This window comes from Microtus pennsylvanicus, chromosome 7 (genome assembly GCF_037038515.1).
Source record: "Microtus pennsylvanicus isolate mMicPen1 chromosome 7, mMicPen1.hap1, whole genome shotgun sequence".
Lineage (NCBI taxonomy): Eukaryota > Metazoa > Chordata > Mammalia > Rodentia > Cricetidae > Microtus > Microtus pennsylvanicus.
The window spans coordinates 70,628,947-71,205,662 of NC_134585.1; positions in this window are offsets into that span (position 1 = coordinate 70,628,947).

Consider the following 576,716-nt stretch of genomic DNA (forward strand, 5'->3'; position numbering starts at 1 on the left):
AGGCAAAAGTCCCACTATCAACACATATATGAATTTAAGTCCTATTATTTATGAGTGGTTTTAAATTCACAATAGTTCATTTATTTGCAAAATATTTACTGGAGGAAAGGAAATAACCTTTACCAGGCATGCACTGAGTTCAGTTTTTCTATAAGCACCTAGTTTTCAAAATTGGAAATTGAAGACAGAATACCTTCTGTCTTGTAATTTCCTTTTTCAATATTTATGATCTTTTTAGTTCTCACTGTGAAGACTGTTATTTAAAAGCAACTCCAAAGTCTCCACAGACATTATTAATTTTCATGGTTGAGATGGAAAATAAGAAGGCGAGATAAAAAAAATCATGAAACCATGAAAATCATGACAAGAGTAGTTGGCTCAAAGAAAACAAAAGCAGCAGAATGCGAACTCTTTTTTTTTTTCCAGTGATGTAATAGTAGCAGATAAGGACACAAAAGCACACAGATGAAAATGTACGTGGTTTGGCTCCTTGGGACTTGGATATGATCTTCAGCTGTTTGAATTCTGTTGAGTTCTATTTCACCGCAATCTTGGTTTGCTTTTCAGGGCCCAGTTATGTGAGAAAGTGTAATAGTAACAAACTTACTGAAGCAGTATGCATTTAAGGAAATAAACTATAGTTAAACATTTACTATTCGGGATTTAGTGACCTATAGGGATTTTGTTAAACTAATGGAAAGACAAGTATTACCACGCCAGTGAAAAATAAAAATTTTATAAAAGAGAGTTTACTAGTTAACAAAAATAGACTTCATACTGCTTCTAAAGGAAAAAAGGCAATGGATCTGAAAAAGAGCAAGGATGAATATATAGGCAGACTTGGCAGGAGGAGAAGGAAGGGAGAAATTATGTAATTATATTATAATCTCAAAAATGAAGGAAACAATGGAAGGAAAAGTCTTTAAAGGAAGAAATTTGCACTGGTTTGGTAGTAGAGAAGAATGCTACTCAAAAAGCTCGTGTGAAGGACAGGTGAGCTGACATGGACAAGTTAAAAGTTGAAACATTATCCTGGTGTAGAAACTTAGAAGCAGATAAAAACCCAAGTCATGACTTTTATAAATATCTCTGCTTTCTGATGGTAACAATGAAGAGCCAGTGCCCATCAGACCATTCTGCTGCCCTTCTTCAGCACATTTAGCCTTTACTTTACAAAGCCTGTCAAATATTTTACTCAGGTCTCCATTACAATCCAGCCTTGTTTTTGAACAATTAACAAACAAGATATTAATCTGTAAATTTTGAAAAAAATTTTTTAACATCATAAAATTTGTCATCAAATTATCTAATAGAGTGGTAAGAATTTAGAATGGAGATGATTGATGTCTGGTAGATAAGCATAAATAGAGTGAATTGATATTCCCTGATTTAATATTTTCACTGTTTCCTAGTTTCAAATTTTGCATACATTATAACTGAGACAATAAGTTAGTTTTCAGGTACAATTAATCTATTTTTCTATGTTATACTCTTTAAAATTATAAACTTTTTTATACTTCTTTCAGATTTTCAAAGATGCTTGCAAAGTATTTTGAACATATTCATACCCACTTATGGCTCCAAGCTAGGTTTATGGGCTCGACCACTCATGGAGATTGTGTAGGCTAAAATGGTTGCTTATGAGTTCTCAATGTGGTCAGAAGACATTGTTTTGCTCCTATATGATTAATATTCTTAATCTGATTCCAATAGACAGCTTCTAGGTTCTCTATATATCAGGTAAGGCTTACCAAGGATTGATAACCCACAGAGGCTGAAACCGGCAGTCTAGTATTACATCATCTTTGTCTGAGCTCCAAAAGGCACTGTGACTGAATTACTAAGGGTGTAGCCTGGAAATCTAAATAATAAAAATGTATGTGACCCTGAAGCAGAGAAAAGCAAAAGAACCAGAGTGATGGTGGAACCTAGATGTATTACATTATAAATTCTCTACAGCTCTGCGGGAGAAAAACAGCAACAGTGAGTCTGTTTTCTGACCTTCTCGGTGAATGAGAGCAGAAATATTTGAAATGATTGAAATTAATCTGCACTACTACATGAGGAGTGAGACTAACTAATTTAGAATATCGCTAAATATAAATCACAATAAAAAGACTTACCTTTTAATTAAATCTTTATATACAATCTAAAAACATGCTTAGTGTGTGTGTGTGTGTGTGTGTGTGTGAGAGAGAGAGAGAGAGAGAGAGAGAGAGAGAGAGAGAGAGAGAGAGAGAGGAGAGAGGGAGAAGAGAGAGAGAGGGAGAAATAGAGTGAGAGAGATTAATACTGTGAAAAGCTCTAAAACACAGCACTGTCAAATAGCTTCCCTAAAGTCACCATAAATTTGGATAGTTCATCACTGCCGCATCATTTCTAATCGTGTTCAGGAAACTTCTGTATGGACTCAGAAGAGTGATGCAGGTCTTTGTTATGGAGAATTGCACTCTCATACTCCCAAGACTACCAATAAAGTTTACCTTTAATCAGAGGGCAGAGATAGCCACTAGCTGAACAAAATTAGGCATAGAGGTTTTGGAGGACTCAGGACATATAGCAAGATTCAAGAAGTAGTAAGAAAGCTTAGAAAGACTCTTGACCCTTTTGGATCAAGGAAGGAGAGAGAGAGGGGAGGTCATTGGTCACTTTTCTGCTGCTTCCGGATCAACCAGGTTTTTACCCTGATATCTGACTCCTAAATTTTTACTGACAAAAGAATAATTAGGTAAATGCTTCATCCGGCCTTCAACGCAGGGCATGTGATTAAGAGGCAGCCACTTGCCACCAGCTTTGCAGCCTCCAGAGTTGCTGCGAGAAATCTTTGTCTTACCTTATTTTATTTTGTTTTGTCATGGTTAGTTGCTGTTTCTTGGAAGCAGGCTCTTTTCTAAAGGAAAATGGAGATGGAGTGGATATGGTGGGGAGGTAAGAAGGGGGAAGCTTTGAGGAGTGGTGGGTAGGAAAACTAGTGGGAATTTATTTTCAATAGAAAAGACAAAGACTATTTAACAATAGTTTTATAACCAACTCTACAAATGATATAATCTTACATTGAAATATGTCCTTTCAAAGTAGGGACATTGACTCAGTAGTTGAGAGTGTTTACTGCATACTCATAGCACCCTATCTCAGTTCTCAGAATACACAGAAGGTAGCTCAAAACTGCCTGACACTTCAACTCAAAGGGATCCAACATCATTTTCTTGTATTGACAGGCACCCCACATATTTGGCATATACTCACACAGCCATATATAAATTAGGATAAACACTAATAAAATCTATGGGTGCACATGTACATGCAGACACACACACACACACACACACACACACACAATCTTTTCACTCAAATAAAATTAGAGATTTCTAATTATCCAAGATTATACAGAACATCAACTGAAACAGCAAGATAAGAAAAAATGCAAGTTTAGTTCATGTCAAGTTAGCAGAGGACAGAGCTTTACAGCCTCTCCATAGTGTCTTCAGCTTGACTCCTGTCAGCACAGGTGTGAGGTTATAGAGCCTCTACATGGGCACATCATCTGCAGCTGTGGAGAATGATCAGGCCAGCACTAACGAAAAGTTTTATCTGAAGATGCTGCAGTTTATTCAGAACTCATGAGGTTAAAGCAAAGAAGAGAAGACTGGCTGCTTATATATATAGAAGAAGCTCCAATCATCTCAAGATCACAATGTTCTGTTTTTGACAATTTTAATTAAAATAGGAAACTATGATGTCACAGGACTCACGGGTTTCCGTATTTGCCCTTATAAGTTTTGTATCCAAGAAAACATGTTTACTATGTGTGATGTTGGTTCTCTGTATGTAGTAGTCTGTGGACACATCCCCTAACTTCTGGGAGGCTAGATGCCTGCTGTCTCCTTGTCCACTAGTGAAGTTTTTCTCTTATGTTATCTGACAGCATTGTCTCAGTCCACCACAGAGCAGCTTGTTAGAGTTCTGCTGATTCTTTCTTCCTCACATGACTGCATCAGTGCTCCAATGGCAGAAGGCATTTTTGAATACTGATTAACTGGCTGCAAACCAAAAAGGAGTGGTAAAGATGACAATCATGATACCACTAAAGTATTCATTAGCATGAATGAAAAATCACACCCTGCATAAAAGAAAGTGGACATTATGAAATGACCATTGGTTTAATAGTCAAAAGAAATGCCAACAATTCTTACAAAGTACAATTCCTCAGGAGCTTGCTCTGTGACTCTATAGTCCACTAATAGATTTAATTAAGGGGCAGCTGTTTAAATGCTCAAAATTTATGTCATGAGCAATGCCTGAAAAATCGCATGAGTATATACAAATCATGAAGTAAATTCACTCAGAAACAATATTCTTACGGTCCAGTAGGTGACTTCTCTTTGTTTTTAATATATAACTGATGCCTCATTGTCTAAATTTCTCTCTTTTAATGTGTGAGCACTGAGAAGGTTGGATAATGGTAATAACTCCTGATTAAACTTTTATTCAATTGTTAACATTTTCAGGATTACCTCTAAAATTTTTTCATGTATTATCACGTTATTCTTTAGTATAATGTGAGTTTGAGAGCAGGTATAGGAAAAAGCAAGTTACCATATTCCAATATGTCTGTCCCTTTAAGAACATTCTGGAAATAAGCCCTGGACCAGCTGCTGGAGGGGTCTGAAAAGTAAACAAGGGCAATATATCAAGGAAGAAGACGATGGTTTGAGTCACAGTTAAACTGGGATGAGTTTGTCACATCTTTCTGCCTCTTGTATCTTCCTGGTTTGTCTTAACATAGCGCTAAACCTAGAAGAGATTATTGATTTGAATAAAAAAGTCGTAAGTAGAATCCTACTGTCTTTGTACTATTAAAGAACTTGACATCTTATTTAAAACAACATTCATAACAAATTAACAACAACAACAAAATAGATAGGAACAAATCTTCTGGTTCAATATTTACTGATGAATACCCTCAAACATTGAAAAAATGTAATAGAAAGTAAAATAATCCCACACAGATGATTGAAAAAAAAGATGTCAAATTATTTCATGAAACCAACATTAGTTTTCTCAAAATGAAATACACATATACAACTGTTAACAACTAAAACCTTGGATATAAAAATATTCATCAAATTTTGTGGAAACAACACATTGATATTAAAAACAGAAAAAGATAATGTGATTATTAAAATTTATATGAATTAAATATTAGTGAATTACAGAAATGAAAAATATCACATAGAGCATACCCGTGAAGCCTATAACAAAAACTGATAGAGTGTCTTCAGTGAAATCAATAACTTCTCTTTGTTAAAAGGGCTGTCATGGAAATAAGATTGTCTTGTACTGACTGGGAAAAAATGTATTCGAAGACACATATAATGAAATATTCTAAGGGTTTACTAAGCGCTCTTATAACTCAATAATAGGAAACCAAATAAACTGATTAAAGTGGAAAAAATCCAAAGAGCCCAAAATAAGATGATAGACACCCAATAAGCGTGTACAACATTAAGGAAAGTTCAGAAACTAAAAACGAGTACAGCAGAAAGGCATGACAGCCGTGATAGAAAGGCCAGACTCTAAGTCTTTGGTAGTAAAATGATGGCAAGAAATTACAGCAACAGGGACTCTCTTTCTATTCTAAACTTTGGGGAACAGTTTGGGTCTCTTGCTGGTAAATTACTCTAATACTCACAAGAGCCTGCCCTCAGTTATATCACCCACATGGACTGAAGACTAACCTACACACAAACTCTGAACATGGTATTTTAGCTACATTATTCACAATTGCCTAAAATATAAAATAGGCAAATAATAGAGTGTTGTACACTGGTCAGTTACAGTATACAATTTAAGGAAAAGTAAGTTGTAGAAACATTAAATAATATGGAAAAATCTTAATTGTATATTACTAAATAAAAGAGCCAGTCTACAAAGCTACATATTATATGATTCTAAGCATTTAGCATTCTAGAATACAAAAAACCCACAGATTCAGAAACTGATTATAAGTTCTCAAAAGTTGTTGGAACATGAGAGAAAAATATGAGCCATGCATTTATTTGGGTCATGAAACCTTTGCCAATACTGAATATGCTGTACATGGATTGCCTAAAATTTATGGGTTCCTCAGCACTGGGAGTGAACCCTAATGCACACATCAGACTTTGATAACAACATAGCAGTCAAATTCATGAATAATAAAAATCATAGAATTGTAGCAGGAATGTCCTGGAGAGGATACGTGTACCTGTGCTTTTTTTTTTTTCTGGAACAGGACGGATATGAAAACTCTGCACAAACCCTAAAAACAAAGTTTGTGTATTTAAAAAAGCAACAGAAACAAAGACAATTTAAATGGAGCAGCAGATTTCAACAGACCCTTGCATGTAGGACGTACGGACAATGGTTAACTATATGGAAGGATATTAAAAATCATTAGCCACAAATATGTTGTATGGAAACAAAATTCCACTCTTCTTATGAGAATGGCTTAGAAATACAATGTAAGGAAGGAAGAAGGGGACATACACTACACACCCCATTGCTATGATGCACACTACAGTGGTCTTATTCAGAACCAGTTCCTTGAGCATGCATGTAGTCTGTGATGGTTAATCTTCTAAAATATTTGCCTGGAGAAAAGAAAACTTATTTCCACACAAAGTTGAAGAGGGCACATTCAGCTTATAATCAACAAATGAAATGTCTTTCAGAGAGGTAATGCTTCAAAAAGGCTGAGTACATCTGTATAACAGAATACTATCGATTTACAGTGTGTGTGTGTGGGGGGGAGTGGGTCCACAAGCTCTGCTTCACTAGAAAATATAATGATGAGTGAAAAAGTCATCCTCAAAGGCTCATAAAAAATGCCATTCTATTTAACACCTTCAGTTTTAGAAAATCATACTATTAAAATGCAGATTGCAGTTCTGCTCTGGTTTGCTATATCAGAAATTATAAATACAAAGAAGAAAAGCTAAAAAATTTGGGCACTTCTGTATTTGTTCAAATTCTGGTTTGTTGGTGCTTACCTATATTAAAATTTCTCAAACAAAACAACAAAAAATTTTGTTCATTTTAAAAACATGAAATCACTAATTTGAAAAAGTACTAACCTAACTTTATGAAGAAAAAACCATGATCCATAAAAAAATTAAAATTTTGTTCTCAAGGCCAGAAGAGTGATATCTCAAGAGTTAGGAATTTACCTAAGACTCCACACAGTATGCTCCAACAGTAAAGTGATGGTCATAAATTAGTGGTGAATTAGTGCAAACATGAGTGAAGGCGGAAAATCCCAGTCTGTTTACGTAGAAGACATCTAGCCACATGTTCTTCTGTCTGGCAGCCGTTTTTCCTAGGACTTCAGTTAAATAAGTCAATAGATCTAGGTCAAGAAAGACATATGGTCACTCTTGAAACCTCACATTCTGACATAGCAGTGATAGCGGAACTTGCTAAAGGAGAGAAATTTGGAGATCCTCAAGCTTACTTTGTGCCTCCCACAGGCACCTGAAGGTCCCTCAAGCTCTGCCTGGGGGAATGCAAGAACGTACTGCTACAACTTGCACCTGTCAATCATCTCCAGTGAGTTGTCAATGAGGTGAAACAGCACCCTTAGCTGTGTAAGGCAGTTTTTTTGAGAAGTAGTTTTAAATTAATGTGTATAAGCATGCATAAAAATCATTATGTCATAAACTTTGTTTTCAAAAGGATTTTTTGCTAAAAGAGTTCTGGAATATGGCATCACTTAGATTAAAGTTCTTTAAGATAATTAGAGCTAAATTTCATCTTTCACTATTGTTTTAAGTTATCAATAAAATAATAGAGAACCAATCCTGTAAGTATATCAAATCAAAAATTTAAACATCAAGATATTTAAAATGTATAACAGTGTATTTCTTGATCAACTGGTAGAAACTTGATGTTTTCATGAATGTAAAATGAAAAACTTTCATTTAGCTATTAGTCAGTTAAGGTGCCAGAAGTGCTTTGTAGAAGTATCAAATGGGACCGAAATCCGTAACTCAGTATTTTGACTGGTTGAACTTTTCTGTAGTGGTCTCCATCTGTTGAAAAGAGAAGGCTCCTTCAAGACAGGTGAAGACTACTCTTATCTATAGGTATAAAGACAAATATTTATATGTTATTACAGATGATGCTAGTTTAATGAATTTGTGGTTGTGTATCTTCTACAGTAACCACAACTTTATTAACACTCAGTAGTTAGCTCGTTTTTCTGTACCAGGCTTGGCTTCCCACTTGTTAAGCATGCTGCACTCCTGAAGTCTCACCAACATGACAGTCAAAATATGATCTAAACCAGGACATCAACAATGGACATGCCAAACTGACGGGGAAAGCCCACAATGCCTCAACCCTAGAAATAAAGGAAAGGTGGTAGTTGGGAAATGGTCATGTTATGGGAAGAAAACATCAATTGGATGCCAAACAGTCAACCCTGAAAACATACTTGCAAGTAACATTATATGGACAACAGGTTAAATTTGGAATATGTATGCATGCCCTGCAATAACAATTAGTGGATAAAGAAAACATAAATTTAAAGGGGAACAGCAAGAGTTATGGGAGGGTTAGGAGGGAAGAAAGGGAGAAAAACTGTAATTGTGTAATTTCAAAAATGTAATTTTTGAAAGTACTAAAGCATGAAAAAAATTATAACTATAATAATTGCTCAATGGTCCGTAAAACTCTGTGAAGTTTACAAGGGCTTTAAATTTTTTGACAACTTTTAAGATAAAATTATAATACAATAAAATTGCCCTACAGTAGCATGTTATAAAGTTTTTTCAAAGAAAATTGAGGTTAAACTTCAAATTCATTTCCTTTTGATATCAAAACTTTTGAAAGAGAGTTATGCTATACAGATAATGTCTTTAATTTCAGCTGCTTCAATTAAAAATATTGCACAAATAGAAGGGGGAATGTATCCTGTTATTTCTGAAGATTTAGTTGAGTGTTAAAACTTCATGTCTAATAACTACGCATTTTTGTGGCTGTGATTTTGTAGTGTTTAAAATAAAATTTTCAACAAAAATTAGATGTCTTTTTACATATGAAAGGTACTAAATATGAACAAAATAGCACAATACCTTAAGAGGAGGGTTTTCACTTTAATAATGAAAATATTCATAAAACAATGCTAACATTTATTTTATTTTCCAGGAATTTAAAATAAAATTCCATTCTTTATTATGAATATAATTTTTAATAAGTTTTAAGAGAGTAATATCAAATTTCAGAAGTGAACATTGATAAACATATCTCTCAATACAAACTAAAAGATTACCTTTATTTTTCCTACAGCACTAAAAAAAGTTCTTATATTTTATAATGTCTCTTCTTGATGCTGAAAAAAATCAATTTTTGCAAGCAATCTCAATGCATAAGAAAGCATAACCTTCTAATTTAAGCTCTCAAATAAGTTTCATTTTCCTAGAGATAGCCAAAGTTATTTAAGGCCTTTAAGCTCATCCCAGAAGCCAAAGAGTTTCTCCATGTGAAAGAAAAAACATGAGGACCCATATGTATTTCATGAAAGAAAAGGCAAAAGTAGATGTAGTCTAGAAAGAAAGCCCGTAAGAAATGGCCCGGTGTTAAGTAATAGGATGGGCCCATGGAAGGTTTGGAAGAGAAAAACCTAATTCACCATTGTTTCCTCATCTCATTGACTACTTCTTAGCCTATCTTACTGCTCACTTACATACACTTTTGCCAAGTAATCAAAGTGCAAAATACAAATATATGGGGCTAAAGAAATAGGGTCTTGGCTTCTTTGTCTCTTGCTTTCTCTCTCACATCAGGACCATCTTCATAAACAGGCAATATCTGTAATCACATGGGACACCATGCCTAGGTTTTTACTATTATTTTGCTGATGGTACTTCTTAATATATGAGGAATTAGGGGTGTTAATTTTCATTTTCACATGCTGCACACAGTATATAGTTGCTTCAACTTCCTATCTTTAATATTTTACAGTATCAATGACCTTTCATTCTCTGTGTGTATTGAATACATGTTTGTCCTTGCGTGATTGCATTTGGAGACCAGAAGACCATAATGTATGTCGTGTATCATTGTCCACTTTATTCCTAGAGATGGCATATGACATTGGACCTGGGAATTCCAAATTTTCTAAGTTGGTTGACTGCAGAAAGCATCAGAGACTTACTCTTTCTGTGACCCACCTCCTCAAGGACAGAATCACAAGTGGGCATACCCATGCCCAAGCTTTTGTGTTTTTACTTGAGTCTTTTAAACATTTAGATGTGACTGTTTTGAGAAATTTATACATGAGCACACTACATTTGCATCAAAATCCCCCTCCCAATACACCAGGCAAGTTCTCTTGGGTTACATCCCCAACCTTTTCTAAGATTAATGACCTATTCTATAATTAGAAGAAACTATAAATATTTTCTATAGTAATATAGTTTCTAACTGCCTTCTACATACTAATCTTTACAATCCTAGATACATGTAGCTTCCACCCTCCACTGAAGAAACTTCTTTAAACAGAGACCGTAAGAGATGAGATACATTCTAAAATATTCTTGGTATTCGAGCTCAGGTCCCCATCTCTACATATTAAGTAACTTTGCCCACAGAGCCTAAACCCCAACTCCCTCCCTTTTTCACTTTTTAATTTGTACTCCAGTGAACACAATTAGTTTGTTATGAAATGGACAGTGCGACTATATTATCAGTTTTCTCACTCAGAAAGTCTAAAACAACATTATAAAAATGATCTTATTCTTAGATTTTGATATTCATTTGGCTCTTATAACTTTTCTCTTACTGAAAAAGAAAAAGTAAATTCCTTAGGAAATAAGGTTAAGAAAGAACAAGATGAACTAAGAATACAAATATCAAGTGTGACCCCCAAAATGCAGTCACATTAAAGAAAAAACAATGTCTAAGGGAAACTTTAGAATTGGAAATGCTCACGTCTAGCATTGTAATGCTGCTAACAAAATAATTCTCTGAGCCTCCTGAACCTTGATCTTGTGATAAACTGAACTTGGGGCTTGAGAGCACTGTCACGGATCATTAAATGATTCCTTAATCTTATAGGCAAAAGCTCTGGATTCCTTGATATGAAGAAACTATCAAAAGGCCGTGTTTATGAAGGACAAGGTTTAGTATTTGAATCAGGTTGGCATGCTCAGAGTGGCATCACTCAGTCTAGTTCCCAGTAGAAAGTGTCTGTGGTGCTCTGAGTTTCATTATCCTTTTCACATGTGTCATTAGGGATGACTATCATCAAGGGGCAATACTTTCTGTAGAACTTAATCATTACTTGTAGGAAAAGAGAGAAAATGTACTTCCTGCTGTTATTATTAAGTGAAGCAATGCAGATTTGATTTTGATGCTCACTGTCAATAACACAATAAAATGGAAATAAGAAAAAAATGAAGAACTCACATAACATAGTTTGAACATTTGCTTTGTTTGTGACTGTCTGTCATTAGTTTGTATGTGAATATGATGATGTGTATATAGGTAATTGATTTCCACCTACTGATGTTTCCATTTTTTTCCCGTGTTTTCAGTGAATGGAAGATGCATTACAAGACAGATAATTGCAACTTAAGCACATAAATATGTATTTATTTCCCAATTTATTGGCCCCAAATTTACATTTTGTAAGTATGTATTGTTCTAAAACAAATGTTATGAAGTGTGTGTGTGTGTGTGTGTGTGTGTGTGTGTGTGTGTGTGTGGAGTTTATCTGATTTTTAGAACTAAAAGAATCAGGTTTGTTAAATTTAATATAAAAAATTAGCATTTTTGTAAAGGAATTCTAACAGAGGAATGAGTTGTCAGATTAACAATCTTATCTGACTTTATAGGTGTATATGACAGATACATCTATAAAATCTGACTTTATATGCTAAAGTGACAGAGATCAGTCTATAAAATACATACATTTAATGTCTTTTACCATTGCTGAAGAGTAGTTACTAACTACACTCATTTAGATGACTGTTTTGCTGGACATAAAAACCAGAGTTTCTGTAAGTCTTCACTTCCTAAATTCCCAACAATCAACAGTATCTAAGCTATTAAGACCATAGTTGGTACTGGCTTCCTAAGTCTGAATTTGGATCACTGGCTGTAATCATGGTTCATGTGATGGATACTGTTAAGTTAGGCTTTTCTATATACTTACTATAGAAATTATAGCTTTTTAAAGATGCAAATGTTAAAGTTATCATAATAAGGCAATTTACTGAACACATATGCTATCTTATTACATATATAACTACTTCTTAAAGAATCTCATGCATGAGTAAACTGTATTTATTTATTTCTAATCCTCCCTCTCTCACCTCTAACCTCCCTTCTTAGAGTCATGACTCCTTCTTGTATAATTTTAGTCTTGGAATTATTACACAGCAAACATATATGTACAGGCATTCTATTGAACTCATTTTGTTTTGCTCAGATGTCATTATTCTTGATGATAAAATTTTAGAGATTCTAAAAGGAGTATATGTTCATACTTCAATTCCTAAGAGTAATTCTCTAAATATTGAAACAGTAGGAATGGCTATCTCTGGTTTGGACACTCGGTCTGTCACTCTTTGTTGACGGGAATGAGTCCCTTTAAGACCACTCATTCTATGACTTTGTGAAACTATGGTATTCCTAATGTTACTATCAGGAAATGTAAGTAAGATTTACTTCCCAACTCATGTGGACCCAATACTTTTGTACACTTCTAAGCTAGCTGGTCACATAAATTTAGTTATTCATATAGTAGACATTTTGGAGTTAACATTATTGAGTGGCTAGTAAACAGTGCCAATGCAATAGCCATTTGTAATTATGTGGATGAGCATGAACTCGGGAAAATTTCAAGCTCACTTCAGGGTCTCGGCATTGCCAAAACAGTGGTGAAGAGGACATTTCTTGGAACCAGGCACAGCTCTATCTGTCAGTTCACAGTCGGGGGAAAAACTGGCTTTGTCAGGATATGGTTCCTTCAAAAAAGTAATAAATTTTATACAAATGGCAAGCCCGCAGTGTGTCTAATTTATTCATTATCCACCCTAGGAAAATAATTAAGTCATGCTTTCTTCCCTGGTGCTTCATTACTGCTGAGCACACCCACACCCAGTTTTTTAAGCCATCAGTAAGAATGCTTATTAAAATAAATTAGCTGCAAAACTTTTAACTCTGTCTTGAAGGAAACTAATCTACTTTTCTAGTAGAGGCAGCATTGATTAAATAAACCCGGTTCCATGCAGAGCAGATTAATTCCTTTAGCAACAGTTCCAATCCTAAATGAAGCTGTATTTGTATTAGTTTGAACAGTGCGTAATAAGCTGTAAACTTATAATTGGCATTAACCTCTTCTAACGTGCCCTTCCTTGTTCCTTATGGATGACTGTCCTGAGTTAACAGAGAGAATGCACCCATGCTAGAACTCTACATATTTGATTTTATGTCATATATTAAAACATATTTACTTACCAAATATTTTGTTTACTATGTAATTCATAACATATTTGTATACATATTGAACAATTTTGTGTACTATGATTATTGTTTTTATCATGAAGGAATTCTGATTATTGCTAATATTTTCTGTTGTGGTTCATATATAAATCAAGTTTCTTGAGAAAATGAGTATTACAGAACATGGACAAAAGGTTCAAGTTGACATCTTTGACATGCTTTTAGTTAATATTTCAGATTGGCTATATTAGCATCTTTCCTAAATAGAATTTCCTTTTTAGTGTCATTTTAAAGGAGGTTCTTTTTAGATCATTTGCATGTTTAGTGCTTTCAGTGCCAACATATATATGGTACTTCTCCTGAGTAATGCCAACAACATGTAAGCAAGGTGCATGTAAATGTTTTGGGTTAAGGAAATTTCCACTCTTTTTTTCAGATACTCTTCTTGAAAAGATGTTATTCTAGACGCACATACTGAGAGGGAAAACCCCTATTTTGTTCTCTGACTGTTGTACTCCCACAGTGGAAGAAAAGCCAGTCTGTAAGTAAAGACACGCCACTACCAACAATGGTGTTCTATGGTGCAGTAACTTTTTTTGTGATTGGATAAAATCCAATATAGAATACAGAAGTCTAACCAGGCTCAACCAAGCTGCTGGTGGCAGGCATGGTTCTAAAAGATGGCCTGCGTCTATGTCATTAAATTAGGAATAATTTGTTATGAGATGCTGTGGGATAATGCTCTTGTACACTATAAAGATTTGTCACTTATAATGGTTTAATAAAATGTTTATTGGACAGTAGCCTGGTAGGAAATATAGACGGAGCAACCAGACTAGGAGAATTCTGGGAAGAGGAAAGGCAGTAATTCAGTCATCAGCCAGACAAAGAGGAAGCTGAGAACGCCTTACTGAGAAAAGGTACCAAATTATGTGGCTAAACATAGGCAAGAGTTGTGGGTAAATTTAAATTGTAAAAGCTAATTAGTAATTAACCTAAACATTTGGCTAAACCATTTACAATGAATACAAGTCTCTGTGTATTTATTTGGGTCTGAATGGCTGCCAGACTAGGTGAGACAGAAACTTCAGTCAACAAGAAACAATAATTAACCGATAATGTTTAAAAATGTAAAATTTGTCTGTAAGATAATTCAGCAAGTAAGGGACTCTTCTCACCAACTGTGGTATCTGAGATGAAGTCTTAGCACTTGCATTGCAGAACAAGGTAATCAACTTTCAAACTTCTCTCCTCATCATGCGCAGACACACACACACACACACACACACACACACACACACACACACACACACACACAAGACCTGAGTTTAAAAAAATCCTGAATTTAAGAGCTGTGTTCTTTCATCTCTTTTTGTCTCATTTCCATATTTTTCTCCATTTTTAATTAATTTAATTGAAATATTATGGCATTAAATGATCCTATTTGTAGTATTTGTAGGATATATAAACATTACAGATTGCATCCCAATATTCATTGAATCATTTGTAAAAAAGGATATTTACAGGTGAGGTTAAAGAAAGGAGCACTGACCAGTAGAATGTTGTGAGTATTCATTTGTGAAGACAAGTAAGTGTCTCTCCAAACAATCCCAGCTTCATACTAACTCAGTTGTTGGAATTATAAGGATTATGCCGCTCTGTTTAACTTTCAGTGTAGTTATTTACTATGTATTAACCGCATATATTTCTTGTAGGCTTTTCTTCACCATAGGACATGTATGAGTCTCTTCTGTCAGAGCTTCTCATCTCTCTAGACTTCTTCTCATCTTTTCACTCCCTTTTCTCTATCCACATCCTCAACATATATGTGATCTTCCTTGATTGATGTGTTTATTTCCTTTCTGAAATTTCTCTTTTTTTCATCTTTATATTCCTAATACATATTAATTATGTGGGACTTGGTTCAAATATGGCCATCTCTTTGATCTATCTCTGACACCAGTTTCCCAATATGGTTCTCTGCTTAAGTATTGAAAGCATTGAATTCATGCATCTACCTTCACACTAAAACTACAGATTCACAGCTGGGGAGGATGGTTCAGCATTTAAGAGCACTCACTCCTATTTCAGAAACTCGGAGTTCAGATCCCAGCACCCATATTAGGTCGTTGAAAATTACCTGTAAATCAAACTCCAGGGCTATAATATCTCTGGTCTCTGTGGGCACCTGCATTTACACGCGCAACCCAATCTACCCATGCACATAGTTAAAAATAATAAAAATAAATTCTCTAAAAGAACATAATAAAAGTACAAGATCTCATGATAAGCACAAGAAATATGTGAAAATAGATAATATGGAAATACAGGAGTGAAGGACTGTACAACCATATTGGTTAATTAGAAACTTCATCCTCTGTTGCCCAACCATTAAAAGTGGATGGTCAGAGGTGGTTTAGTTGTCTCAGGAGTGGGGTTCTTTTACAGGGGTAACCTTATCTCCTTCTCTGCCTTTTCTTCAACCTTTGTATTTCTGCCATAAGACAATGCATTTAAAAAGGCCTCACCAAATGTCAGTCCTTCAATACTTGACAGCTTAGACTCTGGAATCACGAGCAAAGTTCTATTTAATACAAAGTCCCTGTGGTGGTTTCAAAGAAAGTGGCCTCTAATATGAGCGGCACTACTAGGAGGTGTGGCCTTGCTGGAGAAAGTTTATCACTGTGCAGGAGGGCTTTGAGGTTTCCTGTTCTCAAACTACTCCCAATGTCACAGTTTACTTGCTGTTTCATTTGGATCAAGATGTTAGGTCTCTCAGCTCCAGCACCATGTTTGTCTGCATGTTGCTTTGCCTCCCTCTATTACAATACTGGACTAATCCTCTGACCTGTAAGCAAGCCATCACAATTAAATGTTTTCCTTTAAGGGTTGCCATGGTCATGGTGACTCCCTTCAGCAATAGATATTCTAAGACAGTCTACAAGCCTGGTGTTTTCTTATATCAACATGGAAAACCTTAAGGGGCCAGCAGACAGTGGGGTTTCATAGCCAAGTAACAGTAGTCAGGGAATTTCCCTTAAAGATTATTCTAGCAAGTATAATTCATTATTTCTCAGAATTTTCTACAACATTGTAAACAACATGGCTACAGTTTTAGTGTTTTAGATAACAAGTTTTTTTCTTTCTTTTTTTTTTTGGCAAGTCACTAAAGCTAATGTTAAATAGCAATTACTGTTAAAACAGCTATTCAGAAAATACTAGAAAGTTTTCCTATTTTTCAAAAAGGCTACAGGAGATGTTGTGTTTGCTTTGTTTTCAAAAATCACTATATAACCAATTATTGAAAATTGTACACTGGGAAATAGAAGCTGTTGATCTAATTTCAGAATCAAATTACTAAGCTCTTACTTCTTTATTTTCCTAAACAATCATGTGTCTGTGGCTTGGCATGATTCCCCACTAAGGGCTTCCCAATAGAAAGCGGGTGGATCTGGTGGGAACCATGAATATCCACTGGCTCAGTTTTAACACAATTATTGCTCACAGTTCACACTTTCCAAACACAGAAATAAGTCTCCCCAGTCATTGTGATCTCATCATTTTCAAACAACTACAAGACATGCAAGTTCCACGTTCTGCCATCCTGACCCTGTGTGATAGAGGCCTTCTACGATTGTGACCCTGCTTTTTCACCTTCAGTCTTGACATATCGCTAAAGTACAAACCGTGGAGTATCTCAGGGGCTCCATCAACGACAGGTTCTCCTTTCTATTTGTTTTGTCCTTGTCCCTTGGTAGTCCATGTCTCTGCTATCCCATGTGCCTTGTGCTCTGAATAAACTGAGAGCTATGCCTAAGACATTTTTGTTTCACAGTTCTGAGATGTAGAGGTGAGTTAGAGATAGTTGATACACAGAAAGTCCTGTGTCCTTCTGGGAATATTTTGCAATAAAAAGGTGATCTTTTTGGACTATGAATAAAAATGCACATTTCTTCAACATTATACATGACATTATAATATAAACTAGAATGTACTTTCATAAATTATTAAAATATTAATGAAAATTAGATTGCTAACAGTGTGATCTGAATTTTATAATAAAAATATAGTAACAAGCCTCTTCCTCATGCTTTTCTCCTTGTCAAGGTGAGCTTGTTTTTAAGAATTCATAGATTTCTGGAACTTTACAAGATTTCCTACAAGAATTCTGAGCATTCCTCAAAGGCTAGCTTGGGAAGGGACTTAAGCAGAACTCTGTGATTCAATATGGCTTGAAGTCATCCTGTGAAAGAACTGAGGTAATTTTTTTTTGTTTTTACCTAGAAATTTCTGTTTTATAAGGTATTCTGCTTATAGAAAGCACAATGAACACAGTTCCTAAGTAAGTACATTTAATCTAGCTGATACTTTAATTTGATCATTCTGACATAACTAAATCTTGGAAGTTCCTCCTTTATATAAAATGATGGTGCTAGAAACCATACTAGGTTTCCATAGCAACACCAATATGGCATTTTAATAACAAGGACTGCCAATTGAAAGTAAGTGGTAAGAAAGACTCCAAGTGGTGACTGACCCATTTAAACTTGCCCTTTCATCAATGGGAGTAAAATTCAGTGATGGGTGATAGGCTACTCGCAACACTTAGTTTTCTTGCCGGATTGCTTTATATCATGTGAGGACACAGGGACCTCTTCCTCTTGAGGATTTAGCAGTAAAAGGCCATCTTAGAAGGAAAGAGTAGCTTTCACCAGATGACTAGCCAAGACAACAAGAACTGTGCCACATAATACTCTGTGGTTTATAAACTTCCAAGTTTGTGCATAAATGTTCCATGGCAGTTTTTAATCAATGAAACACTGCATTTAGTGGTTGTGTCTCTTAAGAACCTTTATGTTGCATCATTTTCTCAGAATATTTCTATCTGGAAAACTTACAGTAAATTTGATATTAGATGTTTTGTAGGTTTACCCTCTATGATAGTTAGTATTGATGGTCCAATTTACAGAATCCATAACCACCTGAGAGATGGATCTCTTGGAATGCCTCTGCAAAATTATTTTGGTCACATTAACTGAAGCAAGAAGGGCAACCCATCACGCATGACAATGTTACTTGGACAGGATGGGATGGGATCCTAGGGTATATAATATGGAGAAAAGTTGCTGAGCAGCAATGAAATCATGGTTTTCACCTTCTAGTTGTGAATATGATGTGACCAGAGAAAAACACAAACTATACACATGGCCCTTTATTCCTTGGGCTGCTTGGTATAGGAGAAGAAGAAAGCTTCGAGGAACAAAATTGTTGAATACTTTAAGTTATGAGATCATTGTTGAAACTCTTCTTACAACCACCAAAATGATGTTCTAGACATATAAAAGCCAAGATACATATTATGGATGCAAGGTAAACATTCTTTTTTAAAAAAAAATGTGCATTGGTGTTTTGCCTACATGGATGTCTGGGTGAGAATGTCAGATCTGAAAGTTACATGCAGAAATGAGCTGTAATGTGGACACTGGAAATGGAACCCAGGTTGACTGCACCTACAGAGGACAATGCTCTTAGCTGCTGTGACATCTCTCCAGATGCCATTTTAGACTACACTGTGAATCATGAATGGTTGAGGACTGTACTGCTAGAGTACTGGTATAAGGCAGGGAAATGTCAGCATTGACAGGGAACGTGTGTTTGTAGACATCTATATCATTACATTACTGGTGCAATTCTAAAAGTATTATGAGTATAATAGTGAATTTTTTTCTTTTTTTATTGATTATTATTGAGCTCTACATTTTTTCTCTGCTCCCTCCCTGCTTCTCTCCTCTCTCCTTCAGCCCTCCCCTAAGGTTTCCATGCTCTCAATTTACTCAGGAGATCTTGTCTTTTTTTACTTTCTACTTCCCATGTCGATTAGATCTATTTAAATCTCTCTTAGTGTCCTCATTGTTGTCTAAATTCTCTGGGATTGTAGTTTGTAGACTATGTTTTCTTTTTTATATAAGCGTATGATGAGTCTGTGGTTCCATAATATTGTTGTGAGGATGTTTTACAGATGTGATTAACATCTGTAGCTAACTAAGTATATTGAAATGCATAATGTCAATGGACCTAGTCAATCAGATAAGGGCGCTAAGCAAAAGAAAATAGACCCTCAGCAGACTGCATCAATTGTTGAGTAAGTTTTCAGCTTGATAGCTTGGCTAGTACTGTTTCAATGCAAGACTGAAACAGCTCTGGCCTGAGCTTCTAATGGACAACAAATCCTATAAAACTCATTAATCCCAGTTGGTTCAGTTGTCTCTTTCGAGTAATTAGGATAGGACAGCACAGACCTATCAAGACTACATAAGCCTCTAGTCTTCTTGAGAAAGTCAGGCTGGGTTCAGCGAGGAGGAGCTAGTCTTTGTAGTCCAACTAAGAGATGTTATCAGCAAATTAATCAGGACAGCTTGACAGTACTCATGCTGAAGAAGCCAGACCAGGTCATTTAGAATGTCAGGGGACTCCTACTGGAGTTCTCATAGTCAGCATTAGAGTCAAAAGAAATTTTACAGAAGGGTTACAGCCCAGGTTTACTGAATTTCCCTTGAGGTTATAGATCTCAGACATCTTTTCCAGCAACATTTCTGAGACATATGTCCTTATGATTGAAAATTGTAGAACCAACGTTCAGGAAAATTTCCACTCTTCATAAAGAAAAAAAAAATCAGTATTGAAGAACTACAACTTTCATTGAATTTTGAGAAAAAGACACTACACAAACAATATCAAACTTTAAATAAAACCTAATTAATGAATACAATGACTTCATTATATTTTTATATCTAGATAGATAGCTTTGTATACATACATAGGTAGATATAGGTGGTTTTATATAGATCTCTTTGCTTTATAAGAAACAAATTTTATTTAAAGTTTCTTTGCATCTTTCATATACTTCTCTTAAATTATGTCTTAAAACAGATTAAAAAAACAGAACAGGCTAGCTGTGAGTATGAGCTCACATTATAAAATTAACCTCAGCTGTTTTTCATTAGCCATGTTACATTTTGGTTAATTTTCATGAGAAAAAAAAACTTTCCATAGATTAACAGCTAATAAAAGGCTAATTAAACATATAGCCACACACACACTATAATATGAAAACAATAGACATATGTCCAAATATTCTAAAAGGTAAATAATTGTAGCAACCAAAGCATCAACAGAAAAGAAGTACACCAAGAATTTTAATAAATGGCAGAATGAAAATAAAAATCTGTGAGGAGATGATCACCCAGGACTTCCCCCGACTCTATATATTTTTCTTCTGTATTATCTACTCAGTACAGTGGAAACAAACATAGGACCTGCTCATCAGCAGATACAGCATTACCAAGGTGATGCCTTGTATCTTGGTGGTTATGTCTCCTAAGATTGTTGATTCTGTCTTGCTAGAGACAGAAGCTGGCAGTCTTCTCAGTATTCTTGGTTCAACTGAGTCAGCAGCAATGGCTCAGTGAAAGACTCACATTGTAAGGAGGTGAAAGTAGCTTGTGACCGCATATGGAGTTGAAATTTCCATCTTACTAGAGAAACTATAGTTTCTTACTACATGGAGAAACTATAGCCCTACTACAAGGAAGGCAAGCATCCAAATGGATCTTTTCAACAAGACACTCATTTTGTTGCCAATGACATTACCAATACACCCAATCAGAGCTTAGTGAGATACTCTGAAGCAGGGGATCCACCTGAGGTGGTATTAGATTACAAAACAATAGGTACTGTTTACGCAGCGTTATGATTTGTCATTTGCTATAAATAGCTAGTAAATACTGAGATATCTGCAAAGTAGATATCTGTCCATGATAGTGATATATTGTTTTAGAGATGAGCACTGGCATTGGCTAAAATTTAAACAAGTAGAAAGATACTAATGCTGATGAACAGAGCTCTAGGGACTTTCAGGGTTCTGCCAATGGACATCAAAAAGGGGAGGTATCTTTCCCAGAGTTACTCTGAGAGATCTCTCTGTTATGCTGGAGTTATGCTATACTGTGTAATGCTGTGTGTTATTCTGGACTTTGTGAAATCATGATATGCTACAATGAAAATGATCAGTTTGCTCAGTTATTCAAATCTAAAATTTACATGTCTCATCATATAATACCTGCAATTGCACTTTTTATTTAAAAGAACAATATTAACAGAAATGAACAGAAGTGTGAGGTTCTTGGCAATGGATACAAATTCACCCAATTCCAAAATTTTGTTTTAAAAAGCTTTTATAAGAATAAATGTTATCATTTATGTTCTTTCACATACACAATCTTTTTTTTAATTTTATAAGCATTAAGTATGATTAGCTGTATTCTTTGCCTATCATTGTAGAAAAAACAATTGTATTTTGTAGGGGAAAAATGGCTACCTGAACTCACCAAGCACAAACATCTCATTAACTCATTTTACATTGTAAGCCATCACGTTCTGAAATGATTCAAAGCAGTTTCTGGGGCATCATACTTCATCACATGCAGTATTAAAATGTGTCCTAGCCGGTTTCCATCACTATGGAAACACGTCTGGGAAAATCACCTTAAGAAAGATTTATTTGGCTCAGGTTTCAGTAGCTTGAGTCCAAGGTTATTTGGCACATCACTATGCGATTGTGCTGAGCAAGACCGTCATATCAGAGAGAGTCTGGTGAAACAGAACTGACCACTGCAGACAGCCACGAAATCAGAGAGGTTGGTAATTGGTCAGAGATAAGATGTGACCTTCCAATACGTGTCATTCCCTAGTAAATGGTTGGCCTATTTGACTATTTCCTGTTATCCAGTTCAGTGTGAAATCACCAGTGGATCAATTTGTTGATTTCACCAGAGCCAATCACTTCTCTAAAACGCCACTCCTGCATATTGCATTAGAATCAAGTCCTTAACGTGTGATTTTTGGAGATATTGTTTATATCTCAATAATAACATTTAGGAAAAAAGTTCATATAATTAATGCTTTTACTTTTTGAGAGGATATTACTAATTGGAACTTTACTATAATTCACTATAAAGGCATGACAAAAAATACAAATATAGCAATAAAATCTTGTGTTTTTCTTAAGCCTATGTATATTTATTAAATACAGTGTTACACGTTTAGAGATTAATTTTATTTTGAATCTGTATTTATTGTGTACCCGTGTAAGCGAGCATGGCTAGGACCAGAGTGATTGCTTTGCCTGTTGGTTCTGCCCTGTTCAGCTTTACAACATAGCACGTGTTGCAATGAGCATCACAATTAATCCCCTCCCACAATACTGCCACCAGGTAGCATGCAGCCCACCCATAAACTTCTTTTTTGCCTGTAAAAGCTAAATCTGCCATACAGCACACAATTGATTAGCATCTTAGTACGAAGACTTGTGTAAGGCTGTGGAAGCCTTGTGTTGGATGGAGGCTGACTCCATCTTGAAAGTTAGAAGATGAGTTTCTGTTCCATGACCAGCATGAGAGACTACAAAACCCAGTGTTGCTCTTTGTTGTGTGTATTTAGAACCCTTTTAAAGCTCTTTTAGATCTTAAGTGGATCCATGCCCCAAGTTGGGCAGCACTTGTAACTGGGAGGCTTCCCAACCCACCTGGTTCCACAACTGCTTTTAAGATCACCACTCAGATGCTTAAAATTAGTTACATATTTTCATACCAGTTGGTCTATTGGCTTAGGCTTATTATTAACAAGCTCTTGAAACTTAAATTAACCCATTTCTAGTTTAGTTTATATTTTATCATGGGGCTCATGGTTTGTTAACTCTTATCTTGTTTTTCCTGTGGCTGCTCGCACCTCCCTCAACGTGGTCTTCATTCTCTCTGTATTCAGTTTAGCTTCCCTGTCTAGCTATATTCTGCTCTGCCATAGCCCAAAGCAGCTTCTTTATTAACCAATAGTAATAAAACATATTCACAGCATCCAGAGGCATCAAACACCATAGAGCTTTTTTTTATTTTAAATCTAGACCATACCATATAAAAATATACACAAAAATTCTGAATCTGTATAGGACTTATTCCCCCAAATTGTAACCAGTTTTTTTTCCTAGGAAAATCAATATATTTATGGCAGGCCATAAAGTACAAGATTCCTGCTATCTGGAAGTTACTTTGAAGAATTAAATATGCAAGGAAAACAAAACATAAAAAAGAAGGAAAACTGATAATATTCATAGTTTTCAAATACTTATATAATGAGGTCCTTTAATATCTTAACTCAACAATTCAAATAAGAAAGCACGAATTGTTATTATGTACCCCAGGTGGCTCTAGAACTCATATTCCTCCTTCCTCAAATTCCCACGTGCCAGTGTACTCCATCCTGTTTGGAAATGAGTTAGTATTTTAATGTTTCTTTACTTCATTGCATTGTTATTAATATATATCTTAAAAACTTTATTGTTCTTATCAAAATAAGATATTAGAAGACAGAGATCTCATTTGGACAAGACAAGAGTCATTTCCCCAAGAAAAGGCAGTAAATTACTTCTTTAAAAATAGATGTTTTTAAACTCACAGAGTTTCTGGTGATTAAAATTAATTGCATAATGTGAATCATAGGAATTAAGAGAATGATAGCTTGCAGCAGATTCAACAATGCACTAATTATAGACAGTAACTATTAACCACCCTGTAACCCTGGTGCATATTTCACCACCTACAATGTCTGATATTGGCTTGTTCTCTCAAAACAAACATGCAATTTTTACAGCATAGGGAAAGGCAAACATTACAGTATAAACATCTATTTGATGTACTTGATTATCTAAGTTCTTTTGATATTTGAGTCAATAGAGTGCTTAATAAAGAGAAATATTGATGCTCCTATGCTGATAATGTGCAGTTAAGGCTTAAACTATATGGTAATTTGGTTGAGAAATGTACTGATGGTCTCCTTCAAAAGCAATATTTAAGTGAACCTCTGTAAGAATATGAGTCAGTATGAGTAAGATCCTGCATCAGTGCAGGCAGCTGAGAGCACTTCAACTTACTCCGCTTGTCCTAAGGTGGGAAAGTAGGGAAAAGTCTCATCATTAGTGTCCTCTTTTTCCAACATACACAAAAGCACAAGGTAGGAAAATGATGACCTGCTGAAGATCAATACCAAATCGTCCAATACAGAAATAATTGTGATTTCACACCAGAAGATAAATGTTAGGGGTCTGCTTTAAAGGTGAAAGTGAATCTGCTGCTGGTTTGGGTATCAAGCATGAGATCTGAAGAGCTGAATATAAAAGTATGACCTCTGAGTATAAAGAAAAGGGCTGTACTCCTTTGACTGAGGGACCCAAAGTATTTTAGAAGTTAAGATTTATAAATATTGCATAAATCAATGACAACAATTAACGAAGTACTAAACACACCCTTCCAATTACAATTATATAAAATTAGTTAAAATTTGTGGGATATGTTTTTCTGAAGCCTCATGTCAAAAGCTAATGTCTATGGGGAAAAAGGAGCAGGGAAATGTTGTATTCATCTAAGGATTCCTTCTGAGGGCATTATTCTGAATCATGTCCTGAGAGATGAAGGTCTTTCTTGGCTAGAAAAGCTGACCCCGTTAAGATTTGAGTTACAGGTGTGAGAAGGTACACAGATGGCGGCCATTGGGATATGAACAGGAGTTCCTGGAGTTCTTTACCTAGGAGAGGAATGCCTATGTGCAGAAAGCTCCTCTTGAAACCAAACAACAAGTGAGCAAACTAACAACAACAAAGTTGCAAGAGGATTGAGATGTGACCAGAGTAGAAGAAATCATGAGATATTAGAACGATGGATTCCGGCCTCTTCCATGAGTGTTAGATTCCGATTGATTCCCTGAACTTGGGTTTCCAAAGTGCTATAGCCTTGATTAAGCACACTGTCCTCAAATAAAGATATGGTACAAAATTTTCAAGAATGAAAACAAATAAATGTTCTCAAAAATCTCAACAAACAAACAAAATATAAAAAAGAGAAAAAAACCCTAAATTTTGCTTTAGAAGACTCTGATAGAACAAGTATTAACAATATTTGAGAGAAGAGACACAATCTAGGCATCCTTCAATGCTCAATCCATAACTTTAACATGGAAAACTTGATATGAATTAAACTCAGAAAATACAACAACCTTTCAGCTTGAAATTTACCTCAAGCTTGAGATGGTGTCTTCTCTTAGCACTGATAAACATGTACTTTCTGTCATTAAAAATAATGGTGGAATTTGAAGAGAAATATTGGAAGTAATGAGGCAAAATCAGTGGAGAGGCCAAGCATGTTTAAAGGGGGCGGAAGAGATGCCCAATAGTTAACAGTGCATACTGTTTTTGTAGAGGTCCCAGTTTGTTTCCCTGCACCAGGTCACGTGATTCACAATTACCTGCTATGACAGCTCCAGATTATTCCTTGTCTTCTTCTGACCCTTGGGAGCATGACATTCATATGTGAAAACATATACACAGACATTTATATATTCACATATTTAGAAAATAAAAACAAAACTTCTAACTTCAAAACACATAACTAGAACATACATCCAACTCCTTCTTTTCTAGGGGCTTGGTGTGCAGTTCAGTGATGTCACAGAAAGGATTCTCTGATCATAGCAGCACAAAAATGTAAATGAAAAAAAGGAAGTAATAGCAAGTGCTAACAGAAAATCAGAATCTATAAATTAAAGGGACAATGAACTCAAAGATATCAGTAATGTAACCATAAATATCATAATAATAAATTTGGAAAATTGCAAAATAATAGTAGAGATTTGTGGGAAATTATTAAATGTACAATTAAAAATATCAGGAAACAGAAAATAGATACTAACATGTTTATTTAAAGCCATCCATGTGTGGATTCTAGGTTAGTGTAACTGAAATTTGATGGAAATGTCTTTATCTTTGGATATAGTCCATCATGAGTCTAGAAAACATGTTTGAAATTGATTTGATAAAATATTCTAGAGTAATATTTCAGAAGTTCATGATAAATTGACAAAACTAAACATTAAACATACACATCTATGTTTACAACTCATTTTCATTTTAATTATGTAAATGCTGGGCGGTGGTGGCGCACGCCTTTAATCCCAGCACTCGGGAGGCAGAGGCAGGCGGATCTCTGTGAGTTCCAGGCCAGCTTGGTCTACAACAGCTAGTTCCAGGACAGGAACCGAAAAAGCTACAGAGAAACCCTGTCTCGAAAAATCAAAAAAATAAAAATAAAATAAAATAAAATTTTGTAAACTCCCACATTGTATTGCGAGAAAGAAGGAAAGAAAGAAAGAAAGAAAGAAAGAAAGAAAGAAAGAAAGAAAGAAAGAAAGAAAGACAGACATGGCACATGGCTCAGGGGAACCACTGGCCATTGTTAGTCTCCTATCCTTCCCTTTTCCCCAAAATGTCTATGCTCAAATACAACTCAATGTGTTCTTATTGTTGCCTCTAACTGACAGGAGACCCTGGCCTCAGAAGACAAAGCAGGCCAGTGTAGGTGTCAAGTGGGTTTCAATTAGCTGAGTGACAAAACTGAACTCAGCTTCCTGGAATTCAGCTATTTACACCTATCTGGATTCAGGAAGAGGCATCTTTGGGAATTTATTCACTGCTGGAATCAAAGAAAAGATTGTTGTTGTTTTTTGTGTCCCCCCCCCCTCCCCGCAAACCTAATGAAATGGCCTTTACTTCAAACCCAAATCCCATGGCTATACTTTAAAGGATTATAGTGTAGCAAATGTAACTTCCTCACCTGACCATCCTCAACCAAAATGTCCCACATCTTGTGCTATTTATCATGCAATTGATGGAGTTTGATTCCTCTGTCCTACTACAGCTGAAGACTGCAAACACTTAGCTAAACGATTTTTTCTGCTGACAAAAGTTTATTTTTAGCTTAGGTAGTTACTTAAAGAAAATGACTTCTTAGAAATAGTCTAAAGCCTGTTTGAATCTACAGTCAAAAACAAATGCACAATGTTTGAATAGATAAAGTGAAATCCGCCTATAATAGCATTTAACAAGACTGTTTTCCAATCTAGTCTTCTATTGCCCAGGAGCCTCTTATCTGTGAAGTGTCCACTGGGAAGCTTTCAGAATGAACAGCCAATAATCATGTAAATGATTGCCATCTAAAACACAAAGGCCGCCATTCTCGACTCCAGGAAATATTTGTGTAAAGTGTGCTGAGTGGGGTCCTTTACTTAGAAGCCATAGATCTCCATTTCAATGCTTTCCAGATTCTCAGTGTTTATTTTTCTAACTCCTATTCAGGAAGGAAGCTATCAAGATCCAGATGAAAGACTCAAAGTAAAAAGAGTAACAACTGCTATTTCATGAAGAGGGAGTTGAATCTTTTAACTAATGTCATATTTGTCCCAGTCTGGTTAGTCGGCCTTTTTACACATCATCAACAGTCAGAGTTTGTCATTCTTTGCCCAGATTTCCCTGTGGGGTTGTCAGCTATTGAAAATTTGTCTTTCTTTTTAAGCATTACATTGATACACGGAGACGGCGCCACCCCCTTTATATTGTTCATAACTGAACGAATCATACTGTTTTGAATCATTCATTTTCAGAATTTTACTTAAAAATGCATAGGATATTGCTAGCTTTCACAACTTAGAATGAGAACTTCCTGTTTCGCCACATCCAAACAGACAATTCCATTCGCATACATCCTTTTCCTCCTGGGTCTGCCCCTTTAGACTCAGGTCCATTCCACCGTCCGCTTTATTTAGCTTTCTGTTGCATGTGGTGGGCACTGTCAACAGACTCCAAAGGAAATATATTTTTGTTGTCAGTTCTTATGAGGTTGGCATTGACTTAGAAAGTATGTTTGGCCTAATGCATTATTTTGAAGTCCCTGCTTTTGAACGTGTAGTTTTTGTCTTCCTTTAGTTCTATTATAAAAGAGTTGAGACTTTCATTTATTTTTCTTGTTTTGAATTTGAGAAAAAGAAGGATAGATTCACTCTAGCTCTGTTACATTCACCAAGCAACTTAGGAACATTGTGGGAGCTATAATTTTTTATTTCTGAAGATTTAACTCAGGCCCTCAGATGTTCCTCCAGTCCTTGAAACTAAAACTTTAGGGAGACTACAGCAGGTGGAAAACCACTACTCAACATTATGGAGTATATTTATGTCTTACAATGAAAATTTTAAATAAACATAATTGCATAGACATGCCCATTGTCTTCAGGCATGATAATGGCACATGCTCTTAGTATCTGCTGCTTAGTAACGTGATATTTGGCTAGCACATACTTCTTTTCATGTTTACTCACATGACTGCTCGGCATACTTGGAATAGATTATCCTATATAAAGATACTTTATTTGTAGTAGTTTGCATCAGTACATTGCTTTGTCAAATTATTTTAGTTCATTTCTTATTGAAACATAGCTTGTCTTTTCTAATATGGAAGAAGGACAGGACAGAGAGATTGAGACAGGAGAATTAGAATCCATAATCTCCAATGTTCTGCTTGGGTCAGATTGCACATTTGGTTGGTTGGTGAGAATATAATGTGGGACTCGGTATTATTGGGACAACTAAATGGGTAAATGCATCTAAAATTGCCTCCACAGGTGTCGACGGTGGAAGTGAAGCCGCCAAGATATAAACACATTCCTTCCTGATGGGAACCTTTCTCAAGTCTCACCTTCTTCCGGTGGTATGTCACATGTCCACAGCAACAAGCCAGAGGATGTAAAATCCACTTCTTTTGTTTCAAATACTGTAGTCTGAAGCTAAGAACAATGCTTGGGTTTTTTTGTTTTGTTTTTGTTTTTAATGTTGAATTGCTCATAAAGTGTTTTTGTGGATTTTGTATCACCCATTTTCCTCAACTGATGTAAACATTACTTTCCTTTGAAAAACAGAAGGAGGATTAATAATTGCATAACTCCGTCCTTCCTCGAAACATGTTTAAAAACATTTTAGAGCATTAAATGCATGTGAAGTTACTATGACGACTTTCTTTCTAAAAGAAGACAAAATGTAAGCAATGCAGAACTATGTAATAATGAGTCACATGGTTTGTAGGCTAAGTAAAAATATTATTTAAAAAGCAGATTAAATAGGTTATTCAGGAGTATACAATACAGTGAAGAGAGACATAAAATATCCAGTACAAATTAAATACAAAAATAAAAAATGATTGCATGAATAAAACAAAACTCTGCATTTTTATATCAGGCATCTTTTAGTTAATTCTGTTCATCTGATACCTGATGGAACTTTGTCCCAAACAGCATATTCAGCAGATTGCTAATGTGATCAAACAGATCAGAGAGGGACTGTGTGGGCTGAGGTGCAAGCACAGAATCTTAATGTTCAATTCTGCCCTTCTCCAACTAGTAGCAAACTGAAGGAGTCCCCACAGAATACTAGAGATTCGGGAAATAACTCCTGTATCAATGGTACACACACAAAGAAAAACTGGAATTTAATGAACTTTACACAAGTTAAAGTAATTTTAAACTCATTAAACTTGCACGGCAATCTTTTATTGTTTCTCCTAAAAAATCCTTAGGAATAAGAAGTGGCATTTCAATATTCTCTCGGGGGGTCGGCATTCTATATAAATATGCACATCTCAGTAAAACATGTAACAATGGTAGAAAACTGTTGGAACACGTAGATTTAAACTGATATGTAGATGAGAGGAAGTAACAAAATCTACAAATTTAATTATTCCACAAAATTCATGAAACTGACTCTTCAAAGTCAAATATGTGAACAAACTTCCCAGAAATGTTTAAATCATATACTGGAATTACTCACTCCTCCTTTGTCAGGTTACAGAGTTAGAACACAGACATTGAATACTAGTACTGGTATTTCTGCTTGATACTCTTCCTGTACTAGGTGAAAAGTTGATTAAATATTATCTTTATTTAAGTATATTTTGATATTTCTGAGTAATACTTGGTAAATAATCATTGATTTTTATATTAATTTGGTTGTTAAAATTAAGCTCAAATGAAGTAACCTTAAACACAAATTTTAAGCCTTACAAACCATAATTATGATATTAGCTTTCAAAGCAAATGAACATGTTAGAAAGGTAAGAGGTAATTCATTGTTGGTTTGCAATCCTTTACAACATAAATACTCTATCACCAGTGAGAACTTTATTGTGTGTGTTAAGTTGAAATGGTATATTTTTAATTTTTGAAATAAAAAGATGTATTGTGCTATTTCTGACACCAATAAAGAAAGAGCCAGGTCTTGCTATTAGTTGTAGTTCACACAAGGATGGTGGTCTAACAGCCAAGGAGATTCTAAGAGACTTTTCTTCAGCTGAAGTTGGGTTCTGGCCTTATACTCAAAGAAGAGATTATTAGAGTGAGCCAGCATGAAGCAATGGGGGTGTTTAATAAGAAAAATCGCATGATGAAGTTAAACACTGGCAGAGAGAGATATACTGAGACACAGATAAAGACAGAAAGAGGGAGACACAGAGAAAGATAAAGAGAAGAAGGGGAGAACAAGGTGGAGCAGGGGAGAAAGAGGAGGAAGGAGTAAGAAGGAGGAAGGAGAAAGAAGGAAGAATAAATATATATCCAATAAGGGTTAGTGCAGCATTCCAAATAAATAATCTCCCAGCTGACATTAACTATATGTTTAAATACATAAATCCTAATGGTTATTGATTTTTTTCAGTATTAACATGGAAAAATTTCATCTAGGAATATTATTAAGAATTTTTGAAACTTCTTTTATACTTACAAAATCATCCTGTTAATTTATTTCTCTGGCAGTACACTAGGACTTATCACTGCAGTACTAAATACAAACAGTCTCTATTTTAAATATTCATATTCTAAACATCATCTGCTACTCTTTTGTTTTTCTCTCGCCCAGATGTCAGACTATAAAGGTGTGACCAGTGCCCACACAAATATTAGCATTTTTGCACCCAGACTAATTTTTTTGTGTGTTTTGATATTCTACATTATATGCACTAAAATTTATGGGCAATCACTATTTTTTTTACCTGATTTTTGATATTTTACTCTTCCTCTTCATGTCTGTTTGTATCTACTTGATCAAGAACATTGATTTAAAAAAAAAGCTTTCTGATCTCACTCAGTGTTGCAGACCCATAGATGTTTGTGGGATATTTGATCTCACAGTATGAAGATGAGTCTCTATTTACCTTGCCTGCCTAAGGCATTTTCTGATAGGTGAAGAGGTGAACAGTCAATAGCGAGACAGGAATGATAGGCTGGACTTCCAGGAGACAGAGGAACTTGGGTGGGGGGAGAATCTGAGAAGTGGAGAGGTGTTGAGTCACGTGGCAGAACATAGATTAATATAAATGGGCCAATTTAAGTTTTAAGAGCTCTTGGGAAGAAGCCTAAACTAAGGCCGAGCTCTCATACTTAATAAGAAGTCTCTGTGTTATTATTTGAGCTTTGGAGTTCCAAAGAAAGTCCAACTATACATAGGTGATAGGTTCTTGTTTCTGGCATTGCAGAAACCATCTTGTTTACTGTTTCCTATCTTTTATAATCTAAACAAAGAATGTATTTAACCACATTTCCCTTTATGTATATATGAGTGTATCTTTTTTTTATTAAAAATTTCTGCCTCCTCCCTGCCTCCCTTTTCCCTCCCCCTCCCCCTACTCCCCTTTCCCTCCCTCTCCAGTAGCAGTCAGGGTTCCCTGCTCTGTGGGCAGTCCAAGGTCCTCCCCGCTCCATCCATGTCTAGGGAGGTGAGAATCCAAACAGGCTAGGCTCCCACAAAGCCAGTACATGCAGTAGGATCAAAACCCAGTGCCATTGTCCTTGGCTTCTCAGCAGCCCTCATTGTCCACCATATTCAGAGAGTCCAGTTTTATCCCATGCTTTTTCAGTACCAGTCCAGCTGGCCTTGGTGAGCTCCCAATAGATCAGCCCCATCGTATCAGTGGGTGCGTACCCCTTTTGCAGTCTTGACTTCCTTACTCATGTTCTCCCTCCTTCTGTTCCTCATTTGGACCTTGGGAGCTCAGTCCATTGCTCCAATGTGGGTCTTTGTCTCTATCTCCATCCATCGCCAGATGAAGGTTCTATGGTGATATGTGTCTTATATACATATTTCAATACTATTTGCAGATGATCAGGATCAATAAAGATTTTTTATGTAAACATGTTATCAAAATATAGCATGTAACACAAATCTTTAAAGTAGAGATTTCAGTAGTTTTGGAAAATGACCATAGTAAACCAAAACTGAGTTTTAAACTAAGAATGAGCTCTGTGATTTAAAAAAAAAAAAATTCTCAAAGTACTCTTTAACTCCTTATCTGCCAATGGTGTATCAACCATTTTTATGTCTTCCATTGTTATTCCCTTTTTACATAAATAGAAAAGAACAGTAATTTTGAGTCTGTCTTTAGTTAAACAATATTTGTGTGTATGATATATCCATGCTACTCCTACATATACCCACTGTGGATGCATATAGTTGATTTATTTTAATTGTTGTGTAATTGTTCACTTTATGTTTCTGTTGCTGTGGTGAACACCATGACTAAAATCAAGCTGGCAGGGAAAGGTTTCCTAATCTTCTTCTTATAAGTAAGAGGCTATCAGTTATTGAAGGAGGTAAAGGTGGGAACTCAACTCAAGACGGAGCAGAGGTAGAGTCCAGTAAAGCTGCTTATTGGCTTGCTTTCTTATATATCTCAAGCTTACCTGTCTAGAGATGCCACTGCCTACTTTGGGCTAGATTTTCCCACGTTGATTAACAATGTAGAAAATCACTACAAACACAAACCGAGAGGTCAAGCTGATGAGAAAAATTTCTCAATTACATTCCTTCTACACAGGTGTGTTAAGTTGACAACCAAAATCAGCCATCACAATCATATCCTACTATATAGATTAGATTCAGTGATCCCTTCTGACTGGGACAGGCATGGGAGTTCTTTTTACCTGAATAATAAGGAAGTGTAGTTATGAGCAGTCTTGGATGTAGAAAAAAATTGTGACGTCTATTTGATACATAACCCTGAATGAAATGAAATACCAGCATGCTTAATTGCAAAAGCAAAACATTGATTATGTAATATACTATAGGATGCAAATGTGTCATGAATTAAATTCTGTAAACATGCTACAATATCACACAAATATTTGTGTGATACCTGCAGCATGGAACAGTTCTATATATTCAGACAACTGTGTTCAATGACTAACTCATCATTTCTATTTTGTATTTCTCAACTTAACTTATTAAAAAATATACTTTAGTTCTTAGATAAAACTGTTTCTTCCTCACATAGCTCATCTCAGATATTAGCAATTCTAGATTTAAGATTGTTTTAGGATATCTTCAATTCCTTCATAATTTAATTTCTAACATTTATGAAATCTCTTCTGATTTACTTTAAATGTCAAGAACCTAAATTACAGCCGCTCTGCTCTCAATTGAAGACTCAGTTAAATCTGCCAGCAATTCTGAACCTGTCACTATCAACTCAGTTCTTGTCAACCACCTCCACACTTCGTGCTTGCTTTCCCACATACTTTGAGCAAACGAGTCACAATAACACATTGTGGGTGATTTTCCGAGAAGAGCACCCTGCAGTGTCTTTCTGTCTTGCTCCAAGCACTAGCTAAGGCTATGCTAGTATATAAGGATCAATGAACCTTCTCTCCAGTTCCTCTGTCATTTTCCTTGGTTTCCGACTCTTCTCTCTGCCTCCTTGCTCTTCACTTTCTCGTTCAGCACGCTTGCAGCATCTCTGAATTATCGTTTCAACTTCTCAAAACATTCTTTTATAAAATTATTTACAAGTTCATATATCATTTCACTACCTCCCAAACTCCAGTCAAAGAGGGAGGAGCAATAATACAAACAAAGGGATCAAGACTATGAAGGAGATAGCCACAGAAACAGCTGACGTGAGCTAATGGGAGCTCACTGACTCCACACTGACAGTGGGGGAGCCTTCTTAGGACCGAACTAGGTCCTCTGAATGTGGGTGTCACTTGTATAGCTAGGGCAATCTGTGGGGCCATTGGCAGTAGGACCAGGTTTTAAACCTAGTGCTTGAACTGTTTTTTTGGAACCCATTCTTTGTGGAGGGATACCTTGCTCAGCCTGCAGTTCTAAGTCAACAAGTTCTTCTTTCTTCTTAACCTAAATTATGTTAAATACCAATCTGCTTTGGGATCTGTGAGAAAGTCCTAAGAGAGTAAATCCCCTAGGGAGTATCAGCTCTAATACTCATAGACACTGTAAGTGAAGCCAACTCAAGCACAAACAATCAAGACACCAAAACAAATAACGAATATGCCATGATTGTATAATATTAGTGACTAAACGCATTTGTTTTCTTTACTGCACAAGACTGCTAAATAATCTATTTTATATCAAAATATGTGCATATTTTAAATTTTTCTACAAGCTCATGACAGTCATGAAGCCATCAGGGAGATTTAGAGGTTTCATTTGAGGAAGCCAGTTATTTACTGTGTGAAATAATTAGCCAGACTTGCCGCCTTGAGTCATCAATGTAACATTTATGAACAGAAGTTCTTCATTTGAAAACCTACAATAAGATGTGTTCGTGTATTTCATTTTAAGCAGCATACCTTGAGTTTCCACAGCATAGCAGGCACCTTTTCTAGGGAAGGTGTGGTGCTAAAAGACACAGGAGGTTGCTACATGAGCCGTGGTATAAACTAAATCCGTTAGTATAAATGATGACTCCCAGAGCCAAGCGCATGCTGTCTGCTACCGCTCTCCCTCTACCTCTGTTTTGAAGTTTTGCTTTAGGCCTCTTTCCTGGAGTCCACTTTTCTGCTGGACATCGTGATCCAAGCCTGTACTTCTAACTACCTGAGGCTGGGGAATGAGGATCACACACATACTTGAGCTGGAGAGCAAGCACAGTGCTACACCACGCAGTTTACTGAGACACATTCTCAAAATAAAATAAAGTATTAACAACGATTGGCTTACACAATTCACTCACTGTTATTGTGCTTGCCCACATTAGGAAACTTTTCTAGAGCATTCAACATCTGGGTTAAATCCCTAATCCATACATAAAGATGTTCAAGGAATATAGAAAGTCAAAGTTAGTAGGAGGTTAAATGACTAAGTAGATACTTCAAATGTTTATAGGGGATAAACGCGAGGGTATGAGTGACTTATCTATTTATTTTAGTTAATTAATGCAATTGGAAGCTATGAGAAGTGAACACGTTATTAACAAGAAAATACGAAAGGAAAGAAAGCTAAATTATGTGGAGGCGACTATAATTGATTAGCAAATGCAGAGATAAGTGCTAAAAACATGCTGTCTGTTGTTATCCTCTCAACAGGGCATTAAGGTTTCTGCTAGTTCAGGATGGCTGACAAAGATTCTGAAGGGAGAAATTTCTGGTGTCTCAGACCTGCCATGGGGCAAGGTATTAGCTATGCAAATGTGAGTATTCTCATTAACATGCATATACTTCATCCATAAGTTCAGAGAGGTATCACACCTCAGGTCTTATGACTGGGACAATAGAAGCAAAGTAATTTGCATGCTTATTTTTACACTATTAAATAAATGTTTCATAATTAAAAACGGAATTAGGACACACTACTTACTGTAGGGTACACATTATTAGCACCATTTTAATTATATTATCAATTTTATTATTATTTCTTATTACTACATATATATATGCGTAATATATCTGTGTGGTGTGTTGTGTTGTGAGCATGCAGGCGTGCACCACAAGCAGGCAAGCAGGGTCTGAGAACAATTTGCAGGAGTCTCTTTCCTTCCAAAATGTGGATCTGGTGATAGAACTCAAGTTTCCCATGTTTGGGAGCAAGTACCTTTACCTGCTAAGCCATCTTGCTACATGAAGCTCTATTATGTGGAAATAATAACTGAGTTTCCTAGAAATCAAATAATGCAATATGTTCCATAGCTGGTAAGGAAGAAAGCAGAAATTTGATTTTTGACTTACTTGACCCCAATGCTTGTTATTCTCTCTTTTGGCATTATTTTAGGTTATGGTTTTATGCTTTTTATCTGCTTGGTAAAAGCATGTTTTGGTCAACACACACTAACATGAGAAAGATTCTTTCTCTGATGATTTGAGCAAAACACAAAAATGATACAACAAATCAATCACATAAATAGATTCTATGTCTGGAAAGGATAGACATTACAGCTGCTTTAACAAATTTAGGGATAACAACCTTTTACCCTCGTTTCTTCTTGTTCAGTTCACAGATACTGTCACCTGAAAGATCACCCACAACACACGCAAGAAGACAAAATGTACAAATGCAAAATGTGCATTGGAGAAGACAGAAACTAAAGCCCTTTCCAACCATAAGATGCAGATTTGCTTGGGAATCAGATAAAATAGAAAGTGGTAAAGAAAAAAGCAGCTTAAGATGACACTCAACATTTGATTCAGAGAGCCAGAAGAATGGTGTCAATTATATAAAGCAGTCATGTTGTTAAGAAGACAGAATGCCAGGAGCCATCCTCAGTGTCTATATTCAATAGTAGATAACTATAGCGTTAACTAAAAGTTAACTGTGAGGTTTAGAAACAGCAAACATTAAAGGTAACACATACAGAATAAATGTTTACAGACCCTGTAGCAGTTTCAGACTTTCAGGCTAGAATATCCGGACTTATTGACTTTTAGGACAAAAATTAATTTTCATTTAGGAATTGGTAATGAACTTCTCTTTGTTAAAATTTTTCCTAAAGTTGCTTGGCTTCTTATCACCTTATTGTTCCTAAAACATGTGCTGTCTCATTTTTTGTCAATGTCACATCAATTTTACCTTTAATGAGCACAGCTTAACAGAGGAAGAGATAAAGTACTTTCTCTGAATATTTTAGGATTCTGATGATCGACTTCTAACATAAGAAGTCACTGTACGTGTATCCTGTTAATTTCTTGCACAGAAAAAGCCAAGTGCTTTGTCCTCAAGGTTTATGATTAACACCTGTGGGCTTCCTCTGGACCTCCAAGTTCTTCCTTTCCCAGGAGACATCAGAATTCCATTGTATTTTACTGTTTGGTTTTTCTTCTGGTAACATGTACGTTCTACTTTTCTAAGGATTATTTAAATAGATAACAATGATCACATAGCTCACCCAACAGAAAATTATTCGTTTAAATTTCTGGGGACTGAAAGTCTATCGTCAAGGTGTGAGCAGGCTTTGTCTTTTGGGGTCAGTTTTCCTTGGCTTACGGATGTCAACCCTCTTTTATAAATTGAGATAACCCTGTGTGTAGAAAACCCTTTGTGTGTCATTGCCTTCTCGTAACAATCTAGTCATGCTGGAAAGAACACAACATATGTGCTCTCACTTAATATCAATTACCTCCAGTGACACTGAGGGTTAGAATTTCAGTATATGAGATTTTAGGTAGACAAGTCTGTGTAACATTTTAATGAGCTCATAGAATGAGACAGATATTTCGTTTGAGTTTATCCCATGGTTCCGTCTAGATTTGTATGTGGTATACATTTGGGGGGTTTGTTGAAATCAGTCAAATATCCGCTCAATTTGTTCTCTTGTCATTACTGATGGTTTACCTGCTCAGGCAGCTCTCCCATTGTTCTCACTGTCCTGCTACTCTTAGAATTCCCCAGCATCCCATAAGTCACGTAAGCTTGTTTATACCTTCTATATGTGTACTTGAAAACTGATTTTGAACATGACTTACAAACCCATCAGTAGTCTGAATTGAAACACAGTGATTTTGTATTTTTGTTGATGAACACCTGGATATCGCCCTCATTTTTCCTCTTTCCTTCTTTTTATGAACAGTTAATATCAAGCATCTAGGAAAACACATAATTTTCCTAGTTCATTTAACCAGTGAACCAATAAACTCACCTGTTTTAGATAAAGCTGCCAGGGTTTATGGAATATTTTTCCTTCATTCTGTTTTTTTTTTCTTTAATGAGGACATATTTTCTAACCTATAAATGTTTTTTGATTTTTGGTTTTTTTTCCGTTGTAGTTTCTACCTGCTTGTTATCCGCTGGATTCTGATTCAACACCATGAAGCCAGTATACTACTCATAACCCATAATTCCTAAAACATAGGCTTGGAAAACATAAGGAGGTCTTACCACCTCATCTCATTCTCAAAAATATCTCTGGAACCCGTAAATAGACTTGCCAGTTTCATGGTAGAATCTTTCTCAGTGTCCAAATGGGGGAGTAGATAAAAAACTAATCGTCTCTATTTACTTTACAGTCCACGCCAAACGGGAAATACAAAAGGTCACTCTTCTCTTCTCTTCTCTTCTCTTCTCTTCTCTTCTCTTCTCTTCTCTTCTCTTCTCTTCTCTTCTCTTCTCTTCTCTTCTCTTCTCTTCTCTCCTCTCCTCTCCTCTCCTCTCCTCTCCTCTCCTCTCCTCTCCTCTCCTCTCCTCTCCTCTCCTCTCCTCTCCTCTCCTCTCTTCTCCTCTCCTCTCTCCTCTTCACTCCTCCCTTCCATTCCCTTCTTTCTCCTCCCTTTACTTTCTCTCCCGTTCTTTCCCCTCCCCTCCCTTACTTTCCCTTCTTTTCTTTTTCCTTTAACATATATCATTTTCTCTGCTATCACAGTGTCATTTATCTGGAGAAGGACATAAGACTCATTTTCCATTATCACTGAGCGAATTGTACACTGGGAATGAACTTCACCTCTGTACATCACTTACAAAATTATGCTTGATAGCAAACTAGTTCCTTCAAGGTTGTTTTATTGTCAGGATCACAATTTTATGTTCCAGACACTGACTTTCCTTGATATCACTTTTATTTCCTCTGTGATAAATTTTATCACTGAATATTGAGAACTGTATACCCAACATTTCTTAATCAGATGCATGTCTTATCTGGTAAAGATGGAGGCTCTAGACACATCCCCAAAATTAATGAATACACTGAGAAGGTTTTAATTTTAATGAATATATTTATACTATATAAATGTGGATCTAAAAATTATACCCCGAATAAACATATATGTACATGAGTTGCTCAAAGAACTGAAATAAAGCACATGATTAATTTAAGACCACTGATGTTTAAAAATGAGTATTTTAAAAGCATGCATTCCATTGGGTTGTATTATAATTAGCATTCTTACAAAGATAATTAATTATATTCACTAAATAATTTGTGAATATAAAATATACAATATAATATTCAATTTATTCATCTTTAAGATTAAATAGATTTTCTTCCAGATCTAATGCCAAATATATTAATAATTATTTAACATACATTTTTCTTTGGCTTTCTGAAAAACAACCACATGTTTTTCTTGGTTATTTTTGTAGTGTCTATTGAAATGTTGGAAAGGAGTTTCAAAAACTAAACCGAAATTAAATTGACAACAGCTGAAATTCTAAAGTAATGTGTATTACAATTTTATTTTTTGGCCATGTTTTGTTTGTTCAAAATAAATCTGAAAATAATTTTTTAAATTTATGTAAGAGTATAAGTCCCATTTGGCTCACTATACTTAAAATAAGAAGAAAATTAATTATCATTGAATAAGTTATATCATCCCAAAATATCACAGTTTGTTTTCTATAATACAGGAATAAAAGTTTTATTAGTAAAATAAACCAAAACGCAATATTTTGACAACCTCTACATAATTAATTCACAATTGTATCAAACACAAAAATTGTTGCAATCATTACTAAAATTTGGTGTAAATATTGACAAAAATCTCACTAAAGTGTTTGCTTTATACCACTGTGTACTTTGAAAAGGCTCAGTGCTGAATAGGAAAATATAACTTCAGACTGGTAATTGTGAAAAATCATAGATTGAATCTAAAACTTCGGATGAACTACATCATGATACAAAACAACATACAATAAAATATCATTGTTCTTTGATAGATTTTATAAAATAAAATACATATTTGTTAAACACAGATACTTGCTGAATCACTCTTCATTGGATGGTAAGTAGAAACTGATCACTAATTATGGTTTTAAGGACCGCGAGGGGTGCATTCGCCCTCTGAGACGGTGAGACTGAACTAATGCGAGCTCACCAAGGCCAGCTGGACTGGGACTGAATGAGCATGTGATCAAACTGGACTCTCTGAATGTGGCTGACAATGGGGGCTGACTGAGAAGCCAATGATAAAGGCACTGGGTTTTGATTCTACTGCATGTACTGGCTTTTGGGGAGCCTCTTCTGTTTGGCTGCTCACCTTCCTAAACCTGGATGGAGGGGGAAGGGCCTTGGACTTCCCACAGGGCAGGGTACCCTGACTTCTCTTAGGACTGGAGAGGGAGGAGAGAGAGGAATGCTGGAGTGGGAGGGAAATGGGAGGAGGTGGAAATTTTTAATAAAAAAAATAAATTAACAGAGAGAAAAAATAACTGTATGAAAAAAAAGAAGTTGTAAATGCTTTTTAAGAACTGGAAATGTTTTCAGTTAAACTTTTGTGTCTACTAAAAATCCTTTACTCTTGTGAATCTGAAGATTCCCAGTGCTATTTAATTGTGATAAAAATTTTGAAACATTTCTGAAATTTGAAGGTAACTTGGGGTTTTAAAAAGCTTTTGAATAATCTCCAAATGGCATTTTGTTGGTGGGAGATGGTTCTTAAGTAGTAAAGAGTAAATAATTTGAGAACTTGATCAAATATTCATAGAATTTTTTCATTTTCAGGTATATATTGTCAGTATATTAAAATTGTGACATCTTTACCTGTTTTATATTATCTGTGAGGATGATATTTTTATAATAGTGTTTTCTCACTTAAAATGGGATGGGGTCATAGCCAGAACTGGCCATCTCCTGTGACCAGGCAAGATATCCAGTGGAGGGATTAGGACACCAATCCAGCCACATAATTTTCAATTTACAGTCCGCCATACCTAATGAATGTTCTGGGGGTAAAGTGACCGTCTCAGAACCATGCCACAAGAGTGAGCCCATAAATGACACTGTCTGGAGTACCAGGACCCAGAGGCTGATGTCCCATAGACCTAGGAGGCTGATGTCCCATAGACCTAGGATATAGGTAGAGGCTGTACTTTTATTTTCTGCTACGCAAATAATCACACAAAAACTATATTAATTACAACAGTATTTGGCTTAGGCATATCTCTAGCTAGCTCTTACATATTGAATTAACCCATTTCTATTATTTTATATTTTACAGTGAAGCTCATAGCTTGTTATCTCTTGCTTTTTAGGTGGCTACATCATGTTTGCCTCCTTTAGCAGCTACATGACATCTCTTTGACTCCACATACTGTTAAATGGTATATATATTTCATTAGTTTAAAATTGTTTGTAATCTTTGACCAGAGGATCTTACAGACACCTTGTCCACTGTAAACTGGTACTGTTCCATATATTCTCTGAGTTAATCTTTTCAAAATTTTTATGGTATATAATTCTTTAATTTTCTATCTATATTTTGAAGGCATTCTTACTAATCTGTCTCATGAACATCTAGAATTTTGAATGTAATTTTATTTTTTATTGGTTTTAAAGATATAGAATAATAGAACTAATTTTTCTTCATTAATATTCTCACTAACCTATTACCAGTACTAATTCTAATAATTCAACTGTCAAAGTTTTGAATATTTTCTGCATTTGAAATGTATGAAAATATTACATGGGAATAATCAAAAATCCCTTCATGGGTTTATAAGAACAAGCCTTGATTGCTTTTTTTTTTTTTTTTGCTTAATTGCATTGACAATTTTTCCAGTTGTAGGTGGAACAAAAGGAGTGGGACAATTCATTCAGAGGGACACAGAAGGAAAGTCTCAACATTTCATGATCAACATATTCTTTTTCGGGTACTCACCATCATTTTAAATGAGTGTACAAAAGAAGTGTTCATCGAGTTCTGGTTTGATAATTTTCAGTGAAAGTGTTATATGACAAAATAATCATTTTTGGATAAATTTTAATGAATCATGCTTTACCTTGTTTTCATGTACTTATTTTAATTATTTTAAAAATTTTGTGGTGATTAAGTATGTGGATAAAGACAGGTGCATGACTGTGTTTGTGGAAATGATATAGAAAGCAAACTTCAGGTACTTCTCCAGTCACCAGACTTTATTAGTTATTTGTTTATTTGTTTGTGAGACAGGATTTCTTTGTGTAGCTCTGACTGTCTTAGAACTAGCTCTGTAGAACCAGGCTGGCCTTAAACTCACAGAGATCCACCTACCACTGCCTCCTGAATGCTGGGATTAAGACATGTAACACCACTGCCCAGTTTATTTATTTTCAATTAATTAATATTTTTAAAATATTTTCATAAACTGTATTTTGATGATCCATACACTATATACTTGAATTTTTTTCTTCTAGATCTTTCCCAATTCACTATCCATCTAGCATCTAACTTATGCTCTCTCTCAAAGAAAAAAATATAAAACAAGAAAAACCCACAAAAATTAAAATCAAAACGAACTAAAACACCCCACAAAAATACAAAGCAAAACATACAAAGATGTGTGTCCACATGTATGTACACACACACACATACACACAAAGTCATAAAGTTTGTTTTCTACTACTAGAAATGCCATATTACTATTTCCTGCCTGTTGAGCATTCTCTCTCTCTCTCTCTGTCTCTCTGTCTCTCTGTCTCTCTCTCTCTCTCTCTCTCTCTCTTTCTGAATCTCTCTCAAAAGGCAAAATTCTATATCCAAAAGGTATTCACGTTACAATTCATAACAGTAGCAAAATTTCAGTTATGTTGTAGCAACAAAAATAATTTTATGGTTGGAGGGTCACCACAACATGAACTGTATTAAGTGTCACAGCATTTGGAAGGTTGAGAATAAATCATCAAAGTATATATTTAAACAGATAAATATATTATATATGTGTGTTGTAGTGTGTATGTATACATATATATCCATGTGCATGTATAGATATAATGAACATATAGAAATAACGAGCATATATCAGATTAACCATACATTTTCTCCATATACATCCAAATGTATAAATATATACAGGTAGAAACATGCAAAAATTATTTCTATGAGTTAATTACAGTGTCACATTTGTAAAATGAAAAATGATGGTTAAATGGTTTTTAAGACATTTTAAACTTTTGTGGAGATAACAGGTGTGTTTCCCCTTGAGATAATGAGACAGTATGCATTGGTTTCTAAATAAACAGCCATTTCAGCCCTCTTTGAGGGAATATGTACATGCCAATCTATCAATTAATTTTTTATTTTAATTTATTGAAGAGTATCCTACCTTATTAAGATGTGGTAGTTTTATTTTAAAATCATTATTAAAGTTCATGGAAATTATTTAAAATATATTGTTTATATCTTGTTATTAAAAAGTTTATCATAACTTTGAGATTCTACAGTTTTATTTTCATCCTTTCATTGAGAAATTAGTCAGAAGGCAATTTTTATAGGTTCCATGAACAATAAACTTTTATGTCTGGATTATTTTTATTAACTTCAGGTTTTTTATAAATGATCAAAGTATCTTGTTTTCAATACTACATTTTGAAATTTAAATGTTTCTTTGGACTCTGACATATATCGTGTGAGAAAGGATTATTACTTATGCCTAAGAAAGTGCATTATTTAATACTGAGCATGAAGTTAATGTATGTAAATCCATTCTAAGGGTCTGATTTGATTCCATACTTCATGTCCTGATCTGGATTCACGTCATTTATCTTAAATATGGTAATCCATGTGCATCTTTCTATGATAAATGTAAAATCTATTTTGTATAACTCAACATACATAACCTATTTTTATTTTTCTAGCAGGTGATTAAATTTTAATTTTCAGCCAGTTCATTTCTGCTTCTTGCTTTATACTTCATAACATATGCACTCTCTGTAAAGAAGAGAACAGTGCTGTTGATGTGCTGCAGGGGAAGCTACTCTTTCCTGGAGACTGACTTTAGCATCCCATGGGAGGGGAAATCAGCGCCTTTAAACAGAGATGCAATTCTAACTAAACATTGAACTTTGTTCATGCTGTATGTATAGCTCTCGTGCCTAGCCAGAGTGTTGAACTGGAGTTCTGGTAGAAAGCTTGAGGTGTTTGGGTTCTTGTTTTGCTCTCAGCTCCCATTTAAAGTTGTGGAGCCTTGAAAGACTTCTAAGGCTTTGGGAAAGTTTTTCCTGGATTCTTGTAATCTCATCTTTGGGTTGACAAATACCTTACAAGAAACAATAAGAGAGTCATTTTCAGGGTTTTCATTTTCTATTTTCCTCAGATTGATAATCCATCCCATCTTGGGGAACATTAACAATAGACATATGAAATCAAATAAATACAGTAAGCACTTTGCTTAGTAATTTTGTTGATGCTATTTGATAGTTAGTAAAATAAATTACCTGTGTGGTGGTTTGAATGGAAATGCTCCCCAAAAGTTTTGCACCGTTAGGAGGTGTGGCCTAGGAATAGGTGTGGTCTTGTTGGAGATAACGTGGAGGAAGGCTTTGTGGTTTTATATATGTTCAAGCCATGTCCAGTTCCTGTTGCTTGTGAAAAATGTATACCTCTCCAGCCCCATGTTTGCCTGCAAGCTGACATGTCCCACCATGATGATACTGCACTAAACCTCTGACTTGTAAACTACCTAAATTAAATGTTTTCCTTTAGATGAATTGCCATGGCCAGCTGGGTAGTGGTGGTTCATGCTTTTAATTCTAGCACTTAGGAGGCAGAGACAGGTGGATCTCAGTGAATTTGAGGCTAACCTGTTCTACAAAGCAAGTTGAAGGACAACCATGACTGTTACACAGAGAAACCCTGTCTCAAAAATGAAAAAGAGAAAGAAAAAAAAAAAGAGTTGCCGAAGAGTTGTCATGGTAATGGTGTCTCTTCATAGCAACAAAAACCTTATCAAAGACCAAAGTTAATATCTTAATATCAGGAAATGGGGTGTTGCCGTGATAGGTCAGAGCATGTTTCTGTTTGGAGTAGTGGACTTTGGGACTTTTAGTTAGGAAAGCAGCAACTGACGGAAACAGAGGCAGAGACCCGCATCGGAGCACTGGACTGAACTCCCAAAGTCTAGTTGAAGAGTGGGAGGAATGAGAATATGAGCAAAGAGCTCAAGACCATGATGGGTTCACCCACTGAAACAGTCTACCTGAGCTAAAGGGAGCTCACCAAGTCCAGATGGACAGGAAAGGAACCAGAATAGGAACAAACTTCTCTCTCTGAATGTGGGTGAAAGTTGTATGGCTGGGGCAGACTATGGGGCCACTGGCAGCACCAGGATTTATCCCTACTGCTTATACTGGCTTGTTGGGAACCTATTCTCTTTGGATGGATACCTTGCTCAGCCTAGATATAGTAGGGAGGGCCTTGGGCCTTCCCCAAAGCATTGTGCCTTACCATCTCTGAGGAGTGCATCAGGGTTGTGAGGGGATAGGTGGAGAGAATGGGAGGAAGGGAGTGACTGGTAACTGAGATTGGTATGTAAAATGAAAAAAGATGAGCCGGGCAATGGTGGCACACACCTTTAATCCCAGTACTCAGGAGGCAGAGGCAGGCGGATCTCTGTGAGTTCGAGACCAGCCTGGTCTACAGAGCTAGTTCCAGGACAGGCTCCAAAGCCACAGAGAAACCCTGTCTTGGAAAAAAAAGGAAAAAGGTGGTTTGTTTTCTTTTAAAAAAATGTAAATTAAAAGAAAATATTAAAAATAAAATTACAGAGAAGACATGTTTGAATAACATTTTTTCTAGGTTTTCTATACATTCAATCTGTGTGAACAAATTAAAGAATGTCATATGTAGCATAGATTATTAAATTTATTTTTCTAGACTATCTTTTATCTAATCTTAAGGATTCTTGCTTGTAATTGATAAATATTTTCTCAGTCCTTCAAACTGCAGTCTTAGTCTCTGTACTATGGGGCGCAATAACTGTTGTATTTCAAATCATATCTTCATAAAATGAGTGTTATAACTAACTCCAGAATAATAAACAGAAGCCATTGCTAATAAATAGGCAAGAAAAAGGACTTCAGTTGGACAACATTTATAGGTTAGAAGGTACAATAATTATGCAGGACTTCCTGCAGTTTATAATAGCCAAGGTAAAATTGCTATTATTTATAATTGCAAAGAGTGATTATACCCTGAGGATAAGTTCACTCTTAAGATAATGGGTGCAGTTATAATTCAATAGAAATGTTTATAGCCCTGAAAAATTGCCCATTTCTCAGTTCAAGTGTGAGAAAGAATTGGATGCTTAAGAAATCATTAATAATGATGGTATAAAATTAGACCAATTATAACAAAGAAAACATTTATCCAGACTCTGCTTACAATAACTATATTTTAGATGCTTCATTATAGAGTTTTATATAATACATAAAGGCTTAATATATTGCAGAGGAAACTTCATTATCAGCTAAGTACCTATTATGCATATGGAAGGACCAATCCTCATAAAACCTGGCTTAAAATTTATCTACATTTATTTATGCTTGATAGAATTAATTTTTAAAAATGTACTCTCTAGTTCAATGCCAGAATCTCATTTCAAACTAGATGTGGATGTGGTCAAACTACACACAGTGAAAATGCAACATGGAATCCTTTATATTTATGTACATTGTTGTTACACTTCCTGTGAGTGCCCATTCTCAATAAAACATCTTAGGGAAAGCAAGGATCAATTGTTGACTTCTCCTCCTTATAAAATACCAACAAAGACAAACAAGTGGTCAATAGGCTAGATAACTCAGGTGGAAAGACTTTGCTTTGTAACTCCACATACCTGTAGGTGATCCTCAGAAACCCACACCTGTGTTAAAATTTACACTTGTAATGCCAGAGACGGGAAATTGAGATAAACAGATCCCTGGGACATGCTGTTTAACCCAGCTCATCTTAGTGGTAATCATCAGCCCAAGGAGAGATCCTGTCTCCAAACACAAGGGAGAATAATGCAGGAGGTTGTCCTCTGACGACAAGAGCTGTGCAAAACCATCTGTCTAGACATGTGTATCCCCCACATGAATAAAAATAACCAAATGAAAGCTCCAACATGCTTGAAAATTGCTAGTTGTTTGATGATCTGTATTCTTTTGTTTTAGTTTGAGATTTATTCAACGGCCAAAATTTTCCTCCTAATGCCTAGTATTCCCCTAGATAAAGCATTTTACTTCTGGCTCCTTGTTCATGTCATTGTACATTGTATCAACATGTCTCTAAGAATTCTAGACTTTTGGAAGTTGCTTACAATGTACTTCCTGTTTACTTAGGTAATATTATATCCTTCTAGAGTCTTTGAAGGAGTTTAAGAATTTATAGTTATAGTTGTCCTTAGTTATGATAAAAGATATAGTAGATATAAATACTACTGTAATTACTGATTGATGCCTGTTTTGTTGTATGTAATTTTACTCTGTTAAAGTAAAAACCTTCCTTTTTTATTTAAACATAAAAGGGAAGTGATGTGGACTGTCTCTCTGTATGCTATAAATATAATTGGTTGATAAAGGAACTGTTAGCAGAGCTATAGGAGAACAGAACTAGGCAGAGAAAACTAAACTGAATGAAAGGAGGCTGAGTCAGAGAGAAGCTATGGAGCTGCCAGAGACAGACATGCTGAAACTTTGCTGATAGGCCATGACCATGTGATGATACACAGATATTAGAAATGGGTTAAATTAAGATGTAAGAGTTAGCCAATAACTAATGCTAATAACTAAGCTAGAGCTAATGGGACAACCAGTGATTTAAATAATAGTTTCTATGTAATTATTTTGGGCCTGAGGAGCCGGGAACCAACAAGCAGTCTCCCAACAACAAATCTTAGTATGTTAGCTACCACAGTACAACCTTGATCTCCATTGCATAGTGGAAATTGTCCCTTTGATATCAAGCACTGGGTTGGAATTACAGGTGAAGCTATTTTTGACCTTAGGAATTTTCAAAATACTGGAAAGTGCCTATGTTATGGTAGTAGACTGATTCAGGCAGATTCTGTGACAGACCTGACACTGTTCATGACTTTTAGCAAATTACTTACATTTCCAAGATTCATTTTTCTACACCTGAAAAAGCGAAATTTTTAGGGGAGTATGAGGGTGCAAACCTTTTCTGATAGCCTTCAGGAGGCAGAAGCAGGCATATCTTCTGTGAGTTCTAGGACATCCTGGTCTATATATCAAATTTTAGGTCAGCCAGGGTACATAGGGAGACTCCGTCTAAAAATAAAATTTTAATAGCTCAGATTTGTTTAGAAGAGTAAATAAAAATCATATTAATCCTTATTAGTGCTTCAAAATGGCAATATATCAATGTTGAGATAGTGTTTCAAATTTTACAGGGAGTAATGTAGACAATAGAGAGGAGAGTAGGTGATACAGGGATTCTGTGTAAAGCACTGATGGTGACAGTGGCTGGAGGAAGTTTAGCAGACAGCAAATGTAATGTTGTAAAGTAGAGAAGGAGGAGAGATTAGAGCAGGGTCATTTGGGGCTAATGCAGATGTTAGTGAAGGTAAGCATCCTGAGACATCTACAGGCACACAGGCTGTTGGGGGACTCACCATCATTCAATATGCTGCAAATTTCAATTTAAGAAAAAAGTGGTTGCCCGGTGGTGGTGGCACACTCCTTTAATCCCAGCACTTGGGAGGCAGAGGAAGGCGGATCTCTGTGAGTTCGAGGCCAGCCTGGTCTACAAGAGCTAGTTTCAGGACAGGAAACAAAAAGCTACAGAGAAACCCTGTCTAGAAAAATCAAAAAAAAAAAAAAAAAAGAAGTGGTTGAAATGAGAATTGCAAAATGAATGCCAACTACATGATTTTCTTCTGTTAGCCTTGTTAAGTAGATACTCAACTAATTATATGTATTTCCTGAGGTATTGTACACATTCAATTATTTCACTAGATTATACAATGAAGAATTAATATAATTTCTATGCTTCATGTATTCATTTTCCTTTATGTGCAAAAATATGTCAACTATACTAAATGGACAACTACAAAAAGGCAACTATCATGTAATCTACTCTGCATGTATATGAATATTTTGTTTATAAATTTATATCACTAGGTTAAGAAACATATTCTTTAATTTTATAAGCAAAAAAGCTGCATAGCAAATAATTTAAATAAATTTTACTAAGCACTTTTACTTGTAGAAGTTATATTTAATTTTTAAATTACTTGTTTCATTCTTTAATGTCATTATATAACATTATTATATCATTTTCCCCTTCCTCTTTCATCCTCAAAACTCTTCCATATACCACTCCCTGTTATCTTTCAGATTCATAGTCTCTTTTCCAATTTATTGTTACATACAAATAAGTGCAACCTGCTCAGTTTGATTAGTGCTATTCATGTGTATGTTTCCAGGGCTGTTCATCTGGTATTGGCAAACCTATTGTTTTGCTCTTCCTTGGTGAAAATCATCTCTCCAAACCTATAAAGTCTTCTTTTATATGCCACCACAATCCCTAACTACATTCTAAAAATTTGTACTTACATCCACAGATCACTATAGTCCTCATACTTTATTGAAAGACTGCTTTTTGCAAGAGAACATTTCGGGAAAACACAACCAATCAAAATGCTGATAGTGAACACTGATGAGGAAGGGGGTAAACATTAGAGAGAAACAGAGAAGCTTGTGTGAGATTGTGTCTCCTCAAAAAATCAGAAACTCCCTCCACCATTTCTCAGCAGCAGTACTGCCGGAACCCAGGTGAACAAGGACAACAATAGTATATAGTGTTCTTTTTGTTACCCACTTCAGGATTCTAGGTGAAATATATGGGCCTCATTTTATATTATTTTATTCTTCTACTTGTAATCCTTAAGCATCGTAAATCAGATTAACAGGTACTAAAACTGTATGTATAATCTGAAATGTACTTCCCTCATCACCTGCCTGCAGTTGTGCATTTTGGGGAGAGATTCACCATTTGAAGACTTTGTTTCACGTGAATTTTATCTCCTATGGCTCTCTTAAATATTAGAAACTGTCAACCACTTCTGGTGAAATTGTTTTTCCTGGGGAAAAATGTTGGGGAATATTATTTTAAGGTGTGTGTTTTTTATTTATGCTGCAATTGTTTGAATCTGTGATGCTGTGATTCTTTTCCTGTCTAAAATCCCTGATAGTCTGAAAAGGGACTGAAGAGTCAATAGTAAGCAGGACCCAGGAGATGTAGGACTGGCAGGCAGAGAGTATAAATCAAAGGAGAACAAGGAAGAAGAAGAACAAGAGACCAAGAAGAGGAGGATAACAAGGGCCAGTCACTCAGCTACACAGCAAGCCTTGGAGAAAGAAATAAAGAAAGGTATACAGAAATAGAGAAAGATCAAAGAGAAAGAAAGGCAAAGGGTAGTAGGAATAATTTAAGAAAAGCTGGCAAGAAACAAGCCATGCTAAGGCTAGGCATTCATAACTAAGAATAAGCTTTCTGTATGTGATTTATTTGGAAGCTGGATAGTGGGCCGTTCACAGAACCAAGAGTCTGAACTATGCTTTTTGTAAGATTGCTATTTTTACTATGTTATTTCTACTTACCCACTAGCATGGTATATCTTTCCACTTTCTGGTGTCTTTTTAAATTTCTTTCTTCAAAGGCTTAAAGTTCTTGTCATATAGGTCTTCCACTAGTTTGATTAGAGTTTCTCCAAGGTGTTTTATGTTATTTTTGACTATTGTGAAGGGTGATGTTTCTCTGATTTCTTTCTCAGTCTGCTTTTCATCTGTATAAAGGAGGGCTACTGATTTTTTTAAATTAAACTTGTATCATGCTACATTGCTAAAGGTGTTTATGTGTTGTAAGGAGTTCCTTGGTGGGATTTTTTGAGTCACTTATGTAAACTATCATATAATCAGCAAATAGTGAGAGTTTGACTTTTTCTTTTCCAATTTGTATCACCTTGATTTCCTTTTGTTGTCTTATGCTCTGGCTAGAACCTCAAGTACTTACATCTTAATTTAACCCATTTCTATTAATCTGTGTCTCGCCACATGACAGTGCCTTACTAACAAAATTTTGGAGTCTGTCTCTGGAGGCGCTAAGTGGCTTCTCTCTGACTCCACCCTTTTTTCTCCCATCATTAGCCAACTTTTCACGCCTAAGTACATTCTGTTCTGCTATAGGTCCAAAGCAGTTCTTTTTTCATTAATGGTAATCACAGCTTACAGAGGAAAATACCACATCATTTGTCAGTATTAATCAGAGATCCTCTTTATCATGTACTGGTTTTGGTTTTTTGTTTTTTTTTTTTTTTTGATCTTTTAGCTGACTTTTCAACTTTTTTTTTTATTTTTTTGGTTTTCTCTTGAATTCCTCAGCCTCTTGTATTCAAGGATATTGTTTCAATGGGGCAGCATCGGGTTTTCTGTCACATTATTCTCTTTGCAAAACTTAACATTCAATTTTAATTTATTTAAATTCTATAACTGTATGCAGCATGAGTATTATTGCAAATACTATTTATTTATTTATTTATTTATTTGGCTTTTTGAGACAGGGTTTCTCCATAGCTTTTGGCTTCTGTCCTGGAACTATCTCTTGTATAAGAGGCTGACCTCAACTCACAGAGATCCACCTGCCTCTGCCTCTTGAGTGCTGGGATTAAAGGCATGTGCCACCACACCCAATTTCTTTCTCTCCTTTTTTTTTTAAATGACTTCATTTTTTTTTTCTTTTCTCTCCCAAGCCTACAAATATTTCTAAACACACTGTAAACCATTTAGAGGTGTTGTTTTTGGTCTGACTCTATCTTTACTATATATCTTTATTTTTCTGACCATATGAGTCTTTAATTTGCTAAGCAATATGACTAGGATTAAAGCCCTGGCTTTGACAGCTAGATCCACCCATTCCTTAGCTTTCTGAGAGTCTAGCTTCATGGCAAAGGCACGGGCAGGAGCCATGTATATTGCCACAACTCTATGAAGTTTCAAGGTTCTGCCGTCACCAAGAAACATGCTGTCAGCAACTTAAAGACACTATTTAAGTGTTTGCTGGCAGGTAAATAGCTGCAAGGTTTTTGCAGCTAAAGCTGAGTCAGGAAGCCTCTCTTAAATGGGACGTGCTTGCCTCTAGCAAACAGAGTTCACCTGAGAAAATGCTGCTACCACAAAGCCATGATTAGCGCTGTTCTTTTGTGTCTAGAATTACTTCCTATGCTATGAGGGATGAAGGAAGGATATGGAGGAACATAGAGTTTAGCAGAACTAGGGTGCATAATATGAAAATTCCCAAGATTCAATAAAGAAATTAGGCTAAATAAAAAATTTAAAAAAGAATCCAATGTTCAATATACATGTTTAGTTCAGGGAAATCGTATTATGAATCAGGAGTAATGAATACAAAACCAAAAGAAAACGTTGTTATCCATAGGAGCAGGACGTTCTCATTTATAAAGACAAAACAAAACAAACCTCTCTAATAATCTGTGGGCACCGGTCTTACCGGGAAGATTCTAGCCTACGTCCATCCTGGGTCGGAGCTTCATCGCGTGCGTCTGCCCGGGAGCGGGGCATGGCGTCTCTCTGCTCCAGAGAGCAGAGCTGTTGAGTCTCTGAGCTCACTTCCTCTTCCTCTCAGCATTCTGTTCTGTTTACTCCACCCATCTATGTTCTAAGCTATGAGCCAAGCAGTTTGTTTATTACTTAATCAATGAAATCAACAGATTGATATATGACACTCCCACATCACTTCCCCTTTTTCTGTTTAAACAAAAAAGGAAGGCTTTAACTTTAACATAGCAAAATTACATATATCAAAGCAGTTATCAAGCAAGAATTACAGTTATAATATTTATATCTATTTTATCTTTTATCATAACTAAGGAAAACTATAACTATCCATTCTTCAACTCCATCAAAGACTCCAGAAGGATATAATAATACCTAAGTAAACAAGAAGTCCAAAACTCTAGAAATGACAGAGACATCTCGCTGCCTGGACAGTCACCCAAAGTTCCTCTGTACCATTGGGGCATCCATCTTCAGCTTTCAGGCCCATAGTATCCAGAAGACATTTTCATCAAGCAGGAAATTCCAAAGACAGTTCAGTCACTATCTGCTGTGTCCTGCAGAATGTCTTGCAGACTCTTTCATGAGTCAGGAACCCCAAAAGATCATCTCACCTTTAGGCAAGTTCAGCAGTCCTCTCTCTCTGGGTTCTCTTTGTCCAGTTTATGCAGCAGTCCAGGCAAGAGCAGTTTCTTGCCCAAATGGCTATCAGACTCCATAAGGATCCTCTTTGATGCCCATCTTCTTCTTGAAGTAGATTGGTGCTGCCAGGAGCTGAGTGTCTCATTGTCATGAAAAACCCTAAATTATTAAAACATTTAAAATGCCATATTCTATAATCTTTGAAAAATATGAAGAATGCCTATCTAAAATATATCTATGTACATCTAGAAAATCTTAACTAACATGACTACAAACTTGACTATTATGATTATCTATTAACAATCTATATTTCTAATTATACATTACATTTTAAAATGAACTACACAATCACAACACCTTATTCAAGATCAGAAATACATATACATATAACAAAATTGACCTTAAAATCCATACCAATGCAAATTATCATACCTATATCATTTCCCCCTTTAAATGTAAAAGAACATTTATAAACAATATTTTGGGAACATGGGTGCAGTTTTTTCTCTCCAAACTGCTTCCTGCTGAATGGGGGCGCTGTTAATCAGATCATTTAGGGTGTAACCTGTGTGCCAGGTTTATCTCAGTTGGCAGTTGAGTGAAGTAATTTTTTGAGGGTGTTCACAGGAACTTTTTGGGAGGTCGTGGTCTATCATACCATATCGGGATAGATGCAATCCACAGGGTCTGGTCCTCTGTGAAAACAAGAGAAGACCCTCTCCAAAGCATCATATCCTTAGACCCAAATTTTGAAATTGTAATACCCTTATATCCATTCTGGTTTAGCTTGGCAGCCCATGTAATGAAATGTCTCTCTGTACTTAGCTCCTTCACAGTCAAAAATTTTAAAGAAAACACAATGTACATAATCCAGACTCTCTGTGAATTTTCCATTTTTACGTGGCTTATTTTTCTTTATTTCTTTTAATCTCTTAACTCTCTTTACTCTGTCTCTTTAAAGACTTTGCCCCTTTTTTAAAAGACATTTACTTTATTCTCTACATTCTTTTTCTTCTCTCTCTCAAGCCTACGTACATTCATCCAACAGTGTGGTCTTTTATGTCTGAATCTGTTTTATTGTGAATCTGTAACTTTTTTTTTTTTTTTTTTACTATCCAGGAGCATTTCTTAAAATGTTAAGCAGTTCTTAAAAACTTAAGTTGCACCATGTAGAGGTAATACGGTAATAAGGTACAGCCTGTTTCCTGCCCAGTCTAAACCCTAACTGCGCTGTTTTTATGGTAATTATGGTAGTTCCTGCCTGAGACCAGCACAGTTCGTCATGGTGGAGCCGAGCAGCTCCTGCCTCAGAGCCATTTGGTGCCCCTGAGCCACACACAGTTCCAGGCACACAGCAGTCCACATTGCCATCAAGCAAGCCGTAGCACTTCACTCCAAACGCTCCATTCAAAAGCTCTGTCTCCCGCCAGAGCCAGACAGAGATTGCAATGGCGGCACAGCCCAGAAAGTCGGCATTTTAAAACAGTTTTTTCCTGCTGCTGAGTCAGGAAAATTTCAAAATGGAGGATGTACCATTTTGTGGTAGCTCTGGGGCTGCCAGGTAGGAGCAGCACTCAGCACTTTAATTCTGAGACTGAGCGTGCAGCACAGAAATTCTTTTCATCCAAGTTACAGCCAAATCTGACACGCAGAGCACTGCACAGTCTGAAAACACATGATGCCCTTCCGCCTGCCTAAGCCTGATTCTGCCCTCTGCCCAGGTGCAGTTGGGGAGTGCTGAGCCATCAGCACGGTCTCAGAGCACTCTCCTTCAGATCCCAAGCGGGAACACAAACATCCAGTCCCATAAAATCCTTTGAAATGCATTAAAGCCACAGTTTGCACTGGCGGCACAGTCCTAGGAAGCCGCAATTTAAAATGACGCAGCTTTTTTTCTGCTGCTGTTGCTGAATCAGGAAATCTCTCTATGGCACGCCACCAACAAACAGCAAAAATCTGTGTTAAACTCTGTTTTTTCTCTGTTTAAATTAAGCTCTCTCAGGTTTTTAAGTGGATTTAGTCCATCACGTCTGGGCGCCACTCTGTTGAAATAGGAGCACCCACATCAGTAAAAGAAAAGACCATGAGTTAAAAAGATGGTGTGGAGTGGAATCAGGAAGTGGTTGAATCTAAAAATTAAATAGAATAACTAAATACCAGAAATCTGTTCATTCAAATCCTATAGCTCACCAAGCAAAACAATTGTTTCTCCTTAATAACACTGTAAACCTCAACAAAGGAAGACAGACTATGTTAGATAATTATTAGATTTTTTTTTAATCTGGAAAATTACAGAAATAATAAAACAAAACAGACTTCATGAAGTAAGCAAGGAAATCAGAATTGCAGAATAAAATACAAAAGAGTGATATGTTAACTTCAGTTAGAATTTAGTTAAAAATTACAGACAAGATGCAGACTTAGTGTTTGCTGTGAAACACATACAATGAGTTGACTACTATTATCAGTTAGTCAAATTACTAAAGATAATAGGTGAATTTTCATTTTATTAATTTGACTCATTCACTCACAAAGTACATTTCCTACATTCAAACTACATTGAGCCACAGTTTTCACAAGTATATTTTCTACGTCATTGTCATTGTTGCTTTTAAAATGGGTCAAAAAATAGTGATACTTCAAAGTTATGAGCATGAACATAAGATAAGTTTTTATGCAAAACTTGAACGATTATTTTACAGCTTCAGTGGAGTTGTGAAATGTGCCATCTGCTCCGTCTGCAGTCCATGCTGAAATGCATCTATAAGATATCTCAACATATAATATATATTAATATTCTCCTGCTTGCCTGAGGAAAGAGAGGGAGAAATCACCTGAACTATGATGCAATGAAAGGATTCATAAAAGAATTTCTCACAGTGTGCATATATGCCAGATGACTTTTCCAAAGTACACTGGGAAAACATCATGTGCGTATAGTGAAGATCCTGTATCCAAAAAACTAGATCTAAATGTGTTATTGGCATGTAAAGATATGAATGTTCTCTTCAGGATAAAGTGTTGTCAGTGCTCAAGCTGGAGCTAGACACTTAAAATTTTTACATTCCCATAGGTAAATATCAGATTCACTTCACTTGAAAACTCCAGCTTCAAGTTTTTATAAAATATTCTATATTTTATCTCATTAAGTGTTTATATAGAAGAAGCAGTTTACTCTTAAACTAGATTGACACCTTTTCAAGCAGATTTTTTGATAGAACACTCCTCCATTGCTGGTGGGAGTGCAAACTGGTACATCCACTTTTGATATCAGTATGGTAATTTCTTAGAAAATTTGGAAACAACCTACCTCATGATCCAGCAATATGACTTTTGGGTATATAACCAAAGGATGCTTAATCGTAGTACAAGGACATATGCTCAACAATTTTCATAGCAGCATTATTTGTCATATCCAAAACCTGGAAACAACCTAAATCCCACTTGACCAAAGAATAAATAAGGAAAACGTGGTACATTTACACAGTGGGGTACTACACGGGAAAAAAAAGGCATCTTGAAATTTTGGGGCAAATGGATGGTTCTAGAAAACATCATATTGAGTACTTCCCGCTTTCTCTTCTATCAGGTTCAATGTGTTCTGACTGATAGTGAGGTCTTTAATCCATTTGGACTTGAGTTTTGTGCATGGTGATAGATATGGGTCTATTTTCATTCTTCTACAGGTTGACATCCAGTTATGCCAGCACAATTTGTTGAAGATGCTTTCTTTCTTCCATTGTATACTTTTGGCTCCTTTATCAAAAATGAGGTGTTCATAGGTTTGTGGGTTAAAATTCAGGTCTTCTATACGATTCCATTGGTCGACTTCTCTGTTTTTATGCCAGTACCACACTGTTTTCATCACTGTAGCTCTGTAATAGAGTTTGAAGTCAGGGATGGTAATGCCTCCAGACAATCCTTTATTGTATAGGATTGTTTTGGCTATCCTGGGTTTTTTGTTTTTCCATATAAAGTTGATTATTGTCCTCTCCAGATCTGTGAAGAATTTTGATGGGACCTTGATGGGGATTGCATTGAATCTATAAATTGCCTTTGGTAGAATTGCCATTTTTACTATGTTGATCCTCCCAATCCAAGAGCAAGGGAGGTCCTTCCATTTTCTGGTATACTCCTCAGTTTCTTTCTTCAATGCCTTAAAGTTCTTGTCAAATAGATCTTTCACTTCCTTGATTAGAGTTACCCCAAGATATTTTATGCTGTTTGTGGCTATCGTGAAAGGTGAAGCTTCTCTGATTTCCCTCTCTGCTTCCATATTTTTTGTGTATAAGAGGGTGACTGATTTTTTTGGAGTTGATCTTGTATCCTGCCACATTACTAAAGGTGTTTATCAGCTGTAAAAGTTCATTGGTGGAGTTTTGGGGGTCGCTTATGTACACTATCATATCATCTGCAAATAACGAAAGTTTCACTTCTTCCTTTCCAATTCGAATCCCCTTGATCCCCTTATGTTGTCTCATTGCTATTGCTAGAACTTCAAGCAGTATATTGAAGAGGTATGGCTAGAGTGGACATCCTTGTCGTATTCCTGAGTTTAGTGGGATGGCTTTGAGTTTCTCTCCATTTAATTTGATGTTAGCTGTCGGCATGCTGTATATAGCTTTTATTTTTTTTAATTAATTTATTTATTTTTTCATTGAGAAAAGAAAAAAAAACAAGTTTCCACCTCCTCCCAGCCTCCCATTTCCCTACCCCTCCTCCCACCCTTCTCCCCCTCCTCCCACCCTTCTCCCCCTCCTCCCACCCTTCTCCCCCTTCCCCCACTCCTTTCCCCCTCCCTCTCCAGTCCAAAGAGCAGTCAGGGTTCCCTGCCCTGTGGTAAGTCCTAGGTCCTCCCCCCTCTGTCCATATCTAGGAAGATGAACATCCAAACTGGCTAGGCTCCCACAAAGCCAGCACATTGCTTAGGATCAAAACCCCGTGCCATTGTCCTTGGCTTCTCATCAGCCCTCATTGTTCGCCATGTTCAGAGAGTCCAGTTTTAACCCATGCTTTTTCAGTCACAGTCCAGCTGGCCTTGGTGAGCTCCCAGTAGATCAGCTCCACTGTCTCAGTGGGTGGGTGCACCCCTCGTGGTCTCGACTTCTTTGCTCATGTTCTCCCTCCTTCTGCTCCTCATTGGGACCTTGGGAGCTCAGTCCAGTGCTCCAGTGTGGGTCTCTGTCTCTATCTCCATCAATCACCAGATGAAGGTTCTAGGATGATAAGCAAGATATTTGTCAGTATTGCTATAGGCTAGGGTCATTTCAGGTTCCCTATCCTCAGCTGCCCAAGGAACTAACTGGGGACCTCGGCTTGGGCTCCTGGGAGCCACTCTAGGTTCAAGTCTCTTGCCAACCCTAAGGTGGCTGCCTTAACTAAGAATTGTGCTTCTGTGCTCCCCTATCCAACCTTTTTTTATCCCAATCCTCCTTTTCCCCCAAGTTCCCCCCATGCTCCCCTTCTCCCTTTTCTCTCCCCATCTCCCCTTACCGCCATCCCACTCCACCCTGAAGATCTCAATTTTCTCCCCATTAACTTTGTCTACTTCCCATAGCCAAGAGGATAGCTATATGTTTTTCCTTTGGTTCATCTTCTTACTTAGATTCTTTAGGATCACCAATTGTAGACTGTGTGTCCCTTATTTATGGCTAGAAACCAATTATGAGTGAGTACATCCCATATTCATCTTTTTGGGTCTGGCTTACCTCACTCAGGATAGTGTTTTCTATTTCCGTCCATTTGCATGCAAAATTCGAGAAGTCATTGTTTTTTACTGCAGCTTAGTACTCTAATGTGTAGTGTAGATATTCCATTCTTTCGTCATCCATTCTTCCTTTGAAGGGCATCTAGGTTATTTCCAGGTTCTGACTATTACAAATAATACTGCTATGAACATAGTTGAACAAATGCTCTTGTCATATGATAGGGCATCTCTTGGGTATATTCCCAGGAGTGGTATTGCTGGGTCCAGGGGTAGGTTGATCCCGAATTTCCTGAGAAACCGAAACACTGACTTCCACAGTGGTTGCACAAGATTGCATTCCCACCAGCAATGGATGAGGGTACCCCTTACTCCACAGCCTCTCCAGCAAAGGCTATCATTGGTGTTTTTTATTTCAGCCATTCTGACAGGTGTAAGATGATATCTCAGAGTTGTTTTGATTTGCATTTCCCTGATCGCTAAGGAGGTTGAGCATGATCTTAAGTGTCTTTTGGCCATTTGAACTTCCTCTGCTGAGAATTCTCTGTTGAGTTCAGTGCCCCAGTTTTTAATTGGGTTAATTAGCATTTTAAAGTCTAGTTTCCTGAGTTCTCTATATATTTTGGAGATCAGACCTTTGTCTGTTGCGGGGTTGGTGAAGATCTTCTCCCAGTCAGTAGGTTGCCTTTTTGTCTTGGTGACAGTGTCCTTTGCTTTACAGAAGCTTCTCAGTTTTAGTAGGTCCCATTTATTCAATGTTGCCCTTAATGTCTGTGCTGTTGGGGTTACACATAGGAAGCGATCTCCTGTGCTGAAAAAGCATTTGACAAAATTCAACATCCCTTTATGATAAAAATATTAAAGAAATTAGGGATACAAGGGTCATACCTAAATATAATAAAGCTTGGCAAGAGACTTGAACCTAGAGTGGCTCCCAGGAGCCCAAGCCGAGGTCCCCAGTTAGTTCCTTGGGCAGCTGAGGATAGGGAACCTGAAATGACCCTAGCCTATAACAATACTGACAAATATCTTGCTTATCATCCTAGAACCTTCATCTGGTGATTGATGGAGATAGAGACAGAGACCCACACTGGAGCACTGGACTGAGCTCCCAAGGTCCCAATGAGGAGCAGAAGGAGGGCGAACATGAGCAAAGAAGTCGGGACCACGAGGGGTGCACCCACCCACTGAGACAGTGGAGCTGATCTACTGGGAGCTCACCAAGGCCAGCTGGACTGTGACTGAAAAAGCATGGGTTAAAACTGGACTCTCTGAACATGGCGAACAATGAGGGCTGATGAGAAGCCAAGGACAATGGCACGGGGTTTTGATCCTAAGCAATGTGCTGGCTTTGTGGGAGCCTAGCCAGTTTGGATGTTCACCTTCCTAGATATGGACAGAGGGGGGAGGACCTAGGACTTACCACAGGGCAGGGAACCCTGACTGCTCTTTGGACTGGAGAGGGAGGGGGAAAGGAGTGGGGGGAGGGGGAGAAGGGTGGGAGGAGGGGGAGAAGGGTGGGAGGAGGGGGAGAAGGGTGGGAGGAGGGGGAGGGAAATGGGAGGCTGGGAGGAGGTGGAAACTTGTTTTTTTTTTTCTCCTTTTCTCAATAAAAAAAAAGAAAAAAAAAGAAAACATCATATTGAGTGAGATAACCCACACAAGAAAGACAAATATAATATGTACTCACTCATAAGTGGCTTTTAGACATAAACAAAGAAAACCAGCCTACAATTCACAATCCCAGAGAACCTAAACAAAGAGGACCCTAAGAGAGACATACCTGGTTCTAATCTACATGGGAAGTAGAAAAAGACAAGATCCCCTGATCTTGTGATTGAAGCATGAGAATCATAGGAGAGGGTAGGATGGTAGGGTTGAGGAAGGGAGAGAAGCAGAGAAAAATATATTGCTAAATAACAACAATTTAAAAGAAACAAATGAACAAACAAAAGAATATGAAGAAAATAATGTCTTTCAGCTGACACAATAAATTACTCATTCATTCCTACACTAAATACTAATTTATCTAACATGAGAGAGCTATTCTGAAACATAGGGCAAAGATGTAATTATAGAAAAAGTTCCTTTTCACTAAATTTAAATTATTCCATAATGAGGGAAAAGAAAAAAATTATTATCAAATACCATCTATGCCAAAGACTTGACTCAAACTGTGAGCCAACCAAAACAGAGATAGAAAACAGTGGGTCAGAAAGTACAACTTCATTAGATTTTTAGAGTATATTATTTCATCTATCTCTCTGTCTCTCATCTATCTACTTATTTGAGACAATGTGCCACTGTGTAGCGTGAGCTACCTAGCTTCTAACTTATAGGACCCTGCTTCGGCTGTGCCAGTGCTCAGAGGTCAGGGTGACAACTCCCATGCTTTACCTGGATAGTGCTAGTGAATTTTTACTCTCATAGGGAAAAATGAACGCTTGGAAAAACATCATTCTGTTCTAGAAGTATGTCCATCTAGTTTGTCCATTAGAGCTAGCTAATAATGAGCCTGAACCGTCGGCCAAGCATTTATAATTACTAGTAAGCCTCTGAGTGGTTATTTGGGAACTGGAAGGTGGGGTAGAAACTTTCGATTACAGCACACCTAGAGAATACAGAGGTCTGTTCCATCACAGTTGTTAGGGAACTTCCTGAACATAGGAGGCATCATCCTGTGAAGTTCTAGGATATGTGTTCTACAAAGATCATGGCAAGCTAAAGCTGCCTATAGTCTCAAAGGAGCTTTGTTGAAAACATGAATAGATGAATATTAGAACAAAATCGTGTCTTTATGGATGACAACATTGCATTCCATGATGAGGAACACGTAAGTGAGTCCTGGTAGGAGAACACCACCAAAGTGATGGGAGACAGCTGCACACAGGAGGGAAAGTGGCCTCGTGTATGTGCAGAGAAATGGTGCAAGGTTTGTTTTGTCTTTCAATGACATATGACTTTATCCTCAAAAGTAATAGTAATTAGGGAACACAAGAAAGGTTAAAGAAAATATATCTGATTTGAGTGGAATGTTTATAAAATTAAAAATGTGTTAAAGGATTCTATGAGGATATTCCGATTTTAACATCAGAGTAATGACAATGAACCACAACTTCAAATGCTCATTTTGCAATTTTATTCATGCTTCACTATTTGCATATCCTTTTTAATTTGATTTTAAATTGAAAAATGGGCACTGGAAAGATGATAAATTTGTATAATTGAATATTATTCAACTGTTAAGAAAACAAAATTACAATTAGAAAATTTTAGGTAAATGGATATAGCTAGAAACAATCATTCTGAGTGAGGTAACTCAGGCCTAGAAAGACAAGCATTGCATATTTTTCCTTCTATGTAGATATAAACTTTTATGCTTTAGGTACATTGTCTTATTAGAAATACTGACAGAGGTGTGTTAGCCAGTAAGAGACCACGGGGAAGTGAGGATTTATCAAGGAAGGGGTTATAGAATAACGTGTTAAAAGAGGATAATGGGAAATCAGAACAGTAGTATGTAATTGAGAAGAGGACAGAAAAGCAGGAAAAGGAAAGAATTTTATGAGGGACAACTAACATTAAAGTCCTTTGTAAAGCTATGGAAACCTACAACATTAGATGCTCCCTAAAGTACATACATTTAAAAAAGGAGTTTAAATTGAGCCATGTTGGATTTCAGAGTTTTGAGTTGTTGACCAAAGAGATTCTGTAGATTCCCCCACATCTTACAGAATATTGAAAATATACCGAGTAACCTGTAAAAAACATGACCAATAAGGACTTTTTGCTGAAGACACCAAATACTTAGAGCATAGGACATGGGTAAATCCAGCTGTCACTCAACTGGAAGCCTCGTCTTTACTGACTGGCATTCAGAGTGCTGCCGGATGTTACCCAAGCTAAAGAAGCAGAAACATAATCATCGTTCTCACTCATCTAATAACCGTGAAGGCTGTCATAATGACCCGCTTGCGAGACACGTCTGCTGGTACAATACTGACATTAATGTGATGAGAGTAAGCAACCACTTATGGTACTGGATTTCGGGCCTACTCTTTGAGATGAAACCCATGCCTGATATTGTTAAAAAGGACTAGAATCTTCAATTAGATCTTTCTGGGGTTCAGGAAAAAGAACATTGTTATTCTATTAAATGAGCATAGCATTGAAGCAATACGTAATGAAATAATGCTATACCCAAAGGAAAGCCCTCATCTGAGAAGCTTCTCTTTGCAGTACCAGGTGAAATTATTGACAATGTGCAGTGATTCAGTGACAGACTTTGAAGTGCTCAGCCCTAAATGGAATGTCTTTATCTCTACTGTCACAGCTCAGGGATCTATGTAGAAGAGAGAAAGTGGGAAGATTTGAAGAGGCAGAGATGATTGATGGCTTGAAGAAATCAGCATTTTCCAAACAAAACAGAGCCACGGCAGATTCACATTTGAACTCAGTGAGATTGTGACAACACACACAAGTTCTGCAGGAGAACCAAGCTAGACAATATTCCCACATGAAAAGGGGGAATGAACACAAACTATCACCCCATCAAAGAAATGGCTTTGCAAATAAATAGCTGCTGGAAGAGGAAAAGCCAGTTTTCCTCAAAGAGAGGTACACTGGTTAAACCAGCATTACTCAAATGCAGACTCCAAGCTCAGGAAAAACAGCACACCTGATATCATGGGCTTTTTATGACTTCTTTACTTTGTCTGCTTTTTTTTTTCTTTTGATGGAGAAGTGAGAGAAATAGAGGAACAGTAAAAATTATTTTTAAAATGTACAGAATGAAATTTTCAAAGAGTAAATTCTAAACACACGTAAATGGAAAAGAAAGAAAAAAAAAAGAAAAGAATTCAATGAAATCACATCCATAGCACAGATTCTGATTGCTCTTAATAATAAAAACTCAGAGTTAGTTATCACGGGGTGAAAGCTGAAAGATAAGGGAAGCAGAGTAGCCAGCTACTAGAGTTCTTACCGCTACCAAGGCTCAGACAAAAGGGGCGATCCTCTCCTCACACTGCATCCTTAGACTGCATCTCCAAACTGCATCTGAGCTCTTGTTGGCTTCCTCCTTACATCCAGCCATATCACTTTCCATCTCCACCTCCCTGGTGCTGGGATTAAAGGTGTGAGATACCACCACCTGGCTGTGTTTCTCTTTGAGGTTGGATCAATCTAGTGTAGGCAAAGCCTGGAACTCACAGAGATCCACCTACCTCTGTGTCCTGAGTGCTGGGATTAAAGATGTGTGCCACTACTGCCTGGTCTCTATGGCTATCTAGTGGTTTAGTTCACTACTTTGATCTTCACTCAAGCTTTGTTTGCTAGATTACAAACAAAACATCACTACACACATCAACTTGGGAACACTGTAATGCTCCTGAAAACAATTGGATTACATATTTCAATTCGTTATATGTTAACAACAGTTTCTGCTCTCTATAATATGCGTTTTGAGCATAGATTCTTTTTCTCAAACGTTAAATTTACCTTTCACTGAGGTTTATTATTTGATGATTTGGCTTAAATTAACTAAGCATCATTATATGTATTTTGAGTAAAAACTGGTGATTACAAATACATTTAGGAGTTGTTTGATCAATGTTATGTTTAACACAATTTTTAATGTTCAGTTCTCTCTGGAGACAGCAACTAGAATATCTGAAATTATCTGATTATAACATAATGGCAAAGTAGCAAGATATTAACATCCTTATTTGTTCTGAGACAGAATATATTTAATAAGCCCAATGTTGTTACATTATTTTAAGCTAAATTTCTTAACTACAAATGAAAGTAACACCAAAATGAAGTGAGAAATATGCAGAATATTTCCTTGATTATATTTAGAAATTCATCTGGTTCTGTGTGAGGATGATAGTGCAGTGAGCTTGGTTGGATTGACACTGTGGGTCAGTCCATGCTTGTGAATGTCTCTGGTCACTGTGGTGGAGTTGAAGAGTTAAGTGTCTCCATGGTTCCCATTCTGCCTGCTACACAATTATGCAGCTGGGATTCCCACTACTGATAATATTTAGAGGAATTTCAAGGACACAATACATTTTAACAGACAACAGGAGACAAGAACCTTCGACAAAATATCTTGCTATTTTGGATGTATTTGTTGTTCCAATCATAGATAAGACAAGCTAAATATGGGGTTAAGATATCTAGAAGCATGTAAAGATTGTCATCTTTCTCTCCATGCTATAAATCACATTATGGTTTTATATACATTCTGGATTTTATTAACACTAACTGAACATCATAGGAGCAATACTGTTTTGTGCTAAACATTCTCAGTCCTTAAGATCTGTTTATATACATGGATATTCAGGCAAATTTCACATTTTCCTTTAGTGTAAAATCATTTTGCAATTGATTTGATAAGTATAAATTTATAGTCAGTCCGGTCAATTTTGTGTGAGACATGATATCTTAGAAATATGCTAGTCAAATTATATACATTATAGGTTCCTAAAATCTGCTCAACTTTACTCAAGAGGAACAATCTAGAAAACCATATTCCAAATGAAAACAAGGAAAAACAACTACATATGATATATGTATATATATATGCATTGATATTCAGAAGTTCATTATTTGAGTTGTATTCAAATCAACATATATGAATACATATTTTTTCATGAAAAATGTTAAAAACAAGTTGAATGACTTTCTAAACTCACACTAAAAATGTGACAAAAGATGGGCGAGATAATCACTCTTGACACAGTTGAAACTCTGATTAGAAAGCTTTTCGGTAAACCACACTGTGAGCTTGCTTTCAATGCACATGTGCACCCTGAACCTAAGTTCCAATCCTGGACATTGACAAGTGCACCCCAGACCTGGGAAGTCTCACCCTTTAAGTTGTCACCACTCACATAAAAAAGTCATCAGCTAGGATAACATTCAATGAGAATGTGGAAGAATTTTCTGTATCTTTGAACTAGGATTTAAAAATCTACTAAAAATTCTCATATTTTATTTGAACAAAAAGACACTGCCAAAAATAATAGCCAAGTCTGAATATAATTGAAACAAGGTATTATTTTCTTTGAGTGTATTGAATTATGTCATTATATTTCTTTTATTGAATATAAAAGAGAATGATTGAGGAATAATATATAAATTCCTGTGATCAGAGAGAAAATGTCAAAATGTCATAGACATGGAGAAGGTAATGACAGAGGGTGGAAAATGGATCAAATCTCAGCCTTGCTGCTTTACTTTGCTTGAGATTCTGGAAGTTTTTATTGAACACGAATCTGCCTCTCATGGTTTTGAAAGCACTTGACATTTCCTGTGACTTGAAGCCATCAACACTTCAGAAGTATTATTCCTCAAAGAAATTGCCTGTATATTTCTTCCATATAAAATAACAAAGATTTCTGGTGATCACACATTATTACATAAATGTGGTATTTGTAACATATAAAAACAATTCCTATGATTAATAGTATAGAAATAGAATAGAAAGTATAAAAAAGTAATGTGCAAAGCCACTATTACAGTTTAAAGAAGTCTAAATATATTATTATTCTAGCAAAGAGAAACATTCAATCATTGAACTCCAAGATACCAAATGTATTATACATTATGCCAGATGTTAGAGTTTAATTTAAATATTGTATCATGAGCATTGTATCATGGCTCATTTACCTTGGGAAACAATTTGGTGATAGCACATCTAATTTCTAGTAGTAATTTATGATACTAAGCTAAAAACTAAAACTAAAAAAATAATAATGAAAACAAAACAATTCTTATATTTTCACCAAATATCTTTTTTATGGAACTGATTTTGTAATATATGTCAGCCAAAGCCTTTTTATGTGTAGGATTTGAAAGACTGACTTTGGTAGTGTTGTTTTTGGTAAAATTATAAACATTTTAAAATTATGGAATGTTTTAATATTTTAACAAAGTTGTATCTTTCTATCACTTTACTGAGTTGTAAAAATTATAATGAAAAGCATAATTACGCTCAATTTAAGTATTTTATTGGTACTGGGTGGTGGTAAGCCCACGCCATTAATGGCAGCACAAAAGAGGCAGAGGCAGGCATACGTCAGTGAGTTGGAGGTCAACCTGTCCTACAAAGGGAATTCCAAGACTATCAAAGCTACAAAAAAAAATGTCTCAAAAAAGCAATAAATAAATAAACAAATTTATTGACAAACAAACAAACAAATAAATAAAAAGAAACATATAAAATTATTGGCATAAGAACTATACCCATATAAGCTTATTTTTCAATCCAGGTATTGAAAGAAAGAGTTTGTCCTGTGTAACTAAAATCCAGTACCAAAAAGCTAGATGCTTGTCTGGTGTGTAATTACACTCCTTCAGTACGTTGTCAATTATTCAAAACATAGTCTCTGCATATCTGCCTCACTGATCAGACCACATTCTGTCTTATTGAAATAAATAATGTGAAATTTTGATGCTCAAAGCATTATCTAAGCACAGATTTAAAAAGAAGTTGCTATGAATCTATGTAAATTATAATAAAGACAGGCTGGTCTGGAGATAATTAAGTTTATAATCAAGTGATTGACCACTTCTACAGAACTAACTCAGTTTCTATTTTTTGGGATAGCCCTCCTTAAATTAAAATTTTCAATTTGAGAAAATAATAGGTTAAATGTTATTAAGAGACATAGAATGACCACATTTCATTGAGGCTTTATGGCATGAAAATTTTTCACCTGGGAACTTTCTAACTCTGTGAGTTGAGATCCGTTAGGGCAGCTTTTTCCATAGCTTGTGAAAAATAGTGGAGGGACAGTTTTGTGTTCTGACCTCAGCAACACAGACACTAAGGAGTAAGGTCTAAACTGGAATGCAAACCCAAGCAAAAGATACAGAATTCATGTAGTAATCAATAAATAAGCAAAGTATCACTGACCTTTCTATAGAGAGATGTCACAGTTAGGATAACCAGACCCGTTCTGCATAAGTTAAAGGTAGAAGCTCCTTGGTCGGAATTGACAAAGGCGTCTGTCATTACCTCTCAGAGAGAGAGACTTAATCCATTAACACACCTGTATGGAGCCCCCGCTATTTACCAGGCACTGTTTAGATTCCCAGGACATATTAAAAAGCACAAACATATATGTTCTCTTCCTTACCCATAATTTAATGTTACAGGATGTTTGTGTTTCTGTTATAAATAAAAGAAAATGATTAACAAAGTTCAAAATGTTGTCTTTACTTTCTATTATGAAAATAAAAAATGCGTGAGAACTTTGCAGCTTCAAGAAGGTTAGCATAGAATATCTCTTAGTTCCTATCATGGATATATTCCAATAGTCCTCCTTAGGATTGGAGTAAAAATTCAGTAATGTGAACTCTGTTGCCACATCTGAAATTTCACTCAAATGAAATATATATTAATGAGTTGAAACTTTAAGTACCCAGATGTTATCTCACAAATGCTGGCCCTGAATCTATCTAAAACCATTGTTCATTGGTAACCAGCAACTAATCAGTCACTGGGTCATTGATGCATTTTCATGTATATGACTTGGGTCAATTCTTCACATCCCTGTGTCATTACCCTAAGTAAACTCAGCTGTACATTCTCAAATTAAATGTATCTACTCTGAGTAAGCTGGGCAAGATGCTGTTTGAAATTATTCCTGTGCTTACAAATCTAAGTAGGCATAATCAAATTGTGAAAACTGGCCATTGGTGGTCTGTTCAGACAGTGACCTGGAGATGTACATGAAACTATACTTAGTAGATATATTTTATCATTGTTATTTTCTGCTGTACTTTAATAATTAGAGACTTAAATAAATGAGTTCTGTGTCTTTCCTTCAGGCCATTAAACTAAAGCACCCTTCAAGAGTGATGCTTATCACTACACACCCATAAAAATAGCTATTACTCTACAAAGCTCCAAGGTGAAGATTAACTGCTTTTTAAATTATACTTTTTGTTTATTCTTTGGAAATTTCACACATGTGTGAAATGTATTCTAATGGCATCCACCCCAGTCCCTCTTTTTAACTCTCAAGGTCCCCATAGCACAGCTCACTCACAACTTCAAGTCTTCTATTTTTTAATTTGTTTATTTATTGACTTGCTGAGTTTTATTAACATTGTACATTGGCATGTTAACAGGAAATTTTCTAATGGTGTGATAAAGAGAGAAAAGTTATTTCTATGCATGGTCTGGTTGCCTGGAGACCTCCTAAAAACACATCATCACCATCCCACTCTTGGGTGCTATGTCTAAACATTTTTAGTAACTCTCATTTTATATTTCACTTTTCATTTTGATGTTAAGTAACTTTGTTCTACAATAGTTTAGACTGTCTTTATAATTGGCCAACAAATAGTCTTGATTGGTTGTAAAAAAGTGAAGATAATCTTATACTTGATTATTTGATGAAAACAAAATCTCTTTGATGACTTAAAATAAAATTCTCTTCTATCTTTTCAAATACAATAGTTAAGTCTGGAGTAAAAGGAGCACATATTTCATGATCAGTCTATAATTGCTTCTATCACAATGAAAAGTACCAGAGTTATCTCCTGATGCTACTACCCTCTGCTTTTAAATTCCTTTCTCATATATTACATCCCGCTCACAGTTGCTTCTCTCTCCACTCCTAGTTCCTCAAGAGCTGGGTGGCCATGTCAGAGGAACAGCAAGTGGAAATTGACTTCAGGGTGTCAGGCCGCCAGGAAGAAAATCCCTGCTGGGTAAATCTCAGATAGGAAAAACTCTGAGACCATGGACACATGGTTGCCTTTGCTTCTTCGATGCCTTTCTATGATGTTTGCCCTGCCATCTTCTTCTGGTATCTGGCATTGTGTGAACGGGTGTGGGGAGATCCCCACTGTCTATAATGTCATGTGTTTATCTCATAGAAACATCCCATTCTATTGGTCATTTTTACCTATGCATTATTATGAAGATGATTTTTTTCTGAAACTGTACTGTCTAATTGATAATAATAATGTTAGTTACTATAGGGTTTTGATGAATGAAAATGAATACACGGAAATGTCCCACAGCTAGGGACTATCAGTTTCACCTAAAGAGTTGCATAGACCACAGTTCAGATTAATGTTTAAGGAATACAATTGAGTCCTAGGAGCCAGGGTAACATGAAATCGTTTAATCTTAATGTGGAAAGATGCATTCACAGGTGTCAGTGTGCATTATTAGCTAAAACAAAGTCTTAAAATAACTTCAGGTTCGATCAGCAGTTTTGATAATAGCTTTGAGAAGAAAAACACCAGAAAACAATGTAAAGTTCACAAGGACACATAGCTGAGTTATAGATTCACTAGGTTAGGGTAAAAAATACAGCACAGCCCAATTGTTGCTAGCTGAGGCACTTTCCTTGCTACGTTTGGTTGGTGATCAAAGATCAAAGGTGATGACTAATTCTTTGTGCCCACTTTTGCCCTCAATCTCCTGGATATAAGAAACTATTGATGAGTGGGTATGCATTGAAAAGACTGAAAGTAGAGCTGACTGAATGTTTTTCATGTATAAAAGTTTAGGTTTGTGATTCCTTAAGGATTCCTTATAAGATTGCTTGTCAAATTAAATTGAATAGCTTGCATATTATACTTTTAATTTTATGTGCAGTTCTAACAATCAATTGTACAGCCTAGGTCATGCTTATTATCTTCTGCAAGGTAAGAAATATCATGCTGATGATGTTTTTTATTGCCAAAATCATATAGCTCTTAATTTATACCTAAGTTAAGTTAGTATTTGTAAGTTAACCACCCCATCCTTATCATCTTACTGGGAATATTTTTCGATAATTCTATCCATTATCATCATTGTAAAAATGACACTTAAAAAATTTGAAAAATTTGATCTCTTATTTTGATATTGTTTCTCACTAACTGTTTCCTTTTTTATTTATTAAAAACAAAATAAAACAAAAAGACACATTTTCTTACCTTATTCACAGTAGAGGAAGAATTTTTAAGGCATTCACATTCTATGAAGGAAGCTCATGGTGATGTGCCAATAGTAAACATGGTCTATAGTTAGATTGCAGTGACTTCCAATGACATTACATACTATATTCATGTTGAAGTCACGTGAGTTCACTGTGATTAGCAGAATTACAGTGAAGGACAAAAATACTAGTACAATTTCACACTCATTGTCAAGGTAGCTGATAATTATTGCTATCACCCACATAAGAAGTTACCTTCGACGCAACTGTCAAGCAGGCATACATTTACCTCTGTGACAGTCCTAACGAAGGCAAATCATATGGCCAACAGAGAATCATACCAAATAAATCTGCCAAGAGTCTTGTCTCTTGATTGAGCAAAGAACAATTCCAAAGGAAGAAAAGATGGTATGATGCTCTCAGAGAGCAGCTGAGTTTGGTTCCCAGAACCACATCAGTAGCTCCTAGTCACCTGTAACCCTAGTTCTTGCAGATCTGAAAAAACCTCTTTGGGGACCTGAATGCACATGATACACAATACAGTTACACATAATAAATGTAGAATACTCTCTTTAAAAAAAAGAACAATTTGATAGTTGTTTTTTTAAATCCTGTTAACTATTCATTAACATGATTTTACTTCTTGAAAGCTTTATTGCCATTTGGCCACAAATGATATACTTTTTGTCTTTGTAGCACAGAAATTTTTATATTGATATTTTAAGACTGAAATATTTAATATAAAATATAAGACATTTGAATGATGACTTTCCATCACAGTCCTTTATAACTGTACAGCCACAGTTAGATTCTGGCCCCTAGAAAACGAGAAAAATTAGTATGTCTATCACATATAACAAAATTATTTTCTTAAACACATTGAAAGGAAAGCGTGTGTTTAAGATGAATTCTCTTTGCTGTGTCTCGATGGCAATATTGAGGTGGGTGGGTATAGAAGTCTCATATCTATAGTGTCCCCGAATGATTCAGTCTTTATATTCAGAATTCTAACTAACTGGAATTTTATAGCACTAAATTCTCGAAATCACAACTAGTAATGTCTACATTATCTGTAATCCAGAAGAATATGATCAAAATGTGGTGCCTTCCCACTCTGGGCTCTCCAGAATATTAACACGCCATGTATCTGGAGCATCAGTTATCCTTTACTAGCTAGATGTTTGTAGTATACTGAGGGGCACATATGTGTCATAACATCGCATGCTTGTGGTCAGGTAACCTTGACACAGTAAATTCATGTTAGATTTAAAATATCTGTGTCCATAACCCACAGGAAGTAAATCATGTCACATGAACAAAGAAAGAAAATGATGGAAAACCTATGTTGGTAATATAGTTGAGAGCACAATGACCTTTAATAAATAGATTGTTTCAGTTGTTTGTCTTATTTACAAATTAAACTTTATCAAAGTTTAGAAAAATAAGAGACATTATAGTATGTGCTATTTGAAATTTAGTACTTTTGTGGTTTAGGTAGATGTTGGAATGTAACGCTTACAGAACATATGGAGACATCTGTGTAACCATGACCTCTTTTCACTGAGGTAAATCTAATTGAAAACACAGAACATAAAATCTACCCTCAAGAAGGATTAAAAGTGTTGTTAATTCTCTGTATACCTGCATAACAGATCTCTAGACTTTAATTAGATGACTTGAAATCCTAAAATATTTTCTATGATTTTTGTTGCCTAACACACTGACTTCCTAGTGGAATGCTCATGGTAGAAATCCACAGGTTTTAATTAATTCAACCCTTTATGAACCATGACAGGCGAAGAAGCAAAGCAAGGGCATCATTTAAAAGAGAACACCCCTGTAAAACCTGAGGTTTACAGGACTCAACATGCATTGCAAAATGACTTGCTGTGAGTCTCCTTCTCCAGGGGAAATGATCCAGCCTCACTTTGCTTTAAGTTATTAGTGACAAGGAAACCAGCAGCGCTACACATCTCTGTTTGCTTAGTAAGCAACATAACTGTCCCAGAAAGTGATTTTCTAACAGTGACGTCAGCTTCACTACCTCTATCTAAAAGCTTCTCCCTTTTTATCCAAGATAAAACCAAAAATTCTGTACTCAATGAACTATTTTACTCTGCTTCATTTTAAATGATGAATCTGTTGGTTTTTCAGGAAAAAAAAGATAGTAGCTACATTATTCTATTCTCTTAAAAACAATATTAATAGGTAAAAATGTTCAAAGAAATGAAAATGTTATTTTCTTAAGTATTGGGACAGTTAGAGAATTTCATGGAAATTATTATATGTAGAAGCATCAAGGGATTGGGTTGGGTGTTGGCCCACAGAGACGTTGAAAAGTTAAATTTGTCACCACCAATGGGAATATTAACTGCATTTCAAAACAGATAATTAATTTTATTTTTAATAAAAATGGGAATATATGGTAATCGCTTCTGCATCCATAAAAGGTAAGTGAATAAATACCCAAAAATTTATTTGGGAATACTGCTGGAACACTTGCTCTGGACAGGTTCAATGACCTGGGACGAATGTGTGAAGTTGGCGCTAAGACGAGGCTGAGACCAACAAACAAGTTGGTCCAGATAACCTGGGCTGCTTTATTTATACTGTTTCAATGGTTTTCATGAACAGTTTTCACTTCCTATGTTTTTAAGAATAGTAGTTTATACCTTGCCCCTTTCCTTTTCAGTCTCCTAACTCTTCCACGAGTAGCTATCACCTTTTTGATCTATAACTCTACTTTTAGAGGCATAAGCAATTTTGCAAGCTACAAAAGAGCTTTGTTAACAACACACACTTATAGGTAGAACAGTGTACCCAGTTGGCAGCATAAGCTGCCACAGTGTCACTCAGAGTGAGAGATTGAGAGATAGTTTTGTTTCTTGAAGCTGATATTTATAACTGGTAGCGTCTTGGTTCTCATGATCAGCTCACCAGCCAAAGCTGGATCAGTCTGCTCTACATTCTTTCCTACTCTATCTTCTCTGTGAATAAGCCAGCTATTTCCATTTATCCTACAGGAAACATGACGTGGAAACTTACTCTTAATAGCTGTCACTGTTTATTCCTTCTCTCTCTCTCTCTCTCTCTCTCTCTCTCTCTCTCTCTCTCTCTCTCTCTCTCTCTCCATCTTAGGGGATTGGTTCAGTTGCTAGAAATAAGGAAACTGTGGGTTTCTGTAGTTCTGCTTCATTCTCTGTTCCTAGACTGCTCCCATTAACTACTGATCTCACCCACTTAATAACATATCTCAGACTCTTGTAGTTAAAATCATTCTTTCCAGAACAGTTTTGAAATTATGTATGTTGAAATTTCATGAGCTACTGTGATTCATTCAGGCCAGCAATATGGCTAGCATAGTGAATGCAAGGACAGCATGTAGCACATACACTCCCAGGGTCATGGTGGAATCATGCAGCAAACTGTTCACTGATCCTTGCCAAGTGGGTCAGGGCCTTCAGACACTTGACACAGGAGAGCCATTTGTGCTATTCTCAGCCCTCTTTCCCAAAGAAATCACATGGCTCCTGCCAGGATACAGAACTCAAGAAGAATCAAGGGCAAGTAGGAACTTCATGAGATATGAATGTATTCTAGCTGTCAGTTTAAGAGCTGAAAAGCCAGCATTGCTAGGGCCCAAGAGGAAACCCAGAAAAGCAGGCAGTACTGAGAAGGCACTTGAATGTATGGACCTGGGGTTTACTTTGACGCGGAGGGAGTGTTTGAACTTGTTTATAGCTGTTTCTTATAGAACAGAGAAGACCTTGGCTCTTTTTCTTTTATTGCTAGTGTCAGCAGGCAGACTCACTTTTTCACATAGTTCTCCAGTGTATGTTGCTTTAGGTCACTTGGTGTCTCAGGCTCTTCCCAGCCATTAATAGCCTGCTAAAAAAATTCCTGCTTGCATGTCTGACATTTACCTATTTGTCCCCACAGAATGACTGTTGATTTTATATTATTACATTTATTTTCTAGATTTGATGTGCATATGGATTCATGACAAACTTTAAATAGTCTGACACATACTACTTGTACATGTCTGTTTGATTGATGGGTTCAGTTTTGTGAAAATCATCAATTATTCTGATGAACATTCATTATGAAGAGGTCTACATGAATACCGTAGACATCAACTCATTGAGGAAGTTTATTGCATTCATGAAGAAAGTGATGTATACGTCACTGGTTTATGAAAGAGACCCAAAACATAGAACGTTTCTCTTAACTATGTGATGGTAATTTTAAATGCTTTTCTCCAGCATATCTCTATTGCTCTTGTATTATTTTCTTGATATCTTACATAATGCTAGGTTCTTTATATGGACCTTATTATTATGGAGTTTTTAAGATACCACAAAGCATTTCTTCCTTCATTGTTCCACCCTTTATTTTATTTCCCATCTAATGACCAAAGTAGAAGCAGAAAATATTATGAAACTTTGTTCTTTCTAAATACATGATATATTGAAAATTATCAGAACTATTTTGTCTTTATTTTTATATATCTTAGCATTAACTGGCCATGTATGAGTTCAATATATTAAACATACTTATGTCAACTATTCAGTAAACATTAAAAGCTATTTAAAATATTAATGATGAATTCATAACAATTGATAAATGATCTAAAACATTAGCAACAAAACCTAATAAAACTTCATAAACATAAATAATAGATCAAATAAGAAAAATAAAGTTTTAACAGAGCATCTGCATCAAATTGGATTCAGTATTAACAATGGATTGGCTAGCCTGCTATAAGAGACAATACTTAATTCATCATGTAGAGCATGACACTACTCCCAGCCAACTGGAATACCCTCAGTTACTTTTGAATGTGAAGACAGTTATAATCAGAGCATAATGAGTGAAAAGGGAAATTATTTTGAATGGAAATAGATATCGTACTTACAGACTGACATTTTTGTTCATGTCCTTTAAAGCAACTTTGATACGGATTTACAACTTCTTAATCTATGTCCTAAGGGTGATTCTAATAACTTTATAGGGAGCTGCCAAAAATTAGTTATTGTTCTGTTAATCATGGCTAATAAGAACAGAGAATTTTTGCAGCTGTCCCAGGAAAATTATTCTAATTAGGAATGTCTGAATTTGTGCATCTCCTTAGAGATTAATTTATTCATCATAATCAGTTAATCACTTTTCTTTAGATAATTAGATACCTTCTGGTGGAGACACAGGCTCTTTACTTCTCTTAGAATATAGAAGACTCTTTCAGCTGACAGAAGTGGAACTGGGCCGTGAGCTGAAGACCTCCTTCTCACGCAGCATTCCTAATTGCATGCTGATTAGCGGTGGTCCTATCATTGTCCAAGTAAGATCAGGTTTCAAGAAAAACTTAGAAATATTTCTAGAATTGATTTTGAATAAGCTCAGTAGACTTTGGGGTAGAAATATTTTTTATTTTATGAATTATTCAATAACTCAGATTGTAGAGATACATTTTATAATAGGATCAGCCTTTTTCTACTTTCCACATGTAAACTAATAAGCTAGATTCTTTCCAATTACTGTGTAAGAGATATCAACATACTGCACACTTCAAGTTCCTAAATAGACAGAGAATGTAAGGAGAGCATCATACCAATAAAAGGTAGATGAATTCCCACAGTAGAGCAATGCATAGCTAAGGAATGAGAATAAGTGGTAATGATAGAACTCACTTAGGAAAAAATGCACACACACACACACACACACACACACACACACACAATCATGTGGAGCTGGAGTCAGTGCCATGTAACTCCAATATCTTTTCCACAAATTGCACCACTAAAAAAAAAAATCCACATTCACTGTAATCATAATACTATTAAAATATGTACATCAGGGAACAACAATAAGTTAATCAACCCCAAAAATAAAGGCTGAAAAAAGGAAATAATTTCAATACTATTAATAGGCATTGAGCATATATAAGTTTCTGTTATTCAAACATAATAATACTGATAATTTCCATCAATATAGGACTTCCAGAAGTACACCATCAAAATATTGAAATACTTTATAAGTTTTGAAAGGAAACAGGACCAATTTTTCACAGCATTTTCAGATAATATATTAGTCTTAGAGTAGAGTAAAATCGCAGGATAAAATAGATTACATTTTAAAATCTCTCTCTCTCTCTCTCTGTATATATATATATATATATACAATGCTAGGGCCATCAGTAATCAGTATGCAATCAGAATTGCTGCAGGTGAAGGGGATCTTCACAACCTGGTTTCACTTCTGTCAACTAAAAGACCCTTCTGTAGTATAAAAAAGAAAAGGTTCTTTGTCTCTTTCTCCACTGGAAAGTACACATACACACATATATTAGGGACTTCCAAAATTAGGTCTGTTGTGTTAATTATTAATAATAATTATTATTAATAATAGCATTCCTGATATTTTCCCATGATTCCCTGTTAAACAAACTATTAATAAAGATCACGAGTCAAAATTATATTCCAAGTGAGTCTGTTGCTGTTCAAACAGGGTCATACCAGCTTAATTAATCTGGGCTCCAAGCTCTAATTATTTAAAAAGAAAAACAAAAAAAAATAAAGAAATAAACAATAAAATCTCTCAGGGGCTGAGGAGACAGTGCTTAGTTTTTAAGAGAACTGGTTGGTCTTACAAAGAACCCGGGTTTGGTTCCCAGCACTCACATGACACCTTCAAACTGTCCATAGCTCCAATTCCAGAAATCCAGTGTTCTCTGGAGTCTGCAGGTGCCATGTTCATACATGGTGCACATACATACATATAAACAAAATTCTTATACATATAAATATAAATTTTAAAATGATAGGTAATGAATACATATTTTGAGATTCTTGAGAAAAGTAAGTGACATTGAGCTCAAATCATAAATCCCTTGGCTCCAAATGCGCTGATCTACTAATAGCGAAGAAATAACGCTGATGGCTGTGCTAGTGGCATTTACTCTACAGTGATCATTGAGCTTTATGTGTAGTTTATGTACTGTATTTGGTCTTTACAACAACTCATTGAAATTACTTAATTTTATAGATCAGGGAACTGAATCTAACAGCATTTAATTAGGGTTGGATCCTGGACAGGAAATCATCCTCCCTCCTTCCTAGGCCTGCCCTGTTAGATACTAGCTGAGAATGTCCTAGGCCTGTCCTGTTAGCTATTAGCTGAGATTGCTTTCCACACAGGGACAGGAAGAGATTAGTTTTTCTAATAAGAAAAGCCTGAGGCATATCCCTAGAAATTTTATAGAACACCTAGAATTACAATTGTACAACTAAATCAAAGACAAAACCAAATGAGAAGCACACTGCTGGACATTAGAGCAGTAAGGAAAAACGTTTTTGTCTTTTTTTTTTTTTTAATTTATTTATTTATTAAGGATTTCTGCCTCCTCCCCGCAACCGCCTCCCATTTCCCTCCCCCTTCCCCGATCAAGTCCCCCTCCCTCTTCTGCTCCAAGAGCAATCAGGGTTCCCTGACCTGTGGGAAGCCCAAGGACCGCCCACCTCTATCCAGGTCTCAGAATGGCTAAAATAAAAAACACCAATGATAGCCTTTGCTGGAGAGGTTGTGGAGAAAGGGGTACACTCACCCATTGCTGGTGGGAATGCAAACTTGTGCAACCACTCTGGAAAGCAATGTTTCGGTTTCTCAGGAAATTCGGGATCAACCTACCCCTGGAAAAACGTTTTTGGATTTTCTCCCTCATACACTGATAAGAAGAGCTAAGACAGACCACATGTCTTTACACTACGACTCGTTACCCCTATGACTCCTGACTACCAAAAAGTCTTTATTTTTTGAAAGAAATCAACAGTAGTCTTAACTAGGAGTGTAGGTCAGCAAACTTATGAATGGGACATTTGAATGAACAAAGTTGGTTGATCCTGGCTCAGAGAAAATGCAATAGAAATCCTGCCTGTCATAAAACTGATGGCATGCAGATGGCATCTTACTCAGAAGATGGAATAACCTCAAACTAAGGATCTAATACTCATCTAAAGTGACATATGATCAACTTAACCAGAACTCAATCTCAATATAGCAGCACAACACAGTTCATTGCTTCAGTGACCCTTTGCTGTTTGTCCCTCAACATGTATTTCCTCTTCTGGACCGGGACACTGACTGATGTTAGTGAGAAGAGAATCGAGACGGTTAACCTATTTTCACATTGGACTATGGTCTTGAAAAATTACAATTTAAGATAAGTCTCAGAGTATGAGAGTGTTAACTGGGACCATGAGTTGAAATATTACCTCCAGAAGCCATAGTCAGTCCTGATGTTTGTAAAAACTATTGGGAAAATTATTATTGCTTTTCCATAGAATCTAAGCAGCAACTATGTAATTTCTAGAGCTACTGGCAACCATTCAGGAACCAGGGGAAGGCATGAGCTGTCAAAGAGGAAACCATCTGTCCTCAGAATCCCTAACTGCACCTAGGGCTTTCTCCTTAAGAATTTTCCATGGGGTCAGCCAACTCTCTCTCTCTCTCTCTCTCTCTCTCTCTCTCTCTCTCTCTCTCTCTCTCTCTCTCTCTGTGTGTGTGTGTGTGTGTGTGTGTGTGTGTTATTTTACACTTGGCTATATGTTAATGTTAACATCTAATACAGAGCTGTACATAAAGCATAACATTTTCAATGATTGTTTATCTTGTTTTCAGACACTTTTACTTGTGAGCCATTATTTAGGATTACTACTCCTCTCCCTTCATCTTCATCTCTCTTCCCCTCTCCTCTCCTCCCTTCTTCCATTTCCTCCTCTCTTTTACTTACATTTATCTATAAATCATTTCAGCTGTTAATTTCTCATAGCTACTTTGTACCGAGTTATATTGTGGCTTTATCTTTTTTTTTTTTTTTTTTTTTTTTTTGGTTTTTTCGAGACAGGGTTTCTCTGTGGTTTTTGGAGCCTGTCCTGGAACTAGTTCTTGTAGACCAGGCTGGTCTTGAACTCACAGAGATCCACCTGCCTCTGCCTCCCGAGTGCTGGGATTAAAGGCATGCACCACCACCGCCCGGTGTGGCTTTATCTTGTGTGATGTAGAGGTCACAAAAATTTCTAGGGCTTCAGTTATGGTCATGAATGAGATAAACATGCCCATTATGTGATCTTACTGGCACAAGAAGTCCAGGGGGAAAACCAAGGGAGAATTAATAAATAGAAGCGGGAATAATCTCATATTACTGTTATTGTTATGGACTTTAAGAATCATAGTTAAATTTTAATGATGTAGGAAAAATTGTTAAGGCAAAGAAAGTGGCAGGAAACAATGGCATGTAACATAAATTGTGATCTGTTGGAAGGAAAACAAAGATTACACTTTGGCTACCCTCTTTGGTTAGAATATTATGTCAAGCTAAAACATTTGCATTTTAAACCACCCAGTAACAGCCTGATTTACTCTCCCCATATCTGGCAGCTGTCCATGAAGAAAATTCAAGGTAAAAAAAAAAAGAAGGGAAGAAAAAAAAGAAAGGAAGCATGCTTATGCTTACTGCTTCGAAGTCTTTTGCCTTGGCAACAATTTTGCAATGTGGGCAGATTTTCATTCCTTTATCCCACAAATAACAAATTTTGGAGGAGCCCAACTTTGAACTCTCAAAATAGTGGTTGCCTGACTTTTTGGCAAGAATTTCTGCTTTGTGCATTCAACTAATAAGAAAAGACAGCAGGAACCACTGAGTCATCATGATGGCCATGGGAAAAGTTAGGAGGTTTGGAAGTAGTTTAAGGTTAACCTATAAGAAGAAAACTAGCATGAAATGTCACAAAGCAGTATTATTAAAATTGCATTTTTGCTTCCTAGTCACAAAGAGAGAACATGTGTAGTATTGAGCCAGGGGAGATTCTTAGGTTAGGAGGAATGGAGATAGAGCAAAAGGTCCACAAGGAGCCTTTGGCTAGATGCCTAGATGTCAGAGAGGCTGAGTTTGGTGTGAGATAGAATCTAGTTAGTATGTGTATGTGTCTGTGTGCATATTGGTAGGTGTGTGAGTTTAAGTGCACATATGTAGAATCTGAGACCAACTTCAAATGTCATCTTTAGAAATACTGTTTAGCTTTTTGTCAAGACGGGACCACATGAAAATTTCCAACTTCTTTGGTAATAATTCTATTGAGATTGTTTGTGTCATATCTTGATTATATAACTATTTCTGGGTAAGACTGACTGCTTCACCAGTCTTCTTGGTATTCTCACTCTTACGGTCTTTCTGTTTCCTCTTTCTTAATTTTCCTTGGGCCATAGATGCTGGAGCTGTGGTATAGATGTTTCGACAGTGGATGGGCTCCCCAAGACATTGATTTATGCATTTTGTATATACTTGAGAGTCATGGATATGAGAGGGATAGAAGAGAGAAAAACACAGGCAAAGAAATGTAATTATAATTCAATAGAAACATTTTAAAACAAAAAAGACAGAGTTTGTGTTTGTTTTATGAAAAGTCTCTCAATGGGTTAGAGCCTACTGATCAGTCTTGCCTGACTTTCCAGTAGGCATCCTCTCTCAGTCCTCAGAATACTAAAGTTACAGATGGGGTCTGTGCTTCCGGATCTTTTCATAGGATCCTGAGATTCTTATGTTTGGAAGAAATAAATTTATCTGTTGAGCTTACCTCCAACTGGTGAGGTAGAATCGAAAGGCTGTCTGGGCTTATGCTTGCCTTATGATTGAATACACTCATTACTGCTATGGCCCTCATAATTGCTAACTGTCAGAAAGTAAAATGAAATTCCTATGAATAGTACTTAAAAGTTCATTTCTTTCTTAAATCACAAAGCTTTGTCCATACAGATAGTCTTTTATGATAGCATTATTCCATTAGAGTACCAAAAAATACTTTGAAAAATCACAAAACTCATTTTGGTGGAGATAACTATGTTTTAGATATATCTCTAGTCTTGGTGTTTATAACCTCCCAGTACTATTGGGTTCTCTCTCTCTCTCTCTCTCTCTCTCTCTCTCTCTCTCTCTCTCTCTCTCTCTCTCTCTCTCTCTCTCTCTCGTGTTCTTGTGTATATGTTCCCTCTATGTAAGGGCTGAAATAGTTTAATTTGTCATCCTTTTTTAAGAACAGATGTGAAGTACTTTTAGATTTTTAGCATCTCATTTCCACCAATTCAAATTTCCTTAGACATAAGAAGCAAACGGACAGCATAAATAAGCCATTCCTGGAAATTTCAGAATGGAAGTCTAATAGAAACACAGCAATCATTATCATCATTTCAGCCCCATAAATTATACATAGGTGACAACGACCACTTTTAAACTTGTTTCTTTTTAAAAAAATGATAGATTGCAGCTATAAAAATAATGGGCTGTATAATATTGAAATATGATTATTATTGCTTAAACAAATTTAAAACATTGATAGCTAGTACAAATTTTGTTATAAGTGCTTGACATAATGACAGCCTATAATGGACACTCAACAAATGTTGAATGAATTGAATTAACATGGTAATAAAGTGAAATAAATGGTTGAATGATTATCATTTTGTCTGCACTTGGCATGCCTGACAATCAAGCCTTAAAGTTCAAATTCCTATTCCAATTGCAGCTAGAGGTATCCAGGAAGATGACATCTTGGGTGGGTTTGAAATCATATTAAGGGAGGTACTTTGAGACAGAAACTTCATCAATCAAATTAAAAAATAATGTTGTTTAAGTATGTCAGCCACATACATTTAAATCTCATGTGGCATGCATCTACTTTATATATTTTCTTAATTCAAAATTCTTAATTTAAACTGAGTTTGAAAATATGTTTTATAAGGAGCAATTTTTCACTTGGACTTCTTTTCAGCTATTTACAAAAGAAATGAAATAAAGTGCTTGTATTAGTTAGGAATAAATTAAGAAGTAAGATATAACTTTAGAATGACAAATTTTATACTGTTATAGTAAAAATTTTATTCAACATATTTTATTTCAACTCATTTATAACATTTACCCTAGAAATCTAATATCTGTGATCAAAAAAGCATATATAATTCACACTCAAATATGGACAAATACTTTAAAATTAATTGAAAAAATTTATAACTGTTCTATTCTGCAGTTTTAATGCACCTATAAAGAACAAAGCTTTTTATATTTTTCTTACTCATTTGCACCATGTGAGATGGCCTATCTAACTGCCTTTGATAGTCTATATGTAGAAATTTTAGACATCAGGATGAGTCCAAGTCTTGTAGGTAAATACCCTCATTTCACTTCAGCCATCATGATATACTATGCTTTTGATATGATACAGAAACCAAATCAGTAATACAACAAAAGACAGAGATACACTGGTCAAACTCACAGTGTCTGCAGATAGAAAATGCTTTTATTAATTTTTTTATTTTTCGAGACTGGATTTCTCTGTGGCTTTGGAGCCTGTTTTGGAACTAGCTCTTGTAGACAAGGGTAGCCTCTAACTAGAAAACTCTTGATAAAATAAAATAACACTGCTGGAAGAAGGGAAAAAGAAATTTTAAAAATCATATGTCTGAGAAGAGGTTGATTTCCAAAATATGTAACCGACTGCTATATCTCATTAACAGGAACCTAATCTTAGCAAAATGCAGAAAGACTTGCATTGGTATTTCTCATAGAAGACAAATCAGTGACTTGCAGTTAAATTAGAAACTCTTTGTAGTAAATTGCAGGGGAATATACATCATAATGAAATAAGACATAACCTTAGAGTTTGTGTGGCTTGTGGCTATAAGGACGAGGCAGAGGGATGCAGAATTTTTAGTTACATAATGAGACAACATCTCAAAACATACCTTAAATAAATAACATCACTTTACACATACACAAGGACTATTATAAATAACAAGAGATAAGAACCAGAGAATATATGAGATATTAGAAGAATTAATTCTCTTGCTTGTGGTTGTAAAATGATGCAGGTGTTATAAGAAAATAACACAGGAATTTTTAAAAATGATAAAATTACAAAAAATATAAAACTCATCTGCTTTTGTATTAATATTCACAAAAATATAGAAATACTTAGAGCTACCATATGCATGGGAATATGGATTACAGTAAGTGAGACATAAAAGATTATTAATTATGTATGTATCTGTCTTGTGGTATGTGCCCACAATGGAGTATTATTCAGCAGTTGAGTTGAAGGAATGTCTTCTAGTTGTAACCATCTGAATCAATCAGGAAAAACTTATACAATGTGAAAAGAGTCGGTCAAAACAAGACCTATGAATGCTACCTTCTTCCACTTGGATGAGGTATTTACCTCTTTTATGGTACCTTCCAGGGACTTTCGATGAGGGAAATAAAAATTTCAGTCATGCTATGTAAATGAGATCTGCGATGCGCCATACATAGTAATGCTTATAGTAAAATACAAAGTTATGAATTTTGTATAATAAATCTTCTTATCAAAAAAGAGATGGTAGATGTAGAGGTGTGAGAGAAAAAAAGTAGGGGAGGAGAGAATAGGAGAGAAGAGGTGAAGATGGAGAGAAAGAAAAAAGAAAAAAGAGGGGGAGGATAGAAAGAAGAAAAGGAACCAGAGAAACAGAGACAGAGAAGAATTAAATAGAAGGAATGAGAGAAAGGAGGGAGAGAAAAAGGAGAATGGAGAGGGAAGGCAGGAGATAGGTAGGGAAGGAGGAACAGACAGAGAGAAGAGGTGGGAAACAGAGAAAACAGGAGATAAGAAGATGAAAGAGCAAAGACGATGTGTTGGAGGGAAGCTGCTTATTCGCTCTGCTGCTTGGCTCAGAAATAATACCACACAGAAACCATATTATTTAAATCACTGCTTGGCCCATTAGTTCTAGCTTCTTATTGGCTAACTCTCATATCTTAATTTAATACATTCCTAGTAATCTGTGTATCGCTACATGGCTGTGGCTTACCTGCTAAAGTTGCGGTGTCTGTTTCTAGTGGGCTATATGGCTTCTCCTTTACTCTGTCCTTCTTTCTCCCAGCATGGTGGGGAATGGAAAAGAAGAAGAAGGGATGGGAATGAAAAAGGCAGGGTATGAGAGGAGGAAAAAACAGTCGTTCTTTTAGCTATTGTATGTTTGGCTAAGTAGATTGGAAGAATGGTATCACACTATGTATATACACACATGTCCAAACTGATACAAGTGCACACTTTAAGCACATTAGAGTACTTTGCATAACACTTAAACTTCAAAAGTGTCATTTAAGAAAATGAACATGTCCTGGTTATTTGAACAAAGCGTAGGCTAAAGGTTTTCTTTTTTTTTTTCTCCTTGAATGGTGCTCAGAAACAAGGCCACTTTAGAATTTCATGAGATAATTCCACAAATGAATATCTGTGATGTCACATGCACTATTTCTTATTTCAACAAGAGGTTTAGCTCTTTTGTTTAAAATGTTATAGAATTTTAATCTCTTTGCACGAATTTGCATCCATTAGCACAAACATGGTCCTTTAGAGTAGAAGAATTTCATTGGCTTTACATTTACAAATTCTCACTCGGTTTTAGGTAGATCTCTAATAAGATTTAGATAACGAATAGTACACAAATATTTTGCTATTAGAAGTTCAGATATTTGATAAATATTTCCTGAACTGAAAAAATAGTTACAATTTCTAAGACATATTTTCTGATAACAAGCTTGTCATACAAAAAGATGTTATGGAGTTACTCATGCTAAAAGCATATGTATTTTCATATCTGTACTTGTATAAAAAAGCATGTCTTGTAAGTACATTTACTTCATCTAAACCTATGTTGCCATTAAAACATTTTAATAGATCAATTTAGCTGAATATTAATATATTAATTCTGTGGATTTTTATTAACATCTATCATTACTATGAGTCATTCAGACATCAAGACAAAAATCAATTTCCAAGGTTACTTTTATGAAAAAATACAGTTCAGAGACTATTGTTTCATTATGTTAATAGATTTTACTTTCATTAGAATGTGATCTGCTTTTGACAATGAAATGGTGACAACATAGACTTGACTTCATTTTTAACTAATGAAGTTCAGCAAACTACTCTTTTTTTATTACAGAAGTTTATTTGAATTGACTTCTATTGAATCAAAGTTTCTGGTGAATCATGAACTTTATTTACTTGGAGATGGAGTTTAGGCACTGGGACCCTGCCTAGCATGCACAATGCCTTAACTAAGAACTCCAAAAATAGTCTGTGACAAATGGCAGTTAGAAACAGTCAATTTTCAGCCATCTCTACACTGAAACAGATCATGCTGTTTTGGTCTTTACCGAGCTAGAACTATACATGTGACAATGCTCCCAAGCATCCTACTGTTTAATAGAAAATGACTTTTCCAAGAGTGATAGGAGTCTAATTAAGATCAAAGAATGGCATATATATATATATATATATATATATATATATATATATATATATATGATTATTAATCAGTAATTTTGTTGATAGCAGGGAGAAAAAATATTGTTTTTCAAAATAATAAAATAATCATGAAGCCGTAAAAGAAATGTACCCTTAAGGCAGGCAACAGAAATGATTTCATTTGTATGTTACTAGACTTTAGAGCCACATTATAGTTTGGATGCTACAGAGAAAACATGAAGCCAACTATGCTTCTAAATTCAATAAGCAATTAAAGAAACCTAGAAAAGTTTCTATCAGACCAGTTTTTTAAAAACTCGAATAATGGTCTCTCTCTCCTCCCTCCCTCCCTCTCTCTCTCTCTCTCTCTCTCTCTCTCTCTCTCACTCTCTCTCTCACAGACACACACACATACACATTCACACCACACACACACACACACACACACACATTTCTATTGCCATTGGAAGCAATACACAATTGCTGAGATAAGTATCAGGATAGGAGAATGGCATTATTTCTCAAGCACTATCTAAAGAGTTTACATGTGACATTTATTTTGGGTCAGATTTTGAGGTTTATGAAGACGTATATCCTTTCAGAATTAATATATGTCCAGTCATGTACAAATAAGAATAGACAGGGAAGACGAATCGATGATACAAATGTTGTGTAGCTCTCAACTTCAAAGCTGGGATGGCCTTCAAGATTATTCTAATATTGAGGTCAACTGGACGTTATATAGCTAATGTCTGGACTTAGAAAATGATACGTCTTTGGTGAGGTGCTTTGGGCCAATTCTCAGGAGTTATCAAGCATGGAGGATTCAGTATTCATAAATTCTACCTTGTTTCTCCACAGCTTGATATGAGAGCTTCAGTCCTATCAGGAGGATAGAGGTTGAATAGTAGTAGTGCATCTGCTAGACTGCTGCTTTGAATCAGCTTCCTGTGAGACTGAACATGTTTGAGTCAAAATGTAAATCATTCAAAAGAGTTTCTGGTAGTCCCTGTACCTTGCCAAATTCAGAATGTTGCTCCCTTCCAAGAGTAGATAATAAACACTTCTAAGAGTCACATTCAGAGAAGCCAAGCATCAAAAAAGACTCTAAGACCAACCCAGCTGCCTGGAAGAGGATTGGACCACCTGAGACACCTGGAAAGGACCTCACCAACCTGCTAGCTACCTGCAGTCTGTGCAGTGTGCTCCAGGTACCCAGCTTTTTGATTTGGGAGAGATTTTGGTGATGTAATTGTCTTGGAGTAATTTTTGCTTCTGTAAGTAACATTTCACCTATATTCCTATAAGTAACCCCAATAAAACTTATTGGTTCACCAACTGGACTTTGGGGGTGTCTGTACTTTGATCTATAATGGGTTTATTATCTGGGTTGAGAACATATATGTGTTGTGTTTCCCCCAAAACATACATTGTCACACAACAACAACCAATGACAGAAAGTGACTGTAAGTTTTGTCAAGCTATTGCTCTCAAGCACATTGCACACACACACATCCACACACACAATCAATGGTGACAAGAAAGGAAAGAAGAAAGACAGTTCACTTCATGGGAATTGCTTTCTCTTTTATTTATGTTTATATTGCATTTTTGAAAGAGGAAAATAAAAATAAAGGTCACTATGGCTGCATTAGTATGGATTGATATGGCTCAGTGAATTGAATCCCCCAAATGAGAATTTCTAGAGTAGTTAAAATAGAGATAACTTTTTAACAGAGACTTTGATTGATTACTGTAACCTATACAAGCTCTGCCTTAGTGATGTGGTGAGGATGAAATGCTACAGCTTGTTTGAGATGAGGAATGGTGTTTATAAGGGACATTTTCTTCTATTTGTCAGATGGCAAGAAGACGTCTGAGGCCCTGCAGGGTCTTATTCTCTGTGCGTAGAATTTTTTGATTCCTGCTAATGTGAGAATCCAGTTCTCAGACCAGGCACAGCATAGCTAAATCTTCGTACTTTCCGCTGGTTACCAAGCACACATACAAATAAAACTATTTTTCAATTATAAGGGGCATTGAGTAAATGCTACAGATGCTTTTGTTTCCATATTCTCCTTATATTGAAATTATTAAAACAGATCATTCTATTTCCCACTCATGAACAGGTTTGAATTCAAGACATATTTGCATGTCATAAGATAGATATAAACACAAACATTTACATATGATAAGTCATCAAAGTCAATTAAGAGCTATTGTTTGTTATAATTTTTCTTTTATTTATTAAAGGTGAAAACCAAACCTGCATATTCATGAGATGGGTGTCTGTTTATTTTTCCATAGAGTATTAAAGCTTGTCAACATTTGCAACTTCAGGATACAAACCATCTTTAATAATATTCAAACCTGAGTGACATTTTTTGTCTGTCATGACTCCAGTCTGCATAAATACCTAGGAAAACTGATACATAAATATAGCTAAATCAGAAACTATTGTAGATTCTGCCTTAATACCAAACCAAAGTGTATTTAATTTTTAAGTAAATGATACTGTTAAAAATTCTAATAGTGACAAGGCATGGTAGCAAGTGCTTTTAATTACAGCACTTGAGAAAAGAGGCAGGTGAATCTCAGTGAGTTCAAGGTCAGCATAGTTTACTGAGTGATTTCCGGGACAGCCAGAGCTGTTACAGAGAGAAATCCTGTCTCAAAAACAGAAACAAACAACCAAAAACCAAAAAATCAAATCACAATTTTTTTTTAAATCAAGCATTCTAATATAGCACAATTTAAGAATAAGCCTAAATTGATACATGACTACAAGTCTCCAACCTAATCCCAGGTGTTCCAGGAAGAGTTCTTGATGTTCAGTGAGGGACAACGTGTATTATGCAAAGTGTGCACAGTTTAGATCCAAGGCTGCAATGATGTCGGAGTATGCGATACATGTTACTATTGCAGCAAGGATCTCTGATGGACAAACATGGAACTGTGAATAAATGTTTACTGTTTGTTCTCAGAATGCTTTGAGAGTTCCCAGCATTTTCATGACTTGCACATTTGTTAACGTGATGCAAAATTTAAGATTTTGGCTTTCAGGTACTATGTTAATATTCTTAAATAATATGTTTCCATCCCTTAGGTGAGATATTAGGCAAACATTTGAATCTATAGCAAAAGTCATATGAAGAAAATAATGTAAATATTTTGTAACTTATTTAAGAATTTTAGAAATCTGAAAATGGCAGTTTTAGTAGGAAAGAAATGACTGAAAATAAATGCATGTTTGTGAGACAGTTGGCAGAAAAATATCTATAGACTACCTCCCTCCTGTAAACATGCATAAAGAACAATGCATGGATTTTCATATTATCTGGAATTCAAGGTTTCCTCTGAGAAGAACCTCAGAATGACTGTGGGAAAAGTAATCTACAGTTTCACTCATGGCAAAGGATTTAAGAAAGGACAGGAGAAAGTCATAGAGAATTAGCAGCTGGTTACATGTTGCTGAACTTCTAAGGAAATAATGCCATTGCTCACTTGACAAATGAAGATCTTGAGGTCAAAATAAAGAAGGTGTTGATCTAGAAAATATACATAGTCTTTCATTCTTGCCTCTCCTTTCTTTTGAACCTATGAGAGGACAAGGATGTAACTTTGGTCCCTAGTTAAAAACTTCCACCAAGTTTCTACGGCATTTAACGATACGTTGGGAGTTCTGAGAAACTGAATAGCATTTCTTTCATTTGAGGATTTATTTCCCATCGCATGTGATGTTATATACACCATGGAATCACTGATTCATTCACTAGTGAAACTGTGCACTTTAAGTTATGTAGAGTGTCTGGTTAGCCCCATTTAAAGATGTGATGAAGGTATGTCTGTCTTGTAGAGGTTTGTTGTCTTAAAATGAGGCCTCAACAAAAAGACTTATATACAACTATGGAATGATGAAAGTAGGAGAAATCATATTCTGTAGGTAGGAGCACACCAACTATTATCCAATACCAAATGGTCAGTCAGAAGACATAAATATGGGTGACATTTATCAAAAAAGTATAACAACCTGTCTCTGGCACAAAATTTACTAGGTTCTAACCAATCAAAGATATAACAAAAAATTGACCTGATTAGCCAGAACCTAGCATAAACTAATTTTACAGTTACTAAAATTATGGCACAATGAGTCATATAATGTGGAATTTTATTTGTCTTTCTTCAGTTATACAGAAAAAGAAAGATTTACATCCTAATTAATCTTTCTGCATCTTTCTTCAAATGTTGGTACTATTCAAGGCTATTAGTTGCAAATTTATTCATTAGATCCAATCAAAGAAATCACAGGGTTAAACTCCTGAAGCTTCCACTATGTGGGTCACAAAGCAGAGTTCAGAATTTTGAGCACACAGAGTACGCACAAGCACCATGTTCAGCCAATAAAGCCATCCCTGGCATCCCTGCTTCAGGTTTGTCTATCTCCCTCTTGATCTTGACCACAACCTAAGGAACTGCTGAATATTCCGCTGCCAATATTCTATTGCGTACTATCTCATACTTTATTTACTGTGATTACCATGAGAATGGTGTCCAGCAGTCTCCTAAACAATATGCAATTCTGTTCTGTAGGCACAGCCTATCATACTTGCTATTTTGCAATTGAAAATAACGAGTCTTTAAGACAGATAGGGTAGCTTGACCGGGAACAACAGCTCAGTTTCAGAGGAGAAATGAACCTTAGAAAATACATCTAATCCCTTTGCTCCATTTTCAAGGAGGTTTCATATTGCTCACTAGATAAGATTTATCATTGTTGTACACACTAAAAATTATTGCTCTTCTTATGGTCTATTTTAGAACCTTTCAAATGCTTTAAAATGCAAAATTTATTCTTTGAGAGGTTATCTTCTTAAAAAACCTTGTTTACACATGAATATATATTAAAAATTAACTACATAATAAAAGAGCAGTCGCTGAATAATAAAAGAATATTTGGTAATGAGATATTCTCCACCATTCTTTTATTTTTTTTCACCAAGTTACACTATATTCTGTCTCCTAACAAGAAGGGGAGCTATCTCTGCATTAACGCAAACTTGGCTGCAAATAATCCTGGAAGGTTGCTGTGCCTCATAACCTTGCCATAATCCACTAAATTCTCAAAGACTCCAACATCTCAAATGTCAGAGAAAAAACTATATCTTGCTTTTATTAATCACATCTGCCAATGATAATATCAGATTACTACGGATATATTTATAACACTTCAAATTTGATAAAAATAAGCTAATGGTATTAAAATCCATGAAATTTTACCATGGAAAAAGCACAGGACTGCGGAATCAGATTCACAAGGTTTAAGAATGCCCCCATTTCCATAATTCTGTGCAGCACACTGGGTACAATGAAAAAAATGTAGATATTTTCAAAATACTTTTCATAAAAAGACAGCTGTAGATTTCTCATTTAAGGAGAAAAAAATACATATCTTTAAAACTTTTGTCCATTTCTTATTTCTTTTCTCCTTTCTCCAATTTCTCTCCTGCACTTCTTTCTCCTCTTTTTAACTTCTTCTTTTGCTTCCTGCTCATCCCTCTTCCTATTCCTCCTCCCCTCACTTCATCACCCCTTTCTCCCCAAATTACACCTGCTCATTTTTCTCTTCTACTGATACAATCTAGGTTATACAATGTGACCCTAGCTAACTCATCTTCTAATAACTGAAACTATTAAAATTGCATTGCCCCTAATAACCAAACACATAGGGAATACTTTTTTAATTTGAAAGACTTGAAGATAAACTATTCTAACAGAAAAAGATAGATAAAATTAGCGTGAATAATTTATTTATTTCAAAATTTACAAAGTAGAAAATGTCTTCTAATTTTCTCTTTCAAAAGACTATGTGTAAAGAAGACAAGGGCCTGGAGAGATGGCTCAGAAATTAAAAGCTATGAAGCGATATGGCTGCAACAAGTAACAAAGTGTTTAAGTTCTTCCTATGAAGCTTATTGCTCTATTGCTAATGTTGATTTATTTTGGTCAAAGTTTGCAGAAATGGCAGTGGCTTCTTATGGCTTTGGGCTTCAACTCATTTAAACATATATTGAGGAAAAAATTAAGGAATTTTCACAAGAATGATTTGTTTTCTTCACAGTTATTTGATTATTATTTTGATCAAAAAATTTCCTAAATATATGTCATCCCATTTAATCTAGTAGCAAAGTATCTTTGCATAATTTTAACCATAAATTTCCATTTGAGGAAAATGAAGTCATTAATGCTAAAAGTTATAGAAAGGTGTATGTGGATTGCTGGCATTTTGATCTGTGTTTGATAATTCATATTGTCTGTGTTCTCTGTGCTATTTTGTGTTTCAGTAATTGTGTTATTTTGTTTTATTTACAGTCTTCTAGATATGGTTATTCCTTTCTTCATTCCAAAGTACTGCTTCTAATATGCTTCGTAGGCCTAGTTTTACATATGTGAATTATTTCATGATAATCCGGCCATGAGGAATTACTGTGTTCCCTTCCTTGGGAAAGATATGGGCCATGAAATATGCAGCTGAAATTGGATTTAGCACTTCTCAAAGTTAGGAATGTCCCAAAATTGCCAAGGTTCTGTGGTTGAGATGAATGTAATACCAACAGCTTAGCATTATCATATATTTGTGAAAATGTGAAAGAAGTGGATCTATCCCCAAGTGAAAAGGACATCAAAATGCAAAGTTGTGTGGAGTTTTTATTCTAAAATATTCAAGAGCTCAAATAATTTCACAAGTGTGATCTCCTTATGGAAGTTGACTATGGATGGGAGCTGGGAAATACAGGGATGTTGTTTAGAAAGTAGATTTTTCTTTTCTACATTAATCATCTGCAATATCTGGTGAATTAATGTTTACTCTCAATGATATTTTAAAGTTACAACTAATGAAATGAAATTAGTACTTTATATTTTCTGTTTATATCTTTTCTGTGATTTGGAGACTAGCATAGGAGTGGTTCTTGCCTGATTCCTTATGCTTACTAAAATTTCCTTTTGTTTTTTATTTTGTATATTCTTGTAAGTGCTAATCTAACATGACTTGCTGCTGTGTTTTGCAGTCAAACTTCATTTCTAAATTTGCTGTAACACTGAATGTTTGTTTTGGCAAAAGAAGATAAATAGGCTACTCATTTAGAAGGACTAATCATGTATACATATATATTATATGTATATATATATTATATATATATATAATATGTGTGCATGTGTGTATATGCACATTTATCATATAGGTTATGTATTTTTGTATAGAGAGAAAGCATTTCAAAAAAATTCTTAAAAATATGGAATAAGTTATTTTTCTGATATTTTTGATGTGTTCCTTTTTTTGGTTAAAATTAGATTCTACTCTCACACAATCCCACATAGTTTCCCCTTCCTTCATGACTTATAAATCCCCAATACCTCACCATTTCCCAGATTTATTACCCTCCATTCCCTCTTCAGAAAAGAGCAACTTCCAAGAGAAAGTACCCAAACAGGATAAAACGGGATAGAGTAAGATAAGACAAAAAACTCATGTTCTAGTCTCTTTGCCATGAGAAGGTACTCTATAGGCTATGGAGAGAGAAATCTGGACACCAATGCAGCCACGAAACCCTTGACCTACAATCTGTCCTGCCTTCAAGATGTGCTGGGGCAGAGGTGGTGCAGAACTGATGTGAGAATCCCCTCTGTATGCTGTGAATACCATTGGTTAATAAAGAAACTGTCTTAGGCCTGTGATAGGGTAGAGTAGAGCTAGGCAAGGAAAATAACACTGAATGCTGGCAGAAAGGAGGTGGAGTCAAGCAGAAGTCATGCAGCCTCTGCCCCAGACAGACACTCTGAAACCTTGCTGGTAGGTCACAACCTCGTGGTGATGGACAGATTAATGGAGATTGGTTAAATTAAGATGTAAGTGTTAGATAGAAATATGCTTAAGTAAGTGGCCAAGCAGTGATTTAAATAATATGGTTTCTGTGTGACTATTTCGGTGTTGAGCAGCTGGGAACTAACAAGCAGCCTCCACTAACACAGAACTTGTGGAATTAGCCAACCAATAGTCCTTTTACGTATAGTTTCAAGGACTGAGTGTTCAAAAAGATTTTAAGAGCCAGTTGATTAGAGACTTTGATATGAGACTCTCTTCTAGAAATTTCAGAGGTTACATTCATAATGTATCCTCTGCTTTTCTTAACATCAAAATTCATGCATGTTTTCATCGCAAGTCAGCAAAAACTTATGAATTTTATGCAAATGGTTGTTTAACCTGTATGTATGTTTATGTCTATACAACAAATGTGTGTCTGGTGTCCATGGAAACCAGCAGAGGCTGTCAGATGCCTGGAAGTCGAGTTATAGACAGTTGTGAGCTGAGATTCAGTGTTGGAATGCAAGCCTGGGTTCTGGAAGAGAGTAGCCAAGGCTCTTAATCTTTGAGCCATCTCCAGCCACAATCATCACCAATTAAAAAGGGGTCATGGAATTGGAAGAAACAAAAAGGGGAGTGGTGAAAAGACATATTTGAGTTGTGTATAAGATTATCTTTTACCTAGGAAAACTCACAGAGAGATTATCACCTGACTGTTGCAAAGAGTGATTCCACCCTCTGTCCATTCTGTGTGGTCTATTATTGGCAATAATGCTTTCTTATTGTGAAGCACAACACCCGTCATCATTATTTTCCCTGGAGTTTGTCTCGGCTGGTGAAAGGCTAAGGAATACGCAGGGAGCATATTTGTTTTTCTTAAGAGTTTTACATGGTAGACCCTGAAAATACACAAAAGAGAAAGTAAACTAATAGATGAATGGCCCACAACTCAAAAATTACATCTTTCAGTCTTTTTCTCAGGGTGTGAGTTTTCTGAAATCACACCAGCTTCTTGTTTTACATTAGAAGAAGAACCCTTGCTATCCTTCATGTGGTTAGAGACATAAACACTGCCAAAGACACATCTCTCATTTCACACTTCAGAAATGATGCAAACTATCATTTTATCCCCCCGCCCCAGGGATTGAAATACTGGATCAGCCTTGAATGTTCTCTTCTTGGAAAAGATTTCAGATTTTCTACCAATTCTTCTAAGCATACCCATTTTTACACTGAGACATCAGCTTTAAATGCCTCATTTTCAGCAGGAAGGGATAAAAAATAGAAGAGAAAAAATATATGATAATTGTTCATTATATTTTAATTGACTATCTGAGGTGGCATTCAGGATCTCATGCAACAACTAAGGTCTTGATTGTGTTCTCCAAGGCCAGCTACCTGCAGACACAAGGATTCTGAGTGTTTTTTCTTCCAAGCAATGAAATATGTAAAGTTTTAAACAAGCTATTCAGAAAAACAGAATAGTCAAAATCAAGCATATAAATAAAAATATTTATAATAATGATCCAGATCAATTCTTTTTAACCCTACCTATTTAGGTTGTTTCCTAACTTACATTGATTCTCTCTCACATACTTTATTAACACTGATGAAATCTAAGATATTTCTTCAGCTCCAAAAGAAGGGATTTTCTTAGTAATAACATCACTTACCTGGAAACATCACAATAGGTGAATAGCTGTTGTGACGCTGAATGAGCAGTTCTTAGCAGTTCTTTGTTACATGGAAATGCAAGGGGTTGCATCAAATCAGTCTTTGTGTTGGAAACCATTTGCTTGCCTTGGAGACCTTGGGCTGAATTCTTCTATTTTCTAAGCTGTCAGGTTGTCACATATAAAATTCTACCATACAGAGGTGTTCCAAGGATGTTATTGCATTTTTAAACACACTGTAGAGTCGTCAAGTCTCTTTAATTTTGAGTATATATGCAAACTGATATGAACTTCATAAATTCCATCAAACTTGAAGTCTGTTTTTATAGGAGTTCAAGTATATTTTCAGTTCACTTCATTTTTAATGATTTTGTTTTGTTATAAATTCAACAGGAAATTCTATGTGGGAAAAATATCATAGGGCCTCAATGTTAATGCTGCGATTTATGACTTAATACACTTAGTGTTAAAAAGGAAGGTCCAGGGTTTTTCATTTTTCCATATAAAGTTGATTATTGTCTTCTCAAGATCTGTGAAGAATTTTGATGTGACCTTGATGTGGGAGCCTAACTAGTCTGGATGCTCACCTTCTTAGACATGGATGGAGAGGGGAGGACCTTGGACTTCCCACAGGGCAGGGAACCCTGACAGGTCTTTGGACTGGAGAGGGAGGGGGAGAGGAGTGGGGGGAGGGGGAGGGAAATGGGAGGCTGGGAGGAGGAGGAAATTTTTTTCAATAAAAAAAAAGACTGCAAGAAAAAGGAAGGTCCATCATACCACAAAGACCCTTGCTCAAATATGTTTATAGTGGCTCTGTTAATATTAGACAGAAACTGAAATGTCCTAGATGTCCTTCAGCCAAAGAATGGATAGAGAAAATGTGGTACATTTACAAAAGGGAGTATTATTCAGCTATTTAAAAAATGACATCTTGAAATTTTTAAGAAATGAGATGAAACTATAAAAATATTATCCCAAGTGAGGTAATTAAGACCCAGAAAGACAAACATGGTTTAAACCCACTTATAATTGGATCCTAGCTGTTAAGTAAATAAGAGTCATACTACAAAAGTTGCTAAGGTACAATGAGGGCTAAAAGGGGATATGTAAATCTCCCTGAGATGGGGAAATTGAATATATTTTGTGGGTGAACTGGGGGTACATGGGAATTGGAACAGGAGGAACCAGGTGGGTGGGGAGAGATGGAGGGAGAGAATATGGGAAGAGAAAACTAGAATTGGGGAAAAATGAAGGGGAGGTTGTTGTGGAAACTTAGTGTGTTAGAATCTCCCAGCATATGAGGACAACTCTGGCAAGGACTAGGAATGGAGAAAACACAGCCTGAAGTGATCATCTTCTGTAACTAGGCAAAGCTTCTAGTAGTGGGACAGGGACACCAACACAGCCACAAAACCTTGGAGCTACACAACCTATAATCCCTGCAAGATTTCCTGGGGCAATGGAGGTACATAAATGGGAGTGGCCAACCAATGACTGATCTAACTTGAGACCCATTCATCAAATGGGAGCACTCCTCAAGAGGAAGACCGTGCTGGACACTGCCTGGATGACCAGGTAGTAGAGGCCGGTTATCCCAGAGACCTAGGGTAGAAAATAAAAGTCATCAAATGATTCCAAATGATATTCTGCTATAATCACAGAATGTCGACTACTTGGGTCAGGGTCAGAGAGGCTTCTGCTGGCAGTTGATGGGAGCAGGTAGAGAGAAAGATGCACAAACATCAGTCAGAGAGAGAGAGAGAGAGAGAGAGAGAGAGAGAGAGAGAGCCCAAATTGGAGATCTCCATTCGTTCCCTCCCCTTGGTGCTCAGGCAACCTCGTGGAAGAAGGCGAGGAAGAAATGCAGGAGCAGAGAGGTCAAAGACATGAGGAAGGCTCATTAGGGCTCACAGAAACCGAAGATGCAATCATGAATATTGCATGGGTTTGTATTAGGTCCTTTACATAGAGTGTGACTGCTAACTTAGTGTTCTTGTGAAACTCATAACAGCATGAGTGATAGTATCTCTGACTCTTTTCCCCCATCTTATCATTCTTTCCGCTACTGAGTTACCTTGCCCAATATTGATATGAGGATTTATGCCAAATCTTCTTATATTTTCTTAAGCCATGGTTGGTAGATACTCACAATAGACCTGCTGTTTTCTGAAAGGAAGCAGGGGGAGAGTGAATCTGGGCTAGAGGGCAAGTGGGTGTGGCGGGGTTTGGGAAAGGTGGAACGAGGGGGAATGGTGATCCGGATGTATTGAAAACAAAAAAATAAATAGTAAAAATAAAAATATTATTGATATCCTAGTATTATTATAGCATGCAAGTTGGTAGTGCCTCTCTATATCTTAGCTGTTAAGCCTTCACTCAGAATTTTCTAGTTGATGTCTGACTCCACTGGGCCTGTAACGGGAAGATACATCCTCATAGTAATTCACTAATATCTACTGACTTTCTGCCAAATCAGAGTGGTAGATGAGACAAATCTGTGCCTAATACACTGCTGATGGTGATACCCAAGAGTACTGTGTATGGGAGTTGGGATAGAAACTGAGCTAATTTTATTCATTCATTCATTCATTCATTCATGTATTCACTTACCCACATATACTTTTGTTTTCTTTTAAAAAAATCCTTGCTTTCAAGAACAATCATATATGCATTTAAAATTCTCAAAAGAACCTAAAAAAGGAAAACTATTCATTTTCCCATGTTTTAACCTGAACCACAAATGGTCTCACGCTCTTGCAAAGAATTATTACTCTTGCTTCTTTCTTCTCTGAAATTAATCTTAAACAGAAGAAGACATTCTCTGTAGTCCTGCCTCGTTCATCCCCAAATTCTCTTACTCTTGCATGGCAGGGACTTTTTCACTTGTCTATTACCCAGGGGGAATAAGGTGTCATCTGCATACTGTATATTTTAAAGAAAGACTATGTCAAATCCCCCATATTAGTGTTGTGATATCATTTCTTCTCCTCCCAGTATCACACTTCTGATGGACTGTCTATAAAAAGAAACTTTCTGAGCCAGCAAGATGGTTTATTGGATAAGTACAGTGCTATCATCGCCAAAACTTGAGTTCACTTCTTGGGACCCACATGGAAAAGACTCTGCTACTGCAATTTTTCACAGACACACACACACACACACACACACCACAGACTTCCTTGACTCTACTGTCTTCTTTTTTTAAGGCTCCTATCACAAATAAAACTTATTAAGTAAATTTATGTGCGTTTTCTTGCTAATCTATCTTTTGCTCTAAGGGTCTCAACCATGAACCTTGTGATAGGCATGAAAACACATAATTCATTTTCTAGTCCACAGAACAAAAATATAGTAGAACCCTGAATGCAAACAGCCTTGTTCCTATTGAATTAAATGGACCATCTACAAAAGGAACAGGTTATACAATGCATCTCACTATAGTTGCCAATGATCTGGGGGTATCTTTGCTCGAATTGAAATGAAGTTTACTCTCAATTCCAACCAACATGATTAGCATTCTGTGGTCATAATGTTTTTCAACTTTGGTATACTAACATTCCTAAATAGCATCTGTTCAGTCAGATAGACTAGGGTTTTAAAAACCAACTAAAAGTATTCAAGAGTTTAGACTTGTATTAACCTAATGAGTTTTATTGCTGTTACCTTTGAATTTTTAGCTTCCTCTCATCTAATATGTGGACTGCAACTGTTTTTTTGGAAGAGCCCTTTTGGCACAAATCCCATTTGTAATTCAGACAATCAAAGCAACTTGTCAAGTTACTGACAGGAAACTGTCAGAAAGGCCACTACATGACACATTTGAACTTAATTCAGAATGCTAGTGAGATTTCTACACGCAAGAGTTTATTGACTCAAGTTACCCATTGAAGTTGCATGGAGACGAGATGCCCAGAAAATATACCAGGGAATAGAATTGTATACAACAAACTCTCATACTGAATGGAGACCTATATCTGCTTTTGAAAAGCCCCTTTCATAAAACATTTACTTATTTATATGAACATGTGGACAAAATTTTTTGTACCTGATTTTTCTTGAGAGAGACTGAAGCTTGGGCCAACCGATTAAGCAAACCAAGCTACTGCTGCTGACTGTTTTAGCAAATGGATCTGTGGAGCTGCCACAGTGGCAAATGGCACTGAAAAGCACAAAAAAGTGGGACAGGAAAAGTGCTGGGCAAGACAGAGAATGATTGATGGCATCCCTCTTTTGCTGGGTGCCATCTGGAGAAGTCTACAAGGAGATAAGGGAATAGAATGTAACGTTTAAAGAGTTCGCTAGTTTTATGGAATCAATCAATGTACTAGAACTTAAAAGTGACTTGTCAACTCGCCCTCTCAGATTCCAAGCCTTTCCCTCTCCTGTCAAAAATAGTTTTGGTAAGTAAAAAGAGGTCCTACGCCATATGTGTTTTAATGTGATAATCTTTAGAGCTTTTCCTTCCCCACTTGAGGAAAAAGAAAAAAATTATACTGCATAAAATGTTCCAAAAATCACTTGGGAAAAATATTCAGGACAAACGGGTTTCCATTTTGCAGTTATCTATTTTATTATTTGTGTTCAAAGCTATAATTATAATTTAGAATGAAGAATTAATATTCCATATGTAGTAATACTGATATGTATTGAAAATTTGTATTGTACCTCTCATTGATATGCCATTAAATTGAGTCAAATGACTTAATAACTTGAACATTTTTTAAATCCTTCTTTAATTCATAACCCTTGAAAAACTCCCTACCTTGTCTCCTCCACTTTCATAGAATAAGTAGGAATATTTTATGTCTAGACCTAACTGTACTCTGTAAAATTCCTAAGTCATTTGAAGCGTTAAATTAACACCAGGATTTGTTCTATGAAATGTCATCAAAGTGGTTTGCAAAATGACTACCCTAGAGAGGCAATATATACTTGACAATGCGGTCCAGCCTGCATTTCTCATGAAATATGAATCATTACAGATGAAGGGAAAGTTGTGTCTACATTTCCATAGGAGTTTGCATACATTTTCACAGTAATAAGACTTTAAAATATTCTATGATGTTTTTCTTGTAAGTCAAGTTGCAACAATGAATTTAAATAAACTTAAGTTAGTCGGTGCAACAAATAAAAATTCATATGTGCATGAGTCAGAAAAAGTTTTAAAAAAATCTACCGTACTTAACCCATTTCTTGAAGCTTTTATATTACTATCAATTGTTACAAAGTTAATAGATAAATTAAGGCAGCATCTTAAATGAGTTTATTCTAAAGGTCAAACATACTACCAAAAGAAACTGAAAACTTATGAGACTATGTTCAACAATTTATAAAAATTACAGATTTTTGTTGAAAAGCTAAATTTTATTTGCTAAATAATTATCCTCAGAGTGAAAACTTAATGACTCTAATAAAACTCTACTGGTCTTTCTTTGTTACTATTAACAGAATGCTATTGTCTTCTGGTGTTATATTTAAGAAGTGGTCTCCTGTGACAATGTGTTCAAGTGTACTTCTCACTTTCTATTCTATGAGGCTTAGTGTGGTTGGTTTTATGATGAGGTCTTTGATCTATTCGGACTTGAGATTTTTGCATGGTGATAGATACAGATCTATTTTCATTCTTTTACATGTTGATATTCAGTTATGCCAAGCACATTTTTAAAATATGCTTTCTTTTTTCCTTTTTATATTTTTTGCTTTGTCAGAAATTAGGTGTTCATAATGTGTGGATGGCCAAGGTTAGAAACACTGATAGCTTACACGGTATGAGTAAGAGGAACTCTCCTTTATTGCCGTTAGAGTATAAACTGGTACAGCTGCTTTGGAAATCAGTAAGGTGATTTCTCAAAAAATTAGGAAACACTCTACCTCGAGACCCAGCACCACCACTTTTGCGGTTATAGCCAAAGATGCTCAGTCATACCACAAGGACATGTGCTCAACTATGTTGATAGCAGCATTATTTTTAATAACGAGAACACACAATCAACCCAAATGTCCCTTGACCAAAGAATGGATAAAGGAAATGTGATACATTTGGACAGTGGAGTACTACACAGTTTAAAAATGGCATCTTGAAATTCTCAGGAAAACAAATGGAGCTAGAAGACATCATAATGTGTAAGGTAATACAGATCCAGAAAGAAAAACATAATATTACCCACTCATAAGTGGCTTTTAGACATAAATCAAAGAAAAATAAGGTTATAATTCACAATCCCTGAAAAACTAGACAAAGAATACTCTAAGAGAGAAATACATGGTCAAATCTACATGGGAACTAGAAAAAGACAAATTTCCCAAGTGAATTAGGAGAGTGGGTACTATATGAGAAGGGAGAAGAGAGAGAAAGGGAGGGTAATGAAAAAATATATAGCTCCATAAAACATAAAAACAACATTACACATGCTGTATAGTGTAGAGGTCTGTGACCAAAATTTTAGGGAATATTATTATCAAAGTGAACCTATGTAGAGGGAGACTGCTCATTCATTTTCTGACTGACCAGACCCAAAATAATCACACAAGAAACTATATTAATCACAACAGTGCTTCACCAATAGCTTAGGTTTGGAATTCTCACTTTTCTCTATTCTGCCCTTTTGTAGGCCAAAGCATAGTTATTCATTAACCAACGAAAGCAACATATATACAGAAGGACTTCCCACACCAAGCTAGAGTAAAAAAAAATTATAAAACTGATGGTGAATGCATCGTGTGTGTGTGTGTGTGTGTGTGTGTGTGTGTGTGTGTGTGTGTGTGTGTGTGTCAGACAACAGTGGTAGAAGTGAGAAGCAGAGGAGGGCTTTCTGTGTTAATATTGTTTTGTTCTTTGTATTGCATTTGACGAGACTGTACATGAAGACTTACAACTCCCCTGAACTCAAACTACGACCAGAACCTGTGGTTTTCTACCTTCCCCTCTTTGCTCTCTTTACTACCCCCATAGCCTCTGCTCCCTCCCTTTTTTGTCATTGGAGTGCTCTAAAATTCCTTGCTGGAATCCAGTTGCTTTAAATGCTTCCCTCTGTTATTGAGTCATGAATCAGACTCTCCATGTAGCTAAATTTCTTCTTATACTAGAGTGCAGTGACATATTTATACTGTGGTTTTGTAACTTTATATTGACACACCAGGGAAGAGTACAAGAAGGTATATACCAGCTGGATCTCAAGTCAGGACCAAGAGGGGTGCACCCACCCACGGAGACGGTGGGGCTGATCTATTGGGAGCTCACCAAGGCCAGCTGGACTGAGACTGAAAAAGCAGGGGATAAAACCGGACTCTCTGAATATGGTGGACAATGAGGGCTGCTGAGAAGCCAAGGACAAATGGCACTGGGTTTTGATCCTACTTCATGTTCTGGCTGTGTGGGAGCCTAGCCAGTTTGGATGTTCACCCTCCTAGACCAGGATGGAGGGGGGAGGACTTTGGACTTTCCACAGGGCAGGGAACCCTGACTGCTCTTCAGACTTGAGAGGGAGGGGGAGAGGAGTGGGGGGAGAGGGAGAAGAGTGGGGGAACGGGGAGAGGAGTGGGGGGGGGAGTGGGAGGCTGGGAGGAGGCGGAAATTGTTTTTTTCTCAAAAAAAAGAAAGTTAAAAAAAAACTAAATAGCAAGATTCTTTAATCTGAAAAGGATTGTGGCAATATCTTTGCATCAGTTTTGATAGATTTTTCATGCAAAAAATGCATTCTGGTTACTACTAAGCTGACTCAGCTATTGTCAAGGAAGCTAATACTTGTCCAAAAGTTCTAATTTGAGCATGATGAAAAATGCTTATGAATTTCATATATTTTATGAAAAAAAGCATTAGTTCTGGTATATTCTAAATCATGTGATTACAGTTGTCTGTTGCCAAAGTAAAAATATGAATGCTGCAATATTGTTAACAGGAATACTTACAAAGTAGAAAGATGGGGTCATTTTATGTAGAGTTTCAGCCTCAATGAGTCCAAGGTAGAGATGTATAGATTAGAAATGTTGGGCTTAAGAAAACAGAGACACAGAAGAAACAGACAGAGACACAGAAAAGGGTTGGGAAGGCAATTCAGTGTATATTGAATCTGCCCATGCTTATTTCTCATGAGGTTTTAGTACTCCAATCCAAAGAGGAGGGAGAAGATACCTTTGCCAAGGTACAAGGCACTAAAAAGTAATCATCTCTTCAAATACCCAAATCATCAAGTAACCACACCCTAGGTAAAACATCCTGTTAGTAGCCACACCTTGGTTCAAACCTCCTATCAATACCTTAAAGGTGCAAGACTAGGCCTGAACTCACTGACCTTTGGTCAAGGTGGAACAAATTCACTTCTGTGAGCTCTGGCAATTTTACCTGTTTTTCATTTTTTACCAATGTGAAGATTGCAGTGTTCCATGGGAGTTAATAGTTGAATCAAATTACAAAATTAATAAGTGGTAAATTGCAAATATTAATTAAATTGTTGAATAAAATATTTAATTAAATTATTTTACTTTGAAATGTATTACTTAGAAATTACATTCCATGAGTACAGGCAAAATATGTATAATCAGAAGTTAAAGTCTTAAGAAATCTACAGTTTCATATACTGATTATTGTAAATTCTGTAATGATGAATTCCAACAAATGGATAAAACAAGAATAAGTCTACCAGAAGTGCACAATTGCATAAGTCTCAGAAATCATCATTGGTACAGATGGAGGAAATGTTTGTCCGTGTTTGAGCAATAACCCAGAATTGTGATCTACAACTGAGAATAATGCAGACTTTGCCATATGGAAGAAACTTGAGAAATAAAGTACTTGACTCTATCACAGGTCTCTAGAGACCTATCCTTAAAACACTGGGGAAAACTAGCTATCAAAGTCAGACGAGAGGATGTGGGAAAATGGTGAGAGCTGGGAGGGGGTAATAGAGTAAGTATAAGCAAAGTCTTTTATATGTATATATAACATAAAAATAATTTTTAAAAATTGGAATAAGTATTTCCTTTTCATACCAGGAGTGAATCATGTTATTTAAACATATATATATATATATATATATATATATATGACCCTAATGAGGTCAGCCTATTTTGTTGATACATCTTGTTCTACTTCTAACTAAACCATATCTGTTTTAATTTTTAATGAAAGTGCTTCTGGAAAAGAAGCTCTGGAGCTACTGATGTTGCTTTTATTTTTATTCATTTCATCACTTATCTATCTATCCCTTTACTTACTTTAGGCTTTAGTTGAATAACATGTCAAAACACTATGGCATATATATTTGCAATTGGATCTCAGTAGATACAGATGTAGGCCTAAGGAATTGGACAAGATTCTCAGCATTTTGTTATGCAGCTAAAGCTAAGATGTAAGACTTTATTTTAATTTAAATAAAATGCAAACGTAGAACTATGTGACACTGGCTTGAATTGTCTGGCATTCCACCTCAAAGAGAATCTTTGACAGTGTTCCTCTTTAGACTATATTCGCTTCTACAGTTTTTCTTAGTTAACATTAAAATTTTAATTCTTCGTGCAGCATAATTCACCAGGACTGTGCAGCTGTTTCATCTGCTTCTCTTTTTCCAGCATTTTGTGAAATGTTCATTCATATAAAGAACCTTGAATTCACAAAGTGAATGGTCTACATTTTGCTGTCATTTTTCTGAATATAATATGATATTGTCATTCAAAATATGAAAGTGCCATTTAATTATATGCTTCTGTCGAGAACTGAACTTAGGGTAGTAAATATTGCTGAGACCAAAGGAGAATATTTTAAATATATGCTTCTTAACTTACATTTTCATCTACATTTTATGGGGCTGTATGCTATCTGTCCAAGTGAAAGATGGATTAAGAAGCACTTATAGGTTTGAATAACAATCCAAATTTCAAGTGAAATAACTTAAGTCCTGTGTCAACAAATAGCAGGATCCTATGGAAGGAGGGTGGAGCAGTGTAAGATAGGGTAGGGCCTCTTATATCATAGGCTTGCCTCGAACATTCTGGGGTAACAAGTGCAGTTTTGAACTTCCAGCTTTCCTCTTTCTGTCTTTCAAGTGTTGGGATTACAGGCATGTGTCACCACAGCCTACAAAATATAGGTTGTTTTATAGTTTATATTCTTTGTACATGGTACTGCATGATAAGAACATTGTCTTTTCCAGGCCATCCTGGTCTGAAAGAGCTAGTTCCAAGACATTCTCCAAAGCTACAGAAAAACACTGTATCAAAAACTAAACTAAAATAAAAAGACCATTGTCCTATGACTTATGAGTATGCATTGTATATTGAGCCCACAATTCCACTTCTCCTGCTACTCATCTCATTTGTCTCCTCCCAAACCCATAATGTTCTTCCTTCCTCTTTTCTGATTCTACTCTTTAAAAATAAATCCTTTGAGTTTTTTATTTCACTTATTCCCTCCCAAACTACTCCCAGATCCAATATCCAATGTCTCACTGACACTCTTCCACCCAATTTTCTCTCTCTCTCTCTCTCTCTCTCTCTCTCTCTCTCTCTTTCTCTCTCTCTGCATGTATACAGATGCACACACACATTTTATTTACCAATTTCTCCACGGATAGGCACCTAGATTGGTTCTATAACTTAGCCATTATGAATAATGATGCAGCAAACATTGATGTACAAATGTTGCTGTGATATCTTTACTTGGAGTAGAGAAGCAAGGTCTTGAGTTAATATTCCAGTGTTGGAAGTTGGAAGAAATATTAAGGTTACTATTAAAAAAAAGTCAGAATATCGAGAGAGTAAGACTATAATATTGATATGAAGAATACCTACTTATTTCCAATATTCAATATACTTCAAAATTTTAATTGTTAATTACATTAAATATCTCTTTAACTTTTATGAAACTTTAATGGATGTCACATGAGTTAACCAAGTTCTTGTTTTAAGGATGACCATTTGACACTGCTTGTGGGGAAAAGAGCTTTGTTTAACTCAGAGTCTTGAGTTCCAAAGCACAGTACAATCATCTACTTAGACGTGATGATGGCTCCAGATGGATGACATCACCACATGGTGGTCAACACTAAGAGCACACATGGAACAGATCACATTTTGAGACCAGAAACCAGAGAAATCATGTTTGCTTCTTCATAAACACCATCATGGGGATTAACTGGTACCTCTGCAGAACTACATTAATCCCGTCTGAAGGATGGGATTCCAGGGGGTAAACAGTCACTCCCATTTCCTTGCCTTCCTAATCTCCTACTATTTACTGCTATGTAAGGAGGGCAGAATTCTAACATGTGAACCTTGGAATACAAATTCAAATCATAGATAAACCATAGCATAATTAAAATAAGAAATAGTTGACTATAATGTTAATAAAATGACTGTGTATAATTGCCAAACAAATAAAATATAAATAAAGTATTCTGTATTGGTGGAAGAATAAATTTTTAAAAATATTATTAAATCATAATTTTTCTATTTAGTGTTTGACTAAAACTTTTCCCTAACATTATCTTTTAATTTGAATAATAAGTTATTAGATAATGTAATTCAGTGTATTAAGTACCACTTGCTAAATGTTATAACTTATGGGAACAAATATTTTATCAACACAGTCACTTTTTATTCATTGCCTAAATTTGAAATTTCTTTATGTACAAATTTTAGAATTGGACTTCAATATTTTGTAAAGATACAATTAGATAAATAGAATTGTATGTGAACTGTTCCATGGTATTCTCTCACCAGTAAAATATCTTTTTATTCATGAATGGAAGTTACTTTATAAATCACACAAATACACACACACACACACACACCATTGTTTAAAATCTCTAGACATTATATTCAGGCATACAGAGCAAGTGCTTTATTTAAGAAAATCTATGACATCTGATCAAGTATAAACTGTCTGCAGTGTACACAAACCCTTCACTCTAACAGGCAGAAACTCTGTGAGTAGCTACAGTGTGACAATTAATTCTAAGCCCAGTGTCACTCTACCGCAGAAATACTGGTCTGTAATAGCAGTTTAGTTCTCACTCCAAGACCCACTTCTAGACTCTAAATGAAACAGAGGCTGATAGCCATCACATTGTGGTAGGGCATGTGTATTACTCACAGGAAGGGAAAGGCTACACAGATTCAGTTCTGCACAGTACATACTAAGGGGGACAGGCTTTATTAGGTACAGAGTGTGGGTGAGTCCGTCCCTATGTGTATTGTTGAAAATCATACAGATGTTAATGGTGAGGAAACCATCAGCAACATGAGATTCACAGTCAGAATCCAAAGGCGGGCCAGAAGGTATCTCTCATTAGAACTCCAAATAGTTGTTAAGTGTCCAAACCACCTCAGCGAGTAAAACCCTGTATTTGCAAAGGTGTATACAACTCCAGGTTGTCCAGTATTTCAGGTCTCATGTTATTAGTAGTAAAGAATTTAGCAATCACCTTGGAAGTTTTGCAATCTAATAGCCAGTCATGTGACCAAAAGCAGCATATCAAAAACAAGAGAGGCCCTATCATACAACAAAAGTATATGCTCAACTATGTTCATAGCAGCATTGTTTGTAATAGCCAGAACCTGGAAACAACCTAGATGCCCTTCAATGGAAGAATGGATGAAGAAAGTATGGAATATATACATATTAGAGTATTACTCAGCAGTAAAAAACAAGGACTTCTTGAATTTTGCATACAAATGGATGGAAATAGAAAACACTATCCTGAGTGAGGTATGCCAGACCCAAAAAGAGGAACATGGGATGTACTCACTCATATTTGGTTTCTAGCCATAAATAAAGGACATTGGGCTTATAATGCATGTTCCTAGAGAAGCTAAGTAAGAAGGTGAACCCAAAGACAAACACATAGGCATCCTCATGAATATTAACCTTCATCAGGCGATGAAAGGAGACAGAGACAGAGGAGCACGGGACAGAAATCTCAAGGTCCAAATCAGGAGCAGAAGGAGACGGAGCACGAGCAAGGAACTCAGGACCGCGAGGGGTGCACCCACACACTGAGAAAATGGGGATGTTCTATCGGGAACTCACCAAGGCCAGCTGGCCTGGGTCTGGAAAAGCATGGGACAAATCCGGACTAGCTGAACATAGAGGACAATGAGGAATACTGAGAACTCAAGAACAATCGCAGTGGGTTTTTGATCCTACTGCACGTACTGGCTTTGTGGGAGCCTAGGCAGTTTGGATGCTCACCTTAGGAGACCTGGATAGAGGTGGGCGGTCCTTGGGCTTCCCACAGGTCAGGGAACCCTGATTGCTCTTGGAGCAGATGAGGGAGGGTGACTTGATCGGGGGAGGGGGAGGGAAATGGGAGGCGGTTGCGGGGAGGAGGCAGAAATCCTTAATAAATAAATAAATTAAAAAAAACATCAGATTGGCAGTTTATATGAGGATAGAAAGGAAAAGAGGGAGAGAAAGAGAATGCACAACAGTTATCAAACTATTGTTCAAGAAGATATTTCAAAAACAGACATGGGTAGAAATCAAAATTAAAAATTCTGAGGATCACATCCTTTAAACAATATTTCAAACCCACACTAAAAAGGACACAAAAGTAAGAATCTAGAAAATCCATTGTTTTCGAATATTCACAGAATCTTCAAATATATTAAACCAATAACTATATTAATAACATTATGTATGAGTAGATTGAATGGTTAATCAAGATACAGATGTTATTAGATGTTTCAATTGTTAAGTTACTCATTCTGTGTATAGGATACATAGAACAGTCAGTAGAAATAAAGATACAACTAAGTTGGAAGTAGAAGGATAAACCAAATTAGAAAATGCAAACCACAACCAATAACGTGATAAGAAAAATGATTTAATTACTGTTAAAGAAAATGATCATAAACAAAAAGTAATTTATATACAGCGAGGGGCATTTTAAAAAGCTATGTTTTCTGTTAGGGCCTACAATATTTATAAAGGATTATACACTTACACAGGAGCCCAACATATTGGAACACTTTTTAAAAGGCATAGGAAACTGTTATTATGAATAGTGTTGCACTTTCAACAATTGATAGTAAATGAATTTTTTATATGAAACGCTTGATCAGAGCTGGAGGGGTGACACAGGAATTGATACCACACAATGATCTTGCAAAGTAACCAAATTCCAGTCCCTAGCATTCCCAGTAGGCAGCTCACACCCACTGCATCTAGTACTGCAGAATATTTGATGGCTTCCTCTGTAGATACCAACACAAAAGGATAGACACATGGAGAAACATACACATAAATAAAACAAAATTAACAAAATCAAAAGAAATCCTTGAGCAAAGAAATAAACTCACTAGACTAACAGACACCTACAGAAGATTGCACAGAACGATGGCAAGTAGCAACACATCATACTGCTGTTGGGAAGTCTTGCTTAATTCACACAGGAAGAAGAATTAATATGAAATGAGCAATTTGATCCATTTGGAAATCATTTAAGGATCAACAGTTTGCAAGTATTTACAAATTAAATAATACACTCAGGCATACCAAGGGCTCAAAGTAAGTCTGGAATGAAATAAAAATATTTCAAATAATTAGCCACATAAACACAGTGTATCCAAATCTTTGGTTCATAGTTAAAACAGCACTCAGAGGAAAATTAGCCAGTGAAAGACATTTATATTGATAGGGAAAAGCAGTCTCAATTTAACAGTGTTATATTTCATCATAAGAGATCTTAAAAAATATGTTATGAATCTCAATGAAATCAAAATGAAATAGGTACCACTAGAGTGAAAATGTCATAAAATGAAGAAAAAGGAACTTGGAAAAGTTGACACAGGGAAGATGTAGCTATTTCAAAAGCAAACATCATGACAATAATACACGGCGCAGAAATATACTGTTCCATCAGTAATACAATTCTGGGAATCCCAATTTCATTATTACATTAGCAGTAACATAAAGTTGTTATATGTATCACCCACATTAGTGACATCGTTCACTATAGCATGGTTTATTCTAATTTTCAATATCATGGAGAATTTCATTAATTTATTCAAGAAAGCATCCTTGTATTGACCTCACACATCCTTCCTCCCACTCATTTCACATTACCCTCAACAGGCTTCCTTGTAAATTCATGTCTGTCTTCGTTTTTTGTAACAACCCACTAAATGAAGCCAGTGCTGTGTATCTGTGTGTGATTGTGGAGCTTTCCTCTGGAGCAGGGGAGGACTACTAGTGAGTGGTCAGAGCTTAGGGCGCAGGGAAGTCTCTCCTGACTCTAATTTCTGCTTAGAGATCCTAAGAACTTTGCGGTTTCCTAGGAAATCAGATAGGTCCTGCCCAATGAGATAAACCTTTTTGCTTGGTCATGCTACTGGATTAACTGGTAACTGCAGAGACCAATGATGATGAATCATACTGCTTTCTATAATAATGTGCATTCTCCAAACAGGAATGGCCCAGGATTGAGTAAAACAGAACATCAAGCATGCCTGTGATGAAGCCCCAGACTATAAGCCTTGGGTTGAGTTGCGAAGAGTTCCTTAACCATCAACACACAGCAGAAAGAGAGCAAACCCATATTCACAGTGACAGAATCTCCTGTACCCAGTACTCATCTTGTCAACCCTTATTCATCCATGGATACATCTATACTTCTTCTTCTACTTGTAGTGTAGTAAGATAGTGGGCTTAATTAAGCATTTCTAGAGTGCTGGGACTAGTCCTAACAAACTAGTTGAACTGGAAGGGAGCTATGAGAGCCCAAAGCTGTTGCAGTTGTGGTCGGAATTCGAGGTGAAAAGTTAGCGTAATTTCTATGTGAAGTGAGCATGCCTATGGGCATGTCTGTGGAACTCATTCTACATAGATAATTCCATTTTTGTGATGTAATATGGAAAACACTGTTGGTGTCTGCTGGAAAATTGCTCTAGGTTAATTGTCGCTGAGAGAGGGAAAGATCTTATTTCTTTTGTATATATCATAAACCAAAGTTATTAAATGGATTACTGAAGTAAATATAAGAGCAAAAATTGCAAAATGAAAGGCAATTATTTTTTGAAGAAACTGAAAAACATAGACTTACCAAATAGTTTATTTTCTGTTTTGTACTTCATCATGAACATGAAAGTAGAAGTTGAAAACATAAAATATTAAATAAATGAATAAACATATTTACAAATACTATTTCTGATAGAGCACTTTTATACTGAACGCACACATAAATCCTACAATTCAATAATGAAAAGATAAAGATAACTTATTAAAAATTAAATAATACATTTCCAAAGACTAGGTACAAAGGGTCAGCAAACATGTAAAATATCACTAATGATTTGCTATACATAACAAGTCAGAAATATCAATGACCAACAATTGCATCGGAATTAGGTCTTGACAACATTGTGGAAATACATGATAAAAAACTCACACATGACTGCTGAGAAAAGTTACTGTAGAAAAGATTGGGTAGGTCTTCCAAATGTACAGCACAAAATAAACATGTGACCCAGAAACTGAACATGCAGCATTACATACTAAAGGTCAGAGAAACCATAAATGTTGAGAGAACATATGCACAGATATTAATAGAGCCAATCAAAAGCAAGAAATTGCAACAACTGCTTTCTGTCAACTTAGTAAGTGTGGGATTTGAATTGATAAATTGTAGTTTTCCTAAACAACAACAACAAAAAATAATCTTAAACAATGGACATAAGAAGATTTACAAATGCCTGAACAATCCCGCTTAAGAAATAAAAAAACGGTATTTGGGCCTGGATGCAAATTGATGAATTCAGAATCTTAACCATGCCTGCACTGTGAGGGTTAAGATGAGACAAATGGGTATTGATCTCTGTTTCTTTTCTAACTGACTTTCAGAAAGACAATATTCAAAAGTGCAATGTTACACAGTATACCCTCAACATTTGGGAGTAGAACACAGACAAATGTGCTCATTATCTTCTTTATCCATATCTCCCCTTGATGCCTTTAGTGTTTCACTCTACTGGGATCTTTTTTTTTTAATTTTTTTTTATTGATAAAAGGAGAATAAAGAAAAGAAAGAAAAAAAAAACAAATTTCCACCTCCTCCCAGCCTCCCATTTCCCTCCCCCTCCTCCCATTCTTCTCCCCCTCCTCCCACCCCTCTCCCCTTCCCCCCACTTTTCTCCCCCTCCCTCTCCAGTCCAAAGAGCAGTCAGGGTTCCCTGCCCTGTGGTAAGTCCTAGGTCCTCCCCCCTCCGTCCATATCTAGGAAGGTGAACATCCAAACTGGCTAGGCTCCCACCAAGCCAGCACATTGCGTAGGATCAAAACCGCGTGCCATTGTCCTTGGCGTCTCATCAGCCCTTATTGTTCGTCATGTTCAGAGTCCAGTTTTATCCCATGCTTTTTTTGGTAACAGTCCAGCTGGCCTTGGTGAGCTCCCAGTAGATCAGCTCCACTGTCTCAGTGGGTGGGTGCACCCCTCGTGGTCCCGACTTCTTTGCTCATGTTCTCCCTCCTTCTGCTCCTCCTTGGGACCTTGGGAGCTCTATCCAGTGTTCCAGTGTGGGTCTCTGTCTCTATCTCCATCCATCGCCAGATGAAAGTTCTAGGATGATATGCATGATATTCGTCAGTATTGCTCTAGGATAGGGTCATTTCAGGTTCCCTATCCTCAGCTGCCCAAGGAACTAACTGGGGGCCTCAGCTTGGGCACCTGGGAGCCCCTCTAGGGTCAAGTCTCCTGCCCATCCTAAAGTGGGTCCTTTAACTAAGAAATGGGGTTCCGTGCTCCCCTATCCAACCTTCCTTTATCCCGATCTCCTGTTTCCCCAAGTCCCCCCTCCTTTCCTTCTACCTTTTCTCTCCCCATCTCCCCTTACCCCCATCCCACCCCACCCCCAACATCCCACTTTTCTCCCCGGCAATTTTGTATACTTCCCTTATCCAAGAGGATAACTATATGTTTTTCCTTGGGTTCACCTTCTTGCTTAGCTTCTTTAGATTCGCCTATTGTAGACTCCGTGACCCCTATTTATGGCTAGAAACCAATTATGAGTGAGTACATCCCATGTTCATCTTTTTGGGTCTGGGATACCTCACTCAGGATAGTGTTTTCTATTTCCATCCATTTGCATGCAAAATTCGAGAAGTCATTGTTTTTTACCGCAGCGTAGTACTCTAATGTGTATATATTCCATACTTTCTTCATCCATTCTTCCATTGAAGGGCATCTAGGTTGTTTCCAGGTTCTGGCTATTACAAATAATACTGCTATGAACATAGTTGAACAAATGCTTTTGACATATGATAGAGCATCTCTTGGGTAAATTCCCAAGAGTGGTATTGCTGGGTCCAGGGGTAGGTTGATCCCGAATTTCCTGAGAAACCGAAACACTGACTTCCACAGTGGTTGCACAAGATTGCATTCCCACCAGCAATGGATGAGTGTACCCCTTCCTCCACAGCCTCTCCAGCAAAGGCTATCCTTGGTGTTTTTGACTTTAGCCATTCTGACAGGTGTAAGATGATATCTCAAAGTTGTTTTGATTTGCATTTCCCTGATTGCTAAGGAGATTGAGCACGACCTTAAGTGTCTTTTGGCCATTTGAACTTCTTCTGTTGAGAATTCTCTGTTCAGTTCAGTGCCCCATTTTTTAATTGGGTTAATTAGCCTTTTAAAGTCTAGTTTCTTGAGTTCTCTATATATTTTGGAGATCAGACCTTTGTCTGTTGTGGGGTTGGTGAAGATCTTCTCCCAGTCAGTAGGTTGCCTTTTTGTCTTAGTGACAGTGTCCTTTGCTTTACAGAAGCTTCTCAGTTTTAGTAGGTCCCATTTATTAAATGTTGCCCTTAATGTCTGTGCTTCTGGGGTTATACCTAAGAAGCGATCACCTGTGCCCATCTGTTGTAGGGTATTTCCCACTTTCTCTTCTATCAGGTTCAGTGTTTCTGGGCTGATATTGAGGTCTTTAATCCATTTGGACTTGAGTTTTGTGCACGGTGATAGATATGGGTCTAATTTCATTCTTCTACAGGTTGACATCCAGTTGTGCCAGCACCATTTGTTGAAGATGCTTTCTTTCTTCCATTGTATACTTTTAGCACCTTTATCGAAAATGAGGTGTTCATAGGTTAGTGGGATTAAATCCGGGTCTTCTATATAATTCCATTGGTCGACTTCTCTGTTTTTATGCCAGTACCACCCTGTTTTCATTACTGTAGCTCTGTAATAGAGTTTGAAGTCAGGGATGGTAATGCCTCCAGACAATCCTTTATTGTATAGGATTGTTTTGGCTATCCTGGGTTTTTTGTTTTTCCATATAAAGTTGATTATTGTCCTCTCCAGATCTGTGAAGAATTTTGATGGGATCTTGATGGGGATTGCATTGAATCTATAAATTGCCTTTGGTAGAATTGCCATTTTTACTATGTTGATCCTCCCAATCCAAGAGCAAGGGATGTCCATCCATTTTTTGGTATCCTCTTCAATTTCTTTCTTCAATGCCTTAAAGTTCTTGTAAATAGATCTTTCACTTCCTTGGTTAGATTTACCCCAAGGTTTTTTATGCTGTTTGTGGCTATTGTGAATGGAGAAGCTTCTCTGATTTCCCTTTCTGCTTCCATATCCTTTGTGTATAAGAGGGCGACTGATTTTTTGGAGTTGATCTTGTATCCTGCCACATTACTAAAGCTGTTTATCAGCTGTAAAAGTTCTTTGGTGGAGTTTTGGGGGTCGCTTATGTACACTATCATATCATCTGCGAATAACGAAAGTTTAACTTCTTCCTTTCCAATTCGAATCCCCTTGATCCCATTGTGTTGTCTTATTGCTATTGCTAGAACTTCCAGCACTATATTGAAGAGGTATGGCGAAAGTGGACAGCCTTGTCGTGTTCCTGAGTTAAGCGGGATGGCTTTGAGTTTCACTCCATTTAATTTGATGTTAGCTGTCGGTTTGCTGTATATAGCTTTTATTATATTTAGGTATGACCCTTGTATCCCTAATCTCTCCAAGACTTTTAACATAAATGGATGTTGAATTTTGTCAAATGCTTTTTCAGCATCTAATGAAATGATCATATGGTTTTTTTCTTTCAGTTTATTTATATGCTGGATTACATTGATAGATTTTCGTATGTTGAACCAGCCCTGCATCTCAGGAATGAAGCCTACTTGATCATAATGTATAATTTTTCGGATGTGTTCTTGGATTTGGTTTGCCAGTATTTTGTTGAGGATTTTTGCGTCGATATTCATGAGTGAGATCGGCCTGTAATTCTCTTTCCTGGTTGAGTCTTTGTGTGGTTTTGGTATCAGAGTAACTGTAGCTTCATAAAAGGAATTTGGTAATGACCCTTCTGTTTCTATATTGTGGAATACATTGAGGAGAATAGGAATTAGGTCTTCTTGGAAGTTCTGGTAGAATTCTGCATTGAACCCATCTGGCCCTGGGCTTTTTTTGGTAGGGAGGTTTTTGATAACAGCTTCTAATTCTTCGCGACTTACAGGTCTGTTTAGATTGTTCACCTGGTCCTGGTTTAATTTTGGTAAATGGTATTTATCTAAAAAAGTGTCCATTTCTTTTACATTTTCCAGTTTAGTGGCATACAGGCTTTTGTAGTAAGATCTAATGACTCTCTGAATTTCCTCTATATTTGTGGTTATGTCCCCCTTTTCATTCCTGATCTTATTAATTTGCGTGTTCTCTCTCTGCCGTTTGATTAGTTTGGATAGGGGTTTATCAATCTTGTTGATTTTCTCCAGGAACCAGCTTTTTGTTTCATTGATTCTTTGTATTGTTTTTTGTGTTTCTATTTTGTTGATTTCAGCCCTCATTTTGATTATTTCCAATCTTCTACTCCTCCTAGGTGAGTCTGCTTCTTTTTTTTTCTAGAGCTTTCAGGTGGGCTGTTAAGCTTCAATATGTGCTTTCTCTGTTTTCTTTAAGTGGGCACTTAGTGCGATGAACTTTCCTCTTAGCACTGCTTTCATAGTGTCCCATAAGTTTGAGTATGTTGTTTCTTTATTTTCATTGAATTCAAGGAAGACTTTAATTTCTTTCTTTATTTCTTCCTTAATCCAGGTATGGTTCAGTAGTTGACTGTTCAGTTTCCATGAGTTTGTAGGCTTTCTGGGGGTAGCATTGTTGTTGAATTCTAACTTTAATCCATGGTGATCTGATAAGACACAGGTGGTTACTAATATTTTTTTGTAACTGTTTAAGTTAGCTTTGCTACCTAGTATGTGGTCAATTTTCGAGAAGGTTCCATGAGCTGCAGAGAAGAAGGTATATTCTTTCCTGTTTGGGTGGAATAATCTATAGATGTCTGTTAAGTCCATTTGCTTCATTACCTCCATTAATTCTCTAATTTCTCTGTTAGGTTTCTGTTTGATTGACCTGTCCATTGGTGAGAGAGGAGTGTTGAAGTCTCCTACTATTAGTGTGTGTGGTTTGATGGCTGCCTTGAGTTTTAGTAATGTTTCTTTTACATACATGGGTGCTTTTATATTAGGGGCATAGATATTCAGAATTGAGACTTCATCCTGATGAATTGTTCCTGTTATGAGTTTAAAATGTCCCTCTCCATTTCTTCTGATTGATTTAAGTTTGAAGTTAACTTTGTTAGAAATTAGTATGGCCACACCTGCTTGTTTCTTAGGTCCATTTGCTTGATAGGCCTTTTCCCAGCCCTTTACTCTGAGTAGGTGCCTGTCTTTGTGGTTGAGGTGTGTTTCTTGTAGACAGCAGAATGTTGGATCCTGTTTTAGTATCCAATCCCTTAGTCTGTGCCTTTTTATAGGTGAGTTGAGCCCATTGACATTAAGTGATATTAATGACCAGTGGTTGTTAACTCCGGTCACTTTTTTAGTAGTAGGGTTTGTGTGTTTCCCTTCTTTGAGATGCACTGGTGAAAGGTCTCTAGATGACTGAGTTATTGTGGGCATTGTTGGACTCCTTGGTTAGTGATTTTCCTTCTATAATTTTCTGTAAGGCTGGATTTGTGGCTACGTATTGTTTAAATTTGTTTTTATCCTGGAAAATTTTGTTTTCTCCATTTATAGTGAACGAAAGCTTGGCTGGATATAGTAGTCTGGGCTTGCATCCATGATCTCTTAGTTTTTGCAGTACATCTATCCAGGACCTTCTGGCTTTCATGGTTTCCATAGAGAAGTCAGGTGTAAGTCTGATAGGTTTACCTTTATAAGTAACTTGGCCTTTTTCCTTTGCGGCTCTTAATATTCTTTCTTTATTCTGTATATTTTGTGTTTTGATTATTATATGGCGAGGGGATGTTTTCTTTTGATCCAGCCTATTTGGTGTTCTGTATGCTTCTTGAACCTTCATAGGTACCTCTTTCTTCAGGTTGGGAAAGTTTTCTTCTATAATTTTATTAAGTATATTTTCTGTACCGTTGAGCTGCACTTCTTCTCCTTCTTCTACTCCAATTATTCTTAGGTTTGGTCTTTTTATTGTGTCCCAAATTTCCTGAATGTTTTGTGATGAGAATTTGTTGGTTTTGCTGTTTTCTTTGATCAGTGTGTTTATTTTCTCTATGGTATCTTCAGTGTCTGATATTCTCTCTTCTATGTCTTGTAATCTGTTGTTAGTACCTGTCTCTGTCATTCCTGTTCGTTTACCTAGATTTTCCATCTCCATTCTTCCCTCGGTTTGTGCTTTCTTCATTGCTTCCATTTCATTCTTCATGTCTTGAACCGCTTCCCTAACCTGTTTGATTGCTTTTTCTTGTTTCTCTTGGTTTTCTTGCGTGTCTTTGAGCGATTTATTCATTTCCTCTACCTTTTTGTTTGTAATCTCTAATTGTTTATGGCAGTTTTTCACCTCCTGTTTAAGGTCCTCTATTATTTTCATATAGTTAACTTTTGAGTAGATTTCTTCTATTTCTTCAGGAGTAGGGTGTACAATTCTTCTTATTTCGGGATCCCTGGTTTCTGGTGATGTCATGTTGCCTTTCAGGTTGTTGGAGGAATTCTTGTATTGGCGCCTTCCCATCTCTTCCTTCAAATGGAGCCAGGAGAGGCCTGGTCTCTTGGTCCAGTCTTTGCTATGATTGACTCTCTGGGTATATCTCTTCAGTGTAGAAGTAGGAACCGTTCCCGACCCGATGTGATTACTCAGCAACTAAACAGGGCCGCCAGTAGCCCAATGATCCAGGGCCAACAGGATGAATGGAGCAAGGGAGGGGGGGTGGTAACCAGGAGCTCGCAGGAAGCCTGGCGCCAGAGCTGAAGGTGCCCGGCTCCCTTACAGGGGACCCTGAGGCCTGCCCGGTAGGCAGGCACTCACCGCTCTGGGTGGGTCGCCTTAGTTTAGGAGCCTAAAACTGTACTTGAGCACTGGTCCTAGCATACAGCAGGGCAGGGTTGGGGAGGGGTGCTGGGGGGGCTGGGTCGTGCAAAAGAAAGACAGCCCTGCAGAAGGAGCTGGGGGAGGGGGTTTGTTCTCTCTTCCTGGACAGTCTGCCCCTGGATAGCACACACTCACCCGTCCTGATGGGATTCCTCAGCAACTAAACAGGGCCGCCAGTAGCCCAATGATCCTGGGCCAACAGGATGAATGGAGAAACGGGGGGTAGGGGGTGGGGTGGTATCCAGGAACGCGCAGGAAGCCTGGCACCTGAGCTGAAGGTGCCTGGCTCCCTTACAGGGGACCCTGAGGCCTGCCCGGTAGGCAGGCACTCACCACTCTGGGTGGGTCGCCTTAGTTTAGGAGCTTAAAACTGTACTTGAGCACTCGTCCTAGCATACAGCAGGGCAGGGTTGGGGAGGGGTGCTGGGGGGTGCTGGGTTGTGCAAAAGAAAGACAGCCCTGCAGAAGGAGCTGGGGGAGGTGGTTTGTGCACTCTTCCTGGACAGTCTGCCCCTGGATAGCACACACTCACCCGTCCTGATGGGATTCCTCAGCAACTAAACAGGGCCGCCAGTAGCCCAATGATCCAGGGCCAACAGGATGAATGGAGCAAGGGGGGGATGGTATCCAGGAGCGCGCAGGAAGCCTGGTGCCAGAGCTGAAGGTGCCCGGCTCCCTTACAGGGGACCCTTAGGCCTGCCCGGTAGGCAGGCACTCACCACTCTGGGTGGGTCACCTTAGTTTAGGAGCTTAAAACTGTACTTGAGCACTGGTCCTAGCATACAACAGGGCAGGGTTGGGGAGGGGTGCTGGGGGGGCTGGGTCGTGCAAAAGAAAGACAGCCCTGCAGAAGGAGCTGGGGGAGGGGGTTTGTGCTCTCTTCCTGGACAGTCTGCCCCTGAATAGCACACACTCACCCGTCCTGATGGGATTCCTCAGCAACTAAACAGGGCCGCCAGTAGCCCCATGATCCAGGGCCAACAGGATCTCTACTGGGATCTTGAGGAAATAATTTCATTAATCATCTGTTGATTATCAGAGATGCAATTTTTCCTTTTCATTAAGAACCGTTAACAAGTCTGCCACACGTCATATAAAATGAACCATAAAATGTGGGTGAATCTGACATTCTGGTACATTCTCAAAAATATGTTTCTGGAAAACATCATGAATATGGTGTATTCTGTAAACTGAGGCTTAAATTTCAAAGTTGAGTCCTTGTGAATACTATCCAGAACCTGTGACTGTCTAATATGGATATAACCTGAAACCTAGTGTCTAAGACATACTCTGTGAACGTACAAGAAAGAAAAGATAAAAACAAAAACAAAACCATCATATATAAAGACTGTTTTCTTAACCATTACTTAAAATTATTTCCCAATATATGTCAATGTACTACTGAATAAATACCTTATACGAACAAGGAGACTCCCATCTAACACCTAATTTTTTTTTAAAGGTGGTCATCTCTGCGTGAAGGGAAAGACAACTTTTGTACCCAATTTTCTCTATCCATCTGTGTCTCTCTGAATCAGTCTCCTTCACTTTATCTCTCCTTTTCTGTGTCTGTATATGTTGTATGTAGTGTGTGCATGTGTGTGCTTTTTATGTGCCTTTATATGTTTTATGTATATAGTGTTGCGTGCATGTATGTACTTTTTGCCAGCATGTGCACTAGTTAAGGTTGGAGGAATGCAGTTTATACCTTACTTTCTCACTCCCCACCGTGTTGTTAATGATGAATTCTTTTTTTTTTTCAGCACATCCGAAGCTTCATTTTTGACAAGTTTGGCTCGTGAGTCTCCCAGCAATCCTCTGTCTCCACGCTGTGAGCGTTCCATGCACTTCAGTCACACCTGACTTTTGCATGTGTTCTAGGAATTTGAGAAATTCAATTCCTCTGCTTATCATAGCAAGTGCTCTCACAGACTGAGTCATCTCTGCAGCCCCAATTTCCCTTTGTAGATGTTTGATCTTTTGCAAACAGAAAACTAGATTGCTTATATAATTAAATAAAAAACATGCATTACGACTGAAATGATAAACACATGCTTGCTAAGATGAAGTTGTTAAAAATATTTCAAGCTACATAGTGAAATCTAACCAAATGTGATAATTAACACACCTGGTTTCCTGAGTTTACTCTTTCTTCAGTTTACTACAAAACATGATGCTCAGTAGAATTCTTGTTTCCAGTCTGGAAAGGGGTTGGATTATTCTGTAATATTACCTCCTGACCATGTATGGAAAGTGACAATTCTTAACCAATACATTGTGGTGCCAAAACAGATTACATGTGAACAGGCTTATGGGGATATTATTTATTTCTACTTGCTCACTCCATAGCAGAGATCTATCTCTGATTATAAAGAGCATGGAGGCTGGAGAATGGCCAGAGGGTGGTGATGACTGACCTGGGGGCACTTCACACACAGGACATACATATAGAAAAAAAAAAAAAGGTACAATGTCTAGGGTGGGCTGGCTGCTGAATACAGATTTGATTTTAAGTACTGGAATATTAGTCACACCAGGAGATAAATCATTATAATATCCTCTATACAGGTCATAGGGAAGAAACAGCTTTCACCAAATCTTCCTCAGGCTCACAGGTCAAGTTTCTCTAAAGCAGTGGACGGAGTGGATCTTATCAGTGCTTATCTTTTAGCCCCATCACTGCACAAGTGCTTCTGGGAAAAGCCTTCACTTGACCATGATGCTGGAAGACACGAGGGAGGGGACTTCTTATTGAAACTGTATTAATTTGACCTTGAATTTGGAAATATGTACACTAGTGTCCTGCTATGACATTTAAAACGTCAGTGACATCCAATAATTTGTTTTATGTCTCAATGTCGGCTTTTCCTTCTTCTATGTAATGGTATTATTTCTTCTACCCAGAGAATGTGATTACAGTTTAAGAAAGCAAAATGAGATGTGTGAACCCGAGGGATACTAGATAGCATTATTTCATATTCACAGTTACTGACTTTCTGAAGTTGATGGAATGTGACCCCCCTGGGAACCTAAATGAAAGAATGTTTGGTTATAGAATGTTATCAAACCTTGAATAGTCAAAGAGTAGAAGACTGAAATAGAGACCTACTAAATAATACATTAAAATTTATGTGACTTTAAGGCCTATAAAAATTTAGTAATCATGATCTTAATTATGTCAATAAATCTGAGAGGCCATAGCAAGTCCATGTTCAAATAAGAAACATGGTACACTTAGAATCCTGAGAGCTGGACGGTAACACATACCTTTGATTTCAGAACTCAAAAAAGAAAAAGAGAAAGAATGAAAGAAAGAAAGAAAGAAAGAAAGAAAGAAAGAAAGAAAGAAAAAACTAAAAGTTCAAGGTCATTTTTAGCTAAGTATCCAGTGTGAGATCTCCTGAGACCCTGTTAATTAATAATAGCACCTTTAAAATAAATTAAAAATATTACCATGTTTTTTTTTAAAAAAAATACCATTCTTTGATGGGAAAGCTTTGTTAACCAATTACCTTTAAGAGTGGGACCAAGTTAGGGTGTGACTTTCTGGGATCTGGAGAAAAACGGGCCCAGGGCCCAGGTGCTCTCTCTCTCTCTGTGGTTCCCTTGCAGCACAGCTGAGCTTGGACTTCTCATTCCTGTTTCATGAGTTGTACTTAACATTTAATTATTTTCCAAGAAGATGTTAACAATCTTTTGTACAAGAAGTCTTAACAAATGTCAAGATAAGGACTTAAAGTAGTTTCAAATGTTTGATATGAAATGCATCTAAATATGAGAATACGATGATATTAATTTAGGAATAAAGAAATGTAGGGAATCTTGTTGGAAGCAATTTTTATATATCATTTGAGCAATGTTCCACTTAAAATTCTGCTTTACCAACTTGGTTGATTTAAACCTGTTTTATATTCAGATAAACTAGCTAATATTTATTGCCTGCTTGCCACAACTCCCAGAAACAAGCAAGACACTTTCTTGCTTTTTTTTTTCTTCTTGGCTATCCTATGTCTAATAAAAAGCCAGAAACGTAACAATTTCATTGATAATAATATAAATTCAACCAAAGTTTGCAAGTCCTTTAATAAACTAATGAACAAAGTATTCTGCATAGAAAGTACCTGTTCTTCATTCAAGGGTGTTCAAACTGCTCATGTCTTTCCTTGTTCTTGCTGTATTTACTCCCCAGTGCTGCAAGACAACAGGGAACAAAGATGTCATTAGCTTTCAGAATAAAGGCAATGCAAATGAAAATATTGGTTTTTCAAGAAAGATATTAGTGATTTTTCATGTGTAAACTATTAAAAGAAATAAAAGCCCAGAATTTTCTGATTGAATTTTCAATAAACATAGGGGATTCGTAGCAGATGGCACTTTCTATCTGAGAAGGCTGGTCCAAGATGCAGCTAAAACTGTAAAACAAATAACACTCTTCTTTTTTATTTTGTGAGATTATGGATATCTTTCTCTATTGAAAGAGTTAAGTGAGAACAGAGACAAAAAAATGTAAATCACGTGAGCTTCCTTCTATCATTTCCTATACGTGGGCTTTAATTCTTTTGATTACTATCTACAAGTCTTCCTTAAACCTACTTTCTGATTAATGCTACTGTAAGAATAAAAAAGAAACCTGACATTAATCTTGATATTTCTGATTTAAAAAAAAAACACAAACACAAGCGCTGTCTTCTTTCCTAAATACAAGCCTACAAGCCAAGCAACTGATGTCTGCAAGATGCTGCAGCCAGAATGCCACTTCTGCAAAGGAGGATCCATGAGTGTCTAATGTGGTGAGACTGATAACATTAACACAGAGCACATTAGCACTATGTACTGAAACCTTCCCACTTAACGGTACATAGAAGACACAAAAGATTTAGAACATCCTTGAAACATGCAAGAGTTAGGAGTTCCATGAAAGTTACAGGACTCATACTGTTCTGAATTTACAAGACTCATATACCTACTCTTCAAAGTTACATGAGCAGTGACAGTTGGTGAAGGAGAGAAATGTCTTTAGTAGCAGTGTATCCAAGTTGTACCACAATAATCCAGATAGAAGTTTTGTGAGCTTCCATCATCAGAGGATCTGAAGTGTAGAGTTCAGTTATGTAGCTACCATTGACTCACTTCTGATCCTGGCAGAAGCCCATTATCCTTAATCCTATATGCAGTCCCAAATACAGTGTGGCTCTTCAAGGTAGTTGTGAATACAATCATTTATTGTGTTGTTACTACCTATGTCTATGGTATGTGTTCATATATTCTAGAATATATTACGTACCAAACTTTCTTTTTCAAATACGCATTTACTTGAGCTTGATAACTTTTGTTTAGATATCATGAATTCTGCAGTGTATTATAAAGATGACATGATAATAGTAACTTATTAACAATTAGTACCAATCTTACTAGATCAGGAGTATAAGCCAAATCCAATGACATGTTCCTATGCATAGAGGGTTTCAAAGCTATGAGAAGAGAATTGAAACAAAACTTTCACAAACTAAGAAATGCAAAGAGTTTCAGGGAGTCAACAGAAGTACAGAAAAGAAAGGGAAGACATTTTCCCCCACCTTCAAATATCAACAAGCAACGTGACACTACTGGTACTTTGGCATTGAACTAACTAAGGGGAATGGATGAGTTTGTTTTGTATAAAACGATGTCAATTTGTTATAGATTCTCAAGCATCTAGACTTTTTGACTACTATAGGAAAGGGATGAGTTTGTTTTATACAAAGCCACAGTTAATTTATTATAGCTTCCCAAGCAAACCAAGCATAGTGTCATGTCATGTTTTTAAAGAAGTGTTCTCTGACCCTGTGTGAGCTCTCTGACTCTGTGTGAGCTCCAGATCTGGCTGAGATATTCCTTTCATATCACACCATAGTCTAAGTGCCACAGAATTTCAAATTTCCTCTCCTCTCTTGCCATGAAGCAAGAAGATATTTGCTGCTGATTACTTCTGACTAATTTAATTTATCGTTATATTCATAGAAGGTCTATTTATAGTGTGAATAATATGTCTTTAACTGAACCTTTAACCACATTATTGTCAATGTGTTTTTCATGAAGATTAGTGTTCTTTATTTAATTTATAATAGATGACATCTACATTAATTTATAGCAATAGGAACTTACTGAGTATTTTACTCCTATGAAATTCCATGCTGTGAACACTATCTTCTAAACTTGTCTTGACTTACAGATTTCTCAAGAATTGGGAATTAGAAAAAATGAAAAAGGAAACATCAGAGTTTGAAGACCAGAAGCCACTTAGCCTTAGGAGTCTAGAGAAGGCCACAAGGAGCCTAAGTATTTTGTCTCTCACCAAGAACAGAGTGATCAATTTTAAATGTTCCTCTATGTTCAAAATGAGCAGTAATTACAATATGCTGACAGAGGAGTCCCTGATGTTTCATACATGATAACCAAGCAGCTTTGGGGATCCACTTCCAAAGAGCTTCAGATTAAATCCACTATGGTTTCATTAAGTACCTTACCCAAGGACAGTTTTTCCTGTCTTTGAGAAACACTGATTCTGGTGTTTTAGAAACGTTTCTTTTTTTTTTTTCTAAAAGTTGTATGATGTGTAGTTCAACAGAATGCATCTTTGTTTACAATTTACCACTCTATAAAATAAACTGCCAATTGTCCCTACCAGCACTAAAAGATGTTCTTCAAATCCATGCTCCTGTCTTGCAAACTTTCTTAATAATTTCACTCTATGTGGGTCAACTTTACTTTGAAAAGTACTTCTAATGAAACTGCCCTTATTAATGCTGGAAGAGTTTTATTTCTGTTCAAGTTACCAAGTGAAGCATGTAGTTGAAAAAAAAACCTTATTTTAAATAAATTTATATTCAAGTTATATTAAAGATTGCAGGTAAATAAGTTCAGCTAGCTACATATACCTCTGCAATCTACTGTTCTAGTGATATTTTCTTTTGTATGTGCACAAATTGTTTTATAGATATTGTTATAATGAAAAATATAGAAATAAGAATTGTAAAACATTATAATTAGTACTATGCCCATTTCAATTTTTCCTGGAAAATGTAATATTCAAACACATTGTTTTGCTTGAGGAAATTATTAAGGCCAGGTAATATAACTGCAAGTGTTAAGACTCCAGTTGCATATACATATCAAGAACACAACAAGAAAGGCTTTTCTACTTCATACAGAAGCTGTAGGTAAAGAACATGTAGAGAAATCATAAAGAGACAGTCTCCTTGTAGGTAAAGAACATATGTAGAAAAATCATGAAGAGACAGACTCCATCATAAACATTCTAAAATGTAGTCCATTTTGAAATTGGTAAATAAATTGGTAGTTGTAAAAATATGAATGGATTTTACACCAGAAATGTGACTCTAGGCAGGGGATAAGGCCCAGTGGGCAATATGCCTGCCATGCAAGTTTAAGAATCTAAATTTGGATCCCCAAAATAAAGCAAGCATGGCTACACATTTCTCTGACCATACTAATGGTTGGAATAGAGCTGGTTGGAGCCAAAGAAGTTGGTGTCCAGACAATCTAGCCAGTAGATCAACTATGTACTAAGTAAGAGATCCTGTCACAAAAATAATGTCTAAAGTGATAATGGAAGAATTCTGATGTCAACCTCTGTTCTCCATATGTACATACACTGCACAGACAAATAGACATTGCACGTACATGTGCACGCACACACAGACATACACACACAGAAATAAAACTTCTTGTGTTGCCCAAAAGCCCTAAGCACAAGAAAAAGAAGGAAATATGGAGTCCACAGAAATGAGGCATTGGCTATAAGGTCATAAGATTTTATGATTCTCAGAATTATTCTCTTTTCTGTCTCTCTATTCATTATCTGTCAATCTTCTGGAAACTTAGTTAAAAAAAACAAATAAACCCAATTTTGTCTTTTTACTTTTAAATATAAACAATGGTACCCTCCAGTCTTTCAATTGCAGCTGAGATTCCACCCCGAGTGCTGGGTTGATTTGTTGGATGTGAGTACATGGTGCTGCCTTTTCCCTTCCTTTTAGCCCTGCAGAGGCAGTCCTGGACCCACACCAGCAGAAGTAACTTCTATTTAAAACTCTACTGAGACTGAGTCTCCCTGGTTGAAAATAAATGGCTGCTTATTTTGGTCAAGCTCAGTTGCTTTTCTAGGACAGGGCTGTGCCTGATGGTGATGTCACAGCAACTCAGTTCTTGGTGGAAGAAATTGATGGATTGATCTTGCTCAGAATGTCAGAGGAGTACAGCAGTGGTTCCTGGGCTGTATTTGTGGTGAGGATTTAAGTCCCTGGCAAAGAAGAAAAGAGGACAGTTGTGATGATAAGTGTCTTTGTAGGGTGGCTGGCTTCTTCAATCACAACAGGTCATTTTACAAAAACACTCAAAATCACATGTATCTAGTAAATAATTGCTGCTAGGTCACTTATAGAAAATTCTAAAGAAAGTTCTTCAAGAAACTTGTAAGCCTATCATATTCCTTGAACACAATACTTTCTTCTACTATAAGAGCCATCTGTATAGCTTTCTGAATTTTTCTCACATTACTTATTTAACATTTGCAAATGAGACCACCTTAAAACAAATGGCTTACAAAAAACAGACATATTATCCAAATAATGCTAAGTGTTGAAATAACTACAAAATGTAAAAAGAGCATGAAAATTGAGATGATGGTCTGCTTCTTTCCACACAGAGATGAAAGATATTGGTAGTTGGCTGGAAATCTCTTTGTTTTATTTTACCAGAATAGTCGTCAATCTAATGACAGGAGATTTCCAGTTCAGGCTGTGTATCTACTACTTCCAGGAGTCTTAGCTGAGAGCATCTTTGTAGACTCATGGAAGCTTCTCTTTCAATAACCTAGAAGTCCCTCAATCAAAGTAATCAAGTATTACTCAGCTATTAAAAACAATGACATCAGGAAAATGGTGGGCAAAAGCACAGAACTAAAAAAAAAAATCCTGAGTGAGGTAAAATGTTGTGATCCAGAATCACAAACATGGTAGGTACTCACTCAAAATTGAATATTAACTATAAAGTATTGGATAGCCATGCTAAAATCCACAGACCCAGAGTGTTGACTGAGGTTTCTGTCCCACTGGTGAAATGGTGCACATTTTTACAACATTCTGGCCAGAACTCCAAATAGGAACCTCAGAAAAACCCTACTAAATACTCAGAGACTATTTGAAATTATACCAGACAGTAATCTTGGAACCTATCATTTTACTTTCACAGGCTCCCATAGAAAGAACATCACCCCCATGACAGCTGGAAATAATTCTAGAAGACAACATCCCCTCTCCCAGCTGGTAGGCCATAACCTCGAGGTGATGCACAGATTAATGAAGATAGGTTGACTTAAGATGTAAGAGTTAGCCAATAAGAAGCTAGGGCTAGAGGGCCAAGCAATGATTTAAATAATATAGTTGCTTTGTGGTTATTTTAGGGCTGAGCAGCCAGGAACACTGTAGCAGTCTTATTCCATCAGCCGCTATTCTTGAGAACTGCTTTTCCTTCTCTGTCTCCCTCAGTGCCTCCATCCATGCCGCTGTGGTCTTTCCTCTCCGGCTTTATTCAGATTGTGTTCTCCGAGGGTCAACACCTGTCTCCTCTGAAGAAGGTCAAAATGGTAGAGTGCATGGTAGGGGGTAGGGACGCTGGGGCCAGTGTTAGAGTGGATGGGAGACAGTTTCAGCTGCTGAGGACACTGAGAAATTTAAAACATGTATTGTGGCCATGGCTGTTAACCTTCTATCGACTTCTACATCTTTCTCTACTCCTCGGCCTACCTTTTTACCCTCCCAACTTATTTTCTATTATGTTGTTGTAATCATTGTCTCTTCACATCAATAGAAACCTCAGCTAAGGCACTATCTAATCTTGCAAGCAGGGAGATATTTTCCTTGTCATCTGAGGGTGATTTCTCTATAATCTGCATCCAAACCTAGTGGAATGTTTAGCAGTAGGGTCTCAGCATCTGCCTATAGCAGGTAACCAAGAATGGAGGCACCAGTGTCATTCTGCGTGTTACTGGGTCCTCTCTGAGTAAGAGTTTGAATGAAGTTATCCTATGTCTAGCACTAAGATTTTCATTTAGTAATTCATATTAATTCTTTCAAAACCTACAGAGTAAAAACACATCGTAGAACTTGTATAGTCAGCTGAGGAAGGTGTTGTTTCCTCCCATGAATTGGTAAAGTATAAACTAAGATAGATCAAATACAGCTTAGTGAAGGATGTCAAACACAGGGAAAGGTTGTTCCTGGAATTCATATAAAGAGACCATCAGTATTTCCTTCCCGTGAGTTCAAATTTGTTTAAAAGTCTTTTCAGAGGTGCTAGGAGTATGGTAGGAGGCCAGAGATTTTCTTTTGTAAAGGAAAAATGGTTGTTATACCAATAATTATCTAATTTACTGAAAACAACTATACCTTTGTTGAATTGTTAATTTTAATTTGAGCATCATAATTTTTCTAAGATACTATTTGGGTTTGGTATTAATGTGATGCCTTCTTAAAAATATCACTCTGTTAATGGAAAATAAAACATTAGTTGTTTATATTTTATAATTGGATTAAATCACAGAAAATATTTTATGAGTATGGTTAGTCTTAAAATATTTAATACTTCTCGCAAAACATTTAGGAAAGTACTAAAGAAAGCTAGAGAAATATGAGAAGATAAAGGTTGTAGCCTTTGAATTTTATAGCACAGTAAGAAAGATGAGGTTGTAATGAATGAATAAACATTTTAAACTGAAAGCATATGCTATCCAAGACCTGTAAATGCTGAAAAGACATAGATCATAAAAAAGCAAAATATATTTACAGAGGTTCTCTTAATTGGCAAGTCCTACAATAATGAAATACTGATTGTATTAAATAGCAAAATTGAATTTTCTCATTGGTCTGGAATATCAAAATCAAGGTGTTGACAGGCTTTCCATCTTCTAAGTCATCTGTACTTGACTTGAAATGTCCATATTCACATTGCATCATCACATGTTCTTCTTCGAGGACACAGTCTGGAGTTTTCTGGGTTTTAATCTCTTCAATACAGAAGACTATCAGTAAGAGTGGGCTAGGAACACCCTATTACCCTTATATTAAGCCAATTATTAATTGAAATGCCCTTCTTACAAATTGAGTGCACTTTAAAATGCTACAGAAAAAGAGTCAATGTGTGAATTTTGAGTTGACGTAATTTTCCAAATAAAAAAAACATTCCACCAAAATCTTGGTAATTGACAAATATTATTTTCTTTAAGACAGGTAGCTTGCTGACATTAACAGAACTTTTCCTTGTCATAATTTCCACTATTGACTGTTCTCCAAATCTTACATACATACTTCTCTCTCTGCCTTCTCTGTTTCAAACAAAAAATAAGTCACTTAGTCTCAATTATATCAATATTGTTTTCTCATCCATCTACACACAGGCATTTCTCATTCTTGATGGAACTCTGGCTTCAGATGCATGTTCAACCCTGAACTCAATATTCTTGTTATTTACGTGTGTCATTTGTAGACATCACATGATGATAAATTTTTTTAAGTTATGCAACGAGTGTTTTCCCAGTTGATATCTGCCTGATTGTTTCTGCTCTCATTCCATAACTGTATCTTAAGAGTCTGTTTGGTTCCACATATTTCCCTCAGATATAGTGATTCATGATCTGGTAATTTGTTGTTCATCACAACTCTACAGAACGTAGCAGCTTAAAATAATGCGAGTGTAGTATATGTGTCTTGATTATTCTACTGTCAGCTCCTGAAATATAGTTCTGCACTGTTCAACTTACCACTTCCAGGACTGACTGCAGTGCTTAATACCACAGAAGTTAATTAGAGATATTTATCAAATGCTTACTTAATATAAGAAGGATAAATGTATTATCATAGATCAGAGGATAATAATAATGTAGTACATTTTGAACAATAGTGTCTAAGATTTTCTTTTTTAACTGGATAGTTGAATGAATAAAAATGTTGTTACAGATTTCTTTAGAAACTTAGTAGAGTAAAATTAACAGGGAAACTAATAGAAATGTGAGAAATAATAGGAAGATTACTAATGAAATTTTCTATTAGCTGTACAATGTGTAGATTCCCCAGTTAAATCACATGATGAGAGATAACAGAGCTAAAATCAGCTTTGGCCACATTCTGTACAAAATTTTATGAAGTATGAATATAAAAAGGGTTTCCTTATGGTCAGTATGAGGAATTTTATTTTTAACAAATGAATCCTCAGTTTATAATATGTGGAATATTTGAGGAAAAAAAAGGTTGTTATGGATCCTCATTTCTGAATTCCTAACATATAAAAAAAAAACTTGTTGGTAGTATGGTACTTTTTGTATTCACAGACATCCAAAGGTCAGTTATCCAATCTCTCACTTCCTCTGTCCATCTCTCCCTCTCATGCTTGCCATACTTGTAGCTACACAATGGTTTCTAAATAGAAAAATGATGAGAACATAGGTAATCACATCATTTATAATTATTAAAATTTTGTACATGTGTTCAATGAGCTGTGTTTATATCTACTCCCTATATATCCTCTACTACTTCGATTGCCCCCTTATTTCTCTTGTTAACCTTCTAAGTTGAGCTAGCACTGCCCATAAATGTATGAATTAAGGACTATCCACCTGAGAAAAGGAAACCAAAAGTATTTCCTCTTATGAAATAGTTCTAGACTACAACTGACCGCGAATGACAGAATTTCCTTGAAATCATAATGTTGAACCTAGTAGTTGTTATTTTCACAACAATCAATCAATCTGTCATTGATATATGTGTGATACTATTTTGTTTTCTGTAGTATAGACCACAGGCAGCACATGAAAGAGTGTAAAAAATAGTGTATATATTCTTTGTTTAGTTCAGATAACTTTCTTTGATTTTTGTAAGTTAGTGAATCTACATAAAAAGTTAAGATCTTGTTTCTAATAAAGTTGGTACATGTGTATTTTTGTATAAGTGTTTGTGGGGTATACACTTTATTTGCTTGTGTTTCCCAGAATTGGTACAATAAAGTACTCTGAGCTTTCTGGCTCTAAAACTACGAATTCATTATATGAGAGTTTGTGAAAGCTAGACTCAAGTCAGTGAGACTGTTAAACGGGTATTTCTAACAGTAATGATATACAATCTAATCAATGTTTTTCCTTCACTCAGAATATTTGCCTGGCAATCTTCTTCATTCGTTGACTTACAAAAGCAATACCCAAATCTTGGCTTTCATATTTTCACAATATAATTTCATATTTTCACCTTATATAACTTTATTTATTTTTTATTATCCAATGTAGCTTTTCTTATTACAACCCACATATTAATCAGAGCTCATTTTGAAATGACTCAATTTCTAGTAATATAGCATCCACAGGTACTAACTTCAGGACCTTTGGTTATAGAGATAACTCAATTTATAATACTTCTTTGATGTCCAAAGAGCATGTTTTGAGGACACTTAGTGACTTATTTTCTCAGTATCCTCATTATAATAAATTTGATGTTAACAATAAAATGCATTTAAGATTTTAAAGAATTATAAGCAGTGAATGACTGGAGTTGACCTTCTTCATAACTGTCTTCCATGAATGATTTTCGTCTTATTCTTAGATTTCTGAGCTATTGTTAGGATCTACAGCAACCGGATGACTAATATTAAGATAGTAAGGTACCTCCTCGGAGCATTTTAAGTGAGACTGTGTGATTTCAACTTTAATTAAAATATTTTGTTCTTGACAAGAGAATCTGTGTATTTGATTTCTTTGAGTCACAGAAAGGAGAATAAGAAAGACCTCATGTGTAGGAAAAGATGGAATAAAGCAGTGGCTAGAGACAAAAGCATAGGTGTTCCTGGTACTGCTCACTTTCCAAGAGTGGCTTTTAAAAACTAAACTCCAAAGTTGTATTTTTCCATTTATTACCTGCATATTTTCTTTCAGAAAAATTAGCAAAGTGCAATTTTGACTTATAAGTCTTAAGATATGAATTTTATTTTAAGGATACTAGTACAGAGCTACATTTTTATATTGCAAAGTATCTAAAAGCATATAAAGGACATAATAGATATAACACTGTCAATTAAATTCAAATTATGTGTTCTTCTGCATATAATTTAGACTTATACAAATTATCAAAATGCCAAAATATGTAAAATTAAAGTCCAACATGTATATGTCACATGTAGTTTATGTATTAATACATACTTGAAAAGCCACTGCAAAATCAAGATTGTGGAACTCTATGCTTTTCTTTTATCTCCTTTCTTCTCCCTTGTGCCTTTATTTCTTTCTTTCCTCCTACACACACACACACACACACACACACACACACACACACACACACACACACATACACACACACATACACACACACACGTATATATTATATATATAATAACTATATATAAATGATTTTGGTTATATTTCCTAAACAATTCAAAGCTTGGAATTCAATTTCCATTCTAGATGGCATTGCCACTAATCTAAATATGATTGAAAATAAACAAGAGGGCACAAATAAGTTATGAGTAAATATAATATTATCTATTACAGACTTAATCACCATATGGCTGGATATCTTTTTGGGTATAAGTAGTAGAGGTATTACAACCACAGCCCCCCAGATGATGAAAAACAGCCATACTGTAAACACTCTAAGTGTCCAGAAAAATAGAAATATAAGAAAGAACAACAACCCTAGATCTCAAGGTATTTCTACTTTGCTAGGATTTTAAATTATTTATCGATCGATCGATCGATCGATCCATCCATCCATCCATCCATCCATCCATCCATCCATCTATCTATCTATCTATCTATCTATCTATCTATCTATCTATCTATCTATCTATCTATCTATCCATCTATTTATTTGGGTTTGGGGGACAGGGTTCCTCTGTAGCTTTGGACCCTGTTCTGAGACTAGCTTTTGTAGACCAGGCTGGCCTCAATCTCATCTCAGTTTCATAGATCTGAGTGACTCTGTCTCCCATATGCTAGAATTAAAGTCATAGACCACCACCACCTGGATTCACTTTGATAAAATTTAAGGAGCGTGTTTAAGTTTCTTTAGTAATATCCTTAATAGGGAACAGGAGAGAAAAAGGTTCAGGATAGAATTGCATCTCTGAGAAAGACACAATGAAGTGAAAAAAGAAGGGTAAAGGAATGTAAGGAGCCGGCAAAGAGAGGGTGAAGACAAGGAGGGGAGGGAATGGAAGGAAAGAATGGGAGGGAATGGAGAGGACAGGAAAGGAGAAGTGAACAGAAGAGAGGAGAGGAGAGCAGAGGAAAGGCAAAGAGAGGATATGGAAGGGGAACAGAGTGGAGGAGAGGCAAGGAGAAGAAGGAAATAGTGGCTCATACTCTTGAGAAACTTATAGTAAATATAATCAGCTAATTAAATTATAAAATATTTTTGAAACACCTAGGAGAAAATTTCAAACTCAGTTCAGATCACAAACAAGGATTTATAGGCATATAAAGATCGCTCAATAAATAATATTATAAAAATAAAATGACATTTTTATATAATGTCATTTACATGATATATCTAAGATGTATACATTCATATTGTTCATTTTATCCAGGCATAGCACTGGAAGAAAAAATGCACTTTTATATAATAATAAAAAATAATAATAATAATAATTCAGGTTAAATAACATTAACTTTATTAGAAGTTATAATTATTATAAACTTTCAGATATTCTTAAACATCATATGCAATATATTATAAAAATCAAATACATATGCCTTCTGATTTGACCCTAGATACTGCTCTCTTTATCTTAATGAACTAAGGAAAAAGATATTTTGATGTCTCTGTCTTATGTCCCTCACCAAGTGTGCTGAAAAATTAGTGCCGTTTTTACAAGCAATTCATATTTCTATAGTATATCATGATATCGATAGCAGTCTCCATTTGGTTTCATTCTCCCTATTTCTACAAACAAATTTCTGCTAGTATCATGTATAACTTTACACTGTCAAAACAAAAAACATCCATATTATCATATATATCCATAATCAAGCTTCTACCACTTTGGCCATAGGAGGTCCAAATGCTCAAAATGCATTAAGCTTTATTCACATTATTTTTTTTGTTTAAATTTATTTATTTATTAAAGATTTCTGTCTCTTCCCCGCCACCGCCTCCCATTCCCCTCCCTCAATTAAGCCCCACCCCCTCAGCCCGAAAAGCAATCAGGGTTCCCTGTCTTGTGGGAAGTCCAAGGACCCCCCACCTCCATCCAGGTCTAGCAAGTTGAGCATTCAAACTGCCTAGGCTCCCACAAAGCCAGTGCGTGCAGTAGGATCAGAAACCCATTGCCATTGTTCTTGAGTTCTCAGTAGTCCTCATTGTCCGCTATGTTCAGAGAGTCCGGTTTTATCCCAGGCTTTTTCAGACCCAGGCCAGCTGGCCTTGGTGAGTTCCAAGTAGAACATCCCCATTGTCTCAGTGTGTGGGTGCACCCCTCGTGGCCCTGAGTTCCTTGCTCGTGCTCTCTCTCCTTCTGCTCCTGATTTGGACCTTGAGATTTATGTCCGGTGCTCCAATGTGGGTCTCTGTCTCTGTCTCCTTTCATCGCCTGCTGAAGGTTAATATTCAGGAGGATGCCTATATTTTTTCTTTGGGTTCTCCTTATTTAGCTTCTCTAGGATCACTAATTATAGGCTCAATGTCCTTGGTTTATGGCTAGAAACCAAATATGAGTGAGTACATCCCATGTTCCTCTTTTTGGGTCTGGCTTACCTCACTCAGGATAGTGTTTTCTATTTCCATCCATTTGCATGCAAAATTCAAGAAGCCCTTGTTTTTTACTGCTGAGTAGTACTCTAATATGTATATATTCCATACTTTCTTCATCCATTCTTCTATTGAAGGGCATCTAGGTTGTTTCCAGGTTCTGGCTATTACAAATAATACTGCTATGAACATCGTAGAGCATATACTTTTGTTGTATGATAAGGCCTCTCTTGGGTATATTCCCAAGAGTGGTATTGCTGGGTCCAGGGGTAAGTTGATCCCAACTTTCCTGAGAAACCGCCACACTGCTTTCCAAAGTGGTTGCACAAGTTTGCATTCCCACCAGCAATGGATGAGTGTACCCCTTTCTCCACAACCTCTCCAACAAAGGCTATCATTGGTGTTTTTTATTTTAGCCATTCTGACAGGTGTAAGACGGTATCTTAAAGTTGTCTTGATTTGCATTTCCCTGATCGATAAGGAAGTTGAGCATGACCTTAAGTGTCTTTTGGCCATTTGAACTTCTTCTGTTGAGAATTCTGTATTCAGCTCAATGCCCCATTTTATAATTTTATATATTTTGGAGATCAGACCTTTGTCAGTTGCGAGGTTGGTGAAGATCTTCTCCCAGTCAGTGGGTTGCCTTTGTGTCTTATCGACAGTGACCTTTGCTTTACAGAAGCTTCTCAGTCTCAGGAGGTCCCATTTATTCTATGAGGTCCTTAAAGTCTGTGCTGCTGGGGTTATACGTAGTAAGTGGTCTCCTGTGCCCGTGTGTTGTAGAGTTCTTCCCACTTTCTCTTCTATCAGGTTCAGTGTGTTCGGACTGATATTGAGGTCTTTAATCCATTTGGACTTGAGTTTTGTGCATGGTGATAGATATGGATCTATTTTCATTCTTCTACAGGTTGACAATGGTGTGATTAAGCCGGGCGATGGTGGCACACGCCTTTAATCCCAGCACTCGGGAGGCAGAGGCAGGCGGATCTCTGGGAGTTCCAGACCAGCCTGGTCTATAAGAGCTAGTTCCAGGACAGGCACCAAAACCACAGAGAAACCCTGTCTCGAAAAACAAAAAAACAAAACAAAACAAATACAATGGTGTGGTTATTATTCATTAGGGGCAAATGTTTCAGTATGAATGCATTATATTCTAAGTTTCTAATGCCTCAAGCCCTCTGCTCCACAAATGGTAATATGAAAAGCTATTCTCTACACTTCACTAATTGCTCAAAACCAAGAAAATTTATTTTGCTTCATATTTGGAACATACCACCCCTTCATTATTTTTATACACTTTCACTTTCAAAATTAGACTTTGATATATTGAAGAATAGAGCCAAGCGTTCTGTCTGCTCTTTTCTGAGGTTAACCTACACAATGACAATATAGTTACTAAATTATCATTCTGTCATGGGTACATGACTCTAGAAACTATTTGGATTCCAGTGGTTTCTTAAATCATTTTCTCGTTGCTACTATTCAGTTTCAGACAGGATACTCATTTCATGTATTGCTTGTCCCCTTACTTTCTCCTGGTCTGTGACAGTTCTGGTTTTTGTGGGGTTTTTTATTCTTGTTTTTACTATCCCCTCACATTTTACAAACTTAAAACTATTGAAGAGTGCTGGTCAATTACTTTAAAAGTCTTATTTTAAAGTTGGAAGCTTTGTTATTCAAAGTTGGCAGCTCTGGTTATGCATCTTGAACAAACTATCGTCAGTCTCATTGACGAGAGTCTCTCTATTGACGCTTGGTGCCAGGGCTCTCAATTCCCCATGGTTCAAACTCAGTGACTTTTTGAAGACAGTATATGAGTTCTAGTACTTCAGATTTACAGGTTTCCATTGCAATTTATATATTTTGAGGAGATCATTTGAAGTTGTACCAAAATCTTCTATATCTTATTTTTAACCTCCAATCATAACATTGACCCTTGAATCTCATTGAAATAGTTAATTCCCTATTGGGCTAGTGAAGCAACAATCATGTGAGTGCCGGGGCTGTGTTCACTGCTAGTGAAGAGTCTTCCCTCCACACACCAGGAATGATGCTGCTGATCTACAGGCTACTTCTATTTTTAGTTTGATGAGGGTCATCCATGTTGATTTCCATACTAACTGGTTTGATTGAAATTCACACTATCAGAATATAAGAACAGTTCTTTCTTCAAAGCCTTATCTGCATTTGCTCTCAATTTTAAATACTTGCTTTTTATTAAGAAAACATTTACCCATTGAAGAAAATGTCTTTGGTTTTGGGAAGGTGAAAACGAGGTGTGGAATGATGATTTGGATTGCTTTCAAACATCATAGAAGCAGGTATACTCCAGGCTGATCTGCAATGAGCTTTCTTTTGATTCAGTCCTATCAGCCACAGGCTGAAACACCGTGTTTCTTTTTTCTTTCTTTCTTTGTTTTCTTTTCTTTAATTTGAAATTAATTAAATCAAACATTGCCAGGCAGTACCTTGTAGCCGATGTGAAATGAGAAGGCTAACTTGCCTGGTGGTCTAGGTTTTTGTGCTTTCCTACTATTGATTGGGGCAATGACAGTCTTCCTGGTGGAATTTTAAATGTGGCCCGATGCACTCAGGCATGTGTGGTCATCTAAATACAGCTCTAGACATCTTAGCAATTAGGGAAAAGTAATTGCTCTGAAGCTGGTTAGAAATACAAATTGCTTGTCAGATGAACAAAGTGTGTTCTCTTTGTCAGGGAAAGTATGCTGAGGAATTGTTCGAAAGATGGAAGGAGAATTCAGTAAGCAGTATGGTCAGAGGTTATGTATTAGCCTTTGCGCATTCAAAGCTCTAACAGTTGCTCAATGGTTATTAGAATGGGCTGTTTAACTACCACTTAAATTTGATAAAGGTTAACTTGAGAAATTCATGATTGTCGGTAATGTGCTATGATTGGAAAAACATACACACAGATAAGTGTATATATCTGTATTGCATGTGTGTACTCCTCAAACATAGTATTCATCATAATTAAATATATATTTAAAGTCCTTTCTATTCTTCTCTTTATAAAAGGTTTCCCATACTTCATTGTGTGACTAGAAAACAGGCCATCTGCTTTACACATGCCCTAGTTCCAAACAGCAGGGATGTCTTGTCACTAGAGGGCAGCCATCATCTGTTACAGTCCAAGTAAATGCAGGAGATCCCAGTCCTACTGGGATGTAAAAGTAGGGATGTGAGAGCAGAGAGCTGTTGTCAGTTCCGCTTACTTGAGAAAGAGGACAGTGTCATCCATGCATTGTTATCTCATCAGAAATGGTCTGATGAGAAGCAAGGCAAACAGGCATTTGCAATACAGTTTGAGTAAGTTATGTACAAATGTACCCTAGCTATAGAAAAAAAATCTGAGTTTAATAAAAAACCAAAAAGAAGATACACATGCTTATCATGTACAAGGACTGATCGTTGGCCTGGTTCTCTGTGTTTGCTGTTTTCCTCAGAAGACCAAAGTTTCACACGAACAACAACAAAAAAAAATCATTGAACACCCAGTTGTGGGGTGGCTTACAAATCATTTAGCCCAGATTTAGTTCCCTTCATAATGGTCATTGTTTTACTGGGAGGATTTATGTAGATTTTTTTTTTAGTTTTTTTTGAAACAGGGTTTCTCTGTAGCTTTGGAGCCTATCCTGGCACTAGCTCTTGTAGACCAGGCTGGCCTTGAACTCACAGAGATCCGCCTGCCTCTGCCTCCCGATTGCTGGGATTAAAGGCATGCACCCCCACCGCCCGGCTTATGTAGATATTTTTTAGATTTTAGACGTGAAGCAAACTGAGGTAAATATGTTATAATCCAAACCCGAAATGGGGTAGCTATACAGAAGTTCCTATAGCAGAGCTGTATTTTCTTGCCTTTAAAGAGATCTAGCTCCATGCTCAAGCAAAGTGAATCAAAAATAAACACGAGCTGGCTGTGGTAAATGATGCACACCTTATACACTGACATGCTGGGGACAGAGGCAAGAAGGTCTCTGAGGTAGGAGCCAAGTTGGTCTACAGAACAACTTCCAGGACACCCAAGGCTACACAGTGAAACCCTGTCTCGAAAGAGATAAAACACAAATAAAGAAAAGAGATAAACACCACTTATTGTGGCCCAAGCATATCAAGCTTCTGTCCTTTCCCTCAGAACCAACTGACCAATTCAAAACTCATTTGCAAGACCCACTGGCCCCAGCAGATGTCAGTAATGACCTCTTTCACAGATAGGAAACTATTTTAAAGTTAAAATGCTTATTTAATTTTTAAATATTTTTAAACACTTTTTATATCCCAACTGTCTATGTGATAAAGACAATCCATTCTACCTTCTACAAAGTATGCCAGGGAAATACTGTAACTGATGAGAAGACTACAGTTGACATGCTTTCACTCAGTGTTTTATTTCACAAAAATTTCTAAGGCTGGTGACAGCTCAGTCCATTCAAAGGACTGATATCACATTGAGCATAAAACACATGGCAACACAGGCTCCATTAGTCAGTGCTGTAAAATGGCTATGCAGAGATTCTTTCAAACCATGAAGATTTCTGTCATGTATAGCATGCATTGTAAAGATATACACATACACATATTACCACCTTTATCATTTTCAGATGTTTGTAGATGCATTATAGTTTGAAATGGATACAGAGTTAATCATACAATATATCTAAATTAAATCCGCAAGGAAAAGACATTCGTATGCAGGATGGCAAAGTTTTCAAGAGATTAGGAACAATTGTTCTCATCTATCATAACCTCTCTCAGCAAGGTTTGTACTTTGCCAAAGTGAGAATTTTGGATTTTATAGTCTTTTTTTGAAATATACCCAATCAAGGGCAATGTTATTAGAAAGCTGTAAAGTGATATTTACTCAGTAAGAAATTTAATTCATTCCTTCTATACTTCACTTCTCAGAAGGACTTACAGTTTATATTACATTCTCGCATTAAACATGCTGATGTCTATAATAATCAAAGTTATTTAAGCTCCCCAAATGGGGAAGGGTGCGATTTAAATGTAAAAGAGCCCTTTACTTGATCCTAAAAGACTTGCCTTCCAGGCTTTACGTGTTTTAATAAACTCCATGACCTTAAACTAAGAGTTTACTCTCGAACACATTTCCACATCTGTGAAAGAGGCATATTGGGCTGGCTAACTCTACAGTTTCTTTGGAGGCTCTCTTACTTACTTCTCTTGGGTCCCTACATGCCTCCACCTTTGGCAAGGTTAGTTCGTTGCATGTTCATCGATTTCCTTTCACAGAACACAAGCTTCATTCTGGAATGGAAAAAGTACATTGGTTGACTAACAGCCAATAACAGGAGAGTCAGCATGTGGCAAAAAGCAGACAGTAAATGTTGTCAAATTAAAGTGGCACGCATGGCAAGTCTTCTCTTATTGTCAACACTGCAGCAGAGGTAAAACCTGGTGGTGGCCTGATCTACTTCATTAGGGCTAAAACAAAAATAAAGCCAGTAGAAAACCATGCAATGTTCCATGTACTAGCACAAAACCATGCAGGCAGAACATGATTGAAATTACCTCTTCTAATTTTCAATAATGTAAGTTTCTAAAAGTCTTGCGTTTTCTTTTTTTTTATGTATTTTTTTATTGATAAAAGGAGAATAAAGAAAAGAAAGAAAAAAAAAACAAATGTCCACCTCCTCCCAGCCTCCCATTTCCCTCCCCCTCCTCCCATTCTTCTCCCCCTCCTCCCACCCCTCTCCCCTTCCCCCCACTTTTCTCCCCCTCCCTCTCCAGTCCAAAGAGCAGTCAGGGTTCCCTGCCCTGTGGTAAGTCCTAGGTCCTCCCCCCTCCGTCCATATCTAGGAAGGTGAACATCCAAACTGGCTAGGCTCCCACCAAGCCAGCACATTGCTTAGGATCAAAACCGCGTGCCATTGTCCTTGGCGTCTCATCAGCCCTCATTGTTCGTCATGTTCAGAGAGTCCAGTTTTATCCCATGCTTTTTTTGGTAACAGTCCAGCTGGCCTTGGTGAGCTCCCAGTAGATCAGCTCCCCTGTCTCAGTGGGTGGGTGCACCCCTCGTGGTCCCGACTTCTTTGCTCATGTTCTCCCTCCTTCTGCTCCTCCTTGGGACCTTGGGAGCTCTATCCAGTGTTCCAGTGTGGGTCTCTGTCTCTATCTCCATCCCTCGCCAGATGAAAGTTCTAGGTGATATGCATGATATTCGTCAGTATTGCTCTAGGATAGGGTCATTTCAGGTTCCCTATCCTCAGCTGCCCAAGGAACTAACTGGGGGCCTCAGCTTGGGCACCTGGGATCCCGTCTAGGGTCAAGTCTCCTGCCCATCCTAAAGTGGGTCCTTTAACTAAGAAATGGGGTTCCGTGCTCCCCTATCCAACCTTCCTTTATCCCGATCCTCCTGTTTCCCCAAGTCCCCCCTCCTTTCCTTCTACCTTTTCTCTCCCCATCTCCCCTTACCCCCATCCCACCCCACCCCCAACATCCCACTTTTCTCCCCGGCAATTTTGTATACTTCCCTTATCCAAGAGGATAACTATATGTTTTTCCTTGGGTTCACCTTCTTGCTTAGCTTCTTTAGATTCGCCTATTGTAGACTCCGTGGTCCCTATTTATGGCTAGAAACCAATTATGAGTGAGTACATCCCATGTTCATCTTTTTGGGTCTGGGATACCTCACTCAGGATAGTGTTTTCTATTTCCATCCATTTGCATGCAAAATTCGAGAAGTCATTGTTTTTTACCGCAGCGTAGTACTCTAATGTGTATATATTCCATACTTTCTTCATCCATTCTTCCATTGAAGGGCATCTAGGTTGTTTCCAGGTTCTGGCTATTACAAATAATACTGCTATGAACATAGTTGAACAAATGCTTTTGACATATGATAGAGCATCTCTTGGGTAAATTCCCAAGAGTGGTATTGCTGGGTCGAGGGGTAGGTTGATCCCGAATTTCCTGAGAAACCGAAACACTGACTTCCACAGTGGTTGCACAAGATTGCATTCCCACCAGCAATGGATGAGTGTACCCCTTCCTCCACAGCCTCTCCAGCAAAGGGTATCCTTGGTGTTTTTGACTTTAGCCATTCTGACAGGTGTAAGATGATATCTCAAAGTTGTTTTGATTTGCATTTCCCTGATCGCTAAGGAGGTTGAACATGACCTTAAGTGTCTTTTGGCCATTTGAACTTCTTCTGTTGAGAATTCTCTGTTCAGTTCAGTGCCCCATTTTTTAATTGGGTTAATTAGCCTTTTAAAGTCTAGTTTCTTGAGTTCTCTATATATTTTGGAGATCAGACCTTTGTCTGTTGTGGGGTTGGTGAAGATCTTCTCCCAATCAGTAGGTTGCCTTTGTGTCTTAGTGACAGTGTCCTTTGCTTTACAGAAGCTTCTCAGTTTTAGTAGGTCCCATTTATTCAATGTTGCCCTTAATGTCTGTGCTTCTGGGGTTATACCTAAGAAGCGATCACCTGTGCCCATCTGTTGTAGGGTATTTCCCACTTTCTCTTCTATCAGGTTCAGTGTTATCGGGCTGATATTGAGGTCTTTAATCCATTTGGACTTGAGTTTTGTGCACGGTGATAGATATGGGTCTATTTTCATTCTTCTACAGGTTGACATCCAGTTGTGCCAGCACCATTTGTTGAAGATGCTTTCTTTCTTCCATTGTATACTTTTAGCTCCTTTATCGAATATGAGGTGTTCATAGGTTTGTGGGATTAAATCCGGGTCTTCTATACGATTCCATTGGTCGACTTCTCTGTTTTTATGCCAGTACCACCCTGTTTTCATTACTGTAGCTCTGTAATAGAGTTTGAAGTCAGGGATGGTAATGCCTCCAGACAATCCTTTATTGTATAGGATTGTTTTGGCTATCCTGGGTTTTTTGTTTTTCCATATAAAGTTGATTATTGTCCTCTCCATATCTGTGAAGAATTTTGATGGGATCTTGATGGGGATTGCATTGAATCTATAAATTGCCTTTGGTAGAATTGCCATTTTTACTATGTTGATCCTCCCAATCCAAGAGCAAGGGATGTCCATCCATTTTTTGGTATCCTCCTCAATTTCTTTCTTCAATGCCTTAAAGTTCTTATCAAATAGATCTTTCACTTCCTTGGTTAGATTTACCCCAAGATATTTTATGCTGTTTGTGGCTATCGTGAATGGAGAAGCTTCTCTGATTTCCCTCTCTGCTTCCATATCCTTTGTGTATAAGAGGGCGACTGATTTTTTGGAGTTGATCTTGTATCCTGCCACATTACTAAAGCTGTTTATCAGCTGTAGGAGTTCTTTGGTGGAGTTTTGGGGGTCGCTTATGTACACTATCATATCATCTGCAAATAACGAAAGTTTAACTTCTTCCTTTCCAATTCGAATCCCCTTGATCCCATTATGTTGTCTTATTGCTATTGCTAGAACTTCCAGCACTATATTGAAGAGGTATGGTGAAAGTGGACAGCCTTGTCGTGTTCCTGAGTTTAGCGGGATGGCTTTGAGTTTCTCTCCGTTTAATTTGATGTTAGCTGTCGGTTTGCTGTATATAGCTTTTATTATATTTAGGTATGACCCTTGTATCCCTAATCTCTCCAAGACTTTTAACATAAATGGATGTTGAATTTTGTCAAATGCTTTTTCAGCATCTAATGAAATGATCATATGGTTTTTTTCTTTCAGTTTGTTTATATGCTGGATTACATTGATAGATTTTCGTATGTTGAACTAGCCCTGCATCTCAGGAATGAAGCCTACTTGATCATAATGTATAATTTTTCGGATGTGTTCTTGGATTCGGTTTGCCAGTATTTTGTTGAGGATTTTTGCGTCGATATTCATGAGTGAGATCGGCCTGTAATTCTCTTTCCTTGTTGAGTCTTTGTGTGGTTTTGGTATCAGAGTAACTGTAGCTTCATAAAAGGAATTTGGTAGTGACCCTTCTGTTTCTATATTGTGGAATACATTGAGGAGAATAGGAATTAGGTCTTCTTGGAAGTTCTGGTAGAATTCCGCATTGAACCCATCTGGCCCTGGGCTTTTTTTGGTAGGGAGGTTTTTGATAACAGCTTCTAATTCTTCGCGACTTACAGGTCTGTTTAGATTGTTCACCTGGTCCTGGTTTAATTTTGGTAAATGGTATTTATCTAAAAAAGTGTCCGTTTCTTTTACATTTTCCAGTTTAGTGGCATACAGGCTTTTGTAGTAAGATCTAATGACTCTCTGAATTTCCTCTGTGTTTGTGGTTATGTCCCCCTTTTCATTCCTGATCTTATTAATTTGCGTGTTCTCTCTCTGCCGTTTGATTAGTTTGGATAGAGGTTCATCAATCTTGTTGATTTTCTCCAGGAACCAGCTTTTTGTTTCATTGATTCTTTGGACTGTTTTCTGTGTTTCTATTTTGTTGATTTCAGCCCTCAGTTTGATTATTTCCAATCTTCTACTCCTCCTAGGTGAGTCTGCTTCTTTTTTTTCTAGAGCTTTTAGGTGGGCTGTTAAGTCTTCAATATGTGCTTTCTCTGTTTTCTTTAAGTGGGCACTTAGTGCGATGAACTTTCCTCTTAGCACTGCTTTCATAGTGTCCCATAAGTTTGAGTATGTTGTTTCTTTATTTTCATTGAATTCAAGGAAGACTTTAATTTCTTTCTTTATTTCTTCCTTAATCCAGGTATGGTTCAGTAGTTGACTGTTCAGTTTCCATGAGTTTGTAGGCTTTCTGGGGGTAGCATTGTTGTTGAATTCTAACTTTAATCCATGGTGATCTGATAAGACGCAGGTGGTTACTAATATTTTTTTGTAACTGTGTAAGTTAGCTTTGCTACCGAGTATGTGGTCAATTTTCGAGAAGGTTCCATGAGCTGCAGAGAAGAAGGTATATTCTTTCCTGTTTGGGTGGAATAATCTATAGATGTCTGTTAAGTCCATTTGCTTCATTACCTCCATTAATTCTCTAATTTCTCTGTTAGGTTTCTGTTTGATTGACCTGTCCATTGGTGAGAGAGGAGTGTTGAAGTCTCCTACTATTAGTGTGTGTGGTTTGATGGCTGCCTTGAATTTTAGCAATGTTTCTTTTATGTACGTGGGTGCTTTTATATTAGGGGCGTAGATATTCAGAATTGAGACTTCATCCTGATGAATTGTTCCTGTTATGAGTATAAAATGTCCCTCTCCATCTCTTCTGATTGATTTAAGTTTGAAGTCCACTTTGTTAGAAATTAATATGGCCACACCTGCTTGTTTCTTAGGTCCATTTGCTTGATAGGCCTTTTCCCAGCCCTTTACTCTGAGTAGGTGCCTGTCTTTGTGGTTGAGGTGTGTTTCTTGTAGACAGCAGAATGTTGGATCCTGTTTTCGAATCCAATCCCTTAGTCTGTGCCTTTTTATAGGTGAGTTGAGCCCATTGACATTAAGTGATATTAATGACCAGTGGTTGTTAACTCCGGTCACTTTTTTAGTAGTAGGGTTTGTGTGTTTCCCTTCTTTGAGATGCGCTGGTGAAAGGTCTCTAGATGACTGAGTTATTGTGGGCATTGTTGGACTCCTTGGTTAGTGATTTTCCTTCTATAATTTTCTGTAAGGCTGGATTTGTGGCTACGTATTGTTTAAATTTGTTTTTATCCTGGAAAATTTTGTTTTCTCCATTTATAGTGAACGAAAGCTTGGCTGGATATAGTAGTCTGGGCTTGCATCCATGATCTCTTAGTTTTTGCAGTACATCTATCCAGGACCTTCTGGCTTTCATGGTTTCCATAGAGAAGTCAGGTGTAAGTCTGATAGGTTTACCTTTATAAGTAACTTGGCCTTTTTCCTTTGCGGCTCTTAATATTCTTTCTTTATTCTGTATATTTTGTGTTTTGATTATTATATGGCGAGGGGATGTTTTCTTTTGATCCAGCCTATTTGGTGTTCTGTATGCTTCTTGAACCTTCATAGGTACCTCTTTCTTCAGGTTGGGAAAGTTTTCTTCTATAATTTTATTAAGTATATTTTCTGTACCGTTGAGCTGCACTTCTTCTCCTTCTTCTACTCCAATTATTCTTAGGTTTGGTCTTTTTATTGTGTCCCAAATTTCCTGAATGTTTTGTGATGAGAATTTGTTGGTTTTGCTGTTTTCTTTGATCAGTGTGTTTATTTTCTCTATGGTATCTTCAGTGTCTGATATTCTCTCTTCTATGTCTTGTAATCTGTTGTTAGTACCTGTCTCTGTCATTCCTGTTCGTTTACCCAGATTTTCCATCTCCATTCTTCCCTCGGTTTGTGCTTTCTTCATTGCTTCCATTTCATTCTTCATGTCTTGAACCGCTTCCCTAACCTGTTTGATTGCTTTTTCTTGTTTCTCTTGGTTTTCTTGCGTGTCTTTGAGCGATTTATTCATTTCCTCTACCTTTTTGTTTGTAATCTCTAATTGTTTATGGCAGTTTTTCACCTCCTGTTTAAGGTCCTCTATTATTTTCATATAGTTAACTTTTGAGTCGATTTCTTCTATTTCTTCAGGAGTAGGGTGTACAATTCTTCTTATTTCGGGATCCCTGGTTTCTGGTGGTGTCATGTTGCCTTTCAGGTTGTTGGAGGAATTCTTGTATTGGCGCCTTCCCATCTCTTCCTTCAAATGGAGCCAGGAGAGGCCTGGTCTCTTGGTCCAGTCTTTGCTGTGATTGACTCTCTGGGTATATCTCTTCAGTGTAGAAGTAGGAACCGTTCCCGCCCCTGGATAGCACACACTCACCCGTCCTGATGGGGTTCCTCAGCAACTAAACAGGGCCGCCAGTAGCCCAATGATCCAGGGCCAACAGGATGAATGGAGCAAGGGGGGGATGGTATCCAGGAGCGCGCAGGAAGCCTGGCGCCAGAGCTGAAGGTGCCAGGCTCCCTTACAGGGGACCCTGAGGTCTGCCTGGTAGGCAGGCACTCACCGCTCTGGGTGGGTCGCTTTAGTTTAGGAGCTTAAAACTGTACTTGAGCATTGGTCCTAGCATACAGCAGGGCAGGGTTGGGGAGGGGTGCAGGGGGCTGGATCGTGGGAAAGAGAGACAGCCCTGCAGAAGGAGCTGGGGGAGGGGGTTTGTGCTCTCTTCCTGGACAGTCCGCCCCTGGATAGCACACACTCACCCGTCCTGATGAGATTCCTCAGCAACTAAGCTGGGCCGCCAGTAGCCCAATGATCCAGGGCCAACAGGATGAATGGAGCAAGGGGGGGATGGTATCCAGGAGCGCGCAGGAAGCCTGGCGCCAGAGCTGAAGGTGCCCGGCTCCCTTACAGGGGACCCTGAGGTCTGCCCGGTAGGCAGGCACTCACCGCTCTGAGTGGGTCGCCTTAGTTTAGGAGCTTAAAACTGTACTTGAGCACTGGTCCTAGCATACAGCGGGGCAGGGTTGGGGAGGGGTGCAGGGGGGGCTGGATCGTGGGAAAGAGAGACAGCCCTGCAGAAGGAGCTGGGGGAGGGGGTTTGTGCTCTCTTCCTGGACAGTCCGCCCCTGGATAGCACACACTCACCTGTCCTGATGAGATTCCTCAGCAACTCTTTCTTACTTTTAATGATCAGTACAAGAAAGCTGAATCTCAGTTTTCTTGATTTCCATTTTATTAACTCTCTCATATGCCTGATCTTTTCTGACCTTTCTAACTTCTCTAATAGATTTACCAGCAAAAGAGTTAGCACATGTAAAGTATCTGAATTTTGAGGTTATGAGAAATAATGATGCGTAGAATATTTTATAATTTTCTTTTCATTTTCATCCTAGAGTAGAAAAAATTAGCGTGTAGTATAAACTCATTCTCATTTCCAGATTCCCAGGTGTTTCTTACCATTTATTCTTAACACATACTTTAAAGAACTCATTTCAGAAGTTTACAAAGCCTTGTCTCATAGCTGGTTACACTGCACTTGTGGTTTGCTTTTAATGAATTTATTGAAAAGCATAGTTCAAACAAATGCCAGAACTACTTTGTTTAAATTATTCTAATCCTGTAGAAGCCCAAATAAAATGGTTCATTTTAAAAACTGATTCAAGATGCTAAAAAAACAAATATAAAGAGCAGAGTAATATCTTAAATGCTGAATCTTCTGCTAGTTTTCATTAAACGTTTTGGGTGTTTTGTAAGAGAAAGAGACCTGGGCTTTTGTCTATCTTCCTTGCATACAAACGGACAACAAAATCTCCATGTCCGAAATCCTTGACACTGCCAGGATATATCTGAGAAAACGACCTTTCCAAGGCTATTGTCTTTTCTCTAAATTCTTTGCTGTTCTGGCCAGAAGGTTTAAGAAACCACTCAAGATTCTGACGACCAACCACAGTGGCCCAGCTGTCTGCTAAATCATCCCACACACCCTCCTCCGTGTTATTTTCCACTTATTTATCATGACACTCTGAAGGCCTTTTCATAACTCTAAGTGTTCACTCAGGAGACGTAGGGGACTGGCCCTCACTTGCCCTTTTTTGATGTGGTTGGCTAGCTTGTCCTGGAGGGAGTTTTCTTCCCTGGGGACAACTGCTTGATAAGAGCCTGCTGTGTCTTGTCTCAGAGGAAAGAACAAATCTCTGTAGTCTTAAATTGACTGGACTAGGGCCTAAATGCTGAAGTGCCGAGGACCTAAAGCCACTGAACCCTTGACCTTCAAGCTGCCAGGCCAGTCAGTGACTGCTGTGCAGCTGTGGCCGTCACTAAGAAACTCAGTGAGGATGAGAATTTTTAACAATTCATGGAATAGCACTCAATACTGAGAAAAACACATTTTGGTTACAATACTTTTAAGAAATGATTGCGATGCTAAAATTCTGTTAACTGCACTGCAGAAATGTAAGCACACCGATGTTAGTGTCATGATTTGTGTTGTGCATGAGTGCACATATGCTGGCTGCTTCTTATGTATCCAGAGCATCACATTGGCAGATGTCATCTCCTCTATCATCACAAGAATGGCGAACATTTCTCTAGCATTTCCCATGTCTCATTTACTGCCCTAAGAACCTTCTCTATGTGTTTCCTTGTGGGATCATCACTGCAACTCTGAATTATTTCAACCATGTTATATTTCTAAATGTTGTTACTATTCTTGTATTTCTGTAGGTGAGAAAAATTATACCTAGGTAGATTAAGATCTAGCCCAAGGGCAATGTAGCTTATAATTGACAGAGAATAATTTGAAACCTTCACCTCTTTGTAGCCTGTATTCCTTCTGGAATTTTTCTGAACTACCAATGCATATAGGCTAGACACAGAAAGAATTCAGTTAACATGGGAGATACCCTCTCAGAATGAGACTCTAAGGGTCACAGAAACAGTTATGGTCTCTAACTCAAGAGCACCTGCAGCTGTTATTCTTAGAACACCCAATGATGTGCAGACACTTAATAAACATCCACCAAAAATAGCACTGGTACTCATTAACGGACAAGATGCACTCACTGGCAGCCAGGCATCTAAACTTGTGCAAAGGTGATGTGTTTTTTTTTTTAAATAAAATGTGTGCTCCAGTTATGGACATCATAAAGTTAAAAAAGCAGTGACAAAGAAATAGGTGGCCAGCTTTACTATGACTTGCATGTAAAGTTAGGGATAAGTGTTTGGTACTTCTAAGCTTTAGGGAAAATAAAAATCTGATTCAGCAGACAAGGTTGTTGTTATGATTAAATAAATGTTTCATATCATAGACTTAAGGAGCATATAAAAAGCATATTATGAACTATTCACATTAGTTATTTTAAGGACACTATTTTTACAAAAAAATCATTACTATTATTGACAGTCACTTAGATCAGTTAACAGTCAATACAAGACTCTGAGTACAAAATGTGTTTACTTTTCCAATGTTGTGATCTAACACACAACAAGAGCAACTGACAGAAGGGCTCATTTTAGCTAACAGTTTGAGCATTCCTTTCTTGTGGTGTGGTGGTAAGAGTGCCTGTATTGGAGAAGTAAGGGCATGATGCTTGCACCATGGAGTGCCAGCACTAGGGATTTAGAGAAGGAGAAATACTGGTACATCTTTTGCCTTTTCATTTTTATTCAGTATAGGAAACCAACTGATAGGGATGGTGACACTCAATTCCCAGAGGATCTATCTGCCTTTCTCAGTGAATCCCTGGAAGAACTCTAATAGAAAAACTCAGAGATGCTTCTCCATAATTCTAAGTTTACTCAAGTTGGCAATGAACTATCACTATGGATGATGTGGTCACCTCTTGTAAGATGAAAACTTACTGTTTTACACAATGTCTTTAATTTTTTGTTTCCTTTTCCATTACAGCTGACTTCTGTATTAATGTTCTGTGTAGTGAGCTAAGTTTATGGCTGTAGTTTGCATCCACTAATCCAGACCACCTCAGAGAGCATCACATTTTGCATTAAAGACAGAATTTCAAGTTCAGAGACCTGTGAATTATTTGTACATTTGTCTCTTCCCATCTGAGGAAACATATACCCATTCATTTCTGCTATTTCTCTTTGATCGAGCTTCTGTGATCTTTCAATTTGTAAATGCTCCTGCTCAAATGGGGTGAGTGGAGCAGAGGTCGCCTTCCAGTAGAGTCTACTTCCTGCACAGTGTGAAATCAGTACCACTTGCAGACCAGACAGTAAAGTCAATGTAATTCACAGTGGATCACATGTGGATGACTGGGCAGACCACTCACAGGCTAGACACCAATATCACTGTAATCGACAATGGATCACATGCTGATGACTGGGCAGAAAAGCAGCTGCCAGCATTCCTGAACGCTGCCCTCCTGAGCCGCTTATGAACCTCGATTTCTGTGGTGTTCTTGTTGTTTTCATTTTTACGCCTTGGCAGGATAATTTCAAACGACAGTTCTTTTGGTGTTAGCCTCATCAGCACATGTATCTATTTAATAGATGTTTTTTCAGTAAGTTATTTTTTTATTTTGCTTTGGTTTTTTGCCTGAAAACATATGGAAATGAAAGACAAAAGCACATTTAGAGATACTTCTATTGGTGGATGTTCACTCATTCATATATATATATATATATATATATATATATATATATATATATATAATCACCACAATTAATTTAGTTCTATGGTTTTTTTTCCCACTCAGAATGCAATTTCAGGCATGCCTGAAAAGTCAGGATGCAAATGCAGTCACGAATTGGCAGAAGATTGCTCTCTCTTTAGGAGGTCTTGCATATTGGAATTCCATGCTTCTTCACACTTAGTTCTAAAGTTAGTGGAAAACATATTTAAATGTCCCTGAAATGCTAGAGTCAGTCTCAGCAAAGAAAGAAACTTACATTGTGAAACCTTCAAGAAAGCTGGAACTGGCTAAGAACAGACTGATTTAAGCAGCCCACAGCATCACCTGCTTACAGGTAAGCATCATGATAAATTTGACACAGCAGAATTAGGTTCGCTGTGTGAAGAACAATCTTCCCTTTGCTCATATCCATTCTGTTCCTGTTCTATGCTGTGATCATCTCTAAGAAATAGTTTGTCATTTAAAAAAGAATGAGGCGAATCGCATAAGTTGATAGGTGAACTTAAACACATATACAGAAATATGCATGCACACCGAGAGACATGAGCAGGGTTGATTCCCCCCTGGTTACAGGGACTAGTATACAGGCAAAACAGAGGTAAACAAGAAGATAATTCTTACCTTCTGAAATCTATGCAATATTTATGGTTTTAATTAAAACAAACCTTATTTTTAAAATATTACATATAATCTTACAAATCAAGAATATTAAAAATTTTGTATTTATACTGAGTTGTTTAATAAAAGTTACATTTAACTCAGGAGAATATTTGGCCACACGATTTGAATATACATAAACCATACTCAATTACTTTGAGATTTCTCAAAAAGGAAGATTCATAGTATACGAAATTTTGCTACAAATTTTGATACAAAGAACAAAGTACTCAAGAGAATTACCGCAAACATATTATCAGAAGCGTCCAAGCTCATGAAAGTCAGCAAACATAGAATGCTGCAATGCACAGGAACACAGGGGGCCACTGCACAGAGGAGCAGCTCAGTTAGGTCAGATACTTTATGATATGAAATTAAATGCTAAGAAAAGATGTTAGAGGAGCCGCACTGATGCTGAAATGAAGAGGCCCATTTAAAACATCCAGAGAAACATGTAAGAAGTAGATGGCTATGAATATGGTTTTTCTGGAAAGTTCATCACAAAAGTTGTGTGGAGACTAATCTTAAGGAAAAGAGAGGCAGAGCCAGGAAGGGTGGATAAAAGAAGGGTAGATAAAGGCCTTAAGAATAGTTCTAAAAGGAAAAGATGCGGGCCTGGGCTGGAGAGCCACTGCTGCCACAGAGAAGAATAGACACATTGGCTCAGTGAGTCAGACACTGACATCCAGTGACACACGATGTCAGTCCTGGGGGAGGTAATGCATCTCTGTCTGGTAATGTGAGCTCATTGAGCAGCTAAGTGCTTTCTTACTATCTCTTGCTTGTCAGTGTTGGATTTCCTTGTTTGTCCTACCTTCCCAGTTTGAATATCATTTTTATCCTGATTGAGAAAACAGAAGCAAAATAGTCACTCAGTCCTTCCAATGTCATCTGCTAATGTTACACCATCTGGCCGAGGAAGCAGGCTATCTTTTGCTATGTCTCTCTTTGAAATTATACTTAAATTGCCCTTAGTGCTCTTGGAATGACTTGTCTCATCCTGTGGTAGAGCCATTATGATGCGTTTTTTTACAGGTTCTTGCTAATCTTTCAATTTTGCCCTTGGTGTGATGTTTTTTTTTTTCCTTTTGGCTACTACTTTCTTTCACAGTTCAGAAAAAATAAATTGTCCATGTGCCTTCAGAGTTCTCACTGATAAATATGTCTACCCTCATTGGACATTGTGAAGAATCAGCAATAATTTTTGACACAGTGCAAACCACATTTTGTATATTCAAATTCTCATTCTTGTTTCAATTTAATATGTTTTCCAGCTCTAGTTTTGCTTCTTAATTTAATATTTTATTTATTTAAATTTTGTTTATTCTAGTTTTCTGTGTTCTGTGTAGTTCTCTTCTTTCTAATAACAGTCTTGCTTTTATTATTAAACTTCTACATCCATCTAAAGGTATCTATATTTTCTGGACTTTGCAATTTTTCTTCCCTGGTATTTTCTTCTTTATAACATTGCATATTTCTACTATGCTTATGTAAATACCTGATAGTTCAAGGCCATGCATGTAGGATTAACTATGGATACTAATACTTCAAGAGCTTTAAAACATATTCCTTATTTTAAATGGCTATGAGACATATGTATATGTGTTTCTTTTGACCCAAAAATTTAGAGCTATTTAAATGAACATGTACAATTACTATTCTTAGGAGTGTTACTAATGAGAAGGCATTTAGGATTCATGAAAATAAAACTTATCTAAGAGAAAAAAGAGAAGAGAATATCTTCTTTTTAAAAATTATTCAACTTACTCGCTCAAGCCAAAGTTTTCCAAAGGCCTATATCTTTTCTCGATTATAATAAAAATGCTGAGATTTTCTCCAGCAAAACACTAATTTTGTTGTATTAAACAAACGACATACAATTAGAATTTAGCATATGAATATTTTTTAGATTAACCTCAATGAAAATATTTTTGTTCTTGGATTTTGCACATCATTTCTTGAAGAAGATTGTAGAAACTAAGTTCAAAATTATTTATGAGATGTTCTTTTACTTAATGCTATAAAACCAAGCTTACTAACCTTTTCTGATGATTTTAGCTTCAACTTAGATTTTCTTAATGCTAAAATATTTATTTAATTTAATTTTCTATGTAACATATTACTTCCCCCCGATACAGGCTGATGGATAATCATAAGGGACTTATACAATGAACTGATTTTGCATTTTACCTTCATTCATAAAGTGAGACAGCAACATAAATTACTTTTGAATTGACACTGGGAAAAATAAAAAGCCTATATTAAGTATGATGCTTTCCAGATACAATCTTGAAATTGAAATTTTAAACTTTCTGGGCCAAAACATTTTATGATGATGAATGATGCTGGCAAGTTTCACAGTTTCATAGTTTAGATAAGTAAAATATAGAATCAACTATGTTCTGATGGGATATTTCTGTTTTTCCATGTCCCTTCATTAGCACAAATCATCAGCATATTACATTAAGTAAAAGTAAGGAAGGTTAGGAGTGACTTCATTGTGAGGTGACAGTTGAGAAGAAGTGTCTGAAGCATGAACTGCAGTTTGGTTGGAAAGCCTCAGGTGACTGATGTAGCTTTGCTGGTGATGACCACACACACCCTGAGGTTAAATGTTATGCCCAGATCCACGAAGTCCCCCAAAAACCAGAAAAGAGACCAAGTCTCATACATAAAAACAAAGAGCCTTTATTTTATGCAAGTTTGCAAAGTGTGTCTCTCCACATGTCCAACGTATTGGAGTGATTGGAGAGCTCCAATCTCAGTTAGAGTTGGGTTTTTATAGTAGTAAAGGTGTGGTTGAGGGGTTTCTAAGTTTCAGGACCCGACTGGCTGACATTGGTCTAGGGGCGTCTGTGCTGACAGGTGGTCCTATCTACAGCGGTTGGAACGTCAGGCATTTCCTTTGGATGCTCTGTTCTTGGGTGGTGCTCAGGTAATCTCAGTTTGTGGTTCTTCCTGCAACCAGGTATTGCTTCAGGTTAAACTACTGAGACTCAGGCCTCCATTAAACTTATCTATGTCTGAGTCCTACTCTGGCAGGTGATAATGGTTGGAAGTAAAGAACTTCCTTTGGGTGGTCTGTTTCTATTTAGCTTATCATGGTTGGCTCCTACATTAAACAGATTCAGAATTTCACATCCAGACTTTATGGAAAAGCACAGAAGAGTACCCACTGGGGACTTCATGCATGCTCTGCCTGTAGGAATGATACATATCATCTTCAGTCAGACGAGGTTCCTTTTTGCTTACAATAAAGTTTCAAATGCTACTAGCCTGCTAAAAAGAAAATAACAAAATGCTTCCAGTGACTGAAGGAAAGGCTTGGCAGAGTCTGAATTTCTGATGAGCTCCAGGGCATGGATGTCGGTGAAGGTGAGAGGCAGGTGCAGAGTGTTGGGAGCACCCAATAGCATCTGTATTTCTTCTGCAGAGCAAGTAATAATGACCGTGATGCCTACACCTTGTTCAGTTCTTTGACTTGTCTATATTAAGTAATGCTACAAAAAAATCATCTTCTCTCAGCCACTTAGTATCTTTGATCACTTTTCTTCTCATTTTTTTAAAGCTTTTATCTAATTCAAATGCTCTTCTCTTTATCTAAAGGAAATAGAAAAGACTTGAAAAATCCATACTGAAGTTGTCCCCTCCTAATACACATGAGTAGTTTGAGTTCTACACCGAGCCCTGTCAATTCTAAGAAACTCAAGACTGACTTCATATCTGTGAAATAGAACACACTCTAACAGACATTGGGCCATAGAAAAAAATAGCAATATACTATTATCCTGCAGATTTTTCTTTTTCCTTTTAAAATGGTCAGCCATGTTCCTATACCATTAACGCTCATTACCGAATTAAATGGAGCTCAGTGTTTGTAACTGATTGACAAGATCAATAATTTTAAGTTCAAATAGGAACAGCAGTCTTTTTCTCCCCTTTAATCGAGGCTTCTTTGTTTTATCCATATGCCTAGAGCTAGATCCTGTTTTCCATCTGTAGACAGAGATTCCTGCTGTGCATTGTTGAGGAAATGAGAAGAGAAAATGGAGAATCAATTTGAAGAAAAAAGCTTTCGTTGACAAAGCTTTGTAGAAGATCAATGGAATCTTGCTAGTTAAAATATCTTCAGTAGCTGAGATAAAATTTCACAATCGCTTTAAATACTTCCACATTTTTGCTTTTTTTATTTTAGTAGTTGGAGATAATCCTTATATGCTAGCAAAATTTCTTTTATGAGATTTTAGCACTTTTTTGTGTTACACAGAGACAAATAAAATAATAATCCAGAGATAATAGAAGTGGAAATGTGCGCCACGTGCTTATTTGAAGCCCGTCTCCTTAAAATTAACTTTCTCTAAAACTTAAAAAAAAGTTGAAATATTGTTTCAAGGTGATGATAATTGTTCTATTTCTTTATTACCTAATGATTAAAGAAAATATTGAGGCTTATTCTTTTACCACTTGCTTGTTTACTGAGGTTCTCCCCAAACATGGGATGTGTTCTTTTGACTGCAAAAAGATACAACTGCTCATTCGGCAGTTCCATAGATCTAATGCTTACTGACATATCTTTCTCCAATTTTCATAAACAAAGTCTTTTTTATTTGAAACATAACAGTATTGAGGATTTTATTCCATCTTGCTTATTAAAATATATACAAACTTAATGAACAGTATTCACATAAAATATCCTAGAAATGTTGCTTACTGATGAGCCTGAAAAGTCTATTGTTTAGTAACTACTTTAAGGACTACAGGTAGATTATAATCTCAGCATTATGGTACATAGCACACACCGTATTTTCCCCTAAAAACTCTGCAGGTTGAGAGCTTTGTTTTGGAGATAGGATGATTGCTGCCACATCAACATCATTTTTATATTAAAAATGGTTATTGTACACGAGGCCTACTGTTTCAGTTGCACATCAATTAGCAATCCGACAGAATGAAACTTTGAAACATTCTGATTGTTAATCCCAGAGATGATTCAAACAGAATAGTCTGAACATACTCAAGTACATATAAGTTCCAAATTGAAGTGCCTGCTACATGTAATTTTCACTTAGCAATTCAATATTAAAATGCGGTTTCTGAGCTTAAATATAAACAGAATATATATATACATATATATATGTATATATATACATATATATATATATATATATATATATATATATATATATATATATACACAACATGACTATACACATTTCCTTTAAAAGAGAAAGGTCCTCACCACATTGCCTATGTTGATTACTTAACAATGCTTGAGCATAATAACCATTCTGCTTTTTTATCATTTAGAATAAACTATTTTTAATTTATATTGATTGAAAATATGCTAACATGTAGTAGACTGTGATTGTTGACTGGGAAGAACCTAAACGATATATTTATCAGACACAATGGTTTTTATGATTATATTTTCCCTGAAGACTCTGTAAGTAATAGTCAGGGTTTTTCTGATGGTTATGACACATGTTTATTTAACAATTCATTAGCAACTATCATTTAACACTTAAGGAATATCCAGAAGAAAGAGTTATTTAAAGGAGTGAAAGGGAAAGATAGGAGCACCTAATTAGGGAGGAGAAGGGGTATCCATATAGAAGAAGTGGGGAGCAGGGCAAATCACAGAGACGATGCCTGAAAAATCATAAGAAATCTTATTACGGTCTACGGACTTAATATTATATATAAGTTGCTGTATCCGATGCCTGAAAAATCATAAGAAATCTTATTACTGTCTACGGACTTAATATTATATATAAGTCGCTGTATCCATTTGAACATGTGGGCTCAGGGATATTCTCACCAGGCCTGGCAATGCTCCCAGACACACCCTAATGAAGACCCAAACACCAGGCATGATAAGACTTCTTTTTGAGTTCTTGTTCAGTGTTGTCCAAGTGATACCTGAAATACAGGTTGATGATTATAGATGAAGATTAAGTTCCTGTTGTTGAAGACAACGTGCACAGACAGAACACGGAGGATTTGAGCTGGCTGCTATCTAAAAGCTACTTCTCTAAAGACTAGCATTCTTGGTACCAGAAGGTGCCCTTTAAACTTTCATGGGAAGGAAACAGCAATACTCCTACCACAACAATGGCCATCACGGCAAAATATCCCTAAGGTGGAATAGTGACATACATAGCTTGCTGGTAACCAACAACTCTCTCACTGGTGTAGTAATAAGGGTGGCAGGGCTGCGTTCCCAGCACCCCGGCCGCCTGCTCGGCTAGCTTATGCCCCGAAATAATTACACAGACACTGTATTCTTTTAATCACTGCTTGGCCCTTTAGCTCTAGCCCTTACTGGCTAATTCTGATATCCCGATCAACCCATCTCTAATAATCTGTGAGCACTAGTCTTACCGGGAAGATTCTAGCCTAAGTCCATCCTGGGTTGGAGCTGGGGCATGGCGTCTCTCTGAGGCTTCTGCTCCGGAGAGGAGAGCTGTGGAGTCTGAGCTCACTTCCTCTTCCTCCCAGCACTCTGTTCTGTTTACTCCACCTACCTATGTTCTAACCAATAAAATGGGCCAAGGCAGTTCCTTTATTAACCAATGACCTTCCTCCATCACACTGGACTTAAGGTTACTCAGTAAATGGGAAATCATGCCTGATACTGTACAGTTGAGCAACTGTCTGGGGCTAAAGAAGTTGTGCATTTTGGAGGAGAATCTGCAACAACTACTTTAAGAACTAGCATAATCCCCAACTACCTTCTAAATATTTACCTTTATATCTACAGATAAATATTATTCTTGCCCCTTATCAAATAAAAATCTGTTTGCCACAGACAGAGACCGTTTCAGAACACCAGAAGTGACCAAAATGCAAAGAACAAAAGATTGAATGGTTTCAAACACAATCAATGCAACTATAACATTCTTGCCTCTAAGGTACAGAGAATATAATGGAAGGAATATGCAAAGAATATAAAACTTAGATGAACAATAAGTATGCTGTGAAATTTTGTTTCCTAGAAATATCAGAGAAACTATACCCAGGAGCTCTCATCAACATGGCTGCCTAAACAAGACCTGAACAGCAAGGATATCAGTAGATATGCTAACACGGAAGGGTGTTAGGACGGAGGTCTCAAGCCTACACAAAGAGCTATAAGCAACTAAGCAATACCGAGAGTGGGAAGAATAGTTTTCTCCAGGGAAGAGTCCCACACAGTTTGGTATCTAATAGAATGTGGCCATGTCTTAAATATACATACAAATAGCTTTATAGGAACGGAGCTGACTGTATTTATAAATTTACGTGTGTGTATGTGTGTGTCTGTGTGCATACATGTGCACAGACATACACACATATGTACACAAATATGTATATATATATAATAACATGTGCATATATAATGAATAAAATATGTTTTCAAAAAAACAGTGTCTTATTTGGAGGCTATGTTTTTCTCATTGTCAAAAGGCAGCAGAAAAATATTACAAAACATATGACAATGTGATTAGCAACTTTTTATTTTTTAAAAATTAATTTCAAAAGTGTTCATAAATTTATTAGAATCTTCTTTTTAAAAAAAAAGAACTAAATGAATGTTCCTTGGTGTGACTTCAGAGATGTCATAGTCTTTGGATTGAACTCATATTTATTTTTCTCATTGAAGAGCTGTATGCTCTTTGTATCTTTCAAATGTTTTTTTTTTTTTTTTTTAAATTTATTTATTTATTAAAGATTTCTGTCTCTTCCCCGCCACCGCCTCCCATTTCCCTCCCCCTCCCCCAATTAAGTCTCCCCCACAGCCCGAAAAGCAATCAGGGTTCCCTGTCCTGTGGGAAGTCCAAGGAACCCCCACCTCCATCCAGGTCTAGTAAGTTGAGCATCCAAACTGCCTAGGCTCCCACAAAGCCAGTGCGTGCAGTAGGATCAGAAACCCATTGCCATTGTTCTTGAGTTCTCAGTAGTCCTCATTGTCCACTATGTTCAGAGAGTCCGGTTTTATCCCAGGCTTTTCCAGACCCAGGCCAGCTGGCCTTGGTGAGTTCCCAATAGAACATCCCCATTGTCTCAATGTGTGGGTGCACCCCTCGCGGTCCTGAGTTCCATGCTCGTGCTCTCTCTCTTTCTGCTCCTGATTTGGACCTTGAGATTTCAGTCCTGTGCTCCAATTTAGGTCTCTGTCTCTGTCTCCTTTCGTCGCTTGCTGAAGGTTAATATTCAGGAGGATGCCTATATGTTTTTCTTTGGGTTCTCCTTATTTAGCTTCTCTAGGATCACTAATTATAAGCTCAATGTCCTTGGTTTATGGCTAGAAACCAAATATGAGTGAGTACATCCCATGTTCCTCTTTTTGGGTCTGGCTTACCTCACTCAGGATAGTGTTTTCTATTTCCATCCATTTGTATGCAAAATTCATGAAGTCCTTGTTTTTTATTGCTGAGTAGTACTCTAATATGTATAAATTCCATACTTTCTTCATCCATTCTTCCATTGAAGGGCATCTAGGTTGTTTCCAGGTTCTGGCTATCACAAACAATGCTGCTATGAACATTGTAGAGCATATACTTTTGTTGTATGATAAGGCCTCTCTTGGGTATATTCCCAAGAGTGGTATTGCTGGGTCCAGGGGTAAGTTGATCCCGAATTTCCTGAGAAACCGCCATACTGCCTTCCTGTGCTGGCAAAACTGGATGTCAACCTGTAGAAGAATGAAAATAGATCCATATCTATCACCATGCACAAAACTCAAGTCCAAATGGATTAAAGACCTCAATATCAGTATGAACACAGTAAACCTGATAGAAGAGAAAGTGGGAAGTACTCTACAACACATGGGCACAGGAGACCACTTCTTACGTATAACCCCAGCAGCACAGACATTAAGGACCTCATTGAATAAATGGGACCTCCTGAGACTGAGAAGCTTCTGTAAAGCAAAGGACACTGTCACTAAGACACAAAGGCAACCCACCAACTGGGAGAAGATCTTCACCAACCCCGCAACTGACAAAGGTCTGATCTCCAAAATATATAAAGAACTCAGGAAACTAGACCGTAAAAGGCTAATCAACCCAATTATAAAATGGGGCATTGAGCTGAACAGAGAATTCTCAACAGAAGAACTTCAAATGGCCAAAAGACACTTAAGGTCATGCTCAACTTCCTTAGCGATCAGGGAAATGCAAATCAAGACAACTTTAAGATACCATCTTACACCTGTCAGAATGGCTAAAATCAAAAATACCAATGATAGCCTTTGTTGGAGAGGTTGTGGAGAAAGGGGTACTCTCATCCATTGCTGGTGGGAATGCAAACTTGTGCAACCACTTTGGAAGGCAGTATGGCGGTTTCTCAGGAAATTCGGGATCAAATGTTTTTACTCTGTTTTAAAACACTGAGAGACTTGTTGACTTAGTGTCAGAATGGTCAAACTGAAAATAAGTAAATTGTTTCTAATTAAAAAATGTTGTTTGTAATTATTTAATAATAATAGAGAAAAGCGCTAACAGAGATGAAACTTGCCGCTGATACGGTATCCAAAATTTTCAGGCTTTGTTGTATTTTTAATATTTAATATGCGTAGGAAAAGAAGTTAGTTTTTTTTTTATTTTTCTCAGTTTTCAATTTTTATTCTTTACTACTTAAAATAAAAACTAAGGACCTTTTAAATTATTTATCATGAATACAGAGTTAATAAATCAAAGCATTAAAAATGAAGTTTAACACAATTGTCTCTTGGACCTGTGATGATTCCAGACTGACGCCTATGCAAAGAATGACTTTATATTTCATTTTGAAATATTTTAAATCAAAATTCTCAACTAAATCCATCTTCCAAGACAAATAATTCTTAAGTAAATTATCTAACAATATTTTAAAACAGAAACATTTAAAAATGGCCTTCAGTCTCTCAGGTTTATGAACGAATGTGAATTTACTTTATAGATGATAACTCGCCAGTCTACAGATTGTGCCTAGTACAGTCACTTGTTGATTGTTCAATGATATTGTACGTTAACAACTTTGTGAGATAAAAATGAAGATAAAAATGCCATTTCCTTAGAAGAACATATTCTAAGATAAGATAAAAGAAAAATATGCTCTCTTAGGCAGTACAAACCTAACTCTTCAGTGGCAAAAGCCTTATCTACCTGACACAGAGCATGTTCAGGGCACACAGGAAATCCAGGCAAAGCCTTCTGTTTCCTTTCTTTTCTTCAGCATATACTCCTCAGGTAACAAGTAATAAGGGACTCAGAAAAATGCTTATAGTTCAAAATATGATGATATGTTTATTATTAAAAATTGTTAAACTGCATGTTAAAACATAACATATTCTAAAAAACTATATGCTCTTAATGCAAGGACTATGAATACTCACTGTTTAAATTCGTACAATTTCTTGGTATATATTGGACACTACAAAAATACTACAGCATGTACCCTGTAAAGATATGACATCTATCTCTCTACCTATCATTTCTGAGGTCAGTCTATCCTTCGCTTAATTCTGGACTTAGAACTGCAGGACCTGAGAATTTATTCAACCTTCTGAGATTTAAGGACTTTTCTTTTTGCCTTATATGGAAAAATACTTCTTTGGCTTTTTGTGTTTTGAGGCCTTAGATTTGGATGGATGCAGGCAATTATTACCTGAGGTTCTCAAACTTTTAGATGATCTATATGGAACATAGTAGTATCCCTAAATGCCTGATTTGATTCCCCTAATAAAATCTTCTTCATCTATTTCATTATATAGTCTATTCATCTGTCTCTCCAGAGAACCTCATCTAATACAGAATAGTAAGCAGAAAAAAACAAAAAATATAAAAAACTAAATGATAAATAATTTAGAAGAGTGAGTGGAGAGTAATCAAAGAAACATCATGAGAGTTTATTAGTCTTAAGAATTCCATGATAATTTGGATACTATATGATTGAAAGTTCATGAGTCTCGTGTTCAAGACTTGCTGCCAGTGGATAGACTTTTGGGAAACTAACAGATCCCGAGGGCTCTGATATAATCAACAGATCAAGTTGTCTAATTTCTTGGTTGATTTATAGTATGACAGAATTAGGAGGGAATGGGAAGAAGTGTGACCTCACTGGAGGAAGCAGGTTCCATCTAGAAAGACATGTGTCTTCCCCAGCCTATTGTTCACAGTCTCACGCTCCTTGACTACCAACGAGGTGAGATTCCTACTTCAATAACCTTTCTTCACCACAGAGCTGCAGCATCATCCACAAACATAGATCCAAAACAAAACTTCCCTTCAATTTCCCCATTTTTCTCAAACTGAAAAAACCTTTCTGATAGAAATTGTTACATTTTTTTCAAGAACACCTAAAAATGTTTCTCTACATCTTGTTTTCTTAATTTTAGGTTTTCCTTTCTTCAGGACTCAAATGTTTGTCGGTTTGACAATGCTGGAAATATAACTATTGTTTTTTTTCTGTGACTTTATTCTTAAATATAACATTTTACCATAGTTCTCTTGTTCAAATGAATCCATACCCCAACCCTCTCCTGACAAAATGAAGTTCTATTTGATGTCATTTGTCTTTAAATTTTCTATAAATAGATAGAGCATTCAAACAAAATTTCTGAATTTATGAAACAGTTACTGTTGACTGCAATTTAATAAGATATGGAATCACCTACTAGAAAAACAGAAACAAAAGCAAAAACAACCTCCAGGCATGTCTATGAAAAATTACCTAAGTGAGATAAAGAGAAGTAATCCCTGCCCAGACAGTGAATTGTAGTGTTCTAGGTTACAGTACTAAATAAAATGGGAAAGAGAGGCAAGCCCTGTCACTCATCTCTGTTTCCTGACTGTTGATGTAATGGCAGCAGTTCTCTAAGGCTCCTTCTGTTGCCAAGACTTCCTTGCCATTAATGACTGTACCTCAAACCCTCAATTTGGAGACCCATGTAAATCTGTCTTTCCTTTCTAAAAAAAAAAAAAAAACAAAAACAAAAAGAAAAAACAAACAAACAAACAAACTGCTCTCTAATTGTACTTAACACCTGATCCACAAGAGAAAAATCATCCGTATTAGTGGATACCGAGCAAATCGCCCACCAATTTTCCAAACCAGTGCAACACCAACCACATCCGAAATATTTTCCCTACCACAAACAGATGAGTGTGGTCCTGACCACTCATTAGGAAAACATCTTTTTGCAGCATAAAATCTTTCACCTGTAAGCTCATTTTTGTCATGTGTTGGTTATTTCAATGAGAAAGAAAGCTAATATTCTTACTTCAACTCTACTCTCTGTGTTTTGAGTTGTAGTCCAACTGAGTTCCTGTCTGCCACCCATTTACACACTTTGATACGGTCACACCATAACTCAGCATAGAAAAGCCTTCTCATGATCAGAGGTGACCCATTTGTCCTATGTTTGATTTGTTTTCTTTTTCACTTTTCATAGTCACATTCCTAGAGGGTCGAGACATCCTTCACAAACATGACATTGTACTTCAACATTTTATGGCATGCATTTTATAATGCAATATTGCAATCACGTTCATCGATAATGACCGCCCTGGAATTTTGTGCATTCTTTAAAAATACTGTGTTTATTCCTGTGTCAACATCTCTATTTGCCTCATATTACATTCAATGTCATCTAAGTAATGTTTGGAATATATTTTTACTGTATTGGAACTTTTAAATAAATATTGTGAACTATTTTATAACAGAAAAGCTGAAAGGAGCAATTGCCAGGGAATTCATTGGTGGTTTCACCCAGGAGCCAATTTCCATGCAATTAAAAGAAAACAAAACAACAAATATGGTTCTAACTCACTTGTTATGGAAAATAAGTCCTCCTTCTGCATTCCCTGTATGACAAGTCACAGCATAGAAGACTAATCTGTGGTGACAACATCCCCCAGACTTGGCCAGTCAATGCATAATAGTTAATTTTTTGTTTATAACAAGTCCTCGGTATGTTGAATGACTCTCCAGGGCCGCTGTCAGTCAAGTCAAGATTCAGTAATAATAACTAATTCCAGACTCAGCACCCAAGGAAAAGGAAATCATGAGAAAGACTCACTGAATCCTTCCCTGTCATTTTGCTCATTTTAATTCATTAGAACATACTGGCCAAAAACAAGCAAGTGTTAATACATAAGGAGTAACAAATTAAGCTCAGTCTTCCATGGTCAAGAAAGATCAGAACTAGATATGATGACTATTCTCTCAAAGGGAGACACCAGCTTCCAATATGCTGGATTTATCACTAATATATGATTTTCACTTTTAGGTACCTATCAGACAATGTTTGTTTTTTAATCTTCATGAATGTCAGGTGAAGATAAAATATAAACTTGGACAATAAATCATCTCATAACTGCTCATTCCAAATACTATGGCACCATGCAAAGACACCCTGAGACAATTTAATATTTTTATCATCTTCCTTAATTCTGTGGACTGGAAATCTTGATGGTCACAAAACTTAACTCGTCTTTCACTATTTGAGAATATTTGTGGTATGGTTTGGAAGATTCAAAAGATGAGATAGCGGGTTGATTTCAGTGCAGTGTGTTACTGGTGTTTAAACTGATAGGCACTAAAACACCATTTCAAAAAGGTTTCTTTATTTACATCAAATGGGAAAATTTGAAATCTTTATTCAGCCAACACTGTTACTCTAGAATCTTCCCATGATAACTTGAGTGCCAAAAGTAAACATCCATAGAGTAAAAAGGTTGTTACATCAGATCAGATTCTTTAAGGCTACCTTTGATCAAGACTTAGAATTATATGGCATAAATTATTTTTTAATTTTGGTGTAAATGGGTTACTAAAGACAGCTCAAAGTCTGAGGAAGAGCAATTGGGCTTTATGTTTTTATGGGGGAGTAACAAGACCACATCACAGAGAAAATATGAGAAAAGCATTACATTTGAGGCAGTAGAGGCAGTATAATTTCATCAGAATTTGTCTCATTTACCACCACAGGGTATTCATACTATTAATCTCTTATCATACTATTAATCTCTTCAACTTATAGTGTGGTTTCACTTTTACTTAACACTTCTCAAAACTGCCATTTTGTCCATCCTTAAATCTTAAATATGTTCACCAAAATATTTGGATTTTACAGTGAACTGGAACTGACCAGTTTCCATCAATACACATGGGAGATAATCCTGAATTATGTCATGTTCAGTTGTCTGTGTGTAGCACAATTAATAAAATCCCATAGACAAAAATTGGGGTTCAACCTGAAGGAAGAAAAGCCAAACAGACAACCACTGGCTCTTACCTCTACCTCAGTCCTAAATGGCGATCCTGCCTCCAGGAATCTCAGAATGAGTCTGTGTCTTGAGAACTGTCTCCTCCCATTTTATAGTTCTCTATAGTGCTGGTGTTAAAGGCATGCATCAGTACTGCCTGGTTTCTTTGGCAAACTAGTGTGGCTAGCGGGATTAAAAGTGTGTGTCACCATTGCCTCATCTCTAAGGTTGATCAGGGTGGCTGTTTTATTTTCTGAACTTCAGGCAAGCTTTACTTATTAAAATACAAATGAAAGGTTGCTGCAGCTGTGACTGAACCATGGACAGGACCATATATGTGCATCACATTCAGGAAATGTCAATTGCTCACTTCTCTAGGGATTTCCTCTGTGGTTCCAGCTGCTGGCTCCATTAGAATCCCTGATTCAACACTGTCTAGACTCCTCAGGACAAAAAGAAATGTATAAGGTTTTGTTCTTGTTCTCTATTACCTTATTTTAAACTTTACCTGCAATATAATTCAATATTAAGTATATTTCCTATAATAAATTGCATATTTCCATAATGCTAGAGGCTGTTACCTTATAGATAAAATACCCTTTAAACTTCATCCAGTATTTTATGTATATGAAAACGAAAGTATTGGTTGGGTTAATTAATAAAGGTGTCAAATAATTAGTATGACTGGTTGGGTTAATTAATAAAGGTGTCAAATAATTAGTATGACTTGTTAAAAAAATGAGTCGGGGTAACAAAACATTCACACAAGAATTATTAATTTATTTTAGACTAATGGACAAAAGTTAAGCAACAATGCAATCAAATATTAATTCCACTGGCTGGAATTTGACACAAAAGTAGACATTGTCTGAGAAGAACCTTTATGTAAATGTCTACATAAAATTGTTTTTATTTTATTTTATTTTTTTCTGAGACAGGGTTTCTCTGCAGCTTTGGAGCCTATCCTGGAACTAGCTCTTATAGATCAAGCTGGCCTTGAACTCAAAGAGATCCACCTGCCTCTGCCTCCCCAGTGCTTGGATTAAAGAACAGCTCCACCACTGCCCAGGCATAAAATTGTTTTAAAACATGCTTTTAGAGTGTTTTCTTGATAAATGATCAGTGTTGGAGGGCCCAGGCCACTGTGGGAGGTGCCCCTCCTGGGCAAGTGGCTGTTGGGTATTTAAGATGCAAACTGAACAAGACACAAAAAGCAAATCAGTAAAAGGAGTTCCTCTGTAGTATTTGCTTCAAATCCTGTCTCCAAGTTCCTGTTTTGAGTTCCTATCCTGACTCTGCCTTGAAAGAATGTGACCTAGAGTTTTAACATGAAACAAGCCATTCCATTCCCATCTTATTTTCATTTATTGTTGGTAAGAGTGTTAAATCATAGCCACAGACACCGTAAGTAAGTCACTGATGGATGCCAACCAACTTTTATTCATTACAAATTAGAAAAATTTGGAGTAAAAAAATAATTTAAAAAAATCAGTAACATTAAATTGTGTCCTCCCGAAATAATTTACACAGTGAAACACATCACTTTTTAGATGTCTACTACTATCTGTAATTAAAGAAATCCGATTATCAAAATTCTCCAGAGAAACCCAATGTAGTAACAAGTTCTTTTCAGACAAAACTATAATCATGGGTTCTTTTGAAGTGTCCAGGTTCTAAGTTTGAGGAGGGACAAAACACCTCTAACTGAAAGATGGCAAAAAGGTGGTAAATAAACCAAACAGATAACGGCTTACTGTGTTTGTTTACTATGAAGCTCATTACTGACAAAATTGTGAAGTTTGAGTTAAGTCTAAAAATTTATTGCTAATCAAATGTGATTGTTTCATGTGGGAAGTCCTTCTGTCCATGTGTTGCTTTTATTGGTTAATGAATAGATTCGTTTCAGCCAGTGGCTTAGCAGAATAGGGCAAGGCGGGGATTCCAAGCAGATCAAAGAGGAGAGAGTAGGCAGAGTTAGTGAGAAGCCATGTAACTGCTGCTATTGACAGAAGTTTCTGCTGGAGCTTGGGGAAATTTTGTCGATAGGCTACTACCTCATGGTGATGCACAGATTAATGGAGATGGGTTAATATAGAATAAAAAGAAAGCTGGAAATATGCTTAAGCAATTGGCCAAAGAACACAGCAAATAATATGGTTTCTGTGTAATTATTTTGGGGCTGAGCAGCCAGGAACGAACTAACAGCCTCCCACCTACAATGGTTGTTTTTTTCATTGTTATATTTGAACTATTATTGTATAGGACAGAATGTCTGTTATACAAAATTAATATATTTTGGAGTGGTCTTGTATCAAAACAAATAAGTTCTTAATACATGGGAATATTAATGAATTTAAAGCAAAAGTCCCTTTATTTTTAATTTGTGCATATAACTCATGTATAATATTTCATGCATGTGTGTGAATACAAGAACAGGTGTGTCATGCTACACTTGCAGAGATCAGAGCGGTGTTGAGTACGGTTCCTGTCTTCTGTCTTACTTGTATAGGGCTCTTGTTTAAGCCAGTATGTGTTCCCATCTTCCTGTCCCATGATTTTCTATGAACTCTTCTTGCTTCACCTCCCATCTCTTCACATCCACTATCCAGTCTGTCTATTGTATTGGTTCAGGGAATGCAAAGTAGGTTCCTAATCCATGCATCACAAGATCTTTACTCACTGAGCATTCTTCCCACCTAAATATTCTTTTTAAAGTAATTAAAACAGTAAAGCTATTTGAAAAATATTTCAAGTAGGAGGTTTGACATAAAATTCAGAAGGTGTTAATGACCAGTAACAGTGATTTTTCCCTAGTGAAGCTTCCTGATATATACTAGAATTGAAATACAGGATAAGATATTACCATGCAAGAGCTACAAGTGTGAAATGATACCCAAAGTTCTGAAGCATCATCATTCAGTTTTCCAGGCACGCTGCATTGGGCAGTCTGAGCATACTGTGATAGCCACATTGCTTCCTTATCTAGTGCCTACAGGATTGTTGGGGTGTAACCTCAGTCTTTCCCCACCTCTGGAGTCTCTCATTCATTGATAAGAAAGCTGTGCTTTGGTGATACATAAGGTAAATTTCTATCATGAGAAGTGAGGATGGTGGTCATTATCTTGGAATAAGTCCTTTATTCCTTCTTAGTGCCAGACTGATTAGATTTTGTTGTTTTAACTTAAATTTTGATATTTCACTTGTGAATGTATGAATATGTGCATTCTGATTAGTAATATATGAGTATTATGTAGGGGAGAAGACAACTTGGAGCAGTGGGTTCACGGAAATTCTATTTATTAGATAGGAGAGCCAAGGGTGTATCAAAGAAGGGCTATCAGCACTCTCTTGGTGATAATATGATGAACATTCCAGGGCTTCTTTTCTTAAAGAGAAAGGGAGCAGTTCATGGCAGGGGCATTCTCAGTCGTTTCCAAGGAAGCCATATTGGAGCATTATTGTAGAGCTGCCTTATCTATCAATCTGTTTTACAGAAAAGATGATGTGGAGAAAAATGGTTGTGGCAGAATGCTCAGTGATGGTTGGAAGGTGGTAAGATAAAGAGGAAAATAGTATTCTTAGGGCTGTCTCAAATAGTTCCAATATCCGGGGAGCAATTGCTCAAATATAAGCTCATCAGGAATATCTTACATTTAGAATACAACACTGTATTTAAATTAATCAAAAGACAATGACGAAGTAACCTTTAAGATCATAGTGTATCTTGCATATTGAATGGAATCAACTCATTTGTTGAGTACATTCACATAACTGTAATTCTTCCCTAGGTTTGAACCCAGTGATAAAAATTTACTGGAGTATACAATTTAACCATCTTAAGACACAACTTCATTACTGACAGAGACTGGACATTTCTGTTAATATTTGTAATCATCTAACAGGCCCTCTCTGGATTCTGACATATTCTTTGTATGCATCAACTTTTGGTACTAGGATTAAATCTGTGAAGAAGCAGGCCAGAAATTCATTGATACCCATTTTCCTCATTAATGTTATTGTGCGTTATTAGCATTTGCGTAAGAAGGACCTATTGAATGAAAGACTCCTTCAGAAGTAATTAATAATATTAGATAAGATATAAAAGATCTAAAACCACTAGCTCATGAATTTATACATAAATACATAGTTTATTGGATTCTTATATCGTATCAATCAAGTATGTTACTTCTGATTCTTTATAATTACAAGTAAAAGACTTCTATAGCCCTAAAGAAACTTCAGATATATTTGTTCAGCCATTTAGGGGAAATGATATTTTGAAAATGAGCCAAGAATCATAATATGTGTTCATGACTGTGGTAGAAATATATGTTTCATCAGTTTCTATATATTCCCATGTTCTTCCAGTTTTGGATACAAAATGATGAATGGGTGATTTACAATGACTGGTTGTTTCATATGTAGCTTCAGTTTTGGAAAACTGCTTAACTAATTATATTCTGAGCATTAGAAATTTCTCACTCAGGAAGGTAGACTAGAAAGGGTAAGCAGGGCTAAAAGGATGGCTCATCCAGCAAGACAAGCATGTACTTCTCTTTCAGTGGACAAGCGTTTAGTTCCCAGCACCCAGATCTGGCAGCTCACAACTGCCTGTGATGTCAGAGCCCCACACCTTCTAATGGCCTCTGTGAGTACTTACACAAATACAGCATCCATTCATGCAGAAACACACACTTTCACGGATGCAAAAATAAAGTAAGTAAGTCTTTTTAAAAAGTAAAACAAAACATTGACCTCATGTAGCTTACATTCAACTGGGTTTTTAACTGTTGAAATAATTTTACTGAGCACACCATAATCTCACTGGGAGTTTAGCTACAGGAATTTATGGAATTCTGTGAGTTATACCATATTACTCTTCTTAAGACACTATCTGATCTAATATTTTTTAGGTTGTATAATTATTCCATATAAGACTATCATAGTAAAGGTGGAAATATCCCTGCAGCAGCATGTGATAGAACAATGAGGCCCATCTCATGCCTTTCAGAAAGCGGAAGACAGTAACCCATCTATTAACAGAGAAAAGACCTTCAATGTTCCCTTAACTGTGATTAAGTGTTTTACACTTGAGCTCTGATGGTCATGTTTTAAGACTAAACCACAATAGTTGCTCTCTTACTTGTTCCATTGCTTCTCAGCGGCTGCAGTTGCCACGCTGGACACAAAGTCACATCATGCCCTGCCTTTGCACGAAACACTAATCATATTCCCTTCACAACAGAAGCAAAGCTGGAATTTGACACTGGTCTCTGTAAGAGTCCCCATTGCAATATTATGGTAGCTCTCTGATCATTCCCACTCCATCATTGCTTACAGCTCCTGAAACACTCACCTTGTCATTCTTGCCGTGTTTCATTTCAGAATATTTGCAGTTAATTTTATACATTCTCAGATTGGTAAGCCCTGACTCTCATGACTAAATTTTTCATTTATTTATTTATTAAAATCTTCCATCTCCTCCCATCCTCCCATTTCCCTCTCCCTCCCCTCTCCCCCTTCCTTTTCCAGTCCTAAGAGAAGTCAGGGTACCCTGCCCTCTGGGATGTCCAAGGTCCTCCCCCCTCCATCCAGGTCTAGGAAGGTGTGCACCCAAACAGATTGTGACTAAATTTTTTCATTCTTGAAAATTTTTACTTAAAATTCAAAATCTTGACATAGCGTCTTCAGGTGACAGCTTTCTTCTGCTCCCAAATATATTTAAAAACTTCATATTTGGTTTTGTAAATGATATAGTTCTTTTAATGTCCATCTTTCACTATTAGATTTTTGGTCCTACGGGGTGCATTAGTTACTTTTATCCAATCTTGTATTCATTTTTTCTGCTGCTTTTTTAATATAATTCTTGCAACCACAGAAAACTAAAACTATATTTACTACCTCAATTTTTAAGATAAGAGCTTGTTTACTATTTACTTCTTTTATATGTGTATGGATGTTTTGCTTGCATATATGTCTGTGCATTTATGCACCACAAACATTAAGTGCCAGTAAAGGTCAAAAGCATATCAGATTCACTGGAGCTTGCTCACAGATGGTTGTTAGCTGCCATGTTGGTTCTGTAAGTCACACCTGTGTCCTATGAAAGAACAACCAATACTCCTAAAACACGAGTCATCTTTCTAGCACCGCTCTTAAAGCCTTGCCCAAAACTAGAATCAAAATGTTAGCAATATCTAATTCTTATTTATAGACCCTTTTGGGAAATCTGTTTCCAGGCACAACTAAATTGTTGTTAAGTTCAGATTTCTGCAATATCAATTATGTTTCTTGCTAACTATCAGTAGAGGTCAGTCTCGATACCAGAACCTGCCAACATGATTTGACCTGTGATTCTCTGCATTTTAATGCTAGAAAATGTATACTCTTATGTTTAAAATCTGTCTTCTACTGCTTCCAGATGGATAACACTCACTCCTGTGATTAGCTTATGCCCATACAAAGTAGCATAAATTTATTGCTCTGTAGAGGAATATAGGCCTAAATGTGGTAATTCATGCAATTTCTTGCATTCAATGGAGAAGCGAACTCTATTGGGTAATTCAAGGCAGTTTGGAATTCTGCTGGGTCTAATTTTTTCATCCCAGGTTTCAATGAGTGTTTTAAAAGTTTATTGAATGAATGCAAAATGAAATGAACAAACCACTGCAGTAGAATCGTGTGTATGCATTGAGCATTTTATATGAATCACTCAACATCTGACTAGAATAACCCACTTTTCTCATTTACTTGAACCATATCCCGAAGACAAGCAGAATGACACCTTTTCCTTTGGAAGCCAAATCTTACTGCTGTGTTTAGAGAATGCAATATTCCATCTTCTGCTCTTCTGGATCAGCCCTCAGAAAGAGTAAGATTAGATGTTATCCACAGGGACCTACTACCCTCGGATTTCATCTCTTGCTCCTAAATGCTGCTTTTTACTCTTTAATACATACAATTCTTTTCTAGCTAGATTCTGCCTTTCTTTATTGTGTTTAACCCCCATCTTTTGCCAAATTCTTGGTGCTTTTCCTTCTCATCAGATTGTGTATCCTTGAACCTAAGAATCCAAAAAGAAGCTAGGAAAAAGAATGAGGGAAGGGTTCGCAAGGATGGGAAAAGAAAGGGCTAAAAAAATTGAGAAACAGAGAGGAAAACATAAATTATTATTTCCAACAATTCATTCACTCACTATATTTTTATGTTTTGACTCTACTGTACAATAATTACACAATAACTTGTCTCTCTCTTAGGATGAGAGATGCTTAAGGGCAGAAACAGAGATCACTGATTTATGTCTTTATTTCCATTTCTTGACAGTTTTCAGAGCAGTCATCCAATAAATGCTTCCTGAATAAATGAAAAATGAGTGCATGAATTAAAAACATAAAGTAGAATATATACACAATTTTTATCCCATTTAATATGAAAGTATGCAGCCTAACAAGATATATCCAGATTGCAAATGTCCAGGCAGACAGAGATATTTAGAAGAAAATTACAGATAGTTTTGTCTTATAATAGAATAGAAATCATAAAGAAACATTGATGATAAATGCTATCTTTCTACTAATATAATTCTTAACATAATCAAAATATTTGAGCTACTTTACTATACATTTTCCTGTGCCATTTACAAATATGAATCATATTATTAGATGCAAACATTCTTTCTGGGATGCCAGTAGCATGCAGAATATAGTCCAAAAGTTATAAATCTGCCTAGGTTGGTTTTTGATATCTGCTAGAGGATGCTCACATTAAGATAAATGGATTGTCATGTTTCAAGAACTGTTTAGTTTCACTTTTAGGGGACCATCTGTCCTCTGATAAATGGCTCTGTGTATAAGATTGGGCATGCTGATTTAGCTCTTTTTTAAGATAAATGCCATAGCTAATTAGTTTTTTGAGAGTATGATTCTTAACCTCTAAGACTTCCATAATCTTTTCTGAAGATAACTATATAATAAGGGTTCATGCTCACTTAAAGGTTTCTTTCAGGGTGCAGATGCATTCATCATGAATTACAGGGAAAAAGTGAAAGGTTAGATTTCATGTATTCTGGACTGAATCACGCCCTTCCCCTCTGTGAAACTAACTCTTTAATCGAGTGCACAGTTTGAAGCACGCATACTGGATACTCAGGGATAAAAGAAGGCCAATTCTTTCCCATTACCAGTTTACTCATCATAGAGAAGAGGGATGTCATAGTCCAACCACCTAAACATTTGTTTGGATTGCCACTCAGCATCATGTGGAAGAGAACTACAGTAAAGATTTTTTAAAAAAAAAAAACCCATGAAATTGCATGTAATGATCCTCATGATTGGCTGAATTGGTGAGTACTATTTAATTTGAGGCTGTGGATGAATATATTCAAATCATTCAGATTATAGCCATAATTGTACAATCAATGACACTATTCATTAAACATATCCAATTGTGTTTTACAGTTAGAAATCCTCAAAAGACTTATAGTAGCACACACACAAAATATTCCATTTTAAATTATCAAAATTACCTTCTCAAAACAAATGAATTGATTCCTCATTTTGCCAAGCTGCTCTAGGTCCCTCCTGTGTAAAGTGTCATTCTGTAGCACGTTCCTTGACTTTACAAATTTTTTACATTTTTAAAGTATATCCCCTAAACTGTAGCCAACTACAGTAAATTATTTGATTAGTACATAAAATTCTAACCAATGGAATAGAGCAGTAGAAGTGGAGGCATTAATATTCATGGATTTTAAAGAAATGTTCCAAACTTTATTTTACAGTGCGTTCTTAAATTTGAGGGAATCATGACTGAAATGAAGAGTATAAATAAGCTTAGTTTTATGAGTACTCCTTTTTAACTGAAATCGATTTTATTATTCAGCAGGTGTTTATTGAACAAGTAGTCCTGGCATCACCAGCACTTTGTGTTGGGAATACATCTGTAATTTGCTCCATGTGCTTTCCAAATTTTACTTAATAAGTTTCTTATAAGTGACATACAAGCTGTTCAATCTGCCTTCACTAATTGGAATGGCCAAGTAATGGATACCCTCTCTATTAAATTCCCTAAAAGTTTATCTTGGAAACAACTGATATATGATTGAAAACTTCAGCCTATGGTTTTTCATATGTGTGGAAATTATTCCTAGCACAGAGTAAACAGAAACTTAACACCCTCAGAGATCCTACAAAGGTGTTCAACTTATAGACTTTATTTTTTTGATATTTACAGCTAAAGAATCTGTTCCACAACCAAACTATTAGGAAATACCAGTTCTTTAGCATACTTCTTTGTCAATTATCTGTCTCAAGACAACAACTATAATTATAGTATATTCATCTTTTTGGAGAGTAATGTTTATCCTTACAAATTGATTTTTGGTAGAGTTGGGTAATTAAATCTTACTAAATCTTGAGATAGACGAAATAATAATTCATTGTGTCATCTCTTTCTACATGACCCTGCCCTTCTTTTATTCTGTGTGTCAACAATGAGTCCACTGCTGCCAATAGTAACCTGCATTGTTTGCTTTTTTGTTTGTCTGTTTGTTTTCAAGACAGGATTTTTCTGTATAGTCCTTCTTGTCTTGGAACTCACTCTGTAGATCAGACTGACCTCCAACTTACAGAGATTAACCTGCTTCTGCCTCCCCAGTACTAAGATTAAAGGAGTAGACCATCACTGACTGGTTACAGAAGGCAAAAACCCAGTGTCAGAAGATGAACCCTCACTCATGGAAACACGGCTACAGGTGGGAGATGGGCCTACTATTACTTCCAGTTTTGGCATGTTGGGTGAAGGGCTCCGGGGATTCTGTAATTGGAAGAGGGACTGTGTTGAAGGTTATAGGGTTCTGGCATTCCTCAAACCATCGGCAGGCAGGAGGAATTGCCAGGAGATCCTGATGAGTCTCTCAAAATCAATATCCTAATTTTCCATGAGAGGGTCCTTGGGAGCGGGTGATACTCATGTCAGGTGAGAGCCCACTACAGATGAAAGACATATATGGCATACGGACAGACTTTAAGTAGGGAGTTTTGAGATAAAGGGAGTGGGCAAGAGAAAGGGAGAAAGAGAGAGGGGGAGAAATAGAGAAAGACAGAGACACTCTCTGTACCAAACATACTTCTACAAACACACATTCAAGCAAAAGGAAATATTTTGAAAGCACCAATGCATTAATCCAGGGATGAAGTCAACGATCTCAGGATCCACTTGCCTGCCAGGGTTTGACCACCTGGTAAGGAAGACATTAACACGTGAGTTCCTAGGTTGGTGCTCAGTGTCAAGACATGATAGCTAACCTTCCCAGTCCTGGCCAACAGTATAGGAAGGACTAGTAGTAATCAGCTGATGAGAAAAAGTTGTGGGCAGTTAGCAGCTCTGTGACCAGCAAAGCCATAAAAAAAAATGGATGCTGAGAATAACAGGAAGGTGGGGGACAAATAAACAAACAAAACTAAAAATAAATAACAACTGGAACCTTAGACCCATGCCCAAAGCCTCCTATGGGTTACATGAAGCACAGGATATTCTAAAGATAACTACAGTAACAAAGTCTCAAACCCAGATACCCTTTAACTTCTTAAAGTCAAGCTCCATTCTTGGCAGTCACATAGAAGAAATTAGCCCAAATAAGCCCATCTTCAATCACATCAGCTTTTCTTGTTCCTTTTTTTCTTTTTTGGCTAATACCTGTGGTGTTCACCACCGAGGAAACAATGAATTAAGCAGAAAAAGAGGGGGAAACATGAAAAAATGTAAAGGAGGAAAAAACATGGCTCATTTTTAGGAGAAAGATTTAAATGAATAGTTGATTAACAGGTTTCTGCTTTGTAATCTTTAGTACAAAGTAATTCTTAGTGTCTTCGGTATGTCTGTGCATCTGTGTGTATGCATAGGCCTGTGTATGTATGTGTGCAAGCATGTGTGTATATATGTATGTATGTGTCTGTGCACATGTGTGTATGCATGTCAGTATGTGCGTGTTTGTGTGAATGTGTTTGTGTGTGCATGTTTCTGTGTATGTATGCATGTGTGTGTATGTATGTGTGTATCTGTATGCGTGTGTGTGTATGTGTGTGCCTGTATGCATTTGTTTGTGTGTTTGTATTCTTGTGTCTCATGCACACATGCAAAGATCAGAAGAATGTATATGAAAGTGCTTACTTTCAGCATCTTTTGAGCCATGATCTCACACAGATGCACAGCTAAGTGTGTATAGTCTCAAACTTCCCTCTGAATTAATATCTGTCTACCCCTTATGCCAGGCTAACTGACAAGTAAGCTTCATGACTTTTCCTTTTTCTACCTCAAACTTTGTTACATAAATGGTGGGATTTTGACTAACTTCACAATACTGGGTCTGCATTTATGTAGATTCTGTTGTCTGAAGACAGATATTCACATTTTGTGGACATTCTTGACACATCAAGCCCCTTCTTCATCCCAAGATTACAATTCTTCAACTGTAGTTAATATAGAAACACCATGAGCATTATCTGGGAAATAGAAATACAAATTTTTAGGCCTGTTCCAGGCATAGAGGATCAGAACATCTAAATCCAACTTAGGAAAATCTTAAATTCCCGTCTAGGTTGTAGTTCCAGTTATATTAGTGGGAGGAGTCAATAAGCTGTTGTATATCATTTCCCAAACAAACAAACAAACAAAAGCAAAACAAAACAAAAACTTTCATGACAGAGGAAGGACAGTGCTGCCATATTTCCATCTACACATTTAAGAAAAGTTTTGCATTTTTTGTTTTTGTGTTTTGCTTCTTGAACCTTCAGTGTCCTTTAGTTCATAAGGGACGATGCTGATGCTGGCCACTGAGCCTTTGACCTCCTGTCTCCTAACTTGTCTGATCACTCCCAAATAGCCAATTGGAGAACACTGATCTAAATTTTAATGATGAATATAAAGGAAACTATCAGGTATCTATTTTTTTCATAATGTATTACTCATATAAGAGAGTCTACATTAAATATCAAATGAATTTTAAACAAACCATTGATCAGATATGTATTTCCTCTTTAAAATATACTAGTAGCCTCTTTCGAAGACAATTGTTAGTACAATAAGTTCTGGGAGTAGGCATAATATTTAATCTGTAGCAGGTGCTGGGAGATGAGGAACATTGTAAAGTAATTCATCAATCATGGCATAAAAGGGGTCACTGTTCTACTTCATGAAGTGAACTGTAGTAAATTTGATTTTGATATTTAGTCAGAGACAGAAATAAAATATCCCCAAACAATGGTTTGAGTGCAAAAACTGTCCCTTACATATTTTGCTTTTACTAAGTAACATAGCATCCCACATACCATGTTGATATTTTCACTGAAGACAACATGTAATGCAGAATTATCCCATTCATAGAAGTATCTTAGAATTACATTTGCTTTGCTTTAGTTTTTGAGAAACACATGAAAACTCAGTGTTCTATTTGTTAAATTATGGAAAGCATTAGCTCTTCCAAAAATATATTGTAGAAATGTCTGAGACTTCATATCTAGTTAAAAATTCCACATAAAATTTTAAAGAAACAGATGAGTTTTATTAATGAAAGTATGGAACCTGGTGTGGTTTGAAGCATATCACCTGTCTTTATTCCTAGACACTTCTGCTCATTGTGACATGAACACCTCTGGTTAAGTTTGTCTTTACTACTTCCATTTTTTTTTCCCGTTGGCAAGTTTTTTGAGACCTAAGCAACGTTCAGCCTTAATTAGCCAGCTTTCATTATTCTTAGGAAAAAAAATATCCTTAAAGGCCAATGCTCTTCAGAATCCATACCAGGCTGGAGGTTACACTTATATATTTATTATTCTAACCTACTGTGAACAAAATGTTAAACACTGAGACCACTTCTCATGATCTCTTGTGCTATGATTTTTCTCCAGTCCTTTAGGGCTCATGTCCTACAGATGTCATGATAATGTAAACAGCCACAGTCAGTCTATCCATACTGAGACTCAGTCACTTATAAGAAAACAGCTGCTTTAGCTACAGGAAAGAACTACAAATTGGCCTCGGGTACGAAGACCTTCATTGACAAGGAAGAGCCATGCAAGGTGAGAAGCTGAGAGGAACACAGTGGCAGCTGCCCTGGTGGGAAGGTACCTTAGAATTAAACAAAAGGAAAAGTGAAAACAAACAAGCAAAAATAATTTAATAAAGACCAAGAATGGCAGATTTCTCTTACCCATGAAATCCTAGAGAAAAATATGGGAATGTTTCTACCCTGGAATTTAACTAAATTCTAATGCAGTTGTTATTCCTGATTTCTGTTCCTCTTCTCTGTTTATACTGTGTACTATCTCTTCCTCACATTTTTTTTCTTTTCCAGATTTCCTTCTTGTTATCCTGACTCCCATTCCAAAAGTTTCAAAAGCACCTTCCCAAAGTGACATAATAATACAGGATGTGGTTTCCAGAAGCCCTTGCTATCATCCACCTTGACAGGGAAATACCTCACTAGCTGATTAATTAATTGTAGGATTTACAGATACAGTTGGCTCTAAATACATATTAAAATAGTTCTGTTGGGTGACATAGACAAACACTGTAAACTTCCTGAATCTACACACAATAAAATCAGTAGAATGTATTCAGTATAAGGCTACAATTGACATATTAGCTTGTGATTTGGAAAAAGCACAATTGATAACAAGTGGTAGCTTTTTTATTGCAATATAATAAATAACATAACACAGTGACCTTAGGAAAAAATATTCTGAAAATTCCCAATTTATTGAAATAAAACAATGTCTTTTCAAATGCAAATTAATTTCAACCTCCTTTGTTTCATGTCTAATTATATTTTATTTTTAATTAATATGATCCCATAAGGAAAATAGCATTAATGAAAGTTCAGTTAACATCATATTCAACAGAAACTTACACAAATAATGTTATCATAAATTAAAAAGTTTAATATACAACTTTAGCAGATATTGAAACAAAATTAACATTTTATAGATATTTATTATTGTGCTGAATTTTGTACTTCAGCAATTTTTTCTACTGTCTGATTTAACTTAGCTGTATTGTTAAATTAAGTTAAAATGTGGCTCACTCAAAAGCCCATAAGTTGTTGCCACTAAACTTAAATACATTTTAAAATATGTTTCCATGGTGATTGCTAGAAAGATCATTTCAATAAGATAAGCTGCATTAGAAGTAATTCAAAATAAGAAATAAAAACTTGAGCATATAATAATTTTATCTTCTTGGTTTTTATCTTCCTAGGTTTGTTATAATTACATCTGAATTTCCATTCAGTCTGCAGCACTTGTCTCACACACACTATTAATAAAATACTGAATATTCTACGGGCAATGTAGAACAATTTGGAATAATGTACACATTTGTGTGTCTTTGTGACCCAGCTTCACATTGTGTAAACTCTCTTGAATGGCTATATTCAAAAAACTATCCTTAAAAGTGAAATGCGTGTGACTCAAGGGAAGTTTTCAGGGTTTATGCCTCTCAAAAGGAGTCAAGCACATGTAAATGACGATGCCTTTGAATCAGTCTGCAGTAGCATGGGTTTTCTGATGAGAAAGAACGAATCGGTGAATGGGAGGAGCTCAGTTCTGCCATTACACTACAAATGGTATAAGAATGAACTTCACCAACCCGGCAACAGACAAAGGTCTGATCTCCAAAATATATAGAGAACTCAAGAAACTAGACTTTAAAATGCTAATTAACCCAATTAAAAAATGGGGCACTGAACTGAACAGAGAATTCTCAACAGAAGAAGTTCAAATGGCCAAAAGACACTTAAGGTCGTGCTCAATTTCCTTAGCAATCAGGGAAATGCAAATCAAAACAACTTTGAGATATCATCTTACACCTGTCAGAATGGCTAAAGTCAAAAACACCAAGGATAGCCTTTGCTGGAGAGGCTGTGGAGGAAGGGGTACACTCATCCATTGCTGGTGGGAATGCAATCTTGTGCAACCACTGTGGAAGTCAGTGTTTCGGTTTCTCAGGAAATTCGGGATCAACCTACCCCTGGACCCAGCAATACCACTCTTGGGAATTTACCCAAGAGATGCTCTATCACATGACAAAAGCATTTGTTCAACTATGTTCATAGCAGTATTATTTGTAATAGCCAGAACCTGGAAACAACCTAGATGCCCTTCAATGGAAGAATGGATGAAGAAAGTATGGAATATATACACACTAGAGTACTACGCTGTGGGAAAAACAATGACTTCTCGAATTTGGCATGCAAATGGATGGAAATAGAAAACACTATCCTGAGTGAGGTATCCCAGACCCAAAAAGATGAACATGGGATGTACTCACTCATAATTGGTTTCTAGCCATAAATAGGAGTCACGGAGTCTACAATAGGTGAACCTAAAGAAGCTAAGAAAGAAGGTGAACCCAAGGAAAAACATATAGTTATCCTCTTGGATAAGGGAAGTAGACAAAATTGCCGGGGAGAAAATTGGGATCTTGGGGGTGGGGTGGGATGGGGGTAAGGGAGATGGGGAAAGAAAAGGTAGAAGGGAAGGAGGGGGGACTTGGGGAAACAGGAGGATCGGGATAAAGGAAGGTTGGATAGGGGAGCACGGAACCACAATTCTTAGTTAAGGGACCCACTTTAGGGTGGGCAGGAGACTTGACCCTAGAGGGGCTCCCAGGTGCCCAAGCTGAGGTCCCCAGTTAGTTCCTTGGACAGCTGAGGATAGGGAACCTGAAATGACCCTATCCTTGAGCAATACTGACGAATATCTTGCATATCATCCTAGAACCTTCATCTGGTGATGGATGGAAATAGAGACAGAGACCCACACTGGAGCACTGGACTGAGCTCCCAAGGTCCCAATGAGGAGCAGAAGGAGGGAGAACATGAACAAAGAAGTCGGGACCACAAGGGGTGCACCCACCCACTGAGACAGTGGAGCTGATCTACTGGGAGCTCACCAAGGCCAGCTGGACTATGACTGAAAAAGCATGGGTTAAAACTGGACTCTCTGAACATGGCGAACAATGAGGGCTGATGAGACGCCAAGGACAATGGCACAGGGTTTTGATCCTACTTAATGTGCTGGCTTGGTGGGAGCCTAGCCAGTTTGGATGTTCACCTTCCTAGATATGGACGGAGGGGGGAGGATCTAGGACTTACCACAGGGCAGGGAACCCTGACTGCTCTTTGGACTGGAGAGGGAGGGGGAGAGGAGTGGGGGGAAGGGGAGAGGGGTGGGAGGAGGGGGAGGGAAATGGGAGGCTGGGAGAAGGTGGAAATTTGGTTTTTTTTTAATTCTCCTTTTATCAATAAAAAAAATGAACTTCTGGCTGTGTGCTGCGTAGAAGTGGCATCATATTACTTTCTGTAAATACACTCAGAAGGATAAATAAGCAAATACTATTCACCACCCATCTCCCTAAGTGGTCCTACATATACTCACCCTGTGGGGAAAGTGGTGCCCTTTAGGCCGTCCTGGTAATGATCACACATCTTTGCTATAGTCACTTGAGGGCAAATGTTCTTGAGCATCAGAAATAAACTTTGGCATTCTTAAATAGGAAACATCAGTAAAAGTATGAAAAGGTCACACACAAAGTTTTGTTTCTCAGTGCAGTGAATGTCACAGAGAAGTTTCTTCCCTCCATATTCTGCCAGATGGTGAGTCTAACCAGAGAACAGAGCCCCTCTGCCCGCACATGGCACACTGCAGAACAGAGCCCCTCTGCGCACACAGGGCACACTGCAGAACAGAGCCCCTCTGCCCGCACATGGCACACTGCAGAACAGAGCCCCTCTGCCCGCACATGGCACACTGCAGAACAGAGCCCCCTCTGCGCACACACGGCACACTGCAGAACAGAGCCCCTCTGCCCGCACATGGCACACTGCAGAACAGAGCCCCCTCTGCGCACACACGGCACACTGCAGAACAAAGCCCCTCTGCGCACACACGGCACACTGCAGAACAGAGCCCCTCTGCCCGCACATGGCACACTGCAGAACAGAGCCCCCTCTGCGCACACACGGCACACTGCAGAACAGAGCCCCTCTGCGCACACACGGCACACTGCAGAACAGAGCCCCTCTGCCCACACAGCCACACTGCAGAACTCTTGGATCCCATTCTCACCCTTGAGCTTGCTCTCTGGTTCATTGCAGAGACTTGCTGTTGGCTTCTGAGATGAATCAGTTTCCCCATCAGACAAGTCTCATCCATGTTCAGATAGATGTGCCCAAAGAAGTAAGTTTTCCTTTGATAACCTATGTTACAGATAGTCAAGTTGCAATATAAAAAGACAGATAGTGAGGACACATGGGGTTTGGAGCAAAGAACAAAAGAGATGAGAGGAGGCAGCAAGGTACACCACAATGTGGAGCATTCTTAGGGATGCTAATCTTCAGTGAAATGCAGAACTAATAAATATGTCTGCAAAATAATAGACTTTGCAAACTTTCTCAGGAAATCTGTGAATAAAGCTGCTTAGTGGTAATTTTTATACTTCAGCAGTCTTTTCTGCTGTCTGATTTAACTAGTTTTACTGCAAAATGAAGTTAAATTGTGGCTCACACACAAGCCCATAAGTTATTGCTACCAAACTTAACATTTTAAAAATATGTTTCCATGATGATTGCTAGAAGAAAGAGCATTTCAATATGTCTGAATGAGAAGAAATATGAGATGTATTTTGCTTGACCTTGAGATCTATGAATTATTACTTGATTTTTGAAAAACAACAATATTTCAATAAAATAAAAGACAATATTTAAAAAACTAGTAAGGTTTAGACAAATAGTTTATGTTAAAATATTATGAAGGTCTTTGACCAGATTATTAGGTCATAAAAACAATTGTACTTCACTTCTTAATGGACACATATAGAAGCTTATTAGGTTGAAATTGTTTTTTAAATTACTAATCATTAGTAAAATACGCTGCTGAAGGTTAAAAATAAGTTACCTTAATTTGCATTAAAAATTATTGACACAGTGAAATTATATGCAGGGCAATATGGTACAGACTAAATTAAAGAAAAACATTAGTATATGCTTTTTAACTATAACTTTTTTTTACATTCAAAGAGAAGAAACTGAATTTGAGAATTCAATGGAAAATCAAATGGTTGGAAAAAATGTGCAACTATTCCATCTCTTCAAACAGAAAGTCTAACAACTAAATAGAGAAATCATTTCTTCTACTTCAATCTGAGTGAGTTATTGATACAAATTATTGCCTTTTATCCCTGTTATAGGTCAAAGAAAGATGAAATAAGTCAGTATTGGAATACAAAGTGAGATAGAATTATGCATTTCTTGCACTTTATTATACATCCTATTTTGTAAATTCAGTTAGAATATGAACACTTTGAAAGTATGCATTTAAATATTGTATACACAGGCTTGACAAAAGTATCATAGCATTACATTCTACATAAATAGTTATTGACTAAAGAACTAAAAACTGTCTAGGGAATCTATTGAAATATGTGTAGGCAAAAATTCAAATGTAGATAAAATTAAGGAAGTTTTTCACAGAGGCAAAAGTCCTTAGATATTGGAATTTCTAACCAGACTTTGGAAGCAATTTTTAGAGTTATTGAATTAGATTACAATGTGGATGAATGCAATTTGAGTACAGAAAATATAAAACAAGAAGCTTATTTTTCTCAGAGCCAATAATTCCACCTTTAAGAAATAACACTTGACCTTTTCCAAAGCAAACTTTCAAAATTTATATTCTATATTTGATTTTACTCCTAGATTTCCAGTAGTCTTGCTCCAATTAAAAATGTTTAAAGTTATATTTAAACCAGTACTTGTATTCCAATAAACAAAACCAAAATCCTGAATCAAATTCATTCCAAACTTCTGAAACTAATGTCCTGCATGACTCCCAGGAAATTGAAATCTGTCAAACCCTCCTGGGGTCTCCACCTGGGCCTTGTTGCTTTCTAAAGCAGATGGTAAAGTTGACACAGCAGGATCCTCCTCAGTTCCCAGAGCTCATCTCTCATGGGTTCATCCCTGTGGTTAATCACAAAACTGTGGAATCCACCCTTCTCTATAATCATGCTCCCAAACTCAATTCAGGTCTTTTAAATTCCATTAACAAACAATTACGATCACTTCCTTTGAAGTTCCAATTTTCCAGTTTTTCCTCAGAAAACTTATTTAACAGGATTTTTATACAGTTGGAAATAGATTCTTCTCTCATACAATGCATCCTGACCACAATTTACCCTTTCTTCACTTCTCCGCACTTCACTCCCCACTTCCCCCGTCCCCTCTATGATTAGAGGTACGGACTTGGGATCCCTCTGTGTTCTGTGTCTGAAGTGCATGTCGTCATCAGTGTTAGGGATTCATCCTCCATCTTTGAGAAACAACCGAGGGCAATAGAAATAGCCGACAATGACCTGAGCATCTCTTGGACAATCCTGACCACCAACGGAAAATAGAACCTTTCAGGAAAGGGTGTGTGTTAGATAATGTAAAGATCATGGGGGCGAGTATTGAGTGCAGCAGAGAAATTTTCAATTAAATTTTATATGTATATGTGCACAATGACTTACCTGCTTGTAATTTTAGGTAGACAGATAATAACACATTTACTCATGGCATTTTAGACACTCCTGCCCCCTCCCCACTAAAGTTCTCTCCACTTCCTCCATTTTCCCCTTCAAACATTTGTTTTCTTCTTTTCCCCTTTCTATTGCTCTTCTTCACTCACTCCCTGATCTGTTTTTCCTTTTGTTTTTGTTTGGGTTTTCCTCTCGGGTTTTGCAGTTTCTGTAGGTTATATACACAAATCTGAAGATTTGGAACTAGAAACTTAATATGATACAGAAAAGGCAACATTTGTCCCTTTGGATATGGTTTGTCCCACTCAATAGGATCTTTTCTAGATACATCCGTTTACCTTATAGTTCACGATTTCATTGTCTTTATAGCTACATAATATTCCATAGTTTGTATGTGTAACATTTTCATTGTTTATTCATTAGTTGAAGGGCAGTTAGGTAGTTTCTGTTTCCTTGTTACTGTGACTAGATCAACAATGACCATGCATTAGCAAACAGGATGTCAAGTGTTTTAGGATATTCCAAAGAGTAGTATAGGTAGGTTATGTGGTATACATGCTTGAAGGGCTTTGAGGGTTCCCATACTGACTTCCAGAGTGTCTTCATGAGTATACAATGCACTGACGGAGAATGAGAAACCGCTTTCACACACATGTACTCTTACATTTATTGGTGGTTGATCCTTAGTCTTTGCGATTGTTACTAAGGCAAGATAAATCTCAAAGTTGTTTGCAATCTCCTAATTACTAACAATAATAAACTATTTGCTTTTAAATATATTTCTTAACCATTTCTTTTCTTTTTTTTCAAAAATTTTCTGTTCATATCCCAGGTCTGTTTTATGAATGAATCATTATTTTACTCCATATTTTGAGCTTTTTGCATATCCTACATATTAATTGTGTTCAATGTATAGTTTGCTAAATTCTATCCCATACTGTGGGACTAAGGATGTGTATTCTACATATGGTTATAGTTTTTGTGACTTTACATTATGAGAGTGTCCTGTAAAGATTTTGTAAATATGTAATATTTTTCAGATTTAGTAAATATGATTAGTTGTATCTAGCCAAAAGTATCCTGACTTAGCTAGCCAAGAGCAAAGAAGAGATAATCATATCTAAATATATCATAGTAGATTAAGGACAATTGTTTTAATTTTAGATATGAGACACCAAAAATATTTTAACTGTTTCAAAAAACAGTTATTTACTTTTACTGAATAATAGTGCCATCAATTGTTTCTTTTCTTAAAAACTCTGGGAGATTTTATCTATTTAAAAAAACAGTCTTAGGAACACAATGTGAATTATTACATAACTAGAAAAAAACTAAATATATAAAACATAACTCAGAAAAGCACATAAATTGAGAATACTTTCAAGGGACAGTTAATACTCCAAAGAGAGGGAAAAAAAGAAAAAAATTGAGGAAGTAAACAATATCTCTACTCTGTGGTTATATACGTCAACATGCCTATAAAAGAAGTTACAAATTATAGAGGCACTTCTGGTAGTTGAATGAACATCATTTTTGTTATATGCTATTTCGAACAATACAGTATCTATCTTAGATACTGTTAGCTAAATGTGCAAAAAATATACCAGAACTTTCTCCAAGACTGTAGAACCTTCCGATTTAGAAAGATGTGTGATAAATATCTATCCAGCATCATTATGCCCATAACAGTGTTCTCTCTTAGGTGATATGCAAACACAGATAATAAAGTCTTTACTTATGTAAGGAAGAACAAAGGAAGGGTTAACTGAAGATCCCCTTTAAACCTGGTGAGATATTAATAAAAAGACAGCAAAAAAACCCTGTTCAGTGGTTGAAGGCCACAGGGTTGTCTTTTGATGAGCCATAATGATATAAAATGATATAAAAATGAAGGCAGTGGCAGAGGTTGTACTTTAAAAAAATTAGTCTCCTTCCAGAGTAAACCATTTATTCTCCAATTTTAGAAAGAATTAAGCAACATTGATATAATCAAAATAAAATTATACTTAAAAAATTAGCCTCTGGCCAGAGTAAATCAATTTACTTTCAAATTTTAGAAATCATTAAGCAACATTGATATCATCAAAATATAAAATTAAGAAACATCACAAACAGAAATCAGGATGGATAAAGTGGGAGTGATTAAATCTTGACATCATAAAACTAAGATTGCTTAAAAATCTGAAGTTATTTCCAAGAGAGTCAGAATAAGAAAAGCAGATACATATGTTGAGATGAAACAAATAGTCTTTGATAACTGAATACTGTGGAGAAAGAGACTTTAGATGATTTCTGATTTTCTTAACAGGTTAAACAATTGCTCTGAGAAGTCATTTAAATTAATGATTTTGGTACAGGTGAGAAAGGTTTATAATAGTTTCTTAGTTACTGTGGTTGGGGAATTTGTTTTGCAATTTGCCCTAGTTCTCAATAGAATGTTAAATTTGATAGGATCTGCTTTTGTCTCCATGAATATTAGATGTTGTTTTCCACATGTTGGAGTCCATGATGATACTTCTAATTAAAGCATCAGAAGAGTTTGTTGTTGGGTTGTTGTTGAGAATGTGTAAAATTCACTGTGTTCATGCTTCGTAAAGTGAAATAAAGGAGAACAAAACCAAGAGTTTAAATGTTTTCTAGCTTAAAGACAACTGGTACAGCTCTTTTTTCTGTCTTGAACACCGTTGGCCCTTTGTCTCCAGGCTGACGGTCAAGATCTTCTAGAAATTCTAGGAGCTTTTTTCTTTATCATGTCTTTTTCTTCTTTTGTGTTATATGAATCGAGAGGGCCAGAGAGTTGATTTGGCTTTTGTTTTCTTATAGATAGTGAGAAAAAGAAAGGAAAAGGGATGTTGTTTAGTTGAAGATTATTTTAGCATGTCAAACTAGTATTTTTTGTGAGCATGACATTTTTAATTCAGATTTTTGAAGCCATGTCTGGAATTGTAGACTTCAGATATAAGTGCAAAGTATCAATAAATGAAACCATGGAAATGAAAAGGATGTGCAGGGGAAGAAAGAAAAAGAGAACTGGGACCCAAAAAACCAATATATATCTTTAAAAAAAAGACAACTATGCAGTGATTTGTTTAAAAATTGACTAGAATTCATGAAGAAAAATTGTGACAGAGAAAAAAGAAACAAATAGACTTAAAGACAAAACATAAAATACTAACGTCCTGGTTCAATCTCTCAATCATCTGTGTTCAAATTTTCCTTTAAACTTGTAGTTTAAGCTTTAAACTCCTAGTTCAGATAAGTTGGATAAATCACTAAATACAAAATGAAGAGTTACTACAGTGAAAAAGATTGCAACATTTTAAAACAATTTTGTTATGCTTAATGCTGATACATGGGGTTGTAATAACAGACTTCTCTCGCCCAAAAAGCTATGATTGGTTCAGCGTTAGGGCTTATCAACGAAGAAGCCAGCTAAACTTCCCTAGTATTATTATAATTTATCCTAGGAAGCATAGCATAAGTAAAGCAAACCGTTAACATTCACACATGAATAGAGTTAATTAATGACACCCTACATTTATCAATGTGTCCTATAACTACAATGTAGGACCTCTGTATTAGTCAACTATTCATCTTTATTCTTTGTATTCTTCTTAGATTTAACTACAAAGAAATCAGATGCAATTTTAACACTACAAAACCCCTGGAAACATTTTCCTATGGCAATCAAGGTACATATTCTAGTAAATCAAATTTCCTTCGTTAAGTAAGAGTTTAAATGCTGATTTTTATGACAGGCTCTTTAGGGCACACATCAGGTATGCATGGTTATGGTACAGAATTGATTTACTGGGAAAAAGAGATGGTTGTATTTTAAACAAAAAGAAAAACATATCTTTGTATAAATGCTTTTTGGATGCGAGTCTATTATATTATGAAAATACAAATAATAACAGAGTTTATGGGTTGTCATGAAATATTTATTGGATATAGTCTTTGTACAACATAATAAAATGTTTATTCCAAATTCGGCATGCAAAATTCATGCAGTATGATGGAAGTTCCTTATATATAAATACAGCCTTTTTTGCCATTGTCTTGAGACTTATATATTTCTTAATTTATTTGTTTGTTTTTTAATTTTTTATATTTGAAATAGAGTTATATCATTTCCCCCCCCCACTCCTCCCTACAACCTCTCCTAGCCTTCCTTTCTACAATCCTTTCCTGCCTCCCTCTCAAGTGGATAGCCTCTTTTTCTTTGATTTTTATATACACTTATATGTATATATGCATGTTATGCACAATATATCTATATGTGTATATGCATACAACTTGATTAGTCCTGTTTTTGTTGTGTATATGGCTTCAGGGCCAATCTCTGTGCACTGGACAACCAACAAGTAGGTTGATTTAGTTTTAGAAATTGCTACTTCTCTTTCCCTCGGCAGTCATTTGTTCTGAAGTGGTGGGAAGCCATGAACCTTCCCCACTTAAGCATTAATATGTCCATTAATAATGCTACAGTTCCAATATTTTATGTTGTCATATCTAGGGATTGTTTAACAGCAGGTTTCCTGCTATTCTGAATCCTACAACCTTTCTAAGTCCTATTGATCTTGTCTTATCCATAGGTACAGGGATTTTAATGTAGCTCGATCCATTGGGCCTGGCACCTCACAAGCCACTGATTTCGTTACAGTTTCCAGTAGCCATTTTTTTTTTGTCATGGTTTTTATTTGCTGTAAAGAGAGGCTTCTCTGAGGAGCAGTGGTAGCTGTAGCTACATGTGACTGTAAAGATAAGAGTTAGACTGTAGTAAGAAATTATGCGGGTTTAGGCACATAGTGGGAAAAGATTGATTTCTAAGTTCCATGACCTCACTAGCCCAGAGAAGCTGCAGCGAATTTAAACACTGGGTATGCTTTACTTCCTGTTAGGTATAGGACTTAAGTCCAATTAGAAAACTATTGGTTTTACGTATATGTGAGTGTCACTTCCTTAACCTTTATTTATATCTTGCAATGCTGGAAATTATTACTGTTCATAGGTATTGAGTTGGATAAGGCTATTTAATTGCTTCCCTTCATTGGCACCCTACATTGTATTTTCTGGAACCATGGAAGCTAGAGTGCTGCAAAGAGACTGTCATGCAAAATCCAGCTTACATCATCCAAGTCCTTTGTCCTAAATGTGTGATGTCTTCAGGCATAGGGTCCAACCTACAATGTGTAAGAGGCTACATTGACAATCTATATGAACAATACACAGGAGTCACTTGGACGGCCTGACCAACTATTCAAAGGAGTTTTTGTGCATGGTACTGTTTTTTTTTTCTATCATAGGCTAGTGGTTGTCTCATCATCGTCATCATCATAATAAAACCTTATCACACTACAGAAACCTCTATCATCTTTGTCCTAATGCTATATTCTGAAGTCAAAAGAGCAATCTCTTCTGAAACTAAAATGTGATCCCTTGAGAGAAAGAAAGACTCAGAATGCAAGGACATGGACACCATTCTCATTCTATAACAGTAAATTATGAGCTCAGCCTTTAAAGATGAGACCAAAGCAAGAATGGCAGAACCTGGCACTTACAAAAGCTCATTAAAGATTTCAAATGACATTCATATCCACAAAAACAGACATGATTTTTATTCCTTACTTTTTCATTGATTTTATTGAGCTATATATTTTTCTCTGCTCCCCTCCCTTCCTCTCATCTCTACTCCAACCCTCTTCCATGGTCCCCATGCTCCCAATCTACTCAGGAGATCTTGTCTTTTTCTACTTTCCATGTAGATTAGACACATATATGTCTGTCTTAGGGTCTTCATTGTTGTCTAGGTTCTCTGGGATTGTGATTTGTAGGCTGGTTTTATTTGCTTTATGTCTAAACGCCACTTATGAGTGAGTACATATGATAATTGTCTTTCTGAGTCTGAGTTACCTCACTCAATATTATGTTTTCTAGAACCATCCATTTGCCTGAAAATTTCAAGATGTCATTATTTTTTCTGCTGTGTAGTACTCCATTGTGTAAATGTACCACACTTTTCTTATCTATTCTTTGGTTGAGGGGCATTTAGGTTTATTCAATATTCTGGCTATGACAAACAATACTGTTGTAAACGGAGTTGAGCACATGTCTTGTAGTACGATTGCGCATCCTTTAGGAATATACCCAAAAGTGTTATTGCTGGGTCTTGAGGAAGGTTGTTTCTAATTTTCTGAGAAATTGCCATACTGATATCCAAAAGAGCTGTACCAGTTTTCACTCCCACCAGCAATACAGGAATGTACCCTTTACCCCACAAACTCTCCAGCATAAGTTATCATCAGTGTTTTTGATTGTTGCCATTCTTTCAGGTGTAAGATGGAATCTCAGAGTTGTTTTGATTTGCATTTCTCAGGTGGCTAAGGATGTTGACCATTTCCTTAAGTGTCTTTTAGCCATTTTAGACTCCTCTGTTGAGAGTTCTCTGTTTTGGTCTATACCTTGTTTTTATTGGATTATTTGTTATTTTGATGCCCAATTTCTCGAGTTCTTTGTATATTTTGGAAATAAGCCCTCTGTCTGATGTGGGGTTGATGAAGATCTATTCCTATTATGTAGGCTGTAGTTTTGTCTTGTTGACTGTGTCCTTTGCTTTAAAGAAGCTTTTCAGTTCCTGGAGATCCCATTTATTAATTGTTTCTCTCAGTGTCTGTGCTACTGGGGTATATATTTAGGAAGTGGTCTCCTGTGCCAATGTGTTCAAGTGTACTTCCCACTTTCTCTTCTATGAGGGTGAGTGTGGATGGCTTTGTTGACATCTTTAATTTATTTGGTCTTGAATTTTGTGAATGGCAATAGATATGGATCTATTTTCATTCTTCTACATGTTGATATATTCTCTTACAGATGGAGATCATTGTGGCTTTAAGAAAGGAAATGCAAGCAAAATGAATAATGTTTCCTTCTTATATATTCAAGGTAAGAAATTGGTTACAGTAAGGAACAATGTTCCTGGAAGTACATAATCTCGAAAAAGAATATTAAATCATTATAAATGTAGAATTTTCAATAAACCATAATTCTGCTTTACCATCACCCTTCAGATTCAGAGAAATGTATTATCTCCCCCACCACACACACACAAAAAAAAAACAACCCACAAAAACTTGACATTCTGAGAACTACTTTCATGAATAAGCACCATGACTGAACCATGACTGAAGTGGAAAAGTTGTAGTAAAGATTTATTTCATTTCATAAAAAAAAACCACAAACTGAGATAGCATAAGCATTTACCTTCTGTAATGTATAAAGGGAAGATACCAATAATAGCCTTACTCTGATATGGAAGTCAAGCTAATCAGGGATCAGAATTCTAAAATAGTAAAAAGGATATGTAATCTTGTAGGAATGTATTTCGAATTCTTTAAACAAGATGTGACAGTAGCAAAAATCAGGCAAATAAGCAATCGTGATATCATTGTGGTGCATAAAGAGAGAAGAGATCTCTGTTTCTCTTGTGCAGCTCCAAGTCTAAAGAATGGAAGTTCTGGAGAGCTGAGAGATGGCTCAGCTGGGAAGACATCACATGCTCTTCCAGAGAACCATGATTCAAGTCACAACACCCACATGGCAGTTCAGAGCAGTCCCCATGACTCAGTCCAGAGGATCACTTGTGCTCTTCTAATATCTCCCATCACTGAATACACATGTGTTGCCCAGACATGCATTAAGACAAAACACCATACACTTAAAGGACATATAAATAGAAAAATAAGAAATCATTTATATTTTGTTATTGCACAAATATTTTCTCAAAAATTTTGTTACAAATCAAACCTAGAGTGTAATAGTTACTCGTCAGTAGGGAGGAAAAAAATCTTCCTGCCTTTTAGTCTTTTTGTCAGTAAATAAAAATATTATTTGTATCCCTATGTACATATGGCACTCATTGATACAGCTTTGAAAAACATAAAATAATAAATATATCCTTATTGTTTTGTGTAAAAGATGAGGTGCAGACTGCTAAAGGTAAAGGCACAGGCCTAGTGAAAGTTGAATATATTCCTGCGGCAGGAAAAGAGACAGCTTCCTGGTGTTTATGGAGATATACTACTACTAGGTCTGCATTTGTACTCAGTGGATGGGTATCCCCGAACCTGCATTAACTTTATCATTAATCATTATCTCCATGGCTACTGCCAAATGCTGCCTCCATCACCTGAGGATGCTCTGACTCTACAGAGTGCCTAAGGAGCACACACCTGTGGGAAACATCAAATGGCAGAATTATGACTCAAAAATACTGAGAGAATGCTTAAAGAAAGGGATATAAGTTTATTTTTTAATCTGTGAATAAATTGCATCATCATTTTTTAAAGTCCCTATGGGAAACAGAATGAAAACACTTTGTTCAAGTCTTAAGTATTGTACTTAATCTTGTTAATTAGGATTGACACCCATACTCCCACAACATGCTCAGATAAAGTGTTATAAATATCAGAGCTTCAGTAGAAAACATATACCGTGCTAACACTTACAGATCATGCATTCACCATTACCAAGAAAGTTCATGTCTGGTATTTCACTCTAATGTAGAATCCAGCATTTCACTCGCTCTGACAAGTCCTCTAGCGAGCTGTTAGTCCAGCAGGCCTCTTCTCTTCTTCTCAACATTTCAATTCTCCTATTGTATTATATGATGTGCCTTAAGAAAAATATAAAAATTGAATGTGTTTGTGATCTCATAAAATAGCAGTCACAAAAACAGATAGCAAGCCAAATTTCCCTGACTTCTGTACCAAAGAATTCCGCAGAGCTAGCAGAGTTTATTATAAGGAAGAATGATATTTATAATAAGCCAGGACTAAAAACAGTCAGCATAAAATGGAAATGAATAAAATACTAATTTTATATGTTTATGATGATATACTATTGGTCAGTTTAAATTTTGTGAAATTAAAAATGCAAATTAATACCCATATACAATATGATGCTAATTTTACCATGAGTAGAAATATCCATAGTGCAAATATTTAATGAGAATAGAAAAATATTTACAATAGGTGTTTGCTTCCTTACTGATTTCCCTGTTATATAGAATTGCTTTAATTAGAAAATATTTCTTTGGTAATCAGAAATATATTCTTTATTAATGTTAATTCTGACACAAACCTAACTTAACAAAACATCTAATTAAAATGTTCATTTGGTTGATGACAATTTCTCTATAAATTAGACAGAATAAATGGTTGGGAATTACTACAATATATAACAATAAGTGAGTAGCAGAAACAACTTAAATTACTAAATGAAAATCCAACGTGTAGTAAATTGTAATCTTTCCTAAAGTACATCTGTAAATCCTTATAATATCAATAAAACTGATAGCTACTTTCTTGAATATTTACAGGGAATAAAAGGGGACCAGACAATTTTTAATGAAAATGTTCTTATCTTAAGATACATTTAAAATGATTGAAAAGCTATCATATATACATTTGGAATGCTAATACACGCATGGACTAAGTATAAGAACACACTCAGAATACTGACTGTCGACATAGAAAAATCAAGTTATAACTATCTGTTATCTACAAGACACACACATTAGTCTGGGCTAGGGGCTGAGAATTAAAGGGCAGGAGTGAGAGTAGCAAACACATAGAGACCAAAACAAACCTCCAGAACTATTTGTCCCTGATGAAGGAGACTGCAAGCTCAAGCCACTCAGAAAAGAGAAAGAATGTTGACACAAATTAACAAGAGCGTGAAGTTGGGGAAATCATTAAGAAAAATATCATAATTATAGTTATAAACTAAATATTGGGGTTGCAAATTTCACAGACTAAATGCCAGGAAGCCAGGTAGGTTCTGAAACAATAATCTGGAGAGACTTCAAGGCTCTGCTCTCACTGGTAGATAGGTCTTCTGAACCAATAATCAGCTGGGCAAATTAGGTACTAAATCATACCACAAATAAATTGGATTTATGTTTGGAGAATATTCCAAAGAAAGCATAGGGAACACATATTTTTCTCTCAAAATCACATGGAATCCTCTTTAAAATCAATTACATTGCAAGTCAAAAAAGTCTTAAAAATAAAAACCTTATCATATTTTAACAGCTTATTGCAGATTAACACTAAAACCCAATAATAAGCAAATCACTGAAACTACACACAAATATGTAAAAAGGACAGAAAATACTTTTAATGAATGTTAGGTAAAGAAGAAATCATAGAAAATGAAAACTGAAGTCAAGAATTCATGGAAAATGATAGCCCAATTGAGCAGACCCTAGGCATACAGCTGAAAGAGTTCTAAGACAATTTAGAACTAGATTATCTAATGATTTGTCTTCGATTGTTAGAACACAGTTCAAACCAAAAATAATAGGTAACAGAAAAATAATTAATTGAAGAGATATTAATGAAAGAGACCAATAGATTACATAAAATCAATCAAGGTAGTCTGTAATCCAAAAAAAGGGGAGCCATGACCCCATTATTTACATGACGCTCGTAAGAACTCAGATACTAGACTAGACACACTGGTGATTCTTATTTCTTCTTCTGGCCTCAAACGTGCTGTCTACTTAGATTAATACTGGAAATTATATGAACTGCGTATTTATCAAATGCTTTTCTCAACAAAGATGAAAAAGGAGATGCAGAAAGACAAAAGTGAAGAAGAATGTTTGCACATCATGCATGTTACAGTAAAGGTATATCGACATAGGCAGCCTCAAGTACTACTCGCCATAGGCGAGTTATTCTTGACCAGCAAGTTCTCTTGACACACGAACAAGATAGACTGGCAATCAAGTTAATTATAACAAGTGGGTAAGTTTTCAGAGACATTAGCTCTGATTATTTTTTCTTCAAAAATTCACATGGAATGAAAATGACACCATACTGCCAGAAAGCATAAAAAATAATAGACTCAAGAAAAATGACTCTACAGAGACTATCTATTAAAAATCCATAAACATTTTTATAGAAAATGAACCATTTTAAAATCAGTCTTCATAAAACATTTTTATGAGATTCTCTGTATCATCTTATGGTTTTAAATTAAACTGCCTTTGCAAGAATCAGGGATTATCTCTGAAACATTTGCTTTTTTTTTTTTTTTTTTTTTTTTTTTGTAGAATAGAGGAAAAGAAGATTTCCTGATCTAAAGTGTGATGTTTGGCAGGCTGGCTACATTGAAGAGATAATCCTTGACTAACATCTTTTAACTCCCTTTGCTTCCAGCCCTTCTCAAGTGGGAAAATGAAACATAAAAAAATCAGTGGTCAGATTCAATAAAACATAAGATAAATATAATCAAAAACATTAAGTCACATTTGTTTTACCCAATCAGAGCGATTTTCTCAGAAATACAATTCGTCTTTGAGTATCTGAAGACGGAAACATACCACAGTCCATTTGTTGAATGTAATAGATGTAAAACACACTAGCCATCATTCACTGCTTCATTTAGACGAGTATATGTCCTACTAATTCCTACAACTGAGACAATACAAGGTACAAACAGATTAACTGAAATGTTTCTTTAGTCATTAAAGATAAGTTCTCAAGCTTTCAAATGGTTTTTATTTCAACATACTGGAAACTGATAACTTATAAATGAGGTAGACCATACCAACCTAAACTGGGTAGCGAAATATGAAGGTAATAAAATTTAACCTTAGCTAGTTACTATGTTTCTTATGACAAATGATGTGTGTTTTAATATCTATCTCATTACTTTTCTCCTAATGAAACTTATGTAGTATATTTTATTAATATATAGAGTATGTTTTAGAAATACTGTTTGATTTAAATCTGACTAAATAATTTTTTAAAATATAATTATTAAACAATTACATATTTTTATTATTTTGTTAAGCCTTGTGCATATATACTAAGAATTCTCCGCAAATATTGAAAAGGGCAGCTGATTTTTGATATTATCTGTGCAGGGGACTTACCTCTTAGAGAAGTGGACTTTTATTCAGTTCTACAAATAAACATTAAAAGGGCTGAAAATATTATAGTCTTCTAAATAAAACTTTAAATAACAGTTTTCTATTATTTTCTCAATGTTTTCATAAAATTTATGGAACTTCCCATGTTTTTGTTACTGACTGATAATCTTATAGATTTTATAATTGGTTGTCATCCCAGGTTATGAGACAAAGATGCAGCTTGTCAACTACAACAAAAAGTTATTTAGGATTCCCTGTTTACTTTCTTTAAAATATTATGGAAATGTAGTGTTCCCTTCTTTCACGTATTTTGCCTCTGTCTGCTGCTGAGAAATTTAGCAAAATAGCATGAAACATAATAGAGAGAGGAGGGGCACAAGAATTTCAACCCCTCATCAAAAAGCTGTTGGGAATTGAACGGGGGACGAAGAATCAATTTTCTTCAAGGAGGAAATCCTCTGAAAGGCTACTCATGTCCTTTAGATAGAGGAACAACTATGTGCATTCAGCCATCTGTGATATTAAAAAATGTATGAATGAAAATGGGAGAATGAATATGAATAGACAAGAAACTGACAGAAGGAGATGGAAGATGAATGTGATCAAACTAGGTATTAGGTATAATGTATTGAGTTTGCGTGTGTGTGTGTGTGTGTGTGTGTGTATTGATTTTAAATTAGAAAAAGAAACACAAATGAACAGCTGCTACTACTTACGTTATGCAACCCATTTGTTGAACAAACCTCAGAACTTAGTGCCGACAGAAGGAAAAAAAAATAGAATAACTCAAAATACTGTGCTATTTAAAAATAAAGAAAGAAAAAAAAAGAAAGCAAGAAGGAAAGAAAACAAGCAGACAGGAAAGAATGAAAGAAAGAAAGAAAGAAAGAAAGAAAGAAAGAAAGAAAGAAAGAAAGAAAGAAAGAAAGAAAGAAAGAAGCAGCTGTAAAGGATTAGCCTTTTGGTCCCAATCCAAATTAGCTCCCACCCACATACTCTGGATAAATTATTTCCAGAAAATCAGCAACACCGCATTAAATATGACCAAATATCTAAGACCCAAATGACCTTTCCTTCTTCGGGAGATACAGTTGAGCTGTCATATCAGGTTGAATTCTTTGTTAAATTGTTTTGTGTTGTTGATGCCCATGGTATCCTAGCTACCATCAAACCTTTAACCCACTGCTGATGCATGCATACCAACTGTAAGTCCCTTCATCCTTCTTTGTGTCTTTGCTTTACTCCATTTTAAACTAAAAAATAAGAAAATGGGCCACACTGTTTTCACATTGAGGTGTTCTCATGCCTGGATATCTACGCTATTGGAGATTTCTACTCGCCTGACTCCTAGAGATCAAACATAACCATCATTCTGTCCCATCCCACCTTTGTTGCATCCTGGAATGCTTTGGTGCGCCGAGGGGTGGTGGTCTAGAGTTCCTGTTTTACCATTCACTAGCCACTGACTGGAAACAAATTGCTTATCGACTCTAACTCTCTCTGCCTTCTTTTTAAATCTAAAATGGGATATTAATGAAAATACAATTAAATAATCCATGTAAAGCAATTAACAGAGTCCCTGCTAGAATAAGTGTACTATCTATACTAATTGAAAACAGTAATGGATTTTCTTCCCCGCTTAACCTTCTTAAAAAAATCGTAATAAAATCTGCTGTTTCTCCATATTTAGACAATATAACACAAAATAACTCATATTTTTGACTTTTTTATGCTAGCGTTAAAAACAAACCCGCTACCCTATCTATTGCCATCTCTCATTGCTTGTTTGTGTATGAAATTGGTTAGGCAAATAATTCACACACACACACACACACGTGGATTAACACCATTTTGGTTATTTTGCCCTCTCTTAGGTGTCATCTAATATTTGTGTATTGTTTCATAACAGGAACACACATAAAGACTATATAACCATTTAATTTCCTTTGACTCATTGTTCTAGATGTGTGCATTTGTGTGTGTGTGTGTGTACAGTGTTTAAAAGTTGTTCATTTAATTAAAGATGACTGATAACTTAGACAATACTCTCAAATAAAAAGGAGGAAGATGTTTTTAGGATAGTATTCAGAAGTTGATAATTTTTAACTAAAACATGTTGAGTTTTAGAAAGAAAGAGAGAGAGAGAGCACATGGGTGCTTGCAAGCAGATGGGAAATTAAAGGACAGCCTATATAACCATTTAATTTCCTTTGACTCATTGTTCTAGATGTGTGCATTTGTGTGTGTGTGTGTGTACAGTGTTTAAAAGTTGTTCATTTAATTAAAGATGACTGATAACTTAGACAATACTCTCAAATAAAAAGGAGGAAGATGTTTTTAGGATAGTATTCAGAAGTTGATAATTTTTAACTAAAACATGTTGTTTCAGAAAGAAAGAGAGAGAGAGAGCACCTTATTCCTGCCATTACCTATTTGTTGGTTGTTACTTCATACCTGAGGTAACATGCCTGCAAACTTCAGGGGTTTTTCCTCTGTACATTACTCATGCCCTCCTCAAAACGGTTGGACTCCAGACACACCCCAACACACCAGGCTTTTAATGGGTTGCAGAAATTCAAACTAAGGATCTCATGGCTGCCTGAAAAGCACTCTATACATCAAACCTTCCCCTCATCGGTTGAAGGACTTTCTCTGTCCTGCCAGACAGCTCCCAAATAGCTACACAGAGACTATACATGCTCAGACGATAGCTTATGCTTCTTACTAACTAGCGCTTGCATCTTAAATCAACCTGTACTTCTTATCTACACTCTACTACATGAAAGTGTCTTTACTCAGTATGGAATGTTAGTTGATTCATTTGCATCTGTCTGGTGACTCCCTATGAATCTACCCTCCTTCTTCTCAACATCCTCTCAGTTTGGTCTCCTACCTAACCTTTTCCTGCTTAGCTCTTGGTCAGTCGACTCTTTAACAATAAGAGTAACACATCTTCACAGTGTACAGAAGGATTATTCCACAACACTCATCCTTAAAAGCAATAATTTTTATTGTTTAAAATGAGATTTTGATAAAATATTTGTTGCTTAATATTTGTTTTGTTTTCCTATGGAAAATCTATAGACTTTGAAATTTACCATTTTTAGTTATCACTTTTTGAAATAGTATCTTAATCGAAGGCAAGGTTGGTTTGGAATTCATTCTTTAATCAAACCCGACCTCAAACTCATGATAGCCCATCTGCCTTAGCTTCCTGTGGTCTGGATTATAGGTATGAGCAATCATGCCAAGCCTGAAATATTATTGCTGCTGTTGTAGAAATGAAGTTGGGTATTATAAATGTGAAGTGTTTTACATGAGGGACAAGGAGCTTCTGACAATGCCCATTGCAAGCTCAGGATGCAGAGTCCTGGGAGTCCAGGCCTATAGCCGTTCTCATTTCCCATCCTCCACACAAAACTAATTTTTGCCAATTTCTGGAACAGCTCCCACCAAAACCATATTACCTGATTTCTTCCTTACACCTAGATGTGGAAAGGTCCCCCCTCCAGTTAATGCAAAAATTACTTCACTTACATTCTTGTTGCCAATTCACTCAAGATAAGAGGTAAAATACAACAAAAATCTGTATGAATTTACAGAAAATATCAAAAAAGAACATAAAATCCCAAAGGACACCACCAGATTAGCAGCATCAAACCTTCCCTTGTTGAGCTATTGAAGGAAGTTCATTCATTAAAAACCAGCTGATCTTGCATCGTGCCATAGAAATCAACACAAAAGTGATGTGATGTGACATTGTTGCAAATGCCTGCTCTGCTTCTGATCATACCATATGTTCAAATCAGCAAAACTACAAATGCTTTTCTTCACTTTCCACAAACCCGTTTGTTTCCAACTATTATCTTGCATATTATTTGAGAAATAAACTATTCTATTCTGTTCTCTTAACACTTTATCAATTATGTCATGTTCTTTCCCAGAGAGATGTTTAGGAGAAGCATATGCACACACACGTGTGTACATGCACACACACACACACGCAAGCACTCGCACACATACACAGACACACACACACTTACTTTGGAATAAGGAAATGTAACTCATTTAAGAAACACTGGTGTTTACTTATACCATTTTGTCTTTGTTTTAAGAACTACTTATTTTCTTACTTTAGATTTAATTTTAATATGTAAAGAAAAGTCACAGAACAAGTTAATATTTCTGTCTGCTCAAGTTCACTAATTTGGACCTTTTTATGCCGAGAGGTCTAAAATCTTGCTCATCCATGGATAAATACAAACTGTTTTTAAAAATATTGTTAGCCGGGCGGTGGTGGCGCACGCCTTTAATCCCAGCATTCGGGAGGCAGAGGCAGGCGGATCTCTGTGAGTTTGAGGCCAGCCTGGTCTACAAGAGCTTGTTCCAGGACAGGAACCAAAAGCTATAAAGAAACCCTGCCTCGAAAATCAAATAAAAAACTATTGTTGCATACAATTTATGGGAAAACAGTCAAGTTTGCAAGTTTAAAAACACATACACACACACACCCGCTAGAACATGTTGACTGAGCTGATGACCTGATAGCATTTTAGAGTACACCAGCAGGAGCTGGCTGAGTTTCAGAAATGGACTCAAGATAATTGAAGCAGAATGCAAAAGGAGCTGCCTCTTCGCTGGTGTAAGTGCTTTGTGTAAATCAGAAAGATAATTTTCAAAGCCAAACTTAAACTATCTGTAGCTCATGCCTTGTCAGCACCAGAAGAAAAGGAATCAGCACAACTCAGAACAATGGTATGTGAAGCCATACTCGACACTCTGATTTAGTGACCACCACAGATACCAGGCCTATTGTTCACCAGGCCCTGGAGTACCCCTGGACACCCATTCCAGGGTTTGGTTATTTTGGAATCCCTGGGTGCTTCTTCCACCTTACATACTAATGAATGGGAGGTAAGGGATCATTTCTTTAAAACGAACATCAAAGTAATCCCATGCAAGGATCACAAATTAGATTCTCCAAGAGTCATTTTGAAAGCACAGTTTTGCCTTTTAAGGTCTCTGCATTTTTTTAATGTTTTTCATTTCATTTTAAGGAAATTCAGAGTCCTGAGAAATTCCTGAATGGAATGACTGTGCACATAGTATCTTCAGTTCAACCAGGCAACAAGATGCTCCAGAAATCTTGCAAGATAATCCTTTCCCCCTAGACTTGCTACTTCAATTTTGCAAACACCAGAATTTCCTTAATTTTGATAAAAGTTCAAGTAAGCATCCTCTAAACTTCAGCATGTATCTATCTGGACTGCTATAAATGCTGTACTTTGCTTTTTAATTCACCCAGCACTAATTACCTTAATATTTAGAGATAACAGATAGTGATTTGTTATCTTTCCTGGGGAAAAATCTGAAGTTCCCATAAGAAATAGAATTTTATTAATATCCTTGAGGATCTTGAAACACAGGATACTGTAAAGTCAGCAAGTCTGTACATCGTGTTTGGGCAGAGAAATTAGCTGTCTGGCATCACTGACCTAGCAGGGGAGTTTGTGTGGTTCTCTGATGGGAAAAAAAGTATAGCTGAAATGGAAGTTTAAGGCTTATTACTTATCTCTCTTTTAAGAGTTCACCGCACATTGTTTGTTTGACACTAGTAAAGTGAAATCCATCATGTGAATTTGTCAACAGGTAAATGAAGCCAGCAGGGACCTTAGCATTCGTATGTGTAATCAACTCTAGGCTTTACAAAGCAAATATCTCCTTATGGCTTTTCACTCTTAATTGATAATATCAAAGATTGGAAAAGTGTGTGCTCTTGTTTATTAGCTAAGAATTCTGTTGAAAATGTTCTGTTCCTTTATACTCAGTGGCCACAGAAACTACAATGCCGGAAATGCTACAGCCACTTATCTAGCTGTTTGGCTTTTGCAACATGCAGTTGTATTGCCAAAATGATTACTTGATACCATCAATTAAAATATTTAAGGTCAAATAAAGTCTAAGCTTCTCCATTCAATAAAAAGCCACTCTATACCCTAATATTACTAGTTCTTAAAGGACTATGACTAAGGAATCCTATCAGGGTTCATTATCTTTCTCCAAATGCGTGCTCAGCCATGGGTAAACCCCAGTTAAACTTTCTTTGAAAAACTGTTCAACTTATTTTCAGTATTTTTACTTTTTGATTTTTGCGTATGAGTGCTGTGTCTTCATGTACATCTGTGTACCACATACATGTCTGGCACATGTGGGAATTAGAAGAAGGCATTCGATTCCTTGGGACTGCATTTACGGATGGCTGAGCCGTCACACCGGTGCTGAGAACTGAAGCTGGTTACACTGGAAGGGCAACCAGAGTTCTTAATCAGAGAGCTGGCTGTCTTTACCCTGCAGTGCTCTTCAGAAAACAAACACATATGACTACTTTATGTTTATTTTTGTTTTCATTTTCTTTTTTGAGACAGTCTTTTTGTTTCCATCCTGGCCTGAAAGTCACTGTGTTGCTGATGATGGTGTTGACCTCTTGATCCTTTGCCTTAACTTCTAATTGCTGGAACCTACAGAAGTGTAATACCCCACCTACATCTCTCGTTATATTTATTGCCCAAAGGGAATGACTGTCTTTAAGTTCTTCTTCACGCATTTTTTCTAGTGTTGCCTATTTTGAGGAAAAATTTAACTAAGGTCCTGGTTGCTGGGGTATGCAGAAACAGGGGAGGAGAAATGTTATCTGTCTTTTTTTCCTTTCTAATCCCACAGGACCCCCTCACATCCAGGACACTTTCTTCCCTCAGTTAACATCATCACGGGTTTGCCCAGGGGTGCTTTCCTCATTTCCTAGGCACTTCTCAATCTAATCAATTTGACAGTCAAAATTGACCAAGAAAATCCTCATGTACCCAAATTCTTCTTGGTTATTTCAGTGAATTAAAGGGTATTACTAGCTTACTATAGTTCTTATAACTTTAATATCCAAAATAATCTAAAGCACCATCATCATTATCACCATCATAAAGTGATCTAATAAAGAATGCAGCTATTTGTGTCTTACTGATCACTTGACATGTGGATTCTCATAAATTCCTTGTACCAATCTCATAAAGCAGCCGTCATGATTTACTAAATGAATAAAGCAAAGTTTATAAAATTTTAGCCAATTCAGCACCATGGTTTTGTTAGTGAACAGCAACACCAGATTAAAATCCCACCTCTCAGACTGCACTACTAACTGTCATCAGGATAGTTATAGTTTCTTCCTTATTTATCCACTTCCATCTCCATCGGGACTTGTGAAATGCCTGTACAGAACAAGCATACATTGATGATATGTCTCACACAGCCTAAGCAAGACCAGCAGTGTGACTTTCTTACGTGAATTGGGCCATCATAACCCATCCTTGTACACACAGGCTTCACATCTGTATGGTGTGACTCAGCTATCAAGTTGGTATCAGAACGGCAAAGTTCATATTGGCAACAGTTCATAAAAGTTAGATCTTTAAAAATCATATTTTCATTATTTTCTCATCATTCAACTTAATTTCTAATACTTGTTGGTGGAGGCCACTTATTTATTTCTGGCTGGCCAGACCATAAAATAATCATACAAAAACTATATTATTTGCAATTACATATTAAATTAACCAGTTTCTATTGTTTTATATTTTATCACCAGACTTGTGGCCTACCGGCAAGGTTCAAGCTGGCAACTTGAATCTTTCCCCTCTGGCAGATACATGGCGTCTCCCTGACTCTGCCTTCTTTCTCCTTGCATTCCATTTAGTTTTCCGTGCCTAGCTCTACCTTGACCTAACACAAGCCCAAAACAGCTTCTTTATTAACCAATGCTATTCACACATACAGAGAGGAATCCCACATCAATGGAGGACACTAAAATTATCTGTATACTATTTTTACAATTTTCCACATATATAAAAATATTCTTATAAAATCAAAGTTTCAAAATTGTAATATATATATATATATATATATATATATATATATATATATAATGGATGTACATTAACTGAGATTAAATGAAAAATCACTAGACATACTTTGTCCCACTGTAACACTGGGTGAAACTGGCATTGCTTATATACTCAGAAGAGACAGAGATCTGAACCTGTGCACTCAGGTGTCAGTTGTAGTTTATCATTTGTCAGGATATTACAGGAATTGTAATTTACAAAGGTGAACATAGAGGCAATGCATTTCCTACATTAAAACTCACAGAAGTTTAGTGACGTTATTGTCAAAACAAGTCTTGCATGCTGACAAGAGTTATTCTACTTAGGATAATGTACTTAAAAGAATTTGCATCTTTTCTTTACAAAATAAACATTCCAGAATTCTCACATTTTAATTAGAAGTTATGAAACAGTTGCTTTTGATGAGACTTTGTACTCTAGAGAGAAATACATTCTTTTATATAAATTTATTCCTGAAAAGAATGTCCCTCACAACAATTCTCGTGCCTGTATGCTTTACAACGTATTTCTAATTATATAATTACAGATCTTCCCAATGTAAGCTGTAAGGGCTTTGGAGTATATCATATAAAAGAAACATATGAAAATATGGGGCTAGAGAAGTTACTCAGCAGTAAAGATTTCACGCTACTCTTACTGAGACCCAACATTCAGTGTCCAGTAACTGCTGGATGCTCACAGCTAACTACCTTTAACTAGCCCAGGGAATCCCATACCCTCCTTTGGTCCTAACTGGAATTGCATGCACTTCCAAGAACCAACATTCAGATATGCATAAAGAGGACAATAAAGTTTTTTTAAATATTAAAATAAGTCACTTTTTTGAAAGATTAGTGAATGAAAATGAGATAAACTCAAAACCTCCCAGTCAAAAAACTCTACAAAATATCTACATTATTATTGAATAAGTATGAGATATGAATTTCAAGATTTCACAAATGCAGGCATTTGCACTTCTTTGGTTGGCTCTATGAATTTTTACCACTTGACTTTTACAATAATGACAATCATTAAGCATGTAAACAAAGTCTTAGTAAATATAACGAACAGACTTGGAAATAATTCTGAAGTACCATTTTGAATTAGGATTCTCAAAATGATACTGCACACTAATTATGCAGCAAGCACAAATTTCAATAGAATTTAAAGGTTTTAACACCACTAATATATATAATGGAAAACAGTTTCTTAAAATGATTTTTAAGAAACATTTTTTAAAAAATGATTTTACTCTCATTTCTTAAAATGATTTTCCTGCCATTCATTTTAATTTTATATTTTGTATCTGTTGCTTACAATTCAAACACAGTTAGGATTGTCAATGGATGCCTTTTAAAGATGTTCACAAGCATTTAATTATTTGCATAGGAATGGGTTAATGGTTTTTAATTTAATAGAAATATTGTTACTATGAAAAAAAATGAAAACAATACTTTTGGATATGCAACATGGACCACAACCTATAAAGTTCAGAACAATTCTATTCTCCACGTCTCAAAACAAATCTAAGATGATTTACAAGGCATGGAGAAAACATAATAGTTACAAATGCTGTTTAACCTACTTTTTTTTCTTCTACTCTTCCTCCTGACCCTAATCTCTCTACCCTCCAGCATTTCTCCCTAGTCTCCTTCCTTCTCTGCTTCTTGATAGAAAACATGAAAAATAGGTTTGGCAGTTTGTCAAGAATGTACATACAATGCTGGCATAAACACACATACCTGTAACCCTAGTCTTGCCAGAGGCTAAGACAGAAGGATCAGACTTGCTTACCACCATCTAAACATAATGAGGGACCCTTACCCGGGAAGTAAAACAGAGAGCAAGAGAACAGGGCATCTGCCACCTTCCTCTGGTCCTTGCAAGTGATAAACAAATTGAAGAGGGAAGAAGAGGGCAAACAGGAGAGAGAGAGAGAGAGAGAGAGAGAGAGAGAGAGAGAGAGAGAGAGAGAGAGAGAGAGAGAGAGAGAGAGAGAGGAAATCAGGGAGGAAGATAACAAAAGTCTGAATTTAGTATGTACCACTTCAAATTCCCTGCCTTACACCAACACCTGAGAAGATACCTAAATATCAGATGTAATCATTTACTGTCTTTTCACTCTGTGATTCCCCCCAAAATAAAAGCCACCCACGTATTCAATTTAAATGATGGAGGAATTATGAACAAAAAGAATTTACCCACTAAGGCGAGAGTGTGAATTTTATTGTTTGAACTTATTTCTATTTCAGATGAATAATTAACCACTATAAAATTATTTAAGGAGTAAACTCTGTCATGAGGCAAGCCCACCTGGGCTGAATCACAAAATCTCCTGGTTTTGAATTTACAAGGCTGCTCGAGCTAACCCCAGGGCATGGAGCTGAAGGGCAGCCAGCTCTGGCAAGACAAGCTGGAGAGGGCATGCTTTAAAACAAAAGAAAAAAAATGTGTGAGCAGCACGTGACCATGTGGCACACATTTTAAAGAATGAACCCTCGGGCCTGAAAATAAATTAATGAGTTCTGCCTCTCCTTTCCGTGACCCTTTCGTTCGGCTTTCATGGGAATTTGTTTTCTTTGTTTTAGGCTGAGCTGCTGGGTGAAGTCACAGCGGGAGCATGAATCTGTGGCAGGGCTCCCGTGGCACCGATTTCACAGGCTACCACTGAGCTCTTATCTCTTGAGTAATCCAAGGCCCTGAACTAGGCAAATTCACATAAAAGTCAAATATTGTCTTAAGAACTCCATCCCAGGGTTTCTCTTCCTGGGGGTATACTCCTTTGACAATATGTTGTTCAAAAAAAGCTCATACAACTCATTATCACCACATTTTTTATATATATTTCAAGGTCTGTTTTCATTAAATGATAGGCGATAACACTAAAAATGAAATGAGCTTGTAGAGTAGAAAATGACAAGAGCAGAGATCAAAGATGAACGTTTGACCAGAAAACCCGACACTCATGATGAGGTCAGTGTCTGAATCTCCTCTGAAAGCAGCCTGACACTACCGTCTACTCGGGTGGCCATCAATTGTTTCTGCTCCCTCATCTGCACTGTCATATTACCTGGCGGCTGGCTGAAACTGACCCATTTCCATTTCCAGATGGGTCACTGTGTGTGCTTGGCCTAAGTACATACACTAGTTTCCCTGAGATTGGGTAAAACTGGCTTCTGCGTAGATTATAATCTAGGACTAAGGGAACAAGCCTGATGCTCCACACAGAAGCTTGTCCTGAGGAGCCTTGAAAACTAAGTTTTTTCTACTGTTGTTTAAGCAGCGTTAAAATAGCACAGAGTAGGAAGGAATAGTGGATATTGTTTTTAAATTCCAATACTGGTGAGGGGTATCTTCATGAGTTCATGGCTAGCCTGGTCTACAGAGTGAATTCAATAATAGTCAGAGCTACATAGTGAGACCCTGCCTCAACAAAACAAAAACAAAAACAAAAAAGAGCAGAGATTCTTCAAAACATATGTTGCTATTTGTTGCAGCACAGCTGCATGAAGTCTTATACAGACCAATGAATCTTTGCAACAAAAACTTGCAACTAATGAAATATGAACAAAAGAGCTTACTGCATGATTTACTGCCATACTGCAGATCCACGTCAAAACTTTTCCTTTTGTTCTTTTTTCCTTTTTCCTTTCTTTTCTCTTAAATTTTATTTTGTTTTGGGGATGGCGGTTTGCAAAGTCAGAGAGTGAATATAAAGGAAAGGGGAAATGAATGGGATAGAAGAGCCTGGTGTAAAAGCCACAATGGATAAATAAAAAGGAAGTAAAAAAAAGTTGTAGTAGAAAAACCCCTGAGTTCTTACCTTTTTACACATAGGTGAAGACATATTCTCATCTGCCTCAGAGACGCTTTTTATCTTACTGTATGTTGGTTGATATAGAGATGGATGACTTTTATGGAATCTTCCTTTCACTAGATAAAGATCTGTTACATTTATTTAAGCTGCAGAGTATTTCTTTAACTGTGTAACAGGGTGACACATTTGTCTATGCTGCTTTTGCTTAACGATGTAAGAATTAAGTGTTTAATTATGTAAAGACACGTTGCATTTATTTGACCTTGCCTGTCTAAGGCACCAGAATAGTCTAATACAAAGCTGAATGGCCAATAGAATAGGCAGGAGAGAGATAAGGCAGAGCTGACAAATAGAGAGGATAAGTAGGAGAAATCTAGGTTTGAAAAGAATGAGATAGAGACAGAGACCCTCATCCGAGCAACGGACTGAGCTTCCAAGGTCCAGTTGAAGGGCAGAAGGAGGGAGAAGACGCAAGGAAGTCAGGACTGTGAGGGGTTGGTCCACAAACTGAGGCAGTATGCCTGTTCTAACGGGAGCTCACAAAATCCAACTGGACCGGGTCTGAAAGAGCATCTGATCAAACTGGTCTCTCTGTGGCTGACAATGGGGGCTGACTGAGAAGCCATTGATAAAGGCACTGGGACTTGTTTTTATGGCATATTCTGGCTTTTTGGGACCCTAGTCTATATGGATGCACAGCTTCCTAGGCCTGGATGTAGCAGGGAGGGCCTTGGAATTTCCACAGGGCAGGGTTCCCTGCCCTCTCTCAAGCAGGGAGGGGGAGGGGGGAGGGGCAGTGGGAGAGAGTGAGGGAATTGGCAGGAGGGAAGGAAGTGTAAATATTTGAATGGAAAAATAAAAATAAAAAAAGGAAAAAGAAAGAATGAGAGGAGAGAATGAGGGAGATCATGCCTGGGGCAACAAGCCTGACAAAAGGTAGAAAAGAGAAACAATTTAATTTAAGTTAAAAGAGCAAGACTGAATTAAGTCTAACCTAGACCAAGCATTCCTAATTTATAAGTCCCTGTGTTTTGACTTGGGAGCTGGTTGGTGGACTAAAAGAAAAAGCCTGGTACAAAATTGTGCCCACCAAGGAGCCCAAATTTCCACATAGGGCTTGAGATAGGAAAAAAAAAGCCTGCACATGAAGTAGAAACAAAAGGCTAAGTACAAACCCCTGCCACAAGATGAACACCCTTTCCTAAACCTGGGACTGCTGGATGCAGTTCCTGGGAAACCAACCTTTGGATCAGCCTGCAAACTTAAGGCTCAGCTCTCACAACACAGTTAGGATCAGAGCCACCAAAGCTTAGGTGGAGGCCTGAGCAGTTCCTTAGCAGATTAAGGTTTTGTTATTCAGACATAAAAGGCTAGAAATACACAGTAACTATAGGTCCAGATTGAAAAAACAAAACAAAACCTCTAAACAGGTTCTCGGGTGTTTAAAAATGAACTTATGCTTAAGAAAGAAAAAAAAGTGGGTATAAATGTTCATAGAACATAGTAAATAGTAAAGGATAAGCCACAAAAAAATGGGAATATACATGGAGTCTGAATCTTGAGTGTTGTATTAATTTATAATTTTTTGAATGCTGATGATCAAATGACAGCTGCTGGGAAACATGGCATTGGAAGAGGGACTGCTGAAATAAACCCTGTCAGATACTTTAAAAATGCTACAGCTTTGAAATGGAAGTCAGAAAATGTATTTCTTTGGGAAAGAGGTTAATTTCTATAGGAAATGAAAGACTATAGATTCATCATGTTCAGTCAGGGAAGACATCCTGAAAATATGGCTACAGATATAAAGAAATAAACCAAGAACAAACTTCAAGAGAGTTGATATGTGTTTTACCTGTTTAAACATAAAACAAAAAGAAATCATCTTTGGCTGGCTTGAATACAGTGCACAGTCCATACTTGTGTCAGTGCAGATATGTATGTTACCATTGAAAGTTTGTCTGTTTTAGGAGCAAGAGGACCAGGCATCAATGTATCCCAATCTACTTCAGAAAGGATGATGAACATCAAAAACCTTCCACATGGAGTTGCTATCATTATGGCAAAGGTAGCCATTTGGGCAAGAAAATGCCCTTGTCTTGATTGCTGAGACTATGCTGTACAAACTAGACAAGCATGGCACAAAGAAAAAAGACTATTGAATTATGCCGAGAAAAGACAGGATAGTTCTTCAAAATTCCTGCTTCATAGAAAAGTCTGTCAGATATTCCATGATTATAGGCTGAAGATGGTTGCCCCAACATTGCAGAGAAAACCTGAGTGACTGTCTAAGCAAGCAGATGTCTCTGTCATTCCTATAGTTTTAGAAGTGGCTTGCGCTGCACTTTCTGACTACTCAGCTAATGTTATATCCTTCTTGGGTCTTTGCTGAAGGTGAAGACTGGATAGTTATAGTTACAGTTTGCCTTAGTTATGATAGAAGGTAAATTAGGTACAGTGATTTGGACTCATCAAGACAGGACTGATAATAGTGATTTCTCCAAACTGTTAAATGCAATTCTTATTTGAAAATAATTCTGATTGTATTTAGTCTTACTATGTTAAAATGAAAAACTTTCTTTTTTTATACTCAAGAGGGAACTGTTGTGGAATATAAGTTTCAGTAGTCGAAGATGTGTTACATTTGTATATGCTGCAGAATGTTACTTTAACTCCGTAATGGTGTGACACATTTGTTTCTGCTGCATTTGTTTAATGATGTAAAGATGTGTTGCATTTGTTTGACCTTGCCTTCCTAAGGCACCTGTTCTACTAAAAAGCTGAATGACCAATAGAGAGTCAGGAGAAGGAGAAGGAAGGGCTGACAGGCAGAGAGAATAAAAAGAATTCTAAACTAGAAAAGAGTGAGAGGAGAGAATGAGGGAGATCACACATTGGGTAACAAGCCAGGCAGCTGTGAGCCAGCTCTACATGAGAAGCAGTTAAAGTAAGATATACAGAAGGAATGAAAAGTAAAAAACCCTGAGACAAAAGGTACATAAAGAAAAGCAGGTTAAGATAAAAGAACTATCCGAAAATGAGCCTAAGCTAGGCCAAGCATCATAACTAATAAGAAGTTTCTGTGTCATGATTTGGAAGTTGGTGGGTGGCCTAAAAGAAAAAGCCTGGTACACATGACTGACCAATGAGAAGAAAATGAGAGTCCGTGCTACACTAAGCTTGAGGTGATTACCTATATCAGCCCCCAACCCTAACTCACAGGTCATTTAGGAAGAGGAGACAAAAAGAATGTAAGAACATAAATTAGGAGTAATTTTTTGTCAGATATGTCAGGGCTATTGCACAAATAATTGTAAGATACTCAAAACCCTGTGCAGAACCTTTTTTAGGTAAAATCCCAGAATAGAGGTACGTTGTTCACTAGAAATTCACCGCTTACCGAAAGAGCTATTGGCAATTGATGGCTCCTGACTGAGCAAGACTAACTTTCCCTTTGGGATGTGATCCCAGAGAAGCTACCACACTGCAGTTAGTGGGCCTACAACCACAAACATACAGGCTGAACTAAGTGGACTCATTGGATTAAAAAAAAAGAAAAGTGTTAGGAAAGTCAGGAAGAATTGGAGGGAGAGAATAGATGGGTTGACTTGTTCAAAATGCAAGAATTTTATTCATGAATAAATATTGTTTTAGTGTGGCAAGAACAATAATCATAGTAATATAAATTTTGGGTAAGATTGAGATAAATCATATGTACATATTAAGGATTTTTTTATCTGTAAGTGACAAAAGTACATTTAGTTTATATTAAAATTGAAGCCTTATGGTGTGCACATGTCTTCTTTCATACTATGCTGACAAACATTCTACAACAAATAACCCCTTAGGATCATGTGCCTCACGGGTGCTCACAGTCATTTTATTCAATAGAAGGATTGCAGGTATAGGCTATGCAGATGGTTCCTGACTTTTCATCCATAACTGAGATTTTGCGCAGAAATGGACCTAGAAGGAAAGAAACAGGCCACTCACGGAGCAAAAGGCAAACTGACAGTTAACATAGTTTACTAAACATCTCTCACTGTAGGGAAAGATCCAAGACCCTTACTACCTAGTGTAAAGGATTTTTTCTTCTTGTGCAGATAGTTCTTTTCATGAAAACTGTCCAACGTGTCCAGAGGAAGTCCATTATCTGACTTTCTCTGCACCTCTGCATGTATCTCTGAGAATTGAGTTTCAAGGAATTAGCGGAGACCCAGAAATCTAGCTATGAAACAAGCAAACAAACCAAACTAGGTTGTTTCTCTCACATACAGGAGTCTCAACTCCACTAGCTATGAATAAAAATCCAAGCTAATGATTTTGGTATAAGCATTCTAGACGGTCATTCATCATTCTTGACATAGTTGTAGGAATTTCTTTTTTATTTGTATTTAACAAATTACCACAATTTAATAATTATCAGTACCTATTATCTTAAGTTCACAGGTTCAGATGTATGTGTTTTGGTTTCTATTTAGGTTTATAAAGACAAACTATCAAATGATTTAAAAACTGTTCATTTGGGGAAACTTTGCTCTTCCAAATTTATTTACTGTTCCATCAAATTTAAGGTCTATAGACTATAGTTATAGAACTGAGGCCCCTATTTTTTGTTTTACCTTCTCTCTGCCCTTCCAATATACAGATTCTCTGGACACATGGTCCAACTAATCTAAACCAGAATAGAATACATCTCAAAATGAATTTTTTAAATGTTGTATCTGTGATCCTTGATTTTTCCCTTTATATCCAGGAAGGGTATATATGATTAAGTGATGTCAGACCACACAATCTCACAATTTTAGAATTGACTAATGTAAGACATTTATTGCATGTGAAAATCCCCGTATGCACTGGTTACTGGGGGAAAAAAAGGTAGGGATGAGTATCACACCATTGAATCAGTTGTAGTCATGGTACAATTATGACCGCCACAGAGTCCCAATATTTGTCATCTTGACCCAAATTTTCAGTCAGTGAAAATTGCACAGTTATTTCCTAATATAGTGTTTACTTGATATTAAAACAAGAGCCCATGCCAGGTGGTGGTGGCGCATGCCTTTAATCCCAGCACTCAGGAGGCAGAGTCAAGTGGATCTCTGTGATTTCGAGGCCAGCCTGGTCTACAAGAGCTAGTTCCAGGACAGGAACCAAAAGCTATGGAGAAACCCTGTCTCGAACATCAAAAAAAAAAAAAAAAGAAAGAATGAATGAAAAAAGAAAAAAAAAACAACAACAAAAACAAGAGCCCATTACTTTGAGTAACAACTGAGTTTCTTAATATTTGGAGCAAATATTTGTTTATCACAATGTCTTCAGTAACTCACTAAATCAAGTGAAATTATATCAAGGGCAGGAGAAATGTGCATTGGAGAAGACAATGGGCAGTGGGCCAATTCTGTCACCAGAAAGAACACATCCTACTTTCCCAGTACATCATTTTAGAATTCTTGCTCAACAAACCATGCCTTCAGCCTATACAGAGGGAATGTTTTCTCTAACCTTGAATATATCTCCACATTAATTACATGATCATACACTGTCACCTTATTTGGACTGAGGATGACACTTAAAGTGAATTCAAGGTCATTTGGCATGGTAAATATATGAAGAATAGTTTTATTAACTAAAAGATGGCATGGTAAATATATGAAGAATAGTTATTAACTAAAAGACAGACCATATGGTAAATATATGAAGAATAGTTATGAATTCAAGGTCATTTGGCATGGTAAATATATGAAGAATAGTTATGAATTCAAGGTCATTTGGCATGGTAAATATATGAAGAATAGTTATGAATTCAAGGTCATTTGGCATGGTAAATATATGAAGAATAGTTATTAACTAAGAGACAGACCATATTTAAATGCTGCTGAATGTTTCCAGTTTTGAATTTTTGACATTCATGATGTTTCTATTCAAAATTTGTTCATATTTCTATTGATAAATTCTTCCAAAACTGTTGAAATACTGACAAGAATTCTCTCTTGTGAATCCTGTGGTGTATGCCTAGAAAAATTTATATGCTTCTAAGCAAATTAGTTTAACAATCATTATAAAATTTAAATTTACTTTAGGATTAGTTGTATATTACAGTTCTAAGTTTAAACAGAATATACTTGCTAAATCTAAATAACTTTGGATTTCATGCAAAATCATTTTATGCTAGTGAAACAAAGACATGTGTTAGAATTGTTATGTGTCTTTCAATTCTGTATATTGATATTCCCAATATCTAACTGTCCACTAGAAAAAAAGTTAAATTTATAAACATTATTGAAGAGAATTTACTTGTGTTATTAAACATAGAGAAATTGAGCTGGTGCCCAACTAGAAGGTTAATGTCCAAGGTGCTAAAAGGTGGTTTGCATACTACACAAGTAGAAAAGAGTGAGCATTGGCACCTGGTGATAAACACTGTATAAGAGGGCACTTGCAAGTTTTACTGATACAACAGCAGATGGATGAAATCAATCACATATGAATTGGAATCAAGGCCAGTCCATGAGATGGAACCCACATCTGACAGTGCTAAAGGGTCCAACAACCAAAAACTAGATAGTTCATGGATCCTAAGGGAAAACAAATCTCAGTACAAAGAGAAATTGGGCAGAAAGTCTCACTCTTGACCAAGAAGCTGCTCATTATTCATACCCTCTGGGAAGGAAGGAATTAGTTATTCCCAGTGGAGAGTAACTTGGTAATCCCAACCATGTTCTAGGACTGACACCATGCTCAGGAGGAGTTGAACAACACAAAATGGGCTCCATTTTCTATGTACTTTTTGTTTTGTTTTCCCTCTGGCTGATTTTTGTTTGTTTGTTAGAGATTCTTGATAGGAAGGATATGGAAGATGTGGGAGGAGGGGAAAGAATATGAACAAAATACACATGGGAAAAAATATAAATATCTCAAACTTAATACGGACAAACAAAATGCTGTTTTCCTTCTCTAACCCCTTTGTTATAAGCTTTTCCTAATTCATTAAAAGCCACTTCACTCTGGTTATGGCACTTTGATCCTAACACCCTAGTGGTAGAAGCACGAGGATCATAATGAGCTTAAAGGCAGCCTGTTCTGTTGCCAGTTCCAGGCTAGCCAAGTGAGACCCTGTCACAAACAAATACAGAAACAAGAAATAAACAAAACAAAACAAAATAATCAGGTTTATAAGTGGAAAATTGATAGTTACTGATGATAACACCTTGTCTTATCTCAGCATATCATTATTGCCCATAGAAAATTATAGTCAGTTGATTTCACCTTCAAAGCACAGTTCAATACACTCCACATATATCGGCACTATCATTGTTCAGGGCACAGTAACTTTTCAATCCATGTTCTGAAATCCTGTCTTAGTAGTTCTCCAGTTACTTAAGGCTAGGGTCACTCCCGACACTTAAACTCTCTTTTTCTTTATTCAGATCCATACCAAATGGTCTCCTTGGGCAGTAATCATATAAGTCATTGATGTAATACCCCCAGGGACTTCTTTGTCATACTGAGTACACCAAAACCTTAGGGACAGCCACAGTTTGGGAAATTTTGTGAAATTCTCCAAAATATCTGGCTTAGCAGAATCATACCCTGCATCTCCGCACTACTGATTTTCTTTGCATTTCTCCGTGTGTAATAAACAGTGATTATTCCCTTGGTTGTTCATTCTCTTCCCAATTAGAAATTCAGTAAAGTTTCTTTTTTCAACTTTTATCTTTGCTGGATAGTCCTCTACTGTCCTTAGTATGACAATACTCACTTCTTCAATGCAGAATTTCTATATAATGCATCTTGATAGAAAATCTTGGTTCATTCCATCTAGCATCCACTTACAACAATCATTCTAAAAGATTAATTATAGCACAACCTAAAATCCCTTCCTGATTTTAAACCCCTTAGTTGGCTCAATACTCATCAAATAACTATGTGAATAAACTAAAAAAGTAGTAGATGGGATTTACAATATAAATATATTTACAATATAAGTTGTAAATAAGTAAAATTAGATCTAAGGAAATGTTTTTATATATAAAGAACTTGATAAGCCTGTATTTGTCAAACCTATTTATTAATTAATCTAGTGATATCAAATTAATTATTTACAAATTGAACTTACAGACAAAAAAAATCATATGTTGTGATCCTTTGAAAAAGCCAGAGAACCAATACCTCTTCCAATTCTTATTAGTGCTGCAGACACTGTAGACAAGATACTGAGCATTAAATTTTTTATTATAATTGATGTGAATTTTATGACTTCATTATAACTTTGTATATGGAAACAGTCAAATAATTGTTTTGTTTTGACATTAATTCTGTAACAGGAAAATTTTCAAAGAAGTGGGCAAAGCTCTTTTGAATGTAAAATAAGGGAATGTGTTCACACTGCACTAAGCACCCTGGAGGTGGATAAGGAACAAAGATTAGCCTGTGCCTAATTGGTGTAACTCATAGTTCACATTAACCTTATGAAGGGCACCCATTTTTCATAGGTGTTGAGAACAACGTTGAGAATACCAAAACCTAAACCCTAGCAATCATGAAAGTTAGCATGGATTATTAAGCTAATTAAAACACTGGAACTCTGGAGACCTGAATTTTAATATGCTTTTTTCTACTAACTTATATTGTAACCCTAGGCAAGAGAGCAGGTCTCTTTATTCTTTGCTTTCTTCTTCTGCGAAGTGAACACTTCTTTTCAGAGGGGTCTGTACTGCATAGAAATGAACCTACTAAAAGTGGAAGCTAAGAGAGTCCTCCTTATACTAACAACAAATAAATGTCATTAAAAGAAGTTAACATAGTTAAAGGAACCCCCAGATAGACACCCTGCACTTGACTCTTCAAATGGGTTATTTTATACAGGGCACAAGGATATCTTGATTTTCATTATTTCTCTTATTCTTCCCATTTTTGATGTCATCCCTCACTCCTTTCTAGTAAAATTAAGTTGTTAAGAATATCTTAACAACCTAAAGACTAGAAACAATCTATGGTCAAAAATATGTTAATTAATAACATATCTTCATCAAATTTACCTTCAAATTCAAGGTACACAATATTCCTTCAGCCAGAGCGCTCATATATTTTGCTCTTTAATTAAATCTTTGGTGTCTATTGCACTATTTCTCTTACAAAGCCCCCCAAAGAAGCATAATTGTGAAGTACAATCATGGTACTGGATGATGAATGAGTGTGGCATTGGCTGTATTGAATGCAGCACTGCAATAGAAAATGGATGGATGTCATCTTAGTGTGAAATATTGGCTGGATTGCAAGACAGATTAGCCTACCTGAAGAACACTGCAATTTCTATGCACAATTAATTTATTTTCCCTGCCAAATTACTGTTCCTTTTTTAATTTGTTCAGGTCATGTATTTTGTTATTGAGGAGAATCTTTCTGAATGGTGGGGTCTGTGATTTTTGATTGTGTTTTGTTTGCTCTGAAGCTCAGACTGTACAAGCGAAGTCAGGTTCAGCACTCACTACTTACTCTACGGGGCCATCATTCCTTTTCCAGTATATGCATGCCCAGGTGTACTAAGTTGTTATGGCTGTAGATTATTGTTTTGAGCATGTTCTTTACATAGTATGGGCTTACCTTCATGGCCATGTAGTTAGACAGAAGAAAACCCATAGGAGAATATTTGATTACCAGGGACTGCTTGGCACCTCTACCGCAAAAATGCTTGTGAAATAAAATTGCAAGAGATGTGTTCTTAAATTAAGGAGACCTCCTCCCCTCTACAGACACACATACCACACACCCGCTTATTCTGCTGAAACATCCTTGATTTTTATCCACTGAACATGGGAGCAATTCAGTGAGCAGTAAGGGGTTATGATTTGATCTCATTTATTTTGTAGTAAATTTTGAAAGTGTTAATATTGCCACATCCTCTATAAAGTCTTGATGTAAAACAGCAGTTCTGATATTTTCTGATTTTCATCATGATAATAACTTCTACATTACCCTGTGGCATTAGTTTTATAGTCCAGCAAAGTTATTATAACTATAGGGAACTTGGAATTAAACATAAGTTCATTACATTGTTATTAAGGTGTGCAAAAATTGTTAGTCATTTTCCTTTAATAACATAATTTGTAAGTTAATATCAACTTTATATATTCCTTTATACAAGAAACCACTCAAAGTGCAATGACTGACTCTGTGAAAGTTTTGTTTGAAATATCACCAATAACACTGATTTACAGTGGTGTCTACTCAGGAAACCCTATGAATACAACATTCACAAAGAAGGGGAAATTGATGGCAATACAAATTTAAGACATGGATAATGGTTATCTCTCAAGGCAATTAGTATCAAAGACTGTATTTTGCATTTCAGAACTTCCGAGCATGCAAATACCTGATCCCAACTCCATCATTAAGAGAAACAAAAGAGCAAAGATTTAAACAGAAAAATGATCACCAACTTTTAACCCCAAGTAGCTCTCTCTAGCAGTCATCTTTAGACAGAAAACAAAATGCACCTATCAGATATTAATTACAGTGTAATCAAGTGATTTCCAACACCTCATCAGTTTTTAAAATAAGGACTTTTTTAATGATGGGAAGATTATAGAGGTAATATTCAAGACAAATTCAGAATAAGATAAATGATTTTATTATGTAACTCTCAAAGGAATGTCAGATACATGTTAACAATGGGCACGTGCTTAAGCAAATAAGAGATTTTTGCTAAAATGTCCTAGTTTATTGGTTTCTCGGGAGAATAAAAAAAGAATGCTGAAAATTGATGAAGAGCTCTCTGCAATATGCCTGAAGAGTGGACAGCGAAAATATAGTTCTGATAGAACACAGACAGCCCATGTAAAGTGGTTTGTTAGCTGAACTGAGCGATGGGGAACCTCACATCTAACAGCTCTCTGCTGGCAGGTGTTCCTGTTGTCCTGTTAAAGTGCGGCCTGCTTTTCTCAATAGCGGTGATAATACAATCCAGCTATCCCTGAACTGCTTGTAAAGCTTGAGTAATAAAAGCACATTATGGCTTCATTATAACTCTGATGTTGCTTTAAACTATGTGCCCTGAAACCTGTCTGCTGTTCAAAACATCTTACAAAAGAAAAATAGTGTTCCCAAAATGAAATTTCATACAATCTTCCATGATATTTTCAAGACATTTAGGAATATTTTTCTCCTCAAGGTCATTGCCACCATAAAAATCTATGTATAAATAGATAAATACATTTAAGCAGCATATGCATATGAGAATTCATTTTATTATGTATCAGTGATTACAATGAAAATATACTGCATTTTCCTTTTTAGTTTCAGATAATACAGACTCTCCTCTGGTCACAAAATCAAAACCTTATTGTATTTGCATATTCAAAAAAATGTTAGCCTCAGGGCAAGTCAAAAGAGTCACTGCACTAAAGACGTAGGTTTAGTTAGTTAAGCATGACCATTTCAATAGACCTGCATAAAAAGATATTTCAGTCTGTTGACTTGTTATGATCTGATTTTATGCTGGATCGGGAATAATAAAATGGGAATGTTAAGAGTGCAAACACACAAAGAAAATAGTTTATACTAAGTGAAAAAATGCTATCAGTACTATGAATTACTGACGTTCTCGCCATATTCCCTCCCAGGATTTTGCTTTGGACAGAGGCAAAGGAACAGACCTGTTTTGCAAGCTGCACTCAGTTAGCATTTCTGTCTATCCCATCTCAGTGCTCAGTCATTTGTTCACCATTTGCTCATTTCACAACGAGGGTCCACGCCAGGTACTGCAGCTCTGCAAGCAATGAAAAGACCTGACCTCCAGGACTAGATGTCTTACGGGGAGACAGAAATAATGAGTTAAAAATGTGGTGCGGACAGAACCAGCAAGTGTGATGAAAGAGTTATGAATGAGGTGATAACGGAGCAGGGGGAGGCAGTGGCTACGCTGCTTGTGGTGTGAGGCAGCGCATACTGCACTTGCACAAGCTTAGTAGATCCCAGTACTTTTGGGGACTGAGGGTATGTGTGCCCTTCAGAGAACAAAGGACGGGTCTGTTTAAATCTTTTTTCAGAATTAAGCGTGTAGTACAATGTCTTTTTTTCATTACATTGTAGTTACAACTTGGTCTTTACAGGTCTCCTATTATTTTATCACATGATTTGAGGTCATCAGAGAATAATACACATTGATTAAGGAACAAAGTCATAGAAAGAATAAGATCAGTCATAATACTTTATTAGGAATAGGACAATGGCTGGTTCTCCGAAACTTCTCCATGATCAAGCATGTTTTCATGTATGTAGCTTCCAAGTAACATTAAAACATGGGCTTCAAAACAATATTGCCATGAATTAAGCCATGGCACTTTTAAAATTATTCATTTCATTTTTCTTGTCAGATTTGGTCTCAAACTAGAATCACCTCTGTCAGCAGCTGTGGGAAAATAGATGACACTGTAAAGAGCATCAAAACTATTTCCTGTATATCATGCAGTGAGACAAATGAGAATACCTGAGCAAGAAGCAGGTCTTAAGCAATAGCATGAACGTTGTAAACCATTATGAACCAAAGAAGTTACTGTTTAGTAAACTGTGGGCCACTGTTTTGGTCTTGTAAAGGAAAGCTCAGAAACACTGGCATTCTCTTCCCTATACCAACTAGTACAATCATGTGAAAAAGAACAGAAGAAAGCCTTTCTGTGAGCAAAAAGTTTCCATAAGTTTGACCCTCCATTTCACCTTGTGAGAGTTTGCACAGCCAAACACACTATTCTAACAAACCATTTGCATACCGTGAGATATTCTGTGCATTATTGATTAAGGGAAAAAAGCCAGAGTCTACCAACCTTTGCAGAATGTTTCTAACCTACCCTTGCTAACGCAAGCAAGGGCTAAGAGTCACTGTACTTTTTTATCCTGTGTTGGAATTCCCATCTTTTATATAAATAAACATTATGTCCTGATAGCTATCTTATTATTCTGTTCATATAGAACAGAAAATTGAGAGGGAAAATGATAACATTACTTAAACAATGTAAAACAAATTGTGTGTGGCATAAACAATAGAGTGTGTAGATTCAGCCGCCTGTAGCATCGGTTGCTCTTGAGTCCCCAGAGTCACAGAGCATGGAGACACCTCGTATTCTTATAGCATAGGGAGAGGTGGGGCTGGTATAAGCAACACATTTACATAATCTTATGTCCTTTATTTAGCTTTACTTTATCAAATTAATATTTAAAGTTATATCATTTTACTTATATGTTTATAGCTATATAATATCATATACATCATATTTCTATTATAAATATATCATTATTATGTTATATGTTGTTTTATTTGTATTTTTATTTTAAGATTCAACAATATTCAATTTATTAATACTTTCTATCTTAATATGAATTTATGAACATATATATACATATAATTTATGTATTAATTAGTCCCTTCTTATCCTTTAGAGACATGATACAAATTCTTAATGGATGATATTGAAAACAAAAGAGACATGCCTTTAATCCCAGCACTCGGGAGGGAGAGGCAGGTGGATCTCTGTGAGTTCGAGACCAGCCTGGTCTACAGAGTTAGTTCCAGGACAGGCTCCAAAGCCACAGAGAAACCCTATCTCAAAAAACCAAAAAAAAAAAAAAAAAAAAAAAAAACAAAAGAGAATAATGACCCATTTACATCTCTCTGAGACTTAACATACAATAGTTTCATAATAAAATTGTAGGAAATTAAAAAAAAAAACTTTTAAGTAGAACCATCCGAAGTCAGACTTCTGTTTATGCTTCTCTTTATCCTAATCACGTGCCTATGACCAGGACCAACTTATCAATTAGGCATAATGAGATATTAAGCAAAGCAATTAATTTTAAAAAGAAATAATTGTACACTTTATAATAGTGGGATCATTTAAAACTTAAACATACCTTCGTTCTGGAATGGTACATTTAACATTTTCATACCATAGTCATTTAAGAATTATCTGAGAAAAAAGTTTGAATGAAGAAATACCTGGATTAGCTTGGCCTGTGTGCATGTCTGTAATGACCTGTCTGAATTACTAACTTTAACTGATACAGGAAGGCCCATCCCACTGTGACTGACAACATTCCCTACACACAGAAGCTCAGACTTCATTATGGTGAATAGTGCACTGAACATGAGTTTATTTTTCACAGCTATGGGGACTATGGATATGAATTAACAGTTGTTTCTAATTCTTTCTGTCTTGACATCTCACAAGAATAGACTCTAAACTGGAAAATAAACTTTTTCTCCCGTAACTTAATTTTTGTCAGTATTTTATGAGATCGACAGTTATGAAACTATGGCAGTAAACTATAAACATGAATAAACTTTATCAAAACTCTGTTGTAGCTTTTTAAGGGTAAGAATACTGTACGTCACCCTGCAGTGTATACTCACAGGCTTTACTAAAAGCAAAGAGATGTAATATCAAGCCCCTTCATTTGTTTAAATAATCAGCAATGTACATAACTTTTGAAACCTTTAATGAGCTGTGTGTCCATATAGGCATCTTTATGAATATATGAATTGTAAGTGTCTACACAAACATATTTATATACCTAATGACTGATCATCAATCAAAACCATTAGTACACAGCAGTATTTGGACACCATATTTTATTTTGGTACAATGATCAGTACAGACATTCCCTTTTATATGTAGTTTTGTAGTCCAACTACATAGAATGAAAAATTTCAGAATCAACGGATTTTTAGGTTTTAATTGCACCCTGTTCTAAGGACCCATAAAGTCTCTATCATTTCACTGTTCATGCCACTCTGAGGACAACAGTCACCCTTTTCCTATGCAACCATAGCACAGAAAATACTACCTGGTTTGTCACTTATGACATTATAGATGGTGTTGGTTATCAGACTAATTGCTGTAATATCACAATAATTGTGTGAAGTATCCCTTATCTTATTTAATATACCTTAACCATAAAAATAACATTACTTGCAATTTTATTAGTATATATTGCTATATTTGAGATTACTAATTGTATGTTGTTCCTAGTTTTAAAAGTTTCCTGTATCAACATGATAAACATAATGAATTATAAAGAGAAATACTGCCTATACTTAAAAAGCTCAACTCTGTTAGCAATTCATGTCATACAATAGCAGACATTCTTGATTTTTGGAGTCTTAGGTCGTCGTGTTTTTTTTTTTTTTATTTTTTTGAGTCCTAGGTTTTTATTGTTCTGTTTACTTATCTCACATTTCCACTAGGGAATCTGGTTATTTAGCCTACTCTGTGGAGGACCAGGGAAATGGCTATGTTTTAGTAATAAGGAAAGGGTCTTCTGAGAGCATTAAAGGTCAGCACTTCCTGATCCCTAATAAACAATGATTAGTAGAAAGGGAATTTCAAGGCATGGCATCTTGGGAACAATTAGGCAAATAAGTCCATGGACTGAGGCATAAAAAAGGTAAGATGAACATTAGCATAGTGTTGTCTTCCCTGTTGTTTCTTATTCTTGGGTCTAATTTAGATGATTGAACTCAATGAAGTTTCAACAGAAATATATATATCCATAGACTATACAAACTATAAATGTGCTTTGAGAACATCATTTGTCCAAGGTGTTGGATCAATATGATCGTTCTTAAATATAAATATTAAGTGGAAAGTTAGTATACAGCTCTCATCAATGGGGATGCAGAACACAACAGGATTTGAGATTTGGAGACCTGAGATGCTAAGTCTATTTGTGAAGCGTTCTCAATCTCTAGTTTTTGGTTTTTTTGTTTGTTTGTTTCTGAGACAGAGTTTCCCTGTCCAAGAGACTTGGCTGTCCTGAAACTTTCTAGCTGTATTAAAACAGTATTTTATCTTCAATGGAGCTACAACAAAAGTGGAACGTATTCTGGTAGGTAGTTGTTTTGATTATTTTGTTTAAAAAGAAAGAGCAGTTCACTACATTTCACAGTTTTGTTATGTTTTGTTTTGTTTTGTTTTGTTTTATTGAGCTGGGAGATCAACACATTGGGAAACATATCAGAAAACAATTAAAGGATGGTTCCATAATTCAAACACTCACTGCTCTTGAAGAAGACTCAGGTTTGGTTCCCAGAGACAACATTAGTTACATGAATGTAACTGCAACTCCAGGGCAACTTCTTCTGGCATCTATAGCAACAGGCACACACACTGTAAATACGTATGCATGTAGGCAAAGGAACACAAATATAAAAATAAATAATATATTTAAGAGTTAATCCTACATATATAGGATTTAAACAGTGACTTAAAATGACAAGTAAGAAATGGTAGAAATCCCTCAGACAAAGAAACAGGTGTAGCTTTTCCCTAGTTCTGCCCTCACAGACAGGTTACATCATCAGAGTTTCAATTAGTACATTGTTCTATGCTGTTGAGTGTTTTGATTATATTGGAAACAGTTTCTATTGCTTTATTATTCATGTTTATGTGTGGAGTTAAGAATTTTTCTGTCCCTGAGCATGCAGAAGCCAGAGGCTGACTTATTTAAGCACCTCCCACCATCATTGACTACAAAATGTTTAGACAGGGTCTCTATTGCCAATGGAGACGCCATTTAGACTTTGGCTGGCCCTACTGCGGTTACAGAATCTGTCGCCACTTCTGAATTACATGCAGTGGTTAGGGCTCCACACTCAAATCTTCATTCTCGTACAAGTATTTTTCTCACTGGGTCATATCCACAGCCATAAATTCATTATTGAGAAAGTGGGTTTTGATTGTTGAAAAATTCTGGGTATGAAGACTTGACTACCCAAACAGCTCACTATAATAGTTATGAACCTTACTTTATATATTTAAATCATGAATGACCATTCACTAATATACATAATGACCTCAATTTTTAGAAATCTATAGCAAATGTGTTTATACAGACATGTTCTTAATCTCTGTAGCATAATGAGTGCACAAAAATATTTATATAGCTCAATAGTCTAATATCAAGATAAGAAAACTAGCATGCATTAAGCACAAACATAATGTTTTATTAATGGACATGAAAAAATTTAAATGTTGAATTATATATTAAATTTTATTGTGTGTCTTGTTATTTGATGTGTTAAAATATAACAAATTATAAAAAATACAGAATAGAAGAAAGGAATAATTGGGTTTAGTTTACACTGTGTGGATATCCATCAATTCTAGACTTTGATCACTACCAACAGACAACAGTAAATATCGTATTATCAGGTTGATTTTAAATGGATTATAACATTGATATAGTACCTTAAAACATTTGCACTCATCTACAGTTATTGATATCTGATTGTATAAAATTTGGATTTAAACCAAGTATAAAACAAAATACTGGAAATGATAGTGACAATATTGATAAGTGACTACTGTATTTATTACAAAAGAATAAAAACCCCTTTTAGAAACTTTGCTCTTTTAACTAATCAGGATGTGTCTGAGGACAAACAGACCATCAACTTAGAATGGATTAAGAAATAAGCATCAGTCATTACTTAATGTGATAAAATAAAAAGTGTTTTTGTCCAGGGAATTTGCTTTTTCAGGTATCCAGAGTCTTCCTATTTTTAAAGGGCTGTTTATTTTATTTTACATATATGAGTGCCGGACTTCATGAATGAATGTGTGCTATGCCTAATGCTCACTTCCCATGGAGCAAGAAGAGTGTGTTGCATACCCTAGAACTGGAGTTAGATTTGGAACCACGATGAGTGTTCGGTCCTCTGCAAAAATACCAAATCCTCTTAACTGCTAAACCATCTCTTAAGTCATATCTTCCAATTTTTTTCAGGATGATGTCTGATGTCTTTGTCATTGGTTCATGGTCCTCAGGGTAACTCACTAACAACATAGAATGGCTATAACATTGCTAATGGCCATATCAAAGGATGACATTCAATGAAATCAGAGGTTGTCTCTTTCTATGTGGAACAACTTATATAAAAAGTCCACAAATTTCATGAATGAAGCTGACACAGTTTTCTTGTTAACATTCCTAAATTGACTTTAACAAAAGCATGGATATTATAGCAGGTATACAGACTGGACAGATTCAGGGTTTCTCCAGAAATACCGGGCATAAAAATACGCTTCAAAATGATCTCTGTTGAGAGAGAGAGAGAGAGAGAGAGAGAGAGAGAGAGAGAGAGAGAGAGCGCCTTATGACATCTTAGGGCAGTCATGATTGAGCCATGAGATGGATGGCTATTAAGAGAGTTTTAGGCTTTATGTCAAGGTCTTTGATCTATTTGGACTTGAGTTTTGGAATATGTGCTGTAACATTTACAACAGGAAGCTACCAACTGAGGTAGGGAACATTATGAGAGAGCATACAACCGAGGGTTAGTGGTCCTATAGTAACCATGACTGCCTTAACAAAGCTGAGAAGGAAGAAGGAAGGAAGGCTAACTCTTACAATGTAGAATCCAATCTGAAATCACTATTTAAAAAACATTCACTACAACAATTTCTGAAGAACAATAAGAATGGAGATCATTGGCTACCTTATGTGTCAATATTTACTCCAATGGAAAAAAATCAAATAAAAGCAAAATGTAAATAGAATGTGCTTTTATGTATTTTAAAAAAAAATTAAGCCAGGGACGGGGATCTCGGGGGTCCCTTGGCCTCCTGTCTTTCTTGGGCTCTCTGCAGGACCTCTATTCCCTGGTTACTGCCTCTTTCTTCCTGGCCCACCCAGCTTCCTTCCAGAGCCCTCCCCACTTGCCCCCCCCCCCCCGCCCTCTTTTGGCGCGTGGCATTGGGAGCTGGGTCCCAGTCCTCCGGGCGCCCAGGCGGGCTGCACTTCCTTTGTTTCTGTGGCCTGCCTGCACCAAGGAGGGTAGGCGCTTTGTTTGCGAGCTGCCCAACCAGCACGGAGGCCTGATCTCTCGGCCCCAGGAGAACCAGCATTGGGGTGAGTTTCTGGCCCGCGGCGCCAGCCAGGGACGGGGATCTCGGGGGTCCCTTGGCCTCCTGTCTTTCTTGGGCTCTCTGCAGGACCTCTATTCCCTGGGTACTGCCTCTTTTTTCCTGGCACACCCAGCTTCCGTCCAGAGCCCCCCCCCCACTTCGCCCCGCCCTCCCCCCCTGCCCTCTTTTGCGTCCAAGCGGGCTGCAGTTCCATTGTTTCTGTGGCCTGCCTGCACCCAGCAGGGTAGGCGCTTTGTTTGCAAGCTGCCCAACCAGCACGGAGGCCTGATCTCTCTGCCCCAGGAGAACCAGCATTGGGGAGAATCAGCATTGGGACGAGCCAGGGTTGGGCACAGAGACCTGATCCCTTGGTGCCAGGAGAGCCAACATTGGGGAGGCTGCGTTGGGTAGGCAAGGAGACCTGATCTGGTAAAAGAAGATCCATAAGGGAGTATTTGGAAGAAGAGATGGGCAGACGCCAAGGCAAGAATTCACCCAACAAACTGAAAAGCAACATGAAGCCACCAGAAACCAGCGACCTCACAACGGAAGGACATGAACACCTTAATCAAGAAGGAGAAAAGATTGACTTCATGAAAGTGATTGACGCCCTTAAACAGCATGTAAAAAACGCCCTTATAGAAATGGATGAGAAATATAACAGAAAGTTTGAAGAATTGAATAAATCAGTGAATGATACACTAGAAAACCAAGGAAAAACAATCAAACAGATAATGGAAACAGTTCAAGACTTGAAAACTGAAATAGAGGCAAAGAAGAAAACACAAACAGAGGGCCGGCTGGACATGGAAAATCTAGGTAAACGAATAGAGACTACAGAAACAAGCATAACCAGCAGAATACAAGAGATAGAAGAAAGACTCTCAGATTCTGAAGATACCATAGAGAAAATAAACACACTGATCAAAGAAAACAGCAAGTCCAACAAACTCTCATCACAAAACATTCAGGAAATATGGGACACAATAAAAAGACCAAACCTAAGAATAATAGGAGTAGAAGAAGGAGAAGAAGTGCAGCTCAATGGTCCAGAAAATATATTTAATAAAATTATAGAAGAAAACTTTCCCAACCTAAAGAAAGATATACCTATGAAGGTGCAAGAAGCATACAGAACACCGAATAGGCTGGATCAAAAAAAAAACATCCCCTCGCCATATAATTATCAAAACACAAAGCATTCAGAATAAGGAAAAAATATTAAGAGCGGCAAAGGAAAAAGGCCAAATTACTTACAAAGGTAAACCTATCAGACTTACACCTGACTTTTCCATGGAAACCATGAAAGCCAGAAGGTCCTGGATAGATGTACTGCAGAAACTGAGAGACCATGGATGCAAGCCCAGATTACTATACCCAGCCAAGCTTTCGTTCACTATAAATGGAGAAAATAAAATTTTCCAGGATAAAAACAAATTCAAACAATATGCAGCCACAAATCCAACCTTACAGAAAGTAATAGAAGGAAAATCACTAACCAAGGAGTCCAATAATGACCACAATAACTCAGGCATCTAGAGACCCTTCAGCAACACAAACCAAAGAAGGGATACACACAAACTCTACGACTAAAAAAAAATGACCGGAGTTAACAACCACTGGTCATTAATATCACTTAATGTCAATGGTCTCAACTCACCTATAAAAAGGCACAGGCTAAGAGATTGGATAAGAAAACAGGATCCAACATTCTGCTGTTTACAAGAAACACACCTCAACCACAAAGACAGGCACCTATTCAGAGTAAAGGGTTGGGAAAAGGCCTATCAAGCAAATGGACCTAAGAAACAAGCAGGTGTGGCCATACTAATCTCTAACAAAGTTGACTTCAAACTTAAATCAACCAGAAGAGATGGAGAGGGGCATTTTATGTTCATAACAGGAACAGTTCATCAGGATGAAGTCTCAATCCTGAACATCTATGCCCCTAATATAAAAGCACCCACGTACATAAAAGAAACATTGCTAAAATTCAAGGGAGCCATCAAACCGCACACACTAATAGTAGGAGACTTCAACACTCCTCTCTCACCAATGGACAGGTCAATCAGACAGAAACCTAGCAGAGAGATAAGACAATTAATGGAGGTAATAAAACAAATGGACTTAACAGACATCTATAGAACATTCCACCCAAATAGGAAAGAATAAACCTTCTTCTCTGCAGCTCATGGAACCTTCTCGAAAATTGACCACATAGTCGGTAACAAAGCAAACATCCACAGTTACAAAAAAGTATTACTAACCACCTGTGTCTTATCAGATCACCATGGATTAAAGTTAGAATTCAACAACAAGGCTACCCCCGGAAAGCCCACAAAGTCATGGAAACTGAACAGCCAACTACTGAACCATACCTGGATTAAGGAAGAAATAAAGAAAGAAATTAAATTCTTCCTGGAATTCAATGAAAATAAAGAAACAACATACTCAAATTTATGGGACACTATGAAAGCAGTCCTAAGAGGAAAGTTCATAGCACTAAGTGCCCACTTAAAGAAAACAGAGAAAGCTCACATTGGAGACTTAACAGCCCACCTGAAAGCTCTAGAAAAAAAAGAAGCAGACTCACCTAGGAGGAGTAGGAGACTGGAAATAATCAAACTGAGGGCTGAAATCAATAAAATAGAAACACAGAGAACAATCCAAAGAATCAGTGAAACAAAAAGCTGGTTCCTGGAGAAAATCAACAAGATTGACAAACCCCTATCCAAACTAATCAAACGGCAGAGAGAGAATTTGCAAATTAATAAGATCAGAAATGAAAAGGGGGACATAACCACAGACACAGAGGAAATTCAGAGAATCGTTAGATCTTACTACAAAAGCCTATATGCCACAAAACTGGAAAATGTAAAGGAAATGGATACTTTCTTAGATAAATATCATTTACCAAGGTTAAATCAGGCCCAGGTGAACAATCTAAACAGACCTGTTAGTCGCGAAGAATTAGAAGAGGTTATCAAAAACCTCCCTACCAAAAAAAGCCCAGGAACAGATGGTTTCAACGCGGAATTCTACCAGAACTTCCAAGAAGACCTAATACCTATACTCCTTAATGTATTTCACAATATAGAAACAGAAGGGTCATTACCAAATTCCTTTTATGAAGCTACAGTTACTCTGATACCAAAACCACACAAAGACTCAACCAGGAAAGAGAATTACAGGCCGATCTCACTCATGAATATCGATGCAAAAATCCTCAACAAAATACTGGCAAACCGAATCCAAGAACACATCCGAAAAATTATCCACTATGATCAAGTAGGCTTCATTCCTGAGATGCAGGGCTGGTTCAACATACGCAAATCTATCAATGTAATCCAGCATATAAATAAACTGAAAGAAAAAAACCATATGATCATTTCATTAGATGCTGAAAAAGCATTCGACAAAATTCAACATCCATTTATGCTAAAAGTCTTGGAGAGATTAGGGATACAAGGGTCATACCTAAATATAATAAAAGCTATATACAGCAAGCCGACAGCTAACATCAAATTAAATGGAGAGAAACTCAAAGCCATCCCGCTTTACTCAGGAACACGACAAGGCTGTCCACTTTCACCATACCTCTTCAATATAGTGCTGGAAGTTCTAGCAATAGCAATAAGACAACATAATGGGATCAAGGGGATTCGAATTGGAAAGGAAGAAGTTAAACTTTCGTTATTCGCAGATGATATGATAGTGTACATAAGCGACCCCCAAAACTCCACCAAAGAACTTTTACAGCTGATAAACAGCTTTAGTAATGTGGCAGGATACAAGATCAACTCCAAAAAATCAGTCGCCCTCTTATACACAAAGGATATGGAAGCAGAGAGGGAAATCAGAGAAGCTTCTCCATTCACAATAGCCACAAACAGCATAAAATATCTTGGGGTAAACCTAACCAAGGAAGTGAAAGATCTATTTGACAAGAACTTTAAGGCATTGAAGAAAGAAATTGATGAGGATACCAAAAAATGGATGGACATCCCTTGCTCTTGGATTGGGAGGATCAACATAGTAAAAATGGCAATTCTACCAAAGGCAATTTATAGATTCAATGCAATCCCCCTCAAGATCCCATCAAAATTCTTTACAGATCTGGAGAGGACAATAATCAACTTTATATGGAAAAACAAAAAACCCAGGATAGCCGAAACAATCCTATACAATAAAGGATCTTCTGGAGGCATTACCATCCCTGACTTCAAACTCTATTACAGAGCTACAGTAATGAAAACAGGGTGGTACTGGCATAAAAACAGAGAAGTCGACCAATGGAATCGTATAGAAGACCCGGATTTTACCCCACAAACCTATGAACACCTCATTTTCGATAAAGGAGCTAAAAGTATACAATGGAAGAAAGAAAGCATCTTCAACAAATGGTGCTGGCACAACTGGATGTCAACCTGTAGAAGAATGAAAATAGACCCATATCTATCACCGTGCACAAAACTCAAGTCCAAATGGATTAAAGACCTCATTATCAGCCCGAAAACACTGAACCTGATAGAAGAGAAAGTGGGAAATACCCTACAACAGATGGGCACAGGTGATCGCTTCTTAGGTATAACCCCAGAAGCACAGGCATTAAGGGCAACATTGAATAAATGGGACCTACTAAAACTGAGAAGCTTCTGTAAAGCAAAGGACACTGTCACTAAGACACAAAGGGAACCTACTGACTGGGAGAAGATCTTCACCAACCCCGCAACAGACAAAGGTCTGATCTCCAAAATATATAGAGAACTCAAGAAACTAGACTTTAAAATGCTAATTAACCCAATTAAAAAATGGGGCACTGAACTGAACAGAGAATTCTCAACAGAAGAACTTCAAATGGCCAAAAGATACTTAAGGTAGTGCTCAATTTCCTTAGCAATCAGGGAAATGCAAATCAAAACAACTTTGAGATACCATCTTACACCTGTCAGAATGGCTAAAGTCAAAAACAACAAGGATAGCCTTTGCTGGAGAGGCTGTGGAGGAAGGGGTACCCTCATCCATTGCTGGTGGGAATGCAATCTTGTGCAACCACTGTGGAAGTCAGTGTTTCGGTTTCTCAGGAAATTCGGGATCAACCTACCCCTGGACCCAGCAATACCACTCTTGGGAATTTACCCAAGAGATGCTCTATCACATGTCAAAAGCATTTGTTCAACTATGTTCATAGCAGTATTATTTGTAATAGCCAGAACCTGGAAACAACCTAGATGCCCTTCAATGGAAGAATGGATGAAGAAAGTATGGAATATATACACACTAGAGTACTACGCTGCGGTAAAAAACAATGACTTCTCGAATTTTGCATGCAAATGGATGGAAATAGAAAACACTATCCTGAGTGAGGTATCCCAGACCCAAAAAGAAGAACATGGGATGTACTCACTCATAATTGGTTTCTAGCCATAAATAGGGGTCACATAATCTACAATTGGCGAACCTAAAGAAGCTAAGTAAGAAGGTGAACACAAGGAAAAACATATCGTTATCCTCTTGGATAAGGGAAGTAGACAAAATTGCCGGGGAGAAAAGTGGGATCTTGGGGGTGGGGTGGGAAGGGGGTAAGGGGAGATGGGGAGAGAAAAGGTAGAAGGGAAGGAGGGGGGACTTGGGGAAATAGGAGGATCGGGATAAAGGAAGGTTGGATAGGGGAACACGGAACCCCATTTCTTAGTTAAGGGACCCACTTTAGGGTGGGCAGGAGAATTGACCCTAGAGGGGCTCCCAGGTGCCCAAGCTGAGGTCCCCAGTTAGTTCCTTGGGCAGCTGAGGATAGGGAACCTGAAATGACCCCATCCTAGCGCAATACTGACGAATATATTGCATATCATCTTAGAACTTTCATCTGGCGAGGGATGGAGATAGAGACAGAGACCCACACTGGAGCACTGGACTGAGCTCCCAAGGTCCCAATGAGGAGCAGAAGGAGGGAGAACATGAGCAAAGAAGTCGGGAACACGAGGAGTGCACCCACCCACTGAGACAATGGAGCTGATCTACTGGGAGCTCACCAAGGCCAGCTGGACTATTACCAAAAAAGCATGGGATAAAACTGAACTCTCTGATCATGACGAACAATGAGGGCTGATGAGACGCCAAGGACAATGGCACGCAGTTTTGATCCTACGCAACCTGCTGGCTTGGTGGGAGCCTAGCCAGTTTGGATGTTCACCTTCCTAGATATGGACGGAGGGGGGAGGACCTAGGACTTACCACAGGGCAGGGAACCCTGACTGCTCTTTGGACTGGAGAGAGAGGGGGAGAGAAGTGGGGGGAAGGGGAGAGGGGGGAAGGGGAGAGGGGTGGGAGGAGGGGGAGAAGAGTGGGAGGAGGGGGAGGGAAAGGGGAGGCTGGGAGGAGGTGGAAATTTGTTTTTTTTTCTTTATTCTTCTTTTATCAATAAAAAAAATGTTAAAAAAAAAAGAAAAAAAATTATAAATTGATTAATAAGATGATTTGAACTGTAGGACTGGCTGACGTTCTATATGCACGTATTACGCTCTTGTGAGCTAGCCCAGGGTCTATCTTCTCAATGGCCAGCTGGACCAATCTGTGCCCTTCCCTGCACAGCCTCATCCGAACTGCATGGGTGTATTTTAATGCATCTTGTTTCACTTCAGCGCTTTAAATCTTAGTATTGACAAAGGCTATACGTAGCTCCAAATTCCTTTCAATGGTCTGTAGCGTTCTCCTGGATCTTGTGCCTCAGGCCTGTTTGATCACACCTACCCTGTAGCTCTTCTTCTGTCTATATAGATTCTTGGGTATTGCTTACTTGTGTCCAGAACATAGCTGAGAACTGCTTTATCTTACATTCAATTCCAATATAGCTTCATTCAACTTCTTCCCTATGAGACCAGTTCATCTGAGGTCATACTTATAAAGAATTTAAAACAGCTTTTTACTTCTGTAAGTCCATATTTTCTCTGTTTCTTCTTACAATCCCTATAAAGTTTACCATCATCTTCCACTCTGTGGAAAACTTGCTGTTCTTCTCATGTTTACCCTTTTTCATCACCCTTGGTTATAATTTAAACATTAAGAAAACATTTAGTCTCTTTTCTGCTATATTTCACATTTAGATAGCATTGCTAGATCTCTAGAGGGTTTCTTCTAGTAAACATCTGTTACTGATTGAATAGAAGTATCTAATCTTCCTAATAATGTTTGAGGAGTGTGTATTTTTCACCCGAACTTCTGTATTTGCTACAAAGCAATGTCTTTTTCTCTGTGCATACCACAGAAATGGTTTGGTTATGACTCACAGTTTTCTCTGTTCCACCATATTATTTTAGAATCAATAGTAAATAAGTAAACAAGCTTAGCGATTCCCCCACCTCAGAAGCTGAGTGTGAATTTACCATTTTGATTCAAGCCAACGGTCTAGGCACCTTTCTTGTGTACATGACCACACTCAGTCTTCAGAATCATTTTCTTAGTACTGGGATGAGGAACAGAATATAAAAAATATCCTTTCTTCAAACATTACAAATTGAGTGAAAGAAAAATACAAAATTCCTTGATTCTTAAAAAGCCCGTGTCCTAAACATCACAATATACAATTTTACTGACTTCTGTTGGGAATATTATTTTAAAGTGTGTTACTTTTGTTTATGTAGCATTTGTTTAGCTCAGTGAAACTGTACTGTTGTGCCTGTCTAAAACACCTGATGGTCTAATAAAGAGCTGAACAGCCAATAGCAAGGCAGGAGAGAAAATTAGGCAGGGCTGGCAGTCAGATAAGATAAATATGAGGAGAAATATGAAGGAAAAGGGAAGAGAAAATGAGAGAGGAAGGAGGAGGACTTCAGAAGCCTGTCACGCAGACACGCAGCAACACAGGCAGACACAGAGAAAGAAGGAAAGAAAAGGTGTACAGAAATAGAGAAAGATTAAAATCCCAAGGACAAAGATAGGTGGGATAGTTCAAGTTAAGAAAAGCCAGCAAGAAACCAGCCAAGCTGAGGCTGGACATTCACAAGAATAAGCATCCATGTAATTTATTTGGGAGCTGGGTGGCAGGTCTTTCAAAAGACAAAAAGCCAAAAGAGCAAAGGAGTAAAGCATCATACACCAGACTTTGAATACTAGCAACTGAAAATCAAAACCAAACCAGTATTTTTCTCTAATATACCAGCTGCCTCACACATGATTATGAAACAGTTTACCAGCATAAGAGAGGGAAGTGATTTCCTGTGTAAAAATTAATTTCCTAAAAACTTTTCCTTTTGCATGCATGCTTTAAAGTGAAAATAAAGCATCATCTTATGTAAGTGTAAAAAACCTACGGATAATTGGTTACACACCATAGAGGAGGCACTAATATTGGGCAGAATCCATGGATTTAATTTCAGATGATTTGTCCTGAAGGTTTTGTTGTTGGAGATTTTGGGATTTCTCTAGTTCCGTTTGATTCATTCTGTTCTGTTTTGTTTCCCACTGGAGTTGAACCCAGGGTCTTATTTTTCATAACTTGGACTAGCTAAATACTCCATTTTATCAATATTCTTATATTTCACTTTTAATTATTTCACTATCTTTTTGTTAATATGGTGGCTTCTGAAAAATATAAATCAAACTCACAAGCTAAACAGCTTGAAAAATGCTCTTACATTCTATACTAGATGGTGGATTAGTCTTGTGCATTTGTCTTTTAATTTCAGCTATCAAAACATAAAATATTTCACAATGTATTTTCATAATCAAAATCAATGTATTTTCAGCAATCAAAACATAAAATACTTCACAATGTAATTTCAAAGCAGCTAGTCTTGCAGGCACATTGTTTTCCAATTGGAAGATGTTAATGTGGAAAAGAGCGGTGCTGTGCTCATTCATCTCCCGGAATGTACAATTCAATACCACACAGCAGCAAGGTCAACATCTATCACACAGTTGTAGTCTAGGAATTTCAAAAGTATATAATACATGCACACACACACACACACACACACACACACACACACACACACACAATATGTTCCATAGATTGGGAATTGGGAATTAATGAAATTGGTTAGGAAAGTTGGTATAGTAGAACTTCACCATAGGTTTGAATGAAAATATAAATTATTTAGCCAAGTGGGCCAAATGACTTATTTTGATTGGGCCTAGACTAAAAATGTCTATTATTAAGGACATTAATAGAAGAAATGCCCATTTTAAATATGAACTTAGTATTAGGCATATGTGTTAAATTTCATCCACATAGGTAATATGGCAAACGTTTAACAAAGACTAGCTGTGAAATGTCAATTTTTGGTGTCCTGTTTTTCAGTACTAAAGCCTCCCAAGAATAAAAAACGATATATTAAAACTATGGATGTTTCCATAGGATGTTATATTATAAGTAGATAATGTCTCTTCCTGGTTAAACATGTATCTGGAGTAATATATACCTATGTAATCAGAACTAAAGTATGAAGTTAGCTTACAGGATCATAAAGTTAGTGGTATCACATAGTCTACATTTTGTGAGTTAGGGGATGAAGAGTGTCATTGCTATGAATCCACAGATCAAGAGGTGAACTCCAGGAAGCACAGATGTTGGCTTCAATATGAAGATCCACAAAGCAGGATTTCTTATTCTGAAGTGGAAGAAGACAGATGTCACACCTCAGACATATTTGCCCTCTCACTAGAGTGTTTTGTGGTTTATTCAATAGATTTGTTCATAAAAGTTTGAAAATAATTCTCTCCACAACAAAGACTGTACTAACTTGTTCTGACTATGGGTAGAAATGAATACATATACAAAACAAAAATTTGCAGCTATTTGACAGCACCTCAGCCACATCTTCATAGGAGAAACTATTTAGCATATGCATGATTACTCAAACTGAGAAAGTGTATTTTTATATAGAAGATTTGTGTGCCTTTATACAGAAAAATATATTGATGAATATTAATTCATAAAAATTGGTTATATATTTGGAACCAAATAAAATGATGATTCATTCTAAAATAAAATTTTTGATAATTTTGATAATTGCTAAAAATTATTCAATGACAAATAGAATCGGCACCATGAATAATTTTTAAAAACCACATATCATGAGTGACTTAAAAAAGAGTCTGATAAAGCAATATTCTAAGAGGAAGGACTAATGAATAATAATAGTTTGGGGGAATTTAAGAATAAATATCAGAATAGGGAAATAATAAATGACAGGTGAAAGAATGAATTCAAGTTTATGGATACTGATTTTTAAAGGGTTAAGTATACATAAAAAAATAAAACACAAAAGACTACCTAGCCACATGCAGGAAATTTGTGACAGAACTGACATGAAGGGAAGAAACAAAAATGATATTTTAATACAACTTTGAACGTATTTATGGTGGTCATATTCTACAAGAAGAAAATGGGTTTAGCTAATGTGAAAAGAAAAGATTGTTAAAATACAGTTGGATGGAAATTTGAACAGGGATTATTCCCCTAAATTATACTCTATTAACTTCAAAAATTTATCTCATGGCATTACATGTACTCTGTAATTTACCAAACTGTCAAAAGAATATTAGTTATCTGATAGCAGAATCCTATGATGGAAATTTTTGAAAACTGGTAGAATGATAAGAAACGGAAATTCTGAAAATAATGTTCAGAATTATGCAGAACCTCCAAGTAGGTGTGGACATCCAGAAACATTTGCATGCACGTTTCTGGGCAGTTAAGGTGTTATAAGAGCTTTTTACAAAGAATAAAAGTAAATACATATAAAGAAATGGCATACTCAACAGTAAAAACATTTTACAAGAAACTGTAATAAGAAAAATATTTATGGAGCAAAATACTTAATGAAATGAACAGGAGGGGAGATGAAACAAGCGCATCTTTGCAAGACAAGCAGAACTCAAATAATGAAGAAATGTGCCTATTCCTAAGTAAAGCCGTGGAGTGTTACTATGTAGAGATGGCAGCAAGAACACAGACTTCTGCAACATCCTTGTCATTCTTTTCTATTAAAGAAAATGACTTTGAATTTGGAGAAAGTGTACAGAAATTGTTTGAGTGGGCTTTCAGGGCCTGGGATCACGCACATGCTACCAGCCTTCATGTTTTCCCTGGATATCCTTCCTATTTGTAACAATGCTGAATTGCTCATAGCCATCTATTTTCTTTCATGTGCTTCCCATTTGGACCAATGACAGTCATTTTTGAGACAACCATCTTAGAAAATAATTTTGTTTATACATGTAGCAAATTTGTTGAAAGCTCTGTATGTGCAGATCTAACACGAAGAGGAAACACCTTACTTTGCAAAGCCCACATCTTGACAAGCTTAGGTTGCCCCCTTTCTTGTGATCTGACACCACATAGAAACTATATCCGACTTAGCATCTTCCAAGAACTAAAAACATCTTTGTCTAGAAACCTTCTACCAGTACCTGGTGTCTAGTTGTGACTCAGATACTTTGTATAAATAAGAAAATAAGTTTTATTTTCTGTTATTTCTGTTTCTTTTATAGATAGGACCACGAATCATGAATGTATGTAGAGAAGGGGAAACAATTGGGTTTTAGGTTTTATATTTCCTGGACTACAGTTGTAGGGTGCTGTTAAAAACCTTCAAAGAATGTTGGCAATTCTTGGCTCCCTGGATTTTTCAGCTCCTGTGTTCTAAAATTCAGGCTCTACAGAACTTGCTGCCTGAATTCCACATGGCTATTTTCACTTCTTGAACACAATGATATTCAAGATGGCTTTAAACCACCTGATTCTGAGTAATCATCTGTTACCCAGGAAACAAACTCAATCTTGTCATGGCCAGGCATTTAGAACATTCTTCTTTTATATTTGTTCAACCAAACCTCCAATGAGAGCTGAATTTTGTACTTATGAGGCAGAATTCACCACTCCTATTAAGATGTTCTCAAAAAATTCACCTGAGAATTTGCAGAGAACTTCACTCACTTGTGTCTCTACAAACTAATCAGTTTCTGTTGCTCAGCAAGCATTTACTTAGCCTAAGACACAAATCTCTCCAGAATCCCTCTGTACTATTTTCTAGGCTTGTATAGATTGGTTTGTAGGGGTCACTGAATTAGAGCGCTGTGGAACTGTTTTGTTATCTTTATAGATTGCCAATTCTTCAGTTCAGTAGTCATGCACTTGTGTGTGCTTTTATAACTTTTTTCCTTTTTAAATTTTCTATAAAAAAAAGATGATCTTTTTTTCATTATACATACCAATCCAGGTTCCCACTCCCTCCCCTCCTCCCACCTCACCCCCATCCAATCCTCAGAAGAGGTAAAGCACATTGCTTTGGTGAAGGTCCAAGGCCTTCCCTACCTTATCTAGGCTGATAATGTATCCATCCAAAGAGAATAGGTTCCCCCAAAAAACAGTACATGCAGTAGAAATAACATTTATATCTTAAAAAATAATATATATTATAATATTTTCTAACCTTCAGATACAGGATTTTGAGAGTCTCAGGGATTATCTTTATTATGTTCAAAATGTGAAAAAGGTATAACTAAAAAATGGCCCATACCACTTCTTAGTTATTTATTAATTAATCTAAATTAATAAATTATTAATTCACTGATTAATGTAAAATTCTGAGAACTATACATATAGTAATAGCAATGATCACTCGGAAATAAAGGCTTAATGCCCATACAATTTAAAAAAAAATCTTTCAAGCCGGGTGGTGGTGTCACACGCCTTTAATCCCAGCACTCAGGAGGCAGAGGCAGGCAGATCTCTGTGAGTTCGAGACCAGCCTGGTCTACAGAGCTAGTTCCAGGACAGGCTCCAAAGCCACAGAGAAACCCTGTCTCGAAAATCCAAAAAAAAAAATCTTTCAAGTCAGATTATCATAAGATGTGATATACATATATAATTCTAAATTACAGAATCGCAATACTTTTAAGATAGTTTATTTTCTCTCTATCTCCTACTGTACCAAATTTTTTGTATGCTTTTATACATGAACAATTTACCAAATGAGAGAAGTAATAAGGTGATTTAGAGATGAATACTTTGCATTGATATTGATCTTGGTATATTGATACAAATTTAAGGTCAATTTGCTACACTGAGTACATATATTTCTAATCTTATTTAAGGTATTATGGTTATGTAGCTCATTTAAAATGTAATGTATAAATAAAAAATGTGGATTAATAAATACTCATCTACAATAGTAAAACTTGTAGTCACGTTAGGTTTTCCAGATGTAGAAAGGTATATTTCAGATGGATATGTATTCTTCAAACCTTCCAAAGACCTACAGAATATGGCATTTAAAAATGTTTTATGAATTTAGACTTTCCTCAACAGTGAGACATGTCTACTTCTGACAGCATCAATTACTTCAGAGAGGTCAATGGTCATTGAAGAAACTTGTTATGAATTTTGCCTTCAATGTGACAAGGCTAGCCATTTGGCAAGAAACTGCTCTTGCCTGGACTTATTGATGGTATGCTGTATGAACTGGACATGCAAGACTCACAGGAAAGTGATTGCTGAACTTTCAAAATAATGGGATAGTCCTTCAGGGTTCCAACTTCACAGAAGAAACTGCAAGACATTCTGCAGGACACAGAAGACAGCAACTGATAAAATTTGCCATGACAAGACAAAACAGGTCTTTAAATTTTTTACTTCATGGAAAAGTCAACCAGATACTATGGGCCGGTAGGCTGAAGATGGATGCCCCAGCATTACAAAACTCTGGGTGACTGTCTAGACAATAAGATGTCTCTGTCAGTTCTAAAGTTTTGGAAGTTGCTTACAATGTACTTTCTGTTTACTTAGGTAATATTATATCCTTCTGGGGTCTTTATGGAGTTGAAGACAGATAGTTATATTTACAATTTTCCTTTAAATTCACTAAATAAGATAGATAATAGAGTATTTTCCTTAATTTGCCAATTGTAAATAGATTAAATATTGTAACTATAATTCTTGTTTAATAACTTCTGTATATGTAATGTTGCTATTTTAAAGTAAGAACATTTCGTTTTATTTAGAAAGAAAAGGGGAGATGTGGGATTTCCCTCTGTATGCTATGATTATGTTTTATTACCATTGGTTAATAAAGAAGTTTCTTTGGCCTGTGACATGACAGAATAAAGCCAGTGTGAAATTAAAACAAAGATATAAAGAGAGTAGGTGAAGTCAGAGAAATGCCATGTAGCTGCCAAAGGAGGAAGATGCCCAGAACCTTTTCAGTAACAGAAATTAATATAAAAGGGTTATTTTAAGATACAAGAGTAGCTAGAAATATGCTTAAGTTATCGGTGAAACAATGTTGTAATTAATATAGTTTCTGTGTCTGGGTGTCTGGGGGTCTGGGAAATGAACAAGTAATCTCCATTTACAATAAGTTAAAAAATTCTAGAATTTAGAAAGTATAACAGCTTGTTTCTTCTGTGGCACATGAGGTCTCTACAAGAGAACTTTGTAGAGCTGAGTTTAAGAGATTTCATCCTAGATCTGCCCCTGGGACTTCCTGCCCTGCTTCATTACCAAAGACAAATGTTTCCTATGCTCTGCCAGAGACCAGGAAGACTACATTCTATCAAGACCGATTATTCAAACGAATCATTTGCCTACCTTCTTTCAGAGAGCAGAACTGTTTTCTTTTGGTTTCTTTTCAATGTGTCAAATTCTACAATTCTCGTATGAAACTATCTTATAAATATAAATAGTGTTGAAAATATTTTACTGGAAGATGATATCATTTAGAAAAATGCAATAGAAAATTCTATGATGTCATTTCAGAGAGTTAATATCAGTTCATTTGTAAGGTGCTTATGGAGCTTAAATAAGATACTATAAAATTATTAGGACAGTCCGTGTTGTACACAATTGCATAGGGTTAATAATGTTCATTTAATGTAAAATTCTTTCACAGATACTATTAATTTATATAAGAATGATACAGAAATGAATTATGATGCCTATACAGCATTGCAATATCTAGAATGCACATCTAAGAAGTCATAGTGTTTTTCTAAGAACACATATTTTAAATGATAAATCTAAATATTAAAACCTATTATTTTATCCATCATATGCTCTGAGGATAATAGTGGGCCACCACCATTGGTACATGGGTTTTAAAATAGGGCTTTCATTGTCAGAATAAATTTGTCCTGTCCAGTTAGGACCCACCAATCATAGAAAAGCTCATCTACCCAGGCCTAATAGCCCCGGGTGTCATGCAGTTTGATGAATTACATCAAACTGCTTTCATTGTTAATCTATGTAAATCGGATATCACAAAGGGGTTGTTAATTTCTGCTTTGTTTCTGTTTGAAATAATAATTTTTTCTTTTTCATAGAAACTAGAATTGTTAATTAGAACATAATAAATAGAATGACAGAATAAAATGTTTATCATGTTAACTAAAATAATTCTTATTATGATATAATTACATTATTTATTAATAGAACAAAATTTTAAGGCACAATAAACTAAGCAAGCATTTTAAAGTTGTAGGCAAATTATGTAAATGTGTTTATAGTCTATTTTATCTCATATAGAAGTAGGGAATTTATCATTGAAACAATGCATTAATTAGGAATGACAAGTATTTTTAGAGAGCCAATTGTTCAAGGACACCAAAAGCATATACCACAATTTTTAAAGATCTTCATCTGGCTGAGTTTGGTTAAAACAAATGTGGTATCTAAATCACACTCAGGGAACGAAGATACAATGCCATATATCAACAGTACTTTTTGTTGCTAAAGACAAATTGTAAAATTTTATCAGGCTGGTATTAAACTTTGAAAACATTTTCAGGGAATATAAAAGGAAAATAATATGAACAGAATTTCATAAACAGGTTCATAACAAAAATTTCACATTTGGTGTTAGATGCAGACTTTTTAACTCAAGAAGAAGTTATCATCATGAGAGCAAATTCTGTCTTATGCCAAGATCTTAAATACTAAAACCAGAGATTTAAACTAGATAAAAAGAGGAATTTTAAAATTTAAGTTTGTTAGTCAGTGTCCTGAATATCTTCAGGAAATAAATACAAAGATAAATTTGATAAGAAAGCAAAATTCTAGGATACAGTTTAATGTTTGATGTGTCTGGTGTGATAGTCTTTCAGTAGCAATGAGGTAGTGGTGAAAACACTGTGGACTATTTTAAAGTTACTATTGGACAAAATTTGTTTTTCTAATTCATCTCCTTTGGTACCCACATCCTAAGTGGCTGACTTAGGGTCATGATAAAGAACATGAAAGAAGGGATAAGTGAGAGTTAGACCCAAAATAGCAAAGGGAGGCAAACAGCAGCACTGATGTGTGGGACGCACAATGGGCCAGCAACATTCCCAAAGTGGAAACAGAAACAGCAGAGAAAGTTTCAACAGGAGAGAGGTCTTGAAATCGCCAAAGCACATGTGAACAATTGCCCAATGAAAATTATCTCATGATGAAGGAGAAAGGCCAAGGCTGGCAATCAATGTAAATAATTATCAGAAATATTTGAGACGAGCTCAGAAACTTACACTGGGAATTGGAGAATTTAGAAAGCCAAGAAGCACAAGAGCCACAGATTTTTCTTACCACCCACCCAGTGGAGGGTAATTCAACCTTGGGGCCTTCCTGCATGTAACGCTTCCCAACACTCTGTTAAATGTCTAAATTTCCTAGAATTTACTCAGAAAATCATTACTACCAATGTTCATGTGTAGACAACCTTCATGAGAGTCTAAAAGCAAGTGATGGATATTAAGTATCTTGAATCTGATGGCAGTAGGAACATGGTAGGAAATAAGGAGAGGATGCTGTAATCACTTCTTGGAAGAAAGGAACCTTAAAGAAAAGGGATAAGAGTGAGGAAGATTTCCATTACAGAAGAAACAGTTAAGCCCGAAATACATAAGAGAGCAGAGAACACATCAGGCAGATGGACTAACCTTATTCCTCCCCAAACGTTCTCTCTACAATATCCCAATTAAAAATTGCTGCTGGTACAAAACCCACCACTGGTTTTTTATTATATTTCATGCAATAGAGGTAAAGCAATTATTTTATTAATATCTGAACAATACATGTATGAGCTTCACTTGTTGTATAACACAGGCTTTGATCACAAAGAGTAGAAAATCTTTCAAAATTCTACATTGCCTTGGAGAAACTAACAATATACTTAGTAAAATCCTACCTAGCCCATGCCAGAGACAATCTAGAATATGATCTTAGTATTAATTTTATGCTCACATCTTGAATTTTACACAATTTCATACTAAGAACTTCAATTTTTAAAGTTTATAAAATTGTCTTTTTTATGAAATTGTTATACATTTCTAAAATATATAACACACTAAAGTAGAATTTATAGTGTTTTGTGCTTAATACAATCTGTGCTTCCCACGTTATTAATTTGAGCCCAGATTTGTTGCAATGGTCAGTTCATTTCCTTCTTATCGTATAAATTTAAAAGCCTTTTGGTGGGAAAGACCAAAAAGAAGATGCCAATAAAGTCACTAGTGTCTCAGAACATGGAGGAGGACTTTCTTCATATGCAACAGCTTTCAGTGACAGTCAGTTAATACTTAGTGTTAAATTTACAGTGCACTCACGCCCATTGAGATTCTCAGTCAACAGCACTGGCAATATTAATAACCCATTACGGTGGAAACTCTATTTAGAAATGATGATGTGAGCTTTTATATGCCAGTAAAATGAAGGCACAGTTCCAAAAGAAAGCTTAAATCACAGTCAAGGTGAAGTTTGTCTTCTGGAATTCTTCCTCAAAGTCGTTAGAAGGTCGATATTCTTATTTTATCACACAGGTTTTTTTCTATAGTTTACTTTCTTTATAGTGGGAGACAGCTCAGAAAGGGTTCTAACATGAAATGTAGTTTTCTTCTTGCTGTTAATCTGTTCCTTGTTTTTAGGATATTGAATATTTAGTCTAAAAGATAGTCATTGTTTTCTGAAAATAAATGTGAAGTACACAATGTTTAAGAAATAATTACCAGTTTATTCTTGGCTTACTTACAATCTTCCCAAATATTGTCCAAGCAGTACAAGTATTGTGATATCAATTCTTCATTAGCAAAAACATAGTTTTCAAATGGCATAGTTATTATTTTTCATGTTTGCCTCTGGTCTCTAGTAGTGGATAAACAAATTTTCATGTATTTTAATTAAGTTAAATTGCTACTTTCATTTGGTGAGAAAAATAAATTGAATATTTTTTGTATCAGACGATCTCTTAGAAATTAAAAATAATTTTGTTGATTCAATTACAGCATGACTGCACTTTCAAATGAGTTAGAAAATAAAGAGAAACAACTTCTTTATCATTATATAGTACTTTTTGATGGAAATTTGTTTCATCGATGCTATTGTTTTGGGATTTAGGCCTCGTCTCTACTCAATAAGACACCATTAATAGTTAATGAAATGATTTCAAAGAATTAGATGGACAGTATTTTGTACATATTAAGAAGAAATTTAAAAGAATTTGCATTAATAGCCTAATAAATCCAACATTTAATGCAATATATCCAGATGCTAGATTTTGCAGAAAGAATGATTAATTTTGTCTAATGAATGTATACAAAGCAAATGTTCTGCTGATGTATAATGGAACACATTTTAAACAGAGAATAGAGTATATTTTTATTAACTGTTAGTTTTGGTAAATCATTTATTTTATTGGTTTATAATTTGAGACCACTTTAGTAAGTTATCAGAGAATCTAAGAAAGTAAACTTCTAGAAAATTTAGGCACTAAACTTGACTAATTATAAACAACTTGGAAAGCTAAGCAGCATTCTCTATTGTAAGGTGTTTCTGCTGATATCCCTGGGTAGTTTTCCCTGGCACATTTAAAATGTCAACAATTGCACAACATAACATCTTTGCATTTACACAAGTATAATCATAGTTTAAAATATATACAAGCCATACGCTTCCACATTTCATATACTCTGTATAGGTGATTCTTAGCCCTAAATAAGACACATTCACGACAGCCACTTAGTTCCCACTTTCAATTTCTTATACTCAAATCTTTATCCCAAATGACTCCATTCAATCTCCTCTGCCTATCTTCCCCTTTCCCTTCCGGGCTTAATATTCCCAGCCTGTAAAGAACTGGGGTTCACTTTACAGTATAGGTTACACATAAATTCTCCCTCAATTGCTTCATCTCTCTTTCATCCTCCCCTCTTTTCCACTTCCTCTCTTTCACCCTTTCTTTTTAATCATGGATTCATTATATGATTCAACCTTCCAGTAACAGAACTGGATGTAACAGGATCCTTCACTGAAAAGAAAGAGGCTTTCTTTGGTCAAAGTTTGTCCTTAAAATAAGGATGACCATTTTGGAGGTGTAAGCATAGCATGCATAAATATTCAATTATTATTTTTCCTTGTGGAAAAATAAAAATTCAAAGGATTCATGTAAGATGCCTAACACTGACCTCAAGTTTTAGTCTTACACTTAGACTAGACAAAACATGAGTGGAAATTGGAAGATTTTGATTTTAATATTCCTCTATTCAAAATATATTAATCCCATTGGACATTATGAAGTGAATAATATTTTTCTCCATGTTTATACACATGCATGCACGTGAGTGTGTGTATGTGTCAGTGTTTACTGTGTTTATTCTTTAAAGAATAAAATAGAGCCAGTTAAATCCTGAAGTAATTGTTTGCCTATCCTTTTGGAAACCCAAGTACAAGAAATGTCTTTCATGGCAAACTCTGTTTTTCCTGACTTACAGGAAGCAATAAAAATAATTTCTGCCCAAGAGGTGGTGGCACACGCCTTTAATCCCAGCACTCAGGAGGCAGAGACAGGAGGATCTCTGTGAGTTTGAGGCCAGCCGGGTTTTCAAAGTGAGTTCCAGGACAGACTCCAAGGCTACAGAGATACCCTGTCTGAAAAAATAAATTCTCTTTTACATGCCTGGTGCACCATATAAAAGCAACTGTGGTCCCTAATACATTTTACTTTGCAGAGTGCAAAACCTGCTCGCTTGCAGTACTATGTTTGACCCATAACACCCTGCAAGAGAGCTATTATAATTTCAGTTCCATAGATGTGATAACTAGAGCTCAGAGAGGTTAAATGACTTGCCTAACTTCAGTAGTAAGTAACAACAAGGCCCAGAACCTATGACTTCGAAAATTGGCCCCAAAGATAGCTATTCATTTTCACAGACAAAAACCGAGAGTAAAACTTATTATGTGGATAACGGGTTATTCATTGCCTTTTGTGTTTTCCCATGAGGAAGAGACCCAAGAACAAGGACTCTTGACATGGATGGGATGAGACATAGGAGATCAAGGAGAGTGGTGGGACTTCTAGGTCTCTGAATCTCCCAATACGGTGCCTTATGAATACTGTATGACATCTGCCACAATAGCCCTTGGACCGCAATTCCTTTTAACACATCATGAAAGATACAATGATTGGGTCTCTATAACCAAAGCAAATTGAATGTAAAAGAAAAACCTTTTTTTCCGTTCCATCCAATTTTCCTGGAGTCCTCTTATGATCACACATGCACCGGGGATCACAGTTGTGAGCCTGATTGAGAATAGTTACATGAATAAGCGGCAGCGGAGCCAGACCCGTTTGGTCACATTAACAGCCATTCTCTATTGCTGTCTTCTAAACACAGCGGCTGCCTAGAAAGCAGCTGCCCGTCTGAAACATGAAGTGAGGGCAAGACCATCATTTCTGAAACCCTTCCTACTTTGACTTCATGACCTATTGAAGTGATTTCCTGGTGGTATAGGACTTATTACCTTGCCAGCATACTGGGTACTTAAAATTCCAGCCTTAGGCTCGTAGTTTTACTGACCAAGGCTCAAGTCTACATGACAAGAATGCAGGGTCTTTTTGAGAGATGATGTGAGTCAGTTTTCTGTCATCCAGATAAATATCTTGGAGAAACAAGTTGAAGAAGGATAAGGGAATTCTGGCTCATGGTTTCAGAGGTTTCAGTTCATGTTCTTTTGTCCCCGCAGCTTGGATTCCAAGATAAGTTTCAACATTATACTTGGGAGAAGACTGCATCAAGATGCTAGTCCTGATTCAGCAGGAAACAGAGAGACAGTCAGAAGAAGACAGGAAGAAGATACAGTGCATAAAGACAGTCTGCAATGATAAATAGCGGGTTCCTGCCACTTCCTGATGTTTTATTACACTATGAAAGTATCAATAGATCAATCCATTGATTGCTTCAGAGCCATCCTGCTGTAATTGATTGCCAAATGTCAACATTCCAGACTATATCTCTAAACACATGCACCTTTGGTGAATATTTCATTTTCAAAGCACAGTAGAGGTCACCCAACATTGGTGAGAATTTGAGTGAGCTGCGAAGGGGCTCAACACGTATTCTTACCCACCTTCTTCTCTTTCCTTTCTAATGATTATTTATGAAAATATGCCTGTCTTTCATTTTCCCTAAAATGTATACTTCCTCTGTTTAATGGCATTGGTATCTTTCCTAGAATCGTTCTGTTTTTCTGAAGAAAAAAAAAACATTTGAACTAAATAAAAGTAGGGAGAAAAGTGTTAAAATAAGCTTCCGGTTTACATTCCATTCTTGAAGGAAGTCAAAGCAGAAACTCAAAAAAACATCTTTTTCCTTGAAGTAGAAACTGTGTGTGATGGAACACGGACTGCTTACTGACTTCCTCCTAGGCCAATACTTAACTAGTTTTCTTATGCCACCTAGGGATGTTACTACCAGGAGCAGACTGAGCCTACGTTTTGTCTTCTATCAATAATCAATCAAGATAAGCCCCACAAATATGCCTTCCTGCCAATCAGATCTCTGAAAAGTCTCAGAAGAGTCCTCTCTGATTTCTGTGGGGTATGTCCAGTTGACAGGTTAAGCTAGTTACTTATTTTATAAACCTCCAACAGAAAAAAAGAAGAAAAGGTAATGCTAGAAAAGCATTTCTATTGAATATTCACTCTAGAGCAATATTTAATTTAGTTCTAGTTCATTGACAAAGTATTTCCTTGTCCTTTGGTTCTTTATTTCTCTTTATAAATCTTTAAAAAAATTCTCTTTGAATCCTGTGTGACTTTCAAGTCATAAGATTAGGAGACCACAAATAAATAAAAGAAGTCAATAGTATAGAAAACAATGTGATTGGCCAACAAACAGACCACCCAGAAAGGGTGCAAACATAAATCATTGTGAACATCTTTTAGCTGGCTATTCATGCCTTCTGGATAAAAGTTTGAAACCAAACTAATGAACCTACTTTATGAATAGCAAACCTATGTGGACTCATTTGTTCTGTGAGTACAATTTTTCTAAACACATCAATTTTTCTAAACATAACTCTTCAGGATTCTTTACTTATTGTGTTCGTATGAGGTAAAATGAAAACATTCCATTCTGTGATGAGAGTAGTTTGTGTGGTCAAAGTTTGAGATGTTTGTCATTTTTCTTAAACAGATGTTCCCATCTTAAGGGAAGGAAATACATCTCTTGAAAGAAAGTTACTTTTTTAGTACTTAAGAGTACCTCCATAGGACATTGTTTTCTAAATAAAAGCTATGATTTTTGTTTACTTGGGAAAAAGAAGTCCTGTTTTTATTTAATGGAGGCTATCCTTATTTATTTAATTTCATTTCTATTAACTACACGGTAAAATGAATTATATTTTGCTATGGTATTTTCTCTATCATCAACAGTTATTCGTTTTTTATAGATTAATGTTATATACAATATATATGCACATACACCTCACATGTGAAAAACTTTATCCAGAAATATGTTTATAATATAAAATCCATATTTTGTTATGATAATTAGGCAGCAGCCTCTCCCACAAGGTTTTGTTTTCTGTTTCTATGGTTATCCTTTGTTTCTCATACATGCTTTTCCATTTAAATTACATTTTAAGGAAATACCTACAACATATAAGCTTCAAGGTAATCATCTTTATTGCCTAAAATAATCGACTATTTCAATTAATGATAATTTAATTTAATACAATAGTGAGTACACAATATTTTGAATATTACAGCTGTGAATACTTATGTTTAAAACTTAAATGAGTGACCACAAACTTTCGGAAGTATCTGAACTGGCCCTTGCTCCCCTAATGCTAAATACAAAATTGTATTTATCTCTACATTCTGTTTTCAGCTCTTTTCTTTCCCTGAATACTTCAACTGTTTCTCTACATATTTTTCTTAATACTTCTTTCTTCCCTTCCATGTCCATACAAACTCAGGTCAATTTCCCTAGATAAGCTGCATCTGTTCAACATTAATTGCTTTTATATTTGCACTACCATTTCTCTATGTACTCTATCTAAACTTCATTTAGCCTCATTTCATTTTTGGTACAGACACCATGATTTATCCACCATGATTGAGTCTCTGTCTACCTTTCTTCATTAGCATTATGTAGTTTTATTCTTTCACAACTCTGAAAAGGAAATATTGTTAGTAATTGTTTCAATCATCTTTTCATTACTATATTGAGACATCAGAGGCAGGGTAGCTGTGAAGAAACAGTTAACTTAGTTCAGTTTCAGGTGTTCAAGTGTATTCGGTTGACTTCTTCTCACCTGAGAGAGAGACTTCCGTGGTTACATTGCCAAAGAGCAAAGATAGAATTGTGCTCAGAATTAGACTGGTCCAAACTCAGAGTTTTGGTGCCATCCTCTTATGGAAACTAAGACAAAATTTGATCCTGGAAAGGGAAATGCTCAATGGATCCTTTAACCTCCCTGGAGGCACAGACCTTAAAAGGTTTTCCAGCAACTCCTTAACATCGAAGACTGAATTCTAAAACTTGAGCTTTAGGAGGAACAAATGACATCCCGGATATAGCATCAACAAATGCTCTGTTTTTCTTCATCTTCAATGGTGTTTCACTCTTACAGATTGCATGTATCACTGAATGCTGATGAGCATCTTCCATGCTAACGTGACAGTCTATACTCTTCCCTGGCTCTTCTATGTATGCTTCCCTGTGAGTTCCTTTTGTTGTCATCTGAGTCACATTTTACATATTTTACTATGACTGGTCTTAGGGAAGTCAGTGTTCTGATTAATAAACCTAGTGGTGACACATCTGCTAAGTAGCTTCCCCCATAGGGCAAAATCTGATGTCAGTATCAATTGTTTTTCATATGTCCTTAAAATTAAAACTCATCTCCATTCCCAGACTGCTCTTTCTCACTCTCCTTATTTAAATCATTGTATTTAAAGTCTTTCATTTCATCCTTTTATGTTTTATTCCACTGTCTGTCCCCTCCACCTTTAGGTTTATACCAAACACCATTGTTATTTCTTTAAGTCAAATATTTCTCCTTACTCAAGATCCATACTCTCAGACAGAAAAGCTGGTCATACATTAAATAATACCTTCTTTTTTAGATTTCCAGAAATGATGTTACCTTCTCTTTTTTTCTGTATGAATAAGTTATACATTTCTGTAAATGACGGAAAATTTTCAATTATTCATTTGGATGTTTTGGTAATCAATTTCCAACATAGTATTAATTAACATAATTGCTAACAAATTTTCTAATGTATCTTATGCATTTTTTTGAATCATATTCAACCATTTGGTATTGATAATGAGTAAAATTATAAATAGTAAAATATTAGGAATAAAACTATAATTATCTAACTTTCTCTTGTGCCTTATATCTAAATCTGTTTCTTAAAAAATTTTTATTACAATCTATATATTCAGCCTTATTTGCACTTAAATATCGATACATAACAAGCTCTCAAAATAAAGACAGACTATCATACTAACTTAATACTTAAATGTGTATGTGATTTATTTGAAGAAACACAATAAGACTTTCTAATCATGAGCAATAGACTATTACTGTCCTATATAAAATAATCATTGAGATATATAGATTTTGTCTTAAATAACCACAAGAATAACAAATCAGTGTGAGAAGACATACATATGGCTACCAATGAAATAACAAAAAAAAAAAACTTCCAAAACTGCCAATGAGTAATATAACCCAATTTAATATATTAAATATATTAAATATTAGTAGTTAATATTTAATTAGTGTTGAGTCAACTGTGCCTTCAATAGGTAAATCAAGGATCATGGCTCATCAGATGGCTTAAGGTCCCTTGGGGAGTCAACAACAAAGTCTGTCATTCCAAGATGAGGATGGAGGTGAGAAGGGGATGGATTTAGGATTGGGAAAATTGGAGAACAGGTGTGATGTGGGATTCCTTTCTGTATGCTGTGAATATCATTGGTTAATAAAGGATGTGCTTTGGGCCTATAGCAGAGCTATAGGGGAACAGAGCCAGGTGGGGAAAACTAAATGGAATGCTGGGAGAAAGGAGTTAGAGAGAAACCATATATCTCCACTGGAGTCAGACAGAATTTTAGCAAGTAGGCCACAGCCAAATTAATAGAAATGGGTTAAATTAACATGTAAGAGTTAGCCAGTAAGAAACTAGAGCTAATGGGCCAAGCAGTGATTTAATTAATACAATTTCTGCTTGATTATTTCGGGGCAAAGTGGTTGAGAACCAACAAGCAGCCTACCCTACTACACAGGTGAACTGAGGTTGGTATGTAAAATTAAAAAATATTTTTATATTAGAAAACTGAAAAATACCAGACAAAAATAATTATGCACCAATTTCCCTTAAGAACATAGATGCAAATATTCTCAATAAAATATTTGCAAATCAATAAAAAATAAAAGATCATAGTTCAGGTGATCTGCCTTTTCACCTGTCTGAAAGCTGGTGTGAAATCAGTCTAACTAAAGTGATATCCACCACAGCTTTGGGACAATTCGATTATAACAATGTGTTCTTTGTCTTCCAGATTTGTCCATAGTGAAGACAGAGATTCTGAGGGACCAAATCCAACCAACAAGTGCTTCTCTGATCTTTTGACAGACTTGCCACAGTCCAGACACCCAGGAAGTCATTTTGTCAGAGCGTTGTGAAGTCACATGACATGAACAGAGTACAGAGAAAGCTCTAGAACTGTCTGGGAACTGATCATAAACTCTCCAGTTCTCTCCGGAGCTCTCAAACCTTTTTACTCTTCACTTGGTATGACATGGGCGTGTGTTCTATACTTCAAGCAGTGAGCTGGCTTAAATCTTACAGCAACTCTGTTATCAATATTATTTTCCCTATCTTAACTATTATTTACTTTTACAAATCAGATATTATTAAAGTTTATAGATGATAATTAGTTCAAGATCACCAGGATAAAAAGGAAGAATTAGATGATCAAGCTCTAAAGACTAAGCCCAGCATTCTGTTAACTACAAATGCACAAGTTAACAGTCACCTTGTTTATGATGGAGAATCATTTGCTCAAACAAGTATTATGCAAATATATTATATTTTAACCTATATGCCATATCTACCAAGTTTTACTGGTGATATTTATAATTAAAATTGTTTTTCATTTTCAAGAAAAATCTAAAGTTTGTGGGTTTTTCAGTCCTGTCTTTGATTAGTAAGTTTAGTTCTGGTAATAAGTATCACAGTAATAATTTCTGAGATATATAAATTACTCTATTAAGTATTATGACATAATCTGAAGTTTTAGTTTTGAGAAAAAATGATGGAAGCTTCAACTGCAAGTATAAATTAAGAGAGAGAGAGAGAGAGAGAGAGAGAGAGAGAGAGAGAGAGAGAGAAACAATTCATTAAGCTCAAACTATAAAACTATAAACTTTCCATTGTACAAAATTGGAAACTGATTTGAGTCTGAATTCTTCCAATATAATTTGGTTTGCAAGCATTGAGGAGACAGAACAAGTGATAACTTCTGAGAAGTACTTTAGCATCTGCAGTTGGGACAGCAGAGAAATGGGATTTCAGGATCATATCAAAACAGAGGAATGCTGACAAACATGAGGTTTTATAACTGAAGACTTATTGAGTGTAAAATTAAGTTTAAACTGTAAGCTCAAGAGACTGAGAATACCACATGATATAAATTTACAGGTTGAAAATTAGATGCTTCACAACACCACAACAAAAGTAATGAAAGGAAACAAAATAGTATTTTATTAAATTACATCTTTTTCCTAGACAACAGAAGCCATAACCTTTTAATTTTGCAAGTTCAATAACTACCTGGAACTTAACAATGACAAACCTAATTAACAAAGCACTTTGAATAATATGCTCACAAAATAGGAAGAGAATATGATCATAGCCTGAAGCCTGTGATCATAAAATGCAAGCAGAATATGAACATAAGGATGATTTTGCTGCTTAAGCGGTGAGAGTTGGACTTGTATTATCTCTTGTAGCACTTGAAATATATCATAACTCCTATTCAAGACAGGTGCTGTGAGGAAGAATTTTATAAAGGAACTTAGAGCATAGTAACCTTTTCTTCTCTTCTGATCAACTGGCCTTGGGAATTGGAGAATATCCAGTAAGCTAGATATCACTTTAAGATGTTTAATTGATTCTTCAAGGATCAAAATCTAACAGATTTACTGTTTTCCTGCACAATAAGATTATTTATACACCCTGATTCTGTGTGGGTTAACAGGATTATCCCTATATGTATAGTTAACAAAATTTTGTCTCTTCTTTCTTCCACCTCTCATTTTAAATGCAACATGGGATGCCACTTGTTGGGTCCTGGCTACCCAGCTAGCTTAGGCCCAAAATAATTACACAGAAAATGTATTAATTAAATCATTGCTTGGCCATTTAGCTCTAGCTTAGTATTGGCTAATCTCTTACATATTAATTTAACACATCTCGATTACTGTGCTTATCGCCACATGGCAGTGGTTTACCAGCAAAGTTTCAGCATGTCTGTTTCTGGTGAAGGCTCCATGGCTTCTCTCTGATTCAGCCTTCCTTCTCCCAGCACTCAGCCTAGCTTTCCCCATCTAACTAAGTTTTGCCCAGCTATAGGTCCAAAGCAGTTTTTATATTAATCAATGGTATTCACACCATACAGAGGGGATAGAATGCTAGATTCAGGACTTGATGAAAATAGTAGGAAACATGATTGAGTTGAATTCTCCTACCTGTGATGACTCCAAATGCCAAGAATGAGACTTATTGGCAAGGTGGGTACTTAAATTAGGAAATGGATGTAACTGTTTGCATGTGAAGGTTTAACAACTTAAGAAGAACAATCTCCATACCATTTATTGATAGATCCACATCACCATGTGTGGACAGAGCCTACAATCTACAGAGGGTGAAGCATTCCATTATGAATCTTCAAAAGCAGCAGGCATCCCTGGGAAGCAAGGACAAAGAAACCTTAACCTTGAATGTCTTCAGTTCAGAACTATGGAAAACAGGTCCACATATTTTACAAGCTACCCAGTTTCAGCTGTTTTGTGATTAAAATACCAATGGATTGATATTTACCTCTGTGAATTATCAAGGTCAGCACAGTCTGTTACGGGCACAGTAAATACAAAAGAGACGTTGATGTCTGAGGAGTGCCACAGATGAACCACATTGGTAGCACTGCTACTTGAATCTAAGGTAAATCCATTCTTAATGGTACAAGATGCAGAGGGTGGATATTGGTTTTATTTTCAAGGACAGACGCAGTAGTGAGATATTAGTTTGTCACCATAACCTTCCACCAGATGTTCTTTCAGGAAATGGGTTAACTCAGAATCATGAGTTAAGATTTTAGTTAAGATAAAATCTTTAGTTGATCCCCGTGGACCAATTGGGTACAGTGATGTATTCAGGAGAGTTCAACTATAAGTCATTCAAATGCTGGGAGTCCGTTCCCTCCACTGCCATGTAAGGTACTATTGTACCTCAGACTCAGTCTCAACTCCTCATCCGGCTTAATCTGTACTCAGTGACTGTTCCACCTACAGATAGAAATGGCAAGGCCTCCTCTTTGTGGAAATTTCTTAATGTCTTGTAAACTTGATGAAATCAAGGAGGGTCTTTACTGTACTGTATCCTAGTGTGATATCCCCCTTTCCAAAGCTTTGTCCCTTCAGCTTATAAAGATGAGACTTTACTGCTATCTCCGAAGCCTACTGAATACTGAGCTCCTTATTTTTAACTGAGAAAATCTAATAAAAGAAAAATCCACAAATGTTTGGACTTATCAGCAGGTGATAATATATATTTAACCTATCAATGTTTTTTTTTTATAATGGAAGCTTCACAAAATACTCACTTGACCTGTATCAAACTTTGATGTCACAGAGAACAGACAGAATATACACTTCAAGTCAACGGCACTGACTGAGATGGTGCCTTGATCTACATCCCAGCTCTACAGCCTCAACTGAGTCATCTTAATGTTTAAGCCCAGATGATCACAGAATTTTCAGATTTAGAAACATGTGCACTTTATCCAGCTCAGGTGTTTAAACATACTTTCAAAAAAAGCTATTTAAATGTTTGACAAACTTTTAGAACTGAGATTTCTTTAATCTTCAAATTTAATTTAACCTCCCATGTTTTGAATTACCTGAAAATATAATCAAAGACAACCTTCTCTCTAAATAAGATCCTTCACTTGGCATCTTGAGTGCCATTCTCAAAATATCAATATCTCCTATATTTTTATAAATTTTTATAATATAAAAAACTTGTCCCAGCTACTCTGAGTAGCTGTAAAAGACAACCTGAGCTCTTTAACAGAAGTAATAGTATTTTCAGAGATATTTTATTGTTCATACAATGGCAATGGTAAAGAAGCCCAAACTCTAAGTGTAAAATTCAATTATATATACATAACCAACCACAAAACAAGTTATATGAAATTCTTCTGTCATAAAATTCTTATTTGTGTCCCCATCTAAAAGTGAACATTATTATGTCTTTCCATGTGGTAGATCAGTTAGACCTTTGACTTTCAGATAAGTAGAATTATAAAGCATATTTTCTCTTTCTAATTTCTTTCTCCATTGCATATCTTTAAGGTTTCTTCATTTCACTAGGTTTAGAATTAGTTTCTTCTGTCATATTTCTGTGTAGCTGTAGAATATTGGAGAGATAAGTTTGTGTTATATATAAGTGGGTCATTTTTGAATAATTTCACTTAGGAGCTTGGGGTCTAGAATGAGAAGTGGGGAGTGCATTTGTAATTGTATAAATGAAGATTAGATTTACCAAACACCAGAGGTGTGTGTTCATGTTTCAAAAGAAAAAATCAGCTTGTGACTATGGCAGAGTCCCTCAATTGTAAAGTGTGAATACCTGAGACTCTACAGTCCTTGGGGAGAGTTTAATTAGATTCTATAGCAAAACTATTCAGCCCTTGGGGAGGTTTTAATTATATTCCATAATGATATAGCTCATATTTCTTTGTATCTTTTCAGTCAGAAACAGAATTTCACCTTACTTTAGAAAAAAGAGACTCCCCTCCATGTATAAGCAGACAAAATTTATTTTTCTTCTTATATTTTCTATAAAAATTGAATTTAAAAGGATTGGGGTCCTTGTATTTTAGTGCAGCATCTTTCACTGGCCTCTAGTTTGCCAGTAAGGTCTGATTCCCTGTCTGGTAAGAACCTCCTACCACCAGTGACTATCTGGCTTTTTTTTTTCTATGAGTACTAAGAATTTAACTTTTGCTTTCATGCTAGTATGAAGTTTACATGCTCCCAGTTCTGCTTCAAAGATTTCAAATTCAAAAGCATGTTACCTGACTCACACATTACCTCATCCTAGGAATAAATTGGAAATAGAATACAGTGATCATTTGTTTTCTAAGTGGTCATTGAAAATCTGTGCATAGGCCAAACAACATTTCTGCTCAAATGTTTTTTTTTTGAAAAAAAAGATCAAATAATATTTATATACTAGGATCCATCCTATAAACATATAATTGTATTTATTCATCTCACACTTTTCGTGAATCCTTAAGTGGTTTCCAGTTCATGACTACAAGGAATAAAACTTCTAAAAGTATGCTTATGCAAGTATTTTGAAAAATAAAAAAATGAATCAGAAAAGTAGCATGACATGAAAATTGAATCTTTTAACCACAGTATATATTGCCAAACTATAACTTCCCACTGTGATTTTACCAATACACAACCCAATCCATATACTAGTATCTTGATATTTCATGACTTTAGCATCATTAACAATTCTTTTTCCAGGGTATGTCTTTTCTTCCAGTACTAGAATGATAATACACAATTTTAACATTTACCCATCTTACAGACTTCAATCTCATAAGCAAATCATATCAAATCTCAGTATATATCAAGAACCTCATACATTCTGTCAAAAATATTGATTAGCACTTATGCTATGTGTAACTCAATGAAGTGCCTCCAAGTACGTATGTGTGTGTGTTTCAGGTTCATGTGCACTATAGCATGCTATGAACTAGACAAAGAATTCATATATCTTTTATGTAATTATAAAATTTAATAAATTAATATATGTGTATGCTGCCAGCTGATGAAAGCTACAGAACAGATATATGATGTATTATGTAATGTATAATTATACAATTTAGTAAGATAGTGCATGTTATCTATGAGTCCTCAAAATTTGTTATAGAGTATATACATTATTATATATAAATTTTAGAATGCCAGCACAATACAATGTACAAAATATATGTGTGTGTATCTGTGTGCTTTTGTCTGTGTTTGTGTACATACATGTATTATATGGTATGAGTGTGTATTGGGGTGTTGGGTATTTAATAAAGATGCTGTATGTGTAGTTCAGGTTGCACACTCCAGAATTTCAAAGATGATTAATCGTACCAACTATAATGTAGTGTAAAGTTTCTGGAACATAGCAGTAAGCAAATCATTTCAAATCTTGGAATATATACATATATATACATATATATATATATATATATATATATATATCTTCATGCATTCTCTAAAAATATTTATTAGTACATATTATGCCAAACATCGTTCTAAGAAACAGTAACATGTCAGTGAACAAAAAGAAAAAAATTCTTATCTTTGGGGTTTTATATTAAGTTGAAGTAGGAAGCAAGCAAGGAAGATACATAATAAATACAAATGCTACATAAATATATACATAAACTTAAAACATGATAAATACTCAAAAATATGCACGCATGTTAAGGTACACTGCAAGTATATTCATTGACTGGGGCAATGGGAAAATGATACATAAATACATCCTTATTCATGGTAGTATCCTTTATCTTCATTATATGTATATTTCATGAGTTGTCAATGTACTTATCAAAAGGCATTTTAAATTCCCAAAGCAGTAAAAATAAATAAATATGTCATTTTCATGGTATTTAGAGTACCAAACCATTTTGATTCCTGAAATCCAACAAATTTCCTAATAAAATCATTCAAGACAAACCTATGCCCATTTGTTTTACTATGTATTTTGTAAACATATATGGTCTTCATAATTTGTTCAATGCGTTTTTCACACATGTGTGTTTTATTCTTGTAACTACACTGTTAAAATTTAAGGCAATTTTAAATAGCAGAGTATACGAAATTAGTAAATGCATTGATTGGTAGTTAGGGAATTCCTTGAGTAATTTTTAATCCTATATGTCATATCTCTTTAGCTCCACAAAGAGAAAATCTCTAGATGATGGAGCAACGAGAGTAGAATATGCAAGAGTGGTTGATTGAGAGGTTTCCTGTTAGAAGAAGCTTAGGTATGCCCTGTATCTGGTGGAACATGTCAGGCTCTAGCTGATGTGCAAGCCTGAAGAAGAATTTCTTCTTCAGGGAAAGCTCAGAACTGCTCTTCAGTCTTTTCAAGTAACCATGTCATCCCCAGATTATCCAGCGTAATCCCCCTCACTGAGAACCATCTGACTTCAGATGTTAATCACATCAAAATATCTTCACAGAATAACATAGATTGATGTTTGATTGAATAACTGCACAGCAGATTCTCAGGGCGCACATTGTGTGTGTCTCAGAAACCTGCTGGCATGAAGTTATTTGAGCTAAAAGTATCAACACATAGAATAGAAACATCCAGGGATTTTGACTTTTGTTCTGAGAAAAATGGGTATTTTTTATAGTTGTGGAATAAAAGAAATTAGGATCTGATTTATATTTCAACATTGACAAAATTTGACAATTATTTGAATGAAAATAAGGCCAGAAACAAAGAAAACAAGAATAGCAGATGTAAGATAAAGATAAGGATAAGTTAAAGTGGCAAAAAAAAAAAATGTTAGGCTCTGGATACATACCACAGTTAGCATCCTAAGGATCTGGCAAAAGGATTGAATAAAATTCATCAAAAATGGCACTTTATACTCTGATTTGAATAAGTAGGATAATTAAGTGGGGTTTAACTAGGAGGGTTGAGAATAGACAGTGTGGACTTGGGATAATATATAGAGGCAGCTTTGAACTATCGCACAGACAAATAAAATGATGATATTTATAAAACAGTTAAAAGATAAGTTTATAGTGAAAAATAAGAATTTGGTGCAAATTTGTGAGGTCTCATTATTTTCTCATGTGATAATTTAGTCCATTCAATTTGTCTGATATTTATTAAGGGTACTTAAATTGGACATTGACAATGAAAATGCTAGAAACACTAAAAGCAAGCAAACAAACAAACCATAAATGCAAGGATATAGGCTTATCCAGAAGACAACTAGGCAAAAAGGTACTGAATAAAGAAACTAGTTCGGTGTTCTTACACTGGTTGTTAAGTGTAGATAAATAAATAATCACACTTATTGGATATACTTATGTGAGTTTCATTGGTGATCTGACTAAAATACAAAAATAAAAATCTCTTACTGTATTGCTTCTAAGTGATTCCAAGAACTGGAGAAATATACAAAGTAATGGAAACAATACTCTTGCTTTTTCTAAACCATGTAAAAAACAAATGTCTTTATCAACACAGAAATTAGATTATTAGAGGCAGAAGACAGCTTTCTTTGGATCCTTGTAATAAATCTTTCTCAGTTCCATCAGCTCCCAAATAATGACCTGGAGACTTATAAATTATGAAGCTCGACCTTAGCCTAGGCTTTTTTCTAACTAGTGCTTATAATTTAAATTAACCCTTTTCTCTTAATCTACATGCCACCATGTGGCTCATAGTTTTACCTCCCCTCCTGTCTGTCCTTCCTCTGCTTCTAGCTGGTGACTCCCCCTTTCTTCCTCCCAGAGCTCTGTGTCAGAAGTCTGCCTACAATTCCAGTATAGCTCTTAGCCATTTATTAAACCAATTATAATGTCATATCTTTACATAGTGTAACTGAATAACTTGCAACACCCCTCCCTTTATCTAAATAAAAAGGAAAAGTTTTAACTCTCACATGGTAAAACTATGTACAGTTAGAACAATTATCAGGTAAGATTTGCCTTTATAATGTCCAGTACTGTGTTATGCATCCTCTCTTAGTGAGTACAAAGTTCTATACATAAACCATTTTCTATTATAACTTATATTACAATTCTAAAGCTATATTTTTATACCTTAAAATATCATTTTAGATAAACAACTTAGTTTTTTTATGTTTTTCAGCTGATGTGGGATTCCCCTCTGTGTGTTGTGAATACCATTGGTGAAGAAAGAAACTGCCTTGGCCTATTGATAGGGCAGAACTTAGATAGGTGGGAGGGAGAATGAAACTGAATGCTCAGAAAAAGGAGGCAGAGGCAGAGTGAAGCCATGGAGCTCATGCTGGAGACAGACATGCTAAAACTTTGCTGGTAGGCCACAACCTCGTGGTGATGCACAGATTCATGTAAGAGTTAACCAATAAGAAGCTAGAGCTAATAGGCCAAGCAGTGATTTAAATAATGAGTTTCAGCATGATTATTTTGGGTCTGAGCTGTCGGGAGGCTGGGAAACGAATGAGCGACATTCATACAACATTCAGCCTAATAAATTTCCATTCAGCCTAATGAATTTACAACACAAGTTTCTTTTCTGAATTTGGTAACAAGAAAAACTGTAAAACTATAGCTATATAGTTTTCAATCCCCATAAGAGATAAAGAAATTATATAATAGTACTGTAAAGAGGAAGTACAGAGAAAGCAACTGACAAAACTATAGAAAAGATGGAAACAGCTGGCTTCTTAGACAATCCCCCAAGGTTCCTCTGCAACATTGGTCATCCATCTCTGGACTACAAGTCTAGAATACATGACAGACTTTTTTCTGAAGCAAGAAATTTTTAAAGGACTATCATACTATCTCTTGGTAAAGTTTGGCAGTCATCTTCTTTTTTGTCCTGCTTGTCCAGTGTAGACTGTATACTGTCAACAATCAAGACAAGGGTAGTTTCTTACCCAGTGCCTATCTTTGCTGCAAAGAAAGCAAACTCCATATGGAAGTTATTTGATGCCCGTCATCCTCTTTTGAAGTAAATAGGTGCTAACAGGAAAAGATATGTCTCACTGTCAAGAGAAGCTTTATGATAATATTACTTTAAAATGTCATATTTTGCAGGTCTCTTAAGTCCTTGAAAACCATCTATATATTTAAAATATGTTTCCAAGCCGGGCGATGGTGGGCGCATGCCTTTAATCTCAGCACTCGGGAGGCAGAGGCAGGCAGCTCTCTGTGAGTTCGATACCAGCCTGGTCTACAGAGCTAGTTCCAGGACAGGCTCCAAAGCCACAGAGAAACCCTGTCTCGAAAAACCAAAAATAAATAAATAAAATAAAATATGTTTCCATATGACATTGAAAACATACCTAACATGGCTACAAGTTCCATTGCTATAGATGACTAAGCTGTGGTTTTTAATTACATTTATGTTTTATAATAATAGATTTTAAGGACTAGAGCTTTTAATTGTATTTTTAAATACAAAAATCCATATAAATAGAAAATATTTGAAGCTAGTTGTTGTTTTTTTGTTAAAATGTAGACTCAACATCTCACCTTTTTATTCCATCATTTCTATACTATATCCCCCTTTTTTCCCTTCAGAAGGAGATACTCGATACTAATCTCCTTTGCTCAGCTTTTTATCTGACAATGACCAATAACAACTTGTAACCATGTTCTCTAAATGAGGACAAATAGACATAGTCCCCCAAATGACCAAGAATCCACCCACCCACCTCTACGCAATATGGACATCATCTTCTCTAGACTCCTTAATGTTGGCCTGGGGCCATTGCATCTTGAGGGGACCCTGAAAAATTTGTGATACTGATCAATTCCTGGGAGAGTTGACTGTTGTCTAGTATCTGTGAAATGGGAAAGAGTAGGAATTATCTGAAGTCTTTATTGGGATAGAGTATGAGGCTAGACCATCTCAATTAGCAGCTCAGAAGTTGTTCCAGAAATAGATTTTTGAGGAAACTATAACAGAGTCATTTTGAGTATCATTTGAACTACTTGTCTTTATTGGTATCTGCTCCTTTTTTTTTCTGAAAACACACAAAATTTTAAAAGTAACTTATATCTGCATTAACGCAACTATGAGATGTATAGTGTGCACAAGTCAGTTAAAATGATTTTTGTTTTATATTTGATTACATAAAAGACATCTGTCAACTATATAATTCTATTTGAACTATGTAACCAAACCTCTATCTGTGCCATATGGCAGAGATAAAAATAATATAGCAGATAAAAATAAGTCATGGATATTATGTAGTCAAAAAGATTCATCATGGGTTTCCTCTAGTCTCAGAGCTCTTCCCATGGGAGAAGGCTTAGCATGTATGTCACTTGTCCTGTACTTGTTCTTTGTTTCTTTTTTCATGTTGGTAATCAATATTTTCAGGAGGCCTCCCCTAATCATACCTAATCTTGATTAACTTTGAAGGACTCCATAGCTTTTCATTTTCTTTGGAAACAAAAGCAGTCTCCCCACACCCACACCCACCCCGCCCCCCGCAATGCAACATATTTTAACTTCTATTCTGAAACAAAGATATCTTTAAAGTATCTAGGCTGATTTAATTCAGCAGTCCCTTTCACAATCCAATGTCTCACAACAGCTATAGTTCACTCATGAGTATTCAAAAAATTCAAATCCAACAAAACAAAATTAAAGGACCCAGGTACCCTGTGTGTTTCCCATCCTTATACAGCTTATTTTTTGATTATACTTTCTTTAAAGACTCAAACTGCTATGTCAGCCACTGTGTGGCTCAATTTAACACATGGTGCTGATGCATGGCACTGGTCCGTGGCTCCAGCTCATAGGCAGCATCAGTAGTTGCACCTCCATGTGTCAAGCTCTAACCCACCTGAGAAGCTGCAGGACTAGAAAGTCCATCCAACTCCATGTCCACAACTTTTCTTACATTTCTTGGACTCTATGGTGAATAATCAAGCCCCATATATAACCAGTTTTTCTCTGTCACACCAGCTCCCAGATAATGACATGGAGACTTAGTAAATATGAAAGCTTGACCTTAGCTTAGGCTTCTTTCTAACTAGCTCTTATAACTCAAGTTAACTCATTTCTGTAAGTCTATATGCTGCCACATGGCACTTGGTTTTACATCTCTTCCTGTTTGTCCTACTTCCTTGAATTCTGGCTGGTGACGCCCACTTTTTTCTTCCTAGAGCTCTCTCTGTCCAGAAATTCAGCCTATGCCTCCTGCCTAGCTGCTGGCCATTTTATTAAAAAAAAATCACAATAATATATTTTACATAGTATAATAAAATAACTTGCATCAGTCCCTGAGTGTATTTTAATTTGCGTCCTATTTTGGTCATAGTGACATTTTTAACATGCTATCTAGCATTAGGTCCATAAATATCTACTGACCATTTTCTCTTGTCAAAGCTACATTATTAGTTAATACTTCCATAATTACCTTAATCTTCTAGAATTCTCTATTTTCTTTAATCTAAACTTCATAATCTTTTAAATTTATGCCTCCTTTAACATTCAGTTGTATTCTGCTATGTAAAGGTTTCTTACATTTCTTTCCTAATTGAGGATAGAAAAAATTTTCTTTGTCATGGCAATTGTCTTGGCTCCTAGGTTAAGGCCTCGCAAGCATGGTGCTTTGCATACTTGTTTTCAAGAACCAATTCGTAAGCACCACACCTCTCATTAGTCATATAAATAAGCATTCCTGAAAAAATATGCACATATAAAGTGAATATTAAGATAATTAACTTGTAAAAATTATATTACAGCACAAATTTAGAAGAATACTGAATCATTGTTTTACTCTTAAAATGTCTCCAGTTTCATGCTTTTCTGTCCTTTGTATATATAATGCAGCCATTTACTATATTTACTGTGCCATTTGTTATCTCAGGATAAGCAATAGGATCCCAGTGAGGGTCCACCATCAATAGTATAGCACAAACCAGACCACTGGCTCTTGCAATAAGTACGTGCATGTAAAGGTATATGGACAAAAGGGTTTGCTGCATGATTCTCTATGTCATACTTACAGCTTCCATGACAAGACAGTACCCTCTTTTTCTTTCTTTTTTCTCTTATATTTTGTTGGGGAGAAGCCAGCAAGGTCAGAGGGTGGATATGCAATGATAGGAAATGAATGGGATCAAGATGCTTGATGTGACAAGCACAAAGATTAAATGATAGAAAGTTAGGAAAAGAAGTACCTTTATATCATAATTAATGAAATAATTCCTGTACTTTTTAAATGATTAAACAGAAGTGGTTAATGATTCATTTATAGCTCTGCTCTCTTATTATTTTATTATAGCATTTTTGCACACAATATAAAAAGGATGCCAGATACCAATTATATTATTTATTTATATTGAATAGACATGCCCAATAAAAATGTGCAAAGTCTAAATGTCTGGACATTGTAATATATCACTTTTTTGTAGTTTTTTGAGACAAGGTTTCTCTGTAGCTTTCAAGCCTGTCCTGGAACTAGCTCTTGTATACCAGGCTGGCCTCCAACTCACAGAGATGCACCTGCCTCTGCCTCCCGAGTGTTGGGATTAAAGGCATGTGCCACCACCGCCTGGCTTATATGTCACATTTTTGTTTAAAATGGAAAAAAATCAATGTAGTAGGACACTGCCAAAATATCTTCTGTTGTATAGAATGTTGTGAATTAAACTTTGGTTTCTAAAAATAAGACAATGTAAGGCTGATTGAAGTGGAAGGTTTTCATCAGGAGAAAGAGAAGTATAAACTCATGATGATGTAAAGAATGTGACATTTGTGCCAGGGTTTTAGGCTTTCTCTAAAGATTACCATCAGTCACAACTCATCTCCAAAAAGGTCAAGGTGTTCCAGTCACAGGAAGGTGTCTTATTAGCTTAGCTTGGATAAGTAACTATTCACAGCAAATTTTGGCCACGTAACACTTATCTCAGAAAATAAAAAAATTTTCTGGTAGAAGTAATGACGGACATCCATTCAGAATAACTTTTGGAAGTATTTTTGATTATAAAGTACATTTGCCATATATTCACTCATTTAATGTTTTATTGATGTTTAAATGAGAATTACTCTCTTATTAATTTTCTATTCACTTGCTTACATATTGGATAATTTATGCATGAAGCTTCATATAATACACAAGACAATAATAAATGATAGAACTTTTGACATTTTTGGATATTTTAGTTGATACGGTTTGAGAATAAGTATGCAAACAATTGAATCATATACTATACTAACATCTTTAAGCTGTCCCAGAATAGTGAATAAATTTTCTTGAGAACATCATTTAGTCTCTAAAATTTGTAACTTCATATTTGTTCATGTTGGTCAACAAATCATCTTAAGAAATTAATCATCATCTCTCAGTTTTTAGATCAAGAGAGATAAGTTCTCTAAAATGAAAAGTTTAACATCTTGATACTATTCCCTAAGCTTCTCAATCTTTAGAGAACAATTTTTTTTAATTTTTTTTTTGTTGATGGCACTTCTTCCATTCAACAAAATGATAAATAGCAGAATATTACTGGAGTTTAAATATTTCTGAGAGTGCTATTCTTCACTCCCTGCTGTTTACAAGTAAAACATTGTCTACAAATAATACATTACATTAGCTGTTCTCTTTATCATAAAGCCATGTTGAATACTTGTAACATTTATAAAAAAGACACCAACTGATTGCAAGATGAGCGTTACCCTTGAGCAAATTATGAGCACATTTATTTCAGTCTTATGCGTTTGAAACTAATTTTCTGGTAATATCAAAAGTGTTCATAGAATTAACTTCCTGTCACTTCTGCAGTATTCACGTGAATATTTTATGATTTAGCATTGCTGTATTTGTCTAGAGTTGTGACATGATCGAGTCATTCTCCGAGGGAAACACATTAATAATTAAACTCTGTCCAATGTGGAGTGCTCAGCATGACAGCATAATTGTACATTTCCAGAGACCATCTCGCATGGTGGAGAAAGAGAATTGCCCCACCACCATTTAAATGTCAATTTCAAATCTTTCTAAACTAAAACAGTGCTTTATAGGAAAGCGGGGGCGGGGTGTGTGTGTGTGGTAGAGTTGATGTCAAATTTGGAAAGTTCTCTTTATTTTAAAATGTGAGCTAAATGTGAATAGCCCCCTTCACTTCTTCCTTCTCCTTCCAAAGTAACTGTCAGAAGCTCCTTCTTTTGGCAACATAGTGTCATCCTGGGCTTTGCAGTAGGACTGCTTAAATGACAAACACTCCTTGCATAGATTAGCTCCGTAGGAAAGAGTGCTGCTGAAATGGGAGCTTTGATTGCTCTCAGCTCTGAGGCTGAGAGTTCTTTTTTTAACATGGATAGCCTCGGCAATAATTTAAGATTTTAATCCACTTCCCAGTCAAGCAGTAGTGGATGGATCATGCTGGGTGGCTTATTTATGCTTTCTGTTCGATTCTTAAAATAAAATTATTGGATTTTTAGAAGTAAGATTTAAAACTTTTTTCTGAGACTCATACTTTATACACATTAAAACTCACTTTTGTGCTTCTTACCTAAACAATTTATTCTTCGGAAGTTTTACTGGAGAAAGCCAAATAAAACTTAGACAAACCAAGACAAAAAGCAGGGAAATAATGATCTCAAAATAGGTTGAGGTGAATTTGGAGGTAAATACGGAGTCAACCTCTCAACTGAATATCATTTGTTTTGAAACTACACATTCATTCAAAATAATTGGTATTTTTAGATTATTCACTATTGGAACAATTAAATAATTTTCAAGTATCCTACTTTCCAAAATTTATCTTTAAAACATAGGACTATGACCTAAGCACAATATAATACATGCCTGTTTTGCTCATAAAGAAAATTCATGAATGAAAATTCATCTGGATTAATAGGAAAATAAAATATTGGTTAAATATTTTAATGATGCAAACAAAAAAGTTCAGTGGCAAGAAAACTAGTCATTCATCATTATTATTTTTCACTTATTTGTTCATTCGGTCTAAAAATATTCATTAGGTTCATATTGAGTGCAGTCAGTAATTTTGGTAAAGGAAACACCAGGGTACAGAGAACACTCATGGTAGAATGGAGACATGTATTTCAGAAGAGAGTGAATAGACTAAAAACTTGGAGGTATGATGTTCCACACTATATTGAAAGATACTAATAACAGTTAAATAAACTGAAGACGGCGAGGGTCATTCACATGGCCAAAGAAGAATCCCAGAAGTGGGAAGTGAGTGACATTGTAGGATAGAAGGCCACCAACTTCACGTGAGAGAAGCATCAAGGTGAGTTGACTCCAGGATCTGATGGATGAAGCAGAGATGCAGAAAGCCTAGAGCAGCCACCACAGATGCAGCTTGTAATCTCCTGGGTAGGAGCAGGGATTTCACTCTGCATCAGATGGCAAGGCACTAGGGAAAGCTGAGCAAAAGACTAACCTGAATTTTGAAAATAGTATATTCGTAATGCTGTAAGTGGATGCCATTGCTTAGTAAAGGCAGCTTTGAAAGCCTTACTGCAGAGTGAGGAGATATGCGCTGGGATTAGTGCATTTTGTAAAAACAGATAAATGAATAATAGCATTACTATTATTTAATTATACTTTTTTTCTGTGATATAATTTGGTCATACACTTTCCCCTCCTCACTTCCCATCCAAAATAACTGTTTCTCCCTCTGAATTCTGACCTCCACAATGACAGAGGTATAGGCCCATTTCCTTATTTTACTGATCCTCCTATCTATTTGATTTATGGTAAGCCTAAAGAAAATTTGTCAAATGAATGGGTGAAATGGTATGCAAAAATGTAATTATTTTAAAATTTATGTATAAATAAAATCACTTCTCAGTTTTACTTCTGATTACATCTCTACCATTTTGTTGGTGATTCTTTTTGCTAGGTGAGCCAATCAGATATGGAGTTTCTATAAGATTTGTTTAGTCAGGGTTACGTTTAACTATAGAAATTTATGACATTAGGTCTTGCAGAATATCCAGAATAAAAGTGTGTGTGTGTGTGTGTGTGTGTGTGTGTGTGTGTGTGTGTAAAACTTTGTATTATGGCTATATACTTTTGAGATTTTCAAGATAGGGATAAATAAAAAATATAGATGGATGATAAACTAATAGGCAATAAATAATGATGATAGATAACTAAGGTAATTTACTAGATTTGGCACTTTAGTTGTAACAAACCACAGGACAGAGAAGATAACTCACCTCATAGGACTCTTTCCACCAAGTCTGAAGATCTGCATCCTATTGTTAGGATATACATAGTTGAAGGAAAGAACAGACTCTTACAAGTTACGCTCTGATCTACTTAGGCACACCATGGTATGCTCCAGCCCCCTCAATAAATAAATATAACAACTTCGTTATTGTTTTTGTAAGAGAGGGTCTATTATGTTGCAATGGCTGGTCTGAAACACTATGCAAATCACACTGTCCTGGAGCTAACAGATCGATTTGCCCCTGATCTTCCTGCAACCAAGTGCTGTATATGCTACCATGTCTAGCAACAGAAAATTTAAAGATATACTTTTTAATCAAAATTCATCGATTTAAAATTTCTATGTTGGATGGCATTTCTTCTTTGCAGTAGTCAAAATGTAAAATAAAACAAATCATGAAAAATAGGGATGTACCTGAATTTTTTGAGACCTCTAAAACTACAATTACCCAAAAGCAGGTCTGAGAATACTGTATGATGTTGAGGATCTGCAATTGCTATGTTTACACTATTTTTGTTAATGACAAAACACTCCTCAGCAATCTTTGGAAATTTTTCAGAACACTATCTTCCAGAAGACGTTAAATGTTGTCAAAACAATTCCCCAGCTTTTTCTACATACTCTATCTATATTGAAAAACACCTGTGAAGTCATTGCCAACTTCTTAAAAAACCTGTAAGTTCTCAATTTCATTATGATAACTGCCCTACAAAAATTTGGCCTATAATGTAAAGCTTTGGACTATAAAATTATGTTCTCAGGTTTCGGGGACTAAAATATGTTTGAGCAAAAACAGCAATTATTAAACAATTTTGATGATCATCTTTCAAAGTCAAAGTCTATATAGTTTTGTCTCAGTGTGGTAGGTGGAAGGTAATTATCAGTCAATCATTTTACTGGGAGAGCACTCGCTTAGTTATTGAAATTATTTATCTAAAAAAATGATGTAAATAAAATTAGCCAAAAAATGTCAAAGAATGATTCCTAAAGATATTCTTCTATACTCATAGATTGGTGCCTTGTCTAGTCACCAGACAGTCCTTTGTCAGAAGCAGATGGGAGGAGGTGCAAAGTACAACACCTAGACAATATAGGGAGCTTCTAAGTTGAAGGTCTCCATAGGGACCCTCCACTTTGAGATCAGGGAACCCCACAAATGAGAGGGAGTATGAAAGGATGGAGTACACCAGGAGAACATAGCCCACTGAATCAACCAATCCAGGCTCATATGAGATTACAAACACTGAAGAGCTAATCATGGGACTTGTACACATTTGCACTAGGTCCTGAGCATATATGTTATGGCTATTATCTTATTCTTGTGTGACTCCTAACAGTGGTAATGTGTATGACTATGACTCTTTTGCCTGCTCATGGAACTCTTTTCCTCCTATTGAATTGCCTTGTCTATCCTTGATATGAGGATATAGGAGCCTTCATCTTATCTTATCATGTCCTGTTTTATGGTGTTTAATTGTTGGCTCAGGGAGACTTGCTCTTTGCTGCAGGGAAACAGAGGGGAAGTAGATCTGGGGGAAAAAGGAGATTGGGTTAAGCTGGAAAGAGTTGAGGGAGTGGATACTGTCAGGATGTATTGTATAAAAGAAGAATATCTTCAATAAAATTAAAATAAAATAAAAACACCCTGGAATATTCATAAAGATAAAATCTATAACATGGGAAAAACAGTAGAGATCTGGTTACTCTGATAGCCTAGATCATTTTGACAATTTGTCATGATGAAGCTTTTAAGTAGAAAATAAATATATTCTATAGCCACTAATAGGTATCATTTCTTACTCAATCATTATTTATCTTTATATTATTGATAGACCATGAATCCCATGAATGATGAAATATTTCCTATTGATCCATAAGAGACATTCAATGAAGTTTTGCTCATTGTAAACTATAGCTTGAATTTTTCAGGAGTCTTCATAAATTATGTTCTTGAAGAGCTTATTTTTGTTTCATTTTTAATAGTAAATAATAGATTTCATAAAAATTATAATATTTTAAGAAAAAGTAACTTTTTCTTCCAAAGCCGTCCTTGAAAATCACAGGTATATAATATTTTTCTGCTATAACACTGGGAGATGTGTGGAAATGTTGTCATTTGTCCTTTAGGAATGGCATAGAATGTGTTTGTCCTTGACTACAAAGCTGTTGGAGCTGTAGCAAAGAATCAAAGGCTAGTCCATTTACAGATCAATCTACTTTCTTATTCCGTTACTACAATGTCTTTTGATTTAGACCCTTCCAACACAGTTTCTCCTTGACCTTTCATGTATTTCAACAATCTATACCCTTAATTTTTGTAATCAAAAATAATGCAGCAGTATAGCTGAATAATCACACATATAAATATGTTTTAAAATTAAATATATCTTATAATTTTCTGTTATATTCATATCTCTAGGTGAACTTTCTCAAATTACACAACTTTTCCTTGATATACAACTGTACAGAAAATATCTCATAGACTTGTAACTTTTTAAATCTTTACTATGCCATCAGAAGTGTACACTCAATGTCAATGTGTTTTAATTTTTTATTTATACAGTATTTTTTTCTGTATTTCTGCCTGTCCTGGAACTCCCTATGTAGAACAGGCTGCCCTCAAACTCATCCTGATCTGCCTGCCTCTGCCTCCCAAGTGCTGGAGTTAAATGTATATATTACCACTGCCCAGCTGACAATGCCTTTTCTTATTAAATAACAAGTTGGGCACCTTTCACAAGATCACATACCAATAAAATTAATATTAAAATCATATGATATTCCCCTTGCATGCATATTTAAAAATTCTGAATGATTTTTTTATAGATGAACTTCAGTGATATTGAATTGCAGACAAAGCCTTGAGTTCACGTTCCATTATAAGAAAATTCAAATACCTTCACCAATGCAGTCTTCTTTTTCTGGCTCTCTATCCAACCAGATTTTCTCAAGAGGAAACAGACATGATTTTCACAAACATGTAGCAATACGTAAAGTGACCTCCGACACCTCTAGAGACATTTAACTTTCATATACAAATTCTGAAGTAAAACATCTGATGCCCAGTTTTACCACTTCCTAGATACTCATCAGGGCAAAGTTCCTTGCTCTCTCTGCATCATACTTTGATGATTTCGAGTATCTGGAAAACAGCAGCACAAACCATAGGACTTTGAGAGCAGTGTGAACAGGACTGGGTAAACTGAAGGTGATCACAAGAAATGTGAGTGGCTGCCACCATCATAGCTTCACTACGTCATTTAAAGAGCTTCTTAGCAATGTTATGAATTTTTAATCAGTTTCTGTGGGATTTGGAGTCTTGATCAAGAAAATACTTATAATTTGTGTTATATCAGCTACTAAAATGAATCTAAAATTGCTTCTTTTCATTCACAGAATATCATGGTGAATTTTCAGCTATTTTCTTCATTTATTAAAACTATCTCTGATGTGGGAGGTCCTTCTGCCTATGTGTTGCTTTTATTGGTTAATGAATAAAGAACTGTCTTGGCCTATAACATGGAAAGAGGAAGGTGGAGTTAGAGAGAAGCCATAGAGCTACCAGAGATAGATACTCAGGACTTTAGCAGGTAAACCACACCCATGTGGTGATACACAGATTAATAGACATGGGTTAAATTAATATAAGAGTTAACCAATAAGAAGGTAGAGCTAATGGGCAAAGCAGTGATTTAATTAATACAGCTTATGTGTGATTATTTCAGGTCTAAGCTAGCCAGGCAGCTGGAAACCAACAAGCAGGCCTTCCACCAACATATATCAGGTTTTTATATTAGCTCTCTGTCTAAGAAATGAGTAATGCAGCTTTTCCTTTGTGTTATGGAAAACATTCCAAGTACTTGAAAGTGACAGCCTACAGATATGTATCAATGTTCCTTAATAATTCATTTGGCATATTATTTGAGAGCAACCATCATTATGATAATCTTTCCTAATAGTTTGTCAGTCAGATCAGTTCAGGTGTTTTAACACTTAAGTGTAACCTAAAACCTTAGAGGAAATGTGTTTCTTTAGAGTCACATTCTCTTTTATTTTCTTTTAATTAATTATTTATTTATTTATTTTTGGATTTTCGAGACAGGGTTTCTCCGTAGCTTTTTGGTTCCTGTCCTGGAACTAGCTCTTGTAGACCAGGGTGGCCTTGAACTCACAGAGATCCCCCTGCCTCTGCCTCTCGAGTGCTGGGATTAAAGGCATGCTCCACCACCACCCGACTCTCTTTTATTTTCAAGATTTATAAATAAATCTTTATTTCCAAAGGGTTGAACCAATCTTACTGTAACCCCTCTCAGATTTCTCTTCTGTCTTACTAGTTGTCTATTCTTATCATTTCTTGGATTGCCATTTTTTCCATGGGAACTGTGGAAGTCGTTATAGTTCTCAGTAAACAACCCCTTTTCCAATTGCCCTCACAACTAGCAAGCATTTCTGTCCTGATTTACATTGCTGTGGCTCATCCAAGACCTCACAAGGTCACCATTGATACTAGTGAAACGTTTAGTCACCCCCTTATGTCTCTGACTCCAGCAGAAGACAGTACTTTTTCAAGATTTGCGTCTTCTTCTTTGCCTGTCCTTGATTGGACCTACCTATTACAAGGCCTGACAGCAATTTATTAAGGAAATAAGGCTGGGACTTCAAATAGATTCTACTATTACTCATGAGGCTGATTTTTTCCACATGTTTTTACTATCCATATTGTCTTTAGGAATCAAGTAGAAAAAACCCTTATGACATAATATTCATCTTGATTTTTCTTTCAGTTATTAAACTTAATTTCCTCCTCCCACCTGCTTCATTAATACTCTTTCTCATATTCACTGGATTAGAAAAACTTTAATTGTTTTACAGAACTTTTTCCTCTCTGCTTTCAGTTACTGTTCCTGTATTCCCTGACTTCTTGGTTCTGCTCCAGAAGTGTCTATCAGAGATACCATGAACCAAGGCAGAGGTAATATTTACCAATATGTCACAGAAATCTGTGCCTAGCATATGGAAGGCTCTAAAATATGTTATTCTCTTTCAACACCATAGATAGAAAGTAATTGTCATTTAATCATAATTTTAGAAGATGTCTCATCAGATTATGTACTGAGGTTGTTTATCTTAAAAGTATTTAAGATGGCAAGCATATGTGAGCAATTCAGTGTATGTATGCCCAATAAAAATCTGTAAAATATAGCAGTATAATCATTTGATCAATGAGATAATCCATCTTTTTAGCTGTTCCATGACAAAAGTATAACTGAAGAGACCTTTTCCTGTGCAGACAGAAAATATACACACGTATTTACTGTAAATGGTAATAGGTCATGTTTGTCAACCAATGTAGTGATACAACGAAGATCAAGCAAATAAAGATATCCGAAAGGCAATATGTTCATCTCCAGCCTAGAATGTCTTGAGGGCTTGTTCAAGAATATTCTGGGTATGGACGGTTAATGTTGACTTCTGAGTTGAGCAACAAGAATTCCATCAAAGACAATTCCATGCTTCAAAACCCTCAGTGGAGTCTGTTACCTTGTGTACCTACTGAATAACCATGATAGAATGTTGGGGAAGGTATATGAATTACTTCTCATGTCTACATACACTGATTCTCTCCTTTAAAATAAAACTATTTTGAGATGGTTAAAATTGCGTCTAACGATAAAAAGAACATTGTCTTCTCCTCTCACTTCATTCCAACTATGAGAGACAACCTTGGGTATCAAATGGGCACATCTGGGAAGAGGGACTCTCAGCTGAAGAATTGCCTCCATCAAATTTTCCTATTGATATTTCTGTGGGAATTTTCTTGATTGCTATTTAATAAGTAGATCCAACCCACTATGAAAAGTGGCACCCATAAGAGTGGTGGGTTTGAAATACACGAAATAGATAAATAAACAGGAGTCTAGACAGACACCAGAGATCAGTGCTCCTTTGTAGTCTCTACTTCAAGTTCCTACCTGATTTCTCCCAGTGACAGACTGTAACCTCTAAGAAGCATGCCAAGTTGCTCTTGGTCATGGTGTTTCACATTGGCAGCAAGCAAATTAAAATGCTACCTATATTCTCTAAAACTGGCTCAACATTAATAGTAATTCCAATTACTATAGATTTTATGAATATAAGAAAACAGAACAAATATACTAGCAAGGGTATAGTGAAACTTCTTAAAGAAAAAAGCAAACAGGAGCTTAGCAAGTAGATCCATAGAGAAGAGGATTATAGTTCTTAAAGATATCAAGTTAATTTTCAAAGTCCACTCTACCAATACAAAGGTTAATTAAAACAGTTATTTGTCAGTCAAAATTGTTTGCCCAAAGACTAAATTTGAAAAGTATAACATCTATATAGATTTTGTCCATTAGGGAAGATACAAACATAATGGGTATGGCTATTGCTAGTAGTTATTGTGTTCCACAAATAATCTTTTCTCTTTGGATGCATGTATTGTTTCATAATGGGCTTATTAATAAGGGTTATATTAGAAAACGTTTCTGCCAGTCTCATGTACATATACATAAGCAATGTATTATGATTACATTTGCATGCTCATTACACTTTCTCATCTCCTTCCTGTCCTGCTTACCATCTTGTTCTTTTTAATTAGTTTTTTTCTTACTTTCAGGCTTTTTTTTTTGTGTGTGTGTAGAGGACCACAATGAAAGTAAGTCTATGATCCCCTTGGCCTACTTTGATCATAAGACAGTGCTCCATAGCACTCTTCATAATCTGTGTCTTCCAATTATTTGACCCCTTCTTTGACCATGTCTCCTTGTCCTTATAGGGTGCTAAAGCTATCCAATGTAGGACTGAATACTTAGCAATCACTCATTCATAGGTTCATGACTATTTATGAGCCTGTATTTAGTGTCAGTCTCTGCAAAATCAAATTTCTCTAATCAAGGATGGTAGCAGCACTAGTCTATGGATATAAACATGTATGTTTAGAAGGTTATTTGACTTTAATCCATTTATTAAATATTACTACCAACTTCCTTGATAGGTACTGTGATCCTCCTAGACACAGGATTTCATTGGAAGACAGTGTCTCCTTGTAAGGAAGGAGAACATACATACCTTCTGATAACTGTGTATTTTAATTTCCTTTAGATATTTCTTAAGCATGCAATTCTTGAGCCACAGATATTCAGTTAATTAACTTTACTACATAAATCCCAAATTTATTATATCATACGTAATAAATAATAAATAAGAGCTCAAACCCCAAAACAATATTAATATTGATAGACACTTAATATTTTTATTATAATAAGAATGTAATTATCAATCTTTATGGGTTTATGTCATGTTTTCTAGTGGAGAAATGGGGTCATGAACATTTTGTGTGACAGTTGACTCTTTGGTGACTCTTGTGAGAAATGTATTTGGAAGTATTCTGATAAATTATAGTTGAATCATCTGTCATTTTTTATTGTAAAAGTTATAGCATATTTTTACAAAGAAGTATAGAGTTGTAAAAGTTTCTCTGCTTGTAATGTACATGTTTCTTTTTAAAAATTTGCTATTGGTGAAAATAATCTAAGTTATGAATTATTTCAACTTTTTTCATAATCAGTATTAAATTCTGTCCATTTTAAGAAAGACTTCCTCTCTCAAATGCTATGAAAATACTTTTTGTTCATTGATATTTCACTATATTAGTTGATACTCTTGATTTCCTACTCCACATGCATATGAATAACACATTGTATCTTACTTATGTAGTAGAATGTTATACAGTAAGAAAAATTAATGTAAAAGGACATACAGGAAACCCACAGATTACAGAAAACAAATTAAGTCTGAATTCAAGACTGTGTCCTATCTATTTTTCATTGGCATAGAACTAAAATGAGCAGTTTTCAAGATGTGCACACAGGATAGAAATACTTTACTTTTAAGTTGAGATTCAGTTTAAAACAAGAGTGCTTGAACTGAAAAGCACAGGTGTGATCTTAGCGCCTTAACACACTTTGTGAACACCCTTCCTTTGGGTTAAGCACTTTTACAACATTTAACAGTTTAAGATTAAGGGCAGCATGTAGATGCTCAAATCACAACTCTAATGAAAACTGGAACTTCCTCACATCTTCAAGGAACACTGACTGTGAAGGTAGGCTTTTCAAAATTCTCTACAAATAAATCAAGCAGAGAAATTAAACAGATCATTTCTATTTGAAAGTATATCTTCAATTTATGGATTTTAATACTTTATACTTGATTTTAGGATGGATTATCTCTGTCATCAATATCTCTGAATTAGTTTGGTCATGACCTTCAGTACTTTTAGCTAGAGACAATGTTTCAAAGTTGAATATGAAATATGAAATCTTTATATTTTAGGATTGTGATGGTATGGAAAAAGTGCCTCGTAATAGTAAAAGATATTAAAAATAAGATGGAGTTATTTGTAAATATTTTCATCGTTTTAATTTCTTCAATTGAAAAACAGAATTTAAAAGTCATTACAAAAATGGTAACTTTTAATGTTAATTAATTACAGATGCTCTAAATATAATACCACAAATTCTGCATAAATTGTAGTCTTTATTCAACATTCTTGGACTGAAAAGCGCACTATAAACGTAGTGGCAGATTTACTGTGATCTCTGTCCCCAGTACATGCCTACTGATGATTGTCACATTGCATCCTTACCATGCACATTCCATAATCCAAATCTCCCCTTTTGAAAATTACCCCAGTCCTTCGGCGTCTGGCACTAACTTCAAAGGAAAAATATTTTTACTAGTTCATTATATCTTCAAACCAAATATGAAAAAAGTAAAGAACAAGGTTTTTCCGGGTAGTGTAAGATAGAAAAAATTAAAAACAGAAATTATGGAGAAAGGACACATAACTCAATTTCCAAAAGAGTTGACTTATCCTAAGATTGATTCAAGTAAATCATGGTTTTAAAATGACAAGCTTTTACTTGTTTGTTCATAGAAAATAAATTGATGAGAGCATCTTCTAAAATTTCCACAAATATATTTTAAAATACTCAAGAATGAGTATATCAGACTTCTAATTATGAATAATAATCTACGTAGTTAAAATATTCCTCTCTTACAATTTACAAATTGCTGCACTGTACTGAGTTTATTCTGACATTTGTTCAAAATGATATATTTAAAATATTAGAAATCGAATTAAGTCACATATAAAATTGGAAAGAGATATTTCAGCTTGGCGGTTGGTGGTGTTCACTTTTAATCCCAGCACTTGAAAGGCAGAGGCATGTGAATTTCTGTGAGTTTGAGACCAGCCTGGTCTACAGAGTAAGTTCCTGGACAGATTCCAAAGCTACAGAGAGAAATCCTGTATTGAAAATCCCCACCCCACCCCACCCCACCCCAAAAAAACGAAAGGAGAAAGAGAGCTTATGCACATTGGTAACTAAAGAAGATTTATATTGTAATAATATTTCTTTGAATAAGTAGCTAATAATATTCTCAAACTTAGTTTTAGAATAGAAATATAAAGAATTCATATAACAAGTAGATCTTATAATTCATTTTTTATTAAGTTGTGCTGGGACAATTTCATACATGTAAATAATGCGGTGTAATAACTCTTCTTTGCCCACCATCTCTCATCTTCCTCCCACCACTATCAACTTCACCTGGCCCAGCACAATCCCTTTCCAAGGCCCATAGTTTCATTTTAATTTGTGGTCATTGAGTTGGAACAATCTATGAGAACCTGGTGTGGTCAGCTGTGGGTACAGAACTGAATTCAGTTACTCCCTGAATCTATCAGCAGTGAATAGTTCAGCACTCAGGTTTACTGTCCTGCTGAGTTCTTCTCCTTCCATGTCTGACAATTGCTAACCCTATTCTTTTTTTTTAATTAATTAATTAATTAATTAATTAATTAATTAATTTATTTTCTTTTTTTAAATTTATTTATTTATTAAAGATTTCTGTCTCTTCCCCGCCACCGCCTCCCATTTCCCTCCCCCTCCCCCAATTAAGTCCCCCCCCAGCCCGAAAAGCCAACAGGGTTCCCTGTCCTATGGGAAGTCCAAGGAACCCCCACCACCATCCAGGTCTAGTAAGTTGAGCCTCCAAACTGCTTAGGTTCCCACAAAGCCAGTGCGTGCAGTAGGATCAGAAACCCATTGCCATTGTTCTTGAGTTGTCAGTAGTCCTCATTGTCCGCTATGTTCAGAGAGTCCGGTTTTATCCCAGGCTTTTCCAGACCCAGGCCAGCTGGTCTTGGTGAGTTCCCAGTAGAACATCCCCATTGTCTCAGTGTGTGGGTGCACCCCTCGCGGTCGGTCCTGAGTCAGGAAATTCGGGATCAACTTACCCCTGGACCCAGCAATACCACTCTTGGGAATATACCCAAGAGAGGCCTTATCATACAACAAAATTATATGCTCTACGATGTTCACAGCAGCATTGTTTGTGATAGCCAGAACCTGGAAACAACCTAGATGCCCTTCAAAGGAAGAATGGATGAAGAAAGTATGGAATTTATACATATTAGAGTACTACTCAGCAATAAAAAACAAGGACTTCTTGAATTTTGCATGCAAATGGATGGAAATAGAAAACACTATCCTGAATGAGGTAAGCCAGACCCAAAAAGAGGAACATGGGATGTACTCACTCATATTTGGTTTCTAGCCGTAAACCAAGGACATTGAGCTTATAATTAGTGATCCTAGAGAAGCTAAATAAGGAGAACCTAAAGAAAAACATATAGGCATCCTCCTGAATATTAACCTTCAGCAAGCGATGAAAGGAGACAGAGACCCAAATTGGAGCACAGGACTGAAATCCCAAGGTCCAAATCAGGAGCAGAAGGAGAGAGAGCATGAGCAAGGAACTCAGGACTGCTAACCCTAATCTTGCATAGGCACAATGCAGGCATCTGAAGGTACTGTGGGCTTTTCACTTTCGTTGTTCTCTTACTCGGAAGATGGCACTTTTCCCTTTCCATTATCTTCCGGATCGTATATTATTTCTACCCCCCTCCCCCTCCACACACTATCTAGGAGGGCTGGTGAGCTACTTAGACAAGGTAGTTTAAATGTCCTATTTAGGACTGAGCACTCATCTCTCACTTATTGTCAGCACCTTGTATAGTTATGAGTCTCTGCATTCATCACTCACTGAAGAGAAACATCTCTGATTAAGACAGAGAGTAGATTTGGCTGTGAACCTAAGGTAGTTACAAGACAGTTTGATGATGCTATGCCAAGTTAGCTACAGTATTCACATTACCCCTTAGGCCTATGATGTTTCCTAGCATGACTTGTTGATCAGATTTATAACTCATGGCTTGGAGTTCATCTGAGAACTGAGCCTCAAATTCAATCAGAGAACAGTTGGTTAACCCCATAACAGAGTGCTGTTATTGCACAACTGGGCACATCTTCCTTGTAGGATTGTACTGTGGGTCAAAAGATTCAACGCTGGGTAAGATCATCGATACCTGTTTTCTCCCAAGCATCCGGCATGGCCAGACTGGCTGACTCGGAAGCTGCAGTAACCCTTCTGTCTCAGCATCAGGATAACAGATGCACACAGCCATGCCCAACATTTTTATGTGACGCTGGAGATCTACGTGCATATTTTCATACTTTTAAACAAGTACTTTACATGCCTAGAAAATTCCAAGTCCCAGTCAGTTACCACTTCTTAAAAATAAGCTGTTGCAGAGAAAAATGTAGAGCTCAATAAAAAATAAAAACAACCAAACAAACAAATAAATAAAAATAAAGATTTGGGAGTCAGAAAAAAAAATAAGCTGCTGCTCTTAGATATTTGTTAGTTTGAAGAAGAGACACACTGAAGCCACCGTTTCTTTAAAAGTGTTGCTTGCTCTTTAATCAAAAATCAACTGTAAGCCGGGCAGTGGTGGCGCACGCCTTTAATCCCAGCACTTGGGAGGCAAAGGCAGGCGGATCTCTGTGAGTTCGAGACCAGCCTGGTCTACAAGAGCTAGTTCCAGGACAAGCTCCAAAAACCACAGAGAAACCCTGTCTCGAAAAAAAAAAATCAAGTTCACCACAATACACATTACACATTTCTACATTTCTTTCTGCCGGACTATAACTCCTTCTCAGGGACTTGGTCATTTAAATTTTGTTATGTATTTATTCATTTTCTGATTCAGGGTCTCTTGTGTTTCAGGATGAGTTTGAATTCCTTAGCCAAGGATTTTCTTCAACTTCTAATAGCATTCTGTCTTTACCTCCAAGTGTTGGGATTATAGGTATCCACAACCACTCTTGGTTTATGTAGTACTGGAGATGCTATCCATGTCCTGCTCATAAGTCAAGCACTTTACAATTTGAATTTCTTCCCAATCTCATCTCATTTCCTTTATTGACAGGCAAAAGGAAATACAGACATATTCTTCCAAAATAAAATATGTACATACATATATTTTACCATAAACATTGCTACTATACTCAGAATTGCTTATTAGTGTCTTTTGTCATTTGTTCCTTAGAATTCAAAGCTTAGAATGATTGTACAATTCAAAAGGGTCACTGAGATAATAACTAGAACAAAGACCTAAAGCAATTTTACATGTTCTGAAATGGGTTTTCAGTCTCATAGAATACATCATACATGGTCATGAGTACTTGCAGCTAATCATGGCCCCAACAGCAGGCTCAAGTTTATTGCTCACTTTTAAGTCCTTACTAAAACCCCTCTGTAGCCATTCTTTGATGATTTATATTCCAGGTTGTCTATGAAGTTCTGTTTACTCATTTTTCAGTCCTAAAGATTGAATAAATAAACGACACAAGTAGACCCACAAAAAAAGAATACTTCCCGAAAATGGGCTGATACATCCTTCCTCATAAAGCTGCGGGGTCAGCAAGACATGCAGAAGGTTCCAAAAATGATAAATGAGCTTTATGTCAAATAAATAAACCAAAAACTGACATTTAAAAACAATTAAGTGAAGTGAAGGAAAGCAGGTTACTCTTCTTATAGCAGTGCTGATAACAAAAGAAATCATAACATAGACACTGAGTCCATTAAAGGTTGATGGTAGAATACTGGAGATGAATACGTCATTCAGTATGGGGAGGAAATGAGTGCTACAGTTAAGGGAAGTTTTTCAAGTGAGTGGTTACGAAGCACCCTACAATATCCTGTGCTATGCAAAGGCCACCCAAATGTATCTATCTCCCTTCCTCTCCCTCCCTCCTTCCCTCCCTCTCTTCTTCCCTCCCCCCTCCCCTCTCTCTCTCTCTCTCTCTCTCTCTCTCTCTCTCTCTCTCTCTCTCTCTCTCTCTCTCTCTCTCTCTCTCTCTGTCTCGTATATATGAGAGATATATCCTGGTTTTGAAAGGTTTGCCTTCACATTTATAAATTTCACTGATGTTTTGCTTAATGATTTGCCTGGATTGGAATGCTGTCTTATTTATTGGTTCCCAACTATTTAATGGTGCTGCAGTCAAACTTTCATTTTATAAAAACGGCATAATATTTACCCAAGCATCCAATCTATGTTTAAATCTCTGAGACAAAAAGAGTCCTTGTAAATCGTCCAATTGATTTACAGGGATTTCATCAAGTAAAACTCATGTTATTAGCAGAGGTGATGGTGGGGATAATGGGTGGAGAGCAACGATGAATTGAGAATGTCGTTCCTGGTCTTTGTTTATTCTAGTCATCCAATTTAGGCAGGTCATCACAGTTGGACTCCGTACTCTATTAAGTAGAGGGAAGTAAGTTGTCCAGCCATAAACTAGAGGGAAAAGGAGCTATAAACTAGAGAGAAAATGCATTCCAATGACCACTCAAAGTGGAGCCTTCAGAGTTAAACATAATTATAGCTAGTAAATGGTAATCAGACATTACCATTGAAAGAATCTGCTCAAAAATTACTTTTAGTCACTATACTACAATACTACAATACAAATAATACTGTGCTATTGCAGATAGATGAGGTGAATCATTGTCATTTGGCTATATATTTAAGGTTATCTTGTGAGTGGATAGAATCCAAATGGAGCGCCCTTTACTATGCAGTACATGGTCATACAAATTATACACACACAATGTAGATATTTGTTCATAATTAAATAGCAAGTATGTGTTTTTTGTTGGGTTTGGTTTGACTTTTTTTTCCTTTGCTACCTGGGATACAAGAAGTTAAATCTGTTCTATCACAAGTTTAAAACAAATTGAAATGCAAAAGGAAAAAATAAACAACAACAAAACCAGCACAATAGCATGCCTTCCTTCTAGAAACATACATACATTTTACATTGTTTTCAAAATCATCATCTCTATTTTATATACTTAAACTATGCAATGGTTGATAATTTAGGGGGGTTGAGCTAATATCTAAAAATATAGCTTTTGCTTATTGAAGACTTCTCAGGAGCAATTAACATATGAAAGTTTTCTTTAGTATTTTGCTTAACTGTTTGTAAAATAAAGCAGACTTTCATTAATTGGCAAATGTTTTAACTTATGGTTGTATTAGCAGTATTCTTGGTTTTGTTGAATGGTCAGTTTGCTGCCCAGATTCTCATGCCCATGAAATTAGCATTTTGTATCACTATGCTCTTCAAATGTGATACAGTTTATGTGCTACGATAGCATCACAGTTCAGAACCAACATGCCTCTCTGCATAACTAGGTTAAATAGTAGTTCATTTTGTTACAGACATTAACTTTGTGTAGTTTGTAAACTTCAACTTTATGGTGATACCATTGCACTTTGAAAGATAAGCAGTACATTTTTTTAAACACTTGTAGCTATAGATATTTAAAGGTTTCAGGGAGTGTGTCACAATCATCAGTAGTGTTGAAATTGGCATATAGTCTTGACTCAAGTAAACCAAGTGCAGACAACTATTTTTTGATGCTGTAGATCACAATAAAGTGCATAAAGGTAAAGGGGAGGGACTTGGGAAGAACTAGGGGATAAATGAGGATAATTCAGGGACTTTGATCAAAGGATATATATATATATATATATATATATATATATATATATATGAAAAACATATATGAAATGGTGAACATAAACAAATTAAAAATAATAAATACTTTAACAAATCCCTTATGTACCCGCTTTTAAGAGAATGTCTTTCCAGTGAGATGCTGGCTTTTGTTGAAATTCTTAACATTTGCATGCCATATGTTTCCAAGGAATAGAATATTCAATATTTAATAAAATAATTCCAAACCAAAATAATCTTTTGCAGCTGAAATTGTCTTTAGTTAGAATGATGTGTAAAACTCTACTTGATGGAAGATGATTCAGGGCAGAGACAAGGTTCTCCCAGTTAGACCCTTTTTTTCTCATGTATGCTAAAGGTAATTTTATAACACTCTATTAATGGAAAGATCTAAGCAAGATTAAGAGGGCTCTTGAGTTCCCTCCCATTGCCCAGCGTGCGCTGAAGTGCTTTGAAGGAACTGCTTGCGAAGGAATTCTCCCATGCATTAGGACTTCAATCTGTAAAACATCTTTGAAGCCATCCACTTCAGAGTTGTTTTTTTAATGAAAATGGAAAGGGTGGTCATAGCTGTCTGGGATACAAAGGTCTTTTCTATATTTCATTTGTGATAACACAGAAGGCTTTGTGACAATTTCAGTCAAAAGAAAATGAAGCCATTGAGAAATATTTTAACAATAAAGTTACAATAATATATTAGAAGCATATCACAAGTAAGATGGCACTCTTAAGGACTTTTGAATATCATTTTTCAAGGTACAAAACATTTAGCTTGTAGCTCATTCACAAATAATTATGATTTTACATATAGTGCCAAATAATATTTTTACCTGCCAATGTTTTTAACTCAAAAATGTTAGACATCTATTCTTGAAGTAAATATTTGAAATTAGTAGCATCAGAGAATAAAATAAAATCTCCAGAGAACCATAACTTAATCATGTACTATATAAAGATATTGATACAACTGTTGCCCCATTTAAGCAAAATATCATCTTTTTTGTTATCCTTTCAATATTCAAGGCATTTTAGTTTCCCAAGAGAAGTAAATAGTTTGCCCTTTAGATTTTATATATACATATATAGTATTTGGACTTTGTAGCTCATCTGGTCATCACCTACTATCTTATAAGACACTGGAGAAGCTAATATTATCTTTGAGTCTTAATTTCAGTTTTAGTAAAATGAGCGATACTAGATCATCTATGTTAAAGGTATTGAAGAGAATTTTAAATAATACATCTCTGGTTCTAGATCAATATTATATGTAATAAAATTACAGCAATATGTTCTCCACCAAACAGTTCTCTATAGTTTTTTTCAGCATAAATACTTTAATATTTTTTTGTTTTATTGTAAAATTTAATTATGATTGGGGAATGATTTCATCTTCTTTACTGAAGATTATTCATATTCTTGAGAAAAATATAACAGTGTGCAAATCAGTAAACATTTATCAGGTATTTCTTTTATAACTATAAAAACAATTGTTTACTAAGATCATCAAGAGAAGATAAAAAAGTTGATGGTAGATGAGCATTCAAAAGAAAGTCTAAAGGAGAAGAAATAAGAAAACATTGCTGTGGAAGGCAGTAGGCCTGGGAAAGGATCAGGATTCTGGAAGAAGAGCCAACAATCCTGATGTGTCTGAACAGCTGCATCGTCTCCCAAGGTAGCTCACAGTAACTTTGGGGGCAGCAAATAGGTGGATCGTGAGCGTCTTCATGTAAGACTCTTTGAGGATAATTTATGTGTCATTTCAGCTCTGAATAACTTTCTGTTTCTATACGTTACCTCTTCTTCTCCAAGGTAATTAATATATTCCTTTCTGAACTGTCTTCCAATATACTGATTCTATGATCAGCTATACTTAATCTACTCTTAAATGATTTTCTTACATAAATTTATTTTTTAACCTGAGAAATTCAATTTTATCTTACTATATGCTATTTTTCCATTTTTATGTGTTCAAATATGTGAAAGTATGTGTACCAAGATGCATAAGTGGAAGTCACAGAAGAACTGCCAGAAGTTGGGAGTATGTGTACCAAGATCATATGTAGAAGTCACAGAACTGCCAGAAGTTGGTTTTCCATCCCACCATGTGGGTCACAGCAAGCTCAGTTTGTCAGGCTTGGTAGCAAGCACTTTTCTTTGTTGAGCTAACTATGCAGGCATAAATAAAGGTAGGTGTGTGTGTGTGTGTGTGTGTGTGTGTGTGTGTGTTTATGCACACAGATATGTTCTAAAGAATCCCTTTTCTATTTCTAGCTTAAATACTCATGCAAAAATTTCAGTCTTCCATTGCATACTCTCTCTGAGAGATAGGTGGAAAAAGACCAGAATTGATTCTTGGGTTTAGTTCTCCAAAAACACTGTTGTCTTTTTCCTTTATGAAAAGGCTCCTCCTTAGTCAGCATGGACTTCCTTACAATTTTTTGTGTGTGTTTTTATTGAATCTTAAAATCGATATCCTTTGAAACCTAGTTAAAATTCTTATGCACGTTATGAACCTACTCAAAATTCAAATTGTATAGTTCATTTTTTATACCCTACATTTTGAATAATCCTTCATTTTACATAATGGTTTTATTATTAATTTGTAGTCACTGATAAAAATAATTTTAATGTAGCAATAATTGTCAAACTTGCAAATGGAGAATGCTTGTTCATTTCCCGGCTACCCAGACCTGAATAATCACACAGAAACTATATTAATTACAACATTGTTCAACTCAGGCATATTTCTAGCTAGCTCTTACATCTTGAATTAACACACTTCTATTAATCTCTCTGTTGCCAAGGCTGTACCTTGTGGAAAAGTTTCCGGGTTCTTCTTTGGCAGTTATGTGACATCTCTCTGACTCTGCCTACTCTCTCTCTATATTGTCTTTCAGCTTGGATATATTCTGCTCTCCAATAAGCTTAAGCAGCTTCTTTATTAACCAAATGGTAATAAGACATATTCGTAGAATATGTGAGGAGAATCTCACATCACAATCTCCTTGGATGTTAACTGATTTTGCAATTTTACTTTTAAATGCATTGGATATATCTACAAAGATACATACACACATATATACATACATTTACACATATGTGTATACAGCATGTGTTTTTCTGGAGTTAGTTCACTCCTACCATCTTATGTTGAAGCGGGTTCTCTGTTCTCTCTTGTTTCTGATGATGCTTTGTGCACTTTAGGTTAGCTGAACCACTAATTTCCAACCTATTCCACTATTTTGTGATTTGCTCTCTTGTTTTTATAACAATAGTTTATTTTTATATACGGGCATGTGCCTTCTATGGATTGTAATGACAGTAGTTAATGAGAACTAAGCTTATTTAACTATAGTACCACATTCAATTCCTATCATAATTTTCTTTCTGTTTTTCTACATAATTTTCTTTCTTATACTTATCATTTTGTTTGCTTTAGAAAGGAAAAAAAACAAAAGCTGTGAAGGTTATATATGTTAAGGTGTGGAACTCAGAATTTTTTCTTCCACTTTACAATATGTTCTACTAACACAAACTGTTTTCCTACTGTCAGAGAGTAGAATCTCTCACAGATGCTGCTGAGTCTGGAGCAGGATGGGGCATCATTAACATCAGTCTGTGACTAGAAAACCCTGAATGCCTGAATGACCATGACCGTGGAGCTCAGATGAGGTGTTACTATGAATCTGATGCAACATTCACCTTGGTTGCAAACATCAGGTACAGTGCACAAAATGCCTGTGAATCCTTGTGAACTTTAATTTTCCTGCTTGGTATTAACTGGGAGCAAGCCAAATAGTCTTCTAGTCACCTTAATTTTCCTGCTTGGTATGAAGTGAAAGAAAGCTAGTCTTCTATTCACCAGTACAAAAATGCCTTGTTTTCAATGACCAGTGTGTCTTTTGACTTTTACTATGTGCAGAGATAAACTTTAAATGACCCCAGAGAAGAAGGAAATGCCCACAGATATATAATAAAAACATTATATGAGTAAGGTGTATGTCTGCCTGTGGCCAACCCTGAGTATTTGTGATAACATCATTATAATCTAGAAACTCAGGCCTTAGAATGAATATCTTTGGGAAAGCCTTAATTCTTGCTCCAAAGTCTTGTCTTTCTACAAATACAATTTAATTTCTTTAATAAACTTCTGCTGATTGCACAGCATATCTTACTTAACTTGCTAGCCAATGTTCAGTATTCTTAAGGATCCTAATGGACTCAGCTTGGATTGGGGCTTAGGCATCAGTCACAGACTGATAGCAAGCTGGGCTGATTAGTTCAACTTCCCCTTGGGAAGAGAGTTGGTTGTGTAAGTGGCTCTGTACACCAACTCCCTTAATAGACACAGAAGAAAGCTGACTCTCTGAGGAAATTCTATGAATGCTTGCCATAAATTAGCTTAGCGTGCAAGATAGAATTTATTTCTGGCTGGGTCTTCCTCCCAGCTAGGTTTTGCTATATACTATACAGACATACATACAAAGAGTGAAAAGGAAAAGTCAAGAGTTATAATTACATTCACATGTTGGCTAATTGGGCCCTTCGGGGCCTTCTTTCTAATTATAAGAGGGCATAGAAAGAAGAAATCTCACTAACAGCCAATACACACAGAATGAATATGAGTTTAAATGGGTTGTACTGGCGACATAAAAGCTGTAAAACTTGATAAGAAAAGGGATGATATCACTTGCCAAACATCTCTTACACATCAGAAATAAAATCAGGCGCATAGCAATGTCATCCATAGAATACAAGATGAGGGGAAAATAGATTACATTTAAAGTGAATTCACTAAGACAAAAGGAAATTTTCTAATATGCATCTTACGTAGATATATTTATTATATATGTTTTAGAAGAGCAAGGGCTACGATTTTAAATAAATAAAACTGCTATGGTGTACATTCAAAACATGCATTTAAGACTGAGAGACAAACTCTCTATATGGTATATGTAAATAAACTTGAAAATCTCCAGAGGTTGCTTTTAGCCTGTGACATGTAAATTTTTATTTTAATTTTATGAAAAAAGCAAGGGAGATTTTGATTCTTGCCATGGAACAACTACACAGCACTGGTCTGACTACTCTTAGGCTAAGATTTACACTCGCCTACCTCCAGTTTCTCCTGGGAATTTCAGATGCTAGAAAGAGAATCCCCCTCCCCCATTAGAGCAAATCCTGGAGTTTTTACAAGGTTGTAATTCACTTTATTTCACATGGAGTGGTACCCTTTTGACATGTCTATAAAGTCTCAATGTTTATACAACATGTGTATATAATATCACATTACACCTCCTAACCCAGATAAACTGGCAAAAATGATGAAGCTCAATGTACAAAGATTGCCTTTATCTCTTAAAGCTGTCATTTTGATTTTGCACACTAGACAATGCTATAGATGTAAGATGACTTAAGTTCCTGGTGGCTGTAAGACCACAATCTTGTAATGTTTCTAATTTAGTACCTAATCAAATCGCTCTGCATTTAGTATTCTTATCTTGATTTATGTGAATCGGTACATGCTGCTTTCTTTAGTACACCCAAAGGAACAGTGTATTTTACAGCATTCTAAATGCAAATCCTGGTCCCAGACTTACACTGTGGACAAAGCAATCACACCAATCAAAAATAACTTAAGATGAAATTAAAAAAAAATAAAACGACAATTGGCATGTCAAGTTCAGGCAGTGCTGGCCTTGATGCTCTCTGCGGGCTGCAGTGACTCTCTCTAGTGCTGGAGCAGGAGACAATCCTCAGCTTACCGTTTCAAAGTTACTTTCTGCGGTGTTGGAATTAGATGCCCAGTTAATACAAAGGAAACTTTCCCTAGCACAAAATCTAATCAAATGTAATATGTGTATATTATAAGCACCATTTTGTGACTATTATAGTTCAAGTTTCTAATTATGAGTTCAGTTCATAAAAAGAAAATTGGCTTTCACGTGAGCACCATTTTCAGTCAGAAATGGGAAGCACACATTTAAGTACACAGGTTTCAAGTCATTATTCTCTTTATTTCTATGCCCATTATGGGCCCAATTCCACCCTCACATGCTGATATTCAACTCCCTGTGCACTCAAGTTTATGCAGGTTTCCTGGGCTCAGCATAAATTTGAAAAATAGGAAAATGATTCTAGGGGCATGGGGATCAAGTATTTATGTGGTAGGTTTGAAAGACCTTCTCTGAAGAAAGTCTGAACAAAGGATTAAACCATGTCTACTAAGTAGCTGAAAAACTAATCCATGCTTTCCACAAAATGCTCTAGAGATCCCACACACACACAGGAAACTGCTATGCCCCCGGTAGCTCAAGACCAGTTGAACTTACCACTGTTCTGCATGAACTAGATGCTACCCAACAGTATAAGATGATGAGAACAGTTGTTTCAGAAGGATACTTAAAATATCTAATTTCAAAAATCATACAAAAGATACTCATTATAATTTCTGTGTGATTTAGTAGCAAAGATTTGTGTGTGTGTGTGTGTGTGTGTGTGTGTGTGTGTGTGGGTATGTGTGTGTGTGGGCATGTGTGTGTGTGTGGGCATGTGTGTGTGCATGTGTGGGGGGGCATGTGTGTGTGGGCATGTGTGTGTGCATGTGTGTGTGTGTGTGTGTGCATGTGTGTGTGTATGTGTGTGTGTGCGTGCATGTGTGTGTGCATGTGTGTGTGTGTGTGTGGGCATGTGTGTGTGTGTGCATGTGTGTGTGGGGGCATGTGTGTGTGCATGTGTGTGTGTGTGGGCATGTGTGTGTGCACACACGTTTAAAGGCAAATATGCTGATCGTGCAGTTGTGCCACAAAATATGTTTCAATTTTTAGCCATTTGGTTACCTGGGCACAGTGTGGTGTCTGAGCATTCTCATCAGTGTTTGCACTATGAATTCTGAGAAACTCTGAACACACATTCTTTCTGACAGCACACCAGAGCAATGACTTTTAACTGGAGCTTGAGAACTGTGCACTCAACTAAAGTCAGCCCAGCAGTAAGGGCAGGGAAGCCACTGTCAAACAATACTGGTCCCCTGTTAGACAGAGGGCTTGAAGGCGACACAGAAGTTGCTTTAGATCCCTAAAAGGTATAAAGAGTAAATCTTTGAAAACCTAATCAGAAAGTGGAAGAAGAGGGTACAACAAGGGAAGGCACAGTAGGCTGGGACATCTTTCTATTTGCAATGTAGGAATTTAAAGTTGCTGGACTGTTGAAAGCCATGTGTAGATGCAAATAACTTGTTTCTTTCTCAGTAGAATGGATTTTCCTATGAAATAGAATACATGAATAGATGAACTATGTTCACTCACTAAACTTCTTGTTCGCAATATCCCAGACAAAATTAGGCCTCACTAAGTAATATTAAAATTAATTTACACATGAAAAGGTGCTATTCTTGTACTTATTTTCTCTAAGGCTTTAGAAAATACAGTCATAATTTTTCAATGATATGTAAATAAGGATGCTTGCTAAATGGAATCAAGAGAAAAATAAATTTAATAAAGTCCTCACATGTACTGTGTTGAGTAGAGCACTATGCTTCGGGCAGTGTTTAGACACTGTATACACAGAATAACTTGATAATTATAGTTCAGTGAAAGAAAACAGCACAGGGAAACATTGAAAGAATTTAAGGTCTTTTTGAAGCCATCATCAATTCAGTTGGAAAAGAACATCCTACAGCAGAGGAAAGCATTCATTCTACACTTCCTGGAGATGATATTCCTGGTCCACAGAAATTAGATAATCTCTCGACGTTATTTCCAGTGTCACCAATGTTCCACAACACAGAGGCCTGAGAACAGGTTGTAGAATTGTTAGATTCAAAGTGCTCCAGGGAAAGGGAAAGAGACCTGCAAGGGTAATACAAGTCATGTAGAAAACAGCTGAAGCCAATGCAGTCCTGTACCTCAGAGAAGAGAAAGTGGGGCAAAGGCCACACAACATGCCCATGATAATCTCTGAAAGTTAAAGGGGTCCTCCGTTAGTGTTAATCATGGGACAGATTTGAAAGTAATAAAAATGTATTGAGCTAACTGACACATAGTAGTGAAAAAATAGCTGCGCGCTCACTGACACATGGGGCATGGGGGAGGAGTAGCAGAGCTAATTGACACATGGTTTGGGGAGGAATAGCCGAACTCACTGAGATATGACAGTGGGGGAGGAATAGCTGAGCTCATTGACACCTTGGGTGGGGGAGGAGTAACTGAGCTAATTGACACATAGGGGCGGGGAAGTAGTAGTAGAGCTCATAGAGATGTGAGAATCAGGAAGGAGGAGCTGAGCTCCCTGAGACAAAGGATGGGGAGGAGTTGCTGAGCTCACTGAGACATGAGCTAGGGAAGGAGTAGCTGAGCTCACTGACACATGGGGTGGGGAGGAGTAGCTGAGTTCACTGACACACGGGGTAGGGAGGAGTAGCACACTAAGCAATAGAACAAAATAACAATAAAAGACTAATGTTGACTGAGATTTCTGTCCTACCAGGTTCCACATCTGTTTAACAAATAAATATTAATAATAACAAATTACTTTAATAAACACATAGAGGCCTACATTAATTATAAACTGATTAGCCTATTAGCTCAGGCCTTATTAACTCTTATAACTTATATTAGTTTATAATTTTTGTCTGTGTTAGCCACATAGTTTGGTACCTTTTTCAGTGAGGCAATCACATCTTGCTTGCTTTGTGTCTGGCTTCTTCTGTGTCTGGGTGGTGAGTGCAAACTGAGTCTTTCCTCTTCCCACAGTCCTATTCTTGTTAACCTGCCTCTACTTCCTTCCTGATTGCCCTGCCTATACTTCCTGCCTGGCTATTGGCCAATCAGTGCTTTATTAAATTAAGTTACATTAAAACAATACAACTGAAAAATATTTAAAGAGTATAAGACCATTGTTCCATAGAAGACAATCTTAGGACTTTGTTTGACAATATTATTACAAGAAAATCATATACAAGAAATGAGTAGATTTCAGAAATCATGATATATTTACATGTATTTTTACATATAAAGCACATTTTGGCATCATAAATTTATATAAAAATTGATGAATTCTAACAACTCTTATAGCAATTATCACTAAGACAGTCTGTAGTTTCATGGTATCAACCTATATCCTATTCTTGCTATGGAAATTTCAATAAAATACATACTTTGTAAATAATGCATGATTAAAAAATAGACTCTTAACAGCAAAAGTCTAAAACTTAAAATTAGAAGCCAATACCTAATGTAATTCAATTTTTTCTGTAAATATTGGTGAAATGATCATTCAAAATAAGTATAAATTGAAATGTATGTCAAAATGTTCTTTTGAAATATAGATCATCTTGCAAAACATTTTAAATGAATATACTAAGTCACCAAAAATGGTGTCGGTTTGGAATTCTACCCAATGATATATGATTGCCATAACTTAGCTTCAATTCCCTACACTGTAAAATAAAGAAAGTATGTGTGGTACTTAATTCACTGTTAAAAATCAATAATGTAGGCTACATAAAACTACTAAGTTATAAACATCTGTGTGAATCACCAAAGCAACAAATAATTATTGATCCTTGACCAAATGATAGCTACTCTGCTCTGTTCAGTTATTAATATGCACACTTTTATTTTAGTGTTTTATTTTAGTGTTACTGTTTAAATTTTAATATAATTCAAATGAACTAGATACTAATACTGCCACATTTAACCTGATAGGTAAAGCAAAGCTTAAATAGCAATATATTTTCCCAAAAGTATACAGATCTTAAAGAGTTATAGAGTACTTGATCCAATACTTGAAAATTTAAGTTATGTTTCTGTTCAACTAATCTGCATTATTATGGTTTCAAGGCTGTCAAAAGTTCCTGCACATCTCTTTAACTATGTGGGTATCTTCTCTGTGATGAGAAGTTGAGAAGTACATCCTCACGAAAGCAAACATAGCTTGTATTTACTTCAGAATAAATCTCTCAGGCAACATAGGACCATCAATACCCCTGAGGACTCATTCAAATGTCGCCTGCCTTTCATAGGGACTCTCAACCCGCTAGAAGTTTCAGGATCATGACGTATGGAGGTACTCATGTTTTTATCTGTAAAGAATGTCACATTCTCCCAAGCTATTTTACCACGAGTTCCTGTCACAGTGATTTCCCTTTTAGAGAATGTCCAGTTAAAGACTTATATGCCTGAAAGTCAGAATCATAATGGGTGAAGTCTGACTATTTGTATTGAGTCCACATAACCTGGAAAGATAAGAGTTCAAAACATTATGGTGATCTAATTGTGCAGCCCTGGAATACCATGAGAGATTCTACTTTGGATAGATTTCAAGAAAGTTAGAGTATAAATTGAATTCTAAGGAAATAACAAATACAAGATCACCTATTTATGAGAAATAGTAACAGACATTATGAAAGAGGGCCATTTAGGATAACATACACTGGACTGTAATTTCACTTTATCAAATACAGCATTGTTGTGGAGGCATTTCACTTGTGTTTTAGTAAAGAAAAATTGTCTGAGAATCAGAAAATTAAACCACACTGGCCAGCTTTATAAACCAGGCAACAATAACACACATCTTTAATCCCAGTAGCCACACTAGATTGCCATAGAAACCAGGCAGTAGTTGTGCACACCTTTCATCTCAGGACTAGAGAGGATTAGAAGACAGGAGGAGAGAGCTCTCAGTCACAGTGTCATTATGAGATTCCTGGAGACAGGATCATCATTTTGGACTGAGGTGGAGGTAAGAACCAGTGGCTGGCTCTTTTGCTGTTCAGATCTTCAGGCTGAACCCCAATTTTTCTCTCTGAGTTTTTATCAATCATGTTTTACAATATAGTCCCCAAATTTATTGATTTATGACAAACATTCAAGAATCTGAAAAATATATCATAAACTGGAAATGTATATCTTTTAGTGATTGTGGCGAGCAACACTAGAAATGTAGAAGCTTATACTACCTCAGGTTGCTAAAAATCAGATCAAGTAGGCTTCATCCCAGAGATGCAGGGCTGGTTCAACATACGCAAATCTATCAATGTAATCCATGCTCAACCTCCTTAGCGATCAGGGAAATGCAAATCAAAACAACTTTGAGATATCATCTTACACCTGTCAGAATGGCTAAAATCAAAAACATCAATGATAGCCTTTGCTGGAGAGGTTGTGGAGGAAGGGGTACCTTCATCCATTGCTCCCAAGGTCCCAATGAGGAACAGAAACAGGGATAACATGAGCAAGGAAGTCAGGACCACGAGGGGTGCACCCACCCACTGAGACAGTGGGGCTGATCTATTGGGAGCTCACCAAGGCCAGCTGGACTGTGACAGAAAAAGCACGGGATAAAACCGGACTCTCGGAACATGGCGAACAATGAGGGCTGATGAGAAGCAAAGGACAATGGCACGGGGTTTTGATCCTACTTCATGTTCTGGCTTTGTGGGAGCCTAGCCAATTTGGATGTTCACCTTCCTAGACATGGACAGAGGGGGGAGGACCTTGGACTTTCCACAGGGCAGGGAACCCTGACTGCTCTTTGGACTGGAGAGGGAGGGGGAGAGGAGTGGGGGGAGGGGGAGAAATGTGGGAGGAGGGGGAGGGAAATGGGAGGTTGGAGGGGAAAGAAAAAGTAATTAAACTACCTGTTGTCATATTTTGACAGGAAGAAAAAAAATAAAACATGGAGCACTGAACTGAACAGAGAATTTTCAACAGAAGTTAAAATGGCCAAAAGACACTTAAGGTCATGCTCAACCTCTTTAGCTGATCAGAGAAAAACAACTTTGAGATACCAGATTACACCTGTCAGAATGGCTAAAATCAAAAACAGCAATGATAGCCTTTGCTGGAGAGGGTGTGGAGTATGGGGTACACTCATCCATTGCTGGTGGGAATGCAATCTTGTGCAACCACTTTAGAAATCAATGTGGCGGTTTCTCAGGAAATTCGGAATCAAATTACCCCAGGACCCAGCAATACCACTCTTGGGAATATACCCAAGAGATGCCCTATCATATTACAAAAGCATTTGTTCAACTATGTTCATAGCAGCATTATTTGTATTAGCCAGATCATGGAAACAATGTAGATGCCCTTCAATGGAAGAATGGATGAAGAAAGTGTGGAATATATACATATTAGATTACTACTCAGCAGTAAAATCAATGACATCTTGAATTTTGCATGCAAATGGATGGAAATAGAAAACACTATCCTGAGTGAGGTCAGCCAGACCCAAAAAGATGAACATGGGATGTACTCACTCATAATTGTTTTCTAGCCATAAGTAAAGGTTATTGAGCCTAAAATTTGTGATTCTAGACAAGCTCAATAAGTTATCCTCCTGGATATTGGAAGTAGACAAGATTGCCAGGCAAAAAATTGGGAACTTGAGGGTGGGGTGGGATGGGGGTATGTGGAATTGGGGAGAGAAAAATGAGAAGGGGAGGATGGGGAGAACTTGGGGGAATTGGATGATTGGGATAAAGGAAGGGTAGATATGGGAACAGGGAAGTATATACTTAATCAAGAGAGCCATCTTAGGGTTGGCAAGAGACTTGACTCTAGAGGGGCTCCCAGGTATCCAGAGAGATGTCCCCAGCTACTCCTAAGAAGATCATGGGCACTAAACATACTCCATATCAAGTTTGTTTTCTCCATGGAAAAACTAACCCTTTGAAAAAAAAAAAACTGCTCTTGCCTCAACTTCTGAGAGTAAGCATGCCGTCCAATCTGGACAAGCAGGACAAAAGAAAAAGCAACTTCTGATCCTTGCCTCGACAGAGTAGGACAGTCGTTCAAATTTTCCTCCTTCTGAAAATGGTCCTTCAGTTATTCTAGGCCATTAGCCAAAGTTGGATGTCCAAAATTAACAGAGAAACATTGGGTGACTGTCCAGGCAGCCAGTATTTCTGTTACTTCTTGCAATATTTTGGAAGTTACTTGCTTGTACTTCCTGCTTACTCAGGTTATATTACTTTCCTACTCAGGTCTTTGATTGGATTGAAGACTAGAGAGTTACAGTTATAACATTCTTTGAAGCATAATTAATAAAATCACACAGAGAGAAGGAGAGAAGTTGGGGTTTTACCTGAAGTTCAAAAAAGCAAAGTAGCCAGCCACTGGTTCTTACCTAGATCTCAGTCTGAAATTCTGATCCTGCCTTCAGGAATCTCAAAATGAGACTGAATTTGAGAGCTGTTTCTTATCATCTCACAATCCTCTTTAGGGTTGGGTTTAAAGGCATATACTGTTATGATTAAAGGTACCACCTGGTTTCTAGGGCAAAATAGAGTGACTACTGGGACTAAAGGTGTGTGTCATTGCATCCTGGTCTGTAAGGCTGACCAGTGCAGCTGTTTTACTCTATGAACTTCAAGCAAGCTTTATTTATTAACATACAAATGAAATGCTCCTACACCTCTCCAATCTTAGCTAAGGGGATATTACATACACGACTTAGACTCTGCAGGAAAGGACAACTGTTGAAACAATTACTGTAAATTGCCATTTATTTGTGGTCTGGACATCTAGAATGTGATTCTTACTCAATGTTGTTGTTTTTGATTGTAGTCTTATTTTTGCTTATGTTATTATGTTTTCTTTCTTCTTCAGAATATTTGATAATTGTTTACTGTATATAATTTTATGTTAGCATTAGAACCTTCTTAATTAGACAAAAAGGGGGAAATGTTGTGGAAATTCAGTCTCACAACCCAATGGTGTTGGGGTGATTTATTTCTATGGGCAGAGTCATCTGGGTACATGACCAGATAAGAACTGAGCATGAGGGTTACATGCTCTCTGGGATGGTGAAGGAACTGGCAGAGCTAAGGCTTTGATTCTTCTTGGCCTTTGGGGAATGAGGTTATGGTGCAGCAGTAGAGAACTGATTCCCCAGCGGAACTGGAAGAGCAACTGATGATATAATACAGACTCCTCTTCTTGTCTTGTAATCATTTTGTATGTATATGATTTTTTTGGGTTTTTTCCCCGATTATTTATTTATTAAAGATTTCTGTCTCTTCCCCACCACCGCCTCCCATTTCCCTCCCCCTCCCTCAATCAAGTTCCCCTCCCTTGTCAGCCCATAGAGCTATCAGGGTTCCCTGCCCTGTGGGAAGTCGAAGGACCACCCACCTCCATCCAGGTCTAGTAAGGTGAGCATCCAAACTGCCTAGGCTCCCACAAAGCCAGTACATGCAGTAGGATCAAAAATCCATTGCCATTGTTCTTGAGTTCTCAGTAGTCCTCATTGTCCGCAATGTTCAGAGAGTCCGGTTTTATCCCAGGCTTTTTCAGATCCAGGCCAGCTGGCCTTGGTGAGTTCCCGATAGAACATCCCCATTGTCTCAGTGTGTGGGTGCACCCCTTGCGGTCCTGAGTTCCTTGCTCATGCTCTCTCTCCTTCTGCTCCTGATTTGGACCTTGAGATTTCAGTCCCGTACTCCAATGTGGGTCTCTGTCTCTGTCTACTTTCATCGCCTGCTGAAGGTTAATATTCAGGAGGATGCCTATATGTTTTTCTTTGGGTTCTCCTTATTTAGCTTCCCTAGGATCACTAATTATAAGCTCAATGTCCTTTGTTTATGGCTAGAAACCAAATATGAGAGAGTACATCCCATGTTCCTCTTTTTGGGTCTGGCTTACCTCACTCAGGATAGTGTTTTCTATTTCCATCATGTATATGATTTTTCAAAAGATAAAACAGTTGTAAGGTTTTCCTTTTTACATATCTAATTGTTTTAATTGCTTTACTTCCAAAACCAAATAAATTCTTAAAGAATATGAATTAGAACTCAGTCTAAATTTAGTTGTAAAGATCGACATGAATGACAAAATGAGACTCAATCAGAACAAGGTAATTATTTGTTCATGTTACTGAAAGTTGTGATCTTTCTGTGGAAACATATACACATTTACATGCACACACACACACACACACACACACACACAATCATGTAGTTATGCAAGTACGCATACACAGGCACACACTCACCACACACAAACAGTCTTTACCCATGTACATTAAGGAATTTGCACCCACTCATATTTAACAAGAAATGGAAAAAACAAAAAGAAACAAACAAACAAATAAAACCACCTTTGACTTCCATTAATTCTAATCAGCTAATCAGTGTTGCTTTAAACATGCTGATGCCATGATTCCAATCACTCTAGTAGATGCCGGCAGGACAGATTATTTCTTTTAAAATGGAAGATAATAGTATTATTTTAAAAGTCTATTGGGAAAATGAGTTATTAAACTATTGAAAAATATTTGAAGCTTAACTAAAGACATTTCAATTTTAATTATATCTATTACTTACGTATTTTGTATGTATATGTTTATGGGGTTACTTGTACAGGCCAGAGGACAACATGAGGAAGTTGGTTGACTTTGGTCCATTTGAGTCCTAGTATTTCAGGCTTGGAATCCTAGGAACACTGAGTCTTTCGACTGTCCCTTTTACATTACATGGTGACTCATCCCTGAACTAGTTTATTTTAGTCCTGTGGGGAAAAAGGGGAATGTGTAAAGGAGGCTGTTAGTCCTAGGGTCCTCACCTATAAGGTCATATAAAATAGCTCTGGTTTTGGGGGGTTGTGGGTTTGTCCTTCCAAATAGAAATAGAAAGTTTCTATTTCTCTAAAACACAGCCCCCGCCCCCTCAAACAGTGCTGGTCTTTCACACCTGTTTTATAAAGGGCAGACGATGTTTGTTTGCCTGTATTTATCCAACTAATAAACAATTCAGGTGTTTCTGAGAGTCTGGACAGCAGCAGAGACCAAATACATAGTCATATTTAGACCAACTAAAGAAGGGAAGAGTAGGAAATAAGCCCAATAACAATCCAAACCCTCTTAGAGTCAGGGATCCCTCAAGCAGTGTGGGACCCGTTCTCTGTGACAGAATCCTCTCAACTTTGTGAATAAGCTTTCACTTCATACAAGGCTGTTTCCTGTCTTTTAATTCTTCAGCTGATGGTGGAAATGAAAGCACCACTAGCAGGGATCAAATAGACTACTATTTGCTACAGTTCTGGCAATAACATTTTATTTATCTTTTCCTCCTCCTTTAAAAGAAAGTAAATAATTGGCATGGATGAATAGATAGGTCCTCTGAGAAGCAGAAAGATTTTTCAGACAGCTTGTGATGAAAAGACAGTTTTGCTTTTTTGGTTTTTTTTTTCTTTTTTGGTTTTTTTGGTTTTATTTTTTGTTTTGTTTTTGTTTTCCTAAGGAGCATGAACATACTTGAGCAGTGAATGCCTGGGTCACCCTGCTGGGAACAGGGTGCTCTGTCTATTAAGGATGCAAGTTGTCTTTTCAGGTTTTGTCAGCAGGAGTTGAAAAAAAATGAAAACAGAAAAGAAAAAGATAAAAGGAAAAGAAAATTCAACAGAGATGATTCACAGGGGGCCAAATAGCACACAGTTAAGTAGAGATAGCAGAGTGTGCCAGCATGCTCCCTGAGCACTGTCAGAAAAAATGAAAGGGGTACTTTGGATCGCAAGGAGCAGCATGGGGTGAGCTCCACAAAGAGAGAAAATAACACAAATTGTCTGCCAGAGATAAACTCGTCAAGTTCCCAGACCGCTGTTGCTTCTTCCTTCTGGTTAATTGAGAACTTTCAAGGTGGGGGAGAGCAGGTGTAGGGCGAAATTTAGAGTCATCAAATGTGAAAGTGTACACCTCTTAGAGATGTATGACCACCAGGTTATTTCATCCAGTGAGCCCTCACCTGGGCAAAGGAAGGGGCTAGGAAGGAAACTCTGTGCCTTTAAGCACATACAAAGTCTATTTTACTCATCTGGACCTTTAAAACAGATGACAAGCCATTTTGAAAGAATAAAACAACTTCTTTTATTCCCTCGCCCATTGATTGTGGCATTCAGAAAGGTTGACACTGGTCCTGAAAGGATTTTGATAGATCTTATTAAGGTATAACCCTCCACTTTAATTTTCATAGGCAGATAGAAGGTCTTTCTCAATCAGCAATGAATTACCAATTATTCACACATTTTTCCTGTTTAAAAAGACATGAATAGGGTGGGTAAGGTGGCTCAGTGGTGAAAGGCTCTTGGTGCCAAGCCTAGCAGCTTGAGTTTGATCCTTTGGACTTACATAGTCAACCAATTCCCAGAAGTTGTCTTTTGACCTTCACAAGTGCCTTGGCATGCATGTGCTTGCATTCCCTATTTGTGTGCACATGCACACACACATACACACACACACACACACACACACACACACACACAGAGAGAGAGAGAGAGAGAGAGAGAGAGAGAGAGAGAGAGAGAGAGAGAGAGAGAATAAATATAGTAAAGCTTTTAAAAGGTAAGGCAAGAATAAGAATGGCAAGGTCAAATGTAGGGATTTTGTTTAGCCTAATTTAACTTGTGTGGCACTGGAAAAAGCTGTAGCAAACATTATATTCCATTCCTTTTTTTGCTGTTCTAAAGAGCAAGGGTGTCATTATTCATGCACTTTGCTTTCGCACATCATTGTGGATTTTGGCATTCCATGTTTTGCATGCCTCTAATATGAAATCAAGTAAGAATGTCATTAAAATTTTCAAAAAGTATTATGAAACCTATCAACCACCTGACATTTAATTTAAATCAGACCTGCCATTCATTTTTAATAACATTTATGAATCTGTGAGGTGGAAGAAATCAATATGGGTTTTTAGAAAAACAAAATCAGCAGGAAGTAGAAGACTCTCAGCTATACTTTGATTTTTTTTTTCTGGAAAAGCATGGGAAGCTGTTGTTTTGTTGTTTCTGCTATCTAAATGCTCCTGTATTCCTTTAGTCAGGTAGGCCTGTGTTGTTAGGGAAACATTTTAACTAAAAAGCCACAGCCTTCAAAGTGACATGCCTTCTGATCCCCCATAGGTCTTCCCTTTTCTCTACTGTGTCTTTTGTGCCTTCCACTACTAAGAAAGACAAACAACTGTATATTAACGGGCTACAAGTGTGTGTTTCTAAGACTAAGAGGAATCGAAGGGAGGAAATACCTCAGAGCACAGGAGCATCTGCTGGAGAAAAAGGTAACCCAAAAGGTGCAGATAGCCAAGGGGAAGAAGGGGCCCTGAGACTCAGACAGGGAAAACTGAGGTGAGTGGGAGAGTGTTAAAGAAGCCACATCCTGAGATCTGCCAGAGACGTAGACTGGTACTGAGAAGGACAGAATATTTAGCTTTAAATGATGAAACTGGTTGTAATGAAAGAAAAAAATAACATTAATAAAGAAATGGGGAATATTCCTGATTGCAGAGTGAAGTGACTCCTTAGAAGCTGGTTGTTCTTTATGTAGCAATTAAAAATGCTAAATATCATGCTTCCTTAGGAAATCAATTGGTCTGTAGCCGGAAGTTTCTGTCTCATAAGCTGATCCCAAGTAACCACACAGAGGTCTAATATTAATTATAAATGCTCAGTCAATATGTCAGGCTTGTTACTAACTAGTGAACCACTTCTGAACTAAAAAAATGCTGATTTTTTTTTAAAAAAAACTGAACACTGGTAATGTTTTAGTAGTCTGAGTTTTGCCTGTTTTGTTTCCTTCTTTCTCTGATATGTTACATATTCCACAAACCCAAACTGAATGTAACTCACTAGAAAATTTGATATCCAAAACATAGTCAGTTATTTTCTGTACACTTAAAATACATTATGATAGTGTGTATATTGTATTTCAGAATTGTGATTTCTGTAAGCATTTTTCTCACAGAGCTGAAAAGTATTATGTTCAGAATCATTTAGCTTTCAACCTTATTTTCCAATACATATGGCACACCTAGTGCCATCCAATCCATAATAACCATCTCAAAAAAAAAAAAGAACAGGAAATACTTAGTTACACTCAGTATCTCTTGTAAGCACCCCATCTTTACTTACTCATGCTTGTTAATATTGCCCTAAGGGCATAATTATCAATGAGTGGACTATCTCTGTTTCTTTTTTCAAACATTAAATAACTAAGGTTCAAAGGGTCTGTCTAGTCAAATGTTATACAGGTTGTACAGTGCTGGGATTCAGTTTAGCCAATCTGACACAATTAAGCCTATATTCTTTTTTCCTTTCTTTCCTTTCCTTCCTTTTTTCCTTCCTTTTTCCTTCCTTCCTTCCTTCCTTCCTTCCTTCCTTCCTTCCTTCCTTTCTTCCTTTCTTGTAACCTTTACTGCTATTTTTTAAAACATAATTGCTCTATTACCTCCTTGGGAATTCCACATTATACACCCTAATTCCTCTCACCTCTCAATCTCCTGATACCCTCCCCTCACCCCTGTAGCACGCCTGAAAAAAACTGAAAGCAAAGCAAGCAAGCAAACAAACGGTCTTTGCTTCTCATCTTTCCAGCCTCTCCAATAACTTTTCATCCATCCTGGTGGCATTGGTAGCAGTGTGCCACATAGTATTTTTTTTTTTTTACCCAATCAGCTTTACTAAATTTAGTAAATGTTCATTGATGTAAGAACCCACAATGTCTGGTCAATAATTTATTAAGGGGTTCAATGGAAAATAGACTCAGGAATACAGAACAAAGCAGGTGCCACGGCTGATCAAATTCTCATAACAGCTCATTACAACGATTCTCTGGTCTGGTACAAGGTCTCTGGTTTCTGGTAAATCACCATCCTTGGATTCTCACCAGAACTTCTCTGGGATAGCCTGGGGCCTCCCTGAGTCATGGATATCCTGTGGGTACTGTTCTACAGGGCCGGTTGTTTCATGAACTCCAACAGGTCCTAGATGGGGTGGATGTTAGGGATAGCCTGGGTGGTATCTGAGCTGGTCAGTCAAAGTGGCTGTGTCCACTGTCCTCAGACAAGGAGGCAACTCAAGCTTCTCTACACACATCTCATCAGGATAAGTTCTCCCTTGCCTGTAATGAAGGGAGGAGCCAGCTGTCCTGTGGGAGTCAAGGCCAGCTGTCTCGCTGCAGAGTCCAGGAAGAGGCAGGGCCTGCTTTCCCTTAGCCAGTGAACAGAAGAAATGGCTTAGCTTGGCCCCCTTATTTCATCACACATTGTTCCTGTGGCCTCCCAAGGTGGTGGATCAAAGATAACAGACACAGTCATCAACACAGACAACAGTTGAAGATCAAACAGCCAGACATAACCCCCAGCAGCAGCTTGGACCTAGATGACATTCTGGCTCTGGGTGGAAGCAATAGCCACTAGTCAGGAAGATTCTGGCCCCTAGACACCACCAAGGCCTCAGGTTGCAACCCCCACCCAAGGCTTCTGTGAGATGTTTGGTGGCAATACTAGATTTGGACTTCTGTACACATCCAAACGGACAGAGGATCATAGACCCAGACACGTAGACCTACACTCTTAACCATGGCCGAGTTCCAATTAGCCAAGAAAGAGATCATGAATATGAAATTAGGATTTTCCTAGAACATTACTTCCATAAGAAGAAAAGGTTTGACTCTTTTCTTGTGTTATGAAATGGTAGAATGGGAGGCCTTGTGTCTTGGCTGTCAGAGGTTAGCTTATTGTCAGGATGAAAGCAGATAGATAAATGTTTCATTATAGTAGCCTCACATGTAAAATCTAATGCGAGGCTTTCATGGAAAGCAGGATCAGAGGAATCAAAGAAGAAAAATAAAACAAAGACTGAACCCTAAAAATGGAAGGAGATTGGAAAACTTGCCTCAAAATACAGGGAATCTTACTTTAACTAAAAATATGCAAAGCAATGAGCGCCATTATTTTACTTGATATCAAATTACAAGCAAGCACCCACATTTTCAGTATGAGAAAGCATGCTGTAAGGAAGGGGCCGTTTGGTGGTTCCCGGATGCTTAGCCCCAAAATAATCACTGTTTGGCCCATTAGCTCTAGCTTCTTATTGGCTAACTCTTACATATTAATTTAACCCATTTCTATTAAGCTGTGTATTGCCATGTGTCTGTGGCTTACCAGTTAAAGTTCCGGCGTACAGAAATAATCACACAAAAACTATGTTATTTGAATCACTGATTGACCCATTAGCTCTAGTTTCTTATTGGCTAATTCTTACATATTAATTTAACCCATTTCTATTAATTGTTTATTGCCACATGGATGTTACTTACTGGCTATTGTTCTGGTGTCCTTCTCCGGTGGGGGCTACATGGCTTCTCCGGACTCTGCCTTTTTTCTACCAGGATTCAGCTTAGTTTTCCCCATCTAGCTCCTTCATTCATGATGGGTAATCACAGCATACAGAGGGAAACCACATCAAAAGAATATTGAAATCAGTATACTTATATACATCTGTAACGTTTTATTTTTATAATAAAATGTTTGGGAGTTCAAATGTACTACACAAATCATTCAGCAATTGTAATGAATGAGATAAATGTGACTGTACTAGACATTTTTTCACAAGGAGAACTAAAATGGGATTTTATAGGTGTGCTTAGAAATTCATTAGGATTCTTATACTCTCGAAAGATCACCTCTGTAGATAATTTCAATAAGAATCACAAAGCTCTGAGGACATGTTCATATCTGTTTGACTATAACCTTGAAATTCTCAGCAGTCCTCACATATTCATGAATGGCTGGGACTATCAAAGTGTGATCATCCCTCAGGTACCTTTGTTTGCCAATAACATGATGTATGTAAATCAATGGAGTCATGTTACTAACGTGAATGCATCAGAATTTCCTAGCAGATATGGGAAAATATCATAATTGAGCTTTGACTGTGTTCATTTCATAATGAGTACTGCTCTTTTTATTCTACTATTCTATTGAGGCTGACCACACTCAAGCACAGGTATAGAACATGCTTCAATGACTAGTCTAACACTGGAAAAGAAAAAGGATTTTGATAAATAACACTGTATTATCATGCACAAGTATCATGAGCTATGAGTTCCTTGTCTATTAATTCTTAACTCTGATAAACATATCCTATAAGCAAATATGCTATCTGCACACATATAAAATTGGTCACTCAAAGATACCTCTTCATATTAATTGTGAGTGTGGTGTATGTGTGCATATGTGTGTGAGGGGTTTCTTGTGACCTCAGATCATAGTCCAGAGGATGCTGAGTGTCCTGATCCATCAGTCTTTGCCTTACTTCCTCTTCATCCTCTGAACTTTGTCTCAGATACCGATCACTGTAGGTACAGACAGTCATGCTTGACTTCTAGAGTGGGTGGTAAGATCCAAGTGCGATTTCTACTTGCTCCACCAAGTGCTCTTACAGACTGCACTGTTTTTCATTTTGACAACTGGCTTGTTCTTTCTGATTTGATATTTGTTTAATTTTTTCACATTTCTCCTAGTATGTCTCACTCTGTGCAAAACATTTTTTCTGGCTTCCTGGGTCTGTTCTCCCTTTGATCTTTGTTCTATGTAGCAGTAACAGAAGCTATTATCAATTAACTAAGAAGAATCTCATCTCAATATTAACATATAAAATGAAACTTACTGGAGTACAGAATTGTTTTAATTTTGGTGCCTCCAGAAGATAAGACCCCATTGCTAAAGACACCAGATGTTTCAGAAAAAGATTTGGAGAAATAGATAAGAATCTGAGCCAGAGGTCTCCTCACTGAAGACCAGCTCTCAAAATTTTTTAGGAATCATTCAAGCTGCCAAAAAAAAAAAGCCATCAATAGCAATAGTCCTATTCAGTTATAATGCCTGAAAAACATAACGACTGACATGGCAAGATATTCCTAATGGTGGTACCTATATTGTGAGTGTAACCAGCAGTCAGCTATCAGGAGTTAGGGCCGACTCAGCGAGAGGGAATTCATGCCTGGTGCTATGAATTGAACCAAACACCCATGGCTAGTGTGGGCTTGGAAATAAAAGGAGAACCTACTTCTGCCACTTCCCTTAACCACCATGGTCACTGACTGCATCTCAGTACTATTTGAAGGCATTGCTGGTTATTGGCTGCAGTTTATCATGGCCTTGCAGCTTTTTCCAAAGCTCAGATTCTAAAAAACAGAGGATCAGGACATCATCTGTGAGATAGCTCAAAAAGGGTCTGTATTGATCTAGAAGTTCGAAAGTAGAAGTGAGGATAGAATGACTAAAATACATTGTGTGTGATTCTCTATTAATTAATAAAAATATATTAACTGAAAAATGCAAATTTAACTTGAAAAGGCTAAATAAGTACTTAGGCATTGAATACCAGAGTTGTCCAGGAATCCAAGTCCACCTGCTCCTTATGTCAGTCAGATGAGATATGATTACTGAATCTCTCTGAGTTTTAATATGATCTATTTCTGCAGAGCAGTTCGCATTGCATTCATAACTTGGGAAATCTAGCATGACTGGAAGGGCATTTTCCCATCTTAATAAAATATTCTACTTGTTTTAGCTGTAATCCAAGGCATCTGTGTCAATATATTATTCTAGGGGAAGATAACATTGGACGGAATTAAATTTCTAGGGTCTGAGACACTGTAGAATTGTAAGTTACAGTACACAGAAGTGGTAAAAAAGAAGGAAGAAGTAAATCTTGAGAAATGTGATGTTCTCAGAAACAAAATATTAACAAGCAATTAATACTATATAATATTACCTAAGAAAACAGGAAGTATGTTGTAAGCAACTTCCAAAACTCTAGAATTGACAGAGATATCTCACTGACTGGAGAGTCAACCAAAGTTCTTCTGTAGCATTGGGGCATCCATCTTCAGCCTACAGGCCCATAGTCTCCAGCAGACTTATCCATGAATTTTGCATGAAAATGGATGGAAATAGAAAACACTTTACTGAGTGAGATAACCCAGACCCAAAAAGAGGAATATGATGTGTACTCACTCATAAGTGGATTCTAGTCATAAACAAAGGACATTGAGTATATAGTTTGTCATCCTAGAGAAGCTAAATAAAAAGGTGAAGCCAAAGAAAAACATATAGTAATCCTCCTGGATATTAGAAGTAGACAAGATTTCTGGGCAAAAGTTGGGAGCAGAGCGATGGGGGTGGGTTGTGGGGAAGGGGAGAGAGAAGTAAGAACGGGAAGATTGGGGAGAGCTTGGAGGAATGGGATGGTTGAGATGGAGGAAGGGTAGATATGGGATCAGGAAGAAGATATCTTAACTAAGGGAGCAATTTTAGGGTTGGTAAGAAACTTGGCTCTAGAGGGGTTCCCAGGTGTCCAAGGGGATTTCCTCAGCCAGGACTATGGGCAGCAGAAGAAAGGGTGCCTGAACTGGCCTTCTCTCATAGTCACACTGATGAATATCTTGCATATCACCATAGAGCCTTCATCTGGCGATAGATGGAGATAGAGACAGAGGCCCACATTGGAGCACTGGACTGAGCTCCCAAGGTCCAGATGAAGAGCAGAAGGAGGGAGAACATGAGCAAGGAAGTCAGGACCACGAGGGGTGCATCTCTGTGACGACGGGACTGATCTAATGGGAGATCACCAAGTATAGCTGGACTGGGACTGAATGAGCATGAGATCAAACTGGACTCTCTGAATGTGTCTGACAATGAGAGAAGACTGAGAAGCCAATGATAATCACACCAGATTTTGCTTCTACTGCATGTACTGGCTTTTTGGGAGCCTAGTCTGTTTGGATGCACACCTTCCTAGACCTGGATGGAGGGGGAGCCTTGGACTTCCCACAGGGCAGGGCACCGTGACTTCTCTTAGGACTGAAGAGCAAGGGGGAGGAGGGAAGAGGGAGGGAAATGGGAGGATGGGAGGAGGTGGAAATTTCCAATAAATAAACAAACCAAACCAAACAAAATATATATGTTGGTTTAGCTTACCAGCCCATACAATGAAATGTCTCTCTGTATTTAACTCCTTCACAGTCAAAAAATTTCAAGAAACACAATGATATATATAATTCAGACTCTCTGTGTATATTCTATCTTTAAGTGGCTTATTTTTTTTACTTTAATATTTTTCTATAAGTTTAATATTTATTTTAATATCTTTACTCCTTTAATCTATGACTGTCTGTACTCTTTTATATTACATTTACTCTCTTTGCTCTTTTTCTTCTATCCCTCAAGCCTACGGGCATTTTTAAACATAGGGTGTCTTGTTTAGATGTCTTTTATGTGTGAATCTTTCCTATTGTGCATCTGAAATCCTTTTCTGTCCAGGAGCCCTTTTTAAAATGGTACGACTAAGGCTTCTTTGCCTTTTGGTTCTGCCCAGTCCAACATGGCAGATGTCTGTTCAGCACGAGCCACGGTCATAGTCCCATTTTCAGGCACACAGTGGGTCTATGTAGCCATTAAGCAAGTTGTAGCACTCTGCTCACAAACCCCATTTAATTGCTTAGTCTTCTGAAAAAGCAAAAGTTTGTGCTGGCAACATGGCCCAGGAAGCCATCATATTGAAACCACATTTTTTGTTTGTGTTTCTGCTACCATTGAATCAGAAAGACTTCTTTTAAGGGAGGTGTGGAATGCCACCAACTCCCCCAAATGCAGCTAAACTTTGTTATTTTTGTGTCCAGAATTCCTTTCCAAGCTTTCTCAGGTTTTATGTTGGTGCACCAATTTGTTGTGGGAGGCCGCTTGTTTGTTCCCGGCTGACCAGTCATGAAATAACCACTCAGAAATTGTGTTAAATAAATCACTGCTTGGACTATTAGCTCTTTCTCCTTATTGGCTAGCTCTTATATCTTAACTTAACCCATTTCTATTAATCTGTGTATCACCACGTGGTTGTGGCTTACTGGCAAAGCTTCATACAGCGTCTGTCTCCTGTTGAGCTACATGGCTTCTCCCCAACTCCGCCTACTCTCTCAATATATCTCTTTCAGCCTGGCTATATTCTGTTAAGCCATTGGCCGAAAGCAGCTTCTTTATTCATTAACAAATAAAAGTAACACATATACAGAAGGTTTCCTGTACCACCTTTCATGAGACTTTACTATTCAATTGGACAGCTTTGTCTTCTTTCTTTTATCTACTTTATTTCAAGATATAGATCTAATGTAGTTTCCCCTGCTTCAAGTGTCATTTTAATCATTCTGAGTCACCATGTAGCTTAGCATATAATATGTAACTATACTAATTCAAATTAAAGAAGTTGTGAACTTCAGAGGGAATGAAGAGACTCATTGGAGCAACTTGGGGAACAGAGGGAGAGCTGAAATTGGTATGAGAATGGTACTCACGTACAAAATTCTTAAAAGATAAAAATTTAAAAGATAAGTCATTATACTTTTTAAAATAATTGTTCAATATTTCCTTTGCAATGGCCTATTTAACATGCCCAGTAACCTCACGTGGCATGTATCTTTATCACTGAGGAGAAGCTTTTAAGAAGTGCCATAGTCCAAATTGGGACATAAACACTTGGAAACTTTTCTGAACTTATTGAGTTAATATAATGAGACTACTATTTTATTTCCTCACCACTTTCTTAGTTACCTCCCATAAAAGTTAATTTCCTGAAACATGAAAAGAAACCTCAAGCATTCTTTTTTTTTTTTTTTAATTTTCGAGACAGGGTTTCTCCGTAGCTTTTGGTTCCTGTCCTGGAATTAGCTCTTGTAGACCAGGCCGGCATCGAACTCACAGAGATCCGCCTGCCTCTGCCTCCCGAGTGCTGGGATTAAAGGCGTGCGCCACCACCGCCCAGCAACTTCAAGCATTCTTATCAATCTGTACTTACATATATCCCATGTATTCCAAGCTCAATGGGACTTTAATCCTAAAAAGGACATTACTTATTTGAAGTGAATAAAATTTGATTAATTCTGATTGACCTATGATGATCAGATGCTATATCACAAAAATAAAATTCATAGAAATGAAAACCCCAACTGACTCTGCGTCATCTAGGTGCACTTGAGTGTATCATTCTTCCTTCCTTTTATCAAGCATGCTCTGGGTGGCTAGAACAGGCTGCTTGACAGCACAGGGAACACCGTAGCACATCCTCAGGTCATTCCGGGTCCTACAGCTGCTCCCCAGTGGTACACAACGTGAATTAAACTGTCTGTGCTCTTCATTCTGTCCAAGTAAAATTTTACTCAAAAAAAAAAAGAATTTTGGTCAGAGTCATGGCTCACTGGTAGGCCCAAAACACACATAGAAAAACTAGATGCATAGGCATAGTGTGAATATCAGGAAACCATGTCCTCTGGAAAATGGGATGCAGAAACAGGCAAGTACCCAAAGACTCATAGGTCAAAGTAAAACGCTGGAAACACATCAAAGGGGACCTACGTGAAACATTGTGTACAGCTGAGATATTCCTGTGGCCTCCACATGGCACACCATGACATAAGCATCCATGTTCAGACATGAATGCGCACGCATGCGTGCGCACACACACACACACATTTCCAATATTTACTTTTGAACAAATGAAGAAAATAAATGTTATAAACATTTTGAATGTTTGTGCATTTCTTGGATTTGACATTTACAGAAAGCTACTCTGGGTGGAACTGTCCAAAACTTGAATCCCATTCTGCTGGCCCAATCCCCATAACATGCTTTTAATGAGATTTTATTTGAAGCAAAATCTTCTCACATAAAAACTTCAATAAATCTCAAGTGTGTTACTGATATTCCGCTTTTCCTAATAGGTTTAATATGTGAGCTAAATTATGAATTGAAACAGCAGGCTTAAAATTGGATCTGAATTCCTCCGTGCTTGCTGTCCATCACACATCGTGTGCCTGATTCCAAAGAAGCACAGTTGGAATTATGCCAAGGTGAGCCCCAGATGTTCAAGAATGCACACTTTTCCTTCCAAAATTAAAAGAGAAACCCCCACTCTGGCAGCTGAAATTTTAACAGTTGGCAAGAAGCCTCTTGGAGAGTATCGAGGAAAACAAAAACGATCATGCAACGCTGAGATTCTGTTTCATTATTCAGCCCCAACTCTCAGCGGAAGCTTTACAAACATTAACTAACGCTGAAACTTATCCCTTGGAGGCTGTTCATCATCAATGGCTTTGTCTTGTCCTGTGGAAACCGAGGCACGAGGAAGTAGAAGTTGACTTGGAAAGTTCATCTAAAATGATACCAGTCACAAAATTCAGAAATCAATCTTTTCAAAATTATAAATTGTGGACACAATCTTTAAAGTATTTGGCAAATACAAAATAAAATATTACAATCAAATCATTTTATATTACAAAATCACTAGTGTTATTTTTAAAACTCTACATTTTAATCGTTCAACTATAATGTTGAGGGTGTGTGTGTGTGTGTGTGTGAGTGTGTGTGTGTATGTGAGTGTGTGTATGTGTGTATGTGCGTGTGTGCGTTCCTGCGTGTACACAAAGACACAATTCTCTCTTCCTTATGGAAAATATATGCTATAATCTAGAAATTTCAATTTTGATGTAAAATCTTATGGAATTGCTGGCATTGTAGTAAACAAAAAGACCCACAAGCTTTTTACAGGTTCTTAGAAGGCTCTCCATATCACTACTGAATTTCTTCACTTGATAAATTAATACTAACATATAATTGTACCAAAATAATAATGATCTACAATCTGTCTTTATTATAATATAGCATTTCTCTTTACATAATTTGACTACTGCTTCCATGAGAACTTTTGAATATAAATCTGAGTTAATTTCCAACTCTAAGAAAAGATTCTTAGCTTTGATCTGCAGGGCAAGGGTGATGGGAAACTGTCAGAATTCGTGGGTCACTTTTAAATTTTTGCCTTATATATTGTCAATTTTCCCTCCTCCAGCTCCATCGTAAAGCCTACTTTTAAGTTGTTTTTCAAAACTCAGTATATTTTTCAAATTAATATTTCACAATCCTAAATGTTAGCATTTATAAATAATCTATAAACTAGTATCTTAACAGATACTTGGCTTTGTTTATTTCACCTTTGGAAAATCATTAAATTTGGACTAAAGAGTAGGCGAACAACTGCAAACTCATATCCGTAAGAATGCTTCACCAACTTCGAGTCTGCAACTGAAAATAATTTGATCTCAGAAATACAGGCCGCTAAATAAATTTTTATTTTATAATAATATTCTGTAAAACCAGAATTTTCTCAAAGTCTTATCAGTTATTCTTTTCATTTTTTTTTAAATTTGGATGAACCATCTTCTGTGTCTATAACCCAAGGAAAGAGTCAGAATAGAGCATGTGGCTGTATCCAGGATATTGGTCAATGTTTAAGGAGGTCTACATTAATTTTTACTCAACATACATATCTACGTAAAAGTGAGAAAGTATTATGCAATAGTGGTAAAGGAGAGGATCCTAGCTTTGTCATGGGTCATGGTAGAAAGTTAGACTTGAAGAATGAAAGGTTTTGACCCTCTCTGCTTGAAACTTTACTCTGTTCTTTAAAAAGTTACTTCCTTCTATGAAGTATATTTAATTTTGTAGAGGTGGAAATTATTCCTAAATATGAATTTTTAATATATTCTAGGCTTTTGAATTATCAATGTGGCTTTTCTACTAGTTTATGGAACACATATTGTATTCATATGTAGTTTAAACCTTCCAATATTAACTGATATACATAATCCAAAATGAATAATTCATCTGCCCAACAAATTATTATAGATACTTAATAATGCCATAAAGTAACAATCTCTATGGCTATAAACAGTGTATAGGCCATAGTCCCTATCTTCAATTATTTGTTTGTGATTAACACTGCATAATTTAAAGGTAGATGTAAGGAAGAACAGTGTTTATTTAATATGTATATTTAATATCTCAAAACAATAGTTTTCTACATTTACAGAAAGTTCAAAAAAGTCTCTAAAACCATTCCAACTCAGTGTGTGTTTCATATCTTCTTTATAAGCAAATGAGCTTTTAAATTAAATTAATATATGTAATTAACAAATTTCAAATTGTTAATATATTTTTTATTCATTGTTATCAGAATGAAGAAAATCACAGTACTTCTTCAGATATAGACTAAGGTGCCAGCATGATTATTTAGCCACAGAAAATGTTTTTTAGCTCAATGAGCGATATATAAACAATAATATGTTCCATGAAATTTGATATTTTCTTTGTTGGGGAAAAATAAATTTACTTTAGCTTCAAGCTATAATAGAGCAAAGGCACATTAGGAATTGCTTGAATTCTCAAGATCCTTAAGAGGAGCTATCATAGAAGATGCTTCCTAAAAGGCCATACTCCCTTGACCAAGGTACAGTGATGTTGCCTAACGGATTTTGAGACACCGGCCCCATTCAATAGTTTGAAATGTTATGCTCTGTTATCTTTCTACTGCTTGTGTTAATTTGTTAGATTTATTTACTTTGCATTTAAATAGATACAAGTACTAGAGCTTCCATTCTTTACCAAATGCCCAGCATATACAATTTTATATCATATGAGAATAATAAAAGCAATTTATTGTATGAAATGTCAGTTTCACACATCTCCAGATTTGCCCAACAAATACATAACACTCTAATTTCATTCTGTACCTTCATATAGAATGCCAAGAAACTCCAAAAGAAAACATCTTTATTCTTCCTTTTAGCCCATAAATAAATGCTTTATCTTCTGCAATAATTGCAGAGACCCCACATCAAAAAATGATGAGTATATCTAATATGTTTATATTGTATATATTAAAAAGTTAGCTGATTTTCCAGATATTTTAACCATAAATTTCTCCCATTAAATTGCTCATTATTCCACTACTCTAGAGTCAGTGAATATTATCATCTTATTATGTGAGTTTGGATAAGAAGAGTGAAGTAGAGAAGACTTGGGTGACACATTCATTATAGCAAAAGAAATTAATGACAGCTCTGGGATCAAACTGTGAAACTCTTAGCTCACTTGCCAATGGTTCACATATCTTTTTAGTGTAAAAGAGTACCCAGTGATGCGATTGTAAAGTTTTAACAGGGGCTCTCATCATGACACCCAAATCTTCTTCTACTTACAAACAAAAAAGAGCAATGACAGCAGACACTTCAATGTCTTATTCATTTGGGGATTCTGGAAAATAACAATTCCTCTGGTATGCTGGCATAAAATCCCTAACTGGACATGTTTCCAAGAATGAAGTAGCTCAAAGTGCTAACTCAAACATCGCATGGCATATTGCTAAGAAAGCTTCAAGGGAGTTCGGGACTTGGATTGGACTGGGAAAAGAATATTCTCTACCAGTCCATCTGGCTGCAAACATTTTACATGAAGATGTTCTTTGTTTTTTTTTTTTTGCCCACAGGGAAGCATGTAATTGGAAATACTTCATTTCTAGTAGAAGTGTAATTGTGTATTTTTAGAAACAATCTCTTTAGAAAGGAGCTCTGTATAGCTCAAATGAGTGAGTGAATTTGGACACCTAACAACGACTCTGGTCTCACTCTTAGGGATGTGGTTGACTCTGCTCACCAAGGACAGTGACTTATTGAAAAGGTTAGTATCACCAAACATTAGTGTTCACAAATTTTAGCTCTTGAAACTGAACTCGTCTATTACTTAACTGAACATGATAAAAAAAAAACAGTTTTATCTAATCAGGTAAGAATATAGTTGAGGTTAGAGGCATAACTTCAGGCTTATTTGATTTAATCCCCCATTTACACAATATCACACACTGGGGGGGGTTCATTGGTTAAGAATGCTTACTGATCTTCAAGAGGACCCAAAATTAGTTCCTATTGCCCACATAAAACACGCAGCTCATACCTCCTATTGCTTCTGATCTAGAGAATCAAATGTTCTCTTCTATACTCCATAGGCACTTGTACATATATGTGTGTACTCACATATACATGCATACAAATTAAAAATGGCCAGACAGTTTCTTCCTTAATCCTGAAGCTATTTATATAAGAATTGGCTTTAGTACTAATTTATCACCAATGTTGTGGCTGTTTAAATCAGATCAACTGTACAAAAATTTGGACGTTGGAAATCAGCACTTGTCAAGATAGGGATATGAAAATATGAATCAGACTCTATAATAAGGAAGTAAGGGAATCGGCAATGAACATCTATAGTCCTGATCCTGCCCTTCTTCACAATGTGGGCCTTTAATCCTTAAACAACAAGATTGAGGAGAGATCGCAGAACAAAGGGTTAGAGGGGCAGGTCAATGACCACAGACATTAGATGACAATGTTGTCTTGATTTACAATTCTGTGGAGTCTCTGCCCCATATCCACTCTTACACTGAGCCACAAGAAGTGATGTACGTGTACTTGGCAGTGCTTAGACAGTATTTACCGTAGACCACCTTGAGTGACAGTCAAGTGATTTGTGTTCATAAGGGTATGTCTCTTTAATTGACTTGCATGTGCTTCTAAGGCACACAAGGAACTAAGCTCTTATTTCACACAGACTCCTGGTGTGCATATATATTTATGTGATACATTGTCCCTCAATTGCTGAGTTCCTGCCAAGAGAGAAAACATCCAGTATACATAAGCGTGGTGTTTGTAGTTTAGACTCTATTTCCCCCTTGAATTTCACCTTCTTTCCATATTAGTATTAAAATATTCCTTTCTGCAAGTTTCAAAGGACTTCGCTCAGAGCAACATCTTGACTGTCTATCAGTGGGTTGATGTTCTTTCCTGCCTTAATGGCAACTTCTCTGGAGTGTTTTCTTGGCAGTAAGTGCAAAAGGAGTACACACACACAAAAAAAAGTATTATTTCTCAGGTATCCATTCTGTGCACCGTCTTAGACTAATAAAATATTCATCAGGTTATTTTAGATATTCATAAAAACAGGGTCAAATTACAATGAGCATTTTGAAAATATGTGTCTCTCATATAGATCCAATTTTTTTAGTAGAAAAAAAATGGAAATTACGCTGTATTGTTTATTATAAGATTCCAAATGACAAGTATTTATTGGTAGCCCATATGTAGGATACAAATGTCTATTTTAATTCACAAACTTTTTTCTACATTAACACTTGTACTGATTCTCTTTTCATCTTTATCAGGCAATTAAACACATGTTCTGTCTTCTGGCAAGGTGAATAAAAATTAAATATTCATTTAAATAATCTCCGTGCTGATGTTCAACAATCCACATCTAAAATATTATTAACATGTTAAATTATTAACTTTAAATCACAGGACCAAACTTCAGCTTGTAAAAGTCATGAAGGTAAGTCATGGAAATCTTAGTGTTATTTAGCTTTCTCTGAAGTAAATTTATTTTTTGAATGGTACATAAATATAATTCACAGAAAAACACTTACATAAGTAAATAATTATTTTACTTTTTAAAAACAAAATATCCATCTTTTTAATTTAGAACAATAAAAGTCAATGTTCTAGTAATACAACTGAATGTTTCAGTTTCTCTTAATAAGAAGGCCCTCTTATACTTCTGAAATTTTAAATAGACGTTAGAGTATCCTGATTTTTAAGCTTTGTTTGGCTTGTGTACTTATTTATAAAAGAACTGTGTTGGGCATAATAATATCAAAATAATATCAAGGATATTTAAGAAAAACAATTTGCAACTTTTAAATAAGGATTTTTGCTTATTATAAGCCTTGAGCATGGGTATCAAAATAATGTCTTAATCATTGTAATATTGACAAGGAACTGAAAGATTCATCAAATACTAGAAATGTGTTCACTGCCGATTTGTAAATCCCTTCACCTATGGCCAAACTCTGCTCTCTGTCAAGCAAGTATGATATTTTCTACAATGTCTTACAGAAACTCTAGCACTCAAATAAACGATAACATTTGAAAATGTAAATGTACTTCTCTTCAGGAAAGATCAAACGAAGCTCTTGTTTAATTCATGTTATGAATATACTTTTCATCCCAAATATTCTTTCAAGAAGTTTTCCTGGTAAAACTCATCCATCAAGATATACATAAACATATATGGAGTATCAAGAAGTGTTTTGGAGAACTTTCACACTTCTCAAGTCCTTTAATGAGAATTGGAAACACCATCTGCCACACTTGTGAGTCCATGTCAACTGAAACTCATTTTAATGCAATCTTCTTACACACACCTCATTTGTAGAATTATTGTAAGCAGCTTAAGTTCTTCATCTGTCACTTAAAGTTTAGGTTTATTGAAAAGCACCCTGGACCATGAAACACCATCGTGCCTTTCCTTAAGTTTCAGTGCTGCTGATTTTTCATACTTAAGGCTGCCAGTGGGTTCTGAAAAGCACGCTAAGGCAAAAGTCTGCTCTGCGAGGGGCTGACCATGTCTGTCATCAGTTGTCCTGGTCTACTCCTGTCTGTTTAATTGTGAAATGACAGATGTGTTGCAGAAGACAGCTTTCAGGCATGCAGCATCTTTTCCTTATTGTAATGGCCCATAGCTGTTCTCCAGCTTGCAGATTGCAGATTGTTATGTTAAATCCAGTGGGAAAGCATATATCTACTTAAAAGTATAAATTCACAGCACGTGAGACTGTAGGAAGCCATAAAGAGAATATTTTCTTTGAGAAAAGGAACAGCAAATTTTTTTATATCAAAACAAGAAAAATACAATTATTTATTTACAATGTCTCAGTATTTTCCCACCACTCATATTGTGTGTTTTCTACAACTTCAGCAGCTTGAGACACTACCACCAAACCAGCAATCCTCTCATATCTCAGCTGTGTTCAAGACTTAAATAATCTTCATTGGTAGTTTCAGTTGCAAGAATATTTTGAAAATTCTAGAGCTATTAAAGTCGACTTCAGATGCTAAGTTAAATCTTTGCTTCAGTGTTGGAAGATGCTGCAATTCCTTACCACACTGGATGCTTTGCGGTATCAGATTGTAATTATTTTACAACGATCAAAACTATGTTTGCCAACATGCATCTTTTTGTTCTATAATGAACAAATGTTTATGCAAACATAATTCAACATTAATAAACTAGATGATCATAGCTGTAATGATTTTTCTATGATCTGGTCAAAAGTTTGCTGCATAGTAATAATTGGCATGAATTTGCCTGCTTTAAAAAATACTCCCAGATTTCTTTCTATTTCAATTTTCATTCATTCTAGACTTAAAGGAGACATTCTAGACATTCATGCCCTCTATAACATTTGAGTTGTTTCTGCTTTACATTATATTCTACAATGCATTTTGAGATGTGAAATCTGAATTATTATCATCCAACATTAGCACATCTAGGCATTAGCAAATCACGTTCATCTCTACGAGATAAATGAACAGATGGACTCCTTAGTTGTGTCATTAGGAAAAGATGGAGTTGAAAATTGGGAAACATTATATAGAATGATATGTGTCCTTGTATTGGTTTCAAATATTTTCATCGAAAATCTATATCTTCAAGTCACATTATCAATTTCAAAGGCCCTCTGTACTAAGATTTGTGAGGCAGCCCCATTCACATCTTAGGATTTTCTGTGTTCATTGGAATGTGGGAGTCTCTTGAGTACTCTTATACTGTTAATAAGATTTAGTATAACTTTAATGAATTATTTTATTTTGGTGTAATTAGAATATCAAATATGAAATAAAAGAAAAAACTCTTGTTGCATTTCAAATTACCTAATTGTTTTACTATTTGTATTTTCAGAAGTTACCAAAAGAATGCCTAAAAATATGATTGCTAATGCAATGAGTTCAATAATAGCTAACAAATATAATGGCCAACATGGTATATGTTTACATGCCTCACATATTCTATTCATAAATTTTACCACGGTGGGTTCTGTGGCTGATGTGTGACATGCATTCAGAGATACAAATTCTAGTAAATCTGTCTTTTAACATACTTAATAACTCAGAAATCATGCTGTAGAGACACAATAAAAACAAAACTTGTGGATTTTAAGGAGAAATATTATTATATTGCATTTTAAATAAAAACAATTAGAGAAATAAATAGACATCTCTATTCAGATATAAGAAATTATATTTATGTTCTCTATAGTACATGGCATAAATATGATTACAACAATCAATTGTATGTTCATTAGGTTTTTTTCTTCTTTTGTTTGTTTTCGGTTTTGGTGATATTTTTAGTATGTGTGATGCTAGGGCTCAAACTTGCTACTTTTCGTGTATGAAACACACTGTATCTAGGTATTTCAAAATAGTTAAAAAGATGCTTAATGTTCGTAGCAAAAATATCATGCTGATATATACATCAATAACATGGTTTAATCACTGCAAATATACTGAAATGTCACAATATATATGATATAAGTACCAAAAGTATGTATAGTTACTATATACCAAGAAAAATAAGTCAAAACCATGTTGTTTCTCTATCTCTATCCCCACATCTTACTCTCATAGTACTGCCACTGCGATGTGGCAATGTGTGCATCATCATGCTCCTTTGCTCACAGACTAACTGAAGGCTCTCCATGTGGTTACTTTGCTCAAATCCCTCCTCTCTCAACTACATGTGCTGGAAACCTTCTTCCTAATGGAACAGGTGAGGAAGACACTAGTCTGTCTTCACATGTAGACTAATGCTGTTCAAAATAGGGTTAGAAAAGTGAGTGTATTCTGCCACTATAGCAGAACATAAAATTTATGTAATTTTGCTTTTCTGCCTTCAGGTCTTTAAAGGATGACAGATGCTAATGATTTGATTTTTCATTGCTAAATGACAGCTTTGTTACATAAGAATCTATGTATACCAGAAGAAATTAAACTCTTTGATTTTGGTGTGTGTAGTAAAAGGAGCGGCGGGGCTGCGTCCCCAACACCCCAGCCGCCTGCCCGGCTAGCTTTACCCGAAATAATTACACAGACACTGTATTCTTTTAAACACCTCTTGGCTCATTTCTACCTAGCCTCTTCTAGGCTAACTCTCGCACCTGGACTAGCCCATTTCTTATCTGTATAGCACCCGTCTTACCGGGAAGATTCTAGCCTAAGTCCATCCTGGGTCAGAGCTTCATAGCGTGCATCTTCCCTGGAGCAGGGAGCATGACGTCTATCTAAGGCGTCTGCTCCAGAGAGGAGAGCTGTCGAGTCTGAGCTCACTTCTTCTTCCTCCCAGCATTCTGTTCTGTTTACTCCACCCACCTAAGGGTGGGCCTATCAAATGGGCCTAGCAGTTTCTTTATTGCTTAGCCAATGAAATCAACAGATTGATATATGACACTCCCACATCACTTCCCTTTTTTCTGTTTAAACAAAAAAAGGAAGGCTTTAACCTTAACATAGCAAAATTACATATAACAAAACAGTTATCAAGTAAAAATTACAATAATCTTTATCATAACTAAGGAAAACTATAACTATAACTAACTATTCTTAACTCCATCAAAGACTCCAGAAAGATACAATACTACATAAGCAAACAAGAAAAAAGCAACTTTTAAAACTCTAGAAATGACAGAGACATCTCGCTGCCTGGACAGTCACCCAAAGTTCCTCTGTACCATTGGGGCATCCATCTTCAGCCTTCAGGCCCATGGTATCCAGCAGACATTTCCATAAAGCAGGAAAATTCAAAGTCAGTTCAGTCACTATCTGTTGTGTCCTGCAGAATGTCTCGCAGACTCTTTCATGAATCAGGAACCCCGAAAGATCATCTCACCTTAGCCAAGTTCAGCAGTCCTCTCTCTGCGGGTTCTCTTTGTCCAGTTTATGCAACAGTCCAGGCAAGAATAGTTTCTTGCCCAAATGGCTATCAAACTCCATAAGGAGCCTCTTCGATGCCCATCTTCCTCTTGAAGTAGATTGGTGCTGCCAGGAGCAGAGTGTCTCATTGTCATGAAAAACCCTAAGTTATTAAAACATTTAAAATGCCATATTCTATAATCTTTGAAAGATATGAAGAATGTCTATCTAACTGAAATGTATCTCTATATATCTAGAAAATCTAACTAACATGACTACAAGCTTGACTATTACTGATGATTATCCATTAACAACCTATATTTCTTAATTATACAGTACATATTTAAATGAACTACACAATCACAATACCTCAATCAAAATCAGAAACACTTATACATATAACAAAATTGACCTTAAATCTCTATCAATAAAGCAAAATCTATACTAATGCAAATTATTCATATCTATATCATATCCCCCTTTAAATGTAAAAGAACGTTTATAAACCATATTTGGGAACATGGGCACAGTTTTTTTCTCTCCAAACTGCTTCCTGCTGAATGGGGGTGTCGTTAATTAGGTCTTTCATGGTATAACCTGTGTGCCAGTGTCATCTCAGTTGGCAGTTGAGCAAAGCAATTTTCTGAAGATGTTCACAGCAACCCTTCAGGAGGACGTGGTCCATCATACCAAATCGGGATAGATGCAATCCACAAGGTCTGATCCTCTGTGAAAACAAAAGAAGAATCTTTATTCCAAAGTATCATATCCTTAGATCCAAATTCTGAAATCATACCCTCATGATATCCGTTCTGGTTCCACTTGGCAGCCCCTATAATGAAATGTCTCTCTGTACTTAGCTCCTTCACAGTCAAAAATTTTAAAGAAAACACAATGTACATAATCCAGACTTTCTGTGAATTTTCCATCTCTATGTGGCTTATTTTTCTTTATTTCTTTTAATCTCTTAATTATCTGTACTCTGTCTCTTTAAAGACTTTACTTTTTTTTAAAACCATTAACTTTATTCTCTATATTCTTTTTCTTCTCTCTCTCAAGCCTACGTACATTCATCCAACAGTATGACTCATTTAGTGGTCTGAATCTGTCCTATTGTGAATCTGAAATTTTTTTACTATCCAGGAGCACTTTTGATTTGCACCTTTAAATCACTAGTTGCTTAAGAATCTAAGCTGTGACATTCCTAGGTTAACTTTTTGCTTTTTGAGCGCACATCTTTGACCTGGAATAACTCTTTAGACCAGGCTGTCTTTGAACTCTCAGAGATCCGCCTGTCTCTGCCTCCCAGGCATTGGGCTTAAAGGTGTTTGCTACTACACCTTGAACTCACAGAGATCTGTTTGTCTCTGCCTTTTAGGCACTGGGATTAAAGGCGTGTGCTACCACACCTGGCTACTCTCTTTCTTCCTTATTTTTGTTTTTTACTTTGAGAATTTTAACTTTTAGTCTGCATATATTTTCAACACACTGTAAACCATTTAGAAATTTTCTCTGTCTTTGAATCTCTCTTTACTGTATATCTCTCTTTTTCTGACCACAAGAACCTTTAATTTACCAAGCAATATCAGTAGGACTAAAGGCGTGGCTTTGCCAGCTAGATCCAGTCCATTCCTTAGCTTTCCAGCCTCATGGCGGATATACAGGCTGCAGCCATGTTTGTAGCATTTCAAGGTCCCTGCCAGCCAGCGAGCTACAACAGACAACACTCAAGTCCTCTCTCTGTAGCCGGCCCTCCTGCCTCAAACAGTCAGAGTTTGCCCTGGCAGGATGGCCCAGAAAGCCGGCATTTTTAAATGGCGCAGCTTTTTTCCTGCTACGGCTTAAAACCGAAAAGCATGTGTTCAGCTTTTCGTCAACACCATTTAAGTGTTTCCTGGCACGACCTCTTAATGAGCTGCAGGCTTTGCAGCTAAAGCTGAGTCAGGAAGCCTCTCTTAGATGAGGCGCTTGCTTGCCTCTAGCAAGCAGAGTAGACCAGAGAAATTGTCACAATCAAGAAAACATGCTTTACTCTTTCCCAAGCTTTCTCAGGCTTTCAGTGGGTTCAGTTAGCCACACGTCTGGGCGTCATTTGTAGTAAAAGGAGCGGCGGGGCTGTGTCCCCAACACCCCAGCCGCCTGCCCGGCTAGCTTTACCCGAAATAATTACACAGACACTGTATTCTTTTAAACACCTCTTGGCTCATTTCTACCTAGCCTCTTCTAGGCTAACTCTCGCACCTGGACTAGCCCATTTCTTATCTGTATAGCACCCGTCTTACTGGGAAGATTCTAGCCTAAGTCCATCCTGGGTCAGAGCTTCATAGCGTGCATCTTCCCTGGAGCAGGGAGCATGACGTCTATCTAAGGCGTCTGCTCCAGAGAGGAGAGCTGTCGAGTCTGAGCTCACTTCCTCTTCCTCCCAGCATTCTGTTCTGTTTACTCCACCCACCTAAGGGTGGGCCTATCAAATGGGCCTAGCAGTTTCTTTATTGCTTAGCCAATGAAATCAACAGATTGATATATGACACTCCCACATCAGGTGTGCATATTTATTTTCTTTATATATTAATCCTGAATATAAAACTGGCAAAACACAGCAATTTCAGTGAACTCAAGGGCACCGATCTCATGGCTCTTATCCTTTCTTAATGTCCACAGAATCATCAATAACTAATTATGTACTGAATTTAATTATTTCATTTTAATTGCCAGGTGCAAAACTTGATCAAACTAGGTAGCAAAAACAACAAATTTAGGGTTATTTTAAAAGTAATACCTTCTTATTTAAAAGTAACCCTGTTAAGGAAATCAACTCATTCAGAAAAGAAGTGTTAACTATGAGAGTCTTCTCATGGCTACTCCAAGTTCAATTATTACTGCAAACCACTGACAACTGGTCTTTTCACTATAACCAAAGCCTCAAAACACATGAAATAGCCATAATAATGAAATGTGGATGTCTGATTTCCTGTTCTTGAAATACGTGAAATGGATACTTTTTAAAGAATTGGTTGAGAATTCAGGGTTTGATGCTAGTCTAGTAAGAATACCATGGCCTGTATTGCCAAGGTGATAATGAGGGTGTGGAAAAGAAATATTATCTAAATATGAGAAGTGGGACCAAGGATTGCAGGATGGACTTGTCATTTTTCTTTCAAACATTTCTTATAAAACCATTCAATGTCTCATGAAGCTCCTGCAACCTGCACTGAAGTTAGCTAGTAGAAATTTAAGTACCTACTCAAAGCCCAAATTTCAAAGAATGCTACTTCTTACATTATTGCACTAGGGACTAAACTTTTAATGCATGAACACTTAGAAGAGAAATCATTTAAATAATAGCAGCAATTTCCTATTATTCATTTCACAGGTCATTAAGAGAAAATAAGTGTGACTCCACCATGAGCTAATGGAGGTTAGAGACTCTTTCTAGAAAAAAAAAAAGAGACAACAACAAAAAAACTTTATGTGATGTGGAGATTTGGAAAGAAGAAAAATACTCAAATTCAAAAGAAGATATAAAAAGAAAAATCTCATTTAAAGGGTTTAAAATCCCCCTGAGAAAATAAGAAAACCCTTAAACCCTGACTAAAGGCAAATCTCATACACAGTCTGCAACAAGAAGCAGGACTTCTCCGCTGTCTTACCACAAAGTACAGAGTTACTGCAGAGACTAAGGTAAAAAGGAGGCAGGATCACTGTAACATTTAGTCAGTATAATACACAGTGGAGCTATGCTATAAAATTGTGTGATGTTCCTCATAATTGAGTTACATGTACCCCACAGTTATAGTAAGAATCAAGTTTACCATATTTTCGACTTCTAGACATTGGAAAACGTGAACAGTGATCAAGCTTCAGAGAATGACCTGTTAAAATTTATGTTTCAAATGAAGAAAATAATAATAAATGGTTGCATTTTATGGCAAACCAAGTTTGAATGAAATAAGATACCTAGAAGACTGACCTTTGTAGAAAACTAACAATTCTTATGGTGAGGAGGAGAAGGAGGAATGTCAGGTCTAGTTGGTTAGTAGTTGCTCTAATGTTCCCCTTCAGGTGACTGAGGAAGGTTCTATGATCTTTAAACTTGCTTAGACACTAAAATCTTCCAGGACATGTCTATTGAAATGTGAAATTTTGCTATATGTTCAGAACTATTTTGGTTCTTAAGTCTCAAATGAGGGCTATTATTAACTTAATTTTTTGTTTTAAGTCTTCCACAGAATGAATTTCTGAGTTTTGAGGTACATACATATCCTCCTTTAAAGCACCTTGCCAGTTTTCATACATTATTCTTCAATGCACCAGTTTCCAACTGTTATGCCTTCAACGTCTTCAAGATTCTGATTAAAACTGGATTTCCTATTTCTTTCTGGAATTCTTTTAATTGTGTCAACACTTAGGTCTGAGACTTCAGACTCGGTTGGGTTTGGTGGTGCAGCCTGAAGCTTTCAGCATTGCAAAGCACTGAAAAGGAGATCACAGACTCGGGACCAGACCAAGTTCTATAGGCATTATCGGGCAGACTCAGCGAGATAGTAAAATCTTTGGAAGAGAGGGCAGAGATCGGAGAGGAGAGGGAGAAAAATATAGATAGATTCTACTCTCAATCTTGTGTGGCTCAGCCTTTTGAAATTCTGTCCTTGAGAATTAGCTTAATTTTTTTTTGACACATGAACTTAGTAATGACTCTTTGGCCACACAGAACACTTATCTCTACTTTTATTTGAATGTTACTCCTGAGAAACAAGTGAAATGGACAACCAAAAACAGCCCAAAGGGTGTGTTCTTTTGCAGTACTGTAAAAGGCTTTATTTATTTTTTTCCAGGGCAAATTGTCATGAAAGTTTAGTCAGTAAACATGGACTTGGAATCAGCAAACTTCATTCCAAATCAGATCTTCTGCAACTCTGTCATTTATAATATGGATACAGATTTTAAGAAAAATTTTAACTTCCTTCCTTACAAATTCAAACCCTATCTGAACATGATGTTCATTGTCCAAATATTGCTTTCTTTGATGACTGCAAATTGACATTGCATTTAGTTGGAGTCTTGACCATGAATAAATTTGCTTGACTAAAGCAAAGACAAAGTTCAGAAAGGGAGCTTCAAAGGGAGTAACTCCTTCTGACACCCTCTCCACACAGAGAAGACAGCCTTTGTTCACAGTGGCTAATTGCTATCCACACTCCAGGGGAGATTTAAGGGCATCTGCACTTTTACAAACAAGATAAAACTATGTAGAATGAAAGGTTCTGAAATAAATTGAGAACATTCATTTATGCTTGACCTTATAGCTATACAACTTGTATTTTAAATAAGGAACATTCCATAGTATGATGCTTTGTAAAGTTTCTTGGTATACATGCAAAGTGGTTTATTAATTAATAGCACATATAATAAATACTAACTTTTAATTGCAAGAAGAATTGCGAATTTTAATAGATTGATCCTATACATTAAGCTAAATTTTAAATCCCCTTAAAGGTTAAAAGCTCAAATTTAGAATAAGTAAATTTCACATTTCAATAGCCATTATTCCTTTCCCTGACTGATAATAATTCATTCCTACAAATTGTTACATGATACAGTCTAACAATCAAGATGCCATGAGAATCTGTCTCATTTAAGGCTACACATCCTTTCTCCAGACACCAGCTATTTAACACCAAGTGTGACATTTGTTAAAAAAAAATAGTTTAAAATCCAAAACAATCTATGCGTTTTCTGCCGTGTTTCCACATTATATCTCAATAACCTACTGTTAAGAAAATGTCAAATAATAAACCCACATTTTCAGAGGGGAGAATTGTCATGGGTCTTTTTCTTCTCCCCTTTAATAAAGCAGGACCCGCTTAGATTTCTTATTCTGTACATAGCAGATGAGAACGTATACTTTCTTACATTCCAGAGAATAATTATTTTTCTCATGAAAGGAGTCAATAAAAAGTGCATAGCCACACTAAATTCTATAAGTGTCAGCATTAGATTGAAAACTATGAGATTTTCTATCAAGGTTTTTTCCTGAATATGAATTGTGGCTGTGGAGAAAGACTATTAACTCTGCTTCATACATAGTGTCGATGAAGAAAATTCAGCTGTTGGTCATAAACAGGGCACCTTGATTTCATTAAGTTCACTGCACCTAAAATTCCTGCAAATAACTCATTTCAAATTCCTGCTGGAAATTCTGTCTGGCCAATATGAAGTGTTCACAGATTCCAATGAATTCTAACACTATTTTCTCTGATTACAATTATACTCGTTTTCCACAAGAAACTATGTAACACCATGTTCCTCAATGAAAATCACTGTAGTGAAAGCATTGATGGTGAGCAATATCCTGTAGAGCTAAAACTGAACCTCAGATACCACTGAGGTAAACTAAAATTCGGATCCTGAATTTCTGGAACTGAATAATGAGTAACTTATCCAATTCATGCTTTGATTTGAGTCAATCACTTGACTTATTTATAATTTACTCATACCCAGAGACCTCGATTTCAAATTGCATCTCTTCTTAACTTTTACTTTTCCACCCAATGCTCCAAATTCAAGGATTTATAAACAAGAATAGAAAATGAACATTTTCTGCAAATAATAAAATAAAATAAAAGAGGAACAGATACTTAATGTTAAGGATACATCCTGATTTTTCTAATGGAAATACACTCATACTAAAATCATCATCACAAACCTAGTAAACTGGAAACGACCACCAAAGGCTAATAGCATAGCAATTCATCCCATACCTTAGAAAAGCCCTCTGTGAAACAGCCCCCCTCCACCACCCTCTCTGCAAAAGACAGCAAAACTAATTAACAAAGCAGAATAAGTAGATCTTCCCATGAAGTGGAACAGAGAAGTAGGTGTCCTTGTAAATCTCACTAATTTCCCTCAATGTTGTTATTTGTAAAATTAATCAACAGTGTGGCATATACCAGTCGTTTATGTGCCTAGAATTGTTTAGTATTCCATTTTGTGCATTTTTCTACAACAGACTCTTTCTATTGCCTAAGGGTATTGAGCTTTTTTTTATTAAAGGCCATTGCGAATTCCTTCTTAAATTAATGAGGTGAGTATTTTGTTGTGCAGGTGTGTGCATTGCTATAAAATAATTGTTAAGGATGAGATTCTAGTCCATATGTTTTCTTTACACCCATTACAATGTGGTTCAATAATTTGGCTGCCATCTTTTATGTTCTTATCTACTAGAAATATATTTTCTTTTCTGTACCCACTGCAATAGATACTGGCAATTTATATAAAATAAATATTGCTTATTAGGAGTTGTATGAAATTAATTTGTGGTTTTAGTATTCACAACATATGTATAAATTTCATGCCCATACTGTGAATAATAGCTAATGGTACAGATTTTGTGCTTGGCTTCAGTTTTCCTTATGCATGTGTGGGTTTTTAAAATTTCTTTGTAAGAATACCAGCACTAGAATACTTTGTTACTAGCTGTTGTTTTGAGTGTGCCATGCCACATTTTGAAAAGTTGTAGATTTGCTATATTTCCACATATTCACAAATTTATAATAATAATATTTTTATTTTCAGTACACATATTTGTTTTTTATTTCATCTTTTGTATTACACTTGTCATCCACCTAATTCATAATTTCCTATATGACTAATTATTTAACCAAGCAAATGAGCTGAAATTTTTTTTTGTTACTGAACAAGCAAACATTGATTATCCTTCACTTAATAACTAATATCCACTTATAAGTCAATACATACCATATTTATCTTTCTGGACCTGGGTTACCTCCCTCAAGATTATTTTTTCTAGAACAATTCATTTGCCTGAAAATTTCATAATATCATTTTAAAAAACTAAATAACACTCTACTCTGCAAAATTGTCAGATTTTCTTTATCCATTCTTCAGTTGAGGGACATCTAGGTGTTTTCAGTTTCTAGATATTACTAATAGAGCCGCTATGAACATAATTAAGCAAGTGTCATTGTGGTAAGACAGTGCGTCCTTTGGGTATTTAACCAATAATGGTGTAGCTGTGTCTTGAGGTAGGTTGATTCCCAATTTTGGAGCAATGACCCTACTGATGTCCACTGTGGCTTGATTTCCGGGATGCACTCCCCCCAACAATGTAGGAGTGTTCCCCTAGATCCAAATCCTTAATGGCATGAGGTGTCACATGTTTTATTGTTCTTAGCCCTCTGACAAATGTAAGATGGACTCTAAAATTTGTTTTGATTTCATTTCCTTGATGGCTAAGGGTAGTGAACATTTCTTTAAATGTTTCTCAGTCATTTGAAATTTCTCTATTGAGAATTCTCCATTTCGATCTGTTCTCCAGCGTTTAATTGATTTATTTCTTTGTGTTTTATATCTGATTGTTTGAGCTCTTTATATATTTTGGATATTAGAAAACTGTTAGATGAAGAGTTGGTTAAAATATTTTCCGATTCTGTAGGCTTCTTCTTTGTCTGAGTGGTGGTGTCCTTTGCCTTATAGAACAAGAAACCGTCAGTAAGATCTGTTGTATTAATGTGGAAGGAAGAAAAAGACTCAACAACAATTCTGGTTTACCTGTTAGGAAAAACATATTGTAGAGCAAAAAAATTAGCATAGATTTAGCCTTAGGCAAAAAACTGCAGTTTGGTACACTGCATAATTGGAGAGGCCAATCAGAAGTAGAAAGAAAATGTCTATCTCATTTGCTCATTTTCCTTTTCTTGTCACGCGCATGCACTGTGTGTGTGAGTGTGCCTGTGTGTGTATGTACATGTTTGTGGATGTTCAAGTACGTGCAGGTTACTGTATGCAAAGATATGACAAAAGCAAACCTTGGTTGTCATACCTCAGGATGCCACCTACCTTGTTTTATGAAATAACATCTCACACTGGCCTGAAATTCATTCATTCAGGTAGATTTACAGACAAGCAAGTTCCGGGAATCTACCTGTCTCCACTTTCAGGGGCCTAAGATTGCAGTTTCTTGCCACCTTGCCAGGCATGCTCTGGTCCTCCAACTCAGAACTTCAGACTTAGAGGGCAAGTGCTGTACAAGCTGAACTATTTCCTTATCTCAGAACTAACATTGTGAGTTAGCATACCCTTTAATGCTCACAATAGCCACATCAGGAACATCTCACTGCGTCTCATAAAACTGACATATTTAATTAATAAATTCACAGATCATTTTCTTTAAATCTTACTATTTAAATCATACATTTGAAAAGGCATTCTTCGCCTGTTGATTTATTAAAATTTAGGTTTTAGACTAGGTTTACCTTTATAAGTAACTTGGACTTTTTCCTTTGCGGCTGTTAATATTCTTTCTTTATTCTGTATGCTTTGTGTTTTGATTATTATATGGCGAGGGGACTGGATCATGTAGACTTTTCAGCACAAATTCCAGAAAACTCAGTCCTGGATGTGTATGTATGTATGTATGTATTTATGTATGTGCATATATATATGTGTGTGTGTATACATATATGTGTATATATGTATATATATTAAAATATAAAAATTTATGTGAGAAACCATCTACTATAATACTCTAAATGTCATCTAAATATTTAGATTCATTAGTAGATATGTTTAAAATAATTTAAAAGAAATTAAAATTCTTTAATTATAGTTAGAGCAAAAATGCCATCTAAACATCTAATCAATATAAAATTATTAATAAGCCATTTTAGTACATTTTAAAAATTTCTTTACTTTGTTTTTGAAGTTGCATTTTAATTACATTTTACCCTTTACTTTCCCCCTCCACATCCTTCAATATTCCTTTTCCTATGCTGAAAATTCACAGCCTCTTTTTATATCAGTTATTCATACATAAATGTATTTGATATACATATATATTCCTATGTATAACTGGTTCAGTCACTATAATGATACTTGCATTTATGATTTATCCCACACACCTTTAAAATATTGCACAAAAAACTTTCAACTTGGAAATATGAACACTATATTCTTACTAGAAATATTTAGTATATACTTAGAATTCAAAAAGTTTGCATTTATTAGATCTACAAATTCAGGGTTACGATCATACTTAATATTTCAGCTATAAGCAAAAATTAAATTTTTTCATTTAAATAATTCTATCCAGTTCAATAACTAATATAACCCAATCACAGTTATCCAAAACCATATATGGCTAAAGAAAATTATAATGGGCAATATAGCAATTTTCTGCTCATTAGCTGAGAAGATTTGAAAAGGCTTGAACTGAACACTGTTTAATAAGTTGTCCAAATGTCCCTCTCATTATGCACTGTAGTTTGGGATCTGTAGGTCTGAATCAGGCTTCTGTGAGTTGTCTTGGTCGTTATGCTTTAGCACAGCAACAAGGAAAGTACAATGAATAAATATATTGGAGAATGTAATTTCAAATTACTGTTTATTGCAGACCTTGAAAACATAGGTAACACAACTGAGTGATTAATTCTCTACATCTGAAATACTGATATTTTGTGGAAAATTTAGAATTTTTTTCAAAGCTTTCTAGAGAGGGAAAAGCTAGCAGTAATCTCAGATCAGTTATAAAGTGAATGGAAAAGAACTTTAGCTCCTTCTTCTGACTCTTTTTGCATGTTACTGTCTGCCTGCCTGAAATAAAAGTCCTTAGTTAGCAGGAAAATGTCCCGTTGTGCAGACTCTGAGTCCCAAACATGTTTCATCTTCACTTGCTCATGCCCAGCACCTTTGTCTAGAAATTCAAATTTCTTCCATAGGTCCTTTGAGGTAGATAAATCAAGCATACTTGTGAGCTCTGAAACAATACAATGCTGTAAGACACATTGCTATGCTATTTGCTAAAATTGTGCCTATGTTATATATTTAAATAAAATAATGATTTCTTATATGAGTACTTTTATCTCCAGTTATCGAGGAGAAGTAGCAAATTAAAGCAACAACTTTTTATTAGTTTCTCAAAGTTTGAGCTAAAGGATGTTCATATGAGTACATGTGACCCCAAATTTTATTGGCATATCTCTCAAATCTACCTTCATTTATTCTCCACTGATAAAAAAGGCTTAGCTGACAGTTCTGCAAACACACTAATTAGCCCTCTGTTAGAGAGTTTTCTGACAGATTCCACTTGTAACCTCTGTGTTTCCTTGTCAGGTACCGAGCAAGAATACACTGTTTCAAAGATGAGCAGGTTAATATTGTAAAAAGTAGTAATTTTCCTGTTTTTCATTTTGTATCATTTGACATAGCTAAAATAACAAACTTTGGAAGTCTTTTTCATATATTTTATAGTAGATTGTTTTAATATTCACGTTTATCATTTAGTATTTAGTAATCTACATGGATGTAACATTGAATTTCCTGTGTTGAATGGTAACATGATTCTGACACGTTTCGATGTAAATGTTGAGCACATAGTAGGGGTTAAAATGATAATGAGGTTTAATAAAGGAAAATTTACATGCATTTCATATGGTAGAAAAGTCGAAAATGTCATTTAAAACCTCATCATTGTAACATCTGTGATATATTCCCAATGGCATTTAATTTTATTTTACATATTTCTGATGTGGGATTCACCTTTGTATGCTGTGAATATCATGGGCTAATAAAGGAACTGCTTTGGGCCTATAGCAGAGCCATAGGAGAACAGGGCCAGGCCGGGAAAACTAAAGTGAATGCTGGGAGGAAGAAGGCAGAGTCAGAGAGGAGTCATGGAGCCCCGTTGGAGACAGATGCCAGTTGGAATCTTGCTGGTAAGCCACAGTCACATGGTGATACACAGATTACTAGAAATTGGTTAAATTAAGATGTAAGAGTTGGCAAATAAGAACCTAGAGCTTATGGGCCAAGCAGTGATTTAATTAATACAGTTTCTCTTTGTTTATTTCGGGGCCATGTGGCTGGGAACCAACAAGCAGCCTCCTTACTACATATTTCTTTTGCTATTAGACTGAAAAGTAGACTACCAAGAGTTAGGAGATATCCAAGCATGGTGGAATGTAGGTCGGTAAATGAAAAAATAAAAATGATGTTCTATCCTATTGCTAGTCAGTGATGATGTAATATTTCCTTCACCTTTGATGTAAATTATGACATGTGTTTTGATCAATAATAAAATAAGAGAAAAACATAAGTTAAGTGTGTTCTGTAGAGATGCTTAGATACATCTCATTCATAAAAAAGATTTTTTTAGCTTAATAGGGAGAAAAATTACAAAGCAGTGAGCTTTAACAAACTGTGACCCCAAGGAACTTGAATGATCTGAAACCACTTTTGATGATAAATATATACATGGTTAGTATAATCCTGGGTATTTCTAGCTATTGTTTTAGATTAGAGGATTAGTGCATTGAATCCTAGCCAATTCTGACACAAGTACCTAAATTTATATTTAAAGTTTTTCATTGTCAGCTTTAGTTGTGTTTTTAATAATGCTAATGTGAGTTCTAAGAAAATAAAATTTATAAATAATTATTTGAAATTATTGCAACATTATTTTTACTCTTGGTATTATAATCAGTATTTTAAATGTATTGCTGAACTTATTAGTGAAAACTTGTTGAATTAAATTGCTGGCCCCATTATGAAAATAAGAAAATTGGTACATGCATATAATCCGTTTTGATCAAATTCATCCCCAATTCTTTCTCTCCAATTTTCCTCTGTATCTTCACCATTTTTCCTCCTAACTCCACTCCACCATGTTCTTTCTTTCTATCTATCTATCTATCTATCTATCTATCTATCTATCTATCTATCTATCTAATCTATATATCTATATATCTATCTATCTCTTGACCCTCCAAGTCCATTTAGAGCTGCATGTTTGTTCACAGGTATAGGACCATCCATTGAAATAAGAGGAACTTATTAGGCATGGAATAAAAGCCTGATTTTTCCTCTCTGGGATCAATGAACTTCCAATAACTCCCAGAAATATTCAGTCTGTTAGGGGTGGATTTCCATGATTCATTTCCTCATAAATGGTGGGATATCTGTTGGCTGAATCATGTGTCAGTATAGTGCATGATGGCCCCATCATAGTTTATATGTTCCATACAGCTTCCAAGTTTAGAATATGTGGTTTAGCTACTGATACAGAAGTATACTACATGAAGATCATACACTCTTCGTGTATGTTCAGGTCAACTTTGTGGGAGGAATGAGACATAATATAGTTAATTCATTCAGAGGAGAGCTCGCTCCATTCTCTCATCCTCTGAATGTTGACCAGTGTGGGGCTCTGTATTCATCACTATCCACAATATAAACAATCTTTTCTAATGAGGGCTGAAGGAAGCACTGATCTATAGGCATCAAGGTAAGAACCTAGGATGTAGTTCAGTACTGTGCTCATTTAGGTAAATACTTGTATTAGGCTCTTCCCACATCGTCTATGACCTAGCTGGATATGGGCTTCTACCCTGGTTAAAGCTTCCGTCTTATATGGTAGACTTCAGAAACTGGTTGGGTGCTCCCTTAGCTTTCATGGTACTACAGCACTATTGGGCATATCTTGCCAGGACAGTGGGTCCACAGCTAGGTAAGTAATAATGCTAATTATTTTCCTTCTGCAATACGTGCATAGCAAATTCCAAAGCTCTGAAATCTAGTCAGTATGATAAAGTTTCTACATTAGTATCAGTTTGATTTAAAAAAAAATTGCAGGTAAGAGGCAGCCCACAGAGTATCCAGCAGACAGAAAATCTGAACATAAAATAGATACATGCACACATAGATAAATTGAGAGGTAGATACCACCACAATGAAAAAATGGGAATAGAAATTTCTCTTTTTATTATTAATTAAAATAGATTCTTCTCTCATACAATATATCTGACCACAGTTGCCCCCTCCCTCCAAGCTCCCCCCATTTCCCCTACCTTCTACCCTGCTCTATTTCTCTTCAGAAAAGAGCAGCCCTTCAAAAGACAACAATAAAACACAACTAAACAAAGTACAATAAGATAAGGTAAAAAAAATACCCTCAAAAGACAACAGAAGAAAAAAAAAAAAAGACAACAGAAGAAGACAGCAGTTTCCAAGTTTAGCAGAATACCATTAGGAATCATTGGGATATTGGAATTGTTTTGCAGAGAGAGAGAGAGAGAGAGAGAGAGAGAGAGAGAGAGAGAGAGAGAGAGAGAGAGAAGCTTCTGCATGGTCACCGAAACCCAAGTGAAGGACATCAGGATGAACATACACCCCAATCCACCCTTACCTTCCAAGGGCGACCTCTCAGCGTTCCCTAGTTCCCAATATCAGTGGGACCTCCAATTGCAGCGCCCTGTTCCCCCGTCTGTGCTGTATGTGCTACAATTCAGTTCGTGAGCTTCGGGCAAGGGACTGTAGGTTGAAATACACAAACACACACAGAGACAGACAGACACATGAACGTCTAATCACTGGTAAGAAACCCTTTACTCAATAGCACCATGGAGGCTTATATACCCAGCAGTCAATTGGGCCAACAGGTAAAAACCTTATCCTCTGATCCTCAAGGCAAGACACAGCTTTTAGTAACTCTAATCAGAAGGCTCTAGCAGGGAAGAGTAGCTGAAGGCCAGGACTCCAAATAGTCCCAACAAAAGAGAGAGAGAGGGAGGGGGGGAGAAAGAGAGGGAGGGAGAGAGAGAGAGAGAGAGAGAGAGAGAGAGAGAGAGAGAGAGAGAGATTAACTAACTAATTAATTAAGTTTTGGGCCAGTTGTGTTTGGTTCTACCCTAGGTCTCTGTGCTATTTGGTCTCTGGTTCCTGGTTATTCAGGAAGTGACAGGTTTGGGCACCCTCTCCCTGTATGTGGGCCCCTAATTAAAACAGATATTTTTTGGCCAGGATGGGAGGGCATAGTAGGCATCATTATTGGGAGAAATAAATAGCAATAAACAACTTTGAAAATATACAGAAACAGACAACTATAAAAGATTCCTATAGTATACTTATATATACATATTTAAAATGTGTTTAAATTTGCTTAATCTATAGTGAAGCAATAATACCTCTCAATGAAGCCATAGACTATCAAATAAAAGACCCAGTGCAAGGTGAAATCTTAACACCTGCTACCTGTCAATATAGAGTAATTTAGAAACAAGATCTCTAAGTGTCATCAAAATAAAAAGATGAAAAAAGTCAGCATGACCCATAATTCCAAGATATACTCTTTTTTAATTTTTTTTTTTAATAATTGAGAAAAGGAAAAAAAAGTATCTGCCTCCTCCCAGCCTCCCATTTCCCTCCCCCTCCTCCCACCGTTCTCCCCCTCCCCCCACTCCTCTCCCCCTCCCTCTCCAGTCCAAAGAGCAGTCAGGGTTCCCTGCCCTGTGGGAAGTCCAAGGTCCGTCCCCCTCCGTCCTTGTCTAGGAAGGTGAACATCCAAACTGGCTAGGCTCCCACAAAGCCAGAACATGAAGTAGGATCAAAACCCCGTGCCATTGTGCTTGGCTTCTCATCAGCCCTCAGTGTTCGCCATATTCAGAGAGTCCGGTTTTATCCCATGCTTTTCCAGTAACAGTCGAGCTGGCCTTGGTGAGCTCCCAATAGATCAGCTCCACTGTCTCAGTGGGTGGGTGCACCCCTCGTGATCCTGACTTCTTTGCTCATCTTCTCCCTCCTTCCACTCCTCATTGGGACCTTGGGAGCTCAGTCCAGTGCTCCAGTGTGGGTCTCTGTCTCTATCACCACCCATCACCAGATGAAGGTTCTATGGTGATATGCAAGATATTCGTCAGTATTGCTATAGGATAGGGTCGTTTCAGGTTCCCTATCCTCAGCTGCCCAAGGGACTAACTGGGGACATCACCATGGGCTCCTGGGAGCCACTCAGGGTCAAGTCTCTTGCCAACCCTAAGGTGGCTCCCTTAACTAAGAATTGTGCTTCCGTGCTCCCCTATCCAACCTTCCTTTATCCCAATCCTCCTGTTTCCCCAAGTTCCCCCATCCTCCCCTTCTCACTTTTCTCTCCCCATCTCCCCTTACCCGCATCCCACCCCACCCCCAAGATCCCAATTTTCTCCCCGGCAATTTTGTCTACTTCCCATAGCCAAGAGGATAACTATATGTTTTTCCTTGGGTTCACCTTCTTATTTAGCTTCTTTAGGTTCACCACTGTCACTAAGACAAAAAGGCAACCTACTGACTGGGAGAAGATCTTCACCAACCCCGCAACAGACAAAGGTCTGATCTCCAAAATATATAGAGAACTCAAGAAACTAGACTTTAAAATGCTAATTAACCCAATTAAAAAATGGGGCACTGAACTGAACAGAGAATTCTCAACAGAAGAAGTTCAAATGGCCAAAAGACACTTAAGGTCATTCTCAACCTCCTTAGCAATCAGGGAAATGCAAATCAAAACAACTTTGAGATATCATCTTACACCTGTCAGAATGGCTAAAGTCAAAAACACCAATGATAGCCTTTGCTGGAGAGGCTGTGGAGGAAGGGGTATCCTCATCCATTGCTGATGGGATGCAATCTTGTGCAACCACTGTGGAAATCAGTGTTTCGGTTTCTCAGGAAATTCGGGATCAACCTACCCCTGGACCCAGCAATACCACTCTTGGGAATATACCCAAGAGATGCCCTATCATATGACAAAAGCATTTGTTCAACTATGTTCATAGCAGTATTATTTGTAATAGCCAGAACCTGGAAACAACCTAGATGCCCTTCAATGGAAGAATGGATGAATAAAGTGGGGAATATATACACAGTGGAGTACTACGCTGTGGTAAAAAACAATGACTTCTCGAATTTTGCATGCAAATGGATGGAAATAGAAAACACTATCCTGAGTGAGGTATCCCAGACCCAAAAAGATGAACATGGGATGTACTCACTCATAATTGGTTTCTAGCTATAAATAAGGGTCACAGAGCCTACAATTGGTGAACCTAAAGAAGAATATACTCTTTATAAGGAACGGACTATAGGTATTTGAACACAGTAACACAGATAGGTAGACAGAAATAGAAGGAATACTGTAAGATGATAATACAGTGGTAGCATAGCGCATATACAAGTCAGGGGTAACAAAACATGTGGGCCACTAGAAACTCAGGTCAGGAACAGAGAATGACACACTCCAGGAATATTGGGGGATAGTATGGCTCTGCCAATACCCAACGTTGCTCTCAGCTTCAGAACTAGGAAAGACTAACTGCTCTTTTAAGCCACTATATTTGTGAAAGTTTCTCAAGGTCCTAGGAAACGAATATCATTGTATCACTGAATGCAATTCAATGTATCCTAAATCTCTTACGTAAAAATAAGAAACTATATTAAACCCTGATGAGTGATTCACCTTTGATTTTCTCCACAATTTCCTATTCATAACATAATAAAAATTTCATCATTTTTCAGTTCCAGGAAACCAGTCTGAACTCTGGCAATTCCAGATATTATTTTATAGAGATAATGGATATGTTTTTCTTTCTTTTTTACTTAGCATGCATAAAATATGTTTATGTATACACATTGAGGCCTAAAAGCATTAAAGGTATCACAATAAATTTGTATCCAAACATTACATGCAAGGTTATTTCTTTTATTAGGATTTATAGATACACATAAATATATTTTCTTACTCTAAAATTTAACTTTGCTACCTATATTTCTCTGAAAAGTTGTATAGTATGAACTGTAAGTTTAAGAAAATCAGAACATCAAATGGATTATTTTACCTAGATTCAATCAAGGAAAACAGAAACATCATTCAATATCAGACCTCTTCCTATTCATCCCCCATTAATATCTATATAATTAAAATATTACCTAAGAAAGCATTTTATCACTTGAAAGTCCACTCAAATAAGAATCAAATATGTTAATAATGATATTTTGAGTATTTTTCAATAAAAAAAGCATTTTGAAATTATGTAGTTATACTTTTGCCTTATCTCCTGTAATGGTTAATTGTCTTTCTCAACAATTTCATAATACAATGTAAAGTCAGATGGAAAGGGTGTCACAATGTAGAATTATCAAGATTAAATTGATCTGTCGCTACATGTATGTGTGTGTGTATTTCATTGCGTTAATCAGTGTGTGAAAACCCAGTCTAAAGGTAAGCGACACCATACCCTAGGTGTAGGTACTGTACTCTATAAACATCATAAAAGCCAAAAGCAAGCTGTGTGCTGAACATGCATGCATGTATTATATCTCTGTTCTTGTTTTGCCTCAAATCACTTCCACCTTGATTTCCTGCAGCAACAGCTGTAATCTGGAAATGTTAGAAAAGTAAACCTGAGCTTTCGTAAGTTAATGTCAGAGTATTTCATCACAGCAATGGATGATGAGATGACACTAAGGCAGAAAGATACTGAGAAGTGGGGCCATTTCTGTGATAAGCCTGACTATGCACCTTTAAAGCTTTGGAATATTCTGTTAAAGAGTACCAAAGTCTTTGTTATATCAGTGGGAAACTAGAGATGGTTGCAAACAGAGCTTGATGAGTCATCCTGGTAGACATAAAATGGTCCATTCTGGAGGGAGCCTGGAATACAAGAGTGACAAGGGAAAACAGAAGAGTGGAGGAGTATGGCTCATGAAATTTCAGAAATTAAGAGGAACTCTGATCAGGAACTTGAATGGGTGTTATCCATGAGAATTTGGGCCAAAAATATGCTTTGATTCCACTCTTGTTCTGAGAACTTATATAAAACAAAGTTTAAAAATGATATACTAATTTGTTTGGCAAGGGAAATTTCAAGACCAAATATTGCTGAGGCCTGTATTGAGTGAGCAGCTTTCATTAATAAAGAGATTAGCTTAATTGTGGAAAAATTTCTGAACATAAAAACTATCCTGAAGGCAATATTCTACCCTTTGAAGGAGGCTTCTTCTTATAAGATCCAAATTCACTTTCAGGAAGAAAGGCTAAGTTGAGAGCCCTCACTGCTCCTAAAGCAACTGCCTAGGACACTGTATCTCCAGGGCCAGCACACAGTAGCAGAAACCGCTGTAGTTTCAATGGACAAGGCTACACCTTAAAATGGTAGCATAATTTAGCAATATCATAATTATAATCCACATAATACTAGATCTGAAGGATTGAGGAGGCTATAGAGAGAAGCAAACACCCTGTACTATGTATCATGGCTGCAGCCCATGGAAAGGCTCTGACGTGGAGCCAGAAGGTGATGCTGCAGTGATACTGAAGATACCATGATACTCAATATGGCAGAACTATGAGATCAAGGTCAGGGTCAGCTGCAGGAGTGGAATGGTACCAGCCTAAAGGAGAAAGTTCTATGCTACATCCTGCCTAGCTGGAAGTGAGTGGACCAATTAAGCCTGTTCTAAAGCCCAGAAAATTACATTATGTGACTCAGATGCTGGACATGAAGTTAAAGGATTTGGTGTTTGCAAGGAGTTTGGTTTCTTTTGATGTTACTGCCATATCTCTGCTCTTCCTTTTGTATAGCCATGTCTACTGGGGACATTATAAGGTGGAAATTGGTAACTTAATTTTATTTTCTAAGATCTAGGTGAAGAGACTCTGGCCTTCTAAACTGCTGGAATTTTTAAAGACGTAAAAATGGAGACTTTTAAAGCTGAATTATGGGTTCCAGTGTGGGAATACATGAGGCAACGGGTGGAAAAGGAAGCAGGATGAACAAAGCTCTCCTCTTGCCAGTTCTACCTAGACCACTGCTACCAATAGAGCACCATGAGAACTTGTCTTTACTGAATTGAAGGCTATGCCTAGTAAACCTCTTTTTTTGCCTTAAACCTAGAATAACTGCAATTCTTTCACAATAATTATAGCGCAGCCACACTGTCCTCAAACATTTTACTTTTCAAGTGTAGAATTATTGATGAGTGTGTTACTAAGTGCTACAAAGGTAGTCTTATTTTTCACACTTTCTATGTTCTATGCTAATGTGGGGGGGTTAATCTCATAGGCCCCCACATATAGACAAAGAAATACAAACAGCTAAGGAAAGTTGAGTGTGGAAGAAATAGTCTTCCCCAGGGCTGAGTCCCATAATTATTATTGAATACTGATGGCTCATGAACCCAAAAGTCCTACATGTACAAGTAACACTAACTGTACTAAGCCAGACCCAAAAAGAGGAACATGGGATGTACTCACTCATATTTGGTTTCTAGCCATAAACCAAGGACATTGAGCTTATAATTAGTGATCCTAGAGAAGCTAAATAAGGAGAACCCAAAGAAAAACATATAGGCATCCTCCTGAATATTAACCTTCAGCAAGCGATGAAAGGAGACAGAGACAGAGACCTAAATTGGAGCACAGGACTGAAATCTCAAGGTCCAAATCAGGAGCAGAAAGAGAGAGAGCACGAGCATGGAACTCAGGACCGCGAGGGGTGCACCCACACATTGAGACAATGGGGATGTTCTATTGGGAACTCACCAAGGCCAGCTGGCCTGGGTCTGGAAAAGCCTGGGATAAAACCGGACTCTCTGAACATAGCGGACAATGAGGACTACTGAGAACTCAAGAACAATGGCAATGGGTTTCTGATCCTACTGCACGCACTGGCTTTGTGGGAGCCTAGGCAGTTTGGATGCTCAACTTACTAGACCTGGATGGAGGTGGGGGTTCCTTGGACTTCCCACAGGACAGGGAACCCTGATTGCCTTTCGGGCTTGGGGGGGGAGACTTAATTGGGGGAGGGGGAGGGAAATGGGAGGCGGTGGCGGGGAAGAGACAGAAATCTTTAATAAATAAATAAATTTAATAAAAAAAAAAAGAAAAAAAAAAAAAGAAAGTTCATGACCCACAGAGAGTGAGCCAGTAAGCTTCATTCGCCAAGGTTTCTGCCATGGCTTCCCTAGGTTATGAACTATGTCCTTTTCGATGAAATAAATTCTTCATTGCCCAGTTAAAAAAAAAAAAAAAAAGAATTTTACATTGTTACCTCACTTCCTCAGAGGGGAATCGTATGGACACCCTCTTTAGAATACTGCTGGAAAACAAAGAAATGATGGAGGCCCGAATAACTTAGATAGATAAGATCGTGCTGTACATGTCACTGGAGAATAAAACTGCTAGACTTTGTGGGTTATATACCCCATGCCACAACTTCCTAGTTGTGCCCCTGCATTCAGAAAACAGTGTGTAAATAGAGACTGCATTTCATTTGCTAACCGCCTAGGCACAAAAAATCACATTAAAACTGTATTAATTGCAATACTGTTTAGCCAATTGCTTATGCATATTACTTGGTAGCTCTTACATCTTAAACTAATCCATATCTATTAATCTGTGTATTGACACAAGGCTGTGGCTTACTGGTAGGCTCTGATGTCTTTATCCTTTGGCAGCTACATGACATCTGCCTGAATTTATCTTCCTTCCTCCTCTATCTCTGATTGCATTTTCTGCCTTGTAATGTTTTGCCCTGCTATAGGCCAAAGCAGGTTTTTTTACTAACCAATGGCTGTAAAACACATTCACAGTATACAGAGGGGAATTCCACATCAACAATGACAAACAATAATAAATAAAAAGCATTCTTTATCAATACTGGAATTTGAATTTTATATAATTTTATCATAATGAAGAAATATTCTTTTTAATAATTTTCAACTATTTCAAACTGTAAAGACTGTTTTTAGTGAAGAAACAGAGAAAACTTTGCAATGCATGTGATTTGTCTCACATGCTGTTATTTGGAGCTCCTGGTTCAAACAGACATTGAAACACAGTCTCTTGGGGTTCCCAATGGCCTCATTCTAAGAATCTTTAAAGTGCCTTCTTTTCTTGTGAGCCAAGGAAATACATAAAAATGAACAAGAATAGATCTTTAGTAAGAAGACTGAGAATACAGAATATGAAAACTGAAAAAAAAAACCCACTGTTAATGTAGCTGTGTACATAAGAAACACTGAAAGGTCCCAGTACAAATAAAAGCTAGAAGGAACTAAATATCATTGGTAAACAAACTCACATCTCTTTACTATGATGTCTGAATGTCTCTTGAAATCAGATCCTAACCCAAAAGAAAGATGTGATGAGTTGGACATTATTAGGGGAAAAAAACTGTGGAAGAAACCTGGTTACTGTGCATCTGTGAGAGGAAGCTAGCTAGCTACAGGAACTTGTCTCCACGTTTCCTGTCATTTTCCATTGGATGACAGTCATCAGTCTTGAAGGCACCAATTGTTAACTATACACATTCCAATGTATAATTACATTATTCACCACCAGAAAATTAGATTGATTACATTGGTAATTTCTCTTGGCATCCCACCCCTGTAAGCAAAACTGGAGAATATGAGTCACCAACCACATCCTCAGTGAATTGAGGACCCACTTTATAAGAGGAAACCCATGATATATGTTCTAAATCTATCCTAGAAATCATAACTTGAAAACTCATAGGTTCTAAGGGGAACATATTACTATTAGTTTCCTAAATAGAAACAGTATAAAACTATAAACACTATAAAACTATAATATGCAAGGAAAGACTACGTGTTCATTTCCCAGCTGCCCAGAGCCAGATAATTACATAGAAACTGTATTAATTACAACACTGTTTGGCCAATGGTTCAGCCATATTCCTAGCTAGCTCTTACATCTTAAGTTAACCCATTTCTATTAATCTATATATCACCACAAGGCTGTAACTTACTTGTAAGGTTCCTGATTCTTAATCCTTTGGCAGATAAATGACGTATGCCTGACTCTACCTTCTTTCTCCCTGAATTCAATTTAGATTTCCCGCCTACCTGTATTCTGTCCTGCCATAGGCCAAATAAGCTTCTTTATTAACCAATGACAATAAAATAATTTCATAATACAGATGGAAATCCCACATCAGTAATATAGCAATATATAATATAGCAATATAACTTCAAAAATATTTATTTTTAGACTCATTGATTAGTGACTCTATTAATAATTATGACAAATAATTTGAACACGAAATACAAGGCTTATAACCACAGTCCTGAGGGAGCAGAGTCAGAGGAACCCCTGGAATTCTCTGACCATTCCATGTAGCCTAATTGGTGAACTTCAGGCCAATGATAGGACTAATCACAGAGGGTGCTTAGCACTCTTGAGTGTGACATTATAGTGCCAGTGGACACATGGGAACAGTGCCATATACAATGGTACAACTTCATACACAATACAAACACACAAACACATATATGTGGACAAATACATTTACCTGCACACAGATCTATGCCCCATTAAAAATTAAAAAGAGACTTTCTAAAGAATGAAAGAATTTTTGATTAGTCTCTGGGAGGAAACTATGCAGAACACAACGTCTTCTTTTAAGTTATAACAAAAATGGTCCATACTCTTCCATTAGAGTCTCTGCATTCTCATACTGCTAAATCTCATCTCCATTCCAAATCTACTAGACCAGAGAATCACCTCATTTTCCTTCAATAATAGATTTCAATTTCAATAAATAGAATATGATAATTTAAAATTTAAATTTATTTTATTTTTTAAAAAATGATTCAGCAATTATATATATAAATATATATATATTTCGAGTTGTATCTAAGGGACTATTTTTAATATACACATTTTTAATCATGGAACCAACTAGAACATGTATGGACTACATCCTTCTCATCGATTTCACCTGACTTTTCTTAATCCAAATCTCTAACAAACTATTTCTGCATTTTGTATGTGTTCATGGTACATGGATGAACACACGTGCATATGCACATGACACTGCATATATGTACCCATGTATGTAAATGTCAGAGGTTAACAACAAGAGCTTATCTGTATTGGCCTTCCCCTTATCTTCTGAAATAGCACATCCTGATGAGACTCAATCTGATAGAGCTGGACTAGCTGGCCTAAGGACTAGTAGGAGCCACTTGCTCTCAGGCCCCACCCCAAGTGGCAGCACAAGTGTACAGATAGGTGTTTCTTCTTTCTGCTGTTTGTGTGGGCTTCCTGGGTCCAAATTTAAGTCCTTGTGTTTACATAGTAAGCACTTTACCAACTGAACCATATACTCAGTTCTAAATTTTCTCCAAATAATCTCCTAAAATATTTCCATTTCACAAACCCATGTCATACCTTCCTTCTCTTTTTATCTATATGTGGAAAAACTTACCTATGAAAGTATAGAAAGCCGGGCGGTGGTGGCGCACGCCTTTAATCCCAGCACTTGGGAGGCAGAGGCAGGCGGATCTCTGTGAGTTTGAGAGCAGTCTGGTCTACAAGAGCTAGTTCCAGGACAGGCTCCAAAACCACATAGAAACCCTGCCTCGAAAAACTAAAAAAAAAAAAAAAAAGTATAGAAAATTCAGATCTGAGTCCTAAAAATTTATTCATGTTGTATCATTTTTAGTTTGTCCTTAAAATAATGTTATCAAGTAAAATTGTTTCAAATTTCTAATTCTATTGTTCAATATTTTCAACTAGTATTTTCTGAGAATTAAATATTAACAAGAAAAGGTAATGGAATATGCTTTCAAATAAATTTTTCACTAAACTAAATAATGTTATTTTACTTTTCTGAAGAAACCTATATTATAAAGAAAATGTCTAGATAAGGAAGACTTCTTTGCATGTCGATCTAAATTGTGTTAGAGAGGATTTAAGCAATCATGGGTGATTAGCTTATTGGAGAAGACTGAAAGAGTATTTCCACATCAATCCCTGTGATAACTCTGAGCAAATGCGGCACCAGGGCAGGTAAACTCTATCGTCATGGGACATGCCAGGCAATCTGTTAAATATTGAAACCAATGGAGGATCAGGGTGGAACATTGCTTCAGGATTATCTCCTCCACACCCAGAAGACTCATTTATTTCTCTTCCAAACATTCTGTACTTTACACACCGTTGGCAAAGCTTTTGGTGTAAACTAGAAGAATTTAGGAATGTTTTGTCCGGTTTGATGTCTTGTGAATCTCTGCTTGTTCATGACATGAGATTTCCTTTCGTTCTCTTTAGGAATCTTTGTGGGAGAATGAGAAACAACAGTGATTTTCCCAGGAAGAGCTCCTGTCTCTATGCAGTTTCATGCTCTGAGATACATTACCAGATTACCAGAAAAATAAGAAAATGATTTCCCCGACTTTTTTTCACTTAAATGTTCAATCATGACATTGTGTTAATGTTAATCTCAATAGAATGCCCTTGCTTTCCACATTAAATGGAGGAGAAAAAAAGAGTAGTGTGATTGCTCGAATCTTTGAGTTCATGAATATTCACAAGAGTGGATGATATGGGACTCAAAGCACTCATTGCATTTGCTTAAATATTCCTTTATGATTTCCAGGAGGAATTATTACATTATATAAAGAAATATGTCTATATTCTGACTTTTTTGCATAAATGACCATTTTAAAGAGTTATGTCACCTACAACCATTCAAAACCGTTAATGCAGAATTTAAGTAAAGCTTTGAAAGAGTCCAGACATTTTTAAAAGTGTCTTTGTGTTTGAGTTTTCTTGTTGTATATGTGAAACACGTTCTAGAAAAGTAATTCATAGCTGCATAATTACTTTCAGAATAGTTCATCACAGGCAAATATTGACATGGAAAATAAGATTATAAATGGCAGAGATAGCAAAGAAAACAAAACTTTAAATGAAGGATGTAAAGTCTTAAATCCTATTATTAAAATAATATAAGTTTGAAATTAATGAGGAGTTGTTCATCCTTATTTGACCTAGAGTATTTACTGTGCAGCAACTTAAAACTTAGGTATCTGGATCATTACTTTATAAGTTTTACTCTATGAACCTGATGTGAGGGAAATAAAATCAAAATCACAAAAGGTCGGGTAAATTGGTCAGCTAGTATCAGTTTGTCTCAAGGATGTCCATAGTACCATGTTTCTCTTCTTAAGACTGAAAGCATATTTGGTCCTACTTGATGAACTGATAAGGACTATTCTCACTAAGGGGTTTGGAGTATAGCTCTGTGATAGAACTCTTGCACACAATGCATTTGGTCCTGGATTTGAATACCTAGCAGCATTAACAAATAAGTTAATTGTTTGAAACAAACATTCCCTGAAAAATATGTAGTCACATCCTGAGATGGTGGAAATTATTCATTCATATGATATTATAAAATGATGTTCTAGAAATAAGCAAGCATGTCATCCGTTGGGAAAGGTGAAAATTTCACCTTCACAGAGCCTTAGTGGTTTATTTATGAATCATATACCCTGGAACAACAGTCATTAGAGGACTCCAAACTGTATTCAGATACAAAAAGAAAATACAATGTATGCAAGGAGAACAATAAGAAGATCTTTGTTAGTTTTCTAGGTAAACATCAGAATTCTGAGAGGAAAAATTTAGAGATTAACCATTTTTTTTTCACTTTGTTCTTTATTTATTGAAATAGAGTTTGTCATAGGCCATGCTATCCTGTATCTAGTTACTGAGTTCAACCTTTCCTTGGACTCCTAAGTGTTATCAAGTAATTGTATTAAACTTGCATATCATGATGCTTGGCTAAAAGATACATATTGCCTTGGACTCTTAAAGTGATGTCCGTGTGTGTGTGTGTGTGTGTGTCCATAATATGTATTAATGGAGAAAATCTGGAAGAATTTTCCTCATCATTTATAAAAATATTTCTATGTCTAAAGATATTATCATATTGCTAATGGAAGATTCTCAAATATCTTTGTCTTGCCGGGCGGTGGTGGCACACGCCTTTAATCCCAGCACTCGGGAGGCAGAGGCAGGCAGATCTCTGTGAGTTCGAGACCAGCCTGGTCTACAAGAGCTAGTTCCAGGACAGGCTCCAAAACCACAGAGAAACGCTGTCTCAAAAAAAAATGTGTAGACTTGCTGCTTACACTAAACAATTGGAATTCTATGACAATATGTCAGCAGAAGACCTCTATGCAGCTGGCTGTCACCATCAGTGCAAACTGATGCCCTAGAGTAGTGAATCAAAGACAGCGCAACATGAAGTGTAAAAATCATAGGTCAGTATCCATTGTCAGAATTTCAAACCACAAACAATGTGCTAAAGAAATTCTCAATTATTCCTTGCCATAGTATCCTATTTGAATTTTTATCCAATTTTGTAGCATCAGTGAGTGAATTTTTTATCTGCCTTTATGAAGGGAATAACCTAGTCTAGGTAATAATTTAAAACTCTATGCTAAAAGTCTGGATATTTCCCAGAAAGTCAAAATCTTTTTAAGAGTTGGTGAAAGGTTACTTGCAAAAGATTGCATTCATCATGCAACATCCCCCAAATTGAATCAACTCAAACCAAATACAGATTCAACAATGGATTTTAACTCCTGATGCTAATAATGGCATCCAATACACTGAGCAGAAGCAAACATTCTGTGATAAGCACAATGGCAAACAATTTCAGTGACTGGACTCCAGTTTCATGAAGATGGAAGGCTATGTGCATTTATACCCATTACAAGTAAGTTTGAATGTATTGTAAAATGTGCATCTGACAAATATTTAGATTTTGTGTAAGTGTGAACTGCATCCATTGGGTTATTCTGGAAACTACAATGCACGGTAAAGATGTCTGTTAGAATAAGAGAATGGTGACTTTCCTTCCTCCAAGAGAAATGCATCTAAAATACTTCCATTGTTATTCATTTTCATGAAGAAATGGCTTAATTTATTTATGTTCAACTCGGGCAACACTGGATATTGCTCTTTTATATTCAGATAAAACTTGTAATCCCCAGTGGGATTTGAGCACTCTGCTAACTCCACCACAGCAAACTCAGGAGCTGGAAGTGCTCACTTGTACTGTTTCTCAAGCTAATGCGATCCGGCTGAAGACAGTGATCAAAAACGCATCCACTTTTGTGTTAAAAGTTTGTTTTCTGATGCTCAGAATGTGGCTCTCAGCAGAGTGAATAGTAAAACATAGAATAAGTAAATAAAGACTGCTTGTATTTGAACTCCATTTTTTTTCCTCAGTGAAGCCCGCCACAGTCTGCCAGATCACTTTCAGAGTCGGTGATGGCAAGTGGAGCAGCTCTGCCTTAATGGGCTGTTGACGGCTCTCTACAGCGGCTTTTCTTGTCCATGCTATAAATAAAAAGACAGACACTGTCAAAAAGAAAGTGAAAATAGAACGGCGTGATTTCAACTCTAAAGCCGTATTTACTCTTAATTAAGTGAAATATACTCATGTGCTCATACCAGAAATTTGCTTTATGGTAATATGCAATAATTCCTCAACTTTAAATAGGTGATTTTATCGTCAAAGGTAGTTCATACTATTAGACATAGTGAAGTTAACTTATTCCCACACTCTTTGGTTATTTCGCTAAGAAGCGGTTGTATAGTATCTAGTAATAAAAAGGACATTCATATTCTTTTGAAGAGTATGAGATATAACACATTTTTTAAAAAAATAAAAGAATTCTATAACTATCATATGAAGACTTTCACGTGTTTTTTTTAAATTAAAACATTGCAAACTGTTGGTAAGTTTAGTCAGAGATGAATCTTTTTTATGCTTCAAGATCTCACTAAGATATCAAATTAGTTCTCAAATTCATAAGACACTACAGATTTGCATAATCCTTCACAAGTATTTCAAAAGTTTAGAAAAGCAATAGAAGTAATAATAAAAACAATATTGTCCTAACTTTAATAACATACATAATAGAATATGAGTCAATAATTAGAAGAAAGATTCTATATCGTCAACGCAAACTTGGTGAGTCTGAATCTAATGAAAGACATATTTTCTGTAAATTTTAAAGAAAAATTTTAAGGAATTAAATATTTATTCCAGAATATAAGTTACAATATTAACTACTTTAATGTGTCATTTGGAATTGAATATTGTGGAATGAAGGTAAAGACTACCCTTTAACAAATAGTTGTGGAATCAAGGTGAAGAAGATCGTTGCCTTAAAGCCATTAGCAATGAAAGTAAGTTTAGTTGTTCAGTACAAAAGTATCTCTAATTACTTCTTAAACTTAATCTCCATATCAAATGCGATATTCTTGTCAATCAGACACTTTAAGCCTATTAAATCATTTTTAGATGTACTAAATAAATGAAAATCAACAAAAGGTCTTAAAATATCTAATCTCTATAGTTTTATGAAGAAAACGTTTTGAAGTTAAATACATTTAAATTATGTTGGACACATATCTTTTGCTGTAAATCTCTTGTGGAGGGTTGTCTTTAAATCAGCAGTTAAGTACGTATAGAAAGAAGATGTTAAAAAATGTCTGTTCCTTAAAATACATAATTTTTATTTGAAAGCAAATAAATATCCTAATTTTTGAAAAAAAATGAAAACTTCATCATTCACAGAACTTACTTACATGTGTCATTAATAGCTTGGTACCACTGAGGATAAATGATTTACCCAGGTTAGGATTTGGGTAAACTGAGGACAGAAGATGACCAAACAAATCATCATTGCCTGTTCAACAGTTTAAAATATTTGACTTTTCTTTTGCTCCAGTAAGTTTTGATGGTCCTCATTTTTGTAATTTTTGCACAAATATTCTTTCTCACAGCCTGTGTGAAGCTACCACTGTCTATGAACCCACCATTGACTGCAAATCTGGAATTCTCTGTCTGAGCTTTCCACCGAATGCATCCGAGGTCGATATATCTGTTACCCATTTGGGCAAACATTCCTGTGTTTGTGATTTGAATGAAGAAATACCCATAGCCACTCTCCCAAGGATTTATTTAATCCTCATCCTGATGTCATTAGCACTGACAGGGCTTAGGGTAACACTCAGGGAGATAAACAGTTTTGATATATTTCTTTAAGGAATGTGTTCTGTCAGTGAACATGTCCGAAAGCATCGAGGCATATAAACATGCCTCAAGTGGGATTACTTATAAAGTATAAAATGACTGGGCCAGGAGAGGACTGGGGTTTTGACAGCTTGTGGCTTGAAATTGAACATGACCCTTTTTACTCTCCTGCAGAATCTGTCTTAAGTTTTCCTATCTTGACTGGAAGGGGAGGCAGTGTGTTCTAACCACAGCAAGGTGAGGACAATTACAAATATACTTACTTTTAAACATCAGTTTAAAATGAAGACCTGAGCCCTGTGAAAACAGCTTGAGGTAAGGCAGGGGTTAATCAGCTTTTCTCTCATGACCTGAAGTAGCACCAACGTGAAAGTCTGAAGATGGACCCAGAGAGATATGTCCAAAGAGATTGTTAATCTCTTCACTTGAGCGCAGTCCTTAGCTGAGTGAATATGTATCTCATTTGCATGAGAATTTAATCATGAAACTACCCATTGTCCTTTAAGGAAAGGGTCAACAGTTCCAGGTTTTGAAAATAAATTGTTTTGCTATGTTAAAAAAACCACTATAAAGAGGAGTTATTTTTCAGAAACATTTCATCATGACTAAACCCATTCTTCTGGAATTGTTTCAAAGGACTGTGTGCAGATAATGATAGTGAAAATCCCAAACACGATGTGTGATATGTACTTCAAAAAAATTAAAGTATTCACCTAGCCTTCCTTTCCAATTCTCCAATGTGATTCAATCCATTTGGGTAGGTGGGGTCACACTGGCATGCTATGACAGTATATACCAGTAGATAGCATGCTTATAAGTGCAAACTCTTTGAGGAAAAATAGACGACTGCAAATTCAAATGGACTATATGTAAATATAATCCTTATAAAATTAATCTAATAACACAGAAAATGCTTAAAGTTCTCAGGGAATTCCCACACAAATGGCTTCATAGTTCCTTTGGTCACGACGTTCTAGTCCTCTATGGTCTTACTCAGTTCTGTATGTTGGAAATTTAAACAGCATACAATGAAATCTATAGCAGCTTTTCAACGACAGTTGAATGGACACATACATACATATTACAAACTAGCAAACTACCAGTCAGCATCCTACTGCATATAAGTTTAGCATTATGGAGTGACAGACAAGGCCTCCGTCTCAGCTTTCTGCCCAGAGAATATGGTGAATACAGTTTTGCTGCCAGTCTTGTGGATGGGATTTCTCTGTCACTGTGATATCATACTTACTTAAAAGTGAAAATTCAAACATGAGTCTTTCAAGCCTTTTTAATTACTTAATATCTCATTTTTTTCTTTTTTAAAATAGAAAACAGATTCTTCTCTCATACAATATATCCCTACCATAGTTTCCCTCCACTCTTCTCAATTGCCCCCATTCTCCCTCTCCCCAAGATCCACTCTTCCTCCATTTCCCTTCAGAAATGAACAGACTTCTAAGAGACAACCAAATAGGATAAACCAAGGTACAATATGACAAGGCAAAAGTCCTCATATTGAAGCTGGACAATGCAAACAAATAGAAGGATAAGAGTCTCATGAACAGGCAAAAGAGTCAGAGACATATCCATCGCCACTGTCAGAAGCCCCACAAAAATACCAAGCCATAACATATACTCAGAGGACCTGGTGCAGACCCATGCAGCCAAGGACTTGCCCCTTCAGTTTCTGTGAGTCTATGAGACCCGCTTAGTTGATTCTGTAGGCCACATTCTATTGATGCCCCCCATCCCCTCTAACTCCTACAGAACCTCCCACTTCCCTGGGGTTCCCACCTCTCTAAGGGGGAGGGACCCTATGGGGTCTTCCAACTTAGACTCTCTGCATAATGCTGACTGTGTGTTCCTACATCAGCTCCCATCTGCTGCTAGAGGAAGCCTCTCTGATGATGACTGGACAAGGCACCAATCTATGAGTATAGAAAAATATAATTATTTTTTTTTCTTTTTCTCTCCTTCCTTCCATTCTTCCTCCATCTTTCCTTCCTTTTTCTATCCTTCTTCCATCTTCTTTCCTACTTCTTTCTTTCTTTCTTCTTTCCTTCCTTCTCTTCCTCCCTCTTTCCTTCCTTTCTTCCTTTTTTTTTTCAGTCTTGTATATTTCTATTCTAGATTTCTCGGATCCTGTCTCCAGTTCCTAGCCATCCAAACAGCTAAGGTGTGGGCTCCCTCTAGTGGCATGGGACTCAAGATAAGCCAAACATTGGTTGGCCCCTCCTAAGAGTTCTGTGTCACCATTGTCCCAGCACATCTTGCTGGCAGGACAAGTTGAAGGTCAAGGGATTTGTAAATGGATTGCTTCTCTTTTGTAGCCTTCAGAGTGTCTTGCCATGCCAAAAAAGACTAGAACCTAGGGTTGAAAGTTCCATTCAGTCTGCAGCTCAGCCTCTCTACTTCCACTGAGTGACATACATGGATGTCATCCTAAGCAATGGAGCCTTGCTCTCAGTTTGCAGAGAGCAATTCTGTTTCCTAGAATTAACTTGATCTGCTTTGTGATCTCTGAGAGACTTCTTTGGCTAACAACTCAACTGAATGCTTAAACATTCTCACCACTGGCAGCCTTATGTCACTCCTAAGTATGGTCAGTTCAGACTCCATATCCTCCATTTCTAAGAGTTCTGACTTGGGTCACCCTCATAGATTCCAAGAAGTTTCCACAGCACTAGGTTTCCACACTGCCTCCAGAATGCTTTTCAATTGCCAATTATTTAATTTACTAATTCTTATTGAATTATTGATCTCACTCAATAGGTTGTAATTGTCCTTGAAGAGTAACACATCTATGTAATCGGTTTTCTTTTGCTGCTTTAATTAGACAATGACCCTTCCTTTCTACTTCATTTGGACAAAGTTCTCTTCCTCCAGTTAATGAGAAAAAAAGATAGAGTTGTGCAATCAAATTTTCTCATCACTTTCATTATACTTTGCAAATTACCTGAGTTTTTTTATTGTCTAGCAGTAATGGAAAGACAAGCACATACATGCATGTGCTTGTATTTGTGTGTATGTGTGTGTGTGTATAAGACGGAAGCAAAAATAAACATTATTTAGACATGATGTAGCCCTTCATTCACTAATAGGAATCAGAGATCTATTCCTAATAGTGGTTTGGATGCTATATCATGTTATACATTTTTTCTTTGCTAGATGAATCCAGAGATCAATGTTAGGACATTTTCTAGGAATGAATGAGGGGTCTGAACATCCTTTGGCACGCAGAACATGTTTTAACCACATATTTCATTTCAGTAGCATATCAAGAGCAGAAAATTGAAAGAGGAACATTCCAAATATCATAGCATTTCTAAACTTTCAAAATAAGAAACTAAAGAGCATCCTGACTTAATTATTTCCTGTGTGTGAGCCTCGCTCTTTTGTGGAAAGTATAGGTTCAATGATGAGAATTTTGTTTCTGTTCATCACTTCTCATTGTTATGACTAGATTTCATAGAATTCAAAATTGACACCTGTAAAACAAAACAGTCATGTAAATAGTGGACCTCAAATAATTAGGTATGATACGATTTTTCAACCAAATGGTAACTTAGTTGCTTGAAGTTTTTGTCCATGGTCGTTATTTACTGCTTGAGTGTGAAACAGTCCCCAAAATATCTCATGTTTTGGAGGCTCTTTTTTCATCTAGTGGATACAATCATTGAGAATTTTAAATAATCGCTTCTAATTTAATGAAATAATTAATTGATAAATTCATAATTTGTTTCAGTTACTGGGGCTGATGAACTAAATGAGGCCTACTTGAAAGCCCACACCCCTCCCCAACCAGCATGAGATAAGCAGACTCTGCTGCGCGTTCTCATGTCTCACCTCAGGTGCAAATGAAGGCATGCTCCTGTCTTTGGCCTGGAATTTCTGAAACCATGAAGTAAAACGTATCTCATAGCCTTTAAATTGATGTTATCAAATCATTTGCTATAGCAACAAAACAGCATTGAAGAAACACATGTTAACTAAGAGAATGTATGTCAACTGTTTTAAACTCACATACAATGTTGATCATTCTTCTTATGACCTCCAAAGCAAAATTTAAAGAAAACCTACTAATCTCATCTTACTTTTCTGTGTATCATGAAGAAAGAGTGTGGAGTCTTTTTATCTTTGTTTTGAAACCGAGAGCATCATGTGATGCAGGATTGAAGAGAAAGGGTCATCTTTCCTATGACAACGAACAGAAGGATAAGGACCATCACATTTCTGGGAAGGAGGAGAGTGTCTTTAAATACTTGACAGCTGGAACCCTTGACATTTATACCTTTTCTCCTTTCTCCTTACCCTGCCCCCTAGGATAAAAGAAAGATGAAAAGAACTCATGAGAAATGTAAGTGATCTTTATTGACCCGTGACTTTTGTGGAACTGTGGCCTCTGGCATGTGACTGTAGAAGGCATTTCTTCTTCAAACAGGTAAGGGAATTGCGTGTTGGCCTAAAAGAATGTGTATGTACATGTTTGTGCTCAGACCTGAAGGATTTTGAAGGGACAGTGAGGAAATCTGGAAGAATTAGGAAAGAAAAGGAAAACTGGAATGTATTCTTTCCTTTTAAAAAGAAAAACAGAAGTCTTGTTATTCTTTAAATCACAGAAACTTATATGTAGTTAGTCTCTATTAGTCCCTAAGATTCCTTCAGATTATCCATTATTTGTTTTCAAAATAAGTTTCATCTATAAATATAGTAAGAAAACTGATATTAAAGTAAAAAAAATGGCTCTCAGTCTTTAAAAGACATTTGGTAACTCTCTCTCTCTCCTAACCTCCCTCCATTCCCTTCCCCTCTATGTTTTCGTATGTGTGCATATGAGTCTATGTGTGGTTTTGGCACATGTAAAGGTCAGAGGAAAATTTGAGCTGTCTTTTCCCAAATGTCACTCACCCCTCTTTTTTTGAGACAAGAATGTCTCTCACAGGAATCTGATTTCATTTGCCTGAGAGAGGTTATTTGGTCAGTGGAACCCAGTAATCCTCCTGCCTCTGTGCCTGGTTTACAGGGAGGTCCTACTTCAACTCTGGGCTTCATCTGTGAGTTCTAAGCATCAGATTCAAGGCCTCATGTATTACAGGCATCACTTTATGGACTCAGGTATCTCCACCATATATAAAAACACTTTCTCCAAAATGATATCCATTAGATTAAGACAGAAAACTTTGATATTTGCCATGGAAACCAGTGAAATGGATTACAAGTCCTGATATCCTTCAAAAAATGCAGGCTATAAAAGTGCACAGGGTATTTTGGGGAGGGGAAAGAAAAGTAAAAATATTTCCATTTACCTAACTTATGATATATATTTTTTAAAAGACCCCATAAAATAGTCATTAAAACTTTTTATAAATTGAATGTTTTATACAGAAAAAGAAACACAATAGAAGATGTACTTTAATGACAGATTTATTTCCCTGTAGAAAACTACTTAAATATAGTAATAAAAACTGGGAAATTATTTTATCTATATTTCCTTTAACCTTTCAGGGCACCTGCTCTGGGTTGTTCAGGGAGAGTCATTTTATGCATACATAAGCAGACACTGTCAAATTTAACCTAAGAGATGAAAGGGAAAATCAGCTCTAACATCATCAATACTCCCTGCTGTACAATCCTCCTCAATCTGTTTTTTTTTTTTTGCCATAGTTCACAGAAACGTTTCATACAAGAATATGAAAAAGATACCCCTGCCTTGTGCCTCTGTCTTGCTGTTGCTCCTGCCGGTCGACCTCACCTGCATGTTTCATCCCAGGAGCTGTGGGACCAGACCCCAGAACAAGTGTCAGCAGCAGCTAGCGCTCAGGCAGATCTGCCTAAGGGGAAGTGGAGGGGTGTGAGCTAGTCTAGCAGGGCCTACCTTGCTCTGGGTCAGAATTCACGCTGTAGAGAAGCTGACATCAGCTCTATGTAAAATGTCCTACCTAGTAACCATCTTGAAGGAGAAACAGTTTTCTTAAACAACCGACCCTCTGAGAAAGTGAACACTTCAAGAAACTGATTGAAAAAGAAAGGAAGGGAGGAAAGAAGGAAGGAAGGAAGCAGAGAAGGAATAGCACTAGGAGTCCCTGGACTTCAGAGAATATACTTACTCAAACAAAAGGGTGCCACTTAGAAAATGACAGATGCGCTACAGTTCATTTGTTTTACCAAAAGCAACTCCACTCATGTTCCTCAGAAAAGTTAAGTTTATGCTTGACAAATTTTGAGTCTTGATTTTAATATTTGTAGTCATCCTTAGCCAAGTTTGCCTTAGGAAAATATCAAGGCAACGGCATTGTGGTTGGGACCGTACTCACTAGGGCCCCTTTTGTTGTCGTTTCTTTGTTCTTTTCTTCTTTTCTTCTCAGTAACTATGGAAGGAAGGATCTGGGTTAGCACAGCCTCAGATTTAAGTGCTTCCTTGATAAAGTCCAGAAGTCCTTCTCCTTGAGCTGTACCAAAAGGCAGGATGGAGAAAAATGACTTGTGAGTCCTTTTTAACTCCATAAAGCTCCTTTTCACAACCCTGGGTACTGACTACATCTAAAAATGAGAAGTTCAACAATGTCTTGATGTCCCGAGATCCAGAATGTAAGTTCAAAACTCAGAAATGTATGAAATGCAGAGTGTACATGGAATAGCCATGAGATATGGTTGGCCTTCACCAGAAACATGTCTAGGTTTCATAACAAATTTATAACTATTAAATGTCTCTTTCTTTGGTTAATTTGATTTAATAAAGACTATATATATATATATATATATATATATATATATATATATATACACACACACACACACACACACATACACACACAGAGAGACAAAGGTTCAGGAGATTTTGTAAGCCCTGCACTATTTCTTCTCAATTTTCCAACAATTAAAGACTCTGATATCTTATTTATTTGAAATTATTCTCATAGTCTTGATTTGTTCCGGTTTTAAGTCTTACTTTCCTATTTCAGATTAAAGGGAAAAAAGGGGGCAATACTTCAATACATTAGTAATTTTAGCAGTGCTGTACCACACAGGAATCAGTCTACAAAGGATATGGTTCATATCATCAGGAAAAGAAGTCAAATTCTGGCCTCACATTCCATGAAAGCTGTAAACTAAATCACTTTGATCTTCTTCATTTTTCTACTTTGATTCTCACGCAGTATTTACATCCTCTTATGTTTATATGACCTCGTGAACCCATGCCAGTTTCCACAGACAGCCCATGAAAACAAGCAGCATGCTGTTCAAAACCAACCAGACTTTAATAAGTCTGCTAAAAGCTGATAGCATTTCCCAGACTACACGAAACATTAATTATCCTTCCTCTTTCCTGAGTCAAAGATTATAAGAAAAGGAAAGGGCACAACCTTAGTCCATCTCTGCAGCAAACTTGCTGCAACAATAAAAAAAATCAAATTGTATTTGTTAAAATGTTAAGGTTACCATTTGATAACTTCCTCCAAGATGCCTCACTTGGCCACACATTGGTTTAGACTGATGATAAACAAGTTCAATGCAGATACAGGGATTTGACTGAAAGTATATGTTTGAAATACATTTTGAAACAGACACAGACTCGTAAAGTAAACAATGGTAATTCTTTTATGCAAACTTCTGGATGAAAATTCACCAATTTGAAAAAGCTGAAGTATTTGAAAGTGTTTTGATTTGATGAGCTATTATCTAAAAATGTTGATTAAAATGAAGAAAAGCAAGTGTAGTTTGAATTGACGTTAAGCTAAATTCTGATACAAATCTCACATTTTGTTGGTGTGGAGAAATGTAAAAGCCATCCAAGTGTTAAGTACACATGAAACATTAAAGAAATGGGGCTGAAACACCAAAACTTAAAAACAACATCTTCCAGCAGCAATGCTGCAAACACTATTATACATCAACACATATAAATGCTTTTGACTCACCGTTCATTTCTTGTCTACTATTTATTTAAATTAACTAATAAACAGCTTTATAAATTGTAGATAATTAGTGTTTAAAGAGCTCAGGTTCAAAGTCATGAGAAAGAAGAAATTTGATCTCTGTGCCACGCATTAGATCACCCAAAAAACGGGAGAAACAGATATATTGTTATCAAAACAAGATTATCACTTTACTTGGAGTTGAAGTTTGTATAATACAAGTAAGATAAATTAGAATTTTTCAAAATCATGTTTTTCTAAAACCATAATATCAATCACATGTATTTGTGTTAAACTCTGAAAAATGGTGGACAATGTTTCTCAAATCATACTGTGTCATTGGGTCTTTTTGCTTGTACTATATTGTTATATTATAGCTTTGCATCTCAGAGGCCTTAATGGGCTTCACTGCTTTCTAAGTTACATCAATTCTGGGCTCAGTGGGAAGATTCAAGATGGCTGTTTCTATGACTGACAGTAGATGGTCAGGAGAGGGTTGTACTCAGTTGTGGCTTTGCCAGATGGTTATACGTGGCTTCTCAGTGTGTCTCAGCTCTCCCATGACTTGGGTCAACCATTTTGAATTCCAAGGATTGTTCCAGAACTGAGGCTTCCAAACAGCTATCATTCTCTTAGAGTTTCAAATTTGCAAATTGTCATTGTATTCCATTCAACTGAGCAAATAAAGTCACCTCAGTTCCTGCTAACTAATTGATCTAAATTCCCAAAGATGAGAGGAGACTCTGACTATTGACACGGTCGTAAGAGGTCTCACTGTGGAAAAGAACATGGGAGGGAAGTTTACAAGTCTATTACCTGCAAGAGCTTCCAAGCACTGATACAGAAATCTTAGGATATTGCAAGCCTGAAAAGGAATACAGAGTGAGGGTGGGAGCAATGAGAAAACAACGTTACTGCACCGTCAGCAGCTGATCTCTTTAGATTAATCTGTAGACTTACCTTCTCTGACTCACACCGTGCAGCTCTCACCCCTTCCTGGTAGCTAGCTGCCCTTTTGTGAGTTTCCCTGAGCAGAAACTTCATTGACAAAACAAAACAAAACAAAACAAAAGCAACTAATGTCCTTAGTCAGTAACTAGAATGCAAACAAGGTTTTCAGTAGCAACAGAAGCAAAATCTATAGGAGATCCTTCACCCTAGAGCTTTAAATTCGGACACACACACATACACAAACACATATACACATACATATACACACATTATACACACATACACGCATACTACTTACACAGAACACACACTATACACACATACATAAACACATATACACATACATATACACACATTACATGCAGAGAACACACACATATACACACACATTACACATGCTTACAAAAACCCATATACATACACATTACATGCACAGAAGACACACTGCAATATGTAACTTACATACACACAATAAGCACACAGCACACACATATGCATGTGCTCACACACATACATACACATATACACATGCATTACATATACAGACATATACACACAGATTACACATACCACACAGATATGCACATATATATATATACATATATATATACAGCACATATGCATGTGCACATACATAACACTCATACATTCTTTGCTGTTAGTTTAAATTTTTTTAAATTGGGGTGATTGGCTACATGCCACTAAAGTAAAAATATTATCACAAATCCTGAAGTCATGAGGTTAAATGAATTATCAAAGGACTTTCTTTAAGCACAGTGGGCTTTAGGGCAGATGTGGACCATAGACATGAATCTGTCAGGGTTTGCATTCCTTACTAACAATAAAAAGACTGTTGTGTGTTTATGTTCAGTATTTCCTGTCCAAACATGAATCCAGCTATTATCTAAGAAGCAATAATTTTTTAATAAAAAAATCCCAACTACAGACCAAGATCAAAGTCCTGTGTATAACAAATATTATTGAGCTTGGTCATTGCTTCTAAAAGACAGAGAAAAAGACAGATAGACTCAGACAGAGAAAACAGTGATAATTACAATCTATAAAAATAGATATAAATATTAACACTTGTGAAAACACAATGAAAATTTAGGACTATAGGATTTTACCTAATTTGTTTTATATTAGTTAAAATTTAGATTTGATTATTTTCTTTCCTATTGAGACTATGAGTCTTAAATACACTGGTTATAACATACTTGGAATACTATGCCATAACTACCTACTTTATTTAGCATTTGTTTGTTGCCTACCCATGGCAAATACACAACAAACAAATACACGTTTAAGACTCTCCTATGTCAGTTCTGTGAGAATTATTCAATTGTTCTATTCTGGATACTTTATTTATTAAAATATTCTCAATCAAGGGTAGTCAAATCAGTTAATTTTAAAGGATAAAAATAAAACCTGAAGTACTCTGAAAAGATAAATGTATTTATTTACCGCTCCCTGGAGAATGGTGCAAATGTATTTATTTTACATCTTTATGTACTTCCCTGCCTAGTTTTCTGTCAATTTGAAATAAACTAGGGGTAGATGCATGCAGGCAACCTCAGTTTGAGAAAATGTCTCCATAGAATGTGACTGTAAGGCATTGTCTTCATTAATGATCCATCCGAACAGCTGAGCCTTTTGTAGGTGGTTACCCTCCCTGAGTAGGAATTCCTGGGTTCCTAAGAAAAACTGGTTGAGCAAGCCTTAGAACAAGCCAGTAAGCAACACTCCTCTGTTGCCTCTGCATCAGCTCCTGCCTCCAGCATCCTGCCCTGCTTGAATTTCTGCTCTCACTGTATTTGATGATGAACTACTTGCCATGTGGAACTGTGAGAAAAATAAACTCCTTTCCTCCCCAAGTTTTAGCCATCATATTTTATCACAGCAAAAGTAACCCTAAGGTTACCTCTACTGATATTCATTCAGTGAAAATTGTGACTATTGGTGTCTGCTTAATAGTAACCTAAACCTTAGAGTGACACAGTCTTACTTTTTATTCTTATTGACTCTAAAGATGTTGTTACACTGTGAATTTCAGCTTTGCTCATTACCAAGAAAGTTAGCTTAGTTACTTACTGACTTGTCGGCCATTCCATTTGATGATCGGTTGGCGTAGCCAGTACACTCCAAAGACAACAGCAGTACCTGCTGTCCTACTGTGCGCGTACTAACACAGTCTAGCAATGAGCAAGATTCATTACCTTTACTTATCCTAACAATGCTGTTTAATTCTGATGCTTTGATGTAAAATGTGAGACAGGGAACTGTGGTAAGCTTCCTAGGTTGTTTTCCTTCATCTCAGTTTTCTGTCAATATTTGGTGAATGAGTGCCCTACATTGAATGAGCAGGAGGCCACCCATCTGAAGAATTCTCCATATACTGAGTAACTAAATGTCCAGCTAGAACTATTATGTGAACAAAATATAACACAAATTAACAGTGTTCATGTTTACAAGTAGCTAGATTTAATCAATCACAAGCAGCAGATTAATTGAGTCATGCCCAATTCAAATGAGCTAGTAATTTATGAGGGGAGAAGTTGTCTTGTCAATTTCTAAGTCCCCAGGCAATTATAGAGAAGGCACACAGTGGACCCTTAGTAACTATTCATTAAACTAGTAAACGCTAAATAAAATTACTTATTATTATCTAAGTAAATACCTCAGATTCATTTAGAGGTATACACTACATATTTATGTGTGCATGTGTGCACACATATATGTCTCTCTATATATTTACATATACAGGTTTATATATAGACACATACACATCTGTGCTCACACGAACATTTCTTTAGAGCTGCCATTTCCTTTGGAGCTGAAGACTCAGTGGAACCTATTGACCACTTACAGCACAAATGCCTGTGAAGCTGGAGGCGTCGGGACAGCAGTTCCATTCCACAACAAAATAGTCATTTCACAGTTCCAAGGCAGCTAAGAATATCAGCCTTAGTGCTGTATTCAAGCCTGAAACTGATTGGATGAACCCAAGGCCATTAGTGGGGGCAATTTGCTTGACTTGGTCTAAAATTTCACAAATTCAACTCATCCAGGAACACCCTAACACACACACACCCAAAGCAGTTTTCTGTCAACTGCAGAGACATGGTATGGGACTGCCAAATGAACACATAAAATTAATGATTATATTGTATATAAGATTATTTTGTTAAATGCATAAGGTAAATGGAATAATTGCACACACAGCTGGAAACTGTCAAAAATGTTATACTCTTCAAGGTCACTGGGAACTCTGTTTATAAGATGTTTAACCCTTGAGCCAGTGTGAAACACAGGATATGTTCCCAGAATTCTGATTATGCAACTTTTTTCCAACTAGTCAAAAAATGACCCCATTTCAATGTGTTTTCTGGCTGAAGGACTCCTTCTGAGTTTATGGTGCTAACCCATTAACATTGAACTTATGGACAATAGTGCCATAACTCACGACTTACATGCATTTTTCTCCACAAGGAACACAACAGGCCTTGTGTGCTGTCTAGCCCGTCAACAGTATACTAGAGGACCATGTGAAGCCTGGGGAGCCACTGTCACTGCCACTAGTAGCAACAAGAAGAGGGAAGGGAAGTGTGTATCCTTAAAGAGACATGATGTGTAGCAGTATAGGAACTGAAAATAAGAGAGTATTTTTTTTTTTTTTAGCTAAGCTGGGACCAGTTCTTAGTTCAGAAGAAATAGGTTGAAGGATTCATTTTCTTTTCTACCTGCTTCTCTGAACTTGCTTGCCTATACATATTTATTATGGGATACAGTTAAATTCTGTAAAACAGACAAACTTGCAAATATGAAAATGGTGAATAAAGGAGATCAACTAAGTCTGCACAGCTGCCTGGACATATTTATATTCTAATACAAATATTGTAAATTAGAGCATTTTCACTTCTATTTGTTACATATGTTTGAGAAGAATCCTGAAGATCAGCCATTTGTAAGTTTTTCTTTCTTCTTCATTCTCATCCAGGGCTCTATTACTCTTTACTCAACTTTATTGAATGCCTTAATTTTTATTCAAAACCACTCCTTCAATTAAGAAAATCAATGAGTTTTAACCTTATCTTTGTGAGGGACTATGGTCTAGACTGCTGGTCAATTAAATTAGAATTTCTCAGAATGTGTCTAAGTATCATTATTATTTTAAATACTGATTAAGAAGCTCTCTAGATGATTTTAACCAGCAGCCAGGCTTAAGAGCTAAGTTTAAATACAAAACTGATCCTGCATTAGGTGGGTCAAGTTCTGAAGTATTTGCACAGAGCCATTGTGCTCATGTATAAAATGAGGACTAGATCCACTACTTTGTAAAATATTTCTGTGATAAAATAAATTAGCATTTATAAAAGGCAAAAGCATTCTGTTAATAGCTATGGTGTGTATGTTTGTGTGAAATCCATGTCAGGGAGCTCATGAACACACCTGTGCGTGGCTAAACAGAGGCCAGAACAGAACACCAGGGGTATTCAGATAGATTTTCACCTTATTTGTTTTAAGATAGTCTCTCACCGAACCAGAAATTTGCTGTTCCTCTATGTCTGATGGGCTAAGGCACTTTGTAGATTGCCCTGTCTCTGCCTTCGTCCCAGTGCTGGGATTATAGGCATGTGGAGCTATGCCCACCATTTTTAAGCATAGTAGAGGTTCGGATTAAGGTCTGCATGCTTTCAAAGCAAGAACTCTTACTCTCTGAGTTATCTCCCCAAGTTAGTCTCTAACACAAAAGTCTGAAAAGTTCCTTCTAATGCTTCCAACAGGACAAATATCTTACCTTAGAGTGGTACACAGGGCACACCAATATTCATCACCCCTATTTCCCAGTCTACATGTTCTTTTGCTTTACCCCCTTCCTAAACTACATGTCCTTTAGAGGCTGTTATATGCACCACCTATGCCCTTCTCTGAGTATTTCTCTGATAATTTACATGTTCTAGAATCAACACCATTCCAAAGTTATTTATATAAAATATTCACATATTTAATACAGAATTTCAAACCACCTTTTCCTAAGGTTTATTTCCTTTTTCAACTCTAAACCATTGCTTTCGATTGTAATCATGGATGTCAAGATGCCCAATATTAAAATGAGTAATAAAAATTATAGAGTAGGCCTAGTGTATTTTCACTATTACACAATACAGTTACATCATGCTATGTCAGACAAATACATAAAAACTAATTGCAACATCATTTTGTGTATGTTAGTGAAACAGTTATAAGAAAAGATCTTTGTGTTGTTTTATGTATACTAAGAGGGTAAGATCAACCATCAATGGAACAGGCACTGTGCCCTGAGCCTAGGAAGAAGAAACACGGGAGCACTTTTATCTCTTTACCCAAGTTCGAATGACATTTCCTTCTTTGGCCGTGATGTCAGTGCTCCAAGTTTCCAGTAATCCAGGACTCAAAATAATGACCTCCCATATCCTCAGATATGTCATCCTTCCCAGTTTTGATCCCTTTAGATGTAGGCTGTGCAACAATACCGGCCTCCTAAAGTCTCTAGTTTGCTTACAGAATGCCATGGAACTTCTCAGCCACCACAGTCATATGAACTACTTCCTTGAAAAATCCATTTGCCTGTGTGCAGTTATGCCTGTCCATATTAGTTTTGTCTCCATCAAGAACCTAACTAATAAAGATTCTACACTAGGGAGCTGGGATAGAATTCTTTCTTACTCAGTTCCTTAACACACATTGAATGAGATCTGCCAAACTGTTCACTTTGAAAGAAAAAAAAAAAAAAGACTGTGATTAAATACACAAAACTACTTAACACTGAAAGATAAAAAGTGCAAAAGCCAATTATTAGCCCTGCAAAAACAGATAATCACGTCATTGCAACAGCCAAGCACTAATCATGCTGTCAAATTGACATCATATGTTTTTAAAGACGTTTAGACATAACCACTCTTTCAAAGTGAGCTTTCAAAGAAACACGGGAGTGGAAACTCAAGAAGAAAATAAAGCTCTCTCCTGCCAAGTGGTTCAGCAGTGCCCCACTTCTCCCCTCATTCCGGCATCCTGTTTACCTTCAAAGGCCATCCTTCATCGGAGGCTAAGAATAATTCAATAAGCAAAGCAGCCATTTCCAAGACATGCATGATAGACGTGTTCCTCCAGTACTAAGCAGCAGTTCAAAGCGGAATGACACTAAGGTTCTGATTGGACATCTCGCTAAATGTAGTTCCTATGTTTTCCACTAAATCTAATGGAAAAATCTAGCACTAACTTCACATCAAAACATACAGAGTTCACGGCACTCTTCAGTGTCCCTGCCTGAGAAATCATCTCTTCAGCCATGTAATTAATATCTGGAAAAAAAGGAAGCACTTTAAAAACAAATACATAAAAATTTTGATGTTTTTCTTCCAGGAAAACAAAGTGATTTTCAATTAAATCCACAAACTCTAAATGTCACATTTAGTTAGAATGGAAGCTGCTAAACATGAATTTAAAAATATTTTCAAGATGGAAGAAAAATTCAGAACAGTGAATTAACAATGAAAACAGCATCAAGGAAGTTGTCTTATAAATGAGCCTTCTTCCTACCTGTACATATCTAGTATCCATTCATTAAAATTCAGAGATAGGTGGATCCTGGGGATTTGCTGATCAAATACTCCCATACTCAAGACAGACTCATAAATCTGTGAGAGATCCTCTGTTAAAAATAATAAAAAATAGAATAAAAATAATAATATAGAAACATGGCACAGCTGTGAGAATATAGAATGCCAGGCTCATGTTGGTGCGCTCACTGAATACTCTTAAGTTTTAAAACGGAAAATTCAGGCAAAAATAAAGCCAACACATTTTCCAAAGAGAAAACTCTTTTTAATTAAAAAAATAGCTTTTCATCAAAGTGCAATGTATCAAGATATGATTATTTCACATAAAAGCTGACCAGTTTTATATATCACTTTTATGTAATTATCAACTGTCTCATCTCTAATGAATTTTAAAATTTGTAAAACTTCACTTTTTTATTTCCTACTTTTTGGTTGTTTTTTTTTTCCTTTACATTATTTGAAATTGTTAACAGAGTTTCCTTTTAATTTTCAATGGTATGAATACCCTTCCTGTACCATTTCCAAGAGTGCAGATATAAAGTGGGTAAATAATTCTAGCAGATTCTCGCATTGCCCTTCTCTGTATTGCAAAGCCACACCTATGAAATGCTTTATTACAGTGTTGAATTTGAAGTCAGTACTAAGTATGAATGTCAAAAGGGTGAATCTTTCTCAAAATTTAAGAAACAGCCTTCCTTGTACAGTTTCATTTGAAAAAAGAAAATATTCCTCAGGATTTTGGGTGAGTGAGTATGGAAGGTGGGAAATCAGTGTAGTTTTTGAATGATGTCTTCAAAAGCTGTAAGAATGAAATTACAGTGCCTCAGATGATAGCAAACATAAAGCTCGGTCCCCATAACGACCAAACACAGCAATGTACAGTAAGTAATTTTATTCCTTTGTATAAAAGCAATTTATCAGCTCATAATTAATATATCCATGTATGATGATTAATATTTATTGTCAGCTTGATGGAGCAGAATCACCTCTGGACACAACATAACTACCAAACACAACTTAAGAAGAAAGATTTGCTTTGGCTCATGGTTTTAGGGAACAGTCAATCATGCAGGGAAGACATGGTGGAGGTGGCCGAAGGTGCCTGGCCACACTGAGTCTGTAGTCTGCAAGTTCTGATTGATGAATGCTGGTGATAGTACTTCATTCATTTTCCTCTTTTTATCCAGTTATTATCCCAGCCCATGAGATGAGGCTGCTGGTATTCAAGGTGTGTTTTCCCTTCACAGTTATGTTGTCACAGAGACAAGAAGAAAGATTAATACACTGTGTGACTTGATTGTCTCTATAGATGCAGAAAATTATTTGTGGGGTGGGGGGTAGGAGAGAAGAAGAGAGAGAAGGGAGAAGGGGAGGATTGGGGAGAGCTTGGGGGAGTGGGATGGTTGAGATGGAGGAAGGCTGGATATGGGAACAAGGAAGAAGATATCTTTTTATTATTATTATTAATTATTATTATTACTTTATTTTTCGAGACAGGGTTTCTCCGTAGCTTTTTGGTTCCTGTCCTGGAACTAGCTCTTGTAGACGAGGCTGGCCTCGAACTCATAGAGATCCACCTGCCTCTGCCTCCCGAGTGCTGGGATTAAAGGCATGGGCCACCACCACCCGTCGGAAGAAGATATCTTAATTAAGGGAGCCATTTTAGGGTTGGCGAGAGACTCGGCTCTAGAGGGGTTCCCAGATGTCCACGGGGATGTCTCCAGATAGGTCCTTGGGCAATAGAGGAGAGGGTGCCTGAACTGGCCTTGCCCATAGCCACACTAATGAATATCTTGAATATCACCATAGATAGAGACAGAGACCCACATCGGAGCACTGGACTGAGCTCCCAAGGTTCAGGTGAAGAGCAGAAGGGGGGAGAAGATGAGCAAGGAAGTCAGAACAGGGAGGGGTTGGTCCATCCACTGAGAAGGTGAGACTGATCTAATGGGAGCTCACCAAGGCCAGCTGGACTGGGACTGAATGAGCATGGAATAAAACCAGACTCTCTGAATGTGGCTGACAATGGGGGCTGACTGAGAAGCCAATGATAATGGCACTGAGATTTGATCCTACTGCATGTACTGGCTTTTTGAGATCCTAGTCTGTTTGGATGCACACCTTCCTAGGCCTGATGAAGGAGGAAGGGCCTTGGACTTCCCACAGGTCAGTGTACCCTGCCCTCTCTTAGGACTGGAGGGGGAGTGGGGAGGGTGAGTGGGGGAGCAGGAGGGAAATGGGAGGAGGTGGAAATTTTGAATGGTATTATTTATAAAGCAATAAAAAAAGTATTAAAAAAATTCAGTATTCCTTCATTGTGAAAGTCATGGAAAGGCTAGGGATGGGGAAATTTACCTAAATAGTGTAAGACTGTGCATGACAAACCTATAGCCAAAGTCTTGCCAAATGCATCAAATTGACAGAATCACAGTAAGTTTGGGAACAAAACAAGGATGGTCACTTTCTCTATCCTACTTCATATGGTATTGAATTCTTAGAGCAATGAGATGAGAAAAGAAACCAAATAAAACGTCAAAATATCCTTACTTTTAAATATTGTCATATTCATAATAAAACCACTACTCCCCTTGAAAAACAACTGTAGAGATGTTAAATGTTTTCCACAGTGTATCACGATACAAAATGAACTCATCCAAACCAGTAGGACGTACACATTGAAGAAGACATCTAGTTAACAAGCTGATTTCCCAAAAGCACAAGAATTCAAATATTTAGTGATAAAGTTCACTAAGACAAACAAAAGATTTCTGCAATGAAAAATTTAAAACTCTGAATAAAAGAAATTATGTAAATGTCCATGCTACTAAAAGCAGTCCACAGAGTGAATGCAAACCTAATAAAAATTCTGGGATCATTCTGTTATGACATAGACCAAACAACCCAAGAGTTTATATAGAGGCATAAAAATCCAAGGATAGTCAAAGAAATCTTAAACAGAATTAAGACTACAGGTACTATTACATGTTTTGACTGCAAATTATACTACAGAACCACACTATTAAAGACAAAATGGCACAGGCCCGAAACAGCCACTTAGACCAACATAATAACACAGATAGACATTCTAGTTCACCAAATGCATTCTAGTTCACCTGTTTTGTTTTGTTTCTTTTTTTTTCTTTTTTCTTTCTTTTATTTTTTTACAGAGATGCCAAAGGTACATATTGGAGAAAAGACTTTACAAACATGCTGGGAAGAAAGGTAAGTACTAGAGTCAAAATTACCCACTATATTGAATAAGGCCACTAGTCAGTCCCATCTGATCACTAAAAGTTATCATTTTACCAAGGCAAGCAGTATTAATGTATCTTCATGTATTGTTTATAATTGCTTGTGTTTAATCAGTTGGCTTTTAATTGCTATCTGCTAAATGCTTTCCTCTCTATCACAGCTAAGATAAATTATTAATTGTGTATTTATCTATTGCTTTGTTAATTCCTTAGAACTGCCCTCTTCAATCTCACATAAGATAATTTGAGGATAAAATGAGAAATCCACGTGAACTATCAAGGCTAAAACAAAGTATACATGGTTATTAAATATTTCAATCACTGGGCATATATGTGTGTGTGTGTGTGTGTGTGTATGCACACATATCTATAGTTTTGCTTTAACTGGGGTTAACTATTTAGTTTGTATGTTGCTTAATTTCAATGGAAAAGGAAGGGTACTTTAATATAATATTTAAAATAACAACAATTGTTAGGTAAGAGCCAAGATTTGTGCTCCTAAAGTGGCATGGTCTCATTTAATAGGTAGTAGGTGAGCAGAGTACATTCACATAGAAGGAAGGAAGTGATAAGACAGTGAAAGAAACCGTTTTATTGACATGAGTTGATTTTTTATTGGATATATTCATTTTTCCTTATTTCTCTGATAACATTTATCTTCTACTTTATACTATTTTTAATCTTTTTAATTGTATCAGTATTTGTTTTCAAGTTTCTCATAGATAAGTATATGATTCAGTCAAATATCTACTTCCAAGACCTCTTAAACTTTTAAATAAAGAATATTTACTTAAAAATGCCACAATGATCTCAATAGTTAATAAATGTTCATTGTGTTTTTGTCATAATTGGCAGCACATGTTTAATATTTTATAAAGTAGCATAATTGTATTCAGATTAGGGAAAGACTTGCTCAGAAAGGCCTGGAGTTCCTAAGGATTTGTTTGCTAGCCTATCACCTGGGAATGGTGTCTACATACCAGTAGCTAACATCTGACATAATTATGAACCACTTTGACTTTAGATGAAGCTTCAGTAAAACCATGAACTCCAACTTAAATGTGAGAAAATGCATCTGAAAATTTGTTGTTGTTCATGAACAATTCCTTTCCATTTTAAATAAACTCACTTCAGTTTTTTGAAAGTATACAATTACTGATAACCTGGACAGTTTCTTATAACAACTAACTCAATAACCACCCAAAGTAAAATTCATCCAATAATACAAAAACATATGGTGTCCAGGAAGAGAGCAGCATCTTATGGATCATAGCTGTGAACAATGGGCATGGCTTCTGAGGTCTCCCAGTAGCAGGGAAATTTCTGCCTTTTGCTGTCATTCTCCAAAGATCAATTGTCAGTACATGTAACTCTGCTTTCAAATGTGTTCATTTAATAATTTCTGGGAGGCATTACAAAAAACAAATACGGAAGGCTAATGAGAGCATTGCCTTTTTCCTAAAGATAAACTGACCAATTAATAATAACAACTTCAGGAAAACACAAAAACAAAAGCAACAACAATAACAACAGCGGCTTTGATGGAGCATGTACCGTGATTATGTACCGTGATTATGTACCAGAGAGAAGTTGAGATGCGTCTCTTCTCACTTCCACCGGTCATTATAGTGTAAATCACCTTATTACAGCTTTGAAGATGAGAAAATTTAAAAATAAAGAGGTGAAATAGGTTTTCTTGGCAACATGACAGAGAATATTTGGAGCTCATTTACCTGACCGTCCAGCATCATCATTCCCTTAGTTCTAAGACATTATCACTTTGAGTAAGGAAATAACTAACTGATGATAAAGCTAATTTTTTTCAGGAAAACCCATATATTAAAAAAAATGTTTTTGTGTCTATATGTGTGTGTGAAGTGATGTCTATATAAATGCCCCTGTGTATGTGGATGCACATGGGTATATTTGCTACTGTGTTTGGTGTATCTTTCTGTATCACCTTATATAATGAGGCAGAATCTCTCACTCCAACCCAGTGCTAAATAATTTGGCTAGTCTAATAACAGTTGGCTATAGGGAGTTTTTTCATGAAGCTAAGGGAACAATGTATTGCTAAACATCAATCTGATGAAATAACAGAAAAACAAAGGAAACAGGAAAGGATTTTAAAGACAAAAAGGAAAATCATATGATTCTTAGATCCAACTATGTAACAGATTTTCCCATTGATTTCTCAATGACCTGTACCAGGGTTTTCCTGATGTGGCTAAAAATGAATAAGTAAATAAGAAGCAAAAATAATAAAAAGAAAAGAGAGAAACAAAACTAATAAAAAAACAAAATCCTCAAATGTTAGAGATGAAAGAAGGCCACTCTGATTCATTGAGATTAGTGTCAAGAGTATAGTTTTTCACATGGCAGCCCATGAAAAATTCTACATGCCCAATTAGACTTCAGTTCAATTTTCCAACTACAATTATGTTCAATAAGAAAAGAATGTAAATCATTTTTGATAATATTGACAGCAATAAAAAAAACCAAATTATTTTAACTTGGTGATTTACATAGAATTTCTATAATGTGAAAAAATTAACTGAGGTTATTTGCATTATAAGAAGGAATTCAGGAATTAAATTTGAAATCTCATGTTTTCAAGATATAGCTCATGAGATGCAGATGGCTCAGCAAACAAACTCTCTCAGAACAGTTGGGTTCCCAACAGCCTGTTTAAGCGGTTCCCCGCTGTATGCCACTCCACCACTACAGAATCTGGAGTCCTCTCTTTGCCTCTCGTAACCAAGCAAATCAAGGTGTGTCTCTGAAGTTAGGTTTCCTTATACACAAAATTGCAGTGAGGTAGTAACCAATACACAATTCTCTTCAAGTGTGACAAGGAGCCGAAGATGCCATCGTGTTTTTCTAATAGTAAGGTGGATTTAAGTATTTGCTGTGAGTAAGGGCAATGGACTAGAAGGCCAGTTTATCTAAACATGCACCAATTTTGTTAAGAAAAAAGAGTGTAACGGCAGAACACTAGAGCTTTATTCATTTAGCCAGTCCCTAAGCAGAATGTGATTCTTTTTCCCTATTGATTTATTTCTAAAATAAAACTTCTACTTCAAATGAATGGAATATATCAAAAGGGAAAGGAGTGGGGAGAGGTGATTTAGAGTGTTAGAAAATATTCCGCCCATGTCTACCTTCAGAGGGACACCTTTGAGTTGAGGTAGACAGTGAAAGGAAAATGGTCTCTAGTTTTTATGCCAACTAAAAAATAAAATACAAGAGGCAAAAAGGAGGGAAGGCTATTTCTCATCAGCTGTCAAGAGCAGATCTCACACTGCCCACAGTTTCTAGTGTTCTCGGCAGACTCTGGAGTTTTCTGTTAGGAGTTGTTAGAAATGAGAATCTGACTTCCTGTCTCCTCCCATCCAAATTCTGTGTTTAGTACAACTGAAGTCCATTGCAAAGTGGGATGCTAGAGACGTGATTTACATCCAATTTGTACTTGCCAGCACTGTCATATAAAGATGTAGCGATTCAGCTATATTCTGTGGCAATGACTGACAATAACTTTTCTTTATCACAATCCCTTTGATGCTTATTAGAACAGTAACGGATGCCTACAGTAATTCTTCTCATTGTTTCTTTCCTTTAAGAAGGGTAAGAGCTGTTGCATATTTTGTGATACGACACATTTCCTTCCTTCGGTCCACTATTGTCCTTCCTTTTAGAATGCATGAGTATAATGCCATCATTTATTTTACTGAATATGATTTCAATTACCGTGTCAATAGCAATATATGAATTTCTTCAGCCTTAAAAAGAAATGCTTGTATCAGCAACATAACCACCATATCTACTCAGAAGTTTAATATTAATGAGAGAAGCTGAGTTTCCCCCATACGAAGCTGACAGTTTGTGTCACAAATATCAATGTCAAGTTTCAAAAAAACTACGGAATCAGAAGACAGTGGTACAGACCTCAAGGCAATAGTAAGTTATAAATGACCCAAAACAATATTGGTTTAAGAAACCAATGACTTTCCCTTCCAATGGGTGATGTTTTTAGCTTCTGAAATGGAGAAATTTAATGTTGAGCAGGGTAAAGTAGGATTTGTAAACTATGAGATGATGATGAGAATGATTCGGGATCGTAAATAGCTGCGTAATCAAGGTTGTCTTTTCTTACTTGCATAAAACAATGTGTTATTGTATATTATGTATGTCACTAGACTGATTAACCATCAACTACCTGGCCTTACCCACTGATCAGGAAAACTCTTGTCTAATGAGCTCTTTTCCAGCAGAGCATCCAGCAGCATTTTTTTTCAGGTAATTTTTTCAAATGTGTTTTCAGATTTACAGATTTTAGATTTCCATTGGTAGAGTTATTTCATCTTCTAAAATCCTCTCACGCCACCTCCCTATTGACTGCAGATGTTTAGCTTGAAAATTTTCTTAATGGCACTCAGCTTTTTGCACACATGTACGTTGTATTCAACTTTAAATTCAAATTTCTTCTCTCATTTTTTTCCAGGCGATTCTCTTGTAAACAAAGCTAAAAGCATCCAGAAATAGCCATGACATATTATGGGTAATAGGCTGCCTTGAAATATCTTCCACCAAATTAATTAGTTCACGACTTTTGAATTCAATAAAACTTGCGTATTTAAGACACGAGCAGAATATAGACAGATGCTTGGCCAGAAAGTAACATCAATGGCTTCTTGTCTAATTAACAATTAGTGTCTGTGTTTCCCTGTGAAGACTCTTAAGTGTAGGTTTTACTGTTTATTCTTTGTCAGCATTCTAGTTTTTTTGAATTCTTGAAGGCTTCTCTAACCTCTTCATCTCACAATGTTCTAATTGTCTTGTCTTCCTGTTCTATTGCATAGTGAGGTTTAGCTGGGAAAAATGAAAATAAAAATAACCTTACACACTTTCCAATACTAATCTTCTCTATAAGTTACCAATGAGTGTATAACAAAATACTATAAAGAGACAACTTTAGAGACAAAACATTCAATTTGGTTTCACAGTTTTCAGTCAGTGCTGTTAGGGAAGAGCTGGAAATGGCTCTGTCGATGCTGGAAGAAGATGAGCCACAGGGTATTGCAGTGTGGAGAGTAGGAAGCAGATAGAACAGGACTAGAATTAGGGCCAGACTGTTTCCTCCAAAGACATGGATGTAGTGACTCTCTTCAACCATTTTGGCTCTACATCCCCAAAGTATCACAGATTTCAAAAAAGGTTTTTGCAGCTATACTATCAGCTCTGAAATCAGGGGTCTATAAGGAAAGTTCCTTTCAAACACCTATGTCTCTGTTTTTATTTCAATTGAGAATTTTCTTTTTCTGTTATTACTTTCAAAATTTCACAAAGGACATAATTAAGTAATATTTTGTTTTTAACAAATCTGAAAGGCTATTGCCTACATGGAACAATTGAAAGAGGCTAGGAACATGCAAACACTGCCTCAAAGTGAAACAGAATGTGTCTCTTGTCAATTATCACACACGAGTCAGAGTCATGATTGAGCAGGAATGATGTGAATGGGTAGTTGAAGTGACTCAATTCTTTAAAATTTCTGTTCTTCTAGAATGAAAGATATTCTGACTTACCTTAGCAAATGTATTTACTATTTAACAGTAATAGACTAGGCACATGGGTCTAGATAGATGCCCAGTAGACTTATGGCTTTGTTTACATATTATGAGCCTATTCTCATTCTTGTCACACTTAGGCAGGTTACACAGACTGTTTTTGAAACTAAATTATGAGAAGTAGTTTTAACTACTTGGTGTGTAGAAATGATGAATGGATTGAGTTCCAAATTTCAGTGCGTTATACTGTCAATCCCACAGTTACTATATTGCATACATCAAAGGTGAAAGCTATTTCCTGAATAAATTATGCATTGTTTTTTTAACAAATAACATTACTTACACAAAAAATTCAGTTTTCCAACTTTGTAACATTCATTTTATTTTTCTTTTGATAAAAATATAATAATTCAGGTAATTTGGGGTATTGAATAAGTTATAAATCTAATGCTGTGAGGACACCATGATCATGGCGACTTTGATAAAAGAGTATATTTAATTGGGTTGACTTATAGTTCAGACATTTAGCTTATTATCATTGTGGCAGAATATGGTGGCATGCAGGCTTCAAATTCCATTCCAAAGCATGAGAAGATGGTTGACAAGGAAACCGAAAAAGCATAGCATTTTCTCATCTGTAAGAGTTTACCATGAGGAACTAGCTCAGTTGTTCTAAAATATAATAGAAATGATAATAAAAGTCATGTTGCTATAGGAGGTCCTCTGTCTATATGTTGTTTTTATTGGTTAATGAATAAAGAACTCCTTTGACCCTATGGAAAGGGCAGAACAGAACTACGTGAGGAAAGCTAGGCTGTATGCTGGAAGAAAGAAGGGCAGAGTCAGAGAGAAGCCATCGAGCTGCCACCAGAGTCAGACTTGCCAAAACTTTGCCAATAAGCCACTGCCACGTGGTAATACACAGATTAAAAGAAATGGGTTAAATTAATATGTAAGAGTTAGCCAATAAGAAGCTAGAGCTAATGGGCCAAGCAGTGATTTAATAAATACAGTTTCTGTGTGATTATTTCATGTCTAAGCTAGCTGGGCTGCCTCTCTCCTCCTTACTACATCATATGGTTCTCAAATTAAAATGGTTTGATTTACTGATTTCTCTACGTTACCAGGTTGGTATAAACATGAAACTTTACAATGGCTTTATATTTTTATCCCATGACTTTGTTTGATAAACTGCACATGATGGTCCAATTTTCATTATGAATAAGCTTTGTGTTAAGTAACTGTGTTCACATGCTTCCTAATATGTGTGCATTTAGGGTTGATCAGGCTAAGAAGTTGAGGATGTTACATACCATGTAAATTTTAGACTTGCAATATGTTCTAATAATTGTTGGTTCATTTGCACAAAGCCCCACCAGGAGAACAGAAGCATCCAGACACGATATTTGAACTAAGGAGGAAAAGAAAAACATCATTTCTGCTAAGAACCTGATTGTTCTACTACCCAATGATAATCATTGCAGAAAGGAAACAGTGAAAAACCAGTAATTCTCTACACTCTAACTGAATGTCCAATAAAATATAGTCTGTTTCTATTTAACTTAATAACTTGTTGATTTTGTGTGTGGCAAATTATTTTCTATTTCATCTAACATATCACTGCATAAAAGGTACTCTGCTGATTTCATAGTGTGCGGAGTACTTTCCAGATCAGATCAATGCTGAAACTAAAAATAGCAAAACATTCAGCCAAACCTGGTCATTGATTTGACATCAACCTTGGCTTTTGATTTTTTTTTTAACTGTGATCTTCCTGCTTCTAAAAATTCTCTCTTTAATCATCATAAAAGAGCACGAGTTAGAAAGACCGATCCACACTTAAGGAGCTTTGGCTTTCAGCTGTAATATTGGCAAACTAAGTACCAAGATGGTCTGTTAATGACGATGTCTGTATGTTGATACTGTCATCATTTTTCCTGACTTAAAATATAACACAACTCCAATTGAAAAGAGAAAAGATATTTTAATATATATTTTACTTCAAAGTTTATATAAGACAAGAAGAAATGACAGTTCATTGTTAAAATAATCTTCGACCAAAATTATTTTTAAAAATCCTCTCACGTTGTTGAGTTCCACTGTGGTTTTACTTTTTATCCCTTGCTTTTATTTTAATAACAGTCATAATAACTAAAAGTATCATAATAATTCAAAGTTGTTACAATGAACATTCCTTGGGTTTAGAATGGCAGTTCTCTTCTTATACCATGTGGATCTCATGGATCAAATGCAATTTGTCAGGCTTGACAGCAAGTGCGTATTGTTCTGCTTAAGCCATTTTGCCAGACCACAGTGCATGTATCTTTTGAAATCTCATTAGAATCCTCCACACCAAAAATACCTGCAAATATCAAAAGTAGCAGAGTGACTAAACTATACAAGATACATATATATATATATATATATATATATATATATATACACACATATATGTGTGTGTTATATATGTGTGTATTTAAGTATTATATATATTGAATAATTGCTTATAGAAGTGTTGAAATGTGATTTAAAACATAGACTGATTTCAAAGATTAGGCAAAAAACCTTTTGTATTTATTGTTTTATGACTAACTGAAGAATACCAGCTTGGCCCAATAGAAAATTTTAAGATATATATTTCACAATGACTTATTTTATTATGAATGACAGACAAATTTATATCTATGTTAGCACTTCTAATATACCTTTTTCATAATAATGAAACAAAATGCTTATTTCACTCATGAACTTGTTTAATATATTGCTTAATGAAATAGCCCTTTGGTAACCTTGCTTAGTTACTGCATAAAATTTTGCCTAATGAGAAAAATATGATACAACATTTTACTGAAAGTCAAATGTTTTTATAATTTTTGTAGATCCTGAAATGTAAAATTGCTAAAATGAAAGAGCATCTGAGGAACAAAATCTGTTTTATGTGTATTTATCCTAGGTAAACGTCACATCAAATGAAGGGTTCCATTGTCTAGAAGAAGTATTTAGTGATCTGAAATAAGTTAAACATTTCAAATAAACTCATTATTGGTGACAAAATAGTGCAAATGACGGAACTGTGGGACTAACCCTTCAGGTCATTTATGGCTTCAAGTGAGCAGACTGATGAGACACATCTTTTTCTTGCTTCTGCCATTTGCTCTGAACTTGATACACATTGTCATTGACTGTGTTTGTGCTGCAAGTCACCATGAAAGATGAAAACGTGTAGACTATGCAGACACAGGACCTGCCGTCCTATTCATGTAAAGCTCTGAGCTGTGTAACTGTAGGTCCCTTGAGACATTATGAACTATTTCATTTTACTCATTTGTTTAGCCCAGTTTTACTCCACTAGAGCAACACTGTGCTCCGATTAAAATCCACGTGATTATAGCACAAGTTGATTTTTAAAATTTTTACCATGTTCTTGAGCACGAAGTCTAGCCATTAGGACTTTGTTGAACCTGTTTTTCCAACAGAATGCTCAAAGAACATTGTAATTACTCAGGTTCTTATTTGTACAGGTTGCTGTGCATTGCAAGGCTGAGTGTTTAAAGGAAATATATTTTCTTCCATTTTTTGATGAAGTGAAAGTTCTGATTAAAATTACAATACAAAAAATAATTTTACACAAGTATAGACATTATCTCTTTCATGAAGAAGTGACCTTATGAGACCAACTGGCTTATTGCCTATATATTGACTATATGATGACTTAACTCCAAGAAATGTGTTTGGAGGAAGCAATCTCTACCTCTGTTATTTACAAGACTCATTGATAGTCAGTTTAAAATTACTTATTAGCATCCAACATTTCAGAAGATCAGGATCCTCTGCCTCACTTTACTTTTGAAAGAATTGGAGCATACTAAAAATGGGGAAACTGACCTCACTATTACCATTATGTCATCCGTCCTTAAAATATGCCCGCAATGTTACTCTTTCACTTCCAGTTAATGATTAATCAGTTAAAAAGACTTTAATTACTGATAGGTTCTTAAATTCTATATATTATTTTGAATATTTATGTCATAAGAGTCAAAATAACTGCTGCTTTTATTCTGATCTCTAAATCTCATTGCAAAATAATTATTTTTTCTCTGCAACCTTATGTGAGTCTACAAAGAAATTAAGCAAGTTGGAAAAATATGATTTTGCGATGGAAATTTTTTAGCATTTTGTAATTGACTTGGAAAGTCAAGTTGACCTTTAGAAGAATATGAACCTGGGACTTAAGGAGTTCTTACTTTCTCAAGGGCTATTCATTCACAACACAAATTGTGAATGAGTTGGCTAGTTTCCTTGGCAGCAGAAGGTGTATGTGTGGTTTGTGAAACTTGGAGCACCTCTCACTTGTATAGAAATAACCAGGCATGTTCAGAGCTCCTGAAGGAATCATAATGAAGCAAAAATGTAAAGCAAAACAACAAGATAAAAGCTTAAGCAGAAAAGACAGCAAGCATATTTGTGACTTTAATCTCATCAGTTTATTCATTCATTTACTTTTCGAGCTAGAACTTCATTATGCAACTCTAGGTGTCCTGCAAATCACTATGTAGCACAGGCTAGCCTTATACTCAACGATCTACCTCCTTGTTCCTCCAGAGTTCTTGAACAAAGGTTGCTACAACTGGACAATAAATCTTAAAGTGGTATTCCACTTACGGTTTACTCAAACTGTAAAATTCTGAATATAGAAGGGACATTAAATATGTCTTAACTAAGTTCCATCTAAACTTTAGAGTGCTCAAATTTTATAATAAAATACTATTGAGTCTGGTTCATTTTAAAGGCTAGAGTTACAGTTGGTTCAGGGAACTAGGATGTAACACAGGTGACAAGCCGTAATGTGTACCCTGCATGAGTTTATTATGATGAGTCAGACTTAGGAAGTGTTACAGGGAGAAGTGGGTGCTTGTTGGTTTTCGGCCACCCAGCTACTTCTGAAAACAGATTTCCATGCTTGCTGTTTATTAACAAAAATATAAAGAGATACATGCTGTGCAGGAATTACAATCCAATGAATTTGAGAATGGGAGGAAATACTGTAATCCTGTTATCTGAAAATTTTTCCATCATGTATTTATTTTATTCCATTGGTACTCCTCCTTTCTAAGCATAGTCTTTCAGGAACACCACCCTGCTTGATGGGCATCATCTCGTGTACACCAGGTAACTGATCTAAGATTGAAACCCTTGTGGCAGGAATCCAAAGTGCTCCTACGACACCTCTCTTGTTATCATCTGAGTGTACAGCCACTCTTATTCAGGCTAGTCAGGGCTCCCTGAGTTAGATTTTACAGTAACCTAGGGAGCTTGTTGGAAATGCCAACAATGACGTGTCACCTCAGATGAATCACAGAGATTGCTATCTGGGTCTTGAAATGTCCAATGTGCACTTTATAAGCTCTCAAGATTATTCCCAGAATGGAATGCAAGCAGAGTGAGTCCATCAAAGGGCTAAATTAGGTCCTAGGAATTTATTCCATTTGGGAATGTCCAGCCTCTTTTCCTGGTATTATATTCAATTAAAAAAAAAGAGCCCACAAAGAAGGTTATATGATTTTCAGTAAGTATTAGAAGGTAAGCTTTTAACTCTGGCTCTTGAAGAAATAACATATTTAATATTCAGAGTTTATAACAAAGAGGAAAAAATAAAAGATTCAAAAAGAAGTTTTTGGAAGATTAAATTACTAGACTGACTAACTGCTTAGTAGAGGGTAAATTCTCAAAGTCACTTATTTCTTGTGACTCTGTTAATGAGTTATAAGTGACGGCAGAAGCAAAACTACCTAGAAAGAGAGGTTTATTGGAAATGAAATTGCCAAGGGAGTGGGGCAGAAAGAGGAGCAAATTGGCAGAAAAGCAAGATGAATTACTGACCTCAGCACAGGTGGGGATCTTAACTGAGCTAGGCCAGGCCTTTCAGATTGACCTGGGACTAGGTGCCCTTGCTCAAGGTAGTTGACCATAGGGGTAGGTTAAGGGGCGTGCCTGGAGGGTTAAGGGTGGTTCTTAGGAAAAAGCAAACTGTTAACAAAAACCCTTCTTTATAATTATTTACCAGATAACAATCCAAGCCAAATCCTTCTCTTTAGGACCATCTCCCATTTTGGTGGGTAGGGGTTGGGAATGGGTGGGTAGAGGGCTTTGTCCCTAACATAGGTAGAGTGACTTAACTGAAACAAATGTTTTTTGTTTTATTTTTTCTGTTTTTAATTTTAAGGTATTACAGAAACAGGTTCTCTTCAGGAAGAGAGGACTGAATATGTTTCTAAGAAACCGAGGACAAGCATGTGAGGCTCCTCCAAGCCCTTCTAATCCCTACAGCTATCCTACACCCTTTCCTCCCAGAGGCTGGGCTTCTGCTCCCCCACCCCAGCCTGAGGTCCATATAACTCAGCCATTTTAGCTATGCCCCTGTCTCTTGGCCTGTGACTCCTCTCTCACTTTCCTTACTTCTCTTTTCTCATGGTCCAGTTTATTCTACAGGCCATGTTCAGTTTGAACTCTTCCCTCTGCCTGCTTCCTCCCTTATATCTTCAGGAAAAATCTTCTCCATATTTCAGGAATTATTGTCCGCTTGGTGCCTTCTTAAGGACGAACACTAGAAATCCTTTCACCCTGTGCACTGGGCACTTGCTGTAATACAAACCTGATAGAGATCTCAAGTTTCAGAAACTCTGCGTATCACCAGATTTGATCTGCATTTTGACATTAGTGTTGGAAACTGTCAGTTCCTCTACTTTTGAAGATCAGCAAGAAGTGGAGTCTAGGGCTTATGTAGCTCGTGTCTCTCTTAGTCTTGCTAGTTGGAAATGTTATTCACACACGATCATGTTTATATTTAGGTGAACAGAATTGAAATGATCCAGCTTCCTTGCTGTTTGGCAAATGCTCTAATTGGTTATGTTTTGCTACCCTGGGCACACTATTAGACAATATTGCAACAAAAGACATCAATAAAAAAGCAGAAGGCTTCAGATTGTTAAAATCGGGAATGTTATTAATACTATTAAAATGCTAATTGCTGTTTAGTGGAGATTCAGCTGCGATTCCAGAGCAGGAAATGCTTAGGCTGCAGGATCTAATGCATGGATTGTTTGTTCCCTAAAGGGGAGAAAATTCACTTTTGTTTAATTTATATGGAGGCATTGAGAGGCAGTGCACTGAAGTGAGTGCCGACCTCCTAGGGTCAGAGGCACCTTCAGTTTCACCCCCACCCTAGGTGGTCCTTAATTGCTGCTACAGAATGCCGGGCTGTAACTTATTGTTTGCACTGCACATGACCTTGGATTCAAACTAGAGCACTGTGAATTAATCCCTGTAATATTTCGTGTTTAACATCTGTGTTGTCACCAGACATTATTCAGAGACAAAAACCAAATAGCTGTATCTGCCTGGCTGTGTGTGTGTGTGTGTGTGTGTGTGTGTGTGTGTGTGTGTGTGTGTGAGAGAGAGAGAGAGAGATAGATAGATAGAGAGAGAGAGAGAGAGAGAGAGAGAGAGAGAGAAGTCTTTCTATTGAAAACTATCTTTCTGTTCTTTGCTACAAAGTCCAAGTGGCATACCTGTAAGATGGTAAATCTATTGATTTTACATTATGGGATAAAAATCATCAAAATTGAAGGGATGGCATAGAACTAAAATAAAACTCTTTTTAAACCAAAATTTTTTTGGCCACCTTGTTTTTTTTCTAACCATGTTACTATCATCTTTTCTTTCCCGCACTTTCTTCAAAATGAGGGAGAATTGCAAAATTCATTGACATAAGCAAAATGATTTCATGACTCCATTTTGGCTTTATTTGTTGAGAAAGTGTAGCCACTGCAGGGTGAAATCTGACAACAACATAAAGATCTAGGAAGGGCACAAAGCAACCTCCTTCATTCACTGAATCCCTGAGAGAGTAAGTGAGTTCATAAAAATGCAATTACTCCACTGGGAACTTTTCAAAGACCCTAGAAGCTAACACCTAGCCCAGACTCACCTTCATTTTCTATGTACATGCATACACATGGAGAAGTAGACACACACACACACACACACACACACACACACACACACACACACATCAGCCTATTTGCCTTCATGGTTGTAAATGTTTTAAATATCCTACCTACTTAAAAGAACTAAGAGTTACACTAAAATAATGTTTGAGTCATCCAGCTAGGGCCAAGTTTTATAGGACAAAAGAAAATTAACAACACAGTTAATAATCCCCAGCACTTAAAAAGAAAGTGCTAAAGTGTTCCAGACCCTCCTACTAAACATCTGAAGCCAGATCCCAAGATCTGATACGAAACTAAGCACCAGTCAGTGATTACTAAGTGCAGACTGGTTTGCAGAGGACGCCTTTGGTCTTTGGTTTCATAGCCCGTCTGTAGACATTGCTTCGAGGCTATAAGAAGAAGCTGTCATCTGAGGGCTCTTTCCCGGATTTGAAGAAAGCAGGAACTGCAGGTTTTACTCTTCCTGAATACAATGGAAGCACTGAAACCAGCCAAATAAAATAAGCAAACATGAGCAAATGGTACATGTAGCATGTGCAGGGCTCGAGGCAATTGTCCAATGGTTCAGAGAACTGACATCTAGCAAGAGGAATTTCAGCATGCTATCTCGTTCTGGTCCGAGCCAGGTGGGAGCCAGCACGGAGAGAGAAATGGTAGGGCTAGCTGGAAGAGAAAGTTATCTAGAGAATTGCCCCAGTTAAAAATTCATAGGGGAAGCTGCTGGAAAGAGAGTTAATGGTTTAATGAATAAATTATTACCCAAACACCCACGGGTCACAGGTTAACATGGAGGGCAGCAGCCGTAATGCCTTAAGTGCTGCTGCACTTGACACCTCTTTATTTTCTGGCATTTTTGGGGGGCAGTGGGTTCTAGATAGATTACTAACTAAGTATAGATTTTTTTTAAAGACTGAAATGACTTTCCAGTTGATTTTGAGGCTTACTAGCATAATAGTCTTATGATGAAATAGTGTTGAAGAAAAGGATTAGAGAAAAAATGTTTTGGTCCTGAACAAACAGTGTTTCCTGAAAACATTGGTCGACATGATGAGTGTTCTCTAAAATGACTCCTGAGTTTGCACTGCAAATTCGGTGTAAAGCTTCTAGGTTTTATATCTTTCCTAATTCATCTGTTCCCCGTCATTTATTCAGCATTTGACCACAAGTAACTCGCTCTTATCTGGGGAAATAGTTCAGTGACACAGTAAACCTAACTTCGCTAGTCAAGTCTTATTGTTTGATCCATAAGGTATAGGGACAAGAAGAGAAGAAAGAGTATATTTTAAAACAATATCAAAGTAATATTAATAATGTTAAAGCTTATAAATAAAGTGTCAAGATAAGTGGTAACATGATATTCCTGATAACAAAATGTTTTCCAATCTTCAGGTTATTTTTTTATATTTTTTCAAAATTATTTCCCCTATTTTTTTCAAAGGCAGACTGAACTAATTTAACTGCCTAATCAAAATTTTTGTTTGCTAATGTACTTCAGTCTTTAATTGATTTAAGTTTTACTTATTATATTTTTATGCATATAAACATTTTTCTGTACATATGACTGTGTACCACATGTGTGCCTGGTGCCTGCACAAGTCAGAAGAGGTTGTGGATACCCTGAAACTGTAGTTACAGATGGTTGTTAGTTACCATGTAAATGGAGGGAACCGGACCCAGGTCCTCTGTAAATCAGGCAAGTGTTCTTAAGCACGGAGCACTGCACACTTCAACTTATTTCTTTTGGTTTCATAAAATAAATTCTGATTAAAGTTTTCCCTCTCTACACCTTCTCTCCCTTTCAGATCCATACCATTTCTGTCTTTTATAAATCAAACAGACATTTAAGGAAAAGCAAATTAATTAGATTAGGAAAAGAGGGGAAAAAAGCCAAAGAAAAAACCCAAGGAGCACATATAGATGCAGAGGCACACATGATTTATTGCACACACAGGAATCCCATAAAAACAGAAAACAACACAAATGTTCTATATGGTGAAGGAGAAGGAGTAGAAAGAGAAGGAAGGGGAGAAGGAAAAGGAGGAGAGGAGAAGGTGGAGAAGAAGGAGGAGGAGAAGGAGGAGGAGAAGAAGAAGAGGGGGAGGAGGAGGAGGAGGAGCCTTGCACAACAGTATGAGACAAAATCCATACAAAATGCCATTGAATTTGTTTTTGTTTTTTGTTCATCATTTATTGCTGGGCATGGTACCTACTCTTACAAGTTATCTGTTTCACAAGTGAGATTTGTTTCTCACTTGGAGAAAACTATTTTTTTCTTTTTTAATTAGCTTTTCATAGGAAATGGCTTTTGAATAGCTTCTTCTCCCAGTTCTTGAACATCTGTCACAGAAATTTTACAGGAGTAAGAAAGGATTCTTGGAAGAAAGAATTGTGTGAAAAAGACCTCAGAGAAGGAATGATGATTTGTATTCTTTTAATAATATTTATTGTGATGCTATACAAGTAAAGTCGTTGAAATTCTTTCTTATAAGGGTCCTTTCTTACTTGAATTCCTACCATAATTCATTATACTCCCAGTAGGTTTACAAATTATGCTTCCTTAAACTTAATGGGATTAAGAAAAGAATCTGAGGTATTTCATCTCTTAATGAGGACTTCCTTAGCTCTACAAACACTGGGGCAACACTTAGAAATTACTACTGGGAAAGGCTTGGTATTTAATGCACTTTTATCCACATGTGATTCTCCTGGGGCACCCCCTCTCCATTTTAACTCATTTAATTGCCTAGCTCCCCATTCACGTTGCTCTGCCAAGATGAAGAGTATGTCTATATTGGCCATCTTCTTTACTCTAGCATTCAGTACAGTTAAGACAATGTAGGTAAACCGGAGTAGCAACTCAAATAATCTTGATTCTCTATAGCCACGTTTGCAAAATGAATGCCCAGTGTGCTAGATTCCACTCAGTTATAAAGTAATACTTGAGAACAGAGGAACTAATGGTGATGACAGCTAACATTGATCAATCCATCTCTAAGTGCCACAGATGATTAAAACCCCTTTACATAGATTAATTCACTTAAGCTTCACAAATCTAGTAAACATCTGCTGTTTCACACTCTCAGTTTCATAGACAAGAAAAGTAATTTTCCTGATTTTCTCGTCAGTCTCCCAACAGAAACTTACTGGACTTTATAGTTTCTTGATAAAGGCACTGACACCTTCTGTGATGCCACTTAGTGAGTCTGAATTACAATCACCCTCTCAATTCCATATTCTACATTCTTGATAATAATAAATTCTGTAAGATCATTATTCTAGCCTAATAGTCTCAGCTCTTCTTAATTTTCTCTAAGAGGTAAATTTTACATCAACGTACTATCTTTTTGAGTTATCTAAAATGCCCAGTCATTCATTAGAAAATAATTTCTCTTTCTCATTTCTCAAGCTGAAGGAATAAGAGAATACGTTACACACATTAGTTTCTTAAATTCCGTCTGCTCAGATTAGTATTTGATTACACTAAACACTTTCAGACTCTTCCTTGTGAACTTCAGCAGCCTACTTATGTGTGTGTGTGTGTATGTGTGTGTGTGTGTGTGTGTTCAAAATTCTAAGGATTCATCTCATGTCTTTTCACATGGCAGGAATTTTATTGACTGAGGCATCTATGCAGCTAAATATCTGCCCTTAACTGGTTGTATCTACTAATCTATATTTTTAGTATTCTTAACTCTAGTGACTAAGCCCTCTTTTCAAACCATATGACCTTCAAACGTGTCTCTTTTAAAGGAAATACAACCTGCTATTTACTGTTGGGATTGTCCTGGTCTATACCTGTCATTGTCACTAATCAAATGCCTCCTTCATGTTAAGCCAATTATTAATAACTTGACTTTTTGACATCTAATACATTTGTAATCTCATATCTATCAATCAATTTCTAACAGCAATAAGTGTATAAGCTAAATTGCTTCTTTTTCTTATTTTTCTTTTTTTTGTTGAAAAAATTTCTGCCTCTTCCCCACCTTTCATTTCCCTCCCCTTCCCCCCACTTTTGTCTCCCTTTCCCCACTCCTCTCCCCCTCCCTCTCCAGTCCAAAGAGCAGTCAGGGTTCCCTGCCCTGTGGGAAGTCCAAGGTCCTCCCCCTCCATCCAGGTCTAGGAAGGTGAGCATCCAAACAGGCTAGGCTCCCACAAAACCAGTTCATGCTGTAGGATCCTTATACAACATTACATATTTACTCTTTTATTAATATGTTTTATTCTTTAAGTAATTAACAGGATTGTTATATTTTATTTTACATAGGAACCTATAGTTTCTTTACAACAAAAAAGTTTGATGCTGATAAAAGAAGTCCTCTCAACATTTCATGGGTGTAATTTGAAAGATAAAATAAAGTTTAGAATATTATCTGCCATTTGGGAATGCCAGGTGATCATGTGTTTCTCTGTATTTTCATTTGGACATGCATCAACAAATGTCCCCTAAGGTCACTGAAACTTGCACACATCTCTGAAAGAATTCCCGATATTAAAGAAAGCTGTCTTTGCAATATTGACCTCTACTAGTTGAGACTTTAAAGATTTATCTTTGGCTCTGAAAGATAGGGATTCAGTTCATCTAAGCTATTTCAAGAGTTAGATCTTAGAGTTAGTTACAGGTCATGAATGATTTTATTTCGTATACACCAATATACAATGACATCTTCTATTTAATCATGGTACTAGGTTAAATTGTTTCAACTAACTGCCATGAAGTTAATTAAATATCTAGCATAGAAAACTTGAAATTAGTACCACTTTTAATTCTGAATATGAAGGTATTATTTTAAAATATGCTCTTGAATATGTGTAGCTATGTAGAAAATCCTCTGGAACCTGCTGTGACTCAGAATGTGTTGCTTTGCTATAAGGATATTGTACAGTGATATTGTTCTACTACATTAGATTTTTTGCAATCAAATAATTTATTCTAAGAAATTCCAGATTTATATGCATCTGCAGATAATGCAATAAACAGACATGCACTGCTTAGTCATTTGTCCAATATATGAAATTGCTGGGTGTAGCACAAATTCTAGTTGGTCTTATTAATAAAATCCTAGAGTCAGATACAAGAGTTAATGCTAAAGATCAGAGAAGCAGCCAACCCACTAGAAATTTCTTTTGGCTTTATCAATGCTCAGACCAAAGGGACGATGCTGTCTTCAGAATGCATCCCCAGACTACATCTGTCTCCACCAAACCGCAGACATCCTGTTCCTCTTCCTCAGACTCATCTTGCCTTATATTCCTCTCTCCACTTAGCCATATCACTCCTGTCTCCATTTGCCTAGTGCTGAGATTAAAGGTATGGGATCCCAAGTGTTGGGACCAAAAGTGTGAGCCACCACCCCCTAAAATCTAGTGGATTAACCCTGCACTCTAATCTCCAGGCAATCTTTATTTGTTAAAACACAAACAAAATATCACTTTATCTTGGCATCTAGCAAATGCATGCTTAGTATTAGTTAAGAGAGCAAGTTGCTTTCCTGGGTGGTTCAGGCTTGTCCCTAGTAGAGTCCACACAAAATAGTTTTCCCAAATTGCTGCTAATATTTGCTTAGTATTTTAGTTAAAGTTTTCCAATTCAGATTGTTGCAAAATATTATCTAAATTTAATTTTAATATGTATTTTCAAATAGTTGTGCAATATGGAATAGCTTTCCATATACTTGCTTGCAAACCAAATTTCCTTTTCTATGGATTTTTTTCTTCCATTTCTTTTGTACCAAAGAAAATGATGAGCATAAAACCTTAATTGTAAATGTGGTACAAATAGTAATGGGACAGTTTACGGAGTTTAGGGATGTTAAAGGATTTGAAAGGTCAATGTAGGTTTTCAAGAATAAAAATAGTTGTGGGAGAACAAAATTTGTGATTATGATTGACTTTTGTTTAGCTTGGTCTTGGTATGATTTAAATTCCCTAATATATTAGAACAGTCTTTTATTCTGCTTTCTACTGATTGTTTCACTATCTGCTGGACACTACATCATTACAAATTAATTAGTATTTACTAAGTATCTGTAATGTGGAGAAAAGATAGATCGGACAGACTCTGCTTGGTACTTCTTAATCACCAGGAGCCTTTGGCTTAAGTATTTGAGTAAAAGTACCTGTTTTTCTGAAATACTTTAGAGTGCAGAAATTACATTTTATTTTTAATGAATAAAGTATTATATTCTGAAGCTAACTTCATTCTTTGATATTATCCATACAGCCATAGCCACTACTGTCTCTTTTCTTTACATAATTTTCTTGTTGTTCATGACCTTACTTTGTTCTTTTCTTCTTATCCTATAGATGATAACTCCTGCTTATCCACCCTTTTGTAGATTTCTAACATCCATCAGGTATGTAAGAACTCCTAAACTCTTGGTTTCTAGTTCTTCCTTTCAAGACTACTCCTATCTTGTCTTTTGGTGACTTTATTACCATTTTGGTACTTTTTCCAAAACATTAGTTTCTCAAGTCCTTGATCTGTGATGACTGAATTCTCTGTTATATACTTCATCTTGTCCATGCTCCACTAAGCCATTCACAAAACCAGGACATTTTTAGTAACTGCAGTTTCTCTAACCATCATTTTAAGCATCTCTCTACATTACTACTCCCAACCAGAATACCCAATCCTTATCATTCATTTGCCTCCTTCAGTACTCGGTAAACTTAATCCTATTTTCATCTAATGTGGTAATGATTTTGCTGATGCCCATAACAGCCCTAATCCCACAGCTTCCCTCTTATCTCATCATAGCCAAATATCAAGACAATAATTCTAATTAACCCCAGCTCTTCCAATTTAACATACATTCACAGATGTCTGTTGTTTTCTGTGTTGGCTAGCCACAAAATAACATTATCATAAATGGAGGAAGCAATTAGGCTATATTTTGAAAGATAACATATAAAGCCCTTAATACAGTTGAACATTATGATATTTTAGACATGAAAAACACAGAGAACAAAATTATTTTAATTTAAAGAGAAAGGAAATCACCAACAGTCCTGAATCTTCCACTTCCAACTCACACAACTTTGTCTCTTCAGGCCTACTTACAGAATACTGGCATGCATCACAAACAAAGGTCTTTACCTCACAATAAATCTTTTTCTGGTAAAATTCTCAAAGACACAGAGGAGGATGCGATTCATGATGTCCTAGGCAGTCACCAAGACCCTGATGACAGTAATACTGACTACCACATTGACCAGATTTGTTCACTCATTGTCAAAAGGAATAGAAGACTAACTGAAGTCTTAAGTCATATGCGAGGTACTCATTATATGGAGAAGCAATTAGACATGTACTACATGAAAAAATTGTGTAGTTCTACAAAAACTATATCAATTGGAAATTTCCTTAAGTTTCATATTATAAATGTCAAGAAGCAAATGCCCATTGAATCCATTAGCAAGAGACAGAAGATTGTCTCAGCGTGTAGGCTCTTAATGCTTCATGTTTCCTGAACAATAGGAGATTATAACCTCAATACAGAGGGGATGGCCTAGTTGTGTTTGTCATACTTCCTTATCTCTGATGGCTTTCTTGATTTTCTGAGGTCAAGTCCCACACCTTGAAACAATTTATTTTGTTATGTTCTTATTTGTAAAGGATCAAGTTTTGACAGTTGTCTTTTTTCAAATCAGAAAACTGAAAAAGAGAAAGAAAATTTAAAAAGTTATGCTATCTTCTATAAACTTTTAGTCATCTGAACTTCGAAAAAGTTGAGCATTGCCATTTCAGACAATGGGATCAAAAGGAGCGAAGGGACCTACTCCACTTTAAAGAGAAAAGAATCCTAGCTGGCTGATAATCACAAAGTCACACATCAAATATTGAATAATAAATCTGCTTCCTTAACATTGATTAAAATAATGTAGAATCACAAGGCTAACTGTGGGCTAAGGAATCATGACTAAATTTTAGCAATCACACACTGATAGAATCTCTAGAAGAATCCTCTCCTTTTAAGATCTAAATTAAAATTTTACTTTCTAGTTATAAGGGAAACTGAACATTGAATTAAAAATATATATAGCCTCTAGGGTGGAAAGGACATCAGTATTGTGGGATAGTGGAATAGAGACTTAACTAGCTGGTTTGTAGTCTAGATCACATCATTTATCTTTAAGTTTCTGTGCTTATTCACACTGAGAAGAATCATAATATCAAGAGATATGTACAAAAATGTAAGCGGGGAGGGTCCAGCCCACTGTGAGTGGCATCATTCATCCTGGACTGTATCACAAAGGTAGCTGAGAGAGCCAGGGAGAGTAAACCAGAAGCCCGACTCTCCTATGGTCTTTGCTTTGTGACTGACCTGGCTCCTGCCTGCATTTCCCGCCCTGACTTTCCCTGGTGATGGACTGTGACCAGTGAGCTGACCCAGCTCTGTTCTCCCCAAGTGACTTTTTGTCATAGTATTTATTACAGCAACAGAGAGTAAACTAGAACCCCCACCAAGCTGGGAGCCTTGTTAGAACGATCCAGATTTACAATGCATATCAAGTGCTTCCATTAAATAGATGCCATGTCAGAGAAGGCTAAAGCACATCCCAAGTAATCTCACATCTCAGTAGCCAGAATGATGTCCCTTTGGGGAGTTTTCCTTCTCTTCATCAAGAATTTCCAGAAGGCCTAGTAATTCACTAGGTCCCTTCCAAGGCACTAGGAAGGCTGCAGTGACATCTTCTTAGAGCCAAAACAATTAGACTGAAGACAGTCCTCGAGTGGCTGTATAATCTCCTCGCCAAAATAATGGCTTGTTGCATCTCACTTCAACTACAATTTGCCCAAGACCTGACATCGGTTACAGTTCTTATTAATGACTTTGCTTGATTCTATTAATAAATCACGACGACTCCAGAAGCAACAACAACAACAAAAATGTAAGCCTGCAGGCATACACGCAGACAGAATATTGTATACATAATAAATAAATATTATTTTTTTAAAAAATGTAAGCCTATAGTATAAAATTTAAAATTTTCATCAGACTCAGAGTGATATTTTCCAAAGACACTATTGCCATTGTTTGGTGAGAGAAGTGAAGCTTTAGGGCATTCACCATTCTATGTAGAAGATAAAGAAGGGCAAATGGCTTTATCTGATTGTTCACAGATTTAAAAAAAATAGCGGACAATGAGGACTACTGAGAACTCAAGAACAATGGCAATGGGTTTCTGATCCTACTGCATGTACTGGCTTTGTAGGAGCCTAGGCAGTTTGGATGCTCACCTTACTAGAAATGGATGGAGGTGGGGGTTCCTTGGACTTTCCACAGGGCAGGGAACCCTGATTGCTCTTCGGGCTGAGGAGGGAGGGGGACTTGATTGGGAGAGGGGGAGGGAAATGGGAGGCGGCGGCGGGGAAGAGACAGAAATCTTTAATAAATAAATAAATTTAAAAAAAAAGAAAAAAAACACAGGAGAGCCAAGTGTTTAAGAGGAGAGCAGATAAGTGGGCAACGGAGGAGATAAAGATTGTAGGAGATTTTTTGTGTTTATTGTTCACTGTGAGGTGAACATCTCTGCTCCACCACGGTCTCCTGATGATAAAGAACTGATACCTTCAAATCATAAGCCAAAATAAACAACCATTTCCTTTAAGTCATTTTCTTAGGAATTATGCTTTGCAAATAAAGATTTAATGCAGTTGTCCCTGTCCATACAAACAAAACCCCATATAAACAAATCATCCTGTCTCCCTAAGAAGCTTAGTGAGCACCTGTTTGCTTTGTGGCTCATTATATTATGGAATCGAGGCAAGACAGTAAAGAGGCTTCTCACTGTAGGAATCGACTTAGTATTAGAAAAAGAAACATTCTGCCCTTCACTAGTCTCTTTCAACTTCCTACTATCAAATGACACATGATAGAATTAAAAATTCAGCAAAGTTTTTGAGCGACTACAATAATCAATGAAGAGAATATCTGATTTAGTAATGTGTTGTTAATAAATATGTGAGGCTATAGCATAAGATAATCTCAATTTTATAGTTATTAAATGTAAGATATTTTGACTATGCTGTCTGTTGCAAAATTTAAAATAGAGGACAACTATTTCAATACAGCTTATAATACTTTTATCTCATAATACTCTAGGAGTATCTTAGAAAATAATAATCAATGCGACCAAGGATCCTGAAAACTTGAAAGCTTGCGAGGCCAGGAAAAAGGAAGATAGCTTTATGAAGGATGAGAAATAGTTGCTAGATATGAATGTGGCTTGACATTTATTCTCATCTTAAAGAACTTTCTCTTCTAGATGCCAAAAAAATACTTAATCAAAAGATATCTAGCTGTCTGTCAGAGAAGCTACTCAAGCAAAATTTATTTGACAAGTGGGTTGAAATAATTCAGAGTAAAACTTGACCTCTGAAATCTTGTGGACCAAGTAAACTCTAATTCCCCTTTCAACATCAAAATACGGTGCTTTTGAAATGCACATTAAAATAACCATGCAAGTCAATAAATGCCAGTCACCAAATGACTTGTAAGTGCAGAGGGAGATTAGAATTGGGAGAAATAAATAACTTCTATGGTAGAAAAAAGCTTCAAAGAAGTGATGGGCTTTCGCTTGGACCTTGAGGGGAGTACTAGAAGAGAGTATGCTAAAAGCATTCCAATAAGTGGAAGACAGTTGATCAGAGATAAGGAAAAGAAAATATCTACTGTGTTCAGAAACATAATAATAACAACAACAACAACAATAATAATAATGCAATATATTTATATATCGTCATATAAAGTTATATATGTAATATATTTGTATATTTATATTGTATGTGTTTCCAAGCTGGTAGCAAGAATCAGATCTCAGTACCACAGTGATGTAATTTTTCAGAACAACCAGTTTCTGACTAGATTGTTAAGTATTCAGTGTTCTATACCTGAAGTTTCTATCCACGGAGCAGGGAATAATTAAATAAAATAAAAACAGGAAATGTACATATTGGCTGAGCAGTTTTGGACATATAAGGAAGTTCATAGTTTTGAATGTTAAGCATTGCACACTTGGAGCTATGTTTTCCTGGAGAATGGGTTTCTTTGGGAAAATTTTGATTCCAATTATTTTGATGATGAGTGATTCAGAGTAATCGGCTGTTTGCTGATTCTTCTCGTCCACCTAACTATGCTTCTGTATGAGTACAGGAGAGAGTTCTGGAAGACCCTTCCCAAACTCTTTGCCTGGATGACTGCTCACTAAATGTTAACATGCAACTCTTTTAGAAAAGGCTTCGCTAAGTCTTCCTCGTAAACAACTCAAGGTTGCCATTAATTTGTTTGGCAGCATTCTCTTCTTTCCATTTCTAAATGTACAAGAACTCTAATTAAGTAGTTATCCTGGCTACAATTTATTTTACGTCCAATTCTCCAATGGAAGAAGTTCAAAACATCAAAGGTCATGCTCCGCTGTGCCCACAGAAACCAGAGAGGCATGTGTAAGACACTATCAGAAATCTTAAGGGAAATAGAAAAATGGATAAGGTCTTGTTGTTATTGTTGTAAAGGATTTTATACATGCATGCTGTTTTATTCAGGTCCACCTCCTGTTTTCTCTGATTCAACTTCTCCATTCTTCCACTCCTACTCCCTTCAGCTTCATGGTCTCTGATTTGTTCTGATTATTTATCACCTCATCCCACTCAATGCTGCCAATTTGTGTACCGGTATAGACTATGTAAAAGATCACAGTAGCTTCTCAGGCCTGACATCTTTGAAAACAACTGACATTATCTCTTCCGGCAATCATACATTTCCAACAACTTTTTAGCTATGGAAGGGAATTTGTGACTACTTCTTCCCTCCCTGCTAGGATTTTGCTGGCTTCATCTTGCACAGGTCCTCAGCATGCTGCCACACTGCTGAGAGTTCATATGTGTGCCAGTCCTAGGGTTTGGATAACAGTTTTATGGCAGTCCATCCACTACCTCATGTCCTTGCAATTTTTCTGCCCACTCTGCCTCAATGACTTCTGAATCTTGAAATCAGGGAGAATAAATGATGGTGCCCAACTGAGGACTGACCATTCCACAGTCTGTAACTCTTTGCAGTTGACCAGCTGTGGATCTTGGTGTTAATCACCAGCTACTGTTGAATGAAGTGCTCTCTGCTGAATTTTGAGAAATACAAAAAAAAAAAGTGGAAAAGGAGTTAATTTTATACTTTGTTAATAGAATGATACCAGTCGTTTCTCTCCTTACGGCCTATGACCTAGTAACAGGTTCTTCACTAGTCCAGATAACAAAGCCAAGCTGAAATTCCTTCTTTGGATGGAATTGACCCTGTATCCAATCAGAGAGTGGTTGTTTACTCCTATGATATATGTGAACTATTGCACATGCCATCAAGTATACTATTAAACAATAAGTGTATTGACATGTTTTTGTTAACCATCATTCTTAAACAATAAGGTCCATTAAGAACTTACTTTTTTCTCCAGAAGCTGTTTATTTTGACATTTATTAAAATACAGCCTATACATGCATAAACTAGCAAAAACAGATAGATGGGTTTCAGCAATATTTATCAGGTGATTTGAGGGAAAGAAACCATCAGCTCCCATAGGGTTGCTGATAAGCAATGTTCAAGGAATGTAGTTCTTGATACATTTTTATGGGCTCAAATATTGAAAAACACACTTTGCACATGATTCTGAAATAAGAATATATATTCAATAAAATACAGTTCGGATGTTGTGTTGTGTTTTCTGTGCCTGAAGATAGAAATTTAAGTAGAAGTAAATTAGTATCCCTGATTTATTTTGGTCCTTTACTTAGATTTTGACAATGAATGAACTCTATGGAATAAAATTAACCAGCATCACCTTCAACTGAATGATATCATAATTTTGATAGAGAATAAGAATAACACAGAGATATACAGCTACAGTACTATCATCTTCATGAAATATCACATTAAAATATTACATCAGTATCAAGAGTTTTGATTTCCTTCTTATATGCCCATATGAAATTTTGTCAGATAAATTATCAGATAAAATTTTATCACTCAAAGTATCTGAAAAATTGTCTCATTAATAAAAAGGAAGGATATCACTGATACTTCCACACGCACTCAGTTACCATAACTGGAAAAGTCACGTGCCATACAACTCGAATTTGTGCAAAGATCTGTGGATCTACACTTCTACTAGCCCCAGTGTATAAAATAGGGACAATAAACATGTTTTCATGAAGCTCAATCTGGGTTGTTGCTTTTTTCACCATTGAGCCTCTTACCAGTAGCAGAAGCCAACGTTTAATGACAAAATGTTAAATGACACAGAATGTCAGCATCTTGCATAGAATTTAAAACATGTTTCTGACATGGCCCACAAAATCAGCTGTGCAGGGCTCATAGGGACTCACAGAGTGAAGTAGCAATCCAGAACCTGCACGGGTCTTGGTTCTTTGCTTATATACTACAGTTGCTAGTGTGGTGTTTTTGTGCAACTCCTAGGGTGGAAATGGGGGTATCTCTGACTTTTTACCTGCTCCAGGGATGCTTATTATCCCACTAGGTTGCCTCTCCCAGCCCTGATATGAACAATTGTGCCTAGTCTTATTGCAGATTGTTATAAATATTTGGTTTATCCCTGGAAGGTCTGCTCTTTTCTGAAAGGAAAAGAGGAGGAGTGATTCAGAGGGATGGGGTCTAGGAGGATGGAGCAAGGGGAAACTGGTTTGGGATGTATTGAAAAACAAACAAAAATTGGAACATGTTCTTGGACATGGATTATACAAATTGCAATAACAAATCTCAATAATATTTATAAACTGGGAGGCACAGATGAAAAGAGATTGAACATTACTGGGGGGGATTATCTGCATTGCACTATCTTTTTGTCTTGCTATATAAACATTCTCTAGCTTTATAACTGGGTCACAATACAATATTCAATAGTTATCACTCACTTGTTACTGAAAATAAAGATTAGTGACAAAATCCACCAACCAAACGTTTCCTGACCATCAAAGGCAGCTGTTGAGCTTGTTGCCTATCAGAGTACTAAAGGGTTGGATCACAGATATAATATGTGTTCCAGTATCATATCTACAAAAGCATAAGAGTCATATGTGGTATGTACCTTGTAATTTATTACTATGTTGATTACCACTGACCCTATAGGAAGTAAAGAGGATCTGTCAATTACCTTTATTTAGAGCACTAATCATGAAGAATATTTTGAATATCTCAATCGCTAGCATAATAACATTTTATTTCCACATTTACTTATTATATAGTATACTCTCTAAATATGTAAAAAGAATATCATTGAAATATAGAGATGCTACTTGAGATATGGTAGCAGACTAATTCACTGAGACAGCAGAGTTATTACAGTGGCAAAGGTTTTTATGTGTTGCATGATTTTTGTATAGCAGTTTAATTTCATGATGAAATCAGGAACAGTCTAGGAAAATGAGGACTCTTTCCTAATAAAACCTCTTTGCTACACAGAGCTAGTGATAAATAGTGTGCTCATGAATTTATTCTTTTATGTCATAATTAGCCTTGTATTAAGAGGACAAAATGAAATAGAAGTACCCTGATTTCAATATGGAACTCTTCATAATGAAGCCAAATGTTATTTTTTTGCCACTTCATGAATTTGTTATCTTGGTAATACTCACCCCAAGCTACTGAAAAAATAACCTAAAAGTAGTTGTTCACTACTAGAAAGGAAGGCTTTAATATTTATCAAAACAAAGGACTGCTCACAAACGCATTGCATGCTACTTGTAAACAAACAGTTCTGTGCTACAAGGCAAGTGGAAATTATTTTCATAAAAGAGAATTATAAATATATTTATAAGCATAATTTTGATAGGATTTAAATGAAATACACAGAATGCAGGCTGCTTATATTTACTCAATTCAACTTCTCCAATTGCTAACAACAATTCTTTAAATATATAAAAATGTCAAAATGTATCATACTTATTCAAGATTAAAATCATTATAAAATAAGAGCACTTTCAGAAAAACCAAAGGAATATTATATAGCATTTGAGAAATAAATTGAAAATATGATGTATTGCTCCTGTTTATAATAACTAAAATGTGACCTCAGTGGACAAGGAGTGGGAAACGGCTTGGCTGGTGTGGGTTTTTATTTTTTTTTTTCATGGGAACTCATAACTTCCAAAGCTGAGATTGTATAACAATGGCGTAGTAAAGCATTGATAACTGCACTATACCATGAGTGCATCCGTATGGTATGTACAAAAAACTAAACTTAAGAGGACTCTGTAATAATTCAATAATTCCTAATTAGGCAATACTCTAGATAAATGTAAATTTAACACAATAGTCATATTAAAAATAAATAAAACACAATTTTACATAAAACATTTAAAGTTTATAAAAGTTAATCTTTTTTTCCCCTAATTTTCTCTGGCCATGTTTAATTAACAAGCATTGTACCGTTGGTACATTTTTAAATGGTTTAACGTGTCCTACAAAGTGGAATGTACAGGTTTTGAGCTCCATTTTCTTAAAAAGAAGGTCATCTAACAAAATGAAGACAAACCTTGACCTTGATACTCATCCTCTTGCCTCAGTCTCCAGAGTCCGATACTTACAGGTATGCACGGCAAATACAGCCCGTATATGAAATATGGTTGAAGTGTTTAAAAAGATTGGGGCCTTTTATGTTACGAAATGCAGGAACTGATTAATTCAGGCCAGTTTTTCTTAATTCTCATTTAAAATTATAATTAAATGAGTTAAACCTTACTAGTAGTATAGAATTTATCTCTACTTAAAGGAATTGAGAAAGTCTTTAAATTTTTACTCACTATATTACTTATCAAAAGCATACAAATTATTTCTGCTCAAGATGGATTCAGTTTCATATCTGTACCGAGAGATGAGTGCTGACATTGCATAAGCTTAATTGTGATGCAGTGGGCATTATTACTGTAATAATTAATTCACAGAATCACAGTACAGAAGAGCAGATCAAGACCTGTTGGATCAATTTTACCTCAGTTCAAAATCTTACTGCACCATTGCCATGTGCCTTTCAAGATTCTGTAACCCTCAATACATCTTTAATCGCCATGTCTGCTCTGCTCATTGCTGAGGCCACCTACCATTGTACATCTGGTACACTTCACATCCTCGCCATAAAGTCACTGCCAGCATGGAGTTTTAGTCCTCAAATCATGCATGTGTCCTATTAATGATTAATATAAAGTGAAAATCATAGAAATTTCCCACCATTTTGCGGTTTTCTTCTTCTGAATCTGCAGTTAAATGTTCAATATTTATCACTTTCATAGGCTTCAGTAACACATACTAGAGTCTATGTAAATTTACCAGAACTTTATTTACTCAGGATTTATTAGACTATATTCAGTCTTTTGCATTGTGTTGCTTACTCTATTTGTGCTTTGAATTTGAAAATCATAGGATAAATGAGAGATAAATTCCTCGGCATATACCAAGTGTTTGCACAATGACTGAAACAGCAGGTTCACATGCATGTTAAATACCATCACCACACTCACCTTCATGCTGTCATTATTAATCAGTAATTGACTTATTGATATAAGGTGATATAATGTTTGGCGGATCAGGAGGCAACTATTATAGATTTCCAAATGTTCTGGTTCATCAATAGTCAGAGAGCACTGCTAAAAGTAAGGCCAATTGGACTTCAGGAAGCTCCCTGACATCTATGAAGCTCTTCGTCTGCATGTATGTATTAACAGTGAGAATGCAGGCAAATCAATTTTTCTGAACTCTGAAATTCATCTTGAGATCTACAACAACCTAGACTTCACACATTTAGGACAAACAGCTTACTTTTGAGCAAAATGTGATTTTTGTTGCACTTTAATTTGCTTGTTTTCATTTTCCTCATTCCAGGGGCAAGTGTTTTTACAAACCCCAGAGCCCACCATCATAAGAGAAATGAGCAGCTAGGCAGTCACTTGAGGTGACTGAGTGAGTTCTCTCAATGCACTATGCTCAAAAACCTGCCTTTTTGAACTTTGGGAAGTCTAGGAAAACTCAAATCTCAGAACTTGACTTTATTTGACCTGACTCCAAGCCTCCCTAGTGCAATCAGCCTTTTCTCCAGGGGCAATTGTCAAAATAATCAGTAGAAATTGTTTAATATCACACAATGCCTAGGGCAATGATCGCTGTTGAGCCCAATAAGAAAATAGGCATGAGTTTGAAAGGAAAAGATAAGCATGAATGAGTAGCCCTGTGCACAGTGAAACGTGCAAAGCTCAGATTCACCCTCAGAAAACCCCGACGGCCAGGGGGTTTCATATGACTGCATATGAGCAAGAAAGATCCAACAAAGCCCCTAGTCCTTATGACCTTGGGGCTTTATGAAAGATAATGAAGCTGAAGACAGCTATAAACTGCCTTCCTTAAGCATCAGGGCATTCCCAAGCATACAAAAACTTCTTCACTACTTCAAGGACTTAAAGAAAGACAATTCCATTTAATTACTAATTCGTCGATGTGAATTAACAAACAACTGTGTATACACATGACAAACAATACAAGCTTTAATGAAATAATCAGAAACATCACAAGTAGCAGCAGCAGTAACCCGCGAAGTACATGGTAATCTGATATCTAGGTATACCATACTGTCTTACTTGAGACAAATTATTTTAAAAAATATATTGAAAAGTATACAAACAAATAAGTTTTGATAACACAAAGTTGTCTATGTAATAAGTCAGGCATTTTGACAGCAGAAAAAGATCTTGTATAAAGTATTTTAAAATATGCCCCTCCAATAAAGAAATGGTGTCAAAAGAATCAGAGAATAACATAGCCCTACATCTCTCCATATGGAGTACATCAAAATAGTGGACAAAGTCTTAAAAAGTAAAAGATCTTGGGAGGAAAAGTCCAGCAACAGTGATGTACAGTTGCTAACACGACACAGATCAACAGTAAATCTGAGTAGGTGCAGAGGAAGAGTCGCCTGCTTGAAGACAATCTAATAAATACTTTCTAGAATTACAACAAAAAGAAAAATAAATAGAAGAAAATGGAGCAGAGGCTCAGGAACTGTGATCCAAAGCCTCACAATATTCATAATAGTTGCTTCAGAAGTTGAGGCAATCATCTGGGATATATGGTGTCATCATCGAAGCATCAGCAAGCTGGGAGAAGACTACCTCATGCCACAGTTATTGCATGGTTCTTTTGGAAGCTTCTTGTCTGAAGATTTCCTCAGTTTATGTCCCACATTGCAGAAATCTCACTAACCTCGGGTCATGACTGTGGTGTTGGCTTCACGCTCACAGTTTCACCTGTCATTGCGTCAGTGATTCTTTAAACAAGACTTTCCCCACACCTCTCGCCTTTGTGAGCATTTTATAAAACTGTGGCTGTGATCGTGCTTGATTTTATAACTTAGTTCTGCATACCTGAAAAATTAGCAATGTGTAAAGGGGAACAAGGTCTGGGGCTAGCTTGAACAGTCTGCAGGCACTCTTGTAGCGTAGCTGCAGACCTGTGAAAGCCTTGAAACTGACACCTGTGACTCTTTGTAGCTACTTCCATTAAGAAGGCATAACCTTGTAATAAGACTTATGCTTATTTCCCCAACTATGACAGTAACAAGACTAACACTATTGAAGATATGAGAGCTTTTTCAGATAAATTTATTCCTTAGAATACTGCTATCAACAGGAAACACAATGGCTAGATATCTGTGGGATAAAGAATGATAAACAAACAACACTAAAACATCTTAGCTTAACCATTGAAAACTGGTAGGATCCACAACTTCTTGTTCATAAAAATCCCATCCAACCCCGGGGTAAGCCACAGTATCCCAAAGACGATCGATGTTGTACCAATAGGACCTGAAGCATCATTTTTGTACCAATGGATCATGTAGCATCGTTTTCTCAGTTGATTCATCGTTACGATAAAGATTAAAATAGGAGTTCCAGGTTTCCATATTTGTTTATAATTTTCAGTCTCATTATTACATTGATAAGTATTTTCAAACCCGAGGGAAATCTATTGCTCAACATCTCTCAATACAGAGATATGCGGCAGTAATCATTATATTTAGTCTCTAATCCTAAATATAATGTTCTATTAATATTCACTGATAGTCCCAAACTTTGAGAAAGTAATGAAGGGAAACTCTAAGATAAAAATGAACAAATGTCCCCTCATGTTCTGTATGTGTGTGTGCGCACAAGTGCATGTGTATATACACAGAGACATTTCCTTTAATGTGCATTGCTCCTTCAAACATGGAACCACCAACTTCTATTTGCTATACCATGACATTCTAGAAGAATGATTTTGATTTAGTTCTTAGAGTGGAAAGTAAAATGAAAGCAAATGGTCTTTTCTAAATTAGAAGAGCTTCTCCTCTTTTTTATTTATTTCTTCAAAATAATGCACCATGTTTAGTATTTAATTAACTTTCTATTTAGGTTTGGGTTTTATGATTTAACAGATTTTGAAACTGTTCATTTAAAATAAATGACCAAATGGATTTTTTTCCCTTTGCATTTATAAGAATTTGAAGATTGTAAAATCTCAGAGAGATAGTTTAGTGGAAAAGAGAAAGCTCTTACAGAAGACCTAAGTTTAGTTACCAGTATTCACCTGGTGGCTCACAGGCATCAGTAACTACAGTTCCAAAAGACCAAGTGTCCTTTTCTGACTTCCAAAGGCATCAGAAATACACACACACATACACACTCACACACACATACACACACACAGAGAGAGAGAGAGAGACAAAACATACGCATATATAAAATAGATAAATATTGAACAAAAGTAGTACAAGAGGGCAGAATGTTGTCTTAGTTACTTTTCTATTGCTGTGAAGAGATACCATGAACAAGACAATGTGTAAGAGAAAGCATTTAATTGGGGGCCTGATTACAGTTTCAGAGGTGAGTCCATGACCACAATGAATGGGAGCATGGTGGCTATTATTATTCAAACCATCACATGTTAAAATTTTTAAAAATGGAATTTAATCTTGCAAACCATTAATTACAACAGAAGGAGTCTGTTTTCTATATTAGAATAATCATTACAGTTTTATTTCATCATTGCTGTTATTGTGTCTCCATAGTGTATGTGGGTAAGCACACATCTGTGTAAACTGGAGAACAACTTTTTGGAGTTGGTTCTCTGTTTCCCCCTTTATGAGAGTTTTAGGGATCCTTCTCAAGTCCCCAGGATTTTAGAGCATGTGTCCTTATGCTCTGAGACATCTCACCAACCAGCACTAAAATGTTTTTGACATTATAAAACAATTCCTCTCCTTCCCTTCAATATTTATATGTTAAAGGATATCTACACACACACATACACATACACACAATTTTAAAACAATGTTGCAGGATCATTATTTGAATTTAACTTTGTTACTTTCAGGAATTGATAAAGACTTTATAGATACTTTTCCTCCCCCCACCAAAGACTACAGAGTCTGAGGGTCTGTACCCAATCTCTGAAAATTTGGTAGAAGACTGTCATAAAAGACAAATTATAGATTTAGAAAAGTCTGTCTGGGTGTTTTTATTATTAGAAATCATGCTAAACAAAATGAAAAGAATACTTTTGATGTATTGGGAAAGCACAGAGAACATAAAAGTCAAAATACTTCCTAAGCTAATTGAGAGATTCGTAAGTAAGCCTCACCCCACTCAATACACTCCGGTTCCTTGTAAAAAGTAAATTCTCTTCCCCAGTGTAATCTGTGGTTCATTAACTTTCAGTTGGTTAGAAGTGAAAATGTACTAGAGGGTCAGGTAGCTTTATGCCAGCTGGAAAGAAGCAATTATTTCAGAGGGAAAAAAAGTTCCTAGATGCCTAAAGTTTTTTATTGTTCAATAAAACTCCTTGAATTAACTTTCAATAGAATTTTATAATTAACTCAAAATTTGTAGGGAATAGAAATATGTAAAGAAATGGGTTCTTAAAATGTTTGGTGTGAAATCATAAAAATAAACCAAATGTCAGTCAAAAAAGAAAAAGAAAATCTTTGCTGCATTTTGATTGTTTGATGTCATGTATATGACTGCAAATATATCTCAGTCTCGGAAAGCAAAGACAGACAGAATAGTTGCAACCACTGATTATGAATACGCTCTGATGGGTTATTAAAAAATAGATAATAGGTGTGTAGATGAAAGGTAAACAGACAGATAGCCAGGTGATGGCTCTATGTTCAGTACTTGAATTTCACAACAAGATAGTAGTGTTTAGTTAGTATGCTATTGATAGCCAACAGTTGAAAGATAAGGGGAAATTATAACAGAGGAGCAACAGACAGGCAGAATGCAATGAACCTGTGCCTGTGGGAGTCAGGATCAGACACAAACTCTCAGATTGAAAGGTCAGCTCTGTGTTGCTGCGGTTTAGATCCCGCCTGCAGTGGGATGCCACATTGGTGAACAAAGGACTAGGGTCTTTTCTCATTGTTGTGTTTATTTCCTGGATTACCTTGATTGGCAGAAATACCTGGGAGCAGAGGTTTCTAAAGCTTCTTTGTGTTCCCTGTGGACAAGAATGTGATGAGAAAGATTAAGACTTCTGCAACTCAGGGTGTGCAGAGAAAACACCACCAAAAATAGTTGGTGAGACAAGTCTGTCCAATGATATGCAACATTTTAGAATTCAGTCTTTCTTGACTTCTCTAAGTCACTCACTGGACCACGGCAAGCTCTACACAATATGCTATGCTAATACATGATGTAGGTTTTGAGACAATGGGTTATCACAATTTCTTCCTCCTAATTGCTAAGTTTAGGTATAGGAATTATATAAAATACAAAAAGTAAAGCTGTAAAATATGTTTAAACTTAACGAAACACATTTGAAAAATTGAAATGGTATGTAAATAGGAAATAAATCTTACGACAGGAAGGTAGTTTAACTATTTTTTCTTTATACAACAAAAATATTCAACAATTAAATGCTTAAATCATTGATAGTTAACTCATGTCTAGATCCTTTTAATAAATTATGTATGCTCATATTTTCAATGTTGTTATTGAAAACAAGTCTTCCTCAGAAATCTTTAATGGTTTTATTAATACGTCAATCAAGTGATTCAAATAGTTGTGTTTGATGTCTCCGTTTCAAAGACTTCACAACTATAAACAAAACAATGCACACTTACTAATTTAATGTCCAATGAAAATATTGAGTCCAAAACATAAAATTATTCTTTCACAAAAAATATAAAAAATCTTTGAAGGCATTAAAATGTATGTTACTGATTATATAAATTGTCTTTTGTTTTTGAAATAAGATTTCTAAACTACTTGGATATAATTGAAATGTAGGGTTTACTATCAATCTTGAATTTTACAAAATTGTTTATTCTATACCAAGCGCTGAACTAAGGATTTTATTTGCTAATAATGTATTAAGATCAAGGCAAATTTAGTGTCAAATACTATTTTTTTTGTTATTCCATTTCTAGGAAATAACTTTCAGAAGTCTGTTCCCTCCTTGTACCATGTGGGATTCAAGGATCCAACTGGGCTTTAAGCCAATCTGAACAGTTATGGTTGCCCCATAGAGAGGGACTGAGTGACATATTCAAAGTCGCCTAGTAACTCACTGTTGAGTTTTGTTTTGGACAATGTCAACTGACATTTGTCTTTGTTATATCCCAAGAAAGTGTCCTATAAGTAATAGTAGTTGTGAGACCTTTGGCTCCACTTGTTAAGCTTTTATTTTTGTGGTCTTTCAAATATAAAGATGTTAAGAGGACCAAAAACCAAAAATAAATAATGGTTTTCACATTGGTCTTCTGTTAAAACGATATTATAATGTCGAACTTAATCTTGGCCAATAATCATTTAGGAAGTAATGCTGTGTGATAATATATCTGTGGTTAGATATCAACAAACCAAGACTAATGTTGACATGTTGTTTCTTGTACCATCATACATTCTTTCTTCAATAAGGACTTATTTAGCTCTTATTGAGTATAATTTGAATATAATTCCAATATTCGCCTGGTAGATTCAACACATGGCGATAAGAAAGAAATTAGTCTCTTGCTTCAGCAGTTGATATTTCAGCTAGTGTGGGGGAAAACTGTGAATAATTTAACAAATAATTTATATTGTAGTTGGATAAAACAAGATTATAAACAACTAAGTAAAGAAAATTGTTTAGAGATGTCATAGAACAAGTTGATATTGGACCAACATAGACAAATCCTTGATGAGTTTTTCGTTTAGTTCATCATATCAAAGTCAGACCCTGCATATTTCCTCATCTGTAAAGCAGAGTGAGCTCAGCAGTGTTGTGTGATGCAGAAGAAACCTCCGCGCACCCTGTCAACAGCAGCTACCCACCAGGTTTATTAATCAGATGCCATCACAGCATAGTTAAACACCAATTTACTCATTTACAAAATATATTTCCAGTAATGTCAGTTCTTTTGGGTTAATTAGGGTAATTTTAAGGAGTTTTATTCTTTCTCAAATTTTCTCACTGAATCTTTTCACAGCATTTAGTTTTCCTTAATTGGGCCTACATTCCTATACAAGTGACATTTAGTACAGAACACTATGTTGTGTTCTTTGTTTTGAATGAGGACAAATATGAGAAAATATTATTTTAAAACTCACGGTAGTAAATAGAATAAAATGCATTCTTTTAGTAAGATGCAGTAGTTTGGTTAGTTTTTTTCCAAAACTGGTTTTCGACTCCTCCTAACCTAGGCTTCCACATGAAGTAGTAATTAGCTAGTGTCCAATCAATTGTGACCAATTGATTCTTAAGCTAAGAACCGTAAGCTAAGTATAAGAAAAATAAAATAATAATGTAATGATATGAATTGAAACACAAGACCACATGTTGCTGTAGCTAGAATTTTAAAGGTTGTAACTTGTATTAAAGATTCAGGGGGCATCACTAAGATGGAAGAGGTGGTAAAGGTGTCTGCTTTCAAGCCTAATGATGGAAGGCAAAACTGGTTCCAATACGTCATCCCTATACTCTATATCCATGATATAGCATGGGTACATCTACATATATACACACAAAGCAAACAAACATTGTGATAAAATTTTTTTAAAAAAATAGTGTATGCCCACACACTCAGGTAATAGCTTAGCTTCAAAATATCAACGTTTCTTAGGAAAAACGTTTAAAAGGAATAAATATATAAAGAAATTTAAAACTTCATATTTTAACAAATTACTTGAACTGGAGAAACATCTTTACTATTAAGTGTTTCAAAGACCTCAGTGAAAAAAAAAATTCCAATGCTGGGATGGTCCTTTACGTTTAATTGTTCTTGATACGAATAAATTCTCTCTTGCCTTGACTTATACATGTGGGTTCTTAAACAGAAATAAAACAATTGAATATTCCAAAGTCTATACTTCATGCCTTAATTCTTTGTCAGCTCTTCTTTTTGTTTAGGATGCCATGCAAGCAATAGCACATTTAATTTTCCTGAGTAAAGGTGGATCCTAGCTAATTTACTTCTGGAATTATAACACCTTCAATTATAATTTCCAAAGGAAAAGAAGTCACACATCTCATCATGTTGAATATCATTTCTACCCTTGATAACACTTTTAAATTTACATTTTTTTTACTTTTGTTTTTTCAAGACAGGGTGTGTGTGTGTGTGTGTGTGTGTGTGTGTGTGTGTGTGTAGCCCTGGCTGTATTGGAACTCACTCTGTAGACCAGGCTCACAGATATCTGCCTGCTCTGCCTCCTGCGTACTGGGATTAGATTGGGATTAAATGTGTGAGCCATTACCACATGGATAGCTTTTTTTTTCTCTCCTTCCTTCCTTCCTTCCTTTCTTCCTTTCTTCCTTTCTTCCTTCCTTCCTTCCTTTCTTCCTTTTTCCTTCCTTTCTTTCTTCCTCTCTTCCTCTCTCTCCCTTTCTTTCTCCTTTCTTCTTTTTTTAAATGCTGGTATGAATTATAGCAAACATTAGTTGAATATTAATTATTATTATGCCTAGTAAATATACTTTATGAACATAGCCCATGTGTTTATTTTCCTAGCAGATAGAGAGATGTTAAACGTACGCTGAAAGTTCTTATGTCAAGTGTTCAGTTTTGACCATTCCCTGTGGCTAAGAACATGCATTGTGGGCATACTACACATTTTCTATGGAAAAGAAGAATAGATTATATTTTTTTTACATTGATTCTTCCATTTTGTATAAGTATGAACATTTCAGCCGACAAGGATTTATAAAATATAGTTTAATTTTGTCATTTCTGACATGGACTTTCATTCATTAATTTTAAAGTAGCTGAACTCCCAGATTCTAAGTAGTATCAGCTTTTTATTTTATTTTATATTGAATTCATAATTCATCTTGAATCTAAGAAGTCTGGAATAATCATACATTAAGTGCTATTTGGTTGGAATGTGTGACCTAAAGTTAGTATATTGGACACTTAATTGACAATGTAGCAGAGTGAAACAGTGGAAACCATGCAGTTCTGCCCTAACAAATGTATTAATTCTTGTACCGTAGAAGTGAGTTGTTTTTTTTTTTTTTTTTTTTTTTTGGTTTTTCGAGACAGGGTTTCTCTGTGGTTTTGGAGCCTGTCCTGGAACTAGCTCTTGTAGACCAGGCTGGTCTCGAACTCACAGAGATCCGCCTGCCTCTGCCTCCCGAGTGCTGGGATTAAAGGCGTGCGCCACCACCGCCTGGCTCTAGAAGTGAGTTTTTGATAGAAGACTGTGTAATTGTGCCTCTGTCAATCACACTTTTATGCTCTTCTACTTTTCCACGCTAATTTTGGCTCACAGTTTGAGAACAGTGTCATCATGGCAGGTAAGTTATTTAGTAAGAGCATGCAGCATCTGGTTACATCACACACACAATCATGAAGGAGCAGGGACGACTTGGCTCATTCTCTTATTTCAATTCAGTCCAACCCTTTCAATGCTGCTGCTCACATTTAGGGTGAATTTTGTCACCTAAATTAACAAGACCTAGAAAATGTCTCACAGATGTGTCCATAGGTTTGTGACCAAGGGGATGTTAGATTCTGTGAAGCTGATGAGTAACATGACATTTTAGCACTAGAAGATTTGGAGGTAGATAACTTGCTGAATTACACAGGAGGGAGAATTTGCCTTTGGTTGAATTACGACACAAGATCAACTAAATTTATACCTTGTTTGTGTAATTCATACATGCCATAAACTCTTTAAAGACAAGATTAATGTGATCAAACTCAATGGAGTCTGTATATGGATAGCACTTGGGTTCTAATGAATAAGGTTAATTGTGAATGATGAGCAGTTATAAGCATGCATTTCACTGAATAAAAATAAAAAAATGAATGACTATATCCAAGGACAGGAACTCAGAAACTGCATCCCTGGGGAAACGACAGGAGACTCAAATTTGAAATTCAGTAAGAAAGCCAATCTTCTAAAACTCTACCAATTTAACATTTCAGCAGAAGAAAGACAACTAATACACAGAATGTATCTTCCACATGATACTTTTTGATGGCTTTCCAATCTTTCAATCTTTCAAGCACATTAAATTAAATCAATTCTGTATGTTTCTGCCAAATGATTCCTATCTAAATACATCTCTAGTTCTGTCAATTCCTACAGGTCAAAGTTTTCAATGGCTCCATACTGACTAGAGAAAAAGTTAACCCTATCTTTTCTGGTTTCCAATGTGTCTGTTATCTGTTGTCAGTACAGAATCTATTTTTTATTCCTACATTGACTTTTCATTTGAATTGCAGCACATTTACAGACCATTATAGTCCATTTCTGAAATATATGTACCTTTATTTTTTGCTTATATAGATGCTTCAAAGCTTTCCTATGCTGATAATAAAAGGAATAGCAAAAATTGAGAAAATATGAGGTTTAGCTCAAGTCCTAAACTTTTTGAGAAAGTCTCAGGAATGCAAAGTAAAAAATAATCTGTCATTTGAATTTTTTCAGTTTATGCCTTCTTCATTATATCTTCTATATAAAAGGAGAAAACCTATCTGAGCATTTATCATAGTAAGAGTGAATGATAGCACATTGTGAATCTCACTTAAGGATCCATTTATAACCTGAAACTATGAAATTAGAAGAAGGAAACAAGTGAAAATATTGAGGACAATGGGATATGATTTATTTGAAAAGACATGAAAACATAGGAAGCAAATGGTGTTACAACACACTGAAATGCTTTTTCTCTCCAAGGAAGAGTGGAGACACAGAATGCAAAAGGAGGGGGAAGCCTGGAAGACTATACTGATGAGCATTTAGTATTTTCAAAAAATTAGTTAAGTTTGAAGTGGAGCATCTAAAATAAGATGGTTTTTAGAAACAAATAACTGAGCTAGCTAGATATTTTACAAAAGAAGATGTATAATTGGCCAGATTGTATGAAGAAATGCTTGGTGTCTCTGTTAACGTGGAAGATGGAAAAGAACACCAAGGTGAACTATAAATTTTGCCACTTATAATTTAGTCTTTACAAAAAGACTAAAGTCAACAATACTGTTGAGTGTAGATGGAAAAGGAGACCCTTAAAATTAGTGCATGAATATTGCTATTGATGGCGATGAACTGAACACTTCAAAAATTATAAGTTTTCACAGAAAAAAAATATTTGGAGTAAGATATCTGTTTGATATGTCTATTAAAACATCATATGTTATTTTGTTAATATGTTCATATTTATATTTTTAATTAAAAATAAATTTGATAATAATAAAAAGCATTGTCTATGTTTGAATTTCATCTTTCATTATTTAATATCTTGATAGTAAGTCATCTAAATGACACTCTCCAGCCTTTGTATCTGTAATTGGTGGTAGTAATATTATCTAAAAACATATACTCAGTAGAACTATGCTACTGTGCAAGTAAGGATTCCAAAGGTCACATCAGAACATTAGCAGATTTGATGTTTGCTGTAGGCCTCTTCACTGATTCACAGAACCTCATTCTCAGTAAGAATTCTCAGGACAGAAGGCAAGTACCTTCTGGAATCCTCTGTAAGAATAGGAAGGCCACTAATGATGGTTCCCTTCCATGCAATAATAACACAAAGGACCCACCTACCAAGAGCATAACACAGTAGACAAGATTTGTGCAAAATGTTTGGGGAATCATTCAGTGTAAAGTGTGAATGTGCATTTACTGCTATAGCTGTACCCTGTGTTCTGCAATGAAGACCAGACAAGCAAAATGGTGCAGTGCTGGCAAGACTACTTAGGAAGGTAACCAACTGCACTCTTGATTGTATTTAAGGTCTGCAGAAAAAGTTCATGTACTGTAAACATGGTCGAAATCCATGGCTCAAGAAGCTATAAGCCTGAAGGGAGCCTATTTATATTGTTTTAATGTTTGATCATCTTGTCAAATTATCTTCTAATTATTTATACTTATATCTAAAGTATTTTGATGCTCTCTTTGGTCAGAGACTTTTTTTTTAATTTCAGAGTATTATGGTTAATATAGAATTACAACTATTCAAAAGGCTGGGGGAAAAAAGCAACTATGAATATTCAGCCAAAACTAACACACATATCCCAGGGCTCATAGAGCATCAGGAAGAGAAAGACAGGAGGACAGAGAGGAGAACTGGTCTGTAGGCATGGAGTGGATGCTACACACATGAATTGCCAGAAGCTGGGTTTACCCTCAAAAGATCACCACAAGGACAAGAGCCTTAAAATTACAACATGGACGAGAAAGGGTCTCCTGATTAGCTGAGCTGAGGCGCTAATGCCAGTTGCTGGCAACTGAGAGAAGGTGTCAACAATAACAACAGCAACAACAAAACAAAAGTCACAAACAAAACCAAATAGCAATACCAAAAACCAAATAAACACTGAGACGTGTGTGTGTGTGTGTGTGTGTGTGTGTGTGTGTGTGTGTGTGTGTGTGTGTGTGTTATCCAACTACTCGTGAGCAGCAGAGCCTTCCCTGGAATGTAGTTGATATACCCCACTTCACTACATTGAAGAAACCTAATTTTCTCTTTCCCAGCAGATACCAATTGCAAACGGCTTCCTCATTAGAAAGGGTATTGGGAAGAAGGTTCCAACAGTAACCATTGAACACTTTTCTCCCTTCTGTTTTCTTATCTTTACTTGATCTGCATAACTTAAACAAAATGGGGTTAGAGAGACCACTCAGCAGTTGAGAGAACTCACTGTTTGAGGGTAAGCCACATCTCTGCAGTTCCACAGAGTCTGATGCTCTCTTCTTGCTCATGGGGCACAAAATCATCCAGGCAGGCAAACACAAACATAAAAGCAAAATAAAATAAATCTTTGGAAATTTTTAAAATATTAATTGAGTGCAATCTTACCGAGAACATCCCAGTAAATGTATCATTGAATGCAAATGTCTCGGAACAAAAGATACCTCACCAGCTGGCTCCCCTCTTTCTTCAAGAAAATAAAATTGCACATCAACAATTAATTCATGTGTCTGAGATTTTTATTTATACATTAGAGAGTTTTGCAACGAGATAAACTCAATTTTATTTTCACTGTTTTGCTTTTAAGGTATTTTTTCGGCTCCCAAAGTGCCCAGCCATTCATATCATTTCTCTGGTTATAGGAAGTGATTTCATTGAAAATATGCTACTTGCTTGCCCGAGGCCTTCTGCCTCAGCATGTACCTTAGGCGTGTGTTAATTGACCCATGAATTCTGCTTATTGGCCTTAGTTCTGTGTTCTCTGCTCCTGTGAACAAGCCCTGGTCCAGAATTTGCTCTGGGCAATCCAGTGTTTTATCTCCCTCTGTCATGGACTTAATCTCAGTTAGGCTTCAATTCCTCGCCAGCAGAGTGTTAACTAGTAGGTTGGCTCTTAGATTTGGGAAATTTCTCTTTGGTTTTCATGTTTCTACAGAACTACATTGGAAGTCTTCCACAAACTAGGTGTGTCTGCATGGAGTTCTTTCGTGTGTTTTTAAATTACAAATGAGGCTAATACCATTAATGTTTTCATCATCATGAGAACACTGCTTGTATGGCTTGCTATGAATAGCACAGTGAGAGGTTACTCATTATACCCCAACTGCTTCTGTTCATGGGCTAGTTTGGTCCTTGTCAGATGATATTTAGGCATTGTTTCTTAATTTATCTTCCTCAGCACATTGCTTTTTGTTAACTATATTTTCCCTACATTGTAAAGTTTGGGTCCATGCAATCATAATACTTCTAAAGAGTTTTTGATCAGTAGTACTTATCACTGTGTTACTATTTAATGGATTTTAGTCAACATAATAAAAAAAACTGGGAATGAACAATTTTTTTCCAACCTTAAAACACTTCTGAGAAATATATTGGGGTAAATTTTACCTACAAACATTTTAATTATACACATTTATCTTAATGTTAATTAATTTTATTTGTTTTCATAAATTTATTTTTTTAAATTCTGATCACACATAGTTATATATTTGCACTGTATTCCAGCACACAGAAATAATAGTATAATAAATAATATTTATCTTTCAATTTATCTATTCATTTTAATGTAACAACTAATAAAAGTAATAGTGCTTTCATAATGTCTTTATCTAAGAGTAGCTTTTAAAAACATCACTTTTCTCAGACTTGAGTCCTGTCTAACACGTCCCTGCTTCGTGAGCTATGTCAGCTTTCTGTGGTTTCAGTGAGGTAGCTGCATGTGTACAGGGTCAGCTATGAAGCCACGAGCCTCTTGTTTCTGTTCCTACATCATGTCTTTCAGATTGACTACTAAGTCAAATTTCTAAGGTTATTTTTTAATCTAAAGAGAACAGAATTATTAGAGAACAAAATGACTTACCATTTATGAGTATTAACGTTATATACTCATGCCTTTTTTGTTACGGGCAAGTCAATTGCTTAAACCATGTACTCAAAGTAAACTGGGAAAATACTTGGCGGCAACTCATATATAATGCAGCATAGGAGGTTGAACCAGAAGCACTTGAAAGATTGTCTTTCACACAAGTGAATAAATTCTCCAAACTGTTTCTATTGTAGAAGAAGATGATGGTGATTCAGACTTAATGATAAATTAGTAAAACTGATATTTTTCTAGTCTATTTTTAAACTTGACTGCATAAGTATTTAATAAAAGAAAATTGTATTAGACATTCAAAAAAGATTTTATTTCAGTATCCAAACTACTTGTTACTTAGATAAATATATGTCACAAAGCAGCTTCTTTGCATTTCTCAAATTAAAACTTTAATTGACTATTGTCTTTGAAATTGATTGCAGTTAAAAACAGATTCAGCACTATTGTTTTACACATCTATTGGTTTCATCAAATAATAGTTACTTATCTGCCAATTTCTTGTTTTCTACTACATCATGGAAATTCTACATAGATAGCTGCATTAAAAATCATATTTAGTATAAAATATTCTTGAAAGATTTCAATCAACTGTGTGATAATATAAAAATAAATACTTAGTCATTTTTAAGTAAAACATGAGATTGTGGTTGCATAGAAGGAATAAAAGCTGGTCAACATTGAAAAATATTCATGGGATTCAGTTGCTCAAGACTGATTCTTTGTCCCTGCATATTTTCAGGGGATGGGAGAAGAAACTGAACATTTCTTACAGAAATTCCGTCATTTGTTTTCTAGATTCAATTAATACCAAGTTGAGACCTATTTAAATTGACTTTGCCAACATCATTCCTAATTTATTTCTGTGAAAGATTTTGCTTCTGCAATATCTTTTAGGGTTTCTCTGTGTATGAGTTTTTGCTGTCCTGAAACTTGCTCTGTAGACCAGGCTGGCCTCGAACTCACAGAGATCTGCATGTCTTTGCCTATCAAGTGCTTGGTTAAAGGTGTACGCCACTACTTTCTGACTCTGAAACATCTTCAATAGAGCCAACATCTCCTTTTTTTAATCGGAGACTCCACACATGGAGAATGCATGCTAGGCAAGAAAACAGAAGGAATGAGAGTCTCTACTAAGAGCCGGGAGAGAAGGAACAGCCAAAGTAAGTTTCCAGAAAGCCACAAGGGGAAGGAAAGAGTGCATGCCTTGTGGTTTTACATGTGTATGTATAGGTATAAGCTTTAATTGTACAATGAGAAAATGCATTTGAATCTCTTAAATAATTCCGTTTTTAATAGACTGAAATTTTATTTCACACAAAATGCTATGGCAAACACAATATAGAATATTCAGAGTTACTTCAGCATTTTTTAGAGTATCAACAGCTCTGTTCAAATGTACTCATATATAATCATTTTGCATTTCTAGTAGACTTAACATATAAAGTGCTCAGGGTTATTTATGATTTTTCCAGACACACCACTTTCTTTTAGCAATGCTTTTGGCTTTTAAACATTGTTTCCCATTAATAAAAGGAAGTGACATTTGGATATGAAGGCTGAATATAAGCTTTAAATAAATTGCATATGATTTACTATTTAAATCTGGCATTTAAATCGGGTTATACAATTCAAAATATGTTCTCTCATTACAGGGTTTAGGCTTGAAGTATAAGTCATTGTTCATAATCTTACACTGCTATTAAATGCCTTGTTTCCATCCTAAATATTAAAACAGACTTTTAAGATACGTTCTGTGGCATATGTAGTTAATTAGCTGGGCAATACTAGGACACTGTTCTGTTCAAATGAAGGTATATTTCTTTTGGGGAACACCAAAATTATTGTCTAAAGCACTGCAGACCACATTTTACAATATTGTCTAAATATGCATTTCTCTCAGATTTTTTCTTATGAAGAATTGTTATCAAAGATCATTAATAAAAGTCATTTCTGAGCTGCAAATTTGAAAAGCTCAGATCATGTAAAAGATAACTTTAATGGTTGCTTATGTTAGGTATTCTTGCCTTATAAAACACTTATTTTTCAAATATCTTCATGTCATAAAGTGCAAAGATTATTGAAAGTCCATGGCACTAGGAATCATCCCATTTTCAATGTGTGTGATTGATGGCACTATGCCCACCCTCCCAGTGCTGGGTAAATGAGGCTTGGATGTAACTAATCTTCCTCTTGCTTTCTTTGTTGCTTTGTTTGTTACAACTTCCTTCAGGGAATTTTTGTGACTGTGTCATAGGAGACCAGGAATTTTTTTCTGCACTGGTATTTGATAATAATTACTTTTGAGAAGTAATATTTTGACTCAGTGAAGTTCTTTTGCATATTAGGAGGAAGAAACATCTCAAAAAAGGCAAATACAGCAAGAATTGCAAAATGTACTCTCCCTAAAAATTCTGGAAAATGCTTTGTGCCACCTGAAATGAAACAGTAAGATGATATTATGCAAAGAACAGTATACTGCATATTAATTAAAAAATATCTGACTGTATTATTAGGAAATGACATATGAAATGCATCTAATGATATGATGTTAAAAAAATCTCTAAACACATCTTCCAATATTTTATATTCAACTACTATGCTCAGCAGCAGACGTTCATATTACATTTCTTTAGAGTCATAAGGTTGATCCTACGGCACTGATGTCTGAACATTGATCTTCAGTGTCTCAACGAGGTAAATAACGTGTTCTTTGGAAATCTTTTCTAGGACAGAAGTTCTAGTTCAGGGATGAAGGGCAAGTGAAGGTGAGAAAGAGTCATTCTAAGTATAGACTCTGCTCTCATCCATCAGGTCTTGGAAGAAGAGGCTGGAATACAATAAAGTGACAATTCAGAGAAGTTATTTAAAGTTCAGCAAGTCATTGAGGATTCAGGGTACTGTGGAGAAGGTGTGAAAGAACAGGCAAGCTCCTGATAGGGTTCACTCTCTGTCACCTTTTGCTACTTACTGTATGATCATGAGTCAGATAATGTCTTCAAATTTTAGTATCTGAATTGCAATGGTAATAATGCTACCCATATATCAGCTTGTTTTTCTTGAGAAATGAAATGCAGAGTAAAACATTAGCGTGGTAACCAGCTAAAACCACAAAAATGAGATATGTTTAAGGTGTTTGTTATTGTATCTTGTTTAAGAGGTTAAATTTTGCTATCAGACAGTTCTGTGTTCAATCTGCATCTGTTACTTGATGGTAAAAAAACAACTGAAGGTTTTTGCAATATTCTTATTCATCCTTGTATGGAAAAACAAGCTATTAAGAGGCTTTACCTTGCAGTAATGTGTAGACGTGATAATATAATATGACCCTGATATGATTGTCACAAATTAAGTCCTTAGAAAATGCCATTTAAAACATTTCAGTTGTTACTGTACAAAGCAGACAGGAATATTCATTATTGGAGAAAATGTTGGCATACACAGGAATGTAGAATAGATTTCACAGCTGGGTGTTACATGAATCTAGAACAGCAGAAAAACAAGAAAGAATATTCTGAGGCTTCTTTTTTACATGGTCCTTCAGTGGAACATGGTGGGATGGACAATTTCTAGTTCACAGTGCCAGGAGGTGTTATCACAGCCCACAGGGAAACAGTTAAACATGAAGGAATCACATGACAGTTATGGAGGATAATACAGAGATGCCTGAAATCTTTCCAAGAACAATCTAAAAACTATTTAGAGGAATGCAGGGCAGTCTTGCAATATAGGTGTGATGCTTTAAAAAAAAAGCAAAATAATAGTGTGTGCTTATGTAAAACTTGGAGTAGCTTATTAACACGAATGAAATAGAAATTCCATCTATTAAATTCTTTTGAGTTCTCAGGAGTTATCTCTCCAGCTTCAAGCATCAATATTTAAAATGAGGTACAAGAACCATACTTTTTTCCCCTCATCACCCTTTGACAACTGTGTCCTTATGATTGCATACAGAAAAGTTCTCCAGATTCAATGCCACATGGGTACTTTATGTCTACCTAATGATGTAAGGTACTTCACTTACCTATAAGTTCCTCAACTTAACCAATAAGGCAAAACCCTTTGTTCTCCTTGGCAACATTTTCATTGGTTGAAACGAAAGAGTGAAAGGGTGACATTACTCAACAAGTGTTTCTTCATCTTTTGGTCTACAAAGACACAGATCTATCTATGCGTAATTATCAGATACCAAGGTTTAAAAAATGCAATACCAAAGGCCAAAACTGTCAATAAAATACCATCTCAGAACTCCAAAACGTCATCACCTGAGGTATGTAAAATATCTTTGACTGAGTTGTAACAAAACCCATGCCTCAACGAAAGTTCTCCCTGTCCATGTATCACAATCTTATTCACATGTAATACAGTATCAAAACCTACTCCTGCTAAAAGTATAGTATCAAAATTCAATACATCTCATTCAAAAACAAGAAGTAAGTGCTTGGAACAAAAGTGGAGATAGTGTAGGTGAAGAAATCCATATCTTGTCGTCTGAATTCCATCAATTTTGCAGCCTAAAATGGATGAATCCTATTTGATCTAATATTCTAACTGTGTCTGTCTTCAAATTATCTTTGAGTTTTTCTCAGGTCTTTTGAGTCAGATTGTTGTACCAGTGCTTTCTCTTCCTTCCTTCCTTCCTTCCTTCCTTCCTTCCTTCCTTCCTTCCTTCCTTCCTTCCTTCCTTCCTCCTTCCTTCCTTCCTTCTTTCTTTCTTTCTCGCTTTCTTTTTTCTTTCCTCCTTCCTTTTTTCTTTTCTTTCTCTTTTTTCTCTCTTTGAATTTTGATACCCTTATCTATTTCATATTGACTCAATACATTTCCTTACTAACCAGAAATAATTCCACAAATATAAAATTGAAGTCAGTGATATATTTGAAGTTTACTTTTATGCAGGGTGAATGAAAAGGGTCTAATTTCATTCTTCTACACATGAACATCCAGTTTCTCCAGTACCATCTCTTGAAGAGGATAAATTTTCTCTGTTTCTGGTGTCTTCCTTGTAAATCTTCCATTTATTTCAGACTCCTTTAGACATTATACCTCTGATCACAGATGTTTTCCAAGAAAACCATGTATAATATCATTAATGAAAATGGTTTAATCTCATTATGTAAGATTACACATTACTCCTGATGATAAATATATCGTGGATCAAAGACACAAACATGATGTTTAAACTGAGAATTTGCAATAAAGTTATATCTATAGTAGAATGATCTATGATCAGTAGAGATGGGGAAGGTAAATGTAAAGGCCATTCATTTTTAAGACATTTTATAGTGCTATTTTATTTGTTTTTTAATAAATAAGCTTGCCTAATGATCAAAGTGCAAAGCTAGCCACACTAGTCAGCCATACAGGCCAGGCAGTAATGGCACACACCTTTAATCCCAGCAGCCACACTAGTTAACCAGGGAGGCTAGAGAGTGGGGTCACACACCTTTCATCCCAAGACTCAAGGCCACCCCAGGCTACATTAGAGTAAATCAGACTAAATGAAAATCAGAGTTCACACCCTTGATCTCAGCACCTGGGATGACATACCTTTAATCCTAGCATTAGAAAGGAATATGACGCAGAAAGTTCAGTTTAGTCTCAGTGTTCAGTCTGAGGACTCGTGGAGACACGATCTCACTCTTTCAGTCTGAAGATTTGATAGTGGTAAAAGTTCTCTCTAATAGCTGACTCCTTTGCTTCTCTGATCTTTCAGCTTGAACCACAATATTTATGAGATTTTATTATTTGTGCTGCAACAATTTTCATTCAACACTCTTTTTAAGCAATAAGTTGAAGCATTAGCATTTGCTTGCTTTGGATAGTGGGGATCCAGGTGCTTCTTTTATTGGTCTCTGTTGTTACCTCTAATTAAAAAAAGATATAGCAATTAGGTGCATGAAAAGATAATTCTTCAGGGAGCTGTTTTGATAAATGGGTTTTAGATCAACAATCCTACAACATTCTTAGCTAAATATTAAGACACTTAACAGTAAGCTCTCTGGAGCAAGCCAAGGCTCCAAATTTGCCAGTTCCTAAACAGATGGGCAGATAGGTGCTCCCCCAGTAACTAGCATATGCTTCTCTGTGGAGATCGTGAATTGCTTTCCAGGTGACATTTTTGTATGGTCTAGGTTACAGAAATCGACAATACCTATTAATCTCCCAGAGAGCCATCACTTATCTCACAAAATTTAGGATAAATACCCCCGTACCTTGAGTTTTAAAGCATCCAAACACAAAAGTTCTTAAAACGGTTCTAGTTAGGGTAATCATTCATATTTTAATTATAACATGTGTGATATTAATGTGTGTAGCTTGCATGTACATGGGTGTGTACAGTGCCATATATACAATGATATGCATCTGGAGGTCTCTTTTCAGTTTCACCTTCTACTTGATTTGAGAAGCAGTCTCTTTTCTTCACTGCTAGTGCTAGGCTAGTTGGATGTTGAGATTATGTTGATTATCCCATTTCTACATGCCATCTTATGGTACTGGCTTTATTGAAATTCCATGCATATGATCTCAGTCCAGTTTTCTGTTATGTCTCTGGAGATCCAAACTTATGTCTTCAGGCTTCTAAGAAAAACACATTATTGTCGGAGCCAGCAACCTGCCTGTGACCATATCTTTTTAAGTCCTAGTTCACAAAACTTCAACTTAAAAACAGTATCAGTGAGGGTTCTAGCATACAGACATGATTCATTTCTGTTTGTAAAATCTAGTTTAAAGTATTTCCATTGTCATGCATGCCTGCTGCAGATGGTGGCCATTGTACGCTCTCTTAGATGTTCCATAGCTTTGTTTCAGAAAAAGAATGCATCTATTCAATTTAACTGTTGGCAGGGGGAAAATGTGTCCTAAGAATTGGATGGACTTTTACTATTGCACTTGGTTGTCTCTCAGAACTTGAAAGTAAGATGTTACTGCTGACGATCCCACACTGTTCAAACTCAGATGTGGAGGAATTGAGCTTAAACTATACTGAAAACCTCCTCTCTGAGTAACACGCTTTGTGTATCCAAAGGTGTATATGAACAACTTATCAGGGTAGAAAAGCAATTTCCAGTCCTACTAAGGTGTAAAAATTAAAAACACAAAAGTAACCAGTATGGCAGATATCTCCAAAAGTACAAGCGTATCTCTTATACCATGGAAACAACCAACAGTTGTTTAATTGAAGTTAAGTCTGGCTCAACAGAAATGAACTCACTCCTGGTACTGTAAACCTAGCCATCTATCTGTGCCTGGAGAAGTCAGAGATTTTAGGGAGAACTTACTACTTGTATTTTACCAAACTGGCATAATTTCTAACTGCTTCCTAAACACATATTCTTTCATCCACAGATAAGTATTGCTATTAATTTTCCTTGAGGACCCTGTTGTTCAGCAAAGAGAAGCTACTAGAGATATTCACATCTGAAAGCAATGCCAAGAAAAAGTGAATGCAGAACATCTAGCCCTGACTTCTCTGTCTACAGCACAGCACCTACACCTGAGGCTTGAGGGCTATCACGAAATGGGAGCACAAGGATTGTAAGGGTGGGAGAACTAGGATACATGCCCCCAGGCAGCATTTTCCAGAAATGATATTGAAAGTGAAAGCATGCGGCTTCCTTAACAAGGCTTGCATAATGACCAGACCAGTTCACCTGCCTACTTGGATGGGAGAAACTTCACAAGGTCCCCTCCTGACCCAATACCAGTAATAATTAGAGAAGAAGCCATGACTCTTAGCTAAGGATAGGATATAGGAAGAGTTGGAAGAAAGGATGGAAATGCTCTAGATATTATATTTATTATAAAATTCTCAAAAAATATTTTAAAAAGAGAATTAGCACATGAATTTTCATTGTGGTCCTCAATACCATCCTTCCCCTTGATCCAAATCTGAGCTTGGGAAGGGCGCTGTTTTTCTTTTAAAAATTAATTACACGCACACACACACACACACACACACACACACACACACACAAGTGTTTGTAAGAGCAATCATGCGTTACATAATTCTTCTTTTTATCATAGAACTCAAGTATAAAGCTTCTTAGCAGGTGCCCATACCCAGTGATCCATCTCATTAGCCCCGTTTTTAGGCAGCAGGGTAACAGAGAGTGAATGGGTTGGAAAGGATAGGTGAACACAGATCAATAGGAAACTTGTCTGTCTTACCTTTTCCTGCTTTCCCCGGGTGTGCTACAAAGAGTTGTTGCCTTAAGAAGTAGGGAAAACAGAAATTAGAGGCTTTCTTTGAAGAACCTTAGCAAAGAGTAAGCAATTTGTCATATAGAGAATCATGTGTATAAATCTGTGCCATTTTACATGAAAATTACGCAGGTTGTGTTTTATCATGATCTCGTCCCTCATAAAATGAAATTCATCAATGTATTTTCAGCTCACAGGAATTCTGAGTAGGTGATGAATGGTAATCCAGCATAATCCTCTACAAAAGTAGCACCATACTGTTTAATAAAGTAATCCCATTAAAACCCTGGCTTCATAAACAGTTCCAAATGTGAAGAGGCTAGGCAGATTCGCCAGAAAGAAAATGAAAATTCAGGTGAAGTTCATAGAAACTGGAAGGCATAATGTGGCAAGGTTTACACTAATAATTTATGACTTTAACTCTCAACGATGCATGTTAGAGGCCCATTAAGATGTATGGGTTTTCTGGAATTATTATGGTCCAATTAGACCATATTTACAGTTTTGACTTATTTGTTAAATCAGTAATTACTTGGAAGTATTTTAAAAATTTAAGTAGTAAAGGAATTTTTGTTTATGTTTATGCCCCTTGACTGAAGAATGGATAAAGAAGATGTGCTACATTTATACAATGGAATACTGCACAGTGTAAAAAATAATGACATCTTGAAATTTGAAGGCAAATGGATAGATCTAGAAAACATCATTCTGAGTGAGGTAACCCAGACCTAGAAAGGCAAATATAATGTGTCCATACTAATAAGTGGATTTTAGACAAAAAGCAAAGTAAAACCAGCCTACAATTCACAATCCCAGAGAACCTAGACAACAAAGAGGACCCTGAGAGAGATATACACAGATCTAGTCTACATAGAAAGTAGAAAAATCAAGATATCCTGAGTAAATTGGGAGCATATGAATCATGGGAGAGGGTAGACGTGAGAGCGAGAATGAGAGGGGAGGGAGCAAAGAAAGATATATCACCCAATAAAATCAATAAAAAGGAAAAAACGTAACAAAAAGAATCTCAAATTCAGTTATGAAGTTGCTGCAGTTAGCGTAAGTATAGAGCAGAAATCAGCTGCACTGAAGTTAGCCAGAAGAGCCACCCGCCTGCATACCTAGGCCCTTCCTGGAGGTGGGCAAGCCATGTCACTACTGTCACAAGGATGCCGCTTTAAGGCCCCATCTGTTCACCACCATCTCACTGGTATCAAGCTTCCAACACTGCCTCTAAGGGGGCCAGGCTGTCTACATAGCACAAAATCCATCAGTGACTCACCAAAACCCAAACACACCCGACATGGCTAATTAATGAATTCAATAAAGTTTCAGGACATAAAATCAGCCTATAAAATTCAGTTGTGTTTCTACACACTAATAATAAATTGTCTGAAAAAAATCAAGGAAATAGTTCTATTGCCAACAACATATAAAAGAGCAAGTTGAAATGCTCACAAATAAGAGAATTAAGAAGGCTCTATACTACTAACATAACACATTATATGTTCTTGAACTATTATTAAACACAAGGCCTTTCATGGAATGGTTGATATACCCAGTGTCACTCCATTGGAGAAATCTCATTTTCCCTCAACCAGCTGGTATATGTGACTTGTTTGTTTTTTTGAGAAAGAACTTAAAGTTTTATGGGAAGGGAGGGGGACTTGAGAGAGGGAAGAATGTGATCAAAATATATTTAAATTTAAGAATAGTTTTAAGTAATAAAAACATAATAGTAAAAAGCACATAGACATATTTTAATGATGGGAGGAAGATGTTAAGCAGTGAAAATGTACCCTATGTTTATGAAATTTCTTCAAAAATAAGGGGAAAAATCCTAAAACTCCCATGAAGTCACAAAACTTCATAAATAACTCAAATAATCTTGAAAAAGAGCAGAGGTGAATGTCTCCTACTCTGTGACTTGAAAACTTAGCACGAAGCAGCAGCCATCAGCACACTGTGGTACTGTTCTAAAGTCAGACTGTAGACCATTAAAGCAGAGTACAGAATTGAATCAAGCCTGATATAAGAAATCGCCCCTTCAGATGTGACAGGAATCCAAACTAGCACAAAACTGACCTCTTTATCAAATGGTGTTGATGAAGTGAATATTCTAGTGCAAAGAGTGAACTATTTAGTTATCTTAACACTTATAACAAAGAGAGAGAAAAGTATCAGCTAGTGTATCCCATTCCCTAGAAAACACTATTCTAGAATTTCACAATAGTACATTCCAGATTTCACAGTTCCTGACTGAATATGCTCAGTGGCATTCCACTGCCAGCTCACTGAGCTTCATGCTGGTTCCACTCGTTTGCTTTCTCCAGTGTGTATCTACTGTCTTACTGTTGACTCCAATAGGGCATAGAGTACAGGAGCTGGGGCTGCCCACAGCCAGAGGAAACACAACACCACCTGCTTCCTTGTACTACTTAGATACTCTTTCAGAGTCCTTGCTGAGCAGCTGAGGTCTTTTGGCCATCACCCCACAATTACAATAGATGTTTTCATCATGTAATCAAGAAGGTATAACCACATTGAAGATAGGTACCAAACTTTGGAAATCATATGAGTAAATCAGTTTGGAGTTTAAGTTCACAAGATCAGCCATGTCCCAGACTCAAGCCTTCCTTATCCTTCCTAAGAGTCAAGGAAGGCATAGGGCTGGGCCAGAAGACCTTCTCCAGGGATCAGCCAGGTCATTGGGATCTATGCAAACAATCAATTCCCATCATTTTAAGGAGATGTTAATCTTATCTCTCTCAAAATTTTTGAGTTGTCATTAAAATCCAGGGTCTGATGTTTTTCTGACTTGAAGGCATCCTCAGTCCCTTCAGTAACACAAGTAGTGATTCCTGTCCAGATTGACAGGTGGTGTCAATGAAGTTCCTATAAAATATTTTGTATTTTAATTGATTTGAATCAATATGTTAGAATCTAGTTTTTATTAAATATTAAAAAGTAAAGCCAACCCAAAGTGAGTTATAGACTTCCATAAAATATAAGAAATTCTAGAGTGTCAGTGTTCTGTTGGAGTGATGAGATACCATATCTTGTAATATAAAGCATTTTCTGTTTCACAGTTTAGTCCATTGCCACCATAATGAGAATTCTGACAGCATGCAGGCAATCATGGTGCTGGAAAAGCACCTGAGAGTTCTGCATCATGATCCCCAGGCAGCAGGAAAAAGAGAAGTCTCTGGACCTGACTTGGACTTTTGAAACCCTGAAGTCCACCCCCCAGTGACACACTTCCTCTAATAAGCCACACCTCCTAATCCCTCTCAGTAAGTGTCTCGCCCTAGTGACCAAACATTCAAATGTATTAGCCTGTGGGAGCCATGCTCATTTGAACCACCGCACCTAGACCCTAGAGAGGTGGCTGAGCTGTTAAGAACCCTTGCTCTCGAGGATGAGGGTGGAGATCTCAGCACTCATGGTAACTAACCATGTATCCTGGAAATGTGAGTAGCTACTGCTCCACAAATTTTCACATATTCTTACCCTCCACACACACACTGATAATAATGAAATAGATCTTGACAGCAATTTCTTGGATGTGATGCCCAAAGTAAAGAAGGAAACGACACTCAACTAAGATTCCTTGCTGTTATAAAACAAACAAATAAAAATCACTAGGGACAAATATATATATCACAACAGCACAAAATATGATTAAAAACTAGGTATCACAATCACGTAGACATCCCTTCAGACAAGATCAACCGATGGACAGGATGTGCGTAAAAAGGCAGCTTAACTGCTGAGCCCATTCTTCAGACCCAGGATCGAGTGTTGATTCCGTTCGGTTGATTTGGTACATAAAATAATAACAAAAACTTTGAGATTTTAGTAGTGCTAGAATAATGTATTTGGGTAAGAAAAGAAAATTTCAAGAAAGAAAAGAATGGCAAGATAAAAAATAAAAATTTTAAAAGCTACTTAATACCACTAGTCAGAATAAAAACTAACCAACCATGCAACAGTGTTATGTCATCATGTGCTTCTAACAGTGGCTAGTATTAAATGGCACAAACTAGGAGCAGCAATCTTTGGGAAAGGTTTGGGTAAGAATTAGGGGAGCTTTGTATCTCTCAGGTTGACCTTGGAATTGGCTGGGAAACATAATCCAGAGTCTTCCCAAATGTGAACCTCACAAACCTAGTTTTCAGTGTTTCTCCCCACCTCACAGACAAAGAAGTGAAAGTCTCAGCGAAACATTGGTAATAGCATTGTTTTTGCAGAATGAGCCACAGTATCTAAAATATGGAAGCAACATGAATGTCATGGTGAGGACTGTGTGTTTCTCTCTGCGTGTTTCTATTTCTTTGTCCCTGTCCCTGTCTCTCTCAGTATATCTTCCTTTTATTCTCTCTATGTTAAGTTACAAAGTGAAAGGAATTTCTGCAATGTCAGAATGTAGAGAGGATTTGTTAGCAAGAAGCCACTCTGTAAGAGTGAACTCAACACCTCTTCCCATTTACACTCATCTTAAATGCTTTTCCATTTAATCAAATGGTTTGGGGGAAGATGCAGGATATCATTGAGAACACAATGATGTAGTTAAGACACTTCAACTTTCTTGCTATTTTAATGAAAAATAGGTTGACCTTGATAGTAGTGTATCCAGACGAAATAGCTGCCTTAGTTCCATAATAGAGAATAATGCAATAAAATCACAGTTACTTTCAAAATTTATATTTTTTTCAGATAAAAGCTACAAGATCCAAAAATATGCTTTTTATCATTAAAAATGCTTTCACTTAAGAATATACAAGTGTTTCTAGCCAAGATAGTCCCTCATTAAGGCACCAATTACTACAGTTTTAAACTGTGGTGGCTTTTATTTTTTTAACGCTTTCTATGAAAGCTGAAGCACTTATTTGAGTCTTTTATTTAACGCTATTGCTTTTTTATACGCCACAGAAATTTAAAGTGCAATCAAGTTCCTTATTCAATTCATGCTATTGTAGGGACCACAGAAGCTCAATTAAAACCTTAGCTTTCCATTAATCAGCTGTCTGGTAATTACCACACCTTGTCTATTGTATCCTGCTCACTCCCATAACTTTCTCTCAATAGACTCAAGCACGTGGAAGTGGCCCTCCTGACAGAAAGAGCCTTGATGTGCTTTGTTGAAAGCCGTGTGTTGAAGTGTGGCTGTTCTAAGGCTAATGCTTTGAAGGAATGACCTGGCTAATTAATGATGAATTCCAGGAGAAATCCCGTTCCTGGTGAAGTGCTCATGACATCCACATTAATGCTAAATGAGCCCATCAGAATTAATGTCCTTACAATAAATACCAAAGGAGTTGAGATGATGAGGTTATTACTGTAGAGTGTTATTCACAAAGACAAAGGGACTGAGGCTTAAAAGACAATCACAATGATTTGTTTCTGAGCTTGGACCTGGTGGAACTCCTATTTATTAAATAGAAAGAAGGCATGATAAATACGCAGAACATTTTATGCATAACTCAGTTCAGTTACAATTGTGGATGTGATTGAAAATTTAAATGTCTAAATTCTACAAAAATATTTAATAGCCTACTTCTACCCCTTATTTATTCACTAGTTCTTTAGGTATATCTATGTATAGGTTTACTTATTTATATGGTGCAGCATCTCACCAGGCTGAACCTAAAATTAGAGAGATCCTCTTGGTTCTGCCTCCCAAGTGCTGAGATTACAGATGTACACCACTATGTCCACCTCTGCTTCACATCTCCTATAGGAAATGTAAGAACATCGGGGAGATTCATGTGAACACTTAAAGCAATGCCTCCTGAGTACCTAATTTATGATTGAATTTAAAATACAAAGCTTCAATGACGACAGAATGCTATGTTTCTTAGGCTGTTTCACCACTGTAATAATTTATGGTGCTTACAAAATGAATGGCAGAGATTACAGAACGGCAAAGAGCCCTTTCCCTGCTAGACACTTTGACTTAGAGTTCTCAGTCAAGAACTTTTTTTTTCTTTTCTAAAAGATTTAACTTAAAAAATATGCATTCATGTGTGTTTGTGTGTGTGCTGGTTATGGTCATAACAGTGCCCAAGGAGGCCAGAATTAAGTGTCAGATCCCCTAGAGCTGGAGTTACAGGGAGTTATGAGCCACCTCACATGAGTTCAAGGAACTAAAGTCTTTTGCAAACACAAGAAGCATTTTCAACTTAAGCACCATGTCTCTAAAGGATTTTTAAAAAGGGGAAATGCTTCTTGAAAATAAATTTGATTATCATGTTCTTAACCAAAGGAACTGAAACAAATTACTTAGTATTTATATCAAAGCCTTATATTGTTTATATGCAAAACAAATGACAAACTTTCAAATATTTTCAGAATTCAGAGAGTCCTTGATTTTTTTTATTTTAACACAAACCATGGTCTGTGACCCAGAATGTGTTGTAACATATTGTCCAAGTGATCTTTGCTAAGCACAATATGATGAGATCACCATATGTTCTCCAATAGTTTAACCTTTACTCATTCTCACGTATGTAAGAAAAATTTCACCTCCTGATAGTACTTTGGTACATTATCGTGGGACACACTAAAAGTTACATTCAACACACTCCAATTTTATCACTCAGAACGTTACACGTATGCCTTCTATACTAGGCTTCAAATTCTTAAGGTGGTGGTTTCTATCAATATTAAGGTTTTGGGATTGGATATTCCTGATAGAATCATATTTGAACATTTCATCACCAACTGGTGGTGCTGTTTGGCAAACTGTAGTGTTTTTAATTAAAATAATCCCATACACTATACATTCATGTTATATAAATATATATATTTGATGATGAATATAAAAAGCTTGTGCTAGGCCCTGTCTCTTCTCTTTTTCTTTGTCTCTCTGTTTCTCTGTCTGTCTGTCTGTCTCTGCCTCCTATTTGTAGAACAACACGCTACTGCTCCAGCACCATGCTTTCCCACCACCCTGCTCCCCACCGTGATCATTACTCTTCCTCAAAAGCTGCAAGCTAGCCTGAATTGGGGGTTTTCTTTCTTAAGCTGTCTAGGTCATGACATCTTTCCACAGTAAGAGAACACTAACTAAAGAGAAGTTGTGAAAGCTCTGGGAGCAGTTTCCTCTTGGAGGAAGTTGTTCTCTGGGCAGGTGGTAAGGACCATAGCTTGGCCGTAGCTCCAGCTGAACTCTATGATTTCTTTTCTTTCCAGTTCTCAGCAATTCATCTAACACTTCTGGTGCACAGCTGTGACTGTCCCAACACAGTGCCTATTCTATTCTGAAAAGTCTCTTTGTCTTCTAAACCATAAGCCATGTAAATTCTCCCATCTAATCTAGTTTCTACCAAGTAGTCTCTGACAGTAGTGAGAAAATAACCACTACAATAAATAAGCTGGGTCAGAACCACACGTACCACAGTTCTATAGCACAAACCTTCACAATCAAAAGAATAATATTTATGATATAACTCTGCTTGTTAGAATGAGTATCTAGAATAGAGTGAACACTTGATTAAGAAGATGTGTTAATTGAATTAAGAGAAACAACTTGTACAATAGGCCAGGTTATATTCACCCCGTCATATGCTACCATTTTGTGATGGAGAGTTTCATATGATGACCTTTAGTTAAAATATGTAGCAATGCTTAGTAACATTCTATAGTAAATACTAAATAATCCACTATCATACAATACTGCCTCATCAAGACCTCTCTAAGGTTTCAAAATTAAAAATTATTTTATAGTTTTGATGATTTTTGATCATTTGTTTTTTATTTTAAATTTTTAAATTATTTTATCTATCAACTACAGCTTCTCTTTCCTCCCTCCACTTCCTTTCTCCACTCATCCACTCCTCAGTAAGTATAAGGATTCCCATGGGGAGTCAACAAAGCCTAGCATAGCAAGCTCCTCCTACCTGCATTAAGGCTGAGCAAAGCCTCCCAGCATACAGAGTGGGTTCCAAAAAGCCAGCTCACACTCCAGGGACAGATTCTTGTCCCACTGCTAGGGGACCCACAAAAATACACCAAGGTACACAACTGTCACCCACAAGCAGAGGGCCTAGGTCAGACCCATGCAAGCTCCCTATCTTTCAGTCTAGAGTTTGTGAGCTCCCACAACTCAGGTCAGATATCTCTATGGGTTTCTCCATAATGATTTTGACCTCCCCTCCCCACACACCTCCTTTGTTCATACAATCCTTCTTCCATCTCATCCACTAGATTTCAGGATCTTGGACCAGTGCTTGGATGTGAATCTCTGCATTTGTTTCTATCAGTTACTGGGTGGAGGTTCTATGGTGAAAATTAGGATAGTTACCAATCTTATTACAGGGGAAGGCCAGTTCAGACACCCTCTCCACTATAGGTTGGAGGTTGGAGTCTTAGCTGGGGTCATCCATGTAGGTTATTGGGAGTTTCCCTTTCACCAGGTTTCTGCCAGTCTTTATGATGGTTCAAATTTGTTTCAAATTTAAGCCAATAGTTTGATTTCTGTTTCTCATTAAAAATGGATTTTTAACTGTAAAACAATTCTAAATTAAACTTAATTTCAAGAATTAAAGTGGGTTTGTATAGTACATTTACATTGATGAAGCTTAACTAGAAGAATGCCTTGTCTCTGGTAAACAGAACTTTCTTCTACTGTTAAGAAACAAAGGGTTTTATAAGACCCGGTCTGTCAAAAGGACAAAGAAATGCTTTGCTTTTAAATTGAGGGTACTTCTCAGGAAATTTTTCTTCTTGCTTATTTCAAATTTTAACATTATCTTGAGCACATTACCAATTATTAACTACTATTTTATCTAACTTGTAAACCTAGTACACATATTCTTGAATTATCCATGATGTGATGAGTTAAGGAAAAACCTATTAAGATATTTTTATCATCACCATATATCCTATTGATTAAAATAGATTAAATCATTTACTTGTAAAAATAGCTTTCTCTAGTTTTTCCTTTTCACAATTTAAAAATTAGTTTGAGAATGTTTTTTTTGTTTTTTGTTTTTTGTTTTTCAAGACAGGGTTTCTCTGTGGTTTTGGAGCCTGTCCTGGAACTAGCTCTTGTAGACCAGGCTAGTCTCGAACTCACAGAGATCCGCCTGCCTCTGCCTCCCAAGTGCTGGGATTAAAGGCGTGCGCCACCACGGCCCGGCTTTAGTTTGAGAATGTTATACAGAAACACTGTACTTACATAATTTTCACCAATATCCCCCTCCTCTTTTCCGTGCCCCATCCCTACTCCCTATTTTCTCTTTTTTCATTTTCTCTATCACACTCACTCCCGCTCCCAGCTGGACAGCCACAACTCACTGCCTGAGCATTTGCCTTAACCTTGTTGTACTCTAAATACTCTCCTATAGTTGACTGACAGGCGGGGTTTCTGAAATGTTATGCTTTAACACCCCTGTAGATCACAATATGTCATTACATTCCAAGACACCAGTCATTGTTAGTCTTCCAAAGCAATCCCATGGGACTATTCTAGGTTCTTGTCCTACAATTTCCAATGACAGCAGGTAAACCAGTGTGCACAACCTATCTTTTCATTGTCCTTTCCATTTAAAGTCAGCATAATCTGCCTTCCTTTCAGACACTTACCCATAAGTACCTCAAACTGCAATTCTCCTTGTCTTCCTTTGCGTTGATACTGTCAATGCATCTACTTAAGTAAACATAACAATAGACGAGAAAAAGTATGCTTCTTTGGGCCAAATGTGGACATATTATCAAGTAGGATGAAAAACTTAGCTCATAGCAAATTATCTTGTTGAAGAAAAAAAATACAAGGGTTTAGTGTCTTGCATACTGTAATAGTATATAAAGTTCTATAAATATAATAAGCAATTGAGAAACTCACAGCAATCTAAAAGGCACCCTATTAAAAACAAAGAAGCAAAAATCATGAAAATTTTTAACTCACAAGTTAATGATATTGATAAAAGCAATGATATTATTACTAAAATAAAAAAATAAATAAAACATCATTGTGCCCAAAGAGTAGAGAAGAACATAAAGAGAGAAAAGGCAAAAGAAAATAAATTAAAAGATAATATTTTAATTTCCAAAATATTAATTGTTAAGCAGTGATGTAAATTGTCCAGATAGTTCCTGGGACAGTAAACACAAACTGAGTTCAGCCACCTTGCATATGCCCAGAAATCCAATACTGCACCCAGACAGCCCATTTGGTCACTCCTGCTCTAATTGTCATGCCTAATTGTGAGTTTACAGAGCACAGCGAAGACTCAGTGGGACAAGAGCCCATAGTGGGCAGCAGCAAAGACCTGTTCCATGGATGAACTGATAACAGAAATTCCCTCACACAGTATTAGTTTTCTCTTGTATTCCTTTTTATCTCCTATTTGAAACAGATCAACTATTCCTTTATATCTCTCTATTTGTAATGGATCAACTCATGGTTTCCCTAATGGCATTCATGTATTAAAACCTAGACTATAAGGCCTTGCGATTATGTTACTCTACTCTGCAAAATAGAATTTGTGGGACTCATTGAGAATTTTGAAGTGGAGGGTTTATCCTATGTAATTTGTGTGTGCCTAATGTAATAACAAGAGCTCTTAGGGGAGCAAGAGAGAAGAATCAGTTAATGGCAGATGACATGATAGAAAGAAGAGATCAGAGCGATGAAGAATGTGGCGGTGAGCCCAGGAACACAAATAGCCTCTAGACACTGAAAAGGTAAATAAATGGGTTCTCCTGTGGGAGCCTGTGGAAGTAAATAACTCGGCTGACACTCTGGCTCTTAGCCAGCAACTCTACCTTTGCTTTTGACTTCTTGAAATACACAATGAGTGTTTGTTTTTGTCAGTCACTAAGCCCTTAGTGCAAATTTTTTACAACAGCAATAGAAAACTAATACACTACTTATCAAATGTTGATCCTCCTTCACTATAGACAATAAGGGTTCAGAGATAAATAGGATACAGCATCTTCTTGCCATGATGTAACTTAGCATTTCCTTTTCAACTATAATATCTTGGAGAATTGTATACCAAATTTGTTTGAAAATTAAATCAACAAATCATTCTCCATCAGTATATCAAAAGGTATATAAATAAATTATTGAGTTAATAGAACAGGAAAGATATCTATATATTTTTAATGGGGCATGAAAGATTTAGTAAATTAATTGTTATCTGATTTTGGAACAGAAAAGTCTACTTATGAGTAGTTCTTAAATCATTATAAATTACTTGGATATTATGGTAAACAGAAGGTTTTTTTCTACCTGGTCCTTCAGACATTCAGTCCCAAAAAACACACAGAGGCCTACATTAATTAAAAACTGGTAGGCCTTTTAGCTTATGCTCATTATTAACTAGTTCTTACAACTTAAATTAACCTATATTTCTCATTATATCTAGCCACGTGTCTTAGTACCTTTTATCTGGGAGGCATTCTTATCTTGCTTCCTCTGCATCTGGCTGGTGACTGTGTCTTTGCCTTTCCTCTCCCCAGAATTCTCTTAGTATAGTTGCCCCGCCTATACTTCCTGCCTAGATTGGCCAATCAGAGTTTTATTAAACCAATGCATTATCCCAAAGCAGTTCCCCCATCCCATTTTTCCTTTCAAAACCTAAATCTAATCTTCTTTGTTTAGCTTTGTTTGTTTGTTTATTTTGTTTTGTTTTTCGAGACAGGGTTTCTCTGTAGCTTTTAGAGCCTGTATGGAACTAGCTCTTGTAGACCAGGCTGGCTTTGAACTCACAGAGATCTGCCTGCCTCTCGAGTACTGGAATTAAAGGTGTTTTCCACCATTGCCCAGCCTGTTTAGCTTCTTTTCCCCTGACCATTGTCCATAATAACTTGTAACTAACACACTAATCAAAGGCAAACATAGTTTTCTATGCTATTTTCTGTTGATTGTAGGCACTGGTAATCTTATGGGCACTCAAAGAAAATTTAAGATTATGTTCAAGTCCTGACTGTAGTATTCTGAGGCTGGATCATCTCAACCAGCAGTCTTGAATATATTCTGGATAGAGAAGTAAGAAGAAACTACAGCAGATGTTCTCTGAAACACTGAATCACCTGGGGTAGCTGTTCCCACCAGAGATTTTTAATAGGGTTTTATTTTTCTTAACCTGGATTGAATTCACAGCCTTTCAGTTCTTGTGAAAACAAAAACAAAACCTCTGCTCCAAAGTAATATAGCTTTTGAATTAAAATTTGAAGTCAAGGCATTTTCAAAATATATAGGTTAGATGAATCCATCAGCATTTATAATCAAATGTCTTTTAGCAGCTGTTACTCCTTCCTCAGCAGTCAAACAATTCAAAGACAACACAATAACATACAGAATCAAGTTTAAGTTTCTCTGTATATTTTCCATCTTTATGTGGCTTTTTATTTTATTAAATCTACTTTTATTCCTATTTTTATTTTCTGGTTTCTTGCAAGAGGGCTTTTCTGTGTATCACTGTCTGTCCTGGAACTCACTTAATAGACTAGGCTGCTCTTGAACTCACAAAGATCTGCCTGCCTCTGCCTCCCAAATGCTGGGATTAAAGGTGTGTGCCACATCCCCAACTACTCTATTTCTTTGTTTAAAATACTTTCTCTATCCTTTGTTTTTTCTCTCCCAAGCCTACACATATCTTCAAGTGTAAACTTTTTAAATTTTTCCAATTTTCTGAGGTAGGTAGAGTTGGGAGCATGGGGTAGGGGGAAGGGAAAAGAGGGAGGGAAGGGAAGAGGGAGAAGGGGAGGGTCAGGGAGAGCTTGGGGGAGTGGGATGGTTGAGAAGGAGGACAGACGGATACGGAGCAGGAAAGAAGATATCTTAATTGAGGGAGCTATTTTGAGGTTGGCAAGAGGCTTGGCTCTAGAGGGGTTCCCAGGAGTCCACGGGGAGGACCCCAGCTAGGACCCTGGGCAGTGGAGGAGAGGGTGTGTGAACTGGCCTTGTCCCATAGTTAGACTGATGACTATCTTGAATATCACCATAGAACCTTCGTCCAGTGACAGATGGAGATAGAGACAGAGACCCACATTGGAGCATCGGACTGAGTTCCCAAGGTCCAGTTGAAGAGCAGAAGGAGGGAGAATATGACCAAGGAAGTTAGGACCATGAGGAGTTGGTCCACCCACTGAGACAGTGTGCCTGAGCTAATGGGAGCTCACCAACTCCAGCTGGACTGGAACTGAACGATCATGGGATCAAACCGAACCCTCTGAATGTGGCTGACAATTGCAGCAGACTGAGGGGCCAATGATAATGGCACTGGGATTTGTCTCAACTGCATGTACTGGCTTTTTGGGATCCTATTCTCTTTGGAAGCATAGCTTCCTAAGCCTGGATATAGCAGGGAGGGCTTGGACTTCCCACAGGGCAGGGTACCTTGCCCTCTCTTAGGACTTTAAGGGGGTGGGAAGTAGTGGGGGGGGGGGGAGAAGGAGGGAAGTGGGAGAAGGGGGGAAGTGGAAATTTTGATTGGTATTATTTATAAAGTAATAAAAAAGAAATTAAAAAAAACAAAAAAAATAAATTTTTACTGTAAACTGCTAAGATTTTTTTTTATCTGATTCTGTCTTTACTGTATATCTTCATTTTGCTGACCACATAAGTCTTTAATTTGCTACATGATATGGCTAAGATTAAAGTCGTAGCTTTGGCAGCTGGATCGGTCCCACTCTTTTGCTTCCTGAGAGATTAGTTTTATGGCTGAGGTGCTGCTGGGATTCACATTTTTTTAAACCACAATTCTGTGGAGGTTTAGGTTCATACCACCACCAAGAAGCATGCCTCTGGCTGCTCATAAAAAACATTTAAGTGGTGATTGTGCCTCTTAGAAGAGCAGCACAGTTTCGTTGCTAAGGCTGAGTCAGGCAGCCTCTGTTAAAGGAGCTGTTCCTGTGCTTGCCATCAGCAAATAGGGCCCACCCAAGACAATATTGCTACAAAGAAGCTGTGCTTGACTCTGCCTGTCTAGAATCATTTTTTTAAAGCTTTCTCATGCTTTATGTGGAAATCCTTGACAAGTGTTTGTAGACTATTTGTAGACTGAAGTTTCTTTCCTGCATGATGCTATAGCTGTTCAGTCCCAAAGAAACATACTGAAGCCCATATTAAGTCTTTTTAGCTTAGGCTTTTTCCCCCCTGCTTTTTGGGACGAGGTTTCATTTTAACTTTGGTACCTGTCCTGGAACTAGCTCTTGTAGACCAGGCTGGTATTGAACTGGCAGAGATCCACCTGCCTTTATCTTCTGAGTGCTAGGATTAAAGGTGTGTGCCACTCAGACTTATTATTAACTAGCTCTTACAACTTAAGTTAACCCGTATTTCTGATCTATGTTTCGCCACATGACTTGGTAGCTTTTCTCAGTGCAGCGTTTTCATCTTGATTCCACCTAATTTGGGTAGTGATTGCAGATATTAGTTTCATTCTCTAGTCTTTGAGAGATAGTAGGTTTGTCAACTACTAGATCGGATTCTTCCAGGGATCAACCAGGGATCCAGGGTTTTTTTTTTTTTTTTCTAAATTCTAAATTAGGTGGTTTACTTCTGTTGCTTTCTGTTGTTTTCTAATGTTACAGGTATGTGCTCAGAATTCTTGAAAGTGTGGTATCTCATTTGTTTTTCCTCGGTTCAGATTGGCAGGGTTACTTCATTGGCAGCTGTATTTATTTAATCATTACTCTGACCCAACACTGATAGAAACCACTTAAGAGGTGAGAGGGTTCATTTGGGCCAATGGTTTCCAAGCAATTTCAGTTCACTATAGCAAGAAAGACAGGGTTAAACCTCTACCATGAGGGACTTCGCAGGTTTGAATAAGAATGGCCCCCTCTGACTCGTATTTGAATGCTTATTCATCATGGAATAACACTATAAGGGTTATAAAATGTGAGCTTAAGGAAGTATTTCAGTGGAGGTGGGGTTTCAAAACCCCATACAAGGCCCAGTCTCTCTGTTTCTCTCTCTCTCTCTCCCTTCCTCTCTCCCCCTTCTTCCCTCTGCCTATAAATCAGAATGTAGCTTTTAGCTCCTGTTCCAGTGCCTGCCTGTTCATAATACCGGCCACAGCGATAATGGATTAAACCTCTAAAACTGAGAAAACCTCAGTTAATTTCTTTCTTAGATAGGAGTTGCCTTGGTTATGATGTCTCTTCATTGCAATAGAACACTAAGAAGCTGCCCTATCAGCAAGCACAGAGAAAATTACTGAATACCAATTTGGGTAGTTTATCAACTAAAATTAAATTTTTATTTTTAGCTTATTTAAAAAACTTCAAAAAGAAATTGATAATTGTACTGTAAAATATCTTCAATTCCTGTTTCAAACTCTCTGCTTCTAACTTATACATAGCCTACATTCACTCTCGATGTTAGTGATTTCCTTTTCTCATTGTCTATAGGTTCATGTCTCCCAGTTGACCTTGCCAAGGGATTCTCATACACTACCAACAATTTTGATTGCCATTTTCCTTGGCTTTGGTCACCATAACTGCCCTCAAGAGAAACATACCATGACAAACCCTTCAAATGCCAATGGTAGCAGGAGATGAAGTTCAGACCGGAGGAGATGATACTGTGGTCCTTTATATGTTAATATTATAAATGCTCTAAAGCACAAGGTCATTCGATTTTCTTAATTATGGCAAAAATGTGATTGGTGTAAAAGTATCAAGAGACTGAAGCTTGTGAAGTTTCTTGTAAGATCGAAAGAGAAATAAACGTTAAAGAAACAAGTAGAGAACCAGATATGAAATGAAGACCCCAGGGGAGAAGAGAAAATTTTGAGCTGTTTTTCAGTGAGCTCAAAGTTAGGATGAACATGATGGAATTCTCTAAAGATCTTCAATCCAGGATTGTCCTTGGGGTAATAGTAATAGATCATATGCTGGAAATTTACTAAGAAGGTAAATATGTTGGACATTTGATTTCTTTCATTTTACAAAACTAGAAAATCACTACAACTGAAAAAATAATGCCATCACAAAGTAGACCTGGCATTTACAAATACCATTTAAAATCAGTGGAAATAAATAAGGCAGATATTGACATGAAGAAAAGACGATAAGTTAATTTCTTTGATTATAATTATCTTTACTTGTAGAGGAAAGGAACCCTGAACCATTGCAGAAAATAAGATTTTTGTTTGTTTGGAGTGGTAATCCACACTGTAGGATGTGTATGGTCAGAGAGTGGATTAGACACAGGCCCACACTCTCTATGCTCCACAATTGGTAAGTTCCCAGAGTTGCTCTCTGATTTAACTCTTAGTATGTGTTACATCATGCTTTGCTAAATCTTAGCATCACTGTGACCAATGTTGAATTACTGATATTCCAAGTGAGGTTCAGAAACACATGTTTCAGTAAACAATTTAGAAAAATATGTAAAATAAGATATTATTCAATAGGATTAGTAGAGAATACCATGGTGGGAAGTGATCTGAGGGCATCATGTCTAACAACCCACTTTGTACTTGAACAATTCCAACAATATCATAAATATAGTTTTGCACACATGTTTATGCTCTTAAGGCTATAAATTTCCCTAAATATAAGTCACATTTAAATCATTATTCATTGTTTTTCTAAAAAATTTGAATTGCAAAGTAACTGAATTTTTTAAGTAAACAAAAGTAATTAAAAGTGAATGTAAAAACCCCCAAAATAATTTACATCTAATATTACCATAAAACTCTGAAAATGCAATTTCTATATAATTCAAACTATAAAACGTCAGAGTAAAAATGTTTTCTATTACATTTACATTTTCATGGGTAATTATAAAGCATTTGATAATTTTAAAGCACTAAACTCATAAATAGACCAATAAATTTTTTGTGTGCTTAAAACACAATCAAAAGTCAGAGTCGACAGTCTTTAATGACTGATAGAATAAAGCCAAGCTATTGTCGGTGATGAGAAAATGATGCCAGAATGGGTTGAAAAAACAATATAGAATTTTGCATCGCTGTAGCAGTATAATCTAATCAGAAAGGACTGTCCATGTTTGCTGTTGGCATGATTCTTTAATAAGCTCCCGCAGTCTCTACGCTTGCTAGTTGTGGAATGTTTGGCTTTAAGCCTTAGAAAGTATGACAACGCAGGCATTCAACCCTCTAAGGAGAGCCTTTAAGGGGAAAATATTGTCATTCACATGTTACTGATGTCCAGCAGGGCAAGACAAATTCTAGTAAGTCCACAATCACCAGTGCTTTCCTAATATATCTTTAGTCACGGTATATTTGCCTAAAGATAGCATTGCAGAGCAGCCAATCCCAACCATTTATCCATTGCTGACATTCCTGCTGTACATATTTATATATATTTTTGAAATGAATGACATCACACTTACCCATGTCTGTCTGCTAATAAGTTGCTCTTAATACATTTTTGAAACCACAGCAAAGTTCTTAATAAAGTTTTTAAAATTAATGATTGAAGCATAAAGATTAAGTAAGGGTGATATATGCATTTTATGCATGTGGTATCACTATCTATTTTGTAGATATTGTACAAATTAGAATTACAAACTACTTACAGATTTTAAATGACTGGAGTACCAATAACCAAACAAATCTCATATCTCTTTTAGAAACACTGGTTAAAGCACCCAGCATCTAGCAATAGTGGTAGTATAATGACATATTTTCCTCTGTCATTTTTCCTTTTTGAGAGGAAATGGTTTGTTCATTTTGCGAGAGTATACTTTTGCAGGAATATTGCAGATGTCAGTTTTGTGTCCAGGCTTGCAAACAACATGATGTGAGATGCACTTAGACTCTTCTAGCCTTAGTCTCTTCTAATAGAATAAGATTGTAATAGTCTCTTCTCTTAAACCACATAGGCATGGTCTTGGGAAGGAAAATAACAATGGTGAGCAAGGACGGGTGTCACATGAGATGAGAATTTTCAATTTAATATTGCTGTCTTGAGATGAAAATTGTCACTATGAAGAGATGCATGATAGCGCATTATCTTATTTTGATCTATTCTTCACTAAAATGCTATCAGGGATGGTTAAAAGAAAAGAAATATTCACAAGGAAAGGCAATTTGTATATGAACTTGAACTATGGGGATTATGAAATGGGTTTTTTTTAATTAATTAATTTATTTATTAAGGATTTCTGCCTCCTCCCCACCACCGCCTCCCATTTCCCTCCCCCTCCCCCGATCAAGTCCCCCTCCCTCATTTGCTCGAAGAGCAATCAGGGTTCCCTGACCTGTGGGAAGCCCAAGGACCGCCCACCTCTATCCAGGTCTCATAAGGTGAGCATCCAAACTGCCTAGGCTCCCCCAAAGCCAGTACGTGCAATAGGATCAAAACCCCACTGCGATTGTTCTTGAGTTCTCAGTATTCCTCATTGTCCGCTATGTTCAGCTAGTCCAAATTTATCCCATGCTTTTTCAGACCCAGGCCAGCTGGCCTTGGTGAGTTCCCGATAGAACATCCCCGTTGTCTTAGTGTGTGGGTGCACCCCTCGCGGTCCTGAGTTCCTTGCTCGTGCTCCGTCTCCTTCTGCTCCTGATTTGGACCTTGAGATTTCTGTCCGGTGCTCCAATGTGGGTCTCTGTCTCTGTCTCCTTTCATCGCCTGATGAAGGTTAATATTCAGGAAGATACCATCTTACACCTGTCAGAATGGCTAAAATCAAAAACACTAATGATAGCCTTTGCTGGAGAGGTTGTGGAGAAAGGGGTACACTCACCCATTGCTGGTGGGAATGCAACCTTGTCCAACCACTCTGGAAAGCAGTGTTTCGGTTTCTCAGGAAATTCGGGATCAACCTACCCCTGGATCCAACAATACCACTCTTGGGAATATACCCAAGAGAGGCCCTATCATACAACAAAAGTATATGCTCAACTATGTTCATAGCAGCATTGTTTGTAATAGACAGAATATGAAATGGGTTTTGATGGTGTATGTTTAACATAGGTTTGCCAAATTATATAGAGCTAAAAACTTAGAAATTTTACAGGGATATCTAAAATTCTTAATAGAAATTTCAAAAATCTCAGAAACTTCCCAGCACCATATGCAAAATGGGGAGCAAGTAAAAGTAAATTTGATGATGGGAATCCTCATTTCTGAAATTGAGATTCCAAGTTAACTTTTATTAGTGGCATGTTTCAATGGAACCATAGGGAAAATAAGAAAATAAAAAAATAAATAAGTTAAAAAAGAAAGTATATCCTTGTCTTGCTTTCTTTATTTTTAGTATTCTTTCTCTTAAAGATGAGTGAATAAAATTTACTCCTTTATTAATTCTCTCTCTCTCTTTTCTCAAATGTATAACCAGAATTTTATGTAATTTTTCTTAAAATGAGGCATTGTCTTTTATAACGAAGACTTTGTAAAAATGTAGACTATCAGTTTTTTCTAATATCCAGATGGCCTATGGTTGAGTCAAGGACAGCCAGCTCAAACTTTCTTTGTTAATTATCACAAATTTGTTTATGCTTCCCAAAAAAGACAAGGAAAAATGATAATGTAAGATTCTTTGAATAAGTCTGTAAAACTGAGTAACAAATAAAGTTACATTTTAATTTAGTTCAAGTTTGTCCAACCTCTTTGCTTGTGGTGTGTTATAATAGTATCGTAAAGCATCCAGAGAAATTACACCAAGGTGGCTCATTAACACACACACACACACACACACACACACACACACACACACGCTATACACTTACACATGCAGTGTAGGATAGTTCTATATTCTGTCATTTGTGTTTTAAATAAATGCTGATTGGCCAGTAGCCAGGCAGGAAGTATACGGGGGACAACCAAACAGGAAGTAGAACTGGGGCAATGAGAACAGGAGAATTCTTGGAAGGAGGAAGCCCATTTCTCCCCAGTCCTGTCCAGACACCGAAGAAGCAGGATGTGACCTGCCCCACTGAAAAAGGTACTGATCCATGTAGCTAACATATACTAGAATAATGGGCTAATATAAGTTATAAGAGTTAATAAGAAGGCTGAGCTAATGGGCCAATCAGTTTTATAACTTATGTAGACCTTTTGTGTGATTCTTAGGGACATAATGACTGTGGAAACCGGGCAGAACAGAAATCCCAACAAGCAGGCCCTCACGTTACACACATGCACACTAATACATACTATATACTTATACACAGACACACACACAAATATATATTTATATATAATATATGTATAATTTTCCCCAAAACTTTTGAAAGCTATTTTTGATAAAAAACTATTTCATACCCAGCTCATATTACTCTCTTCCTGGAGGTACAGAAATAGACTCCTATGTAAAATATCTCCAAATGGTTTAAGAGACTTTTGTGAGAGAGTTTGTGGTCTGTGCATTGAGTAACTCATAGTCATCTTGATAATATAAATACACTTTCAATTTCTATCTAGCTACCATATGTGTACTTTCTAACTATAGAATTGTCAAGTGGATACACAGTTCTCATAAAAAATTGATAACACCTCAAAGTTCAGTTTGTTATTGATCCAGATCTTTAGTTCTATCTTTCCCTCAGCTCCCATACACATAAGCTTTCAAGTATTTATTTTGCAATCGGCATTATTTTTGTGTGTGACTTAAACCCAAGACCTCATTAACTTCCAGAGAAAATGAGGTCATTTTAGAGTTATGTTGCTAATTTGCCATGTGAGCAACTTTGCGTTTCTCCCATGCTAAAGACAAAAGTTAACAATCGATCTCATTGTGACTTTCACTAGCAAAGTTGCAGTTTATTGTTTCCGTGCCAGTGGTGAGTGCTGAATAATTTGAATGCGAATTTGAAAGTTCGTGATTTCCAAACCAGCAGGAGTTTAAGGCTTAATTACTTGGAAATACCTTTTCATGGTTAATACCAGTAACAGAAAAAAACCAAAACCCTGTTAGCATGTTTGGAAACAATATACTGCTCAGTTACCTGCAAAATGTGCACCCCACACCCAGGGACGACACAACTGTTAACAGTTTGAAATTATTAATATTGTATGGATGGTGTGGTGTGACATTCTAATACTCTTCTCATGAACAAGGTGGTGGGACACTCATAACTTCTCAGGAATGGGGCAGTGGGACATTCTGATAACCCTCTCACAGATGGGGCTGTGGAATACACTCTGATAGTCTTTTCAGGGATGTGTTTCTTATAAATGAATAGAGAGGTTTTGTATTTAAATGCTGTTAGGGAAGCACCCCCCCCCCCCGTCTGAGATTCAGAACACATTCCTTCTAATGCTGTTCATTAAAGGTAACACTTTAAAGTTCCTCAATTGCTAGTATGTGCTCCGTGTCAACTTGGAGGCCAACTATTAGAATTCTTTACACTCTAGAGACAGAGGCTTGGTTCTCAGCTCTTGAGATCAGGTCAAGCATTGCAATAACAATTAGTAATTAGCAATTACTTCTCAATTTACTACATTAGGAGGTCATTTCTGGGAAGCATTAAGTCTCATGAGAGAGGAAATAAATAAAGTAGACTAGAATCTTGTGAGTGTGTAATCAAGAAAAGATGGTGAAATCTAAGGAATCTTTGGAATCGACAGATTATTTATAAATTCCTTAGGATCTCACTTCTGTAAAATTAGTTCTTTCAAACATAGCTCTGTATCTAATTTTAGGTTTGAATTGACACACATTGTGTGAAAAATAATTCTCTTCATCAATAACAGAAAAATAAGTATTGTCTTTAAAATGATAATATCAATGAGCTCAAATAGAAATAAAATATGATTGTTATAACATGTACTTCTTTTTCCCCTTTCCAACATATCATTGAGTAATAGATGGAGAATTTGATTTATTTATTCAAATACAGTTACAATTTTAGGAGGAAAAGAACTAGTTTCTGAAAATACCTACAAGTAAAAAAAAAATCAGTTCACAAACTAATGTATGTAGAAAATGTGCTTTCAGTGATTTTAAAAATGACTTTTTGTAAATCTACCTTGCATATATATGGGGATAAAATTATCTTAGTTATTCTCTGAATTTTCTTCTAATCTTAGCATGTTCACGGTTTCTGGGTCTACAAGCAGAAGAATAACTGGTGGAATGAGCCTCTGTTACTGGTACAGTCAACACTGACAACCTGACTGGAGAAGCCCTGAGCCTGTACTGTGCACACTGTATTGTCTAAGAGGTTTATTGGCTTCTTATTGTTATGCAGACGCTAAGATTATTAAAATCAATTCTATTTCATTTCTTGGCTTTTTATTTTATTCAAGTTCACAGCATATGCCTTCTAACTGTTAAAATTTTTAAAAATGGAAAAGGAAATAACAAAGATGGAAGAATTAAGCATAAATGTATACCCCAAATTACTATCTAGTCATATTTAGAGGTCAATATATATGAACATTTAAAAGATTTTATATGAAATTTTTTGTAGATTACTTTGCAAACATAATTCTGTTTTGAAGTACTATGGATTAGCTTAACTGTCAACAAAGAATTAGAAATTGTAGATGAACATTAAGGTATAGTAAAATGTAAATATTACTCATGATATAAACAGGGTTTCACTGCTAGCATCATTCCCAGCATGTCTAGGTTCAGACAATGAAGAGTACAGTCCTAGCCAAAATGGATACAGCTCTCTTATGGCATTTAAAATTATGTGTGCTAAGCAGCTGTGGGTGAAAAATAAAAGTCTTATTTAGGAGATCTCAAGAAATAGAGTTCCACTGAAAAGAGTTCAAATAATGAAGGATGTGAAGACATTTCTTGACTGAAAGCTAAACCCATGGTCCTCTATTTACCATCCAGGACACCCACATTGCTTTTGCTTGTGTTATGTGAGTTCCTCAGCTACACTAGGAGAAAGGAATGAAGATGACAGCAAAAGAAAAAAGTTGGCAATAAAACATACCAGGATGTTGACATCTAAATAGCATTAAAGAAACAGGTGGAATTCTCAAGAAAATAATACAAAATGAAAAAGCAAACCTAAAACTCACAGATGATGAATAACAAAATAAGTCATTCAAAATCAAAATGAGACACTCAGAAAAGATATTTGTTTTTCCAAGGGAAGTGCTAATAGAAAATATAGAAGTACTTTAAACAGTTGAAAATACACATTTTTGCTACCTACAAAAATTATTTAAATCCAGAAATATATATTTGATAACTCTAGGGACATGACAGAAGTCTTCCTTCAGGCTCTACTCTGGGCAGCGCAATAGGCTTGTAATGTTATTAAAATTCCAGTTCTCTTCTTCAAGAGTTGCGTGGTAAAAAGTCCAATCTGAGAGTGCTAGACTTTGCAATGAGCCAGGCACTGCATTTCCCCAGGGTTTGGTCTATGTTTGATCAGACTGAGGAAGCCGAGTAAAGAATAATGTCATTAAGACACAGCCATGGCTCAAGAAATTCAATAGCAACTTAATATATTGACAATTTTCAATAACAATGTTGACTAGAAAGTCAGGTTCTCAAGAAACTAAATTCTATCTCCTGACAGTTAAGAACTTATGAACCATCAGATTTTCTATTTTATTAGATCAACCTCTATTTGTGGTTAAAGCAGCTATGACTACAGAGTAGGAAGTTTGGTACAAAAAAATATATAAGGAAAGTAGGCTAGGAGTATGGTATACTTCAGAACTGGGCAGAACAGTTTTTATCAGAACCAGTTTGGTATATTTCTTTTTTTTTAACTTTCTTTTTGTTTTATTGAAAAAAAAAACAATTTCCGCCTCCTCCCAGGCTCCCACTCCTTCCCCCCCCACTCTTCTCCCCGTCCCCCCACTCCTCTTCCTCTCCCCCCACTCCTCTCCCCCTCCCTCTCAAGTCTGAAGAGCAGTCAGGGTTCTTTGCCCTGTGGAAAGTCCAAAGTCCTCCCCCCTCCATCCTGGTCTAGGAAGGTGAACATCCAAACTGGCTAGGCTCCCATACAGCCAGAACCTGAAGTAGGATCAAAACCCAGTGCCATTGTCCTTGGCTTCTCAGCAGCCCTCATTGTCCGCCATATTCAGAGAGTCCGGTTTTATCCCCTGCTTTTTCAGTCTCAGTCCATCTGGCTTTGGTGAGCTCCCAATAGATCAGCCCCACTGTCTCCGTGGGTGGGTGCACCCCTCTTGGTCCTGACTTCCTTGCTCATCTTCTCCCTCCTTCTGTTCCTCATTGGGACTTTGGGAGCTCAGTCCAGCACTCCAGTGTGGGTCTCTGTCTCTATCTCCATCCATCGCCAGATGAAGGTTCTATGGTGATATGCAAAATATTCATCAGTATGGCTATAGGATAGGATCATTTCAGGTTCCCTATCTTCAGCTGCCCCAGGAACTAACTGGGGACCTCGCCTTGGGCACCTGGAAGCCCCTCTAGGTCCAAGTCTCTTCCCAAACCTAAGATGGCTCCCTTAATTAAGATATGTGCTTCCCTGCTCCCCTATCCAACCTTCCTTTATCCCAATCATCCCGTTGCCCCAAGTCTTCCCCATCCTACCCTTCTCACTTTTCTCTCCCCATCTCCCCTTACCCCCCTCCCACCCCACCCTTAAGATCCCGATTTTTTGCCTGGCAATCTTGTCTACTTCCCCTACCCAGGAGGATAGCTATATGTTTTTCTTTGGGTTCACCTTCTTCTTTAGCTCCTTTAGGATATCCAATTATAGACTCACTGACCTTTATTTAAGGCTAGAAATCAACTATGAGTGAGTACATCCCATGTTCATCTTTTTGGGTCTGGGTTACCTCACTCAGGATAGTATTTTCTATTTCCATCCATTTGCATGCAAAATTTGAGAGGTCATTGTTTTTTACCGCTGAGTAGTACTCTAATGTGTATATATTCCACACTTTCTTCATCCATTCTTCCATTGAAGGGCATCTAGGTTGTTTCCAGGTTCTGGCTATTACAAATAATGCTGCTATGAACATAGTTGAACAAATGCCCTTGTCATATGATCGGGCATCTCTTGGGTATATTCCCAAGAGTGGTATTGCTGGGTCCAGGGGTAGGTTGATCCCGAATTTCCTGAGAAACCGAAACACTGCTTTCCAAAGTGGTTGCACAAGTTTGCATTGCCACCAGCAATGGATGAGGGAACTTCTTCCTCCACAACCTCTCCAGCAGAGGCTATCATTGGTGTTTTTGATTTTAGCCAATCTGACAGGTGTAAGATGATATCTCAAAGTTGTTTTGATTTGCATTTCCCTGATCGCTAAGGAGGTTGAGCATGACCTTAAGTGTCTTTTGGCCATTTGAACTTCTTCTGTTGAGAATTCTCTGTTCAGATCAGTGCCCCATTTTTTAATTGGGTTAATTAGCATTTTAAAGTCTAGTTTCTTGAGTTCTTTATATATTTTGGAGATCAGACCTTTGTCTGTTGCGGGGTTGGTGAAGATCTTCTCCCAGTCAGTGGGTTGCCTTTTTGTCCTAGTGACAGTGTCCTTTGCTTTACAGAAGCTTCTCAGTTTCAGTAGGTCCCATTTAATCAATGTTGTCCTTAATGTCTGTGCTGCTGGGGTTATACCTAGGAAGCGATCGCCTGTGCCTATCTGTTGTAGGGTACCTCCCAATTTTTCTTCTATCAGGTTCAGTGTGCTTGGACTGATATTGAGGTCTTTGATTCATTTGGACTTGAGTTTTGTGCATGGTGATAGATATGGGTCAATTTTCATTCTTCTACAGGTTGACATCCAGTTGTGCCAGCACCATTTGTTGAAGATGCTTTCTTTCTTGATTGTATACTTTTAGCTCCTTTATCGAAAATAAGGTGTTCATAGGTTTGTGGGTTAAAATCTGGGTCTTCTATACGATTCCATTGGTCGACTTCTCTGTTTTTATACCAATACCAAGCTGTTTTCAATACTGTAGCTCTGTAGTAGAGTTTGAAGTCAGGGATGGTAATGCCTCCAGAAGTTCCTTTATTATATAAGACTGTTTTGGCTAACCTGGGTTTTTTGTTTTTCCACATAAAGTTGATTATTGTCCTCTCAAGATCTGTGAAGAATTTTGATGGGACCTTGATGGGGATTGCATTGAATCTATAAATTGCCTTTGGTAGAATTGCCATTTTTATTATGTTGATCCTCCTAATCCAAGAGCAAGGGAGATCTTTCCACTTTCTGGTATCCTCTTCAATTTCTTTCCTCAATTCCTTAAAGTTCTTGTCAAATAGCTCTTTCACTTCCTCGGTTAGAATTACCCCAAGATATTTTATGCTATTTGTGGCTATCGTGAAAGGTGATGCTTCTCTGATTTCCCTCTCTGCTTCCATATCCTTTGTGTATAGGAGGGCATTGATTTTTTGGAGTTGATCTTGTATCCTGGCACATTACTAAAGCTGTTTATCAGCTTTAGGAGTTCTTTAGTGGAGTGTTTGGGGTCGCTTATGTACACTATCATATCATCTGCAAATACTGAAAGTTTAACCTCTTCCTTCCCAATTCGAATCCCCTTGATCCCCTTATGTTGTCTTATTGCAATTGCTAAAACTTCAAGCACTATATTGAAGAGGTGTGGAGAGAGTGGACAGCCTTGCCGTGTTCCTGATTTTAGCGGGATGGCTTTGAGTTTCTCTCCGTTTAGTTTGATGTTAGCTGTCGGTTTGCTGTAAATAGCTTTTATTATATTTAGGTATGACCCTTGTATCCCTAATCTCTCCAAGACTTTTATCATAAAGGGATGTTGAATTTTGTCAAAAGCTTTTTCAGCATCTAATAAAATGATCATATGATTTTTTTCTTTCAGTTTATTTATATGATGGATTACATTGCTAGATTTTCTTATGTTGAACCAGCCCTGCATCTCTGGGATGAAGCCTACTTGATCATAATGGATAATTTTTCTAATGTGTTCTTGGATTCGGTTTGCCAGTATTTTGTTGAGGATTTTTGCATCGATGTTCATGAGTGAGATTGGCCTGTAATTCTCTTTCTTGGTTGAGTCTTTGTGTGGTTTTGGTATCAGAGTGACTATAGCTTCATAAAAGGAATTTGGCAATGACTCTTCTGTTTCTATATTGTGAAATACATTAAGGAGTATAGGTATAAGCTCTTCTTGGAAGCTCTGGTAGAATTCCGCATTGAAACCATCTAGTCCTGGGCTTTTTTTGGTAGGGAGGTTTTTGATCAAGCAAATGGAACCAAGAAATAAGCAGGTGTGGCCATACTAATTTCTAACAAAGTTGACTTCAAACTTAAATCAATCAGAAAAGATAGAGAGGGACATTTTATACTCATAACAGGAACAATCCATCAGGATGAAGTCTCAATCCTGAATATCTATGCCCCTAATATAAAAGCACCCACGTACGTAAAAGAAACATTGCTAAAACTCAAGGCTGCCATCAAACGGCACACACTAATAGTAGGAGACTTCAACACTCCTCTCTCACCAATGGACAGGTCAATCAGACAGAAATCTAACAGAGAAATAAGAGAATTAATGGAGGTAATGAATCAAATGGACTTAACAGACATCTATAGAACATTCCACCCAAATAGGAAAGAATATACCTTCTTCTCTGCAGCTCATGGAACCTTCTCGAAAATTGACCACATACTCGGGAACAAAGCAAACTTCCACAGTTACAAAAAAATATTCGTAACCTCCTGTGTCTTATCAGACCACCATGGATTAAAGTTAGAATTCAACAACAATGCTACCCCCAGAAAGCCTACAAACTCATGGTATATTTCTTAAACTGGAAGTAGAGTCAATTCCTTTTGGATGAATGAATCTGTGGGAAAAGGAAGCACAAATCATTCAAGCAATCAGTCACATCTCATCAATTTCAATATAAGTTTAGAGTTTGTAAATTCATTTTAAAGCAAAAAATAAAATGTGCAACAATAAAACAAAAAAATGCAGTGTAAAAATTCTTGTATTGAAGGTTCTGGAAGCATAGAAGTGACATCTAAATTTTGAGCAATATGAATGCCAGTGTATATATTGCATAGGAGTAGATAAGTTTCCATTGTGTGTTCAGTTAACACACTGGATGGATTTTGAGATTTCAGTTTCATTAAAAATATTCTTTAATACTGATTTGATTGCCAAGGTGATATTTTTATGGAGATACATCTTCTCTTAAACAATATTTAAAAGATATTGCCATAGGATTAGTAGACATTGAAAAGTTCTTTTAAAGTTCAAGTCATTCAGTTAATTTCCATTATCATCCGTATTGATCATATTCTACCATCTACACTGTCCATAATTAACTGGTTGTATTTTGACAATAATTGTCTGCTGCGCACCGTGCCCCCGTGTCTGCACTCTGTCTGCTGGCACCCAGTTCGCGAGCTTCGGGCAAGGGAGCTGGAGGTTAAAATACACAGACACACACAGACAGAGAGACAGCGACACGGGTCATCCTTGAATTCCCCAAGAATGCCCCCTTTATTGTGTTCAGGGAAGATTATATAGAGATAGCCACGCCCCAGTCAAACCCACCAGAAACCACTCTCCTGCCATCAGGAACTCCTGAAGGTCTCGTGCTCAGAGCAGCTGTAGGCACTCAGATCAGGGGATTACAAGAAATTCAGGATCTGGGGTTTCACTGCTCCCAACAGTTGTCAAACAGGGAGAGGTATGTAGCTTTCTCAGCAACAGTATATTGCATTATAAATGCACTGACTCTTGATATCTTCAGATACTTTTCAGGAGCTAGTTATAAAACACTTCTTTACCAATTACCTATGGCTTCAACCATCCCTGAGATTTCCTTCCAGACCTGGGAATTCCTCAGAAGCCAGCTATTTAGTTCCCATATGCTTAGAAAATGGTGTGGACATTTTTTTTTCTTTTTTAATGTATGTACAGTTCCCACACTTGGAAATTATTTATGAAGAAACCATACAAATAATGTAAAACGTAGAGAAAGAATAGGGAAGAATAGTTTTGTGAATCAAAGCACACCAAAGCACAGAACCGAGTCTGCTGCTGTGTGATTTCTGCTTTACATTCACAGACCAAGAAAAAGTTGAAAATCTAGACACCTCAACATGTACAGGCTTCAGTACCATGATAAGTTAGAAATAACGACAACAGAAAAATTTTATTTGCTTTCTTACCCAAGTAATTAAGATGTAGGCAGCCTATAAGACAAAACTTGATATCTACACAAAGGTCAAAGGCAATTGAAAAAAAATACTCCTAGCTGCAAAAGCTAGATATTGGGTGGATATTTCCTTTGTCTTCAGGTCACAGAAGGTACACATATATGCACCCAAGTGTGACGTCATAAGGGTCTTCCATTATCGTTGGGAATAGAATTTTACACACATAGCAAAAGAAAAAAAAAGATAAGATAACATACCCACTTCTGTTTGGGCAGTGGTGTCAAAGAAAGCCAGCTGAAATGGTGGAAACACAGCATCAAACAAGACAGATTATAACAGACGGGGTCCAAATATTTGCAATATTTAAATACACTCATATCTAAGTTAATGCATGTTTAGTGATGAGTGTTTGCTACAAACAGACATTAACAATAACAAATGACACAGAAGCAGTTAACTGGACAACAGTGCAAGGGTCAAAGTGAAGGAGAAAAACCAGAAGCAAGTGTTGTAGCAATTTAAGTGACCCTGCGGTGCTATAAGACCTGTTATAAAGTGGTGAACAGCATTACACATGCAAAAGATTTCCTTATGCCCTTAAGTTCTGTAGGGTGTTTATCTGGAGGGCTTATATGAGACAAAATAAAATAGCAACAGCAAAAAACACCTCCTTTCAGGCAGCAGAATAATCAAGCAATTAATGATTGATGCTAATTATTGATATTTTCTCACTTTTTATTGATTAAGATTTGACCCAATGATTCTAGGGTCTTAATTTTGGCACAGATTTTCCTTGGATTAAATTAGTGATAGTAAAAGTTGACCATTGCTAAAAATGAGCACAAAGACCAAACATCTTAATGTTTAGAACTTAAAAAAAATAATAACTTATTTTTCTCAAATTAGTTTGGGGTTCTTAAAAATTTAAATGGGGATTTGCTACAGGTTGGGCTTGATATTAAGCTGCACTAGGGCATTAATTATAAGAATGGCATTAAACAGTTATTTTAAGGTCACTTAATATTTTTCTAATAATTAAACTATTTCCATTGCTGTGGGCTTTACACTATGAAATTCAGTGGCTTCTGGAACCTGGCAGCTCTGGTCACATCTCTAGTGATATTCTTTCATATTTGGTCCCCAAATAAATACATTGTGCCTTACGTCTCTTTTTAGAAAACTTTAATAATGTCTGTTAACACATATCTGTGTTTTAATTAAAAACAAAAGTTTTAAGCAATGAGTACTGGGAACAGTTGAAGACAAAACCCATGTCACTCTCAATATTAACATGAAAAAATGATGTAAGCCAAGGAAGGAGATGGCATCTGGAGATTCACACCAGAGCCAGGCAATGTTTCACATCTCTGTATTTCATTTCACCTTTTTCACTCATAATAATAAAACTAACAAAACCTCATTTTGGCAGAATTATGTGTTCACAGCAAGTAGAAACACACCTCTTGTAATAACCTTGAAAGTTACAGAGTCTGTTTATTTTGGGTAGAACATTCATTTGTAATGTTGATCCTGCAAATGTTATTATCAAGGAGATAAAATTATGAATACCATTCATTTCTGTGATCTTGAAAAAGGAGAATGGTTTTAACATAATAAACAGGATGGAACATTAATATGTTATTCCATTTTAAAAGTTTTATGAGTAGCGTTTATTAAAAGAAGGATAATTAAATGTAAAACCAAGAGGCAAAAGTGTGGTCTTGTGCTTATTTGGGGGCACAAGAAGACAAGTATTAACTTAATGTGGATACTGGGATTTTCTCATGTATTAATAGGCACACTGGAGAATGCAATAGCACTACAAGTTTTACAACTTTTATACAGAAAAAAAAGGAGAGAGCCATATTATGTCACTGCTGATAGTTTAAAGTTTTGCCTTTTGTATTTGCTTATAGAATGAATGATCATCTTATCAATGTACCTGGTAGAGTCCCTACATTAGAGGAGATTTGGTCTGGACAGAAATCTTAGGACTAGCTAGAATCTATGTTTGACCACATTTTTACACTCCTCTTCCATGTGTTCATCTAATGCCTTAAGATCCTGACTCTTCTGTAGAGCAATCCACCTGATGGACATGCTGGTGGGGCACTGATCAGCATGGAGATCTTCTCCCCACTCCTTCTTTACATCTTGAGTTATAAAACTCCAGCTATGTGAATGTGTGGCCCTTTTTCATAGATTTGTCTTACTGGTCTTTTGTCATTCTCCTATACTGTTTCTTCTCTGAATTAACTACATGTTCAAGACTTAATCAAATAGCACAGTCTTCATGTCCTTTATATCATGGCCTTATGAGATTATACTGTTCTCAGTCACATGGTCTATGTTATGCTGCTCTTGCAGCCATTAGAATTACATCACAGAGTACTTCATCATTCATTACAATTTTGTATCAAATGTGCTCTTTCTTGCTCAGTAGGCCAGGACCAGCATTACAGTTGTCATTCCGTAAATGGTATCACTTTTAGTTTACTCAGTATTTAATGAATGTCTGTGGACTAGATTATTTCAGTATCTAAGAAAATGCATGTGTGTATGTTTTAAACATTCACGTAAAAGCATAAGTATTTATTGGGAAATAAAAAGTGACAGGTTCATGTTTAAATGGGACTGAGCTCGGCAATGTAGCAATACCTCCTAGAGACAGGACAGGCAAAAAAAAATGCTAAGTATTAAACATTTCAGTATTGTAAAACTTAATTCCAAGACAAGCTTCTAGGGCAACAGAAAGTGTGCTGTTAAGAGATATATGGCATGCTGTTTGCCAGACAGAGACTGAACAGCAATGGGGGGGGGGGGGGACCTTGCTTCAGATCTACTCGGTTTGTACCATGAGATAATCTGAGCTGCTACAACTAAATTTCCTATTCCTCAAAGGAAGATTAACACTCAATTTTATGTGAAAACTTATGCAAAGATTAATAAACCACACCAAAAAAAAATTAAAATTTAATGAATTCAAAAGCATCAACTGACAGTTTTTTACCTTCTATTCTAAGACTTCTATGAGAGAAACAAGCAACATTTATTGTGATTCTTTAAGGGCAGTGAGACTAGCTGCGAGGTTTTGAAATGCAGATTTTGAAGATCCTCTGTGGAGGGTGGAGCTAGAGAGTTTGCTCAGTGGTTAAAGTGTTGTGTTTATTTTTGTTTTTTGTTTTATTTTCTCTTCCAGAGGACCTAAATTCCATCCCCACCATTCATATGAAGCATCTCACAAATGATTGTAACATTGCTTTCTGGGTATTCATCTTCTGGCTTCCATGATTGTTAGCAGTAACACACACACACACACTCATAAAGAGAGAAACAGAAAGATACAAAGAGGTAGAGTAGCAAGAGGGAGGGAGAGAGAAATAGATAAAATGAATATTTTTAATAAATGCCTTCTGAATAAGTAACTTGTACAAATTTAGATATTGGATGTGGCAGATATATTTGTAAGCCATGATAAAAAGAGATTTTCATATAAAATGTTGATTTTAGAATTTGGAGTGTTGGTCAATTATAAGAACTACTGCTTGTTATCCACATCTCCATCTCTGGCATGGAAACAGTACAGACTCTTTCCTTTTTTATTTTCTGAGTCATTTTCATCATCTCTTTTGGAAAAACAGACAATCCGTGTACATGTCAGGTCTTCACATAGCAGGAAATGAAACTTAGTTCTAGCCAAAAAAGCTTATACCCTAGCTACCCACTTCCTTTACCCCCAACTATTCAGACCTAAAATCAGGAATGTGTGTGTGTGTGCATGCGCGCGTGCATGCGTGCGTGCATGCATGTGTGTGTGTGTGTGTGTCTTTGGTCAACTTCAGCCCTTTGGGAGCTCATTATTTCTAGCTATGTGCATATGATTAACTTTATCCAAAGATAGATAAGTGAGTCATCTGTCACTAGACACTGGGCCACTCAACTGAAGAGTTCCAAGGTCTACCTGGAAAGACGTAAGACCTGGGTTTGTGCCTCTGCAACATCCCTCTGACAGATGCCAGCAACAGATTGGAGATGTTTTATCTGAGCCATTGGTAAGACTGAAAAAGCAAATGCTGTATGAAGGCCAACCTGAAAGTCTGTGTATAGATTAGAGAAAGGAACCACCTTTTTTGATGAATGTGGAATGAGTCAGTAGCATCGATTTGGCTGTCAGGATAATGTGCACAATAAAAGAGAAAGGATGGGCCATTGATTAAAATGAGGTTTCTCTCTTACTATTTTACTGAGCAGAACAGAAAGGATGATTAGAAGGGAGTATGAGAAGGGGTAGTATTTTTACATCAATAGAACTAGATCAAATAAAATATAATATGCAGTTTGGTTACACATAGTAATGATTCTAGTTCTAATGACTTCACTTGAATGAAAATCAGAGTTATTAATTTTTAGTGTAATATTCTCGGAAAAAAACCCTTATTCATCTGCCATATTTTTTTTACTAATCTTTAAATTGAAGTTTCTTGAACTGCTAAAGTTTGGCTTTTGTTCTTCTGACAAAACATTGACAAGCTGAGAAAAACACACACTGAGAGTTTTTGATAAGCAAATACATATCATGCTGAGATGCATCCCTAACCTATGAGTGAATTTGGGCCATTTTGATTTGAGCTGTCAGACATATTTCTCTGGGGTATCTTTCTTATTGCTGTGCATCTGAGCAAAATAATATTTTATTGTTGGTCCTAATTAATAATTCATTGAAATATAGCAAATGAATGCACTCAAAATATGGATATAAATCTGATTAGATGGATCTCTGAATTTCACAACCCAGCCACAGTGTGATGCTGGCATTATGAATTGCCAATGTAACTATATATTAGCGCATTCACTATCAGAAAAAGTTGAGAACTAAAATATAGAAACATTGACAAATTAAATTCTGCCTATAAATGAGAAAACAGATTTGTAAAATGTGAAATGAGCCATTCTGGCAAAGTAGAGTCTGAGCTTCGAGTGTAAACACTTGAGTTAATGGCTGGGGAGTCTCAATCTCCGAGGCCCTGGTGCAAAGGGAGGGTGAAACAGAGGTTACAGGCACTCTGCAGCATTTCACTTAGAGCATCCTTATTGGATTTAATTAGGCAGATTACCTGTTATGCATGCTGTAGTGCACTGAACGCTTTTGAACTGGTATGTCCTCAAGGCAAATGGAAGGGACCGTCAGGAAGAATTACAGTCGACACAAATGACTCAGCCTGTTTTATTAGTGGGCCTTGTAGAAAGGAAATCTTCCTAGCCAATGTGCATTTAATGCTTAACTCAATTGAGTACCAATGAGTTTTTAAATGTTGGCTGGACATAGAGATTTATAGACTCAAGTTGACCACCCTGTCAGTGTCTTTTTCCCTTGGATTGGCATCAGAGATTTAAAAGAAACCAACAAAAACATGTTTTTATCACATTGTGCCTTGCTTTCAATTACCAGATAATGATGCCAATATAATTATTTACAGGAGAAGCAAATCTGCTTCCTAGAAGGCAATAATATTTTGCAATTATGACTTCAAAATGTCAAATTGTTCAAATCATGTATATGAACTGTAGTGTGTGCTAATCACTCCGTGATATAAATGCTAACTGGGCATACGCATGCTAAATTCTTGAATCTACAGAATCACTTTATTTAGCTCACCACCTACAGGGAAGGGTCAGAGTGTCAAGCAATCCTGAGTGGTATTTTGTGTGAATTTGGAAGAAAGCTTTTAAAGGCCAGAGGTTTAGGAACATAAACCAGATGTGCTCATGTTAAAAGTCTACTTAGTTTAGGCAAGAGAAAGGTCAGACTCTTAGATCTCTTCAAAATCTTACTGTCAAGAACATTCCATGGAAAGGAAGCATCTTACTATTCTGAGAGCTGCTTCACTGACTTTTTTTTAATGAAATATTTTCTGTGATCTGTGGTACGCATGCCATTTTCTGCTCTAGGAACCCAATACAATACTTTAATTTTTTATTAAAAAAGAATCACTGAAAATTCTCTAAAACAAGACAGGTTATCTAAACTTTTACGTAATAAACATGATGGCAAAGTGTTGATTAAATGCCAATTTACAGCTGTTCACTAAGCTTAAATCAAGATCATAAATAGGTTTTTAACAAAAATAATGTTAAAAATGTATTTATACAAAGATTATTGTCTTTTTTTAAAGTTGGTTTTATACATGATGTATAAGACTTCACTTTCATTGCAATCAATAAGATTTGAAAGATATTTTTTGGAATGCATGATTTGTCAATTTTGTTGAGATAAAATAGATTGAAATGTTGTTTATATTTTTGTGTGTTTTTCTGAGACTATTCATATGGAAATAGATATTTTCAATGTTAATAATGCTTATTTATATTTTATTAGTTCTTACAAACAAATCATTGCAGTGTTTTTTTCTGCTCCATGGTCCCATCTACTCCTTGTCTGTTTAGCTTCCATGCTCTTTGATCTTGAGATAAGTCCTATCTATTTTCTGATACTTTTCAGTGGAAACGTAAAACTATCTGAATATCTGAACCATAGCTTCATGAAACATGAAAAGCAGACAGCATCCTTATCTCAGGAAAATAAGGTTGACAAAAGAGAAAAATCTGTACCATCCAAATATAGCATTTAGGATGGGAGATGCCATCTTTGAGTTAGTTTTAATCACCCAACCCAACTCATGATGACTCAACAGAGCTTTAAGGAAAACTTGTGGAGTTCAAAAAGCACCAAACTTGCCTTCTTCTCATCATAGGAAGCTAGGAATCTTGTCTAATCTCACAGGCTTTTAAGGCCTTAAAACAAAGCTAAAATTTTAAATGCCTCCATACAAATAATATTTTGACTGCTATTAAAATACAACAACACTTGATATACCTACCAAGCATCAATTCAACAGTAGTTTATTTAAGTCCTCCATTTATAAGACTTTATCAACTTTTCTTTGGTTTTGGGGTTTAAATGCAACTAGAATTTAAACTCAGACTAGGCTTGCATCTGTTTCATTAGTATAGACATTATGATAGAGAATACAAGCAGCTTACTTACCCCATATAATTCTTAAATTTTAGCCGGTTACCTGGACATTTGAAGTAAATGTTACAATTCACAGCCTTTATGCCTTGTTTCCTTGTCGAGAGGAATCTCTGTTACAGTATCATATTATAAACACTGATATAGAATGAATAGAAGCCTAGAGACAGATATTGGGGCTCAAACTGAATCACTGACTCTTACCTCTACCTTAGACCAAAATGGCAATCTTGCCTCTAAGAATCCTCAGAATGAAACTGAGACTGAGATCTCTCTCCTCCTGTCTTTTATTCCTCTCTAGTTCTGGGATGCAAGGTGTGCAACACTACTGCCCAGCCTCTCTAGCTAACTAGTGTGGCTACTGGGATTAAAGGTGTGTGCCACCACTGACTGGTCTGCATGGTTGACTATTGTGGGCTGTTTTTCTCTCTCTTCTTCAGGCAAGTTTTATTTATTAAAATACAAACGAAATATCACTACACATTGATTTACTAGATGGCAAAGGGCTATTTGCCTTACATCCTCTAATAGTAGACTGAGAAGTAATTTATCTACTCATAATATAGGTGTATTCTACATGTAGATCTATCTTATTTTTATCTTTTCTTTAAAGAACACAATGCTTTGGCCTATGACAGGGCAGAATATAGCTAGTCTGGAAGAGATATAGAAAGGGTAGGCAGAGTCAGGGAGACACCATGTAGCTGCCAAAGGAACAGATGCCCAGAACCTTTATCACCAGTAAGCCACAGCCTTGTGGTGATACACAGATTAGTATAAATGAGTTAGTTCAAGATGTAAGAGCTAGCTAGAAATATGCCTGAGTCATTGGCCAAGCAGTGTTGTAATTAATATAGCTTTTGTGTCATTATTCAGGTCTACACTGCTGGGGAATGAAAGAACAGTCTCTTCCCACAAATACCTTTTCAAAAGCAGCAAGTATTGCAGAGCTGCCTTTTTTTTTTTAGATGGGTGGGATACAAAGGTCTAGCCAGGAAGAATGAGAATAGAATTGGCATTTTTCATTTCTTTAGCTCATGATCTTATTATAAAACATTACTTCCAATTCTTATATTCTTAACTTCTGGTCCTAATATTCCCTGATTTACAGGTCTAACACTCAAGAAATTCTCCCCCATGGAACATCGTATCGAATCTATTTGGCTTCAACCTGGTAATCCAGTGTTTATCATGACAGTAAATCAGAATGAACCAAGAGCATATGGAAGGAAACATGACTAATCATCATAAATTAGGGAGAATACGGTAAATAGTGAACATTGGAGACCTTGGAAGGACGTAATGCCAAGCATATCCTTGGTGTATTTGATTGAACTGTCATACCTTTTGATCAAAATTTAATGGGGAAGCTACATGACCCCACCATAGAAGGACCTCTGAGAGTTCAGACAATAATTTTAAATTACTGAGGCAGTGAAGAATCCTGGGAAGCACTGGTAGGAGGCAAATGAATATTTGCCTGAGGGAGACAGAAGGACTATATAAGCTCCAATGAGGCCATCTCCATCATTATACACAATCATCATCAGCTTACCACTCATTCTTAGTTTTGATTATGTTTATATTTATTATTACAACTTCCCTCTTGCATTTTCCTCTTTCTTGAATTCTAGTATTTTCTGTAGATTATAGTATATTTCTTAATATTATCTTGGCTCATAGGAAGGACATCAAGGAAAGGGTGTGGTCGCTTTATAGATGAGGTAGTCCATCAGAAAAAAAAGATGTCTCTGATGTGGCACAACTTCACATTATGAGAGTTCATTTGCATGTTGTTTGGGCTTAGGTTGTGATTCCAAACACTCCTGTTCAGGAGTCCTGGTTAGGGATGAAGGGCACATGTAAGTAACAAGACTTTACAGGAGAGATTTGAAGATGCTATGGTATGACTCTGATAATCCCTGCTCCAAACACTCTTTAATATGCAATCATTTACTGCCAAGGCTAGAAAAGGAAAGCTGTATTTCCCAGTCTCCTCATATCTGGAGTCTTCTCATAATTCAGTTTTCTGTCAAACGTGTTTTGTGAGCTTTACATTCAGAACTGTGTTATGTGGCAGGAGACACAAAACATGATATGACCATTGTGATGATCAAGTTTACAGCAGAAGCTTCAAGGGCCCTAATTAGATGAGGCTGTGCCGTGGTGCCAGTGGAACTCTGCACTGGGGAAAAGAGGGTGAGGCACTATGCTCTGCAGTTTCCACATTAGGTGACTTCTAACAACACAGGAGCAGTTTTCTGTGGCTTTCACAGAAGCTGGGGCATGGGAAATGCAAAGGGCAGCAAATCACTCCTTCTAATGTTTATAATAATTCTGTTGGTTTGAGTTACAGTTCAACTAACTTCACTATAACAACAATTTACATGCACCCACCTATAATAACACAAAGATGAAGATGATAAGAACTTGGCTTGAGGAACACGGAGAGAGCACTAAGATCTAATTGAGACTGTAATACACTGGAAATAAAATTGAACGCTCTAAGAATACAAATCATTGCTGATATTAGATGAGGTTTCATAAACTGTGGGTCTAGAACAAGCAATAGTATTTTAGCAACATATTTAGAGTAATAGGGAACAGACTGTCTCTACATTGCAGGCCTAGGTCTTAAAAATCTGTGCTTGAATGAAGGAGTGGGCAGGCACGTTCCTATGCAGGCTGAATTTGTGTACAAATAGAAAGACAGGAGTGTGAAAGAGAGACCAACCCTGTGGTTTAAATATAATTTGTCCTCTTTAAATGTATGTGCTAGATCTGGAGACAGCTCAATGGCTAAGAGCCCTGTTTGGTACTCCAAAGGACCCAGGTGGCAATACCAAGCATCCACATGGCAACTCACGATGGTCTGCAACTTCAGTTCCAGGAGAAATGCCCATATGTGCCAGCAAAATACCCATATACATAAAATTAATTTTTTTAAAAAAAAAGTGTGTGCAAACGTAGCCCCTGAAGTAACTAGAATAGGAGGTGGTGGCAGTCTTGAGAGTTTATGGTGTTGTATCTAGGGAATGATGCAGTATTCCCAGCAGCAGATCAGTTACCATGAGGAAGGATTATTACAAAACAGGCACCATACGCTTCTGCTTCCACTTTTTCTGCCATGTTATGGTGCAGCACTAGGATTTCATCAATTGTTCCTACCAAAACATTGTGTCCTCATCTACAATCCCCTGAATTAATCACCGTTCTTTACATGCTTCTCAGGCCCAGGTATTCTGTTGTAGTGGTAGAAAGCGGACTTAAGACACACAAGGACATGTCTTGTAGGCTGGGGATCAGATGGCCGTGAATGAAAAGTGAAGTAGGAATTTCTGTTTCTGTGGGGGGGGGGATACTTATTTTATTTGTAAAGAAAAACAATTACACATTTCAGCTGCAGATGGAACAGAGTAGTGATGGCAAATAGATGAAATTAAGTAGGGGAAAGAGACCAATATGAAGGGAAGTGATTAGGAAAGCATCATAGGAGTTGCTATTCCCATAGCAACACTTTGAGAAAAATAACATAGAGGACAGGATTTTCTTGATAGTATAGATCAAAACTCAATGTGGCCTGGAATTCTTAAGAATGTGAAAGTCAATAGCAACTTCCGAATGGGTAAGTAAGCAACTTAGTAAACTAAAATGAACAGAAGCTTAGGATTCTCTGAGAAGGTGTGGAGGTTATACCAAGCAGGAAAAGGAATTTATGGGACTCTCTTCTGAGCTGAAGTTCTGGATTTCGCAGGTAAGACCTAACCAGAGAAGTCTTATAGAGATTTACCTTCACCGGTCAAAATTAAAGCCAAGATTGTAGAGACAGGTTTTGTAGACTGACATTAAGAAATTATTGATTGTATCTGCCAGGCTCTTTAGCAAGGTGTCCCACCGTTCTCTGTCAAAATAGACGTCCCACAATGCAGGAGTTTCTGTGGCAGCTAAGAACTGATTTCAAGTATGTTCTGCAATAATAAACAGGAGCAGATAAAACAAGAGTTTTAAAAGGGTGTTCTACAGATGATGGAGGGTTCTTATGGAGTCTGTCTAAACACCGCTCCAGCTGGGAGGGAATTGGAGTCTTAGCATTCTTTCTACCAAGATTCATATTAGTTGCTGCTTGGAAGAAGTGCAGAAACTAACTCGTCACTAAGTTACAAGTAAAATTAATTTAAAATGACAGGGATAGAGTTCCCTTTTGAACTTATTGACTATCCATTGTAATCTAACAGGTTTAAGTAGACTTATAGAACCCCATGGCATTTTTTCATGGATAAGATATTCTTGCAAATAAAGACATTTAGTTTCTTCTGCGGCTAGTGTGTTTGGTAGTACAATTTGTTATAATCTATTTATTTTAGTGATTTTTCACTCTTCTCTCTTTCTGTTGTAATAAAATAAATGAAATATATGTCTCATTTGTTGTTTCTGAAGAAGCCTAAGGAAGAGGGAGCATAAGAACAATCTCAAATGTTATATGTAATGATGTCAGATGATACACTCACATTTCAGTCGGCAGAAGACATAGGGATCTATTTACAAAGTAAATTTGATATTTGTAACTTTCTGTGAAAGAAATTTATTATTCAAACTGGGTGATTTTCCATGACAGAAGATTTGATAAATTTTGTGTATGTGTGCTTAAGTTTTGAATGTTTCACACACACACACATACACAGACACACACACACACTATTTCAATTAATGGAAAGTGCAAAAATTGTAAAATAATTTACAAGTGCTATTACTAGAATAAAATGCTAATATACAAATAAGTTTATGCATATAAGCTTAATTTTACCATTAAACATCAATTGCTACAGAAATAGCAAAGTATTTTGTTTTCAGAAAGCAGAATCAACAGGACCTTTCCACATAATACTGAGGAGCAAAGCTTTGTAGAACGTGGATGCCTATGTGGAACTTCTGATTCAACTTTCTTATTTAAACATAATGCAATTCAAAATGACAAGGAAAAAGGGATTACTCATGGCTTTGTGGCCAACAGTTACGGATAGAAGGGATGAAAATGGATAAAGTACTACTTAACTGTGATCGTAAAATATCACACACAGGATTATTTCCCCCTTCTTAAATTCAAGTTAAGGAAACTAATTTGTAATATATTTTACCAATAGAGAACTTTACAATAGGACTAAAATCAATAATGGTTTTGCGATTTTTTTCAGTCATTATTGAATGCATATATACAGAAATGTCACTTTCTGAATAATTGCAGCTACTGTGAGAGAGAGAGGCTGTCACATGCATGATGTGCCTTCAAGGCCAGAATATAAAGCACAGCCCCGTGGTCTCCAGTCTTGGTGGTGAGATGCCCTTGGATAATACAAGAAACTCAAGAACCAGTGTGAGATATTTGAAAAGTTTGAAACAGGTCTCTACTCATTATCTGTTGACTATCAACAAACTACTAGTGTAAGCTAGTTTAAATTCCAACATTTGATTTTGTTGCATTCTCTATAGTTATGTGTTTGAAAGTATTTAAAAATCCCTGTGACAAAAGCCAGTCCTTTGCAAAACACAAGTGATAATTGGAAGCTGAGATGGTAACATCAAATTCAATTATATTTGTGGTCAAATTACTGGGTAAAGCAAAAGCTTACCAATGTTTATATCATTGTCATTATTTAAAAAAAAAGAAATGAATTCCTTTTTTTTTCACCACAATGCTTTTTATCAAATGCTTGATAAGCTACTTGAGCCTCATAACACATTCATTGTCTATATATTGATATTACTGTTGTATTTGTACAACAGTATCTGGGTGGTTTTAAACTTTCATTAGTTTCAAAATGCCTGGCGACCTATTCCAGAGTTTGGAAACGATCAATTTACCTATCAGTAACTTTCACATGAGAACATGTTTATTTTGAGGAAACTATGTTTTAAATTTTGATTATCCCATTTTCATTGTGAAGCAAATATTGTTTTATATTCTTTTTCATGAGTTCTACTAAAGCTGTAAGGGGGTATCAGAGAGACTTGGGATAGTACAAAACATATTTGCAATGATGAATTGACTAGCACAATTATAAAAGCTGAGTCACTCCATATCTGCCATGTGTCCCAACAGGGTGAGGACCCATTGATCAAATTTTGCATTTTAGTGCAAGGGTACTCTTCTAGAAATTTCTGTTTCCTGAGATCTGTCTTTATAACTCATCTTTCTGGTGGGGATTAGATAAGACTCACCACAGCTAGAGAAGAAATCTGCTTGATCAAAGTTTATATTTTTATTATACAAAACCACACCCTCACGTAGACACATAGAATTACTTATTGCTGAGCAGTGGTGGCACACACCTTTAATCCCAGCACTAGGAAGGCAGAGGCAGGTGAGTATCTGTGAGTTTGAGGCCAGCCTGGTCTACCATGCTTGTTCCAGAACGGCTAAAACTGTTACACAGTGATACCCTGTCTAGACAAACAAAAAGAAAAAAAGTAACCTGTTACATCACATAATAAAGGTGGCAGGATTTAGGTTCAAAGAGCTTTCTAAATAAATTAGTAGTGTGTGATTACATAGCCAATGAAGAGTAGTACTAATCATGGAACCTCCAGAGTCAGCGTTCTAAATACGACACAAAACATATGCAGAAAGTGCAAAAAAAAAAAAAAGGGAAGAACATGTTCGTAAAGGCAGGGTACAAAGATACATATTTGGTGATACTTTGGATGATACAAATTACATCCAGGAAGTAATTGAAAGAATTGACAATTGAATTTTAATTTAGTGAACAAATATTTTTCTGATATCATTTATCATTTCTACACCTTTTCAGTTTTTAAAAACTATGCAATATTTTTAAATATTAAGCTGTTCAAACCTTCACATGAATTGTAAAGCGTGAAGTAACCTAATGAAGTCTTAATTGGACAACTACTATTGATGTGTTTGTCCTACTGATTTGATACACTTCAAACAGTTACAGTGTCTGTAATTCTAAAGATTACTCCTATGTTGGCTAGAGATGTGATCTCCCAGTGACAGCTGTTAAAATAAACTGAATTTAATATAGACTTTTATTTAAATGAATGGAATGAAATTGCCAGAAAATTCTGCTAATCACAAGAACAAAATTCATGATAAAGAAACTGGTAAGATATTCTAAATCTGACCATTTGAAGAAATGACTCAAGGGAGAGAAGGATGCATCTCCTGGAATATATGTAGAATAGAACTGAAAATCTGTGAGGTAAAGAAGAGACAGAAATAGCAAGAGAATCTGATATAAAGAATTAGATGTGTGGGCAAAGCTAAAACCTGCCATGCACTTTTTTTTTGTTTTTTTTTTTTTTGTTTTTTAGTTGTTGAAAAAAATTTCCGCCTCCTCCCTGTTTCCCATTTCCCTCTCCCTCCTCGCACACATCTCCCCCTCCCCCACTCCCCTCTCCTCACTCCCCTCCCCCTCTCCTCACTCCTCTCCCCTTCCCCCCACTCCATTCCCCTTCTCACTCCATACTGAAGAGCAGTCCATATTCCCTGCCCTGCAGGAAGTCCAAGGTCTTCCCACTTCTATCCAGGTCCAGGAAGGTGAGCATCCAAACAGGCTAGGCTCGCACAAAGCCAGTTCGATCCTCCTATGCACTTTGGTGAGAGCCAGCACTACAAACATTTAGTTTGTAGAGGTTAACTAAATGAGAACACACACACACACATATGGGAGGGGGGGATACAACCTGTACAACCATGCTAAATTTGCTTTCTTAAAGTCTATATTCCAGGACACCTCTGTGGTCATGTTGCCCTTTCAATTGCAAATGCTAAATCATGTCCCTCATATTTCTGAGCAATTTGATTATTCAAGCTCATATGCACTGACAGTGTAAGATTTTAAACCCAGGGCCAATACAACAACAGAGGTCTGCTCTACTGGACCATTTCCTGAATGGTTTTAATTGGTAACACTCAATCAGTTGCATATAAATATGTTATAAGAGAGCAGCAACAGCAGCTTCATAGTATGATCAACAAATTCTAAAACAGTGGTTCCATAAAAAACAGATTTGTGTGTGTGTGCCTGTTGTGTGCATAAATTGGTGTAGTGTGTGTGTGTGTGTGTGTGTGTGTGTGTGAGAGAGAGAGAGAGAGAGAGAGAGAGAGAGAGAGAGAGAGAGAGAGAGAGAGAGACCCAAATGCCCATTCTAGCCAGGCCTGCATGCTCTGCAGATTCAGCAGTACCTTTACTATCTCTTTATCAATTTAGTCCCAGAATGCATCTTTTCTTAGACATTTTAGTAGGGTTTTGAATAAAAAGGTTACTGTAACACCATTCAATTATAAATAATTAATTGCATAATAAAGAGGGCTGCACTTGACTATGTAGCCATTGAATAAATAATAACAAAGAAAATTAGCAGTAACACAATTTGATTTTAATAATGTGAGAGCTAGTTTTATAGTTTGATCAATGATTTTATGAAAATGCTTCTTGTAATTTTTGTGGGATACTTTATTTAATTGCTATTCTGAAGAAAGTGGTAAAAAAAAGCAAAGTCATGGAATATTCTCTGTGAGCTAATATGAGTTAAATTTAAAATCCAGGTTTATAATCTTTGTGTTAGTTAGTTCAGGCTACGTTCACTGGTAATTATTTAAAATCTTTATTTAAGGGACTGAAAGATAGCTCAGAGATAAAGAGCATTTGCTGCCTCCCAGAGGAGAAAAGATCAGTTTCTTATACCCAAAAGCACCCATGACTCCAGCTCCAGAACTCCATAAATTCCTTGGGCCTGTTGGTATTTGCATGCATGTGCGTGCGTGTGCACACACATACACAAACACACACACGCACGCACACCTGTGAGCACAGACAAAACTTAAAAGATTTCACATTAAACTGCACTTTTTTTTTCTTCATGAAATAGAGCTGCATCTCAGTGTTCTATCTGAGCAAAATTTGGGTTATCTCTATTCTGAAAAGGACTTGTGCAAAACACGTAAGGGAAGCCCAAGTGAATCTGTGAAGTCATCTCAGATGAGGAGTCCTGGAAGAAAAATCCTTGATACTGGTCAATCTGTTTTGGCTAAATTGGCTATCTACAACTATCATACCACAGAGTACCAAATACATTAAAACCTGGTGACTTTTATAAGCACTTGACGACTTTCTTTATGGTGTCTGATTGTGTTTCCTTCTTAAGAACTGCAATGGATATTATAAAAATAGTCTACAATTTTGAATGCTGTATGTAGCAAGTGTCCAACAATGTTCACTTTTATCTCATTTTTGTTTATAATGTGGATGGATGACCCTCTTTGCTCTTGCCATTCTTTTTACTAATTTTTTTTACAAAGCATTATTTAAAATGGCAGAGAATTTCACTATTATATTATATATTATACTAATTTTGTTAATTGCCCTATCATGAGCCATCAACAGTTGAGACTATTAAAAATAATCAAATGAAAACAACATTCACAACATGCAAGCAAATAAAATCTGAATCCCGCTGAAAAGGTGTCTCAGCCAGAAATGGGTCTTTGAGATTAAATGCATAAATGCATGGCTCAACCAGCAAAAAAACTGATTTCCTCTTGAAATATGTGAAATTAGAAACCATACTGCCAATCATTCCTAAGAAATAGTTTAAAGTTATATGGTAGAAAAGAACAAAAACCCTGAGTAGAATTTTATTTTAGACTACATGTATTTTCAACACTAATGCAGTGTGAAATGTTTTAGAAAGTTGGAAGTCAACTATTATATAAAATATAATGTAATATAACAGCTCTCTGTTGCTGGAACAAATATCTCAATAAGAAGTCAACTTTAAATGCATGATGGATTGATTACAGCTGACGGTTTTGCAGGTTAAGGACTGTGGGACTTTTGTTCTTGGTCCTGGAGTGAAGTGTCTGTCGTGGTGAAAATGAGTGGCAGAAGTATGTATTCGCCTGATTTAGTCAGAAATCACAGGACAAGGAGGATGCTAGTCTTCTGTTCCCTCCAGTAGCACACCATAACCTACCTTTTGTTTACAATGCTCTTTCTATGTATCCTGACACTTCCAGCAGGGGATAGGCAAATTCTAGGCTTGGAGCACAAAGCCTCTGTAGCGTGATTAAAACCCAAGCCACAACAATAAACGTCTATCACAGTCTCCCAAGACCCTTTCAGTGTACCACTGAGTATGACCTACTCCTGTGATGATCTAAAATTAAACAAAATTTCTGATGTAAACTACAGTTGTCTTGATGATTCGTGATGATATTCATGCTTTATTATGTCATGGAAAATAATAGACTTGCATGGATAGACAGAGACGTTTCCAACAAGATTTTAGTTTTTATTTCTCCCTGAAACATCACTGATTATCCCCAGTTCCTCTCTGGAATCCTGAAGAACTGTCATTAATGAAAGAAATAATTTACACTCACTGTTATTTCATTGTTGAAAAATAAACTACCTGCAAGCAAAGAATGTTCTGACAACACAAGGCAAGCTTGCTATGTTTTGAAAGTTAGTCCTAGAATGTTTCAATCATTGTATTGGTTTAGAGCATTGAACCCAGGCAAAATTTCTACAGGGTTAGTGCATACGAGTGCATTTGAGTGGATCTGCTTTCCAGAGACATTGACCTCCATTCCTTCAGTATTCCCCACCTCTTCCACGTCTAAATTTCAAATGGAAGCTAACAACTTGTAAAAGATTTCAGGTGATTTTGACAGCAAACATTTTAAAAATACTGCAGAGAAACTGGCTACTAAATAAAATTGGCAATTGTTTTTCTTTCTTTAGGAAAATGTATTTATAGGACCGTGAGATAGTTCAGCTTTAAAGGTGTTTATCACAGAAACCTGGTGATCTAAATTCAGTCCTCAGAAGTCAAGAAAACATGGAAGGGGAAAACAATTCCACATTGTCCTTTGACTTCCACATGCTATAATGGAGTGCATGTATCCACACACACACACACAAACAAGTACACACACACACACACCATACCCGCACTAATGCTTTTAGAATTCTTTTATAATTTAAAAGTTATTTATCATAAATTATGCTGTTTTATGTCATCTAAATTAAAATACCTTTGTTGTAGGAGCTGCGGGCCTGCTTTTCGTCCCGCCCGGCTCCCTCATGGCTAGCTTTACACCAGAAATAACAACACACAAATTGTATTCTTTTAAACACTGCTTGGCCCATTAGCTCTAGCCCTTACAGGCTAATTCTCATATCCTGATCAACCCATCTCTAATAATCTGTGTAGCATCAGTCTTACCAGGAAAGATTCAGCATGTCTGACCTGGCAGCTTTCTTCATGGCGTCTGCCCGGGAGAGGGGAGCATGGCCTCTGAGCTCACTTCCTCTTCCTCCCAGCATTCTGTTCTCTTTACTCCTCCCACCTATGTTTTAACCTATGAGGCCAAGCAGTTTCTTTATTAATTAACCAATGACCTTCCTCCATCATACCTTAGCATACAGCTCAGTGCAACGACAAACTATAATTGCAAAATGGTTTTTATAAAGCACAATTCAAACTATGCACTCCAACCAAAGTGCTGAGCAAGATCTGTTTACCATGACTTTATTATTGCTCCCCATATTTTCTAGCTTATAAGCTATATACCACAGCGATTAGAAATGAAGCTGGCCAATTGTGTATCATTCCAATTTGACAACATCTGTCAGAGGGGCTACATGGGTACTAAACATGAAGGGAGTGTTTTGTGTTTATCTTTCTGGAAATATCAAAAGTCTGTAAAAAAAATTGAACAATATTTCTCACCGAAATAATTTTCTTCCATTGAACATTGAATGTGGAAGTTCTCTCACCTGAAACTGACTGAGTCATAAAGCTGTGCTAACTTGTTAAAACCACACAGTGTGTATCTACAGAGAGATCCAGCAATGTTGATGCTGTTAAATTCTTCTTGAACATTCATAAATACTTGCAGAATTATTAATAGCCTCAAAAGTGTTAATGACCCAAACATCCAATAACTACAATAGCTACATCTTAAAAATTCGCCAGGAATTTTTCCAACAGCATTTAACAGAGGAGGACAACAGGACATACGGACAAACTTGCAACTGCTGAATAGTTTACCCCAGGGAGTGAGGGAATGGAGAACTCATTGAAACTTCTGAGTTACATGTGCAATTGAGCATGAAGTGCCTGCTCACAGAAAAGTTTTCCCACCATAAGGCCAGATTTACTAAAACTATATCCATTCAATCAATCTACCCAGTATCATTGGGAATTCTGTTTTCTGATGTTAGACTATTTGAACTGACTGTCTATCCATAGATTTATTTAGGCATTTTTACTTCAACGCTAACTCAAATGTAAAGTTACATTTACTTTCCCCACACGGTTCACCCTTAACAGCATTGCTCTCCAATTTCATCCCCCTGCCTTCTGATTAAGACAATAGAGTTCACTTACCAAAGCATAGCCAAGGGAAAGATAGATTGATATGTCAACTAAAACAGGCAGCTAGATGTCTAATGCCAGCACTGTAGAAGTCAATGGGGCTCGGAGACTTTTAAACAAATTCTTTCAATGTGGGGTCTAAAGCACTTCAGTAAAGACTTTATTGTAAATATCTTTTTTTCGATAGAATTCTGCCACCTGAAAAATATATTATGTTAAAAGTTAAAACAAACTAGTAGTATTCTAGTGTGTTATTTTAATATTTAATTCTAGTACTATGTTTTAGATACTTTTTACCCTTCCCCCCAATTTTCTGGTATACTAGGAGAAAACACACACACATATATACATACGTGTATATACCCTGAAATTCATATGGAGATCAAATGCTAGTTATATGAGACTATGAACATCCGTAGGCTGGAAGCCTATCATCTTGTGTTCAGCTGACAGCATCTTACTTGCAATTAACATGGTAAGGGGAGATGGCTTTGTTGATAACAGGCTTGTCCTACAACCTGAGTTTTGATCCCAGGAAACACTTTAAAAACATAGTTGTGTGTACCTGTGTGTCTACATATGTGTGTATATGTGCATTTTTATGTATATTTGCTTTGTTTTTTGTTTCTTTATTTTCTTGTATGTTCATTCTTAAAAAAAAAGAGTGAGAGAAAGCCTAGAGTTTGGTGGGTAGGGAGATTATATAGGAAAAATTTGAGGAGGGGAAATTGCAATAAGAATACAATGTATTAACAATATTTTAGCAATATATTTGTGTGAAACCAAAATATTAATTTAAAAAACAAAGAAGAAAGAGCAAGATGCAATGCACATCTGTGTACCTAGAAAGGTACAGACTAAAGGTTTCTTCTGGTCTGTTATCCAGGCAGTCTATCTTCAGCTTCAGTGAGAGACCCTGCTGCAGAAAATAGGTGCAGAGTTATTGAGAAAGACACCAAATGTTTCCTTCTAGCTTCCACGTAAACAGGACTTCCCTTCCCAAATCAGACATGCACAAACAGGATAACTTGATAAGAAAGAAACTAATTAATCTTGACCAATGAATCAAAAATTAAATTTTGCAAGCAATATTTCTAACTGCTGTGGGTACAGGTTTACATTGCTACAATTCATTTAGAGTTTTATAAGAGTAAGCTACTTGGTGACAATATAACAACAGAGAGGTGGTCAGTCACCCATGAACTTGTTAGGAAATGATAAGATGCAGAAAGCAGTTTGGGGTGCCCACAGAGCTGAGTGCACATTGTTGTTTTTCAAATCCATAGTTTTTTTTTTTTTTAGAAAAAAACTATTGAACAGAAATCCTATATAGTAAATGCTACTACTGGGGGATAGAAGTAAATCTAGAGGACAACATATGTTTTTCTCTCAAATTTACAGAGAAAATAGAATTCAGGGAAATCCTATTGTCTAGTTTCTTCTATAATTTAAGACACGCAAAGGTACATTTGGGTTCTGAGGGGAAAACGTTGTATATAGGTTTTTTTAAAATCATTTCCAGCCATAATTATCAAAGGTTAGATTTAAAGAACCTATGAGGAGCAATGACAGCTGAAATCATTCCTACAGAAAGAAATATTTATTTTCAGGATAGTAGCTGATGCGGTTGCATGCGGCCAGCACGCATGCAAACAAAGGTTCTAAGTGTTGAGTTTGCTCTGCCATGGCATGCTCCTGCTACCATCAGATGGCTTCCGTGTCCACAGTCAAATGGAGGGACACTTGGATGTAACAAGACAGAAAAGTCCAGCTTTTCTGCCTTCTATGTTGTCTTCTATAATAAATATCATAACTGTGAAGCCAAAACCTAATGAAGACAATGGAATGCTTCCTCACATTGAAACACGAGACCCAGTCTTCCAAATACATGTTATTTACTCCAAAATTAATTTTCTAATTGATTTTCTGCCATTCAAATGCTTCTCTAATTTCAGAAAAAAATATCTTGTTTGTAAACAAGAGGTTAAAAACTGAACCCTAACTGTCAGTACTTTGTGTACAGAAGTTTTTTCTAGAAATGTCTTCTCTTCCTTATTCTTCAAATAGTTATATTTAAACTGGAAGGTGTCTACTACTTTACATACTAGTTAAAGTTTTTATTTGAGATAAAATTTCTGAGCTATGTCTGCCTCTATTCATAAATAGAGCATAGATTTTCGCTGAGTCTATCAGATCTGTGTATTCTTTGCATAAAATTCTCCCTTAAAAAATGACAACTTGAGTTCTTAGTCCTTACTAGGTCCTTTCATCAAAGGGGGAATGAAGCAATCAAACTGGGCCTCATGCTCCCCTAAGAGTACAGGAGCAACACTGAGCACTTCCTTATTACGTATACCTCTCTTTCCAGAAAGAAAAAAAAAAACCTGTGTATTTAAGATACAATATCACCCCACCACAGGTCAGAATAGAACTGGTGGAAGGAAGCAGTTAAATAGTCAAATGTTGTTGTGTGGCCAGAGAAACTGGCAGTCTGGTACTGCAGGAAGACATGCCTAATGAAGTATTCAAACACTGGGAGCTGTCCTTTTTTCTCATAAAGAGCACTACTTACTTTGCCCGAGGAGCAGTAAAATAGCAGGGAGAAAAGAAATGATGTAGCTGTCTGTTCACAAAGACAACTACTCAGAGAGTGAAAGACATTCAGAAGAAAACAGAATGCCTCAGAGCCCTGCGGATAGCAACAGCCTTCAAATCCTGACAAAAAGGCTCCTCTTCTGTAATATAAAGGGGAGTAACCACTGCAGGTCGTACAGAGTCTGGGAATTCTGCCTTTGACTTCCGAGAAAGAGTGAGGCAGGAACCAGAGTAATCTCTAACAAGAACACGAAGAAGAGTAAAGGGAGGGAAGAAAGCGGTGAGGACTAGAGCAGGAGTGGGCTAGCCACAGAGGAAGAGAGGAATGGGAGGAGGAGAAATAGGAGCCAAGAACAATAATATTCCGTCTAGGCAGTGGGATGTAAGTATCTCATGGAAGCCTGTGTGTCTTTGCAGAGAGCTGGGAAGATTGCTGGTTACTCAGGTCTAAAGCAGTGTATCTTTTCACATGAGCTAAAGGTCTGAAAAAATAACCCAAGGGGAAATATAAATTGATAGCTCTGGTATTTAATACTCACATTTTTCTATGCCTGGTTTTTGTTGAATAAAGAAGCAATGGGTTCAGTCTGTGTTGCACAGAATACATTTAATAAATCTATATTTCCTTAATTCAGATGAAACCATTTTCATCAACTACTGCCTAGTTATTCACATCAATAAAATGGACTCCAAAGAGCACAAAGAAACCCTGTAACAACAACAACAACACAGATGATGACTACCCCAGTATCAGTCTAAAGCAATCCATCACTTAAGAGCACCTGTATGAACATAAGAATTTACAGTGTAAGTGGAAAGAAAAAATTTAGAAATGTGGATACAGCTTACATTCTCATATAAGAGAAGAGGACGAATAGATAAAATTTGTATCAATGTTAAAAAGTATAAATTTTCTAAAGAAAAGCAACATTTTTATATGTGAGAAAATGTATAGTAATAAAGGGGCCTTATTATGACAGATAACTTAGAGCAGTTCTGGTTTCCTGAACAAGGCTTGCACAAGATCAACCCAATCCAAACTTCAGCGGGACCAGGAACAACTCATGAGTCTCCACCCTAAGGTGAGAAGCTGCTGAGAAGGAAGAATCAATTTTTTTTGTTTTTGTTTTTATTTTTTAATTTTTTTAAATTTTTCCATTCAAATATTTACACTTCCTTCCCTCCTCCCAATCCCCTCCCACTCCCCTACTCCCCACCTCCCTCCCCCTCCCTGATTGAGAGAGGGTGGGGAACCCTGCCCTGTGGGAAGTCCAAGGCCCTCCCCACCACAACATCCAGGCGTAGAGAGCTGTGCATCCAGATAGACTAGGGTCCCAAAAAGCCAGAACATGCTGTAAAAACAAGTCCCAGCACCTTTATCAATGGATTCTCAGTCAGCCCCCATTGTTAGCCACAATCAGAGAGTCCGGTTTGATCACATGCTCTTTCAGACCTGGTCCAGCTGGATTTGGTGAGCTCCCATTAGAACAGGTACACTGCCTCAGTAGGAAATGAAAACCTGGTGAAGATTGACTTCCTCAACTTGGATCACACCTTGAAGTCTTAGAATAGGAAGCTTATTCCCAATATAGTTAAGCCCAGTAGAATTTGAAAAAAAAATTACTGGTGTAATACAATCCCCAGTACACAAAGAAGCATAATTACATTAAAAATCCACTCAGGGTCCATGGTATCTCTTTCAAGAATGGTTCTAGAAATATACTACCTTTACTAGCTTCAGGGCCTAAGTGTCTGGCCTGGTCTCAGTCAAACAGATAATGTAGAGGTCACGTGGACTATTAGCCACCTCTGGTCCTGATTGTGGGGACGTGGGGGAGCCTTTGGCTATAAGGGTTTGGCTATAAGCGTCCTTTAGATTAGTTGCCAGTTCAGGTGTTTATGGTAAGAGCTTGATTTGGCCTGGTCCAGCAGGTAACACAGATCACCAGGCTGTCAATCACTTCCAGTTCTCTGGATGGAAGAATATGGTGTTTCATCTTTCCCTTTGGAAATATAATCCTGTATGCTTAACATTTCTGGTTTCTCTGGAGATCTGTGGGCTCAAGGTTCTTCATGCTATGCTCCAAGATGTGTGAACAACACCAATTAAACAAAAATAAAACAAAACAAAAGCAGGCATGAAATTGGGAGAGGGAGGAAGGGGTTGAAGAGAATTTAGAAAAACAGAGGGGGAGAAATGGAGGTTGTTATGATCAAAACACATTGTAAATTTAAAGTGTTAGGATAACAAGTTAAAGACCATATAAACTGTAAGCAAAATCTTGCGTGAAAAAAGCAAATAATAAAAAGCTGAACACACAGAGCAAAATAAAACATGTTTGTGGGGAAGTGATGAAAAGAGAGAATAAATACCATTGACAGAGAAAAACGCAAAATAGCATAGCCATATAAGAAACAGTCTAGATATTCTACAAAACAAAAGAAAACCAAAAACTCAAGAGAGAACAGTCATTTAAACCAACAACTCTACTACTGGCTGTGTATTTAAAGTAAATGAAGTCATTGTAACAAGCTACTCTTCACAATAGCCATGATAACCAACCAACCAAGTTGTTTATTAACAGACAAGTGGATAAAGGTAAAGACATCCATACACTATGAATGTTATCAGTCACAAAGAGAAAGAAATTCTGTTACTTCTGAGAACACACATGGAACTGGAGAATATCACATTAAATGAAATAAGCTGGGTAAAAAAGAGACAAATTTCATTTGTTCTTAGTCATTTTGTATAAAATCTAAAAGATGATCTCACGAAATTAGAGGGCACAACAGTGACCAGTGGACAAGAGAGGTGTGAGAGTAGTCGAGTGCCTACATAACTACACCAAAAGCAACTACATAGGAAAAACACAACACAGAAGGGTCACTAAAATCCTAAAATTAGTTCATATTTCAAAGTAATGAAAAGAAAAAGAAGCCAGCAAAAAGTATTCCAACCATCTGAAGAGAGAACATGCTAACCACCCTGACTTGATCATTTCTAGGTTTGTGTGTCTATCAAATTATTACAGGCTACACTATAACACATAAAAAAGTATCTTACACCAAATAAACATGCTCAAATCTCTCTAACAGAATATATTTACTGTTTAAAACACTTATTCCTGACCCTGGGAACACAGATAATTGACCATGTTTCTCCTTTCTCTCTCTATATTTTACAAATTACTATGTTATTGGTGTGTAGTATCCACTTTCTCTTAAAAAAAGCCTAGTATTTCATGAAATTAAACACTATTTACTAAAACTACTTGATAAAATTGAGGATCGAGAATTAGTTGAGCAGATGAAAAGAATATTTCCAAAGATGTGGTATAGATCTAGCAACCTCTATTGCTATGGTATAGTCCCTCATCAGTAAAGAAAATGCAGGACAGTATGTGAATGCACATCCAAGTAGCCTACTTGGAAATTAGCTGAAATTAATCAGGATGGAGTAGTAAAGGGCCATGGAGTCTGGGAAGAATGCTCCAAAAACACAATCCAAGTCGAAGTCAACTTTAACATGTAGAGGAGTTTAGAAAACACATTCCAGGCTGATTAAATAGTACTAAAAAGGGCCCTGAGGTGTGAAAATTCATGATGTGTGCAGAGAACGGTGAACAATACAGCTATTAATAGGCTGCTTTAGAGCCCTGTGAAAACCAAGACAGGAAACTGCATAAGAGTCAGATTGTAAATGCGGGAAAGGTCCCAGGTGCCCTGCGACAGATCGCAAAAGCTTTTAAGCTACACAGGCACTATCAGATTTGTGTTTTTGAAGGTTACACTATTGGCAAGCATGAAGAAGAACCACAAGAGGAGAACTTTCCTAGATGTTAAAGCACTTCTATTTCAAGATGAGGATGCCTTTTTGGAGGAGATGCTCAGTAAAGGGTGGAGGCAATATGTCCCACGCTTTGAGGGAAGTGTTGTTAAACATATGTTTCTTCATTAATACCAAAGAGCATATGCACAGTCCCTATATGCAGCATGGTCCTGGCTCATCACCAAAAATTATTTATTAAGCACCCACATGCACATGAAACTTTAGTAGAGCTAAATCACCTCCAAATGTCAAATGTGTATTTTAATTTGAATGTTGCAAGATAAGCTTAAGGCCTTGTAGCTTCTTTTCAACCCCCACCAATGCTGTCTTAAATTTCAAAAAAAAAAAATCACATGCATTCAAATCCAGTGAGTGTTCAAAGACGGTTTTCATTTTAAAGATTTGCTATAGAGTTTGATTCTATCAGAGCACGTGTTGTGAGGGCAAGGGTGAGAAGGTGTGTAGGAAACAGACAATGCATTTCTCTGGTTGGGACAGTAACACTGTCAAGGGTGATGGTAGGAATATTATTCAATTTTAATGACAGATTCCTAAGGCAGTATATCAGCATCAGGTGACTGTGAAGAGCACACCCTAGAAACAGTAAAAATCTTCTTGCTTAGACAAACATCACCATGAGGTGGTTAGTTTAAGATTGAGGTGAGTTTCTTTTCACAGATTTCCCTAAAATTTAGTGGAAAGTGGTAACAACTTTAAAAGGCAGAACATGTATAACATTTGTTCAATTCCTATTTGAATTTCAACTCAATGTGACCTTGTAGAATTATTGAGACTTAGTAATGTTTTCTTGTATAACTCAGAAACCAAAAAAACAATTTTGATTTTTTTAAGCTTAGTTTAAATACAATATTGCTGTGTTTAAAATGCGGCAGAATTCCAAGTGAGTTACACCGAGCTTTCTTATATTTTCTATTCTTCACAGCGCTTCAACATTTCTTAAGACTTTCTTTCCTGACAATCATGGCAGAACCAGAGTGCTTTTGCTGGTGGACACATGAAGCTTAGATGGAAAGAAGGAAATACAGACATCATCTCAAGCTGGACCATACTCCTTGTCATGACTCTTTCTTTTCCCTACTTTACTGGGGGCCTTCTCACTTTGTTGACCTAGTATTTATGAGTAATGTATAGTGCTATGCATATGTTTAAGAAGTATACAATTATGGTCTCAAAATACACCTGTGCCTACAAGGTTCCTGCAGGTTAATGTCTTCTGCTAGAGAAAATGGCCTCATTTGCATTGACTTTCAATGAGTTCCTGCAGGCAAACACCTGCAGCCTATCATCTGCAGATACCTGCCTGCAGGCAGAGGTGTGCTGTCCTGGAGTTTGCAGTCTATCTATAGCGTTCACTATTGCATGCTGTGCAGAACATGAGGAGGGACTCATGGAGCCAATAGACTGTGATTCTGAGTCCTTACAAACTGGGGAATGTATGGAAAAGGCGGGTCTGTGTGATGGTGGTTCGTGACACAGACAAAAGTCATCACGAAAATAGAGCCTGGTCTCTAATGAAAGAAACAACAGAATACTAACAAGTTTTCATCCAGATTTACTAAGATGCAAACAAATGAAATACAGTTGAGCTACAAATATCAAGTAATGGAAAAATAAAGAAAAAGTAAAACATTAGATTTGAAAAAATATTATTATGTTTCAATATATTATTTTATTTTATAATATTTATTTTTTCCCTAAATGTATTCTTTAAAATATCTTGACCAAGTTACAACAATGTTTTCAAGTAGATATTTATCCAACAGCTATGTGTGATTGGTGTATGGTATATTCAGGAAGAACATTTCTGATACAAGAGTAAATTAGAGGCCTATTAGGTAAATAGGTCTACATTTTCCTCTATCCCCGGGAATTCAAGAATTCAATCAAACCCTTTTCTTCTCAGGATCATCAATTATCTACTGACTCTCAAATTATAACTGTTTCTACATAGCTATCAACTCACTTCCCACCAGAATTCCTAGTAAAACCAAGATTTTCATAGATAAAATGAGAGAGAGAGAGAGAGAGAGAGAGAGAGAGAGAGAGAGAGAGAGAGAGAGATGCTCTTTTTGACCTTTTGAGAAAAATCCTTTAAATTTTCCTTTACAAGGCCTCTCCAGCTCACATGCTGCAGGCAGTGTACCCTGATTCAAGTGGATCTTGAATCTGATGAGTTTCATAATGCTCATGTCTCTTGATGTAGTCATTCATTTTATTATCTTCCTACTTCAATCCTTTTCAGATGGTTCCCCATTTCTAAGCCTTGCCTTCTAATCTATGCCACATTTGGAAGGCAAGTGTCGTTCTAAATCTTAAAATAAATCATCGCTTTTCTAGACTTCCAGCGGCTTCTTGTCACATGCATTTAAACTCAATACAAGTGCTTGGCAAGTTCCTAGTCCACTTGGACCCACCGTCCTCCTTAAGCCCTCTCTTGCTTCCATTTTCTTCCCCACTTTCTTTTTGTAAAAGTTTTATTTTGCCTTGTACTTGCCAGGCATTCTTTCCTCACAAAGTTTCATGGCTTCCTTGATTATTTCAGAATATTTTTAAGCATTCTTTCCACAGCTGCTTTTTGAGCCAGCTCGTGTACTTAATTATGTGTGGTTTGTCTCATGCACCAACTGTCTCCTTAATGTTGCATGCTTATTTCATATTTCTCTGGCTCTTCACAGAGACACCAAACTTCATGAGGACAGTGCCTTTGTTTTTTAATTATTACTTTTATTATTATGATTATTTTTTTCATGATATTCCCTTGAGCCTAGCAAGGTACGGGACACACACCAAACACAGGACACATGCTTTCTGGAACTTACAAATGAACACAGAGTTGGAACTGGACTTTGATTATGAAGGATGAGCAAAGACTGATGATTGGACGACTGACATTTGAGAAACACATTGTAAGTGAGGGATGGAGGTTAAAACCTCATGACATTCACAGATGGTTTGATAGCTCTCTGTAGACACAGCATTCATGACATTCACAGATGGTTTGACAGCTCTCTGTGGGCACAGCATTCAGGGAATCAGATCACAGACTATGAATGCTGTGAATACCACAATCACACACAGACATTGCACCAAATAAAATGAAGCAAGTGATTATAATTAAACTTGACGATGACCTTTCTGATGGCCCACTTTATTTCTACAACCTGTTCAATAGTGGCTATTAAGGGATGAGGAAAATCATTCAGGCAAACTCTAATTGAGTGCTTTCCCAAGTGTTCCTAATTTGTTTCTAGATATCAATGACGACATCATGATACACATGCGAAAACAGAGCTGAAAATCCTTAATGCTGTGCTAAGATATAGAAAGCTACCCAGATAACCATACTTAAGACTCGTCACATTCAGTAGCTCACCTTCTTCATAGCTCAGGCTGCCAGGCTCCTTACCTCAAACAGCCATCTGATTTCCCTTGTTACATGCCAGCTGAATTTGCCTGCTGCTCTCAATTGCAGGACTGCATAATTTTATTGAAGTTTGCATCATTTCTTTACATCACTCACAAGATTCTTCGCAGCAACTCCCACACCTCAGTTAGTTCACTTTCTCCCATCACCCAATGCTCAGCGGCATCGTAAGTGCATGCAGGAGACCGCATTTGTTGAGTACTTGGCCACAACTTAGACCTCATTTCATTTCGGTGTCATACACAGTTCACAAATGAATTTGATGTAGCATGGAAAGTGGAGTGTGGTGTTCTACAAAGACAGCTTGATAATGACCCACAGTATCGAGTTCTGCATTCTATTTAAATTAATAAACGATACTAAATTCTAAGAAACAAATAATAGTAATTTTGAGAGTTTAAAAAGTGATCACTGGTCATATACCTAGTCATACCTCCTAGCCTGTCTTGAAGGAGACTTTACTCACTTAATTGACATGTTCATCTCAACTGCATTTTTCAGTGATCAGTCTACAGAGGATGGTGCCTGAATCTAAAATATTGTTTAGATCATTCAGGACTGTTTAGTAGAACTATGCTTTATCGATCCTGTGCCAGTTCATGCCATTGTCCCCAGATCCGCATGATCACTGAGAATAAGAACAAAGCAACTGAGGTACTTAATAGTTAATTGAAAAAATTGCATATGGGGGACAGAGGAGATAGTCATTTGGTGAGGTGCCTATTCCCCGAAGATAAGTCACTGAGACTGATGGGTAGCGTGTAGGTAAAGAAGTTGGGCATGGTGACATAGACAGCAGTTGATCTCTGTTTTCCATAGGTGTGTGCACTTTACTACGTGTGCACACACATGAACAGGCACACACCATGTGAGTGGAGACACAATTATATACGCTGGTGTTTTACTATTATTGGTATATCCACATATGACTAGTACAATCAATAATCTTTTATACGGACTGTGAAGTACATATGTTTTAGTCAGTAAGTCATTTCATTTGCTTAAAACACACAAGCATATAAAGCACCTTTGTGATGCTCTGTAGTTTGTTCTGCCTATTTATGGGCAAGATGTCTGGAAAAACTATTAATTTTCCCAAAGGTTTCACTTGAATTTCCTGTGAACAATGTTATTCCTTGGTGTCCACAAGAACCAATTGAAATGAAATAATAAATTTTTTAAGTTAGTACAAAATAAAGTCGTTAATAAAATCATTAAACTGTCAAAACTCCTAAGCTATCAAGCATTGAACAAAACAACATATGTCTAATATCTTCCATTTTTATTGTGCATACGAAGAGGTGGCAAAGAAAATTGTCTATAATTTTCTTTCATGACAAGAGAGTTCTCAGAGACACATGAATAGCGATGTGTTCTATTTTCTTCCATTAATTCATTCATTGGAAGGGGAAAAAAATGAAAGAAAGGTTGTTTTTTTTAAAATACATTTTATTTCTCACTACCCAGTGGCCAAAGACTAGAGTGTTTATTAAGTAGCTGAAGACTTTCTCACAGTGCCTGCTGCAGCTGTACAAATGGCTCTTACCCTCCTCCCATTGACAAGTTCATTTTAAACAGAAGTTATGAACTCTTTCCCGTGAGCTCTCTCTTCACTTTGCTATAAAATCCCCACTTACCTCTCATTTTCACCCTGGGTCACGAAGAGTTTTTATTAGATAACAAAGTAAAACAAAAAGTGCCCATGAACCTTGTGGAATGCCATTTTACACAGAGTATCCTTCAAGGAATCCGGGACTCCCTGGGGAGATTCATGTGGTTCTGCAGCTGTCTGGAGCAAGACTTTGTGCTTTTCACATGAATGACTGCAAAAAATAGAAGCTGTGTAGACAGAAGATGGGTAAAAATCCAAAAAGAGCCCTCATTTCTGAGACAATCACCTCTGTTTACCAGTTATTTGTTATTAAGATTTTGGATGGATTTGTGATAACTTTCCTTGATATGAAATGCCTCCATTACCCAGACACAGTAAAAAAAAAATTGCAATTTTTTTAATGGAAATATATATATTGGTTTTTTGAGACAGGGTTTCTCTGTGGTTTTGGAGCCTGTCCTGGAACTAGCTCTTGTAGACCAGGCTGGTCTCGAACTCACAGAGATCTGCCTGCCTCTGCCTCAACAAGTGCTAGAATTAAAGGCGTTCCAGGGATCATTTCTATAATTCGTTAATGGAACTATTTTAATTTTTTAATTATACATTATTTTTTTCATCAGAGATCACCAAGGATCTGTGATATTTGAAACAATTGAACAAACCACCCTTCCATATTTTATTCTGTTTCTTTGATTTTGGTGACTATAGAGAATTCCTAAAAATAACGCATTGTATATATGAGACACCAAATTCACTGGCTTTTCAGGGGATTCTTGGCTAACACCAATAAGGTATCTCTGAGTTCAGGACCATCTGTAATTTACTATTCATTGAGGTTCTTGCTTAGGAATAAGAGCAGATAAGAATGAGCAAGTTGTCAACTGACTTCCAAAGAGGTGCAAATTAACCCAACACATTCTTCTGTCCTGTCCTCTTTAATCTATTTCTTTTAATTTTTCTTCTACTTCTGATATTACATCATTCTTTTCTAGACATCTAGACCAGCAATCTCAAAGACATCCCAGATTGAATAGCTTTTTTCAGCCTTTGGCCAAGTAGATGTCAAGTTATATCCATTTGGAGCAGAACTGAGTCGTATCTGCCTTTATCCTCCTGTCACATCCTGACTGCCAACATCCTGATATAGATCTTTATCGATGGCTGAATTTTACAGAAGAAAATAACTGTCTTAATTGCTGAATTACTATGGCAGGGTACCTGAAAGACATTGTTTTTCCTCATAGTTCTTTCATCTGAGATTGTCAACCTAATTTTCTTTTCCTTAATTATAGCAATATCTTTTTCATTATGTACTGAGTTGTGGCATTCTGAAACTCTTGTGTTGTAGTCTTGATGCCCAGTGCACCTGTGTCAGAGATGTAGCCTCCAAGATTAATTGCGTTCATAAGAGTAGAGTTTCATTAGGCTTTGAGGGGTGTGTTTATGAGCTCACTCTTGTTTTCCTCTATACCCACAGATAGAGGTCGTAGGAGCACATGGTGGGGTGTGCCATGCCTAAAAGCTAGGAACATTTGCCTCAAAAGAAACCAAGCATGCTAGTACCCTGGCCTCAGACTCCCAGACTTCAAACCCAAGACGACTGATCTAGAGTGTAGTAACCCAGTTGATTAAGCTAATTATCTTTTGACTGGAATTACATCACTTATTCACTGAGATAAAATTTGTACCTTCTTATTCTAGGCTGTTAAGAATATAATTAAAAATAACTATATATTAAGATACATGATATCTTCTTATTATTGTGAGATATAGAAATAATCGCAAGGAATAAATCACTAGCAATTACTTGCCAGGGAAAAAGCGCTTTCTTTTCATGAGAGATTTGGTATTCAATCTTCTACGAAGCATATAGTAAGAATCACTCTTAATATGCTGCGATACTAAGCAATTTGCTAACTATAATACAGTCTACAAATGACAGACCCAGCATAGGAAATGTTGCTTGTTGTTAAAGTTTGCTTTATGGATGGTGTGATAAATTTCTTGGTGTAAGGCAGTTTGGTGAGGAGTTATTTCATCTTATAGGTTACAGCATGTCATCAAGCAAAGCCAAGGCAGGAACTCAAAGCAGGAGCTTGCAGCAGAGACCACAGAGAAATGCTACATGCTGAGTTGCTTAGTGTATTGCTCCCCAGCTCCTTTCACCTACCTTTCTTTTCCAATCAGGTCCATCTTTCCTAGAGAAGGTACCATCCACAGTGGACTGTATTCTCCAACATCAATCTGTATCCAAAATCAATGCTTCAGTCATGGCTGTCAATAAGTATGATCAGAGTCGTATTTCTGCTGTGGTTTCATCTTCCCAGGTGACTCTAGGCTTGTGTTATGCTGAAAACTGTAGCTAACTATGACATCTGCCTAACTCAATGTCACAATTTATTTCCTCCCTTGATATGAATGAGGAAATGAATAAAATATTGTTAGAATAATTCTAGAAGGTTCAGATTTGATGTGAAGAGGTGGCAAAGATTTTAAAACATAGTAAACAGAAAAGAACCAATGAACCCATGACAACTAATATTAATTCCATATGAATGACTATTCCCTAGTATTGAATATATAATGATTTATGCTCTTAATGAAAATCACAATTTTAATAACCAAATCTACAATCTGATATCGTTTTCTATTAAATATCTAAAAAAATACAACAATGATTTTGTACATTGTAAGCTGTTTCTTTCTGCATTAGATACTCTACCTTCTTTAAGATTCATATCATATAAACTGTGACTCTTGAAATATTTCTTTCTAAAATTTGAAGTGTTTTCTGACTATTGATATTTGTTTTTCACTCTTACAGGTACCACAAAGAGCAGCTACTTCTTTTTATCTTCATCATAGTTTATCGGGATCTTCTTTTTTTTTCCCTCTAGTCACACTCTTATTCTTATTTTTCCAATGAATCTTACCAAGGGTCTTCTTCAGAAGAAGCGTTCAAGCACCAAAAACTTGTACATTCATTTTTAAGATCACAGAAATGTTTTAATAAACAATTTTAAACATAAAATCGAGTGTTTATTTATGTTAATGAAAGTCTATAAACTGCTTCTTTTTATAATTTAAGTATTCATGTTTTTAAACAGTAGATTCCCACAATTAGCTTGTCTAATGACAAATTGCTTCCTTAGGGTTTTAAAAGAAGATTATTAAAGTAATGCAATGTAAATGGTCATAGAGGCTATAATATAATGAAATGTCATTGAAGAAAACACAGAACACACAAAATCCAGTCCTGTACAATGCACCTTGTGTCTGTAATAACATGAACTCAAAGTTGGAAACTTTACTTTGTGACTCATTTCTCTGAAAATGACTTCACATTATCAGCAGTCTTCTAGAACTAAGACTTTACATTTTATGGTGTTCTGTACCACAATTATTGTTAAATGGGACAGGGAAAATGACATTGATGAAGCTGTCAAAATAAAGATATGATTTCTTGTGGAACAGTTAAGAACCATTCTCTAGTGAATTTCTTTAACGATTAATTAGAAATAATACTATTAAAACCACATAAGCGAGAGATACGCACTTCACTTTTTACATCACTTTTACTTTCCAGGAGTATCCGAGCTGTTGACACTGTGGCAGGATTTTGTCATTTTCAAATGTGTTGGGTATATTCACAGTCATTACCCACAGGTTGGACGTCATGCTATCCACTGACATTTAGTTATAATATTGAAGCTAAAAAAAATTTAAAAAGAAACGATAGACACTGTTCACTGTATAACACCTTAATATCAGAATATTCTTTGTGACATAATTTTAAGGAATATTTTCTAATGCCACATAAAATGTCTCTATCATCACTAATGCTGGCTATAAGCATAGCTTTTTGGAAGAATATGAACATTTTAAATATTCTAATTTTCTAAAAGTTTTAGGTAGAACATAGCTTTAACAAATTTTGAAAATAGTAAATAAGCTATCTTTAATTTTATGAGTTTTAAAGAAGGAACGACGTAGGCTACTTGGACCTTTGGCCTTTAGGGCATAAATGCATTCTCTTATCTTGGTGATTCTTAGAATTATATGGATCTCACAATCACGTCACTAAGCGTGATATGGTGCCCACAACTTATAAATATTTTAAGATAAAGATTTGAAAAATCAATAAAAAAATTTGGAAGGGGAAAAAAGGGACAGAGCTTAAATGCCACAGTTCCTACTTGGATATTAGTTATTATAAGCACATTACAATGACCCAGAAGTATAGCATAAAATAGCAATAGAATTACAGTAAAAGATTTTTTTTCACATCCAGACATTCTCCTTATCATCACTGTGGCAGAAGAGAATGCTTAGATATTCATTCTCCTTTCTGGACTTGATTCATCCCATGTTCTTATCTATTCCGTGACCAAAATACAACCCCCATTATTTCAAGTACAGGTCTCAATGATAACATTAACTATGTATTTTCTACATCATCATCTGTCACTCCTAATTACTGATCATAATTGAGGTCATAATTGAGGACTCTATTAGTATACAATCTGGGACAGCTCCTAGAAGATTAGGAAACTGTACAATATTCAGGGCTCCGTGGAGCAAGATTGTTACCTTCTTAAACACAGATACCTGGAATTCCTTGAAGATTTATTTGAGTAACAGCTGTTGCCAGGACAACAAAAGTGCTACTTATTATTGGATGCTTACAACTTGGCTATGCAAACATTATGATATTTAATGCACAAATTAATCTTGCTAATATTAAGTTTCTCTTGCTGGATATCACCATAAACTTACTGACTTGAACTGCTATTCGTGTATTTTATTAACAGTCTGAAGGTGAGATGTCTGAGTTGGTTCCATTGGGTTTTGGGAGAATGCGTTCAGCGGTAAAATCAAGCATCTACTGGGGTAAGGTTCTATCTACAGCTTGTGGCCGTGAACAGACAAGCTCTTCATGGTTTGATCAAATTCAGTTCCTCTGGTTATGAGAGAGAGGGCTCTCTTTCGTTGCCTGTGTAGAGTGAAGGTCATTCTTAGCTCGCACATTGCTTGTTGTGACCTTCTCCAGTCAGTGGTGATGGAATAAATCCCTCTCTCTCCAATAGCTGTCCCTGTATGAGTTTCATGACTAGATTAGTCACCCCTGCCATTTGCTGGTCACCTGTAAAGTCCTAGGTCGCCTGTCTCCTTGTCAACCCCTCACAAAGAACAGATGTTAAAGCTGTCAAGAATATGCAAGTATAAGATCACAGGGGCCACCCTTAGGATTTCATCTAACACAGGAGAGATCTGCTGACACTTTTTCCCCACTGAGACACAAGTCACAGGTAGAGCTTAAATATTTTTGCACATCATTTGCTATTTTATTTATTTACATTGTGAGTTAATTTTCCTGCTTCAGCTCTACTCATGTGCACATGAACCAATATTTCCGCACATTTTCAGGCTTTTTGAAAGTTTCTGGAATGTGTCTTAGAGTGAACAGTCTGTGTTAACTATGCTAAATATATTCTTTTTCTCTATAATATACTCATTCTGCAATGGAGAGCAAAGGGGGAACATTAAGTTTTAGACAATCTGTACCTTAGGAAACACATCGATCGATCCCTTCTTTGGCACTCCCGGAGTCTCTTCACTCTCTGGAAATATGCAGTGCCTATTGTTGCCTTTGACTACCTATATCTACTTGGTGCCATATTCATTCAGTGAAAGATGAATAGATCTTTTTCAACTGTCACCTATATTTTGAGTGACTTTAATTAAAACTATTATTTTCTGGGTGTTGAAGTACAGAAAAAGAAAAAATCGAAATAACCTTTAGAATAAACTTGACATTAGTGGCAGTAAATGGATATTTTAGATAATGGTATTTTTATCACCAAGAGTTTAGGTTTGGTAATAACTCTTTAGAACTTTTTAAAAGTGTCATTTGTTTAAAAATTCAACTATCAAATTGTACTGTGTTAGAATGTAGAATGTAAACAATGCCTAAGACACCAGACACCATAGTGACAAGAGACTTATATTCCTGAGTGCTCACTCTTACATTTCATGCATATTTTTGAAATAGGCTTGAGGAACAATAGCTTTAAATCTTAGCCAATGCATTGTTGGCTATTTAGTAAAGCATTTGGTTTTCTCAATTATAGTAAAATGATAAATATTCTGTTTTGAATCTTGATTATCACACAAAGCTTGTTTGTTGAAGGCTTCATTTTTAGCTAGTAGGACAATTCAAAAGTGTTTAAATAATTCTACTATTGGGTGAGAGGGGAGAGTTAGATCATTGGGAATATGTTTGGAGAGGAAAACTATTACCCAGGTACTTACTTCTCTCTCTTTCACTTGCCTTGATAACATGAAGTCAATAGATATGCTCTCCCACAGTGTTCCACTATGTCCTAAAGTCCTAAGCAATCATGAAACCATGAGATCCAGTCAATCATTCCTCCTCTGCCATTGATGCTTCATGTATTTTGTTACAGTGATGGAAACTCTATGTAATACATTAAAAGTAATCTTCATAACTGTCCAATTTAAACTCATAAATAAGATACATTTCAGTCACAGAGTTGAAATTTTAAAAAGCTGAACATCATATTCACTAAAAAAGTCCACATTTCAATTAAAGAATTAGAAAAAGTAAATAGAATGAAATAAATAACGTTTCTTCAAATGGAAAAAGAATAAATAATTTCTATCTATTCATTTTCTTTTTCTTTTAAATATAGGAAAAGTAATCTACTTATAAATAAAACATTAAAATTATGTGATAATCTGGCTAAAAATTGTTTCATAAGTGATGTGGGATGTACTTCTGTGTATGTGTTGCTTAATAAAAGATAAAGTAGATATAAAACTTTAGACTCACAAAGATAGGGTAAATATAGAGTATTTTTCTTAATTTGTTAAATGTAAATGGACTAGATTTTGTACCTATAATTCTTGCTTAATAAATGTTTTCTATATGCAATTTTACTATGTTAAGTTTTTTATTTTAATTAGACAGAAAAGGGGAGATGATGTAGGATGTACTGCTGTATATGTGTTGCTTTTATTGGCTTATAAGTGAAGGTATTTTGGCCAATGACTTAGCAAAGTAAAGCCAGGCAGGAAATATGAACAGACATATATATATAAAGAGAGTAGGCGGAGTCAAGGAGACACCATGAAGCTGCCAAAGGAGAAGGACACCCAGAACCTTACCGGTAGGCCACATCCTCGTGGCGATACACAGATTAATAGAAATGAGCTGATTAAAGACATAAGCCAGCTAAGAATATATCTAAGCTATTGGCCAAACAATGTTGTAATTAATGTAGTTTCTGTGTAATTATTTGGGTCCAAACAGCTGGGAAACGAACGAGCAGTTGCCATTTACACATAGTTCATTATGTATGGCAACCTATTTTTTTTTCCTGTTGAATTAGCTGAATTTCCTTCTGGGTGGGCATAAGCGTTTGAAATCTTGCCTTCCTTATTTGAAGTTCTCATTTATGTAATAGATACAGCTATGCCATCATGAGGTGCATGAGAAAACTGATGGAATTCCAGAGATGTATTAGGAAGACTGCTTTTCTTGCTGATATAAATACTGAAGCACTCTTTAATGAAAGTTAACCCTTATGGACTTTGTAATAGTTCAAATAAGAATGGACTCTACACTTAAAAAATGATCTCCTACTCAGTCTTGTTGCACGGGAAGCCTTACCCTTTCTGAGGAGTTTATGGGTGGGGTAGAAAGCAGGTGGAGGAAGGAAATAGAAGGTGAGAAAGGAGGGAAAACTGTGGTTGGTATATAAAATAAATAAAAAATTAAAAAATACAAAAAAGAAAAATAAAAAATGATTGCCAAGAGAAATTATTAGACTACTGGTATAAAGCTGTCAGCTTAAGATTTCTGTAATAAACAACACAATTTGTGCTAATAAAAACTCTAAAACTGCTTCATGCATCAATATTTAAACCTTATATTTCACTGAAACAACAGACCAGTGCCCGATTACAAAGGACGCTAATGCAGTATAGCACAGAACTCTATCAATCGAAAAGGCTGAAAAAAAAAAAAAACAGAATCATTCAGTCCACTGCAAGAGTCATGTTAAGAACCAACATGATCTTTGATATTTTAAAATAAGATATAAATTTATGTTCCATTTATTCAGTTTCACGAAATGTTCTTCAAAGTGCTTCTACTGTATCATGGCTTTTCTTTGAAGTGGTTTGTGACCCACGTGAAGTAATTATTACCATGGCAAATTTCCAGATTGCTAGATATTGGAAACTAAAACCTCACATATGAGGCTAGCAGTCCCTGAACACCTTTATTATTCACGCTGGAATCAATGATATATTATTTAGTTACTGTAGCTTATAAAACCATCTGGTTTGCTCTGGTTTGAACAAAGAAATTCATTTCTTCCTCTTCCTAGCTTCTCCCTTGCTATAACAGAGCTTTTGTTAAAATTGTGTCAACACATCCTTTATAAATTCAATATAGAAACAGATAGAGCCCCAGCTAAAGATTCAGAAGGGGGTACTTTGAATGGACTGGGATTTGCAGGTGGTTAGGAGGGAAGAAGGGCAGATCCATAAAGTGTCAGCAAAGATCATAGATGATTCCTTTAGCTATGAGGGAATGGGACCCATTGGGGTCTTTGCTCAGACCCTGGGAGTTTTATTTACAGTGCAATGGAGTTTTATTTGAAACTCCAAAGATGAATTACACAGGAAAGTAGCACAAAGTGGTTTGAGTTGACATTATTTCTTTAGATTCATTACAACTCTGAGTTTACAAACCTATATATAATAAGAAAAAATTTCTATAAGCAATATGTTGGTAACACAATTCACACTGCAGTACAAAGAAAGTAAATATATGAATTGACTTGACATGTTCTTGATCAAATATATTGTCTTGAAAACAATAAGAAAGAAAAAAGTTAAAAAGAAGAAGAAATGAAGTAAAAATGTTTTTGCTTGTGGCAGATACACAGTGCAATGAATAGCAGCATGACAATGCTCATGGACATAGCCTTTACCAATGCGAACATGGTGACAGTTACATCAGGAAGGCTGGACCTATTTGGGATGGTTTTCACATCTGCTTTTCTCAAGTACAAAGAAAATTATCCTGAAGTGATATTTGTGTTGATTGCCAGGATGAAAAAGAACCGTAAACACGTTAACAGTATGAAGTAGAAAGAAAAAAATCTTCTATACAGCGTATTTAACATATCTAATTTATTTATTTTTATTGTTTTTATGACATATACATGTTTCTATGTTCTATTTCCTGCCTCCCTCTTTCCTTCTATCCTCTCCTGTGACCCTCACACTCCCATTTTACTCAAGAGATCTTTTCTTTTTCTCCTTCCTATGAAGATCCATGTATGTTTCTTTTAGGGTCCTCTTTGTTCTCTAGGTTGTCTGGGGTTGTGTGCTGTAAATTGGTTTTTCTTTGCTTTACGTTCAGAAGCCACTTATGAGTGAGACCAATGGAATTGAATCAAAGACCTGGATATCAATCCATACATCTATGAACACCTGATTTTTGACAAAGAAGCTAAAAGTATAAGATGGAAAAAAGAAAGCATATTCAACAAATGAAGCTGGCATAACTGGATATCAATATGTAGCATAATGCAGATAGATCCATTCTACCACCATACACAAAACTCAAGTCCAAATGGATCAAAGACCTCAATATGAAACCAACCATACTGAATCTCATAGAAGTGAAGTGGGAAGCACATTTGAACTTTGACACAGGAGACCACTCCCTAAATATAACCCTAGTAACACAGACACTGAGAGCAACAATTAATAAATGGGACCTGCTAAAACTGAAAAGATTCTGTAAAGCAAAGGTCCACAAGACAAATTGGCAGTCTAGAGATTGGGAAACGATCTTCACCAACCCAACATCTAACAGAGAACAGATCTCCAAAATATTCAAAGAACTCAAGAAACAACATCAAAAGAACAAATAAATAAAAATGGCATATAGATCTAAACAGAGAACTTTCAAAAGACAAATCTCAAATGACTGAATGAATGACACTAAAGGAAATGCTCAACATCTTTCATCATCAGAGAAATGCAAATCAAAACAACTCCAAGATTCCATCTTATACCTGTCAGAATGGTAAATATCAAAAACATTGACGACAGCTTGTGTTGGAGAGGATGTGGGGTAAGTGAATCACTTCTCCGGTGCTGGTGGGAGTACAAACTTCATCTGCTTTGGCAATCAGTATAGAGATTTCTCAGAAAATTAGGAAACAATTTACCTCAAGATCCCACAATACCACTTTTGGGTATTTATCCAAATGATGCTCAATCATACTACAAGGACATGTGCTCAACTGTGTTCACAGGGTATTATTTGTAATAAAAAGAATCTGAAAACAACCTAATTTCCCTTCAACTGAAGAATTGATAAAGAAAATGTGGTACGGTTACAGAATGAAGTACTACACAGCAGTGAAAATAATGACATCATGAAATTCGCAGGCAAATGGATGGAACTAGAAAAAAATCATCCAGAGTGAGGTAACCCACACCCAGATGGACAAAACTTCAAAATTTTGCAAATAACCTTTATATATAATAGTCTATTTCTAACATATTTGCATTTCAACTTTTTAATTAATTTCTTCTTCTCTCATATCCTCATATTCTCACTCATCCTGACCACAGTTTCTCCTCACCTCCCTGTTCCTCTCCCTTCTCCCCTCTCCTCCATACCCCTTCCCCCTCCTTTATCACCAGAAAATTGTAGGCCTCTCAGGGATATTAACCAAATATGGCAAAACAATTTTCAATAAGACTAGATACATTAAATCAAGACTAGATGAAGCAACTCAGTATTAGGATAAAGGTTCCAAAAGCCTCCCAAAGAGTCAGAAGCAGCCCCTTTCCTCACTGTTAGGAGTCCCACATGAATACCAAGCTATACAACCATAGCATACATGCAGAGGACCTAGGTCAGACCCCTAGAGGCTCCCTGGCTGTCTCTTCAGTCTTTGTGACCCCCTATAAGCCCTGGTTAGTTGATTCTATAGACTGTGTTCGTGTGATGTCCTTCATCCCTCTGGTTCCTACAATACTTCCTCTCACTCTTCTGGGGAATTTTCCAAACTCTACCTAATGATTGTCTGTGGGTCTCTGCATCTGCTTCCATTAGTTGGTGGATGAAGCCCTTTTGATGACTATTATGTGGTCTTCTGGTCTACTATTATAGCAGAATATCAATAGGAATCACTTCATTGAATGTATAGTTCTTGGCAGTTGTGTGACTATGTTAAAGCCTTTTTTATGTTTAAACAGAAAGGGGAAATAGTGTAGGAGGTCCTTCTGTCTTTGTGTTGCTTTCACTGGTTAATCAAGAAACTGCTTTGGGCCTGTTGATAGGGCAGAAGTTAGGTAGGCAGGGAAGACAGAACTATATGCTGAAAAAAAGAAGAGCAGAGTCGGGAAGATGCCATGGACCAGCCACTGGAGATAGTGAGACTTTGTTGGTAAGCCATGAACTCGTGATGATATACAGATTAATAGAAATGGCTTAAACTAATATGTAAGAGTTAGCCATCCATTTACATCTTTCTAGGTTACCTCACTCAGGACGATTTTTTTTCTAGTTCAACCCATTTGCATGCAAATTTCAAGGTGTCATTGTTTTTTACGTCTGAGTAGTATTCCAATGTATAAATGTACCACATTTTCTTTATCCATTCTTCAGTTGAGGGGCATTTAGGTTGTTTTCAGGTTGGTGCTGGCATAACTGCATGTCAACATGTATAAGAATGCAAACAGATCTATATCTGTCCTCATGCACAAAACTCAAGTCCAAATAAATTAAAGACCTCAATATAAATCTGACCACACGCTAAACCTGTAGAAGAAAAATTGGAAAGTAGCTCTCAATGTGTGGGCACAGGATACCACTAATAAATATAATATATAATATATACATACTTAACACCAGTAGCACAGACACAGAGAACAACAATAAATAAACGGGACCTCCTGAAATTGAGAAGATTCTATAAAGCAAAGGACACAGTCAATAAGACTAAAAGGCACCCTACTCAATGATAAAAGGTCTTCACCAACCCTACATCAGACAGAGGACTGATCTTCAAAATATATAAGGAACTCAAGAAATTCAATATCAAAACACCAAATAATCCAATTCAAAAATAGGGTACAGACCTAAACAGAGAATTCTCAACAGAAAAATCTCTTAATATTAAGAACTTCAGGAAATGTTCAATATCCTTAGCCATCAGGGAAATTCAAATCAAAATAACTTTGAGATACCATCTTACACCAGTCAGAATGGCTAAGACCAAAACCACCAACAATAGCTTATGCTAGAATGGATGTGGAGCAAGAGTGACATTCCTCCATTGCTTGTGGGAGTACAAACTTGTACACCCACTTTGGAAATCAGTATGGTGGTTTTGCATAAAATTGAAAAGCAACTTACCTCAAGACCCAACAATACCACTCTTGGGCATATACCCAAATGATGCTCAATCATACTATAGTGACATTTCTTCAACTATGTTCATAGTAGCATTATTTGTAATAGCTAGAAGGTGATGTTTCAATATGATACCAGCAATGATTTAGAGAGACAGAACTAGTACTAGAAACTGAAATACAGATGCTTCCAACAATTCTATATCCAGATAGTGTTCTATCAAAGATAATCAATTCCCTTTACAAAACTGCTTTGCTCAGAGACTGAGGCCGGTGCCCTCTAGTGCGGAGCTGACCACCTGAAAAAAAATGTGTTCCCAGTAAGGAAAGTAATCAAGGATTTTCTTCAAATTATCTGTGTAGATTTCAGAATCTCCATACCTCAGTGTCTTCACTATCACTGGCATGAGAAGAAAAAGCCTTTAGGGGTTATCTTACACTTGTTTCACAATTATATCAACTTTAAATACATGTGGGGAGATGAGAGCAGATACCGTATCTTTAGTTTCATAGCCTTTAACTTAAACAAACAAACACTATTTAAATAACTTGAGTTAAGAGCCTCATCTTCTCTAAGAACTGATTTAAATGGAGAGATTTTTGACTCTGAACTCTGGGTAGGATCTAGTGTTAGGTTGTTGGAAGCTTTGGGAAATGTTCATATGCAAGTGACATGAATCTCAGAATAGATTGATATTATTGTGTCAAAACAGTAAAACCCATGTACTCAAACTCAACACTTAGGACCAGACTCACTGATCAGTTTCTACAGAACATAACGCAACAGAAGTAGCTATGAACTTGAAACTAGTTACAAAAGACATCTTTTGTCTTAGTCCCTTTTCTCCCTTCTCTGGATAACTTACCTGGACAAAAGCCAATTCTTTTGCAAACAGCACTATAAAAAAGCACATGTGATATGAAACCCTGTTCAATACTCATTAGTAATATTAAGCTGTACATGTGTGCATTTACAGTAGACTATCCTTCAATGAGCTCATGAGAATGACATAGTTCTACATGATATTTTGGCTATATACTTGCTAAAGGCTCTGAGACACAAGTACTCAAATAATCTCTGAACTAAGCCTCCCCTGAAACAAAAAAAAATTGTCATATAGAAAACACGTTTTAATCCACTATAGTATGAAGTCATTTGTAACACAATAATTCATAAAACAACCTGACTGAGAAGTTGTTTAACCCCAAGTGTACATTAAAAAAAAAAACACAAAAAGACTTTGATACTCGGAGATCGTGGCTGATATCACAGTCCAGGCTCCTTGTTACACAGGCTATACAAAATTACTTAAAATTGTTGTGGCTTGGTTCAAAAACACCAGGAGAATTAAAGATGGTAAGAAGTGACACGAAACAGACAGAGAATGGCTTATTTAAAGCTTTAAAGACCATAGTTGGGAATTTTGCACTTCACTGTGTTTGGTGGATGTCAGTGATAGATTCTCAACAGAAAAGGAATTGGTCTGAAGATTTCCACTTTTGCTGTTTTAGAGGATTGATGAGATAGGGAAAGAAACACACAGAAAAGGACAGTTGATTCAGTGACCCTTTAAAAAGCTGGTGTTGCATTAGTCTTAAGGAGACTATGGCAGGTTCAAGGATAATACTGACAGATGTGGAGCAGTATGAAATAGAGGCTATGGTCCTGCCAAGGGGCCTCATTGATAAAATGGGTGAACAGAAGGATCACCCAGGTCATTGACTAGAGCTGTTGCATATAAAGCTCACTTTTTTGTTTACTTTTGACACTGGACTTTAATTATAACATTTAGCACCTCTTTATTCTAACTCCAAACCTACTCATACCACTCTCCTTTAAATTCATAGCCTCTTTTTTCCAGTTCTTATATACATGTATGTATTTGTATTTACATGTTTATTTCCAAATATAACCTATTGAGTCCATATAGTGTTATTTCATTTTATCTTACATTACACAATCATAGGCCTGCTATGTCAAAGACTTTACATTTTTTGACCGTTTCCTATCATAGAAAGTTTAGTCTCACCTACAAAAATATCTGCCTATATATTAAATAGCATTTATTATGATGCCCTTGGACTTTTGGCAATGTCTTTCCACAGCCTATAGGAAATGATATTTTTATTTAACAAGAAAAAAACAGACGTTAAAAAATAAAGCCATTAATAAACACTTTCTGTAACTTAACAAACTCCAAATAGATTAGGAATGTATAAGGAAAATAAGGATGGCTAAAGAAAAGCGTTATTGTGGAAATAATGGTGGGCTTCCTTGGTTAGAATCTGGTTATAACCATTTCTTTACATACCATAAGCTTTCTCAACATTACCATTTCACCCATATGTGATGACTGGCTCTATGTTACTAAAATTCAGTCTTCAAAAAATAAAGCCAGGTGTTAGCAATAAACCATTGTAAAATAAAATTAATAAGGTACCCCCAAAACTATTGACTCTGCCATCATAATCTCCATACGGGGTGATTTCTTCTCTCTGCTTCCCATTGAGTCCTTTCAATCACATGCCAAATCTGTACTTAATATCCTTCAGAAATTTCCACTCGAATCCATATGTGACATTTGTCCACATTCCTAATTAGCATGAGGGTTTCAACATGGATGATAGGGGAGTGGAACATCTGCTACTGAGCTGTCTGAGCACTTAATCATGAGTTTTCAAAGACTGCAACTCAATTTACATATGCCACCAGTTGGTGGGAGCCTGACAACTTTCAGATGTTCCTACCTCGTTTGGTGTCATCTTCTCCCAAGTCTGTATCACTCAGCTGCTTCCCATCAAGACTTAAACTCTAGTGAAGAGAGATGATTCAGGCAGTTTCTTCCCTTGCTTTCCTTTCTTCTTTAAAAAAGTCCTTCAGGACTTTAATCTTACATGAATATAACCCTTTAAAACCTGCAAGCTTTCCAGTGTATGAGTAATGATAATGACCAATTGTTTAGAAAGTCATTTTGTTTATCAGCCAGAGATAAATTTCTTCTTGCATTTCTATTGTATCTTAAGAATTAACTAAGTGCTCCATGATGCAATATATTTCTATACAGAAACTCCATATTTGTTTCAAAAATATCATCACATTTCTCAATATTTCTCATAACTAAGTCCATTATGTCTTACTAAAAATCATGGAACCAAATAGTTTAGATTTTTTTTTTATAAACAAAAGACTTTCAAACATTGAAAGACAATGGAAAATTAGCTATTAGGTCAAAGACCATTAAAATGCAAGGGAAATATTAATTAGAAGGCTTAAATTAGAGGTACATAGATATCCTTTTGTAGTGTGTTGCCAGAAGGTAGAGTTGATATTTTTACAATGATTATTTTTTATACTGTTACTTCACTAAATGTTGCTGCAGGATGGTCTTTCTGCATGTGATGAATATGTGCTGCTCTCATTGATTGACAAATAAATCGGTTTGGGCCTATGGCAGGCAGAATAGAGCCAGGCAAGGGATAAAAGGAGATATACAGGAGAAAAAGAGTAGAGCCTGGGAGAATTCAGTCAGCCGCCAAGTAAAAAAGACACGTAAAAATAAGGTAAAAACATGTGAACCATGCAGCGAAGCATAGATAAGAAATAAATATAAGAGCTAGCTAATAATGAGCCTGAACAATCAACCAAGCATTTATAAGTAACATTCAGCCTCTGAGTAGTTATTCTGGAACTAGTGGGTGGGAGAGAAATCTCCAAATATAAGATGCATTATTCACTACGGAAGGATACAGATTCAGGGGAGTTCTTGAAGCTTCTGAAAGAAACATTTTAATTAACAAAGCCAGTTCATTCTAATTGGTGCTTATTAATTAATTTATTAATTTTGCAAACATTTTGACTTATCTAAGATATTTGCAAAATATTTGCAATAAGATAAATAATATGAACATGGATGAATTTTAAACACATAATTTATGATTAAAAACAACATATAAATCTTAGAGCTTGAGGATGGTAAATTCTCAGCAAGTGAAATATGCAATGTGGACTATACACAATGCTACTTGTGATATACTCAGTGGACTACATTTTGAATCTCTGGGACTGAATTCCAACTGCAAGTATTTCCTCTGTTATTTATAGGTCTTATTTTCCTTAGGTATGTACACTTTTTTACACAATTAATGTAAAGGTTGGTTATCAGTAAAAAATATAATAATATAATTATTAATGAAATACAGTGTATACAGTACATTTAAATAAACTAAAGAATCTATCAAACATATATATATATATATATATATAACATTTTTATGTATACTAAGAAAAATTTTTTTCTAACTGAACCGCTTCCTGTAAGTATAAAAAGAAGGATTAGAAATCTTATATTTGTGTGATAATTAACCAATGCTTGGATTGTTTTAGGCTAGAAAGCATAAAGTAAATTAGTCCACGCCTGCTCGTATTCTCTGTCACAAATTTGAAACTTTCCAATATTATATAGACTGTTTAACAAAACTGCATCAGGTATGTGTTTTCTAAATGAAATTCACAAAAACATAATTTACTTACTATTAAAAATTTAGAATTTATATAACAAGTCTATTTTCTATGTATGTATAATTGTATGCATATGTATACATGTTTGTATACACACATTTTAGTATGCATGAGAACAACGTTTAAGTCAGAGTCAATTAACAACAGTCAATAGTATAGAAAAGTGTATACATTTTAGCTTCTAATTATATATGCATATATACACACATACACACATATAAACATATACATACATACACATATAATGTCTTCCTTGTGAAAAATAAAAACAAGACACAGTCTAGCTGGCCTTGGTGAGCTCCCAATAGATCAGCTCCACTGTCTCAGTGGGTGGGTGCACCCCTCGTGGTCCCGACTTCTTTGCTCCTGTTCTCCCTCCTTCTGCTCCTCATTGGGACCTTGGGAGCTCAGTCCAGTGCTCCAGTGTGGGTCTCTGTCTCTATCTCCATCCATCACCAGATAAGCATGGGATAAAACTGGACTCTCTGAACATGGCGAACAATGAGGGCTGATGAAAAGCCAAGGACAATGGCACAGGGTTTTGATCCTACGTAATGTGCTGGCTTTGTGGGAGCCTAGCCAGTTTGGATGTTCACCTTCCTAGATATGGACGGAGGGGGGAGCACCTAGGACATACCACAGGGCAGGGAACCCTAACTGCTCTTTGGTCTGGAGAGGGAGGGGGAGAGGAGTGAGGAGAGGGAGAGAAGGGTGGGAGGAGGGGGAGGGAAATGGGAGGCTGGGAGGAGGTGGAAACTTGTTTTTTTTTCTCCTTTTCTCAATAAAAAATAAATAAATAAATAAATATGAAAACAAGATTCAGTTCCAATGCAGTGAATAATTACCACCTAAATAAGTTTTAAAAAACTAAAATTTATAGTATTATTTTTATCAGAATTCCTTCAACATTTCCAAAGGCCATTTATATTTCTTCCCAGTATTGATGATGGTTATTTTGATGACCACTTGCCACAATTCAAGAGTGATGAAAATCGATGAGGTGGTCCATACAGACTCTTCTGTCCACAATGTTAATTGACTCGGATTTATACTTTGTTCTCAGAACTTATTTGCAAATTTTTCATCCTTGAGTAACTTGGCATCAACATCTCTGTCTTTATAAAAATTAAAATATGAAACTAAAAGTCTTTCCTTTATCCTGTCTGCAGGAAAAACAGTATAACATGACAATTCTTTAACCCTAAAGATACAAAACCCTCATTCTTCACACATACTCACTTTAGCTCAATATATATGTTGTGTGTGTGTGTGTGTGTATATATATATATATATATATATATATATGTATAATTTTATAATACATTAGTTTAAATTTTACATTCTAAAAATAGCACTTTATTTACTGAATTCCTAGTGTTCACTCCTTGAGCTTTTATACATGAACAAAAAACACACTTGATGTTAACTACGCCACATAATATATCAATTTCACACATTCATTCTGCATTGCATTGACTGTAAGGGTTTTTTGAATAAAATGCATTTGAAAATGTAAATATTCACTTGTTAATTTATTATAACAACCCAACATATTGTGCGTATGTCAAATAGATTAGATAATGCTAAGTTTTACCTCCAACTGAATGACCTTTCTCTAAATATTTAGCAAACATTGGAATCCTTAGAATTTACCTAGATGCTTGTAAGATCAAAGAATTTGATCAAGTAAAGAAGACAACATGGCATGCATATCATCCTAAGTTATAATTATAATAAGTATTGAACGATTGGCTAAAATGTGCATGTATTTTAAAACTGGGGCTCGTTGTTTAGAAAAAAACTTTACATCAACATTAACCCTGTGCTTTCCTTGGAGGTGCTCTTCCAAAGTGAGGTCCACAGGTTCACATACCAGGCATATACTCCAAGCTACACAGATCTCTCTAGAAGGCCAGCAGTCCGTGTAAAGCTAACCGTTACGGCACACGGAACAAATAAACTCACTTAGCTTTGTTATTATCCTTTATGAGCTAGTATGAGCTGCACTGTTAGGCTACCAGACACGGAGATCTGCTATACTTCATTTCGTGCCTCCCTCTATACAAATTAAGGGCAGATAACTTTCAGAAGAATTACTTTAAATAGCATGATGTTTTTGACAGATTGTATGCAATCTCAGATATTTTATAATGGTGTGATGTGAAGGTCGGTGCTAAATCATAAACACATTTGAAGAATCAAACCTCTAAAGTGGTTGCAGAAACCACATTAGAGATTTAAGATTTGGATGGTAGTCCCGTCAAGGCTGGCAAGCCTTCATGCATTTGTCCCTAAGCTTTATGAGTAGACTCTGTCACAAATCTTTCCACTTGGCTGCTGGAAGAATGACAACATTTTTCAAGAGACCATATGTCTTTGTCTAATTCTGAAAGGAGTGTTTTCGTGGAAACATGAAACCTCAGGTTTTTACAAAATCAGGGAACAAAAGATGAACAAGAAATTGTGTAGAGTGGTAACCTTACAAAAGTCTTATTTAGGAAGAGTAGATAATAGCAATAAATGCTGCCGTTTGTTCATCAGGCACCAGGTGTAAGATTTTTTTTAACCAAGCCTTGATAAGGGAGCAATGAACACTTCCACTTGAACTGATATTGATAAAGTGTCACGCCATGCTTGCCCCTTGCCTTCTGAAATATGGCCTTTATTTGGAACACATGTTTCAGATTAATAACCTTTTTTGAGGTGCTATTATATCTATTAAGTGAATTAGCTCCTCTTAGTCTGTGGAGATATAAATGGGCAAATTCGGAAGAGGAAGTAACAAGGTTGTCTTAAGCAAATTGTATCCTTGTGTTGAAAATCCCAAGACATATTTGGATCACACACCACGTGCGTCTACATGCTGCCGAGGAGTGTGTTGCAATGGCAGCGTGGGTCAATGATGAGTCACCTTCCTTTAGTGGCCAAGAGATCAATTTGAACTTTATACTCTTTTTTTAACAAATATGTAAATGCGTCCTCTGGGATATCTCATTACTCCTTTCACCATCTCTGACTGGCTTTCCGACCATTTGCCAATGAGTAACAGACTTTCCTTCTAAAACTGAGCTGTTTTAAGCCAATTTCATTACTATCAGACACATTTTTAAAAAAACCTAAATTTTATCACATTGGTTGTAAGTCAAAGCCATCTTTCTAGAATAGAAGTATCTATGTCAGGGCATAGTTCTAACACTCTGAACATTAATATTATTTCTCTCCCACTTTCATGACCTATGTTGTGTGTTATTAGCTTGCTGTGCATCATACGTTTACCATCGGAGAAAAAAGTTTCCGGTATAACCTCAATCATGGACTTGCAATGTACAAAGTTTCTTTTTGACCTGAATATCAGCAGATAAGAACTGATACTGAATAAATCTGTATACATAAGCAAGATCACAGCTATGAGTAAATCTCACCACTTTTTAATTGAGTGACCATAGATAAGTCATTTATGCTCTGTCAGTCCCAATCCTGTCGTTTGTGAAATGAAGCCATGGCTTGACAGATATATATGGCATATGACATGGGGGTGGTTTAAAGGGCAATCTGAACACCCATTGCTTTGTAAACTCAAAAATGCGTGCAACATGGTGTTAGGAGAATTAGCAGATATTTTTCTGTAAGTAATAAAAATTAAACCAATCATAGTAGAAATAATTTGAGGTCCTACTTTAGGTTGTTTCAGTCCTTGGTCATATATACAGTAGGTCCATGAACATATTCCATGAGATCCATTTAAAAGACAAGAGGTCTTTGATTCTTTTGGAAGAAAACAGAAACTATAGAAAGACTCTACTTGTCAGTTTAACAAATGACATTTATTTTCTAAACACAAATATTGTTTTGAACATTAATGTGTAAATTTAAAATATTTAGAACTGGCAAGAAATGAGAAAAAGGAGATGCTCGCAAATTTCAATGGCTTGTCATCCCAATGAGAGTCACTTCTGATATAAACCTTAGAAATTCAGGGCTAAATCAAGATCCAAATCTTCCCATGGAAAATTCTTTTTTATCAGAAGTGATATGCTATATATTTCTCGATCCAATGTACTAAAACCAAAATAAGAAAGAGAGAGGTGGGAATTTTACAAATATGAATTTTTGTCACTAAATATCTCAATCTACTTTAATATACCCTGAAACCTGATGAGTAGACTATAGTGAGGCAAAAGTCACCTATGGGGAGTGCTATTAGAGTCTCCATAGCTATTTAAAGTTTCCAAACTGCAGAAAGTCAATCCTCCAAATCTAGCCCTTCATAAATAATGTTTTCTATGTGTGTCCTGGATAAATCATCTCTATGCATAAGGAAGCTAATTCTTCCCAATCAGGTCTCCACCTCACTCTACATTGGTGACTTCCTTAGAAGCATTATTTAGAAAATAGCTCCATTCAAAGGTGGTAATTTATGTAGAGTTTGGAGAAAACATAAATATCTAGTTAGAAGCATATCAGAAGTTCAACTCTGGACTCTAATTTTTATTTTCTCTTTTACCTGTTATCATTGGCTGTTTTACTCACAAAAGCCATCAATCAAAAGTTTATATCATGGATATTTTGCCTAGTGCAAGAGACTAAAGCAAAAATAAGTCATGAATCCCAAGAAATATTTTTTTCAATAATGAAGTTCTATACATTAGTTAAGAAAGTTATGGAAATTCTCTGTCTTTGAAAACATAATTTAGTACATAGTTGAATTCTATGTTGATGGAGAATTGAGTCATCAGCAGTGGGTTTTATAAAATTAATGCAGCCTTATTTTTCCAGCCAAGATAGAGGAAAAATACTCTCCTCTGAGAAACAAACAAAAAAAAAATCAAAACAAAAAATTATTCTATGTTTTTTTTTCCAGGTATTTCAAGACAGTGACCTCGGATTAATGAAAATAGGGAGATAAATTCCAATGTTTTGGTGATCTGTGCAGTGTATGGAGAATCTGTGGATGCCCTGTATGATCGTGGTCCTATAGATTTTACAAAGTCTCTGAGAATAGGTAGACAAATCAGAGGACCTATGGAAGTAAGAGAGTCCTACAGATGGAGTGTGGAGGACTGCAGACAGAGATTCCCCCTTTGGGACATGACAGAATGCTGGGCATCTCACAAGTAGTACAATGAGCCAAAGTTGGAAAACAAGGAAAACAGACTTGCCTAAAAATGGCTGCACAAATAAGAGTGAAACAGTGGCAAAATCAGTGCATCTGTTAACATGGAAGTTGGGAAGTTTCATGGGGTCCTCACCCCTGGAAAAATCACTGCAAGCAACTAATGACAATTAGAAGAGTGAGAATTAGCCTCTGCCAGAATAAGCATTCTTCTTGGTTACCCAATAGAAAGTGTCAGCCCTGAAACCTTATACATGCAAAAAACAGGCTATATTTTTATATGTGTGCATACATATGCACATATAAAAGAGGCTATCAGTTTTGACTAATATAGATGGAGCTGGAAGGAGGTCACCAGGAGGGAGTGATAGGAAAAAAGTAAAGGGTAAAGTGACATAATACCTTTCAATTAAAAATGTATAAAAATTTTTAAGATAATAATGTGCTAAATGGAAGAGTATCAATAATGCACCAAGAGATTGACAAGGATATCTACATCTACCCAGCAAGGAACAAAATGTCACCATCGAAGGACATTGTATAGCATTCTCAACATGGGTACACAGAATACTTAAATAATGAATATAATTAGTCTTAGACAGTGCAGGTCTATTTCAATAAATCATAAGAGCAAGACCCATAACTATTGGATAGTTTCTATAAATTTATCTCAATTCTAGAAAACTGTCAGTTATCTATAGGAAATTAAATCAATCATCTGAAAAGACAGAACTTTGAATGACTAGAGTTAAAGAGACATTCTTTACAAACTTAGATGACCTTGTGCCTGGGCACAGATGTTCAGAACTGAGATATCCCCTTGATGGATTTTTCTTTGATGAGTATGCCGTGTCCTTCCACATCTCTTCTGATTAGTTTTGGTTTAAAGTCTATTAAAATGGCTACACCAGTTTGCATCTTATGTCCATTTTCTTGGAATACCCTTTTCCAACTTTTAACCTGAGGTGATGCTTATTTTATTTTAATTTTTGAAGCAGGTAAAGGATAGATTCTTATTTCATATCCATCGGTTAACTTGTGTTTTTTTTTTTTCATTAGGGAACTGAGACCATTGATACTGGGAGATATCAGTGACAAATGACTGTCAATTTCTATTACTTTGCTTTTGGTTGGTGGTAGTGGTGGAGGTGATGGTGATGGTGGTGGTGGTGGTACATCTGTATGTCTTCCTTCTTTTGATGTTGTTAGTTTGAGGTTATTTTATTTCCTGTGTTTTCATGTGTATAGTTTAACTTCCTTAGATTGGAGGTTTGCTTCTAGCACCCTCTATAGGGTGGATTTGTAGCTAAATACCGTTAAAGTTTTATTTTTATTATGGAATATCTTGTTTCACTTTCTGTGGTGATTGAAAGTTTTGTTGGGTACAGTAGTTTGGGCTGTCATCTGTGGTCCCATAGAGTTTGAAGTACATCTGTCCAGGCCCTTTTACTTTTAGAGACTCCACTGTGAGGTCAAGTAGAATTCTAATATGTTTGCTTTTACATGTTACTTGGTCTTTTTTGCAGATTTTGATACTCTTTATTTGTTCTGTGTGTTTAGTGTTTTGATTATTATGTGGCAAGGGGACTTTCTTTTCTGATCTAGTCTACTTGCTGTTCTATAAGATTCTTGTACTTTTATAGACATCTCCTTCTTTAGGTTAGAAAAGTTTTCTTCTATGATATTGTGGAAAATAATTTTTGGGCTTTGAGCTTGTTTTCTTCTCCTTTCTCTATTCCTATTATTTTTAGGTTTGATCTTTTCATATTGTCCCAAATTCCCTGAATGTTTTGTGTCAGGAGTATTAGTTTGTAAAAAACAAACAAACAAAACACAGCATTACAGCTTAAATCACATATTGATCCTCACACACTAATAAAGAAAAAACTTCAATACCCAAGTCTAACCAGTAGACATTCCCTCTAGGAAAAACTAAACAGAGAAACACTGGAGATAACAGACAATACAAATGGACCTAATAGATATTTATAGAACATTTCACAGAAACACAAAAGAATACATACACCTACTAATCTGTATCTCATGGAACTTTCTCCAAAATTGACTACATAGTTGGACACAAAGCAAGTCTCAATAAGTACAAGAGTATTGAAAAGACTCCCTTCATCACATTAGACCACTACAGATTAAAACTGAATGTTCAAAACAACAGAAATCCTATAAACTCATGGAAAGTTAACAATTCTCTACTGCATGTAAATGGGTCAAAGCAAAAATTAATATCTATTAAAGATGATTACTGCCAAGTGGTAATGATATACAAATTTAATCTCAACACTTGGGAGACAGAGTTAGTCAGATATTTGCATTTGAGGCCAGCTTGATCTATAGAGTAAGTTCCAAGACAGCTGGGGCTACACACAGAAATGGTCTTGAAAAATAAATTAAAAAATAAAGAAGTTTACTGAACCTCAACACACACACACACACACAAGATTAAAAACATTTGTAAAAAACATTGGTAAAGTAATGCATGAAAAAATCCCACACCAGTTTGGAATTATAAAGGGGTTACTTATTTGAGGGGATAAAACTTATAGAACGCTGTCTACACGACCAGGAAAGGAGTCTAGTTGCCAGAACCAGAGTTGGAAGCAAGAGAGCAAGAGGAGGGCTGCTGCTGCTTTTTAAAGTGAAAGAGACCACACCCCAGTGGATGGTATCTCAAAGGCTATTGGCTGAAGGAGTGGAAGGAGCACCCGCAGCAGTAAAGAGGAAAAATAATAATTTGTCTAGGGAACATACAATCCACAGAATAAAAGCAATGGAAAAATATTTATCATTGAAATAATGAAGGAAAATAAGGAGTAAAATAAAAGATTTTAAATAGGAAGAGAAAATGTGATCTTATATTTTATACTTTGTAAATATCTTTGAAAATTATGTGGAAATAATTTTTAAAGCTTATTGATGGGTTTACATATGCATTCATATGCACATATCCACATGAGGGGCTTACTGAAGCCAGAAGAGGGCGTTGGGACTCTTGTAATTGAAGTTACAAGGATTTGGAGGCTCCTGAGTTGTGAACTCTAGTCCTATGAAAACAGTGAGCATTTATAACCAGTTGAGCATTTGTGAGGGCTAAAGTTATGTTGTAAGTTTAAATTATCATGCTTAAGAGATCTATACAACAAAAATGCCTCTAACCTGTAAGCCCAGCTTGCTCAAGGACTGATCACTTCCAGGAATGCTGGGAAATTTTGTTTATGCACGATAATGAGCCACATGATTCCACTTCTATACACAAGATTGATTGCCCAGCTGCACAGAATGTACTTGATCACATGTGCACAGGTGTGAAGTATATCAATATGTATGCTTGACCTTGATTGGATAAAGGTAGAAAGTACCTAACTTTGTGGGTTTGCCATTACAAGCCCCCGCCTTATGTAATTTTGTGCCATTCTCTGAGAATTCTGAGTATGCACTTAGAAAGTGTCCATCAATTTGGCTCGTAGTTAATAAAGCTTGTTTCACATTTGTCTCAAAAATTATGGTTGTGATTTTAGTCTTATCTGGTGGCATGAACACATTTTTTTCCAATCCCACACAAAATACTGTGTGTGTGTGTTTATGAAAAAATCTGAATAATCTATGAGTAGAAAATGTCATGTAAAGAATGAAGAACAGAGAGACAGTAGAACTGTGTAGGAAAGAAAAAAAATATTATAACCACATAAAGGAGTAGAACTCATGATTTGAAAGAAAATTGGAGAATGAAACCCTTTTGAGTATAATGAAATGAAAACCTGTGAATAACTATGTGAGAATTCTTCATAAACCAGAGTCCAGTGAAGGAGATACAGACTTGGAGCTTGCTCTTGGGAGAAATAAGCTCAAACAACCCTATTGTAAAAACACTGACTAGACAGTCTCACTGTAAAATAAACTACAGCCCCGAATAGATTCATTCTCTAATTTCTATAAAATAAAGCACAAAGATTACATAAATCATCTACAAACTTCTTTCAGAAAACAGAAAGTGGGTAATCCATTATCACAAAGTGGTTTACCCAAGAATAAAAGATTCATTTAATATCCAAGAATTACCATATTCATTAAAATCCAAACCACATGATTATATCAATAAATATAGAGAAACCATTGTGAAATTTTAATATAAATTAAAGAAAATATGGTATGTTTGCCTGTAAACTAGAAACAGCACTCCAGAAACAGGTAGGGAGCTCACAGGTTCAATGCTGTCCTGAAATGGAAAATAAACTGCTACCAAAAATTAAATAAAAATCCAATACAGACTACTGATAAAATTACTCTTCAAATATGAAATGATGGCAGCATTCAAAGCCTCTGAGAATCCTATGCTTCTCAGAATATATACTTTCCAAAGACTTATTCTTTTCTAAGTTAAATTAAGAATAACACAAGAATTTCTAGTCTGACAAATTCATCAACACTTACCCTCTGCATGCCTGAACAGAAAGAGAAAAGAAGTTCATGAGTTCATATAGATGAGAACAAGTGGCAGGCGTTTTTAGGGAAAAAAAAGGAGGGTAGTCTGTACAGAGGAAGTTTTAATATACTTTTTTCTAGACTAAAGAAACTTAGAACTGAACTTAGCAAGGTTGTGAGATACAAGATTGATAGAAATAATCTCTACTGGATATAAAAATATTTTAAATAGTATTTTTGCTTGTGTAAAAACTTACAAGGCACTTCGGCATAAATTTAACAATCTAAATACAAGATCTGAATGCAAAAAGCCTTCAAAGCATTACTGAGAGAAATTACAATGAACACTTGAGCTATCAGGCAGCCGAATATTTTGATGAATTAAACACTATACTGCTAAAATGCCAACATTCTTGAATGTTAATAAGTATGTCATCAATGAAGACCACAGCAGATTTCGGTCTTGCTTATTTCCTTGCCAAACAGGACATGATGCTCAGAATTTCTTCCAAACAGTCAAATGAGATTGTACAGCTCAAACTGTAAAGAATAATATACTGGGGAAACTATCACAATCAGATTTTAAGAGTAAACTTAGATCAAAATTCAGTACAGGCTGGCTTACAAATATGTCACTGCTGCAAATCAGTTTTCCAGAAGCAGACCTACAGGTAGATTGGAAACTGATTCTAAACACAAATTCAAAGGTGATTCACTTGAGAAAAGAGTGCCTCTTTAAACCAGTGCTGTAAAAACAAACTGTTTATGTTTTACAAAAGGGAAACAAAAAATGAAAAATTTACCTCAAAATGGTTGGAGATTTAAATGATATTTTCCACCTTTCTTTTTATAAACAGGATCTCACTATGTGGTACTTTGTGACCTGGAACCTGGGATAGAGATCATGATGGCCTTAGATTCACAGAGGTCTACCTCCAAAGTGCTGGGACCAAAAGCGTGCACCGCACTGGGCATCAACATTTCTTAGATGTTTTCAAAAGTATATTTCAGAAAAGTACATAAAAATTATACTTGATAAAAACATAGAAACATCATCACTTCAAGTTTTGCTGTAAAAGAAAGAAAATATGTCACAGACCTGAGAAAATATTAGTTTATTCTATAATTGGTAAAACTCAGTTTCAGAATAGATACACACAAAATTCTTTTTTCTTTATTTATTTATTAAAGATTTCTGCCTCCTCCCCGCCACCGCCTCCCATTTCCCTACCCCTCCCCCGATCAAGTCCCCCTCCCTCATCAGCTCAAAGAGCAATCAGGGTTCCCTGCCCTGTGGGAAGTCCAAGGACCACCCACCTCCATCCAGGTCTAGTAAGGTGAGCATCCAAACTGCCTAGGCTCCCCCAAAGCCAGTACGTGCAGTAGGATCGAGAACCCATTGCCATTGTTCTTGAGTTCTCAGTAGTCCTCATTGTCCGCTATGTTCAGCAAGTCCGGTTTTATCCCAGGCTTTTTCAGACCAAATCCAGCTGGCTTTAGTGGGTTCCCGATAGAACATCCCCATTGCCATTGTTCTTGAGTCAACACACAAAATTCTCAGTAGAAGTTTTTAACTAATCCGTTACTGAAGATACATGGGGAAAGTTCATGAGAAGGTGTTAGTTGCTACTAATCATCAGAAAACACAAATTAACACCCAGGATTAATAAGCACATCAAACCAAACAGAATAGCTAACATTGAAGCCTGGCCACACCAAAGGTTGGCAAGGACATGAATTAACTTTATTCTTACAATCAGACAAAATAGAACAGTGTACTTGCTAGGAAAGCAAATTTTGTATTTGCCTAAATTGATAGGTTCACAAATATCAGACATTGTACAACTAGGTGGTTATCCAAGAAAACTCACGCACACAAAAGAAAACATATGTAACATAAGTTTTAGTATTTAATGATATTTAAAAATTAGAAACAATGTAAATTATCATAAAAGTGATGTTCTTCCATAATATATTAATAGTATGAAATAATACACAGCAAAAATAAAAATGATCAAACACTATTTGTTATGACATAGACAAGTCTCAAAATAATGATAGTGAGTGAAAAGTGCTTATTTTTATAGGATATGTTGTCCATAAAATTATAGAAAATGAATTTAAATCTATAGTAACTTTAAAGAGATTTTTTGGTGTCTGGGATTGACTAGAAATGGAAAAGGATGAGATTAAAGTAGCACAGAGAGGCATTAGGCCATTACATTGGAACTTTATATTTTGTTAATAATGGACTGATGGATGCATGTAGAATTCAAAATTTCCAATTTTCTATTTTTGAAGTGTATATCAATAAAGTTGTTAAGATAAAATATAATTACAAAACCTTCATTGATATGTACATATTTTTAGTTCTTTAAACAAATTTCATTCTTTCTATTTATCCTATAAACAAAACGTTCAGTCAGAGTTTTAACTTATATAAATGTTTCTGTGATTTTTTAAAGAAATCATTTGTACTCTGTTTTATTTTTGTTCACATTTATACTATTTTGGATCAAATAGACGGCTTTGTTCAAACAGCCTAAGAGATTTACATGGAATTCCATCATCCTGAGGCTTTCTATTTCATTTTACTTGGGATAAAACCAGGGCACATTAAATTTTATGTCCTTAAATTTATGTTCCACCTAATATTTTTTTAAAAAAAAATATTGATCCAATGCATGAATATTGAGTTTGAAAAGTCCAGCACCCCCACAATGGTAATGCATATGATATTTAGGTTGTTTTATGGCGTGATTTTCCTTTATCTTATAGAAGATGTTAATCAGTATCCACATTCACCCTCACAAGTTTGTGGTGGAGCTTTTTGTATGTTGAGGCGAGATCCACTTTCTCCAAGTCTTTCCAGAAAACTTGGATGGTAAGACTACACCTTACTTACCCAGGAGCCTTAGCCTCTACCCAGTGTTACCAGGTAATTAGTACCTCTTTCTTAAGCCAATAGATAAGTTAACGTTTGGGACAAGATGCCAGCCATTCAGAGATGAGCAGAGAGATTTTAGGACATAATATAATATGGCATACCAATGCTGTCCTAAAACATGGTACCCCAAGGAACCAAAATATTTCAAGCCAAGGTTGAGTGAGGCAATATCAGTAAAATCTCCACTTCTCCGAAATGGCCCAGAAAGAAGATGCACATAGAAAAGTCACATATTCTGAGATATACCAGTAACTGATATGCTGTGCTTACTCACGTTATGACGTCATTCTGTCCCACTCACTGCTGCTACTTTGTGTTTTAAAAAGTGGAAGTTATTTTTAAAAATTCCTTCACATAAATCTTTAAATTATCAGCTATAAAATCTTCATTATTTTCTTTCTTTTAATTTTATTAATTTATTTATAACTTTTGAGATGATTATTCTCTATATAGCCCTGGCTGGCCTGGGACTTCTTCCATGGGCCAGGTTAGCAGAGTGCTGGGATAAAAGGTGTACACCACTATGCTGGGTTATTTTTCTTAAATGAAAATAGATTGTGGTTCTTTAATTATCTAAGAGAATTTAACATGTCATGGTTAAGCTGGTATAAATGCCAGCCCCTCGCATTTATCCCAGCCCCCAGGCCTGAAAGTTATATTGGTCTGGACTCCAAATTCCAGCATGCCAGGTCCTAACCCCTCCGTGTGGGGGGGTCAGCACCACTCCCACAGGGCATTTAAGTAAGCTCTCCAAAAAGGAGCACATGGTCTTCTTTATCCCCCCCTCACCTTGTTCAAGTTTGCACCTCCCAGTTCCCTCTCGGGGCCACCTGAGAGCGCAGGAATCATATTAAATTTGGATATTTTTAAATTTGGCTTGTTGTGATTTGGCTTGATTTGGGTTTTTTTTGGGTTTTTTTTTTTTTTTTTTTTTTTTTTTTTTTTTTTTGGTTTTTTGAGACAGGGTTTCTCTGTGGTTTTGGAGCCTGTCCTGGAACTAGCTCTTGTAGACCAGGCTGGTCTCGAACTCACAGAGATCCGCCTGCCTCTGCCTCCCGAGTGCTGGGATTAAAGGCGTGTTAGTGAACAGGAGAAGATACTCAGCATAAAAATTAGAGTTAGATCATCTGATTTCAACACAATGTGAACTGAGAGCAGCGGGCAATGGCTAAGAAAAAAATGTGTCTCACTAATTTATATTCTACTTCAACATTAAATTGGTGTCATTGAATTAATAAAGTAAAAGGAAACGAAAAAAAAAAACATCTCTGTTATTGGCCTCACGACAGCATGCAAAGGCTTCCACACTACTTCCCTGGCTTTCAGGTTCTAAGCTAATGTTTTATGAGTATTAAATGCATATACATTTTTGGCTATCTACAAAATGACTATATATTAATTCAGGAAAATCAACAGTGAGCTGAGTTCCTTTCATGCCTCTGATTGCTCCCACCATTGTTCTCGGTCACCTAGTCACCAACTCCTCAGCTTTCTCTTGCATGTATGACACTTCACCCAACTATATAATCCAGACTCATCATCCACTATGTATTAAATGAGGTTGTATTACAGGATCAAACCTATGTTAATTATCATATGAGAATTATATCCTTCTTCCTTTATACTAAAAAGGGTGATAAAGTAATTCCTAACATTATCAAAGACATGAAAATAGTAGGCTAAGCCACTGGGTTTCCTTAGATATTCTTGAGCCAGTTGCTGATAAAGAAACTTCTGCCTTCTACTGACTAATTTTAAACAACTGCAGAACAATAGTTTATACCTCTGGGAATTTTAATTTTGTGTCCTCATTTTATAGATTGAACACACCCTTAAAAGTCTATTATTGTGGTTTTCATCACCTGACAGTTACTTATCTTGTCTAATACTGAAAGCAGGATTGCCCTCCCCCACAATATTAGTTTTCATGCAGAAACAAACAGAATAAAAAATAAACAGCTTAGAGTAGATAACTATATCGTCCCTATTGATTCCACCCTGAAAAGAAACTACAGACCAATAAAAGAATCTTTGCAGGCCCCAATATAACTTTTTCATGATTTTCATTTTTCCTGAGAGCTAAAAATTTTGGACAGATTGATGAATCTCTGGGCGTACATAAGTTCAAGTCTGACACATCATACTCGATCAACAAAATACTCAGCAAAGATATCTTTACTTCTCTCAGGTTGTTGGCAGGTACCTGCCATTTTCAAAACCAATTTTTAATCTCAGGTTGTGTCAGAGCCTCTAGAGCATCAATCACAGCCTGTCCATCCCTTTCTGGTTGTGTTCATATAAATCTGAACAAGGTCTCCATCCCTCTCTTTATCCCATTCAACTTCATGTCAGTTCTTTGAGTTTCAGAGTTTGAGGATTATTTTCTGAACAATGTCAAAAGCATGGCCACATTGTATATAGAAGGGAGAAATGTCTCATGCTTTTATTTCTCTGTAAAATGAATAATGGTGTTATGACTGAGATAATTTAATCCAGAGTGAAACACAATGTATTTTTTGCATAAGCATTTTGGAAATAACGCAAATGAAGACATAATAGAATGTCATAGTATGATGGATGTCTTCTAATGTAATTAAATTTGATTTTGAAAATTTGACAAAGTGAATACTTGCTCATAATTTAGGCAGAAGTATTAAACATTAAGTCAGACAACCTCAGACACATTTTTGGAGAAATATTTTTTAGCTCTTCACAGACCACTTATTAAGATAAATGAATCTGTCATATCATATTTATAACAATACATGATATTTTTGATGTAAAAGAAACCAAATTTTTGAATTATCAAAAACTGTTTTGTCATCTAGTTTTAGTATGACTACATAAGAGTTAAAATATACTTAACACTATTTCATTATAAAGATTTTACAGTGGAGGTGTCTTAAATAATTTGTTGTTCTTTTAAGCAGTATTACTTAGAATATGTGATTTACTTAAATCAGCTTTGATAAATAAGCTGTGGTTATTTAGGATTTAATACTAGAGTCATAGAACATTTCAGAATGATATCCATATATCATGGAAGTATTGTGGTGAACATATTTGTAGAACTTAACACGTAGCATTTAACAGAAGAGGGGAAGCCAGGCATGGTGCTTCATGCTTTTAGTCCAAACACTGGGGCAATAAAGGCAGATGAGTTTCTATGAGTTCAAGACCAGCATGGCTTAAATATCAAATTCCAAGCTAGCCAGGGCTGCATGGTGAGACCTTGACGCAAACAATCAAAGAGCTGAATATTCCACGGTGATCCCCAAGCCTCTCCATCAGAGTGTCAGTTCCCTTTAAGGACACAATCATGCCTTTGCTCGACTTTGAGTTCTCCGTGTTCTGTATAAGCAAAGTCATTCCAGGACGTTTGTAACGAGGAAGCTGGCTTGCTAAAAGAAGTTATTTTATTTTCAGGACAGGTGAAATGCTTTTCTCTTTGTCTGCAAAGATGCAGCAACTCCCACACAGGACAGAAACAACCGTTCACTAAGTTATGGAAAAAAATATGCCTAAAGTGTTAAAGTCTTCTTGTTGTTTCCTGTTTGTCTTGAAATATACTTCAAATATACATATTAATTTGTCTGTATAGGGAATGAATGAATCATATCCACTGGTATACAATTAATGGAAAATTAATCATTTTGGTAAGAAACACACTTTATTGTATTGCTCACCAAAGCACATTTAATTCTAAGCATTAGTATAGGAAAAATTTTTCTGATGATGGCAATGGAATATCAAAGCCAACTTAATACATTGGTTGAAAGAGATGCCAGGCACAACCACAGGGCCCAGAAAAAGATCATTTAAAGGTACTTTCAATGCATATACATATGACCTGAAACTTCAGAGTTGGACACGTCTTTGTACATCTGGCATACTCACATGATGACTACTCTCCGCTCTCTATCACAAATGTCTGTCCTTTTCCCACATCCTTCTCTCTCACATTCATGTCCCACCCATATTACCTAGGATTGTACATGTGATGGTCACTTTGAGAGCTAACCTCTGAGGCCTGGAGGGTTTATAGAGTTTACATAGTTTCAGCAATTTTTGTTAGTCTTTGGGTGAATTCTACCTTTTGATGATACACATCATATATATATATATATATATACCACCAAACTATTTCTTAGAAACAAAAGCAGCTTCCTACTGAGCTCCTTTTAATTTGTCATAGGATAATTTAATTAAGAGAGTATACCTCAAAACACAATGAAAAATCAACATGACTCATTGTACTTCTTTCTAATGTGTGGGGAGACAATTCCTAAAGTTATACTCATAACTTCAAATAAGATCCGGGGTTTAAAGGAAACATGGGATAATCAGAAGTAAGTGTCTTTAAAATGTTCAGAAAGATTTCTCTTGAATTCTTAATTGCTCAATTTTGTGCAGTCTTTAGCATTTAGTTAGGGCACTTAGATTGGGAAACAGGCAGATCTTGAGAAAAGGTTTTGCCCCAGGCTCAAATTCCCTAGGAAAAGGTCCAGTGGAATAATGCGGACTGAGTGTATATTCACATCTCTAAGATACTGTTTGTTGCATATAGGGGCTCATTCTCTTGCCACTGCTTAGTCAGAGATGAAAACAATCAAAGATGCCCCCACACCAAAGCATTTGCATTAAAACTTAAAGCTCTCTGCGGACAAAACAGAAACCACAAATTTGCTTTCAACATCTTTTGTTATACAGTAAATTGGTACCAAACAGCACCATTCCAACATACAAAGAAGTCCTTTAGCAAGCAAGTAACTCCATTACATGTCCTCCAATCTCTCCTAATGTTAGGTGATACCTTTTTCTTTGATTTAACAAATATTGCTAGAAATTTTCAAATGTCAGGTAATATGTTTATAGACTAGAATATATATAATCAGTGTTGGGAAACAAGGGCCTCACGGGCTGGTGGCTCCAGTAAAGTGTATTTAGGACAGTGCCTTGGATACACAAAAAAATGAGATTACCAAAGATTAGAGGCAAGAATGGCTTAGAGGCTGGCCTAGAACTCATAAAGATCAGTCTGCCTCTGCCCCCCAGCCCTGGGATTAAACACATGTGGTACCACACCCGGCACTGTTTACTATCTTAAGTGAAATAGCCAGGTGATGGTGGTGCAGGCCTTTAATCTCAGAACTTGGGAGGCAGAGGCAGCTGGATCTCTTTAAATTTAAGGCGAGTCTAGTCAAAAAGAGATAGTTTCAGGACAGTCTCCAAAGCTATTCAGAGAAACTGTTTCAAAAAACTCACATACATACATACATGCATACACTTACGTGTGTGTGTATGCATATATGTATGTATGTAAAAATTCTCGAGTTCTAGGCCAGCCTGGTTCTCGGACAGAGTTAAGTTCCAGGACAACCAGAAACCCTTGTCTCGAAAAAATAAATAGACAATAAACAGTGTCATAATAAACCACAAAGTAATGTTTTGAATCAATAATTAAAAAGCTGAGGAGTCCATGTAAGTTCAAAAATTAGTAAAGAAAATTAGTGTTACTGCTAAATGAAATTTACTCTCTGGGTCTCAGTGAATAAATACTAACGTATCTATGATAAGTGATTAGAAACAAGAAATAAAAACCATCTAGAAAACATGAAAAAAAAAAAGAATGGCTTAGAGGATCAGGAAGATTTCCAAGAAATGTTGCCCTTGAATGTACTTAGAAAGATAAGTGTTTTCCAAGAAATAGAGGAAAGCCCTTTTCAGACAAAGGGTGCTGTCACACGAATAGCTGTGGGGCAATTCCCTTTGCAAAGCTGTTGGGTGCTGGGAGCTTTCAAAAGCGGAAAGAGGAGATTGTGGAACTCAGAACGAGCCCACGCTCTCACTTTCCATCCCTCAGGAAGCCTAACTGAGCATTCACATGGGTCAGTCTCTGTCAGAAGGGAAAGATCCTGGTTGCCTAGTGCCAGCCTTACAGACGAGTACTAGTATAGTTAGCTTGCACCGTAAAGCAGCCGTCCGTAAAGAGGAAAGAGAAGTACAAAGGGTTCAAATTTAGTTTATTTTCAGCATCTCTCCTATTATGACAGTTTTGGCTGTCATATCGATACACTTTGGAAGAGGAAATCTCAATTGAATATTTTTCTCCATCAGGTTGGCCTGTGCGCATTTCTATGGGGAATTTGCTTGACTGTTAACCGATTTAGGAGAGTCCAGCATACTGTGAGTAGTACATCCCTAGGTAGGTGGATCTGGGTTGTATAAGAAAAGTAGCAAAAATGGACCTGATATCAAAGCAGTGGACAACTTTCCTCATGATTCCTGCCTCTGCTCCTGCTCAAGTTCCTCCCCTGGTATCTCTAATGAAAGACTCTAACATGTAAGTTGAAATAATACCTTTCCTCCCCAGTCTTGCTCATAGTATTTATCACAACAAAAGTAAAACTAGACATCCTCCACTTACAAATCCCCAAATCCTCCAAAACAGCTTATTAGCTTTTCAAGTATTTTATAACCATACTCTCATTGTACAGGGACAGCCCATTTTCACTGTGAAATCAGGCTTGACAATGGTATCAACAGTCTGGACTCATCCCTGCCTGTTGCTGAGCTGTGTGCAGAATGCACAATGGTAATAACGTGGCTCTCAATTCAGACAAGTTTGCAATATGCTCTACCATGCACACAGTGACCTCTCATGGTGTATAGCATGAGGTGATAGGATAGAAGCAAAAACTTCTACTCCTGAAGTGATGTAAAATTCCTTGGTAACATTCTTCCCAGCTTATACTGTTTTTCTGGCCATCCAACATGTCTTAATCTGTACAGTTTAATGTAATAAAAATATAAACTAAAATGTATAAACAATGCAAATAAAAGTGTAAGAGTGTACAACCCCCTCTTTCATAAGGATTTTAACCTATTAATTGATCAAAGACCCCCTTAGAGCCTACTCAACTTAATTTCCCATACCTAAAATCTGCACATTAGTAACACATCACAGAGAATATAGTCAAATTGTAAACCCCAGTCTACTACCACAATAAAATTAATGATTAGCTATTCTTTTCCCTTTTTTTTTTCTTTTGGTTTCTGAAGACAGGGTTTCACTGTAGTTTTGGAGCCTGTCCTGGAACTAGCTCTTGTAGACCAGGCTGGCCTCAAACTCACAGAGATCCACCTGCCTCTGCCTTCCGAGTGCTGTGATTAAAGGTGTGCGCCATCACTGCCTGGCTGATGATTAGCTTTTCTACTGATGAATTGGGGAGAAATACAAGTAACAGCATAATATCAATCCCTCCACTACTGCTTACAACTTAAGGCAGCTCCTCAAGCTTTTCTAGGGCAAACAGCTATCCTGCTCATGTTCCTCATCCATGTCATTTGGGGCCACCCCTTTCTGAAGCTGTAGGACTTAATAGAAGACTTTGTCTGTGACAAATATGTTTGTGTAGGAACACTTGGGGCAACATGAAATGCTTTGATATTCATTTATTTCTGGAATCCTATGCAGTAATTATCATTCATTTCAGCAGAAAATGTAAGTCCCACACAGTATTATGTGTCTCATTGTTGAGTATGCTAGACTCTATCAAAGGCTAGCAGAAGCCTAAAATCCTCGGTAAAGATATCTGTGAATATAATAGGATCTGTAGTTTTCCAGAAGATTATTCCAGCAGCATCATTGACTGCAGCAATTCCTCCACATTTTCCCAATGCAAGAAATATTTCAAGAGGATTCTCCTGACTGAACAGATAGGTATGGGGTATAATAAAAATGTTCTATATGTCCTATTTCTGTATCTCATTGGCAGGTTTATGTATTATTTGAAATTTACATAGAGTTAAACCTCTGAACTAAAAGGCAGCCCCAATCAAATGCTTTACTTTAGGAATTGCCATGGTTATGGTTTCTCTTCACAGCAATGAAAACCCCAGCTAAGACATACAGATAAGTTTGACATTCTAGTACTCTCTTGTAGGCAATGCTCATCTTAATAGCACACATTTCTCCAGATAAGGAGACAGCATGGTTATTTTTATGTCTATTAAACATATTTACTTTCATAGTTTATTTTGAGACTGAAAAGATAATTATCATGAGTTTGGTATAAAGTAAGAATATCTCTTAGTCTACATGCCCAAATCTACAGGTTGCTTTATAGTTCAGGACATTAGGATAACTTTACAGACAGAATTTACAAAATCTAGGGGGTTGTGTTTTATTCTATATTATTGACAGTTATCATATAAAATACTTCATATTTCTCTGGTAGAAGCAAGTTGGTGACTTCTTGGGGTCACACCGAATAATGTTTCCTCAAGGAGGCCTGCTTTTTCTCATGATCACACCTGAATTTCTTGAAATAGCCTCTATCTAGAATTGAAAGAGAGGCAGTGAGTCAAGAATAGCAAGCTGAGCTGCGTTTTCTTCTTCCTGGCCTCAGTTTCTTTCCACTCATGTGTCCCAAGCCACACCTTAGTTGCCATCCCTAATATGTTTATCTCCAAATATATAATTATCAATTAGTTATATTTGGATGGTGCTCTGTTTGGGAATATTCTCTGAAGGTGTTATGGTAGCTGCCTGTTCGTGATACAGCAAACCAGTACTATTTCTACTGTGCGTTCTCTGGACTCCACTCCTTTGAGAACTGGGAACCCAATTCCTGACAGAATTCTACTATGAGCTCTAGCTTCTGAAAATAGCATTAACAAATATTCTCCGAGAAGACATAGAGAAATGTGGATTCTCCAGGTTTTTATAGGATTGAAGTTAGGGAATAGTAGTATACAATGCTCTATATTCAATATTTCCTCAGCCATCAGGCACCCTTCCAATTCAGTTTTTCCTGCAGGTTCCAGCAACTCACTTTCGCCCATTGTAAGTCTGTCTTAAATTAAACATCCACACATGTTATTAATGCTCACTTGTAGTTTAAACTGACAGAAATCTTGTATGTTAAGAGACTGCATTTATTTCAATAAATCTAACCCGTTCTCAATTGTTGTGTCATGCTTCTTAGGCTACACCATTAGGACCTCTGTCTTTAATAAACTCCTGGCTTTTCTTCATACAAATTGACAAGATCCTACAACTTCTTAACCAACAAAACCTATTTTCTCCTTGGTTGGTGTCTACATCTCTCCTTTTATGTGTTACTGATATCCTACTCTGCCAGGAGACCTATGAAATATTCAGGTTGGTAAGATGAGTCTATATGATAAGCAAAATTTAGTGAAAAGGCAACTGGTCCAGTTTATACAGAATGGAGACACATTCATTGCTAATTTTAGTTGCTTATGAAACAGAAATGTATCAATTTAGTCTACTTCTTCTCCACTATGTCTACCCTCTGCCTCAGTCTTCTAATCTTTCCCAAGAAGGTCCTGTTCTTAGTCAAAATTTTGGGCAAAGCTGTAGTTTTAATTAGTTTGGAAGTTTGACTATTGCTACAGTCAGGCTTCGGATTACATTCTATAACTTCAGGAAACAAGGAACCTGTATTTCTAAAACATCCATCTGAACATTGAAAATAGGATGCGAGATGATCAGCATTTCAATTTTCTGTCTACTATCTTGGATCTACTGAGAGACGATATCATGTTACAAACAATGAAATACCTAGTATTAGCATAGCTACTACATGCCATAGACAGTTGACTCCAAAGCTCATCTTCCGTCACTTCTTCCTTACCGAGGCTCACAGCTCATTGGAATTGAGGTGCCAATATTTCCTCATTATTGTCTATCACCCTACACTCTAGATTATACATGCACTTCTAAAGCATATAAACAGGGAAAAAACCCACAATCTTGATTTTAAGTTTCTTTCTTGAGGCTACATCTGGTACCAATTACTCTTCTCCTCTGAAAACAGATGGCACAATCTAATGGAAGCACTTTTGAGAAGCTTTATGTGGACAGCATTTTGGCTTAGGCAAACCAGCACCCAAGAGCAATGAGGACATGGTAATGGAACATCAAGCTTAGGTTTGAAGTAAAAGGAAAAACGAGCAATTACTAGAAACTCTTTCAGAGATCTATAGCAGCAGAAAAAAATTGCTCACTAGTAAATCTATGTCTGCCAGTCTTAACTCTAGCAGAACTAAACAAAGGAACGAACGGGTCAGACCTCCGTTCTATGGCTCTGTGTTTATCTCCCATTGGTGAAAAATGGTTGTATAATAGGAACATAGCCCAGACTGCTGCTCTTGAATGTATTGCAGTAATCTCAATCTCCACACACATCCTTTTCTATCCACTTGTGGTTAATAATCCTCGATCTGCTTGAGAAAACCATGCTTTCGAAACCAGAGACTGTTTATGTTTCTCATGCATATTATCACTCTTAGCATCTTCCTTCAACTCATGCTCCCCTTTGCTTTTTCAGTTTCTGCAGTTTCTTTGGGTTAGATCTAAAGTTTTGAAGCTAATGAAAAATACACACACACACACACACACACACACACACACACGCACGCACGTACATACAATGGAGTTCCATTACATTGCAAAACAAAACAACAAGACAAAACCAGTAAAATCATGAGATTTGCAGGAAAATGCATGGAACTACAAAAAACACTAGGTCAGGTACCCATCCCAGATATTCAAATGGCCCTTGCTCTCCCTCACTATACTTGAATCTCTTCTTAGTCTCTTCTTGTTGATTTTTTTCCAAGAAAAATGCATTTCCCTCTTCCTGTCTCCATCTTTATTCATTCCTTCCGTTATTTAATTTTGTTTAATGAATTTAAATAATATATATGTAGGAATGGCTTCCAATGTAATATTGGCAAAGCAGATTTGTTTTCTAAATTTCTAACTCACCCAACGGCATTCACAACACATGCTGTTCGATATATTATGTGTTCAAAATCTTCCCATCAAATCTGGCCCACTTATAGACGTTTGCATCAAAATTACGGGCAACACTTCAGTAATTTGGGTAAAAATATTAAGTACTTTGTCTTAATATTTTACCAATTCAGCTAGAATAGGTAAATAACTGGTGATGTCTTTCTTCATTTTCTTTTATCCCATTTTCCCATTTTTCTTTTCATATCCAAATACGAAAATCGATCTAGTAAATGTAAAATATTTAAATGTAACCTGATTAAATAAAATATTAATAAAAAGATTACTGAATAGTATAAATGCAATCATCAAAGTTATAATATATATCTTTAGAGTTTTCAATTTTAGGAATAAAGCCTGCATAAGGCTATTATTGATTCCATTTAACAGCAGTAACACATAAATTAAATGTAAAAATGAATTTAAAAGAGGTTTGTAGGTAATGTTGACACAAAATCTAGAAAAGAACAGAAAAATCACAGAAAAGATTTTAAAATTTAACAAGTCTGTATCAGTTTTTTCCAGATTAATGCGTAGATACAGTATGCTTATGATGGTATACCAGCCTCTGTTTGTATATGTATGTGTGTTTAATTTGTAGGAGGCAAAATAGACTTTAAATTCTATAAGGGAGTGAGAGCTTGTTAAACAAAATGGTCAAAGAAAACTTAAAGACAGGCATTGCTGATTTATTTACTCTACACATTAACGTCTTCTATAAAATATAGGCACGTGGACAGTGACATACTGATCCATCATGGACTATGTTGGCGATGGAAGATATCTACAAAAAAATCCTCACTGATTTAAGACAAATTATGCTATTTTCAAATTGTGGTACTGAGCCCTTTCTTTGATGCTGTCTACTTCCTTTTCCAAGAAAATGTTTGTATTCCTACCTAATGTTTTATTTAAATCAAGTAAATATCCATGGTATATCAAGTCCTGGATACTAAATCTCTGTAGCTTTTAACAAGATAGATAAAAATGAGCAGAAAGAAATTCCTCAAAGAAACAAAACTCAAGAAGTTTGGTTTGTTAAAAATCACCTGTCACAAGACAGAAAAAAGCTGGTAGACCGAAAAGCTTCTCCTCTTTATGTTCGACAATTTCGAGTCTCCAAATGCATGAATATCCTTAATAACCAATCAGTAAGACACAGTTTGTCCATTACAGATAGGTTGATTCTTGCGGCAGACATTTCATACAAGAAAACATTTGCTTAAAAACTTGAAATTTACAGACTTTTAAGTACATGACACAATGGGATAATGCAATGTAAGATGAAAATTAGCACCATGGAAACACACCAGAATTGCCAACATGAACACAATGGAAAATATTTTAACAAGGGAATCATATTCCTGAAATTTTCATGAAGAACATACAAGTGGATACACCAATTATTAGACCTGAACCCTAAGTCTGTGTGGAAAAAGTTACCAATGCAAAGGCATGCTCCATCTCAAAAATTTCTTGCTAAGCATGTGCCAATCACAATGTGCACTCGTCTACCTAAGATAGAGTTCATTCCAGTGCTCACCACCCCAACAAATGGCAGTCCTTCCATGGATGTTATCTGAGAAAACATGCCATAGCTACACGTAATAATGCCTGTGTGCAAAATGAAAATAAATAAGATCTAATAGCCTAGGATACAGTGAATATAGCTAACAAAATCAGAAAACAAAGAACACACATGGGGAGGCTTAATTCATATAAAACACAAAAACTATTAAAAGTCAAGGTAGGACCTGGCTCTCTCAAACAGGAATACTCGAAAATTTAAGGGTGTGCCTATAACTTTGGATGATATCAGGAACTGTTTCATTTTTGATTTTATCTCAAAGCTGATTAAATGGAAACTTTAGCTATAAAAATATATCAATCTGTGTACCCATTGTATGGTATGCTTCCAAGGTGCTGCTTAAAATTCAGTAAAAAGTTTTTGTTCTCTTTTGTTTTTTGTATAGGAGATGAAACTGCATTGAATTCATTACAGTGCCCATAATTTTCATTGAATACCATATCTAACATTCATGCTCGTACCTATTTTTGTCTATGAATAATGAATTTTGATTTCATTAACAAACAAAATTCCATTCCAAGCTGTGGCCCATTAAACTCTATGTATTATATAACACAATTGAAGCAGGACAGCTATTTAATTTCTGATATTTCCATCTTTGGAATAAAAGCCAGAAGGTTCATATTTAAATATTTCTTTATTAGAACCACCCATGGTAAGGAAGCCAGCTCAACATGTGTGCCCCAAATCAATCCTGTCGCCAGTTTTTCTGGCACAATCAGAACACATAACCTTTATTTCATGAAAAAAAAATTGTCTAATTTTTCAAAGCTTATAAAATGTTGGATATTTAAAGCAAAGACCCATTTTGGAGAATACCACGCATATTTCCCTATGAGACTTTTATGCCAAATTTCTTGTAACAGCTACTAAATCTCTAAAAACATGGAGGAAAAAAATTCCCATAGTCTTTGAAACTCGGGAGCCATCAAATATGTCAGCATATGCTGTATCAAAAATGTTTAGATTAGGAATTCAAAATGGCTTTCAGTTAAACATTTCAATAACTCTTATCCCGCAAAATTACAGATAGACACAATGAGCAACTCAGATCTTACATGCTCTCATATTTGTAAGGAAATTCTTGTTCTGTTAAACTATAGGGACATCATTAGGTCAGATATGAAGGAGCTATTGGGTTGACCCCACTTAATAATAAATGCATCTTATTTCTGACCACATAAGTCTGGCATTTTCTACTATCCATGGTACTTTCTTACCTACTGACAGTCACGCTCCCGTTCCTGTGTTTACACATATGCATATAAATGAATGTCAACCCTCTCCTTGTCATGCTGTCTTGTATCCTGTACATCTCTAACTCAGATATAACAAATCATGAAGCTCTTTACATTATTGCTATTGTCTTTCTTTTGTGGCTAGGCGGCTAGGGAGAATTTACATCTAATGCAACATTCACATATGTAACAATAAATAAATCAGTTCAACAAAGTCTAATGACCCAAAATTTTCACTCACTTCTCTACAGGAAATGTAAAAACCCATTTGGACAATTAGAAGATGTCTTCAACAGTTTTAAATGAGCATATAAAGCCTGGGTGTGGTACATTATGACGAAACATGGAATAGGAACACATTTATCATAGGAAGAATCCTTGCCCAATTCTAACAGCATCTAGAAGCTACACTGTCTGTTCTATACTGGGTGATTTATGTCAGCTTGACACAAGTTAGAGTCATCAGAGAGGAGGGAAGTTCAATTGAGAAAATGCCTCTATAAGATCCAGCTGTAAGCATTTTCTTAATTAGTGATCATTGAGAGACAGTTCAGCCTTCTGCGGGTGGTGCTATCCTTGGCCATGCGGTCCTGAGTTCTACAAGAAAGAAGGCTGAACAAGCTATAAGAAGCAAGTCAGTAAGCTTCTACATCAGCTCCTGCCTCAGGTTTCTTCTCTGCTTGAGTTCCTGTCCTGACTTCCTTTGATGATGTACAGTGATATGGAAGTGTAAGCTAAATAAACCCTTTCCTCCTCAGCTTGCTTTTGGCCATCATGTTTCCTCTTAGCAATAGAAACCTAAACTGAGACATAATCACACAGAGAATGCTCATAGCATATGTTTTCATGGAAAGTCTCACTGACTTAAGTTCTCAGGGATCAGAGATCACCATGCAAAAGGCACAAGTCACCACCATGAGCCCTTTCCTTAGTGTCCTCCATAGAACAAAAGCACAAAGCTGTTAGGAACAGGGCAACAAAAGGTATCATTTGAGGGCCATGGATAAAAACTCATTATATCTAAAAGAAAAGAACCAAAAAAAGAAGATTCTATGTTTAATAGTAAGATAGAAAAACAGAATCTGTAAGTCAAGACTCTGGAAATTCCCCTATATATGAATGAGGCTAGGGCAATCTCCATCCTTGGAAACCAGAGGCCTGAGTCCTGGATTGAACAAGAATATAAGAGCCTACGCCTATCACCAATCTAGGAATAAAATTGAATACAAATAATAATTCCAGAGAAAGATAAAAAGACCAAAGTCCCTCTCTCAAGGTCAGGCACAACAGGTCAGCTAGCAACAAGTCCTGTCTTCTGATGTTGCAACAGGACACTGTCACCTGCAAAGTCCACACTCCTGAAGTGTGTGCAACAAATTACAAAATCAGTCACACGTTGTGTCACAATGCTTTAAATACGTCTGGGATTTTGTTAAGCCACAGTCCCAGTTACCATCGGCAACATGTTACTGTCAGGCAGAGGTTGAGTCTTGCCTAAGGGTGAAAAGTGAAAAAGAGGTGGGTAAATCTCTACACTTCTCTCCAAAATATTCACCAATTGAAACATACGGGACACTGAAAGAAGCCACAGAATCAAGAATCAAGCACAGTCCAGTTTCCCATGATCCTCATTCAAAACCTCAAGGTAGAATCAACCTGGAGAAGAAGACTCATGCTCTTTATTTCATTTCTTTCTGTTTAAAATTTATTTTTGAGAATTTCATAGTTTTTTTTGTAATTTGTGTTATATCCGTTGCCATCCACAACTGCTCTCAGATCCTTTTCTCCTCCTCTTCAATCAATTTTATGTTCTCTCTCTCTCTCTCTCTCTCTCTCTCTCTGTCTTAAATAATAAAGAACAGAAAAAAATCCACTAAAAAGCTTACATTCAAGTTTGTGTTTGTCATCTGCTCCTGAGCATGGGGTCTACTAGAGTGTTTAATATATCCTGTGCTACTACACTGATTAAAACTGATTTTTCTCGAAAGCTATGATTTGTGGCAATCTTCTTGGCCAGGGGTGAGATTTTGTGCATATTTTTCCTCCTCCGTGTTGAAATTTTAGTTATTTTGAGCTTGTTTTAAGTTCTGTGTGTGCTGTCATAGTCTCTGTTCATCCATTTTGCCTGAAAAATGCTGTCTCCTTAAGATCGTCCACCACCTCTGATTCTTCCCATCTTTCTACTCCCTTTTCCCAATAGATCCCTGATCTTTCAGTGAAGGGGAATAACAAAGACATCCCATTCAGGGCTGAGGACCCCAGAGCCTCACATTCTCTCCACAGTGTCCTGATGTGGTTCTGTGTGCTAATTATCATCACTGCAAGAAGCTTCTCTAATGAGAACTGAGTAGTTCTCTAATCTTTGGGTACACCGATATTTCATTAAGTATCATTTTGTTACAATGAGATTTTAGCAGAATAATAGTATTAAGTTTCCCCGAGGGCCCATGATCTATCAAGTCTGATACTTTGTTTCAGTAATCATATCAAACATTGGTTCTGTCTTACAGAGTGGTCCTGAAATTCAGTAATAATGTAGTTGGCTACTCTAAAAAACAATGGTAGCATTTTATAATTTTTGACCATAAAATTGACAATTTTATACGACATTGACAAACTCTTTGAAAGACACAAATCTCTTTCATGTTATAATAAATAACCCAAACATTTCTAAATCTACTAAGAAAATTCAATTTGTAAGTAAAAGTTTTGCAAAAATATGACAACCTCAGTTTCAGGCATTTTTACAAGTTAATTCAAGTTAAGAAAAATAGAATATATTTCATATAAATTATTTCAGAATTTAAAGAATTAATACTTCTCAATTCACTTTATGCATCAAACTATATATGTGGAAGAAAGACAAAGACACTAAGAAAATATCCTAAAGAAAAGCACACTAAAAAGGGATAAAATTCTCATATCTATCATGATCATGGGGTAGAGAGACTCAACAAAATACTAACAAAATGAGTGCCACAGAAATCAAATTATCAAAACATCAGGAATATAAATGGCTTACTCCAGGAATGTTATTTTTAAGATAGCAATACCTCATAAAATCTGAAAAATGATACAAATAGTTGCAGTGTGGGCAATAAAATGAAAGAAATTGGCATCCACTCATCACTGATATTGATTAAATGAGAAAGGAAACACAGAACTATAAGAAAATGGAGGTGGTTCAAGGACGACACCTTAATTGTGCTGAAGCCAGACACATGGCATGCTCATTATAAAACACTGATACCTTATGCACTGTCAGATACTGTGTGTGTTTGTGAAGGAAATAGTAAGTCATAGTTGCAAACAAGTTGGAAAGGGACACTATTAATGCAAAACTTTTTGAGAAATCTATAAAAACAATATGAAAAAGTAGTACACTTAGTAGTGAGTTTAATGAAGTTATATCGTACAAGGGGCAAGGTAGAAAAGCTACATTTACTAAGAAAAGAAAAATCAATAGGGTATTAAAATTAATAATGCTGTTTACAATGACCACCAAATATATAATTTATTTCTTCTATATCTATCACATAGTTATATATCCAGTATAGATTCATTTACCAACATGTCAGACTAACCCAAACAAAGCTATAAAATATTGATTAATGAAGGCCTAAACATAAAAAATGCAACTTTATTTTGTTCATAATTGCGTGGCTTACCTATGAGATTGTTGTTCTTTGACTTTTGTGAAGATTTTACACAATTCCAATCTGACTTTGAGCAGGATCATGGGTGTGCATGTGTGTATGGGTGTGTGTGAGTGAATGTGTATGGGTGTGTGTGTGCATGAGTGCATATGGGTGTGTGCGTGAGTGTGTGTATGCTTTCATGTGAGTGTGCTTGTACCCTTACATTGCATTTGTAATACTCACCAGAAGATTCAGAAAATGCTCCAGTGTGTAAATGTGGAGACTGACTACAGAGAAACACGGGGAGGTTTTGGCTTGATGGTAATGTCCTATTGTTCTTCTTAATGGTCATGGAATTGCGTGCCTTTGCCAAAACTTGCATAATTTTATGCTAAATATTATTTTCCTGTGTGTGAATTATATTTTAATTCTTAAAAATAGGGAATAAGGCCTTTTACTCAACAGGCTTCCACTTACATATCCCCCCATTTAATTTAGTCTCCTTCAAAATTAGCTCATTTTAATTAAGTTTAACAATCAGGTGGTATTAAATCAAATTTGAAATATTCCTTATTCATATGCTAAGAGTTAAGCAATTAAATTCTAAGTAAAAAGCTTGTTATTTTTTCCAATAAAATATGTTAGATGAAGTCAGATCACATAAAAATAAGGGAATGCTTATTGCAGAATAGCAATTTCAAGAATATAGCATGTAGCTGAAGTATGTCACGTTTCCAAACTTGCTTCCTTACCTGAGATTTGCATTCATGTCATTGTTTACTAGGAGCAATAGTAAAGCCATTATTCTTAACTCACTAAATATAGCTTCCTATTCAGTGACAGAGTGACAAGTAAAAATACATTAAAATCCTAAGACTAGAACCTTCTGAAGCAATGCAATAAGCATACCGCAATTTTGCATAGCTGTGTGCATTTATCTGACTGCAGTTAGAGGGAGAAGGACCCTTCTAGAGGATAAACAAAGAACTCAAAGGAATCTAGTGGTTCTGGTCTAAGAATAAGTAGCATAAATGAGCACTATGTTTAATTACAGAACAAGTCACAGATGATAACCATGGGTACTATAACATTAAGGGGGCTATATAACAATACGATACAAGTGAGAAAATTTTAAGCCCCTCAAATAGGTAGAGAAAATGCAAACACCTTTAAATATCAGCTTTCATTATTAAAAACCCCTGGGAACTGTAGGAAGGAGACACACACATCTTCTTTAATAGTCCTTTGGGAACAAACATGCATACATTAACATTACATGCATCTGCTTTTGGTTCCTCTTCCTGATTCATCAGTCTGCAGCCTGCTCTACCCAAGCTAGCTCTTTCCAGCAGCTATTCAAAACACTCCGGCTGTCACAAATTCAACAGATAATTGGTCTTTTGGCCTTAATTGATTTGAAATACTCATCATTTAAAAATTAAAGGACAATGGACTTAATTCTGTAATGAGAAGAAAGTGGGGTTTTTAAAGGTTGAGTTGATGGGATTTAGAGTAGACAAATGAGCTATTAGCTCCCTTTATGCAATCCATTAGCTGTTAATGGTTTTAGGGACATCTGTTGATGATGCTGAACTTGATCAATTTGGGGTGCAACTTTACTGTTGGGAAATCCACCCATCCACTCATTCAGAAATTTAAGTGAGATTAATGCTTGCATGTCGACATACAACTTCTTGTTTTACTTGTCAGCCTCTCATCCAGAAGAGTAAATGGTTATACAAGGAGGGTGTCTGTGGTATTGGTCTTCAGCAAAACTTTGAAACTTTGAAAGTTTTAAACAAGTACGAAATAATTTCCCAATATTTCTCTGTAAAATTATTAGAGTTCACACATTTTAAAAGTACAATTAATAAAGGGGAAAATAAAAAAGTTTATTATTATTATTATTTTCTTTGCTAAATTGTTTGATTATCAATAAAAGCTCAAGAGTCAGATAATGGAGTGCAAAGAAGTTAAGAAGGAGCTGTAGTAATAAGAGCGTCGGGGCTGCATCCCCAGCACCCCAGCCGCCTGGCTAGTTTATGTCCAAAATAGCAACACACAAACTGTATTCTTTTAAACACTGCTTGGCCCATTTCTATCTAGCCTCTTCTAGGCTAATTCTCACATATTAATTTAGCCCATTTCTAATCATCTGTGTTGCACCTCAATGTGCGCTTACCGGGAAGATTCTAGCCTACGTCCATCCTGGGTCGGAGCTGAATCGCGTCTGTCTGGGAGAGCGGAGCATGGCGTCTCTGTCTGAGGCGTCTTACCTCACTTCCTCTTCCTCCCAGCATTCTGTTCTGTTTACTCCACCCACCTATGTTCTAAGCTATGAGCCCAAGCAGTTTGTTTATTACTTAACTAATGAAATCAACAGATTGATATATGACACTCCCACATCAAGGAGCGACAAGCTGACCTTCCTTTTTTCTTACCTAAGACCCAGCCAGAGTCTCTTCTCTACGCAAGTCCCAGACTGAACAGAGTGTCTGAAATACAAGTCCCTGCCTTTTCCTTCCTGTCTGTCTTCCCTTTTCTATTCCTGGCTTCTCTATGTCTAGTTCTGGCAAGCTAGAATCTGGCTCCACCCCTTGATTTGAAGTTAACTTTATCAACACAGTCTAGGAATGTCAGAGTGCAATCAAATATCCCACAGCTTCCTTTTCTCTGAACTTAAACACATAGTTTAAAAATAGTGTCTCATTTAATGTAAATGAAGCTCATTTTATCTCTGAATTTCATTTCATGGTGTTGAACAATACTCACTTCTTTACTCACTTTATGACAGCCACACTCCATGAAGAACAATTATTTGAGCCATGTCAAAGCCATTACATTGAGGAGCCTATAGACGGCACACTGTTTGCAACTTTTGGAGTGGTATAATCCCAGTGGATGCGTGGTTGAACTCTAGTAGCCCAATGTATCACACTACACTATGAAGGCTCATCTGAAGTCTGTGAGCTCACTGACAAGCGGTGAGGCTGAAATTCTGGAGTCTCCTACAGCAGAAGCAGGAGCTGGTTTTGACATTTCATTCTGCCTTATAGTGATGAGACTTTCGGCAACTGCTTCTGAGACTCACTTTTATTTTGAGAATTAAAATAATTACCAATCTAATTAGCTTATGCATGGAATAAAACAAAATCTTCAAATTTGGGCATATTTTATGCATTATAGTCATCAGGAGGCAAGAGGATATTAACTAAAAATTTGTTTCTAGCCTAACTCTAGGCATGCTCCTCCAAGCCCTCCTCCAGAACCCTCTCACCTTAGACTTCACTGTCCATCTATGTGTGGCCTGGAAGTTTTACAGGAGATCTGCTCAGTCATTTTAGGGAGAATTCTTAACCATGGCATCAAATCCATTGATTATCCCTGCAGTTTAGAATTGTCCACCCTGCCACACCCTCAGCGAGGAAGGTCCTTTACTCATGGGAGGTTTGCATTCTCTGCTACCACCATCACTCAACTGCTATCTTGGCTTTAACCCCTCCTTTTTGTGTGTGAAATTTGAAACAGGGCCCAGTTCTGTCCTGAGAAATGTTTTCTTCTATTTTTTTCAGATAAATTTTCCCATGCTTTAATTTCCTTTATCATATGTGCACTGTTTTTTCATTTTTAAAATTTATTTATTTAACATCTCTATTGCAGTTCCCCTCCCTCCTATCCTTCCAGTTCCTCTCCTCCACCTCCTCTCTGTCCCTGCCTTAATCCTTTCCTCCTCCATTTTTATTCCGAAAAGGGCAGACCTCCTATGGATATTAACCAAACAGCACATCAGTAAGTTGCAGTAAGACTTGTATTAAGATGGGGCAAAGCGACACAGTATGAAGGGAATGGTCCCAAAAGCCAGCAAAAGAATCAAAGATAGTCCCTGCTCTCACTGTTAGAAGTTCAACAAGAAGAGCAAACTATGCAACTGTCACATATGCAGAGGGCCTAGATCAGTCCCTTGCAGGCAACCTGGTTGCAGTTCAGTCTCTGTGAGCTCCTATAAGACCAGGTTAGTTGATTCCGTGGGTTGTCTTATGATATCCCTGACTCCTCTGGTTCCTAGAATCTTTCCATTCTCTCTTCAGCAGGATTCCCTGAGCTTGTCTGTGGGTCTCTTCATCTTTTTTTTTTCTTTTTTTTTTTTTTTTTTTTGGTTTTTCGAGACAGGGTTTCTCTGTAGCTTTGGTGCCCATCCTGGAACTAGCTCTGTAGACCAGGCTGGCCTCGAACTCCCAGAGATCCGCCTGCCTCTGCCTCCTGAGTGCTGGGATTAAAGGTGTGCACCACCATCGCCCAGCTCTTCATCTATTTTCATCAGTTGCTAGATGACGGCTTTTTGATGACAATTGGACTAGACACAAATCTGAGAGTTTAGCAAAATATCACTAGGCATCATTACATTGAAAATATTATTTTGTTTATTCTTATTCCACTTTTTTCCTACTATCTGCATCTTATTCTCTTTAAGGTCACCAGGTTAAGTTTTTAGTCTTCCTGCAAGATATGAACATAGATCATTAAAAACAAAATTAGTTTAAATTCACAAAGCGCTTCATGAGAATGTCATATTAAATGATGTAATTCATCACAAGATTTTAAAAGACATGGTACATCATCCAAGTACATATGTAAGGCTTACACAGTGAAAGGCTATAATACAATAAAACAGGTGCCCTTCTTTCCCTAAGAATTAAAGAAAATCTAGAGGTGAGTATACTAAAATATTTGGTATGTGAACACACGTATGTGTGTATTGTCCTATGTAAGGGTTAATGGGATTTCATGTGGTTCCAAATAGTATCAGGCATGCATATTAGAGCTCAGATCTGGTAGTAATAACAGGATTGGATTGATAAAGAGAGATTTCCCATACTAATTTTATAGTTGTGAGTCTGTAAAATATCCACAAAATGTTTCCTAAATACAGACAATAATTATCGAAGTGCTGGTGACGCATCAGAGGTGTAGATATCATAATAAATAAAACCAGTATGCATGGAGTATAAACAATTATTAAATACACCATTCAGTCATGTGTGATAAACTAAGACATACGTTTGGATTTAAGGTTACCAGAGAAATGATCTTTCTGCCTCAGTATCCCCAGCGTTAGAGTGAGAAAGAGACAGGATGTTATATATAAAGACTGACTGAGTTTGTCCTTTCATGAGGCTAAGACCATCACAGTAACGGTAGCAAGAGGGAAAGTAAGAGCTCACCTGCTCCTGAGACTTTTAGAATTAATGCCCTATGGGACAGGTGGGATGGTCCATGCACTTTCAGAATTTCCAAACTCTTCACTTAAACTCAGGGAGCGTGCTTCTAAGGAGTGTTCCCATTAGAAAGAGTGGTAGGTATCACAGGCACGCAAAGAAGAGGCTTTCACTTGGGTAGGGCTTTCTATGAATCAATACTATCATAAAACAAGCTTCTACCACAAGTACATAATTCAGTCTTGCTTGAGGCCATGTCAAGACACCTGCTCATTTCCTGAAAGGGGCCCTGAATACAGAGACCAACACAGTGCTTTTACGGTTTCCCCCAACTTGGTAGACTAAAGTACCATTCAGAAGGCTCCTTAGAGAAGCTATTATGGAAATTAAAATGCCCTTTTAAAAGTCAGCTAAGTCCCTCCTGGAACCTTGCTCCATCCCCTATGCCATCTTGCTCTAGGTAGAAAGGAAAGTGCTTGTGGATAATGTGCATTGCATGGGGAATAGCCTAAGCAATGAATTGCTTTTAGAGTTGATTAAATGCTAAAATGAAGCTTTTTGATAACCGTGAGAGCTGACTATTGTAAGTGTACTCCAGTGTCATGAATATTACTGCTAATACATGATAAGATTTTTAAAAGGACATAATAAAGTGTAATAAAGAATAGATCACTTCCTTCCCTTTTGAGGGTTAGAAAGAGCTATTTGGTCTTTACAAGACGGCAAAAGGGAAGTTCTTTTAAAGTGAATGACTTGGCCAGGGAGGTTGTAAAATGAGATTAATAGCTTAAAGGAATGGACTGCTCAACAAGCTGTGATGAGGTTAGAGATATTTTAATACCAAAAAGGGGGATTTAATGGGAATGCAATTTAATTCTTGTGGTCTGACAGTAACAGAAACTGCTGGTGATTAATAAGAATGGTCACTTATTTCTCTGTGTACATTGCTTAGCCGGGCAGACTGTGACACCAGTGCGTTATAGTGTTGAGTGCAGTAAATACACACACTAGCTAGTAGGACTAACAAGGAAAAGAACTATTATACTCTGGGTCAATTTTTCAAGTTAAACAATGTATAAGTTGCTCTGTACAATCTCAAATAAATGTATTTCTTAATACTGAAAATGTAATAATATAAACAACTATATATAAAAACTTATTAAAAAGATATTAACGTCTTAATAAGTGTGTGTATGTATGTATATATATATATATATATATATAAAATTTTGTGAATAAAGCTGAAGAGACGGCTCAGTGGTTAAGAGCCTATGCAGTACTGCTCTCAAGAATGATTCAGATTCAGTTCCCAGTGCTCACATTGGGCAGCTCACAGTTGCCTGTAACTCCAGCTCCAGATAACCACGCTCCATTTTCCAGTCTCAGTCAGCAAGACACTCACACGCAATAGACCACATGGAGGCACACACAGACACAATTAAATAATAATACTATTAATTAATGTTATTATTTTATCTAAAAAAGCGATTGTGTTGCCCAACATATACTGTGTACATTTCTCTTTCCTTGTTTATATTACTTAAGTATTTCATGCAATGATTGTTAGAATACTATTGATGACAATTGTCTAAGTTTCACTAGCAGTATGTGAATACTTCAACAGCATTAGTATCTCATTAAATCATTGACACAATGTGAAATGTTTAGTACACATGCTAGAACTCAAACTCTTCCTTCTCTGATTTAAAAGTCCAATTCATGTGTTTGTATACAAACACACACACATGAGAGGGGGGAAGCACACACATAATACACACACAAATTTATATACGTAATTTTCTCACAATTTAGCTTGTGCCTATATATATTTTAATTAGCTTTTTCTGAGATTAGTATATTTCTGTCTACTCAGGATCAAGAATTACACACTTGCTGTTCACTTACAGAGACTGTCTGCTAAGAGAAATTTTAGCCTGCCTTTTTGAAATTTTCATTTAGCTGTAAGTGGATCCTCTGCTTACAAATGTGATCCTTTATCATTACGTTAGACAACGATAAGAAATATTTTACAAAACAAGCTCATTGTCACAGTACTGACACTAATAAATTGAAATAAATAAATGTAGACACAAATATTTTTAATTTCCATGATGGGGATAATGGAAACAAATTGATCCTTAGTGCAGTTCTTGGTCCCATCCATCTGTCTCTATTGGTGTATTTGAAATATATACCTAGAGTTTCCTTTATCTGTTTGCCTTGGTTGATTTTAAAACCTTTAACAACTGGTATCTTAGTTTATTTTAACCCCTAATGCAAGAGTAGTGTATAAAATTCCATTGCTACCTTCAGTAACCAGGACACACTGTGAAAAATCATTAAATGGCATTAAATATTGTAGTGATATTTCATTTGTATTTTAATAAATAAAGCTTGCCTGAAGATCAGAGAGCAAAACACCCACCCTGGTCAGCTTTGCAGTGGTGACAGGTGACACACACCTTTAATCAAGGTAGCCACACTAGTTTGTCATAGAAACTGGATGGTAGTGGTTCATGCCTTTAATCCCAAAACTAGAGCAGATTATAAAATGGGAGGAATCGGCTCTCAGGACAGTCTCGTTCTGAGGATTCCTGGAGGCAGGATCACCATTTTCTAACTGAGGTAGAGGTAAGAGCCAGTGGTTGGCTGCTTTGCTCTTCGGACCTTCAGGTTGAACTCCAATATCTGTCTCTGAGTTTTTATTAATTGTGCTAAATATTTATTTGGAAAGAACTTTCTTTATTATATTTATTTATAAAACAATTAGTTTTTTTTTAAGGAAATATCTTTCTGCCATAAAAGAAGGAAGTAAAGAGAGACTGTTAGGGATTGCCCATAAACTTGCTTTATACCACAGTATCCAAAGGCACTATTACCTACCACTTCAGAAACATGATGTTTCTGGCATCATGTTCCAGATAGCCCCTGTGTGGATTTGGGGAAACATACATAGCTTCCCTTAGCTTGCATTTGTTCTTTCTGTCGTTCTTGTAGTCTCTGAATATATAAACAGGTAGACTTCTGCAGGCAAATAATTATGTCTTTGTTCTTGATGTTTGGTTCTGAAGAACCATACCTAACATAGGACAAATATTAAATGTAATATTTTATAGAATGGATAAATCTGTTCAATAGAAGAGAAATATTTTCCTCATACCTTGTCACATAAGTGTTACTTCTTCCTTGAATCTAAAAGTTATTTTAACATGTATCTACAGCTTGATACATACCTTTGGCTTTATATAATCCCCAAGTAATTGGAATAATTAATTCTTCTGAAATCACAGCAAATTTTTTAGTAGCAATGTAGAAATTCAAGATACTCTGCTTAAAAAGCCTCCTAGTAAATAATTCTTACAATTGAGGGTGTCATACAGCAGCTACAGACTCGCACTGATGAGTGGAAATGTATTCCTTCTTATTCTGTGGAGCATAGAAGCTAAGTACAAATATTAGTTGCAGGTACCAGATTGGTTCTCATCATATTACAGGATGTTAGGAATGAAAATACTACTGAGGCAGAAATCAACTCTGTCCAGATATTAGAATAAGCAAACAGTAGATGCCTGAACTGAAACATATCTTGGATCCAAGTGTACCCAACATAGAGTCCGAAGCAGAGCTGTTGGGCCAAGCCTCATTTACTTCATCCTGACTAATGTCAGGTCACACATGAGGACATAGCCTTGTTGAAAAGCTGATTTCAGGGTAGCTTCCATGAAGTGTGCTGTGGCAGTAGGTGTTTAATACAGCTTTTGTGGGAGGAATTCATGAATGAAGGAAAGACAGATATAGTGTTCCACACTTGGGATCTGAACACTAATAGGCTATGGCTGGAAGAGTGTCATGAACTCCAGGCCACACGAGATGACGAAGTCAGTCAGAGACTAGCCTAGAACAGAATAAGAGATCTTTTTAAAATTTCTCCTCCTTAAAAAAAAATCTAGAATTCTGAAATCAGATGGAAAACTCTGAATGTGTGAGAATTTATGTTGATGTTTCTAGCCACAGAAGAAATTGGAGGCTGCTATTGGCCTTCTGTGATTTAGTGGAGTGTGATTTAGCCATATGCTAGGATTGGAAGAGGTCTAGAGTAGTCCAGTACACAGGGCATTGGTTTTCAGATTCTAATCCTTGGAGGATTTCTTTGTTTTATTTTATTTTTTTCTCCTTTTCAAGGCCTTTCTAGACATTTTCTTTCTTCAAAATCACTCTGATAAGTAAACACTACCTTGTGTTTATTAACAGCTGCTAATCTCAGCTGTTTGGTCTGCATGTCCCATGGATAAATTGTACTTCCCTAACAGTAGTGCCAAGTTTTAAGATCCTATTTTAATTCATTTAGCTCCTTTCACTGGACTGAGACAGTTCTAAACATAAAAGAAGGTATTTTGTAGAAATGGCTAACATCCTATAATTTGCCTGCAAATTCTCTTTTACGACTCTTATTTTGCAACACTAGTTAAAAATACTCATTAATCTTTTGTTTGCCATAGCTTAGGCAACTTCATTTTCATTCAATTTCTTCATAAGAAATCTGTGGCTGACAAACTTTGCTTAGTTAAAGTAGGAGTCAACTAACTATAAATGAAGTGAAACTCGGTCTGTAGACAGAAGTCAAAGAACATGAATAAAAACATGTCTCCCAATTCCCCGCATTTAGTCCTAATAACTTCAAGACAGTGGCCTCTGAAACTCTGTTTGCAACAAGTTTTTAAAAGATCCTGTCTGATCTGATATCCGTGTCTGCTCTTTCTTATGATGTGTTATGCTGGTGGTTCTAAATCTTTGTTTGTGTTTCAGAAACTCATGGCATATTTCAATTCTATTTATACTTATTTATATTTCAAAGCAACAGCCTAAAGTAAAGAGAACTCAGCACAGTCTACAAAATAAAATGGTGTGCTTGGGCATTTATCAATGTCTTTGCAGTCAAACAAGTCAATGAAAAGCACTGAAAACAGGGATGTAGTAAAGCTAAAAAGAGCCAAAAGAGAAAAGCTCAAAACTTTGACTTTCTGTTCCAAGAACTCCAGAGCATATGGACTGCAGTGAGCTGCGACTTTGGAGTCATGAAGACCAGGGTTTATGAAATCTCTCCAGCTGTGAAAAAGTCCCTTGTGGTATCATGATTGTGTTTTTAAAAAAGATAAAGTTAAGGCTGTGTTCAGATAGACTATGAATATCTAAGGAACTAAAGCATTTAAAATTTTACACCCAGCATTTGGTACGGTCTTTGGCCATCATGTGCCCATTTGTGTGAACACTTTCTGAAAGAACTGTCCTTTTTTCCTGTATTTCTAGGACTGGTGTCATTTTAGGGCAATCAAGCATTTTGTTGTTTTTATGTGTGTGTTTTGATTTGACTTTTATTCATTTGGAGTTTCTTGGAGATTTTATGAATATACAATTCTGTTTTTATAACTGTTCTTGTGTGTTTACCTTTATGAGGAAAATTTTACTGTTTTGGAACTGACCCCTTTGGGAGTGAGGTCTCCTATGTGAAACAATGGGAAATGAGATATGGGCCAGTGTCTCAGTCCCAGGTGCCCCAGCAAGCTCTGGAGCAAGATGCATATGCTGCTGTAACCAGGCTAGCTCAACTGTAAATCCAGATGATCTGCCGCAGACTCTGTGAGAGGAGAAGAGCTGAGCTTGCAGCCACGGAGCCTAATGCACTTAATGAAATCTAGAGAAGTCACAGATGGACTAAAACATTCAGGGAAGACAGGAACAGTCAGGTGAACTCCATACTGGAAGCAGATCCTCTTCGGTGTGTTTTGACAGATCAATTCAAAACCCCTTGTGAAGCGATTTTCCCAGTTCAAAGTAAAAACAAATGTACAGGCTCTTTAATATCTTGGAGGAAGACAGACATGGCTTTATTTCTTTCTCCTTGGTCCATCAGTAACTGTGACATAAACCACCTTGCTATCACAGTGGTCAAACAGCTGCCCCTTCTCTCTGTGACCTTTAAAGGACATTTATTTAAATACAGAGAGGGGTATACTTACACAGAAGGAAGATTTAGTAAGGAACACACAATTTGAATGGGCTACAGATATATTTTTGTCTTTGTAAAAATTCCTCAGAGTTTATATCCTTATACTCTAAATATGTCTACCCTGGGTTTACAAAAATATCTAGCTAATTTAATACCTGACTTAATGTTTCTCTGACATTGGGCTGTTCACTCTGGAGTCATAGCAAGAGTGAGACTTAGTGAAAACCCACCATTAATTGGACGGCACTGAAAAAAGTGTGATTTTTTAAAATTATTTTTATAAAAACAACCATGTGCCAGAAGTAGAAAATAGAAAGCTTAATGCTTTTTAAATTATGTACTTTTAATCGATAGGGAGGACACATTTTATCACCAAATACCTAAAGAAAAATGAACACATTAATTTTCAAATTCCAGGTCTCTCTCAGGTCCCAGTGTTCTTTCAGGTCAGGTTAAATCTTTGTAGGTGATTTTTGTCTGAGACAAAGCAAATCTCAGAAGCAGGTCTAAGAATCCTGAGTGGCATAGCTTAGCCTGATACAGCCATTACATACTTATATTTCTTCATAAATCTTAAGGACATCAGTTGTCAGCCTGTCTGGGCTAGGCACTGGTATTCAGTTTCTGGTTCCTGTAATAGCCCAGAAAGGAAGATATGAACTATAAGAATTGTTAAAGCAACAAAAACGCCTCTGTGTGTTTTCTTTTGAGAGGAAAGGTAATTTGTTAAGAAACCTCCTTGACAGGATGATGGAGCGTACTTCTTCTGTTTTTTTCCCACCACGAAGAGCCCTGAGAATCAAAGGCAAGCCAGGTTTGCCATAGTGCATTGACTGACAATTAGATTTTAAAACCCCAGGAAATAGGATCTTATAATGCTACCTAATGGGATTCTGAAATAAAGTCGACTACTCTCAGGTAGCATCAGGTAGCAAAATTAAAAGAAAAGCACAGAAACTCAATTATTACTGGAACCGGCTCGTTAAGTCAGCTGCTGCCACAACTAGAAGCAGTTTTAACTCCATAGCAATATTGCATATTTTCAATGCCTTGTACCATTAGAGATTATTATGCTTCATAAAGTTAATAAATGTAAATCAAATATTGGCATTCTTTACACATGAAAATCTTTGGAGGCTTATTTGCTATAAACCCTTCTCCAAAAGCTGCATAATTTCATTAAGATGTCATGACAACAGGATTTGAATGTGATGACTTAATAATTATCTGCTATTATTAGAACCTCATATTTTTGAACATTCCACAGTGCTCCATAGAATTCAGGTATTGATGAAGCAGTTCACAAAGTAATCATTCTAAGGAGAGCGTAGACATTCAATACCAGTAATGGAAATGTAATAATGAAAACCGTGGCTTATTTTACCATGAAATCTAATGCCCTGACAACAAAGGATATTAATGTCTAACATTTGTTATTTGATGAAAAAGTTTCCCATTGCATTGCATTTCTTTCCATAATTTCCCTGTGCTTCGTTAGTAACAGTGATCCAGAATTAAGGGAAGGAATTCAGATGTGTCCTTTAGAGCATACATCAGCAACTAGAAATAAACCAAAAATATTCAGAGGAATTCATTCTTGTAAACATTTTCAAAGGGAATATAAGTGAGTAACGTTATAAGTTACAACACACTAAGTAGTTGTAGATGTTGTCTTTCTTTTGAAATTGATAATATAAAGAGTCAAAAAGAAAGCTATTTCCTTCCACAAGAAATCAAATGAAATGGACAATACAGGACTGTGACCACTGTGGAGGTCTCTCCTCAAGATCTAGGTACTGGCTCTGCATTCATCAACTTGGTTTGTTTCCCAGGGCAGCTAGATTTTCCCAAGTTTCAGGAAGATAAATTTTGAGCAAACTCCACTGCTAGGTGTGCCCTGTTCCCTTCCGCAGAAGCAGAGGATGGAAATAGATAAGATTGGGGACTCTGTGGATATAGCAGAGTCTAGTTGCACCCCTGGCACATGTCCTAACTTTAAAATATAGATCATTGGAGCCTATCTAATTTCAACTTGTTATTAATTCTTTATTCAAGAGACCAAACTCTTAATGAGCTTTTGCTGAATTCTGGGAAGCAGAGAGTTTCCAAAAAATTATTTTTCCAGACTTGAGAATAGAAAAAAAAATCCAACAAATTGAGAACATTTGTTCTTACCCTATGAAGTCGGAGATCTAAGCACACAATAGTATTACCAGAATATACCATATAATTAAGAATACTAGAATGCATGAAAAAAATTGTTGTCATTTTCAAAATTCTAGATAGATATAACACAACAAATGAGATATGAAAAATAATATTTTCTTCCTTCAAGAATAACACAAAACCAATGAAACAGAATTAAATAATGGAATTAATGCTAAAACTATACTCCGGTGTTTGAGGCTTAAATCATTTTGATAACAATAAGAACTACTCTATGTGTGTCAATTAAAGAGAAATATGAAATTAAGATAAATGAAGCTATTGCAAAGCCCCTTCCTGGATAATCAAAGTGCTTCAGTTTTAGGTTGGAAAATGAACACAAAGAAACCATAGGTATGATGGTTATGCGTAAGGTATTTGGGACCAGTAGACCTGAGTGTGAAGTCCCTTCCTTATTTAGAGTCTAACTGTCTTTCTAAACCTATTATCTCCAGCCACTGGGCAAAGTTAGTGATAGTGCTTGCCATGTACAGTTGTTCTCATGTTAAGTAGCACAGTGACAGTGTGTAGCACGGTGCCAAACACAAAGTAGATGTGATAATAAATGGCTGCTATACTTATTAGGTTACAGATATCCAAAGCATAAAGAATAAATGGCTTCTTCCTGCTGCTGTAAGAATTTTTGTGATTTCGAGCAAAACCTTAATTAATTAAGATCTACCCACAAAACTCGCACAGCCTGAGTCCTGGAACCATACTGCATCCCTGTACACGCTGACCTTCTGCTGCTATCATGGCGCATGCTCAGCCAGTTATTGTTCTCGTTCACATAGAAGATCCCTACTGTCTCCATCCTGAATAGCAGCTACTCTGTACAGTTGCACTGTAAACTGTCAGTAGTTGTGCCTCCTATGTCACACTGTAACATTTTCCTGTTGTTTGTGTTTGTTTGTCTAAGGGACAAAAGCTACTATCACCAGGAGACTGTGTTGCCTCCTGGTTTTGAGAAGATGCAGTGCTTCAGAGCAGAGAGTGTACATGAAGCAATGGCTGGCTGCATTGTGTCCACAGTTGGGAAGCAGGGAGAAATTTGTATTGCTGTGCAAATCTCACTCTCTCAGTGCCACCTTTTCATTCTGTTCAGGACCACATCCCAGTTGGTGTCACTCAAATACAAGGTGGCTTTTCCCTCAGTTCAACTTCTCTGGAGATGGCTCCAGAGACAAACTCAAGGTTACGCCCAGGGGGTGATTGCAAATCAGGTTGATGGAGAGTGGAATTGCAGGGGTTACCATGTCCTTATTGTACTCTCTAGCAGCATCCATCCAAGATTATAGCTTCTCTTATGTAACTTACCTTTGTCATTCTTGGCCAGACTTGCTCTTCTATAGCCACTGGCTACTTACTATTGGTTTGCATGGTCTATCCCTGCTCCCTGCTATTCACATGTAATCAAACTTGAGATAATCATGGATAGAAACAAAGTTTCTAGGATGCAATTACATGGCTACACAATTTGGTACTTTTGAAATATCAAAACAGCTGATCTCAAAGCAACCATAGTCTATCAAGGATGGCAGATGTTCTGGTGTTTTATTCTCCCAGTAAGTTGCTAGGTTACTTCAACACTCTTTCAAAGATGTTGGCCTTAAACAAAAAGTTTTGGGGTTGAGATTAGAAACTGTTCATTGCTCACAGCCATGACAATGAGGAAACTAACATTTTGCCGTGTATGGTCGTGGTGGTAGCCTCGGAGTCCCATTTGGGATAGTAGAAAAGGAAAAAAAAATACATTCACAACACTTTAAGCGTAAGGTAATATTGGCCTCTTCTAATGCACAGTAAGAACACTAACCTCCCTTTCACACCATAGGAAGAACTATCTCTCCTGTACATGAATATTCTGTACTCTGGAAAAGATCACTAGCAATGGGGAGACAATGCTTATGCTTGAAAAAAAGGCAGTAAAGAATTTTCTTGGGCCAGGGAGATGGCTTGCTGATTAAAAGACTTTCCTAGAACCCAAGTAAAAGCCAGTAAGAACTTTTAATCCCAGTACTATGCAGGAGGAAACAGAAGGATCCTGGGACTTGGTTGTTAGGCAAATATCACTAAACTATGGAGTCCTAGATTTAGAGAAAGTCTCTTTTTCAGAGAATAATGTGGAAAGTGCTAGAGACACACATTTAATTTCAACTTCTGGCCACACACACACACATGAAAAAGAGAGAGAGAGATCTTGAGAGAGAGAAACATTAAAAACATAACGATTTATAAATTGTCAGTTTATTCAAGGGGAATGTATTGCTCTTTGCAGGGTGAACAACTTACTTGTATAGACCCCATAATTAAAGTATAATTTTATTAAGAGATTAGTAGTCTTACCAATTTAAAGTAAATGTTCACATTCCCTTGTGGGCAACAGAAGAATCTAAGACACTGGTCCTGAAAATACAGAGTGAATTAAACTTCAGACCTAAGTGACCTTGCTTTTGTCCTGCCTTTGGTCTTTCCTTCCCTCTACAGAGACACAAAAGATTTTACATAAAATGCATGGCAGTCACTGGATTGATTTTCTATTATTTATTGTTCATTAAGAGACTAACTTGTATTTGTCAAATGAACAAAACAAAATAATTTCTCAGTTAATCTTCATTGTGAAACTATAACCAAAATAAATAAGATAAATGAGATAATCAAAACCTTAGAATTTAATTAAAATTAAAGGTTTTTACAAATATGTAGAATTAAAAGCAAATAAATAGTGGAGAGAAAAGCAGATTAAGTAATAAATTAAAGAAGAAAATTAATGATGCTATAGCCCAACATTCTTTTGATCAGACTTCACCTGGAAAAACTGACAGTACCTGCAAATAGAGAAGAGATGATAAAGAATTAAAGAACAAAACACCACCCACTTTATCATTATTGAGCAGATACAGAAAATACTAAGCACAGCTACAAGTAAATAGTTGCCATTTTAGAATTCGTTGGCACTAAAATGTTGAACTTATAGAACACGTCCTGAAGATACCAAGTCCTGGTTGTTAGAAAGGAACACAGGCTGCAACAGAGAGCTTGTAAGTTACCAATACTCATCTCAAATGGATGAGAATTTGCCAGATTAGTACAAAGCACTGAAAGGGAAGAACTGCCCACGAAAAGGAAGCTCCTAGGAGTAAGAAGCCTATTGTTGTACAGTGTGAGACAGACAGAATTAAAACTAAATGTCTGTTTTTGAAAATACAACAACTGAAAGTTGGAATGGATAGCATAGATCTTAAAATTCAGTGAGTAACTTGAGGTTTTAAAATTTATAATATGATTAAGAATTATCTTGATGCCTAAACCTTTAAAAATAGTCAAGGATGGGGTACTTATAAAAGCCAAATTTTAAATAAACCCATGGAGAAAAAAACATAGGTCGGCATTCTGAAAGAATCAAATTCTCCATGTTAAAACAAAGATTGTGGGCTGGAAACCGGACGGCGGAGGCAGCCGGAATGCAGACGGTGGAGGCAGCTGGAGGATGCCCTCCGCAGCCGGCAGGGACCGGCTGGGACCGGCACGGCAGCAGAGGACGCAGGACGCAGGCGGCAGAAACCGTCGTGGTAGCAGACGCAGGCTGCAGGGACCAAGGGCAACACCGAGAGCAGATTGCCCCACTACAACTAAATCAAAGAGGTAGGCCTTTGGTTGGTGAAGTATCTGGCAAAGGAGGAACCGGGTCCTATTCCTGAAGACCATTCTGAGGGGTGAGAGGGAACTTGGCCCCCTGCAGTAACCAGGAAACAGAGCGAGGGCATTTTGTAAGAGGAGCCCCTGGCCAGCAGGGAAACCTGAACCAGTTTTAAAAGACCCATTAGGTAGCATCGATAGGAGGAGATGGGCAGGCGCCAAGGCAAGAATTCACCCAATAATCTGAAAAACAGCATGAAAACACCAGAACCCAATGATCTTACAACAGAAGGTCTTCATCACCCTAACACAGAAGAAGTGGAAAAAACTGACTTTATGAAAGCAGTAGAGTCCCTTAAAGAACATGTGAAAAATGCCCTTCTAGAAATGGATGAGAAGTATAACCAAAAGTTTGAAGAAATGAGTAAATCCGTACATAATACCCTGGGAAAACAAGAAAGAATGATCAAACAGGTAGTGGAAACAGTTCAATAATTGAAAACTGAAATGGAAGCAAGGAAGAAAACACAAACTGAGGACCAGCTGGATATGGAAAATCTAGGTCAACGAGCAGAGCCTACAGAAACAAGCATAATCAATAGAATACAAGAAATAGAAGAAAGAATCTCAGATTCTGAGGACACCATAGAGAAAATAAACGCAATGATCAAAGAAAACTGCAAAGCCAACATATTCTCATCACAAAACATTCAGGAATTATAGGACACAATAAAAAGACCAAACCTAAGAATAATAGGAATAGAAGAAGGAGAAGAGTCACAGCTCAAAGGCCCAGAAAATATTTTTAACAAAATTATGGAAGAAAACTTTCCCAACATAAAGAAAGATATTCCTTTGAATATTCAAGAAGCATACAGAACACAAAACAGACTGGATCAAAGAAAAACATCCCCTCGCCATATAATAATCAAAACACAAAATATGCAGGTTAAAGAAAGAATATTAAGAGCTGCAAAGGAAAAAGGCCAAGTAACTTATAAAGGTAAACCGATCAGACTTACATCTGACTTCTCTATGGAAACAATGAAAGCCAGAAGGTCCTGGAGAGAAGTACTGCAGAAGCTAAGAGACCATGGATACAAGCCCAGACTACTATACCCAGCCAAGCTTTCATTCACTATAAATGGAGAAAAAAAAGACATTCCAGGATGAGAACAAATTTAAAAAATATGTAGCTATGAATCCAGCCCTACAGAAAGTAATAGAAGGAAAATCGCAACCCAAGGAATCCAACATTGCCAACACTGCCTACAATAACTGAGGCATCTAGCGACCCTTCACCAGCAAAACTCAAAGAAGGGAGACACAAAAATTCTACTACCAAAAACAATAAGAATATCCGGAGTAAACAACCACTGGTCATTAATATCACTTAATATTAATGGTCTCAATTCACCTATAAAAAGGCACAGGCTAAGAGATTGGATACGAAAACAGGATCCAACATTCTGCTGTTTACAAGAAACACATCTCAACCACAAAGACAGGCACCAACTCAAAGTAAAGGGTTGGGAAAAGGTCTTTCAAGCAAATGGTCCTAAGAAACAAGCAGGTGTGGCCATATTAATTTCTAACAAAACTGACTTCAAACTAAAATCAATCAGAAAAGATCGAGATGGACACTTTATACTCATAACAGGAACAATTCATCAGGATGATGTCTTAATCCTGAATATCTATGCCCCTAATATAAAAGCACCCACGTACTTAAAAGAAACATTACTGAAACTCAAGGCTGCCATCAAACCGCACACACTAATAGTAGGAGACTTCAACACTCCTCTCTCACCACTGGAAAGGTCAATCAGACAGAAACCTAACAGAGAAATTAGAGAATTAATGGAGGTAATGAAGCAAATGGACTTAACAGACATCTATAGATTATTCCACACAAAGAGGAAAGAATATACCTTCTTCTCTGCAGCTCATGGAACCTTCTCAAAAATTGACCACATTCTCGGAAACAAAGGAAACCTCCACAGATACAAAAAAATATCAGTGTCCACCTGTGTCTTATCAGATCACCACGGATGAAAGTTAGAAGGCAACAATCATGCTACCCCCTGAAAGCCTACAAACTCATGGAAACTGAACAGTCAACTACTGAACCACACCTGGGTCAAGGAAGAAATCAAGAAAGAAATTAATGTCTTCCTTGAATTTAATGAAAATAAAGGGACAACATACTCAAACCTATGGGACACTATGAAAGCAGTGCTAAGAGGAAAGTTCATAGCACAAAGTGCCCACTTAAAGAAAACAGAGAAAGCATACATCAGAGACTTAACAGCACACCTGAAAGCTTTAGGAAAAAAAAAGAAGCAGACATTCCCAGGAGGAGTAGAAGACTGGAAATAATCAAACTGAGGGCAGAAATCAACAAAACAGAAACACAGAAAACAGTTCAAAGAATCAATGAAACAAAAAGTTGGTACTTGGAGAAAATCAACAAGATTGACAAACCCCTATCCAAACTAATTAAATGACAGAGAGAGAACATGCAAATAAATAAGATCAGAAATGAAAAGGCAGACATAATCACAGACACAGAAAATTGAGAGAATCGTTAGATCTTACTACAAAAGCCTGTATGCCACAAAACTAGAAAATGTAAAAGAAATGGACAGTTTTTTAGATAAGTACCATATACCAAAGCTAAACCAAGACCAGGTGAAAGATCTCAATAGACCTGGTAGTCGCAAAGAAATAGAAACTGTTATCAAAAATCTCCCTTCCAAAAAAAGCCCAAGACCAGATGGTTTCAATGAGGAATTCTACCAGAACTTACAAGAAGAGCTAATACCTATACTCCTTAATGTATTTCATAATATAGAAACAGAAGAGTCATTGCCAAATTCCTTTTATGAAGCTACAGTTACCCTGATACCAAAACCACACAAAGACCCAGCCAAGAAAGAGAATTACAGGCCTAACTCACTCATGAATATTGACACAAAAATTCTCAATAAAATACTGGCAAACCGAATCCAAGAACACATTAGAAAAATTATCCATTATGATCAAGTAGGCTTCATCCCAGAGATGCAAGGCTGGTTCAACATACGCAAATCTATCAATGTAATCCACCATATAAATAAACTGAAAGAAAAAAACCATATGATCATTTCATTAGATGCTGAAAAAGCATTTGACAAAATTCAACACCCTTTTATGATAAAAGTCTTGGAGAGATTAGGGATACAAGTGTCATACCTAAATATAATAAAAGCTATTTATAGCAAGCCGACAGCTAACATTAAATTAAACGGAGAAAAACTCAAAGCCATCCCACTAAAATCAGGAACACGACAAGGATGTCCCCTCTCTCCATACCTCTTCAATATAGTGCTTGAAGTTCTAGCAATAGCAATAAGACAACATAAGGGGATCAAGGGGATTTGAATCGGAAAAGAAGAAGTTAAGCTCTCGTTATTTGCAGATGATATGATAGTATACATAAGCGACCCCAAAAACTCTACCAAAGAACTCCTATAGCTGATAAACACCTTTAGTAATGTGGCAGGATAGAAGATCAACTCCAAAAAATCAGTGGCCTTCCTATACACTAAGGATAAAGAAATAGAGAGGGAAATTAACGAAGCATCACCTTTCACGATAACCACAAATAGCATAAAATATCTTGGGGTAACTCTGACAAAGGATGTGATAGATCTATTTGACAAGAACTTTAAGTCTTTGAAGAAAGAAATTGGAGAAGACACCAGAAAATGGAAGGATCTCCCTTGCTCCTGGATTGGGAGGATCAACATAGTAAAAATGGCAATTCTACCAAAAGCAATCTATAGAGTCAATGCAATCCCCATTAATGTCCCATCAAAATTCTTCACAGATCTAGAGAAGACAATAATCAACTTTATATGGAAAAACAGAAAAACCCAGGATAGCCAAAACAATCTTATACAACAAAGGATCGTCTGGTGGCATTACCATCCCTGACTTCAAACTCTACTACAGAGCTACAGTATTGAAAACAGCTTGGTATTGGCATAAAAACAGAGAAGTCGACCAATGGAATCAAATAGAAGACCCAGATTTTAACCCACAAACCTATGAACACCTGATTTTTGATAAAGGAGCTAAAAGTATACAATGAATAAAAGAGAGCATCTTCAAGAAATTGTGCTGGCAAAACTGGATGTCAATCTGTAGAAGAATGAAAATAGATCCATATCTATCACCATGCACAAAATTCCAGTCCAAGTGGATTAAAGACCTCAATATCAGTCTGAACACACTGAACCTCATAGAAGAGAAAGTGGGAAGTACTCTACAACACATGGGCACAGGAGACCACTTCCTACGTATAACCCCAGCAGCACAGACATTAAGGACCTCATTGAATAAATGGGACTTCCTGAGACTGAGAAGCTTCTGTAAAGCAAAGGACACTGTCGCTAGGACACAAAGGCAACCCACTGACTGGGAGAAGATCTTCACCAACCCCGCAACTGACAAAGGTCTGATCTCCAAAATATATAAAGATATCAAGAAACTAGACTGTAAAAGGCTAATCAACCCAATTATAAAATGGGGCACTGAGCTGAACAGAGAATTCTCAACAGAAGAACTTCAAATGGCCAAAAGACACTTAAGGTCATGCTCAACTTCCTTAGTGATCAGGGAAGTGCAAATCAAGACAACTTTAAGATACCATCTTACACCTGTCAAAATGGCTAAAATCAAAAACACCAATGATAGCCTTTGCTGGAGAGGTTGTGGAGAAAGGGGTACACTCATCCATTGCTGGTGGGAATGCAAACTTGTGCAACCACTTTGGAAAGCAGTGTGGCGGTTTCTCAGGAAATTCGGGATCAACTTATCCCTGGACCCAGCAATACCACTCTTGGGAATATACCCAAGAGAGGCCTTATCATACAACAAAAGTATATGCTCTATTATGTTCATAGCAGCATTGTTTGTAATAGCCAGAACCTGGAAACAACCTAGATGCCCTTCAATGGAAGAATGGATGAAGAAAGTATGGAATATATACATATTAGAGTACTACTCAGCAGTAAAAAACAAGGGCTTCTTGAATTTTGCATGCAAATGGATGGAAATAGAAAACACTATTCTGAGTGAGGTAAGCCAGACCCAAAAAGAGGAGCATGGGATGTACTAACTCATATTTGTTTTCTAGCCATAAACATAGGACATTGAGCCTATAATTAGTGACCCTAGAGAAGCTAAATAAGGAGAACCCAAAGAAAAACATATAGGCATCCTCCTGAATATTAACCTTCATCAGGCGATGAAAGGAGAGAGAGACAGAACCCCACATTGGAGCACCGGACAGAAATCTCAAGTTCCAAATCAGGAGCAGAAGGAGAGAGAGCATGAGCAAGGAACTCCGAACCGCAAGGGGTGCACCCACACAATGAGACAATGGGGATGTTCTATCGGGAACTCACCATGGCCAGCTGGCCTGGGTCTGAAAAAGTCTGGGATAAAACCGGACTTGCTGAACATAGAGGACAATGAGGACTACTGAGAACTCAAGAACAATGGCAATGGGTTTCTGATCCTACTGCACGTACTGGCTTTGTGGGAGCCTAGGCAGTTTGGATGCTCACCTTACTAGAACTGGATGGAGATGGGGGTTCCTTGGACTTCCCACATTGCAGGGAACCCTGATTGCTCTTCGGCTGAGCAGGGAGGGGGAATTGATCGGGGGAGGGGGAGGGAAATGGGAGGCGGTGGCGGGGAAGAGACAGAAATCTTTAATAAATAAATAAATTTAATAAAAAAAAACCAAAGATTGTCTCCAAGGCTAACTGATGTTGGGTGTGGTGTTTCACACTTGCAACCCAAACACGTGGAAGCCTGAGACATGAAGGTCACCACAGTGAGTCCTGAGATAAGTGAGAATTTTAGGCACACCAGGAATACCAGATGTGACTGTCTCACAGGTGGAGCAAAAGGATGCATAAAGAAAGAAGTTTTACAAGCCTGGCAGTGGTGGTGCAAGTCTTTAATCCCAGCACTCGGGAGGCAGAGGTAGGCGGATCTCTTTGAGTTCGACGCCAGCCTGGTCTACAAGAGCTAGTTCCAGGACAGGAACCAAAAAGCTATGGAGAAACCCTGTCTTGAAAATTAAAAAAAAAAAAAAAATGAAAAGAAAGAAAGAAAGAAAGATAAGTTTTGAGAAGTGATACATGTGGTGTGGATCAGGCATTGTGGTTGGGGGGCATTATACTCACAGACAGGAAGCTTTGGGATAAAAGAAAGCAACTCCAACTCCCCTGGTTTAGTACAGTAAATTTGGCCGAATATGAGTCAGTGGAGGTTGCGGCTGGCCAGCATTACCTGACAAATCTCCGCGAATGCACCGAATTTCTCTCTGTGTGTCTCTTCAGTCCATTCTGTTTGTAGGTGAGCAGGATGTCACTCCACAGCATTCCTATTTATCTCAAAGTCAGTCACATTTGATTGACTTTTGACATTGATTATGTTAATGACATATTAATGATACATTAATATTTCTGGAATTACTCATTAACACACTCTTTCCTCTTTTTCCTGCTTGATGCATGGTTCCCAACAAGTGCTCGGGATCTTGTTTAGTTATAGTCTACTGTTGTATCCTGCCCTTCTTGTTTGCTCTAGCGTCTCTCAGACATCAGATTAATCTCACAGCCTCAATCCATAGGGAAATTCCTCTGACAGATTTTAAATATTCTTAACATTTGCTTCTGTTTGAAAACTTTTTTTAGCTCCCTGAGACTTTCTAGTTTTGATTTGGCTTCATTTTATCTTATAACAATCCAGGCAATTCATGTCGCAGAAACCTTCTTGTCAGCTAATATGTGAGGTTAGTGCAGAGTAATGGCCCAGGATTCTTTCTCACTCTGAATGCGGTTTCTTCACTTTAAAATACATAGGACCAAATGCAATAGTGAATATTACTCACAAGTTTTTTTCTTCTAATTTTTTTCAGATTAGTATTTCCTGTTGGATGAGAGAGATTTTTATTAGCCACATTTGAAGTTAATCCTTAAAAGAGTTTGCACATCTTGCTTTTGTGTTTTATTTTATTTTGTGATTGTATCATGACTAGTATAGTTCTTTTGAAGGATATTTACTTTTGTCTTATAAAATACAAATGGAAAAAACAACAAAAAGGAAGAACACTAACAAATATAATCAGATTAATAATAGCATTTCATGTTATTCTAAAAAATATAAATAAAAATATAATTTAAAGAGACAACACAACACGTCCTTAGCCAGTGAATCCCTTTGCCACAGTGAGAAGACTTTAGGCTGAGCTGCAGAGAAAATTTATAATTTACTTTAGTCTCATAAAACCCAATCTGGTAGGCAGTTTATGTTCATTGAACAAAATTCCAAGTCATGGGTGCTTCTCTTTGCAACCTATTGTGACTGGGACTTTGATCTGGTATCAGAAGCCCTTTCCCTGTGTTACCAACTGATGCAGTCTGAAAACTCATCACTTTCAGCAATGACAAATCCTTGCTAACCAAGTCAAATCATACCATAGACATTCCTTGACACCTCCCATTCATATTAGCTCTTCATCACTATATTATATTATTTTTTAGCCAATGACTAAGCCTAAGCAGGCATTCTGCTCTCTCCAAGTTTTCTACTATCATGTCATAATACACAAAAAGTTAAGTGCTAAGCTGAAGTTCTACTTCCAATAGGCTAAGTCTCCTACAATGCCAAAAATATACAACTGATGTTTCATGCCTAATGAAACTTAACAAGACTGAATTTAATATTCTCTATTGAAACAAGCAAGAAATTGTAACTGGAAAGATGACTGGCACCTTGCTATTGCATGCGTTGAATTATACCTGCAATCTACCATGTTATTATATTGTGTATTTAAATCACTTCCACTGTTTACTCAGGTCATATTACCTGGCAGCTACCATCATCGGGATTTCTTCCCGTTCTTGTCTTACCTGTTTGTTTTATTAATGCTAGAGTGGCCTTTCTAGTCACTTTGTTTTTCCCCCAGGAAGAACCCACAGCCTGCTCCTGGCTGACACAACCAGATGCAGTTCTGAAGTACTCCCAGGTCTTAAGTACTGCCTCTATTTATGTTTTGCACTAATACAGACTTCTCCTAGAAAAGCAAATTAACTGGACACAAAACATCTTTCCATTGAGATTGTTTAGCATGTGGAAACTTATATGCTCATGTGCTTTGTGCAAACCATTATCTTGGCCCAAAGTGCCATTTATACCTGAATTGGGCTCCCCTGTCCCCCGTTTTTTATCATTATGAATAGGTACTTGAGGAAAAGTGGCTTAAGAGAGGCAGTGTTTATTCTGAACCACAATTTGAAGAGAGGCATGGTGATAGAAGTCTGGTGTTAGTGGTCATAATGCATCTGCCATCCAGAAGCACAGTGGTGAATGCTAGGCTTCAGTTCAGTCTTGCCTCTCTTTCCATAATCACTCTGGACCATGACCAGAGGAATATTGCCAGCTACGCTCAGGGTGAGTCTTCTATCTTCAGTTAAACCTGTCTGGAATCAGGGGTCACACCTGTCCACTTGTGGAGGTTTCTCTTGACATTTCTCTTCCTTGACAATAGAATCGTTTACTCCTATTTCAGGGTAAATCAGTATGAAATTATCTATCTGTATGTTTTGTCAGTTAGGTGACCAATTGGAAGTACAATGATTCAATGATAAAGGTAATAAAGAATGTATAAATAAGTCATTTATATTAGGCTATGGAATTGTTGAAATTAAGTTTTATTGACATCTAATGGTCTTAGTCTTCTTTATGTGGCTTCTTCACAACACCTTAAAGTTGCTGATTTATGAAGGGCATAAATTTTTCTCTAGCAGTCCCAAAAGCTGGGGAAGTAAAGTTGGGACTCCAATTGACAGTTTCCTATTTCCAAGATGCTGTCCTGATGATCCCTTCTCCAGAAGAGACATGTAGTTCCCACACGGCAGAGGGAAGACAAAAAGCGATGAGGTTCCTCTCTGAAGTCCTTTCACAATAGTACTTGACCCTTTCATGAGGAAGGAGTTTGCCTCGTCTCGTCACCTCAAGTCTACACCTCTTCATTTTATCACATCCCCAGTGCCTGGATCAAAAAGGAAACAATTCAGAAATAGCATTCAAAATTCTCTTCCTAACACCTTTCCAGAAATGCTCTCACGAAAACACAGAAGAAGAATATGTTACTAGCCATTTGGGTATCATTTAGCTCAATCAAGGTATAAATAACACAATTTAATTTAAACACAAATTCTCCCTACTCCTTCTACAGAGACCAAAGTCTGGCTTCTACCTGTTCTTCAAGAACAGAGTACCTTCACCTGGGACCAATGGAGTTAGTGTTGAGTACTCATTCACTACACCTGATAGCTGATGCCGATAGTTGATGCATTGTGGTGTAATATCTGTGGCTGGGACAGAGGAATTCCTCCAAACTGCAGATGTAACATGTTTGCTTCATCAAAGAAGGGTGACGGAAAATCAGCAGGTGTTGGTGCCTATCTATCATGGATGTTTGAAACCTGGTCTTTGCCATCATTTCTGAGTGGAGGCCTGTAAAGAAGAGTCTTTGAATGACAATATGCTTTTATTTTATTTCATTCATCCAGGGACTCTAAATCAATCTTTATTCAGCCTATGAAAATTTGTTGACATTTTAGCTAGTTTTCTAAATCCTATTTTGTCACGTTTCCCTCCCATGTTCTGCTGAAGGTTGAAAAACAACAACAAAAACAAAACGCAGTGTTTTATTTTAATCCTCTGAGGTACTTGGGAATTTGTGTTGCTTTATTGTCTTGTGCAATCAAAATTCTGATGTTCTAAAGGAAAGGTAAGATATTATTGAATATTTTGCTTTTGTGTAACGAGGGTGATCATTCCTGGTTATAACCTAATAAAAACAGAAGTCTGTAACCCACACAGATTATTTCCATTCGTTATTTTTCTAAAGTGCACCAGAAAACTCGGTTTACTGCATTCTTTTTAATGACTGCATAGTTCTCCATAAATCATGCTAGTAATTGAACACTCATACATGAGGATATTACTTAATAAAAATTGATAATACAAAATATAGTTTAATGTAAAAATGGAACATTAAAATTAATATAAAATACTAGGTAAAAAGATATGATTTAGCTTTTGAGTGTAAACTCAGTTATAAAAGAGAAAATATGAGAGTTATATTAAAATTGTAGGAACATAGTAAGCCAAGGTATAAATATTTTACTGTAGATAAGTTAAATAGGAGACACAAACAAGAGCAATGCTCATATTTTTGTCATTGCTACAGTAGAACTCATAAACATAGATATAAAAGAAACATATTGGAAACTAATAACAATTTAATTTTTATTTATTTTAACTAGACTGCTTTCTAAAAATCAGGAGTACATATCTTGTAAACATCATTATTTCCGCATCTACAGTTTATGAAGAATAATTGGACCACAATAATTCTGATACATAAGGATATGGACTCAGCCAGGACTTCAGTAAAACAGTCCCAAGTTTAGTTTTCAAGAGTGAGTCGATATTTCTTATGCAGAGAAGGATGAAGTAGAGACTGAAAGGACTCTTCCTAAAAGTATGCAAGCACACAAAGAATCCTAAATTAAAGAAAGTACTTAGCAGAGATGCACACACGCATTTCTAATACTTTTACCATTTTTGGTGTTAATGTAAACTGCAGCAACCCCAAACTACCAGTGTTAGTGGACAAACATCCAGGTTAAGAATCACCAAAGCAAATCTTTTAACATTTAAAAAAGAAATTATGAAAAAATAAAGATGCATCCCAAGAGTAGTTATAGCTACTCTTTTCATTGCTCACCACCTATCATCTTCTCAGGGTAAGTAAACAAGCTACCATGTGCTTCAGGTCACAATGAGTTATCGCTGTGGTTTGTCCAGCTGTGTGGAGAGAATAAATAACTCTGCCTTTCTCAGCCATTACTCGAGCAGCAGCCAAATGATATAGGCTGATCTTCCCTCATGGAGCCCTGACTTTCAATACAGTAAACAAAGGAGCTTGGACGCTTAAGATAGAACACACAGATGTGATGGTTTTGCACAGAGTGACCCAATACTTCTCTCTAGTCACCAAGATGAAACCCAGAAACAGCTCCACTTGACTTTGATACACTAAGGTCGGGGTATTTTGTTTCATCATTAATCCCCACTCCAAAGGAAGTGTTTGATAAGTGTATTGTGTTTCTTTTTTAGATCCACTAATTCTTTTTTTTTTTTTATTGAGAAAAGGAAAAAAAAAGTTTTCCCCTCCTCCCAGCCTCCCATTTCCCTCCCCCTCCCTACCCTTCTCCCCCTCCCCCCACTCCTCTCCCCCACCCTCTCCAGTCCAAAGAGCAGACAGGGTTCCCTGCCCTGTGGAAAGTTCAAGGTCCTCCCCCCTCCATCCATATCTAGGAAGGTGAACATCCAAACTGGCTAGGCTCCCACAAAGCCAGAACATGAAGTAGGATCAAAACCCCATGCCATTGTCCTTGGCTTCTCATCATCCCTCATTGTTCGCCATGTTCAAGAGTCCGGTTTTATCCCATGCTTTTTCAGTCATAGTCCAGCTGGCCTTGGTGAGCTCCCAATAGATCAGCCCCACTGTCTCAGTGGGTGGGTGCACCCCTCGTGGTCCTGACTTCCTTGCTCATCTTCTCCCTCCTTCTGCTCCTCATTGGGACTTTGGGAGCTCAGTCCAGTGCTCCAGTGTGGGTCTCTGTCTCTATGTCCATCCATCACCAGATGAAGGTTTTATGGTGATATGCAAGATATTCGTCAGTATTGCTATAGGATAGGGTCATTTCAGGTTCCCTATCCTCAGCTGCCCAAGGAACTAACTGGGGACATCGCCTTGGGCTCCTGGGAGCCACTCTAGGTTCAAGTCTCTTGCCAGCCCTAAGGTGGCTCCCTTAACTAAGAATTGTGCTTCCCTATTCCCCTATCCAGCCTTCCTTTATCCCAATCATCCTGTTTCCCCAAGTTCCCTGCATCCTCCCCTTCTCACTTTTCTCTCCCCATCTCCCCTTACCCCCAACCCACCCCACCCCCAAGATCCCACTTTCCTCCCCGGCAATTTTGTCTACTTCCCATAGGCAAGAGGATAACTATATGTTTTTCCTTGGGTTCACCTTCTTATTTAGCTTCTTTAGGTTCACCAATTGTAGACTCCGTGACCCTTATTTATGTCTAGAAACCAATTATGAGTGAGTACATCCCATGTTCATCTTTTGGGGTCTGGGTTACCTCGCTCAGTATAGTGATTTCTATTTCCATCCATTTGCATGCAAAATTCGAGAAGTCAGGGATGGTAATGCCTCCAGAAGATCCTTTATTGTATAGGATTGTTTTGGCTATCCTGGGTTTTTTGTTTTTCCATATAAAGTTGATTATTGTCCTCTCAAGATCTGTGAAGAATTTTGATGGGACCTTGATGGGGATTGCATTGAATCTATAAATTGCCTTTGGTAGAATTGCCATTTTTACTATGTTGATCCTCCCAATCCAAGAGCAGGGGAGGTCCTTCCATTTTCTGGTATCCTCTTCAATTTCTTTCTTCAATGCCTTAAAGTTCTTAACAAATAGATCTTTTACTTCCTTGGTTAGAGTTACCCCAAGATATTTTATGCTGTTTGTAACTATCGTGAAAGGTGAAGCTTCTCTGATTTCCCTCTCTGCTTCCATATCCTTTGTGTATAAGAGGGCGACTGATTTTTTTGGAGTTGATCTTGTATCCTGCCACATTACTAAAGCTGTTTATCAGCTGTAAAAGTTCTTTGGTGGAGTTTTGGGGGTCGCTTATGTAGACTATCATATCAAATGCAAATAACGAAAGTTTAACTATTTCCTTTCCGATTCAAATTTCCTTGATCCCATTATGTTGTCTTATTGCTATTGCTAGAACTTCAAGCACTATATTGAACAGAGATGGTGAGAGTGGACAGCCTTGTCATGTTCCTGAATTTAGTGGGATGGCTTTGAGTTTCTCTCTGTTTAATTTGATGTTAGCTGTCGGCTTGCTGTATATTGCTTTTATTTTATTTAGGTATGACCCTTGTATCCCTAATCTCTCCAAGACTTTTATCATAAAGGGATGTTGGATTTTGTCAAATGCTTTTTTAGCATCTAATGAAATGATCATATGGTTTTTTTTCTTTCACTTTATTTATATGGTGGATTACATTGATAGATTTTCGTATGTTGAACCAGCCCTGCATCTCTGGGATGAAGCCTACTTGATCATGATGGATAACTTTCCTAATGTGTTCTTGGATACGGTTTGCCAGTATTTTGTTGAGGATTTTTGCGTCAATATTCATGAGTGAGATTGGCCTGTAATTCTCTTTCTTGGTTGAGTCTTTGTGCGGTTTTGGTATCAGAGTGACTGTAGCTTCATAAAAGGAATTTGGCAATGACTCTTCTGTTTCTATGTTGTGAAATACATTAAGGAGTATAGGTATTAGGTCTTCTTGTAAGTTCTGGTAGAATTCCGCATTGAAACCATCGGCTTTTTTTGGTAGGGAGGTTTTTGATAACATCTTCTAATTCTTCGCTACTAACAGGTCTATTTAGGTCGTTCACCTGGTCCTGCTTAAACTTTGGTATATGGTATTTATCTAAAAAAGTGTCCATTTCTTTTACATTTTCCAGTTTTGTGGCATACAGGCTTTTGTAGTAAGATCTAACAATTCTCTGAATTTCCTCTGTGTCTGTGGTTATGTCCCCCTTTTCATTTCTGATTCTATTAATTTGCATATTCTCTCTCTGGCGTTTGATTAGTTTGGATTCTTTGGATTGTTTTCTGTGTTTCTGTTTTGTTGATTTCCACCGTCAGTTTGATTATTTCCAGTCTTCTACTCCTCCTAGGTGAGTCTGCTTCTTCTTTTTCTAAAGCTTTCAGGTGTGCTGTTAAGTCTCCGATGTATGCTTTCTCTGTTTTCTTTAAGTGGACACTTAGTGCTATGAACTTTCCTCTCAGGACTGCTTTCATAGTGTCCCATAAGTTTGAGTAGGTTGTTTCTTTATTTTCATTGAATTCGAGGAAGACATTAATTTCTTTCTTTATTTCTTCCTTGATCCAGGTGTGGTTCAGTCGTTGGCTGTTCAGTTTCCATGAGTTTGTAGGCTTTCTGGGGGTAGCATTGTTGTTGAATTCTAACTTTAATCCATGGTGATTTGATAAGACATAGGAGGTTACGAATATTTTTTTGTAACTGTAGAAGTTTGCTTTGTTACCCAGTATGTGGTCAATTTTCGAGAAGGTTCCATGAGCTGCAGAGAAGAAGGTATATTCTTTCCTATTTGGGTGGAATGTTCTATAGATGTCTGTTAAGTCCATTTGCTTCATTACCTCCATTAATTCTCTAATTTCTCTGTTAGGTTTCTGTCTGATTGACCTGTCCATTGGTGAGAGAGGAGTGTTGAAGTCTCCTACTATTAGTGTGTGCTGTTTGATGGCAGCCTTGAGTTTCAGTAATGTTTCTTTTACGTACGTGATTTATTTTATATTAGGGGCATAGATATTCAGGATTGAGACTTCATCCTCATGACTTGTTCCTGTTATGAGTATAAAGTGTCCCTCTCCATCTCTTCTGATTGATGTGAGTTTGAAGTCAACTTTGTTAGATATTAGTATGACCACACCTGCTTGTTTCTTAGGTCCATTTGCTTGATAAACATTTTCCCATCCCTTTACTCTGAGTAGGTGCCTGTCTTTGTGGTTAAGGTGTGTTTCTTGTAAACAGCAGAATGTTGGATCCTGTTTTCGTATCCAATCTCTTAGCCTGTGCCTTTTTATAGGTGAGTTGAGCCCATTGACATTAAGTGATATTAATGACCAGTGGTGGTTAATTCCGGTCACTTTTTTAGTAGTAGAGTTTGTGTGTTTCCTTTCTTTGAGTTGTGCTCGTGAAGGGTCTCTAGATGTTTGAGTTATTGTGGTTATTGTTGGACTCCTTGGTTTGTGATTTTCCTTCTATTACTTTCGGTAAGGCTGGATTTGTGGCTACGTATTGTTTAAATTTCTTTTTATCCTGGAAAATTTTGTTTTCTCCATTTATAGTGAATGAAAGCTTGGCTGGATATAGTAGTCTGGGCTTGAATCCATGGTCTCTTAGTTTCTGCAGTACATCTATCCAGGACCTACTGGCTTTCATTGTTACCATAGAGAAATCAGGTATAAGTCAGATCAGTTTACCTTTATAAGTAACTTGGCCTTTTTCCTTTGTAGCTCTTAATATTCTTTCTTTATTCTGTATGTTTTGTGTTTTGATTATTATATGGCAAGGAGATGTTTTTTTTTGGTCCAGTCTATTCGGTGTTCTGTATGCTTCTTGAACCTTCAAAGGAATATCCTTCTTTAGGTTGGGAAAGTTTTCTTCTATAATTTTATTAAATATATTTTCTGGACCGTTGAGCTGTACTTCTTCTTTTTCTTCTATCCCAATTATTCTTAGGTTTGGTCTTTTTATTGTGTCTCAGTTTTCCTGAATGTTTTGTGATGAGAATTTGTTGGCTTTGCTGTTTTCTTTGATCAGTGTGTTTATTTTCTCTATGGTATCTTCAGTGTCTGAAATTCTTCCTTCTATCTCTTGTAATCTGTTGGTAGTACTTGTCTCTGTAGTTCCTGTTCATGTACCCAGATTTTCCATCTCCATCCTTCCCTCGGTTTGTGTTTTCTTCATTACTTCCATTTCATTCTTCATGTCTTGAACCACTTCCCTTACCTGTTTGATTGCGTTTTCTTATTTCTCTTGGTTTTCTTGGGTATCTTTGAGTGTTTTTTTCATTTCCTCTACCTTTTTGTTTGTGATCTCTAATTGTTTATGGCAGTTTTTCACCTCCTGTTTAAGATCTTCTATTATTTTCATATAATTCACTTTTGAGTCGATTTCTTCTAATTCTTCTGGAGTAAGGTGTACAATTCTTCTTATTTCGGGATCTCTGTATTCTGGTGATGTCATGTTGCCTTTCAGGTTGTTGGAGGAATTCTTGCCTTGGCGCCTTCCCATCTCTTCCTTCAAATGGAGCCAGGAGAGGCCTGGTGTCTTGGTCCAGTCTTTGCTGTGACTGACTCTCTGGTTGTAACTCTTCAGTGTAGAAGCAGGAACCGTCCCGTCCAGATGGAACTCCTCAGCACCGAAACATGGATGCCTGGTAGTCCAATGACCCGCGGACAAAAGGGAGAACTTGGGGGGCAGTGCGGGGACGAGTAGAACACAGGACACCCTGTAGCAAAAGCTGAAGGTGAGCGTGCTCCCTTTCGGGGGGGGGGGGGTGTCCTTGAGGCCTGCCCGGTAGGCAGGGACTCACCTCTCTGGGTGGGTAGCCTTAGTGTAGGAGCAGAAAACTGTTCCTGAGCAAAGGACCTAGCAGATAATGCAGGCTCTTGGGGGGGGGGGGTCGGGTGTAAGAAAGACAGCCCTGCAGAAGGAGCTGGGGGGGGGGGTGGTCTCTTCTGGGTCAATCCTCCCCTGGGTCGCACACACTAACCCGTCCAGATGGAACTCCTCAGTACCTAAACAGGGCCCCCTGGTAGCCCGATGATCTGGGGACAAGAGGAAAAAACCGGGCAGGCGGGACGAGATCCAGGAGTGCACAGGCGCCCCTGGAGCACAAGCTGAAGATGCCCGGGCTCCCTTTCGGAAAGACAGCCCTGCAGAAGGAGCTGGGGGAGGGGGGCCTGTGCTCTCTTCCGGTTCAAGAAAGACAGCTCTGCAGAAGGAGCTGGGGGAGGGGGGCCTGTGCTCTCTTCCGGGACAGTCCGCCCCTGGATCACACACACTCACCCGTCCAGATGGAACTCCTCAGTACCTCTAGATCCACTAATTCTAAATTAGGATTTACAAATTAATTTAATAAATATGTATACCACACTGAATTAAAAGATAAGTTAACAATTTAGGTTTATTGCTAAGAAAAATGATTAACATTTCAATGTTTTCTTCCAACTTTTTCTAAGCATGAATTTCTTTAAGAAAATTACCTTGTATAAAAGGTGTGGTTAAATTTAAACCTGGTTTAGCATCATAACATACACCACCTTTTATATGTTGTGTAACTGAGTAAACAAGATATGCGATTTCAGTTCTTCCTGTTATGACAGCATAAGCATACCATCATTAACTTAACTGTTTCTGTCATTGATACTTACCTGGTGTTTGATTATTTGACAATGATTATATCCTTAGAACTATCTATTTGAATTTCAAATACTGTCCTTGAGATCAGTTAGAAAAGTACAATTATTCTTTCAAAGTATTTGGACAATTTTAAAACAGTGAAACCCTATTTCAATATTACCTTCCCACAATTGTCAGTTTCTAAACCCACTACTGTACAGAAGAACATGTACCTTTCAAACCTTTAGTTACTTCTGATTCAATAAATTAAGCCTTGAAACTCAAACATGACCATTGAGTGTTGGATCAGCTATGGTGTGTTCTTCCCTGGGGACACTGTTTCTCCCACTCTCAGCAATCTTTAGTTGCCTTTGATTTCTATAGGGTTGAGGATTCCCCTGTCCACTTTGGATGTCTCTTGGTGTCATCATTTTTCAGCTTATCATTAGGCAGTCATGTTGGTTAGACTTAATGGGAATACTTCTGGCATTACTAGGAGACAAGGTCTCACAGCAAGTTCCCTTGTTTTCTGTCTCTCACAAAATGATAATCCCTGAAAGTATATATACAAACAACATCACACAGACTAAAAGGTTATACTTAAAAACACACATATATGCACACTCACATACACACTTATATATATGTGTGTGTGTGTGTGTGTGTATACATACATATATATGTAATAATAAAAGACAAAGGTCATGAATTTTTAAAAAAGAGCAAAAAAAGTATGTGGGAGAAATCAAAAAAAGAAAAAAGAGAAATAATATAAATATGATCTCAAAAAAATTAAAAGTAAGTTGAAAAACTCAAACTTCCCAGCCTACACTACAGAACAGAAAAACCTAGCAAGAGGAAAAAAAAATATGTACCCTTTTGCCTCATAATGAACAGTTGAATCTTTCTAATAAGTGTGTTTTCTCTTATCTGTTTGCTTATCACTAGACTTCCTGTGTGATTGGATTTGAGTCCCGCCATTTTCTATAATATTATAAAACTATAAAACTCCTGAAATTTATAGCTCAGACTGAAGTTTTATGACAGTATTTCCTTCTCTCCTTGCTTCTCTCTATATATGCACATAATTTGCTAGGCTTGGGAAGGAAGAATAACAATATTGACTTCTCCATCAAGGACTCGACTTTATGATTCTTCTGGTTTGCATCACTTGGCTATAGTAAACATTTGCATTGGAAAGGTCCCTTCATAAACGTTGCTGAACAGATCAGTAGCTACAACCTTACTGGATACAGACATATTGACTATCTGCCTGTGTTTTCCAGTAATCACAGTGTTTGCCTGTTTTCCTGATGGGGTTTAGCTTTTCTACCCAGATGATGACTGCAATAGTCAACAATTAATAATGGATGTGCATCTGTTTCCAGAGCAGGGAGCCAGGGTGAGTTTAGGCATATACTAAATGAATTCAGCTGCAGAACTCAGACTTCATTCTGGGCTGTGAGGAAACATCCAAAAAGATGGCATTTCCTATATGACTGCCTGAGATTTGCAAAATACAAGTCTCGTTAACAGAAATTCTTCTCACACAAAGAATTATTTCACAATCTTTGATTTTCTTTTTCTCTCTACTCTCCCTCCCATGTTTTTTGTTCTGGGGTCACCATGACCTGGTTCTTCTGTATTCCAGCAATAATTTGCAGAAGAAACAGATAAATTGGCTTCAGGATCCACATAGAAATATTCGTTCCCTTCTACCACTGTCTGAGGCAGGCATCAATAAGCAGCTGTTTGGGTAGGTGCCATGACAATGTAGCATCTGCAGCTTGTAAGTGATGTCTTTGTCAAGCATATGCTTCCAAACGGGTACTATCTCACCCAGGAACACTGCTGGATGTTTAGAGTACAATGTGGAAGCTCATCCCAGGGCTGACTCCTGGGGTTATGCTCACAAATGGCTGGAGTCCACCAAAAGTAAAGCTTGTAAATTGTGATTTGAAAAAGATTGATGATGTACGTGAAATATTCTTTCAGGGTGCCAAAGAGGTATTTGTTCCTGAGGCTCGAAAATTATGTTTATGGAAGGTTATTATCATTAAGGTTGACGATGTTGCTGCAGCCTAGCAACCTAGAGTGTGCGTGTGAGTGAGTGTGTGTGTGTGTGTGTGTGTGTGTGTGTGTGTGTGGTGTTATAGAGAGGAAGGTGAGAGAGAAGAGAAAGTGAAAAGAGAGAGAGAGAGAGGAGAAAGTGAGGAGAGAGAGAGAGAGAGAGAGAGAGAGAGAGAGAGAGAGAGAGAGAGAGAGAGAGAGAACATCCAATAGCAGATCTGTTGTATGACAAAGTCTTTCACCATCCATTTCATTGACCTCCATGATGAGTTGATTTTTCTTCTCCTGGGCATTTGCTGTAAATTTGGGACATACTGTTTTGTGATTGCATCTGTATTTTCAAGGTGTACATGGTGTGCATTCTTACAGAGCTGTACAGCATCTTACCCACCTGTAGTGTGGAACCTACTTCAGACAGTAGGAGACCTTAATTTAAGCACAGACCCAAGTGCACAGTAAACATGGTCTTTTCTAAGAGGCTGGATTTTCTTTTTATGAGGTGCTAAGAAAGGATGGCTTCACCAGTGTAAAACACTGACTAAATTGGCACCCAGAAAATAGTTCTATAATTGAGTGTTTCATTTTGCAAAGTGTGTCACACATGCAGATGGGCGGTATGTGGGGTGAAAGGAAAGAGGACTTGTGGGGAACACGGGAAATCTCAATTAAATTTATGAGCCTAAAACCTCTTTTAAAAACTTCATTTATCCAGAGCAAAAATGATGCAAAACATTTTAAATTACTGCAATGAATCCATCAGAATTTTCTTTATTTGTGATTCCTAGATGATTATTTTATAATTTCCATTACCCAATCACTTTGTAATGTAACATTGAATTTTAAAGATAATGTGTCTTACTCTACCTAAATCCAATTTCAATCATCTCCTCAAACCCTGAATAACAAACACTGAAACGGGCATGGAGTGACATTTTTAAAATCCAGGAGTTCCGCCTGACTCTTTATGAAAGCATATATGTGTTCTATATAAGATAAGAGATGCGTGGAGATACTCAGTTTTTCAAACTCCCGAGACTTTTATCACAGTTTGGTGAAGTTTTAAAATTCTTGATTTAGGTGACAATTTGAGAAAGAATTCAATAATTTGCAAAATAACATAAAAAAGTATAGGCTGCTTCGGTGTTATCAACAAAAGAGTTCATCATTTCTGAAACTCTCATCCTGTGATATAAAATAGAATGTCACCTATGTCTAACCTTTGTTGGATCATTTTATGATCAAGGAAGCCCTTTTTAAGCTAGTAGAATGTGATAGAATAAAAGGAATTTGACAATTTTATTCTCTGTTCTTCCTGAGTTTCCCAAATAATAAATGGTGAATTTATAAAAATCACTATAGAAAAAAAAAACAACTCCACAGGGGATTTTCAGCTTAACCCAAAGAGAAGACAAGTGCCATAGAGAAAAATGCTTGACTCTGATTTAAAAAAAAATATAACTTGAGCTCCTGGGTGCGATTTTTATATGACTTTAAGGATAATTTAATGTCTGTCTTACAAAACAAGGGATTTGGCTAGGTGAATATGCAGAGTTACAAGATGATATGGGATATAATTATATATGTATCTGTATAAATAGATATTGGATATTATATGTTTTGTATGCATTGAAAGAGGGCACACACAGAAGTCACTTCCTTTTCTTATCTGTAGGAAAAAATACATGACACAAGACCACTAAAGCAAGTTTATACTTGAAATGATAGTTTGGGGGTCCAGTCTATCAGAGGATGGACATATGGCAGTGGAGAGGGTCTAGCTGTGGCAGGAGAGGGCACAACTGGTCACTGTGTCTGCAGGCAGGAAGCATATGGCTTTCTCTTCTCTCGGTATTTCTTTCAGAATTCAATTCTGAAACAATTCTGCCCATATTCAGAATTAGACAACACTCCTTAACTTAACTTTTTGTGTCATTACAGACACATCCAGAAGGGTACTGTCTAGGTGGCTCTAAATCCTAAATAGATGACAATCAAGACTAAGCAACATAGATGAGATATAAACAGATAGATGATAGACTGATAGATGTTAGACAGATAGATAAACATACTGATACATGATAGATGACAGAAATGATTAGAAGATACAAATATAGAAAATAAATATACATATATACATAATAAAACATGGTGCAGCAGTGATTCATAGGTTATAGACAGACATGAGACCCATTTATCCTCAAAAGAAACTAATCTAATAAGATTTAAATCAACAATATTAAAAGTATTTCTTTTTTCAGAATAACACATATATTCTTAGGTATTAACATCTGATATTTAAGTGGACATAAAATATTCCTAAAACTGAGCTGTAAAATGCAAAATGTCCTAATAGAGAACAACAACAAAAACTGAGTAGTGTGGTTTTATGAAAACTGATATTATTTAATGGACTCGAAGGAGTTGGATGTTTCTTTATGACTCAGTTACCAAAAGTTTTATAGTTACAATTTTAAATCTGTATCATTCTCACAAATAATATTTAATTTTAGTAATACAATTTTATAAATTATATGTACATTACAAATATATCTGACCACAATTATTTGTTCCTAAGTATTATTAAGCTATGTATAACTAGATATTTACTATTGCATAGCTAAGGAAAGTTAAATAGCAAACTGTACCAAATTGCATTACAAATTTATTAGAATGGTTTTAGATACGAAATTATGGAGGCACATATTCCCCCAAAGAGTTATATATGTTAAGAATGATTCATCAAAATTTGACTAAACTTATTAAGTGGCTTATCACTTGCCAAAGAAAATGGCAGTGGTGAAATCACAAGAGCCAAGTGACAATAAATGTGCATATATCAGATTACATAGCCTGAGAAAGGGACAAGCCACCCATGACATTTTTGAATGAGCCTCACTTTGGTAGTTAGTCCATGAGGATGCTGGGGGTGAGCCTACTCAGTCTTTGGAAAAACAGTACGGTATTTCCTACTACCATAAACAAGCTCAGAGATTAAGAATCTCAAAAGTTACTGTCTCATATTACAGTGTTCTTGACTGAGTGTAAGCAGTAACTACATTGTCTTGTAAAGCATGGCCGCCATAACAGGCAGCTGCTGCTATCTTTCTAGGCAACCATTGAACCCCACTTCCATGTCTAAGAAAAGATAGTGAGGTGTTAGAACTGTTTGTGCTCTCTGACAACATTGAACCCAGACTACTATTTCAAAGCTCCCCTATAGTTAACCCCCCAAATTAACCTTCTAATGATTCATTATTATTACTCCTAAGTTATCCTGTGATGCCCCCTGACTCAAACACACACAGTTCCCGGAGAACAGGTCTTTGTCTACCTCACTGCAGTGGCCACCACATTTAACTGCAGCTCTCCATGTTGCCCTGATAATCTTTTCCCAGGTGATTACATTGATAAGAATCACATGTGTTCTCTGAAGGATATATTTCAAGACTGAAAACAACAACTAAGAGGCAAGAATGAGTCAAGGAACAAATGAGTTCTTGGGTAATATTCTGGTTCCCAGAAAAATTCCCAGAACATTAAATTAACAGAGCTTCCTGTCTTTAATAATAAGGCAGGAAAAAAATTCTCTTCTGTCTCACTCTGTTCTGTTTGTCTATCTATCTATCTATCTATCTATCTATCTATCTATCTATCTATCTATCTATCTATCTATCTATCCATTCATCCACCCATACATCTGTCTATATGCACACACACACACCACATATATATTGGTAGTATATATGTATACATACTATAAATATATGCTTTATATACTGCCATACATTGTTTTATATATCATATCATCATATATTATATATATGTACATGTGTGTGAGTATGTATATAATCATTTCTTCTTCATTCAGTTGTAAATTACATAAACCTCAATTATTTTTATCTGCCACACAGTGAATTGGGAAGCTGCACAATACTATTCTATTTAACCCTCAAAGTACCCTGCACAGTGGAGTATTTTGAAGCTTCTTGTTTTACTTTATCTCTAAGGCAACATAATAACTTAGCTGAGTGTCTGCATCAACAACCAGGCCAGAATCCCAATCACATTAATACATAATAAAGTTGCAATTTACTAGTTCATAGGAACAAAAATGGTTCGGTGAAACCCTCCTCATAGGCTTCACATTCTGACCAGTTACGACAAAGGAAACAATGTAAGTAACTACAACATGTAGATGATAATCAGTCCTCTAGGGGGGAAAGTGTTAACGAAGGAAGAAGGATCAAGGTGATTTCAATGTAGAGCCTAGGCAAGGGACTTCATCTGAAGGAAGACCTGCAGGAGGAGAATGTCCTGAAGGAAGCTGAGGGAAGAAAGCTCCTCCAGTTGAACAGCAAAGTCAGATTCTGGACACTAGGATGAGAGCTGTATGTTCGAGGACAACCAGAAGCTCAGCATTTGCAGAAAACGATGCTCAGAAAAATCACTTTGAGACCAGAGCGGGATGAGAAGGGAACAGAGTAAACAGGCCATCCTAATGCTTGGGACCATGATAAGCCTGTAGAGGCTGCCTAGAAGAATATGTGGTTGGATTTCATATTTACTGAGATGCTATGTTCATGAATTGCCTAATTTCTAATCTATATAAGACATGACCAAATGAAGCACAATGATAGACGTGGAGGCAGAGAGAAGCTTGGGTCATTGCATGTGCTACCCGGAAAGTAGCATAGAAAAAGCTTGTCCACCAGGTCTCTTGTCTGCATAGATTTGGTGTCTCAGAATTTAACCCAGATATTCTGAACATAGAGCTCATAATTTAGAATCATATTTTCATTCTTTTACTATATATATGTATATACACATATATATGGAGGGTAGGCATTATGCATGCTCATGTGTGTAGCTGCATATATTATATGTATGCTCACATATGTGTAGGCCACATTTGGAAGCCCCTGGTGATGTAGAGAACCTTCCTCTCCCTCTACCCCCTTCCCCCATATTCTTTTTTTTAAAGCAGGATCTCCCAACTATCTCTTGCTAACCAGCTCCTTGGATCCTTCCTCACCCCTGAGGCTGAAGTAACAGGAAGGCCACCCAGCATTTACATGTGTTCTAGGGATTGACATCTTCATGCTTGCTAGGGAAACATTAAAGCCTCAGGCATATTTACCTACCTAGAATCACATTTTAATAAACTACCAGGTAACATAATGAATAAATATAGTTTATTTATAAATTTTGGTTATATTTTCACTCATTTTCTCTGACATATTACCACTTTACACAGACATCATGATTTTTCCAAACTTTTTCATGAGTTAAAAAAAAAAGATAGAAAATTGACCTCATTTGTTAAAAATTGTTGGTAATTTTACCTCTAAGGAAAAATAAGCTACAATCATTATGCAATCTTTCTTCAGTTAACTGTCAATTGAATTAATTATTTTCCTTAGAAAAATGAAATTTTAATAAACAATTATTCCTGAAGAGAACTCAGAATCTTCCATAAATTACAGTGTCTTTAACTGGAAAGTAGTTTCTTGGTAGGATTTTTCTTTAGTTTTGCGTAGAAGAAAAGTTTATTCCATTAGAATAAGATTTTGAATTAATATATACACCTATAAAATAGTCAGTAGATCATTCTTGACTTTTTTGCCTTTTCTACAAATAATTACTATTACCAATCAGTTTTCTAGGGAGAAGCATTCTTTCTGTCAATTCATCTCCTCCATCTGCTTCCACACACTGCGAAATTATCATCATCCATAATTTGTGATAGATTCTTGCCAAACGATGCTAAAACAATTTGGAAAGTGCCAGACGAGGATTTCTGCCAACTTACACAGACCGCACGTGCTTTTGTTCTTCATGCTCTTTCAGCAAAGTTGAAGATGAGGATTATTTTTCTATGGGTTCTTTAAAATTTTAATTCCAAAGTAACTGTGACAAGGAACTCATTTTTATATATTTAGATCTGAAGGTATTTTTCTCCTGAAAGAGGTAACACAAATTTACAACTCCAAAGTAAGTCAAACCTACAACTTAATGAGGAATAATTAGGCTGTTAGCTACTTAATGGCCCAGGATGTATCATTGGATTCTGGACTCAGCAACTCACAGCGGGGGACAGAGTACAGTGGGCATTCAGTGCTTAACTAGTTGTGGTAAGAAAAACCAACTTTTCAGATGCCATAGACTGAAGTATCGATGCATCTGGGAGATTGCTGTCTTCTGCCAAGTGTTTTAATTTCAGAGTCTAGGAAAGAAGGGTGCATGTGGAGAAGGAATTTACCATTAAGCCAGTCCAAAGAATGACTCTTAAGCCAATTACCAGCAAATAAATCCAACTCACTGTCACTCATCTCTTGACAATATGTACTACACAGTTCCACTTCTAAAAGTTCTCTAGATTTAATTCTTTTTCTCTGACTTGACTCTTGTTTTCTTGCATTTTCCCCTTGGATTTCTTTAAATGTTCTTCCTTTCCAGGATCACTTGAATTCCTGTGTTTCGTTTTCTACCCTTTTTTTCCTGTCTAGGGCCACATTTCCAGTGAGTGATGCTGTACATTCCCATGGCTTTACAGATGATCTCTGCATTGAGTAAGTTGCCTTCTTCCTTTACCTCTCAATTCAGTGGGTAAACTGGTGTGCCCACACACATCACAAACAGATGGCAGTTCATATACAGGCATTGTAGCTACATATGTACAGATAACACTTTTATTTCCAAGCATTCTTTGTCTGAGCAAAAGTAGCACCTTCAGTTGAGCATCACCCTCGAGAAACATAGTCAAGCATTTTTGTGATTGATTTTTTTCTGTTTGCCATTCTGGTCACATGTATCAACAAAATAGCCCTGAAAAATTAATCCTAAGCATGATCTCTTAATAACGACAAACTTAGTTACATGCACCACTCTGCCTGGTTCCCTTACAGCATCTCCAGTATCTTTTTATCTTCCTGCCTCTTAACTACTTGGTCCTTGTCATTTTCCAAACACCAGAATCTATAGTATTATGCTTTAATTTTTTTCTTTAAGGAATAAGGTCTAACAGCAAATCAATAAATAAAGCCCAAATTCTTGCCCACACCCATAGAGTTTGTTTCAAGGCTGTCCTCTTCCCCACTCACTGCTGGCTGATTGGCCATGGGATTCTGTTTAGTTCAACCAACCACACCTATGTGTCTAGCTTTGTAGCCTTTGTATGAATTGTGGGACTTTTTTTTAAATAGGGCTATCCCCAAAGTAAGAGTGTCAGGGGCATCCCTGAAGGCCTAAGACAAGAACCCCCCAAGAATGGCCGTGGTGAAGCATGGGAACCCCGCTACTTACTGTCTTCACCAGTATCTGTCTTCAGTTATGCCTCTTTAGTTTATGCCTTGAATGCATGGTCTGTTATCTGCCCACTCTTCACGTAAGTCACAAACAATCTCAGGATAACCATCAAGGAATCTAAAGCAAGGATTGAAGACAGTTGGTGTTACGGTGTCTGTGTAAAATGGTTGTCAACTCATGATGCTATTTCAGGAGACTGCAGAGATTTTGAGGGGTGAGGCCTAACTGGAGAAAATAGCTCGCTGAAGATTTAGGTTTGGGATTCTGAGCCCAAGCCCTCTGTCCACTGGCGATGTGAAGAAGCATCTTTACAATGCCCCTGCCATGAACAGCCAATTCTGCCTCGTGCCATCCCCACATAATGGGCAGTGCCTTGAACCTGAGTCAGAAGAAAAGCTTCCTGCCTTAAGTAATCCTCTCAGTTGGGTAGGCACAGTGATATCCTCTGGCTATCTTCAAAGCAATGTTAGAAGCCACAGGAATGAAAATGAATGTCTTACATACAATTGCTAATTAATAAATGTCTGTTGATAGAGTTAAATTACTTTCCGTCTTTGAGTACCTACTTAAGATTCTGGGTATGAGATTTAAGGAGTTTCTAAAACTATCCATCCATTCATGTCCCTCTACGCATATGAAAGACTAGAGGTCCTACTTCCCTGTGTGTAACATATCCACTCTGTACTTGTACTTTTGAAAGCTACTAGAAGTTGTGATGAGTTGAAGAATACTGAATAAGTACTTTTAAAATTGGTTCAATGATCCTCAAGCTATAGTAGATAATTATTTTAAATTTAAGAAGCTCATAACAGATTCTCACCCTTTTAATATTTACATAACTATCAAGTCAGAGTAGTTTGAAACAAAATTTATTTTTGACTAAGAGGCTTTAATGTCCCTTCATTAAAACTAAATATATTTTTACTTGAAAATTGGAAAGAGAAACAATCTCCTAATTACAGAATTTCTAATACCCCTTTGGACGTTAATTACAGTTGAACTTAGGCTAAGCTTTAAAATGAGCTGGAGTTAATCTCTATGGCTGCAAAGAGATATTGTAAATGACATGAGAAAGAATCTGGTTTGCATGTTCATAGTAATTACTACTTTGTATTTGATTTTTTTAAATAGCCAGAAAGTGAACTCAAAGAATTGGTGGATATTAACCCTCCAATCTTGTCTTTTTCCTTTGTAATAAACATTCATCTTCATTTTGTTCTAACTGCTTAAAAAATGGAGCGATATTCACATATTTACATGATGGACCTTAAATATAT